The sequence below is a fragment of the Hermetia illucens genome, chromosome 3 (genome assembly GCF_905115235.1).
Source record: "Hermetia illucens chromosome 3, iHerIll2.2.curated.20191125, whole genome shotgun sequence".
Taxonomy (NCBI): domain Eukaryota; kingdom Metazoa; phylum Arthropoda; class Insecta; order Diptera; family Stratiomyidae; genus Hermetia; species Hermetia illucens.
This window is the reverse complement of record NC_051851.1, coordinates 25,411,327-25,988,042: the sequence shown is the minus strand read 5'-3', so window position 1 is coordinate 25,988,042 and position 576,716 is coordinate 25,411,327. Positions and strand designations below refer to the sequence as shown.

At 43.0% G+C, this 576,716-nt stretch overlaps 6 protein-coding genes across 8 annotated transcripts in view; 2 read left to right on the top strand and 4 right to left on the bottom strand.

The window, feature by feature from the left end:
• Positions 1-10,921, top strand: part of LOC119652523 (E3 ubiquitin-protein ligase TM129) — an 11,172-nt gene extending 251 nt beyond the window's left edge. Inside the window, exons 1-3 of the mRNA XM_038056720.1 lie at positions 1-201; positions 9,945-10,074; positions 10,139-10,921. The exon at positions 1-201 is cut by the window's left edge and continues 251 nt beyond it. Of these exons, the coding sequence (XP_037912648.1) occupies positions 1-201; positions 9,945-10,074; positions 10,139-10,678 (871 nt within the window). The 3' untranslated portion in view covers positions 10,679-10,921. The remainder of the gene's footprint in view (positions 202-9,944; positions 10,075-10,138) is intronic.
• A 17,530-nt stretch (positions 10,922-28,451) lies between these two features.
• Positions 28,452-53,100, top strand: LOC119652989. Its single transcript, XM_038057413.1, has 2 exons — positions 28,452-29,049; positions 52,712-53,100. The coding sequence occupies exons 1-2, from the start codon at positions 28,855-28,857 to the stop codon at positions 52,808-52,810; spliced, it is 294 nt and encodes a 97-aa protein (XP_037913341.1). The 5' UTR covers positions 28,452-28,854; the 3' UTR covers positions 52,811-53,100.
• Positions 53,101-58,167: 5,067 nt separating this feature from the next.
• On the bottom strand, positions 58,168-59,573 carry LOC119651518. 2 transcript variants are annotated; one of them, XM_038055149.1, is made up of 3 exons: positions 59,440-59,568; positions 59,281-59,384; positions 58,168-59,009 (listed from the first exon to the last, which is right to left on the bottom strand). In XM_038055149.1, exons 2-3 carry the CDS (start codon positions 59,338-59,340, stop codon positions 58,356-58,358), a joined length of 714 nt encoding a protein of 237 aa, XP_037911077.1. In that variant the 5' UTR covers positions 59,341-59,384; positions 59,440-59,568; the 3' UTR covers positions 58,168-58,355. The 2 variants fall into 2 exon arrangements, with proteins under 2 accessions (XP_037911077.1, XP_037911076.1); XM_038055148.1 differs by having other exon boundaries at positions 59,281-59,573.
• Positions 59,574-67,964: 8,391 nt separating this feature from the next.
• LOC119651423 (E3 ubiquitin-protein ligase MARCHF5) lies at positions 67,965-76,508 on the bottom strand. Its single transcript, XM_038055018.1, has 4 exons — positions 75,501-76,508; positions 68,987-69,183; positions 68,577-68,921; positions 67,965-68,419 (listed from the first exon to the last, which is right to left on the bottom strand). The coding sequence occupies exons 1-4, from the start codon at positions 76,074-76,076 to the stop codon at positions 68,377-68,379; spliced, it is 1,161 nt and encodes a 386-aa protein (XP_037910946.1). The 5' UTR covers positions 76,077-76,508; the 3' UTR covers positions 67,965-68,376.
• A 14,084-nt stretch (positions 76,509-90,592) lies between these two features.
• On the bottom strand, positions 90,593-92,163 carry LOC119652352 (Golgi to ER traffic protein 4 homolog). Its single transcript, XM_038056432.1, has 2 exons — positions 91,659-92,163; positions 90,593-91,534 (listed from the first exon to the last, which is right to left on the bottom strand). The coding sequence occupies exons 1-2, from the start codon at positions 92,010-92,012 to the stop codon at positions 90,866-90,868; spliced, it is 1,023 nt and encodes a 340-aa protein (XP_037912360.1). The 5' UTR covers positions 92,013-92,163; the 3' UTR covers positions 90,593-90,865.
• Positions 92,164-97,643: 5,480 nt separating this feature from the next.
• Positions 97,644-563,888, bottom strand: LOC119651765 (cadherin-99C). 2 transcript variants are annotated; one of them, XM_038055505.1, is made up of 16 exons: positions 562,721-563,888; positions 437,572-437,638; positions 402,843-403,509; positions 265,828-265,966; positions 221,909-222,087; positions 221,664-221,786; positions 184,196-184,375; positions 176,801-176,866; positions 120,551-121,675; positions 119,569-120,135; positions 119,396-119,506; positions 112,140-113,246; positions 111,543-112,082; positions 111,353-111,471; positions 104,769-105,440; positions 97,644-99,059 (listed from the first exon to the last, which is right to left on the bottom strand). In XM_038055505.1, exons 3-16 carry the CDS (start codon positions 402,843-402,845, stop codon positions 98,924-98,926), a joined length of 5,067 nt encoding a protein of 1,688 aa, XP_037911433.1. In that variant the 5' UTR covers positions 402,846-403,509; positions 437,572-437,638; positions 562,721-563,888; the 3' UTR covers positions 97,644-98,923. The 2 variants fall into 2 exon arrangements, with proteins under 2 accessions (XP_037911433.1, XP_037911434.1); XM_038055506.1 differs by lacking the exon at positions 437,572-437,638.
• Positions 563,889-576,716: the final 12,828 nt, after the last annotated feature.

Sequence of the window (576,716 nt, the reverse complement as noted above, 5' to 3'; positions counted from 1 at the left end):
CGGTGACCAGATGACGGCGGTAACGTGGCGGATCGCTCAGAAATTCAGTATTCTGGCGGTTCTTATCACGCCCGCGATAATTGTTTATTGGATGCAACATGACTGGAGCAATCACCCGATCTCGAAGATGCTTAATAAGTTTGCGAACTCGGCCAGGGGATATGCCTCTGTCGCGGAGGACATCGGTGTGGAGTTTCGAAGGTGAGTCTTGCAGTCCCGGAATAATTCTTTCAGTTGTTTCGCATACGCGCTTTCGAGATGCTTCATTGTTCCGGAAATAGATAAGATTTCTATTTTGGTCTATAATGGTCGTGTCAATGTTAGCCGCCAAGGCCGTGGCTTTATGAACAAATGGAGCATGGACATTTCTAGTTGTGCATTACCTAATATACAAATGCATAATTTTGTTCAAATTAAATTAATTAATTATTATTTGTGTTGAAAAAAACTTTCTCATTCAAACATCTGTTGTGGAAATGATACGCTAATCTTATCAATTGTGGAATCTTTTTACAATGACCAGCAAGTTCCATTTTTTATTGTATTGAAATGTGTGAATGTTTCCTTTTAATTTGATCAGGTGATCGGTAATAAAGTCGCTTAAGTAATTCCCGAATAAGAACGAAAATGGTGCCCCCACGACTGGAAGAAAGATAATTTAAATTTCAACTGTTATACCGGGTTTTAGCTCCGATCCCTTACGAATTGCAACAAGGGAATATAAGAAACGCACAATATATTGCAGTTTTTATAAAGAAACTCGAAAACTATTTAACAATTTCTCACACGATGATCACTGAAAGAAAAGCTAAATTTTCGGACGAACATAGTTGAACACTCAATGGGTAGTAAGGCTACGATTAGGTCGAATTATCATTGGTTCGCCCTTGGGGTCAATTACATATTACATACCTCTAGTTGAGTCGGCTCAGTTGCCACGCACGGAGGATGTGGCAAAGGGGCAGTAACAGAGTTCAAACTGTTTCAGCATCGCCGATGTACGTCCTAGCTGAACGATTTTTATTATCGGTTGGCAGGCAACAACCCCTGCTTTCGGGCAATCGTCGCACCCTAACGATCTAGTTAACTCTTCTTACTGCTTTTTCTTTTTCTTCAGCCTTTCTCCCGTTCACAGGCGGGGTCGGCCCGTCGTGATCGGTTTCGCCATTTGGCTCTATCGAATGCCTTATCTGGGTGCAATCTCGAGGCTTTCAAATCCCCATCCAGCGTATCAAGCCTGCCTTTTGGTCCTTTACCATCGACTTCGATGTTCAGACGAATCTTCGCAAGTGAATTCTCGTTAGCACAAACTGCGTGACCATACCATCAAAGACGCCTCTCTCGCAACTTTTCCACGATCGGTGCAACTCCGTAACGATCGCGGATATCCTCATTTCGGATGTCATCTAAATCTGTCCCGAAAACTCACTCTATCATCCGAAGGACCAACTCCATCGTTGACGAAAAACATTTCCCTAACGGTTAAATCAAGATCCTAAAGCCCTATCCCTGGACTATCAACTAAATACCTCCCCGTCATCAGAGAATTAGCCTGATATCATTTGTCCAGCCTCATGTAGCCTGCAAGTCAGTCTTTCATCAAAGGGAGGGGAGAAAGTCGAATTGTTTTTTTTTAAAAGCCCGCTGCCAATCGGTCCCTCTATTTGCGAGTTCAATTTTGCTCGCAACAACATCCTGAACATAATACGCAAAGCGCAGACGCCACCCCCAAAGCTCCCCGTCTCTATACTTGGACCATAGGGTAGAAGGGACTAGACGGTAACACCCCAACGTTTGCCATCAGTCGATTGAAGGTCAAAAGTCCGGTCGCGGCCTTGTTCGCTGCTGTTTTCATTTACTCGAAAAGGCTAATTTACGTGTCGAGTGTCAATGCAAGGTACTTAGATGTTGGTTTTAATCCTATAAACGTTCTCTTAAATAATCTCCTCAACATTAGCAAAAATTGAATGGAATGAATATTCTGGTGTACCTAGCATATCAGTCCATTTTACGGAATTGAAAACACTATTCGTCGACATCAATGGCTTTGCCCTTCAGCCCGAAGAACAGCATGCACCACGTCCGCTTTGAATCACCCAGCTTTAAAACTGAACCGTCTTGGGGATAAGTCTCCTTGACACTTTCCAGCGAAAAGGGAAAACGCTCCCTCCAGTTAAGTGTTGAATGTGTCGAGCAGTAGCTCCGGACGATGGTGAAACACCACCTTGTGTACCTTTACTGGGATACCGTCAGGTCCTGTCGCCTTTTCATTTTCTGTAAAGGGAATTGCCTCTCCCAGGTCTTTTATGGGGAAATTGGGCAAACCTTGACACCTTCTATGCCGTTGTCATCAACTGGAACAGAATCCATAGAAAATAATGTCTGGACACTGCCGTCTATCGGTTCGGCATTAGGCGAAGAGGGTTTTGACAGAGGATCGATCTTTTTGGAGATCAGTTTATAACAGCCTCTAGGGAATCGGAATTTCGAATTTGGTTATCACGCTGCTGATCTGTGCACTGTCAATGTGGTACGCACCACCTTTCTTTTTTTAAACGTTGCGCCAAACGGCGGAGCTTATAACATTCTTTTCGCAGGTTGTCAATCTCCACCGCCCATCAATACATTGAAGGCTTGCCACAGTCGAGTGCCCTCCGAAGTATCTGTATGGTTCTGCCTCTTTCAAGAGCACGAGAGATGTGAACGATGCTCACCATCGTGATATTCCAAGTGCATGGAGAGCACCAGGTTGGTGCACTCCGAGAAATATTGTCAGACTCTAGAGTCTGGATGAGGCATACTTCTTTCAAATACCCTATCATTGAAGTTACTCCCTCCATGCCAAAGATAAGGTTCCCTGGAGCATTAAGCCTACGCCGAAAATCATCTTGTTTGACATTAAAACATTATTCCGAAACACCAAATCCAGGCAAAGCCATCCTCACGGTCTTGGGCCCGAACCTGAAGTTGGGCGCCGTTCTAAACCCAACAACAGCGGTCCCACCATCTGGCTGGGTTTTTGAGCCACTTTTATCTTTGCAGTTCAATTAGGCGAGGTCATACTCCCGAGAACATATCGTGGCTTTCATAAATAATTAAAAACCCATGGTTGCAATTCATACGTGTTTGTCAAGTTTTCTTTATAGAAATGAAAAACTAGCAATTGTTTGTGAAAATACAATCTTTCAGTAACTAAATTCATCATCATCAACGGCGCAACAACCGGTATCCGGTCTAGGCTTGGCGTAATAAGGAACTCCAGAGAACCCGGTTTTGCGCCGAGGTCCACCAATTCGATATCCCTAAAAGCTGTCTGGCGTCCTAACCTACGCCCTCGCTCCATCTCTGGCAGGATCTGCCTCGTCTTCTTTTTCTACCATAGATAATGCCCTTATAGACTTTCCGGGCTGGATTATCCTCATACATACGGATTAAGTGACTCGCCTACCGCAACCTATTGAGCCGGATTTTATAAACAACCTGACGGTCATGGTATCACTCATAGATTTCGTCGTTATGTAGGCTATGGAATTGTCCATCTTCATGTAGGGGGCCAAAAATTCTTCGGAGGATTCTTCTCTCGAACGCGGCCAAGAGTTCGCAATTTTTCTCGCTATGAACCCTAGTCTCCGAGGAATACATGAGGACTGGCAAGATCACTGTCTTGTACAGTAAGAGCTTTGACCCTATGGTGAGACGTTTCGAGCGGAACAGTTTTTGGAAGCTGAAATAGGCGCCAACAACCGTGCGCGGATTTCATCATCGTAGCTGTTATAGGTTGTGATTTTTGGCCTTAGATAGGAGAAATTATCAACGGTCTCCTGTAGTCTCCTATTTTTATTCTTCCCGTTTGACCAGTGCGGTTTGATGTTGTTGGTTGGTTGGTTTTTGGTGTTGACGTTACCACCATATACTTTGTCTTGCGTTGTTGCCCGAGATCTCGCGCCGCCTGCTCGATCTGGATTAAGGCAGTTTGTATGTCTCGGGTCGTTCTTCCTATGATATCGATATCGTCAGCAAAGGCCAGCAGTTGGATGGACGTAAAGAGGATCGTACCTCTTGCATTTACCTCAGCATCGCGGATCACTTTCTCCAGGGTCAGGTTAAAGAGGACGGGTGCTAAGGCATCCCCTTGTCGTAGACCGTTATTGATGTCGAATGGTCTTGAGAGTGATCCTGCTGCTTTTATCTGGCCTCGCACATTGGTCAGGGTCAGCCTAGTCAATCTTACCAATTTCGTCGGGATACCGAATTCTCTCATGGCCGTGTTCAAAAAGTGCACCAAAATAATGTTTGAGCATTCAAAAAATTCCTCGAGGGTAAAGTGAGAAACTTCTTCCACTATACACCGAAATGCATGGAATCGGTAAATAAGGTCATCCCTGCTCGAAAATCATAACGGCGATTAAGGCCACCAACGTTAGAGAGTACGCTAGTAAAGTTACCTTTGAGGAAACCGCGAACTTAACCTCTAGTTTATCATACAACGAAGCCCGCGTCAAAACTCGCAAAATTTGAACTTGTTGGATACAAAGGAGTCAAGTAGTGTAAAAACCGCCAGCGAATTGTCTGCAATGCAATCAATGGTAACATGAATTAAAAGCGTGTAAAGTATGTCATTTTGCCCCAGGCAAATACCTTAAAACTCAGGACGAAATGGTTGTTCCTTTTGAGCGCAGGAAATCTTCGGCCTTCGTGGATTTCAAAATAAGTTCCAAGGGCAACGATAGTCTGCTCAACGAATGCTCTCAGGCAATGCATCAAGAACCTTTCTCTGCAGCAGGTTATGATTAAATGATCATCTCCAAATGTACTTGACGTTTTCAATAATAAAGCGCACGAACTATTTAAGAGGATCGTCCGGTTACGAATCCGAATTTGGAGCGTATTTTTAAGGATGGATTGCAAAAAAGTAAACAAGATACTCAGATGCGTTTTTTTATGTTCGTACATCTTTCTTCTTGAAATTTATGAATTGAAAAAAAATTTGTTTTGTGATCTTGAAGTGGCCTTAACTCCGCCAAGGTAAAAAAATCACACCCGAATTTTCGGTAAGTTTCCTTAGATTGGGATGGATGAAACTAAAAAAACGATATTTCTGTAATTGTTATATTTTTCGCTATGCCCGGTCACGAGCTTTTTGAAAAAAGTTGAAAATTCTCAAAATTGTGGATGTTAGAAGAAAAAAGTCGTTTTTTACCACTTTTTTCGAGCTCAAAAGGGCTGTAAAAACGGAAATATTTTTTCAAAAAAAAACATCATGTCCGTGTACAACGACACCTCTACTGAAGAATTGGAAATTTACAGACACCCAATATTCTAAAAGCTCTAGTCAGGCCCTTGCGAAAACCAAAAACACGACTTTCGGGAAAACGCGATTAAACATAAACAATGAAATTAAACACGAAACTTGCAATTTAATCGACTATGCCAGGTCCACAGACATCTCCTTCCTCTTCTTCAAGAAGTTCTGTGTTGGCTACTTTCTCCTATCTCTGCTGGATTCTCCCGTTTTTCACTGCATCACTGACCCTCCGCTCTGAGCGCTGTACACGCTCTTCGTCTGCTTGAGCAGCATATTTTTGCCAAGTGGTTCCCAAGATGTTCATAGTCTTCAGCGAGTAGAGTATCCCTCGTTGAAAATGAATGAAGGCATTTAGGTGCCAACATCCAGATACAGCTGTTTAGAGACTGTTTGGGTGTGTGCACCCAACCACCGCTCTACTAATTCATCCCTCGATAAGTCCTCATAAAGAGGCAATATCGACAATAGAGGTATTGAAGGGTAGCCTACCCTGTGTGAAAGTCACCAAGGTCCTAATAGCTTCTGTCCGACGCCATTTACACCAATTGTTCTCGCCGGCGGGGCACTTGTTGAGATTTTTCACCGGTAGAACTGCAGTGTTCTAGAGATGCCCAAATTGCTGTTTGCATCTTTTCAATGGAATCTGAATTCCTGCGTATTGTCAAGTCGTAAAACTTTGTCAATTTCCCAATCAATTTGTCGGCAAGTTTATCCTTCCCTTTACCCCCTATACCTTTATTTGTTAATAAAGGCCCACTATAAAAAAAATGTTTTAAAAAACCGAAAAAAAATGTTAGAAGTGCTTGATTCACTTTAAATGAAAGTTTCCAAAGTCTTGACCACTACTGTATATTGACAAAGACAACATAAGTATGTGTTAAGTATATCGTGGACTAAGCCTCCTTAGTTTAGGCCTAAATTGGCCAAACCAGGTATTTTGGACTGCGAGGGGCCCTGAGTCCGCATTCACTTGATGACGGACCGTTACTCCATAATTGTTCTGGATCCCCATCAAGTGAATGCGGAGTAGCTCCTCACTTTATCGATGTCTTATCTTCTTCCCCCCTCTCGTCATGCCTGATCTAGATGCAATCGCGAAGTTTTCAAGTTTCCATCGAGCGTATTAAGTCACCATTGTTTCGGCCCGCTTTTTAGTCGCTTACCATCGACTTCGATGTTCAGACCAATTTTGGCGAGTGAATTCTCGTCCTCTTTAACCTGGCCCTCGAGAAAGTGATCCGTGATGCTGAGGTGAATGCAAGAGGTACGATCCTCTTCAAGTCCACACAACTACTGGCCTATGCTGACGATATCGACATCATGGGAAGAACCACCCGAGACGTACAAACTGCCTTCATCCAGATCGAGCAGGCGGCGCGAGATCTTGGGCTGCACATCAATGAAGGCAAGACAAAATATATGGTGGCAACGTCAGCACCGAAGACGAATCAACCAACAACATCAAACCGCACTGGTCAAACACAAACACGAACAAGAATAAGGATAGGAGAATACAACTTTGAGACCGTTGACAATTTCTCCTACCTAGTGTCGAAAGTCACAACCGATAACAACTACGATGATGAAATCCGCGCACGGTTGTTGTCAGCCAACAGAGCCTATTTCAGCTTACAAAAACTGTTCCGCCATAGGATCAAAGCTCTTACTGTACAAGACTATGATCTTGCCAGTCCTTATGTATTCCTCGGAAACTTGGGTTCTTAGCAAGAAAAATTGCGAACTCTTGGCCGCGTTCGAGAGAAGAATCCTCCAAAGAATTTTTGGCCCCCTACATGAGGATGACGATTCCGTAGCCTACACAATGACGAAATCTATGAGCGATACCATGACCGTCCGGTTGTGGATAAAATCCGGCTCAATAGGTTACGGTGGGCGGGTCACTTAATCCGTATGGATGAGGATGATCCCGCCCGGAAAATCTATAAGGGCAATATCTATGGTAGGAAAAGAAAACGAGGCAGACCCTGCCTAAGATGGAGCGATGGCGTGGGCCAGGACGCCAGACAGCTTTTAGGGATATCGAATTGGTGGACCTCGGCGCAAAACCGGGATGTCTGGAGTTCCTTATTAAGGCAGGCCTAGACCGGATACCGGTTGTTGCGCCGTTGATGATGATGATGATGATGAATTCTCGTTAGCGCGAATTACGTGAGCATATCATATCTCTCGTCGATATCACTTTACTACATTTACAACACCACTTGGAAAGTAGAATTTATTGTCTTTTCCTTGGATAATATATTGTAAAAGGAAATCATTTTTATGTTTAGAGAGGAATACTACATTTTTATCTACCTGTTGATAGGGGCTTTTCAATTAGCTGAATGGTTTCTCTCATCTGTGTTTGTTGGAAATATCCCTCCTCTCCCTTAAACCTAGTGGCAATATTTCTCTTCTATAATTTTTTAAAGTGATCGACATATTTTCTGTTATGAGTCCATCTGTTTGTCCCTGGAGGCATTAAACCGGATCGAGCTCCCCGCTTCGGAAAAGAGTTAAAGATCTAAGATAGTTCTTAGTTGTGTTAAACTTCTATTGTGGGTTTTTGCCCAAGGCCGGTCACCAGAACGAAGAATAGAGACTCCCATCTGATTGCATCTCTAGAAACTGTCCACGCGTTTTAGATCACCAAGCAACAACTGGTTTAAGTTACACTACAGGCATTCACTCAGCAAGATACACCCCTAACTGTATTCGTCGATGCCTCAGATATCACCATAGGTGCTGCTCTTAAAAAAAAGGCGAACCAAATCTGACAGTCGATGAAATTCTTCTCGAAGCAGCTGAACTCCGCTTAAAAGAACTACAGCACGTACGATCTTGAGTTATTAGCACAGTACCCTTGAAGGCAGGCCGTTCACAGTGTTCACCTTTGTTTTGAAATAGAAGTCCAACAGAACGTAGTTGCTCACGCTTGGTCACGTGTTGTAGAGATCAAGATCCATCGTCGATTTTCCGGCAATCGTGGCGGCACAGAGGGACGATGTAGTTTCTAAGAGACCTAGAACTGACTCGAAATACACATCTAAGGGTTTTAAATAATTAAGGCTTGCTTTTTTCTATTTGCTAGTGATATTTATTATGGTTGCAACAAGGACTTGTTAGCACTGATGAAAGGAACAAGTGGTTCCCGAAATATCGGTATTTGCAACCATAATGAATATCACTAGCGAATAGAAAAAAAAAACAAGTCATAATTATTTCAAATAATTTAATCGCTAGAAACACCGCGAAATTATATTTTTGGAGTTTCCTAACTTCGCAGTATATACGTCCGGAAACAGGTAGACGTATCCCATTGGTCTACCAAGCGTTTCAGGTATTACCTCACATTCATCGATAGGTTCACGCAGTGGCCTGAAGCTATATTTCCGCACAATTTTACAATGAAGTTCTCTGTTGTGAGCAGAGCAATTAAATTACCGACCAAGGAATGCAGTTCGCGTTCTCCCTTTTCTCAGAGTTAGGTGAACTCCTTGGCTTCAAACGCTAGCGGCTAACTGCGAACCACCCGCAGTTCAATGAGATGATTGAAAGTTGCCATAGGACACTGAAGGCCGTTATAATGGCCCAAGATTACCCTTCACAAGTCGTGCCACTCATTCTACTTGGCCTTCGGGCCGCCAATTGCGGGGAATTAGCTGCAAATCCCGCGAAGCTGGTTTACAGGGAGAACCTGAGACTTCCCAGCGACCCTGTACTCGACATTAAGTCGGAACTTGACACCACCATTTCGTTGCGTCTGCTCAAGGACACAGAGTGTAAAAGCTGAAACCACCACACCACGCACCAACTACGCGAAAAATATTGCCGACGGCTCAGAGATCTTGACTCCTCCACGCCTATCCTAATTCGGAGGGACGCCTCACGAAGGACGTTGCAGCCACTTTACGAGGACCCCTTCAAAGTCCTCGAGTAAAACCCACACCATTTTAGCATCAACATCGGAGGCACGATCAAGAAGGTCTCCTCGACCCGGCTAAAGCCTTTCTTTCAGGAAATAAGCGCAGCTAAGAAGAGATGCGCGCAACGCGTTTATTTTGACTTGTGAGAGCTGAACTGACGGAACTATTCCTCTGGTAACTAGCTGAAATCTCCTTTGGTCAGTTGGGAAACCAGCGTTGTGGCGAAGCAAGTAATTTGCGTGTCAACCACTCGCGATTGAGTTGGTCATTATTTCGAAAAATAATTCTTGACGGTGAAACTTGTTTTTTTATACAATAAATCAATCAATCAAATCAACGAAACGTAAATATATTTATTTGTTGGGACATTATGTAGAAACAAAATATATTTGTACATATAATTCTATTTGTACTACTCAATTATCGCTTTAGCATCAACGCTCGTAAGCACGTAATCGTAAACGTAAAACGCTTTCCATGTAATCTGGTAGTGGGTTAAAGGCTAAAATAATAGAAACATGAGACTACGTTGATTCTAGCCTTATTATTACATCACTTGTTGAATATTATATTATTGATTCAATAAGACGCAAATAACTCTTATACAAGTATAATTTTCACCTGGACGAAATCCATTTGGAAAGATAAGGATCTTATTATTAGGACCTTATTATAGGCCGTTTTCTTCATTTAAAAATTATTATCTGTTGCAGGCAAGATGTCCTGAATATGAAAATCAATTCTATCACTTCGTTGATTGCAACCGAAAACTGGATTATTAAGACCACGCCTTACATTGTCTACTTTGCACATCAAAGTGACACCACCCTAAATGTAAATAAGGTGGGGACCGTAAATATGAATATGAATGAGCTGAGGCTTAATATTTCCTTTTTTTCTTTTCCAGAGTGAAACATTCACTATCGCCGAGGACACGAATGATTCAATTCAAATAATCAACATATCTGTGAAATCAACCCGACCTGGAATTGGCGAATTTCAAATTCGCATAAACGCCTTAGATTTCCGTAACCTCCAAGATCGAATCAGTCGTCCCATAACAATCGCCTCAAACATCCAATTCCACCAAAGCATTATCGATCGTTTTATTGAAGTTTTCAAAGCGCAAGTGGCCTTAAATCCAGTATTCCGGACGAATCAGGTTGCTGACAGTTGTTTTGCATGCATGCTTGCGGAGCCGAATATAAAATTACACAAGCAGTGCCTCGATGTAAACGAAAATGGTGATGCGATTCCGGAGGATCAGAGGTGTCGCAATTGCTACTGTCGACCAATGTGGTGTGTTGATTGCTTGGCGAGATGGTTTGCATCCCGGCAGAATGAGTTTGAAAAGGAAGTGTGGCTGGAGAAGAAGTGTTCGTGCCCGCTGTGTAGGGCACCGTTTTGTATGTTAGACGTGTGCTATATTGAAAAAATTGAATCTTAATACATTTGTAGAGAGGATTCCGCTTTTAACGATACTCTATTTCTAATTTAAGCTAATGAATCTTATGAGAGAAGTAGTTCAGCTTCAACTTTAGGCATGGCACTACACTCCTGTATTTTAGGGATAGTTTAACTATATACATATATTAGGCCCTTCACTAGTACTGAGTTGAATATAATCAATACCTCAATTATGGAAAGACGTCTTCGAGTTGCTTCTAATAAATCGATCTAATGAAAAATATTTCTTTAGTTTCAATCAATATTGGCCGTACAACCTTTATTACGAAACTTTTGTTCATATTATGGAGGGGGGATACTTGTAAGCCGTTTAGGAAACGCCAATTTTTTTCATCTAAATATGTTGGTAAACTTGGAGAAGTGAGAGAGTGCCACCCTTCTCAGCACAGGATGAACTCGTTGAGAGGATTTTGCTGCCGCGAATAATGCGTGGTCTTTAGTATGCGGACTTTGAATACCTCGAGCACCTTCAGTTTCTTATAAGACCCTTACCCTGGTGGCAGGGCTAACTACGGTGGACATTTTTGCTAGACTACTCGTGAGAGCAGGACATGGATACCAATTTAACAAAAAATATAAAACTGAAAGTAGACGATTGTCAAAAAATGTAATAACAATCGATCAACACAAAGGGAGCGGAGTTTGTATGGGCTGACATGCCAAACAACCTCTGGAAACAAGTTAGCAGCAACGGCCCGCGGAGGAACTCCGAAGCCTTTCAGCGACGTGGCCAGGAGTCGCTTAGGTGTGGTGCTGGCTGATGGTAATTCCGCTAGCGGCAAACTGGCGCCGGAATTGTGGCCCAGTGTTGAGGTTAGACTGTCGGAGATACCACCTCAAAGATGGTAAAGAACAAAGGGGATTCATCTTAGGTAGTCCATGGGTTCCAAGTTATAGCGAGGCCCTTGATAATACCCTACTAACCTACAATGGGATTCTTAAGGTGAAGAATTTAAAAGCGTCTGGCCAGAAATCCTTCTCAGATCACAATTGAAGACTTTTCAGTTTAGATCTCGCTGCAGAGCCCTCTAATCCTTTCAAAGACCCCAGAAGGTATCGACTGGAATAAGTTTGGTCAACTTATCAAGAACAAACTCTCCGATGAACAAGTTGGTAAGACTGGCACACTAGACGAACTGGAGTCATATGTCGGGGTTCTGAAAAAAGGGATTCGGAACCGCCTTCAAAGTCTCGTGTCCTGATGGATACAGCAAGAAGATATTCATACCGTAGTGGAATAAAAATCTGTTCAGCCTCACGAAGGTTTTCAACATCTGCTGTAGACACAAATATTGGTAACCATACAAGGACTGCCTAAAGAAGTACAAGTCGACCATCAGGACTGGCAAGAGGCGATCCTGGTTTTACTATTGTCAGAACATTGAAAGAACCAGCGTATCTCCGAGACTCAGAAAGACTTTACCCAAGCAACGTAGGAGCGCATCCTTTCCTAGAAAGTCGAAAGGCTCTTGGACGAAATCTTCTGGTGAAACCTTAGAACTGCTGGTCCAGGCGCAATTTCCCGCCAGCGAAGAGAACTATAAGTAAGAGCCTTGCTTTGAGAGTATGAGGATAAAATCGGCTAGGCTGTGAACAGCTTCTCCACATATAAATCACCAAGCACAGACATTATGTTGTCTGAGCTTGGTGATCAGTCATGCTACAGTAGCAACAGGAGGTTGTGCTATGGTTTGCTGAAATTTACCTGAGCTATATTTCTTTAGTATACATACCACACTCTTGGAGACGCGCGCGCATGGTTTTCACACCAGAAACCATGAGTCCGTGAAGGACTTTCCACCAATCGGCCACATCTCTTTCGTGTTGGCAACGCTAGAGTGCAGCCAGGAATCCACCTCAGGGCGATTATGAAGGCAATGCCTTTCTCTGTCTCAGAATGCCTACAACTAAGGCAAATCCACAGAAATCCCTCTCCATGAGGTAATTAGTATAAGCATTAAACACTAGTTGTCTTCCTGAATATAGGGGGAACATTGAGCAACCTTAGTACGAAGGTGCGAAGATGGTGGCGTATGCCGGTGGCTTGTTGATATTAGCGTCAGGGATGTTTTCCACCATTATGAGTGAAATTATCGAAGAAGTATTAGGAAAAGTCTGCTTGTAATAGTATTCAAAGTTAATAGTATTCAAAGAACCACGCGTGCAGGTGATACCGGGGTTCTGCAGTCCTACTTGGCAAATGCTCTCAATGTACTCTTATACCTATTCCCTCTAGATCGCTACTACACTGTAGCGTGCAGTGTTGCCAGATTACGAGAGTCCGGATATTCCGAATCCCTACGGCCATAGTAACGTCTTAGATGAAGCACCTCGCGAACTCTGGACGTTCCTTACGGACACTTCACGAAAAACTTTGCTGTAGACTTTCTAACCAGGGTAGAGAGGAAGACCGGCGGCGTGTTGCAAAACTATAGTAGAGTATTCTTCAATAACGAATCTGAGATGGCCTGTGGAGTTAGTATGGATACCCGGATTTCTCGGATACACACACTGCATCTGGAAGTACTGGCTATACTGGAAACCTGTCCATGGCTGGGGCATGATCTAAGTCGCAAGCGTAGTATAACCATTCCGACCGACAGCTTAACGGCGATAACGTCCTTGCCGTTAGTGGCGACATTCTTTTAAGCTGGGCTTTTCGGTGCAACGACTAATACTTATCTATACCTACTTACCTACCCACCACCATTAGTAAGTCACGTACAGGTAAACACAAGCGTGCGAGAATTAGAGGAGGAAAGGACTTTGGTAACCAACAGGGCCTGGAAAATAAAAACACACGGGGGGGGGGGGGGGGGGCAAAAGCTAATTCAGAAGGAAAGTGTTGCCCTACAAGTACGTATCAGCAAGGGAGCTGAGACAAAAAGAAAAGAACGCAAAGATGGGCCGAAGTGCATAGAAAATAAGAGAAAAATAAAAACTGGTCCCTTCTTGAAGACCCACGAAGAAATGTCAGCAAGGTTGAAGATATCCGCAGCAAAGTAGAAAATTGACTGAGGGATAATACTACAGTGCTCCAGATAAAATCATATTTAAGGAGGAAGGGATGATTTGAAGTGGCGCTTAACGTGCCTCTTGGATAAATAAGGATATGTGTAGCTACTATTGTTCGATGTCAAAGGATCCTGTGTGGTAGCTATGAGCCGCGTTCGAGCGGAGAATTTACCGAAGAATTGTTGGCCTTCTACAGGAGGATGAACGATTCACATATAGTCATATAACGAAAAAATTCGTGAGCAACATGGCAACTGGTTGGTTGCGGTTAAAATCCGGGTTAATAGGTTGCGCTGGATAGTTCATCTAATCTGCAGGGACAACATCTATTATAGGAAAATGAGGCATGGCAGACCCTGTCTTAAATGTAACGATGGTACGGGTTAGGACGCCAAGTCACTACTGGGTATATCGAATTGATGAATCTCAGCGCAAGACCGGGATGCTTCCAATTCATTACTAAGGCAAGCCTAGACGGGACACCAGATTTTGCGGAACATCCCCCTAATATTGCTCTGAGAAGCCTCACATTAATTTAATCTACATAATTTTTTCGGTTTCCTTTAGGGCAGTAGCAATTGAATATGGGCAATATGGGATTAATTTGAAATTATAGTGAATTCGTTTAAAAAAGTCTGTTCAAGGTTTTGTGTAAAACAAAATTAAAATCGGTTTACTTTCTGTCTCTCACAAGTATAGTATGGGATCCGTGAACACTCACGCAAACAATGAGTTACATCCTTCTACGTGGAATTTAAGGGAGGATCCCCGCACATGCAAAAGGGAGGTGCAAAAGTTTTTCACCAAATATAGTCATATAGTAATAGTAATGAATCAACCAATAACATCAAACTGCACTGGTCAAACACAAACACGAAGAAGAATAAGGATAGGAGAATACAACTTTGAGACCGTTGACAATTTCTCCTATCTAGGGTCGAAAGTCACAACCGATGACAACTACGATGATGAAATCCGCGCTCGGTTGTTGCCAGCCAACAGAGCCTATTCCAGCTTATAAAGACTGTTCCGCTCGAAACGTTTCACCATAGGGTCAAAGGTCTTACTGTACAAGACTATGATCTTGCTAGTCCTCATGTATTCCTCGGAAACTTGGGTTCTTAGCAAGAAAAATTGCGAACTCTTGGCCGCGTTCGAGAGAAGAATCCTCCGAAGAATTTTTGGCCCCCTACATGAGGATGGACGATTCCGTAGCCTACACAATGACGAAATCTATGAGCGATACCATGACCGTCCGGTTGTGGATAAAATCCGGCTCAATAGGTTACGGTGGGCGGGTCACTTAATCCGTATGGATGAAGATGATCCCACCCGGAAAGTCTATAAGGGCAATATCTATGGTAGGAAAAGAAGACGAGGCAGACCCTGTCTAAGATGGAGCGATGGCGTGGGCCAGGACGCCAGACAGCTTTTAGGGATATCGAATTGGTGGACCTCGGCGCAAAACCGGGATATCTGGAGTTCCTTATTAAGGCAGGCCTAGACCGGATACCGGTTGTTGCGCCGTTGATGATGATGATGATGATGAGTAATACTTTTCAAAACTGGCCTCACTTTTGACATTTAATTCACATGGGAGAGGGCGAGGGCTGGAAAATGGCCATTTCTTTTACGGAGCCATTCTCAAAACCTACCCAACCGAAGAATCTGAAAATAATCAGGAAGCTTGCACTTTATGGTGCCTAGGCTCCAAAATACCCTTCATACTGATATCTGTTCAAATAAAATTAATAATAACATGTTACTATAATTTTTAGCAATTGACTACAGAACCCCCCTTAAGACTACCCTAGAATCATGAAATTTTGCGGTAGTATAGGCTGTGATACAGAGCATGATCCTACCAAGTTTGGTGGAGATTACACTATTACTAGCAAGGTTATAATAGGTTAAAATTTTCGCTTCACTGCAAATTCTATGACTTTGAAGTTCAGTAGTCTCCAAAAGTGGTTTCCCGACTTGTTTTACTTTACTGAATTTCCTTCTTCTCTCCATAGGACTGTAGGTAGAAAATGCATGCCCAAGGTGAAAGTTATTGAGGCTCGCTTTATCTATTTTTCTGATTGAAATTTCTATTCCGGCCTCCAAGAAAACTCTAGGTCATTGGGAATTGCCCCCCTTTCCTACCCCCCAACCTGTCAAGTATATCTCTCACGCTTTCTAACTAGCAAAATTTTTTTAAAATGGATACCTCATATAGTATACCGGATTGGAAACCTCCAAGATCTTTACGATAAACTAGATATTCTGGATGGCGATCCTTGAGAAATTTGAATCGACTTCACACAGGATATCGAAAACTTCTGTTGCGTTAATGACAAGAACGGTAATGAAAAAAGGACAAATTTAATTTTTTTTTTTAAATGCCGAATAGTGACTTTTTATTCGGCATATACCGGTATATCGAGGACCTGTTGCCCTTTTCCTCAGTGAATTTTTGTCTGACAAATAGTGACTTTTTTATTCCTTATATACCTCATATCCTCATATTTGTCAGACAAAAACTCACTCACTCACTGGTCCTGGAAAACCGGTATATGTGGAATAAAAAACTCACTATTCGGCATTTAAAAAAAAAATGTCTTTGTTTTTCATTATAAAATAAGCCGACAAAACGACACATACGACCGAAGAAATGACAATAACGGTATGTTGCTTACCGGCCGACGAACCGCGACTGTTAGATGGCGTGTATATTTCAAGCAGATTTCAACGGAAGAATTTGTTAATCCCCTATTTCCACAATCGTTGCTGACATTTAGAGCCATTCCCCTGGCGGCCCCTGAGGAAGTAATAAGACGAATGAAATCGAGGAAAACAATGGAACTTGACGACATCGCAACAGAGCACTGAAAAGCTGGGCCCCAACCCTTTGGCTCAGTGAGTTTTTCAATGGGGTTGTTGAGAAAGGCAGATCACCATCTGTTTGGCAAAAGAGAGACCACAATTCCAATATGGTAGAAGACAGGTACCCCAGCAGAATGTTCAAATTACCGTCCGATCCGGTTACTATCCTATATCATGAAAATTTTTGAACGCAGCCTTGACAACCATATTTGCGACATCGTTCAAATAACAATAAATCAAGCAGGGTATGTATGGAGAAATACAGTAAGAAGCATCGCCCCCTTTGCATTGTATTTCTAGATCTGGAGAAAGCGTTTGACTGTGTGACGCACGAACTCATGTTCAACAACAACACCTAGTGCCAGAAGAACTCATGCGTTGGAATAAATTGTTCTACCACAATCCGAAAAGTTAAATTCGAAGTGTAGCGGGCATATCAAAACCGCTTCGTGTCTCTGTCGGTGATCATCGAGAAAGCGCCCCCCACTCCTCATTGCTCTTGTTATGGTCACTGTCACACGAGACACCTAACGTCCAGTGCCCCATCTAGTACACTGTTTTATGTAGATTATATTTTCCTAGCGTCTCATAGCAAAGCTGATCTCGAGCAACTTGCGACACGGTCTGAAATTGAATCTGAATAAAACTGAATTTTTGACGACTGATCTCCATGAAACAGACACAATCATTGTCAATGGCAGTGACCTGCCCAGAACTGGGCGATTTAAATATTTCGAGTCAATGCTATCAACGAATGAACGATATGAAATTTATTTACTCGTTAGCGCAGCCTGGATGCAGTTGGATTCCACAACTGGTGTTCTTTTTGATCGACGTATCAACGAACGTTTCAAATTAAAATTTTTTCGTAGGATCGTCCGCCCTGTCGCCATCTATAGTTCTGAGTATTGGCCGACTATGGAACTCAATGACCGGCGCGTCTTGCAGTAATGGAGACGAAGAATTGGCGTTGGACTAGTGGGGTTACACGCCTTGATCACGTCCGAAATGAGGATATCCGCGGGGTTACACTGATGGTGGAAAAATTGCGAGAGAAGCGTCTTGGATGGTATGGTCACGTAATTCGCGTTAAAACGAGAATTCACTTGCCAAGATTGGTCTGAACATCGAAGTCGATGGTAAACGACCAAGAGTCCCGCCGAAACGACGTTGGCTTGATACGTTGAATTTGAAAGCTTTGCAACTGCATCCAGATCAGGTCTTTGATAGAACAAAATGCCGCTTGAGAACGGAGCAAAGGCTAAAGGAAAAGAAAAAGGACTGGTGAAAAGTTTTGCTCAAATCCTTCCTTGCGCACAGCCTTGAACCCAAGATGATGTCAAATATCATGCTTCAAATGCAATACCTTTCTCCTATTTTTAGGTCAATGAGATGTAGAAGTTAATTATCGGTTTATTGCAAGTGCTATAAACCTCAAATACAATATATTGAGACCACTATCAAAATAATCGGACTGTATATGTATTATTTTTCTCAAACCAGGTGCCAATTCTGATATTAACCCAATCAATAATAATAATCAAGGGCAGATCTGATATTAATGTAATTAAAAGTAAGTAACATTTATTGATTGCTTTCAAACGTGGCCCCAATCCGATATTTACCGCTTTTTGCGAGCGGAAAGTTAAGCTTATCCTTGAATTCATTGTAACTGGAAATTTAAAAACAGGCGCCAATGTTATCACTAGCTATTCATATACAGTAAATATATTTATATATTTGATATAAATAAAAGCGGGTTTACTTTTGTAAAAAAAACGCACTTAGACTGAAAACAGCAGTTTGGAAGTCTCAACTTTTTTTTAAAAAAGTGCAAGCCATAACCACCGGTCCCGGCTTAATCGTTTTGAAATTGATAAGAGCTTAACAATAGAAGATATCGCTTTGTTATCTCCTGCATTTGAGCAAAAAACTGATGTGTTTGTTTCACCACTGTTTATTGATAATAAAGTGTTTACTATGAAGAAAGTTAATAGAAATATACAATGATGAATCAACCGAAGCAATAAATGGAGGAGTATTGAGAAGAATTTGAATATGTTCTCTCTTGCTTTATTATGGTTCCTATTGGGAACAGTATTTGAATGACTTTCTTATCCTTTTCACTATTTTTATAAACAGGAGTACGTGCACATAACACCGACTATAAACATTTGATGAGGTGTCATGACTCTTTTCATAGGTAAGTTTGAAGAATCTCGTGAAATCTAGCTTAGCATCAGCTTCATCAGCATGAGGTTTAACAGTCGCCTTGGGGGTGTAGTGTTAGCAATGGACCCTTTCTACTGAGGCTTAAAGGCAAAAACATTACTCTCTCCATGACTGAATGGCGCTCATCGACATCATAACCGTCTTTCGTTACTTCCTCAACCAGCGACCCCTTCCATGGAGCTTTGCCTGGAATTTAGTAATATGTATTTCAAAGTAAATTATCTACAGCTAATGCAGTGTCGAGAAATCGGCGTGGCTGATGGAACTGGAGAAACTATTGGACCGCATCTCCTTCTATAGGCGAAGATAGAGAGCAACGGAAGACGATTGGAAAACAGAAATAGCCGCAATCCCCGCTGAGAATGCTACTTGCGCCAAACGGACCGCAGATAACCCACTGCAAAGCGAACTGGGGAAAAGAGGAAAGAGGACGGTGTGCCTGAAAAAGACTTTATCAAAGTAGTTTCCAGGGCCCAAAAAAAGAAGACGAAGAAGGAAGAAAGGAAACAACTAACTACGCCGCCAGAGACCCGTTCAAAGACAAGAAGGCTGCAAACCGAAAGCCAGGAGCAGAAAAGATGAGGAAACGAAGAAGGACTAGACCATCGGCTCTGCTCACTAAGCTGACGGAAGTCAAGACATTTGCAGAAGTCCTTAATGAAATTCGCTACAGGATGAAACTCGAAAACAACGGAGCAAGATATCTTCCATACGAAAAACGAGGAGTGGCCTCGTCGAACTGGGTCCGAAGACGACTAGCAGTACGTTCTGCGAAACGATCAGGGGGTTATTGGAGGAGAAGGCTCTTGTTTTTAGCCTAGAGCCCATGTACTCTCTAGAAATCTGGGATCTTAACTGCCTCACAGAAAAGGTGGAAGTGGAGGAGGAGAACAAGCGTGATTGTCCAGAGGTAACCAATGCCCGGATAGCTATCTCCTCTGTAAATACTCGCCGTGGTGGAAGTCTTCGAGCAATATGCGAAGGAACTCCCCAACAGCGGGAGAATTAAACTTGGATGGGTAGTATGCAGGGTAGCGGGTTCCTGCCTAAGGCCGAGGGAATGGGTTTGTCTGAATCCGATGTTTAGGGATAATATTTTTTAGCGTTTACCTGATGCCGAATGAGACGATGTCGTACTTTCGGCGCCGGCTTGATGCTCTGGAGGACGCTGTTTCGAGCAGAGAGAGACGAATCCTTGTAGGCGGTGATTTTAATGCCAGGATCCTCGGAGGGGGCATGCCTCAGTCAGACTCCAGAGGGAAACGGATTCTGGAAATGGCGGTGAGAACCGGGCTCGTAGTTTAAAACACCGGATCCAAGCCAACGTTTCGGCGCCCAGATTGTGAAGCAAGTATTCTTGACATCATTTTTGCGTCGGAATCTCTGGCATAATCGGTGGACGGGTGGCGAGTACTAGAATACTTCTCGGCAAATGATGACCAGTACACCGCGTTCGAAGTGGTTGGCGCGGGATGTTCGTCAAAGCTCCTGGAGCAAGTAGAGCCGCGGTGGAGGATGCTCAAGGGGTTTGGTAGCATCGCAGCTGACACTGTCGTAAATTCAGTAATGAACGTGATAAAGACAGCATGTGAAGCTTCCATGCCCAGCCGCGACAAGCCCTCTATATACTGATGGACGGCATAAATTGCCGACCTACAGAGGGAGTGCCAAAAGCTCCGTCGTTTGGTACAACGTTTGCACGCCAGCGAGGAGGCATACGCCATATAGGCGTAGTATAGATTAGCAAAAAGGAGGCTCCGCAGCGCTATAAATAAAAGCAAAGCTCGCAGCTGGCAGAACCTTGTCAACGAGATGAATGACGACCCGTGGGGACTTGGCTTGCACCTGGAAAATCGGGGCTCTGCGGAGGCCCTGCGTACTAAGTACCGACCAGATGGACCGCATTGTACGGACATTGTTTCCCAGACATCCTGTACGGGCTGATGTCAATAGCACGGAAAGCGTCGTACATTGCCCCCTTTTCACAATGAGAAAGTTCGAAGAAGCGATTCTCACTATGAAAAACAAGAAGGGAAGTTTACAAACTGGTGTTTGCCCAACGGCCAGATTTGCTGCTTGAGGCACTCAACGCTTGCTTGAAAGAGGCCATTTTTCCTTGTTGCTGGAAAGTGGCCAGACTCGTGCTGATCAGCAAAGGTAAAGGAGACCCGGAACTCCCGTCTGCATACCGACCGCTCTGTATGCTTAACATGGCCGGGAAAGTGCTCGAGAATCTCATCAGGAGTAGACTCGCTGAAGCGATCCGCGCTGCCGAGGACTTATTCGCAAGGCAGTTCGGGTTCAGAACAGAGAGATACACAGTGGATGCTATTATGGAGGTCTTGGATGCGGTTCATCGAGCCCTGGCATACATCCGCCGATCCCGACGGATAGTGCGCTCCTTATAACGCTTTATGTCGGAAATGCCTTCAATTCCGTAAGATGGTCAGATATGCTAGGCACATTAGAAAACTCATTCCACATGCCAAGCTATCTTTTGCGAATTTTGAGGGATTATCTGAAAGACCACTCACTGCTCTATGAGACGTTAGAGAGCCAGAGGAGGGTGGAAATCACATCGGGAGTAGTACAGGGATCCACCCTAAGGCCGGACCTCTGGAACGCTTCCTACGATAGTCTGCTGAGACTCGATATGCCCGAAGAGTCGCGCCTGGTCGGTTATGGAGACGACGTTGCAGAACTTGTTGTCGGAAGCACTGCTGGACAGGTGCAAAGCATATTGATGCAATGGGTAAGCGGATGGATGACTGCTCATGGTTTCAGCCTTGCGCTGGAAAAAAACGAAGTAGTCACTTTTTACCAGAAGGAAAATCTCGATCCTACGTCCCATATCGATCGGCGAGTTGACTATAGAGTGAAAACCAGCGGTTAAATACCTTGGTTTAATGCACGACTCGAAGATGAGCTTCTTCGAGTAAATCAAAGCAGGAACGGACAAGACTGCAGCTGTAGTCGCATCCTTGATTCGGTTAATGGCGAATGGTGGGGGACGCTATATCTACTAGGAGACGTTTTCTTAAGGGAGCAACGCAGTTGGTTCTGCTCTACGGTGCGGAGGTATGGGCCGATGTCCTTGACAAGGAGGTGCATCATAAGCGCCTTACACAAGCACGGAGACGGGGGGCTTTGCGAGTGGTGTCTGCTTAACATACTGCCTCCAAACTGGTTGTGATGGTGATCGCGGAAGTGATCCCCGTTGCCCCCCTTGCCAAGGAGCGTAAAGCTATCTACCGCCGTAAGGGTGAGAACTAAAGAGAGGTGGTTACCCGTGAAGGACGTCAACGCACCCTTACCGAGTGGCAACTCTCTTGGCAAAATGAGCCAAGAAGCAGATGGACTGCGCGGCTCATCGACAATAAGCGAGCATTAAGGTTTTCAGTCTTACCTGTATAGGATTGGGAAGGCGCGATCTCCTGATTGTGTGTTCTGCAATGCAGTGGCGAACGACGCTGAACAGACCTTTTCTATTGCGAGAGGTGGGACGGCTTTTGTCAGCAGCTTTATGCAGATACAGGGAAGGTCTCTCTAGACAACATTGTCAGAGAGATGCTGAAGAGCGCTGGTAGTTGGAATCGTATTGCGCATTATGTTCGGGCTCTTCTTATTGCGAAGAAGGTTGAACTCGACCGGCGGACGAACCGGATGGTAAGGGGTTTCCTGAACTAACAGCTCCCTTCCTTCCCTCCCCTCCGGTTAGTGAAAGGGATTCCCTGACTTGAAGGCTCCCAAAGCTGGAAGAGCTGGAGGGCTAGCTCGAAGTAATGTGTCAAATGGTTCCTGGTTAGTTCTCTGATGACAGGGAGGCGTTTAGTTGGTAGTTTGACAGCATACTGTTGCGAGAGTCCAACACCGTGTGCATAAACGCATTCATCTACCCTACTCCAAAAAAAAATTTATCATAGACGGCTTTAAAGTCGATGAAAAAATGATGCAACAGATGCCCATATTTCAAAAGTTTTCCCATCGGTTACCACAGAGAGAAAATTTGACCTGTTGCTGATTTGTCTGGAGTGAAGCCTCTTTGGTATGGGCCAATGATGTTCTGGGGGTATGGGGCTATCCAACCTAGCAAGATAGCGGAGAATATCTTATAGATGGTAGTCAGCAACGTGATACCTTTATAATTGCTGCACCGCATGATATCTCCTTTTTTATGTATGGACCAGATAATGTCTCCTTACCGTCATCAGGCATTGATTCGCTGTCCCACACCTTGAACATAAGTTGATGAAGCGCTTGGCTTCTGTTGCGTCTATTGATGGGCTCTATGTGAACTGCAAGAAGGTGGAAAGCGAATGGTCTTTGGCCAGAGGAGATTAGAGAAAGATGATTCTTTGGAGTAAATATCTAGAGGTAAAGATGAAAGCAGCTCCCCAGTGAACCTTTGTCTTAACCTGTAGATTTAGGCCTCAAGTACTAATTGGTTATACGTTGCTAGCTTCGACCGATAAGCGTATCAAACATCAGATTTTTAGTGCCGATATGTTCCAATTGCAGCTGGTAGCATTATACCTACTAACGGAAACCCTACGATACATAAACGAATCTGGGATACGTCGTCAGACGGGGAAGTTGAATAGAATAGACCACTACGGTTTGCGTGTTCAGAGGCCCCGCCTCTCCTAGAATCCCTACACACACGTCCACATATACACACACAACTTGTGCAGGAAGCTCGGGTTCAGCGTCAACCTATCCACGACTTCCATAGTACCATTCACTACTTATACAAACACAAGACAATCTTTGAAATTTAACTTCCTGACTATTGGTTTGATCTATAACTTCCAGGGTGTAGCCCAATTTCTGGATTAGGGTTGGGCACTTGAACGCCATTCGACTGAAGACTGGGTTTAAAAAGGGTCAGATGTTCAGGAATTATACTCAACTAATACTTTACTGCAGGTTTTAGGTCTAGTGAAATTATCAAACCCCCAACTCTATGCCATGCAGTCTAATGGCCGCCAAGTGATCAACTTTATTCAAGAAATGGGGCTACACCCTGAAAATGGTGGATCAAAGCAAACTTACAAAATTGTCTCAAGTGTGCATAACTAGGGCAATAAGGACAAGCTCACCGGCATCCGGTCCTTTTGAAGTTAACTCCTCTTCATCATCGCATATAGACCTGGGCAAGGAAGATCATCTTCAAAACTACCAGGGGTGTCCATGAGGCGAAGAGCTGCCTTAATCGAAAGGGTGACGTTTCTTCTAGGTGGTATCCCGAGGTATAGCATGACAATGCAGTTTCATTTCGAAAAGATCTTTGATACAATGACAGGGCAGATTGTGAAAGCATTATAGTGAACTGCCGCTTAAGCCAGTAGCTGATTACCTTGTCTACTGTTTATTACGAGGTCAAAGAAAAACGTACTTTGAACCAATGGGTAAACATGCCAGTAAATTTCAGGTGGAAATATACGCCATAGATAGGCGTACCTACTTAACTTCCTAAGAAACTATAGAGGGTAGAACAATGCAATGCTACTTGGGAGCTAGGTGGCAAGTAAGCCAGTTAGGGCTAACAAGGTGGATTCTAGACTCGTATGGGAATTTTTAATAAAGTGAATACGGTTGCCTCGCACAATAAGGTGTGGATACTCTGGGTTCCGGGAGACATTGGGTCAGGCAAGGATGCAGCTGATGAGGTGAGTAGAACTGGAGTAGAAAAGTCACTAAATGGAGTAGAAGTCTCCTGTGGAATCGGAAAGGGTTTTATGGTCATGAAAACAAGGAAAGAAGAGGAGCGGGGACGGGGCCAAAATTCTCAGAGCGGGCCTAGAATAGAACAAGTCGGAATACCGGAAGCTCGGGCTTCGGATATAAAGGTTTTGTATTCATCTTTTGTAAGAAACCTCAACGCGCATCTATCTGTAATCCAACATATTCCTTCATATTTTTCCAAACTACAGGACATACGTACATATTACAGCCATAGATATTATACTCACCCTAAACAAATATTTCCGAATACTGTACATATATATTCACGAATATAAATTGATCGTGCTCATATTTCCCATTTACTTCATACCCAAACGCATACAAATGTACATATATAGTACGCATATTAAATACGGCTGGTTTAATGTACAAATATATCTATCTGAATTAGACACTACCGGCAAACTTCATTAGCACGCGTATACTATATACCTATATGCACAAATGACTGTACAAATGACTAAAAAACTAAAACAAAATAATTCTTTGCGTCCTCCTTCATAAGAATTCATTTCGTTGTGGTATTGACGAATTGATATGTGATGATGACGTCATACACGTTGTAGAATACACGAAATTCACAAAAGATGGCAAAGTTTCACCCCCTATAACTTTGTTAATAATAGTTGGATTTTATTCAAACTTGACCAAATTGTGCATTATGCTCTTCGGTACACCCGTGCCAAATTTTGTACTTCTGGGATGAACATAAGGGGGGTTGCCGGGTAAATTTCCAAAAATGTGGAAATATTCTATTACTAACTTTAGTTGTGCATATATCGAAACCGGATGTATTTTCAGATTTCGTTTGGATACACCACTGTGATTTTTTTCAGATTTTTCGGTTGGGTAGGTTCTGAGAACGAGACCTGTTACATTTTTTGTGGGTCATATTTTGAGCCCTCACTCGCCTATGTTTCAACCAATATCAAATATAGCGCCAGTTTCGAAAAGTACTAATTGAGCCCTTTCATTTGATACCCCACATGGCCACATTTTATGAGCGCAGAAGAAACCGACCTGAGTTCGAGGAGCTATATGTGCAATATAAAAATGCGAGGAAAAATTGCAAGTAGCTATCGCAAAGAGCAAATCCGAACATTTCAAGCGGATGTGTACTGAAGCTGACTCTGACCCATGGGGTGGTGCATATAGGTCGGTGATGTCATCACTAAAAGACGAGCGCTGCCCACCGATTACCTGTCCAGAGTTGTTGCAGAATATAGTGAACACTCTATTCCCAGTGGATGTGAAATGTACAAGTCTTCCTGCAGTACATTTAAATCCCGACGAAATTCCGGTAGTGGTAAATGAGGAGGTTCTAGACGCAGCGAAAAGATTGACTGAAAAAAAGACTGCAGGACCGGTCAGCGCCAGGTATGTTTGCCCAAGTTTTCACGGCATGCCTTAGGGAATTCCCCGAGCAATGGAAGCTACGAAAGCTGATACTCATTCCGAAGGTAGGTAAACCATTGGGTGACCCCTCTTCATATAGACCGATATGTCTGGTCAATACCATTGGCAAACTATTTGCGCGAGTAATATACAACAGACTACTTGCTGTTGCGGAAAAAGAAGGAGGCCTTTTCGACAAATAATTCGGATTTCGTAAGGCGAAATCAACGGTCGACGCAATCAGCATGGTGACTGGTTTGACTCAGGCTGCAATAAAAGAAGGAAAATGCTGCACAGTAATAACCCTCGTCGTCAAAAATGCGTTCAATAGTGCAAAATGGAAAAAAATCATCGAAGCAGTCGACAAGCTACAGGCCCCGAAGTACATTGTACGCATTGTGAGTGAGTTTCTCCTTGGGAGAAGACTTTACTGCGACTCTGACGACGGGCTAAAAATATTCCCGATAACTAACGGGGTGCCACAGGGTTCTGTCCTGGGTCCCTTGCTGTGACTAGTTATGCATGATGAAGTGTTGAAGCTACGCTTACCGACAATATGACGACTATTGGTTTCACCGATGATATCGGAATAACAGTGGTTGTAAAGCACCAAGACGAGATCAAGATCTATGCAAATGAAGCGATATGGGAGATCAATTCCTGGTTGAGAAATTCTGGCCTTTCACTTGCTGAACATAAAACAGAAATAGTTAGCAAGAGAAGAAAAAACACAATTGTGAAAATCAAAGTTGGCGAAAAACAATTTAGTCCCAATCATCGCTCAAATACTTGGGAGTAATTATTGACAGAAGACTCAACTTCAAAAGACACATTGAGTACGCCGCAACTAAAACGTCTTCCATCGCTGCAACGATCTCCAGGATACTCCCGAACATTAGTGGGCTAAGACAAAGTCTACGTCTTCTGATTTCTAGGTAGCTCCGTGCTACTCTACGCAGCTCCAGTTTGGGCAACTGTTCTGAATAACAAAGTGAACTGCTGAAAATTGGGAATGGCGTAAGTTCACTCCGGGTATGCAGTGCGTATCAGACAACATCAGGAGCATATGTACTAGCAGGGATGCTCCCCATACACATCTTGACGAATGAAGGTCGGCGACTCTACGATAAAACGTATGCAGCTGGAGAGTCTAGCGCATTTCAATGGCAGCTGGCACGGTGGGAATCTATCGAAGGGTGGCAAAAGCGATGGAACGAGTCACAAACTGGTCGTTGGACATACCGCATCATTCCGGATATTCGGATATGGTTTGAACGAAGCCATGGGGAGTTAAGCTATGAGTTAATACAATTCTTAAGTGGATATGGAGGTTATCGTGCCTACTTCCATCGATTTGGTCACGACGAGTCACCATGCTGCCCAAGATGTGGTAATGTGGCTGAGAATGCGGAGCATGTCATATTTGATTGCCCCAGGTTCACGGGGCACCGAACAAGAATGGAAGCGGTCGCAGACAGGCGTTTAACACCCGAAAACATTGTGGAGTTCATGCTGGAGTCAACGGATGCCTGGAATCGGGTTGTAAAGGAACTGCAACCTATTCACCAACAGCTTAGGCAGGAAGAACCACGACGAAAACAAAAGAGGGAGAGAACCATAATAAGCAGCAGTTAAAAGCTGATCCAGCCCTGCGACGCAATACTTTATAGGAGTTCCGTGGGGAGAGTGGAATGAGAAGGCGGTGGTTTTAGTGAGTAGAAATCTCACATAATTGCGTGGCAAGAACCAGCAGTAGGTTTTGAACCTTTCCACCTCCCAACGCAGAAAAAAAAAACAAAAAGAAAACCGATTTTAATAAGATTTTGTGTTTACACAAAACCTTAAAAAGGGGCTTTCTAGCCTCAGACCAGTCAGGGTCTAAATCAAGAGTATTTCGGTCGATATAAATCAGTCAAGCTACTCCGCAGGGCAGAGAGGGATTTCTTGTCTACTGACGAAAATCATTGGCCTAAGAAAATGAACTTTGAACCAATGGGTAATCATGCTAGTATATTTTAGGCGGAATCATAAGTCATAGATAGGTATGCCTACTGAACCTTCAAAGTAACTAGAGGGGGTTCTTAGCCATGCAAGTGAAGAAAGAAAAGGAACGGGGAGGGGACCAGAATTTTCTGAGGGGGGAATAGAAAAACTGACTAAATTAGCTCAATTATTTAATTTCGGGGGAAATTAAGTGGCGTGTAAAGCCCCTTTTCCGTGCTGTGGGTCAGAATTCTTTCATGTTCACCACCTGACTGAAGTTGAACTGGTGATTTCATATGAATTTCGCTGGATGTATATCATCTGTACAGATAGTGTACTGATTATTTCGCTAATTTACCAGGTGCCGACTGATAAGAAGATATCTAGCTCGGACTTTCACGAAAAAGCCCCCACAGACGAGACTACAAATTTCGCCGACCGCATATACACACGTTCCCCCGATTTGGACGATTCCAAGAGGAAGACCTTATCACGGTAGAAAAAAAAACAACAAATGTTCGATTTAACCGATTCGATATTGATAAATACAAGTAAAATAAATATTGCTTTTGAGTAGTGTCTTTGTGTATTTAACTTTTTATTTTTCTTGGTATATTTCGTCTTTGCCGTCGTTAGAAACGGTGCGAAAACGCCAACTCCGATACGACTAACGAACACCAAGTTGTCTCCGTTTCGTTGTATTAATTTTTTAAGTTGCGTTTTGCGGATACAATCAATTTAATAATTGCAACTGAGTAAGACGTTTCATTCGGGAAAGTGTTTTTCAAAGAATTACAAGTGCAATCGGACGAAGCCATTAGTAGTGATTAACATCGGTTGTTCCGTTCGAACAGGTGGTTCGAATTATAGAACGCAACGTATATTCCCTGGAAGCTTGTGTACATAGTCCTGGATCCAATGAGCAAAATGCCCAAGGAGATGAAATTTTTGGATAGTATCATTCACAAAGAGGATATACCAACGGAAAAACTCAACGAGACAAAACGACGATTTTCCATTTCACGGTCAGGACGATTCAAATCCAAGAACAGGCAACGGGAGGCATTGGACATGAATCTTTTCAATAGTCAGAATAATGTGGATAAAAACCAGGTAAGCCGGACTTTAGATTGAAGGCAGAAAACTAGTCGAAAATCAAAATTATCTTATCTACGATGTATATTTAGATTGGATCACACAGGGAGAGTCAATTCTAGAGTGTGTATCCAGGCACCTAATTGTCGGTACTTTCTCCAGCCAAGTTGGCACTAATCTTTATGACCTCATATTCGTTGATAGTGCATTTGCATGACGGGACTGAGACAATTAATCTGAACAATGTAAGCAAAATTTTAAAAAGTTTACTCAGATGTGAAATTATCTCGAAGATTCAAATCTTGCTTTAAAATTTCCTCGAATTTCTGCTATCTGTGAAACACGATTGATCATGCCGGCTTAATTAAATGGGTGATTTGGGGCTTTTTTTTGATTCTACAAGGTTGGTCTGGACCTATTTCATTTTGTGTGATTCAAAGGTTAATCATGATGTCGATTAGAAAGCTTTAATTTGTTTGTTAGGTAAAACTGCGTTACTTATTATTTGAAGCTGGTTTTGACGATGAAACATAACAACATGGGCTTTGCCCTTCCTAGATTGCTTCCAATACTCTAAGACCCTTAACTTGAAAAGTAGTTCCAACAAACCTATAATTGAAAGATTTGCGAAACATGAAGGAACCCTTGGTCCTTACCTGGGATTGTCCACAGATAGATATATTTTGTCCGACAAGATATTTATATAACATACACTCGATTTTGAGTATTAGAAAGGTTTCTCACATGACCTTATAGAGTACATACATATATAGAAATGATGTGTTGTAAAATATATTCTCACAAATGCGCATTTCATCTTAATTGATTTGTTGCGTGCCAAGATTGATCAATTTTTTATCACCGAATATAAAAATGATATACCTTTGTATGTAGGTACATACACCTTCCTTATCAATGTATAATGGCTGCAATGATTAGAATTAGATCAACAATGCATCACCCCATTATTAATCAATCTCATTATATCTTGTCGTTAGATAGGTGACCTAAAATTAATATGAATAGAATGACAAATCCAGGTCTAAGCTTCCTTAATTGCGTAGAAAATATAGTATGAATTCAAGTACGTTTAAAGGTGTTCTACCGGAACGGATGCTACCACTTTTCGATAAGAGTAAATTAAGCCTAACAAATCATGTTCTTATGTTGACTTTGCGGAAGCCAAGTCATCACTGTTTTATTCTATATCAACAAAACTCTTTAGCAAAAAAAAACAATTTCTGTGGAGCATGTCGTGAAAGTACAACTGACGGTTCATTCTAGAATCTATGAACTGGAAGCAAGATCCCCTGATTTCCAGAAGATTCCAGGTCTGTAAGAATCCCTGCCATTGCTAACTTGGCCCTTGAAGACGAATTCCTACAGAATATGGAATCGTAAAAGGGTTTTCAGTAGTATCAAATGATTGCCGAAGGTTAAAAACTAGCTTTAATACCTTTAATTTTAGGCTCCACTGCCAAACCGTCCTCTCACTTCCCCTTTGGAAACCTTGGACGAAAGAAAAAAGGCAATTGTAAGAAGGTGAAAAGTTTTCCATGCTGAGAAGCTGATCTGCCCTTCGAAATGAGGTTCATGCAACAAGCAGATATTCTGCTCATGGAAGACGTTATGGAACGACGAATGGAACCCAGGCCTCTGAACGGAGAGAGCAGAAGATCGTCTAAAATGATGCTTAGTGATAACAATATCTCACCCAATACTGACTAGCTTTAAAGACTATGGTATTCATCATCATCATCAACGGCGCAACAACCGGTATCCGGTTTAGGCCTGCCTTAATAAGGAACTCCAGACATCCCGGTTTTGCGTCGAGGTCCACCAATTCAATATCCTTAAAAGCTGTCTGGCGTCCTGACCTACGCCATCGCTCCATCTTAGGCAGGGTCTGCCTCGTCTTCTGTTTCTACCATAGATATTGCCCTTATAGACTTTCCGGGCGGGATCATCCTCATCCATACGGATTAAGTGACCCGCCCACCGTAACCTAATGAGGCGGATTTTATCCACAACCGGACAGTCATGGTATCGCTCATAGATTTCGTCATTGTGTAGGCTACGGAATCGTCCATCCTTAAGTAGGGGGCCAAAAATTCTTCGGAGGATTCTTCTCTCGAACGCGACCAAGGCGGGATGGCGAGAGAGATCTGTATCGACTTGCTAATAGCCAAAAGGAACGCACACAGGATATCGAACACTTCTGTTGCGTTAATGACAAGAACGGTACTTTGCTGACCAACCATCGAGCCGCGACGGATAGATGGCGAAAATACTTCGAGCAGATTCCAACTGAAGAATTTGCTCATCCTCCACTTCTACAACCAATGCTGACGTTTGGAGAAGTTCCACCTGTCAGCGCAACTTCCACGTACTCGAGGAGGGTGATCAGACCCGAGTCTGCAAGGGACTCATCTGAAGTGGCTCTTGCCACGAAGCCACACCGGAGGTTATCTGGTACCATGGGAACCGGGATGCCCTTCTGAGGGCATATGGTCCAAGACAATTCTTGGAGGATATGTTCTCGGCCCGGTTATTTGCGGTTGGCTCCCTTGTGGTAGTTTTATGGTGTGGTTATGCCTACGTCCAGGCCAGAGCTCCTTGGGGCTCAAGCGTGGAGTTGCGTTGTACAACTCGGGTTTAGTTGCGGCAAAGGTGTTAGACAGGCCTTGCATCCACTGGTATGAATGCTGAGCCTACATTCATTATAAACCAGTACCGCTGTGCCAGTCATGGCAGGGCTCTGATTGTGGCCTCTAAATCAATCCGTATCCGAAGAGGACCGTGGAATTATGCTTACACGGCAAGTATCACGTTAAACCCCCAGGACTTTCATATCAGCGCAAATGAAGTCGAGAAGGCAATAAAACGAATGAAATCGGAGAAAACCACAGGAGCTGCGACCCAACACTTTAATCGGGTTATTCAGGAAGGAAGAACACCATCTGACTGGCAAGAAAGTACCACGGTTCCAATATGGAAAAACAAAGGTAGTTCAGCAGAATGTTCAAACTACCGTCCGATTCGGTTACTATCCCATACCATGAAGATTATTGAACGCTCTCTTGACAACCGCATTCGCGAAACCGTTGAAATAATCGTGAATCAAGCCGGATTTGTCCGGAACTGTGGAACTACTGACGCAATACACGCTGCGCGGTTACTCATGGAGAAACACGGCGAGAAACACCGCCCGCTTTACATTGCATTTCTGCATCTAAAGAAAGCGTGCCTCTGTTGGTGTTCATCAAGGAAGCGCCCTCTCACCACTCCTCTTTGTTCTTGTTATGGACACCATCACACGGGACATCCAACGTCTATCGCCCTATACACTACTTTATGCAGATGATGTTTTCCTAGCATCACATAGCAAAATTGATCTCGAGCAACTTGACCAAAAATGGAATTATCACCTCATGCAACACGGTCTCAGATTAAATCTGAATAAAACTGAATTTTTGACAACCGATTCCCATGAAACAGGCACAATCACTGTCAGCGGCAGTGATCTGCCCAGAACTGAGCGATTTAAATACCTCGGATCAACGCTATTAGCCAATGGAGAACTGCGCTATGAAATTATTTCACGTATTAACGTAACCTGGATGAATTGGTGTTCCACAACCGGTGTTCTTTGTGATCGACGTATCAACAAACATCTCAAATCAATGTCGTCGGTCCTGTCGTCTTCTATGGTTCTGAGTGTTGGCCGACTATGAAAGACAAACGGCGCCTTGCGGTAATGGAGACGACGATGTTACTTTGGACTGGCGGCGTAATACGTTTTGATCACATCCGAAATGAGGATATCCTCGATCGTTATGAGGTTACATCGATCATGGAAAAGTTGCGAGAGGGGGTATGGTCACACAATTCGTGCTAACGAGAATTCGCTTGTCAAGATTAGTCTGAACATCGAAATCGATGGTAAACGACCAAAAAGCCGTTCGAAACAACGTTGGTTTGATACGCTGGATGGGGATTTAAAAGCCTCGAGATTGCATCCAGATCAGGCATTTGATAGGGTCAAATGGCGAAACCGATCACGACGAGCCGACCTCGCTTGTGAACGGGACAAATGCTGAAGAAAAAGAAGAACGCGCCTTCAATGTTCAGAAATGCATGCAAATTTGTTTCGTTACGTAATACATCCATCAACAGATACAGAACAGTTATTGATTGCTTCTTAATATGCATATTGCAATGTATATAAGGTATTACGTGTTTGTTTTCCAACGTTACATTAACCCTTACCACTTTCAAAAAGGTCTAGGAAATATCATACGCTTCGAGAGATTTCAGGAGCTTCCTAAAGTTCCTACTGCTCACGTTACTTTAGCTTCCGAGTATACCTCACTCACTCACCCAATACTCTCTAATTCCTAACTAGCTCACCCATAAGACCCTCCCTAGGACTACGTCTAAAATCCCATGCCAGGCCCCAACTATAAACTTTGATGTGCTTCCTACATGATGTACTCCAAGTCGGTTGCTAAAGACAAATTCAAGGTGCCTTTGTTACTTCAAACCTCAAGGGTATCGCAGCATTCTTATTACAATACTTCACCAAGTTTTCGACTTCTTTCGGTGGGGTCATCAGTTTCTCCAAAATGATTTCCTGTGTAAAACACTTCAAATACACGTTCTGTAGTTGAAATCGATGAAGAGCAATTGAAGTGGAGATATGAACTTCGAATACTGCTCCAAAATGATCTGTAATGTGTTAAGGGACAAATATATTTTTGATGGAAGCGCAATGTTCATAAATATTCTCAACCGGTTTATATAAAGTTTGTGACGCTTGCACAGCATGCTGACTTCCGAGATCGGTGTCAACACCTAAATCCACTGCTGATAGCAGCAATATGATCGATTTGATTAGATGTTTATACCCAGTCAGCCGAAACTCCAATGATAATACGGCAGACCCTCTGCTCGAATAGTATATGATGAGACGATGAAAGTTGTAGAAGACTAGAAATCGTTAACCTTTGTTGTCGTGGTCACAAAGCCCACCCCTTTCCATCCCATGTTCGAGCAGAGTTACACAAAAATAGTCGACGGCTTCGCCCATGGCAGAGACAGCTCATCAAACGCCGCCTCACCTCTACCTAGGAAGCGGGACATAGTTATGAATTATATTCAAGACAAAATCAGGCCTAAGGCGGCCGAGGTAGATCTAAATTTATGTTTAAGGGCGTGAAGGAGTCCTAAGTCCATCCACTTGATGGCGGACCGGGCCAATTGCAGAGAAACTTTCCCCTTTTATTTCTGGCTCGCGGACCCTTCTGCTCTGGGCTTGAATCCAACTTTATAGAAAAATAGATGACGGTTTCATCCAGGGCAAAGGCAAATCATCAGACGTGGCTTCACCTCTGCCTTGTCACGAAGTGGCGATCACTACAAGGTTTAAGCCTATAATAATACCAAGATAGGTAACCTTGTTCACTGTGATGATGGGAGAAGTATTCATTTTTAAGGGCAGGCTCCTGATACCGGAAGCCATTTTCTGAGTTATCCTTATTGTTCTTAATACAATTGTTCGGTCTTTTTACGGTTTAAGGGACAATTTCTGCTTGATAGAGTGTCGGTAGAGCTGGTCTAAATATGAATTGAGACGAGCTCCATCGCATTCTTTATCTAAGTCTTTGGTATATTCCAGGATCTTGATTGGATTAGGCGGATATCCGCTGTGAAAAGAATAACAGAGAGGGCTGAACCTTTTGGATTAGTGTAAAGTGAGAACAACTGCTTCTGACTCTTCACTTTGGATTTCCGCCCTCCTAGATAGCTAAGAAATAGCTGGCAGATAGAAGTAAAGGATGTTGTATAGCTTATTGACCAAAGCTTATTGCCAAATGGAGTCAAAGAGACATGCTATTGTAGGGGTGATTAATTCTGATCAAGTGTCAGTTTTCAGAATTAGTAGGGCACGCTTAACTGAGTAACCTACTACTACTGGCAGTCTTCAGCACAAACATCGGGACCTATGTAGATAGACAAATTATAATTGGGATAGAATCATCTGATAATCTGAAGGGAGCCTGTTTTCTATTTGCCTGCTCTATTATTCCCTTTTTTCATTGGAATTTCCGTTTCAGGCTCTCGAAAAAACTATTAGCTCCAGGGAATTCACCGAAAAAACATACCAATGGGCATATACATATAAATAATTTTAATAATAGACCTAATAACACTGCAGATAAGCTCTAATCAAAATACAATTGAAATTCGTCCTAATTAATTTTCATTGACGCCAGAAACGCTCTCGGTAGAAAGTATTATTTATTTTATTTATGAGCGTATATTGTGTTGTTAAGGATTAGATTTTAACAAACCAAATGATTTTCGAGACACTGCAGCTGCCTCAAATTAAATTAAGATATGAACAATAATACACATGTTCACGTTAAGCGTCTGCTTCCAAGAAATATAAAGCTCTGAGATAAGACGTTGTTTGGGTTGACTTAATGGACAGGAACTTCAGAGCTATATTTTCCCTCATAAATTTTTAATTACAATTATCAGAAAAGTGCATTCCTTGGAAGAGAGTAAATTGTAAACAGGTAAAAATTTACTGCACTTCTTCTTATCGCTAGGGGGCTCAGACAGACAGTGTAGACCAAGAATATGCAAATTTCGAACGGAATTTGAAATTCAAGCAGAATTCCGTTCACAACTTTTTGTTGAAACCTATGATTAAGGATATTTTTTTGAATGTAAGCACTATTTTCGATAGTGACTTCTGAGATTTTTCAGAATGCTTCCTTCTTTCCAGTAGGAGGTCAGACTCTAGCAGGAGGCAGGAAAGTACTCCACTCGTTCATGCAGGAAGGCTTGGTGAAAGAGTGATTCTAAAATTACCAGGAAGGAGCCCTTTTTTCTTGGATACCAAATCTCATAGAGGGTTATGATATCCTGATCCCAAGTTCTAAGGTGCAATCTCAATGCGACAGAAACCTTCTGAAAATGCTATTGCGGTGAACTGAGACCTGACTACGGCTTACTGCCTGCCCCGCGTCGCCTACCATTCCCCTTCTTACCCCTATCCTTGTCAAATACCTCATTGGCAAACTTGATGCCAATGTTGGACCTGGCTACGATGGTCTTCCAAACCTCTTTTTGCTCAAAACTGGTTGATAATATTCCATCTCGCTTCCCCTATCTGTTATTTTCAACAAAAGCCTCGAAGAGAATCGTTTTCCCGGCTTGTGGAAAGAGGCTCTCATTATCCCCATTCACAAAAGTGGCGATCGTTCGCTTACCGAGAATTACCATCCCATTTCCCTCCTTTCCTCCTGTTCCAAAATCCTGAAAAGATACGTCAGCGACTGGTTGTCCGCCCACTTTGGCCAACACATAGTGAAAGAACAACACGGCTTCGTTAAAAGTAAGTCTACTGCCTCCAACGTGCTTGACTTTACCAACTTTGTCCCCAAATGTCTAAATTCACGGCAAGAAGTGCATACCATTTACACTGGCTTCGCGAAAGCCTTCAACACTGTAAATCACAAGATACTTCTATCCAAACTCTCGGCCCTAAACGTTCCCATACCACTTATTTTATGGCTTGTCTCTTACCTTTCCAACCGATCCTGCCGCGTCTCTTTTGATGGCTGCACTTCCCGCTCCTTCTCCCGCTCTTCTGGCGTCCCACAGGGATCTATCTGGGTCCTTTGTTATTTTTATTTTTTATTAACGACCTTCTTCCCCTCCTTACTTGTCCCTGTTTGCTCTATGCAGACGACCTTAAGCTGTTTTGTGCTATATCGTCGCCTATGGACTGTGTTTCCCTTCAATCTAACGTGGACACTCTGGTTCGTTGGTGCACGACTAATGGTTTAGCGCTAAACGTCAAAAAGTGTCACTCTATGTGCTACTCTCTAAAATCCTCACCCACTTCTTTCTCCTATTCTCTTAACGGACATTCCTTATCCTGCTTAAATTCCACTCAAGACCTCGGAGTCACTTTCGACAATAAGCTCCGTTTTGACACCCACTGCCTCGATGTTATCAATCGAGCAGCAAAATTGTCAGGCTTTATACTTCGCTCCTCCTCTGATTTTGACTCCATCCAACCCTCTTTAGCTCTCTTCAATTTCCTCGTGAGGAATACCCTTGAGTATTGCTCCGTGATTTGGTCACCCTCCCGTAACTGTGATTGTCTTGCCCTTGAAAATGTGCAACGTAAATTCACCCATTCCCTCTTCTTTAAGAAAAGCTTCCCTCATGTGGATTACCCCTCCCGCCTCCGCTTTCTGAACCTTCTTTTCCTACAACAGCGTAGATCCTATCTGGATTTATGCACATTCTTTAAACTTTTGCTCGGGTCTGATGGACTGCTCCGGCGCTAACGAGATCACCTGCCGTCCTGCGTCTTATAACACACGTAGCGCAGACATTTTCAATGTGCTCTTCGCAGAGCTCGAAGTCTCCTTTCATTCCCCGATTCCTAGGCTTTGCCGAAATTATAATGCAGAACAGCTTGGTCCTTTTTACTTCCCTACTTTAAGTAGTTTTAAACGTAGGATAAGTTTTTTGCTTTCTCCTCCTCCTAAGGAGAATAATTAATTGGAATTTATTCTGTTTGTTGTCCGTTAAATTAAATAAATAAATTGGGGATAGCTTTATCAAATGCTTTAATCCTGCCATTTATACACAAAGAATGGAAAATATGTTTCTTGTTGACTCTTTAGTAATGCATAGGAAAGTGCTACCCAAAATCCATCCCTATAAAATTGATAGTAAAACCATATCAAACCAGCTGGTATACACGTGCTACCAGAAGCTATTCAATTTCGGTCGACTGAACAAAACGTTGCTTATGTGGATGCAAGTGCATTCGATTTTCCCTGAGGAGCTAGACAAATTGGTGCGCCAAGAGGCTGACTGCACAATCCATTTATGGTATCAAAGGCTCAATTGTTAATTCTATTCTGAAGGACAAAGTCAAGTCAGAAAAAATTATGTAGTCGATTAAAAAATTCGAACTCATGTCGCTAGGGAAACAATGTGTGTAAGAGAATCTGAGGTTGAGAAGAGGGGCATGAACAATCTAGTAACACTTATTATGGGACACTTCTTCATAAACTATTATCAACGTTTGCAGCCAATGGCGGAAAGAGGACGAGACAACCTTGCATTTCATATGGTGCTGTCCACCATCACAGAAAGGTGTCTTCAAAAAGGAATCTACATACCCTGTATAACGCTTTTACAGGGGACTTTCTCCTAAATGGAGGCCAGAACCATCAAAAAAAAAACAGAAGAAGTGCTTGAAGGTGACCGTGCTGGTTGGCTTGCACCTAAGCACCTAAGTGTCCCGCTGACCCACGATTGCACGTTTCTGTGTTAGGCAGAATCGGTACTAGACTGTGACATCCGCATAAGACTAGGCCGGCTGGTGAGAATGGCGGTGTAGTGGAGACGACGAAGAAAACGAAGCGCATGGCACCCAGGTTTGTGCGTTGTCACCTCTCTTGCTTCAAAGGTTCGTTTTTTCATCTTGTGATGTTGTTGCATCTACTTCCTTGAAATAGTAAGCAATGGTATTAAGTCTCTATTTATCAATGTCAAAGAATCGGATTCTTCAACATGATGATTTAGGCTTTTGCGCATTTTGGGGCTGGAGGAATTTTGGTGCACCTATGCTCAGCTTCGCCGAAAACCCTGTAGTTCAACAACATTGGGATCTAGTTCATCCTCTTCAGGGAATCTAACGTCTTAAGATCCTCCGAACATATTGTCACAAAATTCCAAAAAGGGAAGATGAAGCAGATGACAAATGTCGTTTTGAATTGCTTGGCATTGAAGAAGTCATTTTATTTTGTGTACGGTCTCCAGTAGAAAGTTCAGAATGACCCATTGAGTTGTTAATAATAATTCCCTCCACAATGCTCCTGTGAACTGTACCTCTGCAGATGGATGTTCTAGACGTTTTACAATTTTCTCATCGTCTGGTGAAACTCCGTCTTCCGATGGCGCTTGTTTTATACTACGAGTAAACCCCCACAGTCCTATATCCCTGGATCTTGAAAACACGTCCGCAGAGCTGCCTTCAGCACTAGTTCAAACTGCCTGGAGACCGGTCTGTGTATATGAACAGCATGTGTGCATACGAACACGTGAGTTCCACATTCCATGCATAAATAGTTATTTCTAAAGCAGGAAAACACATCAATAGCGACCTTTGTTTTATTAGAATGGACATACGTTGTCATTCGCGTTCCTGGCTTCGCATCCAGGGTAGTGTTGGAGTCGAAATGTAAAATGGAAAGGTAAAGTTAAGTGGAAATATAGCGGGGCGGCAGCTTCAAACTCTCAAGCCTTTCACTAGCGCAATTGTATTATCAATTGGAATCGCCTATTCAACGGCCTCGTGCATCCTGCGTTCACAGGCTTTTGCGAATTTTAGAATATCTTTCAAAGGCTGATAGTGCTCGAATTCTACATTGAAGAAAACTTTTATGAGATGTCTTCGAGTAAAGTCTAAAGATGCCGGGCTGTCTCCTTCTCTTCTTCACATTGATTACATATAGTCGAAACCACAACCCCGATTTTATCAAAGTAGTAGGTTAAGCTCTATCAGGATTTTCATGTTTCCTTTTTAAAGGACAGTAAAAATGCCACTCTGAAGACCCCGTTCCTTTCAAAAAGATTATCGCCTGTCGCCTGGGAGTTCAGTTTTTACGTTTTGCTGTGAGAACCCTTGCAATTCCACCCTTCAGAGTAAAACTGACAGTGGATGGCCTGATGCTAAATGTTAGCTTTGGTAAGCGAGTTTGTCAGCCACTTCATTGCCAGCGATATCCGAGTGTCCTGTCACCTATATCAGCGGTGTTTTGTTCAGTCAGTTGAATTTCAGCAGTAACTGGCAGCTCCACACCAAATGGCATGATATGTTGTTGCTATACAGGGTGTCCCATTTATGATGGTACAAATTTTAATGTTTGAGGAAAATTGGTACAGGAAATGGGCACTCTATCTTTTACCGTTACAGAGTTATAGTGTTTTTCGTGAATACTGTCAAAAAGCAACCCCATTTACGAAAAACCCTATAACTTTGCAATGGTAAAAGACAGGTGCCCATTCTCTGAACCGGTTTTCCTCAAACAAGTAGTGCTATCCACACATTAAAATGTGTACCAACATAAACGGACACCCTGTATAGTGCTGGGCATGCTGCCCGACTGTCGGAACGAATTCAAGTGATCTGATCCCCACCCCCTATTTTTATCGTAGTTATTCTTCCGCTGCCCATAGTGTGGCAAATATCTTCGCCTGGAATATGGCTCCCTTTTTCCGAGAAGTCCAGTCAGTTCTATTATCGAATTTTCGAAAAACATTCTGAGCCCAACCCGCCTTCCACGAGTGGCTCGTGGGTGAAAGTTATTAATTCTCTGATCCTCAAACAGTCTGGGATTTCTCGGTCATTTTTCTTTTTTGACAATCAGAGCAGAGTGTGCCGCCTCAAAATTTGGAAACCATATGACCCGCAGGCATCAGACTCGCCCGATGTTTACTCAAGGATTTCCTGATGGACGCATGGCCGTACGAATAGTTGCCTTTACAGGCGCCAATGGTATCAAGTCTATATGAGTCGTTTCTGTTTCACGACCTGTGCTGTGCCAGTAGCATCAAGGCAACCTTTGGATCTGTGCAGGCTCCTACTGCGATCATCAGATGACGCTAGGTTAAATTGAAATCAGATTTATTATGTGTGTGTACACCCAGGGAATTCATTGTAGTCGAAAGTCCTTAGATTTTACTTAACACAGTCCTGCCGCAGCCGAGCAATCTGCAGAATTTCTGATATAGTTGCTGGATTTGATGCTCTACGTCTTCTGATCGCTCACTGTCAGTTCGCTACGGAGGCATCGACTGTGTCGTATCTGCAAAGATACCTTCAGGCAATCGTACTGTATCCGCCGACTGTATTTGTCGATGATTATCAAGACTAGATCTTCCGCAAAAGTTTGCATCAAAGACCTTTGCGTCCACTAGGTGGGTGGATGAATATAATCCTGTATATGTCTGTAGCCCTGAGCTGTGATTTTGGCTGCAGGCTGGGAAGTTCACTTGGTTTGTCATTTCCTCACTTCTTTCTATGCAGTTCCCTCTCTGGAAAAGTTAGTTACCCAGTTGTTGACTACATTTTTCGACTAGAATCTACTTCAATTACGGGGTCTTGTACTGTAAGCAGTCCATACTTAAACCAGCCTTTTGTTCCTCTCTGCTTTACCAAATCTAAGTTTCACCAAGGAATGTAACCTTCTTTGGCAAATTGAATGGACAGCTCTTTTCGAAAGTTTCTCTGATACTTTGAATGGTTTTCTAAATTTCGACAATGAATTTGATACGCCTCATAGGGATGATAATTTGGATGTCCAGCGAGTAAGCGAATTTATACCCTGTTTAATTTGCCCTCTGCAGATTTCTAAAGAGAGCGGTTGGAAGGGGTTCAATACACACTGTCAAACCAATGTATCTGTAGTCTCAGAGCGTGATATCGTTCAATAATCGCCAATCTTAACCAAAAGCTTCAGGGGATGTGTGATGTTGATCCACCTCTTAAGTCACCACCTATATTGTCTGATTCAGTTGTTTTGCAATATTGTATAACGTTTTCAAGTGCACAGAGCATACACTCAGTCTCCTTTATTATCATTTTTCCCACTCTATTTTCAACGAGAGTGTTTCATTATCGCCACACTTAGTTTTGCGCATGTGATAATCCTACAACAGCGGGACAAGCACAAGTGCGAAGGCAAACATCCATAGCAAACAATCAGGACTTGAGCCCGGGGCACGAGAATCGAGGGGATGACGTTTGATCAACTCGGCCATTGCACCATGACTCGTTAAATATGTGGAAGACTTTGATCTGAACTATTGCGCAATTAAATGAGACTCATAATATAGAAATAAAAGTGTATGACTGCAAACGGGTGATCAGTTTCTTGAAGAGTGTACAAAGTATCAACTCGATTTTATTGCTACTTGAAATCTTTTGTCGGCAGTTAATTAGATGAATTTGCACTTCAAAACTTCATTTATCTTGCTCGGACGTTCACATATAATATCTTATCAGCTGAAAAAAAAACTTGAGACGAACAAAAAGAAAGAAACGCATTGTTTATCAGCTGTTGCGAAGTCTCTCAAGAATTATCCATCTGATGGTAACAAACAAATGCTTAATCCTTCATGATTTCATCAGCTAAATAACTCAGTATCTGAGAATCTTTGAAGTACCATAATCCTCTGTTTACCTTTCTTTTCTTTTTCTTTTGGGCAATCATTCCTTGAGTAAATCCCCGCTTGGTACGCCTAAGCAATTCTCTATTTCCTCAGATTACCTAATTGTACAAATCTGCAATTCTCCTTTATAGCAGTATTCACACAAACACATATTCATGAATTATGTTATATTTAGTAATCACTATCAAAATTTTGATAGGAAAACTGAACAGATAAAACAATTAAGGAAAACAGTGTATATAAAACAACAATCATTAATTGTTATCTAATCGAAAATCACGAAACAAGCAAGTGAAGTTTACTTCGTTGCGGAAATAGCTGAATTGAAAATATCGAAAAAATTATATTGATTTTATGGAAAATTAGTTGAGTATTTGGAAGATTTGAACGACATAATCGTTTTTAAACTATCTATCTATCTCCATATTTGACTTTTGATGGAACCATGTCACCCCAAATCGATGTAGACTATCTGTGGTCACGTTATTTGGTCATGAGATTTGTTTCGGAGTACTCACGAGGGTGAATGGGGTGTCACGAATTAAAGGCCAAAGAAATTTTTTGGGCAGATTGTGCGTAACTGATTTAGACCTGACTTCCAATGGAAACCAGAAACTTGGATTGTCCTAAGCCTGCATCTAACTACTACTCCTTCTTCTTCTTCAGCCTTTGTCCCGTCCACAAGTGGGGTCGGCTCGTCGTGATCGGTTTCGCCATTTGGCTCTATCGAATGCCTGATCTGTGTGCAATCTCGAGGCTTTCAAATCCCCATCTAGCGCATCAAGCCACCGTTGTTTAGGTCTGCCTTTTGGTCGTTTACCATCGACTTCGATGTTCAGACCAATCCTGGCAAGTGAATTCTCGTTTTGCACGAATTGCGTGACCATGCATCTAACTACTACTGAATGGAAAAAAGTATCTACCACCCTTCGGTGTACAGATTTCCATTAAAAATTTCTCTTCCTTACTTCCCCGTGGAATCACGAGGTCGGCTTCACTTTGAGGGACGAAAACCGTAGCTTTTCGAGCCTTCCTGATGCATTCTGTCTTACCAAGTTCCACGTAAAGTCTACCGGAGGCATAGTTCAGTCCGCACTGAACCATTCCTCTTCTTCCGTCAGTATACCTCTGACAATGTTTTGCAGGCTTAAGTTGACCTTGATAGAATCTTCCAAGTGCTTCCTCTCTGAGCAGAATTGCTGACAGTAGAATAAGACATGCTTGATACTTCAGGTGTGCAATCGGTACAGATACTCCTGTCACCACCAAGTTACCACCAGGAATCATGGGTGTAATTTCACGGTGTTGACGCTGAATTCACTCCTCAATACAGGGAATCAATATGTGAGTCCAATGAATGGCTGCGAATATTTTTCAGTGACTCCCGCCTTGCCGTTCTTCAGTATTCTGCATCCTTTCCAAGTAAATTCATTTTTCTTTTCCCATACAGGCGCACCCCGCTTGTATTATAGAAGATCAGTTGGAATCTTTCTCATAATAACACACACTGCCTCGCCTGAAATTGCCCTGAAAGCGCTGCACACCCTTACCGCGACTAAGCGGTACCTTATGTTTACCCTTTTCTGATTGCTCTCACTTACTAATGCCTCCACCCAGACCAATGCTGCATGTAATAGTGTAAAGTGAATCACTCTGGGCACAAATAATCTGCGGCTGCTCCAATGTTAGGCATGTTGGTATTTGACGCTTCCTCATCGACATAGTCCAGACTTTGCTTGAAATTGATCTTCGCGTCAATCATCACCTTCAGCTACTCTATAACCGATGTTAAGGCGATGGTGTGGCCATCAACCTAGAAGCTAATCGAATTAATTTTCCTACGGTTCCTAAGTCAGGTAAAGCTCGACCATCTCTTTTTATAGCGCTGAGGGTTGCATTTGCGTACACATCTCCAGGTTGTTTTACGACGATAACCACAGCCAAATTACCGATTATCATAGCATTTCCGGCACAAGAAGACCAAACACCGAATTGCACAAAATCCGTCACTCGTATCATACCAAAGTGTCCCCGGGGATAACTTTCGGTCAGCTAAGTCAAAAAATTAGGAACTCTCAAGTTAGTCAATGAGCTTTTTATCCATTCTAAGCTGCCTAAATTCAACACATTTTTGACATCTAACGTTACCATTTTATTATATTTATTGAAGGACATCGCATCGCGAAGGAGCTTCAAAAGCCACGTTTATAAAGTGTATCATTGGATGAGCTTGACAAAAGCCAAACTGTCGCTTCGATAGGCCATTCCTATATTCTATAAAAGAGAAAGTTTATTATAAATGGCCCTTTCCAGCATTTTTCCTATCATTTCTATAAGCCAAACTGGGCGGTATGACGATGGGTCTTCCGGTAGAAGTAGCTGTTTCTGTCCTCTCCCCAGAGTGGGAAAACCCTTTTCTACCATGCATACCTCAACCACGCTAACGAACTAGACAGGTCTGGCCTTAACAGCGGGCTATATTGCGTACAGTATTCAAACAGGAAGCTTTGATATCCCAAATTCTTCAGCACTTTCCCGTAAGCACCATTGGTGATCTGAACACCAAGGTTGGCTCTGACAATACCTTGCTCGGACATGTGAAGGGGAAACACAGTCTTAACAACCGTAACGGCAATTGTGGGATTTCTGCAACTTCCACCGCCTTGTCACATTATTCGAGCACAGAGTTTGCCATAAGCTCAGTTGAGTTCCAACTGACCGACACCATACGAATAATCAGATTGACCATTTTGCGATCACTAGTAGATTTAGGAATTGTCTCCTGGATGTGGGTAACAAGAGGGGCACTGACACTGGCTTCGAAAGGGATCTCCATCTGATGGTTGCTTAATTTTGCTTGCGTGTTGCATTCGCCACTTCTCACAGAGTAAGAGAACTGCGACCCCCCCCCCCCCAAGTTCAACATCAACCGTTTGTATGATCCAGCTGTCGCTCGACAGTAGGAGAGCCCTTTTTGCTGATCGGACGGCAGATATACTGAGAAGCCCGGCTGAGAATAACGATTAGCATTGGGTTGCCATCAAAAAAGCTCTTTTCATTGGGTACTTCTGAAGAGGCTTCATGAAATCTGGCTGACTGCGGAATCATGGAAGCGGATCGATGAACGGAAGGGGTCGAAAGCTCCATTGACTGCCGAAAGTGCTGGTGGGCGTGACGCCCTCGAACTCCGATACCGAGAAAAATCCCGGGGAGTTCAGCGTAGTGTGGGTCATGACAAGAGAAAATTTGCTATTGCGTTGGTCAGAGAAGCGGAAGATGCCGAAGAACGCAATGATTTCAGAAGTGTATACCGCATCACGAACGAGCTTTTATATAGTAGTAAATTGTTTGATAGTCCTGTGAAGAACATTAACATTCGACATCTCATCCATGACAACAAGCAGTTGATGAGGTCGAAGAACACTTCACCACGTTGCTTAAATTTATCAAACCTCGTGAGGCTCATCCACTTGTGGATGGAATGGCTAGCCACCCTAAAATGTGGATACAAACTGTTCCTCAAAGTACAAGAGGAATCGTTTCGGCCATCAATGCACTCAAACGAAGTAAAGGTTGGTTTCCGCTCCAAATCCCCCTGCATTGACCACATCAACACCCTATGGATCAAGTTGGAACAATGTGCGCAGATTAGATTTTCGCTTCACCTCCCATCATCGACTTTGAGAAAGCTTTGATGTGGACAGGGAGTGTATCTGGAGTGCGCAGGAGGGACTTTGTAGAGAATCTAATAGCTATTATCAGAGCGACACATAATTTTGCAAAATATCACTTGCTGCGCCAAAGTAAAAACTCAGAGGATATTGAGGCGGAGTCCGCCACGGTTGCATCTTGCCACCGATCCTATTTCTTTTTGTTATCGGTGATATTCTTCATGCTGCCTTATCCGGACGACGTGGGGGAGTTCCTCAAATACCTCGACTACGCTGACGCTATCTATTTGCTTTACCACCGGGTCATTGACCTTAGTCAAATGACTATATATTTGGAATGAGAGGCAGGCAGAGTTAGACTGAAGATAAACACCACCAGAACCAAGGTTCTCAGTCTGACGATAATCCTGCCTATCTGCATTAATAGCATCGAAGTCGCCGATCAATTTGTATATCTAGGAAACGTTGTTCCTGCCGACAGTAGCACCGAACTGGATGTTGCCTGACGCATTAACAGCGCCAGATCCGCTTTCACTGTCTTTTCTAAAATCTGGAAAATGAGTTATCTCAACACCAAGATCAAGTTGAAACTGTTCCGCGCTGTGTTGCTATATGGGAGTAGCATTTAGAAGGTGACGCCCACTGTTACTCAAAAACTCTATGCGCAATGTGATCGAAAGGTGGAAGTGGCATTAACGCATTGTTGACTATACCATGCAGTGGAATCCATTCTGTCAAGATGGCTGATGGCTGGGACACCCAAAAAGTACTAGGTGCAGGACAGTGGAGAAGAAGTTCAGGCCAGTTGTGGTGTGGGCTACCTCAGCTTCTTTTATCTGTCTGTCTGCCTGCCACACACATTTTTTCAAAGACGGTAATATCTACTGACATAAAAGTTAGTGGAAGTGTTGGAACAGTGAAACTACATGCGCACAGTGAATTAAAGCTACATACAAAAGAGGGATGAAACATTTCTTTGGGGGTGGGATAGCAAATGGGTAAATTTCGATTCGTATTTCTCGAAGTTGGGTTTAGTTTTGACATCAACTGCAAAGTTGGGTAGTTTAACGAGGAGAAGGGGGGGGTCGAGCGACATCAAGTTCGGTGCCACTGACGGTAGAAAATTTGGTAGAATAACTATTATTATTAACAAAGTTATAGTAGGGCAAAACTGTCCGTTTTACATAAATTTACGTACATTTGGAACGATTGAGAACCCAAATATTCTTAAATATGTTACTTGCGGTTTCTTCCAGGGCGGAGGCAACTCATTAGACGCTGCCTCACCTCTGCCCTGGGAGAAGCGTGACCGAAGTGGTTACAAGCTGGTATGGTCATAAAAGTATGCTGCTGTTATTAGTATACCCTTGGGTATGATCGCCCGTTCTTCTCAGTAAAATTAGCAGGGTATTCACTACAAGGTTCCACAGTAGAGGTGATAGGACCTTCTCCAATGGGTATTTCCTACATATGGTTGTATACTAAGTTCCACCACACAGATGTATTTGAGCTAACCTACCTTCCTGATGATTGGTACCATTGGTACGACGAAGGTATTGTGGAAAGAAGCTCCACCGTAACTGTTTCACACGTCTTCTTGTTGTGTATTGTGGTCTAAACTTTCGCTAGATTATTATTTCACCAGCTACGCTTTCTGTGCTGGCGTTTTTTGGCAACTTTTCTTCGCGGACCGCGATATACATTCTGTGACTATATACAATATTTTACCGACTTCCATGCAACGAAGGTAATATTAACTACTTATTTCTATTTCGCAGAGAAGAAGGTTGGTTTAGCGGCTCTAATAAGTTCTATCCAATTATGCCTTCAAGCTTTCATCGTGGATTCTTAGCGCAAGGATCACATCGTCGTTATTGAGTTTGGAATCCAGTGCATTTACTTGCTCACTTTTGCGATCCACATTTTAAGCTTTCAACTTAGTGAGCAGTTTCTTTGGACCATCACTGTCCAAAATATCTACATTCGGTATTCACCACCTTGTTGATTTTAATCACCTCCTTAGTGTTCCTAGCCAAAATGATGTACATCATAGGATAATGGGCGGCATCGTGACCTGTAGCCAACTTTTAGCAGATGTCCATCATGACTTATCGTTTAAATTTAGGTTTCCATAGGTGTCATTAATCTAATGGGTTTTACCTTCGAGGTATTCTCATCTCTCGGTCATGTGGAAGGAGTTTTAGAACCAGCCTTCGGTGTCTCACATTCCGACCATCCCCTTTTCGTTGCCAGCTCTTATCTTAGGCAAGGGACGGGGTTGCCTATGAGGTCGAATAGGTGTCCCTCCGTTCCTCGGTCATTCTATAGTCCTCTTTCACCTTTGGGCTAAAGACAGTTTTTTCCTGGATATACCTAGTTAGATTTCCTGTCCCGGATGAATTTGTTTGCGAAGTTTGTATTTCTGTTGCTTTGTCTAGTTAGCGGAGATTGGGATCTCGTTTGATCCTGAGCTGAACATGGGTTTCCGTTTCTCTCAGCGCTCAGAAATTGATTGGGCCCTATTATTTATTTATTTCTCTTTATTAAATTAACTATATGTAAGTGGTACCAAGAGTCCAATTTTGACGGAATTGGACTGCAGTTGTTTAATTTACTGGGTTTTTGAGGATCTGGGGAAGGAAATCTTGCGAAAACCTATTCCCGGTCTGTTTGGCTTTTTATGTTTCTAACTACCACGTGGAATTTATTTTGAACCGTTTAAACCTACATACAGTATGGACATCACGTGATTCGGTGAAAACACGGAAACTATGGAGTTCCGAGAATTAGAGTGAATGATAGGACTGACACAATTTTCCCACCTCCAATATTAACCTTATCCAGTTTTCAAACTAACATCATCATTTAAATAAATGCGTTTGAGTCATGGTTTATTTGGCCATCATTCATTTTGAATATAAAAGCGCAATTATTTCCTTCAGGTGTCATAATACAATGAATCATGGAATAGATAAAGAATAATGTCTTGGAAAATAGTCCGCGCCGAAATCCATTCATGTGTTCTATTCACTTGTTTTAAACTGGCATATATCCGCAAGTTATCTATTTGGATCAGCTTCACCACTATGTTATCACGGACTAGTTGCAGTGGAAACCTTGAAACTTTTGGTGACACTTGAAGCGAATATAATGCCTGATAACAGAGCAATATCAAGTAGGAAGTAAAGTTTGATTGCCTGCAGTTTATGTTATCTTTATGAACCCTTGATGAAGTGAAATTAAGATTGATTGGTCTCTAGTGTCAATAAAAAGTGTGCAGTAAAATTATACAGAGTTTGTATGTCCTTTCGTTATGAAGGCCACCCTGCCCCGTTGAATGAGTGATTATATAATATATTGTAGGTGGATATAATACAAGTTGAGAAGGGGGCTGACAAATAGTGTAAAATTGGCCCCGGGCCAAAGTATAAAAAAGTTGCTCACAATATGCCCTGTTTGCCAAAAAGAGGAGTTTAGTAATTTTGACTTATCTTTCGTGAATGTGGTACTATTTCCTCTTCAATCAGCTTCAGGTCACAAAGATCACAGGTCGGCAAACAACTCAAATGGCCTGGTTCGTATGCTTCTACTCATGGTGCTGTTTAAACTTAGTCAGTACAGATATCTTTCTATATGACCATTTCCTCATGCCACTCCGGTGTTAATAACCACTTGCTCGATTCACAAAATTTGGCAATACCGTTAACGTGAAAACTAATCCGCGATCTGAGATTATTCTCTGTGGGTTACCGAAAATTTCTAGTTGACATCTAAGTTGCTCCTCCTTCTTTCTTGTGGTAGATCTGGAGAAGCAAAGGGCATCGGTCCTAAGTGGTCGATGTTCTCCATGTTAAGCGGCACGTCTCCCATATCAATTGACTTAAAAAATCAAGCATTCTGCCTGGCATGACAAGCAAATTCCTTTTCAGTACGTCCTCGATTCAGACTACAGACTACTTCTATATCGCGCTGTGCTCTTCGGATTTCCTTGATGAGTCTATTTTAGTCTTCTTGGATGCATAACATTTGGATTGGACAGCAGTTCAGTGTATCTGCGGAATGCAAAGAGGTCCTTAGCCAGCGCTCCATGGTATTTCGGTAGTCCTCAGACAGCAAGACCCAATAAACAACGCGAAGACTGATGTCCTTTTTAATGAATCCCTTTTAAGACTTTTACCACTCACAATTTTTTGTTGTTCTGTCTAAAACCTTCTTGGACTAATACAATTTGCACTTCTCTGTTTTCAGTCTTTTAGTCATTGCCTCTATGTCTGTTCGCCCATTCTTCAGTTTGGTTTCTTTTATATGCCTTAAAGATATATCACCCCTATATCAAGAATATTGCACATACAAGAAAACCACATACAGACAATTCAAGTCGAGTTTCTAGGAGGCATGAAATGTAACCTCGTATGATACGAAATAGCTACTTGGCAATTTGGTTGCGCATGGGCAAAAATAATATGTAGGGTGGGATGTGCGCATGTGGTTCATGTACTGATTTATCGGAATGTCGTTGGCACCTAGATGGCACGTACATGAGCAATGCTTTTCTTCCACCAACAAATTCAATCAATGCGCCGGAGACGGAACTCCTGCACGTAGTTTTCTTATTCTAAAGCCGTCTTCTATCTAGAATCACCTGACTGCATTGGAGTTTCTTCTGACACAATGTAAACTAGCGTAGCATTACGAGCCTTGATTCGTACCTCCGCGGGATCTGATAATTTTCCTCCTGAATGTCAAAAGCGCAGATGGAACCGTCTATCCTAATGTTTGGAGTAAATCTACTTAAAGTTCTGAGATAGGGTGATCCAGCACCTCCGAACGCTACTTCGTCCTAACTATGTTTTTGCGGTGTTTCTAGCGATTAAATTAATTGAAAGGTTCACAAGGGGCATGTAGCAGTGAAGAAGGGAACAAGTGGTTCCCGAAATATCGGTATATGCGTTTTAAAATAAAAAATACTAACGAAAAGTCCATCTAATCTTTTCAGCTACTTCATTGTTTAGCCGCAGTTCGCACAAATTTACGTAGAGAATTGCTCTGGCTACGTCCAGGTTGCTATTCCTGTCCAACACCGCTGTTACGCTTTGCCCCAATATGCTCACTATTTTGTATAATTTCTTGTCCGACAATCTGACTAGACAGGTTTCTTGCTCTTGCTGGCTTTGACGGTCTTCCGCGCACAATCTCCTTTCTCGCCGGCGTTTCTGCAATTAGAATTGTTCTGAACGGCAGTGGCTCGTAAAAACCGCTATAATCCTGTACGCATTTGCACGCGTTTGCCCCAAAAGCTTTCGCGATTGTTTTCTTTGTTTGTAGGGGGAGCAGATCCTGTCGTGGTGTCAAGTAGTGTCAGTAGATTCCACCCTTCACAGTCGCCACCGTAACGCAGACTACGCCCACCAAAGGACTATCAAGAACCCCCTGGGCAGTCTGTGGGACTGTTTATTCCCATTAGTGATCCTATGGCTAACGATACAGAGGAAAGTGATTTGAGCGAGCCCAGGCTGTTCAGCACGCCTCTGCCCTGTTCTATCAGACTGGAGGATGCCGCTGAATACAACGCTTTGATAGAGGCTTGGGGCTCGGTTGACAACCCAGCCGTCGATAAGACCCCCCCCCCCCTCTAACTTACGATGTCTGGCAGCACTACACGATAGGATAGGATCTTTTCTAGATATTTTACATTGGTGGTAAGTGTCCATCTTTGCCCATTTGGCCACGCAAACTGAAATTCGGTTACTCTTAACTTGCTCCGATTTGGTTAGATTTTTAACCATTCCGTGTCTTGCAGTTCACAGGCACACCGTCCCATAAGGGAAGGAAACACCATTGACACAAATATCGTCGAAACACGCTACCACTTTCACTCTGCTCCTGTCCGACATCTGCGAAATTTTATTCATTACTATCAAAAAGAATAACAGAGAGATAGCGCCACCCTGGAATGTCTCCCTTCTTAAAGCTCTGATTAAGTGAGTTTCTCCCAGCTCAGATTGGATATCATGGTTCTTAGCATGGATACTATCCATTACGTAAGACACCTCTCCAATTCTATTCTGGCTAGAGACTCATTGATGGCCTTGGTTCTCACGTTGTTTAATGCTACCTTTAAATCCAGGATGGAAGCTAAGCTATACTGTTTGTAGTGTAACACCCATTCAATCGTGCTTATTACCCCATGGTTTGCCTTTGAGATACATATTTAGGTGCGCTGAGATTTGGAGAAGGGCGACCTGTCTATGATCGTCTTTAAGTAAATGTCAAGGATCGGTCTAGGATCAACACGAAATAGGTGAGGCTGATTGGCCGGAAGTTCCTCACGGACTCATGGCCACACCCTTCCGCTTACAGTATGGAGATCATGCGCGCATACCTTCACAAACAATATATATTGTAAATTTGCAAAATAAAGCTCGATAGGAGTTTATTAATCATCTAGGATTTATAAAAACCGTTCTCTGTTAAGTAAATACATAACTCCGGTTGGTTGATCTAAAAATGTTATTAAAATTGTGAGTCAATTGCCAGCAGGAACTGGGGAATCACGTTTTTCCATATACATATGATAGCATATTAGGTTATTACCTTCTTGTCAGGGTGAGATATAGTTTGACGCGATAAACATATCTTTCAATAACTAACAAATAACTAATTCCAAGCCGCTAGCTTTTCAGCATTTCATAGAAAGTCGGCGCTTTTTTAACATCTGTTCATTTTTCTATTTACAGAACCACCACAATACCGCAAACCAATCAATTACGTACAGTAAACACAATAAGGATCATGCGCAACACCATTCCCAAGAAGTGGCTGCGAGCGGCTACTGAATTATCTGACTGTGGAAAGCGTCTGTGATATTGATTGTGTTTTAGATAATATTGTATTATAATTTATGTAAGATAGGCGAGCGTCATCCAGAAAAGATGGTTGTTAATATTCAATTACATAAACTAGAAGTATTTATATGATATATGCAAATTTGAGCGATAACACACATATGTACGTACACTAACGGATTGATAAGTTAAGTTGATATTTAGATTACACTAGGCGATATTTACGCAATGATAATATATTTATAACAGTGAATTGGGAAAATAAATGTACATATTCATAATCCGCATGTTTTATTTAATTTTAAGGGTGTGTAACGGGTGATTAGTTCCGCTGATTTCACTACTTTTATCCCTCAATTGCAACTAAATCTCATGTAGCTTTCCTTTCCCTAAAATTAATACTTAAACTAATCGCTCGTTTCGTCAGCGTGATAAATTTTACGATAAAGCTACACTTTTGCATAGATGTGGCTTCTTTTCTGGAAAGAAACTTCGTCCTTAATTCCGTTTACAAAGAAATGTGCAGTAAGCATCAACCAACTTTCTCCGTGTTTTGAAAAATACTGAGCATCTAGCCATCAAACGAAAATGTGCCATAAAACGAAAATGTGATAAAAATTTTCAAAGTACAAAATATATACGAGTATCTTCGAAAAAATCAAACGGCAAAACCTCCCATCGTATAAGAGTGAGAACTCCTCTTTGGAAAGGAAAATCATCACTTGTGAGGTACATTATTATGATATTATTCTGTTAAGGGAAAGTCGTACCGTGTCCTTGAAGAACTATTGTGCCCCTTTTACTGGTTATAGTGTACCTATTGATCATAATATCTCAAGCAAGCCTATAACCGTTAGTGTATAGAGGTTTCGTCATCCTCCTCACAAAACCTGCAGGCAGTATCCGTAGACGTAGTTGTGAGGTACAACTTGAAGATGAAATACAAACCGGAAGCTGGGCGCTCCAGGTATGAAAGGTTTTGTTTGCCTCTTCTGTGAGTATATTTGAGTGCCGAACTATCCCATTTGTACGTAGCCCGTTATGTACATATATGCGTTTAGCATGTCTGACTACTGACTTTAGTGTGATATCGATATTTAGTTGGAGTAAATTTACAAGTTAAAGTCAACTTTGAGCTACTGTAACTTTGTTACTAATAGTATGATTTTGATTAAACTTGGGGATAATATGCTTCATATTATATTTTATAACTCTGGGATAAACTTAAGGGGGGTTTGGGGGGGTTTTACTCGTTTTCCCCAAAAATATGGTAATATACTATTATTAACTTAATTTGAACAGATATCAATATGGAGAGTATTTTGAGGCCTGGTCACTATATAGAGGCAGCTTCATGAATTTTGTCAGATTTTTCTTTTGGGTAGTTTCTGAGAATGGGTCCGTTAAAGAAATCATAACTTTCCACCCCTCCCACTCCCAGTCTTTTTAACAAATCTTAAAACTAAGACCGGCTTCGAAAAGTACTAATGGAGACCTTTCATTGATGACTATATTCGGTGAAAAAAAATTTACACCCCCCTTTTACATGTAAGGTGACCCCCCTAAATCTCCACGTAGAAGGATATCACTCACTGCATGTCTGGACGTCCACAGTTCCCACCTTCTCACCAAATTTCGTGTCAATCGGTATAGTCGTTTCTGAGAAAAGTGCCTATGACATACAGACGGAAAGACAGACAGACAAACAGACATTCCCAGCCCGGCTTAAAAAATTACTAATTGAGACCTTTCATTTGATACCCCACATAACTATATTCAGTCAAAAAAAATTGTACACCCCCTTTTTGCATGTATAGGGACCGACAACATGGGCATATTTGAGCGATAGGTGAATTGTTCAACAACGAAAATATCGGCTGCCACCACCAACCATAGAAGAAACAGTCCGTGGAATTCATCGGCTTAAAAACTATAAGTCGCCAGAAGCCGATGGAGTTACAGCCGAATTGGTTAACTATGAAGGCGACCAATTATTCCAAGCAGTTCATCAACTGATGCTCAAGGCATGGGACAGTGAATCAATGCCTGGCAAAGAAGCATTATCTGTCTCATACATAAAAAGGGGGATATCACACAGTGCAGCAATTATAGAGGTATCACGTTGCTGAGTACCACCTATAAGATATTCTCCGCTATCTTGCTAGGCCGGATAGCCCCATACGCCCCGAACATCATTGGCCCACTACCCAAGAGGCTTCTCTCCTGGCAAATCAGCAACAGATCAGATTTTCCCTCTGCGGCAAGCGATGGAAAAACTGTTGGAATATGGACATCAGTTGCATCATCTTTCTTTAGAGCCACCTATGACAGCATAACCAAGATAAAACTTTACACAGCCATGAGAGAATTCGATATCCCGAAGAATTTAATAAGACTGACTAGGCTGACCCTGATCAATGTGCGAGGCCAGATCCAACATCTACAACGGTTTGAGAGAAGGGGATGCCCTATCATACGTCCTCTTCACTCTGGCCCTGGAGAAAGTGATTCGCGATGTCGATGTAAATGCGAGAAGCACCATCCCCTTCAAGTCCACCCAACTACTGGCCTATGCTGACGATATTGACATTATGGGAAGAACAACCCGAGATGTACAGTCTACCTTCATCCAGATCGAGCTGGCAACTGGTGGCAACATCAGCACCAAAAATCAACCAACCAACAACACCAAACCGCACTGGTCAAACGAACACAATAAAGATAGGAGACTACAACTTTAAGACCGTTGAAAATTTCTTCTATCTAGGGTCGACAATCGCAACCGATAATAACTATGACGATGAAATCCGCGCACGGTTGTTGGCAGCAGAGCCTATTTCAGCTTACAAAAACTGTTTCGCTCGAAACGTCTCACCATAGGGTCAAAGCTCTTACTGTACAAGACTATGTATGATCTTGCCTGTCCTTATGTATTTCTCGGGAATCTGGGTTTTTAGAAAGAGAAATTGCGAAGACAACTTTCGAAGTGATAGCTGACCATGCTTCGCTCAAATAGCTGATGAACCAGTCAGATCTTCAGGGTATACTAACCAAATGGGCATCGAAGCTCCAAGGATTCTCTTTCATCATCAAACAGAGAAAGGGCTCACAACATCTGGTACCGGATTTTCCATCTCGCATGTATTCACCAGCATAGGTGGCTTTGGAGAGAGATGAGAATAACGTAGACGTGGATTGATTTACCATATTTTCGGTCTGTGGACTATTTGCTACAGATCAAGCGTATTAGGGAGAATTTCAACAAACTCCCTGATCTCCCGGTATGCGACATGCGATGGATTGGTGTACAAGCGAACCAATCATGACACAGGAGATGAGCTGCAAGAAAAACAACCTTGGCAGCTTTGGATTCCGGAGGAGCTGACCACTGAAGTGGTCACCCCACGATCATCCTTTAATTTTCAGCCGGTCCTTATCTTTGTGAATGAATCTGTTCTTAAAGGGTCAAATTGACATAATTCTTTTTTGTGTCTTTTGATTTGTTTTTAAAGAGGTAGATCATGGAAATTTTTATCTGTTTTACTTCTTTTCGTCATATTTGTAGTGCAGTTTTCACCCAAATGATATCTGTAATCAAGGCGATTATATACATTAACATTGCTGTTTCTACCATGTTTGCACATGTACGATGTGTGCCTATAAGTTTGGTCAAAACATCAACGCCGCCTTTTGTTTTATTGTAAAACTTGATAATATCAGGTTTTCGTTCAGGGTCTGATGTATGAATGTCAACGGTGGTATGAGAGGTAGAAAGTAAAGTAACGAAACGCCTTTTCTTTGGCACAGAGGACAATATACATGCTCGAAATACGAACTCTGTATGGTGAATTTTTTTTTTTCATGTTAACTAAAATTGGTGGAATCTCCTTTCTATTCTTTCGAATTGTGTCAACCTATGTCATAAAAAACGTAAAAAAAAACAAATTACAGATAACTATCTAAGCTGAAATCAAGTATCGATTAGATGACATTTGTTTAATACATGAAAAATATTGAATAGCAATTGGGATATCTTCAATTCGGCTTAGATAGTTTTTTTGTAATTTGTTTAACAAGTTCTTGAAACGAGGACAATTCAACGTAATTATGTTGATGGGTACTGTGCGCGGTGAAATCGGGCAACGCAGACAAACCACTAGCAACATGAATACGATAATTGCATGAACGTGAATATTATTTGCAAAGCCGCGAATTTGGGCGGAAAATGGAGTTGCATGCATTTTTTATGTTAATTCAATCATGCAATTGATGCCGCCAAGAGTACACTTACCTCCGGCTTAAATTCTATTTTTTATGAAAGGAAGATTCGAAAATAATGCTAGTCACATTCTTAATTGGCACTTGCAATTCAATTGGTGCCTTCGACAGGTTTCTAAATGAATTCATGCTAATTAATCCCATTCAAATATAACGGCCGAAAACGATAAGCGGCGCCATACTAACTAACAAGGACTTGTTAGCACTGATCAAGGGAGCGGTTTTTGCAAAATAAAAATCAACACTATCGAACAGGAAAAACAAGTTTTATTATCTCAAATGATAATATCTGATGACAATTTAAATTTGTGGTTTTCAGCGATCTTCTGAACCAGTGGAGCATTCAGACATTTACAGTGCTTTATAGTCCGCGCAGGCAAATGCCTTGGAGAGAGTAAAGCGCTCACTGTTGGCTGCTATACGCGCCTATATCGGTCCTGATCAAAGAGACCACCTGTGCTTTTCGTTCAGCGAAACCCGTCTCGATAAGGACCTACGCCCTTTTATGACGACTGAACGTCTTGCATTGTGCGACCCTGGAAGTCTGTTCTTAGGATAAACTTGCTATTTTGAGTCCAGAGATTCAAGGGCGCATCCTCCAAACAAGAGAGATACAGGAGAGGGGTTACAACTTGCGACCCTGAGCTCGTGAATTTCAGTTCGGCGATATCGTGTATAACGGACTCTTCAACTTAAGCAGTGCAGCAAAGCGATACAATGTCAAACTGGATCGGACGCTCGTGAAAGCGAAGGTTATCGGTAGAATCGGAACAGTTCAATACGAGTTGGTAGGCATGGACGGTCGTAACCCGGGTGTCGCTCACGGGAAGGATCTTAGGGTTTAGACACTGTCTGAATCTTTTACAGCATTAATTAGATTTTGTCATTGCAAGTGGCTGACGACTAGAATGCTCCAGAAACATACAATGCAGTGGAAGCTTCTCGCGAAGCCCTAGGCGGAGCAAAAACACTTTCGAGAAAATTGGCAACCATGATTCGTACGATGGGAGAGTAAATGGCAGCCGTATATATACATATATGGTAAAGAATAACAACCATTTGTTCTACGTACATTCATTTTATTGAAAAAAATTAACATATAATAATATACTTAGAACTAGACACCACGTCGGTCTGTACAATTAATAAAGGATCTTCTTTCTGTCCTGAAGGATTTACACATCTTAAAAAAGGAATTAATTCTCAGATCTAACTATTAGTACTTAAATTTAAAAAATAATGTCAAAAAAGCTCTATTTCAAGCGGCCACATATTCTTGAGTTGATGTTACTTGACTGCTCTGTAGCCTCTTATCAAGTCCCCCCGTAAATCCACTATAGGTCTGTTGTGATGGCATATTATTCGTGGGTTGAGTATCAGTGATCGCATCCGAACCTACTACTATCCCAGCATGTGCGAATTCCTGGAAATCTTCAATATCTTCACTACTCAATACTGTCTTCGCTCGAGCCGCCGGAGTCTTAAGGAATTCCTCAGTGCCGGGAGTATATTGGATCTGTAGAGAGTAGTTCGTATGTTTGCTTAATTGTGAAGAACTTGCTAATCGCTCTGATTCATCTATTATTTCTTCTTCCTCTGCTTCCCTTAAGTTTTCAATGTAGAGGATTGATCCTAACTTTCGGTTGGATCGAATACCATTCAATCGACCTTTGTAGTCCTCTTGCCACTTCAAGAATTTGCTGTAATAATGATTGAATTTGTTGTTGAGTATTTTCAGAGTGTACTCTTGCCTTCTTTCCAGTGGTTTATTTGTTCGATTCAACATTTCAACGACCTTCTTTTCTAGACTGTAATATACGTTGCGATGGTTTAACCGTACGCGACATGGTACTTTACAGAGGGCTTGAAGTTCTGATGGTGAGAATTTATAGGCGAGTAATTCTTCGCGAAGCTGAAAAAATGGAGTATTCGAACAATGATTAGATAGCTTTTGCTTATTTCATTAAATTCGATGGTACTCTCTTAGTAATATTGTTTCCTCTAGAAAACAAAAACCGAACATTTCCCAATCGAAGGATATTTAAATTCAAATTGAAAGTTTGAGAAGCTCTGTTCCCGACAAGCAGCATTCCCGCCCCAAGGAGACAGAGGTGGTGTATACTAATGTGTTTGCGCTGAGGAAGCGGGCACCATAGTTCTCGAATTTCACCAATAATACTTACTTCGTTGCCTAGAATTTCTTTACTGAATACATCATCAGTTGGTTCGAACGAGCTGTCCATTTTCTGGGCAGAGAAACTCCAGCATCAACTCCAGGCTTGCGGATCCGGGTGAACAAAAGATAATTTGTCGAATCGAGTCCCGCTTACATCAATCCTCACATGGACCATTACGCATAGAATGTCGACGTCCTTCTTGTAAGTACGCGAAGCCGTTAAAAGAATCTAAAACGCTACTTCATCCCCATAACCAGCGAGAAATTGCAAGCGCTAATCTGACGTTTTGCTTTTAACAACAATGAAGTTAGTTTCAGTCAATCGAGCAGAACTCCCCATAGCGCAGCCAGCGTCACCTGAGCTATATTGAACAAACAACAAAGGAGTTTTGGGTTTTCTGTTATTTTTCCTCATGAGAACTATATTTATGATTTGTGGAAAACAAGGCAATATTTGTCTTGTCATCATTCATCTCTAATTTTTAAGGTTTCGTGTAAAACACAAAAAGGTGGGGGGTCGAAAGTGATCATTTCTTTAACGGACCCATTCTCAGAAACTACCCAATCCAAAAATCTGAAAAAGAAGGTGCCGCTACATGGTGCCCAGGTTTCGAAATATACTCCATATCGATATCTGTTCAAATAAAGTTAATAATTGTATACAAGTGTGTTGTATATTAGTAGTTCCAAAAGAATGGCAAGGCTCAGGTCTCGTGTGAAAAGCCATTTGATGGGCCGTTCCGCTTGAAGCCCATTGTCTATATGTTTGTTATTTTCCTGAATTCTGGAAGACTGGCAGGGTTGTTGTTCTCCTGAAATCACCAGAGGTAAGGAGTAATGCTCGGTCGTACAGGACCATATCTCTTTTCCTGGCATTTGACAAGATATCAGGGAAGAGGATTGTGATCCAGCGACTAGGGGTTGAAAACATTTCATCTGGCATCGAAAACTTCGTACGGTTTTTGAGGTGGTAGATCCACAAGCCAACCATCTTGTCCGTCGTGCAAACAAATACATCATTGCAATCATGGTAGATTTCAAAGGGGTAAGGTATCAGTGGCCGCCACGTGCGACCCAATTAGCGCTGTGATGCGCAGTTTTATTGTGACAAACTCCTAAGACCGTGACTGATGTTGTGAAAGCAGCTCTCTCACCCTGCAGCTAAAAATCTCTCTGACGTCCCCAAAGAATGGTTTACCCAGTGTCCGTAGTCTGACTTTAGCTAGAGCTGGGCAATCGCAGAGAAAGTGCATGGGGTCCCACCCCCCCTTTCTCCGCAACCTCGGCAATGCGAATTGTAGGGTATAACGAGCCTGCTGGCATGGTCTCCTATGGACCAGTGCCCTGTGCAGACCACCGTAATCTTGAATGCATTTGCAAGCGTCTGACACAGGAGCTCTTGTGGTCGGGCTATGTTATAAGCTGCTCAAATCTTCGTTGACTTGGCACAGCTGGTAAGCCTTCGCCATCTAAAGCCCGCGGCTGCTAAGTATTGCGGGTAGACTCCACCCTTGACAGCCGCCAGGGAGACACCGACTGTACCCGCCCCCAAAGGACTGCCAAGAGCAGAGCCCCGCCTGGCCAATCCGTCACTCCACTCAGCCCCCTCTATGTTCCTATGCCCGGGAACCTAGAGGAGGGTGACTTTGAGCGTGCCACCCGGACAGTTCAGCGCGTCTCTGCACTGCTCCAAGGGCCTGGAGGATGTCGTCGTTGAGTACAAGGCCTTGATGGCCGATTGACTGTCGGTCCAAATGACTATATTGCAGTTGGGGTTCGGATCACGCTCCAGCTATCAACAGATTTCCAGTATTGCCAGTACTTCCGCTTGGAATACACTAGCGATACCTGGGAGTCCATATGACTCGGATACACTGTGTGTATTCAAGAAAACACCCGTGCCGACTACACAGACCATCTTTGATCTTTTGGTAAAGAATACTGTGTCATTACCTTGCCGCCGGTTTTCCACTTTGCCCTGGTTGGAAACTCTACAGCAAAGTTTCTCGTGAAGTTCAGCTTGCTTACGACATAATTCGTGGGTAATGCCAAGATTTCCCGAGGTACTTTATCTAGGATGTCACTGTGGCCGTAGGACTTCGCTGCCCAGCATCCGCACTCATGTAGTCTGACGGCACTGCACGCTGCAACATATTTAATGTGGAGGTCTAGGGAGAGGAGGTGCAGGAGTACATTGAGAGCATCTACTGGGCAGGACTGCAGAGTCCCAGTAGCACCTGCAGACGCGGTTCTTTGAATCCTATTTAGCTTCGTTCTAATGTATTTTTTGCTCAAAGCCTGCGACCATACAATAGAGCCGTTCGTTAGGATTGAATGCACCACAACGGTGCACATTCAGAAAATCCCTGACCATCCTCGGTCAGAGACCCCATTTCTTTGCAAAGGTTCTCTTGCAGGCATAGAAGGCTGCACAAGCCTTTTTAACCCTCAGTTCTATGTTCAATCTGCAATTTAGTTTTGGATCCAGGATTACAACCAGATACTTCACATCGGAGGAAAAAATTTTTGTTCTTTCAGCCGTGATAGGTGGAATTCAGGTATCCTTGCCTTGGTGGTGAATAGCACCAGTTGCGTTTTGGTTGGATTTATGCGCATCTTGCACCTTTCGCAACGCTTCTTCCATGATGTCGCTCATAATGGACAGAAACATACCACACACTAATACCACCAAGTCGTCGGCATACGCCATTACTTCCAATCCGCTGTTGTTCAATATTCGTAAAATTTCGTCCATCACTATTAACCAGAGCACTGGAGACATGACGCCACCGTGGAGCGTGCCTCTGTTTACAGCATTGGTCAGGTGGTTGTCTCCCAGATCCGACTGGATTATTCTAGTACTTAGCATGGATATAATCCAATGCGTAAGATACCCTCCAATGCAATACTGGTCATGGCTTTCTTGATGGCGTTGAAAGCTCCCTTTAAATCCAAGAAGGCAGCTGGGGTATACTGCTTGTACTGCAGTGACCACTCAACCGTACCAAGTACCTCGTGGAGGGCGGTTTCTGTGGATTTTCCTTTGAGGTAGGCATGCATCGTCCTTAAGTGCATGTTCGGGACGCGCTCGAGGGTCATCAGCACGAAGGAGGTGAGGATGATTGGTCGAAAGTCCTTCGCGTACTCATGGCCGCGCCTGCCTACTTTCGGTATGAAAACCACTCGTCCGCGTCTCCAAGACTGTGGTACGTAACCTAAAAGAGATACAGCTCCGGTAAATCTCAACGAGTCATGACACAAGCCTTTCCTGCTGCTTCTGTAGCATGACTGGCAATGTATCATCTGGGCTCGAAGGTTTATATGCGGAGAAGCTGTTTATAGCACAGCCGATCTTATCCTCGGTAATTACTGATTTGATAGTCTCGCACGGCTGGGGCGGCCGCAAACCCTCCAAGCAAGGCTCTGACTCAGTCTGGCACTGGGACTTTGCTTGAAGATTGGGAACTGAACATGCCTTCCAAATACTTCAAAAACATCAAATTCACCGAAAAAAGTAACGAGCGAAAAGCAAAGCCAGTTGAAAGCAAGGCGTGTAAAAGTAGCAAAATATTCACAATATTTTTCTTTCTTTAGTTAAAATCCGTTAATCACGACTGCGTGCACACTGTACGACGGTTGGAGCAGAAGAGACCGGTTGGTTTTCCATGCGGTTCCTCTGTCTCCAACCAAGGGAACTGTTTCACCGCTGGCGAGTGGCGAGTTCTAAAAAACCATGGAGAGCGCCGGCGGCGTCACCTATCCGCTCGCATTGATAAATTTCGAATGTTGTCGAAATAAATCTCGGATGTTGTTAACCCTGCTGCACCACAAGCCTTTCGACTTTTTAAGGAAGGATGGGCTCTTATGTTTCTTGAACAGAATCTTACTGAGTCTCGCAGATTTGCTGGTGGTTTCGATGTTCTGACAAAAGTGCAAACAAGATCGCCTCTTGGCAGTCTTGATTGCCGAATTGTACTTCTTCAGGCAGTCCTTGTATGGTTGCCAATATTCATACCTGTATCCCTTATCAGCTTTCTGAGACTGGAGAGATCTTCATTCCACCACAGTGGCAGTGTCTTTTTACTGTACTTAGTAGGACACGAGACTTTAACGGCGGTTTCGAATGCCTTTTCCAGAGCCCCGACCTTTGACTTCAGTTCGTCTGTCGTGAAAATGTTGCGAATTTGCACACCGGAGAGTTTGTTCTTAATTATTTGACCAACCTTTCTCCAGTCGATCCTTATGGGGTCTCTGAAGGGTTTGAAACCCTCTGCGGCGAGACCTAGACTAAAAAGTATCCAATTGTGATATAAGGAGGATCTCTGGTCAGACACTCTCCAGTTTACCACCCTAAGAACCCCATTGTCGGTTGTTAGGGTGATATCTAGTAACTCCTTCCAACCGTCACAGTTCTCTGAGCTGGGGAAATGGAAGTTTGGTGTACTGCACTGTTAGTTGTTCTTCTGGCGAAGCTGATCGGTCGTGAGCCATGTAAGCCGAGGAAAGATGTACGTTCTCTGATCCTAGGTCGCTGCAGAAAAGCGAAGATACATGCTCTAGGTCTGTCCTGATCAGCGTCTTCTATGCTGTGGAATAAATTGAATTATTTGCTTTGGAGCCCTCTGATGGCTCGGTCGCCTCCAACCCAATGTTCCTGTATTAGTGCGATGTCGATGTCTTCCTCAAGGAAGAAGTCGCTGATCTTAGCAACACACGAACCGAAAGTCTCTGGAGAATTGGTTCTCGCAAATTATAACGTGGAACCCACAGACCTTCGGCGTCTAGGAGATGCTCAATGACCATCTGCGATAGCCTGGTCTCAACAGTAGTCCAGGCCTCCGGCGCTAGTTTGCTACTAGTGGAATTACCATCCGCCAGCGCCACACGTAAGTGGCTCCTAGCCATGTCACTGAAGGGTTTCTCAGTTCGTGGCTCATCGGCTGGTTGTTGTTGCGTACTTTTCTTCAGATGTTGCTTAGAATCTGAGCTCTTACCCACTCTGCTCCGCTTGTGATCTTGCTCGACCTCATCTTGAGATCGGTTGCGTTTCAGAGCGATGGGCTTCGCCTTCTGGTCGTCTGCCAGATGTTCGCTGTTGTATTCCTCAACAATCGCCTGGTATTTAGCCTGGTCTTTTTTATCCCGCTCGTCGACAGTACCGACCTCTTTATTATTAGCAATCTTGCTGAGAATATGCATAGCCTTCTTGTACTGGCTCTTAAGCAGGACACCGCTTCTAAATCGCTTTCCAGTGATCAACGTTCTTATCGATCTTTAATTTTGAGGGATCCTCCGAAGTCGAGGGTTTCAAGTTAGGAGTACTATGCCTGGTACTCGCTACACCCTGCTTGACGGCAGTGGATTCCAGGTTGGAAACCATTAGTCCATCTACCGCCTCGATACGGGAGGTCCCTGCGGTTGGTTTCAGCATCGCGGTGCAACGACTGTACTGCTCTTGACGGCTATTGTCTCCTGGCTGGATGCCAGCAGCTCGTCCTTCGATGATGCGCCTGGCAACACCCCCTCGTCTTCTATCGTCAGTTTATTTATTCTTAATATTGAGTCCATGTCTTGGTTCCACGAGTAGTCCGGGAAGAATGTCCACCCTGTCTAGTCCGGCCACCAGGGTAAAGGTCTTATTTGAAACTGAAGGTGCCCCATTTGCCACGCAGCCTTCGGCGTATGTTCCACCTTAGCACCTTCTCCAGTGCAGGGAAGTCGATCCACGGGCTGTTGCTTCGGCTCACCCCCCGCCAGATCTACTTGCCCCTAACACATTACCAGCAGACAAGCAGATCTTCGTCAGTTGCATGAACCTACTCTCAGCCCGATCCTATACACTCTTGGCCTGTCCGAAGACAGGCATTGTGAAACAGGTAAAGTATCATGTCAGATGTCAATCGTCGTAACCAAAGCAAATTTTCCGGTCCGAACGACGTTCTAATTATGATGCTGAAGAGCAAGAATTGAAGCTAAAACTTTATAAGTGTTTTTTAAGAAACCGAAGGTTTATGGACTACGTATAGCGGATTAATGGTCAAACAGTATTGAAGTTCTGTCTCTTTACTTAGTTTTAAGCTTGGATTACGCTACTTATTTGTCCCTCCCCTTGAGGATAATGCGTAATTAGAAATTCAAATTTTTTGAAGACCGACAGACAGACACGATCATTCACAATACCAGCGAACCGCCTAAAACTTCAGCGCTGCAAGTACCTTGGGTTGTTGTTCTCAGCCAATGATAAACTGCGCCATTAAATTAGAACAACCTGGATTTCTGAATCTCACAACTGGCATATATTATGATGGATGCATAACCGAGCATCTTGAATTCAAAAACAACTGAAGTACTGTGTAATCTGCCACCTTCTTTGACTTCAAGTACAACGAAAATTTTGCACTATTGGCTTCTGTAGCCCCGAATAAGTATATCCACTCCGGTAAGACATGTTGCTCATCTTCGACAAATAATGATATAATGCGGTCGGATATATACCGATATTTCGGGAGCCATTTGTTTAGTGCTACACGTCTGCACTGATGAAGGGAACAAGTGGTTTTCGAAATATTGTCATATATGCAAATATAATAAATAGTACAAGCGAAAAAGCAAAAATCGTCTAATAATTTTAAATCATTTAAAAAAACTTTAGTTTATTCTTTTATTTTGTTTATGACCATTTTGTTCTCACGCTCGCAATTCCCGTAATCCCACTCAATCTCTCCCTTCTTCTATTAGTTTCGCTGACTCCACTGCCAACTCCCCACAACAATCCTGCAACCTACTCTGCACCTATTTCTTTTCAGTGTTTTCTCCCTCGAGCCCTCCACCCTCTACACCTCTCATAAATGCAGACTGTTCCAAATCTCTGGCCATTCCTCTCCTTACGCCTTCATTGGTAATCTTGACCCCAATGTCGGACCTGGCCCCGATACGCTTCCTAACCTCTTCCTCATTAACTGTAGAAAACACATTTCCCTCCCCCTGAGTATAATCGACAACAAAAGTCTAGATGAATGCTACTTTCCCCGTCTTTGGAAAGAGGCCCTTATCATCCCTATCCTCAAGAGTGGAGACAATTCCCTTGCTGTGAACTACCGCCCCATTTTTTTTCTCTCCTCTTGCTCCAAAATTCTGGAAAGATACGTCAATGACTGGTTGGACGCGCATTTCGGACACCTCATTGTCAAAGAGCAGCATGATTTCGTGAAACAGATCTACGGCTTCAAACCTTCTGGTCTTTACCAACTTTGCTGCTAAATGCTTGAATTCGCGTCAGGAGGTACATGTTATTTATACCGATTTCTCCAAAGCCTTTGATACTGTTGACCATAACATCCTCCTCTCTAAACTTTCATCACTAGACTTCCCTCCCTCAGTCGCCTCCTGGATTTCCTCCTATCTCTCATACCGTTTCTGCAAAGTTTCTTTTCATTGTTACTCTCTCGTTCCTTCTCTCCTTCCTCTGGTGTTCCCCAAGGCTCTACACTTGACCCCCTATTTTTCCTGTTTTTTATCAATGAACTCCCCTCCCGGTGTTTGTTTTACGCAGACGACCTTAAATTATTTGCCTCTATTTCGTCTCCGCTGGACTGTGCTCTCTTGCAGTCCAACCTTGATACTGTGGTCCGTTGGTGTTCTGTTAACAAGCTAACACTGCATCTGAGCAAATGTCACTGAATGTGCTATTCGCTTAAACCCTCCCTAACATCCTTTTCCTATTCTCTCAGTTTACAACCCCTTTCACTACTGATCTCCTTCAAAGACCTGGGTGTAATATTCGACGATAAACTTCGTTTCAATTCCCACTTCGTTGACATCATCAATAGAGCTTCCAAAATGTCTGATTTTATCCTACGTTCCTCCTTCGACTTTACCTCAATCCAGCTCTCCTTAACACTCTTCAATTCCCTTGTCAGAAACATCCTTGAATATTGCTGTGTAATCTGGTCCCCCTTCCGCATTCGGGACTGCCGCGCTCTTGAAGTTGTACAATGCAAATTCACCCGGATCCTCTTTTACAAAAAGAACCTTCCACGGGTTGATTATCCGTCACGACTCCGCACTCCTAATCTCCCCTCCCCACAGCAACCCCGTATCTTCCTTGATATGTGTACTCTTTCAAACTCTGCAATTGTCTGATGGACTGCCCCACCAACTCGGATATTACTTTCCGTATCGTCTCATAACACACGTAGTGCGGGCATTTTTTATGTACCCTTCGCGTGGCTCGAGATTTACTTCCACTCTCCGATCCCGAAGTTATGTCGGGCCTACAACGCCCTCCAGCTTGGGTCCTTCGACTCTATTTCCTTTTCTAGTTTCAAGCGCAAAATAAGCCATTCACTTGCTCCTCCCTCTGAGGACAATATGTAATAAGGAATTTGTTTTCTGTGTATTGTCCTCATTAAATAAATAAATAAATCATAGGCTGGAATGTAGGGACCAATTGCATAAAGGAGAGTTTTCCACCTATTTCTACTTTCGGTCACGCTGCTCGCAGGGAAGAGGTGAGGCAGCGCCTGATGAGTTGCCTCTGCCATGGAGGAAACCAATAGACTTTTTTCTTTTTGTATGCTTGGGTGCTATGCCTCAAACGTTCCGGTTCCACATCGAGTGGATGTGGACTTAGGATCCCTAATATCTCAAATTGCATCAATCCAAACTCATCATCAGAACAAAACACAATAATCCACTTTTCAAAAATATATTCAAATACATCTTTTGTCTCCTGATCGTAACGTATCGACTGTAAAAGTTGTTAGCTATATTTCTAATATCAATATATACAATATATTCACAAAGCATGCATTGAAGAAGTCGGAAACATTCGTAAATTTACAAGAATAGTCATATCTAGTCCAAGTCGTGATTTCATCACGTTCCATCACTTCATGTGTATACAAAGACGCAATTTCTATCTAGAGGATATATTTCTTTTTACAAAAATTTATATTTATTGACTACATCAATTTCAAAGGTAGCGTAAAAAATTCATTTGACTATTTGAAATAATCAAACAAACAGAAAAAAAAACTCGACTTTTGTCTCTCAACACATTCCCTCCTCTTCCGAACGAGAGCATTTCACTTGATTTATTTTCCTAATGCAAAATCTGTCCTTCCACCTCCAGAATTATGCCTCTTCTTGGTATTTTTAATTTTTTTTTAAAACAACATAAAACGTAACAATAATATGTAAATCGTCATTAGTTTATGACTCCCATCAAACATTTCTCTTTATATCAACAATTAAAAAATGGATAATAGCAAATTGGATTAGGAAAAAGTTGGCAAAACTTACACCAAATTATCGTGGTCGCGATCTGCCCCGCCGCCCGAATGTCGTACATGCCGAATGTAGTGTTGTACGTTTGATGGCGTGTAATCGACAACTTTTCGTTCCCGCTTGCGACTGTATTGTTGCTGTTTCAGGTAGATTTTCAGAATTCCCTTCACCGTGATGAATGTGAGACCACCGAGCAGTGTCCGGTGGAGGGTGTTTTCTACTGACTCGAATAGCAATCGTCCGACTAGAGAGGAAATCGTTGGCAGCAAAAGAGCACCGCACAGGATTCGTGTGACGGAAAGTGCATCCGACATTGATGGCGCTGTTTGATTTTGGTTTTGATCGTCTTCTTCCTCATCGCTGTTGAATGGATATGGTTTCAAAATGAGTGATGTAGATTTGGAAGAGGTTAATGTATAACTTACGGATATGGAACTATCAGACTCATTAATGGGAATTTTCGGGCAACACTTCGCTTGTTACGGATGATTCGCAGCACAGCTTCCTCCCATCGGATCATGCGGCCCAGAACTAGACCAACCGGAATTGCAGGAAGTCCGATTAAAAGAACCAACGGATCACCATTTTCCATTAATGCTAGTCCCTTTTTGTGACCGACGATCTGGAAATAGAAAGGAATTAAAAGAGGTAAATTTATTCTAAATGAGCAGTGATTAAACGATTCGGACTAATTTGAAAATAGAAGAACGAATCATGCATAAAATTCATAAGAAAGAATCGAAAAACACATTCTACAGCAGATGTTACGGGAAGATGATGTTTTGTCCATTAGGTGGCGGTTAGGGTGATCATTCCAATAACGCTTTACGAAATATTGCTTAGTGATAATATCAGATAGCAGCCAGCTGAAACAGGGCGAACTGTGACATTCTGAAAGGTCTGATTTTCCAATGGGTGTCAAAATGGAAACTGCATAACTTACTACATTTCTGCAGATACATTTGTAAGTTACCGGTAATGCTCTCTATTCATTCTCCCCAGGAATTTTCAGCTTACGCTTTAGATCAACAGCCGCTAACATTTTTCGGGGAGAAGGGCGGAATTCCTTCCTTTCCTTTATGAACACTTGCGCTGCCTTGAATTTCAATACCATCAAAAACTCCTTGGGTTGCATTCTCGATCACTTCCTTTTCGACCTCCCCGAGGGCCATTTTTCTTTATTTTCTTGCACATCCCCGTATGTCGCTCATTATCCCCTACTTGAATTTGAAAGGGAGCTCCTCCGTTCAAACTCCAAAACTGTGCGTAAATCTACTAAATTCAACTTCCGCAAAGTCAACTTTGCCGGTCTCAACTCAGCTTTAGTGTCTTTCAACTGAGATTAGATATTATGCAACCCAACGACCAAACTCTTAGCACCTTTTACAATATCCTTTCCGTTCTCATCTCCTGTTATGTCCGTTTTTCCTTTGCTTGTCTGCATTTGCACCCAACTTGGTTCACAACGAAGATCGTTAATAACGAGAGACGTTCGGTGATGCGTCTATCGCGAACGAGAATTGTGGAACGTTATTTCATCTAAGTTGCGTTGATAGATGAGCCAATTTCATAGCAAATCTCAAAATTGGCAGATAGCATTAATCTGAGATATTTGAATCGGTCAGTTCTCGGTGGATCACTAAAACTGATAGTGATAATGTCGGTTTCATTGAAATCAGGACTCCAAAATTCTGTTTTATTTAGAATCAGTCAGAGATTGCGCTGCATGAGGCGATTATTTCACTTTTGGACAAGTTGCTCAAAATCAGTTTTGTTGGGAGACACAAGTAAAATATCATCTGCACAGAGTAATGGGTACGATGCTGGACGTCGGGTGTCACGAGTGACAGTCTTCGTGAAAAAAACTTAACACTACTTTATGGAGATGCTGTTTTCCTAGCATCCCATAGAAAAGCTGATCTCGAGCAATTTGTTCAAAAATGAATCTCTAATTGAATTTGAATAAAACAGACGACCGATTCTAATGAAACAGGCACTATCACTCTTCTTTTCCTTCAGCCTTTGTCCCGTTCACAAGCAGGGCCGGCTCGTCGTGATTAATTTCGCCATTTGGGTCTATCGAATGTCTGGTCTGGGTGCAATCTCGAGGCTTTTAAATCCCGATCCCGCGTATCAAGTCACCGTTGTTTCGGCCGGCTTTTTGGTCGTTTACCATCGACTTCGATGTTCAAACCAATCTTGGCAAGTGAATTCTCGTTAGCACGAATTGCGTAACCATACCATCGAAAACGCCTCTCTCGCAATTTTCTCATTTCGGATGTGATCAAAACGTGTTACGCCACTAGTCCAACGCAACATCTTCGTCTCCATTATCGCAAGACGCCGTTCATTGTCTTCTAGAGTCGGCCAACACTCAGAACCATAGAGGGCGAGCGGACGGACGACATTGCGGTAAATTTTAGATTTGAGACGTTCGTTGATACGTCGATCACAAAGGACACCAGTTGTGCAACGCCACTTCATCCAGGTTGCGTTTATGTGTGAAGCAATTTCAAAACGCAATTCTCCATTGACTGATAGCATTGACCCGAGGTATTTAAATCGCTCAGTCCTGGGCAGGTCACTGACACGCTGACAGTGATTGTGCCTGTTTCATGGGGATCGGTCGTCAAAAATTCAGTTTTCTTTAAATTCAATCTGAGACCGTGTTGCATGAGGCGATCATTCCATTTTTGGACAAGTTGCTGGAAATCATTTTTGCTATGTGATGCTAGGAAAATTTCATCTGCATAAAGCAATGTGTAGGGTGCTGACGTTGGATATCCCGTGAGACGGTGTCCATAACAAGAACAGAAACACGAAGCGGTTTTGATACACCCGCCATACTTTGAACTTTACTTTTCGAATCGTGGTAGAGGAATTGAACACAGCGCATGAGTTCTTCTGGCTGTGTTGTCGTAAAGCATACCAGATGAATTCGTGTGGTTCACGGTCAAACGCGTTCTCTAGATCGAGAAATGCAATGTAAAGAGAGCAATGGCGTTTCTCCATGAGTAACCGCGCTGTGTATTGCGTCAGTAGTTCCGCAGTTTTTGACAAATCCGGTTAGATTCACGGTTATTTCAACGATTTCGCGAATACGGTTATCAAGAATGCGATCAAAAATTTTCATAGTATGAAAAAGTAACCGGATCGGTCAGTAATTTGAACATTCTGTTTGACTACCTATCTTTTTCCATATTGGAACATTGGTACTTTCTTGCCAGTCAGATGGTGCTCTTCCTTCCTGAATAACCCGGTTAAAGAATTCACTGAGCCACAGTGTTGGGTCCCAGCTCTTCGCTTTCCAGAGCTCAGATGCGATGTCGTCAGGTCCTGTTGCTTTCCCCGACTTCATTTGTCTTATTGCCTCCTCGACTTCAATTGCGCTGACTGGTGGAACTGGTCCAAATGTCGGCAATGATTGTGGAAGTGGAGGATGAGCAAATTCTTCAGTTGAAATCTGCTCTAAGTATTCTCGCCATCTATCCGTTGCGGCTCGACAGTTGGTAAATAAAGTACCGTTCATTCCGCCTTAAGCAAGTCGATACAGATCTCTCTCGCCATCCCGAGTGTCCATTTTATCGTAAAGATTTTTGTAATGGTCCGCTCAGATGACAGCGACTGCTTTCTTTGCTTCAGGGTTGGCATTCTTATAAATTTAAAAATTTTATTTTAAATTGGCCAGCGTTTTATCGTCGAGAAACTTGTAATAGAGGCGTTTCTTTTCACGGACCTTCATTTCAACATCGTCATTCTAAAGCCAAGTATCTCGGTTGATGTACCCCTTACCCGGCTTGGTGACCCCGAGGGTTGCAGAGGCCGCTTTGTGGATCGTGTCTTTCATTTGGTTCCATGATTCTTCCACATTCGTAATGGTCGGCAATCGTATGAGTGAGATCGTTTCTTCTTTCTTCTCACCAAATCGCCACCATTTAATGCGTCGCGGGCCAGTGCGTTCCTCACGCTGTTTTATCGGTGGCTTAATTCGCAGGGCGGCAATCAACGGCCGATATTAAGGTGCGATGGTCTCATAGGGAACGACTTTGCAATCAGTGACAGTGGTAAAATGTTGGCGTCTTATGAGAATATAGTCGATTTGCGTTTTACTGTTCCCACTATAAAATGTAGGAAGATGAGACAATCTTTTGATGAACCATATATTCATAAGTACAAGGTCATGGGTGTCCGCAAAATCGATTATACGCTCGCCACCCTCATTTCGCGCTCCGAACCCCTTTCCCCCGTGGCACCTGTTACCGTCTGCCTTTTCACCCACATGACCATTAAGGTCGCCGGGAATGATGATATAGTCGTCAGCAGACACGTGACAAGTCTTTTCAATGAGAAGTTGCCAGAAGGCATCTTTCCCGGCGTCAGATCGACCTGTCTGTGGTGCGTACGCGGTGAAGAAGTGAATAGTGCGATCAGCTGATATAATGGTGAGCTTCGTCAGCCGATCATCAAATCATTCGACTTCTTTAATGGCATCACGGAAACCCTCAGAGATGGCAATGCCAACACCATATTGAGTGTGTGGGTTACCAAAATAGAGAAGTTTGTAGCCATTTTTACCGCGTTCGCGTTCAATGTCGCAGCTTTTGGCGCCAGACCATCGGGTTTCTTGCAGAGCGCACACATCAATGCGCCTTTTCCGAAGGGCTCTTGCGAGTTCCTCGGTCTTTCCAGTTAGCGTACCAACATTTAGCGGGCAGACACGTATTTGTTTTGTTCGTTGTGTTCGTCCTGGCGCCGTCCATGCGTCAAGAACCCCTGCCCATTTCTCGACAGGCCCGGGGCCCGTCCTGCCGCGTCGAATGAGGTGGACGCCCTAGCATTTCTCTGAGGCTTCTGACTCAATCCGATCATCATGTTTGTAACGACATTGTATGTATTTTCATGGTCGGCCTGTCGCGGGACCTGTCACCAAGAGAGATCAGGTAGGATTTAGCATAGTAGAATAACTCCAACTATACTCTATTTATCTCTTTCCCTGATCTCAGCATTTTATTTTTGTTTTACTGAGGATAGTACAGAGTACGTTGCCTCAAACCCTCCTCCTGGGCTTGGGATCAGCATATTATGTTAACAGCACTATCAATGTTAATGATCTATCCAGAACTGAGCTATTTAAATATCTCCAATCAATGCTATCAGTCAATGGCGCAACTCGGATAAAGTGGCGCTCCAAAATAAAAGACAATGAACGACGCCTCGCGGCAATGAAAACGAAGATGTTGGGTTGAATTTGTGACGTAACATGCCTTGATCGCATTTGAAATGCGGATACCCTCGATCGATATGGGGTCGCACCGATATTGTGGAAAAATAGTATGGTCACGTAATTGGCCCTAGCGCGAATAAACTTCCCAGAATTATTCGTTTTGAGAATGATGGGGTCCTAAGTTCGCATCAACTTAATGCTGGACCGGACCAAATGGGGAGCAACTTACTCCCTCTTTCCTGGTCCACAGACCCCTCGCTTAGGGCTTGCACCCAAACTTTTCCAAAAAGTCAAGCGATGACAACTTTACGGTTTCTTACCAGGACAGAGCCCTCAACATCTGCGAGCCGCTACGGTCATGCTGCTCCCAGGGCAGAGGTGAGGCAGCGTCTGACGATTTGCCTCTGCCCTGGTAAGAAACCGTAAAGCCGCCATCGCTTGACTTTTTTTCCCCAGAATTGGTCCGAACATCCAAGTCGATGGAAAACGACCAAAGCTTGATATGCTGGATAGTGATTTGAAAGCCACGCGACTGCATCCAGCGCAGCTCTTTGACCGAGAAAAAATATGCAACCGATCAGGACGAGTCGACTCCAATTTCCGAATGGGGCAAAGGCTGATGAAGATTATCTTAGGAAAAAACAACGAAAGCATTTTTATTCTTTGAAAGCTATGCGTGGAAAAAAAGTCTGGTTTCCTTTTTCCAACTCGCAGAGAACATCAGAAACTAGGATAATTGGATTTGTGGAGGTCGACATGCCTTTTCTAAACCGATGTTGTTGTTGCTCGTTGAGAAGCGAGTTGATGACAGGAGTGAGTTTATTACAGACGAGTTTCTCAAAGAGTTTAGGGATTGCTGACAAAATAGCGATTTGTCGATAATTACCCACAGACCTTCTATCGCCACTCTTGTAGATAGACGGGGGATTCCCACGCGGATGGGAAGATGCCCGTTGAGAGCGATTTGTTAAGGTTTATGTACAGAGGATTCGTCAATAGATCAATGCACTGCATAAAAAAGTAGGGAGGGATTAAGTTGGGGCCGGGACCTTTGTTTATGTTGAGTTCCTGAAGAGCTTTGCGGCTCTCTTCCCGGCTAAAAAGTCTTACATCGATGTTGATGACGGAATATGTGGACAAAAAGTGTTTTGCTTATATAAAAAGGATAACTTTCGGCAATGAATATGAACCATGCTATCAACCAATATTAAAACCAAGCTTCAACTCAGAAATCATGGTCATCATCAATTGAATATGCGCCACAATAAGACGGACTTTAATCCACATAAATTCGTTTTGTATTACTTCTAATCAATCATAACAAAATTTGAGTATGTTATGCAATCAGAGCGAGCAATCAAAGGAGCAAATCAGTATGAGTTGATGGATGCGTCGAGACAATGCCACGAGCAAATGAAATTGTGATGAAATTCCCACGTGTTGTTACCAAACAGTCCGCACATTAGTCTAATGCAAATAAATGCTAAATAAAAGGCTACTATGGCTGCCTACAGATTCTAATAATGACTAAATAAAGCATTCAATTCAGTCAAAACTGACGAGATAAGCTTATCGCATTATTCGCCTCCACAAAACTCCATTCAATTCCCAGCCGAGCATTCTATAAACATCTGATAAGTGGACGGGAGGAAAGTCAGGTCTCACAATAACAATTGTTCATTATCATGCATTCGATTAGAAATAATCGCAATTACCTGCAGCACAGTGACCGCTCCGTAGGTGACTGCGGTCCAGTAAATCGACCCCACAATTGCCCCGGCCGCGATGAACGGACTCAATCGCTTGACGATGTTATCAAAACCTTCTAGGATAACGGCGAAGTTTCCCATGGGCGGGTACACGATGATGTATTCCGTTTGGCATTGTTGGCAGCTCACACTCCGCAACGCGTTTCCCTTCTGCTTTTCGTCGATCCACCGGTGCAGGCAGCTCTGATGAACCCACTTTGTTGTGCCTCGACATTGGCAGGGTTGCACCCAGGCCGCCAGTTTGTTGTCCTCCTCGGTGGCGAAACAGATCCAGCAACAGCGTTCCTCGGATGGCTGCGACCGAGCTGGAATGAAAGCCGGTACCCGATCTGTACTCGTCACCTCGACGGTTCCTTCTGTAGAGGCTGACGGAACCACCGTGGAGGCTGGTGTGCTGTCCTTTATGCCATTGCTATCTGTGCTTGGATTCGAGACTTCTGTGACCGTCGTGCTGAACGAAACGGTTGTGCCGCTGGTAGTTTCGTGGCTGGCGTTTTCAAGGTTATCGCCAACGGTCGACATTGTTCTCTGTGGATCCCTGAATTCCGAATACGATCACTATTTAACTCTAACTTATCTCTTCCTGCTTTGGTCGTGGTACGTAAAATCTATCCCGGGTTTTCGTCTCCAATTCTCAGAATAATTTTTGAATGTTTTGGATTGCAAAAAAATGAAACGTCAAAAAATTATTGACATAATTTGCTTCTTGTTTTCTCAGCTTGCAGCTCCAAAAATTTCACGGTACTTTTTCTCTATCTACAGTTTCTGTGCGAATTTTCAGTTGATTATGTTATGCGGCAACGAAAAGGAAAAATGCACACTAGTGGAAGTAATCACGCACAAATTTTCACGGCCTAAAACTCTGCAGCGACGGATGCAAAGTAAAATACGTAAACCAGACTAAATTGAAAATAAATTAGCTGGACGGAGAGAAATGTCAATTGAATGCGGATTGTTCTTGCAGTTTGAGATGCACTGAGGTTGTAGGGAGCAAGGCAGCTTTGATGAAAAGTTCTTGTAGGGGAGTGCGGTAGGCAAGAAATATTCAGTTGTAGTTTTAGGGGTTTACCCGTCCAAAAGGGGAAACTTGGCTGTGGAAATAAATTATGCAAGACGATTTGGTAAGGTAAGTAGTGTAATTTCTATTTTTGGCAGCCACGCTATTGCTAATAACATACAGTGTGTTCAATAAGAGCACGTAATATAGAAATTAAGCTAACAAAAGGAAATCTATTTTGAATTATAGATTTTATTTAAGTAATATACGAAGGCTCGAAGTTATTTAATATGGGACACCTTTCACATCGTCTGGGTTTTGAAAATACCGATCAAATGTGAGAGTCCTTTTTCCTCTTTCTTGTACTACCCAGAAGAACACAATCAGTTTCGATGTTTAGGACCACCTTGCAGAATGCTTTTCCCCAGACCCTTTGCATAAGTCATAGTCGACGAAGCAGATGCCAACCATCTGCAATCCATTAGATAAATAAATCCCCGACCTTCCTGGAATGACATCCCATTAGATAAATAAATCCCCGACCTTCCTGGAATAATATCCCATTAGATAAATAATTCCCCGACCTTCCAGGAACATTATCACCATGGGTAATAAAAGTCTGAACCCATATAGTAATTAAGATTACAGGCCATAGGGAAACATGTTTTGTATAGTTTCCCTGTGTTAAAGATAAGAACCATGGGTCACAAGGAAATATGTATTGCATATTTCCCTGTCGACTCATTAGTAAATAAGACGTAGTATTTAAGGAGGTGTAGAAAACGGAGATCAGCAGTTCCTCGAGTACTACCAGAGCGTAAGCACTCTGGCCCTCGTGAATGAATAAAAAAGTATAAAACAAATATCGTTTCATTTGTTAACCCATTTGTCAACTGTTATTTGTTAACTGGCGCCCAACAAAGGATTTGAACCTATCCTATTCCTTGATAAATTTTTTTCACGGCAAAGTTATAGCCGGTATAAGAGAGAGTGTATATTACATGTAATAATCGCGTCGAGTTACACGGTGTTATAGCAGTGATAAGTGGCATTCTGGAGAGCAATTAGAGACAGTTAAGTGTTAGTTATAGTTACCTGTGAAAATACGTCGATGTTAATCCTGTAAGTAATTTTTTTTTTTTTGTAAAACCTTGTAGCTAATATTATCTATAATACTTTGCTCTTATTTCTCTATTCTCTTTTGAAATTTTGTAAACTTCGAAAAAATGTCACTGAGCGCAGATGCCATTACTGACCTTATAACCCGAATCACTACGGAGATTGTATCTAAAATGCAATCCGAAGTGCAAGGGCAAATCAATGCATTAGCCATTGAAAGTCAAAAGATTTCAGCGGAAGCAGATGCCGCCTTAGAAACGCGACTTCAGTATGCACTCCAATCGCAAAAAAATGAATTATCTTGCCAATTTCATTCTGCTATTCCTTCTAAAGAAGTAAAAAAGTACGAAGATGTACAAATTAATGACGCTATTCCATGTGAAATTTCGCTGGACGTTGTAAAAACCGTGCCAGAATTTTCAGGACTAACTGAGAAATACCCCTCTTGGCGACAATCGGCCAAAGCGGCTATTAAGCCTTATGAGAGATACGTTGGATCAAATCGATATTATCAAGCGATTGCAATTCTTCGTAATAAAATTACAGGAGCAGCCGACATTGTCTTGTCTTCCTTTGGCACTCCTTTGAATTTTGAAGCTATTCTAGTTAGACTTGACCATACGTATTGTGATAAAAGACCATTGCATCTCTTAGAGCAGGAACTTTCAACTCTTCGGCAGGGTAAATTATCTATAGTAAAGTATTACGATACCGTGGAAAAACAGCTCACTCTAATAACAAACAAAGCGTTAATGCAATATTCCGAGAACCAGGAAGCATTGCAATTGCTGAATGAAAAATACAGGAGCGACGCACTGCGTGTATTTGTATCTGGATTGAATCGCCCATTAAGCGATATACTGTTTTCCAGCAGACCCGTAGATCTTCCTAGTGCTTTAGCGTTGGCTCAAGAATTGGAAATGAACCAAGAAAGGTCAGCTTTTGCTAGTGCATTTGCTGAACGAAAAACTTTCAATCCAATGCCTCGCAAACATTTTCCACAGTACAAGGTAGAGTCCCAAACAAAGAAACAGATTTTACCTACTCCCGAGCCTATGGATATAGATCCATCATTTTCGAGATTCAATAATGTATCAAATTCTAAAAGAACTCAGAACAGGTATTCGACGACTCACCGACCAAATTTTAATACAAGTGGACCAAATAGAGTGTTCCACCAAAACCAAGTGACAAATTTTTCCCGACAAGGCAAACCTAAGAATAAAGAATCCGGTAAAGACCATAAAAGATCACAACGTGTCAATTATATTAGTGCACAGAAATACGGATCAAAGTCAGCTCAGAATTATCCTAATGTTTCAGATGATGAACAACATTCAAATGTTACTGACCAACTTCATTTATTGAACACTAGCTCTCGACTACCTTTTATTGTGAAAACAGCAGCTAATGGAAAAAAGTTGAAGGTACTTATTGATACTGGAGCTGCAAAGAATTACATCAAAGAACTTTCATTTTTGAAATCTATTAGACCGGTACAGAATCCATTTTATGTTTCATCAATTAATGGGTCAACCAAAATTTCAAAAAAATGCACCATTCACATTCTAGGACAGGAATCCGAATTTTTCATTCTACCGAACCTGGTTGACTTTAACGGAATATTGGGTTATGACTTCCTTAAGGAAATCAGCGCCACTGTTGATACAGGTTCAAGCTGCATCAGACACCAAAATGGCGTGGAACCTCTTTCCTTTATGGAGTGTGCTCAGGTAAATACCTTGAAGATGGATTATAGTAAAATTCCTGAAGAGGTTCGTTCGGAATTCAGATCAATCTTGAGATGTAATTCTAACGTTTTTGCTGATCCAAACGAAGCTCTACCATACAATACGGCAGTAGTGGCTACCATTAGAACTACGATTAGTGAACCCATTTATTCTCGAACATACCCATATCAAATGTCCGCAAAACAATTTGTTGAGAACGAAATTGACTCCATGTTACAAGCTGGTATCATACGCAAAAGCCGATCACCCTATAACAGCCCTGTATGGGTAGTGAATAAAAAAGGTCTCGACGAATCAGGAAATCAGAAACAACGGTTAGTTATCGACTTTCGTAAGCTGAACGATAAAACTATTTCCGATCGATACCCAATACCAGATATTTCAGTAATTCTAGCTAACCTTGGAAAGGCTAAATATTTCACTACTGTAGATTTGAAATCTGGATTTCATCAAATACTCTTAGCAGAGAAAGATCGTGAGAAAACAGCTTTTTCAGTCAACAATGGGAAGTATGAATTTTGCCGACTTCCATTTGGATTGAAAAATGCTCCTGCAATATTCCAAAGAGCAATTGATGATATATTACGTGGTGAAATAGGTGTACGTTGTCACGTTTATATCGATGATGTTATAATCTTCTCAGAAAATGCGGAAAAACACATTGAAGATATTGACATTATTTTAAAAAAACTGCTTAACGCTAATATGAAAATCGCAGTGGAAAAATCAACATTCTTTAAAAGCAGTATAGATTTTCTTGGTTTCACAGTATGTCAGGACGGACTGAAAACATCTGTTGATAAAGTTCAAGCAATTCTTCAGTATGAGGAGCCAACCACTTTGCGTTCCCTGAGATCGTTTTTAGGCCTGTCCGGCTACTATAGACGATTTATAAAAAACTACGCTTCAATTGCCAAACCGTTAACGGAAATATTACGAGGCGATAATGGAAATATTGGCACCAACCAATCCAAAAATAGAAAAATAGCGTTGTCCTCAACGGCTAGAGAAGCTTTCAATAAATTAAAAAAAATCCTGGTATCTGAAGATGTAACCCTCCTTTTCCCGGATTTTAGAAAGCCATTCGAACTGACTACTGACGCATCTTCAGTAGCTATAGGCGCAGTTCTTTCACAGAACGGAAAACCAATTACTTTCATATCTCGCACCCTTAGTACTACTGAAGAAAATTATGCAACTAATGAACGGGAAATGTTGGCTATAGTATGGGCACTTCAAACGTTGCGGAACTACTTATATGGCGTTAGTGATCTCACAATTTTTACCGATCACCAACCGCTTACATTCTCCATTTCCGACCGTAATCCAAACACAAAACTTAAACGTTGGAGAAGTTTCATTGAGGAATTTTCACCAAAAATTTTTTACAAACCTGGCAATAGTAATGTCGTAGCAGACGCTCTATCTCGTCAGTACATTCAACATCTCAGCAACGGTAATTCCACTGGGAGAACTTGCACAAACAGTGAAGTATCTTTTACTCAGTACATACGGACCGTGTATAAACCGATAAATAGTTTCAGAAACCAAATATTTTTATCACTGGCAGAATCAACCGAAATAAAAACGACAGCACCGTTCGCCGGCTATCTCCGACACGATATTCAATTTAAGGATTTTCATTCATTATATATGGTTCTTAAAAATGTAATTAATTATAATATTGTAAACGGAATTTATTGTCCGCTTGATGTGCTCGGAAAAATCCAAAACGAATTAGTGGAACTATTTCCATCAGTCCGATTTAGGCACACTACTAAATTCGTTATTGATCTTCTCAATAGTAACGATCAAGTGGAAACCATAGCTATAGAGCATGAAAGAGCACACCGTTCAGCAAACGAGAACTACCAGCAAATTTTAGATAGCTATTTCTTTCCCAAGCTTAGGCAGAAAATTAAGGCTTTCGTGGGAAAATGTGCTATTTGTGCGCAAGGAAAGTATGCAAGACATCCGAAGAAAGAGATGTTGACTCCTACTCCAATCCCCAACTACCCTGGTGAGATCTTGCACGTGGATATTTTTAACACAAATGGTCTTTACTTTATCACATGTATCGACAAGTTCTCTAAGTTTGCCATTGTAGAACGTATATCCTCTCGATGCATAGTCGATATAAAGAATGTTCTACTCAAGATTATTGGATTTTTTAGGAAACCAAGAATACTGGTTACTGACAATGAACCTTCATTCTGTTCTCAAACTATCGAATCTCTGATTAAAAACAAGTTCAACTTATCTCACTATACCGTACCTGCAATGCATAGCGTAAGTAATGGTCAAATAGAGAGATTCCATTCAACACTTGCTGAAATTTCGAGAACTTTGAATATGGAGAACCACACCGATGACACTGAGGAAATAATATTAACAGCCGCCATAAAATATAATGGTTCAATTCACTCCGTAATTAAAAGAAGACCTGTCGACGTCTTATTTTCCCTACCTGAAAAGGAAATTAAGGAAGTAAGATATCTCCTCCAGAAAGCTCAAGAGAAACAATGTCAAATCCAGAATAAGAAACGGGTATCCCGTGAATTCCACGCCGGTCAAGAAATATTTGTTAGACTAGACAAACGGCGAGGAACAAAACTGACTAGGAGATACGTAAAGAAGATTGTTCAAGAAGATTTAGGGACAACTGTATTAGTTGATGGCAAAAAGATTCACAAAGATAATATTCGATAAAAATCTTTTCGGATTACTAGTCTTCACCACAACCAACGCACGACTATTGGACTTCTCAACGGCTATGTATATACCTTTCCGGAAGGGTAACGTCGCGATTTACCAAGAATTTATTTATTTAATACACACCGGGAACCTAACCGAATTCGAAGTAATCGCAGAAAATATTCAGAACTTTGAAAAGCTATTTAAAGTTAAAGAAGAAAAAGCATCTCTTGAAGCTGATTTTAACGAAATTACGAAATTACTAAACTCCTTGCGATTCCACAAACAAAAAAGATCAATTGATTTCATAGGCTCTGCATTGAAATTTATTACTGGCACTCCTGATCATAGTGACTGGACAATACTTCAAGAAAAACAATCTAGATTGCTTATAGCGGAAATTCAACAAATCGAGACCAATACAGAACTCACTGCAAAAATTAACGAATTAACCACTCAAATTAATACGATTCAACGTAATTCCATTAGGGTGGAAAATTCTGCAAGATCCAGCCTATTTCAACTAATCTCAATAAGAAATGAAAGAGCAATAGGTCTATTAGATAATGTCGTCTACTCGGTTACTTTTGCACGCTTAAACATTGTAAATCCTATTATTTTAGCAAATTATGAAATAAGAGATTTGATTAATTCAAAGTTTACTATTAGTCTAAATGATTTAATAACAGCCTCACAAGTTAAAGTCTATTCCGACGAAAGCATATTAAAATATTTAATTAAAATTCAAAAAAATTGAGGAAATCTGTCCATTAGTAAAAGTATCTCCCGTAGTTCATAATAATACTATTCTAAATCTGCTTCATCAGCATATCTCTACGTGTGAGTCAGGAAACCAAGCATTAAGAAATTGCAAAGAAGCCTTAAGTTTATCTATCTGGCAGAAGGATCCCTTCGACCACTGTTTAGTGCAGATTTTCAGTAACGACACAGCCACGTGCAACACCACGACAGCCCACCACATTTCACCAATTGTACAAATCGACGAGAATACAATACTCATCAACGACAACAATGGAAGGATCATCGAGAACGGTAGCGAGATGGTTACTAACGGAACTTTCCTCCTTATTCACTCGAATGACGTACACATAAATGGCACGCTATATCCAGTAACATCCAGGAAGCCGACAATGGAACCACAGACACCGAGCGTTTTCAACCTAAAGAATTTACAAAAGATCGATCAAATGACAGACCAGTTTGAAGCAAAAAAAAAAAAACAAGTAACTGGCTTGCAGCTGCTATTTTCGGATTTACAATGTTGACAATGACGGGATCAGTGTGCTACTGCAGATACAAGCGCCGCGAGAATCATGAGGTCATCATACCCCCAGTCCAATTCAACAACGACGAGAGAATGCAGCTCATCCTGAAAACCATCAATAGCAACTTGCAACAGATTCGGGACGAATCTGCTTAAGAGGGGGAGTAGTCATAGTCGACGAAGCAGATGCCAACCATCTGCAATCCATTAGATAAATAAATCCCCGACCTTCCTGGAATAACATCCCATTAGATAAATAAATCCCCGACCTTCCTGGAATAATATCCCATTAGATAAATAATTCCCCGACCTTCCAGGAACATTATCACCATGGGTAATAAAAGTCTGAACCCATATAGTAATTAAGATTACAGGCCATAGGGAAACATGTTTTGTATAGTTTCCCTGTGTTAAAGATAAGAACCATGGGTCACAAGGAAATATGTATTGTATATTTCCCTGTCGACTCATTAGTAAATAAGACGTAGTATTTAAGGAGGTGTAGAAAACGGAGATCAGCAGTTCCTCGAGTACTACCAGAGCGTAAGCACTCTGGCCCTCGTGAATGAATAAAAAAGTATAAAACAAATATCGTTTCATTTGTTAACCCAGTTGTTAATTGTTATTTGTTAACTCATACAATGACTTCAGCTCTACTTTCTGGTCAAATTCTATCAAAAATCGAAATATCTAGTGGAAGCATGAAATATATCGATTCTTCTTGGCAGAAGCATCCGTTCCGAAAACAAGTCGAACCGAAGCCCAGGGGTAAAAATGTTCATTTGAAGAAATAAGCCCATTTCCTCCTCGATTTCTCCTAGAAAGCAGCCTGATGCCATGACTGCCTCACAAGTTCTCCCGTCAGTTTCCAATGGAGCCACGAGATCTCCGGTTAGGAATTCTGAAAGACATAAATACTTCAATCTTCAATTAAGAACGATGATGCAAACTATTGGTTTTTCACAAGAGAAATTACAAATTACCTGCATCTACCGCGGGCACACCTAGGGTTCTCAAGCCAGCACTATTCCAACGTTATCCTTGGAAATCGTCCTTGCAGTTACTGTAGATGCAGCTTTGGCATCGTGGAGGTTTACCTTGGCTTTCTTAGTACTAACCATTAATGCTTGGACATTTTTCCAATGTCGTAGTATCATTCTTCTCCGATATGGCATTTCCGTGCGAACTGCTACCCGCCTTGACCCCCGAAAAATCCTTGTCTGGGTCTTCCAGCTTCTCCTCACCAGTGGGCAGCAGGTTCACTTCCCAGGTTCTGCCCTCAGGGCTTCTATAGCCTCCGCGATTCCTTGATTCTTTCGGGGATATATATACAGTCGAACCTGGTTAGTTCGAAATCGCAACCGTCATGTGGCAAAGTCACGTGGGACGCAGGTGACGCCTCTTAAACATACGGTAGGTGAGAACGCGGGCAAACGAAGTAGGGATGGAATAAGTGAATCTCTTGGTGTCCATCAAGCGGCCAAGAAGGAAAAAGCCGCATCGTCGAATAAAGCTGTGCCGGCGAAAGTTCCGGGTAGTTCTTCGATTACGGCTCCAACTTTGGCAAAAGAGGAACAGCCTACAGCTCGGAAAGGGCAAAGGTAGGTGGCAAAAAGCGGCAGACGAGCGGAATTGACAGAGGTGGGTGGTGTACGCGAAAGGGGGATCTGATGCTGGAACTAACAAATTTAGCGACAGGACGAATTTAGCGAGAAGGTGCAGGAAGTGTGGAAAACAGGCCACCTTATCAAAGACTGCACGTCAAATCCATGATGCATGTTGTACAAAAGGAAAAGGAGAGTGGACGACTGGCACGTTGTTGGTGGTGGCAAGAGCCCGGCATATAGGAGGGAGCTGAATCGTAGGGCTAAGTGAGCTTTCCTTTCTCGATATCAGGAACGGAGGGGGCGACATCGAGTGAGCAACAGAAGCGGAGAAACCAGGAGAGCTGGATGGCTTTAGAAGAAAATTATGACCCGAAGGGAACGGCGCTAGAAGTTTCACCACAGTAGGAAACTAAACTACTGGTGGAACCAAGAAATCTCGCTGTTGAGGACATTGTTTCTGCGAACTAGGAGGCTTTGCCAGAACATCGACAGTCGGAGAAGGAATACCTCGATCTTCGAAGTAGCCTTAAGAAGGCTATACAGGAAAGTAAGTGGAATTGCTACATGCAATGTGTAGCATTGCCTTGAGGCAAATACAAACTCGTGGGGCGCTGCTTACGAGATTGTACTGAACAAGACTCGTGGACAAAAATCATCCCAAGTGACGAGTCCGCGACTCTTGTTCAAAATAATCGCAATCCTTTTTTCACAACAGCGTGAAAGTGGACCTCATCCAATGGTTCAACAGGACGTTTTCTTAATCCCCGGGGTGTCCGAGGAGGAGCTACGAGAGATCTGTGGACGAATTGGGAATAATAACGCTCCGGGATTGGACGGGATTCAGAACGAAGCCCTGAAGTTGGCTATTAAAACCAGGCCCGCATGGTTCGTAAGTACAGGAGTGTTTCCAGCTCAGTGGAAAAGGTAGAGGTTTGTGCTGCTATCGAAGCCCCAAGAACAACCTAGAGCATTCTCTTCATATTGCCCTATTTGTCTTTTAGACACTATGGAGAAGGTGTTGGAGAGGATGATACATAACAGGCTGCTTCCGTTCGTCTAGCTAGTTGGTATTCTATTGGAGTGGCAGTATGGGTTTCGTAGAGCGCGGTCCACGGTCGATGCCATTGCAACGGTCGTAGACCTGACCCTGGAGGTATCGGCCGCTGCTAAGTGCTGCGCGATAGCGGCGCTGGATGTCAGGAATGCTTTTAACTCGGCCAACTGAGGTTGTATTAAGGGCACTCTGGCTAAACTGGGTGTTCTTGACTACTAGGCTCGGATAATCGAGAGTTAGCTCTTATAGAGATTTCTTTGGTACGAGACGGACGACGGGCCGAGGGAATATGTTAGGATAGCAAACGTTCCTTAAGATTCCGTACTGGGACCCCAGCTGTGGAACATAATCTAGGACGGAGTGTTCGGCCTTCGTATGCAAAAGGAGGTAAAATTGATTGGTTTTGCTGACGACCTGGCAGTAGTAGTAGTTGCGAAACACCACCATGACGTGGAACTGTATGCATGTGAAACCATTCACGCTACCAAAGTATGCCTCCAAATGGTGAAATTGGTTCTGGCGGAAGATAAGACGGAGGCGGTCCTTATTACCAATCGCATGAAAAGCAACACTGTCAAAATCCGGGTATGTAGTCACGAGATCGTTTCAAAATCGATCATTAGATACGCGGGGGTAATGATCGATGCCAAGTTGGGCTTCAAGGCAGCAAGGCTTGCTCATTTCTAGCAAGGATGATGCCAAATATTGTAGGAGCAAAATGTAGTTGCCGGTTGCTTATCGCAGGGGTGGTGAAATCCATGCTGCTATACGCGGCTCCTGTCTGGGGGTGCGCACTGGACAACACAGTGAGCCAGGGAAGGGTAAATTTGGCATATCGGACAACCGCGCTGCGGTTGTGCAGTGCATATAGGGCAGTGTCCGGTGAGGCTGGGTGTCATCGTGGGGATGATTCCCTTGGACCTTCTAGCGGATGAGCCACACTGTCTCTACCGGAGGAGGGTGAATCCGGCCGAAGTGGCTGCGGGCTTCCGAAAGGTCACTAGGAAGAAACTGTACAGGAGATGGCAGCAACGGTGGATCCATACACTGATCCTGTGTATTGAGATGGGTCGAGCGCAAACATGAAGAATAAAATTCCCACCTAAAGCAGTTCCTTACGGGACACGGTGGATATAGGAAGTACTTGCATCGCTTCGGATTGTATAAGTCCCCAGACTGTCCTGAATGTGCACCCGAAGAGCCAGAGCATGTTGTGTTGGGGTGGTCAAAGGGTAGTATAGGTCTCGGGGCGAAACGTGGATTGGTACCCACGATGGAGCATAAAACCTGGGAAAAGCCTGCTGAACCAACACCAACAGCTCTACTATCAAACCCTATCTCCACCTCCACGTGGTGACCGCTGGGAGCTCTTTCTTGACGAAAAGCTGCAGACGGAGAAGGATAAAGGCGAGTCTCCCGCGCCTAAAAACGGGACAAATTGTACCAACTGGTCCTCCAGCTTGGGGGTTGGGTAGGGCTGACAACCCTACACGGAAAACAACTTGTTACGAAGCCACAACAGGAGCCTCGGAGAGGACGGATTTTAAAACGACAGACCCGGCAACGACAAAGGAACAACGATTTGCGCATTTTCTCATGGAACGTGCGCTCCCTGTACAGAGATGAAGCTGATAAGCAGCTAGCCGATACCCTATCCCAATATAGGGCTGATATAACAGCGTTGCAAGAGATGCGATGGACAGTGACCGGTTTCCTGGAGAAGAGCCACTACACCATATATTATAGCGGTCATCCAGTAAACCATGTGCTCGGAGTAGGTTTCTTAGTCAGCCAAAAAATGAAACCTGCTGTTATCGGCTTTGAAAACATAAGCGAACGGCTATGCACTCTGCGCTTGCGAGGCAAGTTTAGAAATATAAGCCTCATAAACGTTCACGCTCCTACAGAGGAGACTGTAGAGTCGGAGAAGGATACCTTCTATGAGACAGTTGAGCGGATCCTCGAAGCCTGTCCCAAGTATGATATCAAAATCATACTTGCAGGTTTCAAGAGTCAAGTAGGGATGGAGCCCGTATTCAGGCGATACGTCGGCTTCCATAGCTTACATAGGGATACCGATGGTAACGGACTGCGGATTATTCAGTTAACAGTATCGCACGGAATGGTGGTTGGAAGTACCTGGTTTGCGCGGAAAGCTGTCCAGACCTGCTGATTGAACGCCGCCACCTCTCAGCGTTGATGAATGTCAGAACATATAGGGGGGACAATATAGACTCGGATCACAATCTCGTTGGCATAGTGCTCTGAGCTTGAATTACGACACCAAATACAATCCCCTCTGACAATCAGGTGAGAGTGAATACTGAAGCCATTCACAACACAGCCCTCCGCAACACCTATAAAAGGGGAAATGGATGCCGGAATAACTGCAGGCTTCACTCCAGGCCAACCAGCAAGAAATCAGATTTTCTCTCTGCGGCAAATGATGGGAAAACTGTTGGAATATGGACAACAGTTGTACCATCTATTCATCGACTTTAAAGCCGCCTATGATAGCATAGCCAGGGTAAAACTGTACACGGCCATGAGAGAATTCGGTATCCCGACGAAATTGATAAGACCGATTAGGCTGACCCTGACCAATGTGCGAGGCTAGATAAAAGCAGCAGGATCACTTTCAAGACCATTCGACATCAACAACGGTCTACGACAGGGGGATGCTCTATCATGCGTCCTCTTTAACCTAGCCCTGGAGAAAGTGATCCGTGATGCTGAGGTAAATGCAAGAGGTACGATCCTCTTTAAGTCCACCCAACTACTGTCCTATGCTGACGATATCGACATCATGGGAAGAACGACCCGAGACGTACAAACTACCTTCATCCAGATCGAGCAGACGGCAATCGGCGCGAGATCTTGGGCTGCACATCAATGAAGGCAAGACAAAATATATGGTGGCAACGTCAGCACCAAAAACCAACCAACCAACAACATCAAACCGCACTGGTCAAACGGGAAGAATAAAGATAGGAGACTACAATTTTGAAACAGTTGATAATATCTAGGGCCAAAAAACACAACCGATAACAGCTACGATGATGAAATCCGCGCACGGTTGTTGTCAGCCAACAGAGCCTATTTCAGCTTACAAAAACTGTTCCGCTGGTCTAATGGCTCAGGATTTGGAAGGAGAGGCAAGTAGAGCTGGACTGAAGATAAACACCAACAAAATCAAGGTTTTCAGTCTGACGGGTCATCGTACTTTCCTTAGCTGCATTGACGGGCAGAAAATCGAGCGCTTCGATCAATTTGTATATCGGCCAATTGTGTTATTCACCGATGATGGCACCGAACTGGATATTAATAATAATCGTTGGCACCACAATCCATATTGAATCAGGAGCTTGAAGTGTCTTAGACCACTTCATTCAACACCGTAATGGTACACTACAGGATTACAGTACCCTGCAGGACGCAGTGTGGTCAACATTGCGCTCGCCCGAGATTACTATCCTGTTTTGACTCATTCACAACTGATTCGACACGAGTGAGGTTTGCCCCGCGACCTTCCGCTACGACAGCCCAGTGCTCTAATCACTTGAGCCATCCGGACACTGAAAGTTGCCCGACACATTCACAGCGCTAGACCCATTTTCGCTGTCTTGTTTAAAACCTGGAAAAGTAATTATCTCAATGTAAAGATAAAGTTGAGACTGTTCCGTTCTAGTGTTCTTTTTGTGTTGCTATTTGGGAGTAGCACATCAAAAGTAACCCCCACTCGATGGCTGTAAGCATTCGTCAACATCAGTCTGCGTCGTATCATCGGATTACGCTGGCTTGAGACTTATAAACGAAGAGCTTGGCCGACACATTTTTTTTCTCGTTATCAGTAGCGTTCTCCATGCGCAATTTGGCTGGAGAAAAGAGAGTAAGGCAAGTCACACGAATACAATAAGAAATACTCAATGGTTAATTAAATATTTTCAGCAAAGTCGAAACCCTTAGAAAGTCTTTCTATGCATACTCCAGATATTCGTTTTCAGCTCTTTGTTGCGGAGAAGACTAAACGTGGCACCCATTGCGCAAATCAAGCTATGGGCCTCTAGTAGAATAATCTTGGTAGTTAAAAGATTGCGCCAAAATCCTATGAATTTTTGAGAACTCGAGTTCTTCGAAAATTAATCATATGGTTCAAAGGGCAACTTGATTATTTCTCATGTTTACTCGGTATTGATTCACTGTGTTCTGCTTGGGAACATGATTCATTTCCGGGAAACGAGTGATGAATGCATCATTCAGTCAATGACTGTACCTGGTGAGTCCCTGTCCTAAATTTGATACGGTAATAGACGCCGATGATAAATTTATTGACTTGGTCCGTCCAGACTTTGCAAGGACAGTCTTCATTGGCGAGCGAATCCATTTTTGTTGGGCGAATTTCAGTCCAGATATTTCAATAAATGGCTAGTCTGGAAACCACTGAAATCACCTTCTGGACCAAGCTGAAATGAATCGGGTCCCGGTGCAATATTTGTCGTCAGCGAGGGTCCCAAAAGTAAACAAAACTAAATTTTCTTCTCAACTAACATTCTCTTATTTTACGCATACAAAAAAAGCAGCAAAAACAATTCCAAATTTTGAATATTTCTCTGGTTCTCCTGTGTAGCCGCTTCTTTTCCACATTTTCACAGCTACCGGATATTCACGCTCCGTGCGTGTCTCTTCAACGATTTTTTTCGCTATCGTCCTCCTTTCGCTTAATCAAAAAGAAAAATCATCAAAAAACTAATTTAAAAACCAAAATCGTGTATTGCAATCCGCGGTGGCTGCGGCAGAACCTCAATTAGTCTAACTCCGAAGACGCGTCGTTTCTCCTGGACCTCGTGTTCGGACCGCCACCACTCCCAGACTGCTGCTGGTGCTGTTGTTGTGGCATTGCATCCTCCTCCTCGTTCATGCTCTGGAACATTCTAGTGAATAAGTTGCCGAACAGCCCGCCCATGCCAGGCTGCTGCGGCGGCTGAGCACCGAAGAATATTATCCCGATTTTCTGCAGGTATTTCTCGTAGGAGGGGTCGCGGTCCAGCGAAGCTTTGTAGAGATCACAGAGTGCTTTGAACATGGCTAGTTTGCCGTTCGTTTCGATTGCCTTCAGCAGGAAGAATATGAAATTCAAAAGTGGCATCACAAACGGCGGCTCCGTACGGGCGATCTTGGGGTGGTACTTGGTGTAGGTCTCGAATGTTTCGCTAGCTATTTTGGTCTCCTTCAGGCAGAGCTGCTGCAGGATGATTTGAGCGATGAAGAGATCTGTCTCGGACGGATATCCTTTGTTGCGGCTCAGGTGCACCAGCATTTCGCCGCAACTGACCCCATCGCGGGAGAGCAAGTAGTGATGCCGCGCCAGCTCGATATTTCCCTCGGACCACATGATCCGCGCAATGAGTTTATGCATTAGCGGGTGGCCGAGTTGGTTTTTGGAGATGTCCGCACTCCATTTCACGGCGCGGGTCTGAAACAGAGAAAATTCCGTGAAACAACTTGGTCAGGTTTCATAGGAAAAAATCACGACCGGCAGTCGTTCTTGTCATTGACGACAAAGGGTAAGCAACCACCGCCCTGAAACCTCCACTCACAATCAATGTTTCTCGTTCCACCGCGGCGGGGCTGGTTTTCGCCAGGAGCTCCCCCATTCGTTGTATCCAGAGTTCGTGGTTCTTCTCCTGCGACTTCTCCAGCGTGTCCACGACCAAAATCGCCAAGTCAATTCCGCTGCTTTGTTGATTGCGATTCAAAAAGGTGATCGCGCCGTTGTAGAGCAGGTCTAAGCATTCTGTGAACTTTTTCTGGCCGACATATCGGAAGTAGAGGGTGCGATACATCTGATGGGCCTCGTAGTAGTTTCCGCTCGCGACGGAGGCCTCTAACTTCGCGAGGACACGTGTAATACCACCGCGCCCGCTATTGCCGCGCTCTGTCGTCGCAGACATTCTGACGCCACACCGAATCGTTAATGTTATTTTCGCGTCGAACAAATGTTGTTTATTCTAAGGTTTTTGGTTTTTCGTTTTACAAAATAAACATGCTCGGCAAGGCTTCCTCTTGACAGCAGGAAAATTCCAGAAATGTCAAAGATGAAATTGGAAATCAATTGACAACTGGAAATTGATTGTCATGATGACATATTTGGTGGTGGTGGGAAGATTCTAATAAGATTAGTATGGTGAATAGGGTAAGATTTGAGACTAGGGAAATCCCCTTACCATTTTCAAGGACGTTTTTTTTTTAAAAATAAATTGGTCAATTCATTTGAAAAGCGAGCAAATCTTCATTTAAAATTCAATTATGATTGTAATTTTAATGCTCCAGCTCCTCAGGTGGGAAGTTAGATATCGTTGTGGAAACTTTCCCCTAAACGGGGCGTTAAAATATTTCGTACGTGATAATGGGGGGAGGGGGGATTACTGTTTCCGTGGAATTGCGATTTGATGACGGATTCCGGCACAACGGCCGAAGATAGGACTAAAACAAAAAGTAAAAATTTTCCATATCTCACTCCGTTTTCGAAATATTGAAGGTTGAAGTTATCGAATTGGTCCCTAGCTCAAACATGCACTTCTTCACTGTTTCGATAGCCACGGGTTTTGATGATTTTCGTAAAATAAAACAAAACGAAACGACAATAAAATGTCCGAACAAACAAACTGATTCCACTTTTCTTTTAAAAATTGGGGAGTTCTAAGTCGGCATCCACCTGATACCGGAGTGGACCCAAATGGAGAGCAACTCGCTTCCACTCTTTATGATCTACGGACTCCTCTTTTTGAGTTTAAAACCCAAGGTTGAAAAAGTAAAAAAGGGGCGAAGACGGCTACGGGTTCGTACCAGAGCAGAGGCAACTCATCAGCCGCTGCCTTACATTTGCCCTGGGAGCAGCGTGACCGAAGCGGTTCGCAGATGTTATACGCTCCGTTTTATAATTCGCAAAACACGACAAGGTTTATTCCTCCTCAGCACCTTGATGTCGAGGAAGGGGATGCCGATATCAAATGCTAAAGAGGAATAACTGCCTTGAATTCGATATATATAGGAGCCATCGAGTACACAACGTACCGTTGTCAGGACGTCTAACCACTCGTATCAGCATAAACTGGCCGCCTGCCGATTCATGGTGCACAGACTTTTGGCTATACCACTCACTAAAGAAAGGTTCGAAAAAGAAAACGCTTATATTGTGGATATAGTTACTAAAAATAATTTTCGGCCAATTCTAATCCAGAGCTTAATTAGGAAGATGGAAGGTACGAAAGAACGTAATCGTCTGACAACCTTGTTCCAACCATAGAGGATGAAGATGGACACACAACAAGCTAGCATAACTTACTCTACTGAAATATCCCCAACCGAAGCAACAGCTCGGTCATCGTCCTTCGTGCACAAGGAAAGGCGCTAACAGGACCCCAAGTAAAGGTGGAACAGCATAAGCAGTGGCCAATGTGGAGCTTGGTCTTCAATGCATATGCGGACTCTGAATACTTTGGGCACCTTCAGTTTCAAGTACGAATACCATAAGGTGATTGTTCTAGTCAGGGTGGACATTTTTTCCGGATTACCCGTGGGATTCAGCTTGAAAATCTCTGTCAGCGAACTGGGTGTAGCGACCACCAGCCATAGTAGGATAATCCAGTCTAGGAGGTCGCCACTTAACCAGAGCTGTAATCAGAGGTACCCCCAGCGTGGCGCTATCTCTCCGGTGCTCTGGTGGATAGTGATGGACAAAATTTTGCTCATATTAGACAGGGGCGGGGTGAAAGTGGTGGCGTATGTCGATGACTTGGTGATATTGCTGTCGGAGGTGTTTCTCTCCGTTATGAAAGGAGTGACTGTGGGCTGCGAGATTCGGACTCTCGATAAACCTAATCAAAATGAAGCTGATGCTATTCAATACCTAGACCAGGGTGCCCGAATTCCTTCTTCCGCGACTAAATGAACAAAGCTTGGTCCTTTCCTCCAATGTAAAGTATTTAGGTGTGATCCTGGATACTAGGTTAAATTGGAGATTGAACATAAAACATACAGGGTTAAGAAGGCTTGCTTAGCCTTTTATGCTTGCAAAGAGGACTTTTGTAAGGAAGTGAAGTCTCTGGTCGAGGATGGATCTCTGGATGTACGCAGCCGTGTTTGTTCCCATCCTATCGTATGGTTCTTCTGTGTGGTAACAGGCACTGAGCAAAACGTATAATAGAGCGAAGTATAACAAGATGCGTGTGATGGTGCTACCGGTAGTAGTAGTCTGTAGTCCTGCCCGGCAGATGCCCTCAATGTATTCTTACACCTCATAGCCTCATTAAATATGCTGTAGCGTGCAGTGCTGTCAGACTACGTGAGTTCGGGTGTTGGGTGCCAAGACTCTGCAGTCGTAGTGACATCCTAGATGTAGTACCTCGGGAACCCTGGGCATTCCCTATGGTCTACGCCATACGCAAGCCGAAATACCTCACGAAGTTAGTTTAACTAGGGCAGAGTAAAACGCCAGCGACGTTTTGCAAGGCTATAACGCAATATTCTTCACCGGCGAATTAAAGATGGTTTGTGGAATCGGTGCGGGAGTTTTCTTGGACACACACAGCGTAGCTGAGGGTGTTCCAAGTGGAAGTACTGGGAACACTAGAAGTCATTCGGCGAAAGCGAACGCGATGTTGATTTGGGGCGTAAACAGGCTTCAGCCTGGATAAGGAAACAGACTTTTTATGTCCCCCGATCTCGAGCTGGAAAAAATGCTCTTCCCGCTCGAGAATACGGTACGGGCCTTCGTATGGAGGCTGCAGCGGCTTCCGAACAGCATCCGTCCTGACCAGGACGTGCGTGCACGTGTCCAGCTCCTTAGGAGCGCAGATAGGTGCGGACGAGTGTCGGGTGGGAGGTGTGGCTTTAATGCGACGAAGGTTGTCATTCAGCAGGCGCAGCAATTTCGAATCGGTGAGATCCGATCTCTTCTGCCCGTATACCAGCTCCGCGGGGCTGGCAGCAAATTCCTCTCGGCGGGTTGTTCGTAGGCCGAGTAGGACGAGAGGCAAGACCTGAGTCCAGGACGAATCATCGCGAGCCATAATGGCGGCTTTCAGCGTCTGGTGCTAATGCTCTAGCATCCCATTGGATTGCGGGTGATAAGCGGTAGTTCGCTGGCGTTTGAATCCCAGGAGTTTGCCTAACTCCGAGAAAAGGGTGGGCTCAAATTTCATTACCTGGTCAGTGATGAACACTGCAATGACGCCGAAGCGAAGTATTTACTCTCGACAGAGGGCTTGGTACAAGATTGCGTCGTAGTGCCCATCAGAGGTATTGCCTCAGTCCACCGCGTAAACCTGTCGATGATTGTAAGGCAATACTTGTAACCGTGTGAGTCTCTCAACGGGCCTACGATGTCGAGGTGTATGGAGTGGAACCGCTTGGTAGTGCGGGGAAATGAGCCCACTTCTTTCCTTACATGCCTGGAGACTTAACACTTCTGGCATGCGATGCACTTTCTGGCCCAGGAGTTGATGTCCTTATTCATGAAGGGCCAGAAGTATTTCTCAGTGACTAACCGATTTGACGTCCTGATTCCTGGATGCGCTACGTCGTGAGCCGCGTGGAACACTTCCTTGCGAAAGATGGCCGGAATGAATGGCCGAGGTCCCTTTTCCGAGTCTTCGCAGCAAAGAGAGAGGTTCCAGCCGAAGATGGGCAACTCCCGAAATTTATATTTGGGGTTGGATTTGAGGTTCTGAAGTACTGCGTCATCTACCTGCGCCTTGGAGATAGCCGAGAAGTCGAGTGAGGCGGGGATTTTAACCTCGGAGACTATGTTGTCCTTGCCGGACACGTGCTGTATGTCGGACGTGAACTGGCTTATAAAGCTCAGGTGTCGAAGCTGACGAGGGATGCTTTGTCGGGCTTTTGTTTCAAAGCATATGTGAGAGGCTTATGGTCCGTGAACACTGTGAACGGCCTGTCTTCTAGGGAGAAGGGAGAAGCGGAAGTACTTAATGCTCAAGTACGCGGCGAGCAGTTCTCGATCGTAAGTGCTGTAGTTCCGTTGAGTGGGGTTCAACTGTCTGGGCGGTTCTGGGCAGGAAACGACGATAGAAGTTTAGCATGCCCAAGGACCTCCGTAAATCCTTCAGAGTTTTCGGACGCGGAAAGCTTGTAATTGCTTGCACCTTATCTGGGCCGGCCCAGAGAAACTTGCACTTGTCAACGTTTAAGATGGATGAGCGGAATAGAATATCGGTCTGGAACAGTCTGCGCGTTTAGCTTTCCGTAATCCCCACAGGGGCGCCGTTCGCTGTTTGGCTTAGGGACCATATAGAGTGTTGAAGACCAACAGCTGTCCGACGGTCTGCAGATACCCTGTTGCATAAGTTGTTCAAACTTTTTCCGTGCAATAGCCAGCTTCTGGGGTGGTAGGGGACGCACATTCGAGAAGATAGGGGAACCAGTAGTGTTAATTTTGTGCTTCACTGATTTTGAGAGACTATATTCGGCAGTAATCTGGCTGAATTTTTGGAGGAGTGCCCGAACACGAGAGTCGGTAATGTCCTCCAAAAGTACGGAAAGATTGTTGTTAGGAAGAGATGAGATTTGGCCTGACGAATTAAGGTTGGTTGTGGAGTTTGTGGAGTTTATAAGGGACCTGTTCTGCAAGTCCACCAGCAACCCATAGTGACACAAGAAGTCTGCGCCTAAAATGGGGAAGCTGACATCTGCCAGGATGAATCGCCACGGGAACGCCCTACGCAAGCCAAGACTCACAACCACTTGCCTGTACCCGTAGGTGTTAATGGGCGAGGAATTTGCCGTCGCAGGTTTCAAAGGTTGAGAGAATAGCCGATGATGCCAGGGCACGGGAAGAACCGAAACTTTCGCACCAGTATCTACAAGATAACTGCGCCTGCTGAGAGGGTCATAAAGTTTTAGGCGACGTGGCGCTGCGTTCTGGATGGCCGTCGCTAGGACCCCCCGCGGACCTAGTTTTTTGAGGTAGACGCGAATTTACACGGGATCGTACATCTGGTGGCTTTTTCGCCGAATCTGCGATGGTACCAACAAATGCTTCGAGCCGTTGGTTGTCCTGACGACCTGCTACCCGACAGCCTTTTTCAAGAAGTAAACCGCGAACGAGCTTGCGACATTCCGCCTGAACGCTGAGCGTTTACTGTCGTCCTCATTTCAGCTATACTGGCCACTAGCGGGGCTATCTCGCGCTTCAGCTCGCCAACTTCGTCAGAAGGCTGCTGAACGGTCGCTATTGTTGGACCTCAGGGAGATCCTTAGTTGCAGAACGGCAAAGCTGCTTTCCGTCATGAATGCTACGGGCTGGTTCAGAAAAGTTGCGCCGGCTGCACAAATCGGAATAGCCTTAGGAATCTTCACATAGCAGTACCTTTCTAAGACTTTCACTCCCACCTGTAAAAAAAATTGCAAAAAGGAATAATTTAGATTCGGCGAAGTCGTAGGTGAGTAAGAGAGGGAAGAGTTAGAAATGGCAGCAACTTCGTGACGGTAGCATGGTTTGGAAAGGGGAGACTGTTGGTAGGTTTCAATTCTGGCACTCAATATTGGAATAAAATGCTTTTATGTAAAAATTTGTCTTCTTTATTCATAAGAACGGATCAAGAGAAATTATTATAATACTTTTTTCAGCTTAAAGTAATAACAACAATTCAATTTTCTTAACTGATTTTGTAGTACAAATTGCGTTACAGAAACAAGTTTTCTCTGTGAAATAAAGAAGATACGGTTTCATTTGGAAATTATCTTAAAAAGGCAAATCTATTTGTATCACGGGAAATTCAGATCGGCACAACAATTCAGGCCTAAATCAGATTTTCGTCTTAGATACAGAATCTGCAATGATGGAATACAAGTTATACATTGTTCGTTAAATAGAAGCTCCTTTAGAAGTTCGTATCAGTGGAAGGATAAAAAATTAATATCATTATTTAATCTATTATTTACAATTCTATACACTGAAATATCTAAAGTTTCTTTTGCACATGTTCTCATATTTTCTGCTTTGAAATCTACATTCGTATTATTGTTTTACAATAATTTTTAACTACAAATAGATCCGCTTGCAGCTAAAACCATATATTATTCGCAATCGTACATTTTTATCTTATTCTAGGCTTAACTAATGACTAAGAATTTGATTCGTTTATTATATTTTCATTTTATTTACAAATTTATTGATTAATGTCCCTAAAAATAAACAAATTGTGTTTATGTTTAGCCTATATATATATTCGGCACAAACTTTTAAGTTTCATACATTCTTTTCGGTATTTATATCTTTTCTCGTTAAACTACAAATTTGAGCTAAATAAATTTCTTTAGTTTTAGTTTTCTTTTCTAAATAAATTACTTTCAGACTAGATTTGCAATACAATTGGGCTTGGAGTAGGCTTGAGTGTAGGATTTAATGACAAGGAGGTGGAAAGGGGGGAGGGAAGACGAGGGCGTAGGTAAAGATCTGGAGAAGATAGATAAAATTGAAATAAAAAAGTTTTTTTTCGAAAAAGTTAAGGCTTTCAGGTTGCCTTTTCCTCCAACTACCACCAAATGTATTGCAATATTCCCGAAAAGATAAAAACCGCATAATTTAAAGTATACACATGATTTGTTCTTATTAAAAAAATAAATTTAGGTAATATCTAAAACTCTAGTTTATCTATTTTCGCAAATGTTTCTGGCAGACGATAAAAATATTTGTCTTCAACTAAATACATACAACATGATTTTCGGCTCTGAACATCTTCAAAGCCTAATGCGATAATGGCAGTTTAAAATTAATATCTAAACATTATATAAGTTGGCATTTAAATAAAATTGTTTCAACACTTAAAACTATAATTATATTTTATAATTCGGTTGTAGTCTCAACTTCCGATCTATCCAAATCGTTCAAATACGAAAATCCTAGCTGTGCGTAGTCCCTCTTGCCAAAGGTAACGTTCTCGTTTGTAGCGCTTGCGTGATTTGGATCAAGACTAGACCTGGAATTATTTAATATTTTCGAATATTAAATTTATTAGATTAGTCATTTTTAGAGTGAATTTTGTATTCAGTCTTCTAACGGAAAGAAAAAAGGAGGGTCTTCTTTTTTGACTACAATTTCCACCGTATTTCGGGAGTCAGTTGTTCCCTTCTTCTAGAAGGAATTAAACACTGAAGGAAGGAAAAAATAATTACCGAAATACGGTTTTTGTTTAAATAAAGAGGGTTGGATCAAATTTAATTTTTTAGCACTATCAGGTATACTATATTGGCATGATTTGCAGGATTATCGTCACAAAGTTGCACTTCTGGTACGGTCATTTTGAATAAGATGACGCAGACTGGCATTTAGGAGCCTTTGTCACTCCGAAACTTAAGAGTAGTACAAGTTAACCGATTAAAGCCTGAGATGTTCTTCTCTTTGTGGAAATATTACTTTGATACCTGAAAAATATAATCCTCCTCCTCCAGTCGAGTGCTGCACGAATCCTGGTGTTTCTATTCTGCTAAAAAATCTAGCTTTGTGAGATGTGCAGGACCGTAGAAAGGAAATTTCGACTCCGAAGAAAAAATTATGTGGGTGTATCTATTATTCCTTTATTTGTCTATTCTATGTTCTCGCGAAAACGTCGGGACCGTGCGGGACTACAAAATTTTCCTTCTTCTCTCATTAGGCTTTGGGCGTGCAAATTGTGATACTAAGCCTCTGGCCCACTTGCATTCTTGAGATAAGAAATTTGAACTGGCTTTAAGGGAAAACAAGTCGAGAAACCGGAAGGTGGACGCTTCAGGTATGAAAGGTTTTGTGTATTTCCTTTATAAAGACAATTGGGTGTGAATTTGTCCCGTTAGTACGTAACACGTAATATACGCATATATTATGTGAGAATATCCACTTTCGGGTGATATTGACATTCAAAATCTTGAATTTCCAAAGAAGTGAAAAATTTGACTTATTATAACTCTGTTAGAAATAGTACGATTTCCACCAAACTTGGTAGAATCAAGCTCTATATTAGCCTAAATTGCGAGCCTGCTCTTCATTCTTTGGTCACGAAGATAGAGGATGCAACTTTGAATGGTGAGTACGCGATGGGGGTGTTCGTGGACATTGAAGGGGCTTTTGACTGTGCGCCTTTTCAAAAACTTTGTGATGCCGCCAGAGCGCATGGTGTTGATGATGCTTTAATTAAGTGGATCCATGCTATGCTAACGCAAACATTGCTGTGCGCTGAGGTAGGGGTCGATCGCTACCTGACTATGGAGGCAACGAAGGGCTGCCCGCAAGGAGGTGTGCTTTCGCCGCTTCTGTGGAGTATGCTGATCGACTCACTGCTATGCGAACTGCAAAATTTGCCAATACACGCTCAAGCTTATGCTGATGATGTGGCTGTACTTGCTGTTGATCGGGATCTTGGAACGGTGTGTAGGAATATACAGCGTGCCGTTGATTTGATAGACAGCTGGTGCCTTAGACATGGTTTGTCAGTTAATCCAAATAAAACCACAATGGTTTTATTCACAAAAAGGAGAAAACTGGATGGACTTTGCCTCCCTGAGATGAGGGGTACTACCCTTCAACTCTCCGAAGAAGTGAAATATCTGGGGGTCACTCTAGATAAAAAACTTCTTTGGAACAAACCTGTAGAGGTAAAGATGAAACGAGCTCTCACAGCTTATGGGCTGTGCAGAAGCGTAGAGAGGACTGGGAAGACCCAGAGGAATGCGTGGCGGGATATACGGAAGTCTTCTACATCGATGGCTCAAAAACAGAAGAGGGTTCTGGAGCCGGAGTCTACCTTTCGAATAAAAACGAGAAGTGGGCTTTTCCTTTGGGACAATATGTAACGGTTTTTCAAGCCGAAGTTTATGCGATCCTAAGGGTGGCAAACTGGGTGATTGACGAGCGGTTGAAGGGCAGGCGCATCGCAATCTGCAGTGACAGTCAAGCTGCACTGAGGGCATTGAGCAGTCCTTTGATCACCTCGAGAATCGTTCAGGAATGCAGAAACCGTTTGAACTCTATGTCTAGATTCAATGAGAGATGAGAAATGAAATCTCGGACGCTTTAGCGAAAGAGGGGTCAATCTCCCTTATGCCGGGACCGGAGCCAGCAATTGGGATATCAGTGGCATTGGCTAAATCTCTTTTCAAAAACTGGGAACAAGTTTTCCATAATGACAGGTGGCAGAGCCTAAATGCTGCTCGACACACCAAACTTTTCCTGCCAGAACCCAACATACGTACCGCAAAGTTTATCCTGTCGAAAAGCAGGAGGACTTGCAGGTGTATTGTGGGCATTCTGACAGGCCATAATTCACTAGCTGGGCATATGTTCAGAATAGGAATTACCGAAGATGATACGTGTCCCTCCTGTAATGAGGAAGCGGAATCCACGGAGCATTTCCTATTTGAATGCCCCGCCTATGGACGCATCAGGCATCAGATCTTTGGTGCCGATGTTCTCCAATTGCGACGGGTAGCATCACATCCACTAACGGAAATCCTGCGATACGTGAACGAATCCGGAATATTCCGTTAGACGGGGGACGCGAGTACAATGGGCCAACACGGCCTGAATGCTCAGAAGCTGTAGCTTCTCCCCACCATACACACACACAGCCTAAATTGTTACAATTTTTGTGGTGCCACTATATAGTGGCAGACTCTTGATTTTTCCCAAATTTTTCGGTTGCGCAGTTTTTGAGAATAATAATAATATTATAATAATCGTTGGTGCAACAATCCATATTGGATCAGGGCCTTGAGGTGTGTTAGAGGACTTCATTCGAGACCATAACGGTACACTACAGGTTACCCTACTTTATTCAAGACCGTAACGGTACACTACAGTACACTGTAGGAGGCAATGTGGTCAGCATTGCGCTCGCCCGAGATTATTACCCTGATTTGACTCAGGTACTCATTCACAGCTGAGTCAACTGGTATCCGACATCAAATCACGATACAAATCTCACTGTCACCAGTGAGATTTGAACGGCGACCTTCCGTGCGACAACCTTGTGCTCTAACCACTCAGCTATCACGGACAGTTTTTGAGAATGATCTCATTAAATAAATGACTATTTTGAACCCCCCGCACTCCCCGCCTTTCCAACAAATGTCAAAACTAAGACCAGCTTCGGAAAGTACTAACCGAGACCTTTCATTTGATACCCCACATGACTATATTTGGTGAAAAACAATGTACACCCCCCTTTTCCATGTGTGGGGACCTCCCTTAGGTTCGATGTTAAAGGATGTATTATAACTCACTGTATGCGTGAGCGTTCACAGTTTCTACTTTTCCACCGGATTTGGTGTCAAGTCTCCGAGAAAAATGCGTGTGAAGGACAGACAGACAGACAAAGAGCCTAAGAGAAGAAAGGCGGACAGCACATTCTGAAAACCAGCACCAGCAGCTTAGAAGGAGGAAAGCGTACAGTGAATGTAGGAAACTCGACCAGCGTTGCGAAGCCCAAGACGAACGAAAACGATGTATGGACTAAAGTTACCAACAAGAAAGCGAAACGAAAAGCAAAAATACGAACTCGTCCAGATGCGATTGTTATCTCCAGTAAGGGCAATCGGTCCTACGCGGAGATACTTAAAAAGGTCAAAGCTGATTCCGGCCTAAAAGAACAGAATCCGAAGAACCCAGAGAGGGGATCTCATGTTTGAGCTGAAAAGTTCCAGCGTAAGCAAAGCCGATGACTTCGTACTTAAGTCAAAAACTCACTTGGGGAGAATTCCTCCCAAAAACGTGAGATCTACATACAATGTAAGGATTTCGATGAAGTGACATCGAAAGGAGAAATTTGTACTGCTCTGAAGGAGCAATTCAAGTTGGAAGAACTTACAGAAAAGTCTGTTGTGGGCCTACGAGAAGCCTATGGTGGCAGTCAAACGGCCACAATACGAGTACCAGTGGAGGCAGCGCAGATATTGTTAGTTGCCGAAAGGGTTCGGATTGAATGGGTTGTCTGCCGTTTACTGCCGAACTTCACTAAAGAGGTGCTTTAAATGCCTCATGTTTGGGCACTTTGCGAAGGCATGTACCAGCAGCATTGATCGATCCGATCGATGCAGAAGGTGTAGGGAGAAAGGCCATATTGCCAGAGAGTGCAATAGGGACCCCAAATGCCTATTGTGGGAAGTAAAAGAGGGGTGGGATAACCGGCATATTGCGGAACTGTTAAATGTCCGGAATTTAGGAAGGCGCTCACTGCAATGAGAAAATGAGGTTTATTCAAATAAACCTGAATCATTGCAGGGTCGCTCAGGATTTACTTGAGCAGACCACGTTCGAAATTGCCATCATAAGTGAACCGTATAGAAACCGTCACGGTGGCATATGGGTCTCAGATTCGACTGGTGGAGCGGCGATATGGGCTTGCGGTCGACAGGCCATACAATGTACTGTAAGTCAGGCAGCCGGTGTGTGGGCGAAAATAAGTGGTGTATATGAATACAGGTGCTACGCAACACCAAGTTTGACACTGTCTGAATTCGAGGAAATGCTTGATGATCTTGTTTTTGACGCAAGTGGACGAAGTCCAAAGGAGATTGTTGTAGTAGAAGACCAAACTACTGGTGGAATGATGAACTGACCGGCTTTCGATCAGCTTGCCACCGAGCCAGAAGAGCGACTCAAAAAGAGTGCGCCTATAAGGCAGCTCATAAAACCCTCAAGCTCGCCATCCAGCGAAGCAAGAGGAAATGCTTTAAGGGGCTCTGCTCAGAAGCGGTTGATACTTCCGCCTAAGCCTGGTAAACCTCCAACCGAACCATCCTCATGTTGACCCATATGTCTTTTGGACACGGTGGGGAAAATGTTAGGGCGGGTGTGAGATACCTGCCTTTGTTCTTGGGATCGCAGTAGAGTAATCTAAGTTGTTCTCGTAATGCATACCAGCTGAATTGATGTGGCACATGATAAAACGTCTTCTTCAGATGCGGGAAAGCAATGTAGAGAGGACGAAGTTTTTTACGGTATTTCTTCATGGGTAATCGCAAAGTTAATATTGCGCAGTTTTCGGCAAATCCCCAAATTAGCGCACTCTTATCCCCTTATCCATCCAGTTGTTTGAAAACACAATCCTCCAGCTAAAACCATACCGACACATGTCAGCTTCAGCCTCACAGGCGAACCAATCCCAAACATTGAAAACTGATATTCAATACAAAGGGAATCATTCAATGATCCTCTTTCAACCAGGTGCGAACATCTCCTCCTCGCAGTTGAAAAAGGATGCTTCAGAGCTGCTGGAAACATCGAGTCCTCATCAACTCTATCAAAATTCCAACCAAATTGGAACATAGACCTACTGCAGCTCCTCTCAGATTCAAATTGTAGCAGAGGGTAGTACAGTTGTAGAGGGGGAGGAAAACTGTTGGGTAATTTCACTTATTGAAACCTAACCTGCTCTTGTTATCTCTTTATAAAAAGGTAAACAATTGGCATCATTGATACCCTTGAGGAATCACTTCAGTGGATTAACAACTCTTTTGCCTAAAACTGCTCGTAGTTTTGAAGTATATCGTTTTGCTGGAAAATCCCGCAAATCATGTCCTTGCCACCAATAATATAGATACCTTTGATTAAATGTTCAAGAAGACTTTTCCGTTTTTGACAACCTTTAAATTTAACCTTTAAATACTGGCTAATATATAAATTACTAAATGTTTCAACTGTCAGAGACCCTTACCTTTGAAACAGTGGATTCGCCGTAGATACATCATTAAATCGATTATTTCGTCCTAAAGTATTCGTCATCAGTTCATTATGCGATCCGATATTCTGGTGAAAACCATTTCCACGTCGTCCCAGCGTGCTGTACGCATTATTTGGCATCATTTGATTATTATTACGTCCTAAAGTATCAAGTTTGTAACCACCATTTTGGTAATGGTTGGAATTTTGCTTGAGCCGACCTAGGGTCAAGGTTCCTGGCAAAGTGCCTGTTCCACTGGCCAGTGGATTCGCATTGTTGTTTCGATTTATTTCTAGGGTTCGATTGAAAGTATTCTGTCGATTGCTGTTATTAACGTTATTGTTTATGTTACTGTTATTGTTATTTCGTCTCAATGTGGCGGTCGTAGCGGTGGTTGCCTCTGAGTGGGACGGGCTAGATTGACCGTTCTCTTTGTGCGTTATATAGCTGACATTGTCTAGGCTGAAGGCGTGGTTCTTTGCACTAAAGTCGAGCTGTAGTTCGTCATCCCCGTCGTGGGGGACAGCCATGGCTAGGACTTGAGTTTCATACTCTTTGAGGTTGGCTGCTGTATCGCCATTTTGAGATCCTACGATAACTGGATCGTAGCGTGTTGGACTTGCAGGTGCTGAGTATTGACGCATTCGTTGTTTGAAGTTTTTATACCTGGAAATAGAAAAATTTTAAAAATGAGTTCCACTGCTTATAATCGTTAACATGGTTAGAACGCATAATTAATAGGGTTTACGGTTTCGAAGAGGACAATGGTAACTTTTGCATATATGGATTTCTAGCTTCCTCTGGCAGTTACTCAAATATAAGCTCTTCGAGACAAAATTAGTTAAAAAATGAATAAAATTTATTGATCTGTGGTGGACGAAAGGAAATGGATGGTCTGTCGTGGGCATAAGACTTCAGCCGTTGGGTTAATGAGTCCGTACTTGCCTAAACCGGAACAATATATCAGACACACCTTCGGAAAAAGCTGTGAAAATAACGCCGAATACCTTACCAATCCCTAGATGATATACATTCAGTAGCCGGCAGGTCCAACTGTTGGCAGAATAGTAACTGTTCGCGCGGAGGCGACCAGGATAGGAGTATTTATACAAGGGACCTTGCCGAGAATTCAGTTATACGGCGAAATAATTGAGATTTTTTCATATAACTCTGTACAGCGGTGGATATAACTCTGTACAGGGGTGGAAACAAAAAAATTTAGAGGTAATAAATTTCCAGGACCAAGATGTAGATAGGTCTCCGCTGCGAGGAACGCAATTAACGCTATGGTGCATTATCTTGGTGCCACCAACTCGTAAGACCGTGGGTGCTGTGGAAAGAACAAAAACAGTAGAATCTAGCCGGCCAAAGATTTTTAGAACCAGCTTGTAGCGTTCACGAAGGATGGCACCAACGCTATAACCAGAGGTCTTTTTGAGATCGTCCAAACATTGTTTACTCAGTGCCCGCAGTCTGACTCTCCATAGAGTTGGGCAATTGCACTGCGAATTTTAAGGTATCCCGATTTTGGTGGCATGCTTTCTTATAGGCTACTACCTTGCACGCGTTTGGTCGGAAAACTAATTTAGCGCAGGTGATGAGCGTTCGTGATCTGGAGTCAGCAGCTCTCAAGTAGTGCGAGTACATTCCAAACTTACCAGTTACCAGCGGAACACTGACTGCACTGACACTGATGGAGCGCCAAGAGCGGATTCTGTCCAGCGCACCGGTCTGCTCATTGGCCTCTATGTCCCTATAATCAGGAACCCGAAGGGGGTCACTTTGAGCCTGTTGTCGTGTACCGTGTCTTAATTTCACAACAGATCGCCGGTCGTGCACTCTGCCCTGATTGGTTCAACAGCAGAATTTCTCTTAAAGCCAGCCCATTGGGAATGCCCTGAGTTACCGTGATACTTTGTTTCGAATACTACTATGGCCGTAGAGCTTCGCTATCACCAAATGTATTCGATGGTTCCCGAGATCTTTTGGATACTATGAGCGATATGTTGGAGCGTATCCAGAGATACCCAGTTCCTTGGAGGACGACTAATTTTGTTGTTCAAAATTTATGGATGCAATGGAAAATAGTGCGTAGGCATAATATGGCTAATCTATGTATGCCGAAGGAAAAGGAGACGACCAAGAAGGGACCGTTGGGAGTAATTGCAAATTCTTCAATTCCGGAAAGCTGGAAGTTGCTTGAATTAATTTGTAGCAAAGTTAGTCTTAGACCCCGTCAGAAAAAGAGAGAAGTCTACGGAGAAAATGTCCACAATTGCAGAGCGAAAAAATTTTCTTGGCGGTAGTTAAGGTAGTGGCAAATTCATCACCGAAAGTGGCCGCTTTCGGGAGCGTCTAGGGAGCATTAGCACCCTGATAAACGAAATCGTCAGGAATTTTTTTTTGTTAGTTATTTACTCAAGAAAGAGTGGTCTGTGCACTAGAAGGAAGGAGTAACCTGTTCTTCCAAATTAGTGCGGTCTAAAAATTTAAGTAACCTCATTTTCTTGGACAGCTTAACGATTGGAGATGGTCATGGCCACAAAGTTCCCGACGATGGCTGCGTGCAGCCTTGGCAATGTCGATGCGAAAGGACATTTTGAATTTAGTTTTTTTGTTCATTAAATGTCGATACTTTTGTGAGAGGTTGAGTGGAAGAATTGTAATTAAAAGCATATAGGTCACATACTGGACACATTGTACTACTCCTTGATATGTATGGCTGCATGCGTCACTCGTAAGCATTTCTAGAGGTAGGGGTGGAGTCATCTATATTTTTTTCTTGAGTCTGAGAAGGCAAGGGCATATGCATATGGAGTACAGACTCATCAAAACACCTATATTAGCGTTCCTAATGGCCGCAGCTAGTCCAGTTTTCCCAACATTCACCATTACTACACGTTGAAGACAATAATCGTATACCACATGCAGAGTTGCGACCGTTGAGACCGTTCAAATTTCCTCCTATCTAGGGTCCGAAATCACAACCGATAAAAGCTATGACGATTAAATCTGCGCACGGTCGTTGGCTACCAACAGGATCTATTTTAGCTTACGAAAACTTTTTCGCTCGAAACGTTTCACCATAAGACTATGATCTGGCCAGTCCTTATGTATTCATTGGAGACCTGCGTTCTTAGCAAAAGAAATGCCAACTCTTGGCCGCGTTCGAGAGAAGAATCCTTCCAAGAATTTTTGGCCCCCTACATGAGGATGGACGATTCCGTAGCCTACATAACGACGAAAACTATGAGCGATACCACGACCGTCTGGTTGTGGATAAAATCAGGCTCAATAGGTTACGGTGGGCGGGTCACCTAATCCATATGGATGAGAATGATCCCACCCGGAGAGTCTATAAGGGAATATCCATGCTAAAAAAAGAAGACTAGACAGACCTTGCCTGAGATGGAGCGTTGGCGTAGGTCAGGACGCCACATAGCTTTTAGGGATATCGGATTGGTGCTCGTCGGCGCCAAACCGAGGTGTCTGCAGTTCCTTACTAAAGCAGGCCTAGACCGGATACTGGTAGTTGCATCGTTGTTTTATTCACAATTATAACGGTCAGATCTTTCGTACATGCTTGTCCCAGCCTCCCTTCCACAAGCCATATCGTGGTATATATTAACAGGAGCCATAACAAGGGAGAGGATACTCATTTCTGTGGACAGCTCCTAAGATGCTTTGTGTCAATCAATTTCCTTCCAGCAACAATGTGGAACTTACTCCACTCTTACATGCAACTATCCAATATGCCAAAGGCAGAGGAAACTCATCAGACGCTGCCTCACCTCTATCCTGAGAGCAGCGTAACCTAAGCGGTTCGCAGGCAATATATGCTGCTTTCTTTATAATTGGCAAAACGTAATATGAGTGCGAATTATATCGAGTGTAAATCCGTCTGCACTTCAGATCAAAGCTTGGGCGGAGTTAAAATTGTGTTAGGGATTGAAGACTCCTAAGTCTGCATCCATTTTATGCCCGAACGGATTAAATGGAGAGCATGGAGAGTTGATATCATATACCGGTTCTAATTTCCTGTTGATTCAGTCTTCAGAGCTCGGTTCAGATGTGCCCGTATAATTCTGCTCTGCGTTACCAAATCTGAGTAGGATCATGGTGTTTTCTATTTTTTCGGCGCACTGGAGCCCTTCGCAAAAAATTCTTTCAAGCTATTAGGGAACATCAAGGTTATTCCTGCAATGTAAATAATGGATTTGATGTGCATTGCAGTAGTTTTGACTCAGCGTTCAGCGTAAAGTTGTACATCGTCTGGTTTTCAGTGGATTTTAGGATGGAGCAACCTAAGGTGCCATCCAGATATCGATGACTTCTCATAAGGAACATAAGCAGGGGACCATTGGATTTCCTTATTTTGGAATTGACTCTAAATGGTTATTTTAACCTTTGTGATGTCGTCTTCAAGTGAGTTGTTATGAAGGTAGCCTGGATGCATTCTGGAATTGCCCTGCAAATAAAGGATCTGTACCTCCGGTAGCATACCGGCTTTTTGGGCATTTAGATCCCATAATTTTTGCAGTAACGCCCTATGGTTCTTGAATGAGGATGAGAGCGCCGTGGTATGCTTAGTTACTTTACGCGTATTGGCAGTGGACACATATAATATGATGACCTCAAATTCGTAGAGAAGTTATCAGCTTCTTTGTTGCATAGTTTCTTTCACGTCAGCTTTGGGAAAGCTGACAATTTGGCAAGTGCTCCCGATCATCATCATCAAAGACAATGATAAGCTACAACCTGGAAGTTCCATTATATTAAGACTAAAGTCACTCGACGTATTCCTTGCTTGGGGACCAGTAATGGTAAAGGTTTGTGGGCTTACGATTTGCACATTTTCAAAGTAGTTATGGGAGGCAGACTGATCTTTCGGCTGCGATCTTTTCCTTTCGACGACAGTTTATGATTCGATTCTGGAATGTGCGAACGTTTCTCGCCATCGAGGCTTCAAAAGACTCATTTGCTTGAACATCATCGAGAATTTCAGTGATACTTACTACACATTATTGGGCTAACCGAGGTAGGATGGTGGGACTTGTTGAAGCACTCCTCTCCCTTTTTTGGAACTGGAACTACTTTTGTTGGCAAACCTGCCAGAAATAAGACTGAATCCTTGATTCTCATCAAGAATGAGGAACATTTAAATATTGCATGAAGGAGACTTCCGATGCCGAGCAGAAGGAAGCTTTCTATGAGCAAGACAATGCAGTCCAGAAGGGCCTTCCTAAAGATAATAATGTGATCAGGATGGGTCAAACGGATGCTAAGGTGGGCTCCGATAACACCTTGCTTGGACATGCGATGGGGTCTTGGGGACCGTAACGACAGACATTGCTTAAGTATAGAGTCTGCCATAAGATCAGTTCGTTCATTGCCAGCAGCAGTAAATTTAGCAGTTGTCATCTTGAACTGTGAAAAAATGAAGGTATCAGTATCGGCCCCCAGCGAAATCATCAGTTGATGATCTTGCTTTCGTTTATATATTGCGACCGTATTTTCTAGGAGAGGTAGAGAACTTCGATCCCCTCAGCTCAACATGGTCAGCTGCCGGGATTCAGCCGTTGTTCGACAGTAGGAAACTTATCTTGTTGACTGGACGGCGGGTATTTTGAACAGTTTAATAATAATAATAATCGTTGGCGCAACAATCCATGTTGGATCAGGGCCTTGAAGTGTGTTAGAGCACTTCATTCAAGACCGCAACGGTACACTATAGAACACTGTAGGAGGCAGTGTGATCAGCATTGCGCTCGCCCGAAATTATTACCCTGATTTGACTCAGGTACTCATTCACAGCTGAGTCGACTGGTATCCGACGTCAAATCACGATACAAATTCCACTGCCACCAGTGACATTTGAACGGTGACCTTCTGAACAACAGCCTTGCGCTCTAACCACTCAGCTATCCGGACACTTTTGAACAGTTTGCCAGAGAATATTTGCGAGTGAATAGAACTGGAGGCTTCTATTGCCGTGGGAATGAACCTGATGGGCTTGACCTCTGGTAGCTTTGGGAAGTGCGGCGCTGGTTGGTGAGGCAGAAGCTGTCACAGATTATAATGATTTCAGTACTGTATACCGCACTTACAGGTAGCCTGTTTTTGCCGTACCATCGGTGCACTCTACTTGACAAAATCCTCGGTCAGGTAGCGGTAGTCGCGTTGATTAAAAGGCGGAAGTGACAGTGGAGTGGTCACACTTTGCTCGCTACGCAATGCAATGGAATCCACTATCCTCGATGGACCGACGAGTGGTCACCCTAGAAGCACATAGCGCAGAGCATTAGAGGGGAAGTATGCATTTGCTTATCGGGAAGACTTGGAGCGAGCAGAAGTGTTGTGGGGGCCGTATGCTCTATGGAGGGGATATTGGTAATCATATAAGGTGCGTCAATGTATCTTTACGTAAGTATTAGGTTGTTTACCCGGGCTATCTTCTTTACAGTTCTCACTGTCTGCGTAAAAACTACTTTTGGGACCAGGAAAAAATGGTTGAAAAAAAAGGAATTATTATAGAATTTCATAATAATACAAGTAGAAATAAGGCTTCGTATACTTACTTTGACCAGGAAACGCAAATATAGATGATTCCAATCGTGCCCAATATAAGTATAATAACAGAAATAACTATCAAAGCATATGGAAAGACTTCATCGTTAATGGCGACTGCAGCTTTCACCTAAAATTTAATTTAAAACAAATTTAATCATTAGAACCACATTTTAAGCTTATTTTTCATCTAAAACATACCTTCTGTATTTGATGCTTAGGTTCCAAAGGTTCAAAGATTCCACGTGCTGTAGCGTGAGCAATTCCTGACGCAGCAAAATTAATATCCGTCTGCACTTCGGGTTCCAAAATGGTTGAAATAACTGGCGTTGAATTTCGTAGTAAGATAGTTTCTGTTTCCTTGTCGATTAGATAAAACCAAACATCTGTTCCTTGTGGATTCTCCTCCATGGTACCATTCTCATTCAGATACTTCTGGTTACTAAATCGCTCTATGATTGCAATAGGTCCATTTGATTTCTCATTAAGGAGGTCCTGAAGTTCAAGATAGTGAGTCCGAACTTCATTTGGTGTTGAGTCCGAGAAAAGGAGAGTTAGTCTATTCGCGTCTGTTATTTGATTGATAACAACACGAGCTCGAGTCTTGTGGGAGCCATCTTCCTCGCCGTTGTTATCTCGAGCTTCAACGATGAATATTAGGGGGAAGTCTCGGACGGCACTGAGAGCTCGTTGTACCTTGATTATTCCAGTATCTTCGGTTATAGCGAAATATGATGTCGGCTGAAATTCAAGGGGGTGTAAAAAGGTTTTTCGGAATTTTAAAACAGTTTAACTTACCATGCTTTCATCGCCAATAGTGTTGTCCTCTTCATCATAAATCTTGTATTTGATCATTCCAAACTTTCCAGAATCTCTATCAACAGCTTTAACCTGCAGGATTGGCATATCAACCTCAGCGTTTGGACTCACAACACCATAGAAGGTATCATTTCGTCCACGATGTCCTTTGCCGAATACAAACATGGGCTCATTGTCGTTTTCGTCCTGAACAATAATCTTAACCGTTGCCACGCTCTTTTGTGGGTTTACAAAGTACTTGTGTGAGACGAGTTTAATAACTAATTCGTGTTCGGTTTTATTTTCGAAGTCCAGATGTTTATCTAAACTGATTCCACATGCATGGTCCTCTAAGGATACTCGGAATATTTCTAGATCGTTTCCTTTGATTATTTCACATTTAAAGCCAGCGTTTGTTTTGGTTGCTTTCTTAGAGTTAATGATTTGTACTAGTTTTATTGTAGCATTCAGTCCTGCTGTCTCAGGAACTCCAATAGAATAGTTATCGTCACTGAAGGCTAATCCTAAGGTCTCAGGATTAGTGATAACCCCTCCATCGTGCTTGGCCTCGATGATTGCCTCATTAGGGTCCTTGAGCACATGCCGGATATACACAGGGAGGGTCGCTACTGAACTTAACTGCGGTTCACCCATGTCATATGCTCGTACATCCACTTGATATTCTGTATCATCTTCTTTCCTCACTTCATCTCTAATCCTAATGGTTCCCGTATCAGGATCGATTTGGAAGTATTTTAGAGCTTTTCCGCGACCAACAATTTCATATCGGACTACGTTGTTTGGTGAGGTTCCATCGGCATCGATAGCTGGCATGGCACCAATCATTGTTCCTATGGGTTGGTCATCGTTCACAGTCACAGGTTCTGGAACGGATACAAATACTGGCGGGATATCGTTGCGATCGTCAACTTCTACTTTGACGCGGATGAAATCGCCTGTGCTGTCACCTTGGTTCTCGCGGGTACCTATTATCAGCAAATGGCTTTTGTCTTTTTCATAGTCTAAAGCACGAACTGTTTTTAATTGTCCTGTATTGGGGTCGACTTTGAAAAGTTCAGTTGGACCGTCCTTGATATAGTATGTGATCTGAAATCGAAAGGGAAATAACGTTAATCTAAGGGTAATCTTGCGATGTTTTAGCGATTAAATTATTTGTAATAAAAAGACAGTTTTTGCTTTCCCGCTAGTGTTTTTTATTTTATTCGCATATACCAATATATCGGGAACCACTTGTTCCCTTCATCAGCGGCACAAATACTGATATTTCGGGAACCATGTAGCATTGATGAAAGGAACAAGTAAGATTGTTTTGTTTGAGAATTGGGGGAGTCCTAAGTCGGCATACAGTTAATGGACCGGGCCAATTGGAAAGAAACTTTCTTTTATAGAATCTTTTTCCCATTAAGCTAGTGACTTTCCTGTAATTTGGAGATTAAGTGCTCATTAATAGTATTCCCTGCTTATCGTAAAAGGACTAGAAATTAGTGGGTTGGTAACCTGAACATTTTTAACTCTCAACTGCAACGGTAACATTATCCATGGTTTTGATAGGGGCGGACCTACCGGCCACAGTTGGCTATTCTATCGGGACACAAATTACGGTCTGGGTGGGAGCTAAAGTGGCTCGTTGGTGTGGTTTACGCACTATACCCCATAAAGGGATGAATAGCACATATAAATTTCCTATCTGAACTTCTGGGTTTTCAGATGGAAGTGTTCATTTTAAAAAGAATTTATTATGGAGGTATGCAGCAACTTGTGGAACTTAACCACGCCTACCCTCTTTCCACTCCTATCTTTATAGGATCATTGTTGATTCGGGAGTGGGTTGTTAATTTATGTTATCAGGTTCATATTACCAATGCGTTGCGTGAAGAATGGTTGTTTGGTGTTCATCGAAAATCTTCCTTCAGCATTTACCGGAAGGAAATCTTTAGATATTATGATGTGGAGAACCGGGTTCACCTTCAGAGAATCTCCGACTCTGTACTAGGTTGACAACTCTTCATGCACCACGTGTTATCCAAAAATCCTTTGAATTGCAGGGCTCTGTCGTCAACAGTATATTCGCAAATATTTGCTAGGTCCTCACAACATTGCAAAATAGGATATTTTGGATCGGAAATTGAGTTTTATTCTTCTTTTAGTGTCGAAACGAATGATTCTTATTTTTAACAACAAGTGGAGCATCTATAAATTGTCCATGAAAACCTTGTATGCAGACATATTTCGTGGTAACCTGTGAGCTCCCAAGCATGATTGGATGGGTATGAGAGCGCTGATCTCTAAAGGTCGCCTTTCAAGACTAGCTCAAATCTCAATGGGAGATTAATAGGAATTGAACTTGAAAAGGTCATTTTGGCTTCCAGCGATACATTAGAGGAAGTTGAGGGCTTTTGTTGAGAGTATTTGCTTTGGGGAAACTTTAAGTTTTCAATAACAATACATCGATGACAAACCAGGATTTGAACGTTAACCAGCGAAATCAAGAGACTGACGCTCCGCTAATTTGGTTATTACACCGTTGAACATCAAGCTGCTTCTAGTAGAATCGAGCATAGTGTAGAGTTTTCCAATAAGGGTGGCTCCAGGTTGAGATAGGATAAAACAAGTTTCATGTAAGCCGCGGCTTCGCACGATAGCATGGATCTGAGAAGTGCGATTTTCAATGACTATGTCGCATAGGCCCCGGCATAGCCGGGTAATCTGAGAAATGGCCTGGAGTATATTCACTTTGAAGGCATCGATCTATTGGTGAAAACCTGTGAATTGCGGGGTCGAATTGCATAATTTTGATGGCCTCGAGAGATAGTAATGCCTTCGAATTGTTCATGTGGAATGCTGATCGTGACGTTCATTATATGGCATGTCGCGCGTTCCCGATGGAACCACATGGCACCAATTGGTTGTCATCTGATCTGCATTGCTGGCTTCACTGGACCGTCTTCGAAGTATGGACTAATGATGCGCTGTAAAAATTGTCACCTGGTGAACTTTTTATATACGCTTATTTACATAGCGATGCATCCACCTCGTCCCTACAGATGATTTTTTGGCCAAAGGTGGGCTTTTCTTCCAAATGCTCAGAATCTTAGTCAGAGAACAAATGACGTTACCTGTGGTCATCAACTTTGAGCCCCAGAGTCAGTTGGATTTTATGCGGGTGCAGCTCCAAGTTGCGACACAAAATTGGTGAAGTTGAAGTTCGTAACAAGACAACATCTTTTGCATAGCGATCAAAAGGGATTCTTTTAGCGGATCTGCCATTTTTTTGACATACCGGTGTAGCTAGTTGTCTACTGAACCAATCGTTTCGAATTCAGTAACTGGATGGTAAAGGCAACCAGAAACACAGTAGTCGGCTGATGCTCTTGAAAAGGCTATATATTAGGTGTGCTAATCGAGCAGTAAGATTAGTAACATATAGTAGGGATCCATCTAGCACCACTTGGAGTTAGACGAATACTAGGTACCCGTAAATATGTAGTGCGTCGCTAGTACTAGCTTGGAGTCGCTATAATCATTTCATTTTTTGTGATAATTTTTTTTCGTGAAAAAGTATTTTCTGCTCTAAGGACTTGTGTACAAAACAATGGAACTATTTGCGAAATTTCAGGTCCCATATTTTCCGGTCATTTAAAGCATTTTCAGATGAGGCTGGTGCCTGGCAAGCAAGCAAGTGTTAGCAAGCTTTCCTCTTTGAGTCGTTTGCAAAGGGTATGCTCCAAAGTTGAAAGACTTCTCCAAGAGGTTCTTGGAAAGCTTTGAAATAGGATCATGAGATCAAACATAAAGGACAATTGATTGTTGCTTTGGTACAAAGCAATTTCAGTAAATAAAGTTTTGGCAAGTAAACCTTCTTTGTGTCTCTTCGGTTCCTCCGTTTGCCCGTCATAAGTCCTTGTGAGTTTTCTTCCGGAAACTGAATACCATACTACTATTACCTACTATTGTTATCTGGCTTTTCAAGGAAGTAAATTCAAGGGAGACAATATTGAATTGTAATTCAACTCGGATGAAGCATTTGGGGAAAATCTCACACGGAACGGGAAAGGGGTGATTTTCCGGGTGTGGCACTTTTCCCCGGGATGCGGAATAGGAATTTGAATACCTCCACTTCACTTGCGCACGCAAACGTCGTGTGGGAATCGCTTCCACTAACAATCTCCCCCGATCTCTACAGCCGCAGCCTCGCGGGATCACCATTTTGGTACTACTTCGTGGTGAGGGTTCGCCTTTATTGTGGAGGAGCCAGTAAGCCAGTTTTTCTTCGACCTCAGCATTTCTGCAACTAAATTCTCCGGGCTCACGCTTCACCCAACTTTTGGTTGAGATTCCTCCTCCCGTTTGCGAACTCTGGGCAGTGAAACATCATATATTCTGGATCCTCAATTATGCCATCGCATCCAGGATAATTCGATGAATTATCCAACACGAAGCGGTGCAGATATTGTCCGTAGTAACCGTGAGGAACTGGGTAGAATGTAGGGAATGGGCATGTGCGTCCACCGACCCTTCAAAGGCTTGTTGCATCTACATTGCCAGAGATCATTCGACTATGAGCGTGTCATATTCCTGCGTTTTGTGTGCTCTTCTATACGTCTTGCACGGAACATACTAATTTCTTTCGCTAGAATGTCGACAGGGATCATGTCCGCCTCGACTCATGTCGTTCTAAAAGCACTCCAAACTTTCAAAGCCATCATCTGGTAAACAAAATTCAGCTACTACCACCCCTGATAGCTTCAAAGCAAAAAGCAAGTAAAAGCAATATGTTTGCGAGTGCCGGGGTGGCAGTGGCTGCTTTTTGGTATGCATACGCTAGGTGATCTCACAAGCTCAGTTTGGCGTTAATTATCACTTCAAGGTCGCCTTTGACACGACTGTGTATCCATGGATTTCCACATCCACAGTGTTCTAGGGGTTGTTATTAAGACTGCTTCCGTTTTATCCTCCGCCAATGTCAGCTCAGTTCTTTCCAGCCAAGACTTTACCGCTTTCACTGTTTCCGTCGCCTAGACCTTCACATCCTCTGGTTATTTTACTGCAACAACCTGAGCTAGGTTATCCGCAAAGCCGACAATCGTAGTCTCTTCTAGAAGGGGAAGATAAAGCACCTCATTACACATGACCCAGTACCGAGGCTCCGTACGAGAGAGTTGTAATTTTCGACCAGATTCGCTAAATACCCGGGAACACCTATTTTAGCCAACGTTTCTTTAATACTGATCCAATTACCCGGGAACACCTATTTTAGCCAACGTTCCTTTAATACTGATCCAATTGACTAAGTTGCAGTTTTGACATCCAATGCCACCACGGTATAGCAACCGCCAGAAACCAAAGCATCTTTTGCCAGATTCACGACCATCTACTGTAAAGTTGCTTTCCACGATGGGTGGGAGTCTTTTGTAGATGACTCTGTACATCGTCTTCCCCATTGTATTCAACAGGCAGATCGAGCGATATGATATTGGGTCTTCAGGTGGCTTATTGGGTTTGGGAAGCAACATCGACTTTTGCCTTTTTCATTGAATGTACCTTCTTTCCGGCATCCTCCGAAGGTATTGGCGGAAAAGTTGGACCTTGTCTTCACTGCCAGCTTCAAAGACCTTCAAAGGCCTCAGGTTTGAATAGCATCCCTACTATTCAAACCTGGGGCCTTGTTGTCGCTGATCCTATCACATATTTCCGCAGTTTTTCCATATTAATTGGTGGTATTATGCCCTTCTTCAGCTGGACAACAGTTTTCTTTCCGCAATTTTCGCGGTGTGCAAACAGAGTGATAATAATTTCTTTCAGGAGGCAGGTCATCTGGGACAATCTTCGCCGTCCTTTTATTACCATCTAGCAGGCTCCACCACAAGGGTTTGTATTGGTATGGTCGTACAGCTGTTTGAAGTAGTTGTTTTTATTCCTCTAAATGGCTCCTTAAACGGTTACGCAGTTGCTTGTATATCTCCTTTGGATCGTCCTCGCTACCGGGCTTTTCTTTGAGCCTTTGGAAAAGCTTGCTTGCCCGGAAATATGCCGTTCGTGAACTTGTGATTTCGGTGTTCCACTAGAAGTTGGGTTGCCTACTGGGGAGCAATGGCCTTCCAGGCGTAGTAGCCTTGCATGTTTCCGTAACTCATCGCGTGTTATAATTGATTTTTTCTTTGGTCGTACAATCTAGGAATATTTCGAATCTGAACTCCGCGGAAAACGTATCCTTTTCAAAAGCTTTTGCACTCCAGCCGGGCAAACCGTTTCTCATTCTGCGGGAACTCTTTTTCGAGCTCGATTCGGCCTGGTGGTTAGTATGAGTATAGTTCTCACTGACTTGCCAAGCAATTCTACTGGATGAAAGTCTATGAGGTCCCACCATTTGCAAGTAGTATGTTCAGCTCCTCAAATCCCTCGAGTGGATTCGTCCTCTCACATTCGCTGTCGGGCTGCCCTATTCAAGAGCCCACGCAATAAAATCATCTGCTATGGTGGGCGGTCATCTACTCATATTTGGCAAAAGTAACGCTGCCAGCATTCCTTCGGCTGCTCCATTATTTCCTGGAAGGCTTGACTTCCGCAAGTCTATAGCGTCGCCTGACTCGTTTGGTCTTTGACCCAAATGCTGCTACTGTGATTTCGATATGGTTCACTAACTATGGTCACATTGATGTTTTTCTCGAGGATCATTGCCGAGAGTAGGTCTTATGCCACCTAGTAGTGGTTAAGTTTGATTTGTATTAGCCTCATCTGTGATTTGTGTTGAGGGCTCTCGTGTATTCCGAGCACCTGCTTCTTTCTGCAATATGCCGATGCTGCACACCCTTATTCCCTCTGCACAGTAAGCAATTTGGGTCAGCTCCATAGTCCTGCATTGCTTTGACCTGTCATTTGGACTGTTGAATGACTTCGCAATGTCACAAAAGCCAAGGCATTTAAAGCATAGCTTCTGTGCCACTTGCTCTTTAAGCTGGCACTTAACCTATCGTATTTTTACTACTGCTGGTACCAGTTTTAATGCTGCTTCCACTGATAGGCTGATTATACTGGTTTATGTTCCCCGTAGGCTTCCTGTAGCGTTTTCACCGCTCATTCTTTTAGTCTGATAAGATCGAATTCCTTCTCTAAGGCCTCGTGAACCTCCTCCTTCATGAGTATCTCATCTATATTTTTGCAGTTTATTCACTCTCTACGCTCTTCTCTGTATGCAGATATTTCTCTCCCATAAAAACTACTAGCTTGCTACTTACCTCCTTTACCGTATCAGGATCTTCTGCCTTGACCGTTGCTATTATCATATCTGGTACATTCTCGGGCACGTGTAATTCCAACCAACTTTCAGCAAATTTCGGAACCTCATCCTGAAAGAGAACAAGATTTTTAATTACACCAATTATGGATAGCTTTATCTGATGACATTTACCGGCACATCTGTAACTTGTACAGTAACACTTGCTGTCCCCAAGCGAGCATCAGGAGCTCCATCCTTCGCGGTAACAACGAAAACATATTCCTTCTTCGTCTCATAGTCCAAAGCCACATTAGTTCTAATTTCTCCGCTCTCAGGGTTGATCGTGAATGGAATATTATTGGGCACTGAGTACGTGATTTGGGCGTTAATTCCTTCATCCGCATCGGTAGCGTGTACGACACCAACAAAAGCATCTTCCTTGCCCTCGTCTACTTTGAACATGTACGGAAGGGTGGACTCATCGAATTCAGGATTCTTATCATTGATGTCGGTTACTTTTATGTTAACCGTGGAACTACTTGATAGTCGACCATTGTCCTCAGCTTTGATTAGGAGTTGGTATCGTGTTAAACTTTCACGATCCAGTTTTCGGATGACTGTTATTACGCCGGTTTCAGCCCCAATAGCAAATTGGCGGAGATCGTTTCCGGACATTATTTTATATGTGACCGGGTCATTTTCAGGATCTTCAGCTTTCACTACGGTTACAGTGGAATTGATTTCGGCTCCTTCGCTAACCTGTAATGATTGGAATCTCGTTTTAGATTTTAGTGAACAAAAATTAAGGCGTGGAGAGAATTTGAATTCGGATTTAGGATTAATTCTGTCCCATGTAGGCATTGATGCATATCTTTTATTATTAGCTTTCCGAAACTTATAAATATGCCCCAATTTCGTTGAAACTAAATTCTTTAAATGCAAATATGAAAAGTATCTATTACGTGAGTTCAAAAATTTTCGAATTTGCTCTTTATAGGTTATTCGTGAGGTCTCTATATTTACTAATATCAGATTAATAAAATGTCCATTTCTCATAATTATTGCAACCGCCATTCAAATCATAACAATTCAAATTGAACTGGCTCAGCTCGAATTTGTATCTATTATGCGTTCTGTGCCAACACAATCCATTGCGGCTACCGCCATTACCCACCTGCACTTCATACACTGGTTTCAGAAACCTTGGCGGCTTCGTATTGGGACCTGGATTAACAGTAACCTCAACAATAGCCTGCGAATACAATCCACCCGCGTCGGTAGCCTGCACCGTGATACTATATTGTTCGCCGGCTATTAGACGTCCAAGTGCTTCAATCTCGCCGGTCGTTTTGTCAATACTAAATTTCGTTCCGCCATTGTTCGACACGTGATAAATGGAATAGGTGACCACCGCATTCTCGCCTTCGTCATTGTCTGTGGCTGTTACTTTGGTCAGTAGGCGACGTTCATTACCGGCCGTAATTGCGACGGGCGGTATAACGGGTAACTTGGGTGCATTGTCGTTAACATCTTTTAAGATTACTGTGAGACTTAGGGGAGCACTGGCTGCATTGCTGTTAGCTTCACGGGCTACTACTTGGAATGTGAATTTACCAGGGCTGGGAGGGTCACGATCCAGGCTTCCTTCGTTTACCACTAAAATGTTGTCTTTGGAGACACTGAAGTATGGTGTTGTTAGCTCATAGATGTATTCTGGTTTGGATTCATTGTCTGCTAAGTCTGCATCGGTGGTACGGAATGAAATTGGCTTTCCATTCTCATCCAAGACTTTGGTTCCGATCGCTGAGTTCTCGTTCACATACCCAACCAAGCTACTTGCTTCTGTAACTGGAGGATTCGCGTCGACTGGCTTAACGAAAATTGTTAATTTAGCGGTAGTGAAGCGTTTGGCTTCTGAAACTTCTTCCGCTTTGACAATGATGTCGTAGCGTTTTGCTGTAGAAGTATCTATTGCTTTGGTCTGCTTTAGTATTCCAGTTTGCTCATCAATCTCAAAGTAATCTCCATAGTTTCCAGGAGTGCCACTCAAGAATGAGTACTTAATTAGGGAACTGATTGTGTCCAAGTCGACAGCTTGGATGCGCTCTGGAGATACAGTGAGCACTCCTTGGAGGGAACCTGCAGGTACTGATGCAGTATATTCTGGGTTGATACAGGCTCCGTCGAGAAGGACGCATCCACGGTAGATAAATGAAGGATCCAGATCATCTGAATCAGCGATGTTGACGGTGAGGGTTGCTGTTGAAGTTAGACGTTCTGATACATTTCGAGCACGATCCTGTAAGAAAAAAAGTAGTTAATTATTTACTGGTTGTCGCTGAATAAATTATATTTTTGATTAATGCGAATTTGGAATTGTAACGAGGGAGACAGTGTAGGGTTTATTTTTTTGAGAATGATGGGGTTCTAAGTCCGCATCAACTTAATGCCGGACCGGACCAAATGGGAGCAACTTACTCCCTCAGAGGCAGAGGTGAGGCAGCATCTGACGATTTGCCTCTGCCCTGGTAAGAAATCGTAAAGCCGTCATTACTTGACATTAGTGTACGTTTTATATTGGAATGCGTATTGCCGGCAAGAGTCACTTGCCAGATTAGCGCACATTACACACCATAGTGACCAGCAGTCTATACGCATATCAAAGGTAAATTATGGGATCAAAACGAGCTTGGAGAATGCTCAGTTGGCTGCCAGTTGGACTGGGATCTCTTTGAGAAGGTCACATTTCTTGAGGCAGTCACTCAAATTACCAGGTGAATCACGGAAGGATGCAATACCTTTTTGCCTAGAAGATGAGTAGGCCACCTAACAATAGAGGAGTCCTTAAAAAGGTCGAACAGGAGAGTAAAATAAATCGTTTCCCACATCTGTGTGACGGCCAGCTTACTTAGTAATTATGGAAAGGTTACCAGAGCAAGGTCACTGCAGGTACCCTGCCCACCTTCTCAAAAATATGGCAGCCAATCGTACTGTTAAATTAGTACCATCACCAGAACCCTATAAGCTATCAGGAAACAAATCAACATCATGTCGTCCTAGCTATCCAAAGGGATAGATTATAAAAATAGGTTTCTTGGTTGATTTACAAAAGCTCCTCAAAATATCAGTTTTACGTGCCAATTTCACTGCATTCCTAATCAGGTCTGCAACAATTTCTGCCAATTGATGTATCGTGATAGCACTGCACTGTCCAATTTGTTCTACCTTAAAGAATTAAAGAATTAAAGATGCGTTCGCAAAAATAGAAGCCCCTGAGAACTTGGTGAGACTGATTGGTAGTTACTTTTGTAACGAGGATATGCAGAGTAAATCATCATAGTGGAATACCACAAGGTTTGGATTAGTTAGTTCAAAATTTGTACAACGGAGGCACCAATAATAAATGAAAGTCAGTTGGTTGAAATATAGCTAGAGCTTGCATATGTCTGAGATGATCTAATATACACTGTTGAATGAAGTGCCTGCATAAGTAGAGACGTTGAAAACCTTGCAGAGTTGACAGACGATAACCTTGGTTTATTCCTGGATTTTTTACAACGTGTTTAGGATAACACCACACGACGGAGAATTGACCCATTAAGCACTAGCCGTGTAGATATGCTTAGTCCCCAAGGGGACGGTGGGAGGCAGGGAATCAAGGGAAACTAATCATTACCTTAAAAAGTTTCTTAAAGATCACGGAGGCTGTTATAGATAAAACCTGTTCTATTTTTGATTAGATTATTTTCTGAATCGTGCCAGATGCGGTAGCATGTCGGAAAGTCCAGAACACGTTCTAATCCATTACTTTATATTTCAGGCATTGCAAAGTGTGCCCTGAGAACATAATTGGGGGAGACGCTTGTATTTATCTATGTAATTGTCAACATTTTTGTCGTGCTATTGAAAGGGCAAGAGTGAGGAAAGCTCAAAGGGTGTGAGTCATAAGAGCTTACGGTAATTCCAGACCACGAAATAATTTCTAAATAGAACGACACGTTCGCAGAGATGAGGGTGGTTTTCAGCCTAGTGAGAATGCCAAATACGCTCGCTCTAGCTTCGGTGGTTCCCATATCCTTCCGAGTTCAAGTTCTTTCAAATGTTTTTTTTGCATCTTTGTGAACAATGTTTTCCTCACGTACTCGAGGAGGGCGATCAAATCGCAAGTGCCCACACAGACTGGCGTTCCACTTGGTATGCGACTGCCAAGCTTTCTCAAATTTCAGATGAAGATACCTTGGAAAGGGTTTCCTTAACGAAGAATTTACTGTACAAATTTTGGACATCAATTACACTACGAAATGGAAATTCTTGAGGAACAACGGTGCTTAGCAGAGCTCATCGAGAATTCAGAGGATAATTAAAAGGGATAGTAGTTCCAGGATAACCATAGACTATTTCTAGAAAAGACACTTAAGTACATTTGACGCCAACCACGAGGTGCTGTTAGCTAGTCTCGCGAAAGACCATCCATATCATACACAGGGTTTGTATGGCGCTATAAGGCGTCTCTACGTGGGGGTGGCTCTAAGGGAGATATACACGGAGGAGAACGAACGGCTTGGTAATCTTTTTGATTTTATCGGAGGCTACGCATTACCTACGGCGAAATAACAGCGACAAAGGCTTGGCTATGGCCTACAACTACTACGCCAGTATACTAGTCTGTACCAAGTCCTACTCCTACGGCGGGTAACATCCCTCTTAAATCTGGGACATCAATATACAACGGTGGCAATCTTCCAAAGCTGCCGACAGTGAAACATCACACTTCAGCAGCGATTACACGCAATGGAAGTTTTTCATTGACTTTTTCAAGATTATTATCTATAGTAATCCCACGATAGTGCCAATCAGAAGGTGTCCAGGTGTTAGAGCCTTGAGGTCGGCTGGGTCGCTAGAAATCGGCGTTAATGGTCGCGAAATCAGGCCTCGATTTGGCAAAGGATGATAGACAATTTCTTGAAGGTTGTAACTATCTTTGTCTCGTCAAAAACTCGCTTCAGGTGTCCCTTTTTAGATTTGACTCCGGACTTCTGTAAGCCACCAAAGAGAGGAGAAACCGCAGGTGTTAACTTTCACGAGATACCGTCCTTGGCCGATATTTTGCTGATTCCAAATATCACACAACCGTTTCAGCTTGTGATATGATGAAAAAGGGTTCTGATATCTTCAATAGTTGTAGAAGAATATCAGATTTTGGGGAAAAGGTAGGAGTTGAGATGAAATTATTGAAATACACGGTTACTGATTGGCTGCTAGAGAACTACGTTATGAAATTGCTTCACGCATTAACGCAACCTGGATGAAGTGGCGGTCCACAACTAGTATTCTTTGTGATCAACGTATCAATGAACGCCTTAAATCTAAAATGTATGGAAATGTCGTCCGCCCTGTCACTCTCTACGGGTGCAAATATGGGGATATGTGACAGAATTTAAATCGAACTGTGAAGCACTAGTAACTAATGCAGAAAGGCGGGGCTGCGCATAAGTCCAGTCAAGGCCAATATAGTACCATTTATCAGCATTAGATTACATGGCATGGAGATGAAACGAGTAAAAGAGGTCAAATATTTGGGAATCACACTAGAGAAAAAACTACTCTGGAAAACACATGTTGAAAACATATGTCGGAAAGCCACAAGGACTCTGATGACTTGCAGGTCCATAGCAGGGAAAATGGGGATGCACCCTGAAAATGCTGCGTTGGATATACACTGCAATAGTAATGCCAATGATTACTTATGGGGTGGTAATTTAGGCAGAAAGAACTGAACTCAACGCAGCAGCCAGACTGGCTTGCGTGTGTATCAGTTAGGCAATGAGAACGTGCCCAATTGCATTCTTAGAGGTCCTTCTGGGATTGAATCCCTACTATCTGCACGTACAATGCAAGCAACGAGGGCGATCTTTAGAATGTCAGGGAGTACCAGTGAGGCGCAGAGCTGCTTAAATCGAACGAGGGAGGCAGCATCTCGAATTACTGATACCAAGGGATAATGTGACAACTAGGTTCCACTTTGATAAGAAGTTTGGAGCAACAGAGCAAACTGAGAGAGCGTGACATTCACATACGGCTTAAACGAGTAACTGATTCCTTGGTACACACTAGTTGATCCCTTACGATAGAGGGAGTAGACGCCGGGGTCAGTATTCCGAGGAAAATGCACTTTGGACCAATAGGTAAGCATACCAGCATATTTCAGGCGGAAATATACATCATAGACAAATGTGCTTCTTTCAACCTCGAAAGAAACTATAGGGGGCAGAACATTGCTATTCTAATTGACAACCAAGCGGCTATTAAGGCACCCTACTAGGTAAATTTTAAACTGGTATGGAAACTGGGTGAACAAGCTCGGCTGGTTCAATAAGGCCTGGATACTCTAGGTTGCAGGGTATATTGGGTTAGAACGTAATGATGCAGCGGATGAGTTGGCTAGGAAATAAAGAGCGACACCACTAGGGCAATTCTATGGAGTCGGAAATAGGTTCATGGCTACGATATTAAAAAATGAAGAGGAAAGGTGAGGGAATTTTACTGGGCGAACTTACTAGGGATGGAACAGCGCAAAGTGTTCATGGGGGCATACGATCCGAAGTGCACGAAACATTGTTTAAACCTCAATAGGAAGAGCTCCGGATTATAGGGAATACTCACTGGTCACTGCAGGCTAAACCTGAACTTGGGGAAGTTAGGGATGTCTAGAAACATTGTCTGTAGATTCAGTGAGGAGAGTGATGAAACATCTACATATGTTTTGGGACAACTTGGGAACTTATGCAAAGTAGGTTCAGGCACCTGGGAGAATATTTAATACTAGATGCCAGGTTGAAACACTTAGAAGTAGGGAGTTTTGGGTGGTCAGCAGAACAGCCAAGTTCTTTATAGTTAAAGTTGTCGGATGTACCATCGTTCGCCTCAAACCTGCTTATGCTTTGGCTGGCCATATCGAAGAGAACCCTATCTCGGACCAACAACAGAAAGGCTTCATGACAATGCCCGTTCAACAATCTGAAGCGAAAAACTCATCGAAATCTGCTAGACGAATTGGATTTCCTGGTTTTTATCAGGCAGATCTTCGATAGTTTAACCATAACAACACAGATTCATAGCAAGTGTCACGATACGGCCAGGTAAATCATCGTATTTTCTTGTCATCTAATCACCTCCAGACACTTACTTGGAGTAAGAAAGTAGGAAACTGCAGGAACTAATTTAATTGTCATTCTTTTCTGTCAAAGTGGTCTACCCCCCAAAAATTATTTAATTGCCAGGTTGAGTAGAGCATCATTCGGTAGAAGGGGAGTCTATTCACAGTTCTCACATTGTGAACACCACAATGAGAAGCAGGTCCGATGTTAGAAGTACAAACATTAATCTCAACTGGTAAATTCCAAACTGTAATTCAATATTCATCATATCTTATTCCTTTATCGATAGCAAAAAGTTAGAGCCGAACAATCGTTTCACTTCTGAAGTATTTTCTCGCCCACTAATGTCCACACCTTTTAATCTCATTTGACGACAAACAGAGAAACCTAATTGTTGGCTTAATTGTAAATACCATTAATCTGAATGAGGTTTGCTTCATCTAAACCCAGGCCCGACGGAGGGCCCTGGAATTTTGTCGGTGGTCTGAAATAAAAATTTCAACCAAAAAACAGATGATGGCACAGAATTTCCACCCTGGGCTCAGTTTTTCTGTCTAATTTCCATTCTGGTCCCGGATTTTCTCTTTAGTGTAGACTACATCCTAAGACTTAGGAATCGTCTTATATGGTTATTCAGAGAATAGTTACACTTCCCTCTTCCTTTCCTAAATAGGTTTGAAACTAGAGCAAGTTACTCGCTTAAATCTTTTGTTTTCGGGGTTATTGAAGTCAATTCTGTCATTGCTTAGAAATGGAACAACGTTGTCTAGCGTTATCGATTCTGATATCGCTTTTTTAATATGAGTGTTATTGCAATTAATCGACCAGATATAGAATGACTAGTTAGAATTAATATTAGCGGCGTAGAACCTGATGCTCATAAATGTGTCATTATAAGAATGTGAACTATCAAATCAATGGAAACGACAAAGAAATTCGTTTGAATCAAAAATTAATAATTCATCAATGTCAAGTGTGCAAGATAATAAGTATGTGCATCTTAACGAACAATGGAGTGATCAATAGTTATCTAAAATTTATACTTTTCATGATGACATTGACAGCAAAATTTTGTTAGCAAGACTGATTAAATGCAATCCTATTTGCAAAGAAAGGATGAATCTATTCCTCAAAACAACGAAAGTGTAATCTGGAATCCGTGGTAATTAATACCCTTAAAGATAGCACAACTGCTGTTTTGTTGGTGCGAAAGGGAAATGAAATCGTAATATCAGCTGGGATATTAAGTAGGTCAGTAACAAAACGCGACTCGGTCTTTTGGACGAAGCAGGTGGGACTCCATCCCTCCCTTCCACATCAAAACTCATACTGAATATTTTCATAGTACTCAGTGCGTTAACTGGAAAAGGACTAGAAGAATTTCGCCAATCAAAGCCGAGTTAAGGCTAAAAAGGTTCGTGAGGCTATAAGCCAAATCTGGAGCAGTCAGAGCTTATATTGTGACTGAGTAGGTATCATGGCAAGACGAGCTGACTCGACTGAATGGGGCAAAACCTGAAGAAAAAGAAGATAAAGTCTGGTCGCAATTTTCAGATTATTTAGTAACTTTTCAGGTGCTATTGAAAATTGAAGCCAATGTTATGCTTACATCATACGAAGAAGTTGTTAAGTAAGGTTTGAGTACTTTCAGAAAGGAGTTGATGCTTTTCATCGGCTTTTAAAATTAATCAAAACTACTTTTCTGTCCTTCAATTTGACTTCCGGCAACATTTGAGGGTTCACAAATAAGCGACCATGAGAGAGTTGAAATGCAAGTTTTCATTCTTTTCCATTCCCATGGAAACATTGCATAAACAAACAAATTAAGAGTGTCGAATTCGAATTCCAAATTGCTCTTCATCTCCATGATGCACGCCTGTCTCCATTCCATCGTTCGATTCAATATTAACAGGTTCCGACATCAACCTATCATGAACGTTTTCAACTCACCTGCGCAAGATAAATCTCCGTAACTTTGTTCAATTTTTCACGATTTGATGAATGCACCATCAGCCGAGGAGTGAAAAATGGATGAATGACTGACTGAATAAATGGTTACAAGTGATCGGCATATATACTTATGTTCACTCGTAAGCTTGCACACATGTTTGCATGCTTACTCCATATCACCAATGGTGGCACCTTACCATCTTACGGGCTCACCACTTGGCTCAATTGAGATGAAATTTAATTATGAATGAAGCGCGTTTTTAATTTCAATGGGCTCTTGAATGTAGCAAATGGAATTGTGTTGAATTTTCAATTTTCCATGTAATTGATTACATTTCATGGTAAATCGTTTTGTTTGCAATGTGAAGTGATATTTGGATGGTGGAGTAGGTGCATGTAGGAGGATGCTATTGTCAAGCTCTGTGGTGGCTTCTGTTACTGTTGCATAAATGAAACCCTTCCCGGTGGAGTGAAGACGGTATTCATGCTCGAGAGGAGGTCACAAGTGCTGTTTGCAGGTGCTTGTGTTATTTGAAATAATTAGTTGAGTGGCGGTGAACGACTGGCGGTGGTTTCGATAGTGTATTATAGATACGATTATCGTTATTGACTCTTTAGCGGTAATTTTGCATAAAAGATTGTTTATGAGATAGAAATAGTTCAAGGAGAAGTCTTTCTTTCAGTGGAAAGTAGAAATGCTTCTGAAGAACCAATTGACTATACAATAGTCTTCATTTTTCGATTTTATGTTATGTGTTCGCTTTCACTTTCTAACAAAGATATTGTATTGGTAAACTTAATTTTCAGTTTCATTTGCTTGTTTAAATAAAGTAGTCTTGTTGGAATGTGTTAGAAAGATGCAGGAAAATGTATCTTTATGTTTTTTATAATGAGTGTGGTGGGGAGCAGAGGTGATTTGATTATTTAAGGAATACCCTCTGCTTAACACCTAGCAGTGATGGTATCTTTTGAAGAACTCTGCTTTTAGACCAGATGATATTTACTTGCATTGGCGTCCGTAAATAATCCGTAGATACAAGAATTTCCATGGAGAATAATCGTAATAACACCAAAGAAAACCACAAAATATCTGGGAAGGAGGAAGAGCTGACTGCGTTTGGGTGCAGCATAAAGTTGCGTGGCTCACCGTAGCGACTCGCGAAAGAGGCAGCGAGAGTTGAAATACCCGATATGATACCAAGTCGCCCGAATAAAAAGGATGCCTTACCAAGTGGGGCGATTGACGGTGCGGGGACGGTAATTCCAATACCCTGTAAGGTCTCTATTGAGGGAAAGAGCCCTGTCAGAATCGCTAGTCCTGAGCAGGTGAATTTGGACATGAACAAAGTGGTAATGCAGTAGACCGTCCTAGCTAGAGCCGAAGAAGACACGCCATCGACACAGGTGAAGCGAATGCGGTCGGCAACGTTCGTCGAAAAGAAAGTCAGCAAAGGCGTCAAAAATGGGCTAGTGGAACTGGAGGAACTATTGGACCACATCTTCTTTTAAAGGCGAACGTGGAGAGCAGCGAAAGATGCGTGGAAAGCAGAAACAGCCGAAATTCCCGCTGAGAACACTGCAAGCGCCAAACAGATCGCAGATACCTCACTCCAAAGCGAACTGGGGGCAAAGCGGAAAGAGGAAGACGTGCCTGAAGGAGACTATCCAAGTAGTTTCCAGTCAGTAACAGGGAAGACTAGGAAACAAAGAAGGAGTGGACCGTCGACTCCGCTCATTAAGCAGACAGAAGGTAAGACATTTGCGGAAGTCGTTAGTGAAATCCCGCTATAGGATGAAACACGAAGACAACGAAGCAGAGGTGTCTTCCATACGGAAAGCGAAGGGTGGCGGTATCCTCGTCCATCTAGGCCCGAAAATGACTAGCAAGAATACGTTCTGCTACGCGGTCAAGGGGTTATTGGGAAAGAAGGTTCCCGTTTCTGGTCTAGAGCCTGTGTGCTCTCTAGAAATCCGAAATATTGACTGCCCCACAGAAAAGGTCAAAGTGAAGGAGGCTATAAAGCTGGATGGCTGGATAGGTATCATCTCTGTAAATGCTCGAGCCGAAAATTCGCTATGGTGGAAATCCCTGAGCAATTTGCGAGGAAACTCCTTAGCAGCGGGAAAAACAAAATTGGGGGTAGTAAATGGGTAGTATGTAAAGTATGAATGCGGATAATCCCCATCGAGCGCTACAGGTGTCTGGATTATTGCCAGGGACCCGACAGAAGGACAGCATACCGCAGATGCGCCACCAAGCCAAAATCTGCAATGAAAACGAAAGCTGAGCTCTCTGCAGGAATCGTGTCGCATCATATGAGAGCGTTGCACATACTATGGGTTCAGGATGGTGTCCAATCATTAGCCAGACTCCAGAGTGAAACTGATCCTGGAAATAGCGGGGAAAACCGGGCTCATAGTTTTAAACACCGGATCCAAGCCAATGTTTCGACGCCCAGGCTGTGAAGGAAGTATCCTTGACATCACTTTTGCGTCGGAATCTCTACGACAATCGGCGGACGGGTGGCTTGCCCTAGAAGACTTCTCGGCAAATGATCACCGGTGCGTTCCTGCCGAAGTGCACTAACCCGGCCCTCCTCCTGCGTGTGGAATGCTAAGGAGCGTAAAGCTATTTACAGGTGCAAGTTCGAAAATTTAAGAGAGCTGGTTGGCCGTGAGGAACTTCAACGCATCCTTACCGAGTGTCCACTCTCTTGGCAAAATGAGCCAAGCCATGGAGGCTTTCAGTTTTACCTGCAAAATATTGAGAAGGAGCGATTCCCTTATTGTATGTTCTGCAATGACAGACGACACTGAACGCACCTTTTTCTTTTGTGAAGGGTGGGATGATTTTCATCAGCAACTTTATGCATACACAGTGGAGCTCTCTCCAGACAACATTGTCCGGGTGGTTCTGAGGAGCCCTGGCAGATGGAGTAGTATTGTGCATTATGTTCGGGCTCTTCTTATTGCGAAGAAAATGGAACTCGACTGTCCGAGGAACCGGATGGCAAGGGGTTCCCTGAACTAATAACTCCCTTCCTTCCCTCCCCACTCATTGGTGAAAGGAATTCCCTGACTTGAAGGCTCCCAACACCGGGAGGGCGGAAGTGCTAGGCAGGCTAATTCTCTGATCACATGGAGGCGTTTAGTTGGTAGTTCGACGGCGTACTGTTGCGGAAGTCCAACAATATGAGTGTAAACGCATTCACCTACCCTCCTAAAAAAATATTCTAGTTTTAAAGGTTTGGTTCTGGTTGATCGGTCAATCAAAGGCCATTGCTAAAAATAGAGTGGCTAAAATCCAAAATTAACCTTGACAAACGCTCAAAAAAAAAGGACTGAAATTGGTAAAAAATAGTTTATGCCTTGATTCAAAAATTAAAAAGGTAAGAAATTAAAAAACTGTGCGACTCCGTACATTGTGTCGACTTCCTACTGCCTGAATATCGCGATCAAGGAAGGAAGAATTTAGATCGGATTATATTTTTACCTTTAAACATACCTCTTGTATCTCAGCCGTTATCGGGGTGCTATCTACGCGGTTGCCATTTTACATTGATAACTCAAGGCCTAACAAAAATAGAGAAAATATTGCCAGTAGAATTTTGAATGGGTGACGGGTCAATGTGTGAATAGCAGCAAAAGTTCCCAGCGATTAGAAGAATGGAACTCAAAGTTCTGGAGAAAGTAGTCTCCAAGAAGAGTATGGACAAGAGAGAGATATGAACAGAGGTGATAATCATTTTCAAACTAGGAGAGGGAAGACATCCTGATATTCTCCGAAAGATTAGGGCACCGCCGTAGCAGATGTCAGGGAGTAAATGGCCTTCTAAAATGCAAAGTGCATTAGTGAACCTCCGCTCAGGAAGTGAAAAGCAAGATGGTGAAGTATTCCTTGGTCGTGCAAAGTGCCCAGGGAAAGTGAAGTCTTTGGAAGAGTGTCGACTCCAACTCGAATGGTTGGCAGGCAGTGGGCCGAGGCAATTTGTAAAGAAATTGTTTTGACTAGGTATATCGCAAGCAAGTTGGAAAAATTCAGCATGGTCGCAAGCATATGACAACGGAAATCTTTAATCAATACGCATTACAAACGAAAATGTCGCAAAAGACAGTCTGGAACTCTTTCTTTCCGTTCTTTGCAGCTCTCGTTCCTCGTATGTGTCGTTTTTCCTAGGGGTTCTCTCGCTTCGTCATAAAATGTCCACCAACAAAACCACGGCAGAGCCCTCAGTATCGGCCGTGGTACGGGTGCCACCGTTTTGCAGAAGGAATCCGGCAGCATGGTTTCGCCAGCTTGAATACAATTTACTCTAGACACGACACGCCGTTTAACGACGTGTTCATTGGACTGGATGAGGAGACAACTGAGATGTGCTCCGGTGTGCTTGAAAACTACTCCTAAAGAAAAGGACTGAAGTAATTGCTCATTAAACACCGATGAGTGTGTGAAGTGGCTAAACTAAGTTACTCACTGGTAGGGGTGAAGCCAGATGACGATGCCCCAAGGTAGCTGCTACGCGAAATAAACATCCCCTCGTCATCTTCGGCACTTAAGCTTGATCAGCCAGTTCGCTTCCGACATTCATTTAAGGTATTGCCTCACAATCATCGACAGGTTTCCGCGGTGGCCTGAGGCGATACGTTTGAAAGATATTACTGCACAGTTTGAGTTCTTATTTTTATCAGGGGTTGGGATACTCATCGGCTACAAACGCCACCCGATAACCGCGTTCGACCCGCAGTCCAATAGGATGTTCGAAAGGTGACACAGGACGCTGGAGGCCGCTATAAAAGCCCAAGATAACTCGTCATATTCGCAGGTCCTGCACTCGTTCTACTTGGCCTTCGGACAGCCAATCGAGAAGAATTTGCTGCAAATACCGCGGAGCTGGTATACGGGGAGGACTTGAGATTCCCCAACGACCCTGTCCTCGACATCAGGTAGGGACTCAACACTACCGGTTTGTTGCGTCTGCTCAGGGACACAATCCCGAAGTTGAAACGGCCACTACCCGCAAACTACGCGAAAACCGTGGCTGACGTGCCCAAGGACGAACACCTCTCGGAAGCTGCTGCATACGAGGGTCATTTCGAAGTCCTCGGGCGAGGCCTACTCCATTATAGCCTCAACGTCGGGGGATGGTCACGAGGGTCTCATTGGCTCCACTAGAGCCTTTCTTCCAGGAAGAAAGCGCAACCAGGAGGAGAGACGTGCAATGCTTCCATTTTGGCTTGCGGCAGCCGAGTTGAAGGTGTCGTACGTCTTCCGGTGGCATGTCGACGTACACTTCAGTAGAGTTGCACTTAGAAACAGGTGGGATGGGTATTCTTGCAATTTTCTTTGAGTTGTGTGTGGGATAGCCCAGTTCTGGTGCTCATTTGACCGTCCACCAAATTCAATGAAATCATTACAATATGTCGCTAGACCAAATTATACTTCTGACTACGCTCCAAGGAGATATTGCGACGTTACGTGGGCATGGTCACAGAGTCATTGTAAAAAGAAAGCCTCAGGAAACTTAACCAACTGCATTCTACCTGGCTTCATTAATAACGATCAAATGTGGATACTTCTCCACAGAATCAAAACAAAAACAAATCCCATTTTGTTCAAAAAAACCTAAAAGTATTCAAATCAAGTGCTTCATTCAATCTCTCCATATTTGAACGAACTATTTTTAACAACTCCCACATTCGCCGTGTGACAATAATACCGCCAGAGTTGTGCCAATTATTCAAGCATATTTCAAAATGAAGAACGAGTTTTCGGCGGCCTCTTGATTCACGCTTAAATGTATGGACGCAATGCAGCTGTTGTTTCGAGTCCTTCATTGGAAGTGTTAAGACACGTCATCCAGATGAATTTCCAAGAACTAAAAGTGAATATTGATTTTATGTAAAACAGAATGTCTTGAGGTTTTAATTCGTCGTTTAAATTGCCATTACAATGGCTTAAAATTTGAATAGTCAATCATAAAAAGATATGAAGAATTGAATCTTTTTTAGAGAACTTGTTTTAATCCTGGAGCACGTGGTTCTGTGTGTTTTAAGTTTACAGGGTATGTTGAAAGAATGGTTCTGGTAATTATTTTCTTAAGACAAGTACCTAGACTTAATTTATAACACTTTCGTAACTCTATTCGAATATCAAACAAAAGGGACAAGAGGTTTTTATCTAAAAATGGACGCGAGTCTCAGAAAAAGTCCCGAAGTTCTTTAGACCTTTTCAACACATTTTCAAGAACATTGGACATTTACGAGCTCTTTTCGACATAGACTTCTAAAAAGCCTATCTAATTGCGTGTCTAAATATTTGTTATAAATTAAAGACATTTGAAATGACAAGGCAAGGTGTGCTTATGATTTAAGATCTCGCGATTGAAATCACCTCGCCAAATCTCAACTCGTATTTGATTACCACTCTAGGAAAGCTTGTTAAATCCAATGTCATATAGGACCACATATGCATGTGTCTATATCACATGCTCATACGTGTAAATCCGCGCTTATGTACATGTATTAGATTTAAAGATATCAGATCCAATCTCATTACATTCAACGTATTGTACCACAGTTCAAAGTTTGAATAACCTTCAAAACTTGCTATAAGTACAAGACATTGTTCAACGGTTCATTATGCGCAATTTGAATTGAAACAGCACAAGTTTTGAACAACTTAAGCTTTAAATCTTACCGAGTACATTCGGAATCGGATATAGAAAAAAAAGATACGAAACTATCAAAGACGTGTAGAGAGGTGCTACCTTTTTTTGCCTACAAGGGAAACGCGTAATCGGATTTTCTGAGTTGAAATTTGCACTATTATTGTCAACTGGTCTTGAAATGCGCTAATTATATCTTTTTTCATAATGTGAGGAATTAGAGCAGGGTACAGTTATCAAGATATCTATTTTCAACCGTTATAGGTATTAGAGCTGTGTTTGGAATTGTCTTGAATTAGGGCACTGTCCGTTTAAAGTGTTAACATGGTGCAAATATTTTCGAGCATGCAAACTTATCTTTTATGGTTTATCGCTGTATCTAAATCAGATGTTGTTCAAGCTAAGTTCTCAATAATATCTACGTCAATTTTAAGATTTTTTTCTCTAAAATGAACTAGATATTTTTTTATCTTGAAGATACCGAGAATTCATGAATAACCCCTAGTGCATGATTTCCTCTAAATATCTTTGGAAATATTAAGCAAAAACAAATATATAAAGTTGCCACTTATCCAACGGTGGAGTATAGCGCTTCAACCACATCTACGCGCCATCGCTCGTGGTGACCTGAAATGCGTTTCAGCTCGCTTCAGAACTTCCCGAGACACCCGTACTCCGTCTCTACTGTTCCACTCTTCGGCCATCTTGGGAGATTAGATTCCACTGCATGTCCTAACCGGCAATGCAATTGTCACCCCTCCTTAATGTGTGACCTATCCACTGTCCCTTTCGCCTTCCGATCCCACGTACACGATGTGATGTGACAGGCCTCTGCGGCGACCAAATTTTTCGTTTCTAACAGTATCAGATCAGCATACTCCGATGATACGACGCAAACAGGTGTTCACAAAGGCTTGGAACTACTTCCATACAACAGCACAGGCAGGACAATAACAAGAACAGTCTCAACTTGATCTTGGTGTTGAAATTTCTGCATTTTCATATTTTAGACAAAGCAGTGAAAGCGGATTTAGCGTTGTTGATACCCTTCCTGCAGAGAGCACGCTGGACACACTCTCTATTCATGTTGTCGAAAACTTTCTCGAAATCGATGGAGAGCAGGTAAAGCAAAGACCTAAGTTCCGCTCACTATTCCAAAATGATCCGTAAGGTTTGATGTGGTCAATGCAGGAGGATCCGGTGCGGAAACCAACCTGCTCCTTGTCGATCAAGCTTTCGATAATTCGTTGATGTGTTCTAGGATTGTTTTAGCTATTATCTTTGAGACGGATTAAATGAGGCAGATACCCCTCCAATTGTCACTCTGAAAACGGGTGCTTTTGTTTGGAATTTTACCGATCGTCCCTTTCTTCGATTTTCTAGGAATGGTTTCGGATTCCCAGGATTTCCATATGAGTGGAAGTGGCAGTAATTGCAGGTGCAACGATAAATAATGTTACGGTGAGACCGTCAAGCCTAGCAGTTTTACTCAGTTTGGGGTGTTTGGGGAAACAGTCCGCATCCGTATGTTACGGTGACTAGTCATATCATTCACAACAACTGGAACTTCCCCGATGTGATACGGTTAAAAACTAAGGTAAAATGCTCTTTCTACCTTTTCAATTGTTCGTCATCGAGGATGAGGATTCAGCCGTTGACATCCTTTCACAGGACCATCGAAAAATTTGCGACTATATACAAGTTCTTTCGTAAATCGGTATATGGTTCTGAAATCACTGTGTTCTGCGCCATTTTCCGCTTCCCTGACCAGCACAATAGCAAATTTTCTCTTTTCACCGAGTACATTAAGCTGAACTTTTCGGAATTTTGCTTGGTGTCGGAGTTCGAACATGTCACGTCCGCTGTGGCTTGCAACGATCAATGGAGTCTTGGATCCCTTCCAGTCATCGATCCGCTTCTACGATTCTGCCGTCACCCAGATCTCGTGACGGGATGTAGCCAACGACCTATGTATCACCCGAGAAAGGAGGATTTCTGATACCTGTCCAATGCTCATCAATATTCTCAGACTGGTTACTCAATATCTACCGTTCGAACAGTAAGATAGCTCTCCCACTGTTGATCGACAGCTGCATCATACCCGCCGATGTTGAATTTGGGGAGTACGTAGCTTTTCAACCCTTCGAAAAGTGTCAGACGTAATATACCATCCAATGTAAACGACCATCAGATGATGATCTCTTTCGCGGAAGATGCCAGTGCCTCTCTTGTGGCGCACATCAAGAGGACAACTTATTAACGAACAATAAACAGAGTAAAAGCCCAGTTACTTATTGCCCTCAGGAAGAGAAGAAGGCGAAAACTTTAAACTATGCTTAAAACTACTTAAAGATGAGTAGTTTAAGGGACCAAACTGTTGTCCGTTATAAGTTGGACAAAGTTTTGGAATGGGGAATGGAAATAGATATCGAGCTCCGCGAAGGGCTCATTGAAAATGCCTGGGTTGTGTGTTTTATGTTAGTGGGAGGGGAATTTTAGAAAACGAACGCAGGAGTCGTAGTCCATACGAGTAAAGTTTTTTTTTAAAGAAGAGGAAACGGGTTTACCTATGTTGCACTTTTCGAAGGGCAAGATAATCATAGTTGAAGAAAATTAAGGAGAGTTGGATGGAATCAAAATTAGAGAAGGAGCGATTTGAGTGAATAGAACATGGAATAACATTTTCTGGTGTGTAATGCAAAACTATTAGCAGAGCATCAGCGAAATAAAATGTCTAGGTTTGATTGAAGGGAGACACAGTCCACTGACTATATAGGGGAATTTAACTTAAGGTCGTCGGCTGAGAGCAAATAGGGACGAGTAAAGGGGGAGAAGGTGGTTGATAAAAAATAAAAAGTAAATAGAATTGAGCCCTTTGAGACTTCAAAGGAAGGGGAAAATGAATGGGATGTGTAGCCATAAAAAAAAACGTGGCAGGAACCTTTGGAAAAGTAAGAGACATCCCATGAAAGAAGTAATATGGGAACGTTGAGAGAGGTAATTTTGGACAGAACTATCGTGTGATTTACAGAGTTGAAAGCTTTAGCGAATTCAGTCAAAATATTTTTCTCATGAATTTAGACATTTGGCTACCAAGTTGGTGAAGTCGAGCAAGTGAACTTGTGCTTAGCCGTGTTGCTCTTTCACTATGACGTGGCCAAAGTGCGCGGACAACCAGTCGCTGACATACGTTTTCTTTTGGAATAGGAAGGAGAGGAATTGGGAGTGGGGGAATTCTCCCCTAGAGAATTAGTTTTGATGATAGCCTCTTTTCACAGGCTAAGAAAATGATTTTCTTTAGGAATTTTGTTGAATGTAATGGGGAGGGAAGTGAAATTGATGGACCAGTTTCAAGCCGAAAGAGGTGAGGAAAATCTTCGTGATCAAGGTCAATATTTGCGTCAAGCCTGCCAACGATATACTCGATAAGAACAGAGGAAAGGAGGGGAATGGCAGGAGAAGATTCAGAGGAAAAGTAGCGGTAGAGCAGATCATAAGATAAGTGAGGGAGTTTTCAGCGGAGCCAGAAAATTTAATGAGAAAGATGAAAAACTGGGTTGGTTTGAGGTTTGCGCGTCCCAGTGAGTCTTCTACACTGGCTGGATAACATTTTTGGACTTAAGTATTAGGGATTTGACCGAGAAGTGACAGGTTTTAAATGAAAAATGAGGTCAGCATGGGTTCCTGAAAACAGGAATTTCCTCCTACTGCTGATTACAAAGGGTCAATCTGATTGTTCGTACGGTGTCGGTACAATGTCACCTCAATATTAAAAGTCTCCGTTGGTATGTAGCATTATACCATTGTGATGCTCCTTAACTTGAAGTGAAATTTTGCAGTCAGATGTTTGTCAGAAACTGGTTTTCAGCTCAAGAGAGCACCCTTTGCAGTAGCCGCCAGAAACAAGCCGACACCAGATCCGCGTCTATTATTATTCTTTTTTTAGAGTACAGAGGTTCATTACTGCGAAAGAAAGAGACTTCCACCATCTTACTTCACTTAGACTCAGCTTATATCGCTGGAATTTTCGTTTGAGTTAGGGAAAGCGAGTATTCTGAGGACCCTTGTTACCTTTGTCGAGCAGCATGCACATGTTCTAGAAACGTATCATAGTCCGTTTTCGTTAGCCACCGGTTGTAGTCGTGAGGTCAGTTCCTTTTCGAGGCGTTTTTAATGCTTTGATCTAAAAAAAGTTTCAGAATGTGCGGGTCAATTGGGGCAAGTTGGGATTGCACATAGCAAATAGGAACTCATCACTATGACTGTAATTCGTATGCCGTATATTTGGTGTCATTTACTCTAGGTGCTGCTTAAAACTGAGTTTCACATCTATCATCATGATGATATGACTCCTGCTTCTGATCCGAGAGTAATTTCTCTTACGTCCTTTCTATCTGCGCAAGTGCGAGTCCAGGGACTTCTATATAAGGCTCCAGGCATATTACCTTGCAATACTTGCTGGCGATACTTTTTTATGGCATCAATGGTTGATCTGACTTTACAAAACAGATGCTGACAATTTAAAAACCATCCTAGCTCTAAACAAGCGAGAGCATTTATTATATGTTACCTGCTCTAACAATTTTCCAAATTGTCTAGAAGACACATGATTCTACAGGAGATTGGCTTACTTTAAAGTTCATTTGCCGCGGGCGATATTTCCTACTTCCGAAGCTTTTATGCTCCGGGAAATATTCATTCCAACAGGCACGTTTCAAACAACACAGCCAGGGTATTCGATCTGGATTGCAATCCGAGTTTAAAGGCCTTATTCGGTATTCAATCCAGGCCCGGTGCTGTGGTTTCGCCTATTGAGTTGTAGATCTCCAACAGTTCGTCAGTGGTTACTGGCAGAATTGCAGGCACATTCAGAGATCTCTGAAAAATGTCAAAATGTTTCTGAGGGAATAGTCCAGCAAGAGGGTAGGGCATGTGATCTGTGGAAATCACCAAAGTCTGAATCGTCTCATCACAATTCTGTAGGCACTCCTCCTCCGATTTCCATCCACGTCCATAAATATCTCATTAAAACATTTCCTATTGCTCCGCTGGGCGTGGGCGTCTTTGTATGCTTTTTTACACCAGCGTTATGTTCTTTTTGTTGTTGGCTATGGCGTTTTCCAGCCGCGTGGATATCTTCATAGTGCGAAGTTTATTGTCTGGTGATCGCTGTGGCTGTAATCTTCGCTAACGTGACAGGACCTATCACGCACCATGCCGCGCTGACTAAGACTCTTTCCGAAAGACGTTTGTATCACCTTTATTGGTGAGTACTACATATAACTGAGCAAGAGCCTCTAATAGAATCCAGCGCATTGCATTGTTCTATCTGCTTTCCCATTCGAGGGCCCATGGATTAAAATCATTGGCGATCAGCTTTGGAATTCCTCTGCTTGCATTGCGAGAAAGATTGTCTAATATGTCTTCTTATCATACAATATAAGAGGGGGTGGCGCGTACTAGCTGTACACATCCACATCGTTTACTTTTGCCCACGTAAAGCCACCAATTGCCACTTCATTCTCAACAAAAAATTCAATTCGGTCTAGTTTAGGTCTGAACACACGGCGGATTTCACTTCAATATAATTCGCACTATAAATTGCACTGTTTGCCATTATATAAATGGAGCGATTACAACCTGCCGCCGCTTTCGGTCACGTTGCTCCCAGGGCAGAGGTGAGGTAGCGTCTGATGAGTTGCCTGTGGCCTGGATGAAACCGTCAGTCAACTTTTTTAGAAAACTTGTGTGGTTAGCCCAAAGAAGAGGGATCCACAAGAGAGGAAATAAGCAATGTGCCGGTTATTCCCTCTCTTTTTGCTTTGATAGATAAGCATTTGGGTTCACTATTGCATTCCTTGACAATATGCCTTTTCTCCGAACACTTTTTGCATCGATTGGACCCATCAATACCGCTGGTCATGCTTTCGCAAAATGTTGAGGCACTTGAAGCACGCTTTTAATGAATTCTGCCCTCAAACACAATCTGGACAGTAAGAGGGAGTAGGGAGACGTATTTCTTGTTTCGATTTCTCCTAGGTACTTCGTGGACGTCACATCATAGTGGATTAGTTCTTCAAGGATTTCCACAGTTGGTGGGTAGTAAAGATCATCGAGCCTGGGAGGGCGTGGAGCTCAAAATGATCATATATACCAACTCCGCTAGACTTTGCACTCTTGAAATCCAGCTTAGGTTCTCTAATCCATGAATGACCGTGAATTTAAGCAACTACCAACCGATGTACTATTTGTTAAATTCTCTACAATATCATCTTTCTACCCTCTTGGTGGACCCTGAGTTCAGAACAGAATAGAAAGCTAAATCTTTTCTTTCAAAATCAAAATCATAAAAGTCGTCATTCTCTTTTCTCCCGTTACCGAAGACTAACTCTCCTAGGGGGTCAGCGAAGCAAGACCGCGCGGCCGTCAGTCTGCTACCTTGAGGTAGGCAAGCCATTTAGGTGGGTAAATTTCGCTTCTTGGCGACTTATACTACTCTGGTGTGGAGCTCAGACGAATCTCCGCTAATCACCCCCAGTTGATACTGGGTTTCAGCGACAAAACTCGACTGTGGAACTGCCAACTTTAGGGGCACAGATCGAATCTCATGCGCCGTGTACCCACTTTCTCCGAGACCTCAGTCCCGGGGGCAAAAAGCTTTAGTCTGGATACAGAGACGCTCTTGAGCATGCCACCGACGTTAAGCTTAAAGAAGCGCTCCCCTCTGTTCAAAACTTCATATGAACACTCATATGGTGGGCTTCGAGGACTTCCGGGAACCAAGAGTTGTGTGCAGGCGTCCAGGCCCTTGGGGATGTTAACCCTTGTTGAAGAATGACGATGACGGTGTCCCGGAGCAAACGCAAAAACCTACTAGTGAAAAGGGCTGACGTGGTATCGAACACAGGGTCACTGGAGAGTCTCAAATAGTCCTCATATACTAGCTCGGCAAAGCTGGGGGCGAAATCTTTACGATGGGCGGTACGTAGGCCAAGTAAAACGCAAGGCAGAACTTGCGACCACAAAGGGTCATCGGGTGCCATTATAGCGGCCTTCAGTGTCCAATGCCAGCGTTGCAGCATCCCATAGGATTGTGGGTAGTTCGCAGTCATCCGGTGACGTTTGAAGCCTAGGAGTTTGCCTAACTTCGAGAACAAGGTAGACTCCATCTGCATTCCCTGGTCAGTAATGAATTTGGCCAGAATTCCAAAGCGTGGGATCCATTCCCGACAAAAGGGCCTGGGCACACGATTGTGCGGAATTATGAGCCAGAGATATTGCTTCAGGCCACCGCGTGAACGTATTGATGATTATGAGGCAATGCTTGAAGTCATGCAAATCTTGCAAGGGGTCAATGATGTCGAGAGAGGGAGAGAATGAACTCATTTCTTTCTGTCTGGAGTTTACATTTTTATTCATTGAGGCTCAGAAGTATTTGTTGGTGACAAGGCGATTCGATGTTCGAATGCCTAGGTGCGCAAGCTCATGTACTGCATGGAATACTTCCTTGCGAAAGGCGACTCGAATATATGGCCTAAGTCCTTTTTTAGAGGTATTTCGGAAGCCGAGCTGAAAAGGGGAAACTCCCGAAATATGGATTTGGAGTTGTTCCTGAGGGTCTGAAGCACTGCGTCATCCAATAAGCCCCAACCCCCAAGGCGTAGTATAACAAAACATATATTTATTTTATAATTCAGAACCTGCCTTTCTAAACCCAAATATTACACAATCCACTGAAAATTGTAGGATCATTTCAATTCCACTTAAAATCAATCAACACTTAATAGCATTTAATGACATAATGACTGGCTCAAATCAACACGTAAAATTGCAAGAACGAGGGACAATAAAAACGACATCATCACGATCAAAATCTAACACAATTTTTGCTTCTAATGATAAACGCAATTTCTTGGTCACACCTTTCCGTTTCAATCACTTTGCAAATTAAGACAAAGAAGCCAAGAGAAAAAAACATGGAAAAGAGTTTGCATAAATTGTCGTAATCTTTTCAAATTGCATCAAGTGAGTTTTGCTTACAACATTCTTCGGTTAGGTTGATGCTGTAAATTTTAAGTGAGGAGTAATTTCAACAGTTTTCTGACCGGTAATATAGGCGGACATAATGGTTTGCTTGACATTTGCGTTAGTCATGAGTGGTCAGTGTTTGATTTCAGAGAATTTCTTTGTCTTTTCAGTCGATAATTGAAATAATTGGTTGATATAATGGAATGTTGCGGAGCTGTAATTTATGGGGTGTTAGCGTTAATTCTTTTCAGTCATTCCGCATTTGTTCGACTGTGTATCTATTGCAATGACATTGAGAAGATATTATCAGAATTTATGGCATATACTGGTGTTTTCTCGCTTTTGTGGTTGCGGCAGCACCAACTGAAAATCAAAAGACTTAAGCGAGTAACTTGCCACATTCTCACAAACTTCACAAAATCAAAAGATTTAAGCGAGTAACTTGCCACGTTCTCATGGTACATTGTCTGCATCACACCATTTTTATAATAAAGTAATATAAATTCACAATGAAGTAAAGACGAAAATTATATGCAAAGTGGAGAATCCTCAAAGATCAAACGGTTAAGCCAGAAATGGTTGCAACAAGAGAAGGTCATGCTGGGATGTTGTTATCTAAATATAATTTTTAAACGTATTCCAGTCGAAGACAGTTGGTTCTTGGTATCTGAAAATGAGAAAGAGGCACGTACTGGATTTCCCTAGCTTCCTAAACTTCTTTTCTATAAAAGACATCACTGCCACCTTCGGAGATGAGTGGTTTTTTCATTGGACCCCGGAGCGTTTGATTGGGAGCTTTAGACGATTTGTACGTTTCATAGTTTGTCATATAGTCCTTGACCGATAATGACACTTGAGATGAGTAGAACCATAGTAGACACCCAAGGTTGTTTCCTTCCGTCTGTTGCATCAGTATGCCTTGTTAACGAGATGTCTAGAGAAGTTGTGACGGTGCAAGATCAGAGCCCAAACATCGTCAGCCAAACTGACGCTTTTTCTGAAACATGCCTATCATCGGTAGTTAGAGAAGCGTAATTAGACTTAAATGTCTAGTACCACCAACAAATTTCAAAGAGCCGCTGCAGTTATATAACGGCCTTCGGACTTGGAAAATCTAAGATGTTACGTGCCTCTCTGAATTGTTACAAATCGCCTTGTTACCGATTATATGTCCCCAATATCGAACTTCTTTCATTGCTTCCTGATGCTCAATGTCGGAGTCATTTCGCTTAACAGTAGCAAATGTTGCTCGAAGGTCGCTGTTATGGGTGGCAAGCCATCGAGGTATGCGGACATTTGATAGGTAATTGAGTTGAATTGCAGAGCTCAAACGGAATTATGACGACCTGATAGGTTGTCTTGGAAGTATCAAGGCAGCCTTATCCTTAGATGCCTCATCCAGTAGCATTCGGCGCATCTTTCTGGTCTGGGCTTGTGATGAATCTAGCTTTGAAGAGATTACTCAAAATCTACTTGACGAGAAGTAAAGGGTAAGTGTCCTTTGCGGTATTATCCGTACGCACTGAACCCTCCGCCTTGAGGAGCAAGAAACGGTCAGTGACAACATCAAGCCTTGCTCGCTTGTGTGTAGTCAACTGACATTTCCTATTGAACATACGGAGGATGCAAAGTGATCCTGTACTAGTTCAAATTTATGCACAAAAATTTTAATTTTGAGTCGACAACGGAATAAAGAGGATTCCGTTCGATTACGAAATGTAGTGCCAGCCGATATTCTGCCTACTACTGACTGGCTAGTTTGTTTAGCGATTCTCAGTAGTCTCCCCCACTCTCCCACCTACGAATGCCGTTCATAATTTTTTTAGGTTAAAAAATTTACAGTGGCTCCTGTGTCGATTAATCCTGAAGCTCTCTCACTCAAAACGGAAATCATGACTGTGGGCTGGTGAGAATAACAGGTTAGTAGAAAAGTTGGTTGCACATGATGTGAACATACGGGAATTAAAGAGCGCTTAGACTTGTGCGTCGTTACGTCTGCTATTCCTGGAATTCATCCTCTGGTTACTTGAAATTGTTGTAGTCTTACGTACAATAGCCTCAAGACTCAGAGCGTCGGTTTTTTGAATTACTGGGTAGTATCGTTTGATCTGTAATCCATCTAGTCCGAGGCTCCTATTGTGGCTTCGTAACAAGTTGCTTTCCGTGTAGGGTTGTCAGCCCTACCCAACCCCCAACCTGGAGGACCAATTATCCTGTTTTTAGGCGCGGGAGACTCGCCTTCATCCTTTTCCTTCTGCAGATTTTTTGTTAAGAAAGAGCTCACAGCGGTCACTACGTGGAGGTGGAGATAGGGTTTGGTAGTAGAGCTGTTGGTGTTGGTTGAGCAGGAATTTCCTTTTTTTTTATGCTCCATCGTGGGTACCAATCCACATTTCGCTTTGGGACCTATACTACCCTTTGACGTCCTCTTTAACCTGGCCCTCGAGAAAATGATCCATGATGCTGAGGTAAATGCAAGAGGTATGATACTCTTTAAGTCCACCCAACTACTGGCCTAACCTTGCTATATCGACATCATGGGAAGAACCACCCGAGACGCACAAACTGCCTTTATCCAGATCGAGCAGGCGGCGCGAGATCTTGGGCTGCACATCAGTGAAGGCAAGACAAAATATATGGTGGCAACGTCAGCACCGAACGCCAACCATCCAACAACATCAAACCGCACTGGTCAAACGGGAAGAATAAAGATAGGAGATTTGAACTTTGACACCGTTGATAATTTCTCCTATCTAGGGTCGAAAATCATAACCGATAACAGCTACGATGATTAAGTCCGCACACGGTTGTTGTCAGCCAACAGAGCCTATTTAAACTTACAAAAACTGTTCCGCTCGAAACATCTCACCATTGGGTCAAAGCTCTTACTGTACAAGACTATGATCTTGCCAGTCCTCATGTATTCCTCGGAAACTTGGGTTCTTAGCAAGAAAAATTGTGAACTCTTGGCCGCGTTCGAGAGAAGAATCCTCCAAAAAATTGTTGGCCCCCTACATGAGGATGGACGTTTCCGTAGCCTGCACAATGACGAAATCTATGAGCGATATCATGACCGTCAGGTTGTAGATAAAATTCGGCTGAATAGGTTACGGTGGGTGGGTCACCTAATCCGTATGGATGAGGATGATCCAGCCCGGAAAGTCTATAAGGGCAATATCTATGGTAGGAAAAGAAGACGAGGCAGACTCTGCCTGAGATGGAGCGATGGCGTAGGCCAGGACGCCAGACAGCTGTTAGGGATATCGAATTGGTGGTCTTTGGCCAAAATCGGGATGTCTGGAGTTCCTTATTAAGGCAGGCCTAGACCGGATACCGGTTGTTGCGCCGTTGATGATTAGTACATTTCCTTCGAAGTGACAAGTAGCTTTTCTTAATGTTCTGACGCCCGGCAAACACCTACCGGGTGGAACATTGGGCAAATCGACATCGCAAAATATGTCGAAGCTCTCTCAAGATATGTAAATCAGCGACACGACCCAGGCGTAAAGAGAAGGATTGCGACTGAATCGGTAGATCATTCAATGATGAGGCTTATTACCGCAGCTTGTAATGCGTTGACTCCCAAAAGGAAGCTGTGTCCCGGGAAATTACCTGGAAAAGAAGAAAAGAGGAACTCCGCCACGAAATCAACAGACAGAGGATGCATTACTGGCAGAAGCTAATCAACTACGTTAACTGAGAGCCATGGGTCAGGTATAAGTTAGTTACCAAAAACCTCGGTGTCCATTGGTCGTCCTGTTCCATGAAGCAACGAAAATGGCTGACCGACGCAATACGGATTTAAAGCGGGGTGACCCACAACTGATGCCATTGAGAAGATGATCCAAGTGTTGGCGAGTAGTGCGCCTTGTGACCCTAAAAGTAATAAACGACTTCAATTCTGTGGGATGGTGCTACATGCTTGAGGTACTGGAAAATCATTTCCATTCTCCAGGCAACCAATTGCGGATATTGAGGGATTATTGTCTTGCGCAGAGGATTCTCACAGTCCTCCCTATTCAGGAAGAAGAATGTTTGCGATTTATCCAATGTCGGGGGTTCCTTATCCAGCAGACTTACAGATAAGTGCGGTTCAGTCAGTCCTTCTTTATGGTTCCGAAGCATGGGCTGAGTCCTTCAATAAGGTGATGTGCATTAGGCGTCTAGCGCAAGTACAAAGACGACGGGCTCTGCGAGTTGTGTCCGCCTATCGTACCGTCTCGGAGCCAGTGGATGTTTACATACTTCAAGAAAGGCGAGGGAAATAAGGAAGCTGTCGCTTGTAAAGAGGGGCAACAATTTCGGGAAAGAGAATCAAGGGGTAGATGGACCGTAGATCTCATAAAAGATTATTACGAAAACCAGCTGCTCAGCGGGGTATTTTCAATTTTCCCTGCACACAATCGGGAAATCACGGTCGTCCGACTGCATTTATTGCAAGGCAGTGATGGATGATGCCTGCCACACATTTTTCTTCTGCAAAAGATGGGAGCGCCATCGCCTTCACCGTTTGATGGAGTGGGGACATGTGAAGCCGAGTGGTAAGTTACCATCAAGGCATTCTTAAGGCGGAAAAGATGGAGATGGATAGGGGGGATGTCAGGGTAACTGAGGCTGCTTGAATCGAAGGGGTTTTCCCCTTTACTGAATAAGTCGGACCTGAGGTAATGTGTCAAGCGGTTCCGTGTTAGAGTCCTAGACGCTGTAGCGGACTGTTTTAGCCGATAGTCTGTCTGAGACAAAAGTCCGGCACTTTGTGCTTAAATGCATTTCACCAACCTATCCAAAAAAATCTCTTCGATATCCCCTCTCATCGCAACTTCATGTTGCATCGAAACCTGTCTCTTCTTTTGCAAGTCCTGTATTTTGCCTTAGCATTTTTCCTTTGAAGACGTTTACGAATTTTCCAAAAGTTATGTGATTGTCCAGGTTTCTGTTACAAAAAAGCCCAGGTCAGAAGAGAGTTTTGTAGATGCGAAATTTATATTTCGTCAGGTAACTTTTTTATATTGAGGGATGCAACGGGGTTTTATTACAATGAGTGGTCAGAAAAATCCAGCACTATTTTTGGTGTTTTTCTGAATGGTAAATTTACAAAGTTTATCTAGATAAAAGCTACAATTAGATCAAGAGTTGTTCACAACCAAAACAACAAATTTCACTAACAATAGTCTTGCGTGAAATAACTTTCTGATTCTCAGTAAAGATTATTCACTAATTTCATAAGTAGCACTTTTCCGGTAAAGAAAAACTCCAGAATTTAGATTATCTTAGCAATGTATTCTCACTATATAAATGCAGCCTAGTCTTCCTTTCATTTTAGACCTAATCTCATAATTTAGAAGCAAAAACAATTTGCATAAACATTCCTACCTCGAGCAAGACAATAGTGATATAATATTTTTAGAAACCATTTCACTTTTGCCACTTTAATTGCTATTTTACCGAAAAAAATTAGGTCGCATGGAAGTAATTTATCTTTTTAATTATGACTTATAATGTCTTAAGTATGGCTGTAATGTGTTTTTGAAAAATTTAAGTAATATAAACTATGTCATAATAATTAACAGTTGTTAGCTTGGTTAAATGGTTGGAAAGATTGATTGGGACAAGTCTTGGTGTGAATGTTTTATAGGAAGGAATTACTTTTATTCGTACATGACCAGGTTATCACATCATTTTTGATCAAATTTAAAAGTAATTTAAAAAGTGTTTCTAATCAGAAATTTTTTGAGTCCTAATTTACGGACCACTTTTTTAGCAAAGCAATAAAAATGACCCTTCTAGCAACCCAAAAAGCTGCTATCTTCTTGCACCAATGTTAACAATCTTAAAAACCGTGATTCTTCCTATTCTCCGTAGTGCTATTTTACCGGCTCCTTTGATGTAAAGCAACAAAAAATCTTTTCTAATTTAAAATCTATTTTTAGATACATTCAAAAGGTATTTAGCGTCACAACTTTTCTTTTCTCAAAATTGAATAGTCCGAAGTATAACTGTAGATATGATAGAGGTGGCGACGAGGCTAGATTTTATTAAGCATTTTTTCTCAGTGCCTTTTTTTAATCCTCCACATTCACCCAACACAGATACTCGCAGTGTCTTAGCACCCATTTTAAGATTCCTTGACACGGTGTGGTGCTCATAAAGTGTCTGGTCCTATTTCTCGGTTGTTGTGCTATAAATCTTATCCGCGTTATCACTCCCTCTGTCCACCTTATAAAAAAATCTTGCAAAAATAGCTTCAAAGTCTGTTTTAACACCTATCTTAAATCACCAGGACATTTATATCAATGGAAAATCAACAACATTAACTAAAATTTTTTATTTCGTTGCCACTACCAGATTCAGATCCATTTCATTACATAATCCTTACCAGATATTGTTGTGGAAGAGGAAACCTGTATACATGGGAAACGATAAAAAGACAACATGCGTGAGTTTAATGCAAGGTCAACAACAGGGAAACAAAGAATGATGAACCTTTCAGATGTGCGAACTTCAATCTTCGTACACATGCTCTTCTAAAAGTATCTATAGCGTATGAAAACGAAAAGCGATCATGGCCAAGTTACCATTGAATGAACTTGTCTTCCATTTTAGTGAACAATTTTTTTTTTGTTCTTCTGATTCCACTTTTACTTCGCAGCTTTTATAGCCTTCAAGTTAATAAAATGTAATTTTGTTTTATTGGCAGACCAGATAATGAACCAGAAGTAGTAGTGAGTCTAGGTTTCTATGGTATATTTTTGACGTATGAGACTTACTTAGACGGAATTGTTTTAAAATTTAATGATTTCTTAATGTTTTTAGCAGCAATACAGGTTTTCTGGAATTCGAAATCGCATATTGCGTGATGGAAAATTTTTCTTAAGATTGTTCTCATAACCTGTGGTTAAACTTCAGATGGCAAACCTTTTTGAACTAAGGAACATGCATAGAATATGCAGCTATTTTTCAAGTTCCTGGACTATGACTATGACTCCGCGCTGGCTCTAAAGTTTGCATAAATGTTTCTTATGTAAAGTGATTCAACCAGTGGAACCGTTCAACCATTGCCTCCTCATTTAGCTTCCTACTTCATCATCCACAGTCCACACTGCTGATTTTGACTGTTTATTCCAGAAATTATTTATCTTCTAATTATTTTCATTCAGTAGCTCAATCCTTTAAACCTTAATTCCAAGGGATGAATCGCATCAATAAATGGAAAACCCTTGCAACGATACGTTGAAAGGTTGACACATTATTCTCCACCAACGGATCAGAGATGGTGTTTGGAGTTGGTACGGGAGTTTTCTCGGATACGCCCAGTCTAGCCGAGTTATATGGTCTTCTGCGGCTCATCTCCAAGCGGAGGTTATGGGGATATTGAAAACCTGTAGATGGGAGGGCATGATCCGAGATCAGACCGATAGCCAAGCGACCATTAAGGCTTTACACTCTGTGGCAACATTCTCGAGTCAGTGCAGGCAAGCTTTGAATAGTCTAGGCGACACGCTCAAAGTCATCCTCCTCTGAGTTCTTGGTCATAAGAACAGAGAGGGGAAAGTGAGGGTCGACGAGTTGGCTAGGCAAGGTTCTGCTCTTAACAGGTCCTTGGTGGGCACAGTTGGCTTTCCATGAAGGCTGGAATCTATTCGCATTCAACATTCCCTGACTTAACGTGTCTTTGCCTCACCACCTCCTCCAAATCAAGAAGGGTTTAGCCAGATGCATGCAAATGCACACAAGATTATGGCGAACTGCATGGGACACTGACCTCTAGGGCACATGCCACGAGAATTCTTTAGACCTCAAAAAGCGTTAGAGCAGAGTGGGGAGCTGCTATCTTTCGTAAGTATTACCCGTTGCTGACCACATTGCCTCCTACAGTCTACTGTAGTGTACCGTTACGGTCTTGAATGAAGTGCTCTAACACACTTCAAGGCCTAGATCCAATATGGATTGTTGCGCCAACGATTATTATTATTATTACCCGTTGGCTCTTAAGATCTAATCCGGCTCCCATTGCCTTTCTCACAACCGTCATGGTCTTGAAGTTTGTGGCATCAAAACGGTGCACTGCAGTGCCAATTGGGTTTTTCGAGGCGGCTCTTGATACCTACTTACCTACTGGCCCCTACCTTTCTGCAGAAAACCTGTTAACAGTGTAGTAAAAAAATCTTAAGTTTTCAAAAAATTAACGAGGATTTTAGCTACCATTAGCTATCATTATCATCAATGGGGCAACGGCCGAGGTCCGAACTGGCCGGAGCCTATTTGTATCAGACACGGGGTCGTGGTCTTATATAGAGGGTAGAGCAACAGTTTCTATGTCAAAAAATTACCCAAATGAATGCGCTGGGAAAGAATCTTGTAACTCTCTTTAATTTTTCTTGTACCTATTAATCTTTACTTGACTCTTAAGTTTAGAGGTAATTTGAATTTTAGTGGCAATATTACAAGAAAGACCATTACACAAGGGTCCCCAAGAGCAAGTAGGAAATCTAATTTGCATGGATACGTAACCTCTAAGAAAATATGCTATTTGAGTACTTTCCTATAAGCTACAGACGTTGCCTCAGAGAAGATATGGTTGCCATTCACCCCTTAATGGGGTATAGCGTGTGAATCACACTTACGCGCCACCTTTGACTGTTCTCCGAACTGTGCTTCGGCTCCCCTAGGACTTATCTGGACGTTTGTACTACCCCTCTACTGTTCTGTGCTACCTGCACCATGTGGTCTCAGGGTCAACCTTTAGTCAGCTATCTTTGGATAGTGTCTGGTGTCGCCAGCCCTTCTTAAATATTTGACCTATCCATTGCCTCTTCCGTCTTTTGACGCTTTCTAGATATACAAATTGATTGACGCTTTCGATGCGAAAGTGCGATGACTTGTCACACTAAAACTTTGCCTTTGTTGGTGTTTATCTTCAGCACAACTGTACTTGCCTTTCTTACAAATCCGGAGCCATTTAGCTAAGGTCTATTATCCGGTGAGAGATCAAACAAATATCATTAGCGCAATCGAGGTGTTTGAAGAAAGACGGCATAGTCCATTGGAGTTTTCCACGAGCAACATGCGTTCTTCGTAACCAAAAATCACATTCCTCTGGGTTTCATATATCGCTCCGATTAGTTCCTGCCCCCTGAATACTCTTCTTGTGTAGAGTACGCCAGATGCACTCCTTGCTCAAGATGCCAGATGCACTCCTTATTTTTCGCAATCGATGAAGACCAGTTAAAGCGAAAATCTATACTTCGCCCACTGTTCCAAAACGATTCGCAGGGTATTGATGTGGTCAATAGAGGAGGATCCAGAAGGGAAATCAGCTTGCTCGCTGACGATCAAGCTTTCGAGGTTTCCCTTGATGCATTCTAGGATTACTTTAGCGTTTATTTCTGCGGCGGCAAGGAGTACGAGTGCTTCTGCGATTTCTTTTGAAATCAGTGTGTTCTGCGGAATCCTCTGCTTTCCGGGTCAGCGTCATAACAAACTGGCATCTAAATTCGAGCGTGTTGCCATCGCCACAACAGTCAGTAGAGTCTATAATCCCTTCCGTTCATCGATCCGTTTTCACGATTCTTCAGCGAGCCAGATCGTGTGGACTTGGCCGACCATCTGCGCTTCATCCAGGGAAAGACCATCTTTGATGGCGGCCCAATGCTCTTCGATATTTTCAAGTGGGCTACTCACTGCATTTGCCGTCCAATCATCAAGATAGCTTTCCCAGTGTTGAGGGACAGCTGGATCATACAAGCAGTCGACTTTGAACTTGGAGTCGCTGCTCTCCAACGCTGGGAGAAGTGACGAACACAGATGGTGATCCCATTTGAGGCCGATGCCAGCGCCTCTCTTTGTTACGCACATCAAGAATGGAACTCCAAATTATATTGCCGATTGCAAAGTGGTCAATTTTATTGAACGTATGGTGTCGGTAAGTTGGTAAGCTCCAAATAATCATGAAGTGATGGAATCTGCAGAAATCCACGAACATCTCACCATTATAGTTACTATCGCGGAGACCCCGCTTTCCCAACACATGTCTGAGCAAGGTGTTGTCAGGGTCCACCTTGACATTCAGATCACCTATCATGGTTACAATGTCACCTTAAGGAAGCCTCTCCTCTCTACTGTATCGGAAGTCTCTGTTGGTGCATAGCACTGGACTTGAATCTTGCAGTCAAGGTGTCTTCAGAAACTGGTTCCTTGATCAAAAGAGCCAAGTGGTGACAAAACACCGGATTCGCGTCTGTTACCACTTGACTTTCCAGAGTAGTGCCGCAAGAGAGAGGGGAGTATTCTCTGGAGTCTCATTATCTTACTTCGCATGTGGACAGAATATCCCGCTTATATCGTTGGGGAAAGTGAGCATTCTGGAGACTTTCGACACCGTAGTAAAGTCTTTGCAGAAAAAGGATTGTAAGCTGTTTTCACTAGTCAAAGGTCGGAGCCGTGAGGTTAGTGGGAATTTAGGGCGTTGTCGACGTTTCGGAAGCAGTAAAATTTCGAATTTTTCAGGTTGTTTGCCTACAAATTTCAATCCTTTTTAGTCACCTTGACAAGCATCGAATCTTTTGAATGCATTTTTAAGTTGAAACTCACACTCCATGAGAGAATAGAAGCTGGGCTCAAAATGAACATTTCTTCATTGACATATCGGCAGTTGACATTAATACCGCACATTCAAAAGTGAAGCATCGTAATTTTTGCCATTATTCTGTAAAAGAACATGAAGTCAAGAAATCTTGGGGATGTCGAGGTGAAATTTATAGGCACAGAAGCTGCAACAGTGAATATCCGAATTCAAAGATGGGTAAAAATTCGAAGGATGCATCGATTGGGTTACAGTAACGGCTACATTTCCAAAACACGGGGGTCAATAACAACACCATGAAAAGAACGATTTTTTGTAAGAAGGAAATGAGCATCATAAGGAGAGAAGTGGTTGACCCTCGTCCGCGAAAATAAATATTCGAACATTGGCCGAAAATATTCCAGGAGTAGGCATGGGAATAGGGACGGAACAGTTTAACGCATTCGCAGAGCTTGGTGGCCAACTGTATAACGGTTCATTCGATCAAACAAACATGGGCGACGGGCGTATAGGAATCATATGAATTATTTTTCGTAAAAAATACCCGTGATTGCCTGAACGTCTACCAGAAGGTCCAAAACTTTGACTTTGCCGATAGTAACACTTGGTGTCTGGCGTAGCTTGCAATCATCTTGCTTACTCATAAGTTGCGAAGACAACTACATGCGATGCCTAACCCATTTTTTTTCATCAAATATAGTCATGTGGGGTATCGAATGAACTTCAGGGAGATTGAAGGAAACAACAAAAGGGCCTCAGTTACAATCCCAACTGGAACCACCTTTCTACCTCCGTGTATTTCCGTAGAAAATAGATCAGAGACTACAAACAATTCGAGGGAACAGACTTATACGGAATATTTGGAGTAGATAAGTTGACTATGGCAAAAAAAACATTAGCTCTACATTTCACCTTAATCAGCATTGGTAACAAGTAATGCTTAGCCGAAGAATCTGCAAAAATCATAATAGTGCATCTATATGAAATCTGGGTCTCAAAATACGACCCCTTCCGGTATCAGGTTTTATCTGAATATACCTGAAAAGCCTCCTTAAGTTCATTGTAGAAGTCCAAAATTTGGTATGCGTATGGTTTAGTAATAATACAAGGCATAATACTGGGAAGTTTGGAGCAAAAGCTAATGTTATTAACAAAGTTATTGAAGGTCAAAATCTTCTATTTTGTGTGAATTTACAAAAATTTGCCCAATTGCCAAAATTTGAATATAGCACAGTCGTTTGGCCCTTGTTTGCTGCTAGACTTGCGGAAAAGAGTATCTATATAAAAGGGCTATTATGGTATTTATTGTGCAATTAACTAAACTTGCCATTATTCCCTTACTATTATTGGAGTACGTACATGTTAGAAATGTATCTTTTTGAATCCTTAGAAATTTTTAAGTAGGGTTTGCTTTATCTTGATTCACTCATGATGAATCATAGTGACATATGATGTAATATTTGTACTTGACTAAAGAAAAAGTCAAGAACGGTTACTTAAATTAAGCGCTTTTAGTTATTAAGTGGCTTCCTACGAAAATAACCAACAAACTTCCTAACTTAAATGCTAATCAAGCCCTTCAAAATGCCTCAATTAGTTGCTGGATTGAATATTACATAAATCTTGTAACAATTGGAATTCTTCTTGTAAATTTGGAAAGAAATGTTGCTTCAAAAGTATCTAAAGCATTTAAAAAATCAACATTTTCAAGGAAACAGCTCATAAGAATAATTAGTCATAATTTATGGTACGTGACCTAAATAAGATTGAATACAAAATCAAGTTTAAGATGTAAATGGCTTTACAATGTAGTTCAAAACGATATTTAGATATGCAAGAAGAAGGCGTTTTGTATAATTTTAGATTAGTTCGTTTGTTAAATATCGACAGCACCAACAATTAGTCTTATTTTGGAGTAAATAATGAAGGTTTCATTTATTTTTTTCAAATCAGTTGAACATTCCATAGTAACTTGCAGCCAGCAATGGGACCAAAGGTTCATTAATCACGTAATCTGGTATTTAATTAATTTCTCACGGAGGCAAGATTTCTGTAATAGTAACATTTCATTCTCATTCCTTCTGAGAAGTGTAGTTCCAACAAAAACTGATTCTATCCAAATGGATCTGTAGAAATCTTATCTTGAAATATATCAAACAGAAAAACTTTTGACTAATAAATGATCACGTAATTCTCAGTAGATGATTTATATCATTTTACCAAATTTGGATAATTCTCTGTATTTGGTTTGTGCATTCACTTCTATTTTATCGGAATTGGATTTTATGTAGATTTTAATTAGGTCCCTGGAGATGTGCACTTAGTGTTTAATGATTGTCTGACAGGGATAGAGAGTGATAATGGATTTATATATTTAATTGCGGCATTTCAAAGGAATTTAATATTTCTTTGAATCCTAGTTTCAAGTCATTAAGTATCATTTGTTGAGATTTTTCTCCTATAAAATGGATAATTTCCTTGAATTTCAAAACTATTTGCGAGAATTGAGATAAACTGAAACTATTTTGCCTTTTTTGAAAGGAATAAAAAAATAGAGCAGAAACTGAGAGGATTTCGCAAACAAAGTGCTTGCTCGGAGTTGATTGCATAACTTGTTATACCAAATAACTAAGTGTAACCAGATGAAAAATAGTAGTTTATTTTGCTGACAGAAGCCCACAAGTAACTAAACAAACTCTGAGCATATCACATAATAGTCTTCTTGAGCAGCAGGAAAGTATTCTAGAAGGATCTCTTTTTTTCAATCATGGTGATTTTAGAATTTTGCTCAATGGGCCCACAATTGGTCATCGCTTTGTCTTTGATGGTTTAGATACTAATAGCGGTGATGTAAAAAGATCTTTGCAAATTGAACGACAACTTTGAAAATAAGAATGGAAGATCCGCCTACCAGATTATTAAACATGTGATGTCAGATTTCGAATTACATTTTGTAAGGGCTCGGAAAGATACCTCTTAGGAGATATGGAGACAAGATGGAATAGATGGGCTGAATACGTCGAAGAACACCTCAACATTGCAACACCTACACTTCAACTCTGGGTAGCTGGAATCGACCAAGTGTCTGTTAACCTATTCAGACTACGTTGGAAGAAGTTGAGGATGTGTTACAAGTTTCTAGAAGCTACAAAGCACCGGGAGAGGGTGGAATTTCAACGGAGTTACTCCAAGAAAGATTAATGGCACTAGCAACAATACCTCATAAGTTTCTCAACGACAAAGTATGGCGGTACGGTTCATGCTTGCAAATAAAGTCTATTTGCTAACTCATACTGCGCTTCCTGAGAAATAACATATATACATATTTTTTTGAGAATTGTGGGGTCCCAAGTCCGCATCAACTTAATGCCGGACCGGACCAAGTGGGAACTTACTCCTTCTTTTTTGGTCCACGGACCCCTCGTTTAGGGACTAGCACCCAAATTTTACGAAAAATTAGGCAATGGCGGCTTTACGGTGTCTTACCAAAGCAGAGGAAAATCGTCAGACGCTGCCTCACCTCTGCCCTGGGAGCACTTCACATCTGCGAGCCGCTTCGTTCACGCTGCTCCCAGGGCAGAAATGAGGCAGCCCCTGACAATTTGCCTCTGCCCTGGTAAGAAACCGTAAAGCCGCCATCGCCTAATTTTTTTGTAACATATATACATGTGTACGCCTTACGAGAGGGGGACGAGGCTGATTCCCAGCGGGCCTGGATATCTCTCGGGAGCTCAGGACGAATATTTCAGTAAAGGTTGAAAAGATAGTTTAGTAATATAGAGGGAACTCTATTGGTCCGGCCAGTTTTCTCTTTTTATAGTCCCGCTCGGATATGGCTACTTTGATAAGGTATTGATTGGTCTATTCGATATAAAAGTTGTGAAGGTAAATCTCAACGAGTGCAACACTTGATCACAAATCTATCTATGTTGTGAGAAGGAAAATAAAGCTTACCAAATTATTACTGGCATCAAATACTCAGAGGTGCGTTAGGTGTTAACCAGGATGCAAAATACAATTAATTCGACATCAATCTTTGAAGAGTCGTTTAGAATTTGCAATTAAAGACCACTTCACAAGCAAACCCTACTGGAATCTTTGCAATAATGTATGGATAACAGGTTAGGCAAATGAAGCCACGACATGAGCCTTCGACGGTCAAACTAGAGGAGATGTTTGGTATTGGGCACTAAGACCTAGTGCCAGCCAACGAAAATTATATGAATAAGTACGAAAAGGTGGGTTTGGTTCACTCATGGGATTCACTTTTATAGTATTTGCGCTATGTATAGGGGAATAACATGTCTTGAAGCGTTAATGAATAATATCCCAATAGGAAAACAGCCTGTAGGAAAACCACAATGCCTCCAGTGAAAGTGATGGACGAAAATACTTCTGTAGAGGTGGAAGATCTCTGATTGGTGGAGTTGTGGAATAGTGAACCGACTAACCTTCGCTTGGGTCAACGGCACACAAAACAATTTCCCAGACAGCTAGCATGAATATTTCCAAGCTAGTTGTTTAGTGAAGTGAGGGAGGTTCGGAGACGAAACATTTTACCATCATTCAGAGGTTACTTTCTCAGCATGAGGGACTTCGGAGATGATAGGAGCAATTTCAGTAATCAGAGAAAAGTTATCGGAAATTTCCAGTAGAATATGGGAAAACAAAACTTTCAGCCTGGAAGTCAAGCTAAGTAAGGCCTTCGAGAAAATGAGCGTGGCAGAAGTTTGTATCGGTACATGAAGCTGGTGCCCTATACCTCTGTTAAGCATTACGCTGAAATTGATGGAACGGGTAATAATGGAACAGCGAGGAGCGTGCTTTTGCCGTTGAGGCTTAATTTTCGAGTGTATATTCTGTGATCGCTTCTTAGCGGGCCTTTCAGTTTAATTCACGGACTGGAAATCAATTATTACATGGGTACTAGGCCCATTGGATCCCCTGGTAACATTGAGGCAATAAGAGTTTCAACGTTGCGATCACTACGCTAGTCTGCGTGCAAAGATGCGTTCTGTGCGGTATGCAATTGCCTTAGCTGGCATTTTTGCTTCCTGGTTCTTTGAGGAAAATGATGTCGCAGTGACAATCAACTCGAACCGGTATGACCCGGATAACATCTATAACCTCATGTCTTCGCTGCTAAAAAACAATAACGTACATAAAAAAACGAAATTGTCAATTTACAAGATTTTATTCGGCCTGTTTTGTGTTATGGTAGCGATACGTGGACTATTAGATAAATCGTGGCCAAGTTAGTAAAAATTTTCAGATGGATGAGCCGGACATGCCGAGCACATGGACGAACAGACGATTCCTAAATGATTTTTGATGGGAAGAATTCAGATAGGAAGTTAACTATTTGACAAGTGGGAATATTCAACTGATATCACGGATAGGTAGGTTTTCTGAATTCTTAGCTCCCCAGAAAACTTTGAATCTCTGGAAGATATACCCATCCGCCCTTTTCTTATCTGAGCAACCTAAAAGTATACCAAATATATCATGTGTTCGGTATTCTCTTGGCTACTTTGGAATGAGTATCATTTACACAGGTCAGCTTTAGGTAGCTCCTCCTTGGTAATGCAAGTTACGCTCAATGTTAGGTTTGCCTTCAGGGTTTGAAATTTTGTCTCCCCATATCATACTGCGGTTACTACTATCATATTATCTTCACAAATGTCTCTCATGATCTTTTTCGGTTTTGGAGATCAGCCCGCATGAAGGGGATACTCCCAAAAAATCCAAAACTGAACCGAAGGGGGGGGGGGGAACCTGGGCAGGCCAGGAGTGAAGGCAGGACTCAGGAAGCCCACCATTAGCTAGGTCAAGGGCATTCGACTGGCCATACTGCCAAAAATGTTTTCCGAGCAAATACTCACTCGTGAGGAGCAGGAAACTACTGAGGACCTTGTCATCAGGCAGATTATCAAGGGGTGGACTTCGAAACTTGTGTTCACCGGGATACGCTTTCGACCAGGCCTTATGCTGGTGTACTGCGCGACGGAGGACACTGCAGAATGGATTAGAACCATAGTTTCTAGATTGCCAGGCTGGGGAGGGGTGGAACTCACGATCGGTGTAGATGACCGATCCCTGGAGGCAATCAAACGTCGAAGTTGCCATATCAACCGGTTTGACAACATACCCGTGCATGTGCACAGGGAAAAGCCGAAAAAAGATACCTCGGAAGAGATACCGGGTGAAAAACATAACGAGGTTCCCGCAGAAGTCTCGAGAGCCATTGAGACGCAAAGGACTGAATCAGCCAGGGAAGTAGACCTGCTGCCTAGTGAAGAGCAGAAGCTGGGCGACCTAGACCTAGGACTCCTAAGGCTCAGGGTGGACGGTGATGCGCAGGAAAGCGCCATGTCGGAGGAGGAGGGCGATACTCCGACAGTGGAAAGGAGCTCCAAACAATAACGGAGCCAATGGCCAGCACTAAGATAGCCCAGATAAAACTCCACCATGCGAAAGCTGCATCTACAGTAATTGCAAGGGCAAGTTTCATGGTGAACATTATAATGGTGCTGGCTCAGGAGCCCTGGGTGTAGCGGGGGCAGATTCGCGGTCTGCAAGGAGGAAGCATGCAGGTAATTTGGGACTCCTCTTGTGAAAAACCAAGAGCTTGCATAATTCTTAAACGTAATTTAAAATATATATGTCTTTCAGAGTTTCTAACCGGGGACTTTCTGGCTATCCAAGTCTCATTGGAAACTGGGAGGAGCATTCGAGGGGCAGCCGTGGCATTGGGATACTTCCCAGGAGACAAAAACCGGACTACACCGGAATAAGTCACCAAACTGACGAAGTATTGCGAGAAGAGGGCGTTACCACTTCTCCTCGGCTGCGATGCTAACGCCCAGCATGAAGTCTGGGGAAGCAGCGACACCAATGGAAGAGGTGAGTACCTTCTTGAATTTATTCTTAGAAATAAGTTAGAAATATGTAACTTAGGGAACACTCCAACATTTGTGACCAGCATTAGACAGGAGGTTCTAGACGTAACTCTAAGAAATGAACGGAATGGTCAGGAATGGGAGGGTGTCGGATGAATCCTCTATGTCTGATCAGAGGATAATCAGATTCGACATTGAGGATAACTCCGAAATAAAAAGAATAATAAGGAATCCTAAGAGAACGGATTGGGAATCCTATGCAACGCACTTGAGCAACAACATTGCCCACCTTCAAGCAAGCAGTGACATCAGGAGCGAACTGGAACTTGAAACAGTGGTGGAAAACTTCAACGCAGTCGTCATTGACGCATATGAGGCCAGCTGTCCGGCTAAGACAGTTAACTCATCGAGGGATGTACCATGGTGGAACAGGAACCTGGCCAGAATGAGAACAGAGGCACGAAAACTCTTCAACCGAGCAAAACAAACCGGGGACTGGGAGAGGTACAAAAATGCACTGACTCCGTATAGCAACGCGATCAGGGAAGCGAAACGGAATAGCTTCAGGGAATTATGTGAAGGGATCGAACAGATCACAGAAGCAACCAGGCTTTACAAGGCTGTAGTTAAAGACGGGGCAATATCCTCTGTCTGTTTGAAGAAGGAAGATGCGAAATTTACCGAGAATGAGGAGAACAGGGTACACCTGTTTTTTAGAACTTAGTTCTCGGGATCCTACCCTATGGCGGCGGGCGACAACATCCTGCCTGACACGTCAACAACGAATAAAAGGGGAAGAAAGGAGAACTGGAAACTAGCAAAAGAGGTATGCTCTGAAGCTAGGCTAAGGTAGACAGTGGGAACTTTTAAACCACTGAAATTACCCGGAGTAGATGACATTCTCCCAGCACTAATCCAGAAAGGACTAGGAATCATCTCAAAGTCTCTTCCGAGGGTGGTAAGGGGGAACATAGCACTGGGATATATACCAAGGGCATGGAGACGGGTAAAAGTCGTATTTATTCCGAAAGCAGGTAAAAAGGATCCTTTTCTTGACGGGTCCACCAGAGATGGATCAGTCCAGGGTGTTTATTGGGGGATATGAACCTCCCAACCTCCGAATCATAGTAGGAATTCTCATAGGTCACTGTCGGCTAAACTATCACCTAGGGAAGCTGGGGACATTTACGGACATTGTCTGCAGGTTTTGTACGGAGTGTAATGAAATCTCTATACACGTCCTGGGATAGTGTTCGGCACTTGCGCAGAGTAGGCGGGGGCATCTGGGAAGGGGCACAATAATTCTTTAAGGACGCGGTGCGACTTTCTTTTAACAGAATAACAATAATCACTTATAATGAAGATCCTTAACGTTCTGGTTGCCGCCGTGGTTATTTTAATGGTTATGCCGACGAAATGACAGAAGTGTGGTGATTCTCTCTACAGAACGCCTCGCAGATGTTGATTTGTGCTTATTTGAAACAACCATAAAGGAGTACCTGCAAAATTGTAAGCAACAGAAATGAGAACAATTATTTTGGCCCTTGAATCCATGGCCTGATTTCCTATATCAAGGTGTACGAAACAGCGCATATCTTAGCATAGTTTTAAACTGGTTGTCACCTAACTGTCGTAGCTGTAACCCTCTTTCGAAGAAAAGTGTTTGGTATCGCCGAAAGATTCAGTTGTCAAAATGTTTTCGTACCAGGAAAACCACCTAATAGAGGACATTCGATTTGTGCTGAAGAAGGCTAGATTTTGAGTGTAATACTTTGCTATAGGGAGTGAGTGAGGCGGGGTTTGGGATGCTTTTTCTAGGTCTAAATTATATACACTGGGAAGATATGTGTTAACAGGAGAAAAAAAAGATGGGTAAACGTTTTGTTTTATACAATAAAGATGGGTTAACTTAAAGTTCATCACAATTACACAAACAGGGGAACAAATTGGACTTGTCCTGAGAGAAGAGGGCAACTGGTTCTCGAAATACCGGTATATGAGGAATAAAAGACTCACTATTCGGCATTCAAAAGAAGGTTGCAATGATTAGCGTGAGGGCGGTGTTTTTGCAATGTCTGCAAATTCTTCTCTGATGTCATCTCAGTCTCTCTGCATAAACGAAACTTCACGTCATAATATTTTCGCATTTTGGCAGAAAATTACGCTATCGATTACAGTTTTGGCTACATAATTATAACTTTATCAATCTTTAATGGAGAGATATAAAAAGAAAGGCAAAATCCATCTATAAAATATTAGACAAATATTTTGTCTGTTTCTGTTAATTTCGAATAAAAAAATATTCAAGTTCTACTGAAGAAAATGAATTGGTTCTCAGAATTGCTTTTGAGTGTTTGGCAGTTAAAAACGGAATGAGTATGCAAATAGAGAAATCAAATATTGGCTGAATTACTAGAAATTGAATCCCATCTAAGTAGTAGTTTTCATCTTTTCCCACTGTTTTTAATGCGAACTTCTTATAAAAAACCAACTAAATGTTCCCTAAATTAAAATTTTATTTGACTTGAGCTTGAGTTTCGTTGATTCATGGATTAATATGTAAATATTTATATTTTATGGTATATATTGATTTATAAGTCATTAAGGTGCCTGCGGCTATAATTATATCAAATTACAATTCAAGATTATTTGAGTATCATAAATTTTGAAGATGGCTATTAATAAGACAGCCTAAATAAAAAAGTTTGAAATTCAAGAATATTAGTTCGATATTCTCATCTTCAATCTTTATTTAAACAAAAAAAAATCTATTTGCAGCTTCACATAACACCTTAATTTATTGATTTTTTCGCGAAAGGATATATCAATTATACATCTCTATATTTACATAAAACACTTCTCAGAACGATTCGAGTAAAATAAGATTTCAATCTGGAAATCACCAATTTCACAGGCACTCCTTCGTCTGCCCATTCATCTAATTTATTGCCGATTAATTACGGTGGTCCTACAAGAAAATTGTCTGCACACGATTGTTATATTTCAAAAAGGAAATGTTTTTATATTTTACAAACTAATGACCACGAAGCATCATTTCACTGCATCATTTGCATAAAATTCAAATTGTGTATGGCGTGACATTCATTTTATGGATTTCGAGCAATTTATCACGCAATTCTGTAATCAAGATATCACCTTCAGTGTCTTTGCGTCACATTAGATTTGAGATGGTATTTCTTATGGATCTAGAATAACATCTGTAATCATGCAGACGTGTGTGCATGAACACAGAAAAATGGAAGCAGTAAGTTAATAGCAGGAAAATATGCATAATTAAAAAAATTTCATGGTTAATCTGAAAGAGAAATTAAAAATTATTTTTAGACTCCTCAAGAAAGATCAGCAGCGATGGATGTGTCGAGATAAATGGAAAGGTAAAAGGCTGATTGATATTTTGAGATTATGCCTGGATGATTTCCAAGTGAATTTGATGTGATAGATACATGTTACGGTGAGTGTAAATTTTCAACATGTTTAAATGGATTTTTACAGCGTGATGAGGGCATAGTATCTTATTTAATTTGGAAAGCTGTAACTTTCCAAATGCAACTATGACAGATTGTCTAGAACCAGTCCGTTATATGATAGTTGATAAAAAAGTCAACAGTTTTAGATGCTTTTCTAGAAACTGATGAAGATTTTAACTTTATGGGAGTCGAGATATGTAATATTTTTATCAAGATTAGAAGGGCTAGGCTAGACTAGGTGTCAGACTACTTTTTTGTGTTATATTTAAATTATCGATTTAGCACACTACATACTAATCGAATCAGTACATCATCTAGTCATGGTAGCGATGAAGAACTCCTCAACGCAGGCTGAGCGGGAAACGACAAAATTTAGGGGGCTAGCTCCCACTCACCAGAAAAAGTGATCTGACCTCTAAATGATAGATGTGATCGCACGTGGGAACTGTTAGGCAAGTTAAAATTAAGTGCATTAGAGTTGAAAAGAGTAGGAATCAGGTTGCGATGTACTCTGGAAGAGGTGCGATCCTAGCGTAGTTTAGAAGAGAGGACACGTAGAATGTGGTAAACGCGATGTAAAATTATGCCTAGCAGGTTTTGAACCATGGCCAATGCTAGATGTATTGGAAAATTGAAAATTGGAAGTAATTGAGTTCCGTGTTCGAAAATAACAAGTCGAGAAATCGAATGAAGACTTTGGTGTATGCCTTTGTACGTACCCTAATCTTTAATTTTGAATCATACCTATGTATTATCCTATTGTATGGTATGCACAGTAGATGGAAAACTAAAAACGAAAACAGGTAAAAATAAAACTATCACCCGGTCCCCCATCTGAGTACTAGTCATTGCCAATAGCGCTTAACTTTCGATGATCAATATTTCGTCCATTGAACCAATTTTCAATTAACCACAGCGTTCTAGCAATTGGAAATCACTGATATGATATATACAATGTCTTGCAATACGACAAATTATCTGTTTATAGCGTTGTAAATAATAATAGAATTTCCAATAATTCTTGCGGTATGAATCCTATTTGTAATTAAATTAAACGAAAAATTCGGTTCGATCAATCCAAGTACACATCACGTCCAACATGACTTCACTTTTGCAATCTGACGACTGCCCCTTCACCCGTAAAGTCAGTTTTCAATTATTGAGATTGTTCAAGGTAATATGAGATCTTCGAAATATTGGCAAACTATTCGCTTTAATCACATTCTACATATAACACCTTAGGGTGGACAGGCAAATAGTCAGGTTTTAATAATACCTCTAAAGAAACCTGAATAAAGGATTCGAACCTTAATCCGTCGCGCTTTTTTGGCTCCTTAAATTGTCGCTGGTATTCAAAGTTACCCTTTCACAGTAGCTTCCTTTTATAATTGTATGTCTTTTCAGTTCACCAATCTGTCATTCTGAGCCAGTGGAAAGCAAATCCGGGCCTGAGGTAAAAATTATGCGGGTTTGGTTTAAAAAAAGAAGAAGTTGTAGGGTATGTATCAGTGGTCCCTCCGATGAGCCTAATTAGAGCTGTGGTGCGCCATTTTGGTGCCACAAACTCCTACGACCCTGACTGCTGTGGTAAGAGTATGGGGAGCAAAGTCCAACTGCCCAGGATCTAGAGCTCGACAATTGCAAAAGAAGATGCTGACAGTGTCTCCCTTCTTTCCGCAGTTTCGGCAATGCGAATTGTAGGATATACCAAGCCTTATGGCATTGCCCCTACAGGTCAGTGCCCTGTGCAGGCCACCGTAATCTTGTATGTATTTGCATGCGTCTGGCACAGGAGCTCTAGCTATCCAGTCTTGTTATAGACGAGCTAAATCCTCCTTGACTTGGTGCAGGTTTTCATTTCAGCTGAAGTCCGCCGCTGTTAAATAGCGCGAGTACATTTTGTAAATTTGGGACCTAAGATTGATGTGGTTCCAGGCTGAGACGAGAGAGGAGGGATGGATGCAAGGAAGTTAGCATCCGAGAGAGTCAGGGGGTGATTGGGGATATTAACTGTAAAGCATACGTTTCGTGATACTTTTCATAGTTGCCTGAATCAACAAATTCAATTACACCCAACAGTCTTTCGATAATTGTGTTCTTATGAAGAGTAGCTGAGTGTGGGGATTCATTGCAGCGCTTTGGAAATCGATGCTTGGAGGAGAGGCAGTTTAATATGTGACATTGGGACAGGTGTAACTTTGGTTTGTGCCTTTTAGAGTGGGTCCTATTTAAGTTAAATTTGGTGGTCTGTCAAAGAATTGCGATTTTCCTTCCCCTGTAGCCCGCGCGGGAGTGTTGTTTTCGAAGTTCGAGAAGATGAAACAGGAAAAGCTCTACTGATCGTTGCTCGGGACAATCTTCTTTTGTTTACCTTAGGATTAAGACAGGTGTTTACTGAAAAACGATAACGATTAATCTAGTGGCATTTGGACTTAGAGTAGAGTAGTAGAGACCTTCGTATCTATTGAGTAAAGTGCAAGGGTTGGGGATGTTTCTCTGTTCGCTTTTCATTCGCTTCGCCATGTAGGAGCTCGGTCCAAGTGCATAAAATAAGGATCGTTTCGAATTAATTAGCCTGGAAATGATAAGATAGGGTGGGAGCGTCAAGAAGGTCGTGCTTCAAAGTCGTGCCGTCGAGCCCTTGTTGGTTGCTGATTAGGAAAAGCCGGCTAACAGCGATTACACTTTCTAGATGAATTTTGATTACGTTATTTTCCGGGATTGCAGAAATTGCATCAGTTTATTTTGAGTTGCCGTAATATATCAAGTTTATGATTATGACTTTAGTATTTCGAGTTAGCTGAGTAGAGGTGTTTCCACTGCGCTTTTCTCCCTGGGGTATTTTTGAACTGAGTTGGCACATGTTATGAACGTTGTTGACGGTGGATACTCATGAATCCAAATTCCTGTTGAAACCCCTCAAGTGCGTGGACATGTCCCTGTATTTATATGTGCCTTGGAGCAGTATCAGCCTATGGAATTAATTGGCGGTAGTGAACCCAGCTTATCCTTCCGTGACGGTACTGGGAGCGCTGTGGCTTCCAAAGCGGCCAGAGTTTCGAAAGAGTTTTCCGTTTTCTCCGTTTCCGTTTTCTACAGAAGCAGAAAGTCTAGATTTATCTGAAGAAAGAACAGAAATTCTAAGAAGGAAATGGAAAATTAATTTATACTAATTTGAATTTGAATCTCATCATCATCAACGGCGCAACAACCGGTATCCGGTCTAGGCCTGCCTTAATAAGGAACTATAGACATCCCGGTTTTGCGCCGAGGTCCACCAATTCGATATCCCTAAAAGCTGTCTGGCGTCCTGACCTACGCCATCGTTCCATCTTAGGCAGGGTCTGCCTCGTCTTCTTTTTCTACCATAGATATTGCCCTTATAGACTTCCCGGGTGGGATCATCCTCATCCATACGGATTAAGTGACCCGCCCACCGTAACCTATTGAGCCGGATTTTACCCACAACCGGACGGTCATGGTATCGTTCATAGATTTCGTCATTGTGTAGGCTACGGAATCGTCCATCCTTATGAATTTGAATCTAATGAGCTGAAAGTGAGTTGTTGTACCTTCATTCTTGTTTTTCAATTACGTAGTTTTGTTAGATGAAACAGGGAAGAAATATCTTGTTCTATCCTTAAAACTAGGAAGTAAGAGTCAAGGAAACTGTAGTTTTGAGTGTTGTAAGACCGACATAATCTCGGGATTGGGGAACGAAAGTAGTTACCGAGCTCCGCGAAGGTTAATATCCGAAGTGGCAGAGCTATCCATCAGGCAATTACAGAGCTTGAATAGCGAGGTGAATCCCTTTATAGTGTTTCAACAACAAAACATAATTGCCTAATGGAGAGGATGCGTGTTAATGCGGTCTGGATTGGGATGAAGTCGGTAGAGGAACTCAGCATGAAACTAGGTGTTCTGGATACAGGATTGCCGGTGTTAATCAGGGTGTATTCTTTGTCGTTGAAGGCTAAAAAAGAGTTCAGTCTAGCATGAGAGCTAGAAAGGGATAGTGGGGAAGGGTTCAGACAACGCTTTTCAAATTTGATTGCAAAAAAAGATGGTCTAGCGGAGACAAAGCAGAGAGAAGCAAACAGTTAAAAGACACCTGCGTAGAGTAAGCAAAGACAGGCGAGTAAAAATGGAAAGCCATTAATAAAAAATAGTATATAATTATGGGTGATCTAGCGTACAGCCTCGAGAAGTCCCAGAGGATGAAAAAAGGACTGGCATGAGCTACCCTTAAAAGATATTCTGTAGAATAAATAGGTTAAATAGGTAAGAAACGAGCTATATAGTGAACAGTATGAGTAGAGAAGTATGTCGAGTATGTTGTGGATGACAAAAATAAATGCTTGAAAGAAAGCGGTATAAATTACATGCACCCCTTGTCATTAATTGTAACCTTTAGTGAAAAGTTGGTAAAGTTGGAGGGAGTAGATCGAGGTTCCCAGAGCTATGTCGCATTTTTGCTAGGAGGTTGTCCGCCAGTTATTGATGTATTTCATGAGGATTTTTAAAAGGAAAGAGGGGAGTGAGATAAGGCGGTGATTAATAACTAGAGAATAGGAATAAAGTTTGTATTCGGTTTCATTCGGTGCGGTTAGTTTTCGGCCCACATTAATCACTGACAATCCCGCTTATTTTAGTGAACTTACAATACATTCGTTGGAAGGTCAAACCCAAAACTAAACCGTGCGTGTGTAAAAGACTTGAACGCTTTTTGTTCTGTGGACAAGAATTCGAACCGTATTGAGATATGATAAAACCTGTTCGGGCTGCAGGAGTATTCGGTATCATACCCTTTCTATTAAGTACCAAATGGAAACCGAAACAACGTTTCACACTTGTCGTCTGCGACCGAAACAGAGCCGTAAACGAACCTCACTGGATAAAACTATAAACGAGCCTTAAAAGGACGAGCCTTAGAAGGACCTTGAATATTTAAGGAGCAGTAAACTTCGAGATCGCTGTTAAAAATCCTTGGAAACGGTTAGGGAACCTATCGGAATCAGTTTTAATGTTGGTAATAAGTTTATCATTGAGGAACCGAACCAAAGAGGAAGTAAGAAGAGGAGCGCCGAGCGAATAGTCTGACCTAGGACAGTTAGGCACAAGGGGAAGAGGTAAATATGAAGGGAAATATGAACAAAGTAAGTCACAGGGTTGTTATGGGGAAATTGGAAAAGTTTGGATAGGGTTGTGGAAACTCCGCCCACCTTAAAGTTCATCAAGTCTCGCTTTGGAGGCTTTTTTATCATTGCTTCTAGGAAGATGGCAAAGGATGGTGCAAAGGGTATTGTGATCGTTTGATCACGCGATGAACTAGCTTATAAGCAACCCGAGCCCCTGAGCTGTTAATTTAGAGCGATCTGTACTTTAGTTGGACCGACGGAGCAACACTTGGAATTTGAGCGTGAATTGTAAAGAAAACAGGAAAATCACTTCGAGAAGAATTAGTGCAATGTGTATATTAGCAATAAGCTCACTAACTACGGTTCATCTTATTTTCCACATTGAGTGTGGGTACGGCGGAATGGATGGGTAGTAAAGATAGAAATTGATATTTTGGAAATCCATCCTGTCAGAACACAAAGGTATATGTTCTGAATTGTTGCAAAAATTGACAGATTGATATAATGTGTCCTGGGAGCTGGGGCTTAAGAATACACTGAAAGTCTTTCTTGCCTCCTTGCAGGGAGAGGGTGTTGACGACCGTAACGACAATGGTGGAATGTTTCTGGATTTCTGTAGCTTCCACCTCCTCCTCATTGGTGGCACATTGTTCGAGCACAGAGCCTGCCATAAAGTCAGATGCGCTGAGTAACCTGTCTGAGAATATCGATGAGCATTGCGTCTCTATAAAAACGCCCTTTTCTCGAGTGCTACTACTTCCCAAAGGGTCGTCATAAGATCTGATCGACTGCGGAATCGTGGAAGCGGATCGATGGACAGAAGGGATTGAAGACTCTAATGGCGGCTTCGAATGACGGCGGTCATGACGCGCTCGAACTGCGTTATCGGGCGAAATTCTACAATGTTCAGCGTAGTACACGTGATAAAAGAGAATTTGCTATTGCGCTGATCAGGAAAGTGGAAGATTCCGCACAACGCAATGATTTCAAAAGTGCATACCATATCACGAAAGAACTTGCATGTGGTCGCAAATCTTTTGATGATTCAGTGAAGGATAATAACGATCGACTTTTCATCCACGATGACGAGGTGGAAAGGACATTTGACCAAGGTTCATAACCGTATCACATCCGATGAAGTTCCGCTTCTTGTGAATGAAATGGCTAGTCACCATAACATGTGGATGAAGGTTGTTCCTCCAAGAAGAAGAGAAATCATTTCGGCCATCAATGTAGAGGTCTTTCCCAGAGAGTGGAAGAAGAGTATGATTGTTAAGGTCTCAGAGAGGCGAATCCATCGTAAGTGTGATAGGGGTAGCTGGGTGCTATCTGCTGTCGTTGGATCCCACTTTGGATCCTCCAACATTGACGACATTCACGCCCTATGGATCATTAGTGCTTTTGACAGCGTTAACCGGGAGTGACAGTATCGGAATGAAGACAGACACCAACAAAACCGATGTTCTCAGCTTGACTTCCTCTTATTTGCGCTGATGGACAGAACATGGAAGGGCTCGATCAATTTGTATATCTAGTGACGTTAGTGGCGTTTCTTTAGATGGGGCCAGCGAACTCGATGTCACTCGACTCATTAACAACGCTAGATCTGCATTTGTTACTTTATTCAAAATTTGGAAATGCAGTTACCTCAACATTAATGTCAAGTGAAGACTGTTCTGTACTAATCTTCCTTCTCTGCTGCTAGCACATTGAAAGCCCTGTATCTTCGTCAACAATTCTTTGTATCATGTCATCGGGGCACTTTGGTCTGATATGATTTTGAACGAACAACTTCATCGACGTATGGACCAGTGAACAATAGATGTTTTAATCACTAGTCGGAGTTGGCAGTGGATATGTCGCACATCAAGCAAGGCGGTAAATCCACTGCTGGGTACGTGATGCAGTGGAACCACTTATTCGAAGAAAGCCTACGAGCGGGTCCCCTCAGAACACATGGCGCAGAACAGTGGAGGAGGAATGCAAGCTCTTCGGAAAGTCCAGGAAGGGCTCAAGTGCATGTCAGTAAAGCAGTTACCATAGCGCCTAGGTGTAGTTGACGCGCCCCATTCAGGTGTGACTGTCAACGATACATATATAATTCTTATTTATATTGAAAGTAGAGCAATGTCCGATCGACTTTCTGCAATTAGACGTGAAGGAGTTAGAATTCGAAGCAATAACAAATATTTCCGATCAAAAACTGAAAAACAATTGAAGTTACTGGGACCACTCCCAACCGCTCCGAGTCGCTTTCGAACTTTATCAAACCATAAATGCTATCAAAGTTCATTGTTTGAAACTATCAACTATTTGAAATCTAACTACTGTTGCAATTCAGTCCTAACAACCGAACAATCCCAAAGATATCATTCTGTGTCTCTTCCACAACAATGGAGCAAGTGAAAGAAATTATGAATTGTGAGAAATTACCAGCCGCAGTTGCAGTAACAATAGTCAACCGCGAAGCCTACGAGAAGTCATGCAAATAACTTTTAATAAAATTAACGGTCATATCACTGTAATGCACTACGCTCGCGAGTGATACCCAGCAAATATGCCATTAGCGGTTATAATATGGATGCAGTGTGGATCTAATGGTTCTTTGTAACCTTTTTTCCTTCAACTTTTCCATGGTACAGGTTTTTTGCACTTAGGAAATAATGTTAAATTCATTTTGCAAGACGGACTAATATACGGAGTTGTTTGGCTGGCACTCGAAGAAGATCCCATCAACGAGATTACATGGAAATTCCTTCGGCCCTCTATTGGCGAAGACGACAGCTAATTATTCATATTTTTATGTAACGAGTTTGCACAGTCTGCACTGCAAGTACGACTGGGTCGTTGTTGAAAAACTTAAGATGCAATTAGGGTTTTTTGTTTGAAGAGGGAAGGAGGAATGCAGTTTTTAGATGCAGGCAAGGAAGATGGTGAAATTTTTATTTTTTATGTTTTCCGCTTTTCCAAGTACAGTGAACTTCCAGCAAATGGATATTTGTACGTAACAGGTTCGAAGGAAAGTCGTTCTTCAATCCAACCTGTAGATTAGCATGTGAAAGTAGACATTAAACTGAAGCTAGTCCACAAAGCATAATCTCTCAAAAAGATAGTCCCCAATGAACACATAACTTTCTTTGCATAAATATCTCTGATGCCGATTTTATTTATGGAACTTGTTTTAAGTTGCAGAAATTCATTTGGTTTATGTCACTCAGTGTTTTTTCTGACACTTCTTTGGCTTACACAGGTGCTTGCCTAGATGTCTAGGTTTTAAAAGCGACCGTTACCCTTCGCTTTCGCCTGGCTCTTGATGGTAACTTTGCTGATAATGTCATTTGCCATTCTCTGACCAGCATTTAATGTTGATACATTGGCGCAATCATTAGCATCTTCTTTGTGATTTAGGTCAGTGTTATAAATGGCTCGGTGAAGAAGTCAACATGTTGCTGGAAGGAAAATTGATGAGCTTCTTCGGATCAGAAGCTGTAGGTTTTAGTGTTACTCATTATTCAAATGTGCGAATAACATTTTGCGTGTGAAACATATGGACTGGTGGTGCAAAAGGGAAAGGTGAATGGATGTATTCTGCTTTGAAATATTTTACGAGATAATGTTAAATAGGTGCAGGATTGGGTTTAGGGACCAGCAAACGATTTATAAGTCGGAGTTGATTAGGTAAACATGTACCGCTCTTAGAAAATGGAGGTCAGATGAGAACATCGCTCAACCACGTCTAACAATACACAGCAGAGACTGGACTTCAATTGAAAGAGGTCGCAACTTGATTTGAAAGTTGAGGATTTGAATTGGTCAAAGGGTAGTATAGGTACCAGGACCAAACGTGGATTGGTACCTACGATTCAGCATAAATCCTGGGAAATGCCTGTCGAACCAACAGCTCTACTACCAAACCCTATCTCCACCTCCACATGGAGACCGCTGGGAGCTCTTTCTTAACGAAAACCTGCAGAGGGAGAAGGATGAAGACGAGTCTCCCACGCCTAAAAACGAGACAAATTGTACCAACTGGTCCTTCAGGTTGGGGTTGGATAAGACTGACAACCCTACATGGAGGACAATTTGTTACGAAGTCACAACAGGAGCCTCGGAATGGATGGATGTTACAATGACGAACCCGGAAAGGACAACGGAATAACGACTTGCGCATTTTCTCATGGAACGTGCGCTTCTGTGCAAACCGAATGCTGCTGAGCAGCTAGCCGATACCCTGTCCCAATATAGGGCTGATGTAACAGCATTACAGGAAATGTGTTAGGCAGGGACCGGCTTGCTGGAGAAGAGTCGCTACACTATATATTATAGTGGCCATCCAGTAAACCATGTGCTCGGAGTTGGTTTCTTAGTAAGCCAAAAAATGAAACTTGCTGTTATCGGCTTTGAAAACATAACTGAAGGGGTATGCACTCTGTGCTTGCGAGGAAAATTTAGAAGTATAAGCTTCATTAATGTTTACGCCCCTACAGATGAGACTGCAGAGTCGGAGAAGGATATCTTCTACGAGGCAATAGAACGAACCCTCGAAGCTTGTTCCAGATATGATATCAAAATCATACTTGGCGATTTTAAGAACCAAGCAGGGACGAAGCCAATATTTAGCCGATACGTTGGCCCCCGAGGAAAGCGGTCCACAAACAAACATGGGCCTCTCCAGACGGGACTACTTTCAATCAAATTGACCACGTGTTGATCGAACGCCACCACCTCTCAGCCTTGATGAATGTCAGAACATATAAGCGGGCCAATTTTGACTCGGATCACTATCTTGTCGAACTCGAATAACGACACCACCCTCTGACAACCAGGTAAGAGTTAACACTGAAGCCATCCACGGCACAGCCCACCGCAACTCCTATGAGGGCAAAATGGATGCCGCAATAACTGCAGTCAACAGAGGTCCTGGAGATAAAGCATCAACAAATGATTTTCACAATCACCTGAAGAACGTTATCATAAATTCATAAATACGGCCACTAACATACTTGCCCCAGCTGCAAAAAGAGTCGGAACGGCTAGTTTGATGATGAATGTAAGCTAGCAATGCAATGGAAAAATGCCGCATACGGAGTAATGCTGCATTCTCAAAGAACGCGGGCACGCGCGGAGACTCTTCACGAACTCCGTCGAGCGAAGAAGGGACTTCACTGACGGAAAAAGGAAGCCTGGGACAACCAACAAGTCTGTGAACTCGAAAAGTACAGAGAGCAGCCGTACTAGGTGCGAAGTTTTACCAATAAGTCAACAGGATGAAGCCCCAACACCTCGATGCTCACCCTGCCGAGACAAAGAGGGAAATCTGATTTCCGTCAGAATGGGCATATTAGAGCGATGGGTTGAGTACTTTGATGAGCTACTGAACAACCAGAATATGGGCGGGTTGGGGGTCCCGCCAACTGAACATGATGAACAAATACTGCCACCAGCAAGTGTAGAAGAAACACTCCATGCAATTCATGGGCTTAAAAGTCATAAGTCGCCAGAAGTCGATGGAATTACAGCCGAATTGGTTACATATGGAAGTGACCAATTACACCAAGTAGTTCATCAACGTGTGCAAAAGGTGTGCTGCAGCGAATCAACGCCTAACTGGCAAATAGGCATTATCTGTCTCATACATTAAAAGGGAGATATCACGCAGTGCAGCAATTATAGAGGTATCACGTTGCTGAGTACCATCTATAAGATATTCTCCTCTATCTTGCTAGGCCGGATAGCCCCATATGCCCAGAATATCGTTGACTCATTCAAAAGAGGCTTCACTCCAGACAAATCAGCAAGAGATTCAATTTTCCCTGTGTTGCAAGTGATCAACTGTTGGAATATGGCATCAATTGCACCATCTTTTAATTGACTTTAAAGTCGCCTATGATAGCATATCCAGGGTAAAATTCTACACAGTCATGAGAGAATTCGGTGTCCCGACGAAATTGATAAGACTAATTAAGCTGGTCCTGACCAATCGGCGAGGCCAGATGAACGCAGGAGGATCACTTTCAGACCATTCGACATCAACAACGGTCTACGACAAGGGGATACCCTATCATGCGTCCTCCTCAACCTGGCCCTGGAGAAAGTGATCCGTGATGCTGAGGTAAATGCAAGAGGTACGATCTTCTTTAAATCCACCTAACTACTGGCCTATGCTGACGATATCGACATCATGGAAAGAATCATCCACAGCTACGACGATGAAATCCGCCCACGGTTGTTGTTAGCCAACAGAGCCTATTTCAGCTTGCAAAAACTGTTCCGCTCGATAGGTCCCACCATAGGGTCACTGTACAAGACAATGATCTGGCCAATCCTCTCGTATTCCTCGGAGACTTGGGTTCTTAGCAAGAAAAATTGCGGACTCTTGGCCGCATTGGAGACAAGAATCCTTCGAAGAATTTTTGGCTCCCTACATGAAGATGGACGATTCCGTAGCCTACATGACGACGAAATCTATGAGCGATATCATGACCGACTGGTTGTGAATAAAATCCTCCGGCTCAATAGGTTACGGTGGGCGGGTCACATAATTCGTAAGGATGCGGATGATCCAGTTGGGAAAGTCTATAAGGGCAATATCTATGGTAGAAAAAGAAGACGAGGCAGACCCTACCTGAGATGGAGCGATGGCGTAGGTCAGGACGCCAGCAGTCTTTAGGGATATCGAATTGGTGGACCTCGGCGCAAAACCGGGATGTCTGAAGTTCCTTATAAAGGCAGGCCTAGATCGGATACCGGTTGTTATACCGTTGATGGTGAAGTTGATTTGAGTGCTTAATTCAATGAATTTCGAAGTTCCTTTTCGTGGAGCAAAAAGTATCAGGACAAACAGATATCAAGTTGAATAGACACTCATTTGCAGCTAAAGGATCTTGCAGTGCAAATGGAATAAATGGTAGCTGGAATACTGTATGTGAACCAAAAAAGAAAACTTCTTTTTAGATATGCCAAATGGTGCAGAATGAGAGAGATCGAAAATTATAATATTAAATTATTTCAAATATCGTTCGCAATCCAGAAATAAAGTGAGCGGTTGCCACTCTGCGGCAGTGCAGCGAAGGCATGAACCTGGGGCACCATTGTGAATTCGCCTCAGCCGCTGTATTAATGGCCGCAGTAAATCGATAGGTGGCTTGGTAGCGGTTGGAAGAAATGTCAGTTATGACATTTGTTAAAAGATAAAAAGAAGTGAAGTTGACGTCCGCGGACCCGAGGAAACAAAGAGGCCAAAGCATGTGGTTTGTAAAAAATAAGGAAGTGAAGCAAATAAAGTAAAATTTGAGTAAACATCGGAGTCTAGACAATCATTATCAGAGAGAGACCCCAATTCACACCAAACACAATTTGATGGAAACTACGTTGGCTGCATCACAGTAATTTTGTTCTTTGTGGGAAACTGTTATCGATTTCTTTATCGTCGACTTTTTCGTAGGAAGTACTATTCATAGGTTCTCGTGAACCAAATAAGAGGAAAAAGGAATGATTCAAATAAAATTTTCACTTACCGAAGCAATAACAGTCAGGTAGTATCGTTGAATTCGCTCGTAATCCAAGGTTTTCGCAACGGTGACCTAAAAAAAATTGATTAAATTGGTTCAGAAAGAAAGAAAACACTTTTATTTATTCACTCATTATGACTAATATTGAAACTATAACTAATTAGAAAGCGGTAGGATGAGGGATGCAGGAGCGGTTTGGGGATTAGGAGCTGGGGATTGATACTAGCGATGGGTCGGTTTTGTAAATTAGGGCCAGGTGTAAATACTGGTGTGAAAGACTACTCTACTTTGGGGATCGAAGAGGCGGTTTTGGGATTGTAGGGATAAGACAAGTTGAGGGAAAAAATGAGTACGAAGAAGATTGTCTTCAGCGTTATCAATCTACATGACCTGGGCGATAAGGGTATTGGAGTGTGTCTGACATTTTGGTTAGGAAATTAATGGCCTGACGGACGAAGACAGCGTCGATACGGGGAGTTTGATATGAATCGTATAAGACTTGGTTGGAGATATATTTGGAATGGTCTTTGTTCTTTTAAATCTTGGAGCACTGGTGGAGGATCTTCCATTCACTCAGGCGGAGCTTCTCTATTTGGGACGGTGAACTATAGAATCAGAAGATGAAGCCAAAAGTGAGGAGAGATCTGATAAGCTGTTAATAACAATATAGCTTAATTTTTTGGGGCGTTGGGTCGCTGTGGTTTAGGATGGGGTACAGGGATTTGTAGGCACCATTTGCACAGTTCAGTGTCTTCGAAATATGGGATATGTAAGAAAGACGGGAGTTCATGGTCACCCCTATGTAAGTGACTTCGTTCACAGTGGGAATGGGCGTCTCACGGATTTTGAGGGAATGGACGGCAATTTCTTTCCTTATTTTTGGCGTGATCCTCATGTTGCCGTGAAACACAATTGTTTCACACTTTTGAGGATTAAGGAATAATTTCCAATGGATAAAGTATCTACAAAGCTCATCCAAATAGGAATTCAGACGAGCTTCGCCAAGAAAAATATGTTTAGTGGAGGAGTAAGATCATCCGCGAATTCTAAAATTTTGATGGTTTAGTTAGGGAACAGGGGAGTTAGTGAACAGGGGAGTTAGTGAACAGGGGAAACAAGGTGGTTGAAAGGACTGAACCTTGAAGAATGTTTGCTGGACATATGTATGGGGATGAAAGGTGTTGTTATATGTTGACTTGGGATTTTTGCCCATCTACAAAGTTAAGGATTAGCTTACAGAGGTGCGGATCAAATTTGATAACTTCAGAGAGCTTAAAAGCGAGACCGTATTGCCACATGAAGTCGAAAGCTTTTCTCAGGTTTCGGAGGCAGGCTAGGGTTGGAGTGGTTAGACCGGTTTGCGAACTGGAAATCGGAAAGTGTGCAATTGGAGTCACAGCGCTCGTCGATAATGGGCTTAATGGTCCGCTCGAAGATCTTGGCGGAGAAGGAAAGGATGGAGGTAGGTCTGTAGCTATAGGGGTTAAGAGGGTTTTCATTTTTTTGTGATTGAGGGGATGGGTGAATAGGTTTTGTGTAGTTCGGATGCGATCGAAAGATGGGATCGATTGATGTCGAGAAATTGATTCACTGACCTCGGTTTCGAAAACCTGATCGCGGGTGTGGTTGCAGGAAGTGGTTTGCTAGGATATTAGCCTTTTCAGGTTGGGAGATGGTTTGGTGGTGTCTCTTTCAGGAAGTTTAATATCGAGGATTACAGCATTGTGGTCGCTAATGCTGGGGACGGTTTCCAGGAGAGGATATAAATTAGCAGTAATGTTACTTCTCATGCTGAAATGATCCAGATATGAGTGATAGAAACCCTTATAGAAGGTGAGAAGGGCTGGGCTAAAGTGGGAAAGGTTTATGGTTCGATGGGTGTTTGTTAGGAAACGGTGGAGTTTTCCCCCATTTTGGTTCGACCGTGCATCAAATCAAGACTGGTGTCTGGCGTTGAAGTCTTCACCTACTTTGATACCATGGTATCGATGGACTGGTTCGGTCAGTAGACGACAGCAATGAAGATCGAAAAAAATTGTGATTTAAAACTGTTGGCGGTTGGGCAGTATTGGTAAGACAGGAATTTCTTGCCGATATGGATGGCTGCACCACTGCCGATGGAGCGAAGATTGGATTATGGCCGGTCAGTATGGAAAAGGTTGAAGTTGGGAATGCTAGGTTCGTACTTATAGTGCAATCCGGTTTCGCATAGGAGCACTATGTGGGGTTTGTGTTTCTGAAGGAATAGCTGGAACCAATGATGGAGTTGATGCTCAACTCGATGATCCTAACGTTCATTGATGGATTTCATAATACGAACCATCGCGTTGAACATCTGCAGGAGTTCTTGCGATTTCTTGGCGAACTTTGTTCGACTGGGCGGGTGATATAGTGCCAATTCGTACGACGTCTGCGAAGAATACGGACGGACGTGTGAAAGTCAGGTTGGTAATAGGATGGCTCGATGCTCGAGTGGTTTGAATGTGTGGGAGACGGGAAGGTGGTGCTCGCTTTTGAGCATTTCTCTTCGCCACGACCCTCAAGAAGATTGGACAATTTTGATAGTTTGCAGGCTGATCGTTGCCCCCGGAATTAACGTATTTTGGCGCCTGTTCCGGTGTTGTGGAGTATTCGTCGGACCATGAACCTGGCCCACTTGGCGCACGGGTAGACTAAGGAGCACTTAATTGCCACATGACCCACCCCCCATCTTCGGGGGTTTTTGTAATGATTTGGTTAGACTTACCTGACTTTTTAATTAATTAATTATCGAGAAGGGCGCGAGAATTGTTCTGTTTGATTTGTTTAAAATCATTCAGCGGTTCCATTACAACAAGTGGTGGATTTTTTTACCCACTTAAGAGCTGGACAAGGAAATAGTCAGTCTCACTATGTTTCCGATTCAGCCACCTTCACAGTTGCTAATGAGCTGCACAGTGTATCTGCCTCTAGTCTCATTTTGCCAAGAGGGAGCCACTTACCTAGTGTACGTTGCCGTTTCCTTCCCTTCCCTTGCGCTTGTATATGTATTTACCTGGTCCACAATAGTCAAGAACGGGTATACCCTCAGTTCTCTGAGGTTAAATCTACGTTTAGATGATCCCGGAATTCGTGGACGGATCAGCGCACGCTCGGGGCAACACAGTCTATTAATACCGGTTCAATGCACACTACCCGGCAAGGGTCCCGAAGGGGCTGGCTCTTGATACACGCGACAACTACCTCTTTGAAAGAGCTTGAATCACATCACCTCATCGACGTAGAAGCTTCCGGGGACTCTCAGTGTGTCCCGGCGTGTATCGGTCACTCACAGTTCTCTCTTCATTGAGAAATTCTCTCGAGGCTACTACCTAGGAATCAGGTATTAAGCCAGCTAGGGGGTGCTCGGGCCCCTCGCGGATGCTCCGCATCGTAAGCAACCCAATTAAGGATCGTTGACGACCCCTGAGGCAAATAGCGGAGATATGTATTCAGTGCGAATGACAAGTTCGGGTAATGCAGAAAATGCAGCGCAGTGTATGGATGTTGCGGAGGTTTTTTAATGTAGTCGCAGGTGGCCAAGTGTTTGGATCGCGCTGAATAGCCGGCGTAAATTGACTATGTTTGGGGTGTGAACTGCAGTAGCCTAGAGCCAAAATGTCTTCGGATTGCACCTTCAATTGTTCGGTGCATGTGGTGGACCATATCATTCTCCACGAGTTGTAAGACGTTGTGTGGGTATCAGGAGCCCATACTAGTTGTGTAACCTCAGTGATGGGGCTCCACTAAAACTGTTTCCCTACCTCGGTGGTGATCTCGAACGGAAGGCCGAAAATTTGGGTTTAGTGGTCGAAAAGTGCTCTTGGTGACCACAGCAGGAAACTTGGTGTCCCGCAATGGTACTGCCTTGGGCCTACTGTTTTCTTATCCATCGTACAGTGGCATCTTGATCAGGCTGATGTGGATGTGATCAAAGCGGTCACCTGGTGCCTTGAGACTACCAAATTCAACGCAGTTGTTGTGATGGACTTTGGATAGCTGAAATGACACACATTGGTTCGCTCAGCGGAAAACATCCTTGCATAGATCCGGTCACAAGAACTTTAGCAGTGCGATAATTGGTATACGGTACCGAAGGCTTAACGATGGATGACTATTGATAGATATGTGTTAAGTGTGTCGTTATAGTGCGCTAAAGTTTAAGTCGCGGTCTTGCTAACAAGCGAGATAGTTGATTTTCCTCAGCTTGGGCCTCGCTGGTAACTTTAGTGATGGCACGGTGACTGTTTCTACGCCAGAGAGAACTTGGTGACAGTGCTTTCAACACCTGACGTATATTTCATGCAGGTCCCGGGCAAGCTAAGGAAGTCGAGTTTCCTGTTTTGATGCGACGAGATTGTGTCTGAACGTTATATTAAAGCATTTACGATTGGCCATTGGTCGTTGTGAATTACGAAGTGTCGACCTTATAGAATGTGTTGAACAAATTTTACAGCTGCAAAAACTGCTAAGAACCACGATTTCATGCGGAGAATCGCCGTCCGGACACCGACGCCTTCCTATAGAAAAAACTGGCTGAATCCACATTCCATGGGATCGCTGTTGGTCTAATGCGGCCAAAGGTGATGTTGGAAGCCTTTGCGCGAAAGATCAACGTTGAACGGAATGCGGAAACGGCGACTGTAAGGATGCTCTGCTTGCAACATTCAAATGCAACCCCGGCGTCGGGTGGTCAATTTGAAGAACAATCCTTAAGAAGCTCATAATGCAGCGCATCCAACTCGGCGGCTCTGGAATGCAGCGCCGCTAACAGTTGAGTATTTTAAGGAAACGTTTAAGCTGTGAAGTGCTCATCGGCCTGTGGCCTGTGTTGTGGTTCTTCGGGAACAAGAGAATATTAGATGCTGACGAACGGCAGATTCCTGGATAGATGGATGAGAGTGCGTTGCATCATTCGGGTTGCATCGAGCGGGATCCCCAAAGGCTCGAATAGCTCCAAACTGACTGACTGGTCTCTTGCGTATGTCTTTTGAGGTGTTTGCCAAAATGCTCGCTGCAGGTTGGCGATGGAGAACAATGAGCCGTTGGCGCCTTGGACTAGATTTTACATTATTGGCAGCGGATAATGGTCGGGGCGAAGACATTCGAAGATAGTCCCTAATGGCGCAATTGGGTACTATTTGTTGAGGGCTGGCGCGAAGCTCATTTCCGAATTTCTTTTTGCCGTGGTAATACCTTGACCAGCGAGACAGCGGAATTATAAAAAGACTGGTTGTTTGGTTGTGATGATTTCATGGTTCACTCGCAGGTCGGCAATACCAGGTGAAAAGCTGGTCTTTAAGAATCTGGCGAGCAGGTGTCTGTAGGTTACAGCGATAGGGCCTTTTGGTATTGCTGGCGTTGGGCGAGCGCTGATTGATTGAATGCTTGGAAAAGGGTCGAATATGCAGCTCGTGGATGAGTTGGTGTTGTTGTTCCAGGAATGATTAGTGCGGATGTCAATGATTAGGCCATTATGATTGAGTGAGTCTGTTTCCAAAATAGCCATCCGGACGCCAGCGATGGCGAAGGCCATTGAGAAAATCGCGTAGCCCGAGGTCAGCTATAGGTTGCCAAAGGTGGCGACAGCCGTGCTGTTAACTGTTTGCAGGATGAGACTTTGCTTCCCAAGAGGCTTGACTACGAGCCGAAAGAAGAGGCTTGACTACGAGCTGTCTGCAACGTATGGTCTCGGAACCGTGCTTGGCGTGATAGTAAAGTGCCTTGCGTAGACCTGGCTTTGGCGCAACAGCGTGGAGCGGCCTTGCTGGAAATCGATGGTGTCCCTTGGTTGTTGAAGTGCCTCTCTGTGCAGTGTTGCCAGTTACACAATGGCTAGACGAGAGGCTAGCGGCTATCTGTTGGTGTATTTTAGCAATTTGAAAGACGGCGGAACTGCTGCTCGTGAATGGTACGTGCTTTACTTTACGTTCATGGGGTCACTAGTTTAGAATCAAAAGGTAAAATGCAGTTTGATGTGACTGAAACTTTATTTCGAATGACTCAGTACACAATCTAAATTGTAACGTGGGATGAGGTTACCGAACAGGGATACATGAGGGCGAAAGGAGCGGCGCGGAATCGTCTTACCCGAACCTAGCCGCTACAGTGATATATGGTAGTCTGCTCCCGAGCGAGGATGCGCTTTCGCCGTGAGAGCTTCGTCGACGGCCGAAGTGAGGTAGCGCCACAAACTTTCAGAATGTCTGGTTTCACTTTGTGTCCCTTTGTTGACTTCAGCCTTGTTTACTGTTCATCAGCTTGCTCGTTAGGTACATCCTTGAATTTTTGTTCCACGATTGGGTCTCCTTTCTGCAATAGTGATGGCGTTGCCTTTGAAGCAGCACAACTTAAATTCGTCATTGGCTCATCTTTAAGAAGAACTTCTCGCGCTTTCAAAAGTGTCGCTTTTCTTGGTAAAATAGACAACAGAATCAAGTCCATCCGGCTGCTTAAACATGGTAATTTTTGGAGCTACAGTGAAAGATGAAGCTGTATTGTCCCTACTGTTATATTACAATAGATATCTTCGGATGTTTGAGGCTGTGCTCTCGAATTAGAGGTTTTGCAAAGGGTGGCCTATATATGCAAGGTAACCTAAATACAACGCAGTGGAAATCTCGTTTTTCACCAGTAAACCAAATTTGGTCTCATGTCTTCACTCTGAGTACTTTATGGGATGTACTATGCAGGCTTCTTCTGCGGTGCCAACAGGAAAATTGTAAGAAAGTGCAGCATGAAACATTCGGAGTCAATTCATCAAATCTTTGCCCTGTTTCACTGGCAGGTAGTCATTAGGTAAAGAACCGATTGGCATAAACACATATTCACCTAAAATCTAATTTAGGAATCACAGTTCCAGTGCTAGTTTTTTGAGTGACTTTTTTTTTGATTCTCTAGAGCGGGAGGAGGTTTCCTCCGACTAAACCATAAAATTCCTGCACGCAATCCAAAATGTTCTAAAAGGGTACCCACAATAGCCAATATCTCTCACCTCCTGTGATCATAAATCTTATCTGTCAATGTGTTTGTTTTTAATTAATCTGAACATATAAGAAAACCATCAACACACAACATGTTATACCAATTCAAACGTTTTTTTCCCTCAATTCCATCCACGTCCGAAAAGAAATTCACCAGGTAATCAGGCTTAATCGGCGCTGATTCAATGCTATAAATCAATTCGCAGCAATTTATTGTACGTTTTAATCGAAAGTGAGAAAATATATACATACGAGTGACACGTACAAACATCTATACATATATTATCTACGTACACGAACCATGTATTCTGCACGAGTGTACGAGTTTGCTTATGTAATTGGCAATAAAATTAAATGGAAATCGCCGTATGAGCATTTAACAAAGTGTCTCGTTACAAACCTGTCCTTGATGCGGAAACGCTATTTCGAATGTCCCGTAGCCATCAGCCGCGGTTAATGTATCGTCATCGGTCATATTAGCTGATCCTTCCACAAGAAAATACTCAACTAAACCGTTAACGCCGGCATCTTTATCCACGGCATGGATATTGCGAAAGATCGTTGTACCGACCGGTGTTGACTGAAAACAGGAAAAAAAATTAAATGAAATTATGAATTAGAAAATGTCATGGGATTTTGATAAGTTTGAAATGAAAGGGAGGGGAGGGGGGGTGATTATTGATTGATTATTAATACCAAATATGAAGTTTGTGTTAGGATTAATTCAAGTTTGATTTGACATATATTTCATTAAATCGAATATAATTGATCAGGTTTCTGGCTTAAGTCTTTCGTTTTCTGAGTAATGAATGCTGTCATTTATTGAGTATTAGATTTTTTTTGCCGTTACGTACTATGGAAAGTTGTATGTCTTGGAGGTCCCTAAACAAGGAAATGAAAATATTTCAATTTACGTCTAAACGAACAATGCCTACCACTTGAGAAATTCAATCTATGAATCGAATCACACATGATTAAAATTAACTGGAACGGAAACGAAATATTTCGAGTTTGTTTGGTTAGCTTTATCGCATACACCGCGAACATTGTATGGTTTATCAAATTATCGGAAAGTAAACACATATTTTCTTGAACTAATACCATAGATAATAACCCATGCAATATCTTTTCATTGCAGATCGAATCACACAATGCCGCATAAAATTATATAAATGAACACACAATTCTGCTATCTTTGAATAACACACTAAATCGCATATTGGCTTTCTGTACGGAGCAGTACATTGCACACAGGTGCAAGATATCAAAGCAGTGCAAGATATCAAAGCAGAGCTTAAAGATAATCTGACAAGCCATTGTTGCTATTAATAACATTGGCATACTCGATTCCGATTAGAGCAGGAATAACTTGATAAATGAGAACACGTAAAGAATTTCAAGCTCGCTGCATTGCAATCTAATCCACCCATTTAATTGAATGCACTAAATTAGTACAAAAATCTTAAACGCTATACATCGCCCAGATACACATCGACATAGTCAGATCGAATAACTCAAAACAAGGCCATTATAAGACTTAAGCAGTTACAGTTACTTAAAGGCAACACTTAAAAGTGTCTATATAAGGTATTTAGAAGTACAATTCAATATAGTCCAGCTTGTGGAGCAGACAGCACCGTATAAAAGACCTGAAGTACTGGTGAGCCTTGGAATATCTAATAGGAAGCAGACCGTTACTAAGTAAACTGCACTATCCAGTGTACCGGGCTAAATACGAGAACTTTAATGCTCATTCACTTGCTGTTGCAGCTTGCACTCATTTCAGAGTATTACATGCTTTAAGAGGTTTTTAGTCGAGGCATTGTGTGTTTCCTTAGATGGAAGAAGTTCGACTATGACTCGAAAAGGAATGACGGCACTTAACAAATTTCCACTGAGTTCGTTTTGTTGGTGGAGATAATTCACTAGTACTTTAGCAGAAACTCCTGAAATTTTCCAAGCGATGCTTTATTTTGTCTTGTCTGACGATTTACGTTGTTCGGGGTTGGAAAATAAAAAGTTGACAGGCATTCGGTACTGCACTAGGTGTTTGATTGCTTTCACCTACGATTTTGCAATTATGGACTGCACCGTTACTGTAATTTTCAACATTATTTCTTCTGGAATTTCTATCTAATTTACTGGTAGGATTGCGTTAAGGAGCGAAACTATTTCTTTTTGATTAGAACAATTTTGTGCAATTTAAGCTATGTTTTATGTTCCACCTTTAGCATGAGCATTAAAATCCCTTGGGGATCTGTTCGAAGTTGCGGAGATTATCTGTGTCAAGTCAACGAGAAAGATAATCTCCAAATGTATTAATAAAGAAAGAGAGAAGTCGCCAAAAATTGCAAATGTCATTGAATGAACTTCAATGCACATAAAATACACATTGGTCTTTATCTAATCTGCACTTCTCCACCTCCTGTCCCTGGACCTGCATATTAAATATACTGTAGCGTGCCGTCCTTTCAGACTATGAGAGCTCGGATGTCGGACAGCAAAGCCCTACGACCACAGTAACATCTTAGATGAAGTACTTCAGGGACTCAAGGTATTCCCAACGGACTACGCCACACGTAAGCTGAGCTTCACGAGGAACTTTGTTTGGACTTTCCAACCAAGCCAGAGTGGAAAATCGGTGACGTGTTGGAAGGCTATTATACACTATTCCTTACCATCGGATCAAAAAAGGGTCTGTGGAGTTGGTGCGGGAGTTATCTTTCTCTTTCACTTCAGCCTTTGTCCCGTCCACAAACGGGGTCGGCTCGTCGTGATCGGTTTCGCCATTGAATGCCTGATCTGGGTGTAATCTCGAGGCTTTCAAATCCCCATCCCATTCCCCGTTGTTTAGGTCTGCCTTTTGGTCGTTTACCATCGACTTTGATGTTCAAACCAATCTTGGCAAGTGAATTCTCGTTGACACGAATTGCGTGACCATAACATCGAAGAGGCCTCTCTCGCAACTCTTCTACGATTGGTGCAACCCCATAACGATTGCGGATATCCTCATTTCGGATGTGATCTAAACGTGTCACGCCACTAGTCAGTTCATTGTCTTTTATAGTCGGCCAACACTCGGAACCATAGAGAGCGACAGGACGGACGACATTGTGGTAAATTTTAGATTGGAGACGTTCGTTGATACTTCGATCACAAAGAACACCAGCGGAAGTACTAGCGATACTGGAAGCCTGTTGAAGGCTGGGGTATGATCCGAGCTCTAAGCGTAACATATCCAATTTGGCCGATAGTCATGCAACCATTGAGACCTTGTACTCAGCGGCGACATTCTTCGGGCTAGTGGAATAATGCAGAAACCCGTTGAGCAGTTTGAGCGACATGTTTAAGGTCGCTCTCTTCTGGGTTCCCGGTCATAGGAATATAGAGGGAAATGAGTGGGCTGACGGACTGGCCAGGCGGGTCTCTGCTCTTGACAGCCCATCGGTGAACACAGTCGGTGTCCCGCTGGCGACAGTTAGAGGTGGAATATATTGACACCACTTAGCAGCCGCGGATCTCAGCTGACGAAGGCTTACCACTTGCGTCAAGTCAAGGAGCGTTTTGCCCGTCTTGAGCGAAATCCGGTCGCGAGAGTTCTTGTGCCAAACGCGTACAATTACAGAAGTTCGCACTAGACACTGACCTATAGGGAGCCATGCCGTGTAACTCGGCATACTATACAGTTTGCACTGCCACTCCTTTCAATCGAAGATTAACATGATAGAATTTATCAGCTAAGCCAGCTGTTGGCTCACACCTGCCAGTTGGCACTCCCGGATAACCATCAGTCAGCCCGATGGTGAACTAGCATGACTACGATGAGGACGACAACCCGGCGTGGCATGAACTTGTAATTTGGCAAACGATTGGGAACAGTTTGCACCTAAGCTGGCTGTGGCTGTGGCATGCTGTTAGCTTACTGCATCAGAGTGAAATCTGGTGGAATCGGCGTTGAGTTTAATATTACAGCTGCCTTCGTCCCGATAATAATCTTGACCCCGCTAAAAGTACGTTCAAAGCTGTAGAGGCTTAGCTTAGATGGACTCCTGAGTGGCCTCAAATTCCGGCTGTGAACACAAATTACCATAGGGAGTTGTGTCAACCCATGTGTTACCTCCCTGGTCGCATAGACAATCATGATGATCATTTGAGATGACTGCAATTTCTAGCAGAGATATAATTCAATGACAACCGGTATTAACCGACATTTTTAGAACGAACGACAATACACAACATGCATTGCATTTGGCAGCTAAAATGCGAGATTCTATTATAAATCCCTCTGTAAGAAGCTAGGAAGATCTCCTACTGGAAGGTTAAAAAGGCCCACTGCCCCAGCGGAGAAGGCGACTAATAGTAAGAAAGGAGTGGTATCCTGCAGGGTAATTATTCTGACGGCTAAAAAGTAGAGACCCCATCGAGTTTCAGGTCGGAAAAAGAAGTCACATGAAAAGATGGTAAGCTCCAAGTTTGATGTTCCCTTACCATAGAAAAAGTTCGACGAATTCGCCAATCAGATTGAAACGCTAGCTAGCTTACCGGAGAGCATGGACCTTATCCAAAATGCAGAGGGTAGAGGAACAAAGGTGAAGAAGTACTTAGTGGTGAAGGAAAACGGAGGGGCTATTATGGTCCAGCATAATGTCTCTATGAATATCAAAGATATCATAATGGAGTAACTTTCGGACCTTATTACACACCAGCAAAACTATTGGAAGACTGTCGAAGAGGAGCTGAAAAAATTGTAAATCGGCTGACAGAAGGGGAACAGACTATTGATAATAGGAGACAACGGAAGAACAGCGTAGATCTACCACAAAGAACACAGCGAGGAGAATTCCGCAAGGTGGTAACCAAACGTACCAATAATAATAGTAATCGTTGCCACGACAATCCAATTGGATCTGGTGTTTGAAGTTTTTTAGAGCACTTCATTCAAGACCGCAACAGTAAATTACAGGTGTCCGGTACACTGTTGGATGCAATGTGATCAGCATTGCGCTCATCCTTTGTTGTCCTCTCCTGTCCTTTGGCTCATTTACTGATTCGGCCACCAATTAGATTCGAAACGCGACCTTGCGCTATACCAGCCTAGCGCTCTAACCACTGAGCCATCCAGACACGGACCAACCAACGTCGGAGAAAGGGAAAATTCAACAATATCACTGCACCAAAGTCAGGATTAACTACAAAAATAACATCACCGCTAAAGAAAAAGGGAAGGGGCACGGTTAGAAGCCTCTTCATCAAGCCGAACGAAAGAAGATCGTTTGCGGAAATCGAGAAATCTGTAGCTCTGTCAAGCCAGAAGATACTTGTTGAAGTTGGGTCTAGGGCTGACAGAAGAAGAAGATTATGCAAGCATTCTAGGCCCGGAACAAGCCTGGAATCCATTCAAACCCTCGAAATAAGGAATCTGGATGGTCTCACAAATACGGAAGGTAGGGGTTATATCTGTCAACTCCAGAGGATACAAATTGATCACTGTCACTGTCAATGAGAAGACACCGGTATTACTTCTTAATGGGAAAATAAAGATAGGGTGAGTCATTTGCAGAATAATGTGAAGAGTCGTTCCGACCCGCTGCTTTAGGTGCTTGGCCTTCGAGCATATAGCATGGGTTTGCAAAGGGCAGGATAGAATCAATTTATGTTCCGAGTGTGATGAATTCGGGCACAAAGCGAAGACTTGCGAGTCGGAAAAAATGCTGTGTGCTTTAGAAGAATATGCGGTCTATAGAAGGAAGATTTGGTTCATTTCGCGGTTCCAAGCGGTGCCAGGTCTTCTTCTGATGAGAAGTGAAGAATCATGATCCATGTCCTACAAGCGAACAAACATAGGAGTGCAATTGCGAACATGCAAGAAAAGCTGACTTGTTGCTCCTCAGCGAGCAATACCGAGTTAGAAGCTTATAATTGTGGTACGCCATGTGTAGGGCATATATCTGGCACTGTGAGGTGAGAGATACGGTCAATTTGCGAGTCTGGGCCTTTGGTCGCGGAGATGCCTTTGTTTGGGTTTGCTGCGCGGAAGGTTTTTCAGCATTTACCATACACCGAATGTGTCAACGTCCGCTTTTCGGAATAAAGTCGGTACCTTGGAATCCGAGCTACTAAACACAGAAGAAAGATTTCTAATTGGAGGAGACTTTAACGTCAGAACAGTCAAATGGGGCATGCCTCGACCAGACTTTCGGGGCACACAAATTTTGGAGATGGCTGCCAGGGTAGGAGTTAATATCAGTGACATTTTGCCATTTAAGCGCATTGGCTGCGTGGGCACTATCCCAGGCGTGACCTTGGCTATGGAGTCCTTAGTGCAACGGTGGAGAGTACTGGAAGATTTCAAGGTCATTGATCACCAGCACCGAAGTGACAAACGACTCCATCGTTCAATAGGCAGACGTCTGGCAAATTTATACCGAGTGAAACAGCTGGAAAAGCGACGTTGGCAAATTTGCCGAAACCCTTCCATCAGGCGTAAATAAGCCATAACATTCGGGCACGAACAGAAGAACTGCGACTGAACAATTAGTGAATTTGGCAATGAACCTTATCACTGCAGTTTGAAATATATCGGCCTTCAAAAGGAGACTCCATCAGGGGAAGTTAACTGTGTACTGGGGAAGCTGAAAACACAAGTCGACGGAGAAACTGCTTCAGGATTCGGCGGATTGCTCAGTGTAGAATACAATAGAGCGAAAAAAGAACTCCGCCATGAAATTGACAAGCAAAAAACACGCTGTTAGGAGGAGCTAATCAGCGACGTTAACAGGGGAGTTGGTTACTAAAAAACTCGGTGTCTATCGACCATGGAAGCAGTAAAGATGGAAAGAATCGTGCAAGGATTTTTCCATTTCGTCTGAAATATCTGGGCTGTTAATGAGAGAGGGAATGTTGAGGAATGCCCGCTTTTCACTGTAAGGCAACTGAAGAGTAGAATGAAAGGGCACCTGGACCGGTTGGTGTTCTCAGCAAAGCGTGGAAACTTGTATTCAAGTATAAGTTGGGTTTTCCTACTCAGCGAATTCAAGGCACGTTTGACAGCGGATGTTTTCCCCCTCGCTCGCAGGCTCATGGCAATAAACAAGCTCTAAGACGACCATGAAGCGTGGTCAGGATACGGTCTTTTTAGTACGCTGGATACAGCGGGGAGACTATTTGAGGTGTTTATCAAGTCAACAGTGACTGACACAATATGTGTTCCGGAAAACTAGTTGCGGTTTTAGAACGGGCGCGATTGAGGAAGTGAAAAAATGATGAGGCTGGCACAGGCACACAGTCGCTACTGTCGTGTGATGTTAGTTGTAAGAAACATCTCCAGCTTTGCTAGGTGATGTGACATGCTTGAAAATTGTCTCCATATTCTAGGCTACCATCTACGAATATTTAAGGGACTATTTAAAATGCAGCGCCCTGCTCTACAATACTCGGGTAAGACAGCGCAGAAGGAAGGTCACATCGGAGTGTCTCGGAGATTTACCTTTAACCCGGGCTCTTGGAACGTTTCATATGATAGTCTTAGTTGATTTTAGATGCCTCATGAATCGCATCTGGTCAGATACACAGGTGATGTAGGTACTAGTTGCTGCACGCACGGTGAAGCAAGTTCAGCGCACAGTGGCAATTATGTTGCAATATGTCATCTGATGAATGACTGAGCATGGATTCTCCCTAGCTCTGAAAACAAAAGTGGTTGTCCTAACCAACAAGTCGATTGCCTTATTCCTCCCTGTTCAGATTGGTGAAACCATGGTCTTGTCAAAGCCAGCGGTAAAATACCTCAGTGTCATACTAGACACGAAGATTAGTTTTCTCGAGTAAATTTGCAACACCGAGGATAGGGTTGTAACTAGAATCTTTGCGATTTTTCGACTGATGTCCAATTTCGGTGGTTTCATATCCAGTTCTTGTCGTTTGCTAATAAGTGCGGTTTAGTTCATTCGTCTATATGGTTCAGCAGTATGAGCTGGCTCTCTCAGTAAACGCCTAGCCGAAGTACTATAGCGAGGGGTCGGACTTACAGCGCATGGCAGCAATGGTGGAAAAGAGAATCCAGGGGCAGATGAAGCGCGAATTTCATCAAAGGTGCGGCGAGGTTGACTATTACCTTACAGAGCTTCTCGGCGGACATCACTTTTTCTTTTGCAAAAAGTCATTCAACGGAAGGGTGACAGCTGTTTGCGGACACCAACGTTGTGGCCATGCTTGAGAGCGAGGCCACGTGGAACCGATTAGTATGTTGAGGTTTACTGAACCAAGAGGTTGCGCTGTCACACTGGACAAGCCTGCAATGTGTGAAGCGGTTCCACGTTAGTGCCCTAGATGCTTCAGGTGTTTGGCATTTTGTGCGTAAATGCATTTAACCTCACTAGCGTATTACACTCCGAAAAGTCAGATGGAAGTAAGCATGCTTAACTTATCGAATTAATGTTATCGGCAGCCACTAGGCCGGTCTTCATAGCCTGGGAGCTGTTTTTGGACGGGATACTGACTTCGAGGTTCCTGTGGTGGGCTCTGGAAAACAATTCAAGGAGGATTTTGATTTGATGCTTCCCTTTAAGGCTCCCATTACCATAGACCAAAAAACGCTTGTGGTGAGGAAGACAGGGCGGCTTACAATGATAACCTTAATAACTACAAAAGGTCGCCATAAAACCTGACAGAGTTGAAAGATTTGGGGGTGGACTGGTGAGTATGAAGAGAGAAGGATGAGAATGGGAACTAAATTTTCCCAATGGCGAGAACATAGTTTGGATTACATAATTTGCTGCTAAAGCCATGGAAGTGAAGCCAGGAAGTGTCTCCAGCACAACCTCTTGACTTAAAGATCAGTCACAATAAAATCTAAAGAAAGATTCCCACATCTCTCCGACTACAATCAAATACCAAGCACTGTATATTGATTAATGTCTATCCACATTAACGGTACTTAATTCAATCTACAAACAAGGAAGAAGTCAGACGAATCCGCTCGTAATCCAGTACTACTTGTTCAATCGATGTCAATTCCCCTGACAAACGTAACACATCAAGCCAATCTTATAATGGATACAAACCAATTAAACAAAGCTCAAATGCTAGAAAGTGAATCAACCACGGCGTGGTATGCACCTTCAGCATCGCGACATCTTTTAATCCCATCTTAAATGCTAGATATTCTGCTTGATTACCCACCAAGTCCACCGGGCATGATGGTGATATTGCCTGAATGCTTTTATCGCTAACAATTCATCACAATAAAAATAAAATTTTTTGATTTTATAACGTTCGAACCGCGACTGTGATAAGATCCACTTTCTATTTGTGGGGAAGACACCTTAGATGACACCATCTTTAAAAATATTTACCGAAGATTAGTGGAAGATTGAGATTGAAAGAATAGAGAGATTCGGTAGGGAAAAAATGTTATCTGATGTTAAGAGATCCGAAGATGCATTTACCTCATTAATTTTGATTAGCGTTTGATATTTGAAATATTCGAAAGGGTATCGAATGATAACTTTTTTTTCAGCGGTTTGCGCAAGAATGCATCGTGGAGATTTTTATCGATGAAGATTGATATCACGGATGTGACTAAAACGGCTTTTTCTCGTTCATTTTCATAAATGGCTTTTTTAGGGATAGTGCTGTTTCTATATATTACGTACATTGAGTGTTAGCGGTTTTATCTACTGACACTTATAAATGGACATTTATGTGATATGAGAAAGAATTTGTAATTTAAATGACCCGATATGACTGATTGATAGATTGGTAGATGCCTAATGGTATGTACCCCTGAACTGTGTTTCGATTCTCTTAAGAATGTTCCGAGAAGCTTGGACTCCTCCTTTACTGTTCTTCACCATGGAGCGATGAACTCGTTGGTCATTCTTGGGATAGTGGATTCCGTGGCATGGTATAGTTGACAGTGTCATCCTTCCTAGATATCTGATCCATCCAGTGCCACTTCCGCCATCTGATCAACATGTCCTCGGATATCTGGCCCGTGTGTCTAACAATAGTGTAGGTAGGGTGGAAATTCAGTGGTAGCACTAATTTCAGATCTTTTGTAACTAAATTCAGACTTTTCCAAATCAATTTCAGAATTTTCTATTTCAAATTCAAACTTCCAAGTCAGAATTTTTTCAATATTTCACTATTAAGTTTTAAGCTAACTTTTTACCACTAGATAAGGATGGAGCTGGGATGTTTTAAAAAAAATCTGGGCTGCCATCAATTTCCTATCTTTATTTCTTTTAATGAATCGGTCTGAGAATATAATGGTCCAATGGCGTCCTCTAGGGCGGGTAGGTGTCTGAAAGTAACTGGCAACGCCACGATTTTAACTTAAGTCCTCTCGATTGGTAGCGGAATTCATTTCAGTCACAAGTTCACGATTTTATATCTAGAGGTCATGAAAAAAAACAACTCCCCCCATTCAATCCTTATGCAGTGGTAGAAAGCTGATACAAAACTCGATAGTAAAATATTGAAAAAATCTTAACCGAAAAGTTTGGAAGACGCGTGGTGGATACTACCCGTGGAGTTCCATGATCTGTTTGACAGGTATTGAGCGAGAGGTCCGGCCACGTCGAATAAATGAACACAACGAGGGGACCTGAAAGGGTGTTAAAGGTCCTATCAACTGCCTACCTGGTAAATGCTGGAGGAAAACGATTGACAAAGACAGGCGATCAGAAGAAAGGATTGAAAATGATATATCAAGGAACCCCAAGTTCGTGTTGCACCGTCCCGTCATTGAAGTGTATAAGTAATGCCCCGTAGCGCTTGGGAGAACTGTTGGCGAATAATTTGCACTAAGTCAGCGCATCCATGATAATTTGGTCCAAATGGACCTATTTAGAGGTTAGATATCATTCTGATAGTAAGCAAAGGGACAGGGAAGAACTTAGTGGGAATCTTATATCTTATCTTTTCTTAACGGATATAAAATATTCGATGTCATAATAGTTCCATCAAAACCTATTTTTTGAAGCGTGCCATTGTAATAAATTTTTTCGGAAGAGCTGTTGGAGATGTTCATCCCCATTCTTGTATAAAAGTAGGTTAATAAAGGAAATCCAGTAAGTCTCAGTGAACTAATCATGGAGGCGGAGACGGAAACTCAATCCCATGGGTTTTTGAGAAAGGAACAGCGGGCTACGAGTATTCGGAATGTCGTAGAAAACTTAGCAGTGGTAGTATTTAGTCTTACAGGGAGGAACTGATCAATTCAGCGAGGATGCATAAGTTCAATGGCCAGATGGTCACCGCATAAATATACTGTCAATAGCTCTGCCATCCAATTTGCATTCCATAGTGAAAGTTCCATGAGATGCACCTGAAAATATATGACTTCGACACTTACATACCATGTAGCCATATAGAGCCATATAGAACATAATAACCAAGCGGAGTCTAGTGCAACTCTGAGATTTTATTAAGAAAAGGACAAAAATCCGCCAGACTGGTGTATGCGTGAAGGAAGAAGCGTGGAGACTTTGGGGAAGAAAGGAAGCAATGTAACGCAAGTGCCCCTCGATAATGTGAAATTTCTTCTTTTCTTCAATGGCTCGTCAGACCAAATTAGTTTTCGTTCAGTCTGGTCCTTTTGATGTTACGTTGATATAGTCTTCCCAACTTCTGATTGGTGCTTTTCTAGACGATTTGCTTGTAGTATACTCGTAAGGTGCGGCATAAGATTCTTTGTTCGTCCATAGTATATCCGTTCTCAATCCGCTGCAATTTTCAGATTTTAAAAGAAGGCTATGCAGGGTGAAAACACGAGCCCTCCCTAACTGGTGCTATGCCAGGCGTATTGCGTAGGTAGAGCATGATAGTTTACACTAAAGTTGTTTGGGTGGCTGTGACAGAAGTACCTTAGAAGATGAGTGTGTAACATTAAACTGTATAACCTGATTTTAAAGCTAAGAGCTGGACCTGGTTGTTGCCAATGATGGATCTTAATTTTTTTGTTCGATATCAGACAAGAAATATGGGTTTTTCAGGTTTTCTCTGTTCAATTGTTTGCTATTTTGTGCTGTACGATGTAAGCGAGAGCAACTTATCATGACAACCTATTTTTTGCCGCTATAGATTTTGTTTCATTCAAGATCTGCTTAGAATGGGGTATTGGTGATATTAAGTTGCTTTAGAATTTCCTCGGAGGTTCTTTTATGGATGGAGTTGGAAATCTTTAAAAAATTCTACTGCAACTTGCTGTATGAGTTTGTGTGATTTTCCACTCTTTCCATATTTCCTTCAACGTAAAGTATTACTTAGGGGGAGGGGCTCTGATCGAAGTTTAATTTGCGCGTCCGATGCACTTTTCGGGCACGTTTTAGGTTCAGGAGTTAGTTTTGGATCGCAGCCACTGTGGGTTTATTGGCATCTAGTTCGCCTCTGTCCTCAGATTCTCTGCAAGGAGGTTATTGAGTCCGATGTCTATGTTGAAGAAGTCCTCGAACTGTGTTAGATGATAATTTAACGCTCCGTGTCTTTGCTTGTCCAATTTCTAAATACGTGGAGTCGGTTTTTGGGTCCAGCGCCCAGGTGACTTTTCTGACACATTGCACTTCATTCGCTGGATTTGGAATTCGCGATTTGGAACGAACTCAGCAGGCTGATTCTCAATCTACTTGGCCATCGCACTGTCAATTGAGTGTGGATGTGCACTACAGTTAAGTGTGTCAGATCACTCTGCATCTGACTGCCGTGGACAACAGATGCTTTTTTTCAGGCTCAAAGAAAATGGACTGCCACCAGTCTGCACCCGTGTCTACCGAGAGTAAATCCCCACTGCCCCTATCAACTGCCAGCTTTTAGGAGCAGAGATTTGTAGTGGCACCAAACTATCGACAGACGTTGTGACTCGTCATCAAAGTCTTAGGCACTCTGTGCCGACCAATTTTCAAAATTAAGTTTCCTTTCCTTTCATAAATTAAGAAAACACTAAAAATAGATTTTAGCAATTCCAGGTAATGAGTGTGAAACAATGCGGCCCTAAGCGCTGTAAAACTACCAAGGAGTATTAACCACATTTCTGAAGATGACGTGGAGCCGGAGTTACCCATGCCATCCAATGATAATAACTTCGATAAACAGCAACAAATGCTTATGGAGGCCAGTGAGCTCGACGAAACGCAAGCTAAGTATGATGATGCCCTGCATAAAAATGAGAATCAGCGCACTCAAATCGAACTCCGCAAACTTAGGGACACAGTGAAATCCCAGCAATCTATTCTGGCGACAGTTTTTCCCGCTATGAGCGTGAAAAAGCATGCGGCTGCCCTTGCCAAACCAGCAGAAATATTAGCTGCCTATTCTCCAGTGCACGAGCCACGTCAAGCAACGACTTCGTCAGCCCGTCCGACGGGGGAGGAACCTGCAAGTGGGCCAAAGTAGGAACCGGAAGCAGAAACGATGTGCCTTGAAGTCGTTGACAAGGAGCAACAAGAAGACGCTTTCAACTTTGTCTGTCGGAGGAAAAGGCCCAAAAACCAACAGGTGAGTGCTAAAAGTGTAAGTGCTCCCCAAGTGCCAAGTGTCAGTGCCTCCTCTGTTAGTGCCTTAAAGCTTAAAAGTGAAAAAAATTCTTCCAATTACGGCATATAACATTTATATCCCGCGGCTACTGAAATCACTAAAGGGCAAACACCTAAGGGCGACCCTAAAAAACATGAGGGGTGGTAGAACCATTAATTTTGCGGAGTCGATAGGAGATCATGCCAACATTTTTTTGCTTATTAAAGAGCAAGGGCTTAGTGCCACCACAAGGACTCCTCCATCCCTTAGAACTCAGTTCATAATTATCCGCGGGTGAAACCATGTAAAACATCACCGGGTATGTCCGACCATTTTGCAGTTGAACTTCGTCTTCGTCTTCTCAACTGCAAAAGTGAGTCCTAACGACTATTAGATCCTTCACTTACACAGACTGGGCCAAATTCAAGTCAGACTTAGTGCTTAATCTGAACTTGAAAAAACCTCGTTATGGCCAGAAACTTATCAGATAAAGAAAGCAGCAAAAATCGTTGCAATCTGAAAGAAGTGAACCTCCTCCGAACCAAACAATTTCAGACCCATTTCCTGTTTTCCGACCCTAGAAAACTTTTTGAGAGAGCCTGGACTTATCCAGCATTGTAATCTCGTAAAAAAACATCCCCAATCACCAGTTCGGGTTCCGTAATAAACACGGAACCTAAAATGCATTGAGCTATCTTCACGACACTGTCGTTTCTAGAATTAATGTCAACAACAGCCTGTGCATTGGATCTAGAAAAGGCCTTTCACTCCCTATGGGCAAACGGACTCATATACAAACTAATCGAAAAGAACATCCCAATTTCGAAAAGATCACAAGAGATCAGAATTGCCATCAGCTTTTTCGAAGACAGGCTGTTCTATCTCAACGTGGGAAACGAATTTTCCGACCTCTTCTCAGCAACATCAGGAGTACCGCAAGGATCCATTTCAGGGCCTACCTTGTATAACGTTTTCACGGCTGACGTTCTCATTCCCGAGACCGGTACAGACCAATCCAATATGTCGAAGACACCCTTGTATTTGTGTCAAGCCTTCGCCCCAACAAGGCCGCCAAAGCAATAGAAAAATACTTGCTACTTCTCTAGAAATACTTCCGAATAAATGGGAAAAAACCCAATTGTATACTTTCTGGAGACAATCTAGATAGTCAGGTTCTTGAAGTATCTATAAAAATGCTAAACGCTTGAAAATTTAAATCAGAAATACAGTAGTGAGCAATTCACAGACCATTAAATACTTGCGAGTTAAGTTTTCTCAAATTTAATCCTCACCTGCACGGCGCAGTTAGTAAGATTTACTATCTTCTTCACATGAAAATAGGTCTTAGTGCTAAAGACAAACTGATTCTCTACAAGACTCTGATAAGACCTACCATCTGTTACGGACCACCTACGTGGAGGACCTGTTGCAACCCTGTCATGAAGAAATGCGAGGCGTTTGAATACCGAATACTAAGATATTGCAGCGGTCTATCTTATAATTGAAAGACTAGAAAGGTCTGGAAAAATGCCGAAGTATAAAATTCGAGCGATCAAGAGTGGAATCACTTCGAGAATATGTTCTCAACTTGATGGAAAGGTTTTTCGAGAAAAAGGCCACCCAAATCCATTAATTCGGCAACTCTACCAACAGGTTTGCACTACCCCATTGGCCATATTTCTCAAAGTGGGAGGGAATAAAGTTCAGAACTCGATCATATCTTTTATACACCTTCTTAAAAGGGACCTATTTGAAGTTGGACCCAGGTCTTTCGACGGCTCTTGTAATACTATTTGCTAAATATGTTCAAAAATATAGATTAAGGACTGTTCCACAAAGAAAAAATGACTGACGGTTTCCTCTAGGTCAGAAGTAACTCGTCAGATGCTGCCTCACCTCTGCCCTGAGAGTGACCTGACCGGCGACAGGTGGTAACTGCTCCATTTATATGTAATCGCAAACACAACATGAGTGCGAATCATATTCAATTGAAAACCATGGTGTGGTAAGTCCTAAACTAGACCGAAGCGAATTGGACGAAATAGTATTCTTTTAATAACTTGAGTGTTAAACCCAGAACGAGGGATCGGAGGACCACAAGAGTGGAAGTAACTTGCTTCTCAATTAGCACAGTTCGTCGTTAAGTCGATGCTGACGCAGAACTTCCTCAATCCTCTAACAAGAAACATTCAATGAAGATATGTCAATGGCTGACTTTCTGATTTGGACCTTGTGAACCTACTTTTGTGGCCTTCATGAATGCATGCTAGCAACAATCAAACCGAATGCTAGGCATGGGTCAAAACTCTGGAAAGGCAAGGAAGGGCTCCCAATTTGTTAAGAAATTAGGCTCTAGGGACCTTTGAATCCCTTCGCCTATAAGAAAGCATTTCAATATTTCAGAACCAGTGGCCACTGAACCATTCAAATCCGCCTTAAGGTTGCGATTTACATAAGTCAAAATTCTATAATTGTTCAGTTTATCTCCAACGAAAATACAATGGATTCTATTCGTCGGGCATTGTTATGAAAACAAACCCTAAAAACCATCAACAAACATGATATTCAGTTCATATTATCCAGTTTCGCGCACCTTTACTTTGAATGACAGATAAATTAACTCTCGAACAAATTCAGTGTCAAAACGCATTCAATTGTTACAACACAGAACAATGGACACTTATCCTTTTGGTCTTTTCCAATGCCTCCTTTCAATATCAATACAAAACGATGGGTGGCTGCAGGGAAACTTGCCAAGAAATTGACACAATCGTGAATAAAATCCGGCAAGAAGTTTGGATGGGGTCTCTCCACTCCATTTCGTATTCACAATTGCCCTATGTATCTGCACTTTTAGATAAAAAATATAGATACATAAGCGGGTATGTGTGGATGTAGGGGAGCAATGACAGATATTTTTGCATTCATTTTCATGCCATAAGCATGCAGTTAGGGTATGAATTATTTATATGCCGTCGGCTACATACAAATATTTGTTGACCTATGTTCAATTAAAATTCAAATCATCCATACAAAAGTAACTGATTCGCTCGGAAGATATTATGCACTAATACCCATGAACAGATGCCGCAAACGAATTTGGGCATAGTGACTTTGAATAGAAAAGCATCGGACCTGGACTAGACCTTTGTGTTGGTCCACGGTAGTCAGCCGTATCTGAAGACTTTCATCTTTTGAAAGTTTTCTATGGTACAGTTGGTGGCGAAAGAAGATCTGTTCTTTTGGATGGGGTTTTGAAGGTGGACTATTTTCTGGGCATTCTAGGGTTTAGATCACCAATGTGGATATGTGGCTCTGTATGGACCAAAAAGTTCTGTTTTGTTGAGATAGTTTGAACGAACTGTATCTCTTAAATAACCATTTAGATTGACCCCAAGTAACATGATCATACCCAAGATACAAATCTTCTGAAAATTTATCTTAACAGATTTTTAATACGTCAAGAAAGAAGAAAAAAAGATACGAAATTTGAGGAGGAAGTAAGACCTAAGCGTCTCACGAGCTATCACTTAATTTTTACGAACATAGTGTCACGTAGTTCTTCCTTAACGATTGTCTCTCCTCTGAATAGTGAGAAATCCAACTAATGGAAATGCTCTTACTATTTTCTTACGCAAAACGTAAAGATTCAGGAAGGAAAAGATTTCAACACGAAATCGCGCGACCAACTTCAAAAGGGATCTTTTCTTGCAGATTTCATAGTGGAATTTTCAAATGTGGCATTGTTTCTAGGCAATGAGAATCACGAACAGCGAATGCCAGGTACGCCATTTTATCCACTTTATGATATCCGCAATTTATATAGAATATTTCTAAGCGGAGACGATTCACGTTCAAGACAGTTCCAAGATATAGACGCGGAGATAGCTATGGACAGACATACATATGAGAATATAGTCTACCCCATCGGATTTTATTCGATCCCCATATCTATACCTACTCAATGAATATTAATGTAAATGCACTTATTGGGAGGAAAAAGAATACGTTTCTGCTACTACCAGATTTCACTTTTAGCTTCTGCTTTTTTTCTGTCCTTGCATGGCAAATTCAGTGGTCGGAACGTTACGAAGAGTGACTTCTGTGCATGTGGCATGCAGCATGCAGATCCATGATAATAACTGATTTTTGTCTCACGTATGGGTAGAATGTTACGGGCATAGAATAAATATGTAGGTTGCACAAAAACAACGCCGGAGCAGCCATTGCAGATGCAATATCTCATTTAAAAGCACCACTCGATAAATGCACCGGTGGAGTTGGAGCAACAATAGGAGCAATGAGCAGCGGGAATTTTGTATAAAAGTGCAATATTGCAATTTATTGTGGGGCGACACGGGTCAGAACAGGTAGCCGAAACAATTGTATGTTTTGTGACTTCCTACTATTTTGTTTAAACTTGTACAGGTTTAATTTTATTGTGCCCGCACGTAGATAAGTGCAGAGGTAATAATAGCGTTAAACTTCCGTGGATGAGGGAGATGAAGACTGTAAGTCTCTGGGAGGAGTAAATTTCGACTCCAAGTTTACGTGAAAGCACTATAACCAGGAGCAATACCAGAAATCCTGCAGATTGCTCTGGTGCTGTAGGAATGCGATAGGTAAGACCTGGGGACTTTTACCAAAACGCCGACTGCGGCACTTGAAGTTATTTGATATTTCATTAAGGAAGATTGCGTGTGATCACGCCGGCGGTTGGAGCAGAAGAGAGATGCGGACTCCCTCACCGGTGACTCTCCACTCTCGTGGCGAGTTCTAGAAAAGCCGCGGAGAGCGGCGGCGGCGTCATCTACCCGCTCGTATCAACAATTTCGAATGTTGTTAATCTTGTTGCGCCACAGATCTACAATGATGGGGCTGGAACAAACTTTTGGAATCCTGACATCCCCTGTCAAGTCTACTTTGAAGGGAGAAATTACAAGGATTCACGCAGCCGAGTGGAGAAATTTGAACTCTTGCCGGCAGGCGAAAATCTCTCTGAAAAAACCTGGGGTTATCCCAGCGGCATTTGTGTTGACCCTTAAGAAGTGTGACATGAGTTCCACCGCACAAATGCCAGAGGAAGAGCGGGAGCATGTAGGATTTGCACCCACTAAAAACCATCGATCCCCCATCTCCCGGGATAATGCGGTCGTCGCTTGCGGTTTCATTTGTAGGTGGCCGCAGCATAACCAATCTGTGTACGTTGCAGTCGTTTTATGCATTCATTGTTGTAGTCTATTTTTTTTTCTATTTATTTTCTAATAGAATCATAACGCAGGGATTTTGTGTCAATTTTTATAACATTCATGGGATAAGGGAGAACTTTTTCTCGGTATATGCGCACTTAACTACCCGTAAACCGGCTATTTTTGTAGGTGAAACTAATATCAGCTCAGATGCTGACATTAACCAGTACCACGTTCCTGGTTACCACTTAGTGCCTCTTTCCGATCTCCAAAGAGAGATTGGCATTTACGTTCGTAATGATGCGCTCTTCTCCATTGTCCCTAATCTAAATTCCGCTAATACGGAGTTCACCTACGCCTGGATTACAATTAGAATCATCATCATATTTCTCTGTTTCCTATATCGCAGCCATAATTCATCTGATGCGGATACTGTACGTTTCTTTGACGCGCTCTCTCCTAATATTGATAATTTGGCCCAACAATTGCCCTTGTCTGACATTGTCATTGCTGGCGATTTCAACGTACGAAACAAAGCAGCAATCAAACCAGTGGAAAACAGCTGGCTCTCCTCGTCCCAAAAAAAGTTCGCCAAGTGAAGTCAAGATAATGTTCATTTGTTTCTTCGATTGCAGAGGGTATGTACACGCAGAGTTCGTTCCCCCGGGTCAAACTGTCAAGCAGAAGTTCTACTTGGAGGTTTTGAAAAGATTGAGGGAGAGTATCCGGAACAAAAGGGTAGATCTGTGGCACACAGGCGACTGGTTCTTCCATCATGACAACGCGTCGGCCAACACCGCACTTTCCGTCAAGCAATTTTTGGCCAAAAACGTCATGACATCGATTTTCCACCACCATACTCACTGGATCTAGCTCCTAGTGACTTCTTTTGGTCCCGATACTCAAAAGGAATATGAAAGGAAAGCGTTTTGCAACTGTGGAGGAGGTCAAACAAAAATCGCTGGAAGGCTTAAAGGAAGAATCATTTGGAGAAGTGCGTTGTAGTCAAAGGCGAATACTTTGCAGGTGATCAAAATTTGATGTAAAAATATTGAGAAATCAAGAAGTTATGACGAAATTTCCGTTTTTTTTGGGTCCCCCCTCGTATATAATGTAGAGTGCCTCCAGATTTTCAGCTACCACATGCCTGGTGGCAAGACATGTCGAACTTCTGTGTGAATCTCACAACTTACGGCAACTAGTCGATTGTTCAACAAGAATCCCTGATAAACCAGGTGAAAATACCCATCTTCTGCATGTCGTAACACACTGAGAAGTACACATTCTCTGTAGTAGCCTTAGAGAATTCGGACCACTGCATTATTTCCACAAATTTTAGTACCACCTCTCTACACAAAAAGTGCCCTAATTCCATTGAAAAACTTTAAACGCCCGTATTTCCGTTAAAATTGAGAATTTCGAGAAAAGGAGCTTAATTCGTCATCACTTGCATAGAGGACAATTGGACCTCTGAAATGATGTATAGTTTGCGGGGTCTAGGTGGCGGAAAATGGCTGTAAATTGGGGAAATCTTTCGAAAAACTTTACACGCCCTGGCACTTTTGCAAAAGGGAAGTTTTTGAATTACTAGTCAAGCTCGATGTGTCCAAATCTGCCGGTCCTGATGATATCTCGCCCATAGTCCTAGAAAGCTGCGCCTCTTCTCTGGCTAGACCTCTACGCAAACTTCTTCATTTGCCTTACTCTCAGGGTATCTTTCCATCGGCTTGGAAAATTGCTCATGTCCAGATGTCCAGATATAAAAAAATGGAGAGACTTGTGATCCTTTTAACTACCGACCAATGGCATTAACTACAATTCTGTCAAAAGTTTTTGAAAAACTGATCAACCCTGAATTAATGACCAATCTTGATTCAAATCACCCTATCAACGAAAAGCAATACAGATTCCGTTCTATGTGTTCGACCGGTGACTAGATGACACTTGTTGTTGTTGCTCTTGATATTTCGAAGGCTTTTGACAGAGTATGGCACCTGCTCTCCTAACCATACTCCGCGCATTTGGTTTTGATGATAAGGTTGTCAAATGGATTGAAAACTTCCGGCGTGCATCAACGTACTGTTTTGTCATCCACCCTCATTCTCAACTTCCTTAATGACCTCTTAAATAACACTTTCAATCAATCAATTAGGCAAGGAATGCATCGCCACTTCCTTCGCGCTCAACCCCCTCCCCATTCCAATCCCTAATTTCCTTCTTTCTCGCCAAGGCTGTGCTAGAGCTTTGTAGTATCAATGGGCATCCCTTGAGCTTTGGCGTAATCATTAAAAAAACCAATATTTAGGTATTACTTCGCGGGGTGGGTTTGCTTTTAGGCATTCGTGCTACTACTCTACAGTGAATCATTCAGCCCAATGCGGTGCAGATATTGCCTGTAGCAAACACCATGCCTCAAGGGAAACTAGATAATGTGGTAATATGGGGTGACCGATATTTCCGCTCAAATCATATCCTAACATGGGATGGGATGAGTCTGTGCTTCCGCTAACCCTTTGTAGACTCGTCTCATCTACATTGCCAGAGATCACCGGACTCTGACCACCCCGCATTCCTGCTTCTATGTGTCGCTCTATAAATCTCGCATGGTACAGTGCACTCAATTATTTCGGCAGCCACTACCAGCGCTGCCTCATCTAATGTGGTTCTAAAATCATCCCAAAATCTTCAAAGCCGTCAGCCGGTACACAGAGTTAATCTACTTCCATCTCTAAGAGTTTGTAAACACCTCTGCCCAAATGACGAGTAAAGCAGGATGGATCGTACCACCCCTGCTAGAAGCAACCTCCAACAGTGCTTCGATTCACCAATATTCAATATCAATGTAATGACAAAAATCGAATGAGATGATCAGAATGTCAAGAGTGGCCAAAGACGACCTAGAGAAAAGCGTTATCCCAAAAACTCTAAAAAAAGTTGGCGAAATTGACTGCGAAGGTCTACCCGCAAATCTTGAAGCTTCTTCGAAGTGTTTCGTCGATACGTGTTTGGACGTCTCTGTGCTAGCCAGGCTCGAGAATGTGAGGGGGGTTTTTGACCACTTTGATCCCTCACGTGTCATTCTACTAAAATTCTCGATTCATTGCCGGCGGTTGGACAGGTTGATTGCGCGCGTGGAGCCGTAAATCTACGGACCTGAGTGCCGCGATCGACAGGAAGGATTCACGACGGATCACATCCTCGACCGTTATTTCTTCTGCCTCAGGTGTTTAGTAAGGCGCAGCCTCTGAGGTTCCCACCCTTTCTTGACATCCTCCAAAATAATGGCCTGAGGATGACAGGCAATGGCGCGCGAATTTTTATAGAATGACACGTGAGGGGTGATGTGTTCGAAGAATCCTACCCCCGCCACTGACATTCGCGAACCTGGTGTCGACAGAACACTTTGATGAAGCAATCAAAAGGACTGCATAATTCGAGCTTTCAATACAGATTGGAACTGTTTGAATTCGCAATTCACTCCCTTCGCTTTCCCAATGTAACTTTCGCGTTGGAATCACAGGTGTTGCTGGTGTACAGGCAACGAATCCTGGAAGGCTACATGACAAACGACCATTAATAACATACATTGTGCTTGAAGTGTCTGGCGCAGACTGTGTGCAAACGTCGCAATACCGGGAGATTTGTCGAAGCCCTTGGAGCACGTGGAGATTATATTGTGAGTGACACAGATTGGAACCGTTTTTACGATAGTTTGGTAAGACTCGCCATGCAGAAGAATCGTATTTGGTAGGTTATGCAGAGGACCTTGCGGCACTTTATGCCGGACACACTGTTGAACAGGCGCTAGGTAAGCGGATGGATTACTGCTCATGGTTTCAGCCTTACGCAAGAAAAACTGACGTAGTCATCTTGAACAGAAAGAGAATTCCGAATTTGCGTCCCATGTCGGTCGCCGAGTTGACTATAGAGTCAGAATAACTTGGCTTAATGGTAAATTCGAAGATAAATTGTTTCGTTTTAGGATTGAAAGAGTCCTAAGTCCGCGTCCAGTTGATGTTGGGCCGGACCAATTGGGAAGAAACTTTCTTCCACATTTGTGGCCCACGGACCCTTCTTTTTGAGAAAAAAAATCTAAATTTTCAAAAGATTGATTGACGCTTTCGCCCAGGGCAGAAAGTTGCTTCTCAATTGGTCCTGTCCAACATCGACTAGATGCGGACTTTGGGCTCTTTTAAAACCCAAACAAAATAAATTCGTTTCGGCGTAATTATTAAAGCGGATTTCGTCTGATGAGTTGCCTCTGCCATGGACGAAAGCGACAGTAACTTTTTCGAAGATGAAGTTGTTCGAGTAAATCAAAGCAGTCCGGTAATGGGAATGTTAGGGGCCTTATATCTCCAGGAGATGTGTTCTTATGGGGATAACATAGTCCGTTCTACTCCATGGAGCGAAGGTATAGGCTGATGCTGTTGGCAAGCATTTGTACCGTAAGCGGCTTGCCTAAGTGCAGAGACTTGCTCCACTTGCTTTGCAAGTGGAATCTGCTTACAGTTATTGCTAAGGAATGTAACTTTGATTCGTCGCTGAACCGAAAGTATAGTGAGATTGACTATTTCCTTACCTAACTTCTAAGATAGTATGGAGGTTTTCAGTCTTACCTTCACAAGATTGAGAAGGCACGAACTCCTGTTTATCTGTTCTGTAATAGAGTGGCAGACGACGTCGAACAAACCTTTCTCTCTTGTGAAAGGTGGGGTGGGTTTCGTCAGCAGCTTTTTGAAGACACAGGCGAGCTCTCTCCTGACAATGTTGTTAAAGAGATGCTGTGGAATGTTGGCGGATGGAGCCATGTTTCGCATTACTCTTGAGTTCTTCTTCTTGCGAAGAAGATTGAACTCGACCGATGGAGGGACCAAATGGCATGACGTTCTTTGAACTAATAGCTCTCTCCTTCCTCTCCCTTCATCTTAGTGGACCAAATTTCCTGACTTGAAGGCTCCTTAAGCCGGAAGAGCGGGAGACGATGGTATTGTGTCAACAGCACTTTCGAACATTCAAGCCACATCGGCCCGTTTTAAGGACCATACAATGAAGCTCCGGGATTTTATCACTTAGAATATATTTTTTCTTCTTAAGTGTGTGTTAGATGAATTTTTCCACCGATCCTTGTGGAGATTGTGTATCTTACAATTTGATCTAGTCTTAGTCAAGTGACTCTAATCTTATGTAAGCATCCTTTTTTGCTTTATCTTTATAAACTGGATTTTTACAAAGTAGATATGTCACTTAAAAGAGCTTGAGAATGTCATAATTGTGCGAGATATTATGAGATAGTATTTTTTGATCTACAAAGATGCCGCATTCTTAAAATAAGTCTAATTGCTAAGATACTTGTGAAAAATTCCAATTACGAAGATTTTCTTGAGTAATTATTATCGCCCTACTCATCTTTCTTCAGAAGCTTTAATGAATCCAAATCTGTTCTTAATTTGCTTTTTACTTATCTCAGTTCTTCTCTTCCGGTGGTAAATCCATTCAGGGGCTCGACTCATAGAAGAAACCATGTTCAACCCAGAGATGCTCATTAAAATACACCTGTTTCAATCGTGTATGAGTACGGCAAGATTGCATTTGTTCCTCCTCAAAACCCACCCGTTTGTCGTCCATCTATTCATCTCCGTAAAAAAAAACTAGTTTTCCATAAAATTTACTCACATAAATGTTGAACTCTTTCCGTGAACAACATCACAAAACTCGACCATTATTCAAACAAACATGGCAAACATGGAACTATGATGTGAAACAGCAGGCATTTAAATTATGGCTCTACAAGGTGGTATCTTCTCACAGGTTAGCTTTTAATGTGATCGCTGCGATACCGAGCGACGGAAGAAGCAGCGGGAAAAAGGAAAATGCACGTATCTGAATCTAACCAAGAGGCCCGAATTAAAAGCACGTCATGGATACAACTTGCCGCATACTGTGGGATTGTACGCGAAGTAAGTGCAACCCACACTGTCTGCATTCGTGCTGTGCTACCATAATTTGTGCTCCCGCAAAGAGTGGCCCTAATTTCGGATTAAATTATGGGAAATCGGTGCTAGAGTCGGAAGGAATTAGCATAGTAGGAAGTGGGCTCGAAGAAACTCAAACACTTTAGCTGAAGGTAAAATTAGCCCAGAGGTTCTTTAGAGCGCCGTTTCAAGGGTTCTTAACTAACACTTTTACTTGAAAAACAGATTAAACGGGGCGAACCCCATTCTCAAACTCCTCTTCACAAAAAATCAACTTCACCTGAATTTCCGTAAGTGGAAGTCGGATTCCTTCTTGGGGCTTGAAGAACCGCAATAGTGCGAGTATGCTACGAGCCACTAACATGCCGCCGTTCCACTCAGATTAGATTAACTGAAATCATTAAAATGAGGCGAACGGCAAGCATCTTGCAATTTGCATTTTTCAATGCTTACCACGGATGCAGTCCATCCTGTTACACTTATGGTACAGATTCGGTGTAAACTTTGGTATTTTCACTTTCGCTGTATCTTGGGTTAATGGAAGATGGAGTCTGTGCAATCGAAATTCAATAGATACGAGAGGTCGGAAGCCTTTGATCATGCACGAGTCCCCATGCGAGACTGCAATATTTCAAAAGCGGCTCTATTTCAATGAATATTGTTTCAGGAGGACAAGGATTGGTGCAATAAGATAGAGAGATGGTTCTGCTATTTGAAAATGATATGCAACTCATCAGAATGGATGAAGTCGCAATCGGGACTATTTATAGTTACATTCGAGCCCTGCCAAGAGCTCAGTGAAGTATATAAAGTGAAATATATACTTCACCAAAGGATTTCGCTTGAGAAAGTCAAGCCAATTCAAGAAGTGCAGTGCTACAACTGCCAGAATTTCGGGCACATTGCCCTCAATTGTTCCATTGTGCACGAGTGCGTGAAGTGCACAAAACACCACCTCTCTTTATTTCCTGGCACATCCCCGTATGTAAAAACCGGCGCTCACTATCCCGCGGTTGAATTTGAAGCGGAGCTCCCTCGTTCAAAACCCAAAACCAAGCGTAAACCCACTAAGTTCAACTTCCGCAAAGCCAATTTTGACGGTCTGAACTCAGCTTAACTCAGCTCTTAACACCTTCTACAATATCCTCTCTCATCTCCTCTCCTGTTATGTCCCTACTTCCCCTCCCTGCCTACGTTCGTACCCAACCTGGTTCACAACGGAACTTCATATTAACATTCGCTTGAAACATACACTGCGGAAGAAGTTTCGGGCTTCAAAAAATGACGCCGACCATGCTCACTTCAAGGCTATACGCTCTACTGTGAGGTCAATGGTCAGAAAAGCGCGTAAAAGGTACCTATTGAGCGTCGAAGCCGCCCTTGCCCGCAGTAACTTAAAATCCTTTTGGTCTCACGCTCGCAACTCTCGTAATCCAACTCAATCTCTCCCTTCTTCTATCAGCTTCGCTGACTCCACTGCCAACTCCCCACAACAATCCTGCGACCTTCTCTGCACTTACTTCTCTTCAGTGTTTTCTCTCTCGAGCCCTTCACCCTCTACACCTTTCATAACCACAGACTCCTTGGAATCACTAGCCATTCCTTTCCTTACGCCTTCCTTGGTTGAGTTCCTCATTGGTAACCTTGACCCCATTGTCGGACCTGGCTCCGATGGGCTTCCTAACCTCTTCCTCATTAACTGTGGAAAACGCATTTCCCTCCCCCTGAGTATAATCGACAACAAAAGTCTAGATAAATGCTACTTGTCCCGTCTTTGGAAAGAGGCCCTTATCATTCCTATCCTCAAGAGCGGAGACCCTTCCCTTGCTGTGAACTATCGCCCCATTTCTCTTCTCTTCTCTTGCTCCAAAATCCTAGAAAGATACGTCAACGACTGGTTGACCGCGCATTTCGGTCACCTCATTGTCAAAGAGCAACATGGTTTCGTGAAACATAGATCAACGGCTTCAAATCTTCTGGTCTTTCCCAACTTTGTTGCTAAACGCTTGAATTCACGACAGGAGGTACATGCTGTTTATACTGCTTTCTCCAAAGCCTTTGACACCGTTGACCATAACATTCTTCTCTCTAAACTTTCATCGGTAGACTTCCCTCCCTCAGTCATCTCCTGACTTTCCTCCTATCTCTCATACCGTTCCTGCAAAGTTTCTTTTCATGGTCACTTATCTGGTTCCTTCTCTCCATCCTCTGGTGTTCCCCAAGGCTCTACACTTGGCTCCCTACTCTTCCTGTTTTTTATCAATGACCTCGTCTCCATCCTCACCTGTCCGTATTTGCTTTACGCAGACGACTTTAAATTGTTTGCCTCTGTTTCGTCTCCATTGGACTGTGCTCTCTTGAAAAAATCAAAAATGACTGACGGTTTCGTCCAGGGCAGAGGCAACTCATCAGACGCTGTCTCACTTTTGCCCTGGGAGCAGCGTGACCGAAAGTGCCAACAGGTGGAAAGACGCTCCCTTTTATCATCGCAAAAACACGACAAGGTTGCGAGTTATATTGAACTTAAAACGCCAGTCGTTGTAGTCTAAGCTAGACTAAGGCTAAAGCTAGGTTGTTGTTGTCCCCGGATGGGGACTTAGGATCCCGCAGATCCTACAACGACTGGCGTTTTAAGTCCAATATAACTCGCAACCTTGTCGTGTTTTTGCGATGATAAAAGGGAGCGTCTTTCCACCTGTTGGCACTTTCGGTCACGCTGCTCCCAGGGCAGAAGTGAGGCAGCGTCTGATGAGTTGCCTCTATCCTGGACGAAACCGTCAGTCATTTTTGATTTTTTCAATTTTTAATGCTTGGGGTGCTACGCTCCAAACTAGGAATCCATGGACTAAAAAACGTGGGAGTAAGCTGCTCCTCATTTAGTCTGGTCCACCATCATGTGGATGGGGACTTAGGATCCCGCAGATCCTAAACAACAACCTAGCTGTGCGCTCTTACAATCCAATCTTGATAATTTAGCCCGTTGGTGTTCGGTCAACAAGCTAACACTGAATGTCAACAAATGCCACTGGATGCGCTATTCCCTTAAACCCTCCCCATCATCCTTTTCCTATTCTCTCAGTGGTCAACCCTTTTCACTACTGACCTCCGTCAAAGACCTGGGTGTAATATTCGAAGATAAACTTCGTTTCAATTCCCACTTCGGTTACATCATCAATAGAGCTTCCAAAATGTCTGGTTTTTTCCTACGTTCCTCGTCCGACTTTACCTCAATCCAGCCCTCCTTAACACTCTTCAATTCCCTTGTCAAAAACATCCTTGAATATTGCTGTGTAGTCTGGTTCCCCAGCCACATCCGTGACGGCCGCGCTCTTGAAGCTGTACAACGCAAATTCACCAGGACCCTCTTTTATAAAAAGAACCTTCCACGGATCGATTATCCGTCACGATTCCGCACCCTCAATCTCCCCTCTTTACAGCAACGCCGTATCTTCCTTGATATGTGTACTCTTTTCAAACCCTGCAATGGTCCGACTGCTCCGCCAACTCGGATATTACTTTCTGTATCGCCTCGTCTCATAACACACGTAATGCGGACATTTTTGATCTACCCTTCGCGGAGCTCGAGATTTACTTTCACTCTCCGATCCCGAGGTTTTGCCGGTCCTACAATGCCCTGCAGCTTGGTTCCTTTGACTCAATGTACCTCTCTAGCTTTAAGCGCAAAATATGGCATTTACTTGCTCCTCCCACTGAGGACAATATGTAATAAGAAATTTGCTTTCTGTGTATTGTCCTCATTAAATAATTAAATAATTAAATAAATAAATAAACACATGTTCGTGGAATGTCCTACACCCTCGGCGGAGACGCATTCATTACTTAACTTTCATTACTTAACTACTTAACTTTCCCGAGTCTCCATAAAATTTTTGCGGGCAGGATTTAATAACTCCATAAATAATGGCTAGTTTCCCACCACCTGGAAAGTAGCTAAAATAATTGCGATCTGCAAAAAGACAGCTCTAGTGAGCCTGACAAGTTTAGACAGGTATCATTATTGTCCAATCTAGGCAAACTCTTTGAGAGAGCATGGACAATCGGGCTAGTCCAATATTGCAATCTCAAAGAGATTATACCCGACCACCAGTTCGGATTTCGCAGCAAACACGGAATACAACATGCACTTAGATACCTTCACGACACTGTCGTAGCAAGACTTAACGTCAATAATAAGCCGACCGTAGCATGTACATTAGACTAAGAAAAGGCCTTCGACTTCGTATGGGTAAACGGACTAATCGACAAGCTCCTTAGATCTTGAGTTCCCAATTCCGATAATTAGAATTGCACTAAGCTTCTTCAAAGATAGGTATTTCTATGTCAGCGCGGGGAATGAACTCTCCGATCTCTTGTCGGTAACATCGGGTGTACCGCAAGGATCCATTTCTGGACCCACATTTTACAATATCTTCACGGCTGACATCCCAACTCCTGAGACCGGCACCGACCTTATTCAATATGCCGATGATACTCTCATCTTCTCTTTAAGCTTCCACACCAACAGGGCAGCCAAAGCGGTCGAGAGATATGTGAAAGACTCCTGCAAATATTATCTGCAATGGGGCATTCAAATTAATGGGGCCAAAACGAAATTCTGCACCTTTCGGAGGAAATCTAGATACCTAGGTTCTAGAGGAATCCACAGGAAAGCTAAACGCTTAAAAATGAAGATCGGAAACACTATAGTGAGCAATTCCTAGACCATAAAGTAGTTAGGAGTTAAACTTCATGAACTTCTTAAGTTCAAGCCACACCTTGAGCTCGCTATGGGTAAGGCACGCGGTGAACTCAGTAGGATCTACTTTCTTCTTCGAAAGAAGGTGGGACTCAGCGCCAAGGCCAAACTGACTCTGAACAAGACCCTGATCAGGCCCATTATCTGCTATGGAGCGCCCACGTGGATCACTTGCTCCATCCGAACTATGTCCAAATGTGAGGCATTCGAATGCTGGATTTTAAGGCACTGCACTGGTCTGTCCTATAATTGGAAGACCAAGAAGGTTGGAAGAAACGCCGAAGTTTATCGGCGCGCCAAAGTACAACCTCTTCGAGAATTCGTTCTCAATTTGATGGAACGGTTTTTCGAAAGAACGGAGAATCACCCAAATCCACTAATCCGCCAACTCTACCAACAGGGTAACACCTTCCCATTGCCCAACTTCCTAAGGCCTTGCTAAATAGTGAGTGAATCCCTTAAACCCACCATCCTTCCCCTCTTTGATTTCCCCTGCCTGGTGGGGGTACACCGAGGCTAAGCACAAAAGATGTGATGTGCCATTGTAAATAGTAGTAAGTAATACCTTCTGGTGGTCAAAGGGTAGTATTGGTCGCAGTGCGAAACGTGGATTGGTACCCACGATGGAGCATAAAACCTGGGAAATGCCCACTGAACCAACACCAACAGCTCTACTACCAAACCCTATCTCCACCTCAACATGGTGACCGCTGGGAGATCTTTCTTAATGAAAAGCTGCAGACGGAGAAGGATGAAGGCGAGTCTCCCGCTCCTGAAAAAGGGACAATTTGTACCAACTGGTCCACCAGGTTCGGGTTGGGTAGGGCTGACAACCCTATATGGAAAACAACTTGTTACGAAGCCACAACAGGAGCCTCGGACTGGACTGACAACACAACGACGAACCCGGCAACGGCAAAGGAATAACGATTTGCACATTTTCTCATGGGACGTGCGCTCCCTGTACAGAGATGAAGCTGCTGAGCAGCTAGCCGATACCCTGTCCCAATGATGTTGATGTAACAGCGTTACAGGAGATGCGTTGAACAGGGACCGACTTCCTGGAGAAGAGCCGCTACACCATATATTATAGTGGCCATCCAGTAAACCATGTGCTCGGAGTAGGTTTCTTAGTCAGCCAAAAAATGAAACCTGCTGTTATCGGCTTTGAAAACATAAGCGAACGGCTGTGCACTCTGCGCTTGCGAGGCAAGTTTACAAAAATGCGCCTCATTAACGTTTACACCCCTATAGAGGGGACTGCAGAGTCAAAGAAGGATACCTTCTACGAGGCAGTAGAATGAATCTCCGAGCCTGATATCCAAATCATACTTGGGGATTTTAACAACCAAGTAGGGACGGAGCCCGTATTCAGGCGATACGCTGGCTTCCATAGCTTACATAGGGGTACCAATGATAACGGACTGCGTATTATTCAGTTAGCAGTATCGCACGAAATGGTTGTTGGAAGTACCTGGTTTGCGCGGAAAGCGGTCCACAAACATACGGTGGGCCTCTCCAGACGGGACCACTTTCAACCAAATTGACCACGTGTTGATCGATTGCCGCCACCTCTCAGCCTTGATGAACGTCAGAACATATAGGGGGGCCAATATAGACTCGGATCATTATCTCGTTGGTATGGTGCTACGGACTCGAATAACAACACGACCCAGAATCCCCCCTTTTAATCAGGTGAGAGTTAACACTGAAGCCATCCACGACACAGCCCCCCGCGACATCTATAAGAGGGAAATGGATGCCGCAATAACCGCAGTCAACAGAGGACCTGGAGATGAAGCATCAACAAATAATCTTCACAACCACCTGAAGAACGTTATCATCGATACGGGCACAAGCATATTTAGCCCCAGCCGCAAAAGGAGTCGAAACGGCGGGGTTGACGATGAATGTAAGCTAGCAACGGAGCGCAAGAATGCCGCATACCCAGTAATATTGCATTCTCAAAGGACGCCGGCACGCGCGGAGACTTATGACGTACTCCGGCGAGCGGAGAAGGGTCTTCGCAGAACAAAAAAGGAGGCTTGGGAGAACCAACAGGTCTGTGAACTAGAAAAGTACACCAGGCGCGGAAGTTTTACCAACAAGTCAGCAGGATGAAGATGCTCATCCTGCCGAGACAAAGAGGGAAATCTGATTTCCGACAGAATTGGCACATTGGAGCGATGGGTTGAGTTTTTTGATGAACAATTGAACAACCAGAACATCGGCGAGTTGGAGGTCCCGTCAACTGAAGACGACGGGCAAATACTGCCACACCATATAAGATATTCTCCGCTATCTTGCTAGGCCGGATAGCAACGTACGCCCGGAACATCATTGGCCCATTCCAAAGAGGCTTCACTGCACGCAAATCAGCAACAGATCAGATTCTCTCTCTGCGAGAAGCGATGGAAAAACTGCTGGAATATGAACATCAGTTGCACCATCTCTTCATCGACTTTAAAGCCGCCTATGATAGCATAACCAGGGTAAAACTGTACACGGCCATGAGAGAATTCGGTATACTGACGAAATTGATAAGACTGACTAGGCTGACCCTGACCAATGTGCAAGGCCAAATAAAAGCAGCAGGATCACTCTCCAGACCATTCGACATCAACAACGATCTACGACAAGGGGATGATCATGCGTCCTCTTTAACCTGGCCCTTGAGAAAGTGATCCGTGATGTTGAAGTAAATGCAAGGGGTTCGATACTGTTGAGGTCCACCCAACTACTGACGATATCGACATCATGGGAAGGACGACTGGATACGTACAAACTGCCTTAATCCAGATCGAGCAGACGGCAATCGGCGCGAGATCTTGGGCTGCATATCAATGAAGGCAAGACGAAATATACGCAACGTCAGCACCGAAAACCAACCAACCAACAACATCAAACCGCACTGGCCAAACGGGAAGAATAAAGATAGGAGAATACAACCTTGAGACCGTTGATAATTTCTCCTATCTAGGGTCGAAAATCACAACCGATTTGGGAGCCAACAGAGCCTATTTCAGCTCCAAATTCCAAAAACTGTTCCACTCGAAACGTCTCACCATGGGGTCAAAGCTCTTACTGTACAAGACAATGATCTTGACAGTCCTCATGTATTCCTCGGAGACTTGGGATCTTAGCAAGAAAAATTGCGAACTCTTGGCCGAGAGAAGAATCCTCTGAAGAATTTTTGGCCCCCTACATGAGGATGGGCAATTCCGTAGCCTACATAACGACGAAATCTATGAGCGATACCATGGCCGTCTGGTTACGGTGGGCGGGTCACTTAATCCGTATGGATGAGGATGATCCAGCCCGGAAAGTCTATAAGGGCAATATCTATGGTAGAAATAGAAGACGAGGCAGACCCTGCCTGGGATGGAGCGATGGCGTAGGTCAGGACGCCAGACACCTTTTAGGGATATCGAATTGGTGGACCTCGGTGCAAAACCGGGATGTCTGGAGTTCCTTATTAAGGCAGGCCTAGACCGGATACCGGTTGTTGCGCCGTTGATGATAAAAACCAGGTGATCCAGTTGCAGATATTTCTGGTACTGACAATACGATGAAATTGCCAAAATCTTATTCAAAATACACCAAGCAATAGCAAATCTATTCACATATGCAAAATCTTAATCCAGGTCAATCTTGAGATTGAGATTAGAGATAATCCCGCAGTTAACGATTATCACCGCAAATCTCTATTTCTTGCACAATAACCACTAAAAGTAATTGCAATGCGACTCCATCTTTGAATTTCCAAGTTTCCGTTTCTTTCAAATTTTACTTTAGAAAAATATTGTAGACCCTAAAAAGGAAGTCATTAGTGAATGTTGCAGAGGCTTTGAACCATTTGTTGATAGCAATCATCAAACCCAAGAAAAATATACGAAAATTGTAGGTCATCCAAATACAGAAGCCCCAGACAGTGGGAAGGTGTCCAAATTGTTTGAAGTGATTTTGCAGAATTTGTAGAAAGACCCGGCTCAGATACGAATTCAAGAAATAGATTCAATGATATGAGGCTTTAATTGAGTTTTGAGGTTTAATTGATGGTTTAATGGATAGTGTCTGCTGTCGCGGAAATGGTACGGCTGATGAGAGTAAAAGTTAAAGTAACCATCAATGTTGGATTTGACTTCTTTGTTGTTTTAGGTAAATTTTTGAGTTGAAAGGGAGAATGACTAATGAGTCTGCAATTTTGTTGAAGAGGATGGTTGTTGCCACTTTCTAATTCTCACTAAATTTTATAATCAAAGACTGAACCGTTTGACGAGAGGCGGGATCTCTGAACTATTAAAAGAAATCTAGGAGATGGGTGAGTTTCACTCCATGGTGAATTGCATTCTCGTGCGGAGTTCGATGAATCTTCGCTAATCAGCTTGCGCCTTCACACTACCCCACCCCCAGTTGATATCGTGTTTCAGTGACAAACTCAAATCCTGGCCCGTCATCTTTAGGGGATCAAAACTCATGCGCCGTGTACCCTTTCTCCCAGAAACCTCAGCCCCGGAGACAAAAGGCTTTAACCGGAGACGTTCTTGGGCCTGCCACCGATGTTAAGCCTAAATAAGTGCTCTCCTCTGTTCAGCACTTTATATGGACCGTCATATGGTGGCTGCAAGGACTTCTGGGAAGCATCCAACAAGACTAGTGTCCACATATGTAGGTAATTAAAGGTGTTAGCCCTAGTCGAAGAATAACGGCATGGCGGGGGCGATTTCATTCTTGTCCTGGAGCAAACCCAAAAACCCAGTGGTGGAAAGGGTCGACCTGGTGTCGAACGCAGGATCGCTGGGAATCTGAAATTCTCCTCACGGAGTTGGTAACTCGGCGGAACTGACGGCAAACTCTTCGCGATGAGCTGTAAAACGAAAGACAGGACTTGCGACCACGAAGAGTCATCATGTGCCATTACAGCGGCATTCAGTGTCCTATGCCAACTTTCCAGCGTCCCTTTGGATTGCGGGTGGTACGCAGTCATCCGGTGGCGTTTGAAGCCCAGGAGTTTGCCCAACTCCGAGGATAGGGTAGAGTCGAGCTGCATTTTCTGGTCATCCATTCATGATGTATGCGGAAATGTCGGTCAGAGGTATTGCTTTAGGCTACCGCGTGAACCTATCAATGATTGTGCCGCAATACTTGAAGCCATGCGAATTTCGCAAAGGGCAAATAATGTCGATGTGGATTATGTGAGAACGCTTTGTAGATCGAGAAAGTGAGCCTACCTTTTTCCGTACGTGCTTGGTGAATTTACACTTATGGCGCACGATGCGCTGTCTGCTCAGGAGTTAACATCCTTATTCATTGATGGCCAGAAATATTTATTAGTGACAAGCCGTTTTGTTGTCCGAATGCTTGGGTAAATCGTGTACTGCATAGAATACTTTCTCGCGAAAAGCGGCCAAAATATATGGCCTAGGCCCCCTTTTAGAGGTCTCGCAGACTATTTCGGAGGTTGTGCCGAAAAGGGAAAACTCTCGAAATTTGTATTTGGAGTTATCGCTGAGGCTTTGAAGCACTACATCATCCTTCTGTGCCTCCGCAATTGCTGAAAAATCGACCGTGCCAGGGATTTTAGCCTCTGAAACGCGTGAAACGATCTGCAACTACATTATCCATGCCGGACACATGCTGGATATTCGAAGTAAACTGACATATGAAGCTTAGATGCCGGAGTTGGCGAGGGGACGTTAAGTGCAAAACCGGTCTCAAGGAGACGTTGAAAAATGCATTCGATGTAAAATGCAAGTACACCAAACAAAAGTTAAGGTTTTGCAAGACAGAGTGGATGAACGTCTGAAAAGTTTGTGCCGCATTGCACATACCAAAAGATATTCGTGTGAACTCAAAAAGTCCAAAGAGTGTGGATATTGCCGCTTTCGAAATATCTTCTGGAGCTACAGGGATTTGATGGTGATGGTCCAAGGTCATAAAAACACGGCAGTTAGGAGATTGTGCCCAAAGCTATGGATGGGTGGTATAGGATAGCGATCTAGAATAATCTGAGCATTCAGACGTCTTTAATCGCCACATGGTCGCCATTCACCGTTGAACTACGGGATCATGTGCAGTGGAGAAGACCAGTAACTATTTGATGGTCTGCAAAAACCCTGCTTTAAAAGTGTGTCAAATTTTTTCTTAGCAACAGCGAGCTTCTGGGGTGGCAATGGACGCACCTTCGAGAAGATATGAGAGCCAGTAGTGCAGATGTGGTGCCGTACATCATACTTAGCTGGCTGCGAGAAGCTACTGCCGGGTTGGTTATATTGCTGTATTTTTGAAGAAACGCACGAATGACCGGGTCGGCTACCTCTTCAAAACTGATCGAAAGACTGATAGTAGAGCAGGTGGCAAGTTTTCCTGAAGACCTGAGTGAGGTTACGGGGTTTATAACAGATCCCTTCTGCAGATCCACTAGCAACCCGTAGTGGTCTAGACAGTCTGCGCTTAATATGGGACTACTGATATCCACTGCAACGAAACGCCATGAGAATGTCTGTCGAAGTCCCAGACTTACATCCACTTGCCTGTATATGGTTGAAGAATTTGCCGCCGTTAATTGGAGTTAATGCGGAACGAGTTTGTTATTCCGCGATACCGTGAGAGCTGAGACGTCTGCGCCTGTGTCGATCAGGTAATAGCGCTTACTCAAAGGATCGAATATTGTTAGGTGGGGTGGAGCTGCGTTCTGGGTAGCCGCCACAGGAGCTGTCAACGGTTTTAGTTTTTTTGAAGTCGTGAACGTCCGCAGGGAGACATATTTCTTTGCTTTGTCGGCGAAGATACGGTGGATACTTTCTAGGTGGGCAATATTCCGGATGCCTAAGCCAGTGAAGGGATAGCGAAGACATTCAATGCGCTTGTTCATCGTCGAGAGATGTCATTTCAGCACCAGCTTTACACGTACTTGTAGAAGTTATAATGGACGTTATGAATTTGAAGAGGGTTGATAAGTAAGTAATCGGTCTTATGTCTGCGGGGTCCTGGACTGCCTCTTTCTTAAGGATTTATGGCTCGTCGAACTTTCTCTTCGGTAGCGTCCGCAAAATTGGTGTCCAGCATAATAGCATGGCGGGTACGGTAATCCAATCTGCATGCTGGGCGGGTAACCCCCAAAGTTCACATCAATATTCTCTCGCTTCCGTTACTAAAATCTGCACTGTCTGGAGACTCTGTTGGGATGCTTTGAGTGATCCGAAAAAAGCTTTGCTAGTTCTTCACTTACGTTGCATTCTGGACACTTTTGCCACACCGTCGCGACCGACTGTACACGACAGATAGTTTCTACTTTTGTGTGTCCAGAATTTCTCACTGACGATGGCGTAGTTCCGTCTACTGGCATTACCAGAGTTGAGATGAGACAGCCTAGCAATGTTCTGCCTTAGTGAGTCCCGCCGACGTTCCAGGCAAATTTTCCATAGTGGATCTCTTCGGTTATTCAAACTTCTTTTGGCCGTGCAGAATTCTCGGGGAATGGGAGAATGTTTGGTCTATGCAATGGATCTATCTTGGAGGATGGTATACACACTCTCAGGAATTCGTCCCAAACCTCAGCGGAGACTTCAACTGAACGGTGAAGACAGTTGCCTGCAGTGCAGCGTGGTGATATTGATATCGAAGACATCCGGAAGTATGTCGCTGGCAGTAATGAACCGGTACTAGTCTGCAACTCTTCTGTACAGCCACATGCGCATATACCTTATTTCGTAGTACGAGCGGATGATAAAGAAGTTTATCTCTTCATTCCACTTCGTCGGCTGCCTACGCAAACCTGCTGGAGGGGTCGCCATAGATTGTGGCGAAACAGCTGCAACAGACGGAACTATGCTCCTGGTCTTCGCAACACCTAGACGTCGGACTGCCTCACGATTGGTGGAACTCAAATTTCTCCTTCTCCTCATTTTTGAATTTGCATTTTTTAACTACATAACTACCAAGTTGTTGGACTGAAAGGAGTGCTCGTTGTTGAACTATAAGTCGGAAAATTCACCTGGGAGGCGTAATGGCTGTCTATATACCATTTCTGCTGCATTTGCGCCGAGGTCTTCCTTCCAAGCTGTGGGAATGCCTAATAGAACGACAGGCGATGCTTCCGTCCAGCGGCAATTGTGTCATGTACATCGACCAAGAGGCATCGAGCATCATATCGATCCACAGGTTTCAGACCCCCAAAAAGATAATATCCTTTTACTCAAATGTAATCAGATATTAGCTGGTAGGTTCTACTTTTGGCGGCTTGTACTTAAGTAGAATAACTTAGGCGTTGGATGGAGTATGGCAAAAATTTAGAGTTTCCTCCTTAACAGAGATTAGAAGCCTAAAGTGACCAATTCACCTCTTACACTATGTTAATAACTAGATTGGGTTTGTTATTTATTTAAAACATCTTTTCTTTCAACATTCACCTAGAAATACCATAAAAGTACATACCTCTGGCACCGTAACTTCATACGGCGTGTTCTCAAATTCCGGGGCATTATCATTTACATCCGAAACACGAACAATAATCGGAATATTGCGTTTCTTTCGAGTTGTTCGAATTGTACAGGAAATCTGTAAAACGGAGGAAAGGCCACGTTGAAATTCATATTCATGAAACCTTTTGCGTGTTCTTAATCCATCAAAAGTGACGGTTACAAATGTTCAAATGCTAAGAAGCCAAAAGTGAGACATACCTGAAACACGATATGGCTAAGATTCTCCTCGTCGCGATCGAGCGGCCGAAGTAATTGCAGTTGCTTCCCATTCAGGATGAATATTGGATTACCTTTGGGGAATATCAGCTCGAGAGCTATATCCGTGTAAGGGTCACCGAATATCGGTAGATCGGGTGGTGTTGTGTGTTGGCCGACGTCTGAAATAAATGCAGGAAAAATTTGGTTATTGGCATAATTAGTTATGGTAATAGTTGAATGATTCATTTTATAAACATTAAATGGAGATACATCCATAACGAAAAAGAATTCACAGAATTAGTAATTTCTGAGAAACTGGTCTAAGTATGGGGGCTTAGAAAAATTAATTATGTTAATTATGCTGTAATGGTTTTTAAATTTACTATACAATATCGTACACAGAGTACAGAGCCTAAAAAAGCATAAATTAGAGACGAAGAAGAATCATAAACTTAAGGTCTTGGCGCAGCTACAACCACCATATCTTCCTGTATGTGGGTCCTTTGCACACTTCAGTTCCTCACGTGTCATTTTGAAATTTTTTAGTTTCTTGGGACAGCCCTGCTCTATAAGTCGATTCGGGTCATTCAAGATCGGCTTTAGATTATTACTTAATCATTACAAGTGTTAATGCTCCATTATCAAAGGATCGTCCTAGTTGACCGTGGGCGGCCTATTCCAAAAGCCTACTGTTTACTGTCTGTCAGTTTTTTTCCGGAGGTGGAAATCTTGCAAAGACACTGGTACACATGGTTCAACGTGTGAGATTTTTTTCCACTAAAACCACCCCCTAACTTCAGCTCTCTTCCCCGCGGAACCACCACAAATTATTTCGTCGCGGGATGGACATAGCTCTATCCTCTCCATTCGCCATCGATTGCATTCACAATCGCACCTTTCTCGCCTCCTCTGTCTCTCTTAATCTGCACTGAGTCTGCCCTACCATGGTGTTTACTGCATTCCAGCTCTCTTGGCATGTAATCATTTTTCTAATTATATTTTATTTAGTGTTCCTCACAATGTCTCCTCTAGACTCTTCCTTTCCTCAGCGAATCTAGGACAATGGAAGAAAACATGTTCCGAGTCCTCCGGAATTCCGTCATAGCTGAGACAGTTGGGTATACCAGTTGAAACATATAGAGGTGTTTACGGTAACCGACATGTCCCGTGACAAACTGCGTGAGATCATAGTTTATCTCACCATGCGTTCTCTGAATCCACACTTTGATGCTGGTAATCAATCTGTGGTTCCATAGACCCTTTTTCGCCTGTTCCCACCGTTGCTGTCACTTGCTTAAGGATTCCCCCTTTTCGACATTTTCCATTAGCCGATCAGAGGAAGAATCGGGTCCATCATAGATGCGTGCCATCTCATCGGTCAAAATGTCGCATCGCGGGCCTCCAACATTTGGCATCATCTTTGCCAGGGCCACGCTAACATTGAACGCCTTGGTGCAAACATTTTGCAAATGCTGCTTGAAATTCAGCCTCGCATCAATCATCACTCCAATGGATTTAATTGCTGGGCTTGAAATGATGATATGCTTCCCCATTCTGTTGCGGGCAGTGGTTTCCTTATGTCGTTTCGTGATAAGCACCGCCTCTGTTTTATCCTCCGCGATTGCAAGACCTTCATCTTTTAGCTACTTTTGTACAGCAGTTATTGCTTTGGATGAATACAATTCCACAACCAACAGATCTTTTGCAACAACAATCATCGCTATGTCATCGGTATAAGCCACTGTTGTTACCTCGCTAACAACTGGGACATTGAGGACATTATTATACATGATGTTCCACAATAGCGGTCCCAGCACACAGCCCTATGAAACACCCGCGAAGGCAATGTATTATCTTGTTGTACCAGAGCCTTCTATCGGTTAAGTAGGTGTCAACTAGCGCAGTTTAATAACTTGGTATACCAATCGCCGCCCATGACCTCCTTACAAAGTTCCAACTGGCAGAGTTGAACGCATTTTACACATCAAGGGTGATCACAGCATAATACTTCCTAGTGCATCACACTTTCAGCTAAACCAGTGACCAGGTCGTAACCTCCTTCTAAAGCCGCCAGGAATATCTCTTCCTCGAAAGATCCAGTGAACCACCCAGCTATCCTGGTTTTTCCGCTTTTGATGTTCACTCGACTGTCGCATCCCCCTTCTTGATGTTGACGGTCATTGTGGGTATAGTGCTCATTCACCCATCAGACTAACCCTCTCGCGAACAAGGTACTGAGGTAGGTTAAATCGACGATTGGCGTGGACGATATCTACCTCCGCGAAGGTCTCAAGCAAGATTTAGCCCCTGGTGTTCGTCACTCGACTTCCCCAGTTTAACGCCCACGCGTTGAAATCGCCGGGAATGATTTTGGTGCTGTGGTCTCTAGCGTCCGATACCAAGCCGTCTAACATCTCCTTATATTACGCTAATGTTGCACTAGGAGGAGCATAGCAGCTGTAGATATGGATGCCATTAACTTTCGCGCTTACAAAGCCGGCTCGATTACCATTGTTTCATGAATGGCTTAACGTCCACATGCCCACATCGTCGCGTTTTCCGATGAGTCTTTCACCCACGTAGCACTAACATAATTTCGGTGCGGTTCACATATTACCGCCACGTCCATATTCGACTCTCGAATGGTTTGCGAGAGCAAGTCTTGAGCTATCTCGCAATGGTTGAGGTTACTTTGTATCAACCTCATTAACCTTATGATCTAGCTCCCTCTTATATGCCGGGCACCTGCCACTACCTGCAACGTGCCGGTCATCAACTCCCGTTTTCCCCTTGCACAACATGCATCGTGGATGTCCAGTGCAGTCTTTGATAAGGTGGCCGTCTTTACCATACTTTCTGCACCATCTCGATCTATCGTACTCGCTAGTACATGCTTCTTCAGAGATATTTGCTCCCAAAGTCGACAAACTACCCAACCTATTCTAACCTTGCCCACGGCAATCAGTTTAATCCCTGATTCCACTGGCGAGCTAATAATAGTGATCTGTGTACCCCCATATGCCTTCTTCATCCTTTTGATGTCACTGTCTTCTAGGTCGCTAAGGTTGAATTGTTCCCTTAGCACGGTGCTCAGAGGTGGCGGTGCGGAAGACGGGGCGGCAACCCTGTCGGCCAAACCAAAACCAAGTGGTCGAGGAGAACCTCCATAGTGGTGGCACCGGGGGACACTGTACTCACTTTGGCTTGCCGGCCGTGATGCAGTAGGCGAATGCTCCAAAGGCCTAATCAGGGCGATCAGACCCGAGTCTGCACGGGGACTCATCTGAAATGGAAAATTGGTCACGAAATCTTACCAGGGGTATACTGGTACCATGGGAACCAGGATAGCATCTGGACTCTCATACTTCGGGTGAACTCCCCTTGTATGTGAGTACTGCTCAGTTGTTTGCCGTAGGCCCCCTAGTGGGAGTTTCATGGGGTTTGTGGTTATCCTCAAGCGAGAAGAGATCTTTGGACCTCGGCGTGGTGTTGCGTTTCAACACGGGTCCCGTAGTCCTTAGTTTGGTAGAGATTTAGGTAAGTCTTGCATCCACCAGTAAGAATGCTAAGCCATGCACTTGGTATAGAATGGTACTGTTGTTGCTTGTCTAAGCGGGGCTTTGATTGTGGTCACAAAATCAATCCGCGTCCGAAAAAGACCGTGGGATTAAGTCTTGCAGACAGCTGCTCACGTAAAACCCTTAAGGACTTAACTGTTCCCCTAGCGCAGCACAGATATCCTCTGGTGATGTGACCTCTTCTAGATCTTCGCACTCGATCACTATTTGTTGCTTCCCAGTTTTCACGTCTACTTGCTCACTTAGCACTTGCTCCACCTGGCCGCGAAAGCTATCCACTATCTTCTCGCTAGATTTATTCAGTTCCAGCAACACATCCCCCGTTTGCGTACGCCTCATACGGCTCACACTGTCACCCAGGTCTGTCAGTTCCGGATCGGCTTTGACTTGTCGGATGTCGGCGTAAGACTTATCTCCTTTCTTGGAAATAATGATTACTTCCGGACAAGTCTTCTTTTTTTCCTTGTGCCGCCCACTTTAGTTCATTCTTCGAGTTTATGAGCTGAAGACTGTTCCCCTTTTGTCACAGTTGGACCCATAACCGAAGAACTATCCGGAACTTCCATCCGTGCAGCTTTCTTTGGCGAGGAGGCTTTTTCTTCTTGGCCGCTTGTTGTTATTCCATCCCTACTTCGTTTACCCAGAGTTCCCGTCTGCATACCGACCGCTGTGTATGCTTGACACGGCTCGAGAAGCTTATCAGGGGTAGACTCGCTGAAGCAATTCGTGCTGCCGGGGACTTATCCGCAAGGCAGTTCGGGTTTAGAACAGGGAAATCTACAGTGGATGCTGTTATGGAGGTCGTAGATGCGTTTAATCGAGCCGGGGCACACAGCCGCCGATCTCGACGGATAATGCTCCTCATAACACTAGATGTCAGAAATGGCTTCAATTCCGTAAGATGGACAGATATGCTAGGCACACTAGAGAACTCCTTTCACGTGCCAAGCTAACTCTTGTGGATATTGAGGGATTATCTGAAAGACCGCTCCCTACTCTATGAGACGCTAGAGGGCCAGAGGAGGATGGAAATCACGTTGGGAGTAGCACAGGGATCCATCCTAGGGCCGGACCTCTGGAACGCTTCTTATGATAGTCTGCTGAGACTCGATATGACCGAAGAGTCCCGCCTGGTCGGTTATGCAGACGACGTTGCGTCACTTGTTGCCGGACGCACTGTTGAACAGGCGCAAAGTAGACTTGGCATATTGAAGCGACGGGTAAGCGGATGGATGACTGCTCACGGTTTCAACCTTGGGCTGGAAAAAACCGAAGTAGTCATCCTGACCAGAAAAAGAGTCCCGACCCTGCGTCCCATATCGATCGGTGAGTTGACTATAGAGTCAAAACCAGCGAATAAATACCTTGGTTTAATGCTCGACTCGAAGATGAGCTTCTTCAAGCAAATCAAAACAGCAGCGGACAGGGCTGCAGTTGGAGTCGCGGCCTTGAGTCGGGTAATGGCGAATGTCTGGGGCCCTATATAAACTAGGAGACGCAGACCGTTCTTCTCTATGGTGCGGAGGTATGGGCTGATGCCCTTGACAAGGGCCTCGCTCAAGTGCAGAAGCGGGGAGCTTTGCGAGTGGCGTCTGCTTATCGCACCGTCTCCGAACCGGCTTTGATGGTGACTGCGGGAGTGATCCCCGTTGCCCTCCTTGCCAAGGAGCGCAAAGCTATCTATCGCCGTAAGGGCGAAAACTTAAGAGAAGTGGTTGCCTGTGAAGAACGTCAACGCACTCTTAGCGAGTGGCAACTTCCTAGGCGTCTTTCTCTTCCATCGCCCTAATATAGGACAGCTTAATACCTTGTGTCAGAGTCTTGATATTTTAGTGGATATTTCGCCTGCCTTTAACGAACTCACTGAGTTCATTTATGAGTTCCCCCAATGAAACTTCAAGTTCCTTCCCGAGTGCCTCGATGAATCTCGACTGGCTAGGGGAAAAGTTGCCTTCAATGGTGACCTTCCAAGTTTTGAGCTTTTTTGAAAAGGGTCCGGTGTATATCTTATTGGTGTATTTCTCATAACCAATTTTTATCCACGGGTGGGCGTTTACTTCTCACCTATCTGGCTCTGCGCGTTGGCATGCCCATGCATTCACATCTCCTGATGCTTGTATGTGCATGTCCATAACGCATCCACCGAGCGTGCCTTATCATCACGAAGGGACACGCCTGATGGGAGATTTGGCAACCCCACACAAGATTATAGTCACATCAAAAGATGTATGTAGACTGTATCCCCTTGTGTTCTCCTGAGGGAACGAACTCTGACCTATTTTGGCATATGTAATTTCGCTGAGTCACATGCTTTCGCGATACACTTCGTGATATGGAGGGTTCAAGGAGCCCTCTGTCTGTCTGCCTGTCTGTCCACACACATTTTTCTCGGAGACGGTTATAGCGATTGACACCAAATTTGGTGGAATGGTGGGAACTGTGAACGCTCACGCATACAGTGAGTTACATCCTTTTATGTTGAATTTAAGGGGGGAGTTCCCATACATGCAAAAGGGAGGTGTACATTTTTTTTCATCAAATATGGTGATGTGGGGTATTAAAAGAAAGGTCTCGGTTAGTGCTTCCCGAAGCCGGTCTTAATTTTGAAATTTATTGGAAACGTGGGGAAAGTGTGGGGTCGAAAGTGATTATTTCTTTAGCGGGCCCATTCTCAGAAACTACTCAGCCGATAAATATAAAAAAATCAAGAGGCTGCCACTATGTGGTGCCTAGGATCCGAAATATCCTCCATACCAACAACCTTTCAAATAAAGAGTGCACATAGAGCATGATCCTACTAAGTTTGGTAGAAATCGCATTATTACTAACAAAGTTATAGTAGGTCAAATTTGTCGTTATTTGCAAATTCAAGACTATGAATGTCAATATCACTTGAAAGTGGGTATTCTCACATAATATATGCATATATTACGTGCTACATAGTAATGGGGTAAATGCACACTCAAATGTCTTCATATAAGAAATACACAAAACCGGTTTCCCGACTTGTTTATTAGTAAAAAAGATGTTCTGTGAAAACATCAATTAAATCAACGCCTTTAGTGCCACTTATTCTTTATTATTTGGAAGCTACACTCCATTCAATCGAAATTTCGAATGAAAAAACGAAAGATTTAAGCGAGTAACTCGAAACTTAATACATTATAAGTAAGAAACTTGTTTTCTAATTTTGAACTCCGAACTTGGAGTTGGTTTGAAATTTACTTTAGATAATTAAAATTACAAATCTGTACATGAGAAAATTGCCTTTTATGTAAATCAAACTAGCGCCGTCAGATGAATTCAAGCAGATTTGTTTATCTCATGTTTATACAAATAAAGAATTCATTTACTTTTCACCTACCCGCATGAGAGGTTCCCTATATGAAATTTGCTTGTTTACCATAACAATTACCACTCTCATTCGGGAGCTTCAAACGCTACTAATTATCTGATTCAACATTCCATTATTTATATAAACATCTGCCATTATTACTTAACAAAATATTATTATATTTCAGTCCACCGCCATAAAAGTCCTCCCCCCTACGTTCTACGCAAGAGGCAAAATTTACAACCCCATTAAATCAAATTATCGCGACACCTACGCATTATTATGCAAATTTCACACCGAACTTTTCTATTCACCAAAAGCAGTGATCGTCCGCGGTGATTCCGTTAGAACAGACGCGTCTATTTGCAAAACAGTTACCAATAAAATATCGTCAGATAGAATAGACTCGTTAGATATCCAAATGGAGACACTCTTGAAGATGTCGCCTCAACTTCCAGCTCGATCTGGAATTCTTGTGATTGAGCAAGCACAGCACGGAACAGAATATTAGCCAACTAACTGTTTAAGGTAACTGTTTCACGGTAAAATTGAACACTGGATAAAAAAATTTACTATTGGTGGAGGAAAAAAAGGAAGATGAACATACCAAATGGAGAACAATGCGGAATTTAAAATAAGCGATAAAATACGAAAGAACATGATAGTGTCCTCGGTGGATAGTTCCCACAAGAGGCTTGACTTTAACAACTTTGCAATTTATTTATTTATAATTTATTGGCGACAGCATGTAGCGCTTTTTGCGTTATTTTTAAACAAATTCGAATACTTCGGAAACTATCAATGAAACTGTAGCAGTTTTTTTATGTGCCCGTGATTAAGTATTCAAACAATGTAGAGTCGATTGAGTAAAGTGCGGTGACTTTTTCAAAATGGAAGTATTGCGCAAGCACTCAACACAGGAGAGTCGCATACCAGATAAGATTGAATCTATTCAGATCGAACACCTGACGAATAAATTATCTGCGATGCACATCACAGCTGAAGCTTTGCTGACGCGCAAAATGTTGCGCGACAAATGCCAGGAAATCTTATATCATAAGCTAGCTCTCTTTATGGAGGTAAATATTGGCTTTACCGATTGTAGAGGAGTGAATAAGCGAAAATGTAGATAGATGACGTGTTTCCTGCGCGGATTGCATTGAGAAAATGGAAATCACTGCAATAGATGGAGTTTAATGTGCAAATGGAAGATTGAGACTAAGTTCAAACAATTTGAACAGAAGATCCGGTTGCTCATTACCACCAGACATTCTAAGTTTCAATTTGGAGAATGGATTCTGAGAAATTACACAAGCTCTTCAATTCATCTCGTAAACAGCTCGTTTCTTTCCCACCCTGCAGCTAGAAATCTCTCTGAGGTCCCCAAAGAGTGGTTTACCCAGTGTCCGCAGCCTGACTCTAGCCAGAGCTGGGCAATCGCAGAGAAAGTGCATGAGGGATTCCCTTCCTCCTCCGCAGCTTCGGCAATTCGAGTTGTAGCGACATGGTCCCCTATGGCACAGCTTGTAAGCCTTCGCCATCTCAGGCCTGCGGCTGCTAGGTAGTGCGAGTAGACTCGGCCCCCAACAGCCGCCAGCGGAACACCGAATGTATTCGCCGAGGGACTGTCAAGAGCAAAGCCTTGCCCGGCCAATCCGTCAGCCCGCTCATTCCCCTCTATGTTCCTATGCCCGGGAATCCAGAGGAGAGTGACTTTGAGCGTCCCGCCCAGACGGTTAGGCGCATCTCTGCACTGCCCCACCAGCCGGGAAAATGTCGTCGTACAAGGCCTTGATGGCCGCTTGGCTGTCGGTCAGAATGGGTATGTTACGCTTGAGGCTCGAATCACGCTCCAGCCATCGACAGACTTCCAATATCGCCAGTACTTCCGCCTGGAATACACTGGCGAAACCTGGGAGACCATACGACTTGGATACACCGTGTGTATGCGAGAAAACCCCCGCGCCGACTCAATAGGCCATCTTTGATCTGTCCGTAAAGAATATTGTGTCATAGTCTTGCAACACGCCGCCGGTCTTCCACTTTGCCCTGGTTGTAAGGTCCACAGCAAAGTTTCTCGTGAAGTTCAGCTTGCGTGTGACATAGTTCGTGGGGAATGCCCAGGTTTCCCGAGGTATTTCATCTAGGATGTTGCTGTGGCCGTAGGACTTCTCTGTCCAGCATCCGGACTCACGTAGTTTGACCGCACTGCAAGCTGCAACATATTTAATGTGGAGGTCTAAGAGGAGGAGATGCAGGAGTACATTGGGAGCATCTGCCGGGCAGGACTGCAGAGCCCCAGCAGCACCTGCACACGCGGTTCTTTGAATCCTATTAAGCTTCGTTCTATTGTATTTCTTCTTGAAAGCCTGCCACCATACAATAGAGCCGTACGTCAGGATCGGACGCACTACAGCGGTGTACATCCAGAGAACCATCCTCGGCCGGAGAGCCCATTTCTTTGCAAAGGTTCTCTTGCAGGAATAGAAGGCTATACAGGCCTTCTTAACCCTCAGTTCTATGTTTAACCTCCAATTTAACTTAGGATCCAGGATTACACCCAGATACTTTACACTAGAGAAAAGAACCAATCTTTGTTCATCCAGCCGTGGTAGATGGGATTCAGGTGGTGAATAGCATCAGTTGCGTTTTGGTTGGGTTTATGCTGAGTCCGCATCTTGCGGCCCACAGGCACACCTTTCGCAACGCTCCTTCCATGATGTCGCTCATAATGGACAGAAACATCCCTGATACTAATATCACCAAGTCTTCGGCATACACCACCACCTTCACCCCGCTGCTGTCCAATGTACGTAAAATTTTGTCCATCACTATTAACCAGAGCACCGGTGAGAGGGCGCCACCCTTGAGCGTGCCTCTGTTCACAGCTCTGGTCAAGTGGTTGCCTCTCAGATCCGACTGGACTATCCTGGGACTCAGCATGGATATAATCCAATGCGTGAGATACTTCTCCAATCCAATACCGGTCAAGGCTTCCTTGATGGCATTGGTACTGACGTTGTTAAAAGCTCCCTCTATATGCAAGAAGGCAACAAGAGTATACTGCTTGTACTGCAGCGACCGCTCAACCGTGCCAATTACTTCGTGGAGGACGGTTTCTGTGGATTTTCATTTGAGGTAGGCATGCTGGGACTTAGAGAAAGGCGTTCTCTCCATAATCGTCCTTAAGTGAATGTCCAGGACGCGTTCTAGGGTCTTCAGCACGAAAGAGGTCAGGCTGATTGGTTGAAAGTCCTTCGCGGACTCTTGACCGCGCCTGCCCGCTTTCGGTATGAAATCCATTGTTGGGCGCCTCCAGGACTGCGGTACGTATCGTAAAGAGATGCAGCTCCGGTAAATCTCAACAAGCCACGGCACAACCCTTTCCTGCTGCTTCTGCAGCATGACTGGCATTATGTCATCTGGGCCTGGAGACTTGTATGCGGAGAAGCTGTTTATAGCCCAGCCAATCCTATCCTCGGTAATTACCGATTTGATAGTCTCGCATAGCGGGGGTTACCACAAACCCTCCAAGCAAGGTTGTGATTTACAGCCCTCCTCGCTGGAGGGAAAGTTCGTATGAACCAGCAGCTCCAAGGTTTCGCTAGAACATTCCGTCCGGGAGCCTTCCGACGTTTTAAGAAAGGATGGGTTCTTATGTTCCTTGGACAGAATCTTGCTGAGTCTCGCGGATTCACTAGTGCTTTCGATGTTCGACAATAGTCCAGCCAAGACCGCCCCTTGGCGGTCCTGATGTCCAACTTGTACTTCTTCAGGCAGTCCCTGTATGGCTGCGAGTATTTTTGCCTGTAGCAGATGTTGAAGATTTCTCTGGTCAGCTTCCTGAGACTAGAGAGATCTTCATTCCACCACGGCGGCAGGGTCTTTTTGCTGTACTTAGTAGGGCACGAGACTTTAAAGGCGGTATCAAATGCCTTCTCCAGAGGCCCGACCTTTGCCTCTAGTTCGTCTGTCGTGCCAATTCTACTAATTTGCGCACTGGAGAGTTTGCTCTTAATTACCTGACCAAACTTTCTCCAGTCGATCCTCCTGGGGTCTCTAAAGGGCTTGGAGACCTCTGCGGCGAGATCTAGACTGAAGAGTATCCAACTGCGGTCAAAGAAGGACCTCTGATCAGACACTCTCCAGTGCTCCACCCTAGGAACCCCATTGTCGGTTACTAGGGTGGTATCAAGGACCTCCTCCCAACCATCGCAGTTCTCCGAGCAAGTGGTAAGAAGCCACAGACTTCGAATTCACCGGCGACCATGTTGCGGCCGAGGCGCGGATTTTGAAGGCTTTACCACATTCATCCCCTCCTAAAAATAAATTTGTAGAAGGCATGCTTTCCGACTCAGTGAAAACCTTGCGTTTAGTGCCTACAGCGAAGTTATGATAGTTAGAAACGAAAGTATGGTAACTCTCAATTTGAGAGAAACTGGAAATCCTGTCCGAGGTACTACAGCCCAAATCTATCGGCGAACGGAAAAGGAAGGCTCGACAGAAGGGAACTTCGGCCACTAAGGAGGGGATACTACAGGTTGAATCTCGCCTGTTAGAACCTTCTCCTTCAGCATTACCAGAAAAAGCGAAAGAAAGGGAAGCTGGTGACGTGGACGCTACTGGTTTAACGCCAGTACGTGGAAATGGATCCAAGCAGCCCGGACACTGTAAACCTGAAAAGGCCCCAAGGAGGTGGCTGTACCACTGGGTGTGGTAACGTCCAGAGAGGTCGTACGTAAGGAAGCGGAATTTCTGCCCGAAGTGGGGGATAAACTGGAAATCCCGATGAGATCCACACTGGACGCACCAGACTCTTCTGTCAGCGATAATGCGCCTAAAAAGCGTAGGATCAACACATCGGCTGTGGCCAACGCACCAGGGCTTACATCCACGCGTCTCGCGGGGATTAGGACCGGTGTGCCGGGAGCTGATCAAATCAGCGACAGAGATCTCAATGAAGCTGGTCCCTCCCATGGAAATACGGACACGAAGCCGGGAAGGAAGAGGACGTATGCGTATGCTGCAGGCTCCGTTCTGACTGCTGCCGTGGGAGTTTTCTCGAAGGATTGCGAAATGTGAGAGTGACAATTTACCATCCTCCGGGAATGCCTGTGGAAAAAAATGCTTGAGCCTGGAACGAAGCCAAGATTTAACAATCAAGGTTTTTGCGATGGACTTCTCCATTTGGAGTGCACTGACGAGGCTGCCTTAAAGTGGCTCTAGCAGGCAATCCCGGCGATCGGCTCAAGTTCACTATCGTGAACACTGAGCTACGCAGGACAGAACATGTCTGATGTTGGTTACCCGGCTTTCGAAGGAAGGCAGAGAACATCATCCCCATGCTGGGTGAACAGAACCCGGGCGTGGACGTTGGACGTTGGAGAGTAAAGTTCATGAATGCCAGGAAGGACAAATCTACAAACATGGAGGGTTTAAACTTGGTATTCGAACTGGACCAAAAGAGTCTGAATGTGCCCAGGGGAAGTCACCATATGGTGCTCCACTTTTTCCTAGATAGGCTAAAATTCAGTCATATCAGGAAATTGTAGAGCATCATGCCCATTTTGAGAGCGAAGGGTAATGATGTTCTTCGACTCAGACTATATAGAGCAAATTTCACCATCTTCGGTGCGCTCTCCCACAAAGGAGCTGTGCGCGGAGGATAGTGCATACAGGGGCGGACCGCTGGTAAAGGGACTACAGAGTGAATCCTACTAGTAACTTCTCCTACATCTTCCAAGGAACTGGCGGAAGAAAAGGAGGCCAGAGATGTGAACGGAACTGACTTGATACTAGTTCGAGTGATCGAATCTATGCAAACCTGACAGCGCGGACCAATCAAGGCGCTAAGTAGAAAACAGACGAATGCTTTGCGGGATCAGATGAGATTTTTCATGGATGAGGACATGGGAACTGCGGTACCTCCAACTGCGGCTTTTCTCAGAGAAATCAAACACGAGGGGATCGAGTCTCTGGCGGTACGGTGTGGGGGAAACCCCGTCATACGCGGACTGCGGCATACGCTTCTAACTGTTTACCATAACACAATAAACTAAGTTTATGTCGAAAAGCATAAAGATTGGTCAAATCAGCCTGGAGCATGTCAAAGCCACCTCCTATTTGTTGGCAGCGAGACTGAGAAAGCTACAGGATTTCCCCTACATCTTTCTGGTGCAAGAGCCGTGGGTTCGATTTAACCGAATCTGTGGCATTAGATCAGTAAAGGGGGCTAGGATCTTTTACGATGAAGGATCCATAAGACCAAGAGCTTGCGTCCTGATGTCAAGACGGTTAGAAGCAACCATGCTGAGACAGTTTTGTTCCCAGGACTTAGCTACGGTCATCATACGATACCAGATAAATGGCGGGAGGAAAGACATCATAGTTGCCTCCGCTTATTTACCTTATGATTCTTTGTATCCTCCACCGATGCAAGAGCTTATGGGTCTGGTGGCGTATGCGGAATCAACCGGTTTCGAACTCTTAATAGGTTACGATGTGAAGGCTCAACATATTTGTTGGGGCAGTAGCAAATGCAATCCAAGCAATCCAAGCGGAGAGAAGCTATTTGACTTCATCCCTTTAGCTGGTCTTATGACTGCAAACGAAGGGTGCGCCCCTACGTTCATGGGACCGAGAAGAGGTGAAGTAATTGACTTAACAATCTGCACCTCAAAAGTGTTAGAGTTGATTACACACTGGCGAGTCTTAGATGAGGTCTCACTGTCAGATCACCGATACTTAGAATTCAATCTGACTATTGCGGGCGAACAGTCTGCAGTACAAAGACAGAACCCTAGGAAAGCGGATTGGACAAAGTTCAGTGAACTTCTGGGCAATAAAGTACAGTTCCTTAGGCGACAAAGGACTCCTTTGGCGCTGGAAGATGAATTGAAAATTTTGAACTGCACACTATGCAGAGGTTTGTCCTATTTCCCGAGGTCGAGGTGGTAAAACGGTTCCTTGGTGGAACCGGGAACTGCAAAAAGTCAGAAAATTAACTAGGCGACTTTTGAACCGCGCTTGCAAAACTACTAAGAACGAAGACTGGTTAAATTTCATGAACTGACAGCGTGAATATAAGAGGCTCGTTAGGCGTTCGAAAAGAGACTCCTTGAGAGCGTACTGTGTGGAACTGGAAAGCAAAAGGGAGACTTCAAGGCTGTGCAGAGTCCTTAAAAGGGATGGGTCATTGAACTTCCTTAGAAAACCCGACGGCACTTTCACGAGCTCCAGATTAGAATCAGTATAGACCCTTCTGGAAGTACACCACCCGGGAGGAAGGGTGAGAGAAGTAGAGTTGATGGCTCTTCAAACCCCTTCAACACGCAAGTGCTGCAAGGGTAACTGGAACACTGCAAAGGCGGCTGTTACCTATGAAAAGGTTAGAGCTGCCATAGTGTACTTTGAACATTTTAAAGAACCTGGCATGGATGGCATCTATCCGGCAATGCTAAAGGAGGGCATGGAGCACTTAGAGCAACCTCTAAGAAATATTTTCCGAGGATATCTTGCTCTAGGCTACGTGTCTTCCTCTTGGCAAAAGGTTAAAGTAATCTTCATACCGAAACCTGGGAAAGATGACTATTCTAATCCAAGGAACTTCAGACAAACCAGCTTGACTTCATTCTTGCTGAAAGGTTTGGAGAGGCTGGAGGAGCCTCACATTCAGTGGAAACGCACTTAGGTCGTACCTACTTAATGAAAACTAACATGCTTACCAGCGTGGAAAGTCCTGTGAGTTTGCTCTTCATTCTTTGGTTACAAAGATAGAGGATGCAACTTTGTATGGTGAGTACGCGATGGGGGTGTTCGTGGACATTGAAGGGGCTTTTGACTGTGCGCCTTTTCAAAAATTTTGTGATGTCGTTTGAGCGCATGGCGTTGATGATACCTTAATTAAAAGGATCCATGCTATGCTAACGCAGAGATTACTGTGCGCTGAGGTGGGTGTCGGTCGCTATCTGACTGCAAAAGCAACGAAAGGCTGCCCCAAGTAGGTCTGCTTTCACCACTTCTGCACTATTCGAATTGCAAAATTTGCCAATACACGCTCAAGCTTATGCTGATGACGTGGCTGTACTTGCTGCTGATCGGGAGCTTGGAACGGTGTGTAGCAACATACAACGTGCTGTTGATTTGATAGACAGTTGGTGCCTCAGATATGGTCTTTCAGTTAATCCGAATAAAACCACAATGATATTATTCACAAAAAGAAGAAAACTGGATAGACTTTGCCTCCTTGAGATAAGGGGTACTACCCTTCAACTCTCCGAAGAAGAGAAATAACAGGGAGTCACTCTAGATAAAAACTTCTTTGGAACAAACATGTAGAGATAAAGATGAAACGAACTCTCACAGCTTATGGGCTGTGCAGACTGATCTTGGGGACTCAGGCCTCATGTGGTAATGTGGATTAGGCCGATGTTCGTTTATGCATCCATAGTGTGGTGGTTAAGGTGAGACAAAAGGGTTTTCACCGTAAACTAGCCGCACTTGAAAGAACTGTGTCTGGCTATCACTTCATGCTATCCTGAGGGCGGCAAACTGGGTGATTGACGAGCGGTTGAAGGGCAGGTGCATCGCAATCTGCAGTAACAGCCAAGCTGCAATGAGGGCGTTGAGTAATCCTTTGATCAGGAATGCAGAAACCGTTTGAATTCTATCTCCAGATTTGATACGGTGGAACTACTCTGGGTATCTGACAATTCAGGCGTAGAGGGAAATGAAATCTCGGATGCTTTAGTGAAAGAGGGGTCAATCTCCCCTATGCCGGCACCGGAACCAGCAATTGGAGTATCAGTAGCATCGGCTTAGTCTGGCTTTAAAAACTGGGAACCAGCTTCCCACAATGACAGGTGGTGGAGCTTAAATGCTGCTCGACACAACAAAACTTTCCTGCGTACCATAAAGTTTATCCTGTCGCAAAGCAGGAGGGCTTGCAGGTGTATTGTGGGCATTCTGACAGGCCATAATTCACTAGCTGGCCATATGTTCAGAATAGGAACTACTCAAGATGATATGTGTCCCTCCTGTATGAATGCCCCACCTATGGACGCTTCAAGCATCACATCTTTGGTGCCGATATTCTCCAATTGCGGCGGGTAGCATCACATCCACTAACGGAAATCCTGCGATACGTTAACCAATTAGGAATATTCTGTTAGACGGGAATGGTGAGTACAATGGGCCAACACGGCCTGAGTGCTCAGAAACTGTAGCTTCTCCCCCACCCACACATACGTTCGTTTGCAAAATCCTACGTTCCAGCACTTTTCATTGAAAAACCCACCAAGCAAGATGCTCATTTCCCTCCAATCACCCACCCGGACAACAAGCAAAATAATGAGCACATACATAATATCTATTATCTTTACAGCAGATACTCGTATTCTCTAATTTTTAGTGTTTCTCCATAGCGCATTCATCTTTGCACTTTAATTCACAACACACAACTTAACTGATGGTGCCATCATCAAGTTCTCATCGGTTTTCCGCCACCATTGAATGCTATTGACCTAGCTGAATGTTAAACGAGAAAATTCTCTTTGAAAATGTTATGGTCGCACACGAATCCTCCACTTTTTCATCTTCGGCACGAATGAACTCGTGGAAAAGGTTTTGTATCATCACCAAACGGCACAATATACACACGAAACATACACTGAAAGGGAATTAGATGAAAAGCGTGATGTACAATTTTAATTGCCCTCGATTAGAAAATCATTATCACGAAATAAAATTTAATGTCAAGATGCCAGTGGAGGGAGTGAAGGTGGGAAGTAAGTTTCTGGTGCTAATAAGAAATTTGAGAGGAATTGCATGCGCTAATGATATGAGAAATTGGCCAAGAATGAAACTGAGAGTGGAATCAGATGTGAGAGGTGATTTTAGTAATTATGGGAAAATTGTGCAATCGCCTACATTTTCACCCTCAGGCAGAGAATTGGCCTGGATGCAATGATTTTGCGGCAATAAAATTAGCGTTAAGGACCTAATCTTGACGTACTACCGATATAAACTGTCGCATATACGCGAATTCGCAGTCACACCTCAAATTCAAAAGACTTAAGACAGTAACTCGAACTTAAAGTGAAAGATTTAAGACAGTAACTTGCTTTTATAATTGTGCTATTGATGACATTTATTGGATTAATTAATTTAATTTTACGTTTTCTATACTTGATTATTGGCAAATGTTAGTTTTGCCGAGTTTAGTATTTTTGAAATAAAAAAACTTGGAATCTGCTGCTGTTGAGCTGGATGAAGCAAGTTTCAACCATGTTCTCTTAACCCGAAATCGTCGAATTCGGGCGTCCTCAAAAGGAAGGGCTGACAAGAATATCGGCTACCGAAAGGCAGGAGGTTAACTGGAGTCCTAGGACAACACTAAGAGGGCATACATATTCTGAACAAAATTGTGAAGAATAAGGAGGCCGGTACTGTCGGCTAGCGATTTGAAAAGGATCTCGCTAAATACCAGCCAATCGCCGAAAAATATAGCTACACAAGCCTGGGAAACGAGCAAAAGGCGAAGTCTACCGCCTAAAAACGTAATCGTTCTTAAGAAAGGGTCAAAGAACAACACAAGTGGAGCAGAGCGCGCACTGGCTTGATCGCCAAGCAACCTCTGAAAACAGGTAAATAGCAACAGCCGGAGAAATGCGAAACCTTTCAGCACCGTGCATACTAGTACCGGAGGTTTGAACCAATGTTGAGGTCAGTCTGTCGGAGATGGTCATCGAGCATCTCCTGGAGGGCAATGGCGAACAAGGCCGAATCATCCCCCACTTCCATTCCTCCCAGGTGTTCCGTAGGTTCCACGTTATACGTTATACATACGATGATATCTCCAGGAGACCGGTCGCTCGCATCTTGCTGCAGAAGATCCGCATGGATAAGGACAAGTTCGTCCAATCCCTCCGCCCCAGAATTCTCATGCAGGACTGAGTGGTTATCAAAGAGAAGAAACTTCAGGCGAGCAGTCAACATTTTCTGCTCTGGAATGGAGAGTGCCTGGGGTAATGGAAAAGGCGGATTACAAACTTCGATTCGTAATCAAGAACGCTAAGATGAAAGTGTCCTGCTCGGCGAAACAGGACGTTGACTAGAACCCAGTCGATGCCGCCAACGAACTGTTGGAGGAGACCAAGATCGACGGTCCGACGGGTACCGACAAACCCCCACATAAGCAGATTAGGCTGAGAGAAGCACAGACAAATCCGCAGCATTGGAAGTCCGCCTGATCTAAACTACTAGTCTTCCCTCTAGAGGAAAACATCGACCACGCATTCATAATGGAGCCTTGGATTGGAGGAGGCCGAACCATTAAAAAGGCTCCAAAGTAAGTTCAATAACTTATTCTACAGCACAAGAGATACTAATCAGGACAGACATAGAGCATATATCCTCTCCAAGATGAGACTCCAAGCGCGGTGCGGAAAACGCATATATTTCCGTCAGTAAAATTGCAACGTTTAACGTCTACTATAGCAGCAAACAAAGCAAATTTGTCGGTGTGTACTAAGGGCAGTACACCAACTTTCTACTTTTCCAGCTGGGAGAACTGTGACGCTTGGCAGGAAATCCTTCATATAACCCTACTGAGTGACAATGGGATTCTTAGGGCAGAGAACTGGAGAGTGTCTGACCAGAGATCCTTTTCAGATCACAGTTTGATACTTTTCAGTCCAGATCTCGCCGCAGAGGTCTCTCACCCTTTCAAAAACCGCAAGAGGATTGACTGGAGCAAGTTTGTTCGATTATCAAGAGCGTTGTGCAAATTGGTAAGATTGGCACGACAGACGAACTGGAGTCAAAGGTCGAGGCACTGGAAAAGGCATTCAAAATCGCTTTTGAAGTCTCGTGCTCTACCTATCTGACTGAAAAGCACATCTTGCAAGCATATGCCGACGGGACACTTTACACTTGCATTACTTGTGGGACGAGCTTTTGTTTCAATATTTCTTTGGGTTTTCGGCAGAACTCTGCTCCTTTGGTTGTCCTTGGCTATTGCGAATGATCGTTGGTCAACTCGCAATTCATAAGTCATTAAACTGCTTTCAACATAAGGCCAAAGAAATTGGACTCCCATGTCCACTTTTCCCGTGAGTTGGGGCTTAAGAATACACTCAAAGTCTTCCCTGCTCGTTGTAAGAGTTGACTAAAAGGGATAGAAATTTGTGGACTAGCAAGCTGCAAAAAAGTTAAAAGCGAAACGTCAACAACGCTTTGGATAGAGACTGACCTCACGCCTACGGCTTTTTGCTATCAAAAGCGTGCTACGATTGGTTTCTAAAATGTGGGCGACCTCAAAATGCTGTTTTTCTCCAATTCGAGCGGGAATTATAACGATATAAACTGGACATTCCGAGCCTTAGCCAAATATGCTGGTCATACTCCGGAAAATCAGGTTTCTGATTGACTTCTGACTGCAAGATTCCGGTCCAGGTTAAGGAGTGACGCTCGTTTGAGGCGCCTTTTGATACTGCGATCTAGATGGGTGATCTGAAGTTTGGTTCTGACAACACATTGCTTATATATGAAGGAGAACTGCGACCCCCAAAGTCAAAATCGCCCCCTTGTATTATCCAGCTGTCACTCGACGGTGGGAGAACTATCTTACTGATCAGAAGGCTGAAATCGGCCTGAGAATATTGATGAGTATTGGGTCATAAAGAATGCATTTTTCGCGGGTGCTACACAGGTCGTTCCGAAAGGGCTTCATAAGATCTGGCTGATTGCGGAATTGTAGAAGCAAATCGATTAACGGAAGGGATTGAAGGCTCTATTGACCGCTATGAGTGATGGTGAGTACGATACTGATCGAAATCTCGGGAAGTTCAACATGATTGTGTACCGCCATAACAACTGGGAATTTACTATTGCTCTGGTTAGGAAAACGGAAGATACCGAAGAAAGCGATGATCTTTGAAGTGTATACTGCATCACGAAAGAATTTGTATGTAATCGTAAATCTGTGTGGCCTTGTGAAACACGTTAACGATTGACTTCTCATCCACGATGATAAGTAGCTAAAAGGAGGACAGAACACTTCACCAAGGTTCTTAACCGTATTACATCCGATGAAGTTCCTCATTTTGTGGATGAAATGGCTTGTCGCCGCAACATTCGGAAATGGTCTATTCCGCCAAACGAAAGAGAATTCGTTTCGGCCATCAATGCACTCAAACAAATTAAAGCCGCTGGGCTTGACGGTCTTCCCGCAGAGTTATTTACCGCTGTACTGCAGTTATTACAGATACCACTTATACGGAAATCTTGGAAATCCGAGACCTTTCCTAGAGAGTGGAAGAAGGGAATGATGTTTAAGATGTCAAAGAATGGTACCCGTTTTGAGTGTTCCCAAAGATAATGATAAAAAGAATCCTGGAACACATCAAAGAAAACCTTCATACTAAATATCAACTCCTTTGGATCACTTTGGAAAAATGTGAGGAGCTTAGATTCTTGCTTCACCTGCATTTATTTCGTGAAGGCTTTAGACAATGTCAACCGGGTTTGTATCTGCAGTGCAGGGGTGCATCTTGTGACCGATATTATTTCTTATTGTTATCGGTGACGTTCTTCATGCTACCTTGTTCGGAGAACGTGAAGGAGTTCAATCTCGACTACGATGATGACATCTGTTTGCTCCCTTACTGAGACATGGACTGTTCCTATCTGCAAAATGGATAGAGCATCTAAGGCGTCGATTAATTTGTATGTCTAGGATGATTTCTACGAAGATCGCACCGAACTAGATGCTGCCGGACCCATTAACAGCACTAGATCCGCTTTCGGTGTTTTGTCTAAAATTTGGAAACACAGTTATCTCAACGCCAAGATCAAGTTGAGATTATTTTGCGCTATTGTTCTTGCTGTGTTGACTGGGTCGGCAGCTAGGAAGTCACAGTGGACAGTTAAATCCAAACTCCTAAAATGGCCAAGCGAGTGACCCCAAGAACACTGGGTGTAGAATAGTAGAAGAGGAGTGCAGGCATCTCACAAAGTCGTGAGGGGAGCTGAATCACATTTAAGGTAACCTCGAGCCACGGTGTGTAGGGGGTAGGTGTGGTTGACCCCCACCAGTTAGTTCAATAGTTTTTCCAATGATGAATTGGTTAGTCATCTTAACATGCAGATACGGAAAACTCCTCCAAACAAAAGGAAATCATTTTGGCCGGCAATGCGCTCAAGCATGGCACGGCGGTTTGGACTGACGATCGCCCGGAAAAATTATCCACCGCAGCTCCTACTGTTTCTGAAGAGCTCTGCTCCGCATCTTAGTCCATTGACAACATCAAACTCTTCTTTATTTTGGAACAGTTTAGATCTCTACTCCACTCCCTTAGATCGATTTTGTATGATGCTTTTGCCACTGCCAACAACGGGTATATCTGGAGTGCTCTGCGTAGGAAGGCCATTCCGGAGAAACTAATAGCGTTGTCAGAGTGATATATGTTGCCGCAAAACGTCATCTATGTTGCTTTCTCCGGTCTAAGCCTTCGTTAACACCCGTCTCTACCGGGTTAACGGAATATTGACGATCACGGTTAATCAAAATGATGTAGGGTATCTCATTAGGGACTGGACCGAACAGCCACGGTGCTTGAACAAAGGAAAGGAAGGTGTCGATTACTGGTATGGTGCAGGCAGCGGCAAATGAACGGTATATGGAAGGGTACTAAATGATACAGGTAAATGAATTTTTTACAAATTAGCATTAGTCATTGTAAAGTAAACCAGAGTCTGCTTGTGTAACTATTCGAGAGTTGAATGTTGTCCCAGCAGTAATCTGGGCTCTATATATATATGTAACTTTATATAACTTTAACATCTTCAAGTAATAGTTGATTATGTACATATATAAATAGGAGTGTTGATCAATACGAGCCTCTATTTAGCAAGGAAGATGCTAGCATCGGTAGGACCGAAATGCAATCACCTCTGTTCATGGCGTTTTTGCAAAAGAGCTCATTTGAAGTGGCCTCTGCTGAGCTCGACTTATTTCCTTGGTAAAATAAAAGCCATGGCAGCCAACTATGAAGAAATTGAAAACCCAAATTATGAAAGAAATCAATAGCATTTTGATCATGATGATCCACCCCTGAGCTCCCTGAGTCTAGACTCAGATTCACATATTCAAGTAGGAACTAACCCAATTGGGACCTAGTCCTTAACGGACGGGCCGAAGCAGTCCTCTTCTGTCAGTATTTCTGACCTCGGGCTCCAATCTGCGCCACCTGCTAAGGCTAAATCTTACTTACTGGTAAGCATCTGCTTCCAGGCAGCAAACAGCCTCCGGGCAAACAACCTTCGGGTAAAACAATGATTCCGGGCAAAAGTCTTCGAATCGCCCTGGGGCAAACCGCCTTCGGGGAAACCCCCTCTGGGTAAAACACAACTGCGGGCTGTGCCAATGTTGAAGGGAAAGAATCGTCTTGGGTATCTATGCCATCAGCAAACCGTAGCGGCAGCGGTCTTCTGACGATCCCAACTCTTCCGCTCAAATGCTGCAAAGAAGGCTCGGCCTGCAAGGACTAAGCCTTCATTTGCAGCCAAGCCTATCGAAGCCGATGAATGGGCCTTGTATGACGGCACCAATCCTTCCGGTTACCACACAGACTAGTGTGAGTAGCTTAGGAGGAAGCTTCTCCTAGCTGTACGGACTGCTTCCTTGCAAGGCATTACACTACGTTTTGAAACGTGCTCTCTCTGACTTCCAGAATAGGAGCGTAATGGTGCTGAGGTCTCGGAGTCCAGAATAACCTAAACATCTCAACTTGTATACTATTAGGCAGCAAAGAAGGAGGAAGAGCGGATAGAACTATCGGCGTTCCTGAACTAGATGTTAAGAAGGTTCGGGAACGAGCTGGCTATCGGCCCTACTACGGGCTAGGAATCGTCACATTACATGTCTCGGCTCCTAAAACCATTGAAGGGACGTGTAACCAGCGGTATCTTCATCTGAATCGTAGATGAGATGCCACATCCTTCAGATAAATTTGCAGCATTGTAACGCGGCGACTGCACTCATGAGTCGTCGGGTCAATAGCTGCAAGACATGTATATATCTCACACAAGAACCATGGGTTGTTGGTGGGGAAATTAGGAGCTTAAACTTCCGACATGCGGATTTGTTATGTGCCAATGGAAGTGATAGACCCCGTTTCTGCATGGTAGTATTAAAAGACCTCCACGCTATCTTGGTTAACGACCCATGTGATGGCGACACCACAACGATCAAATTGATCATAAAAAGGCAACAGGGAGATAAGGAGATTCTATGGTGCTCTGCTTATTTCCTTTATGATGTAGATGAAGTTCCCAATGGACCATTTATCAGAGCTTACTAATATGCTATTGGCATTGGTAAAGGCATGGGAATAATAGCAGGATGTGATGTTAATGACCAACATATATGTGGAGGATGTTCCAACTCAATCTCTCTATCACTCTCGGATCATAGGCGCATTGATTTTGTAATGGGCATGGATCTACCTCCACTCACTCCACTTCGGAATCCATGTAAGACAGATGGGGCGACGTGTAAAACATAACTGAGCGCTCAAGTTACGACTAATTGAGAAAACAACCCAGATGATCACAACTAGCGTGAGAGAAGCTTTCGAAGAGAGTCGTCCACTCATGATGCCAAAACGAAACAGAGGAAAACGACAAGGGTGCTCCCCAACCGAGCTCTAAAGTCTGATTCAGCTCCTTGCTGGATTCGGTACAAAGAGGCTCAGAAAGCTCTAAAGAAGAGCGGTCAAACGATCATCATGCAGTCACTCTTGTGGAGAAACCATCTCTCTTGAGACAACCTCAAAGGATCCTTGTCAAAGGCCGTAGCCAGCAGTTGGGTTATCAGAGCGGGAGATACACAGAAAGCAATGAGAAAACGGCAAACAATTGGCTTGAAGTGCACTTCCCAGGCAGCGTCCAGCCATCAACTGGAAGGAATCTGGCGTACACAGTAATTTCACGGGAACGAGTGAAATGGGTATTACCCATTTCATAGATACAAGTCTGCAGGTCCGGATGGCATTATTCCTCTTCTAGTAATAGAGGGGATGAATGCCTACCACATGCTTATGCTCCGACCAGCTGACGTTATGTGAAGGTAATATTTATTCCCAAATCCGGGAAAGCCACCTACATAGACGCAGAAAGCTTCTGACGGATTAATCTAACTTCCTTTCTGCTAAAAGGATTGGGATACATATATCCCTAGTTAGTTATTTCATTGCAGGCAGCATGCCTACCAGAAAGCAAATCCACGGAGATAGTACTCCATGAGCTAACGGCAAAAGTTGAGATGGCAATGTGCGATAAAGAATACGTCTTAGGGGCATTCATGGATGTCGAAGGCAGCTTCAATTATGCGTCATTCGCTGCGATTTGTAACGCGGCATGACAGCATGGAATTGATCCGGTGTGGTAGAGTGGAGAAAGATCCACATGTTAGTCGGACAGAAGTCTATTGTGGCAGGGTGTTTAAGAGGTTGCTCACAGGGAGGGGCTCTTTCCCTTCTGTTACGGCACAGTGTGTGACCGCCTAAATGCAACATTGCATGTAATCCACGTTTGGTGGGTTCATAGTAGATTCACTAGGAACGTAAGGTGGGGCAGCTACACGCTACTCACTTTAGCAGGGGTGGAAGTCCAGCTGGTCATGCGTCCATCTGCAAATTTCTTGGAAAACATCAGGTGGCTCTGATGCCCGCCGATCATATGGTCTTCAGATTCGTCTTCGAAAAGACATACTCCGTCGTAATCTCCAAAAGAGAAAAATGGTCGACAAATGATCACGAGTCTTTTGGGGTTACAGATTTAATAATCTTCATCGACGTATCAGTCATGGAAAACGGTTCGGGAAATCAGATTATGGAACTGGTTCGACCTTTCGGAAAAATGATGACGATATTCCAGGCGGAGATATAAACCATTTTATTGGCAGCAGAAGAAAGTTTGCGGCCAAAATGAAGGGGTCGCACCATTCGAATCTCTTCCGACAGTCGAGCTATGTCGTGTGGAGTTGTCATCCGGTTCTGCTAAAACTTTGTCGACTGAACAAAATATTCCTGATGTGGGTGCCAGGGCACTCAAACGTCGCTGGTAATGAGGAAGCTGACAGACTGGTTCACTAAGATCCTGAATCAACAATGGTGGGACCAGAATGAATTTTTGGCATTGAGCCATCTGCTGTCAAATTTTCTCTGAAGGGGAAAATGGCGAGGATTTACGCAGCCGAATCGAGAAATTTGCGAAAATCCTTCTGAAGGAACTCGGGGCGGCTAGAGCGGTATTTTTGTTGCCCTTTAAGAAGTGAGACATAAAAGCCCTAGTAGGGCTTCTAATGGGACACTGCCCCCTACCACATGGAAAAAAATCGGAGTAATGGTCTCGGCCATATGCAGCCAATGCGAGGGGGAGGAAGAGCCAGCCGTGCATTTCGTATGCAGCTCAGACTTTAGATGAAGACACCTTGGTATGGCTTTCTTCAACGCATTCTCTGCCTCTAGATAATGTTTTCTGATTCACGAAAGTCTGCGGACGCCGTCGGCGAGAGGCCGATGAATAGGGGATCTCCGGGGATAGTACAATGGGCTTAGCAAAGTGTGAGTGCTTCTTGCCGCGGCTTCCCCCACTAAACTAAACTAACTAGCTACCTGTAGTTGTGTTTGGAGACTAATCCAAAAGTTTACAACAAGCTCCCTAAAAGATGTAACTTTACTTTTGGTTACTCCTCATGTTCTCTAAACTAACCGATTCCTTGACTATTGTGCTCCCCAAGTGTTTTCTCATATCTCCAATGAAAAAGTCCAGTTAACTATGTTAGCAAGATCAGTTCCCAGCCTTTTCCACTACTTCAAGTTTATTTATCCTTTCTACTATTTCATTAACCCCAAGACCCGATCGAATCTTTACCAGTTCAAACATCGATTCTCACACGTCCAAACTCCACCATATCCGAAATCTGGGCGAAAATTAATGCTGCATCGACCCACGGAATTGACCCACTTTTACAATGGGATTATTATCGATATTTAAAAACATGTTCATACTTTTATTGCAAACACTACGTTTGCCCACAACATTTCGATAAATTTCCGATTGCTACCGCCATGAATTCGGATAGGAACGCCATTGCCAAACGCGGACCGGCTAAGTATCTAACTAAGCGCCGCACCAATACCTTTTGAACTTTCGGACTGAAAAAGAAAGGAAGGTAATTGTTAGGTGATATCCAACAACAAAAGGTGTACTGTTCAATTTAATGATCAGATTACACGAGTTAAACCAGTTTCTTTCTCGTCTTTTATTTTAGTACGTTGGGTCTAACGTGAAATTGCGGTTTGATTCACTCGTTTGCCATCCGCTGGAAACCATCTAAATGGATTTTGTTGTATCTTGGATATGATTGTAAGTAGATTTTCCAGGAAATAGGAGAGGTTGACCGACGAGTGGCGATAAAGGATAGCAGTCAGGGTTGAAGTCTTAAAAAGCAATCTTGGCTATCTTCAACTGCAGAAGATAAAAACTGATTCATTTGCGGTTTCAGGATTTTATAATTTGACTGCAGGAAACAGACAGTCCACGTCAATTAGAGCAATTTAGAGTTCAGTAATAAAACTCGAATGACTTAAGGAGCTTACGGTTCTTATGTAAGGGTTAAGTGCCCATTTTTCTACCTTCGAGGTGGACCTCCTTTTTGCGGAGCGAATTTTATAGTTCAGGTTTTATTACACATAATAGGCTTTGCCTTATTGCTTAGCTTCAAACTCAAGCAAAAAATGCACTTGAAATTAACTTAGTTAATTGGGATAATTGGCTGGAGCGTTCAGGACCACTCCAGGTTTATGACCGGCTGCTCCTTTGAACCCACACTTTCAGATATACATAAAAACGTATCTACTCGTGTTTTGGCGCTCATCACCTATCTAAAATTCTCAAAGATAGTTGCATGCAGCTATCGTGATATCGTGCTGCATACAACTATCGTGCTAAGATATAAACCGCGTCATAAAGTAGTTTAAAATGCGGTGTTACGCACGTCAATAGGATTATTTTATCGATTCATTCCCTGCAAGGTTCAAGAAAGATATGTACCGGCTAATTGTAAGGCAACGCAATACCATTGGTAGCTTCGACGTAACATCGACGATGTAGAGGCTTCAGTTTCAACTAATCTTCAATTACAGAAAAATAAATCTATCAAAATGAGAAGAAAGGAAAATCAACAACAACTACCTTCGTAGAAGTTAAATTGTGAAGATATCGGACGGTATCTATGGAGAAAGATACAAGTGGCTGGAAACCTTTAGCTTTTGCCGGTCCAGGTAGAATTCCTGCCTGTTTTCAGGTCTTCAAGCGTGGTTAGCAGGCTCAAATCCAACGTACCCTTCCGGATAGCAGTAGGGAGCCACTATCTTCTGTATTAGAAAGATATTTATGGTCAAGATGGTTGTTACTTTCAGTAACAATGATCTCGTTTGTGGTCTTATGAATTTCTTCGTTGACTGCGCAACATGCTTACGTACAGATCGGGCCTTATTAAAGACGCTTGTATTGAAAAATTATTGCCTCGAATAGGCGTTAAATAGAATTAGAAAGAGGCGCATACGATCAAAAATTTTGCGGCTTAGGCTAGGAAGTTATCAAATGAGGGAAGTAGTTCATCATCTTTTATTATTTCACGGTTAAGATTTAAATGTGTAATTTAGAAGGGAATTCAGTGTAATCTAGAAATTAATCTTTTCTTGCATCGAATTTTCACTTTTATTGTTCGCTGCTTTCTTTTAGAATTTCAAAATCTCTCCGCAATTGTTCAGATACGAATATTGGTAAACGTGATGGGGTCTACCGCAAATATTACGTGTCGAACAGATTTCCGATTGCATTATAGCATCTTCGTTCATTTTTGCTTATCTTTAGGTCGCTAAGACATCGAGATCGTAAAGAAAATTTGGAGTAACCAAACAACATTTAGGCATCTCCGGATTCAACCAGGTGCAGTTGCAATTGGATGCGGTTTACCTCATTTGATTTCATGAATAGTTGTAGTGATTCCCTTTGTACGTTGCCGAATGAAACCAATTGGACTGGATATTAATCTGTGTGCCAACTACTTGTAAACTTGGTCGGCTCTTACACATATCAGAACATTAATTTGATTTTTGTGGTATGAGGCCACTCCTTGATCAATCTGGGATGGGAGTTTCAGAATTACTCGCTGAAGGCTCTCGAGTACAACCACTGTAAAATGCTGTAACTTTGTGTAGCCCTGTTCGTTTTTCTTTCAAGGAGCCCCATCTAAATGTCGTAAATCTCCCACCCACATTTTTGTTCGAAGGACCTTAACCGAAGTGCACTTCAGTTAGCCTCATCTGACTAATATAGGAGCCTTGGATCGAAGGTACTATTAACTCCTAAAGTACTATTACAGTTTATTCCTTGGCATAAGAGGCACTGACCAACATAGGTCTATAGCATATATCCATGCCTGCATGTCCTTTTATGTTCGGGCTTGAGTTCCAGCTACCTAACCATGGTTAAACTGGATCAGACGGAACGGTTGTCTTACCTGGCTCACTGCCAATCAGCCCCATCGGAAGAATCGCATCTGACGTCTACCGTTACATCGAGGAAGCCCAGGTAGGCTACAACATCAATGCAAGGCACACGCTTCGATGCAGAAATCAACGGAAGAGGTAAGTTTTTCTTCGACGTTATTATTAACACAAACCTATCAGTGTGTAATAGAAGTAGTGCACCAATGTTTTACTTCCTCAGCTGGGAAAATTGTCACGGTTGATCTTACTAGCAGACAATTGGCCTTTAAGGGTGGAAAATTGGAAAGTGTTTGATCAGAGATTCTTTTCGAATTAAAGCCGGATACTTTTCACTCTGAATTTCGCTGTCAGAATGCCAGGAAGACCGATTGGCGAAGGATCCGGTTACTGAAACCAAATTTACCGGCACTTTCAGTGGTAACGTCTGCATCCTTCTGCCAAGGATGACCTTTCCAAGCCCAGCGATTCAACACAATCACTGAATTCCGCAGTGCAGTGCCAAAATGCAACGATCTATCATACTAAGTCGTCGTTATTTACGTGTTCTCGGCGGCTTAGGAATTAGTTCGACGAAACTTTGACTTCTGAAAAGTCGCTTCCTACTGTGCCTAACAGTGTAGCCTCAACATTTACTCAGGAGGCTATATACCAGGCCTTCCAATATGAGTTGGTTTTCGTCTGCAACGCCTTCTTACATCAGGGTTGCTTCTACTGGCTCTACACCCCTGATCCAGCGGCGACGAGTTACGGTACACTGAGTCTCCGATCCTGTCTCACTCCATCGCGCCCACAGCGGGACAATATCCGCAGCCTCAGCGAGTCACGAACACAGTCGCTCCATTTTTCGACGTCGTTCCTGTCGCCAACGGAGCTCCACTTCCCGCCGCAGCCATATATCTTGCCACTTCATCCACCTATACCAGTGGCCCGAAGCTAAAGGGGGGGTCCCCACCTAAACAGCTCTTTATTTCCAGGCTAGCGTTCGCAACTTCTACGGACGATGTTCTGGAGTATATAAAGAGCAACGACAACACTCACCGGGTGATTGCATCTTTCAAGGTGACTTATGAACACGAAGTTGATGCTCTCGGCAACCCTTCTTTCTGGGCTGAAGGTGTATTCATCAAGCCATATAAGCGCCCCAATTCGCGGGTAAATTTCAGAGCAACCCGCCTGCCTCGCCAAGCTATATAACTGGACCCATGTTTACTGTCCGTCTGTTTTATTAGAACGTTAGGGGTATAAGAACCAAGCTGGGGGCCTTCAATTTATTCACGCTGGCTCAGCAACACCATGCCATCTGTATCTCCGAAACCTGGCTGGATGATGCCATATCGAACAAAGAGCTCCCCGAAGAGTACTAGACTTTCCGCTGTGACAGGGACCGGGATGCATCTCGTAAGTCCACCGGCGGTGGGTTCCTAATTGCATTAAAAGATACGTCGAACTCGTCTTCTCCTCCTCTGGCTTTCCTTTTGACTGTGTTGGTTTTCGTATCTCCCCGCCCAACTTCCTCCCATTCATTTTATCTTGTACATATGTCCCCTGTGCTTGCCCTTCTCACCTGTATGAAGAATTTTTACGGTCTGAACTCGGTTTTAGCGTCTTTCAACTGGGTACATATATTAAGCAACTCATCGGGTGATCAAGCTTTAAACACCTTTTACAATATCCCTCCAATTCAGCCCTCCTTAACACTCTTCTATTCCCTAGCCAGAAACATCCTTAAATATTGCTGTGTAGTCTGGTCACTCTTCCGCATTCGTGATTGCCGCACTTTTGAAGTTGTACAACGCAAATTCGCCGAACCCTCTTTTACAAAAAGAACCTTCCACGGGTTGATTATCCGTCGCGACTTCGCACCCTCAATCTCCCCTCCTTGCAGCAATGCCCTCTCCTCCTTGATTTGTGAACTATTTTCAAACTCTGCAATTGTCTGATGGACTGCTCCGCCAACTCGGATATTACTTTCTGCATCGCCTCGTCTCATAACACACGTAATGCAGACATTTTGTTCGCAGAGCACGAGATTTACTTCCACTCTCCGATCTCGAGGCTTTGTCGGTCCTACAATGCCTTACAGCTTGGGTCGTTTGACTCTATTTCCTTGCCTAGTTTTAAGCGTAAAATAAGCCATTCACTTGCTCCTCCCTCTGAGGACAATAGGAATTTGTTTCCTGTGTATTGTTCTCATTAAATAAATAAATAAACGACAGATGAACAAGAACTAGAGGATACTGGAGAAGGCATTTGAAATCGCCTTTGGAATTTTTTGCCAGGCAAAATACAGTAAAAATGAAGATCTTCCCAATCTCAAGAAACTGACCAGGAGGGTTTTCAACATCTACAGGCATAAATATTGGCAGGAATAGGAGGTTATGCAGCCCTAGCTCTTTGAAAATATTGAATCGGTGATTACCGGGAATAAATTTAGATGGCATATAACCAGTTTCTTTGAATAGATTTCATGCGGATTGCCTTCGTCCAACTATACTCATGTATCCAGGATTTTAACTAGAATAGTATTGGCAGAGTATCTTACACAATGGATAGTCCAATCTGATTTGGGAAGTAGCCACTTGACCAAAATTGTGAGTAGAGCGTCGCCTTAAGATGCCGCCATCTCCCCAATACTCTAGGCGATACTGATGGACAAAATTCTGCGGATACTGGAAAAAGCGGGGTGAAGGTGGTGGTATATCAACGATTTGGTGATGTTGGTGCTAGATTATAGAGTATCATTGAGAAATATGCGCATATTACCTACAAGATGGGGACTTGTATAAATCAAATCAAAGCGGAACTGACGCTATTTACCTAGAAAAAGGGACTTCCATTTCCCACGGCTAAATAAGTAAAGCCACTTTCCTCAAATGTAAACTATTTAGGTGAGATTCCGGATCTATAAAATTGAGAGTTAAGAAGTCCTTTATAACCTCGTCTCATAACACACGTAAAGTGGACATTTTTTATGTATCCTTGGCAGAGCTGGAGATTTGCTTCCGCTCTTCGACCCCAAGGTTATGCTGGTCCAACAACGCCATAACGGTTGCTGGAAGTATCTGCTTTACGCGGAAAGCTTTAGAAAACACCATGAACTGATCCTGCTTCAGAAAATACCATGAACTGATCCTGGGCAAATGTTTTTCGAATCAAAGATGATGTGGTATTCGGGCTCGCATGGAATGCAGGTTAGTTTCCCCTGTTATAATTTTTTGTCAAATGTCGGAAAAATCTCTTCATTGTCATGAAAACGTGAGGCAAAACGTGCCTGCAATATGTTACTAAAGATAGGGATCTATAGGGATCATTAATCCGTTTGCAAACCAGAAAGTTAACTGGCACAAATACCCTTAAATGGTTAGATCATTAAAGCCTTTATGTATAGGGGATCCCTGCGAAGTCGCATCCTATCACCACTGCTTTTGGGGTTTCAGCTGGTTCCACTGATCAGGGGTCTGGATTGTGTTCAAGGATAATTACCGCAAACGCTCTCAAAGCTGTCGCTAATAAAATGGAATATGGTCATCATTTTCCATGAAATCGGTCCATTCATATAACTGGGTTTTCAAAAAACAACCCTGAGATCGATCCGTCTTCCATGACTAGTCCGCCGGTAAAGATTATCCAATCTTTAATCCTAAAAATTTTGCGAACTGGGTGTGGTGTCCTTCAAGCAGATGGTTTGTTATTTCCTCATCAATTTTAGTCTTCTTTCCTCTCTTGGTACGTTCTTTGACAAATCGGTTTCTATCTCTTCGCAGAAGTCTTTCCGTGATGATGCGTTAGTCTGTCAACCTTATGTTCTTCTCCAGAGTTTTCAAAGTCCCTTTGTACCAATTCCAGCCCATAACTGAATCATACTCCAGAGCTCAGTTGAGAGGTGCATTGGGCGTTTCCTATGCTTTGTCAAATTTGACTTCCATCACAGTGTTTTAACCTTCTTTGGAGTACTGAGTATACCGATCTCCTCGAAAGCCCCTCATATTGGTTGGGTAGGCCGATCTCCTCGAAAGCGCCTCTCATATTGTATGTAACCGATAACAGCTACGATGATGAAATCCGCGCACGGTTGTTGTCAGCCAACAGAGCCTATTTCAGCTTACAAAGACTGTTCCGGTCGAAACGTCTCACCATAGGGTCAAAGCTCTTTCTGTACAAGACAATGATCTTGCCAGTCCTCATGTATTCCTCGGAAACTTGGGTTCTTAGCAAGAAAAATTCCGAACTCTTGGCCGCGTTCGAGAGGAGGATCCTCCGAAGAATTTTTGGCCCCCAACATGAGGATGGACGATTCCGTAGCCTACACAATGACGAAATCTATGAGCGATATCATGACCGTCCTGTTGTGGATAAAATCCGGCTCAATAGGTTACGGTGGGCGGGTCACTTAATCCGTATGGATGAGGATGATCCCACCCGGAAAGTCTATAAGGGCAATATCCATGGTAGAAAAAGAAGACGATGCAGACCCTGCCTAAGATGGAGCGATGGCGTAGGTCAGGATGCCAGACAGTTTCTAGGGATATCGAATTGGCGCAAAACCGGGATGTCTGGAGTTCCTTATTAAGGCAGGCCTAGAACGGATACCGGTTGTTGCGCCGTTGATGATGATGACTTGCAGTAATGCACTCTTCAGAGAACATGACTTGGGCGTTCAGCACTAGTTTGAACAGAAAGCCTGTAGGTCTTTTGAAACTACCTGGCAGACGCGGGGTCTAGAGGTGTAGTTGATATACGATAGCTCAACATGTCGGAAGTATAAGTATCTCTGCCTCTATGGTCCGATGACTAATTGCTGCAGTGGTTACTTTACAATGTCGCGTTTTATCTATATTTTAGATGATGATGCTGTGGTCTGCTAATAGCCTTCATTGGTCTTATGAACTGACACCTGTAACGTGTTAGTTCCAAGTTGGCAGTGTGCAGGTAGCCCGTTCCCGATCCTTTTTAACATCCAGTTTGGGAACGTCGATATTAAAGATAGTCCCTGGCATTTAATTTTTTTCCAAGCTCTGTTCCTCACTGTATTGAGGCGGTGGTGTTGATATTTGATAAGGTGGAAGTGAAATGCCGCCTATGCAGGTAATGAGAATGGGTCTCTTTATGCCATTTTAATTGTTGTAGGCAATGGAACCATGTATTTACGGATACAGCTAAGTTTAAAGAGAATATGTTAGTTGATTTTTAAGATGGAGGCAGTGCCACTTCAGGTACTTCAATGTGGTACTAACAAAAGTGGGAAAGGCTACTTCATAGCGCGACTATCTCAGTTTTGTGACTAGCTCAGCACAAAATACTGCCTGTCGGAAATTTCAAACATTTTATAAATCCAGATTTTCGCATTTTCGTTTCATTAGCTTTCAAAAGTTTAAAATATTTCCGAAGATATGTCTTTCAAAAGACTTCCATCAACGTAAGATTAAAATAGTTTCAAAGGAATTTCATTAGACCCAAATTACACCAAAGTCGACCTGTTAATTCTTGCCAAATCCATCTTTGCAAAAATATAATTAATCCTTCCGCTGGCGAGTAATTTTAGTGAAAATCCGTCAATAATCCGCCATTCAACCTGCAAGAAACTTTTGTGGCCGCCCAACCTTCACAAAGCCTCAATAGTTGCCTATCATAGTCATCACCCCAACAATGGGAAACTTTTCTTCAATATCCAATAATTTTACAACGGCTTTATATCAAGAATGATACCAAGATGCCAAGAACCTCTCAAGCCAAAAGAAAACGCTTTCTATAAAGTGATTTTCGCTTAGATGTAATTTGTGCGAGGTCCATTGTTATCCGCACTCGGAACGATCTAATCCTGGCCTATTCATCTGCATATTAAAAATTCTATCGAACTCTGTCGATAATTGCACACAATGGGGCCAGCTACAGGTACACCTAGGGTAAGCTGGATGCATTGTTCGCGTGAAGCCAGAGCACTTTTCAGGAAAGCTGTCCGGAATTGTATTCTTGGTGATTGGCGCGGTACCGCCGACCACAAAGGCATCGCAAACATTGACAACAATTGTGAAGTCAAACTTATTATTTTGCATTATGCAGCAACTTTTGTAATGACTACGTCAATTGTTACAGTTTTTAACTGAATGAGAAGTAGTTTTTTTCATGCGAAGATAAAAGGTAAAGATAGTATGATATAATGGGAATTCAAAAGGATGTTATTTGATTTAAATTTAAATAATTGATAGTTTTGCCTTTAAGATGCTATTGAGAAGGGACTGATTTTCATAAAAATATCTGCACAATGTGGCATGAATATGACAGGAATTCCATGGCTTCATTTTATCTAATATTATCACCAAAATGATAAAGCAAGGTTCGGTAGTTTAAACAGGCATTAGGACTTGTCGTGTTCTACAACATTTTTGACCAATCATGATAGGGGCGTATGATTTGTTGTGAAAATAAACCACCAAAAAAATCCTCCTTTAGTGAAACACTTGGAAGACTACCAATCAGGCACCTACTGAACAAAACTCCAAGCGACATATAAACAATTTTTGCAGGGAACTCAGGAGACATTTCTTTAATATAAGCTAGTAGAAAACCCAGTAAAGAGTGTAAGATTTAAACAAAATAGCTTTTTTGATCCCAGCAACCTCTTAATAAAGCAGAATACCCTACTCATCGAACAGAACGGGTGAAAATACCTGTAAAAAATCGGGCACGTATCGACCATAATTTCTGTAATTTCCGGAGAAATAGAAAAGCGCGACAGTCGAAACCCCAAAGGTTCTATAAAGTCACGAAGAAAAAGGACAAGATTCAGCGACTCAGTTGTGGTGGACTAACACAGAGAGGTGACTTATCAGGGAAGTTGCAAGTAGCATTGCGTCTTAAAAGGAAACTATTGTGTCCCTTTTACTTGTTATAGTATATGTCAAGCAAGCCTATATTCTCTACTCAATATATTCTCTACTTCCAAGTATTTCAACCTGCCATCTGGTATTAAATGATCTCCCAGTTGCCTCGACCTGGTTTGCACAAGTACCGCACACTGTTCCAGAACGTGGAGGTTTCGTCACACTCCGCGCAGAAACTGTAGGCAATGCCCATGGAGTGAGTATTCCCACTACAACTCGGAAACTCTCCTTGGTGAGAAAGAGTTCTTACTGCGTTTAGGTTTGAATCCCCGCATGAGCAACCTGGACTTCCTCGATCCGTTTCTGACTCCACAGAAGAGTTCTTGTCTGCTCCCTTCCTCGCCAGTTCGTCCGCTATTTCATTGTCTTCTAACCCAGCATGGCCTGGAACCCAGAATCTCCAGACCCAATTTCGGGAGTCGGGTGTGTTCAGTCTCTCAAGGCATTCTTATAACAATTTGGTTTTCACCTGGTTAGACCTAAGTGCCTTGATCGCCGCGTGGCTGTCAGTCAGGGTAGCACTATTTTGCCACCTTTATAGTCCCTTTGGAGGTTGAAGAAGGCACACCTGTATGGAGCACAAACCTTATCCCTCTTCGATCGGCAGGGAAATAAGGGCTTAACTTTATTATTACAGGATCTATCCTACAGGTTTAGGAAGGATAGTCAACAATCACTTTACAACAGCTTCCACCTGGGATCAACACAGATTGCAAAGGTGTAGGAACTGTGGGCAAAAGGGATATTCGTCAAAGACTGCATCACGGACTCACAGAGCATCTTGTACGAAGGAAAGAAGAGGGGATTATTGACATGCTTTAGAGTAACGAGAAATATTTTGTACCTAGGAGGGCTCTGAACAGTGAAGCTAATGCGGTCAACAGCAAACCTAAGTTCCCATCCATTTTAATAAAATATTACGGAAAGATTTTGGACAATTTGTTGTTAAAAATTATACTCCTGAAATAATTGCCGTTGACTTCTAGTTTTAAGCCTTTCCGATACTAGACATGGTACTGGCCAACATTGAAAATAAATGAAGCGACAATAGAAGACATTTGCTTAACAGGAGATTCTTACGGACTGGATTACTGGGAGGGAGGGCAAGAAACCCTAGTAAGCTGCATCTAAAGGGGAGTGGATACCAGTAGGACACAAGTTACAAGGTTATTATGAACAAGGTACGAAAGTAAAAAATAACCTTAAGTATACTCTCCACCTTTTTTGTTAAAAAGAATAACAGAATTGTCCTTAGCATTTAATTTAATGAGATAACTGAGATGACATATTTATCGGTGATGGCGGTTACTCTGGAGAAACTGCATGTGATCTACTGAACTACCAAACTGGCTTACTGCCCTCGGTTTACTGTTCCGGGTTCATTTTATTTAATAGAACTTTTTAATCGCGCATGAGAAACATGGTTGCTATGCACTCCTTGGTGGTTCATTGCGCGTCAACCACACCTACGAGCCATCGCTCGTGGTTATTTGAAATGCGCTTCAGCTCCCTCCACGACTTCCCGAGACGATCGCACTTATGCTCTACCGTTTTGCGTCAAGTGCCCTTGGGACGACCCACTCGTCGGCACCCATCCACTGCCATTTCCATCTTCTGATCATAGTGCGTAAGAGTGGCACGCCTGTGCGCCGACCAAATTCTTTGTTTGAGATATTGTCAGGACAGCGCACTCCAGGTATTGACGAAAGCTTGGATAACAGTGGAGTTCACTTTCCATGTGATACCCCCATATAGCATCACAGAAAGAACACTAGTGCAGAACAGTCATAACTTGAACTTGGTGTTGAGATAACAGATTTTAGAAAAGGCAGCGAAAACCGATCTAGCGATGTTAATGCGTCCTGTAACATTCAGTTCAGTACCACCGTCGGCAGAAACTACGCTTCCCAGATATACAAATTGATCAACAACGATGCTCTGTCAGACTGGCGAGCTTGGTTTTTTGTTGTTTATCTTCAGTCCAACACTTCTTGCCTCTCTTTCCAAATCCAGGGCCATTTTCCCGAGGGAGAAAGGTTGATCTTATTACCGGAACATTAAAATCTTCTCGGGAGGACCCTCTTAATATCGCTTTATCTCCCGTCATATATACTACGAAGGTCTGGTCTTCCATGGCGGAAGCATATATTTTTGTTTGCCTCCTCTATGACGTCTCTTTCTATTTAGGTCAGTTAGTTGAGAATTACTTCTTTGGAAGAGATCTGTGGTATGAGGTGGTAATGCACTGAGGGTATGATTGCCACCGCAGGAGCTTTTCCACTTTTTAAGTTGGGATCTCTTCTATTGGAAGACGAAAGTGGTTTTCATCGTTCATCACAGGAAAAAGGTTGTTGTGAATATCTGAATTGCTGATTACGAGCATGTTTCAAAATCGATAATTATGTATTAGGGGGGTAAGAAGGAAAGAGTGGTGTGGTAATCTTTATCCAAGAGATATCTAACATCGGAAGCTAGTGGTGCAGTCAGCAGAGTGGTGGGATCCATTCCACTGCTGTACACATACGCAGCTCCTGTTGGGCAGGAATAAAAATTCATTCAATATAAGCTTTCTCACTAGGAAGGAATTATTAAGTAGATGTCAAATATGGTGAAAGAATTCCCTGAAAAGTCGAGGAGTAAAGTGAGTATTTGCATCGTTTTCGGCTGAATGAGTCCGAGGTTCTGACATGGGCCACATAACGCTTCAGTGTCCGAGTTTCATGAAGAAGCGGCTAACCTGGATGAACTGGTTCAAACTAGAGCTTCGCGAAGTGACACTTAACTGTGCTCTCGTGGCTAAAATATTAGGAAAATAGAGGACCAGACTTCAGTCAATTTAAATAATACAGACTGCTGAAATCATGATGAGCAGGGTGCCATTCTGCTTCATAACATTCGCAGGTACTTCAGAAAATCCTTCAGAAATAATAAAACTTGTAATTATTCCGGCAAAGCTCATGTATATGTAAATGTTTTAACTAGCAACACATCAACACATTTTCATTGTAACAGCCGAAAAAAAGGACTCAGCCTCACTATCTCTCCATCGAATTTAAGACCCCCTACGGCAGCATAGCTTGGGTAGAGCTGTACTCGAGTATGATGAATTTGGTATGTTGACAAAATTAATAAGATTTGCTAGGCTAAACCTGATTAATGTGAGAGGCTAGGTAAAAGCAACAGATTCATTTTCGAAATATCCCGACCAGCTGTTTAGGACATGGATATTCTGAGTTATATCCTTTTTAACCTGACAATAGAAAAAGTCATTCGCGATGTGAAGGTGTGTGCTAGATGCAGATAGCACGGGATCTTTGGCTGCAAAAATGCAAGTTCCTGGCTGCCTCCGAAAAGTAAACCTTTAGCCCCCTACAGGGGGATGGACGATGGACGCCAGCAAAACAAAGAAATGTATGAGCGATATCTTGACCATTTGATTCAGGATAAAGCCGACTCAATGGGCTGTGGTAGGCCAGTTATCTGATTTGATTAAGATGGTCTTGCCCAGAAAATCTCCAGAGTCTATCTTTTCAGTAAAAAGAAAATACGTGGTAGTTGCTGGGAATATCGAATTGATGGACTTCAGCGCAAAACCAGCATGTTTTGAGTTTCTTACTAAAGTACGTCTAGACGATGATACATTGAACTGTCAATGTGCCTTAAAATTAGCCACAAACTTCGGTCCAGACATACGCAGTCGAGTGATTTGAAATTGCATCACCGACTACGAAGCACCTTGGAGGGTGAACCGGTTTTTTGCAAGAAATAAATATCCCCGAAAACAGGGGCTTAGGAAACTTTTCTAGTTCGTACAGGTTAATTCTTGCAGGCTTTCGTATTTCCCGGTCTTGAAGTCTCGCGTTATGTAGAAAACTCCATGCGGATTATATATGTCACGTTGGGATCACTGCGTCGTCGTAAGGTCGACTAAGGCGAGAGGGGTCCAATTCCAAAAAGTATATTAACATACTATAATTGATTTTATTTGGGCAGATATCATTATAGAGGGGATCTTGCGGGTTAGATATCATATGGAGGACAGCTTCATTACTTTTTTTCTTCTGATTTTAAATAAAATAGGGGATCACTTTTTCCCTTTTAAAAGTGATAACAAAAACCTGCTTCAGAAATGGAGACCTTTCATTTGGCAGGAGAGACGAACAGATGGTGGATGTAATATCACAAAAGCGATATCACCTCAAATTGTAAAATCACATTACCATCACCGAGCGCGATCCTAACCTTACTATATATTACAATATCACCGCATTACCTAATATCACCACATTACTTAACATCACCGCGTTGCCTAACATTACCACATTGCCTAATATCACCGCATCATCAAAGTGATAGTGATATTATTCATGTGATAGGTAATATTTTGCCATGTGATATCACAAACCGTAGACAAAATACAAAAGGTGATATATCATATAAGCTACTAATGTGGTATTTTGCGCATCTCTATTTGGTACTCCACAAGGCGAGGAACTGCATGCATGGGAGTTTACAGTTCCAACCTTTCCACTAAATATTGTGCCAATAGGTGTAACCGTAAAAAAGAAATAAATCGGTTAGTCTGTTAAAGCCTAACAATCATTGCAAAAGTATATTGTCAACTGGTTAAATTTTATACCTCAACCAACTCAATATAACCTGTGTAGGATTCAATGGCTTCTTTAATAATTCCTTTAATTAATTAATAGCTCGTGTAAATCAGTGGAACCCATCATTTCTTGTTGTTTCTTCATAATTTTGAACCATCCCCGAAGATCCTAAGCTTTTTTTGTGTGCAGAATTGCAACTACATAAGTACAAAATAACCCAAGGAGAATCCAATACTGGCTCGTCGCACATGAAGATAGAAACAAAGGATTGTAACTCTTCAAGTGGTAAGAAGTCACAGATTTCGAATTCACCCACGACTTTGAGAAATCAGGTTGTGGCCAAGGTACGAATTTTGGAGGCCTCACCTAATTCATGTTCCCCCACGGGGAAATCTGTGGAAGACTGGCTCTCCACTTCAGTGCCACTCGGTATCTATATCGCGGAGAGGAAGGCTTGGCAGAAGGAAGCTTAAGCCGCAAAGGAGAAGGGACTACAGGCTTGCCTGTCAGAAATAAAGAAAGGGAAGTTGGTAATGTGGACGCAACTGGTCTAACGCCGGTATCTGAAAACAGATCCGTGCAGCCCGGAGACCGCAAACCTGGGATGGTTCCTAGTGGACGACAATGGAAGGCACTGGGAAAGAATGCGAAGTTTCTTGGGGATGAGGACATCGACGTTGCTCCACCACCAAGTGAGACGATATCCAGAGAAATCGGAGTCAAGAAAGCGGAACTTTCGGCGGAAGATGAGGACAAGACGGTAACCCCGATGAGGTCCACACTGAACGCAGCAGACTTTTTTAGTTAGCGGCAGTTTTACATTAGACTGCACTACAAACATAAGAGTGAGTTAAATCAACTGCAGCATGCCAATACCTCTTCCTATCTGCTGACGGCAAGGCTAGCAAATTTGCAGGACTGTCCTTATATATTTCTGGTTCAAGAGTCATGGGTTCGTTTTAACAGAATCTGTGGTATTGGATCAGTCAAGGGAAATAGGATCTTTTTCGATGAAAGATCCTCGAGACCGAAGGTCTGCGTTTAGATGTCAAAGCTGTTAGCGCGCCTACGTTCGTGGGACCAAAAAGAAGTGAAGTAATTGACCTAACAATCTGCGCTTAAAAGTCGTTAAAGTTGAGTAGAAACTGGTGAGTGCTAGATGTCTCACACTCAGTTCACCATTACTTAGAAATTAGTTTAACTATTCTAGGTGAAAAGGGAAGAATAAAGATAGGAGACTACAACTTTGAGACCGTCGATAATTTCCCCTATCTAGGGTCAAAAATCACAACCGATAACAACTACTGCGAGGAAATCCGCACACTGTTGTTGGCAGCCAATAGAGCCTATTTCAGCTTACTGGCCCATACTAAAGAGGCTTCACTCCAGGCAAATCAGCAACAGAGCAGATTTTCTCTCTGCGGCAAGCGATGGTAAAACTGTTAGAATACAGACAACAGGTTCACAATCCATTCATCGACTTCAAAGCCACCTATGATAGCATAGCCAGGGTAAAACTGTAGGCGGCCATGAGGGAATTCGGTATCTCAAAGAATTTGATAAGACCGACTAGGCTGGCCTGACCAATGTGCGAGGCCAGATAAAAGCAGCAGGATCACTCTCAAGACCAGTTGACATCAACAACGGTCTATGACAAGAGGATGCCCTATAATGCGTCCTCTTCATTCAGATCGAGCAGGCGGCGCGAGATCTTGGGCTGCACATCAATGAAGGTAAAACAAAATATATGGTCGCAACGTCAGCACCGAAAACCATCCAACCAACAACATCAAATCGCATTGGTCAAACGGGAAGAATAAAGATAGGAGACTAGAGAGAGAGAATTTCTCCTATCTAGGTTCGAAAATCTCAACCGATAACAGCTACGATGATGAAATCTGCGCACGGTTGTTGTCAGCCAACAGAGCCTATTTTAGCTTACAAAAACTGTTCCGTTCGAAACGTCTCACCATAGGATCAAAGCTCTTACTGTACAAGATCTTGCCTGTCCTCATGTATTCCTCGGAGACTTGGGTTCTTAGCAAAAGAAAAAAAAATTGCGAACCCTTGGCCGCCTTTGAGAAAAGAATCCTCCGAAGAATTTTTGGTGCCCTACATGAGGATGGACGATTCCGTAGCCTACATAACGACGAAATCGATGAGCGATACCATAACCGCCAAGTTGTGGGTAAAACCCGGCTCAACAGGTTACGGTGGGCGGGTCCCTTAATCCGTATGGATGAGGATGATCCAGCCTGGAAAGTTTGTAAGGGTAATATCTATGGTAGAAAAAGAAGGCGTGGCAGACCCCGCCAGAAATGGAATAATGGCGTAGGCCAGAACGTCAAACAGCTTTGAGGGATATCAAAATGGTGGACCTCGGCGCAAATCCGGTATTTCTGGAGTTCCTTATTAAGGCAGGCCTAGACCGGATATCGGTTGTTGCGCCGTTGATGATAGATCAGCAAAAAGTGGACTCCGCAGCACGCTAAATAAAAGTAAAGCTCGCGGCTGGTAGAACCTGGTCAACAAGGTGAATGAGGACCCGTTTGGATTTGGTTATAAGCTTGTCACCCGGAAAATCGGGGCTCTGCGGAGGCCCTGCATACTAAGTACCGACAAGATGGACCGCATTGTACGGGAATTATTCCCTAGATATCCTGTACGGGGTGATGTCAATAGCGCGGAAAGCGTCGAGGACTGCTCCAACCAAGCAATTCTGAGTCGTTGTAGCGTCCATTGTGGAGACGATCTGCAAATCAAGAGCACAGAAACTTGAGGATACCAAAGCATCCGAGTGGAAATTTATTGACTGGATTTGGATTCCAAAACAGAGTAAAAAAACAAAGGCAGACTATTATTGCCGAGAGGCGCTCTGTTCAAGATATTATGTGTCTATGTACAGGAGGCCTAATATCTGCGGAAATTTTCAAAAAACAAAATAAGAAAGATGAGTTTTCAGGGTTGATGACTGAAACCTAAAGCTCCTTAAATGTATCATGATCTTATGAACAATGTTTGAACAAAAACGGAGCCTTCCCAAATTCTTCTTCTTTGAAAATGAAACTTCAAAATATCGTTATCCTGTGATCAATTATTAAGACCCAAGAGAAGTTTGTGATATAGATTAAAGGACAAGGTTTCATTCATTACTTTTATAAATGAGAGAGGCTACTTGAATACATTTTTATATAACGTACCTACAAGCTCTCGTCTAACTGCAGTAAATTACCCACACAACGTGGCACTTTCTCTATTACTTAAGTCGGAAACCCTCCTACGGCGAACGGAAATTATCTTGCAATGATCAACAACCAGTTCCAATTAAGATCGATCCCATATTAATGTCGAATATGCTATTTTCTGTCTCATAAATAGCCTAATGACTCATATCGCAGAGTGCAACATGTGCCATATTTTACGTACTTCGGACATCTACTTTCACGAGATATGTAGATGATGTGTGAACAAGACTACCCAGAAAATTGCTGCATTAACACAATCTGACCGTGTTCGTCCATTATGGATCCAGCGAAGACATCAATATTTTACGTTTTAACGTTCGATTGTCACGTATCATATCTTGTATGAATTGAAATGAATTACAGGGTGGTGCGGGTTAAAAGATCATTGAAATGGTTCCCCTCACATATCTGCAATTGCTCCGTGGAAAATTGAAACTTATTTTAAAGAAAATGTTCCAGATACTCCATCCTTCTGGGGTCTAGCTTCTAAGAAATTTATTAAAACCTCTTACGCTGCTGTTGATTGTATTTAAAATTGATTGTTTCCATCATTATCTCTGAAAATGCCATTTATTGCAGCCAAGTACATTTTCACTGCTGCACAAAGAAAACCCGTTTGTCACCTTCTTTACAAAATTTAAGATATTATGCATACATAAATAACGACCATGGCGGACAACTTTTACTTACAATTTCCTCGACTTTCCTCGATATCCAATATGATGTTGGTCTGACCGGTTTCCACCTCGCACATTTGCGAGCGACCGAACATTCCCTTAGCATTATGGCAAACTATTAGCAGAACGGCTAATGCAAATCGTACCAATTCCTGCAGAATAGAGAATAAAAGATACATCATCAGATACAAGTTGCTAAAAATAAATATTATATCTTATATTTTATGGACCTTATATGCATTTATGAATTTTATTTATTTGTTTCCAAAAAGACAAAAAGGAATGGCGACCAATAATGATATATAACCATTTCAGGGTCAAATGCTGCTAATATAAATCCGTTGAAATCCTGCACTTTGTAGTTCTTATCTTCACATTAATGAGTTAGAAATAAAGATTACGACAATCAACAAACTTGAATTTCAGGAAACCAAAGAAAAAACTCAAATTTGTATGAATTCATTTGTATTCAGATGCATCCCACATATGTCTGCATCCATTCTGGTTTTCTGAAAATACTCATAGATTTGTATTACAGTTATAAAAGCTTTTATTGTATCTATTTGCCATAATTTAGTATTTTACATCAAATTAGGGTTAGTGTTTTACAGTGGTAATAAAATTCCTCTTAATTAACTTTGAAAACATCAAATTCACTCAATATTTTCGCCGAAATAAAAATTCTCATTTGGTGTCCCGACTTTTGACTGTGGTTATGTTCAAGATACATTGTGTAAAGTTTATAACTGTCAATATCTAAAAATTGTATTCTATCACTCAATCCTTCCTCAGATATTTTACGGATACAATTTAGCAAATTAGGGAGAGAGGCATGGGCAGCGATGCGTAGGGGAATTAACAGAAGATTTGTCGGCCATTCATTGATTGAATTTTCAAAGCATCTTGAACCAGTTGCCCTGGGTTCGAATCCCAGTGGCATTATGAATGTTGAAATTGAAATAAAATCTCACGGAAAACGAAAAAGGAAGAAAAAATAATAAATAAAAAACGTACAATAAACAATTCCTTCGAAGACAGTCCCAAGTTCGCTTTGGGGGCGGGGGGTTACTATACCCTGGATGACGTATTCACTATTAATCTATCGTATCTTTACCTAATCGGTTACGACCTTTTGTACTCTTACACGAATTGATTTTTGGAATGAACGTAGACTCTTCGACGTAGGTATCGAGAGCCTCCAGAATCCTCGTTTACTCGAAAACGAGCTAGAGTTCCAAGGTTATAAGCTCGACATTCTGGTGGGACTCTGGAACACTGTGCTGTTGTACTCCAAAATAGTTGGCGGTACTTAGCGTGAGTCCAGTGTCGATAATATTTATGGCTACCACAGGACGAGCTCTCATTACCAAGGATCCGGTTGTGGATATGATACTGATTGCGAGATTTCGATCTAGAATAAGGAACGTCTCAATAGTAGGGTATTAGTCACCAACCGAGATTTTTCATACAGAGGAGAAGGCGGTTTTCTATGAGCCATTGAGTGCAGTTAAGAAGAGGCTTCATAAAGGCGTAACATTGTGGTTGTTAACAAGGTAGGCTTTGGTACCGCTTTTCTCATACAAGTGAGGGGGGAACACAGTCTTTGCTACTGTAATTTGGCATTCTCGTTATTGGTGGTACATTGTTGAAGCATAGAGTTTGCCATACGGCCCGTTGGGTTTCTACTGACCAAGGTCGTAAGGACAATCAGATTTGCCACGTTGCGATTTGAGGTAGATTTACGAGGTGTTTTCTTAATGTGTGTAACAAAAAAGGCATTGACCTCCACAGGAATAATTATCTAATGGTTTAATTATCTACTGGTCCGCTGTTTCACTCAGGATTGTAGTGCTTTGAACCCTCTAGTTCATTATCAACTGCTTACATGATCCAGTTGTTGTGTGGCATTGGGAGAACTAATAAGCCTTCAGAAGATTATGCTTATTGCGGAATCGTACAAGCGGATCGATGAACGTAAGGGATGGAAGGCTCTATTGGTTGCTGCGGGTGGTGGTGAGTGTGATGCAGTTACGGTTTGGCACAATGAGGAATCTCGTAAAGGTTAGCGTCCGTCGGCATACGGGCCAGATACACGCGCACATGTTGTTGAAAATGCGGAAATAGCAGTGAATAGGTCACAAATTGAAAAAGTGCCGCTACTCAGTTGCTAGTTGTGGTATGCAGTGAAAATTCTTATTCCAAGATAGCCTGTGAATAGGTCTCCATAGAAACACGTGGCAGCTGAGATCATTCTAGTCTAAGAGTATTACGGTCGTACGGTTTTCGACCGATTCTTCATGTTTGTTGGGAATTCTATATTACAGAATTCGGAATCAATTTCTTTTAATTAATTGTGAAGTTTCATTATTTCTTTTGAGGTTACTTGCAGATGATTGGGAATAGTTTGACAGGCATCTCTCATAGCGCTTTTTAGTAATTTAAGTTTTATTTGCCACGAGCTTGCGGGATCGAAAATCAAAAATGATAATTTTTTTAACAACTTTTAAAAATGACAAAAGAAGTGAATAGTAGCAATGTAATTACAGCCCGTAGAAGAAGAATTTACCCAGCCTCCTCCCCCTTTATTTTGGAAACACTACCACAGAAAAATAATTCGCATTTAGATTTTATTCTTTCTTTATCCGATATAACCCTGAGTAGTCTCAATATTATCAAGAAATACAAAAAACAAAGAAGTAAGAAGAACCTTAATTTAGAATGGAAAATTAAAGTATATTAAAAAGAAATTACAAAGTTGGGGTAAGTTCAATTTTTCTCGTTTCAGGACAGATAACCAATGAGAGACTAACCAATCCCAAATGACAAGACGACTTGGACCCATAATCCTGGGATGGAATCTAACACATTTTTAAGGACAATGCTTAATACAAGGTCTGATCAAATAGTTCCAGGACGAAAAAAAAAAACAGTGAGCGTCACTTTAATGGTTGATCTTACTTGGTGACCCTTTTTTGGTGAACCTTTTACCTTCCACTGTTACAACTGCACCTCGGTTTCCAGATCGTAGCCATAAATCCAAGACTCGTCATATGTAATGATGGTTTTCAAGAAGTTTCCATTAGCATTGGCCCTTTCCAAGAGCTTCTTACAAACCTCTAGTCGATTCGCTTTTTGATCCTCTGTTATGAATTGTGGAATGAACTTGACTGCAATCCTGCTCATCTCCAATTTTTGGGTCAAAATCTCCTAACATGACCAAAATGAGATGTCGCACTCCTCTGCCATCTTTCAAATCGTCAAACGACTATTGAAACGCACAAGGACATTCACATTGGCCACATGAAAGTCGTCGATTGAGGTTGAAGGCCTTCCTGAGCGAGGGTCATCTTCCGTTGATGTTCTGCCTCCTTTGAACCATTTCAACCATTCGCGATACCATTAATGACTCCCCACTTCATCACCAAATGCTTGCTGCAATATTTTAGAAGTTTCTGTGAGCGATTTGTCCAATTTAACGCAAAATTTCACGCAAACACGTTGCCCCTCCTTCACCGAACACTAAGAACAGACTTCACTAAAACAGCTGAGCAATTGGTTTGGAGAAGGTTAGAATAAGAAAAAAGTACAGATTACTCAGGAAGGTTCCCGGCACAAAGTGAGTGCTGAACCAGCTGCCGATGTTAATATGAAACGCGCAATGTGAAAAGTCCTGAAACTTTTTGATCAAACCTCGTACATACTCTAAGAAAGCTCATTAGCAGCTGCTGTGGAGATCACTTGCAGCTTTGAAGATTCGTGTGATTCAGGGAAATGAATCTGAATCTGGGAATATTGAACACTTAGGGGCAGGCATTTATCATTTAATAGGTTTTCAAAGCGCATTAATTTATATCAGAATAGTACAGGTCAGTAGGGTGGAAAATCCTTCACATAAAATATAAACAGTTTCAAATATAAATTGAGTAATAAGGTGCAAGTAGTATTAGTTCGTCCATCAGGAGCTACCAAAGTAGTGATGATAAGAGTCCTCCTAAGCAAGCCTTCTTTATATAACGCTGTACAGAGTCTCGCACAACAGATGTACTGGAGCCAGTCTTCCATTCAAGAGCGATTGCAAAAGTTTACATTTAGTGCCGTTGGTATCGTGCTCCCTGGAACCTGAGATTGATCCAAAGTGCCATCCAAGGCGCTTGCTGTATCAACTTAAGCGAGGAATCATCGACGTGCCACAAGCAACTCGAAGAACTGGAGAGGCCCAGGTCTGGATCGGGCGCAGAACTTCTGGTACAAAAAGTTCACCAGTATACATGGTCGGTTAGCATACAGCATAAATTAGGTCATGAGTCGATCGGAGGAGTTTCCGCCCTCCCTCATTGCTAGGATTACCTGCCTTATCCCTAAAAAGGACGCGGTGCAGGACCCCGTGGACACAAGATCGATCACTTGCTTACCAACCCACACAAATTCATCATCATCATCATCAACCGGTATCTGGTCTAGGCCTGCCTTAATAAGGAACTCCAGACATCCCGGTTTTGCGCAGAGGTCCACCAATTCGATATCCCTAAAAGCTGTCTGGCGTCCTGACCTACGCCATCGCTCCATCTTAGACAGGGTCTGCCTCGCCTTCTTTTTTTGTTTTTTTTCATAGCGTTCATTATTAGCGGATGGGTCAATGCGCACCTCGAGGCCAACAATATTGTTGTGTCTGTTGAGGGGCAGAAGGGCTACCGAGTCGGTTGGAAGAGGCAACTCATTATCGACTCGGTAGTTGTAGGGCAAACAACTAGAGGGCAAAGAAACCACTTTAGTTGCTATATCGACTATGCTAAGACTTTCGACAGCGTTCCGCATACCTGGCTAATCGATGTCCTACATCTGTATCACATTGATCCGGAACTAAACAATTTTTTGGCAACGGTGAGGGTGCCAATACCTCTGAGCCTATCCATATACGGAGGGACATCTTCCAGGGGGATTTTTTGAGTCCCCTTTGGTTTTGCATGGCAATGAACCCCCTTTCATGGCCACTGAATGATGCTATAGGGCATGGTTTTGCAATGAAGTATGGCTTGAGTGCTAAGTGCGAGCTAACACACTTGATGTACTTAGGTGACATCAAGCTGTATGCTGGTACTGACGACTACCTTAGAAGTCTGTTGCGAAGATTAGACATGTTTACCCGCGATGTTTGGATGGAATTTGGATCAGGTAAGTGTCGAATTCAAAGCATTCGCAAAGATCATCGTGAATCTCATGCCAGACATAGCTTTGGTGCCGACCACATCGAAGCTGTGACCGAAACAGACTATTAAAAGTACCTACGAATTTTGCAAGGAATCAATGTTCGAGTTGGTAATTTGAAGACTGGTCTGCTGCCCGAATTCCTACGACGTGTGAGGTTAGTCTCGAAATTGCATCTCTCGGAGAAAAATAAAGTAGGCACACTGAACTTATTCGCTAGCCCTTCACTGGCATATGCATTCGGAATATTGACGTGGATGAAGACCGATTTGGAAAACGTCCAACGGCGGATATCGGCTACTATGTTCAAATTCCGAATGCATCACCCAACTTTTGCTGTTGAACAAATGCCTGCCTCATGGTATCGGAGGCAGGTGTGTGATTGACATTGCGGCCCAACATCAGCCTTTTAGATTCGATAGGATAAATGATATTCCCTGAAACCTCAATGCTCATTTGGCTATTTGAATGTATATTTGATTTAAACAAATATCCTGGATATTTGGAAACTGAAAACAAGTTAGCCGAATGTACTAATTACCCGAAAACTTTCTTAATGATGCCACTTTCAAACCTTTCCGTTGAGACTTGGTTGGAGGAGCACCTTATGCTATGCCCGCGCTTGTACGGTGAGGAATGCCTAGGGCGTGAGTTTGGTTTTCTATCAGTTGTGGCGTAGCTTCTGTCACAGATTACACTCGCTTTCCCCAATTTGGCAGCTAGTTGATCCTATTGACTCAAATATTACCCCAACGGATTTGACCGAATACTTGGATGACCTGCTTATTCGTCGTTATGAAGTTCCCCATTGTTGTCATTATCCTTCAGTTGAAGTTGAGGTTAATTTCAGAGCTCCAACGATGCGATTGACTAGGGCCGTAGAAAGCAAATCCGGGGCCGGAGTAAAAATTAGTCACAGGGTGAAAATAATGCGGCCCCTTATCATGGGTTTTTTATTGAAATTTGTACTCCGGGCCCCAAAGAAAACAGTGAGCGAGAGGTGAATTACCCCTTCCACTCCCTTCTAAACAGACCTGAAATTGATGAATGAATGCTTTAGGAAGCCCCAGGATTAAGAAGAGGCCATGATATTCTTTTGGATGTCCGGTCATTTCGGTATATTACTAGGAAATTGATAAAACCTGGTTGTCCACTAGCTAGGGGAGCCTTAACACAAACACTATTTATTTAGATGGTCTGGTCCCGATTTTTTGATCGTTGATATCAGAAGAACTAAGAAATGTCCGGAATGCCCAGGGTAGCAGCACAAATTTTTAAAATTTGTGTCTTTTGGTACTTACACCATACTGGAAAGAATCTGGGTTGAGCTACAACATTGAATATGGAGTCTGATTCTATAATATATATTGATGATATACTGCTTTAATCTTAGTTCAAAATTTTTACGCAAAATAAATATCTTTTCTATTTCTTTCTGTGACAAAATCAGAAAGTTCAATCGAATTGAATACACATACTATACTACTATGAAGGTATTAAATGAGAATAGAAGTTTACTCCATACTACGAGTATTATAGAAGGTAAAATATTTTACAAACAATTAAGCATTGGCGACAACTCCAGCAATTAAATCACGTTTTTAAATTTCAGCCAAAAATCTTTAAATTTTGCATTAAAATTGAAGATTGTCTCATAAATTTCCATTTTTTTTTGTCATAATTAGCAAACCAATGAGTAAATAATTAGCATATCTTACGTAGGCGACGACTGCCGGTGTCGTCAAAAGAACTAGAGAAGTGCCCACATGTGTTCATACACATATACATAAAGATTCTATTAATTTCAAATTAATTTGCATTAAAAAACTGCATATGATTGGATTAACCTTTGAAATTCACAGATTTCAGTATTTATAAGATTCTTTTGCTGTATCTTTTCCCAACTTTTTTTTTCTTATATTTGTTTTCCATATTTATAAATCCGATGATGCATTTGGTCGTGATTTCAGCTTTGAATTTGGAATGAACTTGAACTTTAGATACGAATAATGATGAAATAATAATTCAACGAGTTTACTGCGATACTTGGCAGTTTTTTTTTTGTAATTCGCCGTACTATGCTTTATGTTTTGTAGTTGAACATGTTAACATAGTTGAACACTTTCGACATGCCATTGAATGTTAAGAATGAGGCCAATAATTGTTGATCAGGTTTATGGTTTTATCTGAAAGTTAATCAATAGTTCAGAGGAGTGGCTTTTCTATGGGACACAAAAGGTGGACCCTGTCACACGTGAAACGTATGAAATGTAGTGCAAAAAATGCAATGTATTGCGAATATCACTTGAGTAATTTATGGTATATTTACCTTGGATTGTAATTAAATTGTTACGAAAATGAAAATAGGATGTTGGATTGTTGCTCAAAATGCCCTAAATAGATTCAACTGGTTCGAATGTGACCAAATATTGGAATTAGATACGGATTTTATTTAAAAATGAATATTTTTGCTAAGCTGGGTTTCATTTTGTATTATTTGAAGATTCCCAATTATATTTTAAACTCCTCTCTCTTAAGAATTCCTAGTCACTCTTCACATGGCTCTATAGTATAACTATACTAACTGTATTTAAACATTCTTATTTTTATTATATTTATTTATTAACAACTTAAATTTAATTCCAATGAAATGAAAATGAAAGTGTACCGACTCGGCCAGCTTTTAGGAATTGACTGCAGACTTCAATTATTATTTTTTTTACAATTTCTTCTAAACAGATGCCAAGACTTACCCCGCCAAAGAGAACACCGGTGGTGGCATCTGTCAGTCGAACTAACAACATACGAAATAAATTTCGAATGTTGCCAACCCTGCTGCGCCACATCACTCCGTCCCCAGATGAAACCTAGGGGTTTCAGCGACTGAATCCGGAACTGCGTTTGCCATCATTCGGCGAGGCGAACGCGATGTTGATTTGGTGCGCAAGAGGGCTTCAGCCTGGGCAATTAGGGAGCCTTCCGGTGTTCCCCGATCTCGAGCTGGAAGAAGTGTTCTCCCAGCTCGGTACGGGCCTTCGTATGGAGGCTGCAGCGGCTTCCGGACAGCATCCGTCCTGACCAGGACGTGCGTGCATGAGTCCATTTCCCTGGGAGCGCAAGCATTTGGGGATGCGTGTCGGGTATGGGGTGTGGTTTTAAGGCGGTGGAGGTTGTCACTCAGCAGACGCAGCAATCCAGAGTCTGTGAGACTCGATCTCTTGTCGAAAACCGCGTCACTTGGGAGCCTTGGATTTTCCCCGTATACCAGCTCCGTGGGGCTGGGAGCAAATTCCTCTCGGCGGGTTATTCGGCAGCCAAGTAGGACGAAAGGCAAGACTTGAGTGCAGCACGGATCGTCGTGGGCTATAATGGCGGGTTTCAGCGTCCGGTGCCAACGCTCTAGCATCCTATTGGATTGCGGGTGGTAGGCAGTAGCAGTAGTCCGCTGGCATTTGAATTCCAGGAGTTTGTCTAACTCCGGAAAAAGGGTGGACTAAAATTGCATTCCGTGATCAGTGATAATTACTGCAGGGATACCAAAGCGAGGAATCCACTCTCGACAGAGGGCTTCGGCATAAGATTGCGCAGTAATGTCCTTCAGAGGTATTGCCTCAGGCCACCGCGCAAACCTGTCGATAATTGCAAGGCAATTCTTGAAACCGTGCGAGTCACGCAAATGGCCTACGATGTTGAGGTGTATTATGTGGAATCGCTTGGTATGGTACGGTAATGAGCCCACTTTTTTTTACATGGCTGGTGACCTTACACTTCTGGCATGCGATGTACTCTCTGGCCCAGGACTTGACGTCTTTATTCATGGAAGAACAGAAGTATTTTTCGGTGACTAACCGATTTGTCGTCCTGATGCCTGAATGCGCTAAGTCATGAACTGCGTGGAACACTTCCTTGCAAAAGGTGACCGGAATGTATGACCGGGGTCCCTTTTCCGAGTACTAGCAGCAGATAGAGAGGTTCGCGCCGAAGATGGGCAACTCCCGAAATTTGTGTTTGGGGTTGGATTTGAGGCTCCGAAGCACTCTGGCAGTCGAATTAAAAACAATGCCAACCTTGCTGCGCCACACCTCGCCTCCTACCTCTCTAACCGTTCCTGCAGGTTTTTATGGTTGCATTATTTGTTTCTGTTCTCGTTGTTCTGGTGAATCGCAAGGCTTCATTCTGGGTCCACAACTATTTTTATTCTTTGTCGACAACCTTCTCTATCGGGATGTCTACAACCTCGCTTCCAGAATGTCAGGGTTCAAAATAGGTACATCCTGTGACTTTGGCCTTATCCACTTTTCCACAAGCCCCGTCCCTAGCATTCTTGGGTATTGCTTTTTTGCCCGGTTCTCTTCCTGCAAGTGTTATTATCTTGCTCTAGAAAAAGTAAAACCAATGCGATATCACCCGATTCCTTTTCTTTAACAAAAACTTCCCTCCTGTCGACTTACGTCCGTCTACCGACATCACTTACCACACGACCTAGTTCGATAGACTCTTGCTTAAGCGTATGTTAAACTCTCTCCTTTCTCCTTCTTCTGCGATAAAACCTTACTGGATTATCTCCTTTTATTGTCCTTAAATAAATGAATAAATTAGATGTCGGTTAGGCAGAATTTGTCTGCAGGAGGACGTCCTTGTATGCTGACAGAGCAAAACACTAATTAAACCTCCGAAATAAATCCCATTATTTTGAGCATCAACCATCAATACAGTCCACTTTCAATACCTTCAATCTTGTGATCTGGTTATAATAATAATAATAATCTTTGGCGCAACAATCCATATTGGATCAAGGCCTTGAAGTGTGTTAGAGCACTTCATTCAAGACCGTAACGGTACACCACAGAACACTGTGGGAGGCAATGTGGTCAGCATTGCGCTCGCCCGAGATTATTACCCTGATTTGACTCAGGTACTCATTCACAGTTGAGTCGACTGGTGTCTGACATCCAATCACGATAACAAATTCCTCTGCCCCCAGCGAGGTTTTTAACCGCGACCTTCCGCTACGACAGCCCAGCGCTCTAACCACTTGAGCCATCCGGACACTCTGGTTATCCTGTCTTCAAATGGGACTCTTTCTAGGTTTTCCTAACTGATGTTTTGCGTTTTCCCATCTTACTCGACTTGAAAATGGTTTTTATTTATTATTATTTATGCGACCTTCTATTATATCAGGGAATGCCTTGTAAGCTTGATGTTTCCGTTTTCGCAGCCAAGTATGAGAGTGCTTCCTTTAAGCTGCTGTTTGGATGCATCGAAGTTGGTCTAAGGCCTAGGTCACCTGTATAGGTTTACCAAACCTCCCATCGTGCGCAGAAGGAATCGCTTGGCCGATGTATTATGGTCATACACATGCACGCATTCGGAGATTTGAACCCATGGGCAGGCTTCTCCGCAGGCTGGGCAATTAGGTTGACAATAGACCTAATATGAAGGAGGAGGAAGGAGGTTTTTTTACAGTGCGGAGTTTTTAAAGCCCGATATCTAGCGACTGCAGTACCTTGGCTACTCTGGCATCGTTTGGTTCAGGAGGTTACGGCAGAGTGAAAATGAGATTCACACCAGATTATTTTCATAAGAGCTCGTAGCTTGAGCGGTCACATACCACCGAGGATCACGCTGTTAGTTGGCAGTCGAACCTCATTACAGGATTCCAAAAAAGAATCCGGTAAGTCCTCAGATCAACATGAACGCTGCTGATGCAAAAAATGAATGTTGAAGGCAGTAAAATAGAACAGCGTTTCTTTCACTCGATGAACGCTAGGAGCAATGGAACCCCACTAAAAATTGTGGTTTTGATAAGGTACATTAAGTTGTCTTATATTAGGGCATTTAAAGAGAGAAATGTTCAAACATCAAGTGGCAAAGCCGCGTGGGAAACGTGGGGTAACGGAATAGGGACGGCAAGTAAGCTGTTTGAATTTCAGCAAGATGGCAAGAAAAAAACCCACCCCGAAGAAAACTGAGCTGGCGAAAAACCGGGGAATGTGGAAGAATTCAAAATTCATAAACTTGGGCAATGGATGAAGGTGAGCACTTGACGCGACAAAGGAGCAAAAAGAAGATCCACCCAGAAATAATAATTACTAAGAAAAGGGGTGTGATATACGCTAATATCCTCGCTGGGGTAAAAGCGGACCCAGAATTGACTGATTTGAACGATAGAAAGATAGAACCATGGAGAAGAATGACATCTCATCAAGCATTGTTTGTTGCTAACGCTTTTAAATTGAAAACCACAGGGAGAGGTAAAGCAATCTGAAACTGACAGAGATGCTATTTGGGAGATGAGTGATCCTAAGTCCACAAGTTTCAAGACAAGTTTCTCTCACTGTTTTGGTCCTTGTTTTGGGCCTATCAGTCAAGTACTCAAAACAGACCATGAACGATTTCGTCAAAGACAGAAGTAACTCATCAGACGCTGTCTCACCTCTGCCCTGGGATGGAAATCCCTTGCTTTTATATAATCGCGAATACGACCTGGATACGAATTAAATTCAATTTAAAACCGCCAATCTTGCCAGTCCTTGGAAACTTCTGGGTTCTTAGCAAGAAAAATTGCGAACTCGAGAGAAGAATCCTCCGAAAAATTGTTGGCCCCCTACATGAGGAGGGACGATTCCGTAGCCTACACAATGACGAAATCTAGGAGCGATACCGGCTCAATAGGTTACGGTGGGCGGGTCACTTAATCCATATGGATGAGGATGATCCCACCCGGAAAGTCTATAAGGGCAATATCTATGGTAGAAAAAGAAGACGAGGCAGACCCTGCCTGAGATGGAGCGATGGCGTATATCAGGACGCCAGACAGCTTTGGGGATATCGAATTGGTGGACCTCGGCGCAAAACCGGGATGTCTGGAGTTCCTTATTAAGGCAGGCCTAGACCGGATACCAGTTGTTGCCTCTGCCCTGGACCAAACTGTTAGCCGTGTGACGGAGATCGTTTATAGATTTTCACTAGAAGATGTTCTAGGCAGTTCGTCATGATTTTCAAATCGAATATTCATTGAAAATACTCCACGTCGAATTATATATTGGAAAGATACCCATAATCATGAGATATAAGCTGACAATCTTAGTTTGCCCATCAGGACCATACCAACTCGCTGCATCAATTGAAAACGAATCTCCCAGCACTTCTTTCACTTTTCTGCAGTTTCGTGTTTGATCAGAGAAATTTAATTGAAACCTGACTGGAATCAGCACCGCAAAGTGTTCTAACAAGAAATTTATAAACTTCTCAAACGAGTCAACGAGGCTACTGCCTTCTGCCTTCCAGATTAATCGTAAAGTCATAAAATCAATTTAACGTCCAAGAATGAACCTTCATCCGAAACGTGCTCATCCATCCGCTTAAATAGGTTTGCATACCTTTCATATTATCTCTCAAGATTTACACCCCATTCGATTACACAATGAGTCTCTGCGACTATCTTTAGATCGCGTACGAGTACATTTCGTAGTGTTTTAACTCTTAGCATCTTAGCTCCGTGCAAGAAAGATACTTGCAAGTAAAGCATCTTGTATTGTGATACGAAGAGGATGCTGCTTTTGGGCTGGAGATGGTGCTTCAATTCTTCAGACCCGCCGCGTGGTACTACGCAGGGTTCAATGACTGTACTGTACTCAGTATGTACTATGGGTAGTACCATACCAGCTCAGATACCGCAAGATAAAGAAGATGCCTCTTTTATTTTACTGCTTTCGTTTAGCAATGCACTAATGTGTAAGTGTGTAACGCTGTGTGTGCGATGCCATCAAGTTGAGGCAAAAATACTGCCTGCAAAAAGCCTTCATAAAGATGATGGCAGCGTATAACATAAATCTTTAAAAATATGTTTTGTAACGTACACTGGGAAGATGCTGAGGATGAGGAAGACACTGACGACCACGAAGAGGTTGATGATGATGATGAAGTCCGAGATGACTACGGCACAACAGCTAGTCACGGGAAAATTACTGTGAAAAACAGGAAGCCAGTGCGGTTGGGTTTAAGGGGACTGTGATCGCAGAGTTTATGATCGACTCAAGGAGCTTGAGATGTTACACTAATTAACTGCCTGGATAAAAGCGAAGGATCAGCTTCCTTCAAACAGAAACACCGATTCTGACTAGGCACAACTGGGTCGAAATGTGTGGGACTGGCTTCTATTCATACTTCAGTGGATTACCTTCTGACACCCCCTTAAACAAGTCACTCTTAAAGTGTAATGTTCGGAGAACAGTAAGATTCTCATACGAATTGCACAGGTGTGACTCTCGACTAAATTAATGGAATTGAGGGGGCATTCTTTGCGGATGCAGCAAGTGCCCATTTTACCTTCTATTCTTCAAACATGTACACCTATCTAGGTATGGCTATATGTGCCTAGCATAGAAGAGTTTATACTAATTAAAGGTATTTCGTCAGGATAATTAGCGTTTTGATGCCTTCTATCACCATCCCAAGGAAAGCAATCAAAGGGGATCGAAACAAACATCTGACCCAAGCTTGAACTATGAATTCCATGCTAATGGCTCCACCAGGTATAAATTCCTATTTCCGTTTATAGCACAAAATATGTACATATGTGTTCCACTGATTAATTTACAGATTGTTGTGCAATTTCTGGGTTCGGTGGTGATTTCTGCGTCAAGTTGGCGCGATACTAGCCTGAGTTATATTCGCGCTCTAAATGCATATTAATTAGATGGGTCCCATGGTTCGATGTGGGATTAAATGCAACCCAATAGTCACCTGGCTAGGCCATGTTCACCTGTTTATTTGATTTTCATCACCATAACTTTTCCGTAGAGGCGTGTGTTCTGGTGGTTTGAAAGTGCGACTAAATGGATTTACATGTCTCCGGGTTGTTGTACACATTCATATTGTGAATATTTATTGTAAGACTTGTTGGTTCAAAGGCGTTAATATTCAATAAGCGTTTTCATTGCGTGAATATTTAAGAGTCTTGTTTAGCGTTTATTTATATTGCATATCGCGCAGAGGCACTAAACAAGCGGGTTTTGCTTTTCTTGCGCTTGATCACCGATTTTCTTCACAACATTGCCTATGGGGATGTAAAGTGTTTTCCACTAATCTGCTACCATAAATTCTTCCTGCTTCTTTTTATTCCGTTTGTAACTTAGACTTTTTTATGGATAGTGCTTAAAACATAAGTTGCGGCTATACCAGGTAGCAGCAGTGTGTGGGATACCCTCTAAAACTACTTCCGGTTTCCTGGCAGACCTCTGTCGGATCACCATGATATATTACTTGGCGAGGAGGACTTTGATTTTCACCAGCAAACGAAATCACGCATCCGTCAGGCTCTCTAGACTTCTCTTATATGGCCTAGCTTCAATTTGCTTCCGGTCTTACCGTCTCCCAACAAGATAATGGGATAGAACAACTACGTTCAGAGCATCACTCAACCTCCTTCCTTCATCACCAATCTTGACGAATGGTGTATCGGTGCATTCGGGGCAGTCAGACTACAATCATCTGCTGCAGTTGGAGCACATCAGCTGATGTCTGATGCGTCCGTAAGCGGGGCGTTTTCATAAAAAATATTCCATGGATTCTGCTTCCTCAATACAAAATCGATGCGTATCATCTTGGATAATTCCTATTCTGAACATATGCCCAGCGAGTGAATTCTGACATGAAAATCCTGGGGGGGTTTAACGTGAGTACCTGCCGTGTAAGCATAATCCCACGGTCCTTTTCGGACACGGATTGATTTTGGGGCCACAATCAGAGCTCCGTCATGCAAGCGCAGCGGTCCTGGTTTATACTGAGTGCAGGCTCAGCATTCATACCAGTGGATGCGAGGCCTGTCTAACACCTCTGCCACAACTAAGGGGTACGGCACCCGAATTGTACAGCGCCACTCCACGCTTGAGCTCCGAGGGGGCCAACCGCAAATAACCGGGCCAAGAACACATCCTCCAGGAATTCTCCTGGAGCATATGCTCTCAGAGGGCCATCCCGGTTCCCACGGTACCAGATAACCTCCGGTGAGGCTTCATGGCAGAGCCACTTCAGATGAGGCCCTTGCAGACTCGGGTCTGATCGCCCTCCTCGAGTACGTGGGGACGGAACTCCCCAACGGGTTAACTGGGTTTGGTTCTGACAGGAAGAGTTTGGTCTGTATAGCAGCATTAAGGCTTCGACACCTGTCATTATGGGAAGCTTGTTCCCAGCTTTGAAAGCAACATCAGCCAATGCTACAGACATCCCAATTGCTGGTTCCGGTCTGGGCATGGGGAAAGTTGAAGCCTCTTTTGTTAACGCAACCGAGATTTCATTTCCCTCTACACCACAATGACCAGGTTCCTAGAGTAAATCCACCGTATTGAGTCTGGAAACAGAATTCAATTGGTTTCTACATTTCTGAACGATTTTTGAAGTGATCAAAGTACTACTCAACGCACCCAATGCAGCTTGGCTATCGCTACAGATTGCGATGCGCCTGCCTTTCAACCGCTCGTCAATCATCCAGGTTGCAGCCTTTAGGATCGCATACATTTTAGCTTGAAAGACTATTGTGTATTGTCCCAAAGGAAAAGCCCACTTCTCGTTTTTATTCGAGAGGTAGACTCCTGCTCCAGAACCATGTTCTGTCTTTGAGCCATCAGTGTAGAAGACGTCAGTATATCCTGCCACGCATTCCTCTGGTTCGTCCCAGTTTTCTCTCCGTGTGAAGATAACATCATATCTTCTACCAAACAGATGTATGTGGATCTGAGAATCGGAAAGCATCGTGAAAACTAGATGCTTTGTGCCCTCCGCGTCCATTGTTTTCCCATAGATCTAATCGAATTAGTCTTTGATTCGCTCTGATTGCAGTGCTCAGAATAAACAAATCTAAGGGCAGCAAATTAAGTAATGCTTTCAGAGCTGCGCCGGATATGGTGCTCATGGCACCGATGATACCCAGACACACAGTTCTTTGCAGTGTGGCTAGTTTACAGCCAAAACTCTTCTGTTTCACTTTAACCCACGGCACTACGGATGCATAAGCGAACATCGGCCTAATGATCTGAGACCTAAGTCCCCATGTCGAGGCAAAGGTCCGCCTACACAGCCCATAAGCTGTGAGAGCTTGTTTCATTTTTACCTCTACATGTTTGTTCCAAAAAAGCTTCTTGTCTAGAATAACTCCTAGATATTTCACTTCTTCGGAGAGTTGAAGGGTTGTGCCCCTCATCTGCGAAGGCACAGACCATCAAGTTTCCTCCCTCCATTGTGGTTTCATTTGGATTTACTGAAAGTCCATGCCTGAGACACCAACTTTCAATCAAATCAACCACCTTGTTGTTTTATATTCCTATACATCGTTCCAAGATCCCGATCAACAGCAACCACGGCCACGTCACCCGTCATAAGCTTAAGCGTGTGTTGGCAAATTTTGCAGTTCGCATAGTAGTGAGTCGATCAGCATACTCTACAGAAGTGGCGAAAACACACCTACTTGGGGGCAGCCTTTCGTTGCTTGTGCAGTCATATAGCGATCGACACCCACCTCAGCGCACAGTAATCTCTGCGTTAGCCTAGCATGGATCCACTTAATCAGAGCATCATTAACACCATGCGCTCAAGCGCGCATCACAAAGTTTTTGAAAAGGCGCACAGTCAAAAGCCCCTTCAATGTCCACGAACACCCCCATCGCATACTCACCATTCAAAGTTGCATCCTCTATCTTTGTGACCAAAGAATGAAGAGTTGACTCATAGAGCTCCATGCTGGTAAGCATGTTGGTTTTCATTAAGTGGGTGCGACTAAGTGCGTTTCCACGAATGTGACGCTTCACCAGTCTCTGCAAACCTTTCAGCAAGAATTAAGTCAAGCTGGTGTGTCTGAAGTTCTTTGGATTAGAATAGTCATCTTTGCCAAGTTTCGGTATGAAGACTACCTTAACTTTCTCCCAAGAGGAAGGCACGTAGCCCAGAACAAGACATCTTCGAAAAATATTTCTTAGAGGTCGCTCTAAATGCTCCATATCCTCCTTTAGCATTGCCATATGGCAGTATGGCAGCTCTCACCTTTTTATGAGTAACAACCACTTTCGAAGTCTTCCAGTTCCCCTTGCAGCACTTGTGTGTTGAAGGGGTTGCAAGAACTGTCAACTCTCCCTCTGCCACTTTTCTCACCCGTTCTCCCGGGTGATGTAATTCCAGGAGGGTCTGCACTGAATTCGGTCTGGAGTTCGTAAAAGTGCCGTCGGGTTTTCCAACAGAGTCCAACTTGGCCGACTTTTCCTTTTGAGGACTCTGCACAGACTTGAAGTCTCTCTTCCGCCTTGAAGTTCCTCACAGTACGCTCTAAAGGAGTCTCGTATCGAAAACCTAACGAGCCTCTTATATTCACGCTGTGAGTTCCTGAAATTTAACCAGTCTTCGTTCTTATTACTTTTGCAAGCACGGTTCAGAAGTCGCCTGGTTGATTTCCGAAATTTGCAGTTCCCGGTTCCACCAAGGAACCGTTTTACAGCTTTGGCCTAGGGAAATAGGATAAGCCTCTTCATAGCAGTCTAGCAACTGGCGAGTGTAATCAACTCTAATACTTTTGAGGTACAGATTGTTAGGTCAATTACTTCGCTTCTTCTCGGTTCCACGAACGTAGGGACGCACCCTTCTTTTGCGCTAGAGTCAAATGGAGTATTGTTATAGCTCAGACGACTACCATTTTGTTCAGGGCAGAGGCAACTTAAAGCATTGAGGTGTTGACTCTGCCCTGGACGAAGCCGTTTGTGTTTTTCTGAGATCTGGGTGTTGATCCGAAAAGCGGGAGAAGGATTCATTGCAATTGCTCTGACCCGTCACCAAATGGGTAAAGAATCTAGAGCACCCGCAATTCTAAACCAGACGGGTCATTATAACCATTAACTGCAGGTACGTAGATAGTGGTCCGTCGATCCGGATTGGTAAGCGTGTTTTACTTGCGGCGGCCCTTCTTATCAATCTTTATGATTGCCACGCGCAGCCTTGCATGGAAGGTCAGTTGCCGCGTCCAATTGAATAAAAAATTGCTTGCATAGTGTTGGAGCATTTTTGCACGCCACTTATGGATTTGCAAAGTATAGTCGACGCCCAACAGAAAAGGATATATAATATATAAAGGATAAGGATAGAGGAGACCAGGTAATCCGTCTGCAAATTTAAGCATGAGAAGCGTAGCTTTGAGCGATTTGAGAGCGCTTGGCAAGGCATTCAGCAGACTTATGCTGGATTTCAAGAAGAACACAGAGGATTACTCGCGCAGAACCCACCTGATAATCTTGAATATTTCCAGGAAATAATTCAAGAGCGAAGAAGTTTTTCCACAGGGTACATGTGCAGTTAATAGCCAACGAAATTTCATAAGCTTTCGAGAACCATCTCAGGGGTTTAAAAAAAGCGCTCAGAAGAGAATATCCTGGTCCCTCCTTCGTGGCAGAAAAGCAGCAAGGACCCAGCCGCAACATTAAAACCGGTAGTGGAGGTACCTTGAAGGAGGGGACGGGTAAAGCAAATCATAATACCGCAAGAGTAGATAGTCCGGCGCCTGGGGATGAGTCGGTGGTAAGGAGGCCGAAAGAAGCTCCCTACAGACATCTGGGATCAGTTGGAGGGAATGGGGAGAGGAGGAGAGATATAATCGATCACCGCCCAGTCCACCAGTCTAAGAAATCCTATTGTTTCAAGTAGACATTAGTCAATACGAAAAACTTGTTCAATTCAGTTTACGATGGTTCTGATATAGAGTATGCGGAACATTTAATGATGTCCCAAAATAAATTAAGGAGCAACGCACAGAGAGTAATAAACCACTTAGGGTTCATGGTATCTAGGCATGGGATCTCTTGGATTGACGATATTAAAATCGGCAATCCCTAGTGAAGAAGAAGATTCAAACAATTATCGATTTAGTCCAGAATTCGGTGAGGGACCCGAAGACACTTGCGATGGCACTGGACACAATGATTTTTATAGTCCAGAATCCCCTCAAGGTAAGATACAGCGCGATTGAGGGCGTCCCAATCAACCCATTCATCCTGACATGTAGGGAGTTCGGCACATCACTCCGGAATCCCAAAAAGCTCGTCACATTGGATGATATTGGCGAGTTTCTTGAAAACAGATTCGTGATAATGTCTCCCAAGTGAAGTAACACTAAAATGCTTCATATATATGGGTAGTCATTCTGCAGTCAGTTATCCTAAATTGGCAGAGAGCAATGAGAAAGAAAAGTGGCTCCGTCACCATTCCCTATGTATTTTCTGTGCCTCATATAAATATAAGAGAAGGGAATCTTGCAAAAAGCGCAAATACCTTAAATGTGATATTTGCAAAGAACAGCCTATCCCTATACTTCAAACAGTGAAGGCTCATGTGGGAAATTAAGCGTCCACAGGAAGTGTAACCTAATACGCTGAGAATTCAACAGATCTATCCTGTTCTAGTTCCGTCCTTCCAACGGCCATTGTCAAGATTGCAGCGAAAGATGGCAACGGAATTCTGGTTCGTGGTCTAATTGACCAGGGAAGTCAAAGCCATTGAATCACCGGAGATTCAGTTCGGAAGCTACCTCTGAAAAAGAAGAACAACCAAGTGGACGGAGTTTCAGTCTGAAAAGTCTCGGCGGCAGTTTTCTTCACCCTGCAGCTGGAGTATGGGACTGCGGTAAACACAAAAGCCCTGGTGGTGAAAGGGTTACCAAAAATTGTCTTCCGCAAGTGCCGCATTGAATAAAGGTTCAGTTACAATGGAAGAAACAGGCTGAAGCTGTGACGAAATATGACCTACATGTGCCTGTTCTATTAGGATCAAACGTTTTGTCTGAACTGATTGTGAGGCTACGAGGCTAGGATGGGTAGTTTCGGTGCCGGCAAAATGTTCCGCTTCACAATAAACTTCCATCCACATGTCGATGTAGGAGTTGGAGCAACTATTGAGATCGTTTTGGGATATGCCTCTGGATAAAAGGGAATCAGACCTAACCTAACGACAGGGTTTGTGAGGAGTTGTTCAAGAGTAAACATTATCATACAGAGGAGGAGGAGGGTCGATACGTAGTTCCTACTCCCTGGCGGTAGGAAATTCGTAACATAAAATAGTATGGCAATTTCTAGCACAGGTAAAAAGTTGGTCAAGGAACATCGAACTGAAGGGATTCATACGTGAATATTTGGCTTTGACTTACATGGGGGACGTACTAAATGAGTCTCAGGGGAATACAAATGAAGGGGTGTATTATCTTCTGTATCTAAGTATATTACGGAAAAATGCCACATATTGTTAAGCTGCTAAATGCGCGTCGACCCCCATCCGCGAATGGAACCAGTTTGAATGATGCAATCCATCCCTGATCTGAATTTCTGTTTTCAAGTGACATTACAAACATGTTTAGGCAAATTGTGAGAAGCTTGTCACTTACGGGCGCCCCATGGCATACCATTCGAACTCTGCGCCAAAACAACGGAGGATAACACACGCGATGAGGAAATCCACCGGATTTTAAAGTATGCTTTATATATGGATGATCTGTTATGTGGGGCATTCAGTGTGCAAATTGCCTTGGAGCCTTGGAGAAGACAAAATTTCCACTCACAAAATGGGCATACAAAGTGCCCGAGGTTCTGCGATATATTGAAGAAATTAGGCGAACTTAGTCACTTGTAGAACTGGAGAAATCAGAAGAAAGCAGGTAACGAAGAATTGGAGTAACACATTATTTTATAGCCATTTCCTAATTGGGTTGCTTTTGAAATGAGCCATTTTATTACAGTCATTGTAACATGCACCAAATTCTCCTAAACAGTAGTAGCTTAGAAAAGATTTACGCTAATGTTCCACCTAGTACGGATGGTCCTCTGAGGAGGCTGTGAGAACGGCGGAGCAGCAGCCCTGTCGGCCAAACAACAACCAAGCAGCCGAAGAGAACTTTCATAGTGGTGGCGCCGGCGTAATAAGGACAATCAGACCCGATTTTCCACGGGAACTTATCTGAAGCAGCAGTAGGTCTCGAAACAAGTGGTATACTGGTACCATGGGAACTGGAAGAGCCCCTGAATCCACATGTTTCAAGAGAATTCCTGTTTCATGTGCTCCAGCTTAGTTGTTGCGATTGGCCTCCTAGTGGGAGCTTCGTGGGGGATGTGGTTACCGTTAAGCGAACAGAGACCTTCGCGCCACAAATATGGTGCTGCGTTTCAACACAGGTGGCGTATTCCATAGTTCAGTATAAATTTAGGTAGGTCTTGCTTCCACCGGTATGAATACTGGGTCATGCACTCAGTATAGACTGGTACCGTTGTACTTGTCTCAGCGGGGCTCTGATTGTGATCGCAAAATCAATCTGTGTCTTAAGAAGACTGTGGGATTAAGTCTACAAGGCAGGTACTCACAGAGATGTAACCTTGTAGTGGGTAGCTAGTGCGCCCTGGTGCTGTCACGTTTGCATACCTCTTTGGCTTGTTCAACGTTTCTTAGCCATCGCAGATAACCAGCAAATAGAGGGGTAGAAAAATATGGACAAGAACCTTTAGATAAACTGACAGATAGGCAAGTAAGTGGGAATAGAAAGGCAATTCTTGGGACTTGCGACGGATGATTTGACATCAAGGTCGGGTGTATCCTCAAATTCCATGTTATATTGTGACGGTATAATCTTGGAGTCGTCAATAGGCGCTAATTTTTGACGTCCAAAAAAAATTCATATGATTGGAAGAAGGTTATTCGAAAACTGTCGTATAACTCCCAGATTGCGTGAATTACTCTTCCCAAGCTACACTTTTATTCCTTATGGTGACACTCCTCAATTTGGTCCGCCTTCCCTCCATGCGAACCGGATGTCCTTTAAGCTCTAAGGAAACACTTTCTCAGCTAATTATCGTTTTAAGGATAATAAAATTTCGGGTTTGTTCGGTAAATAAACTACAGCTAATTTATCTTAATTGATTTATCTAAAAAATACCAGCTATTATCCCAAGGAGGGCATTTAATGGCTTCTTTCCTTAGTTAAGAATTATAACGAAGTTAGACATTTATTTCAGGTTGATGGTGGAAGATGTGAAATATATATGTATATTATTTCATGCTCGACTTTTAGTACCATAGCAAACCAATTAAACGTTCATAAAAACATGATAAACTAATATCCTGAGGAAATTTTGCATGCAATTGCCTTCATGTTAAGCCACAGATCATTATTACTGCTCTTTTACGATTATACTCACTAATCACTTAATAGCTTCGAAGAACCCATTCATCTGAACTTCTTGTGTAACTCTTGCTCCTACAGGTTCTCGACCATCTCACCTTCTTCACTGACTTCCTGCAGAGTGATTGGGCTATCGACTTCAATTGCTCGATTAAGATTGCGAACCTTATAATTGCTCCCTAATTGAAACGTGGAATTGCAATGCAACCACAGAATCGGTGGGTAATGAGCATCTAGTCAAGGAACTCCAGTATCCAGTCCCTCCTCATTAGATTCAAATTCAGAAAATTATTTATCCGCAATGATATATCATGACTGTAGTCAAAAAGAAATAAATCCGAATTTATAATTCTAGCTAAAAAGATATCCCCGGGAGAGGGCTTTAATCACATCGAGGTTGCTTCATGGCGGAGGAATGTGACTTGGAATCATAGTAAAGTGCTTCACGGGCCTAGTAATGTAGGAATAGGATAAGAATGGTCATAAAAGCTTGGCGAATGGGTGATTCACTGTTTTGGATTAAAGAACCCAACCGGGCGTCATACTTACAGAAAATTATACCAAATATTAAAGGAGTCGTTTCCACAACTATATAAGGCAATGCTCCACCGCAGCCAATTAATCTTTAACAAGAAAAAGGTTTCTAATTAGCCGTAAATGTGAACGAGTGTCCATACCTTGATAGTGAATTTAGATGACGGCTCTAGTTTGGTCTTTTATTATTGTTTCCATCACGGTTTCGGGATCTAATATCTTCAATGCTTTTTAATGTTTAGATTTCAATGGAAGCCCAAGTTCATATAAAGACAAAAATAACATCCAATTTACGAGAAATATAGTATCAGGCATGGGTTGATGGGTAGGCAGGTAGTTATGGGGCAGCCATTTATGTTTTGGGTAATGTGATACATTTATTAAATATTTGGGTTCTGTAATAGGATATAAATGTGACATGCGACATGGAGGAGTCACTGGAAAAAAGATGAATCATGATCAACTTAGATAATGAGGAGCTTATTAGGTATCTAAGTGAGCAATTTTATTTATTACCAAACGAGATACTTGTTAGAGTTATGAGGCCACCTGCAGATTCGCTATCAAAGTTGATTAGATTGCAAATTTGTGTGCATAAATTCCCTTTCGAGTATTTTCTTTGTTTATGTAAATAAGGATAGGATATGCACGGAGCTATGTTAAGCTGAAACACAAAACGATGTGGTTTGGTTGCTTATGCATTGTCCCATGTGTCATAGATACTTCAATTTGTTTTTTTTTTAATTTCTTATGCCTCAATACCCAGCTTAGACAGGAGGAATATCTGCTTGTTCTTCTGAATTTGATATGCATAGATTTCCGAAGGAGCTTATAATTTGAAGCCACAGGAATTTGTGTCGGTCTGACCAAAATATAGCAACCCCATGTGATGACTATACAAATATTGAAAATTTGATAGGATCGGATAGGATCAGAGAGTGGAATTTTGATTGGTGCGGTTGGATTTCTCACTTGAAAATAGCCTAATTTTCATACGAATCAGTTTGGAATTATGAGGAATGTCGACATGTTACCATAAAAGGAAACATTCCATTGCTATTTCGGAGTTTTTTTTAGGGATTTACTGTATGACATTCTTGTGGTCAATGCTGTGATTATAGAAACTTAATAGAGAACAGTAAAAGTTTATTTTTCATTTTTCATTCTCCTCCATTCTCTCTCTGGTGGAACTCTGATGACTACTTCTCTCCCTCCTTCGGTAATGTGCTTTTGTATGCTGGAAAGCCGAGTAGTAGCAGACGCGAATCTTGACCTGGGAGCTAGTTTCTGACAGACTTTTGATTGCAAGATTCCTTTCCAGGTTCAGGAGTATGCTATGTACCAACGGCGATTTCCGATATAGCGCAGTTCAAGAGAGGCAACCGAAAGTTGAACACCAAGATAGGAACTGACAATACCCTTGCTCGGAAAGGTGTAAAGCAACGTCTTGGCAAACATCAATTTCAATTTTGTCGTTCCTTCCACGCTTTTGAATAGAATCTAAATAAAATAAATTATAATTGTTTTATCCTGAAGCGGGATGTAATGAAGGAACTAAAAGAAAAACAGAACAAAGGAAATGGGGTCGTAATAGTGAGAGGACCGACTACGACGCGGCAATGTTCGAAAAACTTCGCACTGGAGGATTCTTTGAATACTTTGAATTGAGGAAAGACCTTTTGCCGGATTCCATTCAACGAGTGGAGAAAGTGTTAAAGGAATGTCGCCATTTTTTTGAGGATCCAGCCAAACTTCGGATGCCCACCCCTTGCGGGGGGACTGTCTGAGCTCTTAAAAAATATAGAATTAATTCGTATTATTGAGATTTAATTAATTCTAAATTAATTCTATATCCATACTGCCAAGAACAAAGGGTCTACCAAAGATCCTGAAACCTGGCAACGAATTCTGGGAAACTATAACAGCCACACACTCAACAACACAAAATATCGCCACGTGGCTGTTGAATAGGTTCAAGGAACTAGGGGGAATATACGCTGGAAAAGCCATAAGGAATAGAGAGGACCTCATCCGGAAATTAAAAGATGTGGAATTTAAGACACCGGATGAATGACTAGTGTCATTCAAGATGGAGGGCTTATTTTCAAGCATTCCAGCGAAAGAAGCGCTTCTGTATTTCGAGAAGTGGCTATTGTGTAAGAATTCCACATCCTTGGTGTGGAAAAGAGAAACAGGGATGCTCATGAAACTTGCGGGGGTATGTATGTCGGAGAGATACCTGACATTCAGAGGGAAGTTCTACAAAGGAACCAAAGGGGTGGTAATGGGGAACCCCCTTTTACCCTTTTTGAGTGACATATTCAAGGACGAAATTGACAATGATGTACATTGCAAATATCTGTTCCCAAAGATCTGGTCGAGGTATATAGGTGACATTGTCACCATTGTCCATATAGTCAAAGCGAAAGAGATGCTGGAGACCTCGAATAAGGTACATCGTGACCTTAGATTCAAAATGGAGGTAGAAGACATTGGAAAAATCCTGTTTCTAAATTTAAGGATCATTAGAGAGGAAAAGTGGATCCTTTTTGACATCTATCGGAAGTCTACACACGCGCAGCGAACGATACTAGATAATTCGAACCACTTCTATTCACATCAAATGGTCCCTTTCCATGCCATGATCCACCGATCGTTCACCTTGCTCCTCAGAGCCAAAAGATTTAGGGAAGAATAGGAGTATTGGAGTGAAGAACGGCTTCCAACAATCGATTATTGAGAGACTCATGTGTAAAAAGGCGAAACCGTAAGAAATAAGGACAATAACATCGCTCATTAATAACTTGGAAAGTAACGGAAGAATATGAGTCACATATTCTGCAGCTTCGTCAAAATTAATAAAAACGATGAAAACATTGACATGGTACCATCGAGTAGGATTTACCAGCTCAAAAGCAGGCTGGGATCATCCAAGACCTGCAAATTAAACATGGATCCAGTGAGATGTATAAAGTGACATGTCCAGATTAGGAGAAGTGCTACATAGAACAAACTAAAAGACTGGTTTCGTTACGATGGAGAGAGTATGAGAGAGAAGCACAAATGGCCAGCAGAAAGAATAGCACACAACGCTGAAGTCAATCATAGCAGGGCACATTATTGAAGAGAACATAGTAGAAGTCATCAAGGAATACGGAAACTGGAGGAAGTTGGACGCGAAAGAGAGCTTGGCGATCCTAAGGAAACCAGAAGGGAACAGATTAAATTACGGCACGGGCAATGTGCAATCGAAGTTCTGACAGAGGTGGAAAAAATCAATTATAATTTATTTTATTTAGAACGTCTCGGCGATCGTAACGCTAATAATGGAAGGTTTCCGGATTTCTGTATCTTCCACCGCCTCGCCATTGGCGGCACATTTTTCGAGCTCACAGCTTGCATAAGATCAGTTGGGTTTCAATTGATTGTGATTAGCAACAGACTTCTCATCCACGATGACGAGCAACTGAAGAGGTGGGGAGAACACTTCACCACCAAACCCGGTGAGGTTCCTCCGTAACATGTGCATACGGATTGTTCCTCCATGCGGATGAGAAATCATTTCGGCCATCAATGCATCCCAACGCAGTAAAATCACCAGATCACGCCAACACCTTACGGATCAGAAGTTTATTTTTTCACTGCGCCTGCTCTCGATAGTGTGAACAGGGAGTGTGTTTGGCGTGCTCTATGTAGGCGGGGACAGTCCGGAGAAATTAATAGCTGTTATCATATTTCACGTGTTGGATCGAGGTAAAATCTCGAAAGATTTTGAGGTCCAAAGACGAGTGCACGAGGGTTGCATCCTGTCATCGCTATCGTTTTTTCTTTTTATCGTTGACATTCTTCATGCTGCCTCACTCAGAAGTCGTGGAGGGTTTGAATGAACAATGACATTTTCCTAAAACACCTTCGACTACGCTGATAACAACTGTCTGCTCTCTCGCCGGGTCATGTCAAACGGCTCTGCATTTAGGAAGGAAGGAAGTTGACTTGGACCGAAAATAAATACCAACAAAACCAAGGCTCTTAGTCTGATGGGCCATCGCACTCTCTCTATCTGCATTAATGTGGAGTAGTTTGAAGCGTGTTTGTCAAAGGGTATATTTCCTAGAGCATGTAAGCGGCAAAAGCTTGTATTGCTGCTTAAGGCTGGTGAGACTCCTGGTGACTCTGGCAGTTATTGGCATTCCTGCCTACCTCGCTGCAATTGTCGATAGCTATTTAGCAGAAAGGAGATTTTGAAATGATATCAAAAATAAACCCGTTGCTTCTGCGGGTGTCGAACAGGGATTTATGCTCGGTCCATTACTGTGGAACATTATGTACAATGACGTGCTTAATCCTCTGATTCCGGAGGAGGCTACGGCGTAGATTTTACCGATAAGGTAGCTTTGGTCTTATTTGGAAAGCATCTGGAGCATGCTGAGTTATATCCATGCGAAGCAATCAGTGGCGAAATTGCGCCCCAATTAGAATCGACAATCACATCATCACTTCCAAGCCAGTCAAAATATATTTGAGAGTAATGATAGATACGAAGTCAACTTTTAAAAACTGGCGCAATATACTTGCGACAGGGGATCCACGGCAGGTATGGCCCTAACATGGATAATGCCAAACGCGGAGAGCCGCCCTATACTTGTGGGCTACTTATTGCTAGGATGGAAAACTCGATCTTGTTTTATGTCACCCTTGGGGGCAGACATTTCACGAGGCCTGAGGTAACCCAAAATTCAAGGAAACGAGGGACAATGTCCGTGAAGTCAGAAATGTCCGTGAAACGTAAAGTCAGAAATGTGGGCGAGGGACCCTTTTGGCATTTCAGTTCATATTAACAACAAAGGCGATCAAAGAGTAGTATAGGTCCCAGGGCGAAACGTGAACCCACGATAAAGCATAAAACCTGGGAAACGCCTGCTGAAACAACACCAACAGCACTACTACCAAACCCTATCTCAACCTCCACGTGGTAATCGCTGGAAGTTCTTTCGTTATGAAAAACTGCAGATGGAGAAGGATGAAAGCGAGTCTTCAGCGCCTAACAATGGGACAAAATGTACCAACTGGTCCTCCAGGTTGGGGGTTGGGAAGGGCTGACACCCTTAAACGGAAAACCGATGTTCGAAGCCACGAACCCGGTAACGACAACGAATTAACGATTTGGGCATTTTCTCATGGAACGTGCGCCCCCTGTACAGACCGAATGCTGGTGGTCATAAGCCAGCCGATACCCTGTTCCAATATAAGGCTGATGTAACAGCGTTGCAAGAGATGCGATAGACAGGGACCGGTTTTCTAGAGAAGAGCCACTATACCATATATTATAGCGGCCATCCAATAAACCATGTGCTCAGAGTAGGTTTCTTAGTCAGCCAAAAAATGAAACCTGCTGTTATTGGCTTTCAAAATATAAGCAAAAGGCTATGCACTCTGTGTTTGCGAGGCAAGTTTAGAAATATAAGCCTCATAAACGTTCACCCCCATCAGAGGAGACTGCAGAGTCCGAGAAGGATAACTTCTACGAGGTAGTCAAGCGAACTCTCGAAGCCTGTCCCAAGCATAATATCAAAATCATACTTAGAGATTTTAACAGTCAAGTAGGGACGGAGCCCGTATTTAGGCGATACGTCGGCTCGTATAGCTTAGATAGGGATACCAATGATAAAGGACTGCGGATTATTCAATTAGCAGTATCGCTCGAAATGGTTGTTGGAAGTGCCCAGTTTGCGCGGAAAGCGGTCCACAAGCATACTTGGCTCCAGCCGCAAAAAAAGTAGGAACGGTTGGTTTGACGATGAATGTAAGCTAGCAACGGAACCGAAGAATACTGCATACCGGGTATTATCAAAGAATGCGGGCACGTGCAGGGACCTACCCAGAACTTCGTCGAGCGGAAAACTGACTTCACAGACGAAAAAAAGGACTTGCGAGAACCAACAGGTCTGTAAATTCGAAGAGTACAGGGAGCAGCTACACCAACCGCGGAAGTTTTACCAACAAATCAGCAGGATGAAGCCTTCTACATCTCGATGCTCATATTGGAGCGATGAGTTAAGTATTTTAATGAACTGCTCAATAATCAAAATATCGGCGAGTTGGAAGTCCGCCAACTGAAGACGACGAATAAATGCTTCACCACCAAGCATAGAAGAAAAAATCCGTGCAGTTCACCAGCTTAAGAACCACAAGGCGACAAGCCGATGAAATTACAGCCGAATTGGTTAAATATGGAGGTGACCAATTACACCAAGTGGTTCATCAACTTGTGCTCCAAGCGTGGGACAGCGAAGCAATGCCTGACAACTGGCAAAGATGCATCATTTGTCCCATTCATAAAAAGGGGGACATCACGCAGTGCAGCAGTTATAGATTTATCAAGTTGCTGAGTACCATCTATATAACATTTTCCGCTATCTTGCTAGGCGGGATAGACCCATACGCTCAGAACGTAATTGGCCCATACCAAAGAGGCTTCACTGCAAGCAAATCAGCAACAGATCAGATTTTCTCTCTGCGAGAGCATAGCTAGAGTAAAACTTTACTTGGCCATGAGAGAATTCGGTATCCCGACGAAATTAATAAGACTGACTAGGCTGACCCTGACCAATGTGCGAGGCCAGATAAAAGCAGCCAGATCACTCTCAAGACCATTCGACATCAATAACGGTCTACGACAAGGGGATGCCCTATCATGCGTCCTCTTTAGCCTGGTCCTCGAGAAAGTGATCCGTGATGCGGAGATAAATGCAAGAGGTACGATCCTCTTCAAGTCCACCCAACTACTGGTCTATGCTGACGATATCGACATCATGGGAAGAACCACCCGAGACGTACAAAATGCCTTCATCCAGATCGAGCAGGCGGCGCGAGACCTTGGGCTGCACATCAATGAAGGCAAGACAAAAGATATGGTGGCAACGTCAGCACCGCAGACGAACCAACCAACAACATCAAACCGCGCTGGTCAAACAGGAAGAATAAGGATAGGAGAATACAACTTTGAGACCGTTGATAATTTCTCCTATCTAGGGTCGAAAATCACAACCGATAACAGCTATGATGATGAAATCCGCGCACGGTTGTTGTCAGCCAATAGAGCCTATTTCAGCTTACAAAAACTGTTCCGCTCGAAACGTCTCACCAAAGCTCTTACTGTACAAGACAATGATCTTGCCTGTCTTTATATATTCCTCAGAGTCTCGAGTTCTTAGCAAGAAAAATTGAGAACTCTTGACCGCGTTCGAGAGAAGTTTCCTCCGAAGAATGCATATTACTAAATGCATTCCCTCATCAGATTGTCGCTGAACGAGATGAATCGAAGGTTGCATATGTCGTTAAGCCGCGGGCACTACAATGTTCAAATTGGAATTGGATTTTACTGATGAAGGATAAGAGGAGACAGTTCCCTTTCCAACAGGTCAGAAATTAGAACTCACTGCTAGGGACATGACTCCAGACCCGTAGACGGTTGGTAACGTGTCAATTTGAAAGAGGAAGAGAGTTGGTTAAACGAAGAAATAATCAAAATATTCAAACATAATTGAGTGTGGCAAATCCTGAAGGAGGATTTGATTTTGATGGGGGAAAAGTACTTCCAATTCAGTAAGGTGTCTCATGAACATCAATTTACTTGGAATCAATCATTACTCCACATTTCAATTCCCATCAAATAAATTCTACATAAAATTCTTTATTTCCTCATTATGTACAAAATGTATCTGACCGCGTTTAGACGCATAATCGCATTCTGTTTTTGCTTGATTGACTTTAGTGCTACAGATACAAATGTAAACGTTCACAAGAGCATAACAAAGTAGACATGCAGCCAAGTAAACTCTAATTGGTCACTAATACAAAAACCTTTCCGAAACCATCCATTATATATCAATTTCAACGAAAACCGTAGAACTATCTGAATTGGCATCGCCATTATTTCAAAGTGAATGAATAACTGTTAGCAAGCGCTACAAGCAATTGCTTCCAATAAATCTAAAGAAAACGTTGATTAATCTTAGCGAAGTAATCATGTGCATGGATCACGATTCCACTTCCTTTTGCATTACCAGCTCCAGGTCGCTCCACTGTCTATCTGAAAAGAAGGTCAAGTGGCACATTCGTTGCTCACAATACAATTTCGAATTAGATATTTGAGTATCTTTGACAGGGCGCTCTGGTGTTTACCGGACCACTTCAGCCACTATCGCACGTCATACATGGCATTCCGAGCAGTGACACTTTTCCCTGGTGATCGCACCTCTGATAAGATTGCGTGATGGCGCGCTGACAGTAGCCAGTTCAGAGATAATCGCCATACTAGTATCTAATATTTATTCTAGATGATATCTTAGGCCGCGACATATCATGTCCCTGTCACGATGTCTTCCCATTGACACCTTAATTCTGTCCGCAGAGTTGATTTATACATTCTTCAAATGTCGATCGTCAATCGGCCGGTACCCTCTGTAATCCAGGAACCGCTTGCAGATGACGGACGAACAGAATACCACCAACATCTATGGGCAGTGTATTGAACCCTGACTGATGGTTGGCTAACAGGTTTGTTGCCGCAGTGAAACCGTCCACGGATCAAATGTGCTACATTTTCTCCTGAGCCCCTGCCATGTCTGGGTAGCTATAATTCATCATAGCGTGTGCCATGCACTTATTACAGATTACATTGCGTGTTTGAAGGAAAGTGTCGAAGAGCTGAGACGATAAAGGCAGAAGATAGCGATGAAAGGGTGTGGGCAATAGCACGAAAATTATACATGTTTCAGGGAAAATTAGTATTGGAACGTAAAATGGTCATGCTTTACTTGGAGTTAGCAAGCAGAAGACATCATCTACGTAACAGCTAAATCACTGAAGAAATGGTTTCACATTCTTCTGGTGAAGTGCTAATAGGCCCGCGTTAGTCTGTTACAGCCAATTATGGTCTCAATGGAGTCAGAGGAGCTCTTCATATCATAATTCGGTCAGTTCAATCAGAATTCGTGGGAAAATAGCTATTTAAATCGTTGCTGGTTGCACTATATACATATATGATTGCTCTCGAATTAGAGTACCTCTCTAAGGAGGCTTAAAAATCATCTTCAACTAAACGGAAATCGACTCCATAAGGACTTACACTAGGCAGAAAAAGTGTGCGTACACTCAGTAGTATGATACTTTTCCTTAGTAAAACAAAAAAATTAAGCTAATTTTTGTGACGAATTTATTATCCAAACATTACAAATAGTTCCGTAGTTTTAGTGTATTTAATTCACTAAGTTATAAGTCTTACAAAAAACAGGTTATAAAGCCAAAAATTAAAAGAATCGCAATAATTCAGTAGAAAAAGTCTGCGTACAGTAAACAAATATTTAAAAAAAATTATATTTGAGTAAATATGAAAAGCAAATCAGTAGCTTGTAGGATACCCTTTTCTTTTTATGACCTCTTTTAATCTTTTCGGCATAGAAGATACAAGTTTAGATGTTATTTTATTCCATTCTTCTTGTAATACATTTTTCAGCATATCCTTTGAAGTTATATCGTATTGGCAAATTCTGCGTTCTAATAAATCCCACAGATGTTCTATGGGATTTAAATCTGGCGATTGTGGGGGTGTATGTAACTGTTTGGGAACGTTATATAATAGCCACAGCTTATTAACCTCAGCCGTATGCTTAGGGTCGTTGTCATGCATAAAATAAAATTCGTCACCCAGGCGTAAATTTTCAGCACTTTGTTTTAAATTACGTTTTAAAATATTTAGGTAGTCATATTTGTCCATGGTAGACTCTATAAATTGCAGATTTCCTACGCCACCACTTGCCATACACCCCCAAATCATTATTCCGCCACCACCATGCTTTACCGTTGGCATCAAATTTTCTTTATTCAATGCTGTACATGCTTTTCTCCATACTATTTTTCTTCCTTTTATTCCAAAAATGCAGTATTTACTTTCATCTGAGAAAAGCACATTTTCCCAGAATTCATTTGATTGGTTTACGTACTTATTCGCAAATTTTATTCGTTTTCGCCTATTAGTTAATGAAATAAATGGTTTCTTACGTGCAACTCGCCCATGGTAACCAGCTCTCTTGAGTATTTTCCGTGCAGTATCAGCACAAATTTTTTTGTTGAACTTAAGTTCAATATCTTTCGCGATTTGTGGTGCAGTTATTCGTGGATTCTTTTTCACCGAACCTATAATACTTCGCCTTTCCCTAATCGACAACTTCGATGGGCGACCAGATCGTGGCCTCGATGTTATTATTCCTGTCGATTTAAAGTTGTTAACTACCCTTTGAACAGGCGAATGTCGCCTTCCTACTATCCTGGCTGTTTGGCGGAAACTTTTTCCTTCTTCCCATAATTTTATTATAACTTTTCTTTCACTTACACAAATCTCTTTTCGCTTCAATTCCATAATAAAAATTATACGCACAAAATAACGAAAAAACGTCCTTATTTTTCACACTTCAAACACAGCCAAAAACCAATATCACAATCAATTTACTCCAAATGGCAAGGACTTATATTTCGGGGAATCACCTACATAATTATGTGGCTGTACGCAGACTTTTTCTACTGAACATTTGTGACTTTTCTTATTTCCCTTTTTTTATTTCAGTTTCCTTGAATTCTAATTTCGTAAAAGTGGCCTTATCAAAGCAACAAGACCACAAGCAATATGCAAACAATAAAATGTTTTTAAAAAACTAATTTATTCATGTGTTTTACTAACGAATAACCAGGAACTGCTTAGTGTACGCACATTTTTTCTAGCGAGTGTATGTGGGAAAACTTAATGCCAATCAGTCTCCGTGGTACTCTCTGACTTATTAACCATTCTTTCACCCAGAAAGAGTCCATTGAACTAATTGCGCCTGCGAGCGGTGGTAACTGCATGCATTACCTCATACCTTCCTCGGCCAAGCCTCAATCTAGCAATTTAACCGTACAAGTTCTTTATTGGCGTAAATTTCGTAGGCAAATATGCCATATTTTCCCCGAAAAAAGCTGTTTAAGTTGGTATCTCATTAGCATGTAACGGAGATTCCGTGAAGAATATTTGGGTCATGATGTCAATTTTGCAAATTGCTCGGCTATTTTTGAGTCATGTGTGTTTAGTCTGTATTTGCGGATTGCATATGTCATGTAAATTATACAAAATATCGTGGACTAAATTGTTTTGCCGCAAGCATTTGTGATGATGTTTGGTTTACGTGGGTTTGGCTTCAGTTAGCTTTTTGGCGCAGAATTTGTTTTTAAAGAGAAAATTGTATAAACAAGATAATTCTTATCGATGTTGCCTTTTCCATTTAGAATAGGAACCTCTATTTTGCTATTCAAAGATGGCAACTAAATATTTAAGTAAAACGATAAAGATTAATTAACGTGCTGCAACCCAAAACCCAACCCAGGTTTCAAAGAGGTCAAAATACGATAAATATTTTGAAAAATGATCTGAAACTCATGGATAGGAGGTGGAGTCCAAAACGTTTAAGTGTCGTAAAAGAGCGTGATTCGACGAGGTTCTGAGATTATGAAAGCTGAATCATGTTTTTACAAAACTGTCACCATAATATGTTCTATTAATTCTCCACCATATGTACTGCATTCCAATGTTACTTAAGTCCAGATATGTTAGCGTTACAATTTTTCTTTTATGTTTCTTGGGTCGACGGACGTGACTCGACTCTTCTTTTTAATTTCAGTTGCGAACTGTCATTACTGACATTTTATTCGCCCCAGTCTCATGTCAGCCCGTCAGCTGTTTCAGCGGCTACTGAATGGAGCGGTGGAGGCGAATTCATGTTGGGGCTTGGGTTCGCTCCTCCGATGTGCCGCCATACTGATTACAAAAAATTACCGGGTCTGAAAAGGATTGCATGTTTGCCGCTACTAATAAATATATTAGGTTGTTGCAAATGAAATGTCGGATTTTTCAATGAAGTGAAGTTAGTTATGATTTTAATGTTTAAAACTGCCGCAAGGTGACTCTGGTGGTATGGGATAATTGAGTATAAATAGTCGTTCGTTCGGTCAAGGAGTCATTTCAGTTTCAATCGTCATTGAAGTTCCAAGTAAAACTCAAAGAAAAAAGCATGGAAGGGAGTCAAAAACGTCTACTTTTTCTATATGAATTTAAACTTGGTCACAACGCAGCGGAGGCAACCAGAAATATTTGCAGAGCATTTGGAGCTGACGCAGCAAACGAACGAACGACACAGCGGTGGTTCCAAAAATTCCGATCAGGCGACATGACCCTCCAAAGTGAACCTCGTGGACACCCAGGACCATCGATCGACAACGACGAGTTGCGTTTGATAGTGGAATCTGATCCCCGATCATCGATTCGTGACATTGCAGAGAAAATAGGCGTACACTATTCGACAGTATCTCGGCACTTACAACAGCTTGGAAAGGTGAAGAAGCTTGATAAGTAGGTTCCGCATGAACTCAACGAGCAAAACATGGCGCTGCGAATGGAAATATCCAGTTCTCTACTCAACCGCAACAGGAACAATCCCTTTTTGCGCAGAATAGTGACATGCGATGAAAAGTGGATATTGTACGACAACCGTCGCAGATCAGCGCAATGGCTAGATGCCGATCAGCCTCCACAACACATGCCAAAACCGAGCCTTCACCCGAAGAAGGTAATGGTAACTGTTTGGTGGTCTGCATCTGGAATTATTCATTATTCGTTTTTGGAGCGTGGTGAAACAATTAATGCAGAGAAATATTGTGCCCAACCAGATGAAATGCACGAGAAATTACGTGTTCAGCGGCCTAGATTGGTCAACAGAGATGGAGTGATACTGCTCCATGATAACGCCCGACCTCATGTTTCCAGAATGACGGTCCAAAAATTAAATGAATTACGATATGAGACTCTTCCTCATCCACCATATTCACCCGACCTCTCGCCAACCGACTACCACTTTTTTAAGCATTTGGATCACTTTTTGGCGGGGAAACAATTCAGCAATGAAGTAGCTGTCAAAAGTGCCTTTGAAGAATTTCTTAGCTCTAGAAACCCAGACTTTTACGAAACTGGAATAAATGCCCTTGTATCTTGAAGCTGCTGGTTCTTATTTTGACTAATAAAATTAATTTTCATAAAAGTTATAGTTTTTTGAAATTTTACTCAAATATCCGACATTTCATTTGCAACAACCTAATAATTATTCCAGTTTTTGGGCACTATAATTTCAAAATTCTATGTTTAATTTTCGTTTTTCTTCATTCGATTGTTGAGACCCGTGTTGGGGAAGAATTTCCGTGAAAATGCCCGATGGAGATGCAATTCGCAACATTTGAGAGCTAAATCATCATAAGGGGCGCTTTCGATACTGGGTCAGACCACGGGGAAGTGCGACGATTCGGGGTACCCCTAGGCTGACTACACTGCATGTTAGTTTTTTCATACTCAGCCCCCGATCATACGATTTAATGGCGTGACGCTTGAATCTGTTTTCGTCCTTTATTTGGAGACTAAAGCTATTCACTAAGGAGGTACCGCACGAAGAACAACATTTGTCTATCTTCAAGAACCCAATAGTGATGAAAAGATCCCCAGTTATTCTTCCACTTTTGTCTACAGCGTTTCCGTTGATGCCCCTAAACTATAACAATCCTGTCTGAATAGGTGGAAATGTGTGCTAAAGTTCTTGCGGCAAGGTTGGGGTATATTTTTCGTCAACATTTCCTGTTCACCTGACTAGATTGATTTTTACAGAAAATTTTTCGGTTAGAGAGCCTTACTGCGGGGGTCCGTCATCATCATCAAACAGTAAATCATAGACATAGAGTGGATGATGATCGGTATATGATGGTTGATTCGAGTCAGCCCTTCTAGAATCACTTTCATTTGATTCTGGTGAATGTCACCTCGTTGTACTCCAAATGTTGAGGTAGCGAGTTTTAAATGTATAAGTAAACTTTTCTTTAAGAAAAAGATTGAATTTTATTATACAAATGCGAATTAGTATATTCAGTGTGCTATCTCCTACTACGAATTCTCAAGGCATTTTTGGTTTACGTTGTTTGCTGACTTCCATGAATCTAGGAGCATGCCCTAAAGGCGAAGGATATGCAGATGCGTTGTTAAAGAAGACATTTTTAAAGCACTTTTGTATTTTGGATCAACAACTCGGGGAGCTTTATCTAAAGTACGGCATCAAATTTATGGTCAAAGTAGTTTTTTTTTTATTGGGTAGGTGAATGCATTTACGCACAGAGTGTTGAATTTCCGGTTCGGTACGTCGTCGAACTACTAATTAAACACCTGCCCGTCGTCAGAAAGCTAGCCTGGAACCGTTTGCCACATTATTTTGGGCTAGCCCCCGAACTTTTCCGCCTTGAACTGTTAGTTCAAGGAACCCCCTGTCATCCGGTTTCTCCGGCGGTCGAGCTCTATCTTCATAGCAACGAGAAGGACCCGAACGTAATGGACAACACGGCTTCACCTGTCAGCACTCCTTAGCATCTCTTCAACGGTGTTGTCTGGAGAGAGATCTCCTTGTTTAAATAGAGCTGCTGAAAAAGCTCATCCCATCTTCCACGAGAAAAAAAAAGTGTGATGGGCGCCGTCCACAACTCCATTGCAAAACACTCAATCCGAAGATCGTGCCTTTCCAATCTTGTGCAGGTAAAACTATAACCCTCCATGCCCACTTAAGAAACTAAGTAAGGAAATAGACAGTCTCACCATGCTTCCGATTCAGGTACGGATCTAAGTTGCCGATGAGTCGCGCAGTCCATCTGCCGTTACCGTTCTTCACGAGCAACCATCTCCCTTGGCTCTTCTCCCTTGCGCTTGTATATGGCTTGAAGCTTCTTAGCAAAAAGGGCAACGGAGAACACTTCCGCGATCACCATCACGGCCAGTTCAAAGACAGTGCGGTACGCAGACGCCAGCCGCAAACTCCCCGTCTCTGTACTTCCGCAAGACGCTTAGGATATACCTCCTTGTCAAGAGCGTCGGCCCATACCTCTGCGCTGTACATAGAGTAGGAGAGACTGCGTTGAACTCATCGCCTGCTAGGCGTAGTACCCCAATATTTACCATTAGCCTACTTAACGCCGAAACTCCAGCTGCAGCCTTGTTCGCCGCTACTTTAATTTACTCAAAAAAAACTCATCTTTGAGTCAAGAGTCAGCCCAAGGTAGTTGACCGGTGGTTTTGACTCGATTAACGACTCGTCGAACGATATGGGGTGCAGAGTCGGAATCCTCTTTTTAGTCAGGATGACTACTTCGGTTTTTTCCAGTGCAAGGTTGAAACCATGAGCAATCATTTGGTCGCTTACCCGTCGCATTAATATGCTGAGTTTGGATGGATGGATCCCTGCGCTAGCCCCGACGTGACTTCCATCCTCCTTTGACGTTCTAGAGTTTCATAGAGCAGGGAGCGGTTCCTCAGATAGTTCCTCAATATCCGCAAGAGATAGTTAGCCACATGGAAAGTATTGTCTAGTGTGCCCAGAATGTCTTTCCATCGTACGGAATTAAAGGCGTTTCTGACGTTAAGTGTTACGAAGAGCACCACCCCCCGAGTTCGCCGGCTATGTGCCTCCGCTCGTCGAACGACATCCACGACTTGCATGACAGTATTAACTGTGGATCACCCTGCTCTAAAACCGAATTGTCGTGGAGATAAATCCCCAAGAGCGCGTATCGCTTCAGCGAGTCTACTTCTGATGAACTTTTCGAGCACTTTTCCAGCAGTGTCAAGTATACATAGTGGGCGGTATCAAAACGGTAACTCGGGGTCGCCTTTTCCTTTGCTGATTAGCACCACCTTTCAACGAGCATAGAAAATGCCTTCTTTCAGGCAAATGTTTGAATGCGCCAAGCAGTAGGTCTGACAGGTGTTAGAATACCAGTTTGTATACCTTTACTGGAATACCATCCAGTTCTGGCGCCTTCTTGCTTTTCATAGAGAGGACTGCCTGTTCCAACTCTTTTATAGAGAAAAGTGGACAGTCCTCCCTCTCCGCGCCGACGTCATCATCCCATACGGGGTGCGGAGGAAATAGTGCCCGAACAATGCGGTCCATCTGCTTGGCCTTAAGTGACCCGCAGAGCCCCATTTTTCGTGTTACCACAAAGCATTGATGACCTGAATATCCAATCTATGACCGAGACAGTCTGGAATACCTCGGAATTCTGGAAGGAACTCATGCTGTACTGGAATCGCATATCTCGGCGAAGAATAAAATAAGCGCACTGAACATATTCGCTATCCCTTCATTGCCTTATGCATTTGGAATATGGTATGTGGACGAAAACCGACCTGGAAAAGGTCCAGCGGCGAATACGGACTAATATGTCCAAATTCCAAACTCTGCCGTGAAGCGGATGAACCTACCTCGGGACATCTGATGTAAGGGCGTGGTTTACGTGGCGGTATAACATCATCGCCAAGTCGATGCACTGTGCGCTTATTTTTACAGCAAAGAGCAAGCGAGTGTCTTGCATGCGGCAGTCTGTAAGGCAGACTGTGGACTGACTTCACTTAATTTGAAAGATCGATCTTTCAATCCTCCGAGTGGGGTGAAGCTGGACCAACAGCGGATCGATGGATGGCAGTCGAGGGCAATGCATGTTAAACAAGTGAATTGTCAGGCATTTGTCGATTTACTCTTTGCTGAGATGGAAGTATTCATGTTTGCCATTCAGGATGGCATGGTCGCCAACTGAACTTAGAAAAAGCTTATATTGAAAGAGCGGGTGGAATACAACCAGTGCAGAATGTGTTGTTCGGCGTTAGAGACGTTAGACCATCTTATTTGTAGCTGCACCGGTATCAAAACTTTGTTTTACCAATATTAGCTGCAAAAAAACCTGATAACTTTGCATGCAGCATGTTGCATAAACAACCGCGGTGAACAATCAATGGAATCCAGGAGAGAAATGCGGCGCTGACTAACTATCAGCGAGAGAAGACAAACACTACTCACGGAGCAGATTCATTAAATGTCAATTTTCCTTTTTGATGCTGCTTACTTTCTACTTGTTTATTTGGATAATTTCACCAATGCTTGAATACTTTCACTTTGATTTTTTTCGGCTACACACTTTGAAATGTAACTTTGACCATTTACATTCTACGGTTATCAATCCTTGTTATGGCCATTAACGTGCAAATATATTTTTGGAAAAGTCTTTGGGCTGATGTAACTTGTTTCCAACCATTTTCAACCTCAATTCTCGCCTTCAAAAATCTTTTCACCGTCGGTCATCAAAGGCCATTTCACTTCCAAATTCGGATACCATACTATGACCATTCAACTCGGCTTATCGCACTCTTCGTTCATCCCTGGTCCAGCTGATTAGCTGTCCATCCATCAATCGGTCCCGGTCCCACTAATCCTCCATGCAAAATTCATTTTCAGGCACCCCAACCAGAAGCAAACGTTAGGACTGCATCTAATAATATGTGACCTGGGCAAGTGAATTTTGAATGGCTGATGTAAGTGAATGTCTGGCTGGGAAAAAGGAAATTTGGAGAGAAGGTGAGGGCGTTAAAATGGAAGAAAAGTGGAGGATATTATGTATTATTACAGGCATTCCCTTTTAAGATTGTCGCTGGAAAAAGCGAATGAAGTACTGCACATGTGGTAAAGCCAAGGTTATTATAAACAATTAAGCAAGAATGTGCAATGAAAAAATTAGCTGTATCATCGCGTTTTTATCCCATTTCACCTAATGAAGCTGTCATTTACCGAGAAATGTTAATCGCTCCTCATTGCAGTCATCAGTTCGGGTCTTGATTTAAATACAGATCGCAATGTCTACTCTGCTACTTTGGCCACACAGGGAGCTCCACGCTTACCGTAGTGAAAGAAGAAGAGTATGTTTTGAACCCCTTTTTGCTAAGCTAAGGAAACTAGATAATCTAAGCTCCCCCAATCATACCAGTAAAGTAAAGACTGCCAATTGGTTATCGGACAGCATACTTTGGTCTGGCCAAGTCGTCAACCATAATCTGGATGGAAGTTATTTTTTTTTTGAAAATAAATAAATAAAATTAACTTTACCGTTCTTTCTATTTCAGGAAAGGCATTCCGCATCTATCATTTTTTGACCGCCTCTGGTGTCTTTCAGAGTGCAATTTTTGCTGGACCGGATATTCTTTTAACTACATTCGCAGCACTTTCTAAACACTTCGTTTTGAGTAAAATGCTGTGGCCGGAAATTTTTTCATTAATGTCTCATGCAAGTGACGAATCCCATGAATCCTTGAGCTTCAACAAACAAGAAAACTAGGACAATAGTGACAAATTATCTAAAGAAATTTACAAACAACATGATTCAGTACTTATCAACTTCTTAGTCATCATTTGATGATGCACTTCTAAAATAATACGTTTCAAATAGTATCTTATTGTGGCATTAACTCGTTTAAAGATGAGAAACAAACATTGAATGACTTTGGTTTTCTCCTGAAATTAAATACCAAAAGTCATGGAATGACTTGTATCTCTCAGTTCCCAATTTTTCTAATGTGATTAGTTACTTTTAACTATTTTATATGATTTGCTGAATAAGATACCACTCGTAACATACTTAAGTGTTATGAGGTAATGTCACCAATGATTCATCAATGATACGACCTGAAGGTTAAAATATTAAGCCAATGAAGGAACTATAGAATTTAAAATTTGCATAATTAAAATATATTACTTTTTCGGGGTATAAGAGTTGAAAAAAAATTCAGATATTTGAATATTTTGAAATATAAAAATGTTTAACTGTCGACGGAGGTGTCTTTAATTTCGGAACGGCCTCCCGCAGTAGATGCAACAATCCGGTCTCTTCAAGGTCACCAGGTTGCCAAAGGTTCTCTCCGTATATCGCCTAAGCATGCTGGACGGGCTACCAGGACAGCTCATCTCGCGCCAGAATGGTTGCCTTCAGCGTCCGATGCCAACGTTCCGGCATACCATTGGACTGCAAATGGTATGTAGTTGCCTGTTGACGTTTGAATCCCAAGAGTTTTCCGAGCTCCGAGAAGAGAGTAGATTCAAGTTGCATTTCCTGAGCTGTAATGGTGACAGTGAGAACACCAAAGCGCACAATCCATTCTTGATAGAGGGCCTCAGTGCATAACTGTGCTGTTATGTCCTTCAGAGGTATCGCCTCAGACCATCGCGTAAACCGATCAATGTACGTGAGGCAATACTTGTAGCTGTGTGAGTTTCGCAAAGGACCTATAACGTCGAAGTGTATAGTGTGGAATCACCCAGTCGACCTAGGGAATACACCTACTTCCTTCTTAGCATGTCTAGTGCCTTTACACTTTTGGCATGCCTCTGGCCAAAAGTTCATGTCCTTATTCATGGACGGCCAGAAATACTTGTTAGAGACTAACCGATTCGTCGTCAGAATACCAGGATGCGCAAGATTGTGCACCGGGCAAAACACTTCTTTTTGAAAAACGGCCTAGATACATTTTCAGAGATTTCGCAGCAAATAGAGGAATGTAAGCCATAGATAGGGAACTTCTTGAACTTGTGCTTCGAGTCAGATTGCAGGCTCTGAAGAACTGCGTCATTCTTCTGGGTCAAAGCGAATGCCGAAAATTTGACTGTAGGTGAGAGATCTCCGAGATCCAGGACAAAACGTCAACCACTATTTTGTCTTTACCGGACACATGTTGAATGTCCGATGTAAGCTGGCTGATGTAAGCAAAGTGCCGAAGTTAGCGAGGGGACGTTTTGTCAGAGGCTTATAGTCCGTGAACAAGATGCACGGTCTGCCTTTAAAAGAATACCAGAAGTGCTTAATAATAAGATATGTGGGTAGTAATTCACGATCAATGGTTCTGTAATTCAGTTGAGTGGGATTCAACTGTTTTGAGAAAAGCAGGAGCAATTGTTGTCACTTAGGCATCGACGAACACGGCTAGAGGCGCATTTTATGGAGAGAATGCCAAAAGAGTAGCATCTACAAGCTGTTCCTTGGTTTCTGGAGACCGCACAATCACTCGTGAATCTCTGGTGTTAGGATAGGAAGGCATTAAGTAATGTCTGGTGCGACTTTGGGTAGGAAACGACGGTAAAAGTTTACCATGAATCTTTTAAGGTCTTTGATCGTCTTTGGCAACGGAAAGCTCGCGATCGCTTGCACCTTGCCTGGGAATCTTTGGAAGGTTTGCGCTGCATTACACAGACGAAAAGTCATCCGAGTGAACTCGAAGAGTTCAGAAGGTGTGCAAATTGCTGCCGTTGGAATATCTTCGGAAGCAAAAGGGATTTGATCGTAGGCCGTGGCGAGATCCAAGGTTGAGAAAGTACTATAGTTTGCCAAATAATGCGCAAAATCTTGGATGAGTGGAATGGGGTACCGTTCGGCAATCATCTGAGCATTCAGACGTCTATAATTTCCACAACATTGTCATTCGCTATTGGGCTTGGGAAGCAAAAAGAGTGGAGTTGACCAATTGCTGTTGAAAATTCTGCATATACCCTCTTTAAGTAACTGTTCAAACTCTTTCCGCGAAACAGCAAGTTTCTGGGGTGGAAGAGGACGTATCTTAGAGAAGATTGAGAAATTAGTAGTATTGCTATGGTGCTGGTGATCATGCTTAACTGGTATTCGGTAGTAATGTTGCGATATTTTTGGAAAAATGCGTGGATCGTAATTTCATTAAAAATGGTAGAAAAAGTGTTGTTGTTAGAGTAGGTTGAAATTTTCTCTGACGACTGAAGAGAGTTTGTGGGATCTATCAGGTTCCTATGCTGCATCTCTACCAGTAGTCCAAAGTGACATAGGAAGTCTGCGCCTAATATGGGGACAATAATGTCAGCCGAAATGAAGCACCACGGAAAGATCCTACGCAAACCAAGACGCACGTCTAGTTGCTTGTAGCCATAAGTTGCGATGGGCGTCGAGAAAATAATTTGTTGGGTTTGGAGACGGGGAGGATCGAGAGCCTGTGTCTACTAGATAATTGCATCTACTAACGGGGTCGTGCATTGTAAGGTGATATGTTACTGCACTTCGGATAGACGTCGCTGTGCCCCTTAGCATTCTCAGTTTTTTGAAGTCGCAATAAAAGTGCATGGGGTGGTACGTTTCGTGATCTGCAAACTCACGGTGGTGCTAGCACCCTAGGATGCGGACCGCGAGATGCGGCTACCCGAACGCTCATTTCTCGAGACGCTTTCAAACGAGTTTGCGACCGCCCTCTTGAACGCAAAATATCCACCGCCGTCGTCAGTGTGGCTACATTGCATGTAAGCGCGACCAAGTGCTGTGACCCTCTCCCCTCCCGTTGGTGAAAGGAATTCCCTGATTTGAACGTTCCGCAAGGCGGGAGAGTTCGGGGGCTGGCCCGAAGTAATGTGACAAACGGTTCCAGGCTAGCTCTCTGACGATCGGGAGTCCAACACTGTGTGCGTAAATGCATTCACCTACCCTACCCAAAAAAAAAAAAGTGCTTCCGTAGTTCCGTCACGTCGGTGGACTCGCGAGACATTACCGCGACCATGGGGCATGCTTGCACGTTGTGCATCTTTGCCGCAATTGAGAAAAGCCGTCGGTAAAGTTAGGATGGCCTGTGTGCCCTCTAGCAGTCGCTGAAGTCCCAAGAGCTTTAGGAGCTCCATACCGACCTTGTCCCTACTCAGCTGTTTCATTTCACGGAGTGGCTGGCTGGGTGTGCGGTCATCAAGCGTTAAATCACTAAGTGGTTCAGGTTGGTTGTCTCACTTTGATAGGCTGATCCTTCAATCGAGCATAGGAGTACCCGCTCAGCAAGTCTCCGACGAGTGCAACGGATTCCTCATTCAGGACGAGTATCGCGTGATTAAATTGAGTGACGTCCGCCAACGCGAATTGCGTCTCCAATCGGAGGAACTACGTCTCCGGGTTCAGGGGTTAAAACGGAGACACTCAAACCGAAACGGAACGAGCCTACAAGAAAACCAAGACCACTTTTTGACCGTGAAAGAAAGAAATAGTCTCAACTCTTTCGGACTAGCGGGTTTTACTCTTGTTGATTACTGTTACTTGCCACAATTCGTGTTAGTTGGGTTACAAAATCGAGTATTTTGTTAATGCTACTATTACTGGCTTTTTAAACTATTAGATGACCTCTTTTTCTTAACAATCAGGTCCAGCAACGCATTGATTTACACGTTGCAGTTAGGGCTAGAGGGTGCATGTTCAGACGAGGAAGGGTGGCTAGTCGCGGTCGCCAAGCTGTTTCCAGAAGTCCGCAGTTGTCACTTGCTCGCCAAGTTATAGGCGATGCAGGTAATGTACTTTCAGCATGCTTTCTTCCCCTCAGTGGGCTAACCACCGACCCGGGTCCTGTTCCGTCTACTGCCGCTGGCACGGGTCACGATTCGGGTCAAGTTGCCGTTGTCTTCGTGTTGTTGTCTCGCCGTCGATGCCTAACTTTCAGAGCGTAGCAGAAACTTACTGTTTCTCGGGGTGAACATTTGTTCTCTCCTTTTTTTACTGCAATTAATTGAGCCAGAGAACAGCGCCTCTTGTCTCACCGAAAAAAAAATCGTCCTTCCTTCACTAGACCGCCTTTGCCTCAGTGGTAATGCCGGAACGACGATCGTACTTCTAATTTAATTGGGAGAATTTGCAGGAAATGTGAGCGGTGTGACAATCACTGGAGTGCGCCATTCGAGATTTGACGAGGCTGGTTGAGCACGATGACTGAGACGGTGAAGCGTTGGCTGCTGGTTTATCTATCAACCGCATCGGGGACCGTGAGGTCACAGAAAGTATCTTTATGGCAGAACCTGAAGCTCCCAGAGTGAAATACGTGCTGTTTCTTATGAAAAGACACACGAAAATCCTAGTAGAGCCTAGTTAGAAGGTCTACTAAGATTTTCGTTGGGATGGGAAAACCTCATCCTCCGAGCACTGTGGTTCATTATATTCAATTAATATGTAGTTGACTGGTGTTCTAGGAGAAGATGCCTCTGTCTTTAGGGGCGCTCTTGTGATAAGGGAAGATATGAGATTGCCAGAAAAGATGAATTAGGGAATGATAGATTGTATCTATTGTTGTTTGAGTACATGCAATTGTGAATTCATTCATTGGTAGCTACCAACATCAACGAAAAATAGCATTGCGAAAAGTCAGGAAGCACAAGGTTCGAGGATGTTGACCCATTTCCATAAATACGTTCTCAAGTTTCTTTCCAAACAAACCCACCGCAGTATCCACTTACTTCAAGAAATTCCACTTAAAATACAATCAACCAAAAACAGTTTCCCCTGATTGTTTATTTATAGAGTATTTAACGTTAAACACAACAAAATCTCTTGCCTTCACTTCACTTTCATTATACCTCGCCATCATTGCGAAACTGAATTAAAAAACATGAGCTCCACCTCCCATATATAGACTCAACGAAAATGCTCTTTCGCAAGAAGAATCACTTTACCTTCGGTCCGCCATCTCTTGTGTTGGCTCAATAGAGTTTTAATTAAGCGAACCAAACATATCCTTAAGTCCAATTAAAGAATTAAATCTCTGATATGTATGTAAATGAATCAACATTCCTCCCAGCCATTAATCGACCTAACTTTATGTATAGTAATTAATTGCTTGTCGCACTATTTGATGTAGTTTGTGGAGTGGATTCAGCCCTCCTCCTCCACCTCTTTGTGTACGAGTGGATGCAATCTTATCGGGAACTCCTGGCCTTTTAGTTTGCTGTTTATCTGAATAGAATGGATGATAGTAAAAGTCAGGATTAATTTTTAGCAATGGCGAAGTGTGTGGGGTTTTCACAAAATAAAACGAAGATAGTTAAAATTAGTATCTAGATCTTTTTTACTCAATTAGTGGTTGAGTCGAATGGGATAAGATTACATAGTTGCAACGGCTTGAAAATGGACGGACACCACTAAAAATACTACAACAAAAGTATCAAAAGAACTTGCAGCTGATTCCTTAGGAAAGTTCTCGGTTGGATGGCATCAGCTGCTTTGAGAACTACGTTAATAGGACAAGTCTGATTTCATGCTGTTGGACAGAACTGGTGGAGTACTGGAGTCCGCTGCTCTGGTATGGTATGAAAAACTTTTTAAACCTTTCCAGTTTTGAAAATAAAATGAAAAATGCATTCTTGACTATTGACATTCAATGGAAATACCAAGGATATTGCGAATTATCTGCATCTTTAAACAGAGAGAGATCATTTATATTTCTATGAGCAAAGGTGATAGTTTAGCTTATTAATGTGGCCCCGAATGAAGAACGAAGGCTCACTTCTAGCCGGAGTGCTAATGAGAACATCTCCCACCATGAACTTGGTTGGGTTGACTATTCCAAGGTATTTTGGTCGATACTGTTCATTACCATCTTTGGAAACAGTTCTTTCGCCATTACATCGTCGTAGTGTCCCGAGTCCCGCGAAATTCATTGGTACTTGACTCCAGAATTGATCTTACAATGTTGGAACCGAGACAGATCTTTGAAAGCGTTGTTTGCGGCTAGTCCTTTGTATCGTGTAAGCCCTGGTTGGTACTCCGAATGGTGCGAACGTTATGCATGCTTTCCATAGACTGTAAGTACTAGGCCTGTAACTGGCAGTTCACCTTCCCTATTTTTGCTCTTTCATGGATGCTGCCGCTAGGGCCCACCGGTACGTATGCACCAAATATTTGTCCTTTGAATTAGCTGATATGTTGCAAAATAATGTTTTCGGATCAGGCATTCCTTGGATTTATAAATAAGATTTTGACCAATCGGAAGTGGACTACCTTTTCTTTTGAGTACCCCTTCTTTGGACGACAATACAGTTGAGAGTAATTGAGAAGAAAAGCATCTAAACAGCACTAGATGATAGATATCATAACACATAGCATATAAGTCCGAATATTGAGTATACTAGGCCTAATATAAGGCACATTACCCTAGCAAACACCTGTGTGGATTTGCCAAAACTCCCATCAGGCGCGTGCTTTCGTGCGGATAAGGGAACGCTCGGTGGCGTAGGCCGGGTAGCTGGGAAGTAAACGCCCACTCGTGAATAAAAATTGACTATGGGAAGGACACCCAGAAATCAAACCAAACATGGAGGAACAGAAGGAGAATAAAGTTATGGTGCAGGGCTTCGGAAACCCAGTACCGACGGTTTTTGGAGTGGGCAAGCGGGTTCCCGGCAGTCGATATCCAGCGACCGCAGTGCCTCAGTAGTGGGAAACTTGGCTACTTTGGCATCTAATGCTATAAGAGATCATTGTGGAGTGGAAATGAAATCTACACCGGATTCTTTCCGAAAAAGCTCAAAACTTGGGAGGTCACCACTGAAGGCAACTTTACCCCATCATTTCATTTGAGGAGGAGTGTTATTTCCTCAGTGGAAGAGGTAGGGGTTGGCTCTGCCACCGAAGCCCCAAAAACCACCTGGCGCATTCTCTTTTTAACGCCCTATCTGTCTGTTAGACAGTATGGGGAAGGTGGTGGAGAAGGTGACATCGAACAGGCTGCTTCCGTTGGTCGAGCTAGCGGGTGGCCTTTCGGGGCGGCAGTATGGGTTTCGTAGAGCGCTGTCCACGGTTGATGCCATTACAACGGTCGTGGATTTGGCCCGGGAGGCATCGGCCGCTGGTAAGTGCTGTGCGGTGATAACGCTGGATGTCAGGAATGCCGTTAACTCACCGGCTGTTTATTGCAGGGGTGGTGAAATCCATCTGCTAGGGAATGGTAAGTTCGGCTTAGCGGCAATCGCACTGAGGGTGTGCAGTGCATGTAGGACGGTATCAGGTGAAGCAGTAAGTGTCATCGTGGGGATTGGCGGATTCTCTTCGATTTTCTGCGAATGAGACACACTGTTTCCACCGGAGAAGGAGAGTGAATCCGGCCGAAGTGACTGCGGCCTTCCTAAAAGCCATTAGGAAGGAGCTGTATAAGAGATGCCAGTAACGGTGGGATAATTCCGAAAAGGGCTATTGAACCCATACACTAATCTCGTGTATTGAGCGATGGAGAGCATGGAGAATTAAATTACCACCTAACGCAGTTCCTTACGGGACACGGTGGATACAGGAAGTATTTGCATTGCTTCGGATTGGATGAGTCTCCAGACTGTCTCGAATACTGCGCTACAGTGTGGAGGGAGGCTTGGAAGGATAGATATATGCCTGAAATTATCCAGGAAGAGAGAATTTCCATTTTTTTGGAATGAGTATTTGTGATTTGGTCACACTTTTAGCTGGAATGGAAATGAGTGTTCAATAAGCATCGATTGAGTAGTGATGACAGAAAGAAACTAAAGGCTACTGAGAAATTTCAAGGATTACGGTAGGGATTTTGTCAAGTGCGATCGACATTTTGTTCATGTTGTGTTCGATTGATTTGTGGGGTGGAACAAATGAGCCCGTTTGGGAGGAGGAGGCGCCACAATAGTCTAGTCCCCTTGATTATTTAAGCGTAGGGTAGTCAGAACTGAAAAGAATTAATTGATGCATTGATTTCTGATTCGATGCTTCGATCAAACATGCGGAGAGTAAAGTAACGGGTTTTACCGTAATGGTTGGCAAGTATATTTACTTTTCATGAGGCTATTCGTTCCGTGGCAGGATTTTATTATGACTGGCAGTTTTCCCAAATTACGAGAATATTAAATGTAGGGGATAACTTGCAGGATACGATCTAGGAGCCAGATGAGATTATGAAAGTTGAGGGAGTATGTTGTTACGACTCCGTCTCATATCTTCTGAATTGCTTCAGAAATAAATATGATGAACGGGGCTTTCAGTAGGCTGGAATAAAATACAAAAATAGCAGCAAGCTTATCGCAAGCGCGGATGTTACGGTCAAGGAGAGGAGAATCCTCAATGGATTCCACCACCAACGTCCAGCACGTCGAGTAACTTGGTTCCGAGTGTTGGCCGACCATAAAAGACAATGAATGGCGTCTTGCGGTAATGGAGACGAAGATGCTACGTTGGACTAGTGGCGTCACACGTTTAGATCACATCCAAAATGAGGATATCCGCGATCGTTATGGGGTTGTACCGATCGTGGAAAAGTTGCGAGAGAGGCGTCTTCGATGGTATGGTCACGCAATTCGTGCAAACGAGAATTCACTTGCAAAGATTGGTCTGAACATCGAAGTCGATGGTAAACGACCAAAAGGCAGACCTAAGCAACGGTGGCTTGATACGCTGGATGGGGATTTGAAAGCCTCGAGATTGCACCCAGATCAGGCATTCGATAGAGCCAAATGGGGAAGCCGATCACGACGAGCCGACCTCGCTTGTGAACGGGACAAAGGCTGAAGAAAAAGAAGAAGAATCCCTATGAAACAGACACAATCACTGTCAGCTGCAGTGACCTGCCCAGAACTGAGCGATTCAAATCTTAGGTCAATGAAATTGCTTCACGTATTAACGCCATCTGAATGAAGTGGCGTTCCACAACTGGTGTTCTTTGTGATCGATGTCTCAAATTTAAAACTTGAGGTAAATTGTCGTCCGTCCTATTGCTTTCTTTGGTTCCGAGTGTTGGCCGACTATTAAAGACAATGAACGACGTCCTACGGTCATGGAGGCGAAGATGTTGGGTTGGACTAGTGGGGCTTGGATGCGGATTTAAAAGCCTCACGATTACATCAGGATCTGGATCAGGCATTTGGTAGAACCAAATGGCGAAACTGATCATGACGAGCCAACTTCATTTGTGAACGGGACAAAAGTTGAAGAAAAAGAAGAGAATAGAAGATAGAAGAAGAGAACTAGGGTCCTCGCCCTTTTCTCTGGTATATACCGATGTATTTTTGTTACAAGAAAGACTAAATTATGAGAAGCACTAAATCATGAGGGGTGGTAACATAATTAACCCATGTGCAAGAAGCGTTCGAGGGGAAAATTGCGACGGAGCCCTATCCTTATCCCGAAGATATTATAATTTACATATACATATATTTTGTGTTGAGGATGCAGGGAGTCCTGAGTCCACATCCACTTGATGACGGACCGGGCCCCTTGGGAAGCAACTTACTTCCCCTCTTGTGGTCCACGGATCCCTCTTTTTGAGTTAGACACCTAAGTCGCCACTTTCTGTCCCGCAGCTCCCTGGGTAGAGGTGCGGCAGCGCCTGATAAGTAGCCTTTGCACTGGACGTAACCGTCAGTCAACATTTTTTATATGTATCGCTCATCATCTTATTCTGAATAATCTATGTTTCCAAATGGACAATTTCTTCTGAGTACGGTAAAATGCTATTGGAATTAAAGCAAAAATAGGTTGTTAAACAAACGAAACGAATAACGAAATAAATATAAATGAAAGTCACATGCAACAATACAAAGTATCGCCTTCAAAAGTTTGAAACGATTTATAATTTTTCACCATTTCCATCATCATATGGATGTTGTCTTCAATGGAGAAGGCCATGACTGAATTTCTTGCCACACAAATAATTATTTATTATTATTTCCTAGAAAGATACTTAAATTGTCATGCAATTTTATGACATTGCAAATAAAGCCTCCAATCAATGCTCAGAGAGAAGTTTTCGCATAAGTACACAGGAAGGCGCATAGCTTTCAAGAAGTGTGCCATGCCTCTAAACGGTGACCTGTGTGCATTGAAGTTAATTTGCATGTTGAGTATAGATGAACAGTAATTTTGAACAATTATATAATCGTTAACGACTTCACAGACATTTTAGAAAATGAAGATTCCAAACTTTTATACTTTTAATATAAGCAAATTTATAAATCAGTTAAGATAGAAAACGCAATTTCTTTGCGTGCTTGTTTTTGAATGTTGAGCTGACCGTTGTTATTATGTAGTTATTTCTCCCCCTTGTAGTGGTCACAGTCGAAGTATTCAGATTCATACCGTACCGTAGATTCATCCGGACCCTATTTCTGAGCGGATAATGAAGCACTCAGTTCGCAGCATTCTAGAGAACATCCACTTCCACAGGGACGGCATATCGAAAATAGTTCCCAGTATCAATGAGTTACGTTATATATAGTTGCACTAATTATAAGATATTCACAATTTAGGCATTGTACAGGCGCATCCCTTCACCCTAAACTGCCTTTTCTGTAATAGAAATGATGATTTCTTGAGTGAAGCGATCATTAACGTTCCCGACCATTTTACTGATAATGCGGTCCAAGTGGTTTTTGCCAGCATTCCGTTTATTGGCAGCCTGGTCTGATTATGCTTCAGGTTAAAGTTGCATAATTCAGAACGAGTTTCTCGCGGTGGCCGCTGGAAACCTTTTTCGGACGGGCCAACAGTGTGTAGACCAGGCTGGGGGTAGGCACGTATAACTGACGAGGGTTGTTCTCCCTGCACAATAAAAGGTGCTAATAGTACCCCAAACTAAGGTGAAATAGCATGCACCGAGGGCTGCACGGCCAATGGGAAGCTTGGTCTTTAGTATGCGAACTCAGAATACCTTGGACACCCCTTACCCCAGTGGCTGGGCTAGCCAGGGTGGAAATTCTGCCCGGACTACTCGTGGGAACAAGACATGCACTCAATCAACAAATAATAAAATAAAAAACCGACGGGAGAAGAAGAAGTGGTGATGCCAGGCGCATTATCGAAGGACGAACTGCTGGCATCCAGCCAGGAGACAATAGCCGTCGAGAGCAGTACAATCGATGCCACCTGTAGTGCTACTGTGCTGAAATCAACCGCAGGGATCTCCCGGGGTGAGGCGGCAGACAGGTCAGGTTTCCAGCTCGGAATCCATTGCGGTCAAGCTGGGTGCAGCGAGTATCAGCCATAGTACTCCTAATCTGAATCCGTCGACGTCGAGCAATCCCTCAAAAGCAAATACCGATAAGAACGTCAGTTATCGAAAACTTTGTAGGAAGCGACGGTTTACTGCAGTCCTGCTCAAGAGCCAGTACCATACATATTCTAACAAAGATTGCCAAGAATACGAAGGCCGGTACTGTCGACGAGCGGGATGAAAACGACCCCATTAAATACCAGCAGAAGGCTAAGCTCGTCGCTCTCAAATGCAATCGATTTCAAGACGAGGTCAAACAAAACCACAAGCGGAGCAGAATGAGCAAGAGCTCGGATGCTAAGCAACCTCTAGAGAAAAATAATCCACGAACTGCGAACCCCTTCAACGATGTGGCCAGGAGCAACTTATGTGTGGTGTCGGCGGATGGCAATTCTGTTAGGGGCAAACTAGCGCCGTAGGTGAGGACAACGTTGAAGCCAGGCTGGCGGAGATGGTCATTGAATATTGGATGTCAAAGGCGAATACACGGGATTCTGCTTTGATTCCTCTCAGGTAGACCGTGGGTTAAACGTTGTAGCTTGCTAGGATTAATTCTCTAGGGACTTTCTCGTTTCGTCCGAGACTAAAATCACCGACGCCTGGCAGGGGACAAAGCTGAAAGTTATATTCTATTACGAGATTCCGAGGAGACCGACATCGCACTTGTATAATACATGGATCGGAGGCGACCGAATCGTCAAAGGGCTCTAAAGCAAATCATATAGCATACATTACGCACAGCACAGAAGACGCTGATCAGAACAGACCACCATTTTTCCAGCTAGGAAAATTGTGACGGTTGGGAGGAGCTTCTTGATATCACCCTACTAACTGACAATGGGATTCTTACGGTGGAGAACTGGAGAGTGTCTGATCAGAGATTCTTTTCAGGCCATAGTTGAATACTTTTTAGTCTAGATTTTGCCGCAGACATCTTCAAACTCTTCAGAGATCCTAGGAGGATCCATTGGAGGAAGTCAAATCAAGTTATCAAGAACAAACTATTCGGTGCGCAAGCTGACAAGATTGGCACAACAGACGAAGTGGAGTTAAAGGTCGGGTTCTGGAAAAGGCATTCAAAACCTTTAAAGTCTCGTACCCTGCTAAATACAGCAATAAGACGCTGCCACCATGATGGAATTAAGATTTGACCGACCTAGGAAGCTGACCAGGGGGATTTTCAACATTTACTACAGGCGTAAATATTGGAAGCCAGTCAAGGACTCCCTGAAGAAGTACAAGTCGGCCATCAAGACCGCCAAGAGGCGTGAGGCGTGAACGTACCAGCGAATCCGCAAGGCTCCGTAAGATTCAGTCCAAGGAAGATAGGAGCTCGTCCTTTCTCGGAAGGCTTATGGCGGAAGTCGGAGTGTGAGTCAAAGACTTGATTGGAGGGTTTGTAGACACCTAAGTCGTGTGAGACTATCAAACTACTGAGGATAAGATCAGCTGGTGTATAAATCGCCTCATATAAATCTTCGGGTCCAGATGTCATAATGCCGGTCATGGAACCGAAGCAGCAGGAAAGGCTTGTGTTTCGACCAATCAGCCTCACCTCTTTGGCTGAATGAACAAAAATTGCTTGTCTCTTCAAATGTAAACTAACTGGATGTAATCCTGGATCCAAAGCTAAATTGACCTGATGCACTGAACTGCCGCCGATACAGCTGGCGACAAGGTCGGGGCCCGCACTTCCTCTTTCTTCTTTTCCTGGCCACAGAAGCGATCACTTTTGTCAAATTTAATTGAAATAATTTAGTCCGTTTAATGGTCATCCATAATTCAGGACTACTATCTTTATGGATGTACTAATTTAAATATAGATTTAAATATTCTATCGTACGGTGGCGGGCTTTGAGCAGAAGGCACAATAGAATAAGGCTTAATAGGATGTAAAGAACCACGTGTGGGGTCTGCGTTGTAGTGCAGTGCTGTCAGACGACATGAACCAGGATATTGGGCAGCGAAGCTCTATGACCATAGTAATAACCCACATGAAGTCCACAGGGAATATGCCACACGCAAGCTGAACTTCATGAGAAACTTTGCCGCGGACTTTCCAGCTTTCTAGTATTCTTCACCGACGGATCAAAGATGGTCGGTGGAGTCGGTGCGACAATTTTCTCAAATACACACAGTGTATCCGAGTCATATGGTCTCCCAGGTTTCGTCAGTGTATTCTAACTGGAAGTACTGGTGATATTGGAAGCTTGTCGACGGCTGCCCTAAGCATAACATTCTGCCATTCTGACCGACAGCCAAGCGGCCATTAAGGCCTTGTATTTAGCGGTAACGTTCTTTTGGCAAGTGACGCAGTGCTGAAACACACTGAACGGGGTTCTGCTCATCGCAGTCGGTCGGCGGGTACAACCGGTGTGCCGCTGGCGACTGTCAAGGGCGGAATCAACTCGCACTACCTAGCAGCCACGGACCTCAGATGGCAAATATTCACAACCTGTGCCAAATCAAGGAGGATTTGACCCGCTTATAACAAAACCCGAGAGTTCCTATGCCTGACGATGCATACCAGATTGCGGCGGTCTACACGGGGCACTGGCCCATAGGGGACCATTCCGCCTGGGTCAGCATATCCTACAATTCACGATGCCGTCACAGAAGAGGAGGAAACCTTCAGGCACTTTTTTGCGATTGTCCAAATCTAGGTAGAGTCAAGCTGCGGACACTAGGTAAACCATTCTTTGAGGACCTTAGCTAGCTGGAGGGTGGGAGAGTTGCTTTTCTTCGTGAATGCTAAGGGCTGGCTGTGAAAATTTGAGCCGACTGGACTCTGCTTCCTTGCTGTCATAAGAGCAGTCACGGTCTTAGGAGTTTGCGACATCAAAACGACAAATCACAGTGCTAATTGGGCTCCTCGGAGCGTCCATTGGTACCTACTCTACCTAAGTCCGGCTTCTTTTCGGAAATTTCGGGCCAGGGAAGAAAACTGTTCGAGCTCACTTATTTTGCCTTTGTTCCATTAAAATTCTGGTGGGAAGCCACCTAAATATAATAATTCCGATCCTGGGAGGAATCACTCCCTTTATTTCCTTTCGTAGGTTGCCAGGGTGAGGCTCAAAGTTATTACTGTTCTTCGTGGAGGCGATGCTGAATCTGAAATCCGTGTGCTGTAGATCTTACTTTGCACCTGGTGTTGGCAATTAATCTGATTTATCTAAAGAACTATCAAACATTATTTTTGAGTGAGAGCAAATTTAATCGGAAATTGGGCCATGTTTCTTGTAAAAGTTATCATGCGGAAAGAAGGCGGTCTTCAGTAGCCACAATGTCGAATTAGGTATTCATGATATTATTTTCTTGAAATTTTATCGCGTACAAAGGAAATGACACACTTCCTCAGAATTAATCACACTTTCCTTCCACCATTTTCGTTACAAAACCTAATGGCTCAATTGCATTGTATTTCCCTTTAAATTTGTTTCTCCCATCAAACCATTTCTGAAATCGCCCAAATCAAACTTCCGCGAACTTTTTAATGACCCCAACTTTCATTTTCTCAAGTACAAAAATAACGACAGATTTTTAGAAAAAATTTCACTTTTACAATATTCGCTACACGAATTAATTGTATTAACACCAAAATGCTTTTTATCTAGTAAACTTGACCAGAAATAATTGCATGGAAATTATGCTGCCGGAATACTATCTTTTCGGTGAATCTTTTCTTGCAAATCATTACCGTAAATGTAAACTACACGTATTTCGGCGAAAATTCCAATTTGTTGATTGATTAGATGTTGTTTTTATTGCTATTCGCAAAAAGCAGAGAGAACAGGAGAAAAATAAAAAATGAAAAACGTGAATCGGAAACAAAGGAAAAGAAAATCTGAAAAAAAATCAGATATTTCAAAAGATACTATGCATGAGTATACTCGTATTATAGCGTTTAGTACAATACATGTGTGATATCTGCTTTGAGAATTGCGAATTGATTTTTAATTTACGATTTATTATGTGTACATAAAGTATCTGTGGCGTTCGAAATTGCACAAAGAGGTAGGAGCTATAAGATACTTTTTAAGGTTTTGTGTAAAACAAAACCTTATTAAAATCGGTTCTGTCTGCCTTTTTTGGTTGTTTTTTTTGAGGAGGTGGAAATCTCCAAAAGGCAAGAGTCCTGGACACGCCCGCGTGTAGGATTCTTACCCACTAAAACCAGACCCGACTCCCCCCCAAGCCCCGCGGAACCACCGTATGGTATTACATCACGAGGCGGAGTCTGCTCATTTTAGCTTGGTCCCCTTTCGTCTCTACGCGGCGTACGTAACCGCGCTTTTCTATTCTCCCCTGCCTATCGCAATTTGCTCTGGATAGATACGACCATAGAGTTGATCGCATCCCAGTCTTCCTGACATGCTAACATTCTTCGCACCAGATTCTCTTGTACGAGCACCTCTCCTAGAGTCTCCTCTAAGTTCCCAAGGTTTATGGAGACCTTGGGCAGTGGAAGAATACATGCTCTGGGTCCTCTGGGACTCCATCGCAGTTTGGACAATCGGGTGAGGTATCTAGTTTAAACCTCAAGAGGTACTGGCGATATCCTCCATGCCCCGTGAGAAACTGAGTAAGATTATAATTAATCTCACCGTGCTGTCTCTCCAACCACTTCTTGATAGCAGGGATGAGCCTGTGTGTCCACCGATCCTTTCCCGAGCGTTCCCAACGCTCCTGCCATCTATTTAGAGATCTCTAACTTTCCGCATTTTTCGTCTGCGAGAAGAAGGAGAGATAGACTTCGCATTATATATATTCGTCATCTCATCTGCCAAGATGTCAATGGGCATCATTCCAGAGATGACGAATGCTGTATCATCTGAGACAGTCCTGAATGCCGAGCACACCCTTAGCGCTGTTCTTCTGTAGACTGAACTCAGTTTGTTAGTGTTAAATGCAACCTGCAATGCCTTTCCCCAAACTGGAGCTGCATAGAGCAGGATCGAATACACTACCCTAGCTATAAGTAACCTGGAAGCATGCGTGGCCCTTCCACGTTCGGCATCATCCTTGCCAGGGCCACACTTGCAGTAGGTGCTTTATCATAAATATACTGCACGTGTTACTTATTGCTAAGCTTCCCGTCTATCATCACTCCCAAGTATTTGATGGCAGGCTTAGAAGTGATGATATGACTCCCAACTTGAATACGGGCAAAATTTCTTTTACGGCACTTGGTGATGAGGACCGCTTCCATTTTTTTATCCGCAAGTGTCATATCAGAACTCTCTAGCCAACCCTTAACAGCACTGATCGCTTCGCATGAGTATAACTCAGCATTTTCGAGGTGCTTTGTGACCACAACCAGCGCTATATATTCTGCGTAGCCCACCACCGTGGCTTTCTCCGGAAGAGGAAGATTAAGTACATCGTTGTACATGATGCTACACAGCAATGGGCCCAATACGGAGCCCTATGGGACACCCGCGGAGACAACGCACTCCTGGGGTCCCTCATCGGTGTCATACCAAAGCCTCCGTTTTTGTAAATAGCTATTGACAATAGCAGCAAGATAAGTGGGAATACCAAGCTCCGCCAGAGATTCCCGTATTAGGTTCCAATTGGCCGAATTGAGTGCATTGCTCACATTCAGCGTCACTACTATGCAATATTTGCTAGTACTGCCCTTTCCGTGGATTGCATCTTCGGCCAAGCCTGTAACCATTTTGATGGCATCAATGGTTGATCTGGCTTTTACGGAACCCATACTACCGATCTGAGAGACCACGCTGGCTCTCAACAGCCAGGAGTAATCTATTATAGAGTACTCGCTCTAGCATTTTGTCCACAGTGTCCAAAAGACAAATAGGTCTGTAGGAGGTTGGCTCACCTAGAAGTTTGCCCGCTTTAGGCAGTAGCACCAACTTCTGTCATTTCCATGATGCAGGAAATATCCCCTCGGACATGCACGCTTCGAACAGCTCAGCGAACATGTCCGGTCTGGATTTCACGGCAAGCTTAAGGTCCCTATTCGGAACGCCATCCAGACCCGGAGCTTTGTTTGCTCCTATCCTAGCGCCGATCTTCAGCAGCTCGTCACTGGTGACTTTCGGTATTGCTGTGTCGTTCAGAGGTCGCTGTCTATCTTATGAAGCTGTCCATGCCATCCTCTGCTGTGGGAATAACTCTTGGATAATTTTTCACAAGAGTGAAGGGCACGTGGTCTGCGGAGATGATTGGTCTCTGAATCGTCCCATCACGATTCTATAGGCGCTCCCCCAGGTTAACGTCCGCTTTCAATCAGAGCTCTTGCTCCGTTGGATGGCGAACTTGAGGGTTTTGCGGGCTTCGTTATAGGCGCGCTCTTTTTGCCCTTGTTCGATTCAATCTCCGCTTTCTGAGCCGCTCTTCTGGCTCGGTGACAGGCTGAACGAAGACTGGCCAGTTCAGTTTTTCACTAGTACTTTGGTCTTCTACTGGGAAATAAGCACCTCCCGCATGAACAGCTCTTTCCGTAGAGGCGCCTGCTTTATTAGGTTGGTCTAACCACACCTCTATGAAAGTCTGCTCATCCAGAGCTTTAGCAGACCAGCCTGACATTTTTCTCGGTTTCGGGCATGATGGTCTTCTGGCCGGTGACTCCACCCATAGCCCAAAGAAGATTGGCTGTTTGTTTGTCTGTCCGTCTGTCTAAACGCTCACTGAATTACATCGAATATAGTCATGTGGGGTATCAAATTAAAGATCTCGATGAGTACTTTTCAAAGCCGGTCTTAGTTTTGACATTTGTTAGAAAGGTGGGGAGTGCAGGCGGTTGAAACTGATCATTTCTGTAAGAGGGTCATTCTCAGAAACTACCAAACCGAAAAATCTGAAAAAAAGTCAGGAGGATGCCAGTATATGGTGCCTAGGCTCCAAAATACCCTTTCATGCCGATATCTCTTCAAATAAAGTTAATGATAGTACATTACTATAATTTTTAGAAATTGACTGCAAAACCCCCCTTACGTTCATCCTAGCACCTGATCCTAGCAGTGATGTAGGCTATGATATAAAGCATGATCTTACCAAGTTTGGTGGAAATCGCACTATTACTAACAAAGTTATTATACGTCAAAGTTGATGCTTCTTTGCAAATTTAAGACTATGAATGTCAATATCACCCGAAAGTGTATACTCTCACATAATATATGCATATATTACGTGCTAAATGTTAAGAAATACACAAAACCTTTCGTAGCTGAAGCGTCCGGTTTTCCGATTTGTTTCAGCTACTGGGGTAAATCTTAGAAACGATTACTTTTTTGAAATGGTTGCTAGATACATTGGAAGGAAACATGGATTCGTAGATTGATTTTAATTACGTAAATTTCGTGTTGTTTGCGATCGAACAGGTGAATTTTATTGTGTACGTAATCATGTAAAAATATGTTTAATGAGATGGGAATATCTGAACTGATCTGTTTCGGAAAATCTAAACTATAAGATAACAATCTACCGGAAATTTGTTTTTTTTTTTAAATGAATGTGAAGCTCATTTTTGCAGTTCGTGATTCAGATTCGATTTGGTGCTACATAAGTAAGTATTCATGTCAGGCGGAAGCGACTGCCTTTCCATTTATCTTTCAGTAAAGATGCATCTTTGTTGTGATACATAATTATCTTATTTCTATATGATCTCTTCCATTTAAGTGCATTGAGTCGATTGTTTCCACTGCTTATTTAAAGAAAAGATTTTTCCATTTGTTGAGTATGTCGGGGAGCTGATGGGTTTTATAAAAGCGCTTCGTTTCAGTGGCTCAAACAATTGGTCAGGGGAAACCCAATGGATTCACTGTTTACGATCAATTTTTTTCGTGAAAGATATTACAAACTTAAGTAACTGTTCAAAAAACAAACACGGAAGAAACCTCCATCCATATTTCTTTTTGCTTTTTATCTTAGACCTAATCCGAAAACACTTTAATTGAATTATTCAAATTTTAACCGTTGTTTTAATAAATCTCCTACCCACCCACATCATCTACAGTTACCTTCGTACGTATCTAGTCCCGAACGCATTTATTTTCGCCACACCCATTCCATAACAGAATATCGCGATATCCATCGATCGAAAAAGAGGCGGATATATATTTTATCTGGTAAATTAAAAATCATAATTATGTCATGCAAGTCACCGTCATTCTTCTCGGTACAGAAAACTGCTAACCATACCAACGATCCAACACTGAAGAAGCGACCATCTGCAAGGCAAGCCGAACCACGACGTTAAGCCACCATGAAAAGACCCTTTAACCCGAGCATGAATGTGAAATTTTCCATTTTCGCTGGCTTGTCTTGAACGAAACACAATAATCTGATGGGTGTCTAGTAATAATTTTTAATAACGGTCTCCGTGGCGAAAAATATGGAAATTATAGAAGCAGAAAGATGCGAAGAATGGCGAAGAGTATCTGATGGAGGAGAATATTGAACGGGGACTGAGCAGAGCAGATTGGATGGATCTTCATTTTGATACATTTCAGGTACTATGGCCACTTAGGCTTGGGGCTATTTGAAAAAGTGGTTATTGCTTGGAATTTTCATGGTCAGTGAAATGGAGGTTTAGTGTATTTTAGGCTTCAGTTCGGTAGTGTGGTGTTCGACACGTTATAGTTGTCTTATACCTGGAAGGGTTTACAGTTGGTGGCTAAAATAGTCTTATCAAATGCTTGAAGCGATGCTCAGACAACTCCTCTACTTAAGATAGAATATAGTGTATGCCAAGGACCTAGTCCTTCAGGGGTCGTCTACGGTCTTCAACGGGACGCTGACTATACAGGGAGTAATGTCCCGAGTAAGTAGTCCTGACCCTTTGATGGTATTATAACTGCTGAAGGCGAACCGCGAGTAATCGGTACACAACCGGACACACTGATAGTCCTCGGAGCCGTCGACTATTCTCTGCTAACTTCGATGGGACGATGTGGGCTTAGCTCTACAGGGATGATAATTGTGGTATATATTAGAACACGCCCCTTTGGGACTCTAGTCGGTTAGTGTGCATTGAACCGGAATTAGTACACTTCGCTGCTCTGGAGTGTAAAAATAATAAAATTGATAAAGTAATAGGGAAGGAAGGGAAAATGCCCTCCCACCCCAGCGCTCATCGAAGTAGATAGCAAACAAAGAGAAAGTCTCCCAAAGAAATACGGCTGCCGGTGCGGGAAAGGTAATTTTAGTACCCTGCAGTGAACCTTTTCCTAGAAAAAGCCCAGGGAAAACCGTCATCAACGGCGCAACAACTGGTATCCGGTCTAGGCCTGCCATGATAAGGAACTTCAGATATCCCGCCAATGTCCACCAACTCGATATCCCTAAAAACTGTCTGGCGTTCTGCCTACGCCATCACTCCGTCTTAGGCAGGGTCTGCCTCGTCTTCTTTTTCTACCATAGATATTGCCCTTATAGACTTTCCGGGTGGGATCATCCTCATCCATACGGATTAAGTCGCCCACCGCAAACTGTTGAGCCGGATTTTATTCACAACCTGACTGTCACGGTATCGCTAATAGATTTCGTCGTTATGTAGGCTACGGAATCGTTCATCCTCATGTAGGGGGCCAAAAATTCTTCGGAGGATTCTTCTCTCGAACGCGGTCAAGAGTTCACAATTTTTCTTGCTAAGAACCCAAGTCTCCGAGGAATACATGAGGACTGGCAAGATCATAGTCTTGCACAGTAAGAGCTTTGAGACGTTTCGAGCGGAACAGTCTTTGTAAGCTGAAATAGGCTCTGTTGGCTGACAACAACCGTGCGCTGATTTCATCATCGTAGCTGTTATCGGTTGTGATTTTCGACCCTAGATAGGAGAAGTTATCAACGGTCTTAAAGTTGTAGTCTCCTATCTTTATTCTGTCGTTATTTGTCCTGAGATAATGGGTTCCACTGTCATAACCTATAATAGAACTGCGACCTATGTGCGACCTATTTACTTGCCACTTCCGCCGTTTCCTCAACACCTCAACGGGTATCTGTCCCATACTCCGAGGTTGTTTTTTATGCGAGATTGTTTTAGGCCAGAGTAACTGGGTGATATGATCCAGACTTGAGATTACAATTCCTGATGAAGGCCTATTGAGCGTTGTTAATACTTGATATTGATATTATTTGCCTTCAATTCGGCACTAATTGCCTCATTTTTCAATCTAGAGCTATTTTGCCACAAATATGAGTTGGGATGCGAAGAAGCTGATGTCTTCAGCGTAGTCGAAGTATTGGAGGAAAGATTACAAGGTTTATTTAAAACCGGCCTCTGGGCAAGCTAGCACAAAGGAAGTCCCCGATAACAAAGATTTCGGCATTAAAATGTGATCCTGGATGCTCAGCTTTGGACTTAAAATTCATATACCATTTCGATAATAACTTCTAGGTCCTCAGTAATGCTCCTCCAGCGTAGAGCATGTAGAGTGTTCTCTCTGTTGATGCTGTCGAAAGCCTTCCCGAAGTCGATGACGAGTAGCTAAAAGTAGGATCTAAAACCTATACGCTGCTCCACAATGATCCAAAAGGTATTAATGTAGCCGGCACAGAGAAATGGCAAGCAAAAAACGACCGGCTCTTTGAAGACCAAACTTTCTGGGTGTTCTATGGTACATCCCCCATCATTTTGGCTAGTATCTATGGAAAAGCAGGAAGTGCAATAATCCCCCCTATCCCCTTCACAAAAAAATTGCGTTCATGCGGAAGTCTTTTTTGGACCATCTACTTTCTTTGACGGTTTCATGTTAAACAAAGACCTTATTAAAATCAGTTCAATATCTGACCGTCTGTCAGTCTGTCCGACTATCTGTCAATCGCATCATTATTAAATTTGGTGGTGATATCATTAGAACATCTTCTGCTTATCTGACGAATGCTATGACTAGATTCCTTTGGTGAAGGTGTGCGCTCATCTGCACCTCCTGTACCTTACCATGATAGTGGAGCTCCAGAGCATTCCAGCCATCAACAGATTTTTTGGCTCCTCATGTTTGTCTATCTGACTTTACGTTCTCACAGCTGACAAACTCATGTGACGTCCTGTTGAAACATTGAAGGCAACTCGCTCACGTCAGACATAAAGAGGACGTGAGTTGCTCAGAATTCATATTTTCAATTTGCAAGGCCGACGCTCTGTTTGCACTACTTTTATTACCTAAATGCAGAAGCTAAGCCCTAAATTCATTGCAGACCTTGATATGGCCAATCTGGTTAGACGTTGCTCATCGGTCTGAACTGAACTAACCTGTACTCAAAAATATACCGCTGGAAATCCCTGTTTTTGTCAATATCAGAAAGCTCCTTTAGTGCGTAATATTCCACAATTCTAACGCTCTTTATCGTGAACCTCGCTACGTGAATCTTGCAGTCAAAATTATGCCAGAGTGCGCCTTGCGAAAGCTGTTAGGAATTGTCTCATATTGGATTTATGTTTTCGCGATTTCCTAGGCTTCAAAGTACAGCGACACAAGAGGAAGGGAAGGGAATATCTACTCCGTGAATATCTGTCGATGTTGCCAGGACGTTTACCCAAGTTGAATATAGCGAGTATTTTCGTCCCTCCTCATACCGTTGTCAAGGTTCAGTCTTCGGAAGCTAATCAAAAATCATTTTTGATTACTGAAGATCGTAACGTGGAGTCAGCACATATTTGAACTGTTTTTGATTTGGTAACAATACAATTTCGGGGTTTATAGGTTACTAGCCGTTAGTCGCCTTTAGGGTCGCAAAGGAGGGGATACTTTAAGCGACCACTACCTACTTTAGTGGTGAGTGAGTTTACTAAGGAGAACCCTCAAGGAACCTGAGATGACACATCAAGTTAAGTGGAAATTAAAACCCCAAGCCAGGGTGTGACTACCGTGGCAAGGACTGAATGGTCACAGGAGTTAAGATGAACGGTGAATTCTAGGCAACAGCCGAGCTTCTGTTTCAATTAGCCTTATCTCGGCAGAAAGGAGCTCTATCTAGATCGGCAGAGCAGGCAGCCTACTATGAAAAAAATTAAAATCGATGCATAACCTTAATCTAGACTCAGATTCTCCACTTATTCAAGTGAAAGCCAATCCAATTGGGACCAAGTCCTTAACGAGCGAGCCGAAGCAGTCCCCTCCTGTCTGCACTGTCTTGACCCTGGGCTCTAGTCGACGTCACCAGCTGAGGCTAACGTCGTACCTACGGGTCCTCAGTCATCAGTCTTCGGACAGCAAATAGACTCCGGGCAAAACACAACCCGAGATAGTAGAATGGGCCGAACGAAGGATCTGAGTGATTTAAGCTGCGGCTCCACAGCTAAACAAAACTAGCTTTAGCAACGGACATTGCAATTACTTGGGGATACTATTGAAACAGATAACCATGAATAATTATTCGAAACCCTATACAGGTTTAAAGGAAGGAGAGAAAACCAGTGAAGATAATGGAGGAGACGTTTCGCGCGGAACAGTTTTTGTATGCTGAAATAGGCGGATTTCATCGTAGTGGCTGTTACCGGTTATGAACTTCAACCCTGAATAGGAGAAATTTTCAACGGTCTCAAAGATGTAGTCTCCTATCTTTACTGTTCTCGTTTGGCCAGTGTGATTTTATGTTGTTGGCTGGTTGGTTTTTGGGTGGTGACGTTGTTGTATTGCCTTAATTTATGTGCGGCTTAAGATCTCGCGCCGCCTACTCGATCTGGATCAGGGCAGTTTGTACGTCCTGGGTCGTTCTTCCCATGATGTCGATATCATCAGCATAGGTCAGTATTTCGGTTTACTTAAAGGTTAAAGAGGACGCGTCCCTTGTCTTGAACCGTTCTTGATATCAAATGATCTCGATAGTGATGCTGCTGCTATTACCTGCCCTCGTACATTGGTCAGGGTCAGCCTATTCTGTCTCAATTCTCTCATGGCCGTGTACAGTTTTACGCTATCATATGCGGCTTAAAGTCGATGAAAAGATGGTGCAATTGATGTCCATATTCCAACAGTTTTTCCATCGGTTGCCGCAGAGAGACAATCTGATCTGCTGCTGATTTGCCTAGAGTGAACCTACTTTAGTATGGGCCAAGACAAGATTATCTTAGAAGCACAAAATTTTACAATAATATAAACCATGGAAAGTTTAGTGGAAACTGTATCTATATTAATAAAGTTAAAACATTATATGCAGAAATTCAGAATCACTTCAAAGCAAATACCCTGAGCAACCTAATGTGTATACACTATGTCCGGGGGTTGATCTGATAACACAGAATTGGGGTTGTTCTCTAGAAGTAAACTCTATTCCTTCTAAGCCCTGACATGAGAGTTTCATGCCGGCGGGGGCTAATATCTCAAAGTCTGGAATGAACCTTACAGGTTTGCACATCAAAGAGGACAGTGATGTTATGTACACTTCCCATCCATTGGAATGCATATCAAGGGTACGCTTCGAAAGGTTGACACTTTCACCTTAGACAGAAGCACCACCTCTTTTCTGTTTTCTGCTTTTGAATAGCTAGTAACGTTAGGCATGATGAAAACCCTAACATTGCGCGTATGTTTTAGAAATCGGGAAATACTTTATGGCAGTCACGCTAAGGAATGAAAGTTGAGGGAACTATACTGGGGAAGCTTACCAGGCATAGAACAGTTCAGGGCGTTCATGGGAGATATGTTTTATAGCGATAGGTCTAGAAAATTGACTTTTGAATTTTGTTAGATATAATCTCAAAAGGAATTCCAGCGAAGCAGTTCTTTCCTCTTTAAGCCTTTAAGCGTCTGCTTTTAACACCTATAACTTAACTACCAAAGATTTATAACCACTCGGCGAGTCTTTTGATGATAAAGCATATGATGCTATTACTTTCCGGGTACCTTCTGGAGTACTCTCTACTTGCCTGAAACCCACAATGATGGGGCAGTTTCTACAGTATATTTTTAACTGGTGTATTTCACTTCCTGGGAATGAAAGGCACTCATCGTCTCGGGTTGGCTGCATTCATCAATTCGCCTCCCCCTTCTCCTCCGTCAAATCTAGGCGCAATTTGGAGTGCGAACGCTCTATTAGTGCATCCTCAAGATGCTTTTCTGGCCTACTGATTGCAAACAATCCCTTTTTTTTCTTTTTAAATAATCAGGTTGGAGACTGTTATTGTCGGGACTAGATATTGTGTCGTTTAAAGAACATTTTTGTATCAACCCTTTTGCTCTTTCATAAAATGGGAAGGCTGTCACCTTTTAACTTTTATAGTTAACTAAGATTTCATGAGCCACCTGTAAAACTCCTAAAGGACGAAAGTCATCTTTTGATAATTAGAGCCTCTCCATGCCGCACTGGTAGCTCTTGCTACCGAAATCCTTTCTAGGAACTCGAGAAAATTCCGAGTCTAAGCGGAAACAAGTTTTTCCATTCTATAGCCTGGCCTACTTTTGAAAATGTTTTTAATAAAGTCACAATTCCGGCCATTACCTGCTTGTTTAGGAGTACCAGTTGAGATAGGTGTGTCAGTGGTACTTGTTTAGGGATTTGTGGGTTCAACAAGTAAATTCGCAAAAGCTCGAGTTTCGATGTTTTACTTTACCCACTGGTTGCCGAACTATTTTATCAAACGGGTCTTATTAATACTCAGTTTTCGGTCCATGTTATATGTTATAAAGTTAGCACCGACATAGCAAAGTTTTTTCCATTATCCCTAGCGCTGGATGCCAGTTCTTCCACCAGAACGAAAAGCAATGTACCATCTGCCTTCTTCAAGTTTAAGGCCGTCAAGTCTATCGACGACAAACTTTCTTCATCTTAAGATGTTTCAAACCGCATTTTAAGAATCTACTCAGCTCAACTCTCGGTAGTCGCCCGATAAAAGAGGGATAAGCGTCTAGCTTTTGAGAGTCCTTTAACGCTTCAGCTTCTATGGAAACTTGGCTTGACGCAGACACCATCATTACTTTACAATCCATCCTTTCTGCTATATGACTACCCCTCGTTGTTGGCTTCGAAGCAGCACTTACGAAATAAGAAACTGTAAGCAATCAGCTACCTTAAAAGAAAGATGGTCCATTGTCAGCCGTTTTTCTTCTTTGTAATATGACAACAACTGTTGGTTTCACAAATGGTTAGAGGCATTTGATAACGTTGATGATTATATTGCACTTAAACTTAGCACATTAGCTCAAATGGGCAAAAATTAAATTCAAAATTTTCTTTAAGATGGGGCAAAGTTTGGAAACAGACCCAACGGCAATCCCAGCAAATTTGTACAATCATTTCAGATTTTTACACAAAAAGCACACTATTTAGCTTCGCTGCTCACCAAAGCATTACACAATCCATTGCCAATAATTAATAATAATATAAATTCACAATTTTCAAAATAAAAATGAAGATGGGTTCATCGTTCTTCAAATTGCAATTGAAAGATTAAACAAAAATTATGAAAGCAAATAAATTGAAAACTGAGGAGGTTACTGGCTTAAGTCTTTCGTTTTCTGTTGATTAACTTTATCTTTTATTTGGTCGATTTTGTGTGTATCAACTTTTTGAAGTATTTTCTGTTTACCTAGAAGTAATTATCAATTGTGGACTGAGTTTTTCGATGCTGAGGGAGTCATATAAGAGGTGTAATTGAGGTTCATAATGGAGGAAGCGTGACTAAACCAAGATTTTCACTTAAATTAGAGGCTAATTACTGGGAATCAAAAATATTTTTTATATTTATGACTCTCAAATATGAAAGAGGAATCTGTTTTTATGCAGAATTTTAATTGTGGTATATAGTGTATTCCGAAATTGAGGTATTGCCTTAACAGCAAATTGACCGCAGCAGTTCTCCTGATAATTTCACGCTGCGAAAGTAAACATTTTGATTTGCACATTAAAATTGAAGTGGACTAGCCTCCCTTGCTCTGCAAACAATCTTGTGGGCATAGTCGCAATTCTCTTACCAATCACCCGAGCTTATTACCATAAACATTAATGAAACAGCATAAAGAGCTTGGGATATTGGCGGAAGTCAGCGTTGTTCGCGATGTTATTGTAAACCTGATCTAGAATGGGGCGTGTAAGTATCGATCATAGCCATAGTTGCCTTAAATTAGCTCTAGGTTAGACATTTGATATGAATATTTGCGCCCACCATATTCCACGAAATGATTGTTGCCCGGGCAACGTGAACACCTTCAACTCCAACGCTCCAGAATGGAGACCTTTGAGAAATGATCACTCTTGATACGAGCGTGTCTGCGCCGTGCCGAAGCGTGGTGTGGTGATACCATGGCCTGGTGCGTTGGCCTAATTGAGATGCTATAAATTGAGTTATTGCAATCGCAGCTAGCGACGTCGTCCAGGGAATTTTATGAGTTATGCACGATTGCGCCCAGCCACGGCGGAAATTATAATGCAACTCAGTGTTTGGGAATACGTGCCGAGTTGCTGGGAAGGTGAGACACTTAATGGATTTCCAGGTGAATTTTAAAATGACATTTTTTGATTGAATGTTGGAACATAAAGAGCAATCATGGAGTTGCTTTAATGTTGATTTTATAACCGACGTTATAATTGAGATTTATGCTTGGTACTGGAGTCATAAATTGGGAAATCCCTATAAGTCTGTTAGGATCAATAAAATTTATCAAATTCATTCAATGTTAATGTGTTTTTATCGAAGGCTATGGAATTTGGTTGTTTTATGTTTGAAGAAGGAATGTAAGTGGGCCTTAATACTTTAAATGCTCAGATCGTAAAATTGCAATCTTCAGCAAATAAATCACACTCTTGCCTCCTTTTAGTCACCAATTAAATTTGATTGCTTTACACCAAGGCAATTAGGTAATTTAAGAAAATATGACTTAGATACCTATTCAGGAATGCGTTTCGAGGAGAAGACCTACGGCGTTTAAATACTTACTGAGGATTTTTTATATACAACATGTGTTTGGTATTTCCAACTTAAAGACTCACCTGAAAAAAAAAATAAAGATAAAATTAATTAGGAAAAATAAATGAAATTATCAAAGGTAAATTGTTTAAAATTACAGGAATGTTTCCATCATTAAACTTTGAGCCCAGGTGATGACAAGATGTCCTGAATTACTAATACTTGTGGGACTCTTCCGCTGATATTTCCTTGAAAGAAATGAAGTCTGGATGGTAGTGCTGGATTTCATCCCAAAGGAAGGTGAAGGCCATTTATATTTTAGTAATATACGATATTTGGATATCAATCTCATATTGAACATACTCTGAAATGAAGATACCACACGGATTGGCTCAGTCCCTTTATATACAGCCTTCGCACGGACAGACCCTAAAACAACAAAACAGGCTAAGGCCAGCGAGCTTAGCGACCCCCAAGTAGACTCCTAGGTTGATGATTCTCCCCAAATTTGTACCATCAACTTAAACTAAATAAATGCGGTCAGTGCTAACAGTATAGCTTAGGTGGGGCCGAAGTCAAGATTGCATTCCGAATAACTTATGTCTTCATCGACTTTAAACCCGCCTATGATAGAATTCGGTATCCCGACGAAACTGATAAGACTGACTAGGCTGACCCTGGCCAATGTGCGAGGCCAGATAAAAGCAGCAAGATCACTCTCAAGACCATTCGACATCAACAACGGTCTACGACAAGGGGATGCCTTATAATGCGTCCTCTTTAACCTGGCCCTGGAGAAAGTGATCCGTGATGCTGTGGTAAATGCAAGAGGTACGATCCTCTGTAAGTCCACCCAACTCTGGGTCAACTGGCCTATGTTGACGATATCGACATCATGGGAAGAACCACCCGAGACGTACAAACTGCCTTCATCCAGATCGAGCAGGCGGCAATTGGCAACGTCAGCACCGAGAACCAACCAACCAACAACATCAAACCGCACTTGTCAAACGGGAAGAATAAGGATAGGAGACTACAACTTTGAGATCGTTGATAATTTCTCCTATCTAGGGTCGAAAATCACCGAAAACAGCTACGATGATGAAATCCGCGCACGGTTGTTGTCAGCCAACAGAGCCTATTTCAACTTACAAAGACTGTTCCGCTCGAAACGTCTCACCATAGGGTCAAAGCTCTTACTTTACAAGGCAATGATCTTGGCAGTCCTCATGTACTCCACGGAGACTTGGGTTCTTAGCAAGCAGAATTGCAAACTATTGGCCACTTTCGAGAGAAGAATCCTCCGGAGAATTTTTGGCCCCCTAGATGGAAGGGTTACTTAATCAGGATGAGGATAATCCATCCTGGAAAGTTTATATGTACAATATGTATGGTAGAAAAAGAAGACAAGGCAGACCCTGCATAAGATGGAGCGATAGCGTAGGTCAGGACGCGAGACAGCTTTTAATGATATCGAATTGGTGGACCTCGGCGCAAAATCGGGATGTCTGGAATACCGGTTGTTGCGCCGCTGATGATGTAATTGCAGCGCTAGTCAGGTGCTTAGAGGTGGCCGTGAGAAAGACGGGGTGGCAACCCTGTCGGCCAAACCAAAACCAAGTGGCCAAGGCACCGGGAGACGCTGTACTCACTTTGGTTTGCCGGCCGTGATGCAGTAGGCGAATGTTCCAATGGCGTAATTAGGGCGATCAGACCCGAGCCTGCACGGGGACTCATCTGAAGTGGCAAATTGGTCACGAAACCTTACCAGGGGTATACCGGTACCATGGGAACCGGGATAGCCCCTGAACTCTCATACTTCGGGTGAACTCCCGTTGTATGTGAGTACAGCTCGGTTATTTGCGGTAGGCCCCCTAGTGGGAGTGTCACGGGGGTTGTGGTTATGCTCAAGCGAGAAGAGACCTTCGGGCCTCGGCGTGGTGTTGCGTTTCAATACGGGTGCCGAACTCCTTAGTTCGGTAGAGATTTAGGTAATTCTTGCATCCATCAGTATGAATGCTAAGCCATGCACTTGGTATAGACTGGTACCGTTGTTGCTTATCTCAGCGGGGCTCTGATTGTGGTTACAAAATCAATCCGTGTCTGAAGAGGACCGTAGGATTAAGTCTCCACGACAGATACATACGTTAAACACCAAAGGGCTTAACTGCAGCGCTAGTCAGATGAAGAAGTAGGCTGAGTTTTTGGAATTCGTATCATCTATCAATCCGAATCAATGCGATGCTCAAACAACGAACGAGTTCAATTTTGAAGTGAACAGAGCTGGAGGGAAAGGCTCTTTGCTTGATGTCATTCTTGCATCATCAGACCCAATTTGTTTCTAGAGCTTGAAAACAGAAGTTCCTCCTTTTCTTATCGAATTTTAGTTCATGAAGAGGTTCTCCTGGGTGAAAAATGGGACGACGAGTGTGAAAGATAATTTAGTATAATCTGCTTACTATTATCTGTCAAATTATTCGATTTCACGATTTTATGTAGTGCCCGCCTACAGGATATCCACCTACGTTGCGCCTAATGCGACTACCCTTGTGGCCTGGCTACCATTAACCTGAGGATTCGGTTTCCAATATACTCTCCTCTGTAGGTTGCCCTGCTCCTATCAGCTGCACTGCTAATTGGGCGTAAATATGGTGATGGCTCGTATGAAGTCTTCTAGCGGCTCTGGTGATCCTTTGTTGTCCTCAACATGGGTTGGCAGTCAATTGGTCTTGTGACTTAATATACATGATCACTGGTCTCTGTGGTAGACTATTCGCCGGCTATTTACTCAGATGGCAAACACTCAGCTTCAGACCATGATTGATCTGAGATAAGAAAATAGGCTCAAAGATTTTTGGCGGGTAACATTTTAGATTTGGGTTGAAGTGGACTTACCCTTGCTTAGGTCCTTATCAAAACCAGTTTACTATATGTCACACGCACTTTCCTCAGAAACGGCTGTGCCGATTGGCATTAAATTTGGTGGGAAAGTTGAAAATGTGAACGCTCACGCATACGTGGAATTTTGGGAGGGGGGGAGGGGGTTCTGCATACATATGCAAAAGCAGGGGGGGGGGTACAATTTTTTTCACCGAATGTGGTTACGCGGGGTATCAAATGAATGGTCTCTAAAGCTGGCGTCGGTTTTGACATTTAATGAAGAAGGCGGAGTGGGAGCCAGAAAGTGGTCATTTCCTCCACCGTCCCATTCTCAGAATCTACACAACCGACAAATTTGAAAAAAAAATCTTAAAGATGCCACTGAATGGTGCTAACTGTAAAACCCCTATATAAAGCATGATCATACCAAGTTTGGTGGAAACCGGATTATTACTTACTAAGATGCTAAAAGGCAGTGAAAATTTTAAGACTTTGAATGTCAATATCACGCTCAAGCGATATAATATATGCAGATCCCAATGTCCTAGGTACAAATGGGACAAATATCCATTCAAATATCATTATATAAGAAATAGAGAAAATCTTTCATAGCTGAAGCATCCAGCTACTGGTTTTCCAACTTGCTTGAGGAATACAATTAGCAATGGATGTTAGTGTCCCGATGGGTCAGTGGTTAGAGCGCTGGGCTATGGTTGCGAAAAATCGCGGTCCAAATGTTACTGGCGGTAGAGAGATTTGAATTGTGACTGCATGTCGGATGTCAGTCAACCCAGCTGTGAATAAGGACCTGAGTGCAATGCTGATCATATTGCCTTCTACAGTCTACTGTAGTGTACCGTCACGGTCTTGAATGAAGTGCTCTAACCCACTTCAAGGCCCTGTTGAATTGTAGACTGATCATAGAACTTATGGTTAAGAAAGCTTGTATAGTCTCCCACACCTGCATGGGGGCCTTTGTAAGGAAACGGGGTCTTTGGACGAGGATAGTTTTTCTCGATGTACACCGACGTGATACACCACATATTAATGTACGGTTATTTTGTGTGGTGACAGGCATTTAGTAAGAACTACAATAGATCTAGGCATTATGGAATCCAAAGAACCGTGTGTGCAGGTGCTACTGGGGTTCTTCAATCCTGCTCGGCACTACTGCTGCATCTCCTCCTCCTTAATTTCCACATTAAATAAACTGCAGCGTGCAGTTCTGTCAGACAACGTGAGTGCGAGTCCGAAGAGTAACCTAGCCATTCTGACCGATAGCCAAGCAGCTATTAAAGCTTTCGACTTAGTGATGACATCCTCCAGACTAGTGGGGCAGTGCAGGAACACACTGAACAGTCTGGGTGGTACGCTCAAAGTCAGCCTTCTCTAGGTACTTGGTCATACGAACATAGAGGGGAATGAGCGGGCTAACGGGCTGGCCATGTGGAGCTCTGCTCTAGGCAGTTCGTTGGTGGATGCAGTGTACTTCCTGTTGGCGGCTGTCAGGGGTGGAATCTATTGGAACTGAAATAATTGTTACAATTCAACGGTAAAAATACTAGGATCAAGATCTGTTGAATGACACTCTTGGCTATTAGGGGTAGAAAAAAATTAACTGAGAAGTCTAGTCTGTGAAAGTGGAAGGTCACAGTTTAAAGCCTACTGGTAACGAAGGGATTTATATTGTGACTGGATGTCGGTTACCAGGCAACTCAGCCCACGAGCGAGCTGGCTGCTGACCATGTCACCACTTGCAGTGTACTTTTTCTTGGAGTAGCATGGGTGGTTTACGCAAAGAGTGATGGACTCCCACAACAGTACGATCTCGAACTACCAACCTCTGTTTCATCAGAGAACTAGCCTGGAACCCTTTGACACATTATTTCGGACTAGCGCTCCCGCTCGCTCGGCTTTGGGAGCCTTGAAGTCAGGGAATCCATTTCACCAGGGGAGGGGAGGAGAGGATGGGAGTTCTTAACTCAGAGAACCCTCAGTTGCCAGCGCTCCTCAACATTTCTCTAACAATGTTGTTTGGAGAGAGCTGGAGAGAAAGCTGCGTCTGCATAGAGCTGCTAACGAAAGCCGCCCCACCTTTCACAAGAGAAGAAGGTGTGTGCAGGAGATCGCGCCTTCTCAATCCTGTGCAAGTAAGACTGACAATCTCCATGCCCGCTTAAAAGTTTGGTAAGGAAGTAATCAATCTCAGCGTGCGTTCGGTTCAGTTACGGATCTAAATTGTCGATGAGCCGCACAATCCATCTGCCTTAATTCATTTTGCCTGGAGAGCTGTGTTGGCATTCTTCTCGAGCAACCACCTCTCTTAAGTTTTCGCCCTTAAGGCGTTTTTCACAAATATTGATTTGGAGAACTCCTTCATTCAATGAGTAGTATCCGTGCTCTGAATCGAATCAAGGCTCCTCCTCTCTTGTAGTTATTATTCATGGATGAAATCTCAAAAAAACTTAACTGAAGTGGGGTGAGACCAGAATCGGGACAGTTGGGCCTGATGTGTATAGCAATATCATCGAGCGGCAGTTCAGGAAATGGGTGCTACTCCACCCGACGATATCATAATCTTGTCTTGAAAAAAGTTTCATGAGGAAAATTGCAACTAGGAGGATTTAGAAGAATGATAAGTTAAAAGAAGGGTTTGACATTGCTACCTTCACTGGTAGATCCAAATAGAACGCAGGACGAGGATTTACTTGGACTCATATGGCTTTTGCAAGTCTCTAATCAGGCCATCATCTTCCACGCGGAGCTACTGGCAATCAGGAAAGCCTGTTAGTTGCAAAAATAGCATTTGCATCTTCAACAAAATAAAGCCAAGTTGCCACAAAAGCGTTAAATTGCTTCCTCGGTCGAGTCAACATCGCGGTGTCGGACTGAATTGAACAGTTTAAGCGATTTTTTTAAACGTCATCAATTTTTGAGTTCCCAATTGTAGGGACATAATTGTAAATGACAGGACTGACGAGCCACCCAAAGGTGGTCTTGGGGGTCATAATACGACTGTCGCACAAACTCCGCTGAATACCAAAATAAGTGAAGGATCCTCCCATTTGCTTATGCCGATAGTAAATGCTGCACAGTTGTACCACAGCGAAAAAGATGCCACTTATTAAAAACAAAATATCTATTACCAGTACCTCGAAGAATATACACCGAGTTTCGGTCGCATGTAGGGTGGCAATAGCTCATATGTATAGGCCATGATGCCAAATGGGTTTGCCCAAAACACGCCCCGTTATGGTTTTGTAGTTCTATACTTCACTTGAAAATATCCAATTTTAACAAGAGTTAGGCAATGATCCCTAGAAGGAGCATTTTTGAACGATCTTTGGGATATCTTTAGCAACGATTTCAGAACTCTTAGCATATCTGAAGATTAGCAATTGGATATGAAGGTCAGAATTCTGGAAATGGGAGGTTTCAAGTCACAGAATCATTCACATAACTTTTCTTTTTTTAAATGGCGAATCAACCTTAATTAAGCTTGCTTACGATTTTTGTTGAAAAGTAACTCAAACTAACGAAGCTATCGCAACAACTCGCTAAGGAATGGAGACAAAATCACTGCCAAATTCAGCACTGTTAGGACGAGGTATATAGCATGGTATTAGAGGAGTTACTTTGGAACTTCAGCTTTCATCTTTTCTCCGCAGACTAAAAGGCGGCACCGCACCGGAAGATACGAATTTCGTCCTTTTCTATTCTGGATGGTTCTAGACCATTGTCCAGATAGCTGAGTGGTTAGAGCACAAGGCTGTCATACGGAAGGTCGCGGTTCAAATCTCACTGGTGACAGTGGGATTTTTATTGTGGCTTGACGTCGGATACCAATCGACTCAACTGTGCGTGAGTACCTGAGTCAAATCAGGGTAACAGTCTCAGGCGAGCGCAATGTTGACCACATTGCCTCCTATATGATACTATAATCCTGTAGTGTATCGCTACGGTCTCGAATGAGTGCTCTAACGCACAGCAGAGGCGGAGCAGTCCATTAGGCCGGTGGAGAGTTTAAAGAGGGTGCAAAGATCGAGGAAGATTCCACGTTGTTGCAGGTAAAGGGAGACGAAGGGTGCGGAGGCCTGCGGGGAAGTCAACACGAGGGAGGTTGATCTTAAAGAAGAGCAAGTGGGTGAATTTGCGCTATATCTTCTTTAGGGTAAGACAATCACAAGTACAGCAGGGGGACCAAACTACGGAACAATACTCGAGGATATTTCTCACGAAAGAGTTAAAAAGCATTATGGAGGGTTGGACTGAGGCGAAATCATTACAGGAACGCAGTATGAAACCTGACATTTTGGAAGCACGGGTGGTGATATCAAATAGGACTGTCATAACGGAGTTTATCATCGAAGGTTACGCCCAAGTCGAGGATAGAATTCAGATAGGACAGAGAGCAACTAACAAGGGAGTAGGAGTAACTAACAGGGGAGGTGAGAGAGATTTTAAGCGAGTAACACATTGAATGGCATTTGAGAGAGAGCCAACTTATTAACTGTCAACCAATAGACCAAAGTATTCAGATTTACCTGCAGAGACCCGTAATCAATTGGAGACGAAACAGAGGAAAACAGTTCGAAGTCATCGGCGTATAGCAAGTCAGGGCAGAGGGGAGGTCATTAATAAAGAATAAAAACAAAACAGGTCCTGGAATGGATCCTTGTGGCACACCAGAAAAGGGGGAAAATATAAGATACTCCGGATCGCAGTTATGCTGAGAAACTTGCACTTCGACCCATTGTTGATAGCTTCAATTGTTTTCCCAACTAAATCTGTACAGTTCCCTGTAATTTCCATTCACTTATTGGCTAATAAATATATTAAAATTCTGGCATTTTCTCTTAAGCTGTAACACCATATTAAATCGCCATCCATAGAAGGTATTACAACCTTCATGCTGCCATAAGTATTGCAGAATGAATGCATGAATTGCGCTCTGATTGACGATGAAGAAGGTATGACTAGAGCTGCAATCAACTAAGGATTTCCTATACGACACTATCAACATATCTTACGGGTATACCACGTTGTGTGTATGTAGATACAAAGCTGAATGGTACTAAACGGTTACTCGATGACATCGCGATTATCGCGAATGATTGCCGTTCGGTCAACTGCTGCTTGGATTTATCTTTTAAGATCGGTAATTCGTGCATAATTCATGATGGATGCTGTCACTTTTCGAAACACTTGTTCATCTCACGAGCCTGTCCAAACCGACGATCGGGGACTTTTTTTTAATATTCCAAACACGAATTGGCATAGGTAGCTGTTGTAGAGTTGCAGGTAAGGCATAGCTTGTGGCGGAATATTGGTTATAGGGGAGGTGTTGGTCTATAGGACACTAGTTGCATTCCTACTTCAATGGATGGATTGGACCAGTGCGTCCTCCGTTCAGTCTGTGTTCAAGAGAATCTGAAAGTCCACCTGAGGTTCTTTACAAAATGTATCTGTTCTTGGCTGAAAGTTCTATCATTCTCGAGTATTTTTTATAATAGCAGCAGCAAGTATCACTTCAATCTCCCCTACTAGATAATATGTATTGAAGGTCTCGTCATGTTGCACGGCTGAACACCTTATGGCTAAGAATAATAAATGCAAGCCTAGTGCATATACATTATTCGATAATGTGTGCGTGCTAGCGCTGAATTGAACTACGGAACCTTTCACTTATCCACAAGAATTACTAAAGGTGGCACAAAAATGTGTACCTGGTGATTGCATTATAACAGCCATTGAAGTTTCGTTTAGTTTTAAAACAGAAAAGACTTGGCGGAAAGATGGAATGCGATCGTATCTAAAAGATTGAAGTAAAGACTAACAGCAGGTAGTTTACGTGCATATGGAAGTGCATGCATATATGCATCTGCTGGAGTTGCATTTGATTGCAACTATTTAGATATACAAAAGTTCAGAGGAAACGAATTAAAATGAAAAGTAGCTGCTTTGCAGATGGTGCTCAACTGATGGTTTGCGGGATGATATCAGCGGTTCTGATTAGTTTATGAGGCATACACAAGGCTTTGTGGTAAAATTTACTGTATTGCTGTATTGCTCCATGGTATACCCATTAATCTAGTAGCCTCGAGCTGTTTCGGTCGCTATTTTTCTTTTGATTTGGAAACTGAACCACTGAGTAGACCAAGAGATATGAGACCAGCGATTGCTACAAATCAGATACTTGAAATAGGTTGCGCAGAACTATCTGAGTCCCTGTCTGTCGTTTGTCTAATCACTTTAACGTAGTTTCAAGTGTTACTTCCAGATATTCCAAAAAGGTTTAGTATCACATCACTTCCATTACTAAAAATCATAAAGCTTGTAACCAACTTTCAACCCAAAACTAATTTTCTGTACAAAGCTTGGTACCTTCTGGTTACATAGGTCCGTAACGAACTAATTCGTTCCGTATGCAAAAATAATGAACGCCATATAGTATTACGAAAAATTGTATCTACAAATTGAAAACTAAAAGCCCAGATCAAATTTGTGTCTATTTCGTTTAAATTTAACGACAAGCCGCAATCTGATTTCGATATGTCAGGGAATATTTCACTTTTCGTAGTGAACCAATTGTGGGAACGGTATGCATTTATGGTGGTTACTGTGGTTATTGCCAATTTCGACTGGTAGGCATACCGATTTCGAAATGTTTGTTGTTCAGATTCCAGAAATTTTCGTAAAGGCTGGAAGGTGAGGATATTCAAGCGCGCTTTGTGCTCAGATAATTCGAGGTTTGCTTGGTGGGTCGTTATTTCTGCAGTATATATGCAGCAATGGTGCCAGGTATTTCTTTTTTAATCAACGGGAGTATTAAGAATCTATCCTGTGATAATATTTACAAATGAAATTAACCCTGTCCCAGTTGTTCTTGTTGGCAGGACTTCCCATATTCAAGTTCTGCTCAACGCGCGTATATCTTTTTGGTTCCGGTCTGAGGGATGCTAATTTCACAAGCAATTGATATCAGATAGGACCAATTGAAGAGTAGTTCGCTCCTACTGGTCCACGTACTCCTCTTTAAGAAAGACGAAAACAACTTGCGGTTGCGTCCAGGGCAGAGGTAGCTCATTAGAGGCTACTTTATCCCTGCCGTGGGCGCAATTGGTCCGGTTAGACATTAAGTTTACGTCTTTCTTGATATATCATTTCGTTTGCCAAATTTATAGGTAAATAAGTTGTACCCCCCGCTGTATTGACTGGTCTACCCAACGACCGTGTTGGGGGCATTCAGTAGATAATATCTCTTTGGAAAGTGGGAGAGAAAATGAAAGTTTACTGGTGATACTGTATTGCCGCTGACTTTATGGTTAAAACAATGAAGATATGGTCCCAAGCGCTTCTCTGCTCCTGCTGCCGGTTTTAATCAGATCTACTTCAGTAAAATGGGCTCTTTAAAGAACGACTCACATTCTTCTTTAAAATTAAGGCGGCGCAGTAAACATCAAAATTGTGATCGTTCTGGATCAACAGGGCCAATCAAGATGGCTGTTAGGTGGGTCTTACATTACAACGCTAATCCATCAGGTCGGAGTGGTCCATTGTAACGTCTGCCTCATTGCAAGCAAAACTTGCAGGCGGACCCAAAGAAGTGGTTGCAGCAGCCTTACTCTTCTCTGAACAATAGTGGTAAGGCGTGCAATAAACTTTGAAAGATTTGCTTCGCCCAGGTTCCAAATGAGGAGTGAATTCGCGTTAAGGTATTAAGGTTCTGGGACCTATTAGAAACAAACAAAATTTATAATCCTGGAGATTCAAAGAGAGCAAGCCTTTCGGAAACTGACGTAGAGAAAGTTTGCGGGTAAATGCCATCAACCCTTTAGGAATTTAGACTGGATGGGGCTTCAATGTCAGCCCCCATTGCGAGTAGAGGAATGTTCTTCTTCTTTGTACGTTTTTCTTCGGGGTGAATTTGACGTAAAATCGTACAATTAAATTGGCTGCCTAGCAGAAGTTCCGAGTTGTTTACAACGTCTCGCTGCCAACGTCCAACGTGCGGTGGAGCAAGCACGCAATTCAACCTCTTCTGCTTCATATCATCTTCCGATTTATTGAATTGCCAGTGGCTCTATCCACAAACATCGGGAAGGTGTTATAGTTTAGGTGGTGCCTGAATATCGTGACTAGCAGCGTTTGGAGGTAACACCCGCAGGACATTCTTGAGGTTTACCAGCTGGTGATCGTTCTCTATAGAATGACCTCAAGTTTATACAATGTGGTACGCGCTTTGCAGCAGTGCGCTCTGGGCAACATGTAGCGCGTAGCAGATTCTAACCGAGCCGGAGGAGCACTAGAAGCGTGTTCGTCATTCTACATCGACGATCCCTTACTGAATCTAAATGACGAACAGCAGGCGATAGAATTGGGTCATGACATCGATTGTATCCTCTTAGTAGGGCATTTTTGATTGCGTAAGTGGAAATCGAACGAGCTTTTCGCTGTGGAGGCAGTTATGTTGACCAAACTAGCGGTCGACCAGCCTTTCACATCGACGATGGGATTCAGCTACTGACAAGCTCCTCTTTCGAGTGGATTTCCCGTTTTTGACATCACCTTCAACTAAGTACCAAGTGCTGAGCAAGGTGGCCAGGCTTCCTGATCTTGTTGGCTTTGTGGCCCTCGTAATTATGCGGGGAAAGATCATCATTCAATCCACTTGGGATACTGGTTTGGATTGGGTACACGATTCCTAAATACCACGGTACCCGATTACGTATTCGATAATGATCAGGCATGGCTCATACATACGGTTTCTCAGATGCCAGCATTCAGGCGTGTAGGGCGGTCGTCTATGCTCATATCCAGGACCAGGCAAAACGCGTTCATGTCACCTTCATTGCGGTGCGTACAGCGCTAGCATCTCTTAAAGTAGCGCACCGAATCATTTCACCGAATGACGATGCTATGATTCCTAGGTTGAAGCTCGCATCAGCTGATTTGCTGGCAATCATAGTAGAAAACGTGCTATCAGTGTTATTATTAGTGAGTATCCCGTGCACATATTGAACCGACTCTGAAGTTGTACTTTGTAGGATTCGGAAAACCCTGACGCAACTGAAACCGTATCTAGCAAATCGAGTAAGGAAAATCTCAGCCCTCACTTCTAAAATGGATTGGCGTTACTCGAGATCGGCCAAAAATCCTGTTGATTATGCGAGCTGAGATCTCTCAATTACAGAGCCTCTCGACCATCCCCTTTGGTGGAAAGGTCCGATATACCTTCGCGTGGCAACACTTGTGCTGAATGCTCCTACGGTACCGCCATCCTTAGCGGACTTGCAGCAGGTTCAACTTGAAGAAAAGCCTCCAGTCATCATGACATCGGCAGCTATCATACCGACTATTTCTACTTATTGCGCTCTTGACAAGAGGATCATCTTGCTACTGTAGCGATTGAGTAAGCTTCGGCGTTTATTGGGCACCGTGGCTTGGATACAGCATCGGACCCCTTTGCGGTGAGATCTTCATGGCAGTTCCATCGTTAGCGTTCAGGAATTGAACTAGGCATTTAATCTGGTCTTACGGATCGAGCAAGGTGTAACCTTCACGCCGGAGCTGCAGACGCTCTGTGGTTACAAGTTCGAGTCCTCTCCTTCTTTCAATCGATATCTGGATTATCTAGGAGGACGGGGAGGAAGACTCCAACATTCAGAGCTACTACACAGGCGGCGCTTTCCCACCATTTTACACTAGTACGGCGCACTGGCTAAACTTGTAGCGCATCTGGCGAACATCACTACCTGCCATGACGAAATTCATCTCATGTTAAAAGAGCTGCGCTGCTACCCGAGCAGTCCACATCGAGGTGGTCGAGAATCTCACCTCTCAATCATTTGTCGATGCGTTCACTCGATTCACGGGTCGTCGGGGTCAATGTACCAACCCATACAGCGACAATAGTATGGCTTTTGTCGGCGCGAATATGGTCCTTTAGCAGAATTTGTCTATAATTGCATCGGAACAGAACCAATAGGCGTTGGTGGATCTTGGCATAACCTAGCATTTCGTATTCCCACATGCCCCTTACCAGGGAGGGTTATTGAAGGCAGTGGTCAGGTCAGACAAGCGTCATTTGATCCGTTTGGCGGATAGCCAGTTCCTTTGGCTGGGACAACTTTGACCACTGGTTATGCACATCAAGGCTTGCTTAAGGCATATCACACCTTTACGATATGACCCAGACGACAAATTTACACTATCTCCAGTCGAGTGCTAACTTAGAAGACCGCTTCATGCCAGAACCGACCGAGCCCCATCTTCCAGGTCTCATTAATCAAGAATTCTGGCGGGACTGGCGCGACGAGTATTTGGCGATACTAGAGCTCCGCAGCAAATGGCGAAGATGACTCCCTTGACCTGCAGGTGGTAGACGTCGTCTTAATCAAGGGGAACTGCCCACTCATTCGTGGATGGGCCGAGTTGTCCAGCTACATCCGGGCAGGGATGATTACATTTGTAATGTCACCCTGCAGACCACGGCGCTGTTACCCGGGCAGTACATTCCTTTGTAGACTGTTGGAAAGCAGCAATCGTTTTGACCGGACAGGATGTTGGCGATAACGGCCACATTGATCTTTGACGACCAAGCAGACGCTAACCTTAGGTTACGTTTTGGTTTGACGTTTTTCCGTCACACTCGCTTTTTTCCTTTGGCCTCTTTAATTCAATTCGAACGCTGGGAAAGCATTATCTGTCTAGAACAATTTAGGACGTTGGACTGTGGATGTACCTCGTAACAGTGACGGGGACAAAAACAAAGAGAAGTGGCGAAAGGTCATTTCTTAGGTAAATATCGAAAAAAAAATGCTGGGTAGTCTTACTTTTTAACTCAGCGGACGAGTTCCCCTGGCATTATATGTTACGGTAGTGCAAACAAGATAGGATTCTCAACGCCCATCATGTCTCCCATTCTACTTAAAACATTTTCAAATTTATAATTTCTTTAATCTGAAATGATAAATTTTATTGGATTTTCTCTGATAACCATTTTTCAAACAAGTTCTCTGTATTGACTTGTTCAGAAGATAATTCCTTGCATCACCCATTTTCAATCATTTGGGCTTGGGAAAAATTGCAGCCTTAATTCCAAGACTGATAAGTTAAATGTAAGACTATTAAATATTGACTGAATTGAATAAATTAGAAATAGATTAACTGGTTTTATCAAATAGTTGCAATTTATTACCCTCTTAGAGTAAACATGAAAATTGCGTGGGTAATAAATAATTGTAGATTTAATTAAGAAATATAGCGGGCTGATGCCGTTAAGTTTGCTAACCATTCTGAGATAATGGAAGACTTTGTAGGAAATGAATGTAAATATGTTGATTGCAAACTGGTCAAGATTGATCAAGATTTCAATTTAAATTTTTTGACAGTTTAGATTTCAATGTAGATGAAAGTCGTACATACAGATGATGGGAAAAAGATATGAAAAATTGGATGCAGTTTTCCTTTATCTGATTTCCTGTAATAGAGTGACGTTGTCTATCATTCATACAAACGAGGCAATATTTACATGAAGGGAATTTGTCACATTTTAGACAAAGCGAATTTATCTCACGGTGGACTTTACAATATTCATCCGATTCCATCCCCAAAAAGGGTTCGTGGAGGATATGCAAAGATGTCGAACTTTTCTTGGGTCCTTGCTGCAGACTGCAGGCTGCAGACTCCAGCTATACAGCAATTGAAAACACTTGCATGCTACCAGTTAGGGGTTTCATTTTTGAAATTTTTTGAAGATATAATATTAAAAATCGACTTAGGGTAGTTTTCAGGGGCCTAAACTTCCAACATGCTGACCTGTTGTATGGCAATGGAAGTGATCGACCCCGCTCCTGCAAATAGTCTCAAAAGACTTCCAGGCTAATTTGGTTAACGACCTATGTGATGGCACATCGACTAAGCTTACCATAAAAAGTCAAGAGGGAAATAAAGAGATACTATGGTGCTTTGCATATTTCCCTTATGACGCAGAAGACGTTCCCAGTGGAACATTCATCAGAGCTATCCAATATGCCAAAAGTAGAGGTATGGAGATAATAGCAGGATGTGATGTCAACGCTCACCGCACTGGGGAAGTTCCAACGTCAATGCAAGAGGATCGAGACTACTGGAGTATCTAGTAGGAACTGATTTGCAGATTCTTAATTTGGGTAATGAACCCACTTTCTTCAACGTGGTCAGGCGAGGTCATCGGCATTACGATGGCATCTCCTGACATCGCGGCTCTGATCAGAGAATGGAGAGTATCAAACGATATCACACTCTCGGATCACAGACGCATTGATTTCGTAATGGGCATGGATCCACCTCCACCCATTCCATTTCGGAATCGGCGGAAGATAGATTGGGTTATGTATCAAGTAAAATTGAGCGCCCGAGTCACGATCCCCGGGAAGCGCCCCGGAAACCCAGATGATGACAACTAGCATGAGAGAAGCTTTCGAAAAAAGCTGTCCACTCAAGATGCCAAAGAAGGGTAAAACATCATGCTAGAGTGGAGAAAAACCCACATATCGGTCAGCCAGAAGTCTATTGAAGCAGGATGTCTCATGGGCTGTCCACAGGGAGAGGTTCTCTCTCCACCTTAGCAGGAGCGGAAATCCAGCTGGCACAAACAGTCACGTACTTAGGGGTACATTTCGACTCCAAGTTAACGTGAAAGCATCATATCCAGGAACAATATAAGAAATCCTGCAGATTGCTCTGGTGCTGCAGGAATGCGATAGGTAATATCTGGGGGCTTTCACCAAAACGGATATACTGGATGTATACATCTATCATAAAACCCATTTTGATGTAAGCATACATCGTCTGGTGGTCAAGACTGAACTTTGCTAACGACAAGAAGCTGCTAACGCAAATTCAGAGACTCGGTTGCCTAAATATTACTGGAGCAATGAGTACTACGCCGACTGCGGCACTTAAAGCTATCCTAATTTTACCCCCCCCCCCCCCATTCACTTGGAGGTGAAACGGAAAGCGGCCAACGACGCATATAGGGTCGATATCAATGGGGCTTGGAAAGGCGGTCAATCACACGGTTATGCGTCTATCTGGAAATTCCTTGGAAAACATCCATGGTTTCTAGATTCGTCTTTGCAAAGACATACACTGTCGTAATCACCGAAAGAGAAGAATCGTCGACAAATGGCTATGAGTCTTTTCAGATTACAGACTTAATAATCTTCAGCGACGGGCCAGTCATGGAGGGTGGATCGGGCGCAGGAGTGTTTTCGGAGAATCCGATTATAGAATTGGCCCGACCCCTGGCAAAAATGACAACCATATTCCAGGCGGAGATATATGCCATTTCATTGGCAGCAGAAGAATGTGTACGGCAATAATGGAGGGGTCGCACCATTCGAATCTGTTCGGACAATCGGACGGCATTATCAGCACTAAATAGCAACGACATATCAAGCCAGTTGGAGTGGAGTTGTCATCAGGTGCTGCTGAAACTTGGCCGACTGAACAAAACATTCCTGATGTGGGTGCCGGGAACTCAAACATCGCTGGTAATGAGGAGGCTAACAGGCTGACTCGCCGAGGGTCTGGATCCACAATGTTGGGGCCAGAACCAGCTCTTGGAATCCGATCATCTACTGTCAAGTCTACTCTGAAGGGTGAAATTGCAAGGATTCATGCAGCCGAGTGGACAAAATTTGGACTCTTGCCGGCAGGCGAAAATCCTTGTGAAAGAGCCTAAGGCCACTACAGCGGCGTTTTTGTTGTCCCTTAAGAAGCGGGACATGAAAGCCCTAGTAGGGCTTTTAACGGGACACTGCTCCTTAAACTACCAAATGAAAAAAATTAGGGTAGTGGTTTCGGCTATGTGCAGTCAATGTGAGGAGGAAGAGGAGACGGACCTCCATTTTTTATGCAGCTGCGCGGCATCCCCAGATCTCAGACGAAGACACCTTAGCAAGGTTTTCTTCAATGAAAAATCTGCATACTCTCTGCCTCTGGAGGATATTCTCAGATTCGCTAAAGCCTGCGAACACCGTAGGAGGGAAGCCATTGAATAGGCGATTTACGGAGATAGTACAATGGGCCTAACAATGGCCTGGGTGCTCGGAGCTGCGGCTCCCCCCAGTAAATTAAATTAACTAACTAGGGTAGTATTCGCGTTTACTGTGGGGCTCACATCAGGACTAAGTCATTCAATCTACCTAACTGCATTTCGACAGCAAATGTTAGGTTTTTTGCTTTAGTTCGTTGCAATTAAGCCACTTGATTGTGGGAACAGATTCGAGCGATGCATTCCGATAAGGTCAGTCTGCTGTTGTCAATTGAATAGAATACATATGTATGCCTCCGTTTGAAATATGGTTGCTATTTCTGTGAACATTTAGATGAAAGATTAGTTGGAGAATAGACTGTGCAGAAGACTTGGGACCGATGCTCTAACACAACTCGTAAAATAAATGGACAGAGTGGTTAAGGAATAAAAACCACTTTTGGGAACCAACAGACTGAAAGTCTCAAACATAGTCATCATCATCATCAGCATCAACGGCGCAACAACTGGTATCCGGTCTAGGCCTGCCTTAATAAGGAACTTCAGACATCCCGGTTTTGCGCCGAGGTCAAAGATAGTAGTTCCTAGGATTACAGAAGAGAGTCTCCCAGATAGAGATAGACCAGGCAAGGTCTCCTACTCGTCAGATTGCCATGGTTAGTGAAGGAATTCCAGAAAATGGGAAAATGAGAACTGCTTGTGACTAGATCAGTGAAGAATTCAATTGAGTTGAGAGAAAGCCTTCCAATTAATTGGGGAGAATCCTGGAAGTATCCGAGTTAAAGAAGCCACCGCTCTAGTAGAGCACTGGCTTCATAAACGACAAGAAGGCCTGCAATTGAAAGGTAAGTTAAATCAATATATGAAGCTAGTCAAAAGCTACTTACTTTTAGGGGTGAGTATTATGCACAGTTAAAAGCAGCCTCGATATCCGAGTCTAGGCGTTAATAAGCAAAATCTTCAAGGCCAATTTGAAAACGAAGTTAGCTTAAGCCGAACTGATGCCAAGGTTTTAGAAGAGATAGGTACACAATATCTACACTAATATCAAGAAAAACGGTATTGAAAAAGCTCTCAAATTCCTGAACAAACTGAATCCTACTATCGAGGTTACTCTGGAGATAGAAAAGAAATGTCTATTACCTTTCTTGTACCTGCTACTGAGGAAAAAAGCAAAAGAAATTAGACCTGGGATGCTAACCCTTCTCATTTCCTCGAAGGAAGTGACGAAAGAAACACACTCATTTTTGAGGTCTTCAGACTGGATGATATACCGACTGGTTCATTAGCAGCTTGATCAGCGAATGAAAGAGGATACTTCAACGGCAAGCGCTCACAAAGCTGACTCTGGCTCAACAGCCCGGGTGGAGAATACCTTTGGGACTTTGGGCAATCTCTTCGTTCATTTACCTGAAAAATTTAGTATTCTTTTTTATTCGCCGGGATGAAGTAACTGGTTAGAGAAATCCGCAATGGAGGATAGGATAGTTAGCTAAAGGCTGTGCCGTTCCGTCCTCAATGATTCATTCTCACTTTGTTTTCGGATTTTTTTTGCTTACTTGATTTTGGCTACCTAATACTCTGTAACGGGGATTAAATCGATTCATGTTTCTCCGTTGGTAACCACTGTGAGCGGAAGTTTTCCTGGGCACAGGATGCAACAACGTTTTGAGGTTGGAATGGGAATTTGGCCATGCTTGAGCTATGTGGGAATGTGTCAGAGAGTTGAACATTTAGAGACAGCGAACTCCTCGAGTTTCTGTAGGAATGGTCGTTTCTTTTGCGCTAATTTTGATTATTGATAATTTGCTTTTGATTTTGCCTATTCTTTTGGTGCTTTTCCTTTTTTCCTTTCTGGTTATTTTTCTTCCGTTAGATAATTGCAATTTTTCCTTGATTTTTTACTATATTTACTATTTTCTATTTTGCTTGACTTTATCACTCTCTAAGGCTTTTATCGCGGTATCTTCATTTCCGGATAGCTGAGTGGTTAGAGCGCATGACTATCGTACGGAAGGTGGCGGTTCAAATCTCGCTGGTGGCAGTGCGATTTGTATCGTGATTTGACGTCGAATACCAGTCGACTCAGCTGTGAATGAGTAAGTGTGGCTCACTTCACTGTCAGGGTAAAAATCTCGGACGAGGGCATGCTGACCACATTGCCTCCGACAGTGTACTGTATTACCGTCTTCAATGAAGTGCTCTAACACACTTCAAGGCCCTGATCCAATATGGATGGTTGTGCTAAAGATTATTATTGACTTGTCACAATCTTGACAGATGCCGAACTTTACCTAATACTAGCACTAAGTGCCAAGCATTTAGGCTCGGACGATCCTACCTACTTAAAAACTAAAGCGGCGCTGGTGGTGGTGGCCGGTGGTAGCTCAATGGGGGAATCCGTCGAGAATTCCCCGCAACATCGACCACGCATTCAGAATGGTGTACTTCTGCTTGGTTTCAACCAGACTGTGCGAAAGTCCCAGGACATCAAGAGAAGCCGTGAGGAATTTAGGTATAATACCTGTAGCTGACAATATTATGGGAGCTACAACCACCCGCTCGAGACGCCAAATTTCATCGATTTCCCGAGCCAGTGGCTCATAGTTCACCTTCTTCTCCACATATTTCCGTTCGATGCTGCTGTCATGGGGGATAGCAAGCGAAAGCTGTCATGGGGGATAGCGATTTCGAAAACGAAAATGGGATCCTACTCGTGATTTTGGGTTTATTAACCTAAAGATTGCAAAGATATGAATTCAATTCGTGATTTCACGAACTGACAACTAAAGTGGTATTAAAGCACTCTTAGGTCGACACTTGCAGGAATGAATACTCAGATGGTGGGAGACTTGGGTATTGACCTTTCGCTATTTTTCCACTGGGAATAAAACTCTACTCTCTTTATTGGTAGAAGCGAATTCCAGTAGATTTCTCCGCCCCTCGATTTCCTATGGTTCATTACAAAGTAACCAAGGGATTCAAGTATTGTTAGAGGTTTATTTGTCCGGAAAACATATCTCCCATACTTAATCCATTGAAATCAACCTTTTTCACTAGATTAATTCACAAAATTACTATCCAATGCACAAATCCATATCAAACGAAATGTCGTGGACTCGATTTCATAAACAAATCATTTCAATTCTTCAAGAGCCTAAGAAATATAGACTTTCCCTCTAATCAACGTAACTGTACCAACTTATTCCAAAAAGGGAAACATGAAAAATCTAACATTCCGCAAGTAACTCGAAAATCAGCCTTCTTAATCTTCCAGTATGCAGCCTGCAGATCCGTGCGCAACAGTTAGTCGGTACTGGGGCCGATCTAATGTAGTGCACGCAAAAAATAGACCCCCAAGTACCACTTCCATACATATGCATGCACGCAGATGCTATGATGCCTGTAGTCCACAGAAATGAGAAATATTGCATTTTACAATTGGTCGCCATTGAATGCAACTTAGAAAATGGTTGCACGTTGATGCATTTGCATTCAGCCGCCTAGCCTACATCTCTCGCCGAATGACATCTCATGGAAAATAAATCAAAAGCCATGTTAGGCCTTGCCACAAGAATAACTTTGAATCAGTCCACGGAAAATGTAGGGTAGATCACGTAATTTGAATCGTAGTTAGATTGCGTTGCATTAAGTGCAATAGGAGTAAGAGGAGTAGTTTCAGATGCAGATACTATGACCGGGTCGGAGTCTTAGCGCGGAGACGGAAAATATGCATTCGGTTCAAGCAACGATAACACGGGCTATGAGTGTTCTTTGATTGCCTTAACATTTCAATAGAATGAGCTTACAAAAGAATTGCAAATATTTATAAGTTAGTACCGTTGCTTGGCTTAGATGGATGGATAGTGGATTGTAGTCAGTAATGTCACAAGTCAGTGTGGGAAAGGAGAAAGGGTGGACAGTTTCGGTTTCAATGTGTTCTGGAGAGAAGGTGTAGAAAATTGAAAGAGGTCCAGTGTCGTCTAGAAATTCCTAAAGAAAAGAGTAGCTGGTATCCCATAGCTGAATGTTAAAGATGAACCCAAAACAGAGATTTCAGAATATTACATTTCTTGCTGTAGTATAGATGGAAAGAGGAAAACCAACCAAAAACAATAGTTTAAAAAGGATTGTATGGGATGCTATGGGTAACTATTTTTACTACCATCAAATGAAGTAGGCCTAAGATTCATGTCGATTCACACCCACTAAGACCACCCCATAAATCCGCCCATCTTTTCACGGGGCCACCGCGAGGAAGGGTTATCATCTGCACCAACTTCGCATGGACACTGTACCCTGCAACCGATTAGGTAAGGGCGTAATTCATGTTTACGCCCAACCCATCTTTCGATACATAGAATCAGTGTATGGGTCCAGCAGCCTTCCCGTTCTGTTCCGGTCACCGTTGCTGGGATCTTCTGTACAAATTTTTCTTAGCGGCTTTGCAGAGGTCTGGAGCCGGCTCGGTCTGATCCACTCCCTTTTCCTGGTAGGGCAGCGCGTCTTACTTATCAACAGTTCCAAGGGAATCACCCCCTCGCTGTACAACTGCCTCTCTCCACACTGTCTTATAAGCTCTGCACACCCTCAGCGCAATTGGCAAGTATACGAACTTAGCCTGTTAAAGTTCGCAGTGTTGTTCAATGCTCCTGCCTGAAGCCGTATATATTATGATGGACTTTACCACTCAAGCGGTAAATACTCTGTGACTATATTTTGGGGTCTCGATATTAATCATCATATTCTTGCTAGGGATAAACTAGCCGTTACTACCTCTCGCTTAGGCAGCCCAATTGCCCTGTGAAGTTCAAGTTGGCCTTGATAATTACGCCCAGGTATTTCAATGGATTCCTCGGGATACCGACGACTAAGCATTCCATTATATGTGGTGCTCCGCAGAACGAGTACCAATATGAATATTTGGGGAATTACTTTCTGTCACAACTCTCTAGTAACTGAGGTAAGTAATCAGGGGAAGACAGTTTAGTTAAGGTGCCCTTAATGGAGCTCCATCCCTTTTGGATATCTAGCGTCATCGCCGCGCAACACTTAGCAAGCTTTATGTAAATTGCTACCACACGGAACGTAGAACGAGCTGGCCTAAGTCTATATCGTCGCATTAGCTTCATGAAAGGGACCAGTACGATATATTTCGTCCTTCTACAAAACTTTTCTTTAGAGCCTAAAAGATAGATAGGGTGATATGATGTGATTATAGTACTCACTTTGGCCTGTTCCACTAGGTGGGAAACGTTCCCTTGACTACCAATCCCAGAACCTTGATACCTCAACGCATCGGTGGATCTCTTGCGGTTTTTCCCAGTGGTCGAAAAGACGTCCTTTTGAACCATTCGCCGAGGTACAATTTCCTCTGACACCGAGTAGGAATTTTTGTGAATAAAAGCCGTAGGCAAGTCACTTGAGGCGATTTCCGTCTACGCACATAACTTGTTCATTACAACTTCTATGCAGCGTCCAAAAGGTCCGCATTTGCTCTACAGGTGAAGCTGCCAGTAGCATTTCTTTTAAAGCTATTTAGCCCCTGAGCCTCCTGGTTTCCCTTGCCCTTTTACAAAAACCTCTCGTTGGCAGATATGGTGACTTCAATGCCGAGGATTTTTGCTTCCACCTGTGGTGTAAACGCCATCGTGGCATGATCCTCAAGAACATGCGGACAAGGCGCACTCTCGTTTTCTACCACATTTCGTCTCACGACTTTCTTGTATAACCACCAGAGATGTCTCCTAAAAAAACCGCGGAGGTTTTCTACTTCAGATGGTGGGTTTGTATCCAAGGCTGGTCACTATAGTGTTGAACTCTGCGAATATTTATTCTGATATTCGTCAATCGGCTTCAATACTCCAAGGCTGAAGTTCAAACAGCTGGCAACTATCCTATGGCTGTGGTCTCGAACGATGCACTGTCTTGCATCTGGTCATATTATGTTGCTGTGGCTCTAGGAGCTCTCAAATCAAATGATAGCCGTTCTCCCGTTTTCCTTGGAAGCCAGACTGTTTACAATGTTCACGAACCTAAATTTCGCGTTAAGGCAGAAGCGCCCCCCTCAGAAAAAAACCGAAGACGCCGTTTTGACCAAAAAGAGGCTTATTACAGTTTTTCCTTATACAAGTGGGTGAGTTCACAGTTGATTCCTAGTAGGCGGCCGGCTTCCAATAACAGGTTCGGTGTACCGGAGGCAAAGTTTCAGTTGGAACGTTTAATATTAGCCTGGTGATAGCCAATGTCGAAGGTTCCGTTTGCAGTAAGCGTAGTTTGCTAATTAACATGATTCAGTCCGTCCTTTTTTACTGTTTTGAAATGTTGGGTAGCGAAGGGGTCACTTGCAAAAAGAGCTTGAATATTCTCAGCACAAGGCAGTGACCCTAGCAAAGCTAATCGAAAGGTAAGTACACTGGACAGCTTATTGGCAAATCGTAGTTGGTCGGTTGTGTTTATTGTATGACCCTTACAACAGTTTCCTCTTTTAAAGAGGAAAAGTAAGGAGTAATAGAATTTTCTAATGAAATTTAAAATCAAAGCGAGTCTTTTCGAAGCTCGTATGTGCGTGAATTTGAGGTAGGCGAGAAGCATAGCCTCTGAGCACTCAGACGGCACCTTGTATTTGACTCCCCCGTCCAATGAAATATCCTAGACATATTTATATATTGCAGGATTTTCATTAGTGGATGTGATGCTACCGTTGTAACTGGAGCTCATCAGCTCTAAAGATCTGATATCTGTTGCGCCCGTAGTAGATGTTTCAGGGATTCCGCTTCCTCATTAACATATGTCCACCTAATGAATTTTGGTCAGCCAGTATGCAGTGTGTTTTTAGGTTCTGGCAGGAAAAGTTGGGTGTGTGCAGCAGCATTTAGACACCGCAACCTGTCATTATAGGAAGTTTGTTCCCAGTTTCTGAGGACAACTTTAGCCAATATTACTAATATTCCGATTGGTGGTTCCAATCCTGGTATGGGAGAAATCGGAACTTCTTTTGCTAAAGCATCCGCGATTTCATTTCATTTCTACCTTCGCAGTGACCAGGTATCAAGAATAGAAATAAGTTGAAGTTGAAGAATAGAAATGGAGTTGAATCGGTTTCTACACTCCTGATGTGATCAGAGGATAAAACCCTAAATGCAGTTTGGCTACCGCTGCAGATTACAATGCGCGTGCCCTTCAACCGTTCGTCAATCTCCCAGATTACTGCCGTTTGGATCGCATATGCTCCAGCCTTAAAAACCATTGTATATCACCCCAAAGGAAAAGGCTACTCCTCGTTTTTACTCGAGAGGTAAACTCCCTGTTCTGGTTTTGAGCCATCGGTGTAGACGACTTCAGTATATCCGTCACGCATTCCTCTACGACTTCGCAGTTTTATCTATATTTTAGGATAACTTCATATATTTTACCAAACAGATGTATGAAGACCCTGGGATCAGAAGGAATTGTAAGAACTGGATTCAGCTCTGCCAATAACCCTTCCAATGCTCTGTGCCACGTAAGTCCGCTCTTTATCTATAAATCTAAGCGGATTAGCCTATGAACTGCTCTCATTGCAGCGCTTTGAATGAATATCTCCCATCTAGAGCTCCGGTAGGTAGGATTTTCTCTGTTGTTCCTTCGGCAGTGTAAGCTCTCATATGAGGAGGAGGCAGCTCCATTGTGGGAAAGCGTACCAAAGATTTGGTTTATTTTATGTGAGCCAAAGGTCATCATTTGTCATATGTCATATATTTGAATTTCATTCAGTCTATTCAAAAGTGAAGCCCCATATAGTGACTGTCCCTGAGCACCTTCCGATTCTTTTGGTGCAGTTCAACAATCAAGCTGAAACCTGTTAGTAGATTGGTCTTTCATCATGAACTTTACTCTCCAGTGTTCGAAGCGAATGCCCGGATTTCGTTCATCCCAGCATGTGCATAATATCCCTGTTTTTCTTCGTGGACCAGGTATTCAATATCCGAGAGGTTCTGTCCTACGTAGCTCAGAATTCCCAATAGTAAACTTGGGCGACCACTAGAATTCAAACTGGAATTATCTGCTGAAGCTACCTTAAAGTAGCTCAATCAGTTTACTCCAATGGAGGAGCCCATCGCGAAAATTTTGCTTGCTAAATCTTGACTCCACTCCAGGCTACAGTATTTTTTACCACAGGCGCTCCCAGAGGTTAGTAAATTGTTCGTCTAACATCTTGCTCTCTTTGGAAGAAACTCCCATGGCAGCGCTCAGAAATGAAGCTGAAGCTTGGGCATACGTTCTTTGCTTTCTTTCGTATCCGTATTCCCATGGGTCCTAATCTCCGCGGAAACGGATGAATCTAGGGCCTAGTGCGGAGAACAACAAAGAGGTGTTGGTTTACGCTTCTTGCGTGCATGACAGGAAAGTCTTCCTCTTGCAGTGTGGGTCTCACTGAGGTTACCAGTTTGTCCGCTCTTTTCGCTTCCTTGCGTCCGATTTCCTTGAACATTATCCCACCTGGTGGTGCAGCTACGTATATGTTCTCATTCCCAAAGTGCTTTACTTTCTTCCGCAGTGCTTTCCCTTATCGCCGACTTGGAGTCTTTTCACCGCTTGGCTTCATTTTCATATATCGACGTTTAACCAGTGGCATCCACGTCACCTGCTTCCTTTTCTGCCACTCTTACTAGTAAGGCTGAACGAGAAGGTTCTGCCCGGCAGGATTCAGCCTGCCGTCCCCCTTGTGTAGTGGTTGAAGTTTCCTTCCGCCTAGCGTTCCTCTTCTGTTTACAGGTAGACTTGGATAGTAGTACCGCGGGCGGGTCAGCTGTTGTCTGATTTCCAGCTTCCCCCAAGGTGAAAGTTGCCGTACTTTCCTTTCCGGCTGGTTTCACCGTAATCATTAAATGCAAGCTTTCCACAGAGTAGGGAAGCATGCCAGCTACAGATTTCTCCGTAGGACCTGATTGATCATCATCGTGGGTGGATTCGAAGTTTATGACTTCTTACCATTTTGAGCATTAAAATCCTTAGCTTCCATATTCATGTTTTTGGTACCCTTAGCGTTGAAGTGAACTATTACGGTTCCCTCCCCACGACAAGGTGGTGTCCCAGGGAGAAACTGCTATTAAGCATTTAAAGTTGAAGATCATAACCATGCTATTTTCCCACAGACATATCTGACTTCCACTTGAGGTTTTCGGAACCATTCAACACAGCAGGTCAGATCTTAATTAAAAACGCAAGAGCAATCGAATATTTGCACGGAAACATGTATCTCTCCATAGCCCCAAACCTTTACTGTAACTTTAACTGGGTCAAAATTACAACGAATTCGCCTGAATCCAATCGAAATCGGATGTTTTTGCAAACAATAGAGACATCCATGGGCAATCAACATCACACTGTCTCTGCGAAAGGAAATTCCACTAATGATCGTCAGTTTCCATGGTAATCATGACCACCCACTACATAACAACTCAGAGGTCTGGACCACTCGTCAGCCCCCAGCACTCCATGGCCTGCTATTGTCTTTACCATTCAGCCCAAAGCACACACTCTTACAGGAAGAAAAGTTTATTTTCACATTTTGATTTTCCGCATTCGCATAAATATTGTCCGTAAAATGTCAACGGCAAATGCAAATTCTAGAGTCTCGTTGTTGACTCTACTGGCATCCACCGAGCAAGAGTTTAGCTCTTAATTGATTGAGTAGATCTGTATCTGCAAAAATGTTTGTTTTCGATACTTGTTTAAATAGGGGCATTAGCGGTTATGTTGACGTTGCGAGCCAGCAAGAAGTCGAGGAAAAATGAGAACCTGAGGCGGCATGCAGGCGGGTAACAGCTCAATGTTCCGAGTTTTTACCTGGATATGGTATTTGTTTCAGAAGAATCGGTAAATGTTTGGCATGTGAAGAGATGGACATGGACATGACCATGTCAACCATCCTTTTTTGTGCAGACTCAAATCAGTAACCTCTTCTGGGCAAGACTCCTTAATTTGTAAGATCGGTGAGTTTGTGGAAGATTCAACTGATGTCTGGATACCAGCAACATGCAAGGGATTTAAAATTCCTCTGGATTAAGAAAAAGATACAAAGTTGCAAATATCTGAGTGTGCGTAAATCGGCTTAAGTTACTAATTATATAATCGATTAGAGGTTGATGACTTTATTTACACAACGAAGATTTTTTCGATTCGTCGCTGACCACTTACAACACAGATTTCCGTTCGCACGATGAAAAGATACACTTAAGAAGTATCTTTAGTTGCGTATACATCTAGGTATAATTCGCAAGTATCTTATTAAAACATTCTCAGCGCTTACTGGTGCTGGTAAGTTTTAACAATCAATAAGGCGCTTACTAGGAGATTGCAGACTTGTGTTAAAGAAGTTCATCAGTTGTCCAATAAACGCTCATCCCCAAATAGCGGATTTCTTACGTTTGTAACTTAAATCCTTCGCTTTGTTGTTGTCATTACTAACCGACTATTCGTTAGGAGATTTTGAAATGTAACTTAAATCGAATATGATCTTGACAGATTTTCTTGTTGAGGCTCTGAACCGATTTATTCGTTTGGAAACATAAAAATTGCCAGTGCAATGGTGGTTTCCCAAGATATACCCTCGTAACTTCATGGAATTATCGCAAACACTGCTAAATCCGTATTTTAAGTGGAATCAGGTTTGCAGAGAATTAAATTCAACTGCATGAACATTAGTGGTAAGCAGTAGCCAATATATTTTAAAATGCGCGATTTAATGTTAGCCAACTCAATGTGGGTCGCCTAGGAGCACTTAATTCCCCATTTTAATATCATTCAATTTGCATTCCTATCTAAACAGGAGGTGGTCATTCTCTACATGAGTCAGCCCGCTGGCTACCCGAAGTCAACATTTCATTAACCTCATATCCATTCGGTGGTGCTGGGTTTTTTTTGTACCAATTAAAACAAATGCAAATGCGCACTCTTTCAACTTGGCAATATGTAGTTGCAGCACTTACGGATAAATTGCGGAGAATGCTGAACAAAGAATTATGTTAACACCGGAGTGGTTCATTCAAGGAAATTTTTCTGCACCGGTGGGAGTTATTAAAATGTCAAACCAAAAAACAAGATTGTTCTAGGAAATTACCATAAAAAGAGTAATTTCATGGGAAGCAATTATACACATTTGCAATTGCTAACTATCAATAACTTCGGGAAAACCGTGGAAATTGTAATTGATTTTAAATGTTTTACATAATGGTATTTTGCAACCGTAAAATTACGAAGTTATGTGCTGTTATAATTATTCCTTATGCTTGCGATTGTATGTCCAATGAAGCGTCCAGACCTCTGCCAATTGCTTCATATTATATTATTGCAGGAGGTAGGGTCGAGGATTAATAGTATCTCTAGAGGAGCAAAGAGAGATATGTAACGATCATCCATAATCCAACCTCAAACTTGCCCGGATAGGGACTGACCTCTGAAAACGGACTTGGTTTGGTTTCTGGAATATGTGCATGCTCCACAACGATAGCGGGAATTCCAACAATATAAGATGGACATTGTGGGCCTAAGCGAAATAAGATGGTGGCACCCTGGAGATTACTTCTATACTCTGGAAAGTCATGTGGTAACAGCGCAATGCGTGGTCTCCTCACTTGAAAGCTAGTTTATGACAGACTTCTAACAGAAAGGTTCAGGCCAAGGTTAGGAACCATCACAATTGTACTGTGCTATGCACCAACGGATACTTCCGATATAGTGTAGAAGGATGTTTTCTATGAAAAGTTCAGGGCAGGCTTCCTAAATGTGATATTGTGATCGTGATGGGTGATCAGAATGCCAAGGTGGGAACTGACAACACTTTGCTCAACAGGTGATGGAGAAGCATCGTCTTGCAACCGTAACGGTAATAGTGGGAGGTTCGTGAATTTCTGCAGCTTTCACCACCTCGTCAATGGTGGCACACTATTCGAGCACAGAGTCAGTTGGGTTTCAACTGATCGACACCGTACGGGCAATCAGATCGACCACTCCGCGATCAGCAATAGATTTAGTAATTGTCTCCTGGACGTGCGTAATCGGCCTCGAAAGAGATGGTTGCTTACGTTCGCACGCGTGTTGCCACAGCCAGGTCTTCCAGTGTTGGAGAGTTGCGAACTCCTAAGTTCAAAATCTACCGCTTATATGATCAAATTATCGGTCGACATTGAGAGTGTTATCTTGCTGATCGGACGGCAGATATACTGAGTAACCCGCCTGAGAAAATCGATGAGCATTGTACGGCCATCAAAAATGCTCTTTTCTGGGCTGCTGGCTTACTGCGGAATCGTGGAAGCAGATCGATGAACGGATGAACTATTGATGCCTGCGAGCGATGGCGAGTGTCACGTCCTCGAACTGCTATACCGAGCAAAATCCCGAGAAGTTCAGTGTAGTGTATACCGTGACAAGAGAGAATTTACTATTGCGGTGGTCAGGGGGTAGAAGATCCTGTGGAACACAATGATGAATGAAGGGTATACCGCATGACGAAAGGACTTGCATGTGGTCGCAAATAATTCGATACTCCTTGAAAGACCATAATGGTCGGCTTCTCATCGACGATGACATACAACTGAGGAGGTAAAAAGAACACTTCACCATTATTCTTAACCGTATAACATCGATGAAATCACTGTCACATCAAGTATTATTTAGTAAGCTTCAAATATTGTATAACAGCTACACAACTCCCACCAGTTGTCAAAAAATTGCTGCAAGGCACTTATCAAGCTCGGCTGAGGCACTTCAATTGTCATGAATAGAAAATGCGAAGGTAACTTGACAATATTCAAGTAAACGATGAAGAGCCAATAGGGAAATAACTATTGAGCGCATTGACGGTGGCGATTTCAATTTTGTGGAACGCCAAGAAAGTAGGTTCGAAGTATTAAGTAAAGTAAAGATCGTCATGGCGGTCAAAGGGTAGTATAGGTTCCAGGGCGCAACGTGGATTGGTACCCACAATGGAGTAAAAAATCTGGGAAACGCCTGCTGAAGCAACACCTACAACTCTACTATCAAACTATACCTCCACCTCTACGTGGTGATCGCTGGGAGTTCTTCCTTAATGAAAACTGCAGACGGGGAAGGATGAAGGCGAGTCTCCCGTACCTAAAAATGGACAAATTATATCAACTGGTCCTACAGGTTGAGGGTTGGGTAGGACTGATAACCCTACACTCAAAACCGAAGTTACGAAGCCACGGAAGGAGCCTCGGGCAGAATGGATTTTAAAATGACGAACCCAGTAACGAAAACGGAAAAACAATTTGGGCATTTCCTCATGGAACGTGCGCTCCCTGTACACGCCGAATGCTGCTCAACTAGCCGATACCCTCCCCTATATAGGGCTGATGTAACAGCGTTGGACAGAAACCGGCTTCCTGAAGAAAAGCCACTACACCATCTTCGGAACTCTTGGCCGCGTTCAAGAGAAGAATCCTTTGAAGAATTGTTGGCCCCTACATGAGGATGGACGATTCGATAGCCTACACCACGACGAAATCTATGAGCGATACCGTGACCGCCAGGTTGCGGATAAAATCCGGCTCAATAGGGTACGGTGGGCGGGTCACTTAATCTGTATGGATGAGGATGATCCAGCCCGAAAAGCTTGTAAGGGTAATACCTATGGTAGAAAAAGAAAACGAGGTAGACCTTGCCTGAGATGGAACGATGGCGTAGACCAGGACGGCAAAAGCTTTTAGAGGTATCTAATTGGTGGACCTCGGCGCAAAACCGGGATGTCTGGAGTTCCTTATTAAGGCAGGCCTAGATCAGATACCGGCTGTTGCGCCGTTGATGATGATGATGATCCAGTAAACCATGTGCTCGGAGTAAGTTTCCTAGTCAACCAAAAAATGAAGCCTGCTAGTATCGGCTCAGAAAACATAAGTGAAAGGCTAAGCACTCTGTGTTTGCAAGACAAATTTAGAAATATAAGCTTTATTATCGTTCACCCCCCTGCAGAGTCGGAGAAGGATACCTTCTACGAGACAGTTGAGCGGACTGCCGAAACCTGTTCCAAGTAGGATATCAAAATCATACTTGGGCAGTCAGGTGAGAATGAATTCTTAAGCCATCCAAAACACACAACACACAACGCAACACTGATAAGGAGGAAATGGATGCCGCAATAGCCGCAGCTAACAGATGCCCTGGAGATGAAGCATTAACAGATGAGCTTCCCTACCACCTGAAGAGCATTACTTTTGATACGGCTACAAACATACTTAGCCCCAGCAACCAAAGAGTCGGAACGGCTGGTTTGATGATGAATGTAAGCTAGATACGGAACGGAAGAATCCCGCATACCGAGTAATGTTGCATTCCCAAAGAACGCGGGCACGCGCAGAGACTTATCACGAACAGAGCGGCGAGCGGAGAAGCGACTTCACACACGGAAAAAGGAAGCCTGAAAGAACCAACGCACCAGCGCGGAAGTTTCACCAACAAGTCCACAGGATGGAGCCTTGCACCACGATGCTCGTCCTGTCGAGACAAAGAGGGAACTCTGACCTCTGACAGAATGGGCATATTGGAGCGTTGAGTTGATTATTGTTTGGAATATGAGAGATCCTAAGTTCACACCTACTTGATGTTGGACCGGACCAAATGGAGAGCAAATTATTCAGACGTTTTTTAGTCCATAGACCCCTTATTTGGAGCATAACACCCAAGCATTCTAAATGAGGGAATACTGATTTCATCCAAATGAGTTGAGTATTTTGATGAACTGCTCAACAACCAAAATATCGGTGAGTTGGAGGTCCCGTCAACTGAAGAAGACGGACAAATGCTACCACCACCAAGCATTGGCCATAAGTCACCAGAAATTGTTGAAATTACAGCCGAATTGGTGAAATATGGAGGCGACCAATTACACCAGGCGGTTCATTAACTAATGCTTACGTTGTGGGACAGCGAATCAATCCCTGGCGACTGGCAACGGAGTAGTAATTATGTAGCGTAGAAATTATGAAGGTATCACGTTGCTGAGTACCATCTATAAGCTATTCTCCGCTATCTTGCTAGACTGGATAGCCCGATACGGCCAGGACATCAGGGGGATTGCTTATCATGCGTCCTCTTTAACCTGACTCTGGAGAAAATGATTCGCGATGGAGATGCTAATGTAAGAGACACCATTCTCTTCAAGTCCACCTACTTACTGGCCCATGCTGACGATGCTGACATTGTAAGAAAAACAACCCGAGATATAAAGTCTACCTTTGATCGAGCAGGCGGCGCGAGATCTTGGGATGGACATTAATGAAGGCAAGACGGAGTACATCGTGGTAACGTCAGCGCCAACAAAAAAGAAAGTACCAAAAACATCGAATCACGCTGGTCAAACGATAACAATAAAGACTACAACTTTGACACCCTTGAAAATTTCTCTCTGGTCGAGGAGATCCGCATGTATGCACAAGAGGTGGAGTTTCATCGCATGTTGTACGGTTTGGAACTGTGCTGTTAGATATTCGTTCCCTCTTCTAAGTTGCTTATCTTCGGAGATGAGGAGCTGACCTTTACCGTCCCTGACTGAATCATTCAAAATGGTACATCCTTCCTGATATATCCTTGACCAACGCAATAACAAATTCACTTACGAGAAAAACTGTCCAAGATGTTTGCTACGCGATTGACAATATAGTTTCCTCACTGCTGGACGACAGCCCGGTGACGAAAGCAGACTATGTAGAGATTTTGTGGGCGATGCTTTTCATCACCGACAAGATGCGGACATAATATATAAGCGAACACAACAATTGATAACCCTGATGTGGTTCATATGATTAGATGTTCATTGCCGTTCAGTTGAAACCCAACTGACCATATGTACACATAGTCAAAGAGTGTGTTATAAGTGATGGGGCAATAGAAGTTGGAGAAAGCCACCGAGTTCTCATCTCATCCTCAAAATCATGTTTCGCTTGCGAGTTCCAGGGAGTTATTATAAGAGTATGCTATAAAGACATTCCTCATTCTGTACCGAAATCTCGAGGCCAGTATCCTGCCCGAAACTGACTCCCAAGAAATGAGGCCGCCTCTTGCATTAATCCTGGGCCGGATTCATTTACTTACGTCAGGGTTTCCGAAGTACCATGACACCGTGCTGCACAAGAGAGAGGAGAGGAGAAGTGCTCTCCAAAGTCATCCATGTGGGAAAAGTATACGCTTTTTAAGGATTTTTTTTTTGTTCAAAAAAGGGGAACTGAAGTTCCAGCGCTCAGGTCTTTTGTATAGTCGAGGTTTTAAACCTTGGCATGAGGTAGAGACCATGAAACTGACGCCCCAGCCATCTCGGCTATCGCACCGGCCTTTTTAAGGATAATAAAGGTTATCATGAAAAATGGAAATGGAAGAACTAGTCAGTCCGGCCATGTGGAAGAGGTAGTGTGGGGTGACCACGGGCGGTGGTGCAGGGTTTTCCGTTTAAACGTTGTGAACTAGATTCTCACGACTTATTTCAGGGCATTGTAACGTAGAAAAATCATTCTTTCATGTCTCTGTTCGTATCTGTTGATAGCATGGTGATGGTTTTGGTCCGTTTAAGGAAGTTATGGAAAAGTAAACTCAGCTGCTTTCATCGGCCATTCGACTTTCTAAGCCTGGGACTATCCAACTTCAGTCAAGCTGCAAATATGGAAAAACTAGTTTTTTAGAACGGATAGTATGGCCAGAATTTTCGGTAATAAACGAGCTCATTCTACATGGAAGTGTTGCTATTCTATTCAACTCAGTTTAATAACCTAAATGTTTTGGCGTTTATTCTAGACATAGTGGCATAAATGATTATTTAATAGATTTTTAAAATAATATTCTTATGAGATGCCTCTCTTCCGACATAACGTTCCACACATTTAACGAAAGGAATAATTATGTAAATTCCCCACATAATCCAATCGCAGTAATCATGTCTGATAGACTATTGTGTCTACGTTTTGGGCCAAACGCTATAATCAAATTATCATCAATATTTATTATACACATCCACGATGTCCTACTGTTCACGTCCATTTTGATGGCTCATAACTTACTAAAGAAGAAACTGTATCTGACTGGCTTCAAAGCATCTTCGAAATCTAATTAATTCAATAATGACTGTGATTATACTTATCAATATGTAATTTCCCGAGTATCTTCTATTTTCGCTTTGTATTTACATAATACAAGCGCTGGGATCTTTTTGTTTACGTATAGGCAAAGACTCAACACCAATCTTGTCCGATTGAAACCCAAATTTTCTCAGTTCAGATTGCCCAACCGCCGGGCAACGCAGTTCATATGCAAGAATTATATATCCAAGATCTTTGTTCAGGAGGAAATTCAATTTAATTTGATTTAATGATAGCAATCAATAGCGACCACCATTCGCATACATTGTAAAGCTTTATAATAAGTAAATCGCCACTTGGAATCAGGTTGTAATTAAGTTAATTGATGGAATAGTGGTTGTCTGGTGCGACCCAATGCGCTACCAAAATTGGGCCTGAAAGAGAGTGGATCAATCATTGGCTTGCAAGATTGGGAGCTTGGATCGATCGCGTTGCAACTGAAGTAGATCGAGCTTACCACGAGGGACCCCCAAGGTATTTTGGGTTCCAAGAAATTTCCGAATAGTTTGAAATTGCATGGATAATATGCTATAACGTAACGGTGCAACGTGGCGGTCTGGAAATTAGCTACTGAGGACAGGTGCGATAGTGAAAGGGATGGAAGTTGGATGCTATAGGGGAATTGGGTGCTAGTTTGAAATACTCAGTCGCTGATTTGTTTTTCTAGCATTGCTGGTGACTGAGGCTAAACTTTGGATTTGAAAGGGCCGCCAATTGCATGACCATGCGTCTTTTTCAAAATCCCCCTGTATAGTGACCCTGATGCCTGAAGGCTATATGATACCCAATAACGTCTTCGAAAAGGCATATTCCTCCGAAATCATCGAGAGAATGAAGTGGGTACCTGGCGGTCTCAGGTCCTTTGGATCTGCAGACATAGTAGTTGTTGTTGATGAATCAGTCATAGATGGGGATTGAACTCAAAAGGGAATATACATAAGGATTTTTTTTTTCTTGTTGAGGATGCTGGGAGTCCTGAGTCTGCACCCACTTAGTGACGGACCGAACCACTTGAGAAGCAACTTACTTCCTCTTTTGTAGTTCACGGACTCCTCTTTTTTGAGTTAAACCTAAGTTTTCAAAAAAGCAAAAAAGTTGACTGACGGTTTCGTCCAGGGCAGAGGCAACTCATCAGACGCTGCCTCACCTCTGCCCTGCGAGCACCGTGACCGACCGGATTTCACTTAAATGTAATTCGTACCCATTACGTGTTTGCGAATATATTTAAGTGGAGCAATTACCATCGGTCGTTACTTTCGGTCACGTTGCTCCCAGGGCAGAGGTGAGGCAGCGTCTGATGAGTTGCCTCTGCCCTGGGTAGATACTACTGAAGCTTTTGAGCATCAGATCGTATCATCCTTTATGGAACTAGGTCATTTTATGGATGATAGTAGGCTACTGAAGCAAGCTACTGACAAAGAGATTATACTTTATCGTCGGGAATAAGACCTTCTCCCTTATTATAGTAAATTTTGAGGTCTTCATGGATGTTTGCATTTCTCAAGTACCAGGGAACACCAATGATCATTCGTAGTATTCTAGATTTGGCTGTCTGCAGCAACTCGATATTAGCTGTGCCTGCTGCACCCCAGAACTGAATCCTCAGCCCAGATGTTCGTGCTCGGATCCTTGTTTGGTTTGTTTCCTGTTTACTCGTTTGTAGAGTATAGGGCATTAGTCTATTTGTTGTTATTATGATTATTTTTTCTGTTTTATTCTTAATGAGATCGTGCTTCAGTTTGATTATAACCACACTTAACGCAATGCAAGCGATAAGCTTCCACCACGGGAAACAAAACAGATCGATGACAACCGGAATTCGAACTCAGAGGCCAAATTGGGAGGCCAATGCTCTACCTCGTCTACGACTGCACCGTCAGTGTTGTGCTTTTGTGTCGATATGTTTCCTCAGCCATTTATCCTGGTGAGGGAGAGATACTTCATCTCGTTCTGCTGCGGGATCACTACATCACTAACTGGAACCTTAGTGTGCTTTTTTCGCTCTAAACAAGCCAGTTTTCATTTCGTCTGTAGTGGATTTGTGGATTATTTAATGCTACCTGCCAACCCCGCTTGTGAACGGGACAAAAGCTGAAGAAAAAGAAGAACCTGCTGAACACAAGGAGTACTCAAAATGATAGTGCCATTTGCAAACATTGAGACTGTCAGGTTAGGGTAGATTGATAGGCCTAAAGCGTAGATGAGGTAGAGTGTCGCTTCTAGGAATCCGACCGTAGAGAACTCTAGCTTAGGAGTTGATATCACAAGACGTGAATTTTTGTAGTTTATTTTAAAAATTGCACCTTCGTTCCACACTGTTTTGAATGCTTGCGCTACGTCCAAGAGCACCGCTAAATAATATCCTGTCCCCATCAGTGCATTCTTCATTTCAGAAACGATTCTGTGAATTTGCTTGATTGCACTGTGTTCCTCTCAAAAGCCAAACTGGGTCTCACGAATTCCGCCAAATATGGTGTGATTTTTTAAGTAAATGACTTTTTTTTAAGAAGATGAGAAAGAGGCTTAGAGGTCTATGCGACATTATTTGGGCTTGATGCCTGCTACATTTAGGAATCATTGAAATACCTGATATCCTCCAAGCCTTGGAGTAGTAACGGGGACTTTCAACAGCTTTGAATATATTGGTCACGAGGTTCGTGGTGATCTCCATTACCATTTTTCTAGTGGTAAGGTCACGCCCTGGAGCTTATTAGGTCCATTTGTTGTGACTAATTTGTGGCGATTCCGGCTGAGAAGCTATCAACAAATATCCTTTCAATAGCTTTTTGCGGGAAACAGTCAGTTGATATAGGAGGCGATAAGCTTCAGAAGTGAGTTTGTAATTTTTGTTATTGTCAGTCCTTGAAGGTTTCATGGCACGGTGACATTATTCTGGATAGTCGTTTTTAAGGTCTGATCTGTAAATCTGTCGGCGTTTTGTTCGAGCCAGCTGTAGCATTCTGTTCCGTTTACTATTCTTTTCAAGATTGGCATCACATGGAGATGGAGTAAAAATCTGAGCAGTCGGAGTCATTACATCGTTGAATTCCAACAGGGTTTTGTCTACTTCACGTTTGGTTTCCAACAGAGTACACATTCGTAAAAAAAAAGTTGATGTACTTTAAGAAGTTGAACTAATTGGTTAGTTTATTTGTTTCCCCAACTTTATTCCTTATCATAGGTGTGCTCGTAAGTTCCATAATGATGAGCAAGCTCGCTCATTCGCTCATTATCACTTCAGGGTTCACGTTTTTGGGAACACCTAAATCAATGAGGTCCGCGATTTTTCGTCATCTGCTGACTATTAAGTAGGCTGTCAAGAGGGGACGGGGTCTAGTCTTGTGTTTTAACTAGTTCTTTTTTGAAAATCTCGCGCATCGTCTGGGCATTGTAGATTGAAATAAGGTCAGTGGATAATGTGGCCATCAAAGGGACACCACTGGAGTAAGCTTTGAGGGAAGCCAAGGATTTCAGTCAGTAATAGCGTTGCAGGATTCTGAGCGCGTCGGGGCTAGAAAATGCATTTTGAAATAAATAATTTGGTATATTTAGCTTAGTAGATCCGACTAGAATCCTAAATGTATACCAGATAAACTATGAAGATGAAAGGAAAGAAAAGGTATAAGCTATTTTATAGAAATTACATTCATATGACAGTTGTTGTTGCGTTAACTATTATAGTTTCAGAATGTGAGGGCGGTCGTTGCGGGCTTCTATGATCGTACTTTATCTACCAAAGTATCACGTGTTTTAATCCTGTTCTTCTTTTCTTTTTGAAGTTTGTGACCCATTTGATAGCAGAATTTAGATAGTTCTTAGCTCTTCTAGATCGAAATTCCTATTTTTCCTTGCTATAAACTTCTCTTCTCTAGGCTATCAAGACATCATTGTTTTGAACAGTCTTTTTATCCCACTTCGGTTTCCCACAAACTTTGCTGTTCAGACTAATTTTAGCTAATGAGTTCTCACCTACACGAAGACGCTTGTCACGAAGTTGGTGAAATCCAAAATCGATCGAGGTGTCCTAGATGTGATCATCATGGTGTGTTACTCCACTGATCCAATTTCACAGGCTTACAACCACATTGTGCTGTATACGGCAATGAATACGTTTCATGGAACTTGGTGTCACTCGACGTATTCATAACCTTTCACCTTTGCTAATTTGTCCAAAATCTTAAAAACCAATTATCAAGTTGAAACTGTTTCGCGTCAATGTTCTTTGTCTGTTGCTATGTCTTCATTCCGCTTCGAGTAATGGAAGTCCGCTGATCTACTGATCTGAGAAAATAACAAATGAGTTGCAACCTCGTCGGCGTATGGACCAGATGCTCGTGGATGTATTGATCAGAAGGCGGAAGTGGCAGTGGATAGGTCACTTAATGATGAAAAGATTATGCCATGCAAAGGAATTTACTATCCTGGAATGACTAACGAGTGAATCGCCTCAGAACTATGTAGCGTAAAAGAGTGGAGAAAGATACAAGCTTCTTGCAAAATCGAGGGGGGAGTTGAAGTAGATTACCAAGAACCTACAGCGATGGCGAATATTGCGGGCTGGCACGTTATGGCCCACGTAGGTGTTTATGACGACTATAGAAAACGGAGATATTGGTATCTTTTTTGACTCGTTTAATGTCATGGACTCTTACTGAATGCAGTTGGCTTTATTTTTATTTGGGCGATTTCTTAATGGATACCGTCAGCTCCTCTCGGATTCCAGATGCAGTTCCCTTGTTATGATTTGCATTATCTCCTCTACTGGAATTTGGCTAAACAGGCGAAAAATTGCAAACCTTTCTCAAAACGGTTTCTTGACTAAATGTAACAGAAATCGCTAATACGGTAATGACAAAATTGGTCGAAATTTCCATTGCTGTATTCACCTGAATTGCTTACTCGGAAAATTCCCATAGTCTTTTTCCCAACACCAATCACTTCTCCTCTACAATTCTTCAACCTGTGCACCACCATTGTTGGAAACAAAGAAGTGAATTGAACCCTTGCATAATACTTCTCCGCAATTATTTGGCTTTACTATCCGTTAATCATCTATTGGTGTTTATTTACATCACATTCTAATGTTTCCTTAGATGCTGTAACGACTCGAAACGTATCGCATTGAATCTGTAATCGTTTCACCTTTCAATACGTTTTTCAGCGACAAATTACACAACGTCGTAAACGGTCTTTAAATGCTTCAATTTCATCTAAATGAAAATTTTCCTCACATCACGTATCTGAAGTATCTGTTCGACTTGTGGTGATAGGCGATACGCCTAGTTAGCCCCGTTTCAATGCAAACAGATATCAAGTGTCTTCCAAATCGACTGCAATTATCCAGACATTATCAATTTGATGTGCTTTCAAAATTTACAAATTGAACCGGTGATAGTGCAACCATAAAAAGCCCCTAACAGACATTTATGACTGGTCCTCTGCAGACTATTCGATCAATTAGCGAAATCGCCGAGCAACTCAGCATTTATCAATTAGCCCAATCCGATTATTGTGCGATAATTTATGAAACTATCATATAAAATCAAATTTCCATATAAAACCGCAAGTTTCTGGGTATCTGGACACTTTTCGCATTGCTGGGACTAAAAGTGCTATTTTATAGATACCAGTCCACCTTGTAATCGCCAATTGATTGAACAGTGGAAACTATTAGCTTGCGAAATAATAAACACTTGTTAATCTTGTATTTAGCGTAATAAATTCTCTTCGTATCTGCAAAGTAGCAGCTAGACTTCCAGTTAGTTGCAATTTTTCTACTTTTTTTTGGTAATTTATCTTGAAGGCGGATGAGGTAATTAACCCGGAAAAAAATGCTTTATTGATTGGAATTCAACTCGGCTGAACTGGAATTTCAATTATTGTCAATGCTGCTAAGCATGTCCTTGGACTAAACAAGGCACAAGTGATGAAGAACTTTCAATTTTCACTTAGCAGACAAAGGCAAGGTTTCATGTTAGATACAAATTGGTTTTCGTCAGAAACTATCAAAGTCAAATTAACGCTTGATTGACTCTTAAAGTTCAGATCAGACCAATTTAATGAAACTACACTATTTAGCTGAATAATTAAGAGTGCTAGTTTGGCAAGAATGAATGGAGTTTGCGAAGAAGGATGTATTAGCCATGCAGTCGATGTTAAGATTGGCCGAAAATCCCATCGCAGCTTGCGACTCCGATGGGACAATCAAAGCTGAGCTCCTGCCAGTTGGTAAAATCCAACAAATAAAAACCTCAAAAAATAGAAGACCATTCCCATAAGAAGACTCCACGGGTTGTCGGGGAAAACGCTGTAGGAGACGCTCAAGAGAGTCAGGGCCGTCTAGAGAAAATCCTGGGCCGGGTTAAAACTCATCTCTTCGTTTTGAATGACTACTCCAGGTTCGAGGGGAATAGTTTCCTTTCTCCTCCTTTCCCAAGAGTTAAGAAATCGGCAAGCACACCGCGCACCTTCAAAATTCGGCATTATTTGCACCTAAGTCATATTGTCGCTGGATGTTTTGTAACCGCTATAAAACTGCTTAGAATTTGACATGGTACCATCCCTCCCCCCCTAAAAACTCATACCATCCAATAACAATGAAAGCATAACTTCGAGCTTCCTGCTGATGAGTATTGTCGTCGTTTGCTGCTTTCATAAATTTCCTATTCAATGGATTCCCGCCTACCGTGTTCGCAGGCTTTAGCGAATCTGAGAACATTGATATTCTCCAGAGGCAGAGAGTGTGCAGATTCTGCATTGAAGAAAACCTTGCCAAGGTGCCTTCGTCTGAGATCTGAGGATGCCGGGCAGCTGCATAAAAAGTGCAGGGTCGTCTCCTCCTCCTCCTTACATTGATTGCACTTAGCCGAAACCACTACCCCAATCTTTTCCATATGGTAGTTTAAGGAGCAGTGTCCCGTTAAAAGCCCTACTAGGGCTTTCATGTCCCACTTCTTAATGGACAACAAAAATGCCGCTCTAGTGGCCCTAGGCTCTTTCCCAAGGATTTTTGCCTGCCGGCAAGAGTTCAAATTTCTCCACTCCGCTGCGTGAATACTTGCAATTTCACCTTTCAGAGTAGAGTTGACAGTAGATGGTCGGATTACAAGAGCTGGTTCTGGCCCCACCATTGTGGATCCAGACCCTCGGCGAGCCAGTCTGTCAGCCTCCTCATTACCGGCGATGATAGACATCAGGAATGTTTCGTTCAGTCGGCCAAGTTTCAGCAGTACCTGATGACAACTCCACACCAACTGGCTTGATATGTCGTTGCCATTTAGTGCTGATAATGCCGCCCGACTGTTGGAACAGATTCGAAAGTGCGACCTCTCCACTTTTGTCGCAGACATTCTTCTGCTGCCAATGAAATGGCATATATTTCCGCCTGGAATATGGTTGTCATTTTTCCGAGGGGTCGGGCCAGTTCTATAATCGGATTCTCCGAGAACACCTCTGCGCCCAATCCATCCTCTATGACTGACCCGTCGGTGAAGATTATTAAGTCTGTAATCTGAAAAGATTCACGGCCATTTGTCGACCATTCTTCTCTTTCGGTGATTACGATGGTGTATGTCTTTTCAAAGACGAAACTGGAAACCATATCCCTCGACGATTACCTACCTTGCCGTGGTGAGGAAGCTCAGTAAGGAAGATGTGGCTGTAAACGGTGAACTCTGGGTACCAGGCGACCCCCAGTTTCAACTAGTCTTGTCTCGGCAAAATGGGGCTCTGCCGAGATGGATTTACTTTCCCCGATAAAATTGAAGCCATGGCAGCCAATTATGAAAAAACAAAAAAACATAAACCTGTTAAGCAAACACAATTAAATCTCGATCGTGACGATCCAACCCCGAGTGAAGGGGCAACCCTAAGTTCATCGATGGAGAACCTGAGTCTAGATTCAGATTCTTCACTTACTCAGGTGGGAACCAATCCAATTGGGACCCAGTCCTTAACGGACGGGCCCAAGCAGGCCCCTTCTGTAAGCACTTCTGACCCCAGGGTCTAATCGGCGCCACCTGCTGAGGCTAAAGTCTGGCCTATGGGTAAGCACCTGTCCACGAACAGCAAACATCCTTCGAGCAAACCGCCTTCGGGCAAACTGCCTTCGGGTAAACCGCCTCCGAGCAAACCGCCTCCGGGCAAACTGTCTTCGGGCAAACCGCCTTCGGACAAACCGCCTCCGGGCAAACCGCCTTCGGGCAAACCGCCTCCGGACAACAAACGGAGGCACCTGCGGCTAAAGGGAAACCGAAACGGCAGCGATCCTAGGACAATCCTAACTCTTCGATACAAAAGGCAGCAAAGAGGGCTCGGCCGGCAACGGCTAGGCCTTCATTTGCGGCCAAGGCTGTCGAAGCCGATGGATGGGTTCTGTATGACGACTCTAATCCATTCGGCTACGATACTGAGCAGTGCGAACAGCTTAGGAGGAAACTCCTCTTAGCTGTACGGACTGCGTCCGCGCAAGGCATTAAGCTTTGCTTTGAGTCGGTAAGCGTATACCGTAAAATGTTACGGCTGAACTTTGCCGACGAAGACACGAACGAGTGGCTCAGGCAGTGCTGCTCCTCCCTTAACGATGTGTGGGAGGGTGCGCGACTAACCTTGAAAAGGGATTCTGAGTTTCCATCGATAAAAAAGTGCTTCCTCTGGCTTCCAGAAGAAGAGCGAAATGGTGCTGGGGTTCTGGAACAACTTGGCTTGCAGAACAACCTCAACTCTTCCACCTGGTTGCTGCTAGGCAGCAAAATAGGAGAGAGAGCCGATAGGCTGGGAACTTTTCTCACTATCTGCGTTCTCGAACCCGATCTTAAGAGGGTTCTGGAAAAATCGGGCTGCCGGCTCTACTATGGGCTAGGGACCGTCACGTTGCAAGTGTCGGCTCCTAAAACCTTTGAAGGGGACGTGCAGCTCTCGGCATCTTCATATGCAACGTAGGTTTAGGAAACGAAACTGAAGTATTCATAAATAACCAGAGTCGTAGTGAAAAATATGATCCCAAGGAGGATGCGATCAAATCTACATTATCAAAGAGAAATCCAACTTTGTCAAAGTCTCTTCTCCAGGTTTCTGAAGAAACACCAGGTCCGAAGAAATTCACCCTTCCTCCAGGCATTGGGAGATCCAATGCACAACAGTATCTTGTAAAGACCAACTAAAAAGAAAGTCAACCAAAAAACTAATCATTTTAAAGTGGAATCGAACTTGGTTTTTGCATAAGAGCAAGGACAGTAACCAGCTTATCGACCGGCTATTAGCAATGATCAAGAAGCGAAGAATTTCATCCCACACTTCCGCAAGCTCTGTCAACATTTAAGTCAATTCATTCATCAGCATCTGAGACATTGAAGGGTCGATCAAGCAAAGAAACGGAAAAAGGCAGCAGGATTTTATGACATTGTAACTAGTCTCAACAAAGAGTTGGAATTTATCAATCTGGCTCAGTGGGCTACTCGATTGTGTTATTGAGAAGGGCAGAATATCAGTAGATTAATAAGGTTGTACAAAGCCAGCCCGGCGAAAAATAACGTCTGATTTGACTACTATCCTATACGTGAAAATTCTGGATCACATCCTTGATGAGTAAATTAATGCTTTATCAATAACTGCGGTACTAGTAATGAAATAGAAATATCTCCTTTTCGACATTCTCTTCCTTGATCTGGAGAGGATGTGTGGCTGAGTAGTACAAAAATTCATCTGGTATGCCCTACTGCGGTGAAAGGACTTAGTTTGAATTGTGAATATATCAAAATCGTACCACATCTCTGCTGATATTGACAAAGGAAGCACTTTCTCTCCACTCCTCGCGGTTACGGTCATGAACATTGCCGCAAGGACATTCAACATTGTTGTACGCAGATGACGTTCCCTTGCCTCGCACAGTAAGGCGAGCTCGAGCAACTCATTGCCTAATGAGTGAAAACTTACTCACCGACACCACAGACTATCGTTTATCCATCGGTGAAGACTACTGTATCATAACCTTGCAACACGTCGTCAGTTTTTTACTATGCAGGGGTAGGAAAGTTCACGGTAAATTTCCCCGTGAAAGTTTAATTGCGTGAGGCATAGCCCCAGAGATCTCGAGGTAATTCGTTTAGGGTCTTACCATGGCCGTAGGGCTTCGCTGTCCAACATCTGTAATCACATAGTCTGACATCACTACACGCTACAGTGTATTTAATGTGGACGTCTAGAAGGAGGAGGTGTACACTGAAAGCATTTGCGAGGCAGAACTGCAAGAGCTTCGATAGCAACTATACACGAAGTTCTTTGAATCCCATCAAGCGTCGTTCTATTCTACTTTTTGCTCAAAGCCTGCCACTATACAATAGAGCCGTACGTTTGGATGGAACACACCACAATTGCATACATCCAGAGAACCATCCTCGGGCAGAGACCCCATTTCTTTGCAAAGGCTCTTTTATAGGCATAGAAGGCTATACAAACCTTCTTAGCCCTCAGTTCCATGTTAAATCCCCAATTTAGCTTCGGATTCTGAATTACACCCGGATACTTTACTTTGGAGCAAAGGACCAATTTTTGATCATTGGGGTGTACCTCTGCTTGAAACTCTAGTCAAGTGAGTACCTCCCAAATCAAACTGGATTATTCTACTTTTTAGCATTGATATTATCCAATGTGTAATATACCCCTCCAACCCAATACTGGTTAAGGTTTGCTTGATGATACTAGTTGGTATTAACGTTGTTGAATGCTCCCTCTATATCCAGGAACGCAGCCACCCCATGAAAAGCAGTTTTGGAGGATTTACTATTGAAGTTGGCATGCTGGGACTAAGAGAAGCGCGTTTTTTTCGACAGTCGTTCTTAAGTAGATGACGCGAGTCTCTAAAAGTGTGATACGTTTCCCAAAGAGATGCAGCTCCTCCGGTAAATCTCGATAAGCCACTGGACAACCCTTTTTTGCTGCTCCTGTAGCACGAATAGCATTATGTGAACTGGACCGCGAGAATTATATGCGAAGAAACTGTTACTGTATCCTCGATAACTTCCGTTTTAATAGTCTCTTACGACTAGGACTGCATATCCTCCTTCTAGATGGCCAGGAAGTCCATCTGAACTAGGAGCTCCAGGGTGTCACCTCACATTCCGCCCAGTAGTTTTCCAACTTTTTAAGAAAAGATGGGCTTCTATGTTCCTGGGACACAATCTCACTGACTCCCACAAATTGGGTGGTGCTTTCAATGTTCAAACGATAGTCCAACGAGGAACTCCTCTTGGCAGTCTTGACGGCCCACTTGTACTTCTTCAGGCAGTCGTTGTATGGCTGCCAATATTTGTGCCTGTAGCTGATGTTGAAGGCCTCCCTTCTCATTTTCTTGGGACTGGAGAGATCTTCATTCCACCACGGTAGTAGTGCCTTCTTACTGTACTTAGCAAGGTATAAGACTTTCAAGGCGATTCGGAACGCCTTTTCAAGAGTTCGACCTATGACTCTAATTCGTCTTTTGTGCCAATCTTACCAATTTGCTCCTGATAATCAAACAAACTTGCTCAAGTTGGTCGTCCTGGGGTTTCTGAAAGGGTGGGATACCCAACAAGATCTAGAATGAAAAGAATGTCTGGTCAGACACTCTCCAGTTTGCTGTTTACTAGGGTGGTGTCAAGGACCTCCTCCCAACCGGGGCAGTGCTTCGCCCTTGTTAAACGCCGATTGGTTTGTGTTAATAATAAAATCAAAGAATGGGTCTCCTCTTTTGTTGATTTCCGAGCTGCTCCGAAGCGTATTTATTGAATTGGCATCGAAGCCAATCAACAGGTTAACCTTCATTGTTGGGATGGTGGACGGCAAATGTTGCAGTTTTTCTGGCGGAATCGAGTCATGTAGCTGAGTCATGTAAGCTGAGGAAATACACATGTTTTCCACTCCCTACAGCTTCAGTTTGACCACAACTGGTTCGGTAAAACTCAGGTCCGGAAACAGAAAACTTTGGAGGCTTATCCTGGAGAGGATATATGCTCTAGGTCTATCCCGATTAGTAATTGTTGTGCTGAGAAACAGGTTATAATATTTACTTTGCACCCTTTTGATAATTTGGCCTCCTCCGATCTAAGGCTCTAGTATTAATGTGACATCGATGTTTTCATCAACAAGCAGATTAGCTGAAGCGGAATTCCTGTGCTTCAGATTTATCTGTTCTCCTCTCAGCCTAGTCTGCTTACGTAGGGGTTTGTCAGTCCCCGTCGGACCGTCGATTTTCGTCGCCTCCAACAATTCATTGGCAGCATCAACTGGATTTTAGTCATCGTCCTGTTTCGCGGAGCGGGACGCTTTTATCTTTGCGTTCTTGACTACGAACCGAAGTCTGTAACCCGCCTTTTCCAGTGGCTCCATGCACTCTCTTCTAGAGCAGAAACTATTGCCTGCTCGCCTGAAGTTTCTTCTCTTTCATAACCACTCAGTTGTCCATGAGAATTCTGGGGCGGAGGGATTGGATGAACTTGTCCTTATCCATGCGGATCTTCGGCAAGAAGATCCGATATTAACGAAGATATAAGCGTTTAAAGTTTTTCCCAAGATTCGTCGAAATTTCAGAAAACTTCCGGCACCCAGACCCCCTAACCTATATACCATTTTGAAGCTCAGAATCTCTCCCAACAGTAGTGATCACAAATTAAGCTCCTTTCAATCTTCTTCAGAACGATTGTGTTTGAAGGCGGTAGACTTCGCATTCTGCTCGTCTCCTAGGCATGTGTCGCTATATTTTTCGGTGATTGTCTGGTATTTAGCGAGGTCCCTTTCATATCCTCGTCGACAGTACCGGACTCCTTATTCTTCGCAGTTTTGTTCAGAATATGTATGGCTTCCAAATATTATCTTTTTAATAGGACTCCAGTGGATCTTCGCTTCTTTGCGGGCTTACGGTCACCGATATTCTTGTCAGCCCTTCCTTTTGAGGAAACGCCCGACGTCGACGGTTTCGGGTTAGGAGAACATGGTTGAGACTCGCTTCATCCAGCTCGATGGCAGCAGATTCCAAGCTGAAAGTTAATAGTCTGTCTGCCGGCATGCTCCCGGAGGTCCCTGTGCATGGTTTCAGTGCAGCGGTGCTACGGATGGCGTATTACCCTTGACGGTTACTGTCTTCTGGCTGGATGTCAGCAGTTCGTCCTCAGATGATGCGCCTGGCAGCACCACCTCTTATTCTACCATTGTTTTTATGTATTTGTTTGTTGAGACTATGACTTGGTTTCACGAGTAGTCTAGGAAAAATGTTCGCCCTGGCTAACTCGGTTAGCAAGGTAAGGGTCTTGTTTAAAACTAAATGTGCCCAAGAAGTTCAGAGTTCGGATACTCAGAAGAAGCTCCTAATTGACCACGAAGCCCTCGGCGTATGTTTTTACACCTTGGCTTGGGGTCCTGTTAGTACCTTTTCCAGTGCAAGGAGGATGATCCTCGGGTTGTTGGTTCGGCCCATCTCGTTGCCAGATCTGCTTGCCCCTAACACATGACCAATTGGCGAATAGATTCTCGTTTGTTGGAAGAGCCTACTACGAATGATGCAACCTAAGCCAGCCCAGCTCAACGGAAAAGTTGGGGCAACCTTTCTTTAATAATACCAAGAATGCTTCGGTCCTTTGATCGATTATGGAAAGACATGTTTGATGACTTAATATTTTTTATGATTTGAGGTTGCAACATTCCAACTCAAAGGTAATTAAATTTCACAGCAAAAAGTAAAGGTGAAAACCCATCTTTGGTCATACTAAGGTAAAATTCCCAGAAACCTATCTCTGCGATGTTAGAAATATTTTTATTGCATGACCAATTTCAACAAGAAAGTAGCGATAAATTGAAAGCCAGATAATTTCTTTTCATACAGGGACCAGGGAGAGGGACAAGAAATGTCTTCCTTCCGCGACGATCTTCTGCATCTAATAAGGCACATGTTCGTCTCCGTGTCTAATTATACCATAAACGGACACCAGGCATGAGGTTCTTTTCTTGCTCGTTTGGACTCCTCATCACATCCTTGCTTCACCTAACACTTACTTGTAGGTAATGAAAACATTTTTTTCTCGATTTTTTGCTGCAACACATTCAATCTGGTTAACATGACTACATGAAACATTCCCCAAAGAAATCATAATCCACAACAAGATCCAAGAACTCGTCGGAATGTGATGTAATGGACAATGCAGTTCTAGCAGGTGATTCAGGTAATGCTGCCAACAAGCAGGCATCTATGCAGGATTCTCATGAAGTCAAGGGAGAAAAAACGATGGCAACATTAAAAATTGAATTACAATCGCCCACCGTATGTGTGTATGGTTTATTTATTGTCTTTTATTGTAATTAATTACATCTTCAGATGATCCGAAAGGTTTTGCACGCTGACAAGATGTTTCGTTGTGAATTTAAAGTACCCGACCACGGACTCTATGCCCCAGGGATTGATGTTCTACAAAATGTGAATATTGCCGGTAGATACAAGCAGGCTTTCTTGCAGTTACATTTTAAATGTAGGCATCATTATTTAGTATTACTACGGAGTCCATTACCAGCAACGTACATGTATGATTGCGATCAAATGAACTCTCCGAAGTTTAAGAACTTCTTCGTAGGTGAATGGGGAGTAGAGAAGGAGCTCGTTTCGGTGGAGTTGCAGCTAAGTATGGAGTTGGGACGAGAAACTTGATACGAGCAAGGAGATGATATCTTATTTTCCAAGCGTATTATCTTGGGATGAGCAATTCAGAGAATCTTTAAAAGGAAAATGAAACTATCTAACAAATGCTTTGTGAGGCAAAGTTTGAATTAGAAGCTCTGGACCAGTCTGGGGTGATCCCCTTCTCTGAAAACAATCGGAGTGAAGAAAAGGTTCAAGCCACTCTCCATTTCAAACCCTTCCAATTGTTCTTCATTTCACCTATCTAAATTCTACATAAACCATAAAAGAGCGTGTGATTTATCAATTTTTTGCACGCACATAGTCAGCACAATATGATGGCGCCTTTAGATTGAAAGTCCGACAGTTTGAAGGTATAATATCACTTTTATTGCGATATAATGGTCTCGACGCTCCCCATATGATGATGACTACGATGATATGTATTTGTTATGTCTGCGACGGGGGAAGGTACGAGTAGTCCTGGTCTTACCTTTGTACTTTCCTCATGGAAATATGCCTAGCATATCAGTAAGTATCAGAGAAGAATGCAAGAGCAATGGTAATCCTTTGTGGCCGTCGGTTTAGCCACAATAAAATTTACTGAGGTTCAAAGATTTTTAAAATCCCATCGAGATACAGTGTTCAATCTATCTATCCATCCAAACATCATCCATCACGTATTCAATTGAATAGACAACGCGATTAATGGTTGTTCAATAGAGTCGTTTGTTATTTCAGTTTCACTGTAGGCTGGAAGTGGAAGAAGGGTTGAGAGTTGAATATCTCCTAATAAAATAATAGTTTAACAATAATAAATTCTTTTGCGATGAATGCAACGAATGCCGATGTTGATTTGCCAGTGATGTGTTCTGTCTATTTTTCATTTAAAGCCCTGGATCTCACTCAAATGGAATATATTAAAGGATTGGATTCAATTTCGGATAATGGATTTACTTTCGTGACTCTTCCGTAAGAGAGGCGCTTGAACAATGACTTAAATAGATATTTCGAAACTATCATTAATAGAATCTGCCATCTGAGCGCATTCAATGATTCATGATGCTCTGTGTAAATGCCAGAGGATGATGCATGCCATAGATGCTGAATGGTATGGAAGTAGTATGAGTTCAATTAAAGATGTCCATAAGAGGAAGAGATGACTTATTCACCTGAAATTTATCTATTCTACCTTGAAGTTTCACAAAACGATAAAAGCATGTCGTCATTTCTTTAAAAAGTGGAGTCAATAATAGCTAGGTTGCTTCAATAAACAGATTTATAAGCTGAACTGAATTTGAAGAAATCACCACCATCCCATCAAGGAAGTTACAATATCAACGCCAGAGGATCGAGACTACTGGAGTATCTGGTAGCAACCGAACTTCAGATCTTCAATTTGGGTAATGAACCTATTTTCATCAACGTGGTCAGGCGCGAGGTCATCGATATCACGGTGGCATTCTAGATTTTGCCACTTTTGTCAGAGAGGGGAGAGTATCAAACGATATCACTCTCTCAGATCACAGGCGCATTATTTTCGTAATGGGCATGGGCATGGGGATGCAACGCCAACCATTCCATTTCGGAATCCACGAACGACAGATTGGGTGATGTATCAAATAGAAATGGGCGCCCCAGTTGCGATTCCTGCAAGGCCATTCCTGGAACTGAGAAAACAATCAAGATGATCACAACTAGAGAATTCGGAAAGAACTGTCCACTCAAGAAGTCAAAGAAGAAGTCTGGTGGAACTAGGATTCGGTGTAACAGAGAAGAACGGCAAGGGTGTTCCTCAACCGAGCTCTAAAGCCTGATTCAATCGTTGTCCGGAATCTGTACAAAGAGGTTCAGAAACCTCGACAGAAGAGGATAAGATTGGCTAAAATCATCACGTATCATGCTTTTGCGAAAAGACCAACTCACTCGAGGCAACCTCAAAGCTGAACCGGATCCTTGTCAAAGAGCGAAGCCAGCAGCTGAGTTATCTACGTAAGCGGAATGTACACAGAAAGTGATGAAGAAACGACGAATCATTTGCTTGAAGTGCATATCCCAGGCAGCATCCAAAATCTCATCTCAGGGCCTGCATGTGCTGAATTGAACTGTAGCAGGCACAGTAGTATCACTGGAACGAGTGTAATGGGCGTTTAACTTTTTCCAGAGATACAAGTCTGCGGGTTCGGATGATATTATTCCTTTTATATTGTATTATAGTAATAGAGGATGCCCTCAGCCTACATATTTGGAATATATACCGTGTTTGCCTGCACATGCTTATATTATATTTTAACTAAATTGCGTATTATGAAGGTGATACATATTCGCTCTTAAACCAGGGATACCCACCTACATAGACGCAAAAAAATTCCGGCCGATCAATATAACATACATAACACTCATCCCTAAGTGGCCAATTCACACACAACAACATACCTCCCAGAAAGGCAAATTCACGGAGACAGAACTCCATGAGCTCACGTGGTAAAATTGAGAAGACTATCGAAGGCGCCGACGGGTCAGTCATAGAGGACGGATCGGGCCCAAGGGTGTCCTTAGGAAATCCAATTATGAAACTGGCATGAAGGAAAAATGCCCACCATATTCAATGAGGAGATATATGCCATTTCATTCCCAGCAGAACAATGTTTCCAAAAAAATGGCAAGGTGACACCATTCCAATCAGTTCTGAGAGTCAAGTAGCGTTATTAGCACTAAATGGCAACAGCATATCAAGTCAGTTGTTGTGGAGTTGCCACTAGTTGCTGTTCAAGCTTGGCTCACTAAACGAAACATTCCTGATATGGGTGCCAGGGAAAACATCGCTGGCTATAAAGAAGCTGACAGGCAGGCTCGCAGAGGTTCTCAATGGTGGGGCCCGAACGAGCTTTTGGCATCCGGCCATCCACTGTCAAGTGTACCCTGAAGGGTGAAATTGCAAGGATTCATGCAGTCGAATGGAGTCATTTGAACTTCCGCCGGTATATGCAACCAATGCGAGGAAGAGAAAAAGGGGCCTTCTAACACCTCAGTTGACGCTACCTTAGTAAGGTTTTCAGCGAAGAGTCTGCGCACTATATCTGGAAAATGTTCTCAGGTTGGCGAACGCCGCGAGCTTTTGAATAGACGATTTTCAGGAATAGTACAATAGTGCTTGGAGCTGCGGTTCCTTCCACCAAATTAAACTAACCAAACAGCTAAGCACATCTGAGATCAGATGAGTAGATTCCACTTCCTTCTAATGGGAGTCATTACTACCACAAGGCAGCAAATATTTCACTGGGGTAGTGAAGCTCCTATGAATCGCAAGTTAGGAATTTCTCCTTTGTCATGAGAGGCGACTTAAAGGGGCAGAACTTGCTGATTTTAGAATCCTAAACTTGCACTTCCCAGCCTTTCGATACCTACTATTTCAACAGTTTCATTCCTTCTGCGCGCTTCTACCAAGAGTACAATGTGAAGCCTGGTATTTAATATTAAATCGGAACCTCAGTGTCAGAAGCAAGTTTTGGTTCAATGCACTCACTCCAATCTAGACAGCTTCGTCATCAGTAGTAACAATAATGTTGGCTCTCATATTAATATCTATCTTTCTCCTTAAATAACGCCCAATATCAGTGACCATGATGCTGCAGTCCTTGACATAAAATTTTCTGAAAGGGGTACTCATCTCATCCCACATTTAGTTATGTTGTTGTTCTGAATTGTAACTGAAAGCTCATTAAGTGGATCCTTAAATCTAAGTCTGATCTACTCCCGCTTCGATACTACTGGACAATTAAGCACATATGCAGAAGTGATTCTAGGCCGCCCCTCAAACTGTTGTAACATCAAATTTCTCTGAAGGATGGTATCAAAAATAAAGTGATCCTCGAGAGCGGAGGAAATTTAGAAATGGATGCTCTTTGCATTGTTCTTATTTTTTTGATGAAAGCTGCAGCCTAGACAGATCAATCCGCCAATGAATTTTAATTCATCTCCACGAACGCTTTTCCAACATCGAATTCAATCCTGGTACGTCCAGGGAAATCAGAAAAATGTGTCCTCGGCTGGGCAAAACATCTGTTTGTCCGAAAAGGTGAAAATCATAGCAAACCACTTCCCTCAAATCTACCGTTGTACCCTGTATATTCATGAACCCGCAGGAGAACTTCCCACGTCCCGCGTCTTACTATATGAAACATCATTGCGGTGGTAAGCAGAACAATAAGAAATCGGTAGATCCTTACAAAATCGCACGCTTGTCTAACTGCCATCCCCAGTGAGAGAGCGCTTCTTCATGAACCACCTCATTGGGGCTAGGAGAGGCCCCCTAAAGATGGCATACTGGTCATAATGGGAAATTAGAATGCTGAAGTGGATTTTGCCAACACTTTAGTTAAGCAAGTGGCTTGCAAGCGTAATCCTGGTGGTCGAAGCAACAAGGGTGAAAAATGTTTGGAAGGAGCATACATAGCCTTCGTGGTTTTTGGTTGGAACCCAAGGAAATCCATCGATGACACTTTATTATTCGAGCATAGAATAGACTACATCGCAGTCAGACATTTAGAGGTCCACTGAAAATACACAATAAGGGGGATGTTGCTATTGATTTCGAAAAATACCATCAATTGGCAATAGTAACTTTTGTGTTATAGGCAATACGAGCTGCTCTTATGATGCGGTAGACATCCAATCCAAGAAACAAGCACCTCGAACGCTGATCAGTATCGAGCTGTCATAAAAAGTGTTCTGATTTTTGGTATAGATCAACAACCGCTTACTTTGTTCAAAAGGATTTTCAAATGGCGGACGCATCAGGACTGCTGTTACTACCCCTCAGTCGACTTTTTGGCCAACTCTCAATACTTCGTGCTTCTTTCTACGTTGCGGACGCATATCGTTCAAAACACCTTTATTCGCTCGCAAAGATACTCTGATGCAGGTTTAGTTCCAGAAGTAGTTACTGAGCAAAATTTTCCAGCCATGTTCCTACCAGAACTAGATAAAGTTGGCCTTACATATTCTGTGGTCCTTTTAAAGCTTAAGTCATTTTCTAATTCTATTTCGAAAGTCTCGCCAAAGTCTCTTCAATGTTCCGCGTTGCACTCACGGTGAGGTACAGAACGGAGTAATTTCTCAGTTCTCCATGATCTCGATCTCGGTGTTATAATTCTCTATTTTGGAGTCAAGTTCTTGGCTAACATTAAACCAAAAACTGTTACATATTTCTGGAGTGGGATCTTTGCGGACCGCAATTCTGTAGAATTTCACCTTTGATACTTGAATTTGGAAGTCTATTGCTCTAGTATGTGGCTCTCGCTACTGTTTCTAGTCTGGGATGATGAGGTAATTCCACTTCGAAAAATGAGCATATTCATCCGGCGATCAAACCATACCTTGCCTTATGGGACCACCATCATCATCACAATCATCTGTAGCTTCACTCCCCTGGTCTCCGCCGCTTTGTCTATTTCCAAATTGGGGCTGCTAGTACTGTTCTTGCTGGAGCCACATCTGCTATGGATGCTTTGTCGCAACCATAGTGCGTAATCCGGTGATTCGAAGCAGACGGGTATTGACGAAAGCGTGGAGCTTTTGAGTAACAGTAGAATTCACTTTCAATCTGATACTCCCATATAATAACACAGAAAGAACATTAGCACAGAACAATCTCAACTTGATCTTGGTGAGATAACTGCAATTCCGTTCCAGGTTTTAAGCAAGGCAGATACCTTACCAGTTGTCGCACTCAAAATGAATGGATCATCCCTATCTTCCACTCTCTGTTAAAAGTCTCGGATTCCCCGTATTTCCGCACGAGGAGCATATTTCCGTGAACTGCAAGTGCAACAATTAGTAACTCTGCGAGGAATCCGTCAACGCTTAATTCTGTTTCACTGCACTGATGGCCGAGATCTCTTCTATTTGGAGGAGAAGCCCGTGTACGGTACAGTGATGAGCGATTCCATCCACAAGAGACGGAACTTTAGCGGATGTGCAACTGGTATTTTGGAATGATTGATCCTTTTTAGTCGTTCCGAAACTTATGCTGAATTGATCTGACTTGGTTGCATCTCAACCCTCGCGACAGCGCAGACTTTATGCTCTACGGAGAAAGTTTACCCGTTCTGCATCCTTTGGTAATCCATCGGATGTTGGACAATAGAGTGAAATGTCCAAGTAAAACCTGCAGAGGTACTGATGATATTCGTCAAGCATAGTGAAAACTGGGTGAAATTATAATTGACAAATGTGCAATTTCAACTTGTAGAGGTACTGGCGCTGTCTTCCATGTTGGGATCTAAACTTTTTTTCGCTGAATAGAGCAAGAAACTAGTGCTTTACAAAACAAATCTTAGTTTTCCCACTTGTAAAATAGTTAAAAATAGTACATTTCTGTATTTTAAAAATTTTTAAGAACACCTACTTACATTTTTCCATTGGATTACATAATATTACGTGAACGTAGAAAAGGAAGGTTATCGAACTCTTCTTCGTTTTCTTCAGCCTTTGTCCCGTCCACAAGCGGGGTCCACTCGTCGTGCTCGGTTCCGCCATTTGGTTCTATCAGTTGTCTGATCTAGATGCAATCTCGAGGCTTTTAAATCCTCATCTAGTATATCAAGCCACCACTGTCTTGGTTGCCTTTTGGTTGTTTACCATCGATTTGGATGTTCAGACCAATCTTGGCAGGTGAATTCTCGTTAACGCGAATTATGTAACCATACCATCGAAGACGCCTCTCTCGCAATTTTCTCATGATTGGTGCAACTCCATATCGATCGCCCATATCCTCATTTCGGATGTGATCAAAACGTGTCACACTACTTGTCCAACGCAACATCTTCGTCTCCATTACCGCAAGACGCCGTTCATTGTTTTCTGTAGTCGGTCACAACTCAGTACCATAGAAGGCTACAAGGAGGACAACATTGCGGTAAATTTTAGATTTGAGACGTTCGTTGATAGTTCGACCACAAACAACAGGACATCAGACTGCTATTAACAAAGATATAACTCGTGAAACTTGACATTTTGTAGTGATAATACGCGTTAAGACATCATAGAACAGTGGTATTAAAATGAAAATTGCAATACTAAGGGCCCAAATATGATGTTTGTGACATGAGGAGTGTATTCTAGCTGGCTGCAAATTTTTGGACAATCGTTCTAAAACCCTACTTCAGTGACTTATCAAACAATCTCAAAATTATGAGCTAAATTTTCTTGCATCAATAACCAAGTACTGAAAGGGTTTGCCGTACTCAAGTAGTGTGTGTGTGTGGGGGGGGGGGGGGAACTACGAAACTACAACTAACGGAATATTCCGTATTGGTTAACGTATCGCAGTATTTCCGTTAGTGGAAGTGATGCTACCCGTCGCAACTGGAGAATATCGGCGCCAAAGATCAGATGCCTGATGCATCCATGGGCGGGGCATTCACATAGGAAGTGCTCCATGGATTCCGCTTCCTCATTCCAGGAGGGACACGTATCATCTTGAAGAATTCCCATTGTGAATATATGCCCAGCTAGTGAATTAAAGCCTGTCCTGCTTTTCGACAGGATAAACTTTGTGGTACGCAAATTGAGTTCTGGCAGGAAAAGTTTGGTGTGTCGAGCAGCATTTAGGCTCTGCCACCTGTCATTGTGGGAAGGTTGTTTTTAAAAGCAGACTTAGCCAATGCCACTGATACTCCAATTGCTGGTTCCGGTCCCGGCGTAGGGGAGATTGATCCCTCTTTTTCCAGAGCATTCGAGATTTCATTTCCTTCTATGCCACAGTGACCAGGTAGTTCCATCGCATTGAATCTAGAAATAGAGTTCAAACGGCTCCTGCATTCCTGAACGATTTTCGAGACGATCAAAGGACTGCTCAACGCCCTCAATGCAGCCTGGCTATCACTGCAGATTGCGACGCGCCTGTCCTTCAACCGTTTCACAATCACCCAGTTTGCCGCCCTTAGGATCGCATAAGCTTCGACTTGAAAAACTGTTGCATATTTTCCCAAAGGAAAAGCCCACTTCTCGTATTTATTCGAGAGGTAGACTCCGGCTCCCCAACTCTGTTCTGTTTTTGAGCCATCGGTGTGGAAGACTTCCGTATATTCCGCCACGCATTCCTCTAGGTCTTCCTAGTTCTCTCTATGCTTCAGGGTAACTTCATAACTTCTAACAAAAAGATGTATGGGGACACGAGAATCGGAAGGCATTGTAAGAACCGGATTCAGCACTCCCAGTAACTCTTCCAATGCTCTGTGCCCTCCACTCAAGTAGTAGTCATGAAGGTTAAGTGCTCTGGGAATGATTCGATTTTAGATGGGGCACAAATGAAAAGTTCATTTCCATTCTTTTATCTTTTAAGTTTTGTGGAAATCCTATCAGGAGGCTATAGTATGTTAAAGCTGTAATTGTCGGTACCCCAATACATCATAGATTATCAGCACAATGTTAAAGTGAACAGTCTGACGGATTAGATTTATAGTACAGAATGATTCAGTAGGTATGCACAAATGAAGCCAGCGTGCCGGGAAGTAGCCTTTCCTATGAGATACCTATAACCTCAACGGCTGAACTTTCTGTTTCCGATTTGTTTTGTCATGCGTAAAGAATATCGTCCTTATTCTCTAACGGGAACTTTTCTTTTATTGTCTCGCCTGTGATGACTGTGCCGGGGCTTTCCATACCCAAGATTGTGAGCTTATACTTATCTGGAAGGATGGCTAACATTGAGGTGTCAATCAATTTTTGAGCACATCTTTTGTAGATTTTCTGGTGTCATTCACCGTGCCTGGAAGGCTTTTCAGTTTTCGTGCTGTGGGACGTCTTGATGTCTGTCCTACTCAATAGTTACTTGAATCATGGTCTCTTCTCTTGTTTCTAGTTTCAAGAATTTGTTTTATCTGGTCATCATTCATACGCCTCTCTTATGAGATGCGTAGGTATTGGGGATCAAAGTTCCTCGAAAAAAAGGGAGAAAATTCCGATAGCATTCCCGAAAAACAATAACAGCCACGTGTAACACTCAAAGAAGGAGGAAACATTCTTCGTCACTTCACAATTGTCTCACCGCAGCTCATTGCCAACATAAATCTAATTAGTATGCAGCATATTTTTGAACTTGAAGCCGCAGCCTCCATAAACACCCATTTAACACGCTCCAATACCTTCCACGTGAACTCTTTTCCTGACTTCTCCAACCACTTAATCTCTGCAGACCTTGAAACTTATTGTCTAGTCAAAAAGCCGCTTAACAATACGCATGTCTGCAGCCGAACGCGGCCGTAAAGAAAGATAATACCTCAATCCACATTCATCATAATTAATTTTTTTTTCAGTAAAAATTTCTTGAAATTTATTGTTTTACTCCATTTTCTGCTTGGCTTAAAGAACGGCAGCTTGGAAATGGGAATCCAGAAAGCTGCGGTCTAAATCGAATTGTGCCTCAACATTCTTCGTTTTGCAGAAATCAGGTCCAGCGCAGAACAAGAAGGAAATCTGAGGAAGGCGGCCAAGGAAATCTAATTCGCAATTTCCAAAAGTGTTAAGTCGATCTGGGACAAGATGTTTTTCCTTTCGTCGGTTACAAATCTCAGCAATTTGTCATCCCGCGTCCGCTTTTGTTTGGCGTGGTTTCGCCGAATGAAATCGCCATTTTTTTAAATTCCGGCTTAATCATAATCGTGGACCTAATTTGGTAATCTCAGGTACGTTTTTGGCAAGTCATTAAATTTAAAATTCGGTTTGTCTGGTTGTTTGGTTTTTTCCTGCTTGCAACAATTAGTAAGTTTCATTTGGGTAATTAGCTTTTAGTGTGGCTAATGAAGTACGACTGGTTCCTGATGGCCAGTGTTTCGTGCGACGCTTTCGGTGGCGTGATATCTACTCTAAAATCAATTAAATAACACACTTTTTGCGACACCTGAGCTTTGCACTTTGTGGCGAATTCCACTTTCTTTACCTTGAAAGTGAGTGAGTACTCGCAACACGCAGCAGGTAGACGAGACCTTTTCCACCGAATCAGGTTAATTTAATTCCAACTGCCACCCACCCACTGGATTGCCACTGAAAAAGGCATTAGCACAGGTTGGAGACCATTTCCAGAAGTTCACTTGCCGGAATTCGTCAGGCAGCACATTTTTTGCTCAGTACCCTATAACGGGCATGAAAGAAGAAACCTCAGGTATGACCAACAGTAGAGCAAGGGTTAACTCGAATTCTTGTAATTATACCTGAACATCATCAAAATCGCTGACTATATCCGCGGTATTGGTTTCAATTACTGAGCAATTTAGAGTGGCTGCACAAAGGCGAACACAGTGCATGCTTGCTTTCTTCGCGATCGAGAACTTCTTGCAAGGTGGCATGCATGAGCACCGCAAGCCCAGCGATTTTCTCATTTCAAAACTGCATGGGTCCTCATATTTGTGTGCATTTATCTGACCACCAGCATGGTCGCCTCATGTGCAGTGCTTTAATGTGGGTCAGTTGCACTTTCGAAAGTTCAAGTGTCGATGTCTTTTGTAATGCTCGCGGTAGTGCCCAGGAAAATGCATAAAAAGCGGTGGCGCGAATTAACCACTACCACGACTGAGCCGCTAATGGTCTTTCTGTATCTTACTTACACCGTCCTGTATCTTTATCTGATTTCATTTAATGCTGATGCTAAAAGTAATTGCATTGCAGTTGGTGGCGGTGGCGGGCTTGGTGTCTTTTTTCGTTTTGCAAATGATCTTTGGAAAGGTGAAAGCCGATACTAATGAGTGTTTTGAGGTTTTTTCCCTGTTGAGTGTTATAGCATGGCCTGTCATGTTGGTGATGAGGAAACAAAACGATACCGAACATGAATGGGTGGAAGGAAAGACGGATGGCTGGATGGGAACTGAAAGTTAGAGGTAGCGATGAAGGGTCCCCATTGCTTTAGTTCCTGAAGTTGGTATTATGGTCGCGGGACAGATTGACCTAGAGAAATTATTAATGAAGTTTTAACATTCATAGTTTTAATGGTGTTTCTATGACACACGGTGGCAGTTGGAATTTTTATTACATTCACGGCTATTAGGAATTTTATTATGATGTACATTTTCCGGTCATGTGAATAGTTTCATTACCTACTCTCAATTACCTTTTTGTTACAGGGAATTGAAAGTTCGAATTACAATTGAAGTTTGAGCTTGAACGATCCCCTGGCAAACATACATATCTCCACTGTTGAGCAAGATGAGCATCCACCCTCCACACCTCATAAGACCAAACTGAATCATGAAAGGAGTTCTACATCTGCCTTGGAAAAAAGCGTTAAAACTATTGTAATGGCTATTCGAAGTTCAGGATGGCCAGGTGACCACCGGATTTAGCCTTGATCAAACACGAGGGCTGAGTTCATTCGTTAAAGAGGTTCTGGACGAAGAATAAAGTTCGTCCACTCTAAAGAACCCGGGATCTGCCTCTTTGTCGTCAATGTTGTCTTCATTGACATTCTCAGCCGGATTAGAATCTTGCTCTTATGGGACACTATCTTCCGACAGATTAGCCCATATGTTGAGCTCATAGTATTTAAAATATAACGGATCAGAAGGATCGCTGCACATGTACTTGCGAGCCCGGGTGCTACCCAGATGGGTTAACAAATTTGCAAAGCCAGTAGGGCCGTTTGACTCCTCTAAAACTCGCGGAGACATCGGTTCCAAAACGCTAACTATTGGAGTTAGCCATCAATAGGACAACCCGGACGAATTTGATATCCCACATGATTATAATTGGCGAAACAAACATTACACCCCCTCTTTGCTTGCACGAGGATCCCCCCCATCCTTAAATTTAACGTAGAATGATGTAACCCACTGTATGCGTGAGCGTTCACAATTCTACAATTTTCTCCAAATTTCGTATCAATCACTATAACCGTTTCCGAGAAAAATGCGTGTGCCAGGCAGACAGATACCCGGATGGTCGCCCTCCGTGTACCGTGTATCGTCTTTCTAAGGCTTACAATGGTTGCCTCCTGCAAGTTGTGTAGCATGAACTGCTTCGTTAAGGGAGTGCAGATTTCCGCCTTAGAAGTGACCTCATCTCGGTCCTTGCACTATATAGCGATCTCATGCTCCTGAGCACGCACGCCATCACTTTCTCAAAGTAAATTCTTAATTTTCTGCGGAAGCCTTCGGCTTTGCTCTCTTTGACCCTTTTCAGCTCCAGCAGGAGATCTCTCTTTTGGTTCCCCAGGACCCTGCTTATATTTCCCCCCAAGTCTTTGAGATCAGGGTCCTTTTACTTTTCTTAGTATGTCTGCATAGGACATACTACCCGTTCTTGAAATGATGATCGCCTCGGGACCGATCCTCATTCTCTCCTTCCACTTTTTTGGTCCAACTTTAGTCCAACCGTCGTGTACTTTTTGAGTCATCAGCTTTTTTGGTGGCTCTAGTGTTTTAGGCACTATTTTCCTTCCTAACAAGGTTTTACGTCCCTTCATCAAAGTGGTTGATACGCTTTTTTGTGTTTTGTGTTGATTTCCTGGGTGTTCGTCGTTCTTTTCTCGAACCCTCTTTTTCTTCTGCTCATCCACGAGTAGAGAGCGTCACTTGCATTAATTGCCCGACCGTCGAAGGAGTAATTTTAGGGCTTTCCTTCGAATCTTTCGCATCTTTTCGCGGTTTGTTGTATAGAACCCTTAAGACTCTCACCATATGCTTGATTGCTTGGTGCACGCTGGGTTTATTTTTGATGAATTCCAACAACTCAAAAATTTTCACTAAGAACAAAATGAAGGATGACTCTTCTAAGTCAGATTTCAGTTGTAAAGCCCCCTTCTTCTTTCTGCATACTTTCTGGCATTAAGGGGGTTCCTTTGGCCCAGGTCTTTTTCCGCCTTGAATATTGGAGGAGATCTCAGAATCGTCGTCTACTAAATGGATCCGTCCCTCGATCCTAAGGAGCCTCCCCTAACACCTTACGTTCAGATGCGTTTGGTGTCACTACGGCTTTTGATGACCACCGTTTTCCCTTGGACACATCCTTCTGCGCTGTTGTTATGAATACTCCTGGGAGTAATGTGCTCGGTTCAAACACGTCCTTGTCAAAGCTGCTTATAGCATTAGTTGCGACGGTGGCCAAGCTGTGGGCTAACGAGGCACTGTAGTCGAAGGATATCGACAACCGGGAGCCTGCTTGTCCACTCCCAAAAGTCGCCGGAACTGAGGTTCCGAGTACCTGCATCGTAAGACACTTCCCTCCATATTGGTTTATTATTCTGAGTGACCTTTCCACAGCTATTTTTATCCACGGGTGGGCGCTTTTCTCCCACGTACCCTACTTGCATATAAACACCCCCAAGCATGCGTACCTTCGAATGCGTATAATTGCATATCCATACGCATACGCCGCGCATTCCCTTATCCGCACGAAGCGACGCACCTGACGTTAGGTCTGGCAACTTCTCACAGGGCTGCTGAATATCGGTAAGGTCCATATTGTATGAGTAGTCTGTTGCCTTAGAGAGCAGATCTCGTTGAAGAGATGCCTCAAGTGCCTCCTGTACGAAAATCCTGGCGAGAATATACACAAGTACGTTGCTTCTAGACATTGCGGGGAAACAAGTCACATTGCTCTGGAATGTAACAATGATCCCAAATGCACATTGTGTGATGAAAAGGAGGCCTGGATAGCGGGCTTATTGGCGGAAGCAGCAAATATCCCGAGTTCAAACAGGCGTGAGGTTGATTAAAATCAACTTCAATTACTGTAGGATCGCTCAAGACCTACTTTCACAGACGACCCACGCATCATAGGTCCAAGTGGCTATAATAAGCGAACCTTACCGAAACAGTAACAAAAATGTATGGGTCGCTGGTGCTACAGGTGGAGCAACCTTCCTATACAGGAATTTATGAGGCCACAAGTGGGTTCGTATGGCGAAAAATAGACGGCATATTCGTCTACAGCTGCTATGCTTCTCTAAACCTGACGTTGGCTGAGGACATTTTTGTTAGATTGGTCTGGGATGCAAAAGGATGGAAACCAAAAGTCATCGCCGATGACTTCAATGTATGGGCCACAGAAAGGATAAGTTCACTGACGAATGTAAGAAGACGTTATCTCTTTCACGCAGTTAGATATCATATTGGCTAACGACGACCAGGTTAATAATTACTGGAAAGATGGTCCGGTTCGGTTGTGGATCTAACTCTTTTATTCCTTAACTAGTTCCTGGAGCGTCGGTGAACACTACGCCCACAATGATCACCAGGCAATAGCCTTTGACTTGAATAGAAAGTCAGGCGGTTGAAAACCTACTCGCCCAAGAATGAGGAGAACGTTAGGTTGCTCTGCAAAAGTAATTAACGACCAAACATTCATAAAAGTGTGGTTTGACCAGGACACTATACCAAGTACAACTTCCGAAGGAGCTCTCCATACCGTCGATGCCGAGACGTTATATTTTCTTCCAGTAGAAAGCCCAAATGCTTGTGGAATAGTGAATTGTCTAATATTTGATCGACGTGCCATCGTCGTAATCACGAGGTGAAGCAGTCGGCTTACAAGGAAGCTCGAACAAACCCTAAGCTAGCTATATAGCGAGACAAGAGAAACTGAATATGCGAATATCTGGACAGGTTATGTTCGGATAAAATTACCTGATTGTGCTGAAAAAAAGAACGTGGAAACGGCGACGGAGGCGCTGTCACGCAATAGAAGATTAGAGTATTATTTACGAGTTAAGGAAACCTTAAGTCCTCTATCAAATAAACGCGGACCATATCAGTTAGGAAGAGACTTTCTCCTCCTGTTTTTGATTCACTGAGCCTCTGTTTTGGGCTATGCACAATATCTTGGAAATAGACAACTTGTTGTTTCGACCACGGTAGAGGGAACTCATCAGACGCTACCTAACCTCTCTCGTGGATGCAGCCTGATCAAAGTGTTGCTCCCTTAGATACACTCATTAGAATGCTTAGAAAAATTAGCCTAAGTTCCCCAAATCAGATCTAAATTTAGTTTAGGAATTGAGAGACCCGAGTCCGTGATCCACTTGATGGGGAAATAAATACAAAATAATAGAGTGTGGATCGGTTAGATTTGTATACTGGTGCTGGAAAACTCACCGGAAGAGGAGGACGGTAACAATTAGTGACCAGTGTCTGTGGTTGGGAGTTTTCAAAACCTTGTACTTTTGGTTGGTTGGTCGAGTGATGGACCTTAGCCAAATGGCACAGCAAGGAGACAAGTAGAGTGGGACATTGGTTTTAATTTAGACAAAGCTGTGAATTGGTGTTGAAGTTGAATATAAGTAAAGCATCCATAGGAAATAAACGAAGCTAAGAACATCAAACACAAAGAAAATCCAAAAACAAAGAGTTGATCATAGCTGGCCGGAGTGACATTTGGATCCTACCGAGAATGAGACTTGGATCATTCCCTTTGGTTCAGAGATAAAGCATTATTCAGTGATTTGAAAGGGGGGAATCGAGTACAATGGCCCCCCAGATGAGGTCAACCTGGAAGCCCCTTTCGCCAGGACAAAGCACCTAGATATAATGATGAAAAAATATTATTCACTAATAGAGGCTTGACTGGTCTAGCGACAACCTTATTACCGAGTTGGTCTCCAATGACTTTGATCAGTTTTGGGCGATGCATTCGGAATTTGGACATGGAAGTTTCAAGCTTGCTGATATGTTTGAGGAAAGATGTTATAGTCCATTGAATTCTTCCACGTCTTCCAAAAAAGGCAGCATGAAGAACGCCACCGATAACAAAAAGAAATAATATCAGTAACAGGATGTAACCTTAGTTGACTCCGCTCTGGATTTCATAGTAGTCCAAGATTTTACACCGGTGCAGTATCTGAAATTTTACCTACCAGATTCCTAGGATTTCCATACGACTAGGAACAAACAACTCTGCGGTAAGACCGCCAAGCCCAGCGGCTTTACTCCTTTTGGGTGCATTTCTTTTCTGCTTGGAGCAATAGTCCATATCTGCATGTTCAATGACTAACCTCTTGAGTTCCTGCTCATCATGGATGAGAAGTCGACCGTTAACGTCTGTCACAGGACCATCGACAAATTTGCGATCCCATGGAAGCTCTTTCGTAAAGCAGTATATGCTTCTGAAATCATTGCGTTCTGCGGCATTCTCTGCTTCCCTGACCAGCAAAACAGCAAATTCTTTCTTGCCACGGCGTACACTACCTTGAATTTCTTGGGATTTTGTTCAATATAGGAGTCCGGATAGCTCAGTGGTTAGAGCACTAGGCTGTCAACCAACCAGAAAGGAGGTCGCGGTTCAAATCTCACTGGTGGCAGTGGAATTTGTCGTCGGATACCAGTCGACTCAGCTGTGAATGAGTACCTGAGTCAAATCAGGGTAATAATCTCGGGCGAGCGCAATGCTGACCACATTGCCTTCTAGTGTACCGTTACGGTCTTGAATGAAGTGCTCGAACACACTTCAAGACCCTGATCCAATATGGATTGTTGCGCCAACGATTATTATTATTATAGGAGTTTGAGCGTGTCATCCCCTCGCAATGTCAGAAGAGTTAATCGATCGATTATGACGACCCTTCAGTACTTGGCCGACGACCTGTGTGGCACGCGAGAAAGAGCATTTTTGATGGCGATCCAATGCTCACTGATATTCTCGGCAGGTTACTCAGTATATCTGCCATTCGATCAGCAAAATGGTTCTCCCACTGTCTGTCGGCTAGTTCATATAAGCGGACGATGTTGAACTTGGAGGGTTGCATCTTTCCAATCCTGCGAGAATATAAGCGATCATATGATGGTGGTCTTTTTTGAGGTCGATGTCTGCGCCTCTCTTGTTACGCACATACAAGAGACAACTCTTAAATCTACTACTGGTCGAGCGGTGTCGCTCAGGTGAAACACAACTGACCTTATGGCAGGTTGTATGTTCGAACAATGTGCCACCAATGACGAGGCAGTGGAACTTGTAGAAATCCACAAACGTCTCACTATTACCGTTTCGATCGCCAAGAGTGTGTTTCTCTATCACATGTCCGAGCAAGGTGTTGCCAGATTCCACCTTGGCATTCATATCACTCATCACGTTTACAATGTCACATTTAGGAAGCCTCTCCTGTGCAGCATCGTTCTCCACTGAATCAGAAGTTTACGCTGCTTAACCTGGACCAGAATCTTGCAGTTAGAAGTCTGCCAGAAACCGGCTCCCAGGTTGAAGCAACCTCACACCGCGTCTGATACCGCTTGACTTTTCAGAGTACAAAAGCACATTGCCGCAAGAGGGAGATGAGTACTCTGCAGAGTCTCACCATCTTACTTTGCTTAGGCCGTTTCTTATCAGAGGTGAGGCAGCGTTTGACGATTTGCCTTTGCCCTGGTAAGAAACCGTAAAGCCGTCATGGCGTGACATTTTTTAAAGTTTGGGTGCTTAGCCCTAAACCAGGGGTACATGGACCAAACAAGAGGGAGTAAATTGCCCCCCTTTTCGTCCGGTCCAGCATTAAGTTGATGCGGACTTAGGACCCCACAATTCTCAAAAAAAATCAGGAAAGACTTTGAGTCAATTCTAAAGCCTCAATCAACAGGGTGGCCTGTGATCGAACAAAGTGGTGCAATCGATTAAAACGAAGAAGATTAATAATAGAGTTCAAAAGGTTCTATTTATTATGAGTAGTACAATTCTGTTGATACTGAGAGGACTTGTATCTCAAATATTAACGAAAGCTAAAAGGGGTCTTTTTCTTAGGAACATGTACGGTTGGAAGGCGTCTATCAGTTTCCAATAATTTAAACATATATTACGAAATACTATCTTCCAGTTACGTATATACACGCATACTGAAACTGCAACCATAATTATCTCCTCCCTTATGGCCACCGTTGCAACTGACCAAGCCCAACAAATTGATCCCCAACTAAGCCCAACGGCATCTACTTACGCATTACATAAAACAAATTACACAGTCCATTATTAAATTATAAGCCATAATTCCAATACTAAACTTATCATCAATACGAAATAATGACTCCATAAAATTACAGATTGGCTTTGTTTAACGAAACAGAAAAGCAACTACTCGTCCGGCTAAAGATGGCGAAAAAATCCGCTCCAACAATATCAATATCATTTACCTTTTGCTACAGAAACATCTTAACTTGGGAAAACAAAGTGAAATATTACGAAAATTACGTAAAGGAAGCATATCGTGGGCTGCGTGCTCTGAAAAATTTTGCTTGTATGGTAAAATGATTACAACGGCGAATACATCATCATCGATGGAGCTGAAATTATAGGAAATTATAAGAATAAATGATGAGGAGCAGTTTATGGGGTATGGACAAGAGATATTCATATATGGGGCTTTTTTCTTGGAGATTCTTGTTGGAGGGAAGTGTAACAGTGGTTCTCAGTTGCATTTATTCAACATCCATTGATAAGGGATGATTTCGGACCTAATAAGATCACCGAAAAATCATAGTCAGAGTCTAGAGTCTAGAGCGAATGGATCTTTACAACTGATTCCTATCCTTTAAACGCAATTAATTATCAATAACATAATAGTGGACCTCTATATGCAAGTTTACGAGAAGGAAGTACACAAGTCTGTGACCTGGTGATCTTTAAGATGCATAGATACATAGCTATTAATAGAGTGTTCGGAAACTTTCAATGGACAGCCCCCAAGCCCATTTACTGTAGTCTAAAAATTCATTTCGTTCATATTCCCCACATAACAAATTACTTCCATAAACGAAGTTCACTCAAGCATTTCACCAAGTATGTTCTGCAAACCGTTGCAAAAGATTAATTTAAAGTCCATTCAACATTTCCTATAAATAAAGTGATCATAGCGCTACAGCGATCTATAATTTAACACTTACCATTTTTTATAAAAATAATTTGCTATTTTCATCTGCTTCGCATGCACTGCACACGGGTTATACCCGGGGTGGAGAATCTTATCCGTTCTCCGCGGCTCCTACTGGCAGCCTGAACCTACTCCTGCTTCTGGACGATCCTTGCTTGTCTTCGGTATATCCGCCAACTACACGGCACTTAGATACTCCTCCTTCTATCTTGCAAGTTGATTATATTGTGATCTTATCTAGGCTTTCCGATAGCAGTAATTTTCAACGATAATTTTCGATTTCGCCATGATCTGATCCATTTTATGATCTCGATGAAGTGAACAATTACTTGTGGCGTTCAACTGCATGCAAACAGTTGGCCAGCCCAGGTTGGATGATGATGGCGGCAGACAAAGAACTAACTCAACCCGATCGCGTTTATCCTTAACTGAACGTTAACAAACTGAATATTGGGATCATTCACTATAACTGACATGAAAATTGCAAGACGGATGTACGATGTATCTAGGAGATATTTTCTTTACTTTTTATCTTATAATTTACGCAAAAATTAACACTGAAATTTCCGATAGCACTGGCACCGCTTGAAAACCGCGAAACGTTGAAAAATTACACTTGGGACCGCTGGTGATGGCAATAACTCGTTTTCGAGAAATCACTTTGATGAATTAGTTATTGTCTGTAATGCAAAATAAAGGGTAATAATTATTTAAATTGGCTGTGGTTAAACCTCAAATGAGGTCCTTGGAATATACATAAGTCATGTACTTCTTAATGGTCAATAAATGCACAAGGAATATGAGCCATAAAAATGAGTGAGAAACAGTGATTCGCTCTGTAGCTTCCAGGAAGTGGTTTCTGTTAACTTTTTACTATCAACATTGAATTTGCTTTGAGGGAGGAAATCTAATAACCGGATTTCTGTATTAAGTATATGAAGACATTCTAGGACAATATCTGATGGAGTTCCGGACAAGAGGTGAGGCAGAAAGAGCCTGACAGCGATGGATACTTGCTGGAATGATCAGAGTTATAAATTTAATTTGAAAATGTACGGATTTAAGTTCCCAATAGCAAATGAACTTAATCCATCTTTTCTCTCAGGAAAATAAGATTACAGCACGCGTGGCTTACTTTAAGATTGGGGTCAAACAGAGGACTACAGGATGGTCTGACGGAAAACTAACTCTCTAGGACCCAATATATTACTCTCTAAGGGTGGAAGCATTGCTCTCCGGGAGTGAAGTCTCTCGTTTACCAAGACCGTTAGTGGGTAGTAATATCCGCAGTCAGTAAGAGGTGACTCTACTATTAACAAAAGGTTGCAAATCTAAAGCGGGAAGAAGGTATGTTATGTTATGTAAAACATAACCCAGCTTCACATTGGTCCGCTGCGAAGATGTCAACCGAAAAGATCCTTGATCAGAAGACAGGAATAAGCCAGAATACGTCTGAAGTTATCATATTAGACGTCGAAAGGAAAAGAGGACTTAGTAGTACAGGGGACAAATAGTATCTGTGCTATCTGAAGGAAAGACTGAAACAGAAAGAGGACCGCTGGAAGGCCCAGAAGAGACTAGTTTTAACGCCGAAACCAGAGAACAGAGAAGCCGCTGAAATCAGCTCAGAGAAAGTTGTCAGGAAACCCAAATCCAAGCCAAAGAAGGAAAAGACCTCGTATAGGCAAGGGGTAAAGGAGACCCGGCGTTACCTATGTTAGTGCGGTCATGGGTATCCAACTGAACACTCTCCCTACAACATTGGTGAAGAGTAGGAAATCACCGAAAGTCTGTTAATCACAAGTGTAAGAGATGGAGTGCCATGGTTGTGTTTAACACCATAAGATTTTGACCAGGTTGGATACTGGTAGACTGGGTGCAATGCAGGATATTGCGGAATAGCTTAGAACCATAGTTTCTAAACTGGCAAGTTAAAAGGAAGAAGAGCTGTCGACAAGCACTGGGGGTGATATACCAAGAATACATATAGTGAGAGTCTCCCTTCCCTTAATTGCAACAATGGAGACAGAAGGGCTTATGAACCTACTAATCGCCTAAAAGAAGGTTTCCGTAAACAGTTGAGGAGAGCATTTCGAAGCAAAACCGAGGCAAAATCAAATTCCTCACGATTAAGCTGAGCGATCTCTGAGGCTATCAAAAGTAACGTGTCGGATCAAATACTGATTCGGTAATATTACAGTCCATGTACAAAAAGGAAAACTGAAGAAAGATACAATCCATCGTAAAACACATCAGATTTGGACCTACCAAAATCTCTGCAGGAATTGTGGAGATTTTGGAAGCCAAAACGTCTGGAGCGAGTAAAATGGACTTGCTATCCATTGAATTAAAGAGGCTCAAGGCGAATAACTAGCTACACGCAAGTACCTTGTCAGAGGAGCAAAATGATATGCTAGTCACTAATGGAGCCAAGGACCTACAATAAGATAGCCCAGCAAATTCCCTACGATGCAAAAGCAGTATCTGCAATGATTGTGAGGGTAATTCCTAAGGCTGAGATTGGAGCAGTTATAGCTCAAGAGCTTCGGATGTACCGGGGACAGATTTGTGACTAGCAAGGAGAAAGCATGAAAGTAACTTCGGACACTTTTTGTGAAAAACCAAGAGCTTGCGTCATTTTTAAATCTAATAAAGTAAAGTATGTGTTCATAGAATATGCTACCACCATACACCTTGGGACCTCTTTCTCAAAGTGCAGGAGTACATTTAATGTTTTCGCTTGATTCTCTAGCTTATATACTGAACGAGTAGCCCCAGTCTCTTTTTACTTCGTATTGCCACTGGTCCCAGACCAAATCAAAACAAGTTGCGAAACTGGAAGCTGGACGCTTCAGATATGAAAGGTTTTGTGTACTTTTTTTATAAAGACATTTGAGTGTGAATTTGTCCCATTAGCACGTAACACGTAATATACACATATATTATGTGAGAATATCCACTTTCGGGTAATATCGACATTCAAAATCTTGAATTTAGAAAGAAGTGACAAGTTTGACTTATTATAACTTTGTTAGTAATAGTGTGATTTTTACCAAACTTTTTAGGATCAAGCTCTATATTGTAGCCTACATTTCGTGATGCTAGAATGAACTCAAGGGGCCTCCTGATATTTTTAGATTTTTCGGTTGGGTAGTTTCTGAGAATAGCCCGTTAAAGAAATGATCACTTTCGACCTCCCCGGACTTTCCACCTTTTCAACAAATGTGAAAACTAAGACCGACTTCGGCAAGTACTAACCGAGACCTTTCATTAGATACCCCACATGACTATATTTGGTGTCAAAAAATTTACACTCCTCTTTTGCATATGTAGGGACACCCCACCCCCCTTTAAGTACGATTTAGAATGATATTCTCAACTATATGCGTGAGCGTTCACAGTTCCCACCTTTTCACCAAATTTGGTGTCAATCGCTATAACCGTTTCCGATGCGTGTAGCAGACAGATAGAAAGACGCATAGACAGAGTTTCAAAAAACACCGAAAGATACCTTACAAAGTGATCATTCGTTAGCCCATAGTGGAGTGACTACACCTGGTCGGGACATGCCGCAGGACTTAGTGTTTGATCCATTTAGGAGAAGCTCGACGACTACGATCACCTACCAAATCAACGTTGATGAAGGAAGGAAATTAGGGAAGCTCCCGGAAGGTTAATAAATACCACCACCAAGTGCCCAGTAGGAAAACCAAGCAGAGAAATAGTGTCAGAATACGGACGAATCATCGTTTGCCCTACTCGGAGGAAAAATAATAGAGTTGTCCGAATTCATAAAGAACAAACACAATGCGCACCAGGCTATCAAAAACATGGTCCGAGCCATTCGTGTACTGTACAATAGTGCCAAGGACGAAAAAAATGTCTCGAAGAAATCGAGCGTCACCCATGCAACACAAGTGACGTCCCTTCAAAATTCAAAGGGTCGGTAGGCTTGAAAAGAGGAGTAGAGAGGGCGCGAATTATTCTTTCGGATCCTCGCAGGACGCGAAAAGGTAAAAAGGCCTCTCATCGGGAAAAAAGAAGGCGAACAAAGTGACCAAAATCATTCCAATCGATCCAAGGGAGGAACAGGCACAAGTGCGGACCATGGAACAGAAGATTATTATACAATGTAAGGACATTGATGAAATCGCGGAGGATATCCACGACGCCTTAGAAAAGCAGTTCGGGCCACTTGGTTTACAAGATTCCGCAGTCAGAGGACTGGGGAAGGTATACGGAGGGACGCAAACGGCGACTATAAGCTTACCAGCTGAAGCAGCGTTCAAACTGCTGGCGGCTGGTAAAGTAAAAATAGCTTGGACCGTTTGCCGACTCAGGGGGCAGGTGTCCCCCAAGCGCTACTTTAGATACCTAGAATTTGGCCATATAGCAGCGAAATGCACCGGTGGCTATGATAGGACAAACAGATGCAGAAAATTAGGGGAGAATGTCATATGTTGAGGAAATGCAAAGGCTGAGCCTAAATGTATACTTTGCAAGCGGAAAAAGGGCGTCGCAGCAGGAGTGTTTAGGAGAGTCTTGGATGCAGTAAAGAAATTGTGTTGATTCAAATCAACCTCGAGTCAGTGCAAGACCTTCTCTCGCAGATCATCTATGAGAAAGAAATCGAAGCCGCCGTAATCAGCGAGCCTTATCGCAATAATAAGAGCGGTGCCCGGACTATAGATGTAAGTGGCAATGCGGCAATATTGGCATGCGGAGGTCAAGCAATTCAAGAAGTGATTAAGTTTCCAGAAGTTCGATTTGTCAGGGCAAAAATAGCTGCCATCAACATATATAGTTGCTATGCTTCACGAAGCCCGACGATAGCAGAAGGAATGCTGTCTCGGATGCAAGAAGTCGAAACACCGAGATCATAGCGGGCGATTTCAACTCGTGGATCGTAGAAAGGGGCAGCTGGACTACGTACACAGGCGCCGTATCCTGAGCGAGGCTTTCGCGGAGCTAGATTTGGTGCTTGCAAATACGGGAAATGTTTCCACTTTTCTTGGGACAAGGTCAGGCTCAATAGTCAATCTGACCTATGTGAGTACTATGTTGGCGACGAGAATGGCATGGTATGTCAGTGAGAATTATACTCATAGTGATCACCAGGCAATTTTTCTCTAGATCGAACATCGGAAATGGAAACGGATGTCCCTAGTTATTCGTCTAAGCTCCTCGAAAGTTACTTTTCGGAGAGGATACTTTGATACGATGCGGATGAGGGATCCAAGCAGTGCACCGTCACCGCAAGAGTACCACAGGGCTCAATGTTGGGTCCACTCCTGTGGAATGTAATGTAGAATGGGGACCCTGTCCTTTCCGTGCCAAAGGAGGCCAGGATAGTTAGGAGCATATTTGGTTTTCTCACTCGTCATTGTAGCCTAAGCCATCACCTGGCGAAGATAGATATACTATATCTGAGGACATTATGTGCATGTGGAGAGAGCAAAGCAACCTCCGCGCATATTCTGGGACAATCTTCGACTGCAGCATAAAGTAGAAAATTATACCTGGGACAATCTCTATTACCAGACACAGAAGTGTAAAACAGTTTAAAATAAGGGTCGATTTTGGTACCAATGCATATACATACTACTACAGGTACGCTATATTCAAGAAAGGGGCTAAATAATTCTCTAAGACCCGGTGTAATTTCCCTCGACACCGTTACTATTATTACCTTAAGATTGAATTGATCCTTGATTTTCATCAAATTTATCATCGATTCAACCGAAAAATATTTTCAATTGAATTGCCCATAAATAAAAAGAATGCAGTTGGTGGTAATGCAATCCAAATACCTTAGTGAATAGTTTCAAGGCCAATATGATCACATATGCACATATATTTCTGCACATATATCTATACCACTCGCATTTATAAGGAAAAGATTAACTGAATTTTCGGGCTAATATGATTATTTGATTAATTGCCTATTAAACGTTCGATTATGCAATCATCTTAACGGATTAACGTAATTTCAGATTACCTCAGAAAAACCTAACCACATTTAATCTGATTGCCAAAAGCAAAATGTAATTAAAATGGTTGATTTGGCACATGCGATGGTTAGAGAATTTATTTCGTCTTTTTAGATATCTTCATCTATCATGGGTTCATATGTGTGAGGTCGGAATGGAATATCACCCTTTAAAATTGCACTTAAATGGTCTAAAAAGCCAAACATGGAGCAGCAAAAAGTGCATTTGCAGATAATTATTGTTTACGAAATGGCAAATTGGTAATAAAATTAATTCATTGTTTTTTGCGCTCAAAAAATCCAATCAAAATCACCTATCAATCTTTTTTTAATAATTTTTTTAAACAAGGTGACCACCTTCATAAGATGCATGGAATTTTTACCAGGACAGCAGCTACTCCCTTCTTCTCCGTGGAACCGCAGTATGGCATTACATCAGGGGATGGCGGTACACACTTTAGTTGGCCTTATTTCTTCTATTTGAGGCTTTCATAACTGTCATCTTATTCGCTTATTCTGCCTGAATATTTTCTGCACAAGATTTTTTTGGTCCACCCGTCCTGGGATACTTCTTCGGGTCACTATCGTATGTAGCTTAAACAATCAGGTATACCTGTGATATAACCACACTGTGATGATACCTTCTTCCTCCCTTTTCCGACATTTTTCAACTGCGATGCCGAGGAGTTGGGCCTTCCATCATATGCGTCTGTTTTTTTCATTTGCTATAGATGGCATATCCGAGACGGACCATCACTCCGAGATATTTGACGGCCGTGAATTTGAGGATTCCCAATTTCCAATTCTGACGCAAGCACGATTTCTCTTAAGGTACGTTGTAAAAGCTATTCTATGACTGATTGCTTCCTGTGGATATAGCTCAATATGCTGGAGATGCTGCATAATCACTAATAGTGCTTTAAATCACAGTCTCCTTGCGTGAGCCCGGTACAAATTCCTGTTGGATACCTACGAAGACAGGGCACTTCATGCCTACACGATCTGTCCAATCAGTGTTGTTTTCTTACAAATATATTTCTTTATGCAGGGGTACAAATTGTGACTATGGATCTCCTAATTGAGCTCCAATTCGTTGAATTAAATACCTTCCTCATATCGAAGGTCACTATCGCCCAATACACGCGGACGCTATCCTAACCATAGCTTGCATTTTCAATCAAACCAGTAACTATTTTGATGATGTCAATAGTTGACCTTCCTCTTTTCCTTTAGACTTTGTTCTGTTCAGTAGAGGGGTTGGCTTGGCTTGATTTGATTTGTCATTTTTTCGGGCAAAGATTTGGTCAGGGTATCTCAAGCCGTCGCTATTTTGGTTAGTATTTGACTCGTTTCCCGCGACTTCAATGTTTACGTTTTAGTTTACCCAGTGGATTCTCATCAGCGTTACATAACAATATCATCGCAGGTGTTTCTTTTAGAATTTGCAATGTGATCCACGAGATTATAGCGTGTAACACCCTCGACTCAATACAACATCTTCATCGATATTATCACGAGACCCCGCGAGGGCAACAGGGTGAGCCATCTCGGGTTTACAAAAAAAAAACCTGGTCTAAATAACCTTCTAGGGCCTAAATAACCACTTCCTGCAACGAAAATCAAGCTGTCAACCGTGTCCTCAACATAAGAACTGGTGGAAGGTAGCCCATTTGTATTTATCCGAAAACCGATGGCTGACTGGTTTATGCAATCTTGTCAAGTTTGACGACCTCACGGACGTAGTGTACTAATATTCTTATGGGGTTTGTTTTTAATCACAATTTCCAGCCCCAAATTGGTGAGTTATCAACATGAAGAAATACTGCCCTTGCAACTTTTGAGATAATTTCAAATTGACTTAATTTTTTCATTGCAATTAATGCGATACTAAGTTCCAGGCATTTGAAGATTTGGGTCAACTACCTAGAACTTCCTTTTTGGCACTGAACCCTTAGAGCATTTCGCCCCTGGCAATATGCTCCTCTGCACTGATCGGACCTATAAAAGTCGGCTATATATGCCCTCGCGAAGTGAGGCATGAGGCATTTAGACCACATCTAAATTAAGGTCTGGTTTATTTGAAGGGAGACAACCCAATCAATTGGTACTTCTCTCGGTAGATGGCATATTTATAGGTAGTTTTGTTCACCAGTGATCTTCTCTTCTCTCTCCTTCAGTACGCTTGTCATGGATGTTTCTAGTGAGTAGTTAGTTGAACATATTTTTGGCAGAATTACGTATGGGATTAAATGGCACGATGAACGCGGCATTGTGATTAGAGGACGTCGATGGTCAGGAACCTGCTACGTCACCCCCAGAAGCAACCGGCTCTGGGTTTTTCAGTACTTGCACTGCAAGTTTTCTCATTTCTCGTCTTCTATTTTGATACTGGGTGTTAAATGTTCCTCCAATAGCCAATTTTGTGAATTCCTCATTAATAGGCATGCCCTGATAGAAGACTTGGTCGCTTCTCACAGGAGTTTGCTGTCTATCTGTCATTAACATTGCGGAAATTAACTTCCCCATTCACTGTCTTGTGACCGTGCAATCTGACAGCCGTAGCTGCATTACGATACACAAGTGATTATGTTGCAGCAGCAACATATCAACACACAGTCGAGATGCAATCTCATCATTGATTTGAGATAGAATTCCCGGAATTGTTGGAGATGCATAGGGCCTGGGAGTATCCGGTCTATGCAAAGCACCCATTTTCGCGAATTATATACACGCTCTTTGGAATTCATCCCGAACCTCAGCGTAACCCTCAGCTGAACGGTAGAGAAGAGTTCTTCGGTGAGTACTGACACTGTTGCCTACAATGCGACACAGTGTTATTGATGTTGCCGCCTCTGCCCCCATCGACTTTTAGTCACCAGTTTCCTCGATGACCTTAGGTGAAACACACTCCCTGATGATGGCCGGGATTGTGTCGCTGTGAGTCATAAAGCAGTACTAGTCTGTGACTCGTTGTACAGTCAGGTGCGCGAATTGCGGAAAATGCTTGATAAATCTCTGGTATAACAAGGGGCGACAGCTCAAAATGGTGATCCGGGGGTCGAAATAGTGCCAAAAACTCTCCCTCCAATTGATTTAGTCCGCTATCAATTGGATACGGACTACTGTTTTTATTAAACAATTATTAAGCCCGACTAATCACAGTCTTTGTCTGTAGTAATCCGGGGACGGTTAGAATGCGGTCAGTTGCGAAATAACGGTAAATCGGTAAATCCGCATCGACAGTGTCAGCTTTAAGCAGCGTCACTATTATGACACCCTACGAAAACCTCAGCAGTTGCCTAGCTAGAAACTCTACCTACTGATGAATTGCCTGTACTTGATTTCATTGAAACTACTAACAATGCAACTCCACCGCGGGCAACGGGAAAAGTCTTACATTTTTAACAATTTTCATCTAGCCAGTAATCAAGTTGTCAACCTCTTTCACTGCTATTTCTGTCTTCTGACTAAAACGCTCATCGATATCTGGTTCATACACAAACGCAGTAGTTAGCTGTGCTTTCTTTGTTTTCAAAATCTAGAGCTGTTTGCTCAAGGTCCAAGGGTCATTGTAGGAGTAAGCAAAAGAGCTTAGTTGAAGTTTGTGAGGGCAGAACCTATGGTACGTTGCCATGTCCTGCACATGAAACAACGTCGCTGGAAGCTTCATGTCGATAATAATAATAATAATAATCGTTGGCGCAACAATCCATATTGGATCTAGGCCTTGAAGTGTGTTAGAGCACTTCATTCAAGACCGTAACGGTACACCACAGTACACTGTGGGAGGCAATGTGGTCAGCATTGCGCTCGCCCGAGATTATTACCCTGATTTCACTCAGGTACTCATTCACAGCTGAGTCGACTGGTGTCCGACATCCAATCACGATAACAAATTCCTCTGCCCCCAGCGAGATTTGAACCGCGACCTTCCGCTACGACAGCTTTGTGCTCTAACCACTCAGCTATCCGGACACATGTCGATAACATTGAGTTAAATCCCCTTTTCCCCTCTTAACATTACCTACAGTGAGAGCTTAGTAGGCGTGACCTCCTAGAAAACTAGGGATGAGAAGGGGGCCACCTGAAGCTAAGCAATAATCAAATCTTAAGTCAATGTGTTTTACTGTTCCGATTAAACGGTCAGCCGTAGAATTTATCTAAGAATCTCTCAGTCTTATCAACGAAGGCTTTATCGAGATGAACCTTCTAAGCCCATGGCAACAAGTTGTTTATATAATAAGCAACTAAAACAAAAGACATCAAAACACAATTTCATGAGGGAAGAGCAACCGAGTTATGGTAAATCCGACTCTCTCTACTGACACCGTCACTGTCACTAGCCATGGTAGGTAGGTATATAGGTATCAGCTGTCGCACCGAGGAGCCCAATTAGCACTGTGGTGCGCACTTTTGATACCGCAAACTCTTAAGACCATGATTGCTGTGGCAAGAGCGAAGGGACAGAGTCTAACCGGATCAGATCTTCGGAGCCAATTCGTAACACTCATGAAGGAAAGCAGCTCCTCTATTCTGCAGCTAGAAACCTCTCTGAGGTCCTCAAAGAATTGTTATTTTAGTTTCCGAAGCTTGGCTCTATCTAGCTCCAATGCTATCATACGATGTCGATATTTGCTTCAAATCAAAGGAGAAGGATTATTATCAGAGGACAGGGATCGGAACCCCAGTACTGGCGGCTTTTGGGTGTTGGCAAGTAGGCTCCTGGTCGTCGATATCTTTCGGCTGCAGTGTTTCGGTGGTGGGCAGCTTGGCCACTGTCGCATATAATGCTGCAAGCAGCTGAGACAGAGACTCCTTCGAAAATACCAGAAGATGATGCACTTTTTTGAAATATATTCACTGATTCTTATTCACTTTCGTCAAACCAATTTCATAGTGTGAACGTGAGGCCTTCCGGACATTTTCTAAAAGATGACAACATTTTATCTCGACTTGGACGAAACGAACTGCATGCCCAAATCAAATAATTAATTATTATTTGAGTAGATAATATTCCTAATTTCATCTATTATAATTTTCCTTTACTTTCTGCATATCTAATTACCCGTATTGCCGGACAATCTATTTGATTACCTTAGTGTATCTGACTATCTTAAGTGGATAGATCTTCCTCCCTGATAAACTGCAGTTTAATAACATCTCTCCATGAAAATTTTATACAAAATTACCTGCATTATCTTGTCATGTCTGCATTTTGCATTTTACCAAGTAAAATTTGCTTTCTCCTGGTCTTGTCTATCAGTCGATCAATGACTGTTAACTTTCACCCAGTTGGTTACGATAAATTTCGCTTGCAAACTATAAATTAAATTCATTTTGATTTGACGATTCTGCACATATGCTAATTAAAGTTATATGAAAAATGTTATTTTGGCAACTGGCGAGAATGATATACGAACATTTTAAAAGTATTTTATCAGATTTACATAAGTCCTCTATGAGTATCTTGCACTTTCTGATAGTAGATACTGGACGGAATTAAAACAAACTATCGTTCTGTTGTAGAGCAACGATGAAAAAAGTGACGGCAATAAAATTAAAAGTAGATTGTAAATTTTTTTTTGTCCAATTCATTAATTCGTTTTCATATGTAATATATTTAAATGTGCTCATAATGTAGTGTTTCTTATGCCTTTTGGAAAAGAGTACAATAAAATGCTGATGTTGAATATATTTTAGTTTAGTTTAGTTTACTGGGAGGAACTGCAGCTCCGAGCACTCAGGCCATTGTTAGGCTCATTGTACCGTAAATCGTCTATTTAATGGCTTCCCGCCTACGGTGTTCGCAGCCTTTAGCGTATCTGAGAACATTCTCCAGAGGCAGAGAGTGTGCAGATTCTGCATTGAAGAAAACCTTGCCAAGGTTTTCGTCTGAGATCTGAGGATGCCGGGCAGCTGCATAAAAAGTGCAGGGCTGTCTCCTCCTCCTCCTTACATTGGCTGCACTTAGCGGAAACCACCACCCCAATTTTTTCCATATGGTAGTTTAAGGAGCAGTGTCCCGTTAAAAGCCCTACTAGGGTTTTCATGTCCCATTTCTTAAGGGACAACAAAAATGCCGCTCTAGTGGCCCTAGGCTCTTTCACAAGGATTTTCGTGAATCCTTGCAATTTCACCCTTTAGAGTAGACTAGATGGTCGGATTCCAAGAGCTGGTTCTGGCCCCACCATTGCGGATCCAGACCCTCGGCGAGCCAGTCTGTCAGCCTCCTAATTACCAGCGATGTTAGAGTGCCCCGGCACCCGCATCAGGAATGTTTCGTTCAATCGGCCAAGTTTCAGCAGCAGCTGATGACAACTCCACATCAACTGGCTTGATATGTCGTTGCCATTTAGTGCCGATAATGCCGCCCGACTGTCGGAACAAATTCAAATGGTGCGACCCCTCTACTTTTGTCGCAGACATTCTTCTCCTGCCAATGAAATGGCATATATCTCCACCTGGAATATGGTCGTCATTTTTCCGAGGGATCGGGCCAGTTCTATAATCGGTTTCCCCGAGAACACTCCTGTGTCCGATCCGCCCTCCATGACTGACCCATCGGTGAAGATTATTGAGTCTGTAATCTGAAAAGACTCACGGCCATTTGTCGACCATTCTTCTCTTTCGGTGATTACGGGCGGGTTTTATTATGGATGTATACATCTAGTATATCCGTTTTGGTGAAAGTCCCCAATAGATTTAATAAGCAGTTGGATATAAATCTGGAACATTGGAAGAGTTCCGCTATATCTTCCAATATTCAGTGTCATAAAATTTCATTTTTCTTTATATTATATAATATTTTTACATTTTTTTATCTCTGCAACAATCTAGCCACGGTTATTTTGGATCCCTTCGAGCCTAATTTATTTTCGAAAAGCCGATATTCTCTTCGTTGCAAAGAACCAAATTAACTTTTTCCCAAAAATTTTCGAAATATTGTTTTTGTTCGGAAAATTGATAATATTTTATACTAACAAGAAACTCAATTGCTAAAAGAGAACTCCACCCATCAATGCTAGATAACACCATCTTCAATCTTCATCTGACATCTCGTTCGGTTCATGCTTGGTCCTTGAAGTCACTCTATACTAACAATATAAGTATGGGCTGACAATTTTAGTAATGTGGCACCATTCCAACTTTTCCTGTGTAGGATCAAATACCCCCGTCCAAATTGCGCCACTTTTTTCCTATTCCCATATTTATTATCGTCAGCTGAAAGGATTGTTGGCATATCATCCCAGTCGAAGACATCCGTTTTAGAATCTGAGGCTTATTGCCGGTTGTCCGTCATTTCGCGCGGAATTTGTCTTCAGGTGTTCATTTTGAATTATAACCATCCATTATTATGTAGCCCCTCAACTATCCATCTAAGTGTTCATAATGCCAGCAATAGCACAATAAAAATAGTATAATAAAATAAATGAAATATAAATAAATAACTGTTTTGTGAAAAGTAAATTTCTGGATTTAATTTCAAATGGGATTCAGAGAGTAATCAGGACTTCGAAATAAAGAAAATCAGGAAGTTGCAACTCCGTAGAAGGAAAGCAGGCAAGGGGCAGCTAGATCTATATTTCAGGGAGTGCCGTAACATAGACATGCATTGTCCGATAACAATAAACTGCAATTGATAGACCAATAGCTTACTCCAAACTACAATTTTTATTTTACAGTACGGATATACATTTCGGGAGCAACTTTCCCCCATCATCAGTACAAAGCTACTAAAAACAATTGGGATTATACTTATCCATCTGGTGGTGCCTGGTTGCCTCTTTCTGCTACGAAAATAGTGTTGTATAGGCCATGCGGAACAACCCGCTTCCCGAATCTGTCAAAAGGGTCGATCCAGCGTTGAAGGAAGCTAGTGTTGTATTCCTGAATATTGCGCGACTCTAAATGCCTAATCCTGCGCTTCCAAGAATCAGATGTCAACCAAAAATCCACAAGGAAGGGAATGAGATGCGAGAAATCATTGCGGAGCCGAACTCACCGACGTACAGCATCGCCAAGTGGTTTATTAATGAGTGCCAGACCCTTGGGATGACGAATAGTAAGTATCCACTTGTTAACTCCCATCAATAAAGAAGCTGCAACACATTGAGAGGATGGGTGAGGACGAGGTGATGGTGTCGTTCGATGTAAAGGCATTATTTCCCAACACGCCAGTCAGTTTCTGAACTCGAGAGATGGCTGAGCCAGTTTGGATCATGAACGAAAACTATTTTACGTTTCGGGATAAATTCTATAAAACTACTTCGGGAGCAGCGATAGGGAACCCCCTCTAGCCGTTATTCACTGAAAGGTTCATGTCATCAATCGAAGAAGAAATTGAATCCAGAGGAATAATGCCTAAAGTATGGTTTAGGTATGTAGACGACGTATTTGCGGTTATTAGAAGAGACGATATCTCTCCTCTATAAACAAGATTCATCATAAAATCAAGTTAACGCTAAAGGTAGAAACGGATGCTGCTCTACCCTTCCTAGATCTGAATATCGTCAACTCTAGCGGGTATCTTAATTTCGAGATATACCGTAAACCTATAGCAACGCAGAGAACGAAACCAGTAACTTCATACCATACATTTTCACAAAAACTGGCCGCCTATAATTGCATGATTCACTGACTGATCGCATACCCTCTTTCGGAATACGGTTTCAATAAGAAAAGACAGCACATTAGTGACACCGCTATTAAGAATGGGTATAATCCTCAGACTATTGAAAAATTGATCGGAAGGAAAATCATGTAACACAATAGGCATACCTGTACAACACAACAGGATGGACGACTCCGTAGCCTATATAACGAACCAATTTGTGAAATATATCACGATCATTTGTTCAAGGAAAAAAATTCGGGTTAGTTCGGTGGACCCAATCTGTGTGGATGAAAATGAACTAGCCCGAGAAATCCATAAAAGGGATGTCTTTGGTGGGCAAAGAGAGATAACGTAGGCCAGAATGCCAGACAGCTGTTAGGGATATCCAATTAGTGGACTACGCCTTAAGACATGGATGTTAAGAGTTCCTTCCGAAAGTAGAAAATACCGAACGCCGGTTGTTTCACCATTGATGATGATGATAGTAGGAAAATATTACCAAAATCTATCATCATTAGTGCTCACTTTTTGAATAAATTTCGCCGCAACCGCACCGAAATATGTTCTAGATCTCTTCAAGTCCTTCTGAGAAGCCCACATTCCTAATCTACTTTTGTGCACCATATTTTCAAGAGAAACTTCCTGGTCTTCCAACTTGGGATAGTAGATTCCATTTTCTGGAATAGGCTTTCTCAATAATATGAAGTATCCACGCTCCTTGCGTATTCACGTTCACGCCCCTACAGACCAGACTGTAAAGTCGTAGAAGAATAGGATTCTAGGAAGCAATAGAACGAACCCTCGACGCCTGCCTCCGGGTAGAATATCAAAATCATACTTGGAGATTTTAACAGCCAAGTAGGTAATACGCTGACTCCCATAGCTTTCATAAGGATACTAGTGATTTATTTGCACGAATAGTTTATAGGAAGTACCTAGTTTACGAGGAAAGCGGTCCACAAACAAACGGGGGCCTCTCCAACTAAACTGACTACATGTTAATCGCAGGTCGCCACCTCTCAGCTTTGATGAATATCAGAACATATAGGGGGATCAATATAGACTTGAATCGCTATCTCGTTGACATGGTGCCCCTAGCTCGAATAACATTACCGCCTAGAATCCCCTGTGATAATCAGGTGAGAATGATGGTTTCAGACATCCACAACAAAGTTCTCCGTCCACCTGAAGAAGGTTATCATTGATAAAGTCACAAACATCCTTGGTTCCAGCCGCAAACCAAACCGAAAGAGTGAGTTCGACGATGAATGCAGACTAGCAACGAAACGGAAGAATGCTGCACACGGGCAATGCTGCACTGGCACTGCATTGGTCAAGACAAAAAGGGAGATCTCATTTCCAACCGCATGGGTATATTGGAGCGATGGGTTGGAGATTTTGATGGACTGCTCAGCAACCAGAATTTCGTTGAGTTGGAGGTCCTGCCAACTGAAGATGATGGACAAATACTACCACCGCCAACCATGGAAGAAGCAGTTCGTAGAATTCATCGCCTTAAGAATCGTAAATCGCCAGGAGTCGAAGGAATTACAACTGAAGTAGTTGCATATAGAGCGACCAACTACACCAAGCGGTTCATCAACTTATGCTAAAGAATTGGGAAAGCAAATCAATGCCTGAATACTGGCAATGAGGGCGTTATCTGTCCCATACATAAGGTGCTCTGAAGAGGCGGCGACAGACGGGGCAGCAACCCTTTTGGATAGACCAAAACCGAGTGGCCAAGGAGAAGCTTCATGTGGTGGCGAGAAGAAATGCTGTTCCCTGGCCGTGATGCGGTAGGCTGAATAAGGCTATCAGACCCGAGTCTGCACGGGGACTCATTTGAAGTGATTTTTGGTCACAAAACCTTACCAGGGGTATACTTGTACCATGGGAACCAGGAATTCAAATGTCTTAGGAAAATTCTTGAGTTATGTGCGCTCAGCTCGGTTATAACGGTTGACCCCCTAGTGGGAGTTTGATGGGGGCTGTGGTAGCGTTCAAGTCGATAGACCTCAAACGTGGTTTTGCGTTTTAACACAGGCCCCGGACTCTAAAGTTCGGTAGAGAATCAGGTAGATCTTGCATCCACCAGTATGAATGCTGAGCCATGCAGTCTCTATAGACTGGTACCATTGTGTTGGCCTCAGTGGGGATTTGTTCGTGGTCACAAAATTAGTCCGTGTCTCAAGAAAACCCTGGGATTAGGTGAACTCGATTGGTACTCACGTTAAACCACTAAGGACCTAACTGGTCCTTACATAAAAAGGAGAAACAATTACGTTGCGGTGCACTATCTCTAAAATATTCTCCGCTATTTTGCTAAGCTTCGCATGTAGTTAGCAGCTAACAGAGCCCATTTCAGATTACAAAAACTGTTTCGCTTGAAATATCTCACTATAGAGCCCATATTGTACAAGGCAACGACTTAACCAGTCATCATGAATTCCTCGGAGACCCTGCACTTGAGTTCCTTACTAAGGCAGGCCGACCAGATGCCGGTTGTTGCATCAATAATGATGACAACGATGCTTTTCAAGACGATCCCTTCACTTTTCACAGTCAAGACGGGTGCCCTTCCTCGGAATCTTAGTGATCATCTCCTTCTTCAAATCACTGGGACACATTTCAAATTCCCAGCTTTTAGAAAAGTAACAACTCCGCGGAAACTGCAGGAACTGTACAAAAGAGTTCCGCAGGGAGATAATGATGACCAGCGAATTTGCTCCCTTTGATTACTTTTGTTAGTAGTGATAATTTCCCTTCTGTTTGGACAAACAGTAGTTATCTGCATATTACGGTGGCTTATGCACTTATAAGCTGTTTCATGATGCGGTATATGGAGGCGAAATCGTAGCAATTTGTGGCAGCTTCTTCCTTAGCAAGCGGGGTGATGAAATTCTATGGAATACTTTGAACTTCTTGTACTTTTCCCCTGTTACGAAGTTCCAGCGCGTCACACTTGGTATCGGTGGCAGTCACCAATATATTTTCTTGTGTGCTTCTGCAGTAAGTCATTTCTTTTAACGTCCAGTTTGGACGTCCACTCCACCCGCACCGGAAACAAAGGCAGTTTTGCTAGTGCCCCAGAGTTCATCAATATTCTCTGGAGGCTTGCTTGAAGTTTGTGTCGCTTGCATAGCAAGAAACATTTCCCGGTTCAACAGCCGGATTGCGGATGCGGCCCATGTTAAATTTAGGGGACCGACGATCAGCTCCCCTGTGAGCAGATACAGTAGCGCTGCGTAAACAAAGGTAAGCGACCATGAGATGATTTCGAGGCCAACGTAGCACACCTTTTGTTCCATATATTTTAAGGACAGTTCCTAAATCTACTGCTGGCCGCGATATGGCTGATTTGATTAGATATTCGTTGGGGGCCAGTCGAAACCCAACTGATCTTGTGGCAGTCCCTGATCCGGAACAGTGTGCCACCGATGGCGCTGTGGTGAAAGTCGCAGATGTCTAGAAACCTTTCACAGTTATTGTTTAAGGTAGCGAGGAATCCTAAGTCCACATCCATTTGATGTTGGACTAGACCAAATGGAGAGCAACTTACCCTCACGTTTTTTTGGTCCACGGATCCCTCGTTTGGGGCATGGCGCCAAAGCATTTAAAAATAGGGGCTAACGGTTTCGTCCAGGACGCTCCTTGCGAATATATAAAGGAGCGTTTTCCACCTGTTGCCGCTTACAGTCACGCTACTCCCAGGGCAGAGGTGAGTCAGCGTCTGATGAGTTACCTTCGCCCTGGATGAAACCGTTAGTCCCTACTTTCACAGTTGCTGTTACAATCATCGAGATCACGCCTCCCCTATCGTATGTCAGAACAAGGTGTTGTCAGAACCCATTTTAGCCCTGAGACCAGCTTTTACTACTCGCGCTAGGCTACGAGTATCACAAGAGGCAGATTTTCACCATCTCAATTCGCTTAGTTTCAAAATACAAAATCAAGTTCTACGCACCCATTTTCAAGTTCAAAATTCGAATCAGGGTCATGAAATCAAGAAGCTAGTTCCCAACGTTCTCAGCTTCCACCCCATCGAAAGAACTTGATTCCCAGAGAAATAAATTTGCAACTGAAAGAGCCTCTGAAGCAAAAGTGAATCGAAGAAGCATTGGTTTCAAAATGTGTACTCGAATATTACAATATTCAAAAGATACTTACTCAACCATATTTTCGAAATGGCACTTCATTACAATCATAATGACCACAAAGGCAGAATGTCGGCACCCAATATGACTTGCTAACAGCAAGCATGCCATCCATTAATTCTTCAAGCAACATTATTGCACCGCCATGTTCTCAAGTCCCGGCCCAAAAAAAATAACAACATTTTTACCCAGTTTAAATCGCTGAAAACACTTTACTTAATGTCAATCAACATCTTACAAGCGATCTCTTGAGCGACAGCACATTCATCGACCCACACAGAATCTTCGGAACCAGCAATTATCAAAGAAAAACATGCAAACATAATATAACTGCGTATGGATGTGGCATATTTAGATATCAGTTGCTGGTATACCAGTAACATCCTGGTCGAATTATAACCACTGTGGCATGTGGGTATGGAGTGTGCACGAGATAAACTGGAAGGGGCTGAAAAAGCAGCTCCGTACGTAATACCACTTGGGCACACAAATCAGATTGGAAGAAAATCGTGTCAAATGAGCGTAATAAAAATCCACCTCCGTAATCCTACAACATCTTCCACTGGCGCTTATGTAAGGTCTGTAGCCATCATTTGGGTGGTCGGAATATTTTTGAGCCACAGATAGAGTTGTTCGGTGAGCCTTGATCCAAAAATATGGGTTTTCCGATCTAAGGACTCGAAATTATTAAATTATGAAAATGAGTTTGCGCCAGTGGATCGATCTCAAGAACCGTTTTTGACTCCGAATGGGAGTAACTTATCTCCACCTATTTAGAACATTTCATTGACCAAAGATTTACTAGACGATGTGAACTTTATAGCGGTTAAGACTCCACCATTTTTTGGATTCATCGCTCCTCCATTCAGTCTTTAATTAGAAACTGTAGATGGAATTATCTTCTGAAGAAAGATTGACATCGAAACTTCTTCTTGTCCTAACAACAATCAACCACTCAGACGCTGCCTACGCCTACAAATTACTTTAAAAATTGATTCTTTTCTTCCGACCTAACCATTTCTCTTGGTCTTGGTCGTCTTTCACTTTCCTGTAATTCTTCTCTGCATCTAACACGAATTAGTAAATAAAATTAATTTACGATCGACCTAAATTCGAAGTTGGATGCGTTACAATGGATGCCTACCAGCTGTTGAGAAGGTTTCCATTTTTACATTTGATTTGATACCTGATAGTATTCAATTGAATGATGGGAATCTGATGGGACTGAAAAGTTTCAGAACGGGTTTTTTGCCCTTTGGATGTAAGTAGCTAATGGGCGCCGCGGTGTTTCAACCTATTTGGAGGAAGATCGTTTTGAAATTAAGTTACGTATACTCAGCAGCAAATCATTTAATAATGCATTTATTCATATTAAAGGGTTTTGTGGAGTCTGGGAAATACATCCGAGCATGATTTCAAAAGAAAATGTTTCTCATAGCCTCAGATGAAAAAGGTGGCCTGGTCTGATTATGCTTCAGGTTAAAGTTGCATAATTCGGCAAGTCCTCACACGACCTCCTCATAGTGGCCGCTGAAAACCGTCTTCAGGCGGGACAAGAGTGTGTAGGGCCGGGCTGGGAGTAGGCTCATCCAACTGACGAGGATCTGCTTGTCTGCTGGTCATGTGTTAGGGGCAAGTAGATCTGGCGGGGGAATGGACTGAAGCAACAGCCCGGGGATCGTCCTCCCTGCACCGGAGAAGATGCTAATAGGACCCCAAGGCAAGGCGGAACAGCATACGCCGAGGGCTTCGTGGCCAATGGGGAGCTTGGTCTTTAATATGCGAACTCTGAATACCTTGGGCACCTTCAGTTTCAAATAAGACCCTTACCCTGGTGGCCGGGCCGGCTAGGGTGGACATTCTTCCCGGACTACTCGTGGGACCAAGACATGGACTCAATTATCAAAAAAAAAAAAAAAACAAAAAACGACGATAGAAGAAGAGGGGGTGATGCCAGGCGCATCATCGGAGGACGAACTGTTGGCCTCCAGCCAGGAGACAGTAGCCGTCGAGAGCAATACACTCGGTGCCAGCCGTAGCACCATTGTGCTGAAACCAACCGCAGGGACCTCCAGGAGCGAGGCGGCAGACGGACTAATGACATCCAGCCTGGAATCTACTACCGTCAAGCTGCGTGTAGTGAGTACCAGACATAGTACTTCTAACTCGAAACCCTCAGCGTCGGGGGATCCCTCGAAAGCGAAAACCGACAAGAATTTCGGTCGCCGGAAACCGGCTAAGAAGCGAAGGTCCACTGGTGTCCTGCTCAAGAGCCAGTGCATTTTCTCCGCAAGATTGCTAAGAATAAGGAGGCCCATATTGTCGACGAGTGGGATGAAAGAGACCTCGTTAAACATCAGGAGATTGTTGATGAATACAATAGCAAACGCCTCTCTGACGAGCAGAAGGCAAAGCCCATCGCTCGAAAACGCAATCGATCTCAAGACGAGGTCGAGTAAGATAAGAAGCGGAGCAGAGTGGGCAAGAGCGCAGACGCTAAGCAACATCCGAAGGAAATTGGGCAGCAACCGTCAGCCGACGGGCCACGAACTGCGAAGCCTTTCAGCTACGTGGCCAGGAGCCACTTACGTGTGGCGCTGGCGGATGGCAATTCTGTTGAGGCCAGGCTGTCGGGCATGGTCTCTGAGCATCTTCTGGACACCGGAGACAAACACCCGGGACTCATCCCCCATTTTGATTCATCTCAGGTTGTGCGTGGGTTCCACGTAATAGCTTGCATGGACCAGTTCTCTAAGAACTTTTTCGGAGGGCGTTAAGCTCAAGATCATCCCTTACAACGAGATTTCCAGGAGATCGGTCGCTCGCATCTGGTTGCCGAAGATCCGCATGGATAAGGACAAGCTCGTCCAATTCCTGCGCTTTCACAACCCCAGGATTCCCACGGACGACTGGACCCAATCGCCGCCGCCAACGAGCTGTGGGAAGAGATGACGATCGACGGTCCGACGGGGACTGACGAACCCCCAACGCAAGCAGATCAATCTGAGGGTAACGCAGATAAATCTGCAACACTCGAAATGCGTCTCGGCTAATCTGCTTGTCTTCCTCTTAGAGGAGGCTTACATGGCTCATGACCGATCAGCTTCACCAGAAGAACTAGAATATCTGACGAACACCATAGCAACAAAGAAAGCCAACCTGCTGATAGGCTGCGACGCTAATGCAAGGCATACGCTTTGGGGCAGCTCCGAAATCAACAAAAGAGGTGAGTCATTCTTTGATTTTATTATTACTTAAAATCTATCGGTGTGTAACAGGGGCAGTACACCAACCTTCCATATCCCCTGCTCGGAGAACTGTGATGGTTGGGAGGAGGTCTGGAGAGTATATGACCAGAGATCCTTCTCTGATCACCGTTGGATACTCTTCAGTCTAGATCTCGTCGCAGAGGTCTCCAAGCCCTTTAGAGACCCCAGGAGGATCGACTGGAGAAAGTTTGGTCTGGTAATTAAGAACAAACCCTCCGGTGCGCAAATTGGTAAGATTGGCACGACAGACGAACTGGAGTCAAAGGTTGGGGCTCTGGAGAAATCTCGTGCCTTACTAAGTACAGCAAAAAAATCCTGCCCCCGTGGTGGAATGAAGATTTCTCTTGTCACAGGAAGCTGACCAGAGAAATCTTCAACATCTGCTACAGGCAAAAATACTGGCAGCTATACAAGGACTGCCTGAAGAAGTGCAAGTCGACCATCAGGATCGCCAAGAGGCGGTCTTGGCTGGACTATTGTCAGAACATCGAAAGCACAAGTAAATCCTCGAGGTTCAGTAAGATTCTGTCCAAGGAACATAAGAGCCCACCCTTTCTTAAAAAGTCGGAAGGCTCCTGGATGGAATCTTCTAGCGAAACTCTGCAGCTGCTGGTTCAAACGCACTTTCCCTCCAGCGAGGAGTACGGTGAGCAGAACCTTGCTTGGAGGGTTTGCGGAAACCCCAGCTGTGCGAGACTATCAAATCGGTAATTACCGAAGATAGGATCGGCTGGGTTATAAACAGCTTCTCCGCATACAAATCTGCAGGCCCAGATGGCATAATGCCAGTCATGCTACAAAAGCAGCAGGAAAGGTTTGTGCCGTGTACCCTAGAATGCGTCCTGGACATTCACTTAAGCACGATTATGGAGAGAACGCCTTTTTCGAAGTCCCAGCATGCCTACCTCAAAGGAAAATCTATATAAACCGCCTTTCACGAGGTAATTGGCACGGTTGAGCGTTCGTTGCAGTACAAGCAGTACACCCTTGCTGCCTTCTTGGATATAAACGGAGCTTTTAACAACGTCAGTACCAACGCCATCAAGGAAGCCTTGACCGGTATTGGATTGGAGGGGTATCTCATGCATTGGATTATATCCATGCTGAGTACCAGGATAACCCAGTCGGATCTGGGAGGCAACGACTTAACCTGAGCTGCGAACAGAGGCACGCCCCAGGGTGGCGCCATCTCACCGGTGCTCTGGGTAATAGTAATGGACAAAATTTGACGTACATTGGACAGCAACGGAGTGAAGGTGGTGGCGTATGCCGACGACTTGGTGATATTAGTATCAAGGAAGTTTCTGTCCATTATGAGCGACATCATGGAAGGAGCGTTGCGAAAGGTGTGCCTGTGGGCCCCAAGATGCTAACTCAGCATAAACCCAACCAAAACGCAACTGATGCTATTCATCACCAAGACAAGGATACGGCTCTATTGTATGGTGGCAGGCTTTGAGGAAAAAATACAATAGAACGAAGCTTAATAGGATTCAAAGAACCGCGTGTGCAGGTGCTACTGGGGCTCTGCAGCCCTGCCCAGCAGATGGTCCCAATGTACTGCTGCATCTCCTCCCCTAGACCTCCACATTAAATATGTTGCAGCGTACAGTGCCGTCAGACTACGTGATTCCGTATACTGGGCAGCGAAGTCCTACGGCAACAGCAACATCCTAGATAAAATACCTCAGGAAATGTGGGCATCCCCCATGGATTATGTCACACGAAAGCTGAACTTCATGAGAAACTTTGCTGTGGACCTTCCAACCAGGGCAAAGTGGAATACCGGCGGCGTGTTGCAAGACTATGATACAGTATTCTTTGCGGACGGATCAAATATGGCCTATGGAGTCGGCGCGAAGGTTTTCTCGAATATACACAGTGTATCCAAGTCGTATGGTCTCCGAGGTTTCGCCAGTGTATTCCAGGCGGAAGTACTAACGATATTGGAAGTCTGTCGATGGCTTGAGCGTGATTCGACATCTTTCCGGTTGGTGGGGCAGTGCAAAGACGCGCTTAATCGTCTGGGCGGAACGCTCAAGGTCATTCTCCTCTGGGTTCCTGGGCATAGGAACATAAACGGGAATGAGCGGGCTGTCGGATTGGCCAGGCAAGGCTCTGCTCTTGGCAGTCTCTCGGCGAATACAGTCGGTGTTCCGCTGGCGGTGGTCGGGGGCCGAATCTACTCGCACTACCTAGCAGCCGCGGGCCTGAGATGGCGAAGGCTTACAAACTGTGCCAAGTCAAGGTGAATTTGGCCCGCTTATAACATAGCCCGATCACGAGAGCTCCTGTGCCAGAGGCGTGCAAATGCATTCAAGATTACAGCGGTCTTCACGGGGTACTGGCCCATAGGAGACCATGCCGCTAAGCTCGGCATACCCTACAACTCGCATTGCCGAAGCTGCGAAGAAGGAAGGGAAACCCTCATGCACTTTCTCTGCGGACACTGGGTAAACCATTCTTTGGGGACCTCAGAGAGATTTCTAGCTGCAGGGTCGGAGAGCTGCCTTCCTTTGTGAATGCTACGGGCTGGCTCTGAAGATCGGAGCCAGCTGCACTCTGCCTCCCTGCTCCAATAACAAGAGTCACCGTCTTAGGAGTTTGTGGCATCACGGCTCACCAAAGCGCTAATTGGACTTCTCGGAGCGGCCACTGATACCTACCTACCTACCTACCCAGATGAAAAAAGTATCTGTTTCGCTAGCCTAGGGTCAAGCGGTCCCTTTGGACCATTTGCAAAAAAAATAAGGCCTTCTGTACAGTTACAAGAAATACTGCTAGAACTTTTACTCTAGAAGGGGCTCAAATTTAATAAAAAAAATCCCCCTTTTCTCTGACAAATTACCAACTAATGAAGATACATAACACCAATTAACGAAGACATATTGCTTGCTAAACAGATCCATCTAAACAAAAAAAATCCCTCCCACCTAAATTGCTATCATTTAAAATTAAATTTCGAAAAATCAGTTTCCCACATAAATAAACTTTTAAGAGAATTAAATATTAATACAAGACAATTTAGCTGTTATCAGTAGGAGCATTTGAGTGGCCATTAATTTTCCCAGAGCCACCATTTTATTTTTAGTTTTCACTTAAGTTGATGAAGTAACACGCACCTTGCTGCCGTGATAAATATCGTCTATTCAAATTTTTCAGACGAGATTAGGAACCAGTTTGGTTTCAGTGATTCCGTTTTGTGTGTTATTAATTTTTATTGCATATTGGAACGACATGGTTGCTTTATCGATGTAATTTTCTGAAAGATATTCCATCTGGTGATAAATAATAAAGGATGAATGGTAGGTGCCGCAAAAGAGATTGAAAGTGCCAAGTCTTATCGTGCTTTGTTTCATTTACAGCTCCTATGAATTACTAGGAATGGCACTTTATCTGCGACCTTCATATATCCAAGATTGTTTTTATTTAGGGGCTGAAACTGCAGACACCTATTACTCGAAAAATCAAATATCTCTTTACCTGCGCTACACTAAGTTTGAGGCTACTGCGTTGCAGAGTTATGAAACCATTGAAATCCTTTACTGTAGTAAATGAGCCTGACATCGACAATTACGGCAGGAAGACTGTCATTCCGTACTAAGTCGGTAGGGCTCCCCTCGGACACCACCTTGTCGTGGTGGGGGAACTTCTGGCAGTTTACTACTACACTAAGGGTGTCCAAAAACACATAAAGACGGAAACATAGGATTGTAACTCACCAGCTGGGAAGAACTCACAGACCTCGAATCCACCCGCGACTTTGAGAAATCAGGTCGTGGCCGAGGCACGGATTTTGGAGGCCTTATCTAATTCATATCCCCCACAGAGAAATCTGTGGAAGACAGGCTCTTTACTTCAGTGGAAACCTACACCCGGTGTCTACGGCGCGTCTACGGATAGTACAGCAATTCCCTTAATGATAGGAACTGGAAGTCTGACTACGGCCAGCCTGTCGATGACACTGTTGCCTAACTCTTTCAAAATATGAAGAGGAAGGCCGGGCAGAAGGAAACTTCAGCCATAAAGGAGAAGAGACCCCCTGTTCCCAGAAAAATGGAAGAAAGGGAAGCTGGTAATGTGGACGTAAACATGTGAAAACAGATCCTTGCAGCCCGGACTCCGTGAAACTGGGAGGGCTTCTAGCCGACGAAAAAAAAACTGCGGAAGTAGGCGAAGTTTCTTTGGAATGAGGACATGGGCTTGGATACACCAACAAGTGTGGCGATATCCAGAGAAATCGGACGCGAGAAAGCGGAACTTTCGGCGGAAGATGAGGACAAGTAGGTAACCCCGGTGAAATCCATGCTGAACGCAGCAGACTTTTCAGTTAGCAGCGGTTTTCATATTAGACTGCACTTATACAAACATAAGAGTTAGTCAAATCAATCTGCTGCATGCCAAAGCTTCTTCCAGGACTGTCCTTATATATTTCTGGTTCAAGAGTCATGGGTTCGTTTTAACAAAATCTGTGATATTGGATCAGTCAAGGAGGCTAGGATCTTTTTCGATGAAAGATCCTCGAAACCAAGGGCCTGCGTTCTGAAGTCAAAATTGTTAGAAGCAACCATTCTGAGACAATTCTGTTCCCAGAACCCTGTTGCGATCAACTTACAATAACACGTTAATGTTAAGAGGAGAAAAGTCATAGTTGCCTCTGCTTACTTAACCTATGATTCTTTGTACCTTCCGTCGACGCAAGAATAAGAGATCTGGTAGTGTATGCAGGATCAAGTAGCCTTGAAGTGTTAATAGGTGGTGATGCGAACGCTCAGCATATTTGTTGGGGCAGTAGCAAATGCAATCCTAGAGGAGAGAAACTGTTTAATTTTATCACTTGACCTGTCTGATGACCGCGAACGTAGTGTGCGTCCCTACGTTCGTGGGGCCAAGAGGAAGTGAAGTAATTGACCTAACAATCTGCACTTCAAAGTTGTTAGACTTGATTAGAAACTGGCGAGTGCTAGATGAAGTCTCACTCTCAGATCAGAGCGAATAGCCTGTAATACAATGGTGGAATCCTGGGAAAACAGATTTGACAAAGTTCAATGAACTTCTTGACGGCAAAGTTGAGCTCCTTAGGCGACCAAGGACTCCTTTGGCGATAGAGGATCAATCGAAAACTCTGAATCGCACACTTTTAGAGTGCTCTGAAGAGGTTTGTCCTATTTCCCGAGGTCAACGTGGTAAAACGATTCCATGGTGAAACCGAGAACAGGAGAGACTCAGAAAATCAACCAGACGACTTCTTAATCGTGCTTGCAAAACCGATAAAGATGAAGACTGGCTAAACTTCCTGAACTCACAGCGTGAATATAAGAGGTTCGTAAAACTTTCGAAACTAGACTCTTTTAGAGCATACTGTGAGAAACTGGAAGGTCAAAGAAGGACTTCCAGGCTATGCAAAGTCCTTAATAAGGATGAGTCGGCCAAGTTGGACTCTCTTAGAAACCCGGGATGGTAATTGCATGAGCCCCAGAGTTGCGTATATAAAGACACTCTTGGAAGTACACTACGCGGGAGAACAGGTCTCACAAGTGGGAAGAAGTGAGCTTGCGGTTTCTGCAAACCCTTCAACAAGGTGTTGGGAATTGGGATACTGCGAGAGAGGTTGCTACCAACGAAAAGAAGAGAGTTGCTATACTGTCATTTGAACACTTTAAGCACCTGGCATGGATGGCATCAACCCAGCGATGCTAAAGGAGGCTATAGAGCAGAGGATGTCTTGCTCTGCGCTACGTCCCTCCCTCTTGGCGGAAAATGACTATTCAAATCCAAAGAACTTCAGGCAAATCAGCTTAACCTCATTTTCGCTGAACTTTCTAGAGAGAGACTGGTTGAGTATCACATTCGCGAGAAGACGCTAACGTCGCACCCACTAAATGAAAACCAAAATGCTTACCAACGTGGAAAGTCCTACGAATCTGCGCTTCATTCTTTGGTTTCAAAGATAGAGGATGGAACTTTGAAGGGTAGTATACGATGGGAGTGTTCCTGGCGTGCGCCCTTCCAAAAGTTCTGTGATGCCGCCCGAGAGCATGGTGTTGACGAAACTCGAACAAAGAGGATCTATGCTATGCTCACGCAGAGATTGTTGTGTGCTGAAGTGGCTGTTGATCCCTACCTAACAACGGAAACGACGAAAGGCTGCCATCAAGGAGGTGTGCTATCGCCACTTCTGTGAAGTATGCAGATCAACTCACTATTATGTGGATTGCAAAATCTGCCAATACACGTTCAAGGTTATGCGGATGACGTGGCTGTACTGGTTGTTGGTCGAGTTGTCGGAACGGTGTGTAGAAATACACAACGCACCGTTGATTTGATTGACAGTTGGTGCCTCAACCATGGACTTTCAGTAAATCCAGATAAATCCACAATGGTATTATTTACAAAAAGGAGGAAACTGAATGGTCTTTCCCTTCCAGAGATGAGGGGTACAACCCTTTAACTCTCCGAAGAAGTGAAATATCTGGGAGTTATTCTAGACAAGAAGCTTCTATGGAACAAACATGTAGAGATGAAGATGAAACGAGCTCTCACAGTCTATGGGCTGTGTAGACAGACCTTTGCCTCGGCATGGGGATTTAGGTTTGAGATAGTGATGTGGCTAAATGTTGCTATCATTAGGCCGATGTTCGCTTATGCATCCATAGTGTTGTGGGTTAAGGTGAAACAAAAGAGTTTTTGCTGTAAATTGGCGACACAGTTCGACAAACTTTAAAACAGGGTATTTGCAGACCATCAAATAGCGGCTGGTCTTCTCCGATACACATGGTCCCAAAGTCCAATGGTGAATGGAGACCATGTGTCGATTAGAGACGTTTGAATGCTCAGACTATTCCAGACCACTATCCTATACCACCCATCCACCGCTTTGTGCACAACCACGCTAACTGCCGTGTTTTCAGAACCTTGAAGTTAGCCGAGGCGTTCCATCAAGTACCTGCAGCTTTCGAAGATATTCTGAAAACGATACGCATACCCTTCGGACGCGTCGAGTTCACCCGGATGCCTTTTGGTTTCTGAGGTTCATCCACTCTGTTCTGCAAAACCTTAACTTTTGTCTGGTGTACTTGGATGATGTTTTGGTCACTAACTCCTCTGAGTCTGTGCGTTTGGAACATCTCGAATGCATTTTTCAACGTCTCCTTGAGGCCGGTCTTGTGCTTAACGTTGAAAAATGCAAATTCCTTCAATGGCAGGTGATCACGATGAGACCGGATCCAGACAAAGGTCAGGCCATCATAGACTTACCACAACTTAAAACGGTCGAGGATCTGCGAAGGTTTTTGGATATGTGGTCCACAGAGGCCGTCCAAGCTTTTGAGCTAACCAATCGACAGCTGGCGAACGCTACACTCCCTTAAACTAATGCACTACTAGCCATATTCATCGATGCCTCATAAATCACATTAGATGCTACCTTTCACCGAAAGCGAACCAAATCTGGCAGCCGTTGAGCTTCTTTTCCATGAAATTGAATACAGCGTAACAGAACTGCAGCACTTTTTAAGCAGAAGCCCGACAAATCATCCCCTCGCCAACTCCGGCGCCTGAGCTTCACAAGCCAGTTTACTTCGGACATCGAGCACGTCTCCGGTAAGGATGATGTTGTTGCAAACGCTCTGTCACTCATTTTAGAGGTTAGAATCACTGCTTTTCGCATGGCTTCAAGTATTGCCTCACAATCATTCATAGGTTCACGGGATGGTCTGACGCAATACCTCTGGCCGACATTTCCGAACAATCGTGCGACGAGGCCCTTTGTCAGGAATGAATCTCATGCTTTGAAGTTCCGGTCCAAGTCATTACTGACTAGGGAATGCAGTTCGAGTCTACCATGTTGTCGGAGTTGGGCAAACTCCTGGGCGTCAAATGCCACCGGACGACTACGTTCCACCCGTGATAATAATAATAGGACGCTGGAACGCTGGCAGAGTTAACTTCCCCAAGGACCTGGATGTTTGCACACACATCTCAGTTTGCGTGGATACTTCCTGGAAGTCCTTTGGTTCGGCGAACTCGTCTATGAAGTTACAGTTTAGTGCAGTTCGCCAATTTGCGAGGCGAAGTATAAATTGAGGTTGAAAATAGTCAATTCAAAATTGTCGTTTGAAAGCGTCCAGCACTCAAAGTTCGCTTCATAACTTAGGGAGGCTTAAATTATACGAAAAACTTTGCTTGTGGTTTGGCCGCCTCGTTACGCTACGAGGTTCGCGTATTAACCTTCGCCACCAGGAATATTTGGGCTGGCATTTTCTGGCATCAAAAATGTTGCTTCAAAGACCGGCCAGACATTTTTCGGCAACAAAGGAATCATGTTTTCCATTGAGTGACAGGAGGGGTCCTTTCCGGAACAACGAGTATATTATAATGACAGTTACTTGTCCTTTAAAAGGATTTCCGCTCTGTTATTTAACGCTCATATTATTACTTTTTGAGCCCTTTCAAGCTCCTTGTTCGTCATATTTTGCAAAGGCAATGCCTCTATTCAATTATCTATAATTTACCTCAAATGATTCGTCCATTGTTTAGTCGCTACTGAATATTTCAACTTTTTTTTTCGGAATATTCTCATAAACAAATAAATCATTTTGAAAGTGCTTAGTCAGAAAAATGAAGTGGTTTATTATAACAAATGCTTTCAAGACGAATCTCTGGTAAACGGCGCCAGGGAAATATGTTGGCAGCCACATGGTAACGGCGGTATCTTTATTGAACCAACATCGACTCTTGCACCGACGAAAACTAAATTAAAGTTCGATACATCAATCAATGATCAATCAAAGTATTTACAGATTAATATTCCTGATTTTCACTTCTGAACCTAATCGACTACAAGTTTGGGTTCGAGCAGTTTTTATAAGAATGACATGAACTCAGAGCCAATTTCAAGTGAGTTCCACCACAAATTACCCCAATTTTTGTATCAATCTAGGAGTCACTTGCTTCAGACCTATCTGGATATCTGGAATTATTCCCGTTATTCATGAATGCTCTACATCCAATATATTAACCTCCACCGCTAATTACAGGTTAGAGAAAAAGGATCGATCCAATCTGATTGGGGGTACTTTTTATGCATTCACGATTGATTTGAAAGATTACTTCCAGCGAGGTCAAGATTCGTACTAATTTCGTCTGTTCATTCATCTTCAACGATGCAGATATCTCCTAGAATCAGCATCATTCCTCATCTACCAATTAACTGTATCTTTCCATCAATTCTAATAATGAATCACTTTTTCTTTTCCATTCTCTACAAATTTTCAGGTGAGCAGTTCTTTGCTCAACTAAAAATTTGTTTTTCGCATGGATTGGACGACGTCAATCGCATAAATGTTTTTACTGTAAATTTTTTCTTCATTGGCCAGTTCGCCTCAGATGTTAATTGAACACTTTTTACTCAGATACGTCTTAGCCATAAGAGAGATATCTTTAAATCATTACGCTACATTCCTATGTCAAATTTCGGTTGACCTTTCATTGGAGCGTACAATTTGAAATGCAGCGCCAAGAAGGAAACCCAAATGACTGTAACTGAGAGGGGGTCGCCCGTACTGCCCGTATCTGTATTTATTTTTTCCTGAACTATCTGAAATATCGATTAGTAGTACCGTAACAAATCACATGTATCAATGAATCCACGATAAAAGTATCCACCATATGTTGGGTCAGATATGGACCAACATTTCTGGGTACTTGAGTCCGCTCGGGCCAGTACCAGAGGAAAAAACTTGTTCCAGTGGAAAGCTCGTTTATGGTAAGTGATTGGCATCCCATTTGGAATTGGTAGTTGAAATTTGGTTTCATTTTACCTTCTGTGTTTCGTAAGACTCCATTTCTGCAAGATCAATTGTTTTTTCAAACACTTCTGTGGCGGCGCTCGGTAATATATGGTCTAGACGCGGACCAGGGTGTATTGGGAATGATTTAGTGAAAATGCCAGTACTTGATTCAAAAACCTTGAAATAATAAATAGAAAGAAGCATGAAGCACTTTCTGAGTCAAACTTGTGGTACCATTGCTTCCCGACCTTATGCAATGAGAATCGCATCGTAATCGAGGTTGCATGATTGATGTTGGGTTGCATAATTGATTCCTCGCTTCAGACGAATCAATATTTTCCAGAGAAAACAATCTAAAGCACTAGATCTTTTTTGTAAGCCTACCTAATCTGGTTATCTTCACTTTATAGTAGATAACCTTGAAAGCATTTCTCCCAATTTCTCGGAGAACCTCCAGCACTCCCGGGGACCAACAAAAAGGAATGCTAAACCAACTTGACGCAGAGGTTGCTCGCCAGATGAGCACTTCAGCAATTTCCGCTTAGTCATTTCAAGCCATCGAAGAAGATATTTTTCCACTAATTGGTTACTTTCTTATGTATCGGTTTCCTTCTGTTCAAAAAATAGATGGTTAGTCAAACTCTGCATTGGAGCATGTCACTTACGAAAGATACTTTTGCGGCACAATAGTCACGAACTTGAAAGACTACACCGAATGGTCGATGTAACCGGTTTCGCTTATTGTCCATTATTTCACTATCAAATATGCTGTTTTTGAATGCGAGTTTCAGATGAACAGGAAATTCACGAAGATGCGTATCTTTTTCTGATTTTCGTGCTGATTGACCTCTTTGAAGACACATTCAGGAGCTTTGCGGACTACATCATCCCTAGTATCTTTTCACTGTTTTCGTATCTAAGCGGATGCTATTGTTACGATCAATGGATTTATTGTATCTGAAATAATACTTGCACCTTTTTGAGTTAAATCTTTTTCTGCTGTTTAACTTCATTAGGACCAAACCAATCCATTTAAAGTAGTCAAAATTACTGGAAAGTACGCAACAGTCAAACCATAACTTACAAAGGTCATCCAACTGCTGCTGTTCCTGTTGTAGTTTCATTTGCATCAAACATAAAAGAGAGAGTTGATTAGAACATGCCAAAGATCATAGGCCAAATTCAAGTTAAAACGTATGTTCAACAATACCATCGACAAGAAGACATGATTCACCGCAGAGCTTTCACGTACATCAATAGTAGCCATATTATGCATAATTTGATTTGTTGAAGATCCCCATGGCCACCTGCGGCGATTCTGTAAATGTTATAGGTACTTTGGTCCAGATAGACAGCTGCGATCTATCAGAAAGCAATTAATAATGGAAAACTAGATGAATGGATGGAATACTCTCTGTTATCTGACATCGACTTTTCGATAGCTTTTGTGAAGAGAATCGATGCTGATTGAATGGTGTCGCCTAGAGCTGAATTCTTCTTTTCGCAGTCGATGATAGACTAGGTGACGTCTTTTACTGAGGAATGTTAGGCAAGTCACGGATGTATCACCGCCATTCAGTCATTTGGAGAATAATTAGCTCCTAGACATTTTATGATGGTCATTCGTTTCAAAAACTCTCAACACTTGACCTTACAAGTCAATGGCACGAGTCCAGAACTAGCGTTGGCTTTCAGGGAACATTCCCTTGTCAATAGCTCTCCCGGTATGGACTCCTACAGTGGTAGTTCTGCCAATGCAAACTGGAGATGGCAAATGATCACTGGATGGGTTTTGGGCCAGCATCTTTGATAGGATGTCAAAGACTAACTGGACGAAACAATGTTTTGGGGTCGACAGGACGGCCTGATGGTTGGACTAAAGGAATTACTGACTTCTTTGTTTAGTTTAGTTTAAATTACTGGGGGAAGCCGCAGCTCCGAGCACTCAGGTCTTTGTTAGGCCAATTGTACCATCCCCGTAAATCGTCCATTCAGTGGCTTCGCGTCTACGGTGTTCATAGGCTTTAGCGAAACTGAGAACATTCTCCAGAGGCAGAGAGTGTGCAGATTCTTCATTGAAGAAAACCTTACCAAGGTGTCTTCGTGTGAGTTCTGAAGGGGCCGTTCAGCTGCAGATGAAGTTCAGGGCCGTCTTTTCCAGACTTCTTTGTTTAGTGCGGCTTGCATGATGGTATAGACGTTCCACATAGCACCATGGTAAAGATAATTTTAAATCTACAGATTAGCTTTCCATATCTGATGACATACAATGTTGATATGCAAAGTGGTGTTATTAACTAGAATGGTAACCTGTTCATTGCTTTCCATGTTTTGGAAAATTCGTAGCATGTCAATTAGGAGCGCGTGCTTTAATCGATGAACCACGGGTCGAGGTTATACTCTTCTGTGGAAAGTCACCACACTATCATGGGTTGCCCAAGTAGCCCTGATATGCGCTCTTCATTGGGTTTGCCCGTTTATGTGAGACTAGTGAAGGCAATGTGTTTTCAGAGCATTTGAACCGCACTTCTGCACGCAAGTCCGCCATTTGGTGCAAAACCCCCAGGAATCTCTTGGTGGACGCAGTTTTTGGTGTCGAATTTTTTAGTTGACCCCAGCATTTTAATGAAACAAGCAAATTGTTTTTTAATTAAGGATAATCCTAGCAGATTGTAATCACCGATGACAGGAACAACTGTCTCCAGGAAATTGTATTGTGCTGACGTTTCGTCAGTTTGGCTGGTTATTAATTTTTTGTGGTCTGGCTGCAATTCGTCTATGTAAATAGTTAATCGTAATTCTCTTTATATGATCACTGGGTTCAGAAAATTATTTCTTCTTAAAATGATAAAGCTAATAAGTCTACATTAGATATAAAAACCATTTAAACCCTTAGGTCAGACTCTATTTCTATAAACTTACCGTTTAAAGCCTAGTAGGTGCTCTGAGACGAAGCTATTTATCTTGCCGGTATGGTACATGCGTGAATCTGAAATAAAGGAGAAAGCTCTCAATAATCTGGAAATTTTGCAAAAAAATATTTTACATATTAAAATTCAAAGCAAAAAGAAGCTGATCTAACAAAAAAGGTGGCAATTAAGAAAGTTGAGATATCCCACAACGGTCTTCCTTAGTAAATAGAAACCTATTCCAAAGGCATACTCAACACTCTTGTAACGCTACTTAATACATTCTTTCCACTCTGGGGCTTTTCCCTCCTTAGATTAAGCGCAACTCCGGGTTTGAGGAATTTTTCCCTATACGAGGACGAACAACAAGTACTTATACAAAAACTTATTCCAAGAGGATTATTCCAGTTTCTTTTGCCCCTAGAGACTATCTTCAATTCGGATACCAATGAAATCCTAAATTACATTAGATATGATCTGCCCGAATCAGAATAAGTATTGTGTGCATATAAGTGTCACATGTCAAAGTTGCGGTATTTAAAAAGCGACAGAAATGAGAGCTGGTGTGGAATTTTGGCAAAAGTGAGCTGGTGTGGAAGTAGCAAAAGAAAGGAGGAACCCAAAAAGGTTATTTGTCAATCAATAGGGCGGCATTACGCCTTTCATTTTTCCTTAGTCTTTGCCCTGTGTGGAAACGAGATCTGCTTGTCTGAATCGAGTTTGTCATATCTCTCAGTTATAAGTTTGATCATGATGTAGCCAAGAAGCTTTGAAATTGCCTTTAGTATATTAAGTACTGCTTCGATCGATCTTTCAGTTATTTGCCATCGAGCTATTCGACCGTGCCATTGTAGAAGCGTACTGTACGGATACGCCGCGTTCGCATGCAGCTCCTCCTACGGGAGTATGGGTTCTCCGGTAGTTCTAAGAAAAAATAAAAAAATACAAAACATTACGTATCCTCTACCCGTTATTTGTCGACCAAGTGTGGCTCAAGAGCTTAACTGTATCGGAAACCAAGATGTGCTAACTATAGAGCCATATTTGGGCGAAAAAATAGCTGCATCACCCGAAGAGTCTATTTTCTCTGTAGCTCAATGGACGGGAGACAAATCAGGACTAGTCGTCATACACCTATATGACGTTCTCTTCTCCTTCTTCAGCACCTCGGCAGACCAAATTTTCCTTTGGCGTGATACTCTATCGGGGGCCTTGTGCAAACGGGCCCCTTTTTGTGCAAACTGGCGCCCTTTTGTGCAAACTGGGTTACGTATCCAAAGAAGTCGCTGGGCATATCGACTACAAATTAATGCCATATCCGTGGGTCCAGGCATGGATCCTTGCAAAACGAGCCAACTACAACGACACAAGCCGATGACGTTGGCAAGGAACATTGTGAAACAATCATGACGGATTGTAAAACAATCATGAGGCCAAGGCTGAGAAGTCACCAGAGCCAAAAACAACACCAAGGTGGATTGAAAAACTTCTTTGAAAACACTGAATGGCTTAAGAATCGAAGGTAAAACCTATAGGCACAACGATGTCCAGAGAAACCTCGATAGAGAATAGATTACTTCGAGGCAAAACTAATTGCTGAGTAGGCCAGAGAAACCAAAGAACTATTTTCACCAAGGTATGGATGTGTATACTCGTAACTGGGCCTCGATTTTCAATTAACTACCTGAAAAAAGGTGTTCTGATCACAACTTGACCGAATCAGCATGGTAAAGATTTGTTGCAGGAGATGATACTCCCTTTATCGCTTATTTCGTGGGGTAATTCTATTCCACGGGGCCAGGGCATTACTTCGCATACTAAACACAGACATTTTCGAACGACGAGAGCCTAGAAAAGCTATAAGCCAAGCTGAAAATGTAAATCATCGTGCACAAAAACGAGGGTCAGTGGGTGATTGGTTCCAAAGGGAGAGGCAGTAAAAGTTTCACTCTAATAATGGGTGGCGGTCTTAACGCGCGAATCTGCCTATTATGAGCATTTATACTGAAATTGTAACATGCAAACTTTGCAATGAGGAGAATACAGTGGCTGGGCTGAAGCTGCAAGGAACCTTGAAAACTTTACCAAATTGTGCTTGATAAAAAGGCCACAGATGCAAAGAGGAGTGAGCAGGAGCATTGCCATGGAAGTGGCTCTCCTTTGGATATGCGTGACTATTTTTCTTAATTTTTTGAGACCGAATCAGCAACACTAGTGCCGTTATTCTTCCGAGTTGATTCACCTTGAGCAGGTTGTGAAGTTAAACGTCCATCTAACGTTCGCCAACCGCCGCTTCACATTAAAATTATTTGGATAATTTTATGAACATTATGAAAGTCTAATTTGGGCCTACTTATTTATGATTGATTTTCTTTTGAGAGCTTTTCGAACTAAACTCTCTTTTGATATCATCTAAGGTGGCACTTTTGTGAGATAATGCCCCACATTGGGCGCCATTTATAATTATCTTAGATGTGGGTAGTCTGAAGTTGTCAATCGTCGACAATCTTTCAAATATTGCTTAGAAAATAAGCATGGCCTATAAACACAGCATAAATTCAAATTATAAGAGAAAATTGTTTAGTTAGGGGTTGACCAGGGAAGAGGGAAAGAGGGGATTTTGAATTCGATATCTACAGGAAGCCGACCCAGACACAACAATCCATCACATCACATCAAACCATGATTTCCACAATTAGATCGCGGCATACAACTTCATGATTCACAGGATGGTCACAACACTGCTCAACGAGAAGAGGAGAAATAAAAACAATGAGCTACATCCTGCAAACTGCCAAGAAAAACGGATACAATAGGAACCTCATCGAAAACCGGATTCAAAAGAAACTACGCCAGGCCTCAAGGCAGCAACTTTTAACACTCCTCGAGGAGGCGAACACAGAATCTAGGTAATGAATAAAATTAACCTACGCGGGTCGGACGCAGAACATCAAAAGACGGCTACATAAATGTGGACCAGCAGATGATACCTGCTTACTTAGGTTACAATCAGTCAAGGACAAACAAATAGTGTACGGAAAAAAGCGACATTTATACGGTTTCCTGCCTAGGATAAAAACGGCTAGTCCACACCAAGGTAACGCCAATATTTTGAAAGAAGTGAACGACGTTAGAAAACTACACTCCTGCTCCTAAGCCACCACATTTCAAGAATTCTTGTTGGGGAAATCGGTCGCGGAAACTATTGTAATGCTTAAGACTGCTTATGAGAATGCTGCCTTATTTAAAACCAGAGTTTACAATCGGTTTTCACGTTTTAAAAATGGAAAAATGTCTATTGAAGACCAACTTCGTTCAGGACGCCCCTCAACGTCAAGAACTGATGAAAATGTCGACAAAATCAATGCCCTCGCTCGTGAAGACCGTCGCCGAACCATTGATCACCTTTGTGAGATGTTGGGAATGTCATGGAGTTCAATTCAGAGAATTTTATCCGAAGATTTGCACATGAGAAAAGTTGCAGCCAGATTCGTCCCGCGCCCTCTCACAGACGAGCGAAGGGAGCGTCGACTTCATGCATGTTTTGAGCTTCAAAATCAGCTCGAAGAGGACCCTGAATTTTTTTCCAAGGTGATTACTGGTGATGAATCGTGGTGCTATGGATACGACCCCGAAACAAAGCAGCAATCAGGCCAGCGGAAGACAGCTGGCTCTCTTCGTCCCAAAAAAGCTCGCCAAGTGAAGTCAAACGTAAAGACAATGCTAATTTGTTTCTTGCGATTGCGATTGCAGAGGTGTTGTGCACGTGGAGTTTATTCCCCCGGGTCAAACTGTCAACCAGAAGAAGGTTTTGAAAAGATTGAGGGAGAGTATCCGGAAAAAAAGGGCAGATCTTTGGCGCACAGGCGACTGGTTCTTCCAGCATGACAACGCGCCGGCCTACACCGCCCTTTCCGTGAAGCAATTTTTGACCAAAAACGCGATGAAACCGTTTGTCCACTCCCCATACTCACCGGATCTAGCCCCCTGTGTCCCCAGACTCAAAAGGGATATGAAAGGAAAGCATTTTGCCACTGTGGAGGAGGTGAAACAAAAATCGCTGGAAGGCTTAAAGGACATCCCGATGAGTGAATTTAAAAAATGTTTTGAACAATGGAAGAAACGTTTGGAGAAGTGCGTTGTAGTCAAAGGCGAATACTTTGAAGGTGATCAAAATTTGGTGTAAAAATATTGAGAAATATAGTAGTTATGACGAAATTCCCGTTTTTTTGGGTCCCCCTCGTATTGGCGAAAAAAAAATGAGCGATACAGTACCTTGAGAAAAAAGCTAAATATAGAAGGCCCAGCTGGTTATTTACTGCCTAATAGATGAGCTCTTTATGATTCTAAAAAACGACATTATGCCCGAGAAACACTGCACTATGAAATATCTACAACGCAAATGCCTTCTACAAAGAAGTTACCTCCGGAAAATCATTTTCAAAGTTTAATTTTGCATTTGAAAGCATAACTTTCTCTTGACTTTTCTGGCACACTTTAGAATACAGGGTCTGGCACACGGTCAGTTGGATTTCGACTGCGAAAAACTCATCAGATCGATCATATTGCGATCAGCAGTAGATTTGGGAGTTTTGTTCTGAATGTACGTATCAAAAAGGCTGCAAATAACAACCTCAAAGGGGATTGCCATTTAATGGTGTCTAATCTTCACTTGCGTGTCACTATGCATCAACAGAAGTAGGACAATTTTATTACTACCAAGGAACATAAGCTTCAAAACACCGTCCCAATAATTTTGGTAAGGAGTGGACAGCCGTCAAAAGTGGCTTTGTTACCAGTGCGGATAAAATTAATGGCAACGTTCCAAAGAGTTGGATCAGTCTTGAAACATGGAGGAGGGTTAATGAACGTAAAGAGCTGAAAGTATTGAAATGGCGTGTTAATTATATGAGCTGTAGGTTTATTATAATGAAAAAGGATGAAAAGTGCGTTGGTTAGGGAAGGTGTCGCGAAGGGTAACATTTTTGCAACCATATACCATATCATCATATCATATTTAGGTGGTCATAACCCCTCCGATGGCTCTGTGAGGAACTTTGAACGGTAGGAATCTTAGGACTTTCCCAATCAATGGAAGAAGGGGATGAGCGTTAAGGTTCCAAATAATGGCATCCGTCTCGAGTGCGACAACTAGAGGGGTATTCCTGGGAAAAGACGAGCTAAATAAGCCTGAAACACATCAAGGAACACTTAGAACGCTTTATCAACTGGGGGTTGGATGGTTTCCGTTTCTGTATCGACCGCTTACCGTGAAGCACCTCCAATATGTTGATATCTGTTTTGTTCTCTTACCGAATCAAGGACCTTGGTGAGGCGGTTCTGGGTTTCAGTCTGTCAGTCAGAACTATTTTGTCCAAAATCTGTTCCACACAAAACGCTCTTTCTGTGGTATTATATGGGAGCAGTACATGGAAAGTGATTTGATGACATATTGAGAAGGGCGACAACTTCATTGCGGCTGCATTGGAGGACGAATGTAAGTTTCTAGAAAAATCATGGAAGGAAGCATGTGACTGAGAACCGACAGCAATGGCGAGTGAGTGCAGTTAATGGACTATGCCCTAAATAAGGGTTTAGGTTCTCCTCTAAACTGCTGATTCATAAGCAGCAGCGTATCCATTTCAAAATGATATTCAATTGAAAAAGTGAAAATTTCGTCAGAGTTTCAACAATGGTCTACCAATTGGTTTCTTAGTCTTATACAACACATTCGTCTCCTTAACTCCCTAAGCTCCGTGCATCAACCGGATCGCCGTGACCACTGTACATATGTACATGCAATTTGCTAATATGAACCCTCAAATGATTCTTTGATGATGTTACAACATCACGTTTTAATCTCGATCTCCAAATATGAATTACATCAATTTGATTGCGGCAAGAAACCCAATTACCCTCACATTCCTCGCATACAAAGGAGCTTTTTAGCTCCTCCAACCATTTAGACGCCTCATAAATCATGCAAGAGCCTCCGGTTGCTAGTTACCGGGTGCTTTGCTACGTCGAAGAATAAACTATTCATCGTGAACAATACACACAAATCCAATTCGCGTCCAAATAATCAATTCAACATGCCGAATTTCGCTTGAGCCGACACTCGCAAATGGAAAATAATTAATTACGCTATAATAATTTATTTGTAATTGTTGAAACGAAAATACCCACGACTGGGAGGAATGAAACATGCAAGTACATAGCGAAGAGTATTTAATTACGGAGGACGTAGTTGCCTCTGTTTATCTCCTTAAAGCGTTCTAATCGTTCTAACACGAGACGATGAAAAAAAAATTTGCCAAATCACGGCCGGATTATCTCACAGTTTCAAGAAGATACATATGTGATTTCGGCAAAAAAGATAGTTCTTTGGTGTGAAATGATTTTTTACACTAGCAGATGTGAGGAGCTCTTATGACTCTTCTAATCCGTCTGAGTGTGTTTCCTCTTGGGTCAGAATTAAATCCACAAATCGTTAGGTTCATATCAACCCGAGAGTAAATGACTATTTCACACCTCGCAAAAGATTGCTGAAATACTTAAGATGAAATGGTGTCCGGTTTGAAGGTGGTCGCTACTATTTCTAGTGAATCAGACTTCGATGAAAATCTAAAGGAAATTTTTGGGTATCCCAAAAGATTGATGGTGCTATGTAAAGCTGGAAGTCAAAATTGATAGTTCTTCTGACATATTCTTGGGAAAATTGAGTTCATAGCATCTTAATGAAGTTTTCAAACATTGATGAGGCTATTGACTTGGCTGGGTCAGTAATCTGTTGTGAAAACATTTGAATTGGAAAAGTGTCGACTATTGTGAAACGGTTTATCTAAATTGTTGACCGATTTCAGTCTAACGTCTCCAAAAGCAGTATTTCACAACCATTTCAAATTGCAGGCGGTTCTCCATTATGTGGCTAATTAAATACCCCCCCTGTAGTCAGGTTTTTCAGAGAGTCTCCGCTTCCCTACTTTAATTACTTACGAATTACTGATACGTAGGGAGAACTTGACAATGAAGTTCTGCTTCAATAAGAAGTTGACATACGGCTTAAACTAGCAACTGATTACTTGGTACACTGATGGATCCCTTAAGGCCGAGGGAGCAGCGCCGGGGTTATTGGTCGAAGGAAAACGCATTTTTCATTACTGGGTAAGCATACCAGAATATTTCAGGCGGAAATAAGTGCCATAGACAGCCTCCTTCAACCCCAAAAAATACGTATATGGGGGGCAGCATATTGGCATTCTAATCGACAACTAAGCGGCTATTAAGACCCTTAGGCCCTACCAGGTAAATACCAAAACAGACTCAACATGCGCGGCTCGCTCAATATACTCCGGGTTTCAGGCCACATTGGGTTAGAAGACAATGAAGCAGCGGACAAGCTGGCCAGGAAAGGAGCAGCGATGCCCCTGTACGGACTGGAGCCATTGTGTGACATTTGAAATGGGTTAATGGTTGAGGGAACTTTACTGGGTGAACTTATCAGGAATGGAACAGTCCAGGGTGCTCATGGGGAGATGCGAACCCAAGCTCTCGATAAATTGTTTAAACCTTACCATGAAGAGCCTCGGCATCATAGTGGGAACACTCACTGGTCGCTGAGGCAAAACTATCACCTGTGGAAGCTAGGGTTTTCTTCGGATATTGCCTGCAGATTTTGTGAGGAGAGTTATGAAGCCACACATATTCTGGGGCAGTAACGGGCACTTGTGCAAAGTAAATTCAGGCACCTGGGAGAATACCAGATCCCAGATTAAAATACTTGTAAGAAGGGAATATAATAAAGGTTTAGACGATATACTATAGTTTATAGTTATAGTTATCCCTGAATGATACGGCTGGAGAGAAAGCCACCCAGATCACTCGATCGGTGACGGAAGCATGCGATGCTACTATGCCCAGAAGGCGATTGCTCCCCAGTAGGCAACCCAACTACTGGTGGAACAACGAAATCACAAGTTTGCGAGCCGCATGTTTTCGGGCAAGGAGGCTTTGCCAGAGGCTCAGGGGAAAACCCGGTGGCGACGGTCGAGAGGAGGCACACAAGCAATTGCGTGGTCGCCTAAAGGAAGCCATTCGGAGGAGCAAAAAGAACTGCTTCAAACAGCTGTGCGACCATGCTGACATAAACCCTTGGGGCGAGGCTTACAGAGTGGTGATGAAAAGGCTGCGGAAATCACCCCAGGTGACCTGTCCGCGCCTCCTGAAACAGATTGTTACCACTCTGTTCCCTCACCATGAAAATAGGGGAAGGCAAATTTTGGTCCAGCTAAATGACGACATAATACCGCCTGTAACTGTGGTAGGTTCGGTGACAACAAGGCCCCAGGTTTGGATGGCATCCCCAACCGAGCTTTGAAACTGGCAGTGAAGACTAGGCCGGAACTTTTCGCCAACACCTTCGAGGCGTGCCTAAAAGAAGGAATATTCCCTGCCCAGTGGAAAAAGCAAAAGTTGGTGTTGCTTCCGAAACCTGGCATGCCACCTGGAAACCCAGTGTCTTATCGTTCTATCTGCCTGTTGGATACAATGGGGAAGATGATGGAGAGAGTCATCTACAACAGACTTCGGCCCATCGTCGAACCCACCAATGGTTTGTCGGAACGCCAGTTTGGTTTCCGACGCGCCCACTCTACGGTGGACGCAATTGGCATGGTGGTAAACCTGGCAAAAGGTGCACTGATTTCTGGCGGCTGTTGTGCCGTGGTGGCGTTGAATGTCAAAAACGCATTCACCTCGGTCAAGTGGAATAGAATTAAAGGGGCGTTGGCTGACATAGGTGTCCCCGGATACTTAGCGAATTTGGTGGAAAACTACCTCTCAGAGAGGACTCTCTGGTATGGGACGGATGAGGGCCCCAAAGAGTACATTGTCACAGCCGGGGTACCACAGGGATCGGTTCTTAGTCCCCTGTTGTGGAATATCATGTATAATGGGGTGCTTGCTCTTCCCGTCCCCGAGGGGACTACGATTGTCGGCTTTGCCGACGACCTAGCTGTGGTTGTTGCAGCAAAACACCCAGAAGATGTGGAGGTTTACGCAACAGAAACAATGAGAGCGGTAAAGTCGTGGCTAGAAAAGGCCGGGCTGACCTTGGCGGACGCGAAAACGGATGCGGTTTTAATAACGAAACGCATACGCGACATACGGTCGTATCAAAGCCGGCTATCAAATACCTGGGGGTAATAATTGACACCAAATTGAGTTTTAGGGAACACCTAGAGTATGCATGCCAAAAGGCAGCCAGTGCCACCACGGTACTTGCAAAAATGCTGCCAAATATTGGTGGGCCGAAACATTGTCGGAGGTTGGTGCTAGCCGGAGTGGTGCGCTCCATCCTGCTCTACCCGTCGCCTGTGTGGGCAGAGGCGCTTATAAACTCTCAGAGACGGAAGCAGGTGAACACGGTTTACCGGCGGATGGCTTTGAGGGTTTGCAGTGCTTTTAGAACCACATCAAATGAGACAGTATTGGTGGTGGCAGGGATGATCCCGGTTGACATTCTGGCCAAAGAAATGAGTGTCCTGTACAGTGCAAGACATATGGAGGGGCATGCACAGCCTTGAAATGCGGCAAGGTCAGAGTCGCTTGATCTCTGGCAACGCAGATGGGACGAGTCTGCGAAAGGTCGGTGGACGCACAGGCTCATTCCCAACATTAGGGTGTGGCTTGAGCGAAAACATGGGGAGACCAACTACTACATTACCCAGTTCCTCACGGGGCACGGTGGTTGCTACAGGCAGTGTCTGCACCGCTTTGGGTTGGATGATTCTCCGAACTGTCCCAGATGCGATGGCATACCGGAGGATCCAGAGCATGTGATGTTTCACTGCCCACGATTTGCGATGGAGAGAAGGAGCTTAAACCAGGTGCTGGGCAGGAGCGGGACCCCGGAGAGCTTGGTTACTGAGATTACGAGGAGAGATTACGAGGAGAAGTGGCTTGCGGTTGGCTCCGCAATCATCCAAATGCAGGAGGAGTTGCTGAAGGAACAAAGAAGGAGGAAAGCTGCAAATAGGAGAAGGATGAGTGCCTAAGAGCAAACCTACCCCGCGAAGTAATACCTAGTTTATAGTATACTGTAACCAGTAAAGGTGCATAATAGTGCAGTGCGACATCTCTTCGAGATTCGGCGTTGCTGCAGGTAAGGGAGGTTGAGAGTATCAAGCAGGAAGGATAATCTACATGGGGAAAGTCCTTTTTAAAAAGAAGGGATCGAGAGAATCGTTGTAAAGCTTCCAGAGCAAGGCAGTGAAAGTTGGGGAAGATAGATAAAATTACAAAGCAATATTCAAGAAGGCTTCTAATAAGGAAATTGGAAACTGTCAGGGAGAGATACGTTGAGGCAAAATCGGGGGTTGAATGTAGGATGCAACTGTACAGTTTAGAAAACCCGAGGAACTGGGAAATGAAATGAAGATTTTCATCGAAGCTTAAGCATAAGTCTTGAAAGGACCTTAGAAGTGATAGGGGTTATCTGCTGAGAGAATATGTAATGCATGTTGAAGAGGACTTAAGCGAGTAAAACTTTGAGTGGTATTTGCTAGCGTGTCAGCCTTTTTCACCAAGCACCAACGCACCAGTGAGAGGTTGGGTTGCAACAGAGCGCAGTCCAGCGGAGATGAAACAAATAATCTAAAATTGTCTAAATAAAGTGACCATGTGCGGATGTGGGAAGCATGAAGGTCATTAATAAAAAATAGGAGGGTTAGGGGCCTATACTTAAAAGCAAAAAAAATCGCACAAGCCTGTGTTCAAAGGGGTTTTTCCTATTTTTTTAAGGCTTTGAGTGAAATAAAACTTTATTAGAATCGATTCTCTGTCTGTCCGTCTATCTGTCTGTCGATTTACTCGGAAACGGTCGCGAAATTTGGCGAGAGTATGCGCTCTATAAATCGCCTTACATATAGCACGTGGCGCTACTTTGTTTTAAGTTTAAGGGAGCTCTCCACGCATGCCATTTTTTCATAGAATATCGTCATGTGAGGTATCAAATGAATGGGCTCGATTAGTACTTTTTTAAGCCGATCTTATTTCTGATATTGCAAGAAATGTAGGGATGAAAAGTGTAACAGGTCTCGTTCTTAGAACCTTGTTAATCATCCCAATGAATGCTGCAATGTGTGCCTGCAAGCCCTCTTCGAAATGGTGTTGCATAGTAAGTCCGCGTGATTTGCGGCCGCTATTTGTCCCTGTAATAAAGCCAAGATCCATTGTTCCTTCTAATATAAGTTTCCCCAGAAGATATAGGATCTGCTGCCAAAAAATTCCTGCTCTGAGATGCAGAATGAGGTAAATCACTCTGAAAAACTTCGATATACTCTGTCGAGTCATTTTCCTCCAGTGACATTCTGCATTAGAGTGAGAATAAAATCAAGGTCCATCGGTCAATTCGCGTGTTCTCGAGAGAACTTAAGGCAAGTTCGACTCGTCATCTTGTGTAGCCTCCAGTTTGTTGATATCTCAGTAACATACGCTCAATGGAATATCGGAATAAATTCAGGAGGTGAGCCATAAAATAATATAGGAGGGGATGTTGACCAGAGAACGGTTGGAGAGGAGTATTTTGTAGTTGATGCAATCAAAGTCTTTAAAGTAATCTGTGCAGACGACATGTACCTTTTGCCATGAATTAAGACATTTAGGAACGAAGTTGAAAAAGTCGAGAAAGTTGGAAATCTAAGTGATTTTGGAACAAAAAGAGGCGAGTTAGGTAAAACGGTAGTTCACAGCTAGAATATGGTGTCCACTTTTGTGAAAAGTGACAATAAGCGTCTTTTTCCAGAGATGACCAAAGTACCATTTTTCTATACTTTTGCTGACATTATACACAGAGGGAGGGAGATATATCGGTTACAATTAAAGAGGAAGATACTAAGAAGCCCATGGAGATCATATAGGTGTCAAGTTTATCAATCAGGGTGTGTGAGGGGGGTTGTGTTGGGGGAAGCTTTTGCAGCTTCTGAACACTCAGACTGTTGTGGCCCATTGTACTCGACTCTTCCGGCTAACGGAATATCCCCGATTCGTTTATATATCGCAGAATTTCTGTTAGTGGGTGTGATGTTACCCGTTGCAACTGGTGCACATCAGCACCAAAAATCTCATATCTCATATCAATCAAGGACTCAACCAACAAGTAAGGCGAGGCACGGCGAGCGACTTAGAACAATCTGCACCTAAAGGAGAACAGAGTAGGTCGAAGGGGAGGGTTGGCAGTAGAACCAGCAATGGATGGAACCGAGAAAAGATTGAGTGGGGATACAGGAATTGCGTGTAGGACCGATCAATCCGGTTGCTGCTCCCTTCCATGAAAATTTTGGAACGTATTCTTGACAACCGTATTCGAGACATTGTTCAAATACAGGTGCACCAAGTCAGGTTTATCTACATTGCGCTTTTGGATCTGGAAAACGCCTTCAATTGTGTGTCACAAGAACTTAAGTGGTAAACTTTGCGATAACATCTACCGCTAGAAAACTCGAATATTAATGTTTGAATTGTGGCTGGTATATCAAAACCGCTTGTGCCTCCATTGGTGCTCATCAAACGCGTGAACATTGCCACATGGGACACCAACGGGCAGCGCGCGACACGCTGACCTGTAGAGATGATGTTTTCCCAACGTCGCTTAATGCAGCTGATTTTAAGCAACTTGTTCAAAAATGGAATGGCACTATCACCATTAGTGGTAGTGATCTGCGCAGAACTGGGCCATTTAAATATATTGCATAAGTGCTATAAACCAATGGTGAATTGTGTTTCATGTATCAACGCAGTTTTGACTAAGTGACATTCCATAACTGCGTTCTTTATGATCGATGTATCGACGAAGGTCTCCAATCCAAAATTTACCGCAATATCGTCCCCTCTGTCACTTTATATGGTTCTGAGTGCTGGTTCACTATCAAAGACAATGAATGGTGCCTCGCTGTAATGAAGCGACTGATCAAAAGGAGCCACCCGAAAGAGGCAATTGCTGAAGAAGAAGGCTTCATCGACTAGGGTATAGACTTGAAATGAACAAAGTCGATGACATATAATATTTAGCAGCTAGAATCTTCCTCCGCCGAATATATTTTTCGGATTTCTGTGATAAACCAAGTTGGCTAAGAGCGCAGCGATGTGGGGGAAGAAAAGATGTAATACATGAAATGATCGGAAAGGAATGAAATTACTGGCTTGGTCACACGTTAGCTTCACGGAAATTGAACTCCTGTTTTTTACACAGAATTGCAACTGGGCCGACAGAGCTCTGCTTCAAATTCATAAATTGAATAATTAGCGTCGATTTTGACATACAGATGTTGAATGAAATATGGAGGGGTAACGCTGAAGTAGTTTCGAAAAGTAGAAATCAAAAGTGTGGTCCAAGGAGTTGTTTCTGGCGTTCAATTATAAAGCAGAACAAGTATCTCTGAAAGAAGAGAGTTAGACGGCAGAATGGGAAGGATTGTTGGAAACGTGCTAGAATATCATAATTAGTCAAGTTGGGCATGAAGAAGTTGAACTTTCTGCACAGGAAAAAAGGAAAGAATTGAATTTGATAGTAATTAATTCAGATAAATTGTCAAACAATTTTTTCGATAGGCGAGAAATGGAAGTACATTGAAGATATAATGAACAAAACACAGCTGGGTGGGGAGACACAATCATAAAGAGATCCCAGGGAGAGGATGTGGGTTTGACGCAGAATGGACTTTTAATAGCAATTAAGACTCCATCATCACTGCACTCACGTAATGCATCCGGCTTCGTATTACAGCGAAAAATTGAGTACTCTTCAGTGAGCCCGGGCCCAGGTTTCCAAAATACAGATGATATAATGTTGTTGAGCAAGCACGGCTTTGTTCTTAAACCACTAACAATCTGGTAAAATAAGCGAACAGTCTAGACAGAGTCAGTTACATAGCCGAGGGGTCAAAAAATTTATCTGCGAATTAGTGTGCTTATATGCCTTTATGAACCAGCCTCACGGTCAGAAAAAAGGATTACTGGTAAAGTCAGTTTCGAAATGGTAAGATACTTTGAACGAAGATATCACGCGGTCGCGGTTTCTGTCTTTTGTAAGTCTAACATATAATATTGCTAAAAATCAGCTAACTTTGCTAGCCTGCAGAAAACTGTTTTGGTGGTGCGACTGATATGAGAAGGTGAAGTATTTGGATTGAATCCACCAGAGGGAACCGGTACCTCATCGACGGCAGAATTGATGTCAGGAGGTCGGGCTGCTATGCTGTTGTTTGGGATCTGTTGAGGGGACCTCAAGTTTGGTCCTATTTTTGGGACGCGACCAAGACTAGATTAGAGACTTTTTGAGAATAGTCCCAGTCTTTAAAGATGGCCCTGCTATAGGCTGGCCAGCAGGCGGTAATGCGTACTATAGCAGACTGAACTGTCACAAGTGTGGTTGCAAGAGCCACGTCATGTGACTGATCTTGGATACCTTCCGCTATCACAGGAGTAATTCCTGGTTTTGCTTGAAGATATAGTCTTCCTTCCGTCATCTACTTAATGGCGGGCCCCACCCATTTTGAGAAGCAACTCCCTCCTTAGTTGTAGTGCACGGACCACTATTTTTCTTGGGCGAACACCCAACATAATGGAAAAAAAATTATTTGTTGATGGTTTCGATCACTGTATCTCATTAGACACTGCCTTACCTTAGCCTTACAAAGCAACATGACTGAAAGCGACTACGATTATTGACGGCTTTGTATATATCATTTCAAAAACCTGGCAAGGGTATGATTTATATTGACCGAGAACGCCGATTTGTAACCTTGGCTAGTCCAGACCTAGACAACTACTATTTTGTTTCAGAGTAGTGTGGTCTGCAGGGCAGGGGTGGGGCAGTGGCTACCCTGGGATCTAAATCGTCAGCCAACCGAATTTTTTTTCAATTCCTTGTTCTTTAAATGTTGGCACCAGAAGCGATTTGCACGGAGTCTTGTTCATGTGTTTTAACCTCCTTTTGAATATTCTCATGTAAACTTTGTTCGAAACACCTAAGCAAGAATCGAAGGTGAGTTGTGTAACGGCAACGCCATTTTCAGTTACCTTAGGATCCGCAAAAGTTAATTCCCCCGGAATCGTCAGTGAATGTAAATCAGATATTCAATTAAAAAGCCAAAATTATTAACACGTACTTCATCTCTCACCTCAGCACAATCATTTCCAAAGAGTTCTCACCTGCAGAATGCTAATGTGTAAACATAATCACAGAGTACTCGTACCTGTGTACATGCCTAAACAGTTTTTTTTGTCCATCCCCCTTACCGTTAGACATAGGCAGATGAATTGAATTCAAACTAAGTATTGAAGTCAACAGTACGCATCTATTCCGTTCGCTAGCTGGAATCACTATCGTAAAAAGCCCGTAAACATTTCGATGTGTTGGTCATGTAAATAAGACATTAGAGCGACAAAGCAGATACAGGTGATGAATAACCGACGGTCACACCATCATCGTCGCCGTGGTCATCAGCTCCATTGACTGCTAAACACCAACATCACCTCTTCGAGTGGGTACAGATTAAAAATCAATAAATTTCTGTTTAGATAAAATATGCCGGAGAAAAGTGCGACACAGCCATGGGCACATGGTACGACACATACAGACAGAACATGGGCGCGATTTTGAAATAAAATTAATTTAAAATTTAGATTTTTTCCAATGGACATAAATCGTTTTGTGAAAGATGTTTATACGCGATGAAATCAGTGGCTATTGGCGGGGGGTCGATAACCTTCTTTGGATATTTCTACATAATTTCACCTGACAGAAGTTGATGTTTTGTCTTTTCGGAAAATGATTTGTGACTGAAAAAGGAATTCACTTATTATGGTTTGGCGCTGAAGTATTTTTATAGCTAAAAACTTGACGGTATAACGGATCAAAAGATACATATATAAGACTGAAAGTGTATGAAGCCGATTTGTATATTTTGTATATAATCTGGTCGTTAGCTTTAGCCCGTTAGCCCGCCTATTTTTCCCGAAATACCCTACAATAAAGTGTCTAGGACCAGGTCAAAAATTATGCGCCCCCGTGAAATTGAATAGTCAATTAACTTTTAGGAAATTCTTTACAGTCTGGATCCCCGAGAAAAGTCCGATCCCCGAGGAAATCATCCTCTTTCTCTTGCTCCCTCGTCAGGCCTGTTTCTGCAAAGAAGTACCTTGAGCATGAAAATTTTGATAGGGAACCTCTAGTCCACTTGTAAACTTAAGATAAATAAGTGAATCCAGAAACTCGGCGCTTCAGATATGAAATGGTTTGTGTATTTTTTATGTAAGAATATTTGAATGTACGTTTACCCCATTTACATTTAGTTCGTCATACTTATGTATTTACAAGGTACATCTCCTCGCGAAAAGGCAGCATCATCATTATCATCAACGGCGCAACAACCGGTATCCGGTCTAGACCTCCCTTAATAAGGAACTCCAGACATCCCGGTTTTGCGCCGAGGTCCACCAATTCGATGTCCCTAAAAGCTGTCTGGCGTCCTGACCTACGCCATCGCTCCATTTTAGGCAGGGTCTGCCTCGTTTTCTTTTTCTACCATAGATATTGCCCTTATAGACTTTCCGGGTGGGATCATCTTCATCCATACGGATTAAGTGACCCGCCCGCCGTAACCTATTGAGCCGGATTTTATTCACAACCGGTCAGTCATGATATCGCTCATAGATTTCGTAATTGTGTAGGTTACGGAATCGTCCATCCTCATGTAGGGGGCCAAAAATTTTTCAGAGGATTCTTCTCTCGAACGCAAGCCAAGAGTACGCAAGGCAGCAAAGGCTAGTTTATCTCTAGCAAGGGTGATGCCAAATATTGGAGGGCCGAAATCTAGTCGCCGGCTGCTTATCGCAGGGGTGGTGAAATTCCCCCTGCTGTACGATGCTCCTGTCTGGGCGTCAACCAAAGACGGTTAAGTTCGGCATACCGGCCAAACGCGCTGAGGGTGTGCAGTGCATATAGAACGATATCAGGTGAGGCAGTGTGTGTCATCGCGGGAATGATTTCTATGGACCTTCTGGCGAATGAGGCACACTGTCTCTATCGGAGAAAGAAGGTGAATCCGGCCGAAGTGACTGCGGGCTTCCTAAAATCTACTAGGAAGGAGCTGTACAGGAGATGGCAGCAACGGTGCGATAATTCCGTAAAGGGCCGCTGAACCCCTGCACTGATCCCATATATATTGAGAGATGGGTCGAGCGCAAGCATGATGAATTAAATTTCCACCTAACGCAGTTCTTTACGGGACACGGTGGATACAGGAAGTAGTTGAATCGCTTCGGATTAGAAGAGTCTCCAGATTGTCTTCACTGTGGTCCTGCGAGGATACGGGCGGAGAAGTGGGGGTGGCTTTAGTGGGTGAGAACCCCACACACTGCTGCAGCCTGGTGCACTAGCGTCCTTTTAATATTTCCATCTCCATCCATAAAAAAGGTACTACCGCTATAATGGCGCGATCTCCAAGAAATTTACTGATGTTTTTGGAAGAACCTTCCCCTTCCCACCTGCCAAGTTTCAGTTCATCCCGATCATTTTAGTATTAGTAAGTGCTTGTTTCTGTAACGTATGCTTTTCAATTGTGTCATTAAAAAAATGGAGAAAAATTTAGAGTAACATTCCGTAAATGAATTTTGCTGTAAAGCCGAGTTTAAATATACCAAAACTTACGAACTGATACGAAAAGTATATGGTGAATCAGCTGTTTCGTGCAGGTTGACAGAGGAGAAAACGAGGATACCAAAAACCATCATTCAACGCATATTGCGCGAAGATTTGAAGAAGAGAAAAGTGTGTGCACGTTTTGTGTCGCATGCGTTAACTGCTGAAGAAAAGGAAGAGCCTCGCTTACACCGAAGATCTGCTCGAAATGATGGCAAATTATCAAATTTTTTTGGATTCAATAATATCGGGTGATGAAAGCTGGTGCTTCGCCTATGATCCGCACCAACACGCCACTTTCAAAAAAAAATCCGGTCTCAAAACTCGAAAGTGAAGACAACGCTCATTCTTTTTTTTTCAATAGCAAAGGGATCATTCGCCACGATCAGATTGTCAATACAAATTTTACAAACAAGTTTTGGTTGGTTTGTGCAAACGTGTCGCTTCCTCCTCCAGGATAATGCCCGGCCGCATAAGGCCACTGTTGTTCAACAGTTTCTGGCTAAAAAGGTGTAACTCAGTTGAACCATTCCCCCCCTACTCTCCAGATTTGAGTCCCTCAGACTAGTTTGCTTTTTCAAGGTTGAAATTGGAGATGATGGGAACCCATTATGTAACTATTGAGGATAACCAAAAATCTGTAACGGCCAAGTTGGAAACATTTCCAGTGTTATACTGACATTCAAAATCTTAAATTTGCTCAAAAGAGACAATTTTGACCCTTGTATGAAGGGTATTTTGAGTTCTAGGCACCACGTGGTTGCAGCTTCGTAATTTTTTTCAGAATTTTCCATTGAGTTCGTGAAGGAAATTATCACTTTTCAGTCCTTTTCTTCTCCCTCAATGAAATGCCAAAAACGACGGTTGTGTATGGCTATATTCGGGAAATGAATTTTAAACCCTCTTTTGAATGTGTAGAGACTTGCACTCCCCTGAGCTCAACGTAGAATGATATTTTTCACTGCATGCGAGAGGATTCACAATTTCCATATTTCCACAAAATTTCCTAGCAATAGGAGGAACAACTTCTCAAAAAACCTGTGTGGCAGACAGACGAACGGATGGACAATTGACCTTAAACTGATTTTAGTAATGCTTGGTTTCATACAAGATCGTAAAAAACACAACTGTCTTTCAACTAAAAAATGCGTTGCAGGCAATAAGACTAGACTATCCAGGTGGGTTCAACGTTGGAAAGGATATTACACACATATTGACTTTAGAAAAGAGCACTTAGCCGCGCTCTGGAAAAAAATCGAGTATCTGAACAAAAGTAGGAGCTACAAATCGAATTGGTTGTTAGTTTCAGCTCAAGAGAAAAGGAAGGGAGGAAAGGAGCGAATCCTTTAGGCCCGGAGTTTCCACGAAAGACTAAAATAGATAGACTTCAACAAAATTAGACAAGCAGCCCGGATTTCCTCTTTACAACCAAGTCTGTGCTTAACAAAAAGGCTTTATTTACTTTGTAGCATAATATCAAACTTGATCCACAAAAGTGCGGCTCCCTCTTAGACAACATAATAAAGTATGAGTCTTCAAACGGGGCTTGCTTTGACCCGAAAATTGTAGGAGTTAAGCACATCTAATGATCTGGTTGGAGGAAACTGTTTTTGACCACATCTTTTCGTGAGAACTCCTAACTGCTATCACATAGGAACGAGAAATTCTACCAAAACCTTAACAAGACCTAAAACGAGTGCTATGATAGTTAAAATAAAAATTTGACTCCGCTTTCTATGGCTTTACTAGTCTCTATTTAATTGTAAATGTCCATATTCCGACGACTATCTATCGCCTCCATTAATGCTTCAATTCGAATGAGAAAATCACCAACGACTACCTTTAGAGGTAAAATTACCCGGTAAGGGAGCCAACCGTCAAGGTGACAAGTTGTAACTCTGACGATGTAGCACGTGACCTTCATCGAACCGTTATACAGTTCTGAAATCATTGCGTTCTGTTCCATCTTCCGCTTCCTTGATCAGCGTAACGGCAAAGTGTCTCTTGTCACGGCGCATTTCGCTCGGTATCAGAGTTGTATACCGCCCCGCTCGCCATCACTTGCAGCGGTCAGCAGAGCTTTCAATCTCTGCTTTTCATCGATTCTTTTCCACGTTTCCGTGGTCATCCAGATCTTATGACGCTCCTACGGGACGTAGTCGACGACCTGAGGCCACACAATGCTCATCGGTGTTCTCAGGTATCGAATGTAAGTGACCTCCAGATGGTAATCCCTGTCGAGGTCGATGTCAGCGCCTATTTTGTCCCGCACATTCAAGGGACAACTCCTAAATCTACCGCTGATCGCGAAGTAGCCAATTTGATTGCATGTGCAGAATCGGTCAGTTTAAACGGAAACGGCATTGTGACAAGCTTTGCTCTCGAACAATGCGACACCAATGACGAGGCGGTGGAAGCTGCAAAAATCCACGAACCTTTCATTATTATCATTACGGTTGCCAGAAACGTGTTTTCCCATCACATCTTCGAATGAGGTGTTGTCAGAGCCCACCTTGGCACTCAAATCACCATCGCGGTCAAAATGTTAACTTCAAGAAGCCTCCGCTGAACTGCGTCATAGAAAGGATTCTTTTCCACTGTATCGAAAATCTCCCTTGGGGCAGTGTACAGTTGAAATGCTCCTTAACATTGACCAAAATCTTGTAGTTACAAATATGTCAGAAACCAGCTCTCACGTCAAGAGAACACCCCTTCCGATAGCCGACAGAAGCAACGCGGCACCAGATTCGCGCCTGCTACCATTTGGCTTTCCAGAATATAAAAGCACATTGCCATAAGTCTGGCAAGAGGGAGAGAGTCCCACTATCTTACTCCACTTAGGTCCAGAACAACCAGTTTATATCATACTGCATGAGGCCAGTCCCTATCCCAGGCATTATTGACGTTTCGGTACCAGTAAAATTTCGAAATTTCGACACATATTTCTATACCTTTTACTTGCCATTTACGACAAGCAGGGAAGGTTTTGAAATTTTGTTGCTTGCACCTTTACGAAGGTTATTTACGTTCTGACTATCTTGTAATAGGCAAACTGGGCTTCTTTTCCTCAGCAGCTACCTTGGACCCTTTTTATGTTAAGAAACACTTTCTCCTTTCAATGCGCTTCTTTTCTCTAGCAAGTATAACATTTTGAAATGTAGGAGTAAATTACGAATGATATTATTTTTCCATTTTGCGGGCAAGATTTGGGGGGAGCTGAATTGCATTTCAGCGAACCGTGTTGTGGTTGATGAGCAAAAACCACCAAAGGGTAAATAGCAACCATCGATGTTGCCTCGCGTGTGTTTTCCATTAGGTTCTCCCGATATTCCCTTTTTCCACATCTCAGGATCTGGTACTGTCCATGAATGATATATAGGAAATTGAAGTGTCCAAAAGGAATCCTTATATTTCCGAGCTTGGGTAGCATAGAGGTGTGGAAGTATAAGTAGACAAGGCACCTCAGAGAGGCTTCAATATTTGCAGAAGGACTTTCACGGTCAATATTGCCATCTTTTCAGATTTTTGGGTTAACCCTATTGTCTTAGTATTTCCGCCAACTTGGTTGGTCTTTGGCTATTGTTCAACCACTTAAGTCGTTACACTTAAAAAACGTCCTCTAACCGAGACCGAAGAAAAAATAAATTATGGACCTTAGATTTAAAAACACAAAAAGTGCAAAGGAACCTTAGATTCAAACAAAGAACGAAATGACTTTAAGCCCACATTACATACATTGGAAAGAAAACGTCAAAATGAGTTCCTCCTCATTTATAGGATCAAAATATAAACGGAACTCCAAGAATCATCTCTTCCTTGTTTAGAATCTAATCAGTCACAGAGGATGGAAGCATCGAACCACAATAAGTGCCTCAGTTGTTTAGCAAGTATACAACTTGCAACAAATTTTTGTTTGGGTAGGAAAAAGGAAATAGTGAAGCTTGCTCCCTGTTTGGATTCCAAGAGATAACGAAAAGTTACGTATTAAAAGCAGCTAACTCCTTCTATTATCAAACTCTAAATGTCCTATACCAGTCAGCTCCCTTTTCCCACAAAGAAAGAAGGATCCTAATTCGCGCGATAGCTGTACTCAGTAGAATTGCCATTTGCATACAAGCAAAGATAGGTGGCTTTTGCTTTTTCGCTAGAATCTTTTACTTTATTCGCATATATCGATGTTTTGGGAAGCACTTGTTCCCTTCATCAGTCCTACATGTCCTCCGCTACCGACGAACGACGAAAAACAGGAACCAGGCTGGAGTGGGATATGTATAGAATCACATCATCTTTATTTGGTAATCTGAAAACGAAGTTAGGGCCAGAATTGCTATTTCCAAGAGTTTGATGGTAGTGAGCAAGCTTGTCAGGATGGATCGGATTTACCTCGGGGCCAGAAGCTGGAAGACTTTAACGAAATTTTTGGGGTGTCCGCAAGATTTCCAAATTAAGCCTATTCTTCTTTCCTACGATCATACATTACCTCATTTTGGACGTCATTTTCAAAAGACACAAGAACAAGCTTTGGCTTCCCTTCTACACTCGGTGAAAATGAACCCCTGATTTACTTGGCAATTTGAACAAGATAAATCTAAACAATCAAATTGAAATTAATTCACAATTATTCTTCAAATGTTGAAGTGTCTGTCATACCCTTTCTAATGGAACTTTCCTCAATGACTGTATGTACTCAAATTTATCAGCCGATGAGAAAATTACTCGAACAAGTTCACCAAGTCATCAAGTCTGACCGTCTTACTCCCTTGTCCAGCAAATCTAAAATTATCTTAATGCAATTGCAAAATGCAAATGAGATTTTTTCAATGAACATTGACTCCTTGCTTCCCTTGAAAGTCAGTCAGACTCCCGGCTCTCAAGGTACAGCGGAACCCATTTATATAATGTTAGTTCGTATGCAACCACTTCAGGAAAGACAATTTCCTTAAATCAGTAGACAGTCAAGAATTTATTTCTTCCACGTTAAGAAATTTATCTTTGAACTGAGTCTCAATATGCATGGAGGAAATGAGACAAGGTAACAGCATCATGGGCTGGAACTGCGGTGGAAGTGACGAGAGGAAGGAGAGCTAAAGGGAAGACTGCAAACAACGGAAAAGGTTAAAAGGTTATTTGGAAACCAAAAATGGTGTGACTACTACAAAAGTGCGATAACAACCGTAACCGGGCACCTGCGTATGCTGCAAATTTACAGGATAAGGGGTTTGCTGACATTAACTACTATATGCAAAGTGGTTTTTTGGTCATATGTAAAAAGATGATGGTGGGTTCTGGTTTGAACCTGGAAGGAGTGAGTGGTTAGAAGAAGGTATCGACTACTGATGAAGACAGGCTAAGGGAGGGGACAGTTGAAGCCGGTAGGCCCTAATTTCACTCCACTTCAGTATCGTCTAGTACCACATGTCCAACCTCTATTTAGGATACTTCGGACTGAGAGGACCACTAAGAACTTCATCTATCGCCATCTTTTCTCTCGAAATATGAGCAAAAGATACAAAAAGCACCAAACGATTCTGTACATTGTAGCCTATGTTTCCTTATACTAGACCCACTCTACCCACCCCTACTATCACCATCATTGCGTGAAATGCATTCACAGCATAGATACCCCAGGTACCATCTGTCAGGGAGGCCAGGAAGAAGATAAAATTCTTCTTACCTTGAGCAGAAAATTATTATTACACGAATGGATGTTTTATTCTTATCTAACCAAACACTTATAAGACGTGCAGTCTTCAGACGTTGATATTATGCTCTTGTAATGTTTCCAAGAAAATTAAAGCGAATCCAAAAGATCAAGTGCAGAGCACGCAGAATACAAGTACGAGTGTGAATGCCGGTACGCAGATACATCGGGAAATCTTCTCAGATAAGTTTCACACACAATTCTTTTCGGATAAATTATATTTTCGCTTTCGAAATGTTTTGTAGTTTGTGGTTTTTCGTGTACATGTTACAATAAGATGGAAATTTACGTGACTGAGCGATGAGTTGAAGAACAGTAATGGATATGCATGTAATTATGCTGGAAATAGATGTTCGTACTAGACTTTCTTAACAAAAAGACAACTGTTCAGTGAGAAATGCTATGGCGTGGTATTCACTAGATGTTGCATGATGAAACATTGGACAGTTTGAAGAAAGTCGGAACGAGCAAAGTAAGTTCCTCTTTACATGCACTTTGTAGTAAACTTCTCCATCCTGCTAGATACATAGATATATAGCTAATAGTATTCGTAGATACCTTTCGTTCAGCGGTTGGGTAACGCCACGTTGGTACACGGAACAAAATGTTTTAGTGAATTGCCATAAACTTTGGTTGAAACTGATAAAAGAATCTGCCGACTTTGCAGTCTGGTTTCGCCTTAACTTTATTCTGGTTCTCCAAAGGAACCGAAAGAGCATTCTAATAACGACCGTTAGCTGGTGCAAGTCGATAAATCTAATGCGGTCTTTTTAGTATTCTGCATTTGAACTCTGCTTGCACTAGTGAGCTAAAAGTACACTTAGCGATTATAATTGAAATTTCCCAAGGAGTCCTTCCTTTTTTTCAATACGAGGCATCAATAAAGACCAAATTTGTCGCTTGAGATGTAATTTATGATACCTACAATCGAATGTCAGTAGCCCTAAGAACATTTGTAGTCTTTTATTACTAAAGCAGTTCAGATAATAGGCAGGTAGTTTGGAAGATTGTAGATAGCCGCAGCTCTAAATACTGAGGCCGTTAATCAGACCTATTGCACTACCCTCTAGAATCCTCCCTCGACGATTACCTACCTTGCCGTGGTGACGGAGCTCAGTAAGGAAAATCCTCCAGGAAACGGGAGGTGACATCTGAAGCCAAGCGGTAATCAAAACCCCAAGCCAAGGTCTGACTACCCTGTCGAGGGCTGAATGGTCACAGGGGTTAAGATGTGGTCGTAAACTGTGAACTCTGGGTACCAGGCTACCTCCGATTTCAACTAGTATTTTCTCGGCAAAAAGGGCCTCTGCCGAGATCGATCTATTTTCCCCGATAAAACTGAGGCTATGCCAGCCAATTATGAAAAAACAAAAAAAAACAAAAACAAAGCTGTTAAACAAACACAATTAAACCTCGATCGTGACGATCCAACCCTGAGTGAAGGGGCAATGCTAAGCTCGTCGATGGAGAACCTGAGTCTGGACTCAGATTCTCCACTTACTCAGGTGGGAACCAATCTAATTGGGACCCAGTCCTTGACGAACGAGCCGAAGTAGGCCCCTTCTGTCAGCACTTCCGGCCCCAGGCTCCAATCGGCGCCACCTGCTGAGGCTTCCTGTCCACGATCAATAAACAGTCTTTGGGCAAACCGCCTTCGGGCAAACCACCTCCTGGCAAACCGCCTTCAGGCAAACCACCTCCGAGCAAAGCACAACACAAAGCTGTGCCAAGATTGAGTGGAAAGGATCGTTCGGGGCACCTGCGCCTAAGGGGAAGCCGAAGCGGCAGCGGTCTTCGGACGATCATAACCCTTCGACGCGAAAGGCAGCAAAGAGGGCTCGGTCGGCAACGGCTAGGCCTTCATTTGCAGCCAAGGCTATCAAAGCCGATGGATGGGGCCTGTACGACGATCCTAATCCACTCAGTTATGATAATGAGCTGTGCAAACAGCTTAGGAGGAAACTTTTCCTAGCTGTAAAATCTGCATCCTCGCAAGGCATTAAGCTTGGCTTTGAGTCGGTAGGTGTATACCGTAAAATGTTAAGGCTAAACTTTTCCGATGAAGATACGAACGAGTGGCTCAAGCAATACTGCTCCACCCTCAACGATGTGTGGGAGGGTGCGGGACTAAACTTGAAAAAGGTCTCTGAGTTACCATCGTTAAAAAAGTGCTTCCTCTGGCTTCCAAAAGAAGAGTGGAATGGTACTGGGGTTGAGGGACAAGTTGGTGTGCAGAATAACCTCAACACTCCCACCTGGATGCTGCTAGGCAGCAAAAGAAGTAAGAGAGCCGATAAGCCGGGAACTTTTCTCATTATCGGCGTTCCGGAATCCGATGTTGAGAAGGTTCGTGAAAAATCGGGCTCATAAAACCATTGAAGGAGACGCGCAGCCCTCGACATCTTCATCTGAAACATAGACGAGATGCCACATTTCCCAAATAAATTTGCAGCATTGTAAAGCGGCGACTGCACTTATCAGTCGTTGGATCAATAGCTGCAAGACATTTATAGACCTCATACAAGAACCGTTGGTTGCTGGTGGGGTAGTCAGCAGTCTAAACGTCCAACATGCTGACCTGTTGTATGCCAATGAAAGTGATCGACCCGGGTTCTGCATAGTAATGGAAGCTAAGGCTAATTTGGTAAAAGACTTATGTGACGCGACACCACATCAGCTAAACTAACCATAAAAAGTCAACAGGAGCTGGGGAAGCCAACATCAATGTAAGAGGATCGAGACTACTGGAGTATCTAGTGAGAACAGATTTGCAGATCCTTAATTTGGGTAATGAGCTCACTTTCTTCAACGTGGTCAGGCGAGAGGTCATCGACTTCATGGTGGCATCTCCTGACATCACGGCTCTGGTCAGAGAGTGGAGAGTATCAAACGATATCACACTCTCGGATTACAGGTGTATTGATTTCGTAATGGGTATGGCTTCACCTCCACCCACTCCATTTCGAAATCCGCGGAAAACAGATTGGGTGAAGTATAAAATAGAATTGAGCGCCCGAGTCATGATCCCTGAGTGACCCATCAAATCCATTGCTGGAATTAAGAAGGCAACCCAGATTATTACATCTAGCATGAGAGAAGCTTTTGAAGGAAGCTGTCCACTCAAGATGCCAAAGAAGGGTAAAACACTATGGTGGAACTTCGATTTGGCAAAAGAGAGGAGAACGACAAGGATGCTTCTCAATCGTGCTCTGAAGTGTGATTCAGACGCTATCTGGAATCGCTATAAGGAGGCACAGAAGACTCTAAAGAAGAGTATAAGATCGGCTAAGCGATCATCATGGAGACGCTTTTGTGAAGAGACTAGCTAGCTTGAGGAAATTTCAAGGCTGAAGCGGATTCACTTTAACACTTTTTTGCATAATCCAGGCTCTGGGTTATGGCCCCTGTGTGGCCATCGGTCCCTAGCTATAACTTAACTGTCTGAAAAGCGCACTTGTTTGGTTTGACGTGTCCCCATCGTTTGGTTTGACGTCTCCTCATCGTTTATTGCATAATTCCCACTTTGGGAATGTAAACCCACCTTCTGAATACGTTATCTAAAAAAGATCCGCTTTAATTTCGACGTCGAGTGAGCTGGCGAACTTTATACTCTATTCCGCAACCTTCGGGATCTCTTCGTATTGATTCCCATTTACAACTAAATATAATTTGAGCATATTTTGTGGGCGTAATATCCTTCGATACCTGCCACTCACCGAAAAAAGCCACTATGCCAAGAGATGTGATCATGATATCGGTGAACTGAAAATCGGGAATCCGATCCCGATTAGGTATTCTAAGAAGGTATATCCCCCGTATCGATCTTAAAGCTTTCCCAATAATATTGCCTTAACGTCGCACGCTTCTATAACCTCCATGCTTTCTCCTGTTGGCATATTGGATAGTTCTTAGGAAGGCTCCACTCAGAACATTGTCTTCGTCGTACGAAAAATTAATAGAGTACCAAAGAATCTCCTTATTATCATGTTAGTTCTTTATGATTAACTTGGAAGTTGTAATTTTACCATATAGAACGTTAACCAAGATATCCAGTAAGTTACTAACGATCCTTTCTTTATTCTCCAACTAGGAAGCATAGTAGCATGCAAACGCCATCGACAGGTACTTCTGAAGGGTTTTAAGAAAACCTTCAGGGTCATTTTCAGCAAATTTCAAAAGTTGGGGAACCAATATGCAAAACTAGATTAATTTGGTTCTGACCTTCAGGTTCACTGCCAAAGGCACACAATGTGAATAAACCTGTTCTGATTCCAAAATTCACCTTTATATTGCGAAATGCAAATGCCACGTGTCTTTCCAACTATGTTCAACTTTACTTGTACTTGCATTCATCTTTCCCGAGTGCCACCTCTGATAATTACTTGGAGCGGTGGTGATTTTCCCAAGCTACCAAAACATCTCTCTCCCTTCAAGACAACGCAGCAGACCGTTTCGCGACCAATGTCCTCCCTAAGCCAAAACGATTTTCCTACCATCTCCCGCTTATCAGCTGTCCGTGCGATTAGCCGGTCCCAGTCTCGTTCATCCTAACTCCACTAACAGGGCCTTGAACTTAGAAATTCATATTGCTTCAGCGACAACAACAACACCCCCATACATAGCACAATATTGTAATTTTTTGTTGAAGTTGATAGTTAAAATTGGAGTGTAAGGATGGGAATGGGTAATTGAAAGTAGTAAATTGGGAAGGCTAAGGAGTGCTAGGATGAGAGAAAACGAAAGAATATTGCGTATTATTACATGCATTCCTCAGTCAGATTGGGCAAGGCAAAGAAAATGTAGTCAATGTCTCAAGGCCGCGGCTACTACACCCTAATTAAATTAGACGGGCCGAAGTACTTAGTGCGGCTTCTTGTGCTCCAATCCGGATGACGGACCAAAAATATATAAAACAACACGCGGCGTTTCACAAGGGTCCGGCCTAGGACCACTCTCGTGGATAGCATAATGGAGGGGTGACTTAGATCTACCTGCCACGGTGGCCGCCATTGACTTCGTGAATAATATGGGGCTAACAGTTGTTCCACGTCTCCGTGAGAGAGTACTGGTGGGAAAGCGCGGGGCTATCGCAGAACATACCACAGCTTTTGAGCGAACACGAAGGCTATTGAGAATACCTCTAAAGGTTTTGGCATGACGATTCGTCATATTGTCTAAAGTGTCGGAACATTGCAGAGGACGCAGACCACGCTTTATTTCAATGTCCCAGGCTGGCGTCTCAGAGGATCCCACTAGAAGTTACGAAGTGGAAGCATCGAAATTGATATGAATTGGGGTCGAAAAGGTGATCACTGCTATCCAATAGAAGCTTAAGCAGCAAGAAGTCAACCGGAACAAGGAGAGAGACACGAATGCAGAATACTTTCTGATCGAGTCCCACGGTGTAATAACATATGGAAGTACCGCGGCGAGAGTGGAGGTAGAAAGAGGAGGTAAGAGATGGCTCTAGTTGGTAGGAGCAAACGTTAGCTTTTGAAGCTTCCAGCGGGAAAAAAGACGGACAGACAGACAGTCAACCAATTTTAATAAGGTTTTGTTTTCTTATTTCTGGGTTTTATTTGATTATAATCTGAAAAGCAAGCCTCTTAATGATTCTTGACTTGGTAAAGTTTCATTGTATTTGTACTGATTGTACTGAATCGCGGGTGTGCATTTCTATGAATCTAATTTGCCAATTTCTCTTAAAGTTTAAATGGCCGTTACGTCGAAATTATATAATAATAATTTTATTGTGAATTCGTTGAGCACACGTTTCCTGATAGTCCACACCGTGGGAATATCAATCATTAATAATTTAGCGGTCTTTGGTCACAATTTGTTACTCACCAAAGATACACAACTGATAGTTTGCATTTGAAAAGGTCGATTTTGAATAATTCGACTGATACAGAAATTTGGAGACATATTAGGACACGCGTCAGCATTTTAATGGTACAATCTAATTTTAGAGCAACAATCCGGTGTCTGTATATTTGCAGTTCATCTAATTAAAATTGAAATTTATCTTTGTCAGCACCTCAAGAGCGTATTTGGCCAAAGCATCTGGTGATTCCAAATTAATTCCATTCAACACCTCTTTCGTCAATAAAAATTGATTAGCGTGCAAGGCATATTATAAAACCAGTAATCAATCATCAAACACTTCACATATCTTACTCGTATCATGAATTTATCGACAAATCAATGGCCATGGAAATTTGCATATGGATCAACCTTATTAATTGGCAAATAAAACTTTCACCACAACAGCGGATACCTTAATTTTCGACAATAATGGTGGATAAAGCTAAAAATAAAAAAAAGCACCACAAATAAATAAGTTCACCGTTATTATCAATTCGTCTAAGATCTTTGTTAGTTGTTTAGAAAGTACTTCGGAAAGTGCAGAAGAAAAAATTGGTATTATGCAAGGGACTAAGTGGCTTTCGGGTTGTGTTAATAACAAGACCAATCTCAAGAATGGGGAAAACGTCTTGAAGATTTTTGAGTGAATATGACCATATCCAAAGATACTTTTTTCGAATGTGACGGTATTTTGCATAACATGTTGAAAAGTTCATGATATTATCGATAATGAAAAAATTATATGATGGAAATGGAACCTACGGCGGATACTTGATTGAGTGTCGTAACTTTCCAATTAACATTCAATTTGTTCGATTTGTAAAGTGAAAGATTCCATTCTCAGATTTCATGCTGAGGTAATACCATTTGCTCTTTTGTTTTCGCTTTATTTAGGAAAATAGTTATTACATAGATGGACATGAGTGATACTAACAAGGAATAATTTTATGAAACATGAAGCACTACAGCGTCCATCCGAATATATGATAGATACTCTAGCATGTAAGGTCAGTTTTAAGTTTTAGGTAGGTCAGTTTCTTAATTTTAATAATTGGCTTTTAAGCATAAGAAAGTAACTTTTCTCAGAAGTATTCGGAAGAAAGCTGGTTAAAGTTCCCACCTACAATAAATTGCTGCAATAAGAGCTCTTCAAAGAACTCTAATATAGAATTTCAGCTAGAAAAGTTTGGTCCATAGAACTAAATCTATATATATCTATATGTATATTGTATCTTTTCACTGTCCTCATCAAGCAGGAAGTAAGATTTTAATTACTCATGTCATCATACCTTTTATAGTAAAGTGATAATTCACGTGTGTAGTCTTGCTTGAGAACTAAGGTTCGATTTGATCTGTCGAACCACTGAAGAAGAAAAAGTCTTGTATAGTAACGCAACTGAGGACATTTAATAATTTCCTTTCGCTAACCACTTTAGGTGGATGTATCTAGATATTTCAACAAAAAAAAAATAACAAGTAAAACTACAAAAACTTGCTTCAGAGCTAAAAATATTCTACGTTTTATGGCAGGGTCGGGACAGCAAATTATCTATCTATCGTTAAGCATTTAAGAGCTCCTAAAGAAACATAGATCAAGTAAGCTATTTGGAGTGATTTATGCCCCCATGAAATTATTATTGGCATTTATGTCGCAAAATGCTGAGACAATAAGTGAATTTAATAATTTATTGAGTATTTACTTCATAATAGATGCATTTCGGAGAAATAGGGAGTTTCTGCTAGTACTGACTTCATCACACTGATTCAAAGTGAAAGTTCTGTGGTGGGTTGACACTTGCGGCAATGAAAATTGCGACTTTGGCGGCAGCACCTAAATTATGAAGTGACAGTCAACTTAGTAGAAAGTTGCGGATATTGCAATGAACCTAATTCTGGTCATAGGAAATCTTAACATCTCCATACTGCTGGGTTTAGCTGATCAGTAGCTTTGTTATTCATAAATAAGGACATCAGCGGTCGAAGGGTAGTATAAGTCCCAGCGTGAAAGCGTGGAGTTGTACCGAGCTCGAAACCTGGGAAACGCCTACTGAATCAAGACCAATCGCTCTGTTACCAAATTCTATCTCAACCCGAACAAAATGACCGTTACAAGTTCTTTCTTGAACTGCAGATGGAGAGGTCTGAAGATGAGTCTTTCGCGCCTAAAAACCGGACAAACTACGCCAACTGGTTTTTCAGATCGGGGTGACGTAGGGCTTACAACCGTATCGGGAAGAATGATCTGCAACGAAGTCATGGAAGAAGCCTCGAACTGAACTGATAATATACGGGCTTGGTAAAGAAAACATCGTGTACAAACCGAAAACTGCTGGCCGATACCCTGTCTCAGTATGAGAAAGATTCCACGGCGCTATAAGAGATGTGCTGGAAAGGACCAACTTCACGAAAAGGGGTGACTATAATAATAATCGCTGGCGCAACAATTCATATTGGATCAGGTTCTTGAAGTGTGTTAGAGCACTTCATTCAAAGTCGTAAGGGTACACTGCAATACACTGTAGGAGGCAATATGCTCAGCATTGCGCTCGCCCGAGATTATTACCCTGATTTGACTCAGGTACTCAATAGCGGCTGGTATCCGACATCCAGTCACGATAACATATGTCTCTGCTATCAGTGAAATTTGAATCGCGACCTTCCGCCACGACAGCCCAGCGCTCTAACCACGGGAGTCATCCGGACAATAGGTGATCATACTATATACTATAGCATGTGTGCCCGCCTTCCGAAGCAAAGAGATACGCTCAATCGTCGATCTGAGTTACTTCAGTATCTCGTTGGCGAGAGGGATGGTTTGGCGGGTGAGTGTAGAGTACACCCACAATGACTATCTTCTCGACATCAGGAGCGGGGAGGCCACAGTCGAAAAAGCAACAAAAGCGGAAAAACCAGGATAGGTGGGTGGTCCACTGGTGTTTTCGAGGAAGAGACATTCCTGGCGGCTTTAGAAGGAGGTTATGACTCGAAGAGAACGGCGCTGGAAAAAGTGAGCCAGTTATGTAAACGAATAATTGAGGCATGCGACTCTACAATGCCACGACGCAAGTTCCATCATAGTAGGAAACCAAACTACTTGTGGAACCAAGAAATCGCGCTATTGAAAGCATCGTGTCTGCGAGCGAGAAGGCTTTGCTAAAAGACTAGAGGGAAGCCAGAACATCGGCAGTCCGAGAAGGAATATCGCGAATTTCGAGTAAGTAGCCTTAAGAAGACTATATGGGAAAATAGGCAAAATTGCTATAAGAAGTAGCAAATCCTTCAAGTGCCTTGAAGCAAATACGAACCCATAGGGCGCTGCTTACAACCTTATAATGAACATGATTTTTGGACAAAAATTACTCCAAATGACGTGCCCGCCACTCTTGTCCAAAATAATCGCAATTCTTTTCCCGTAACAAGAAGAAAGTGGACCTCATCCAATGGTTCAACAGGACGTCTTCTCAATCCCCGGGCTGAGGGAGGAGGAACTACGGGAGATCTTTGAACGAATTAGGGATAATAAGGGTCCGAGATTGGACGAGATTGCAAACAAAGCCCCGAAGTTGGCTTCTAAAATCTGACCCGCATGGTGCATAAGTACATTTGAATCGTGCATGGTTGAAGGAGTGTTTCCCGTTCAGTGGAAGAGGCAGAAGTTGGTTCTGCTACCGAAGCCCTAAACACCACCTTTTCATACCGCCCTATCTGTCTTTTAGGCACTATGGGAAAGATTTTGGAAAGGGTGATATACAACAGACTTCTTCCGTTCTTCGAGCTGCAGTGTGGGTTTCGCAGAACGCAGTCCTCGGTCGATGCCATTGCAACGGTCGTGAACTTGGCCCGGGAGGCATCGGCCGCTGGTAAGTGCTGCATGGTGGTAATGCTGGATGTTAGGAATGCCTTTAACTCGGCCAACTGAGGCTGGATTAAGGCTATCCTCACTAATCTGGGTATCCTCGGTTACTTAGCTCAGATTATCAGAAGCTGCCTTTCTGAGAAACTTCTTTGGTACGAGACGGACGACGGCCGAAGGAATATGTTGTGACAGCAGGGGTTCCCCAAGGCTCCGTACTGGGACCTTTGTTGTGGAACATAATGCATGACGGATTGGTTTTGCAGATCGGTGGTAATGGTTGCGAAAAACCACCAGGACGTGGAACTGTATGCAAGTGAAACCATTCATGCTATCAAAGCATGGCTTCAAATAGTGAAATTGGGCCTGACGGAAGATAAGACGGAAGCGGGTCCATATAATCATTCACAGGAAAAACAACACTACGAAAATCCGAGTTGATAATCATGAGGTCGTTTCAAAATCATGCCAGGTTGAGCTTCAAGGTGCACCTGGACTATGCACGCGAAAACGCAGCAAAGGCTAGCTCATCTCCAACAAGGATAATATCAAATATTGGAGAGCAAAATTCTAGTCGCCGGTTGCTTATTGCAGGGGTGCTCAAATCTATCCTGCAATACGCGGCTCCTATCTGGGCGTGCGAACAGGATAACACAATGAACCAGAGAAGGGTGAGTTCGGCATATCGGCCAATCGCACTGGAAGTGTGTAGTGTAGTGTAGTGTGTCATCGCGGGGATGATCCCCGTGAGTCTTTTAGCGAATGAGGCACACTTTTTCTATCGGAGAAGGAGCGTGAATCCGGCTGAAGTGACTCTGGGCTTCCTAGAAGCCATTAGGAAAGAGATTTACAGGAGATGGCAGCAGCGGTGGGATAATTCTGAAAAAGGCTGCTGGACTCATACACTGATCCGGTGTATTGAGAGATGGATCGAGCGGAAGCATGGACAATTAAATTGCCTCCTAACGCAGTTCCTTACGGAACACGGTGGATACAGGAAGGACTTGCATCGCTTCGGATTGGATGAGTTTCCAGACTATCCCTGGCGCAGCAGCATCTTCTTAAGATTTTCACCTCCACCCATTAAAAAGAAAACTATACACTATAGCGGCTATTCAATAAACCATAAGCGGGGAGTAGGTGATCTAATTAGCCAGAAAATTAAATCTGCTTTTATGAGCTTTGGAAATGTAGACGGAGGCCATGCACTCCGCTCTAGCGAGGTAAATTTTGAAACATAAGCCTTTTTGACATTCACACCTCTGCAGAGGAGAATACAGAGGCGGAGATGGATACCTTATACAAGACTGTGAAATGAACAATCAAAGCTTGCCTCTGGTTGATGTTAATATTATATTTGAAGGAGGCCGTAATAACTGTAACTATCAGGTTTCCTCGAGATGAAACATTGGCAAATGAACTTCACAAACTTTAAGAGGACGGGTAAGCAAGAAAATGTGAACATGGTTGTTGGTAGCCAACAGAGTCTCTTTCAGCTTACAGAAACAGTTTTGTTGGAAACGCTTGACCATAGGATGACACTCATACAATGATCCTGTACAATGATCCTGCTCAAACAATGATCCTGTACAATGATCCTGCTAGTCTTCATGAATTCTTCGGAAAGGGGGAAAAATCTTCTGTGGAGAATGCTTGCATGCCAGTATACTTGAGTCTATTCAACGCTCTTAATGGAATCGCGGTAATAAATAATAATACCTGATGGTGGTTCCACGGGACAGCGCTGGATTAACTGACAGTTAACAGTTGATTGTCAGTGGTTTTCAACTAAGACGAATTAGAAGACACCCTGGAACCTCTAAACTCGATGCATAAGAGGATAAAGTTCACCATGGAGATAGAGAAGAACAAATAACCACTCTATCCAAGGCTGACTAAAATAGCACGTCTACAAAATAGGGCCAAATGACTTTAGGACTAGCAAAACGTTCTGCCTCCTACGCACGAAACAATGTTATGACTGGGAGCTCGATTCCATCTTCGGGAATGAAAAATTACTCGAATTCAGATCTTTGCCATTAAATCAATATTAAACACTTAACTATTCTATATGACTAGAAAGAAACACTGCAAGGTGCAAAGGAGAGTTGTTATTACTTACTCAAACTAGACCGGCCATACTTGGGTGGGGGTAACAACCAAGCAAAAAACAGGAAAGAAAGTGTGATTCACCAGATATTCTGTTCTGTTTGCGGCAAATCTTACATAACTGAAACAAAAAGGTTCATGAATATAAGAGAGAAGGGGGCAGCTGCCAAGGGAGGAAAGGGCAAAAAAGTGGCAAAATCGGCAGTGTCAAAGCGCATTCTGGACTACGGTTATTACATTTCCTGAACCGACCTAACTGTGCAGAGAGACTAGAAAGCTATACATGAATGAAACTTGGGAAATCTTAAATTTAACTGCATGAGCGGAGATGATCCGGGATGTATGTTGCTTTCCAAAGCAGGCCTGGACTGGACACCCATGATGAAATAAATTTCTGCCATATATTGTATAAGGCAATTTTTTTTCGCAATTTTATAGTTCGATTTACATAATCGAACCTTTCGGTCGATGAACCAATAATACAGGCAACTTTGTGGAAGAAGAACTGACGAGTTGGGACATTTTCAAGGAATCGATTCACTTCAATTCCCCAGCCAATGAAAATAATAATGGATCGAACCTATTCCTAAACGTGGAAAGCTGGTATTCTGTGTTTTCTGGAATTTTCACATCATATCTGCGTACCCTTCGGTTGATTTATGGTCCTGAATTTTGAATACTTGGAAAAAGCAGCGGCACCGAGAATAAAATCAAGCATTTGAATGAGGGCTCTAAGAAGAAGATTTAAGATATTTTCAATTTTTCAGCTTTTTAGTTCCTTTTAGTCTGTTCTTCGTTACACCGACATTCTGGAAAGATTTTCTGTTCCGCTAGGGACAACTTATTCAATCGCCACTTTTTACGACTTTAATGGCACTTTCCATGGCACTGCGATACTATAACAGCTTCTGGTTGTAAAGATGTAAGCCAGATGAAATGTTTCTTTATTCAAATTCAGATAATCAACTGGAAGATTTCGAATGTAGAGTACAGTCGTTTCAGAAGTCAATAAAGCCGGAAATCACTGCAAAATACGATGATTACCTCACCTATCCAAGCCATTCTTGCGAATGTTCCTTTCCTATCTCCCAAGTTACTGTTCTCATTCCAACAGAACTTTTTATTTGAATCTTGGATGAAAATTTTCCTAAGCAACTGAAGATTTTAACTGAATAATTTATATGAGCTCTCCCCGCTGTGCACAATCAAGAAGCCCCTTTTACTAGTTTTTCAGTGATACTTAAAAACTGCTGGTGGTAATCCAATAAAGTACCGAAAACACTGTTGGATGCCGTTTAAAATTTGTCCAATCACTACTTGTGAATTTTCCGCAATATCATGTTCCTTTGCCCGGATGAATTGTTTCTCAACTATTTATTGTGGACTTGAATCTAGATTTTGAGATTTTTTTTTGAATTTGGATTAAATTAGATTAATGATGGCTGCGGAGGTAGTTTTTGGTGCTTTCCTTGAATAGTTGTGCAATTAAAGTTTGATTAGAATGTGATGTTATTTAAAGAAAGCGGAGGCACTTTCTAAACGTTAAGGGGCGCTCAACGAAGTTTGGTTGGTTGATTGACAAAATGTTTCCATATCTCCAAGAAAGGGAAGGAAACAGCTTGAAGGAACACTTTAAGTATTAAGTATCGATTTATTTTTACTGTATGCCGAGAGTGAAAGCTGCCAATCAGGACTCCAAATATAGGCTGATCTTCCGTTTCAAAACAGGGGAATTAGAAAATAATTGCAAGGGACAGTTTATAAGAAGCGTCTACGCAGTTGGTCAAATATAATGTAAATACTGATTAAAAAGGAAATTTGGTTCAGTTTTAAATTTAATCCTTCCTCATTGAACTGATACGTAATATATCCTGGTGTATTAGGGAGGACTACATGTTCACCATCAGAAAACATCTTTAAACTATAGACGCCAGTCACAGGGTAGAGGACCCTAATCCAAATCGAGAAGGACATCAGATTGGTCTGCGAAAGCAATGGATAGAAAAGCCTTCACCGAACCAGTTGATTATTCAAGCATCTCCACTTAGAAGACTCTCCATATGACGTAAAGCACTGCAGGAACATGTAATGCACCCATATAAAGGAGAAGCACCTTTTTCAGTTGAAGACCGAACTACAGGTAGGACAGTAAGCTAGCTTTCCTTCGATTGGCACTGGGCTAGACAAGGAGTCCCTCGGGCAACAAGTAAGACAAATCAGGAGTCACAACCACCGAAATTTCAGTTAGTTATCCAGTAAAACAGTAACAGTGAATGCTTTAAGAAATTCTGCCCAGAATTGGACGTAAATTCGCAAATGAGTGCCTATGGAACTGTAACTTGATATATTGCATGATGGTGGCCTTGACGAAAGTCCCTAACAACGACTGGTATTCCCAGTTATTTTGCTGCTTATATTGACAGCTATTTACAAGACTTAGATCTGATCCGAACCTCAATGGTACCTTGGCATTTCGGATGTCCCGCAGGGTTCAGTACAGGGCCCATTATTGTAGAAGGCCTAGGTATAATGATTTACTTAATATTAAAATTCCTGAGGAGGTCATGGAAACCTTGGTGGTAAAACAGTGCTCGATTGACATCATAGCAGATGAAATAATGATCATAAACATATGTATAACGTAAGAACTATAATCTTAGACGAGCGTCGCAAAAGCTCATAGAATGGTCAATGGACACATAGATTAATGGCTACCTTCAAGGTTTGGTTGCGATGAACCCACAGGGAAATCAATTAACATATAATTTCACCCAGCTTCGGAAAAGCTACCTCAATCACTTTTTATATTTTAAATTGGATACATCAGCTGATTATCAAAGTTACGATCGATGTTGTCCTGCCTGACATATAGCATGTACTCTTCCGTTGTTTGAGATTTGTGGACGAAAGAAGAAAGTTTAGGTGCCGGGAAACCTAGCGTGAAGAATGTTAGCTCAGCAAATAAATGGAAAACCACCCGACTAGAGAGAGTTAGCTCGGCCCTGTGATGAAATACTTTATGGCCATTTCACAGAGTAAGAGGTAACATACACTACAGTGCAGCCTAATGTCTTTTGAAAGTGCTCACTTCTTTAAAACAAAACGGATTGGGAAAGGGCTGATGGTTACAAAGGGGGGTGACAAACCCGCTAGAATACTTAGACTCTTACAAGACTCTTATTACAAGAGGATACTGAAAAAGTGATTGGCCGCCGAAATTTATACCCACGAATTGTAAAACATAAGCTAAACCTAAATCTAAACCTAACTAGTGTCAATAAAAACATAAAGGACGAAACCGTCATTCAACCTTTTTAAAAACTTGGGGGTTTAGCCCAAAAGGAGGAGTTCGTGGACCACGAGAGCGGAAGGAAGTTGCTGCCCAAGTGGTCCGTTTCGTCATCAAGCGGATACGGACTCATGACTCCCAACATCCTCAACAGAAAATTAAGGTATACGCTGAATTAATTGGTCCCAGACGGTTCAAATAAGAAATTGAAAACGAATACTTATTACCGGATGCGTTTTTTAAGCCCCAGACTGATGTAAATCCAACAAAAATAAAATGCAATGAAGTTACTTGGAGTATTGAAAACAATATGGAGAATAACTTGTAGCCAAACCTGTATTTTTATTGCTGGTAATATCAGCATGTATGCTTAGCACTAGTTCCTTCGAAGAGACTCCATTTGAATAAGAAGTATTCTCATACCTGAAAAGAGAAAAAATAGCAAATTTAGCACCGAAATAGAAAAAATTGTCGGAGAAATAAATAATATTTTCCAGAGTTGTTGAAAATTTTCTGATTTTACACAAGGTCAAGCTATTACGCAGTTTTATCACTACGACCAGAAAAAGCACCAGGTCAAGTCGAGTTTGGTGGAAGCCGCAATTTCAAAAACTCACAGTTCAAATATGAGAAAAACTGTATTATCCCTTCCAACGCTAAGTCACATGGAAGTGTTAGGTTAGAAGAGGGGACGATACTCTAAAATTGGACTAGAGCTCCAAACATGAATGGAGCCATTGGTCAGCATCTATGATAGAAAAAGCGACTTCGCAGACCCTGTCTCAGATGAAGCGATAGCATAGATCTGGGGTCCAGACAGCTTTTCGGCACATCAAATTGATAGACCCCAGGCCAAAATCGGGATGTCTGGAGTTTCTTACTAAGGCAGGCCAAGACTGGAAACCGGTTTTTGCGCTCTTGGTGATGATGAATGGCCTGCGTTAAGATAGCCTAGGTAAAAACGTTCACTATGCAAAAGTTGCATCTAAAATAATTGCGCGGACGATTTCCAAAGAAAACTATGGTACAGTGCTGGCTGGGTATACCAGAGGCAGATTTTTCGCCTGCAATGCAGGTATGCAGGTAATTTAGCATTCTTCTTGCCTCATTTTTGAATCCAATTTAAAATATATATGCGCTTCAATGTTCTTGATTAAAGCTCTCGTGGCTGTCAAAGTTTCATTAGAAGCCGGTGGGAAAGGTCGAGAGGCAATCACGGCATCGGGCTACTTCCCAAGATACTATGCGCGGATATCACTGGAACAAGTCACTAGACTGGCAAATACTGCGAAAGGGTGGCAAGGGGTTCCAGACGTTATCTCTTATGAATGGGGAAGTTATGGATTGGAGAATTTCAGAGGTACCCTTTACGTCGGATTGCATAATAATAAGGATGAACATTTGGAGCAACTCTAAAGTGACATTGAGAAAAACTCTAAAGTCTATTTTTTATACTTCAGAGTCGCTCTCAGTGTCGAATCTTATTATTCTGTGGTACAACATAAAGAGTCACTCTGAAACTCCTCAGTTCATAACTAGCCCATTCGTAAGAGATAATATATAGAATCCCTTGCCTAAAAAATCCCAGAAAAAAGAGATTCGGATTCCAATATAAGGTACCAGAGCCGTGATATGACTTATCTATAGGTGGGTGGTAATATCAGGAACATACCAAAGACTGGCTCATCTCATCAAAGAATGTACCTTAGTGAAACGGGGACCTAATAAAAATGACAATTTCGAAGACTCTTAAACCAGGGAACTGGCCGCCAGCAATACAGTCACAGAAGCAAAGCTAAATAGCTTCAGGAAATGTGAACAAATTGAACAAAATGCAAAAACATCCAGGCTATACAAGACTATAACCACGAATAGGGCAATGTCGCTATCTGCATGAAAAAGAAAAATTGGACATTTACCGTGAATGGGGAGAACAGGGTACATCAGCTTCTCAAAATATATTTCCGGGGTCCAGAGGGCGAAGACCATTAGCATTCTGTTTGACACCTCAATAACACACAGAAGGAAGAACTAGCAAAAGCTGGAGTAAGGAGGGAAGTGGGAACCATTAAACTCCTGAACTCACCCCACGACGACGGGAACACATTTTCTCAGTTCTACTTCCAACTTGCCTAAAAATAGAGAGAGCAGCATAGCTTTGGAATATAAACAAAGTGCGCAGAGGCGGGCAAAAGTGGTCTTCATTCTAAAAGCGGGTAAAAACAGGTTTTTTCACCTTAAATCTTTCAAACTAATTTGTCTGATATCATCTATACGGAAAACTGTAGAAAAGGTTCTGGACAAATTCATTGGAACTAACGCTCTAACATGTAGTCCTTTACATCAATGTCAGCATGCTTACCGGGCAGTCCGATCAAGTTAAACTGCCCTGTATCAGCCCAGGCATGTATGTATTAGGCGATGTTATAGAAACCAAGAATAGCCCCCTGTGGATTTCCGAACACCGAACGAGCTTTTGGCAGTACATCGCATGCAGAGACACGGAATATACTAGTCCGCAAGAGGATGGGGAATACCCTGGCCTTTTTGATGGGTAGAATGTTAGAAGGTTATCCACAGAGTAAAGAGCTATCACTGCTAATCTGGAGTATAGTTGTTGAACTTCTAAGAAAGCTAATAAATACTAGAATAGAGGTCCATGGTTATCCCGACTATATTATGCTAATCTGTAGCAGCAAATCTGAGGACACCAATTCGGATTGAGAATTATTAGTACTTGGTGAAGGGGGTCAGGCTGAGCATAATAGCAGGGAACGTAGCAGTAACCTATGGCTTAAATCAGCAAGGGATTACCTGTTATACTGACGGGTTCCTCACAGCGGAGGAAACGGAAGTAGCAGATCATTGCCCCAAGTGAAGAACCAATTTGTAAGCACACTAATATGTTTTAGACAGAAATGTACACAGTAGAGAGGTGTGCCGTCTTTAATCTCTATATGGTTGACATTATCGCCTTCATGGGATATAGTGCATTAACCACACCTACGTGTCATCGTTCGCGGTTACTTAAAATGCCCTTCAGCTCTCCCCATGACTTTCAGAGACGCCTGCGCAGCTTCTCTACTGCTCTGCCCCAAATGCCCTTCGGCGCCCCACTCGTCGACCATCTTGATAGAGTAGATTCCACTGCATGGTGTAGACAGCAAGGCAATTGTCACCGCTCCTTAATGTGTGACATCTCCATTATCACTTCCGTCTTCCGATCACATCGGGTACGGGTGCTTAGACTGTGCGCCGAAAAAGTTCTTCGTTTGAGATAGCATCTGGCCAACATACTTCAATGATACGACGCAGATAGGTGTTGGCAAAGGCTTGGAGGCTTCGCGTGACAGTAAGGGTCACTTTCCATATATTATTTCCATATAGAAATAACACTAGTGCAGAACAGCCTCATCTTGATCTTAGTATTGCAGATAACTGCATTTTCAAATTTTAGATAAGGCTACGAAAATATACCTGAGCTGTTAATGCGTTGGGCTACAACCTGCCACCGTCGACAGAAAAGGTTTTGAAGATATATAAACTTGTCAACGCCTTCGATGCTTTGCTCATTAATGCAATAATTGGTCAGAACGAGAGCCCCGGTTTTGTTAGCGTATATCTTCAGCCCAACACCAATTACCTCTCTTTCGCAATCCAGAGCCAAGGTCCAGAATACGGTAAGAGAACACACAGATATCATCAGCGTAGTCGAGGTTTTGGAAGAAAGATGTCATCGTCCATTGAACTCTTCTGTGTTTTCCTCAATACGAAAACGGCAGTATGAGAACGTCGTAATATCTTTGAAAAGATGCAACCCTGGTGGACCCCGTTAGTCCGGCACATGACGCTTTGCGTTTAGTTTTCCTGGAATGCCCCTTCTACCTAGAGCACTCCAGATGCATTCCCTGTTCACACTATCGAAAACTTTTCCGAATCGAGAATCCGGAACAGAAACGAACCAGCTATTATCGTTGCGACAATAAGAAGTATGCAGATACCCCTCTAATTGTCAGACTCAGAATGGATACCCTTCTTTGGAATCTTAACTATCACCCCCTTCTTGCACTCTCTGAGAAAGGTAAGATTTCCGTATCATTGGCAGTAGCTGCAGATGCAGCGATAAATAACTCTGTGGGGAAATCGTCAAGTTAAGCAGTGTTACCCCAATTGAGTGCGGTGATGACCGAAAAGATTTCTGCTTCTGGGAACAGCCCGTATCATATGTTACGATGACCAGCTACTTTATCCACAAGAGGAGTAGCCTCACTATATGGTAAGGTTAAGAACTGAAGTATTCTTTTGCTCCTTTAACTGTTCTTCATCGTGGATGAGGAGTTGACCATTAACGTTCTTCATAGAAGCACCAAAAGATTTGCGACCACATGAAAGCTTTTTCGTGATGCGGTATACACTTTTGAGATCATTACGTACTGCCGTATCTTATACTTCCTTGACCAGCGCAATAACAAATTCCTCTTTATCATGGTAAACACAACTCTGAACTTCCTAGGATTTGGCTCTGTATCGGAGTTCGAGCACGTCAAGCCCGCTATCACCCGCAGCGGTTAGCTTCAATCCCTTCCGTTCATCGATCCTATTTCACGATTCCGCAGTCAGCCAGATCTTATGACGCCTCTCTGGGAGCGTGGCCGACCTGTGTAGTACCCGAGGAAAGAGCATATTTGATGGTAGTCCAATGCTTATCGATATCCTCAGGCGGGTTACTCAGTATATCTGGCGTTGCAGCTCGTCAAACCTGCGAAAAGTGGCAGCCACAACACGCAAACCAAAGTAAACGACCATCCGAGTGCTATCCCTTTCGAGGCCGATGTCAGCGCCTCTCTTATTACGCACATCCAGGAGATAACTCCCAAATCAACTGATGATCGTGAAGTAGTCGACCTGATCGCCTATATAGTGTCATCTAGTTGAAACCCAACTGACCTTATGGGAGGCTCTGTGCTCAAACAATGTGCCACCAATGATGACGCAGTGGAAGTTGCAGAAATCTGCGAACCATCCACCATTATCGTTTCGGTGGCCGAGAGCGTGTTTCCCCATCACATTTTCGAACAAGGTGTTGTTAGAATCTTCCCTGGCATTCAGATCCCCCATCACTATCAGAATGTCGCCTTTAGGAAGTCTGCCTTGAAGTACGTTTAATTGCTCGTACAGAGCATCCTTCTCTATTATATCGGAAGTCTCCCGTGGTGCATATCATTGCATAATTGTGATCATCCTTAATCAGCACCGGAATCTTGCAGTTAGAAGTCTGTCAGAAACCGGCTCCCAATTCAATTCTTCAATTCTTGCTGTAGCTGCCAAAAACAAACCAAAACCGAATTCTCGTCTGCTGCTACTTGACTTTCCAGAAACAGGTACATTTCCGTTAGCATGTATTAGCGGGAGAGGAGTACTCTCCAGAGTCCGACCATCTTATATCGGTCAACTCCGGAATATCTAGCTTATATCGTTAGAATTCCCGCTCAATTTGAAGAAAGCTAGCATTCTGAGGATCCTCACTACCTTTGTCGAGGTACGTAGGCACATTCTTAAACCCCAATTCACAGGGCAGAACAGAACAATGTTCCAGCAAAAGTTACTATACATAATCCTAGGGTATAGTCCTATTCGAGTTCGAGGATGTCGCATGAAGCCTCTAAGTCCGATTACGAGTGGTGACATTAGGAACGAACTGAAACTGGAAACAATGGTGGAAGACGCGAAGAAAGTTGTCACGCATATGAGGCCAGCTGTTCAGCTAAGACGGTCCTGCTATATGGGGATATTCCTTGGTGGACAGCGAGCTTAAGCAGAATGAGAGCAGCTATCTATTTAGCACACCAATAAAGGTGAGAGGGGGCGGAAGAGAAAATTGGAAACAAGCGTAGGGGGTATGCTCGAAGCTAGAATAAGATGGGTTATGGGAAATGTTAAAACACTGAAATCGCCCGGAGTGGATGGCTTTTTCCCAACAAACATGTTAGGGGAGTCTAGAAATCATTTCATAATTCTAAAGGTGTTAAGGGACAGCATAGCGTTGGGATTTATGCCAAGGGCATGGATCCTTTTTGCCACAAAACAAAAGATTTAAGTCAGCAACTCGAAAACAAAATATATTTGATAATTAGCAACACTTTGACTCTAAGTGCAGGGTCAGCAGTAAATTCCATAAGCGAACTTTCAAATACATGAAAAATTTTATATTCCATTGTAAACCACGTAAAGTTTATGTTAAACGGCAATGGAGCGTGCTTCCCAAAACAACTCAATTGTTGCACATTTAACCCCACAATAACAGTGAAAAGTACTCCAAGCATTAATAATGTCTTGTCGTTATGACATTCCATTCATTGTTTTCAAACGTGACTCGGAACATAAATCAAACCGATATCTCACTTGGTAATGGTACTTCAATTCTGATTGTAGCCAGCCGTTTGCATTCAAAATCCCCTAACTAACACCAACAGTCCGATTGTTGAAAAACCTACAACATGACAACAGATACTTGTACCTGCTACGGTTCTCTTAGAACATTGTTCTCGTAATAAGTAAAAATCGATGTTGCAGAACTGTCGTCTCGTTCGTGCCCTATCACAAAATACACAACAATTGCGCAAGGGGCTGTGGCTAAAATGGCTAAAATAACCAGACCAGATTTTACATGACATATTGTCTGCTTGGGCTGGAAACATGTACATATTCTCTAAAGAAATCAGTGCTAACGTCAAATACTCAACTTAGTCATCCGCCCATCCGTTTTCAACATTGGTCATAAATTAAATCCGTCCTGTTAAAGAAACACTTTAGAAAAAGATTAAGATGCATAACACCTCTTGTACTTGTACACTCCGGTCCCAAGTTTCAGATTAAGATTAACATTCAATCTAGTTTCTACTCCATTTTACTCAGTCGGATTTTGTATGGGAGACAACAAGATAAATGCATGAATTGTTACAGTTCAGTATGAAAAGATGGCATGCGGGCTGGGTTACGATAGTTGAATCGAGACAATATGGTAGGTGGCTGCTTTCCTCTGAACTCGGAGAAATTTTGAATTGATAAGCAACATGTTACCGCGTATCTGCTCTTCACTTTAAAAGACACGGCCTAACATATGTAAGCATCGCTCTATTATCAGCTACATACGAGTGTAATGACCCATGACTGATCCCCAACCAGGCTCTACCTTCTTTCAACAAAATTTAAGTGAAAAAGATACATTTATCTTACCGCTACTCTCCGCAGAAGCCTCCAAAGAAAGAAACCACTTTGGTATAATTTTTACGCAAAATATCACCGGCGTCTAATCCCAATACGATCAAATGGGAAGTATTTTTTCACCATCAACCGGTGGTTGGATAATAAATACGGCGTATGATAATGAAAGGAGAACGGATCGTTGTAGATTGAGAAAAATCAACAGAACTAGTTTTCTTATCCTATCCACCTTGTAAAGTACCTTTGCTCGTATATCAGAACAGATACCTGCGAAGTACAATTTAGAACTTGTCTAGAATTTCCATTTATTACTTCGCCTCCGTTTATCCTCGATAGTCTCGCTCCCATTCTTTGAATTATTGTCAAGAGTGTTCTCGGGACTTTTCTATGCATAATAGCCATGAAAAGTGCCACGGAGACATGAACCAAGTCATGTTCAATTCTGCAGAGGAGTTTCGAACAGGTGTTTTCATTTGTTTGCATAAAGATAACCAGCATTTATTTTACTCGGTTCCAGCCAGATAGGCCAACGTATGCAAGGAAACATTAGGCATACGCCTGATACACAAAATGCTTTATTAATTCCACGCCTTCGATTAGATGACACTCAGCCAAATGCGTTCAGCACGAACTGAATGGAATTATTAATACCATAATTTATTGGCCATTCTCATATGCATAACGATCGAAATGGAGTGTCGGATAAAAGCAGGATGCCGCGAGGGGTTTTATCAAATTATATGTAATGGGTACGCATAGGTGGGCCATGATGGAACTATCGGGCGTAAATCTTTTTCACGGTTCTTTTATTAACATGGAAATGAAAATGGGAACTTTATTCATTCACTTCAATGAACAAATAGATAGGCTTTTTGGTAATGGGGTTCGTAATGACTTTGGTGGTTGGATTGTTTTCAGATATCATGTCATTGATAACGATCAGTCCTGTCCTATATGTTTTCTATACTGTGCTAAGACTCCTCGCGGCTAACAGAATCTTGTTAACGAGGTGAATGAGGACCCGTGGGGACTTGGCTATAAGCTTGTCACCCGGAAAATCGGGGACTCTGCGGAAGCCCTGCATACTGAGCACCGACCAGATAAACCGCATTGTGCGGGCATTGTTCCCCAGACACCCTGTACGGGTTGATGTAAATAGCGCGGAAAGCGTTGTGGATTGCCCCCTTTTCACAATGAGAGAGCTCGAAGAAGCGGTTCTCACTCTGAAAAACAGAAAGGCGCCAGGTCCTGATGGCATCTCGGCGGAAGTTTACAAATTGGTGTTCCGCCAACGGTCAGAATTGCTGTTTGAAGTGTTCAACGCCTGCTTGAAGGAGGGCATTTTTCCTTGTCGCTGGAAAGAGACCCGGAGCTCCCATCTGCATACCGACCGCTGTGTATGCTTGACACGCCCGGAAAAATGCTCGAGAAGCTCATCCGGGGTAGACTCGCTGAAGCGATGCGTGCTGCCGGGGACTTATCCGCAAGGCAGTTCGAGTTTTGAACAGGGAAATCTACAGCGGATGCTGTTATGGAGGTCGTAAATGCGTTTAATCGAGCCGGGGCACACAGCCGCCAATCTCGACGGATAGTACTCCTCATAACGCTTGATGTCAGAAATGCCTTCAATTCCCTAAGATGGACAGATACGCTTGGCACACTAGAGAACTCTTTTCACGTGCCAAGCTATCTCTTGCGGATATTGAGGGATTATCTGAAAGACCGCTCCCTGCTCTATAAGACGCTAGAGGACTAGAGGCGCTAGAGGAATCCCCGTTGCCCTCCTTGCCAAGGAGCGCAAAGCTATCTACCACCATATGGGCGTCGACGCAGCCTTACCGAGTGGTAACTTCCTTGGCAAAATGAGCTAAGGGGCAGGTGAACTGCGCCGCTCATCGAGAAATTACACCCGTGGTTAAACAGAAAGCATGGTGAGATTGATTACTTCCTTACCCAACTTCTAAGTGGGCATGGAGGTTTTCAGTCTTACCTGCACAGGATTGGGAAGGCGCGATCTTCTGATTGTGTGTTCTGCAATGGAATGGCGGACGACGCTAAACACGCCTTTTTCTCTTGCGAGAGGTGGGACGGCCTTCGACAGCAGCTTTATGCAGACACAGGGTAGCTCTCTCCAGACAACATTGTCAGAGAGATGCTGAAGAGCACTGGCAACTGGAATCGTATTGCGCATTATGTTCGGGCTTTTCTTATAGCGAAGAAGATTAAACTCGACCGGCGGAGGAATCGGACGGTAAAGGGTTCCCTCAACTAACAACAACTCCCTTGCTCCCCTCCCCTTCCTTCTCTGACTTGAAGCCGGGAGAGCAGGAGGGCTATCCCGAAGTAATGTGTCAAACGGTTCCAGACTAGTTCTCTGATGACAGGGAAGTGTTTAGTTGGTAGTCCGCCAGCGTACTGTTGCGGGAGTCCACCACTCTGTGCGTAAACGCATTCACCTACTCTACTCCCAAAAATTTGGTTAGCTATGTACATGGGTAAACTTCTGCTCCTCATTCTAATGCTACCTACCAGCCATCGCGTTGGAACGAATCGATTAGCTGCCATAAAGGAACTTAACTTACTTTGAAAAAGAAAAAGGGTTGAGTCACTATAGACTAAAAAGTAAAAAAATTATTAGACGCCCCAAGGAGTAGGTTAGTTGGGTGTGTGGCAATAGTGGGGGATGAAACTAGCAAATGGGTTCGTATATAATCCGAGTGAGAGCGCGGTCAACTGTCCTTGTGACTGCTAAAGAGGAAAGGTTAGCAATTTTTCTACAGAATATCGTCAGCTTCTTTTTCAGCCTTTGTTCCTTTCGGCCCTTAGTCGGCTTGTTGTGATCGGTTGCATCATTCTGTTCTGTCATTTTCCTGATTTGGACGCGGTTCCGAGGCTTTCAAATCATCATCTAGCATATCAAGCCACCAAATATTTTAACTGACTTTCTGGTGGCTTACCATTGGTTTAAATGTTTAGACCAATCTTGGCGCGAATTACGTGACCATACAATCAAAGACCCCATATTGCTCGCGAATATCCTCATTTCGGATGTGATCAAGACGTGTTACGCAAGTTGACCAACGCATCTTCTCCACTACCGCGAGACGCCGTTCATTGCCTTTTTTAGTCGACCAACTCAGATGCATGGGGACGAGAGGAGGGGCCTCATTGTGGTAAATAGACGTTCGTTGATATGTCGATTACAAAAAACGCCAGTTGTGGAGCACCACTTTATCCAGGTTGCGCTCAGGCATGAAGCAGTTTCATAACGCAGTGTACCATTGGCTGAGATCATTGACCCGAGATATCAAAATTTCTCAGTACTAGATAGATAACTGCCACCGACAGTGATAGTGCCTGTTTCATGGGGATCAGTCATCAATAATCCAGTTGTATTCCGGTTCAATATCAGACCGTGTTGCATGAGGCGACGATTCCAGTTTTGGAAAAGTTGCTCGACATTGTTTTTGCTATTAGACGCTTGGAAAAAATCATCTGCATCAAGCAATGTATGCTACGCTGAACAATGGATTTCCCGTGTGGCAGCATCCGTAACAATAATAAAGACGAGTGGTTACATTGCGTTTCCTTGATGAACACCGCCGAAGGCACGGAATAGTTTTGATACACCCGTCATACTTTGAACTTTACTTCTCGGATTGTGATAGAGCAATTTAACCCATCGTACGAGTTCTTCTGGTACCGGCGGATGGTCTACGGAGTCGGAAATTTTATCTCTCATATAGTCGATACTGAAAGCCTGTCGATGGCTGGGGCATGCTCCGAACCCCAGGCGTAACATAGCTATTCTGACCGACAGCCAAGAGGCTATTAATTCCTTATACTCAACGGCGACATCTTCCATGCTGGCGGGGAAGTGAAGAAACGCGCTGAACAGTTCTGGCGGCACGCTTAAGGTCACTCTCTTCTGGATTCCCGATCACTGGAGGGAATCAGCGGGCTGGCAGACTGGCGGGCGGGCTCGGCTCTTGGGATATATTCGGCGGGTACAGTCGGTGGCCTGCTGACAACTGTTAGGGGTGGAATTTAGTCGTATTACTTAGCTGCCGCGGAGCTCAAATAGCGAAGGCTCACCACCTGCGCCAAGTCAAGTGGAATTTGGTCCGCTTATAATAAACTTCAATCATGAAAGGCCTAGCGCACTGCCCGGGCGGGGCTCTGCTCTTGACATACCTTCGGTGGATACAGCCTGTGTCCCGCTGACAACTGTCAGGGGTGGAATTTAGTAGCATTACTTAGCTGCCGCGGAGCTCAAATAGCGAAGGCTCACCACCTGCGCCGAGTCAAGAGGAATTTGGTCCGCTTATAATAAACCTCAATGCAGACAAGATTACGGTAGACTGCTCGGAGCACTGGCCTACAGGGGACGATACCACCTCACTAACTGCAAGGTGGGACTCCCGCCTTCTTTCCTGAATACTACGGACTGGTTCTGAAGATCTGAACCGGCTGGACTCTGCCTCCTTGCTCTTATAACAGCAGTCACGGTCTCAATAGTTTGCGCCATTAAACTGCGCACAATAGCGCTTAGAGGAAGGATTCACTGATTCACAGAATTTGTTTCTAGTTCTTTGCTTCCAGAGCTCAGATGCGATGTTGTTTTATTGCTCTCTTGACTTCAGTGGCGCTGACAGTTAAGTCCTTGAGGGTTTAACGTGAGCACCTGTCTGGACGACTTAATCCCACGGTCTTCTTAAGACACAGATTGATTTTGTGACCATAATCAGAGCCCCGCTGAGACAAATGGATGCAAAACCTACCTACATTTCTACCGAACTAAGGAGTACGGCATCCATGTTGAAACGCAACACCTTGAGCAAAACCACAACCACCATGAAACTCCCACTGGGGGGCTAACCGCAAACAAGCGAGCTGTACCCACATCCAACGGGAGTTCACTCGAAGTATGAGAGTCGAGGGGCTATCAATGATATCAGTATACCCCTGGTAAGGTTTCGTCACCAAATTGCCACTTCAGATGAGTCCCCGTGCAGACTCGGGTCTGATCGCCCTGATTAGGCCTTTGGAGCATTCGCCTACTGCATCACGGCCAGCAAACCAAAGTGAGTACAGCGTCTCCCACTATGGAGGTTCTCCTCGGCCACTTTTGGTTTGGCCGACAAGGTTGCCGCCTGGTCTTCCTCACCGCCACTTCCCATGAATTGCGTTTAATTGTTCGTAGAAACATCCTTCTCCACTATCTCCGTTGGTGCGAAGCATTGCACAATTGTGATGCTTCTTAACCTGGACCGGAATCTTGCAGTTCGAAGTCTGTCAGAAACCGGCTCCCAGGCCAAGAGAGCGCATCTTATGGTAGCTGTCAAAAGCAACCCAACACCGGATTCGCGTCTACTACCACTTGGCTTTCCAGAGGAGAAAAGCACATTGCCATTAGTGTGGGAAGAAGGAGAAGAGTACTCTCTTACTTCGCTTAGACCAAGAATGTAGGGGTTATATCGCTGGAATTCCAGCTCAAGTTGGAGAAAGCGAGCATTCTGAAGACCCTCGCTACCGATAGCCAAAAATCTTGGGCATAAGGTCAGCCCCTATTAAAGGCGCTGTTAACGTTTCAGTAGCAGTAAAGTTTCAAAATTTGCAGGTTACAAGCTCATAGGTTTCTATCCCATTTAGTCACCTCTTACGACAAGCAGGGAATATTTTGAGAGTATTCTTCAGCCCCAACTCACAGGGTACATGGGAAATGAAATCTCGGAGATAGCAATAGTAATATCGTGTTGAATGCATGAGCTACAAAATCAAAGATGTTGAAGGTGCATTTTGTGAGCAATTTCCGGGTCATTCTAATGAGCCCTATCATCATCCTCTTCAAGAATAGTACACCTCAAAAGTAGTAAAATAAGATTTAAGTCAACATATCTCCAATGATCTTAAGTTCAACTAAAGTCTTGTATGTATTTCAAACCTAAAACCATATAATTATTTTCTCTTCAAAGCACATGTTCATTCCTCAACAGGACTCATCAACTCCATGAGTTTTCGCGGCATCCTACCTATCCGTCAAAACCCAACGATCAACTTTCTAATCATACATTGTCTGGTCATTTATTAATTATCCTCGAAGCACTGATAATTAATTTAGACTCACTGTTTTTATACCGGTCATAAATTCTTCTTTTCCATCTCAACTCGATGCAGATAAATCTATATGGATCTAATGATGGCACATGTTGTGTCTTACTATGGAAGATACACGAGTAAATACTTGAAGATATTCAAGTAACCAAGTAACTGTAACTCATGATGGTAAGCAAGACCTCATTCTCGCTCTCATACATAGCTACATATGTATACCCGTAAGTACGGGAATCCTCCGTAGCCTTACGTACTTCACTAAGAACATCACGAATGCCGTATATCATTTGAAGAAAATGTGTAATTTTCATTCTTTTATAAATATTACACGATCATTCGAAATGAATGGCTGGAAACGTTCTTCCATTGCAACAGGCTACAATCACAGGAAAGATTTATCAATTATTGAACTTGTAACTTGCAGACGTTTTCCGTAAGACTTGGGAGTCTTTTTTCGGTTTTATTTCTTGGCTTTGTATTGGCGTTTTTATTGCACAGATATCGGTTCTTCGTCGTGAAAGATAATGATTTCCTAGATGGTGTTCTTATCGTACGTTCCAACCTTACTGTCTTTTTTATCCTTTTGTAATTAAATGGATTACCGTTAAAATTATTACTTTGGAACAATTGAATTCATTTCTTGCGAGAAGATGTGGTGCAACGAGCTCGGCTTTTAATTGGTATAATGAAGCTGCAGGAAGTGAAATAATTTTGCTTTTGATTCGTGCTCTTAAGTGAATGTTATTATGTGGTGAGTGAATGTTAATAGAATGCTTGGTATGTTACAAAGGCAATAAATATCAGCTTTAGATTATATGGTTTTGGTACATGTTTTGATTTACTACATTTCAAAACAAAAGATTTAAGCGAGCAACTTGAAATCGATTGACATTTTAATGTATTAAGTTGTTGCATATGAAATGGCCGATTTGGCAATCTTGCTGTATCAAACCACCACCAGTTGGCGCAGTTGGTGTCGGATAATGAAGTATAAATACTCCTACATTTAGTCAAGGAGTCATTCCAGTTTTGACCATCGTTGTGATAACAGTGAATAAACAGGAAAAAAGGATGGAGAAGCGCCAAGAACGTACACTTTTTCTGTATGATTTCAAACTCGGTCATAAAGCAGCGGAGGCGACGAGGAATATTAACAGCATGTTTGGAGCTTATACGGTACGCAGACACGAACGAACCACACGGCGGTGGTTGGAAAAATTCCGATTAGGCGACGTAAACCTTCAAAGTGAGCCACGTAGACATCCAGGACCATCGATTGATAACGACGAGCTGCGTTTGCTAGTCGAATCCGACACAAGTCAGTCTGTGAGAGACATTGCAGAGAAACTGGGACATTATACGACAATCGACGCCGAACAGCACAATGGTTAGATGCTGATGAGCCACCGAAGCATATGCCGAAACCGAGCCTCCATCCTAAAAAGGTAATGGTGACTGTTTGGTAGTCTACAGTTGGAGTTATCCACTATTCTTTTTTTGCACCTGGAAAAAACGATAAATGCATAGAAATACTGTCAAACTCGAGGAAATACACCAAAAATTGAGTATTCAGAACAACGGTTCAAAAGTTGAATGAATTGCAGTATGATACTCTGCCTCATCCACCATTTTTTGGCGGAATAACAATTGAGGCATGAAGAGGTCATCAAAATTGCCTTTGACGAGTTTATCAAGCGCCGAAAAATGGACTTCTACGAAACTGGCATACATGCTCTTGTAACTCGCTGGGAGAAGTGTTTTGAATCGACTGGCACATATTTTGAATAATTAAATAAATTTTTGTAACCTTTACAGTCGTTTTAAATTTTAGTACCAAATCGGCTATTTCATGGACAACAACCTAATACGTATGCAGATTGTCCGAAGAGTTTTAAACTTAGAATAGAGAGTTTTTATCTTAGAGAAAGGCGCTTTTATTTTTCAAAAGAGTGACCTTGGTACGCAATGAGAAACACTATAGGTAGTATTGGGAAACAAGTCGGGTACGAAAGGTTTTGTGTATTTCTTACTACGTAGAACGTAATATATGCATATATTATGTGAGAGTATCCACTTTCAGGTGATATTGACATTCATAGTCTTGAATTTGCAAAGAAGCAACAACTTTGACGTATTATAACTTTCTTAGTAATAGTGCGACTTCCACCAAACTTGGTAAGATCGTGCTCTATATTATAGCCTGCATCCTTGCACTTTCGTGGTTCTAGAATGAACTTAAGGGCGGTTTTGCAGAGAATTACTAAAAATTATAGTAATATACTATTATTAACTTTATTTAAACAGATATCGGTATGGAAGATATTTCGGAACCCAGGCACCATATTGTGACAGACTCCTGATTTTCTTTAGGTTTTCCAGTTGGGTAGTTTCTGAGAATGGCCCCCTCAAAGATATGATCACTTTCAACCCCCCGCACTCCACACCTTTCCAACAAAATGTCAAGACCGGCTTCGAAAAGTACTAACCGAGACCTTTAATTTGATACCCCACATGACTATATTTGATGAAAAAAAATTTTACCTCCCCTTTTGCATGTATGGGGACCCCCGATAAATTCAACCTAAAAGGATGTAATTCACTGTATGCGTTCACTTCCATGAAGATCAAAGTTGGGACGCAAACAATTCATTCCAAGCCTGCACTTAAGTACTTCCAAAACTAAGCGAGTAAAATTTCTTCAGAATCTTGCGTGATTGCGTGCGTGATTGATTGTTTGACATTTTCTTTCAATAACGTCTACACCTCGGCACTAATAAATAGGAAAACAAAAATATTCGGTGAGAAGGATTCGTGGAAGGTACAGTCGAATAAAGGCAAACATCAACATCCTTTTCAATTATACTTTGGGATATAATAGTAAGCTCTCTCTCTCTCCACAAGGAAGAATTTTCAAAAGAACCTGGGTACCTCTAGATGGCAGATCACACAGCCAGATCCACCAGGCACTTATCCAGAAAAGATGGTCTCCAGCATCATCTACCATTATCTAGTGAAAGACACCTATAGGTACTTCATAGGATAACAAGGCCAGCCCCATTAAGAAACCCGACATCCCGAATGCAGTTACATGTGGCGCAAGAGTATGTTTCTCTTCTCGCACAACCCCTTCCACAAAATATCAACGGGTGAGTTGGCAATCCCTCAAACAAAAGGCTATGATACTACAGTCAACTCACCGAGCCAATGTAGCGATAAAACGCTTGGAAACAAAGGGCCGGGAATCGATGATATATCCGGGGGGCTATCAAAAGGCACAAATAATTGCTTGAAATCGATCATTTACATAGTTATCCAGCAAATCTGAAGCAAGGAGGAAATCCAAGCATAATTGCATAAAAGCATCATTTGTCTAACTTACAGAAAAGCTTTGTTTGGCCTGGAAAATTTCACAAGATTTCTGGAAAACAGCCTAAAGAAAATCATCATCGAGTACTACTAGGACGACTTCAAAGTTGAACACTCAACAACAGATCACCTCTTCAGCGTGAAACAGGTGCTATTCATCGCAACTTACTATAAGAAGTTATGTTCCAGTTTGGCACTCCCGCAAAACTAGTTTCTCTCAGAAATCCAACCATGAATGGCTAAACTTCGTAGGTGCTAATTCAAAACAGTCTGACCGAACCGTTTTTAACAGCAAATTATCTGAACATGCGATCAGAAATATCCCTGTTAATACGAAATTACAAATGATAACGGGCTTCGGATTATTCAATTAGCAGTGCCACACGAAATGGTTGTTGGATATACCTGGTTCGTGCGGAAAGCAGTCCACAAACATACATGAGCCTCTCCAGACCGGACCAATTTCAACCAAATTAACCACTTGTTCATTGAACGCCGCCACCTCTCAACCTTGATGAATGTCAGCACATATAGGATCACTATCTCGTGGGCATGGTGCACCAAGCTCGAATAACAAAACCACCTATAATCCCCTCTGACAATCAGGTGAGAGTTAACACTTAAGAAATCAAAAACACAGGACTCCGCGACACCTGTAAAAGGGAAATGGATGCCGCAATAACCGCAGACAATAGAGGTCCTGCAAATGAAGCATCAACAAATGATCTTCACAATCACCTGGAGAACGTTATCATTGATACAGCCACAAACATACTCGGCCCCAGTCGGAAAAGGAGTCGGAACAGAACGGAATAATGCTGCATTCTCAAAGAACCAGGGCACGCGCAGAGACTTATCACGAACTCCGTCGAGCGGAGAAGCGACTTCACAGACGGAAAAAGGAAGCCTGCGAGAACCAACCAGTCTGTGAACTAGAAAAGTACAGGGAGCAACCGCACCAGGGGCGGAAGTTTTACCAACAAGTCAGCAGGATGAAGCCTTATACACCTCGATGCTCATCCTGCCGAGACAAAGAGGGAAATTTGATTTCCGACAGAATGGGCATATTGGAGCGATGGGTTGAGTACTTTGATGAACTACTGAACAACCAGAACATCGGCGAGTTGGAGGTCCCGCCAACTGAAGACGACAGACAAATACTGTCACCACCAAGTTCAGGAGAAACAGTCCGTGCAATTCATCGGCTAAAAAATCATAAGTTGCCAGGAGCCGATGGAATTACAGCCGAATTAGTTAGGCGACCAACTACACCAAGTGGTTCATCAACTTGGTCCCAAAGTACGGGACAGCGAATCAATGCCTGACGATTCGCATCACACAGTTCAGTAATTATAGACGTATCACGTTGCTGAGTATCATCTATAAGATATTCTCCACTATCTTGCTAGGCCGGATAGCCCCATACGCCCAGAACATTATTGGCCCATACCAAAGAGGCTTCACTCCAGGCAAATCAGCAACAGATCAGATTTTCTCCTTGTGGCAAGCGATGGAGAAACTGTTGGAATATGGACACCAGTTGCACCACCTATTCATCGACTTTGAAGCTACCTATGATAGCATAGCCAGGGTAAAACTGTACACGGCCTTAATAGAATTCGGTATCCCGACGAAATTGATAAGATTGACCAGCCTGACCCTGACCAATGTGCGAGGCCAGATAAAAGCAGCAGGATCACTTTCAAAACCATTCGACATCAACAACGGTCTAAGACAACGGGATGCCCTATCATGCGTCCTTTTTAACCTGACCCTCGAGAAAGTAATCCGTGATGCTGAGGTAAATGCAAGAGGTACGATCCTCTTTAAGTCCACCCAACTACTGGTTTATGCTGACGATATCGACATCACGGAAAGAACGACCCGAGACGTACAAACTGCCTTCATCCAGATCGAGCAGGCGGCGATTGATGCGAGTTCTCATGTTGCACATCAATGAAGGCAAGACAAAATATATGGTGGCAACGTCAGCACCAAAAACCAACCAACCAATAACATCAAACCGCACTGATCAAATGGGAAGAATAAAGATAAGAGAATACAACTTTGAGACCGTTGATAATTTCTCCTATCTAGGGTCGAAAGTCACAACCGATAACAGCTACGATGATGAAATCCGCGCACGGTTGTTGTCAGCCAACAGAGTATATTTCAGCTTCCAAAGACTGTTCCGCTCGAAACGTCTCACCATAGGATCAAAGCTCGTACTGTACAAGACAATGATCTTGCCAGTCCTCATGTATTTCTCGGAGACTTGGGTTCTTAGCAAGAAGAATTGCGAACTCTTGGCCGCGTTCGAGAGAAGAATCCTCCGAAGAATTGATACTATGACCGTCCGGTTGTGGATAAAATCTGACTCAAGAGGTTACGGTGGGCGGGTCACATAATCCGTATGGATGAGGATGATCCAGGTGGGAAAGTCTATACGGCCAATATCTATGTTAGAAAAAGAAGACGAGGAAGACCCTGCCTAAGATGGAGCGATGGCGTAGGTCAGGACGCCAAACAGCTTTTAGGGTTGATGATGATAATGATGATGATACCAAATTTTTATCGCACCCCCTCCTCGGTGCCAAACCTTCGTAAAACTTGAAGATGTAACGGAGAAGGTAGGATTACAGGTCAATGAACAAAAATTCAGAAGAGAACGCAGCTTGGAAATAAATCATATTATTCGGCCCTGAATGGCGTCTTTCGGTAATGGAGACGAAGATATTGCTTTGGACTAGTGGCGTGACGCATTTTGATCGCATCCGAAATGAGGATATCCACAATCAATATGGGGGTGCACTGATCGTGGAAAACTACGAGAAAGGCACATAATTGAAGCTAATGAGAATGAATGAAAATTGAAGTCAATCGGGAACAACCAAAAGGCCGACTGAAACAAAGGTGGCTCGATGCGCTGGATGGTGATTCGAAAGCCTCGCGAATGCATCAAGATTAGCCATTTGACAGAGCAAAATGACGAGCCAACGCCGCTTCTTAAGAGAGGAGAGAGGAAGGAGGAAATCATAAAGTCGAAATACACACGCAGGAAAACGAACCTAAGCGTTTATCAGCAATTAGACTAGCGTTATGTTCCAACCCTTGGACTTGGACTCTGACTTTTGACAGCTGCTAGAGGTGTTTGAGAGAAAGACTCTTGGAGTAATTCGAAGAGAGGACGAATAGGGAACCAGGTACAAACGATATTCGTACGGTATACATGGCGCTTCCGAAGTTTCTAAGGTGATAAAGTGCGCAATCACTACTGGGATGACCAAAAAGGTATTGAAAGGGATAATCCGAACTGGTATGAAGCCACCGAGAAAACGACGGGAAGGCTCAGTAGACGCCAAGTTATAAGGAGCTGGTGGATATGACCATTAAATCCAGAGGGCTGAAGGCAATGCATTCAGAAAACCAGAGCTGAAAACGGGTCTTAGCACTACCAAAGATAAAGTGTCACTTCCTTAAAAGTTTTAAAGAACTGGACTACAATCCATTGAAAGCAATCTCATCACTTTTTTTTTATGAAATGATAATTTGATGGTAATTTTGGATTAAAATTTGATATGATTTTCAAGGTCCGTCTTTAAAAACAAGCTGTTAACATCCAAATCGGAAGCTTTTTCTAATGTTTCAACCCAACCACTTTTTTAAGAAGTCCCACTTCGAAATTAACATTTTAAATTCCACAAATTAGCAGAATGAAAAATCACCAACGGCCTATTAGTGACATAGTGGTATTTCAGGCAATTTGCCCGAATGAACTGCGAACAATGCACGGAATCTGATTAGCATTTCGAAATCGCTCAGTAAATATCATAGTCCAAGATCGTCCAGTTTTTTCCACACTCAAATCGCAGATGCAGCAAGTGATGCTTCTATCATGCGCCGTATCAGAATACAAAAGAAACGAGTTCCATCAAAGAATCCTGGGATATGCCTCGCAGCGGATCTCAATGTCAGTGTTAATAGACTCGCTTGACCATCTATTGTGGCGCAGAATTGATCATCGATTTCATTAGCTGCGAATCTCACTGCGAAAAAAATGTTAAGCCGATCGATTCGCTTATTCTGCGTATTGACTCCCGGCTGCCTTCTGCACTTTTTCCCTTAGATGCAATTCCGCCGAAGGCGTGCATCCAGGGCACAGGTAGGCAGGCTCAGGTATCGTGGTCATGAGTGCATGCGAAGAATGTAGTTCCTAATTAAAGGTGTTATCTTCAAATTGCACCTGCTCCAATCTATTCTTATTGCGCGCATTCAGCAAATTGCATTGCCGAGCGCTTGGGTCATTGGTCCTAACGAAGTCTAGGTTGCCTGCAAGGTATGCAGTTAGCAAAAATTTCGCTTTGTTTCTCTTCACCGGAATACTTCCACGAAATCTTTAGTTCGCGGCGAAGGTAAACAATTTCGTAGGAAGTTCCATTGCAGGGAAACGAATATTGAAATCAGATAGCGCTTGGTGGACTGGCTGGCGAGGGGATTTCTATGTATGGTTGTACGATTGTGTGAACGTACACTGGGATTTCGAGCTCATGTTCTGAGGCTGGGCCGCTGTCAGAAAGCATGTTGGAAAACGAAACTCATGATTATTCTCAAATATTTAATTAAAAGCAACTTGTCGGCATCTATCATCACCGTGGAACGCACACGACTACCAAAGGCTTAAGGTGAAGGGTTACCGACTGGCTGGAAAGGGGTAAACGGAGTGGAATTGTAATGGTTAGAAGCTGAGTTCCATCCATCAGAAGGAGTGATTTGGACGCGGTCTACTCGTATCTCGTTTCGTGGATTTAGCGGTCGTTCTCCCGTGCCAAATAGTTAATTCTCCAATTTATCATCCAAATGATTTTGGGAGCGGCTTAATTTCACTATTAATTCCTTAAGCCATCAACACCAGGTCTAAGCCTCAAGAATGGTAGTAGGAGGTGATGGTTCTTTATTGATCATTACGAAAAATTTGGTCGGGACGGCCTATCGTTTTGGATGATCTTTAGAGCCATAGGCGAGCGTCTAATGATTACAATATTTAATAAAGGAACATGATCCATGCAATACACAATATCAAATTCGTTCTTCATTTCAAATGAATTCGGTTCAATGGCATGATGACGAGCATGACATGATGTATGGCAATGTGTTGCTGGGTTTTGTGTTGACTCAAGGTGTTTTGGTTAGGTCCTCCATTGTATTGGGTGTTCACGGGAAATTGCCAAGATAAAAAGAACGAATTTTGGTAATAACTATTTGCTTCATAAAAGAAATCGTGACTACAAACGATCATTGATAATGGACAATTCATAGAAATTCGATGAATCATAAATTAAGGATATATAGGCACAGACAGGGAGATCATGCTGTGGTCAGTTATTTACATTCGTTGGGCCTAGTTTCATTCGTTTGCTTCTGGGAAGCAGATAATTCGATGTATGCCATGCTCATGTGGGGATAGGAATAAAGAGTTGGGGTGGGTGGGGTGGGGATAGGAATAAAGGGTTTTTGCGGTATTCCTGCTAAAGGTCCTAATGTCAAAGACCGTAAAAGGACCTAATATTAGAAAGGCAATGTATCTATCATAGCACTGCCATCTTAAAGTTTTCATGCCAATGAATACGAGGCCAATCTCACACTTCACGCCTTTGAATGCTGTGGCTAGTTGGAAGAAAACGCAACTCCGTACTCAGCTGAAAGAGTTCTCCTCCGCGTTTCGAGGTATCATTCGCAGCTGGTCCGAAACTCTCACAGGGGGCTAACTGCAAACTGCTAGTCATAAGAGACTTTCGCGAAAATTCGCATACAGTGGACTATCTCGTTTCACATGCTACCATATCAAACCTATGGTTAGGTACCAACTGACTTTCGTACGACTAGACATTGACAACCAGCGTTCAGTAATGATGGAATCTTATTTTAATGGATTCACTTTCTAAAATGAATTTTCGTATAGTTCTTAGAAAGGATTCTGTGATAGGCCCTTGTTAACAAAAAGAAGGTTGCTCTGAGGACGACCGAAGCATAAGCGTGAGTACTATCTGGAGCTGCCCTTACATCGCATCACCTGGACATTCAGAAGAGGAACAGAGGCGTTGGGAGAGAAGTGAAGAATTTTGTTTTCGTATATTTCGTATGTGAGCAAAGATTTTAAAAAGAGGAAATTACCTAATTTTTTCACATTTTCCGGGTATGCAGTTTCTGAAAAAGGGTCCAGTCTCACTATAAACTTTTACATTTTAGCTCCACACTCCTCTCGTGACAGATGTGCAATATGGATACCTTCAGGGAAAAAATGTAGCACCCTCTCTTCCCCGGTGTCGCACCTTGGCCCGTGTAAACCCATGACATTTACCGTATGCGTGGAATCTCATAATCTGTATTTGCCCACCAAATTTCATCTCAGTATCTGTACCTTTTTACGAGAAAAACAGTGTGACAATCAGACAGATGGACAGATAGAAAGGTAGAGAGAGCAAGCTGGATAAGCAAATGTTCAAAGAAGGACGGTGCCGATTGTAATCCCAGCAAAAAATGTATTGCATGGCACTCAGGTGGCAACTCCTAGTGCAGCTAAAAATTGATGAATATTGCAAAATCTGTCTTAAGGGCAGCCAAGCCAGCAAGAACTGATCTGATTTGGACAAATCGCACGGCATGGGAAAGCGAAGAAATAATTGTTAGCACCATTTTGGGAAGTAAGTTTATGGACTTCATCAATCAGAGGTTTCCTAGAGGTTCCAAGTGAATGACACCTCCCTACGTTTAGATAGACCCCGATTAAATTCTCCAAAAACATCAGAAGAATTCCTTGAAGCCCCAAAGAAGATTGCCGAAAATTGGGCTTCAGGCTTAGACAGCATCCCGAATAAAGCTCTGTTAATGATCGTCAAGAGAGTTCCAAATTGGTTCGCTTAAACATTTAAGGTATGTATCAAAGAAGAATCCCATTGACATCAGAGGGATCTGTTATCATTAGTGGATGTCGAATACCAGCCCACTCAGCGGGCGAGCGCAATGCTGACTACATTGCCTCGTACAGTATAATGAAGTGTATCGTTGCGCTCTAACGCACTTCAAGGTCCTGATCCAACGACGATTATATTCAAAGAAGGGATGCCTCACCTAATGGAAACAACAGGAGTTAGTGCAAATACGGAAGCCAAATAAACCTTCGTCATTATTCGAACGGGTCATCTACAAAAGGGTTATGTCAATCGCAGAGACTGAGGTGATCTCACGGATAGGCAGTTTAATTTTAGAGCAAGCAAAGTAAAGCTTTTGCTAATTTATGGACATCAGACATCTGGAGGGCGCAAACATTAAATTCCTCTTGAAGAGGTTATCGGACTATGATTGGGATGATGAACCTAAAACGTACCGGGAAACCTTAGGGTGCGGTTCCTCACTCCTGTCCTATGGATAATAATGTCCGATAACGTTACAACTCCCCAAAAGAAGTGACCGTTCTTAGCTTTGCAGATGAATTCAGAGTGACTATCGACACAAGACATTAAGAAGGTCGAAATCGAAATAGACCTGCTCGTAAAGCATTAAGTCAAGGTTTTTCTAATCATTAAACGAAAAACGGAAATATTAACTAAGATAAGGATTGATGAACAAACTATATTTTCAATCAGCGATCAAATGTAAAAAGAAAATCAAAAATATACAGAGTCATGTGAAATGATTGCCCAATCTGCCCGAAATTGGCCGCGCACAGAGTGGAAGATCCTAGGGGTTTAACGTTGAGTACCTGCCACGGTCTGCGGTCCTCTTCGGGCACGGGTTGCTTTGGAGACCGCAGTTGAAACCCCACCATGACTGATGCAGTGGTATTGATTCACACTGACTGCAGGCTCACTATTCATTTCAGTAGACGCAAAGCCTATCTAACACTTCCGCCCCAACTAAAGGGTACGGCATCCCAGCTGTAGAGCCACTTTACTCTTGCGACCACATAGGGCTCTGTTTGCGATATAAGAACAACCGCAACTGCCATGGAACTCCCACAAAGGGGCCAATGAGGACACATACCCCAGAAATTTGTAGTTTTCGCGGCTTATCGATAGGAGCGGTATTCCATTCGCCTTTTCGGGGGTCACTTTGACCAAATAATGCATTCTATAACGTATAATAGTCTCCTTATCCTTTTTTCTACCCATTTGGTTTTCCCAATTATCCCTTTTGTTTCACAATTCCCATCCCGTCCTTCATTCAAATACAATACTTAATACTTCAACTATTTAAATTGTCAAATTTTTTCAAAACAATCCAACAACTGGCCCCTTTCCCTTAAATTTCATAGTTCAGTTTTTATTCTTTCATAAACTTGCTTACTAGATGCAGGCAGGCGATTGTTCCGGACTGAGGGGAATGGCCTGCCGCACATTTCAACACAACAGTGTTGTCCCTTAGCGAGGTGTGGACCGGCTGATCGTGGGACAGCTGAATAACTGCACCGGAGAGTTATATCGGATCAAGAAAGTCCAGAAAAAAATGCTGAAAGGATAGTACAGTGCAACCCCCGAAAGATACACGTGAATTTTGTGCAGTGACAGATGATGGACCGAACTGCTCAAAGGACACAACCCCGAGCTTAGCTAGCACACGCTACGGCGAGGCTTGGTGTTAGGAGTAATTTCAAATGAGTTCTCCCAGACTCAGTTCTGATGGCCCCCTAAGGCCAGACTGGGGCCTACAGGGAGGAGGTAAAAGTTGCCGCCGGGCTGATTTTAGAACTCATCATGGAGTACATCAAAAATAATTTGTATGGCGGCAATATGCTTAAGAAGGATAAGCTTCAGTGAAACGTGAGAAATGACACGAGCCTTAGTTCGTAGTTGACCCCGCTCTACAACGGAGTACCTAAATGGCAATACCGCGGAGTACTAAAGGAGAAAAAGGTAGTTTTAGCGAGTAAAAGTTTAAGATTCTCAGAACACTCTTCTCTTAAAACTCTTTATCTCCTAAAACTTGGACTGTATCATCTATGAAAATCACACTTCATTTGACCCCAAATTAGTGTTGATTATTTAATGCAAGAACCACTGCTACAGAAATATACCAATTACCTTATTTCTGGCCGACAATGATGTTTGTACATACCTGAAATATAGAAAAAAATATTATAAGATTTATAGATTTATGAAAATCAGATTCTATTATTCTTTAAACTAAAACGAAAGTAAAGGTTAGCTGGCCGCGGGGGATCTAGGTATCTAGTGAAGGTGTTCACAGTTTCTCGGTTTGAAATTGACGGAGTAGTGAATCTGCTTCCACTTGATGACGGCCTCGATCGATGGAGAAGATACTTTCCAAACTCCTAAGTTTTTTAAAAAAGGGACGATTTGCCGTTTCATCCAGGCCAGAGGGAACTCATCCAATGTAACTCTGAAAATGACTACATGTGGTTTGAATATAATTGCAAAAATGTCGTGTGTGCGAATTAAATCCAAGCGTAAATGGCCTTATATTCAGACCTCAACTAGGACTAAGTGAAATTTTTTGTTAAAGGAGTCCAGAACCATGTACTAAAATAACAGATTACTATCAGCAACCACTTTGTATGCTTGATATTGCGAGCAAATTGCACGAAAAACCCTTCAGAAATAGACTCGCTGAGACAATATGCGTTGCTGGAGACTTATCCTCAAGGCCGTTTAGCCAGTTTAAGCTTAAGAATAGCGAGATACACACGCTGTCATACAAGCCGTTAATGTCGTTCATCAAGCGGAGCCACCGAGCTCGACAGGCGGTGCTCCTCGTAACGCTTGATGTCTTTATCTGAGGAACCGCTCCCTGCTCTATGAAACGCTAGATAGTCAGAGAAGAATGGAGGTCATATCGTAGGTAGCGCAGGGATCTATCCTAGAGCGGACCTCTGGAACACTTAGATTCGACATGTCAGAAGAGCCGCGCGATAACGTTGGGGCGCTTGCTGCCGAACGCACTTTTGAACAAGCGCATTTCCTGATCCAACTCCTAATTGGGCATGGGAGTTTTCCGTCTTACCTGCACAATGGGGTTTGGAACGGCGCCCATCACACCTTTTTTCTTGTGGAATTGTCAACAACTTTATGAAAACATCCCTCTCATCTCTTTATCCAGACAACATTTTCAATGAGATGCGGAGGAGCGCTGTAAGGTGAAGCCGTGTTGTGAAATACATTCGGGTCCTTCTCATTGCCAAGAAGATAGAGCTCGTTCGGTGGAGGGGCCAGGTTAAAGGGTGTTCCTTGAACTAAAAGTTCCCGTGTTCCTCTTCCTGATTTGGAGGCTCCCCAAGACGGAAAGCTCGGTCGCTAGCCCAAAGCGATGTGACAAAAGGGTCCAGGCTAGTTCTGTTAAGTTGGGGTGGTGTTTAGTTGGTAATCCGACGGCGTGTCGGAATCCAAGACTCTGTGCGTAAATGCATCCACATACTCTTTCACAAAAAAATAATAATACTCGTTCGATTCGACACTTAGGAAGAAAGGTTCTTTCCACATAGGAAGAAGAAGAAGTTCCCGCAGTTAGCATTTAAAAGATTATGCAGGGCGAATTCGTCGTGTAATTCTCAAAGCTTAATTTCGAATCAAAGAAGATGTTACCTTTTTCAACCAAAAGAGAAAATCTCATCCTGGAAAGGAGGGCAACTGCTTCCCGAAATACGGTATATGCGAAAATGAAATAGAACGCTTAGTTAAAAAACAGGATGAAACCAAAAAGGGAAAGGGAAACATCAGGTGGCTCTGATGTGCGCTCGCCAAAAATATGATTTCCAGATTCGTCGTAATCACTCAAAGAATAGAATGACCGATAAATGGCTACGAGTCTTTTCGGATAACAGACTTAATAATCTTCACCGACAAATCAGTCATGGAAGAAGGATCAGGCGCAGGGGTGTTGTCGGAAAATCCGATTATGGATTTGACCCGACCTCTCGGAAAAATTTCTACCATTTTCCAAGATGAGATATACGCTAATTCATTGGCACGAGAAGAATATTTGGGACAAAAATGGAGGGTTCGCACCATTCGAATCTGTTCGGTCACTCGGGCGACATTTTCAGGTCTAAACAGCAACGATATATCAAGCCAGTTGGTATGAAGTTGTCATCAGGTTCTACTGAAACTTGGCAGACTGAACGGAACGTTCCTGATGTGCGTGCCAGAGCACTCAGACATCCCTGGTAATGAGGAATCTTACAGACTGGCTCACCAAGGTTCTGGATCCGAAACCAGCTTTTGGCAACTGTCCACTCTCAAGGGGGTAATTTTGAGGATTCACGTAGCTGAATGGAAAAATTTGAACTTCTGCTGGCAGTCGAAAATTTTTTGAAGGAACCAGGAGCTGCGCCAGCGGCATTTCTGTTGTCTCTTAAGAAGTGGGCTTTTTGCGGGACACTGCTCCTTGATCTACCACATGGAACAAATTGGACTGGAGGTATCGGGTATATGCAGCCAATATGAGGAAGAGAAAGAGATAGTACTGAACTTCATGTGCAGCTGCCCGGCCTTCTCGGACTTCAGACTAAGATACCTTTCTTCAACGAAGAGTCTGCGTATTCTCTGACTCTGGAGAATGTTTTCAAATTAGTGAAAGCTTGCGAACGCCATAGGCGAGAAGTTGTTGAATAGACGATCCGCGGAGATAGTACAATGGACCTAACAAAGGTCTGAATGCTTGGAGCTGCATCTTTCTCCACTAAACTAAACTAAGTAACTAAACAAGTCGGGAAACCGGAAGCTGGGCGCTTCAGGTATGAAAGGTTTTGTTTGTTTCTTCTGTGAGTATATTTGAGTGTAGAACTATTGCATTTGTACGTAGCCTGTTATGCATATGCAGTTAGCATGTCTGACTACCCACTTTAGTGTGATATTGATATTAAGTTCCAGTAAATTCACACGATAAAGTCAACTTTGAGGTACTGTAACTATGCTTCATATTATATTTTATACTACTATCAGCTTTTATAACTCTAGAATAAACTTAAGGGAGGTTTTACTCAATTTTCCCAAAAATATGGGAATATACAATTATTAACTTAATTTGAATAGATATCGATATGGAGATTATTTTGAGGCCTGGGCACCATATAGAGGCAGCATCATGAATTTTTTCAGATTTTTCGGTTGAGTAGTTTCTGAGAATGGGTCCGTTCAAGAAATCATCACTTTCCAACCCTCCCAATCCCCGCCATTCAATCAAATCTCAAAACTAAAACCGACTTCGAAAAGTACTAATCGAGACCTTTCATTTGATAGTCCACATGACTATATTTGGTGAAAAAAATATTTCCACCCCTCTTGCACATGTATACGGACCCCCACTTAATCTCAACGTAGAAGGATATCACTCACTGCATGTCTGAGCGTTTACAGTTCCCACCTTCTCACCAAATTTCGTGTCAATCGGTATAGCCGTTTCTGAGAAAAGTAGGTGTGGCAGACAAACAGACTGACACACTGACAGACACTCTGATATTATGGTTTGTGGCGAAGTGCCTGGTGCGTATGGTTGCCGACTTCCTAATCGATAGGATTCTGTGTTGCGGTCTGTCCTAGGGCCACTTCCATGGATTCTTATGTATAATGGAGTACTGACCCTAGACCTTCCTACTGGTGTGGCCTCCATTGGTTTCGCGAACGATATTGGTGTGACGCTTGTTGCACGCCTTCTCAAAGAAGTCGAGCTTTATGCAAATGAAGCAGTCTATGAGATTAAATCCTGGTTAGGGAATGCTGGTCTACAGCTCGCAGAGTTAGAGACGGAAGTAGTACTTATTACCAAGCGGAGAAAGTGCACTTTCATGAAGATCAAAGTTGGAACGCAAACAATTTATTCCAAGCCTGCATTTAAGTACTTAGGTGTAATGATTAACCAGAGGTCAAACTTCAGATTGCATGTGGATGGTGCAGCAACCAAGGCATATAACATCGGAGCGCTGATTGCGAGAATGCTACCAAATACAGGTGGCCCAAGGCCGAGCCGTCGACTCCTTATTTCGAAGGTGATAAGTTCGATCCTACTGTATGCAGCCCCAGTATGGGCAGATGCGCTGAAAAATATAGCAAATAGGAGAAAGATTGGAGCTGCGTATCGCATAAGTGTACTCCGAACATGTTGCGCTCACAGAACAATATCCAGTGAAGCAGCTTGCGTGATAGCAAGAATGGTCCCGATTGAGATCCTGGCGGAAGTCCGTCCGCCCGTCGGCGACAGTTCGCACGAACTGAAACTGTCGCGGAATGGCAAGAGAAGTGGGGCGAGTCAGAAAAAGGCCGCTGGACTCACAAAATCATATGGGATATCCGGAAATGGATCGAGCGACCCCACGACGAAGTAGGTTTCGATCTAACTCAATTCTCGAGCGGACACGGAGGTTGTCAAGCGTATCTGCATCGATTTAGGCGTGATAATTCGCCTTATTGCCCAAAGTGCCCAAATATTGCAGAGGACGTAGAACACGTCTTTTTTCATTGCCCCAGATCCAAAGCCCAAAGGGATATATTAGAAGCTACAACCGGGGAGCACTTTACATCCGAAAATATAATGGAACTTGTGGTGAAAGCAAAAGGGATGTGGACCGAAGTCGAAAAAGTGATTGCAGCCATCGGAAAGAAGCTTAGGCAGGAAGAAGTCATCCAAAAGAATGAACACGAGAGGAACACGAATATTAACATGAGCGCAGAATAAATTCTCATCCAGCCCCGCGACGTAATACCAAATGGGAGTCCCGCGGGGAGAGTGGAAGGAGAAGGAGGTGGTTTTAGTTGGCAAGAGTCCCACATAACCGTGTCGCAGGAACCTGCGGTAGTTTTTGAAGGTTTCCACATTCCATCCGCAAAAAAAAAAACAGGCAGACATTGAACCGATTTTAATAAGATTTGGTTTTGCAAACAAAACCTTAAAAACGGTATATCTTTTTTGATTCATATTTAATTATTTGGAAGATAGTAACTAACCCAGTATTTTAATTCCGGGTATTCAGAAATTTCAATCTTTTATTGAAAAATTTACCACACAGAACAATTTCATGCACTCGAAAAGTGAAGCGCGTTAAAAATAGCTGCTCATTGTAGATAGCTTAACGCCTCTTTTCACCAAGATTAGATCTTTTACTGGAAGAGATACCCCCCATAAACCTTAATCAGTCCGAACACAACTTTCATTCATTTGAATGGAACAACACAGAAACTGCTTTTGATTTGCGTGACATGCCCAAGGAAACTCTCAACAACGTTTCTTGTCTGATTATAATTCTTGAATAATTTCGCGTGTGAAATAGTTCCCTAACCCACTAATTAAACGCATGCGAAATTCTACATCATAGCGAAATTAAATTATCATATTTTATAATGTCCAATATTTGTTTTGCGTGTTCCGCGAAGTAGGTTGTGTCCAGCACACGAAAGTATCTCCGTATCTTTACCAACTTTCCTATGAAGCAATTATAAATTTCTCGAAGAAGTCTCAGCGGATTCTTGTTAGTTCCTACCTTAAAGTCGGTCACTCGTTTCTATGCAAATGAACGAACGTTCAACTATTAATAGCGGGGTAAAAGATACGCGGATGATGGTGATGCTGATACCTGATAAAAGAAAGTTTTGTATCCGAGCCGTGATCTTCGCCAAGAACCTAAAGTAACAGTATCTATCTATGATGCATATGCTATTGGGTTAGAGAGCCGTCAACCTTGTAACCTGGAGTGTTTGTCGATATTCCGTGGGGTCTGAGCCGGAAAATGAGGTAAAGCGCTAATTCTATATGTTAGATACCTTCGCGAGTTTAATAATCATATATTTATTGGAAACTGGAAAAGATGTTGGCAGATTTAGGTTCGACTGTTCGGACATCTAGAAAAGATATAAATGCTGTGTGTAGGTTTTATGAGCTCCAACTGGACGTATTCCACCAAACATCGATAAGAGGATATTGGGAAGTTTACGTAAAGGCTCTGCAGAGCTCAAATGCTGATTGACGAGATTAAAGTAGGCGAAAGCCATTTGATGTGGATCGGAGCGCCGATACTACAGTCCGGGGATTGCGTTTAGCACGTTTTCAAATAAGAATGCATCTAATCTGCTTTATTGATCCAAAGCTGGTGAAATACAACTCAAGTTATCAAAATCCTCGTCTTCTGCGAGTAGTGCCTGGGGCTCAACGGATTGTGTAATGCCAGTTAATTAAAAAGCCAGAAAATTATGATATCAGACTCTTCTGCATGCCAAGTGAGAGTGATTCAACCTCTAAAAATGTACATTCTTGAAAGTACTTGAAAGTCAAGCAATGGCCAGCCATAAGTGCCAGAGCTGAACATTTCAAGATGCCTCGTCGGATAAAAACCATTTGTTATACCTTAGTAGCGAGGAGTGGTCAAACACAACTTAACCTTTCCCAACTATGCCTCTAACGAGACGAGTCAAGGCGTCTTGTCTTGCTCATCCTATCCACAATTTTAAGAAATGCCACATTTACATTTGACTATGTGAAGTGGCCATAAAAAGAGCTTTAGAGGAGGATGCGCGCACAAATAAATAAAATCCACAATAATAGATAAGACGAGAAAATATGCGATTTAGTGCATGAACAGTTCATCCCTCTTCACTTTGTACATATACAGATACAGATACTTAGCCCGATGGGACTGTTATGCTCAAGCCCAACAAAAAAAGTAAAAGATACGTCGGGATTTTCGCGAGTTGGTACTTTATATGAGACAAGGCATCCTGGACCTTAAGCTGAGAAGATTCAATTTATTTGGAATAAAGACTGGATGTTAAACAAATTATTGCCAATTTGTTAGACATCTTGTTCTTAACAAGATCATAATATACGGGATGACTTTGTCTTTGTGATTTATCTTGTTGTTATGAATTCCTGGAACCTCGGAAAAGATATGTGTTTTTGAGAAGTTTTATACATTTGTCGGTGTCGTGCTGTTTGGTCGCAACTTTTGTATCGTTACGCTAAGATAATATTCATGGTATGGATGTCAAATTTCATATTTAATTGCTAAATGGGATTTCGTAACTTTTTCTGTAGAAAATCTTGGGTCTTTTTGGTAGAATTGCATCAGTGGTTACAGTTAAAGGTAATGATAGTGTGAGAACAGGAAATTTACCTGGTTGCGGCCCTATCTTCGAGACTTAAAAGAATTAATAGTGGATGCTTAGTTTTGGACGCTTCTTGGTACGAACATTTTATTATACTTATATACGAACAGTTAGCACAAGATGCTCACACAAAAATGCTATAAAAGCTGCTACCTAGCAACCAAGATAAACTAAACCGAAAATTTCCCATGCAAATTTGATACTAAGGATAACAAATTATATCCATTCAAATGAATGTCAAAGAATAAACGACCGCTCGGTACGAACCACTCCCAAACCCCTCTCCCCTTCACAATCGGGTGTCTCTGTGACCGATATTAGGGTCATCTGATGGAAACAATCAACAGATGAGAACAGAATAAAAACTTAAAAAAAATAAAAGTAATCCACAAGAAAATACTTCAACCGAATCCTTTCTCCAGAATTGTCATCGCCTAACCAAATTTAAGTAACGCCATGGGCTTGTTATACGAAAAGCAACGAGAAAAGGTGGCAAACTCCGATCTGCGTGACAGTCCTTTGTTGAGAAAATAGGTTGACCAATTCTGCAATCAGGCAGAAATCAAATCATCTCACCGGAGAGGATGGACCTCATTCGAAAGACAAAAGTAGAGAAAGAAAGGCTGCTCAGGAAGTGCAGGTGGTCATACGGAAAATGAAGGCTACTACTATCGTCCAGCGAAACATCTCCATGGATGTCAAAAATACCATAATGGAGATGGAAGAACTTCTGGACTTTATTGCACACCAGCGAAACTCCAGGATGACAGCTGAAGAGGAGCTGACGAAAAAGCACATAGCTAGTGCAGCCTCTAGTTACGCAAAACGCATTGCCCTCAGACCGCCAGAGGGGAAACGAAAAATCGACAAAAGGAGGTGAGGGGAAAACAGCGTGGATCTACCGACAAGGACGGAGCAGAAAGAATTTTGCGAGGTGGAAACCAAGCAAACCAAGCAGCGTCGAAAACAGCAGTGGCTTCATTGTAGCAAAGTCGGAGTCGACTACGACAACAGTGTCAAAGAAAAAGAGAGGGGGCAAAGCACGGTCAGAGGCGATTCTCATGAAGTTGAACGAAGGAGCATCTTTCGCGATTCTCATGAAGTTGAACGAAGGAGCATCTTTCGCGGAAGTTTTTCGAGAATTCCGTAAGAACGTCAAACCAGAAAACGCTGGGTTAGATGTTAAACCTATCCAGCGGACTCGAACTGGCGATATACTTGTAGAGCTTGGGTCAAAGACTGAAGAGAATAATACGTTCTGCGAGACGGTCTAGAATGTTACGGGCACGAAGGCAGTGGCTTCCAGCCTAAAAACCATGTGCACTCTTGAAATAAGAGATGTGGATTGTCTGTCTCAGTAATACGGAAGGGGCTGGGAGGGGGGGGGGGGAATACGTCTGTCAACTCTAGACTGGCTATTGTTACTGTCACTGAGAAGACAGCCAGCTAGCTTTTCCATTAATAATAATAATAATCGTTGGCGCAACAATCCATATTGGATCAGGGCCTTGAAGTGTGTTAGAGCACTTCATTCAAGACAATGACGGTACACTACAGTACATTGTAGAAGGCATTGCGTTTACCCGAGATTATTACCCTCATTTGACTCAGGTACTCATTCACAGCTGAGTCGACTGGTATCCGACGACAAATCACGATACAAATCCCATTACCACCAGTGAGATTTGAACCGCGAACTTCCGTACGACAGCTTTGTGCTCTAGTCACTAAGCTATCCGGACACTTCTCCATGGCTGGAAAATAAAGATGGGGTGGATTATTTGCAGAATAAGGCAAAGGGCAGTTCCGATTTGCTGCTTTAAGTGCTGGGCATACGGACATATAACGGACTTGCAAGGGGCAGGACAGAAGCACTTTGTGTTACAAATGTGGGTAACCGAAGACTTGCGATTGGGCAAAGTACTGTGTCCTTTGCAAGGACCGCAGTATGTAAAAATAAGAAGTCGCTCCCAGTTCGTTGTCAGGTCTTCAAGTTACAGAGAGAAAGCGAAAAGTCAAGCAACGTGATTCACATCCTGCAAGCGAAAATGCATAAGAGTGATACTGCTCACGACCTAGTGGGGCAGATGGGGCAAGAAAAAGAAGAGTTGACTTGTTGCTTCTCAGCGAACAGTACTGAGGAAGGAGCTCACCCTCGTGGTATGCCAATATATCTGATACTGGTGCCACATGGGTGAGAGATACGTTTTTCAGGGTTTACCTCACACCGAACGAATCAATACAAGCTTTTCAGGATTGGCTCACCGCCTTCGAACATGAAATTAGAAACACAGACGGAAGAATACCAGTCGGAGAAGATTTCAACCAAAGAGCCCTTGAATGGGACATGCCTCAACCAGATTCTCGAGTCACACAGATTTTGGAGATGGTCACCAAAACAGGACTCATTGTCGAAATGTCGAAATACTACCGGTATCTCCGACATTCCGACGACCAGGTTGCGAGGGCACAATTGTGCACATAACTTTTGCTATGGAGTTCGTAGTGTCGGCGGTCCGACGATGGAAGGTACTGAAAGATTTCACGGCCAACGGTCATCAGTACATTTCCTTCGAAATGATAAACGGCTCTTCTCAATATTCTGCCGTCCGGAAAACACCGACCGAGTAGAACATGAAAAATCGATGTGGCAAAATTTGTCACAGCTCTCTCAAGAGAGGTAAATCAGTCACAAGACCTAGGTGTAGACAGAGGAACTGCAACTGAATCGCTAGTTCATTCAACAATGAGCCTTCTTACCGTAGCTTGTAAGCATCGGGAAATCATCCGTGTACTGGTGGACGGCTGAAATTACAAGCCCACGAAGGAATTGTGGATTGCTCAGCGCGCAAGAGGCTAAGACAAGATGATGCTTAGAACCGCAGAGTATAAGAGCGGGAAAAAGTAATTCCACCACGAAATCAGCAGGCAGATGGCAAGCTGCTGGCAGGAGCTAATCAACGACATAAACTGAGAGCCATGGGGCGTCGGGCTGATTTCCAAAAAAACTCACTCCCCATCGGCCACACTGTTCTATGGAAGCAGCGAAGTTGGAAGAAATCATGCAGGCCTTTTTTCCTGTCCACCCCATCTGAACTGACTCTGTCGATGAAGGAGTGAGTACTGAACAACGCCCACTCTTTACTGCAAAGGAACTAGAGAAGACCGTCCTGTCCATTAGGGATAAAAAAGTACCAGGACCGGACGCGGTTCCCAGCGAAGTGTTGAAATTCGTATGTAAATACAAGCCGGACTTGCTACTCGGCATACTTCAACGCATATTTCACAGCGGGTGCTTTTTCCTCGTGCTGGAGGGTTGCGAGACTTGTGCTGATAAGCAAGGGCAAAGGTGACCCAGAGGCGCCGTTAGCGTATCGTCCGCTCAGTATGCTGATCACACCGTGGAAACTCATTGGGAATGGTGATTCTACGAGTAATCAGATGGATGGCTGAGCATGGATTCTACTTCGCTATTGAAAAAACTGAAGACGTTGTGCTGACTAAGGAGAGAGTTCCCACAGTCCTCTCTATTCGGGTTGGTGAAACAATGATTTTGCCAAAGCCGGCGGTGAAACACCTCTTCGTGCTGCCGAGCGGAGGCTTATATACCCCAGAAAAGGCGAGGGGAAATAGGGAAGCTGAGGCTTTGAAGAGAGATTCCGTACTCTCTGGAAAAGAGAATCGAGGGGTAAATGGGGCGCACACCTCATAAAAGACGTGCGACTGTGGTTTAATCGAAAGCACAAGCACACAAACTATTACCTAAAGCAGCTGTTCACCGGACAAGGGGTACTTTGAATTTTATCTGCACACAATCGGGAAATCACAGTAGCCCGACTGTATTTATTGCAAGGACGTGATGGATGGTGCTTGCTACACCTTTTTTTCTTCAAAAGGTAGGAGCGCTATCACCTTTCGATCAAACGCACCTTTGAAATGTGCAAAAATTTTAATACGCATTAAAACGTCTTGGGTGGATCTGCTAGTTCGGAAACCTGCCCGTTTCCCTCCGTGTTGTAAATGTCTTCGCCGTTAGTCGCTGGACCATAATCCTCTCCAGGACCTTTCCAAAAGCCAGAAGAAGAGATATGGCCCTGTACGACCGGGGATTATTCCTATCCTTCCCTCCCCTTGAGATTTAAGGAGCACAACAGTCCTGGTAGTTTTCCAGAAGCAAGGGAATATCCCTTCCGTGAACAAAAATTGTATAGACGCTGGATATGAAAAGGAATGGTCCGTCCGATGTATTTGCACATCTCACCAACCATCTCATTCCAGCCAGGCGACTTCCAAGACCTGAGACTCGGCGTTCTCCCCCCAGTGTCGCGATAGGAGGAAATTCTTCCCCCTTCCCTGCCTCACCTCTGCCCTGGGAAAGTGGCAACAGGTGGAAAAACGCACCTTTATATCATCACAAAAACACGACAAGGTCGCGAATTATATTGAACTAGACCGTCAGTTATTTAAGTCTAAGCTTGCTAGTGGTTTAGGTCCGGTCCACCATCATGTAGATGTGGACTTAGGATCCCGCATATCCTAAACAACTACCCAGCTTTAGTCTAGCTTAGACTAAAACAACTGACGGTCTAGTTCAATACAATTCGCGACCTTGTCTTTTTTTTGCGATGATATAAAGGAGCGTTTTTCCACCTGTTGCCACTTTCGTTCACACAGAGGCAGAGGTGAGGCAGCATCTGAAGAGTTGCCTCTGCCCTGGACGAAACCGTTAGTTATTTTTTGGTTATTTGATCTCTGAAATTCACCTCCGAAAATCCTTAATGCGGAGATCTTATGTTATTTCACACTCCCGTACTAAGAACCCAATGAGAATACAATCACCTGAAACTTGGTCCTTTGACCTCATTTTTCGATACGTTGATAGTATTTTTTCTGTAAGTACTTCTTTTTTATGTATGTTTGTACAATATTTTATTAGAAATTCTTTATTTAGTGTACATTTGAATTAAGTAGATAAAAATAAATTCAATCGATAAAATACGTCTGCAAAAAAATCGATTTTCATTTGACCGCCGAAGTTAAGCGTTTTCAAAAGTGGTTGGTGCATAGATGGGAGACCGTTTGGGCACAACACTTGTTGAATGAATCATTTTATTTTGATTCCAAAATATGTTGATAAATATACGCAGATATTAAAGGGAACTCATTTGCAGACAAACCCTTATAAGTCTATGAAACCCTAGGTGTAAATGAACAGCAAGAATTTCACTTTATTTTTAAGTATCTTCAGCAGTATTTTTCCTATTTAGATGATCCTTTCCGTCTGGAAAGTAAAAGTAACTTGTTGCTAGCACTCAGGAAAATAGACACTACTATGTCGTTGACCTCCAGATCAATGTTACTTTACTTTCTAACAATTGAATTAAATCTTCCCAAATTAAAAAAAATCTTACTTTAGAACCTTCATATTTCTTAACTTAAAGCAATGAAACAGTAAATTTGATTTACCACTGCTAGCGAAAGAACACACATTCCATTTCAGAATACCTGAATTTGACTCTTCCGCATCAGTGACCCCGCCGAGGGGCTCGACCAAATACAAGGTACCATAAACCGCTAAACTAAAACACACCTTGAACCTGTATCTTTTACACCCATGATATTAGTCACATCCTGGCCGGATATAACCATCAATGACGCCGTTTTCAAAACCAAGAGACTGACCCGCATCTGAGAGAATAACTTACTGAAAAGTTCCAGTCTATTAAAATCCATTTGTTTTGCAGTCACCCATGATGAATCTTAATCAAAAGATACATTTTTATGTGGACATTTTTCATGTGAAAAGTGAAAAGATATTTGCATAAAGTGTAATCTGTTGGTGATAGAAATATTTTCTTAGAAATAGTGATTTCATGGCAGACAGGATGGCTCATTAGCCTAAAAATAAAGATCAAACAAACAGACTTTCCCCGCCAAGTACGCAATTACATTGTGGAATCTGCATACCAAGAGAAAAATCTTCTTTTTGTGTTACATATTATGAAATAGATTGCATCTTTCTGGCCGCCAGTGCTTTGTGCAGCTTATTATAATCTGAGCAAAGTCGTTCCCATAGTTTGTCGCTCGATTACCAAATCTAAACCATCACAAGTGCTGAAATTTTGAATGGAGATGTACAAGGCTCGAATCTAATGATCTGAGGCATTTCATTCATTTATTTTGTCATTCATTAAACTAATGAAGGTCAGTTTGTAATTATGCCTGTCTAAGTACTTAATACTCCACTAAAGTTGGATAATGAGATTTTGAATGAGAACAAGTTTTTTTCCTGGTTGAGTACTTGCAGATGAGCTTGCGGCTGCTTTGAATAGAGGAGACAATATTTAACAAGGTCAGTGATTAGTTCATAAGTGAACTGCTCAAGATGAGTTGAAATTTCCTTGTTTGCAAATCGTGGGCTTGAAGATGTTGAGGAGTATCTGAAATTTAAGTTGGAGGAAATCTCAAGCTGTTAGCGTAGATGTAAATAAATGCTAGAAGGAAACTTAGGTTAAGGTAAGGAGCTTTGGAAGCACTACTAGTATTCACGGATGAAGTTTTTATCTTGTTGTTAGCAAGCAAAAGATTGTTGTTAGCAAGCAAGATGCACTTCAGAAAAACCAGGCTTATTTGTTGAACAGCGAATGGCCTTACTTTTCGAAAACGAGAGCTTTTAGTAAGACATTAAACACCCATGGAAATATTTGAACATCCGCCTCTCTAGTATAGATTGTCGACGATAAGTCCTGGTATTTCCCAAAAGCTCCACATCCACACACCAATCGAATGAAAGGCCGAAATACATCTTCATATTATTTTGTTTTCCGGATTGAGGGTGGTTTTAGTCTGCACCATGAGGGCTATATACAGGAGAAACAAACTAAGTTTCTAGAGGGCTGGGTACAAGGTAGTTAACTGGCACGTGTGTCGATGACGCTTAGATGGATTTCTTGTCTATGTTTCCCCATCCCATGGGCCATATACACGACACTTACAACACCAAAAAGATACGCGGAACACTTCAAGCGCAAGTGATTGAAGAACGTCGAACATGCACAATGCTCTTCTTCCATCACTCCAATTCAAGCAACGCCCTGGGACCCAAATCTCCAGCATGTAGCCTCTTTGGTCTGCACCCACTTCATAATGGCCCGGACAGGGAGTATGAAGGAAAGATCGTGCCCACCTAGACGAAAAAATGGTATCTGAGTTAATAGGAGTGCCTGTCCAGGGTGGGAGTAAGAGCAATTATTTAGTGGGAACAGCTAACTTTCAGTCACTATAATCGATAATGATTGATGATTATGACGTTGGATTTTCAGCTACTATATTAAGACAATTATAATTTTCTTTAGTATGCACACACTCCTCGACAAGAGTTTCGCATGTCCTGAAAGACCCAATTTCTTAAGTGAAAATACCACCAGTATCACTCATTCAGAGATGGAGAGCCTCAACTCCCTGCCGTCTTTTAATAAGAGAAAAACCTACCTTTATTACTGAATGACGGACACCTTAAATAGCTCACCTGAAAATATTTTTTGCACATTAGACCGTAGTCAACATTACTTTTTGAAATCTTTGCGGCTTTGAAGCAACATTTCATTTGCTTTGTCAGCCCGAGGTAACGAGAAAAATCTTAATTTTAATCGAGATTCAGCACCCCTTAGCTTCACCATTACACACAATGTCCAATTTCCCATCCCGACATCCACTCGTTTTGAAATATATTCTAGCCGTTATCCATCGGGACTCTTCCCTCTCAATTGTGGCATTCGGGCGCGGAGTTTTACGACTCCACGCTTGCGGGGATGGGGCCAGTTCTTTTCTTTTTGTTTTATTTCCAGTTTTGACTAGCGTGTTTTCTTCCAATAGATATGCGCAATATCTGACGGTTATTTTAGGTTCCTGGGAGGACCTACGCGTCAGTATAACGACATGTGAAATTTTTTCAAAATGACACAAAAGATCCCTATGAGCATTCTCGAGCCTGGATAGCACAGAGTCCTGTAAACGCGTGCCAACGGAACATCCTCTAAGGTTTTATGGTATTTACGAGCAGACCCTCACGGTCATTTTTGAAACTTTTTAAGCTTCGGATAGCTATACCCTTTTGGGCCTCTCCAGCCATTCAGGATGGGTTTTTAATCATCGCCAAACCCTTAGCCATTGATATTGGTCAAGCGGTCAACCCAGTCTCAGAAGGGGATGGTACGATCACATAATAAACGCTAAGGAGCATTCACTTGCTGAGATTGGTCTGAACATTGAAGTTGCTGGAGAACAACCAAAAGGTCAACCGAAACAACGCTGGAGACACTATATGACGAATTGGAAACCTCATTAGTCCATTTAGACTAGGCATACGACCGAGCAAAATGGCGTAACCAATCAAGGCGAAACGACTCCGCTTCTGGACGGAGGCTGAGGAAGAAGATAATTATATTCAATATTGTATATAGAATGAAACAATATGGGAAATAACACTTTATATTAGTAAACATGGTTATCCTAATTTAAAAAATACTTAATTTAACAGGGACCTTGCCAGCTAACTTAATCCAAGGTTAAAACTATGGAACCAATACTCTTTTCGCGGAACCTTGCCTCCAGTCAGGGTTGTGTTCTGTGTGGGGCAGACTGTGAGGATTGCTTTCAAGTTCTCTTTGTCTGTTCAGCGTACCGTGACATCCGGTTTTATCTATTGCTTTGCTGGCAATGATGCGCTTCAATGTACTAATACATTCGCGGTTGCTTCCTTCCTACGAAGGAGGGAGTTTATCTTCATTGCTTCATCTACAGTATAATGGGCGAATCACCACAGTGGCCCTAGTGGACAGATGCTAGCCTCGTGTGTTTTGGGATAGTGGCGTCCTGCGATGCACAGAGCGCAATTGACTGGTGGAAAGTTTTAGTTCCCCACACCAAACTACCTAATTCCAGTCAACCTTTTGGGGAGTGTCTTCCTCACGTACTTAAAGAGAAGGATCAGCCTGGAATCTGCAAGGGACTTATCTGAAGCGGTAGCGGAATACCACTCCACCTATAAGCGCTTGTCAGTATCTCGTTTGTAATATTGTCTGGAGGTATCTCCCCTGTGTTTAGATAGAGCTGTTGGCGAATCCCATCCCACCTTCCACAAGAAAAAATGTGTGATGAGCGTCGTCTACAACCCCATTGCAAAAAACAAAATCGGGACCACTTGCCTTTCCAATCTTGTTCAGGTAAAACTGAAAACTTCCATGCCCGGTTAGAAACTGGGTAAGGAAATAGCTTCCGATTCAGCCAGGCACCTATGTTGCCAAGAGCCGCGCAGTCCATCTGTCTTTTGTCTCATTTTCTCGAGGAGTTACCACTCACCTAGTATACGTTGCCATTCTTCACGAACAACCATCGCCCTTGGCTCTTCTCCTGTAGGCTTGTATACGACTTTGCGCTTCTCAACAATAAGGGCAACTGGGATCACTCCCGCCATTACGGCCGGTTCAGAGATAGTCCGGTACGCAGACGCCATTCGCAAAACTTCCCATTTCTGTACTTACACAGGACACTTACGAAATACCTCGTTGCCAAGGGCGTCAGCCCATGCCTCTATGCAATAGAGCAGAAGAGACAGTGTTTAACACACAAAGAGATGTCGCCTGCTACACGTAGGACCCCCAATATTTGCCGTTAACCGACTTAAAACTCTAGCTGTAGCACTGCTTGCTGCTGCTGCTTTGATCTGATCGAAAAAGCTCATCTTTGATTAAAGCGTCGGTCCAAGGTACATTGGTTTTGACTCGATTATTGTCTTGCCGATTGATATGAAACGCAGGGATGAGATTCTCTTTTTAATCAGGATGATTACTTGGTTTTTGTCGCTGTGCAATCGCTCGGCACGTCGAAAATATTATCTAATGTACCTAAAATATCTTCCCGTAAGAATTAAAGGTATTTTTAACGTCAAGCGTTACGAGGAGCACCACTTATCTATAAAAATAAAACTAGGTAGCTTTCTCCTACTACAATATATTTTAATAGTTAGTAAATACGTATTTCGAGAGCTACTTACTCTCTTCCTCAGTACTTACGCTACCTAGTTTTATTTTTATTTTGAAGAACTACAAGCATCGGAACGATAACTATTTTACCACTTATCTAGTTCGGCGGCTGTCTGTATCTCCGCTCGATGAACAGCATCCACCACTTGAATAACAGCATCTACTGTGGGTCTCCCTGCACCAAAGTCGAACTGTCTTGAGGATAGGTGCTCTGAGGTGGCGGGGAGGAAGACGGGGCGGCAATCCTGTCGGCTGAACCAAAACCAACCTCCACGTGGTGGCACCGGGAAACGCTGTATCGCACTGGCTTGCCGGCCGTGATGCAGTAGGCGAATGCTCCGAGGCCTAGCAAGGGCGATCAGACCCGAGTCTGCACGGGGACTCATCTGAAGTGGCTTCGGGCACGAAATCTTACCAGGGGTATACAGGTACCATGGGAACCGAGGTAGCCCCTGGACTCCTATACTTCAGGAAAATTCCTGTCGTATCTGAGTACAGCTCGGTTAGTTGCGGTTGGCCCCCTACTGGGAGTTTCATGGGGGCTGTGGTGATGCTCAAGCGAGAAGAGACCTTCGGGCCTCGACGTGGTGTTGCGTACCAACACGGGAACCGTACTCCATAGTTCGGTAGAGATTTAGGTGATGCTCGCCTCCACCAGTATGAATGCCAAGCCATGCACTTGACATAGACTGGTACCGTTCTGCTTGTCTAACGGGGCTCTGATTGCGGTCACAAAATCAATCCGCGTCTTAAGAAGACCGTAGGATTAATCCTACGTTAAACCATGCTATCCCCTCAGGGCGGAGGGTTCGGCCGCAAGGCTTAGGCACCTCTAAGGCAACGTTGAGTAGAACATTAGGTCCTGTCTTGAGGATAAATCTCTGGCAACTTTTAATCCCTTCCGCGAGTTTACTTCTGATAAGCTTGTCGAGCACTTTCGCGGCAGTGTCAAGCATAGAAAGTGGTCAGTATGAAGACGACAACTCAGAGTCGCCTTCCTTTTGCTGATCAGCGCAAGCTTCGCCGGCTTTCAACGAGAAGGGAAAATGCAATTGGTCTAACTGATGTTGATGCAGCAGTTTGGTACCTCCGCCGGGATATTATCGTTTCTAGCGTCTTGATTTTTCATAGACAGAACCGCTTCTTCCAACTCTTTTATAAAGAAAAGTGGGCAGTCCTCGGCTCTTTTCGAGCTACTGTCGTCACATTTCGTACAGGATGCGTTCGAAATGGTGTCCGTACAATGCTGTTCATCTACTTGGCCTCAAGTAAGTAGAGTTATCGCAGAGCCTCGATTTTTCGGGTTTCCAGTCAGTCAGTCAGTCATAATCGAGATCCCAAGGGTCTGCATTCATTTCGTCGCTTTGCTTCCGTTTATTGCTTTGGGGAGTTTTGGCCGTCGTTTAAACGTTGTTTCAAGCGATGGAGTTTGCGACACTCCTTCCGGGACTCTGCAATTTCCGCAGTCCACCAATACATAGAAGGCTTGCCACGTCTCGATACCCTCCTGGTAATGGAAACTTTGTTCCGGTGTTGTCCTTCGCAACGTTCCACGTACAGGAAGAGCGTCGGGGTGGCGGACACCTAGAGTTTGTGTCAACCACTACGAACGTCATGGTCTCTTGCCGAAAAGTCTTGCAGAACTCGCCACTAGTCCACCAGCGACATCAGTGATTCCGATGCGAAGGTTACATTGGGAAAGCTTCCTTCGCAGCCTGGGCACTGGAACGTTGGGGTGGATACGGTGCTCAAGTCCTGTTTTCGCCACCATTTCGAGAATTCGTTTCCCTCTGGAGTCTGGGTGGGGCATACTCCATTCAAGTGTTCCTCTGTGCCCCAGATAATGTCCTCCAGAGCATCAAACATGCGTCGAAAATCCGGCATCATTTCGTTCGGTGTTAGATAGACACTAAAAAACCTTACCCCGAAACATCAAATCCAGACAAAGCCGTCCTCTCGGCGTTTGGCAAAAATCTTAAGAACCAAGATAGCAGCCGTAACTGATATGTCAGTGTGCCATGAAGTTGGGTCCTTATTTCGATAGTGTTCACTGATGAGTACTAAACCAACTTTGGTCTCGACAGCGAACTGCACTAGCGACTCGTGAGGGGTTACACTGCAGGATGCGGATCAAGTTGACTGCGTCCTAACGCTTTCCATTTGTGAGTCCGCAATACGCAACGCTCTAATCAGACGCGCCGCAATCTCTGCATAGAACGCAAATTTCCTTTTCATTATAGGTATTTGTTTTAAGGCTTATCAGACCGCATCTTCGACATGTTGCTTTTCAATCTGCTTTTTCGTATCTTCTGTTACTTTCCATGTTCACCTGTAGTACGAAACGCGATCCTGAAGCTCCTCCAGCTCCATCAGTCCTTTTTTTCGTGATTGCTATAATGACAGTTTTTTAAAATAGTCCTTCTAACGAAATCATGAAACTCGACTGAATTGGGAAAAAAATCCTTAATCCGAGGAGAAACATAAAGTTCAAAATCCCACGTTAATCAGTTATTTAGCACTTCAAATGCAATTATAACACTCCTATACCATGTGAAATACGCTAACAACTGAGTGTTTAATTTGGAATTAATCATGAATGAAATTATCGCATTATGAAAATCACACCGAAAATGGCATGCCTTGTCTTCATATCTCCAGATCTCTTCAACCATAAAGTTCCCAAATTTACCAAAAAATCTTACTTAATTACAGTCTCCTCCAGCACATATTACATCTGAGCATTTTCCATTTTACTCGTAATCACGCGGCGTAAAATTATCATAGCAGATCAACCTAGCATGAAAAAGATCTTTTAAACGCCAAACAAGAAAAAAATCTCAGCCAACATGAAAACCACTAACGCGAGAAAAACACGTTAAAATTTTCCTTATTCAATAATTAAACGCTTACATGCACTTTTGGAGTGTACACGCATTTTCTTACTTTCCGATGAAATTGAGAAAAAATTTTCTTATTTGCTCACCCATTGAAAACTAATCAATTTAATTGATCGTTTCATTATGGTTGAATAATTGCATAACAACCACGGTATCTGAGTATCTGAGTATCTGACCGAGCTAATCGCAACCAGACGGATGTTCGTATCTTTTCCATGAAGTCGATATTGAAAACTCATGAAATCCAGAATTTCTGCTTGAGTACGACTCGTTAAAATGCATGGCACCGAATACGTCTGGGTACGCGATTATAAGCAGAAATTAATTTTTCCTGGAAAAATTATGGTTAATCCACTTCAAAACTGGACGAAATGAGCTAAGTATCTGTGTCTAATTCGAGATACGGCTGCCGGTTGCAACCTGAAGAAAGTCTGCCCGGATTGCGGCTCAAGACTCAGGATAAGGTGCTGAAACGATGTTCCGCGTAAGTTGATGCCAACGAACCATGCGATATTTTGTATGTTTATTTCGATTCGCATGCTCCAAGTGATTTCATTAGTCATGTTGAACATGTTAATAAATTTTAAAATTGCCATCGAGATACATGTTGAAATGCGGACCTTTTTTCGTCCGCCACTAGAATTTGCCGGGATAATTGCTCATTTACGAAAGATATAGGAAGCGAGTGGATGTTACTTAGTCGAGATAATTACTATATTACGAGTTTGTTAGATGGTATCGAACCTGAAAATGCGTCGTATCGTCGGGGTCTGGTTTGCCGAGGTAGTTTGTTCTGCTACGGACCGTTCGCATTCTTGCTTTGGAATTTATGGAAAGTGCCTAGCACTCTGCGTTACAGCTCAGGAGATTGTTATCATGGTAAATATCCTCCCTTGTATGGAATTTTAAGGGGTCAAGCAGTGGACTGCCGGATAGACTGACGCGGAACATAGCTCCCTGAGGCCAATCTATCTCTCTCTGAGGATGAGCTGTCTCTCCTCGGGGGTGGTGCGTAGCTTTTCAGGGGCCAAGCTTCTCGTCTACTAAGACCGTTAGTGAGTGGTGATAGCCACACCCTGTACGAGGTGACCCTACTATTAATAAAACGCTATGGATCTAGACTGGGGACTCACCCCGAAAAACACCTCCCCCAATCCAGAGTGTCATACGAACCGTGCCCATTGAACAGTTTGCAGTCGGGGGTAACTGACTGTATTCAAACAGAGCCTCACTGATACCTGGTCGCCTCAGCGAGTAAGTTAGACCTTAGCGTGCTACGAAGGGCTAAGGCCCGTCGGACCTCCTAACCCCATACTCGTGGGAATCAAATGAGTACAAACAAAAAAGAAAAGAAAACGAAAACCAACAAAGCGGGGCCCTGTACCGCACAAAACTGATTAATCAAGCGGAGGCACATCTCCGAATTACTGAGAGCCAGGCGATTACACCCAAAAAGGGAGTAGTTGGGACGTCAAGCAGTGGTTCCAAGGTTAACATTCGTATACTGCGTGGACAACAACCAACGAACACCACTGCCCAAAAAGCAGGGACCAGCAAAAGCACGTCTGAGAAAAATATAACCGACGTCAGGAAGGAGGCAGGTCTCAATGGCGCCGGTGTTAAATGGTACCTGCACTATCTGAAGGAAGGCCTTAAACCAGAAGAGGCCCCTGCAGGAAAGGAATGCTCCCCATCTAAACTTGAACCCAAAGGGGGAGAAAACCTGGGCAGGACAGGAGTGAAGACAAGACTCAGAAAGCACGCCATTAGCTATGCTAGTGCGGTCAAGGGATTCGACTGGCCATACTGCCAAAAATATTTCCCGAACAAATACTCACTCGTGAGGAGCAGGAAACAATTGAGGACCTTGTCGTCAGGCAGATGTGCAAGGGATGGACTTCGAAACTTGTGTTCACCGAGATATGCTTTCGATTAGGCCTTATACTGGTAGACTGCGAGACGGAGGACACTACAGAATGGATTAGAACCATAGTTCCTAGATTGCCAGGCTGGGAAGGGATGGAACTGTCAACATGTGTTGGGGATGATATACCGCGACAATAGAAACGGAAGACCTTATGGGCCTTCTAATCGCCCAGAATGAAGATCCCCATACCCGACTATGGAGGGTCTTCAGAAGCAAGGTGGAGGGCAAGAGTAAACTCCTCACACGATTGGAGTAGATGACCGACCCCTGGAAGCAATCAAACGTCAGAGTTGCCATATCAACTATCGATCTGGCAACATACCCGTGCATGTGCACAGGGAAAAGCCGAGGAAAGATACCTCGGAGGAGACACCGGGTCAAAAACATACCGAGGTCCCCGAAGAAGTCTCGAAACCCATAGAGGCGGAAAGGACTGGATTAACCAGGGAAGTAGACTTGCTGCCCAGTGAAGAGCAGAAGCTAGACGACCTAGACCTAGGACTCCTAGGGCTCAGGGTGGAAAGCAATACGCAGGAAAGCGCCATGTCGGAGGAGGAGGGCAACACTCCGACAGTGGAGAAGAACTCCAAACAATAACGGAGCCAATAACCAGCACTAAGATAGCCCAGATAAACCTCCACCATGCGAAAGCTGCATCTGCGGTAATTGCAAGGGCAAGTTCCAAGGAGAACATTGGAATGGTGCTGGCTCAGGAGCCCTGGGTGTACCGGGGACAGATTCGCGATCTGCAAGGAGGAAGCATGCAGGTAATTTCGGGCTCCTCTTATGAAAAACGAAGAGCTTGCATAATTCTTAAACGTAATTTAAAATACATATGTCTTTCAGAATTCTAACCGGAGACCTTGTGGCTATCCAAGTCTCATTTGAAGCCGGGAGGAGCACTCTAGAAGCAGTCTTGGCTTGGGGATACTTCCCAGGAGACGAAATCCGGGGTCGACCGGAACAAATCGCAAAGCTGACGAAGTATTGTGAGAAGAGGGCGTTATCTTTTCTCCCCGACTGCGGTGCCAACGCCCACCACGACGTCTAGGGAAGCAGCAGCACCAATCGAAGAGGTGAGTACCTTCTTGAATTTATTCTTAGCAATAAATTAGAAACACTCCAACATTTGTGACCGGCATTAGACAAGAGATACTAAGCATAACTCTAGGAAATACTCTAATGAACGAAATGGTCAGAACGTGGAGGGTGTCGGATGAACCCTCTATGTCTGATCATAGGATAATCAGATTCGACATTGAAGTAACTCCGAAATAGAAAGAATAATAAGGAATCCCAGGAGAACCCCACCTTCAAGGGGACGGTGACATCAGAGGCGAACTGGAACTATAAACGGTAGGGGAAAACCTCAACACAGTCATCATTGACGGATATAAGACCAGTTCTCCGGTTAAGACAGTTAAGTCATCAAGGGATGTACCATGGTGGAACAGGAACCTGGCCAGAATGAGAAAAGAGGCACAGAAACTCTTCAACCGGGCAAAACATACCGGGGACTGGCAGAGGTACAAAAATGCACTGACTGCGTATAAGAACGCGATCAGAGAAGCGAAACGAATCACCTTCAGGGAATTCTGCGAAGGGATCGAACAGATCACAGAAGCAACCAGGCTGTACAGGGCTGTAGCCAAAGACAGAGGAATATCCTCCGTCTGTTTGAAGAAGGAAGATGGGACGTTTACCGGGAATGAGGAAGACAGGGCACACTTGCTTCTCAGAACTCATTTCCTGGGGTCGTACACGGTGGCAGGCGACAACATTCTACCTGACACCCCGACAACTAATAACAGGAGAAGAAAGAAGAACTGGAAACTAGCAGAAGAGGTATGCTCAGAAACTAGACTAAAGTCGGCAGTGGGAACTTTTAAACCACTGAAATTTCCCGGAGTAGATGGCATTTTTCCAGCACTTATCCAGAGAGGCCTAGGAATTATCTTAGAGTCTCTTCTGAAGGTGGTAAGTGGGAGCATAGCACTGGGATACATAACAAGGGCATGGAGACGGGAAAAAGTGGTCTTTATTCTGCTCTGAAGACAGAGTTACTACGGGATGCCATAGAAACAAAAGAAATTTCATTGTGTGCCTTTTTGGATATCGAAAGAGCGTTGGACAACACATCGCACACAGAGATACAAGATGCTCTGAGCCGAAAGGGAGTGGGAAACACCCTGGCATTCTGGATGGGCAAAATGCTTGAAAGCAGGTAAATAGAAGTACCGACAGATACAAATTCTATTGTCATGAATACCACTCAAGGCTGTCCACAGCGTGGGGTACTATCACTGCTGATGTGGAGTATGGTAGGTACCCAATATGATAGAATCCAAACTGGAGTAAGGGTTACTAGTGTCTGGTGCAGGAAGATGCGACTGCGGATCAACCCAGCCGAAACCAGCACCACTAGGAGGCGTAAGCTTGATCACCTGAGAGCCATAAGATTACATGATATGGAGGTGAAACGAGAAACAGAGGTCAAATATTTGGGAATTACGCTAGACCAAAAATTACTCTGGAAGACACATGTCGGAAACACTTGTCGGAAAGCCACGAGGGCTCTGATGACTTGCAGATCCATAACAGGAAAAAAAATGGGGTTGCAGCCCGAAGATACTACTTTGGATATATACTGCAATAGTAAGGCCAATGATTACCTATGGAGCGGTAATCTGGGCAGAAAGAACCGAACTCAGCACACAAGCCAGGGAATTACATAAGCTCCAAAGGCTGGCTAACGTGTGTATCAGTGGACATGCCCATCAGCATCCCTGGAGGTCCCTCTGGGATTAACCTCTCTCCATCTGCACATACAGATGCAGGCAAAGAGGGCAATATTCAGGATGGCCGGTAGTATCAGTAAGGCGGGGAGCTGCCTAAATCGAAGGAAGATTGATATTCTTTCTAGGCGGTATCCCGAATTACTGATACCAAGGGATAACATGACAACGAGGTTCCATTTCGATAAGAAATTTGAAACACGTTGAAGTCACAAGGCAAACTGGTAGAGGGTGGCTGCGACATACAGCTTAAACCAGCAACTGATTACTTGGTACACTGACGGATCCCTCACAGCAGAGGGAGCGGGTGCCGGTGCCATTGGTCCAAGAAGAATGTACTTGGAGTCAATGGTGTACATTAGCATATTCCAGGCGGAAATATACGCCATAGACAAATGTGCCTCCTTTAATCTGCAAAGGAACTATAGGCGGCAGAACGTAGCTATTCTCACCGATAGCCAAGCAGCGATCAAGGCACTTAGGTCCAACCAGGTGAACTCTAAACTGATGTGGGAATGCCTTGAGAGACCCAATACACTCAGCTCGTACAACAAGATCTGGATACTTTGGGTTCCAGGCCATGCTGGGTTGGAAGGAAACAAGGCAGCGGACGAACTAGCCAAGAAGGGAGCAGGGACGCCTTTACACGGGCCAGAACCCTTCTGTGGAATCGGAAACGGTTTCATGGCTATGACTCTAAGAAATGAAGGGGAACGGTTGAGGGAACTATACTAGGCGGGCCTACCAGGGATGGAGTAGTCCAGGGTGCTTATTGGGGGATACGAACCCATGAGCACAAAGGATTACTTAAACCTCACCAAAAAGAACCTCTGAATCATAGTAGGAATTCTCACTGATCATTGTTGGATGAACTATCATTTGGGGAAGCTAGGGATATCTACGGACACTGTCTACAGGTTTTGTGACGAATATGACGAAACCTCTATACACGTCCTGGGACAGTGTCCGGCACTTGTGCAAAGTAGGTCGAGGCATCTGGGAGAACACTTAATACCAGATGCAAAGCTGAGAGATCTGAAAGTAGGGAACATACTAAAGTACCTGACGGTTATAGGCCTGCTTGAGATACTATGATCAATAGGTACACTATATCCAGTAAAAGGTGAACAATAGTTCTTTAAGGACGCGGTGCGACTTTCCTTTAACAGAATAATAATGGAATTTTAAGAAAATACTTATTAAAAGCAAGCTTTAATCCAACATGACACTATAAAACTAGATCAAGTGCTGACCTCGCACGCAACACTATTAATGAAGATCAAATTATTGTGATCAATCAATCATGGCCCTCTTCACACACAAGAATCGTGTTCACCTTTTGCACGGTTTAATCCACTTTTGAAAGTCACGATGAATGATGAATCAGAAAAAGAATGAAGAAAACTCATGTAAAATTTTCCCCAGAAGAATTTTCATAACCAACAATTTGTTTCCCATTATAGACTCTTCTTCCACAACAAGCTCAACATCTCAAACATCCAAAGCAATCACTCCAAGCGACTGGAGCCCGCTCCAAGATGGGGTCGAAACGACAAAAATAAGGTAGCAATGAAATAATTAGGTCTTATAACTCGGCTGAAACCGAAGCTGGTATTCACGCCGGGCCTGAGGAATAATGGAACCAGGAAAAAAGAACTAAATTGAGTGTCCAAAACCTGATCGAATCCACCTTGGAATCAATTCTTACGAATCCGGAGACCATGGAGCTATGTGGGCAGTGACACAACCTGTGCACGAGGTACCAACATTTCTTAGATAAATCCGCGCAGACAATAGCACAAATGCCGCCTTTACGTTATTGCTATTATTATTAATCCGCTACGCTTGTCCATTTTTGTTTACCCATTTTTTTCCGGTGTTGATCGACCTCAAAATCGTGGTCAGGTATAGATACACAATATTTAAGGCACAAGTTTAGCACCTTTGCTTTCTGGTTTTTTTGACTGTGTGCACGCGGATTGAAAATGAAAAGGACTTGATTGCCGCGATTTCAAAAGATTTAGGCGAGTAGCACAGTCATGTTTGGCTTGACCAGACTGCATTGTTGCTGGCTAGTGCAAAATTCCGAGTTGTTAATTTTTGGGCTCTTGTAATAAGCAACGCGTGAACATGAAGGGCAATTGGAAGCGAAAGTTATGTTTAGAAAACAATGAAGATATTGTTGAGACAAGAGCGAGTGGATTTTGTAAACTTTCAACTATTTAGAGCAGCGTCGCGGCCACTACATCATTTGAATTGGTTACCAATCTGTCGGTTGTAATTAGCAGGAGTGGCTGAGAAAAGGCAATTAGGTATATCGGTTTTCACCATTCTCAAACATAATACAAGAAAATATTTGTGTTTGTTCCAGACTAAGTTCTGCGTACAGTCATATTATCCCCTCTTTGATAGCATTTTATAGACTATTCGGCAAAACAAACCCCATTGTTATATCTCCACCTCCAATATCTCCACTCTGTAGAGTTTCCGCTTCCTTGTTAGTGTACAATACAGACCAAGATTTATAAGGTTTCGTATAAAACTGGCTATTGACACAAAATTTGGTGAAGCCAACTCATCAGCCGAGCCTCTCGTCTACGAAAATCGTTAGTGGAGTGGAGTATGATAAAGCGCTACAGATCTAGACTGCAGAGTTGAAAAACACCTCCTCCAATCCAGGGTGTTATGCAAATCGTGCTCATTGAGTAGTTTGCAGTCGAGGGTAATTGATTATATTCGAAAGGAACCTCACTGATACCTGGTCTCCTTAGTGAACAAGTATGACCTTATCGTGTTACTGGGAGTTATGGCACCTGCCGGGCCTCAACTCCCATAGCCGTAGGAATCATAGAAATGAAATCAAAAAATACAACAAACAAGGCAATGGCACATGTCCGAAATACTGAGAGCTAGGTGATTGCACCCAAAAAGGGAAAAATTGGGGAGTCAAGTAGTGGAGGCAAGGTCAACATTGGCCTACTGCGAGGGCCGCAAACAACAAAGGCCACTGCATCGAAAGCAGAAACAAGCAGAAGTACGTCTGAGATCAGTATATCAGACGTCAGGAAGATGACAAGTCTCAGTCGCGCAGGTGCTGAATGGTACTTGCGTTATCCAAGGAAAGGCATAAAACAAGAAGAGGTCCTTAAAAAAGCTCAGAGCAGAACCATGCCGCCATTATCGGAGCCAAAAAATGCTCCTAAAAAACCCAAACCTGAATCCAAGGGAGAGAGATCCTGAAGGCAGAAGTCAGGTCAAGGGCATTCAAATGGCTACATAGCTGAAAACATTTCCAAAACAAATACTCACTCATGAGAAGCAGGAAATTATAGAAGACCTTGTCATCAGCAGTGCAAAGCTCATGTTCACCGGCATACGCTTTCGATCAAGTCATACTAATGGACTGGGCTTGCACAAAGGCTTAGGGCTATAGTCACTAAACTGCCAGGCTGGAAAGGAGCAGTATGTCGACAATTATATGTGCTGGAGATGATACACTAGAGGGACGCATGGTGACACTGTAAAGCCACAGCGCTATAGACGGAGGATCTCCTCCTAATTGTTCAGAATGATGATCCCTATACGCGTTCGTAAACTACTCACGACCGAGATATAGGACCGATCTCTAGAGGCAATTAAATGTCGCACGTGCATACAGAATCAAGCAGGGAAATAGACCTGCTGCCCAGTGAGGAGGAGAAGCTGGACGACCTAGACGTGGACCACATCATGCAGGAAAGCGCCATGCCGGAGGAGAAGCGTGATAGTCCGACAATGGGGAACAGCTCAAAACAATAACGGAGCCAATAATCAACACAAAGAGAGATTTTAAGGGCAATCTCCAAGGATACCATTGGAATAGTAATAGCATAGAACCCTGGGTATACCTGGGACAGATTTCAGACAACGACCACGAGCTTGCACCATTATTAAACATAATTTAAAATATATATGTCTTTCAGAGAAGTTGAGAGATATTCATGAGTTGTCGCCAGACTAGCGAAGTTCTGTGAGAAGAAGGCGCTACCACTTCTTCTCCCGTCATGAAGTCTGGGAAGGCAGCGACACCAATGGAAGAGAGCGAAAAGTACCTCCTTGAATTTATTCTTAGCAATAAGCTAGGAATATATGACATATGGAACAACACTAGACAAGAGGTACTAGACATAACTCTAGGGAGAACTCTGGTCGACGGACTGGCAAACAATTGGGGAGTGTCAGATGAGCCCGGTTACAGAAAAGCCAAAAAAGCGCAGAATAATTGACCATCCGTGAATGGTTAGTTTACAAGAAAACAGAATCTGTTGATTGGCAGAGCCATAGACCTAATGAAGAATTAGATCTCATAGGCCATGGTCTACGAAGATTTCCATTATATCATAGCAAGGATGCTTCAACTCAAGATATAACTGGCAAGCAGTATGTAAATGAAGCTATTCAAAAAAGGAGTTCTGTAAAACCGAATTTGCCATGGAAAAACTAATTAGGAATTCATGTTGCAATATCTCGAAACCTTAAAAGCGTAGCCGGAAATTTAACTGTTAGGTCCATGGAAAGGAACAGTTGGAAAACAAACATCTCCAGCAAGTCGCCGAACAACAGATCTTCGCAAACCTTAAAAACTATCCACTTTCCGAGAGGGAGTTTCTGACGTAGGTGAGTATCACATGAACAGAAAGAATGGTCTGCTGGGTTAATGAGAAGCATACTCACAGCGAAAACCAATCCACCCTCCTCCAGATCAAAAGTGGGTCGTAGATAGTGAGGCTTTTTCGCGCAGAAGAAATAACGAGTTGTTTCCTTAAAAGTATTGAGAGAAGGCAGCACCGATAAAAAGACGTTTCACAGAGGTATGCATCGTTACCATGCGAGACAACGAGTATGCACCACTAGCGGTTAAACAATAGTCATAGAGCGAATTTCGGCCAGAAATATGAATCATGTTGAAATTTTCCGAGCAACTTCAAATGAACCTTACCTACCAAGAAGCGGAGATGCTCTAATCACAGGAGTAGATTTAAATCCTTGGGGGAGAATGTCTATGGTTCTTATGAGGAACGGTAATTCACCACAGAATTTTCCCTGTCATAAAATATCGGCAAGCTCATTCTCCTGCCGATGCTATAGACTTGGTATTAACATAATCTACTTGAATACACTACTAGCATATATAATTTCTTTCAAGCCCTGGTGGATCAACACGACATAATCTTCATTTTGCCATTAAAATCGGAATATTTGTAAACTGCTTTTCTCATTCGAGAATCGTTTCACCGTACTGCCAACGTTAAGTGCCATCTGCTTTTGTTCTGCAGTATGGTCAGCACTGAATCCGCCCAAGATTTTAGCTTGATTGAACTCAGGTACTTAAGCTCATAGCTAAGACGACTAGTAACTGGTAAGCAGTAGGTAGGTTATCGATTATTGGTTTTGTGTTCGCTTTCCACCCTGACTTACATAATAACCATCTAGTCATGCATCTTTTGGTAATACCAGGCGAAGTATGGAATGATATTTTGGAAGATAAAAACTTAGATCAACAGAATTTTCCTCCATTTTAGGTTACACACGGTCGAAACTAAATAAAATTGAAAACTTATCTAATCAAAGAAACAAGGAAGGAAATCTTTAGGAAGGTACAGATTTTTATGAAGTTGTCCAGCAAAAAATTATCACTTTTCCGTTCTGCCAGGATATGCTAGTGTATTCCAAGCAAAGGTATCGACGATATCTAAAGCATGATCCGAGCACGCTCGCTCCAGGCTGGCGGCTGCAGACCTGCACTGAACACATTTAAAGTCACCATCCTCTGGATTTCCGGTCACAGGAACATAGAGAGCAGTGCAGCCCGACGCACTGGCTAATATTCCCTTTATGGGCGCAGTCAATCCCTATTGAAGACTGTGGAAGGCGGAGCCTACAGGAGCAGGATTGCGTGGGTTTGCAAAGAGCTTTGCCCTGTTGGAGCTGCGGAGAGATTTTCAGGCGCTTCTTTTGTGATCGTCCTGTTCTAGCTGGCTATGGACACTAGGAAAACAATTCATGTTCAGTGTCAAAATTGAGTTTTTTAAAGGCTATTCCGTTGGGAAAGACGAGCGCCCCTCCGCCACATCCATCATCTCTCAATCTGGACACTAAACAGTATTCTGATATAAAGTGAATGTCATAGGTTTTTTTGCAGGGACACTATGTCGATGTTGTTTAAATTGTAAAATCTGGTAGCCTCATCCCTACAGTTATCTATGCTTTGCACGTTATGTTGCAAGATCCTTACCATCGGGGTTTTCCATGAATAGCACGTCGCTAGAGTTGTTCAATTTCTGAAATTCCGAGGTGGTCGTGGCTCTGATAAAGTTTGTTAAATACCAGCATCATTTTATGTAATAGTTTTTGATATTCAGATACTATAAAGTGTCTCATGATTTCAATAAAGTTCTTACTACTCACAAGAGACAGTCCACTCTAGGGAATGATAAGATACTTTACTCTTATGTAAAGTGAGTGAATGAAGAAACCAAAGTTCACCTTCTGAGTGCGCTCAAAAGGGCTTGGAAGGCTCTCCAACCGCTACAAGAATGGAGGACAATCAAAATTATTCCAATACCCAAAAATCACATTGACCCGAATAACACCATGAACTACAAACCTATCTCCCTAATAAAAATTTCGCCAAAATTCTCAACCATATGGTCAAGGAAAGACTTCACTTTTTCCTCGAAACAAAAAACGTGCTTGCAAAACATTGCTATGCGTACAGAAAAGGGAAATCTACCACGACGTGCTTAAACGACCTGTTGCTGAAAATATCTGTAGCCAAGAGTAAGGGCAGAGTCGTGAAAGCGGTGTCTTTTGACATCATCAAAGTATTCGAAACTGCCAAAACTATGAGAGAGAAAAAATGCCATTTGACATATACTCTTGGACCCTGCGCTTTCTAGAATACCAGAAGCTAAAGCGGGATGATTGGTAGTGCTCGGTAAACAGTGGGCTACTTCAAGGAGGCGTTTTAAGCCAGATACTTTTTAATCTTTAGACAACCTCGCTTCACACCAAACTCAATGACTCAACTGACATCTATCAATTCGCAAATAACTTTGTCATCCTTGCTAAAGGTAAAGGTGGATAGACAACTACAAAAACAGGTTGGCCTTTTTGTGAACAAATGTAACACAGAACAGACATTAGTCTAGCGCCATTGCTTTTAGGAGAAGTAAACCATGCAAAATTTTAGTATATCAGATGCCTCAAAAACAGATACCGCAGATAGCATTTCTGGAGGACAATTACGAAATCATAAAGGCGAGACAGGCTTTGAGGGTAGTAAAGTTTGCCACATGTTTCTCATGGAAATTAAAACCTGCGAGAGCCGTTAAACTTTTTAGGACCATTGCAAGACTAGTGCTCGATTATGCTACTGCCTCCAAGCTCTTAATGCGAAAATACCTGGACAACAGAATAGCCACGATTGTGGTGTCTCAGTTGGAAAGATGGTTAGGTTCAACCAAGTCTTCACCGCATCATGTAGCCCATGTTCTCGCGGGTGAACCCCCCATAAGCTCAGAAAGACGCAATTGGCTTCTAAAGAACTGATAAGGCTCAAAAGATCTGCCCACTCCACCTATAGTTTGGTCATATACAATCCCATGGCTAAAAATGGTCTATCGGAAACTTATAAGAATTTTCATCAACCTTAACTCCAACCTCCAACTTCAAGATCTATGAGGAGGAAAGAAGAGTGGGAAACCTGTTGGTCTGGAGTGGGTCAGAGCAGGGATGGAATGGGAACAGAAACTGCTGAGTAGTTAAAATCCAATATGAAACAACTGAACAGGGACAAAGATTTTGTCCAATATGGAACTGATGTGGCAACATCAACTGTTGCCTCCAGCTGTATGGTGGTTTCTGACCACCTTCATGTCAATGCTGGCTATAGGTTGCAAGCAATGACGCTCCCCTCTGCCGAACGAAATGGGATAAAGGTAGCCACCTAAATGGCAAAGGAAAGATAAAAATAGAAGATAGCAATAATCACCGACTCCCAATTATGAAATTATGTTGAACAAGATGGCCCACTCAGCAGCAGAGGCAGCCCTAATCAATGGAAGTACCATGGTTTCATCCTTTGCAGTCGAGGGTGTACTATGAGTGGTGCAGAATAAAATGAAGAAGGACTGACGAGATGAATACAGGGCAACTTCGAGATTAAAAGGCAAAGATTTCGGGGCAATCTTTCCGGAATTGCCCATGAAAATATCAGCTTTCATCTCAACAAATAGTGTAGCAATTGTGAAAATTTTCAATAGACTATAGATTGGCAAAATCCACAATGGCTATTGTCTAAAGTGAGGCGTGTAGGAAGCAATAAATCACCTTATTTTCAAGTGTAAGAGGAAATTTAATTTGAAAGAGTCTTTCAACTCTAACTCTAACATAGGCCGAAGACTTGGCCAATTTTCGTCCCTACGCCGGACTAGAGAAATTAACTCTCTCCGTTAGCCGGCCGGGATATCGTGGGTCAACTAAATTCTACAACTACAAATAAAAAAAAATATTTTTTAAGATGGACTAAGCAACTCTAATAACTTCAGGATTTCTCCCAATTGCTATAATAATGTAAGAAGAGGCCAACGTTTCAGTAACTTGAATGTCGGCTTCCCTAACACCATGTAATATTAAAATGAAATTTTCAAAGTAATGAGAAATTTCATTCATTCCAATCATTTACGTAGCCTGAATTTTCATATTTTCAAATGCCATTCAGTTTTGCTCAACCAACTGGTACCCCATTAATCTCAAATTCGAAAACAAGCAAGGGGTGTGCACCTTCTCAATGGAAAACCCAGATCTACATATTTCCAAATGAGCCGATGGCCTATAGGTCGAGATGCCTTATGTTCCAGGGTATCAACCACAGGCCCTGTATACACTTTCGCTCAACTACAAACGTCTCCAGGTCAACGTCGAGACATCCAAATGCAACAAACTACAAGAAAGAGTACAATATCACGAAATCAAGGACATCCATTCATCTTACAAAAGAGATAAACAAGAAAGTGAGTAATCGAATCGGTGCGGGAGATCAATTCACTTTTTATTCAAAAGAAACTACAAAATGCAATAATAATCTGTCATAGCGATGGTACGTGGCTTAAATTTATATCTCGCAGTAGAAATGGAATTCCTAGAACAATCCCCCTCGGGCATGAAAGGAAAATCTTAAATCATCGATTTGTACTGCATCCCCAGCTAACGCAGCACAGATTCGACTGGATTCCACATGTGAAAGATCTTAATTATCCACCAGTCTATCAAACTCGCAGAATGGAGAGTGAAATGATTAAAACCGAGTACGGAACTGCTAAAATGTTGAATAGTCGAGTTAATTTGAAATTAGTTAAAATTTCTCATCCATTTCAAAGTGGCAATCTATTTCTGGACACCTGAACCCTCGGGGCACGGAAAAGGAAAGTGTGTCTAATCGATTGAAATTTTCTTCTTCTAAATTAGCATTTTAATTAAGTTGGAAGATGAGTTGGAGTTTTTTTTCAATTTATTTTTCATATGTGGTGTTAACTTTACCAACAAATGATTGAGATATAATTCATATTTTAATGCTTAAATAAAACTTTTTATTTGGGAAAAATCAGCCCCGGGGAGTATGCTCATTATTTTTATGAATATTTCACTACAATCATTGTAATACTATTCAAGAAAAAGGTGAAAACGGAAACAATAGGTCAATTTTTTACATATGTAGACCCACCCATTTAGTTTTTTTTTTCAGCCCCCATTTCTTAAGCACCAGAGAATCTCCAAAAGATGTAATTACATCTTTTCATGAGTGTAAATATCGCGAAAAATCTATTTTTATTTTTCATTAGCATAAAGCATAAATTGTGCTCATTTTGAATATAAATATTCATTAAAGTGTTTTGGGTAGGACTTGATAAAAAATATCAAACAGAGCCGGTCAAATAATCTGCTTACATGTCGTGACTTGGTGTTATCTATAGGCACTCTAGGTTTCTAAATATCATCCAATATTTCACGTTTTGAATATTGATACATATTAATGATAGATAAATATCCTGGGGGGAATTCTTTGAATAGAGCTTCCACCATTTTTAATCTTTCGAATTTTGAGGTTTATATTTCGAAAATTCTTAGATGAAATTTAAAAATACAAAGTCAGACTTGATCATTTCCAAAATTCCGGAGCTCTAAAATGTCACGAATAATATATCGGTATTTAAGACATTTCGCTGCCTTGGCACAATATAGTGGCGGCCTCTTAATTTTTTTCAGATTTTTCGGTTGGGTAGTTTCTGAGAAATGATCATTTTCAACCCCGCACTCCCCACCTTTCAACGAAACTAAGACCGGCTTCGGAAAGTACTAACCGAAACCTTTCATTTGATATCCCACATGACTATATTTGGTGAAAAGGATTACTCCCTCCTTTTGCATATATGGGGACTCCTTAAATTCGACGTAAAAGAATGTAACTCACTACATGCATGAGCGTTTACACTTCCCACCTTTCCTCCAAATTTGGTGTCAATGGTTATGGCCGTTTCCGAGAAAAATGTGTATGGCAGACAGACAGACAGACGAACATGAGGAGTTGCCAGATCTCCCATCAGGTGTGTCCCTTCGTGCGGATAAGGAAATTCCCGATGGTGTACCAAGATGCCCTGGTACGAATTTTGAGATGTGAATGTGTGGCCATGTTTATGCGCAGGTCAGGGGGGGGGGGACGCACATGGGTGAACAAAAATGGCTATAAGGCCCAGAACAAAAAACCAATAGTCGTTAGTATGTGTAGATTGGTTGGCAATAACATATTAGCGCAAGTTGGTACAGTAACCATCTGTGTCGCCTTGTAAGCGGACTTCCCACCCGCACATGCAAATGAGACACCCATGTTCTTCCCCGCATGGGCTATACGGTGACCTGGATAGGATTGTGACTGGTCGGTTGAGGTGAACGTGTCCTGGGGGTTTCGGAATCCAACACGCCACTCTGTCACAATCCGGAGACAGGTGACTCGCGGTTAAGTGGAGGTAGCACCGCCTAAACTAGGAGATGTGCGGGGAGGAACTATTATTGAAAGCCTACGGAACTTTCGGCGACTGTCTACTGTTTGGCAGATGGGCAGTCCAAAAAGGGGAAAGAACGACTGGATGAATAGGAGCTCCTACGGAACACAGGGGTACCGGGAGGTGAAAAGATGGCGACCGCTACAGCTGTGGTCCGTGGACAAGCAAATACCCGAACAAAAGTATGAATGAAGGAAATAAAGCACCATTAATATTAATGGACAAAGAGGATATTGACGTCATTCTTGTTGATTGTGGGACCATCGAAGTAGATACTGCAACAAGTGATAACCAGGAGGTAATAAACCTGGAACCCTTTGAGCGAAGTGGTGAAAGCTACGCTCTCCAGGGTGGAAAATTGCCTGTACTACGAATTCATCGGGCCGAAGCATAATCTGCATCGCTATATTAACGTGGTTGTTCCAAACCTGCAAAAAGGCCATGGGAGGGTTAGGTTCGACAAATCACTGCACAATGAATATAGGGCAGTTACAAACTCCTGGTATGACCACATTGTGGCAAGTACCTATTGCTACCAAAAGGATAAAATGAGCCACTCAAACAAGTCGAAAGTTGTAGAGAGAGTAAAGAGGAGCAGAAAAAGAATGGAGGATTCTGGAGTAAAGCTTCAATACCAAAAAAAAAGCCGAGGGTCCAAAGAACCAGTAACGGAGGGAGTGCAACGTTTGGACCTCAAATCGGCTTCACAAATGAAATCCCTGAAAATGGAAGCAAATATTTGGACAACTGTGAAGCCAAAAAGCATCTAAAAGGAAGGAAGTCCCGTCCTGAGGTAATTGTTATTGAAAGCAGAGATGACTTCTATTATGCTGAGATTCTGCGGAAAGTCAAAGAAAATCCGACGCTAAGCGGCCTGGGTGACAATGTCACCCGCATCAAAAGAATGCAGAAGGGAGAATCACTCCTGGAGCTTCGGAAGGCGCAGGGCGAAAGGACGCTGAACTACCAGTACTTGGTTGGTAGATCCTTAGGTGAGGAAGTTACAGTGAGGAAATTAACCCACGAGATAATTGTGAAGTGCAGGGACCTTGACGAGATCACAACGAAGGAGGACATTTAAAAAGAACTGGTGATGGTGGTGGCAATTTCAAATTCTAGATATTAATGTCGACGCAATAAAGAATTTGCGGAAAGTACACGGTGGCACTCAAACGACAATCATCAGCTTGTCAGCTGTTTGGGCAAATAAATTGTAAGAAGCTGACAAAGTCAAGACCGGACGGGTTGTCTTCAGGACTCGGTAAAAAATATCTCCTGCTGTCTATTTTAGATGTCTGGAGTACGCTCACATAACTAGATTTTGCACACGCAATCACGACAGAACTGATCGGTGCAGGCGGTCAGGGGAAAAAGGCCACCTGACAAGAAATTGGAAGAAAGACCCTGAATGTGTGTTGTGCAAAGATGGAGGCTTTGGTGATAAGGGCAACGCCACAGGAAACGGATAATGTCCACTATCTAGGAAGGATGCAAAAGCAAGGAGCAAATGAGATTTATTCAGATAAATCTCAACCGTTGATCTTTTGAACCAATTCGTCCTAGAGCTCGATGTGGACGTGGCGATTATTAGCGAGCCATACAGAAAAAAAAAGATAACGCGGTATGGGCCACCGGCAAAAGTGGAATGTGCACAATTTGGGCAACAGGACGATACCCATTCGAAAAAATAATGAGTTCGCAAGAGCTAAAATTAATGGTATTCATGTCTGTAGTTGCTACTCTCGCCTTTGATACCTCTATGCCAAGACGCAGAAATGACGACCTAGACCCAATTGAATATTTGATAACCAACGGAGTGCCTCAAGGATCAGTGCTGGGCCCGCTGCTCTGTAACATGATGTATGACCGTGTGCTGCGCATCAAACGTCCGCAACTGACTATGCAGACGACATCGCAATTTTTGTAGTAGACAAACACCTGGAGGATGTGAGACTTCGGTTAGTTTGATCAAGGATTGGTCGGAATCACATGGATTAGAGTTGGCGGAACACAAAACTGAGGATGTTGTGATCAGCAGCGTAAACTGAAGGAAATTCTGCAGTTTCGTGTGCGACAGCATTTGATAGAATCGAAACCTTTCATCAAATACCTCGGGGTTATGCTGGATCATCCATTGACCTTCAAGGAACATTTGAGCTACGCAACCGTGAAAGCAGCAAAAGTTGTAACTGCATTCACTAGCAAGATGCCCGAAACCACCGAAACGGCTATTACTAGCCAGAGTATGCTCATTCATTTTACTGTATGCAGCACCAGTTTGGACGTATAGGAGAAAATTATTTTCAGTATATCGTCTGAGTGCGTTAAAAGTCGCCAACGCATTCTGAACAACGTCAAACTAAGCAGCTTTGGTAGTCACGGGAATGGTGAAATTTTCAAACGTTTAACAGTAAAGTAGTTGAAAATGAGACAGAGGTCTGCAAGTAGTACCTCTTGCACTCTTCTTTCAAGGATTTATTTAAATATTTCCGGAAAAGAGAGATCTAAAGGTTTCGACTATACGTATATATATGCTCACCACTGTCTCCTAAAAGGGACATAGCACTTCAACGTCACCCACACGCCACCATTGACGATTCGCTGAAATCTGCTTCAGCTCTCTCCGGGTCCTCCCGAAAAGTCTGCACCCCTCCTCTACTAGTCTGCGCTTTTGGGATCTCTTCTATTAAATAGTATAGCCAGCAATGGAAATGTTGACATTTTTGAACATGTGACCTATTCACTGGCTTTTAATCAACACGCCTACCGGTACCTGGCTCGTACGTCGTCATAGTTCTTCGTTCAGGATTCCATCGACTCGAGTACTCCATGGAATCGGATCCTCGGTACTTGATAATGCCGCAATGCCTTCTAGGGAAATCGTCTCAGGCCACCGTGAGAGCCTCGCAATGGGCCAATGATGTCGAAGCAGATGGTGTGGAAGCACTTGGTGAGCCTGGGGAACATATCTACTTTTTTTTTCTGCTTCGAAGTTTTACTCTTCGACATGCGATGGACTGTTTGGTCCAAGAATTGATGTCCTTGTTCGTGGACGGCCAGAAATATTTCGCGGTAATTAGCTGGTTTGTTGTCCGGATGCCTGTGTGCGCCAAATAAATACTTGCTTGCGGAGAACGGCCGAAATGCATGCTCTTTGTTCCTTTTCTGAGGTCTGGTTGTATATTGTAGAGGTCGATCCCAAAATGGGAAACTCCTTGAACTTGTATTTGAAGTTTGTCCTCAGGCTCTGAAGCTCTGCATGGTCTCTTTGCCCCTCGCCGATTACACGCGGGTACTGTAACCTCCCAGATTAATTATAAATCGTTTGCACCTGCATTGTCTTTTCCAGACATGTGTTAGATGTCGGAAGTAAACTGGCTGATTAAGCTCAATTGCTGAAGTTGGCGAGAAGACTCTTTGTCGAGCGTTTGTTTAAGCAAGACCGCAAGGGGCTTGTGGTCCGTGAGCACAGTGCCTCAAGGGAAAAACGGAAGTATTTAATGGAGAGATACGCAGCGAGCAACTCATGATCGTAGATGATGTTTCGATAAGAAGCTCAAGGACTGCCAGCTTTGGTTCACCTTTTTGGTGAAAGTCAGCACCTATGACGATGTCTGAGACACCTGTAGGGTGTTTTTGGTTTCGGTCCAGACAGATAATTGTTAAAGATTAGTTTATTGTGGATACTCCTGAGCAAAAAACGATGGCAGAAATTTAGCATGACCAGGAACCTTTTCAGATCATTAATAGTATTGGGGAGCGGGAAGTTTGCGATTGCTTGCACTTTGTCCGGGTCCGGTTGGTTGCCATCAGGGGTGACATTTTGGCCGAGAATTCTCATTTGCAGTTGGTTGAATTTGCACTTTTGCACAGATCACGCTAATTATCAAGGCTCGGAAAAGTACTAGTCGATGCAGAAGGGCGAGCTCGGTTTTGTCCAGAAATGAACAAAGGTTCTTGAAGCATTGACGGATTGAGACGTAAGCAAATTCGTCCAAGTCATATTAATCCCACGAACTCAATATTGTGTGGAATTTGCCCTCTATGAGAGATCCCATAACGGCTTTAAAGAAATAAAATGGTTTGATGATCCATTGGTGACGCCTTCTTTTACATATGTATTTCAACTGACTACATGATTTATTTCGTACCACGAGCAGGTCGACCTTATGCCGGGAAACTACATAACCACATGATCTTGGCGAGTGGTCTCAATGGTCTCACCGACGAGAAGGCAGAAGGCAACCAGTGACAGGTGGTCAAAGGCTTCAATAGAGGCACATTCGTCATATTGTCCATCTTGTCGATACTCAAATCCTTGTGCTTATCAATACATGGTTTCTTGAACGGTTATCCCAGCTTTCTACATTTTATAGTGGAAACATACGGTGCTATGATTTTCTCGTCGTCACAGACAGCAAAGGCCTGCCACACAAGGTGATTGCACCCGAATATCGACCTCTAATTGGTGTCCTGCAAAGCAAGCCATCGTTGGTCATACGCAAGAAACATAAGAAGATGTCAGAGTTGACATAAGAACCAACCGGTATGACTACGGTCAAATGGCGCCCAATGTGGGACCAACAGCGATTAATCTGGATAAGATAACCTATTTCCACTTCTGGCTCCTCACCTTGTAGAGTAAAAATTTCATTGCGGTCCCTTCCAGGTTTTTAGGATAGAATAACCCTCGTGGTTAAACATAATCAATCCGGCTGGTCATCTACGTCCGTGGCCATTAATTGTCTTCAAGAAAAGAGAGAGAATGATATGAGTCACGTGATCGTCGAAGGAACGTGAAATCAAACCGAAAATATGCCGCGACGGATAGGTGGGGGGAATACTTCGAGCAAATTTGGGCGAAAAAATTTGCTCATTCGACATTTGGAGTGATTTCACTTGAGAACAGAACACCTTGAGAAACATCACTTTCAGCGTAGCATCTAGAGAAGGCGAAGACTGACAGATATACCAAAGTCGTTTCCTGGCTCTATTAGTGTTCTTCAAGAAAGCGCCTTCCGGCACTTCCTATTTGTTTTTGTCATGAGCACTGTCACGAAGAGCATCCAACGTCTAGCGCGCTACACGCTGCTTTATGCAGGTGATTTTTTTCTGCATTCAACTATAAAGTTGATCTCGAGCAACCAATTCAAAAATGGAATGATCGCCCCCACGTAGACTAAAACTGATTAAAACAGAGACTTGGAAGGCCGACTCCAATGAACACTCTGAATGTTACTATTATAAAAGCGATTTCCCGAGAGCAGGATGATTTATTTACATCGGATTGATGCTAAAATTTACCGCAGTTTAGTTCTCCTTACCAGCGCCTATGATTCCGAGTGCTGACCAGCTGCCAAAGACAATAATCCTCGCCTAGCTGTGATCACATCCGTAATGAGAATATCTGGAATCAATATGGGGCTGCACCCATCGCAGAAAAATTGCGAAGGGGACATCTTGGGTGGTATGGTAATGTAATTTGCGTTGATGAGAACTCATTAGCTAAGATTGACCAGATTAACGAAATCAATACGAAACCATTAAAAAGACCGACTAGAACGGCGGTGATTTGGCAGCTTAGAACAGGGGAAACCTATGACTGAGGGAAAAAGCAAACTCAATTTAGATGAGCTGACCCTCCTACTAATCTCAGGCTAATAAGGGAAAACTGGGCTCGGGATAAATCATTTACAGGAATCAAAATTGTACAATCAATCTAATTTTATTATGTGTGGGCCCTGGGAAACCCGCTCCCGGGAGGCTCACGTTCTGATAACCTTACTGAGTCTCTTAAAATACGGTAGCCGGGCTCTCCAAACAATTAGTTCATTAGTTTCTGCATATTATGGAATGTTTTCCTACTTCAACGAAATAAATCTTTTCCTGAGGTTCATGTGTGAAAATCTCATAAAATAATTAACTTTATCGCAAGATCTTCCATTAAACAAACTTTTAGGTTCCAAATAACCAACCGTAAATCAAATTCCCCCTGTCCAAATATCAGATGAGGAGATAGTATTCAGACTAACCAGAAATCCACTGAACAGCTGTTCCAAACCTCACTATTCCATTCTAAACTAAGTTCAGCGCCCGAAAGATACCATGAAGGGCAACCGTAACCTCCATAGTAGAAAAAATACCAACGCAATCTACCTTAAATATGTCCCCGAAGACAAAAGCCAACACATACATAATTCATGCAATACAAAATGTGAGAAAGTCTTTTCAATTCAAATATATGTAAATCGGATGATATCACACAAACTATCCGTAGGAGGAACGGAATTCTGTAGGGAGCTCTGCCCGGAGAGTGTACATAAAAAGATACTTTCGAGGCAGGAGCTGATAATATGAAGAGCATGACAAATAATGGAAGATTCAAAGCGTAACCTCGCTTTGTTTAGAATGTCGAGTTATCATACAGAATCTTACAGTTGAAACGATTATGTTGGCTTGATTGAAGTAGATTAACTCCGGGAGTAACACCGTGGATAATTGATTTGGAAAAGGTGAAAATGTGTAAGTTGGCTTTCCCTTTTTTTCCTAAAAACAACAAAACAGTGAGTGCTCTGTTTTGTAAGAATAGAAGCGTTCATTGTTCAGAACTTTCTTCCAAATAAGCAGATCAGAATGATCCGTGACAAAATAGATATTAGTCTATAAATCTAAAAAGTAGCAAGAAAAATCGTATGAGAGGAAGTTCATTTAGTTCCAATCGCTACATATGTTATTCGTACTCGTCAGATATTGAAGGGCTATCAGAGGCGGGAGTATGAAACGTTAGACGATTCGCTATGGGGTTACCGGAGTAGCCTTAAGTCTATGTAGAAGGTGTGAACCAGAGACCTTCATGGAGTTCTTTCATTACTACCAGCGTGTCGAAAATGAGGCCATAAAATTATCGTTGTACGGCCACCTTGGATATACTTCCTCGGCATCTCTGCTGTAAACCTGGTGAACTATGTCGGCTCAAAGAAATTTGAAGTATCTAATGCATAAAAATGTTCATAGATTTTATTTCAAAGATTTTATTATACTTTAGGTCCTTGAAACGGAAGCAGCTTTTCCTAAAAAGCATCTAATCCAATTATCTTTCTTACCCTGAAAATCCCATATAATAATTAAGAATTTTTGGCGGTTTTGAAGAAAAATAGTTGTCGATCTTTTTAAGGTTCTTGTAAAACAAAACCTTATTGAAATGTGAAACCTCATTGCATGCATTTAACGGCTTCATTTCACGTTAGATTCAAGGGGAAAGGGATGCCCATATATGCTAAAGAAGGTATGTAGACATGTTAGATATAATATGGAAAGGGTAGATTAGTTGGTAGTTTTGATGTTTTAAGGGACGATATCCGCGACCGATATGGGGTTGCACCGATCGTGGAAATATTGCGAGAGAGACATTGTGGCAACACGCTTTCCACAGTGGGCGCCCAAATGTACGAAGCGTATCGGATTCGTGAAGCGCACATTGGCATAAAGGGCAGCATGTCTAGACTAACTGGTTTCGTTAAAGAAATCATCACTTTCGACTCCCGCACTCTGCGCTCTTCTTACAAATGTCAAAACTAAGGCTGGCATCGAAAAGTACCAATCGAGACTTTTGATTTGATACCCAGCATGACTATATTCGGTGAAAAAAATGTACACTCCCTCTTTTGCATGACCCTCCCCCCTTTAAGCTTAACGCAGAAAGATGTAGCTTACCACATTTGTGGATGTTTAAAGTTCCCACCTTCTCACTAAATTTGATGTGAATCGATATAACTGTTTCTGTTTCTGGGAAAAGTGCGACATTGAACCGATTTCACAAACAAAACCTTAAAAAGGGGAGACAGGGAAGGAAAAAGGAGGGGAGTAGAATAGGTGGTATGCGAGATAGGGATAGTAATCAGAAGGTAGGATGGGTGCTGATGATGAGAAGGTTTAAAAAATTGGGAGTTGGGGTAATTAGCGGTGTAGAAAAATACTCTACCTTGGGGATCGAAAAGACGGTTTTAAGATTGTAGGGATAAGGGGATCTAAGGAAACAGATCGGGTCCGAAGATTTCTTCGACGATCTTGATCTGTTGGCCTTGATGAGACAATTAGGATGGGATTGATATTTGACCATTTGATGGTCGATACGTAGTGTTTGTCGGGAGTCATAAAGGATCAGGTTGGGAATGTATTTGGAGTGGTCTTCGTTTTTGAAAACGTTGGTATAGTGGCGAAGGATTCTGCCCCCTTTTATGCGGAGTCTTTCAATTTGGGATGGGGAGTTCATAGCAAAACAGCTTAATTTTCTAGAAGCAGGGATATTGTTGTTCAGGATAGGATACAGGGATCTGAAAGCACCGGCTGCATAGTGAGGTAATATCAGTTACGTGGGATAGACAGGAATTCATTGTCACTCCGAGATATGTGGCTTCTTTCACCGTCGAAATAGAATCGATGGAAGGCTAACAAGTCGCTTCCGGTATAAAGGTTTTGTGTCCATCTCTTACCAGAAATTTCTTCGCCTTTCCATTTGTACATAGCTAAAAATCCAAGATATTCCTTTATTTATCTAACTCCGCGGTTCATATGAGTGCACTTTATATGATTATGATGTCATACGCGACTTCGATTCCGATGAATTTACGTAAAGTACACAATTAGAACTTTCTATACTTTTACTAATAATAGTTGGATTTCGGTGAAACTTTCCGAAATGTTGTATTACATTATTGCTTATAACGGGACCGAATTTTGAACTGCTTGGATGAATTTAATGGGGGTCATACATCATTATCAACTTTATTTAAGCAGATATCGAAATAGGATGTATTTTGAAGCTTAGATTTTGCATAGGTATTGTGATTATTTTGAGATTCTTCGGTTTGGTAGCTTCTGAGAACGAGACTTGCTACACTTTTCGGAACCCTCTCTCCGCTATGTGTTCCCAATATCAGAAATAAGATCAGTTTCGAAATGTACTAACCAAGCCCTTTCACTTGATTTCCCACATGACCATTTGTGAAAAAAATGTTCAGCTCTCCACGTATCTATGGGAAGCCTCTTAAACTCAATGGAAAATGTATGTAAAGGCATTTATTGGCCACACGTCCGAATAAATCGGGTATGACAGACAGACAGACAGGCAGACACAAAACCTTAAAAATTAGCTTACAGATGTGCGATGGAAATCGAGAACTTCAGAAGTCTTAAAATCGAATCCATATTGTCATACGCAGTCGAAAATTTTCCTTAGGTGTAGTAGAGAGGCTCTAGTGGGTGTCCTTCGATTGACTCGTGGAAGGATATCAGCCTTGAAGACAAGATGTACGTGCTCAATCGAATGCTTAGTTCAGTTGACGAATTGGACCTCGGAAAAAGTGTTGCTGTAGTCGCAGTGCTCGTCGAGGAAGGTTTTAATGGTCCAGTCAAAAATTTTGAGCGGAGGACGATAGGATGAGATAGTTTTGAAGCTATGAGGATTAAACCGATTAAGATTATTTTTGGTGATAGGAGTGATGGGAGCATTCTTCCAATCGACGCGGAAGTCGGCATTGAGGAGGTGATCAATGATTGAGGAAAGTGTGGTGGAAATGTTTGAAGCGCATTTTTTCAAAACTATGTATGAGATTTTGTGAAGAACCACTAATTTTTTTGATTTTGGAGGATCCTAGACGATACTTTGGCTAACAAAGTGGATGGGAAGAACATCTTCATGTTTGTTAGGGTGGATAAAAAATTGGGAAAAAAGGTTTTGACTGGATTGAAGACAATATGCAACTGGTATGGATTGAAGTTGGTCCAATGATTCGCTGACAACACTTTCGAAATGTTGTTCGCAAATATGGAGGGTGCAGCGATGCACTTGGAGGAAATGGTTTGCACGGGTGTTCACTTTTTAAGGAGTGGAGATGTTTTGCGGAAGGATACTGGTTTTGCTTAAACGAGGCGAAGGTTTCCTGAGTTTCTTCAAAGTTTGAGAGGTCAGTTCTATGTTGTAAAGGCATTTGTGGAGGTGACTAGCGTAAAGAGTTAATATTTTTTCGCAGATAAGCTTGTCATGGGAAGGGATTTTGTCCCGCGTTTTTGATATCCACAAATATATTATTAGAGAGAGAAATTTGGTCGGGGTAGTTAAGGGAACGAGATAGGATTAGTTCGCCTTGCGAATTGCTGAATTGTTTTAGTGTATTGACGAACTGTTATATCTATGGTATTGTTGAAAACCATTTCGTTGGAAGGGAGAAGAGGAGGTTCAAGTTTGGATTTGAGGATTCGGCTGATGGGTTTCTAGCTCACATTCTGGAACTCAGGGTCTAAGGTTTGAGAAGGACGGAAGACTCTATCGAGGAGTAAGATATCTTCTAGCTTCTGGTTTCCGAATTGCTACATATTTTATTGTTGTAATGTATCGTAAATTTTGGCTCAAAAGACTGAATATATTTTTGCTTAACTAAACCGGCTCACGAATGCATGGATTGCTTTGGATTTAAGGCATACAAAAAAATTCATTGCTTTTTGACATAAGAGAAAAGCGGTTGACCGCAAATATGATGTATGCGGAATTTATGCGTCCCGAAGTAATTCCCGAATAAAGTTTGGATGTTATATGTTCATACGGACCAATTAAGAATAAACTTTTTTCTACTCTTGTGGCCCTTTCGGTTTGGGTTGCTTATCTAAATGAATGAATGAAACCCTCAGTCGTCCTTTAACAAAAGCAACTTAGCCTAAAAGAGGATCCAAAGGCCAAAAGATTGGAAGAAAGTTTCTTCCCAATAGGTCTGGCCTGCCATCAAATTGTTACAGACTTAGCCCTCTCAATCGTCAAACAGAAAAATTCACTTCTGCCTAGTTTAGACCTGAACATAAGTCGGTCTTTACTTCAGTATAATTTGCACTCATGTTGTGTTTGGGATTCATATAAGTAGAAGAATTACCACCTGTAGTCACTTTCGATCAAAAGTGCGGCACGTGTGATGAGTTGCTCCCGCGCTGCAAGAAATCGACTGTAGTACTTTTTGAAACAAATCTACCTTCCTTCCCTACACGTACACCCGTTGGTGAGTGCCGTCCCCGCGTACTTGAAAAGGCCGATCAGATCCTGCAAGGGACTCATCGGAAGTGGCTCTTGTCCCGAAACCTCACCGGGGATTATGTGGTATCTTAGGAATCGGCAATATCCCTCTAAGAAAATGTGTTCCCTGGAGAATTCCTGTGGGATATGTTCCCGACCAGGTATTTGCGGATGTGGGAGTTTCATGGTAGTTGTGATTATCGTGAGCATAGCTACTTGTAGACTAAAACGTGGAGTTGCGCTGTACAATTCAGGTGATTCTCAGAGGTGGCGGGGAAGAAGACGAGGCAGCAACCCTGTCGGCCGATCCAAAATCAAGTGGCCGAGGAAAACCTCCATAGTGGTGGCACCGGGAGACGCTGTATCGCATTGGCTTGCCGACCGTGATGCAGTAGGCGAATGCTCCAAAGGTCTAATTAGGGGATCAGACGCGAGTCAGCACGGGGACTCATCTGAAGTGGCAATAGTCACGAAACCTTACCAGGGGTACACTGGTAGCATGGGAACCGGGATAGCCCCTGGATTCACATACTTCTGGAGAATTCCTGTTGTATGTGTGTTCAGCTCGGTTGTTTGCGGTTCGCCCCCCTAGTGGGAGTTTCACGGTGGTTGTGGTTGTGCTCAAGCGAAAAGAGACCTTCGGGCCTTGGCGTGGTGTTGCGTTTCAACACGGGTGCCGTACTCCTTAGTTCGTTAGAGATTTAGGTAAATCTTGCATCCACCAGTGTGAATGCTAAGCCATGCACTTGGTATAGGCTGGTACCGTTGTTGCTTGTCTCAGCGGGGTTCTGATTGTGGTCACAAAATCAATCCGTGTCTTAAGAAGACCGTGCGATTAAGTCCACTAGGCAGGTACTCATGTAAAACTCCCTAGGACTCACTGTACAATTCGAGTGTACGGCATCCAGGCTCGTGGTAGAGGCTTTTGGTAGGTTTTGCATCCATGAACTTAACTCAGGTAGCGGGAAGATAGCGTTTGCCAAAAGTGCATGAAAATCTTCCTGAAATTAAGTATTCCAAACGATCAGAACGGAACGGTGCCTTACTCAAATTGAAGGGAAGCCTTCGGAACTCAATCCTTATTCCTTCATGGTAACCTCAAATACGAATAGCAGTAATTTTCATGGCTTTGTGATGCGTAAGTTTCAGTAGTTTCAAGTAGTATTTATTGAAATTGAAGTCAACATCTTACAGGAGATTCCAATTCGTTTAGTAGTGATAGCCCACAACCGTCATTCTGTTATCTGCAGAGCAAATAGCAATTGAGGTCAACGTCCCTAAGTGTCCAGAATTTATAGTGATCCTGCAATAGCAAGTACGGGAAACCAGGTTTAAAAGCCTACGTGTAATCATAGCGCCGAAGGAATTGGGTCTAATGCATCAATAAAATTAAATATGGTCGTAGAATTGACAATGTCCTTTTCCCCGTCATTCAAAAAGGGTATCCCTTACGCCTAGTGATTCAAAGGTTGGAAAAAAAGGAAACCAACAGTGGCACCTTACATCCATCTAGAACTAAAGGGATTATCGAAAGGGAATGTAATTAGTTTTCCTCGTTTTAATAAATAATAATGGCGCACTTCATTCAAGACCGCATTGGTACACTACAGTACACTGTAGGAGGCAATGTGGTCAGCATTGACCTTCCCTTGTTTTACTCAGTTTTAAAGGCCCAATCGATGAAACTCCCGATGCACTGGGCAAAAGTTACGGGATATTTGGTTAACTGATGTTTATTAGACAGAAGTGCGAAGGACTTGACCCATATTCCTAAACTGGCTACCACAGAGGCACAAATTGCATAGACGCACAAATCGACAACTACTTCTGTGGACTTCCACATTGAAATAATGTGGGTAGTAGAAGGCTCACACGCATGCTTAAGAAAGCCGCGGAAACAAAGACCCTAATGAAAGCTCAACAACCAAAAAACTAAAGCGTTAGCAGATTGTCCAGACGAACACTCCAAAATTTAATATATATATCTATATATTATATATCTTTCCTGATTACTCCTTTATGGATCGTAGGACGTTCCTTCTTTTTGATTAATATTGTTTTCCTATTTTATTTTCAATGAGACTATGCTTTAGTCTCATTATCATAATCACGATGTACAAAAGGTGACCTTACATTAGGGGCCGACCAAAATCCGCTGACCTAATCCCTACGATGGATGAAAAGTTACCTCCTTCAGGCAAATGGCTGCTAAAAAACTTTCAACCAGCTTTATTAAACGCTTGCTTTCTCGGCAAAGTATCGAATTCAGTTCTGAACTATGATTGAAATCCAACCGAAAGAATGCAAAGAATACCAGTTTACTTGGAGACTAGCGGAAAAGGGACAGTTGAAAGTGTTTCTGCCCTTAAAAGTCATGAATCCTTAACTAGCTTTGGTGATGTTTTCTTCAAAGAAAGATAATATGTGATCCTTTGAACCCTCAGTTCTTATTTACAGCCGAATTGGTTAAATATGGAGACGACCAGTTACACCAAGTGGTTCACCAACTTGTACTCAAGGTATGGGACAGCGAATCAATGCCTGACGATTGGCAAAGAGGCATTATCTTTCTCATACATAAAAAGGGAGATATCACACAGTGCAGCAATTATAGAGGTATCACGTTGCTGAGAACCATCTATAAGATATTCTCCGCTATCTTGCTAGGCTGGATAGCCCCATACGCCCAAAACATCATTGGCCCATACCAAAGAGGCTTCACTCCAGGCAAATCAGCAACAGATAAGATTTTCTCTCTGCGGCAAGCGATAGAAAAACTGTTGGAATATGGAGAACCGCTGCACCATCTATTCATCGACTTTAAAGCCGCATATGATGGCATAGTCAGGGTAAAACTGTACACGGCCATGATAGAATTCGGTATCCCGACGAAATTAATAAGACTGACTAGGCTGACCCTGACCAATGTGCGAGGCCAGATAAAAGCAGCAGGATCACTTTCAAGACCATTCGACATCAACAACGGTCTACGACAAGGGGATGCCCTATCATGCGTCCTCTTCAACCTGGCCCTGGAGAAAGTGATCCGTGATGCCGAGGTAAATACAAGAGGTACGATCCTCTTCAAGTTCACCCAACTACTGGCCTATGCTGACGATATCGACATCATGGGAAGAACGACCCGAGATGTACAAACTGCCTTCATCCAAATCGAGCAGGCGGCGCGAGATCTTGGGCGGCACATAAATGAAGGCAAGACAAATATATGGTGGCAACGTCAGCACCGAAAACCAACCAACCAACAACATTAAACCGCACTGGTCAAACGGGAAGAATAAAGATAGGAGAATACAACTTTGAGACCGCTAATAATTTCTCCTATCTAGGGTCGGAAATCACAACCGATGACAGCTACGATGATGAAATACGCGCACGGTTGTTGTCAGCCAACAGACCCTATTTCAGTGTAAAAAAAACCGTTCCGCTCGAAAAGTCTCACCATAGGGTCAAAGCTCTTACTGTACAAGACTATGATCTTGCCAGTCCTCATGTGTTCCTCGGAGACTTGGGTTCTTAGCAAGAAGAATTGCAAACTCTTTACCGCGTTCGAGAGAAGAATCCTCCGAAGAATTTTTGGCCCCCTACATGAGGATGGACGATTCCGTAGCCTACATAACGACAAAATCTATGAACGATATCATGACCACCAGGTTGTGGATAAAATCCGGCTCAATACTTTACGGTCGGCGGGTCACTTAACCCGTTTAGATGAGGATAATCCAGCCCGGAAAGTGTATAAGGGCAAAATCTATGGTAGAAAAAGAAGACGAAGCAGACCCTGCCTAAGATGGAGCGATGGCGTAGGCCAGGACGACAGACAGCTTTTAGGGATATCGAATTGATAGACCTCGGCGTAAAACCGGATGTCTGGAGTTCCTTATTAAGACAGGCCTAGACCGGATACCGGTTGTTGCGCCGTTGATGATGATGAATGTCAAGGGAACTTTTACTCAGAAGTTTTAGACAAGACTTCAGAGCAAACGCCTTGAGTGGCTACCAAGGATCGTGCTGAAAATGGATTTTCAAACCCAAACTAGAATCATTGTTTATTATTTATATTTGGTTGTTGGAACGGGCAACCCGAAGCGCAATTTGGAATTTGTATAAGGAATTTCTGAGAAAACTACACAAATGAAGGTAGTTCCTTTGACTTTATAACAGAATAATTGTGTTACTTTCAGATGCATTGTTGGAATACTACATTTTTAGTAAATATATGTCTCATTAAGACACCCAGAGGTAAGTTCTATTATTCATAGCGTTATCTATCAAACTATGCGTTTCAGGTACCCGTGCAATAGCTCATTACCACCTGCTCAGCCGCAAAACGCGAAGAAGAAAAATTCTTTAACAGATATTCTTTCTCAAGCTAGTTAAGACGAAAGCAACTGAACTGCAGATAAGATTGGTACGCACAATAGATCGACATGCCCGCAGTGTAGGAACGCAGTACTTAACCTACATAACGCCATTATCTCACACTAAGTTCCAGTAATTGTAGGAACGTAAGTAAAAGATTGAACTCCGGCGATTCTTCCATTGAAAAATATGTTCTCATTAGAAACTATTTATTATCAATAACAACCTGCTAATCAGTATCTACCATTTTAATAACATCATTAAGCGCCTAAAGAATGTAATTTCTCACGTCAGAATAGAACGGTATCGAGCTCGATCCCGCATAGTTCAAAATCGAGAAATACCTAAGCCAAGCTATCCCATTCCATCCTCGCCAACAAAAAAACCATCTGAATACGTAGAATATCTGAAAGAATCAGAACCGGACCTACAAGCAACCCAGAAACCATCCACGCTTTCTAAATATGCTGGAAATTATTACCAATTTATCGAAATTTTATGCCAAATTTCACCACTGCTGGGTGTCTTCTGCCTTCGCAATCTGAACGATTTCACCCATTTTGTCGGACCATGTTTCAACCAAAACAGGTTACTACTGCACAAAATCAATGCTTATCACTCGCTAACTTTTTTTTCTGGTCAAATCTGTGGCTTCGTTTGTATCTTTTCCGATTTCGAGGTAATATTAAATGTGATTTAATATGAATTGAATTATTGGTTTGAATTGGAAAATGAGGATGACTGCTTGGATGCAGTGCTGAGTGGAAATGACCTGTTTCAGATTAGTAGTCATAGTTGGTCTGAATTTTATAGATAAACTGGATTTTTCAATGAATTCGAGTTTGTTTATGATTTTATATTGTTTGTTAGTATCTCTGGCTATGAATAATTAATGGTTAGAATGGAGTTGGTTAGATAAACAGTGTTAGGTAGCGCTGAATTAAATTTTTATAGAAGATAAATCTTGATGTCACCTAGTGTATAAACTGCCATTGGAATCGGATAATTCTGACGTGCATGCAATTCCAATCTTGAGTTATCTGAGATTAAATGGATTATTTATAAAGCAGTTGCATCAGAAAGTCCGAAGATCACCTACAGTGGTCTTTTTTACTTAATTCTATTATTGATGGCGTCAAGCTAGCTGAGCAGGTAGAGGATGAGTCTCTCAATGTCAGGATGGCTTCAACTCTTTGCGCTATTTATAATGGATCTGTAGCGCCAGAAAAATGATCCATGGCATAACACTTTATTACCCGCTTTTAGACATGTCTTCCGTATCATTTCAAAACTATTTTCGACAAATTTATTAACAATTTCAACCAAACCAAACCAGGATACGCAACCGGGGATTGGGATCGCAAGGCTGACTACCAGTAATCTTGGGCATGACACCGTCAATTAAAAAAAAAAATTCTGTTAGACGATTTTTTCATTTAATGCACGAAGTCCTTTTTTTGCTACCCTATTGCATTGGTACAACTGGTACGGGACAATCAGCCAATAGTTGCACGGCACAGGTCCTGTTTGATGAAGTCGATAAGGTAAATCACTTTAGGCTCAAAATCTAAGAGCTGGATCCTAACATTGTGGTTTAGTGAGTTCTTCAATCGGGTTATTGATATAGATAGAAGATCATCTAACTGGCAAGATCCTTTGGCGGTTGAAGAACTGTAATTTGAACATTCTGCTGCACCACTATTCCAATATGGAAAAAGAAAGGCAGTCCAGCAGATTGTTCAAATTACCGTCTGATCTGGTTGCTGTTCCATACCATTAAGGCTCTTGAACGCATTTTTGACAACCTATAATGAACTTAAGGGAAATAGGAGGATCAGACGATCAACCTAAGTGGCCGGCGATAACCTAGAGGATAGAGCTATCCCACAAACCTAAAAAAATTGGCGAAATTGACCGTGAAGGTCCGCTCGCAAAGATTGAAGTTTCATCAAAGTGCTCGTTCGACACGACAGGTGCTGGGGGTTGTCCCATTCTCGGGGGAATCTTAAGCGTGGAAGAACGCTGTTCCTCGTCCAACACCTCCTTAATGAACATACCCAGCCTCGACATCAATCGGGTTTCTAGACATGACATCGACGGCGATTCCCGTGCCACATCATATGGTCCTCTAGCTTGCGTCGCCGCGCTAGAAGTTCCCTGTTGGGTGTTGTCTGTCGCTGGATAGGCGGACTCTTCGAAGGTTGCCGAAGTCCAACGCGCCCCTGCCTCTCGTTCGTCTCCATTCGATATAGGGTCACCTTCGTTCTCGGACATTTTATTATTAATTACTCCGAAAGAGGAAAAAATATCAAATAAAAAAGGAACAAAACCGCAAATTTATCAACCAGAAAATGAAAAGTAAAATAAGATAAATCGCAGAGAAAAAAAAGATGAAACCAAGAATAATCGAATAAAAAAAAATTTCAATTCGCATCAACCGGAATAAGCCGAAAAAAAGAAAGAAAAAAATAATAACCAACCAAAAATCAAGTAAAAATGTACCCTGAGGACTCCTCCCTCTCTAAATGTTCAACTCCTTTAATTAACTCCCCCAAAACTGTAGGATGACCAAAAAGCCATCCCAACCACATAAATTGTTTGATCTGTGTGCAGAAAACTTCCACACACAGTGTTTGTTCATGAAGAAACAACAATCGAGTTGCTCCCCGTCGCAGAGTATTAAATAAAAAAAAAAACAAGCAAAAAAGGGATAGCAAGAATTCAATCTTTCTCGTCTGAAGTCAGAGAACAAAGTGAAGATGAATCATTGAGGACGGAACGGTACAGCATCTAGCTGACTACCTCCGTATTCCATCAAGGATTCATCTCACTCGTCACTTCATCCCTACGAAGAAGAAAGAATATTTAATTTTTTCCAAATGCTGAAACGAAAAGAGCCATGCCGCCAAAGCCGTTTCGCATAAAGGTAGGGAAGGACCCTCTTCAGAAGCTCGGACGGCAATACCTTTCAGCTTATAGCCGCAAAAGCCCGTAGATCCAGAGGCTTCTGGAAGGCGATAACCTACCAGACGTTAAGTCTCAAAGACAAACACAACAAACGACTAGTTCTTATAGTATTCTGCCAAGGATAGGGGAGGAAAGTCTACGTTACAAGGTGAGAAAGGAAATTGAGGCTTAGGAATAGTTGCTTCCGGGGAAAAAGGCGTGAAACCTAAAACAAGAAATCTGAAGGCAAGTGTACGTGGAACCTAGCCGGGAACACGGTTGAGAATCTATTGATTCTCTATCCGACACCATCAAGCGAAGTTGTGAGTCGGAACAGGCTATCTTCTACTTGATTCAGGAGACCTGCAAAAAAAGAATCAAGCCTGAATCCAGGAAATGTTTGGCCCTACGTTGGCCGCCATTTGTAATGAACTTAAGGGAAATGGGAGGATCAGACTATCAACCTAATTGGCCGACAACGACCTAGAGCAGAGCTATCCCACAAACCTAAAAAAATTGGCGAAATTCACTGTGAAGATCCGCCCGCAGAACCTTTTGCAGGGACATCCTCTAAAAAACGAAATGCCCTGAAGATGTCAAAGGAGGGTGGGAACCTCAGGGGCCGTGCCTCATTCACGATCTGAGGCAGAAGAAGCAATAATCGGGATTGTGATCCGTCGTGGATCTTCCCCCTTTGATCGCGGCACTCGGGTCCGGAGACTTACGGCTCCACGGGCGCGGTCGAACCGTTTTTTTTTATTTTTCAATTTTAGCTCGCGTTCTGGTTATGATTCGTTAGGCCGTCGCGAATTCCTTGCATTCTCTATTTTGAAATCAAATGCGGACCCGCGCATCGGAATAGGCACGTTAATTTTGTAGTAATGAAGCGTGAGGGATCAAAGCGCTCAAAGGGCCCTCCCCCCACATTCCCGAGCCTGGCTAGGACAGAGGCATGCAAGAACGTGTCGACCGAGCACTTTGACGGAGCTTCAATCTTTGCGGGCGGACCTTCTCGGTCAATTTCGCCAATTCTTTTAGGTTTGTGGGATAGCTCTGCCCTCTGGGTGGTTGTCGACTACTTAGGTTGATCGTCTGATCCTCCTATTTCCTTTAAGTTCATTACAAACCGTATTCGCAAAGTTTTTCAAGAACTGCAGAACTACTGATGAAATACATGCTGCACGGTTACAAGAGGGGAAGCACCGTGAAAAGCATCACCCTATTGACATTGCATTGCTGGATCTTGAAAAAGTGGTAGACCGCATGCCAGACGAACGCATCAGGTATTTTCTTCAGTAACACCTAGTACCAGATGAACTCGTACGCTAGGTTAACTTGCTCAATCACGATCCGAAAAGTAAAATTCGAAGTGTGCGTGTATATCAACACCGCTTCGTGTCTTCGTCGGTGTACATCAAGGAAGCGCCTTCCCACCACTACTCTTTGTTCTTGTTATGGACACTGTCATGGGGGACATCCAATGTCCGGCACCCTATACACTACTTTATGCAAATAATTTTTTCCTGGCGTCTCATAGCAAGGCTAATCTCGAGAAACTTGTTCAAAAATGGAATGATCGCCTCATGCAACACGGTTTTAGATTGAATCTGAATAAAACAGAATTTTTGACGACCGACCCTAATGAAACAGGCACAGTCATTGTCAGTGGCAGTGACCTGCTCAAAACTGCTAGGAAATAGTTGATTTTGCTCTGAGTTGTTGAATATGCCAACTCACGACATTCGCAGCAAATCGGGTACTGTGTCGCTATATCCTGTTGTCAGGATATTCTGAAATATCCTGGAATAATTTGACGTTCAGAGACAAAATTACACGCCAAACAGATGATTTACTTCATTACTTTTCCAATGGTGTTCTTCAAGAAGGCAGCATTACTGAATATTCCCTTTTTCGTTAAATCGACGAAATTGTCAATAGATGCCTTGAAACAATAGCCCTTACCGCATTGAATTGCTTCGCATGGCGTTCAACGCAGGAGATTGAAATACCATCCGGCTCAATTAACTTGATCGTTTGTAATAGGTGAACGTCCGGAGGCCTCAAAAATGATATTTTGTTTGTTTGAGGATTGAGGCAGTCCTAAGTCCGCATCTAGTTGATGCCGTACCGGACCAATTGGCAAGAAAACTTTCTTTCACATTTGTGGTCCACGGACCCCTCCTTTTTTGAGGGAAATACCCAAATTTTCAAAAAAGTGACTGACGGTTTCGTACAGGGCAGAAGCAACTCATGAAACGCTGATTTACCTTCCCACCTTTGCCTCAGACTAGTTTGGGTCTGGCGGACTTCATTTGGATATAATTCACACTCAAGTCGTGTTTACGATTATACATAAAGGAGTGATTGCCACTTGTAGTCACTTTCGGTGACGGTACTCCCAGGGCAGAGGTCAGGCAGCGTCTTATTCTTATGATGATGACTCAACCCCGGCTAGTATATCCGCAGCAATTACTTGTTCACCGTCTTTTATATGGAAATTGTTAAGTAATAAATTAGGTTTTTATTTTTAGCCCTGGGTTTCTACCAAATTTGGTGTCAATCGGTGTAACGGTTTCCGAGAAAAATGCATTTGACAGACAGACAGACGGACCAAAAGTGGTCGAAGAGGAAGTTCTAGATGCAGCAAGAATATTGGCTGAAATTAATGCTCCAGGGTCGGATGGAATTCCGAATATTGTCGTGAAAGTGGCAGCCATGACAACACCATGTACGCTTGTCCAAACTTTTACGACACGCCTTCGAGAAGGAGAATTCTCCGAGCAATGGAAGCTATAAAAACTGATACTTATTCCGAAGCCAAGTAAACCATTGGGTGACTCCTCCTCAAATCGACCGGCTTAAGCCTAAATTTTGGGAGGCAGTTTTGTTTTAATTATAATTCATACACATGTCATGTTTTTGTATTAATATAAAGGAGCAAATTCCAGCTTGTAATCAATTCGGTCACGCTGCTCCCAGGCAAAGCTGTGGCAGCGTCTGATGAGTTGCTTTTGCCCTGGACGATACTGCAACTTGGATGCTTGTTCAAGGAGGAGGGTTCCGTGGACCATAACCGAGAAAATACAATATGTTGCTGTCCAACTGACCCGGTCCGCCATTAAGTGGATGGCGGACCTAGGAATCCTTCAATTCTTAAACAAAATTCGACCGATAAGTTTGGTCAATACCACTGGAAAACTATTTGAACAAGTAATCTGCAATAGCTGCCCAAGGTCTGGTAACGTGGCCGAGAATGCGGAGCATGTTGTATTTGATTGCCCCAGGTTGGCCGCGTACCAGGCTAGACTGGAGAGATGGTCGTACAAAGGCGCTTGACATCCGAAAGTATTGTGGAGTTCATGCTGAAGTCAACAGAAACTTGGAAGAAGAAGGAGGTGTTTTGAATGAGCAAGAGTCTCACATAACTGCATGGCAGAAGCCAGCAGTAGATTTTGAACCTTTCCATCTTCCAACGATGAAAAAAAACACAGACAGACAGTAAACTAAGCAAAGGTTTTGATTGAGGATAATCTCTATGGGAGAACAAACGCCACACCATCATTTCCACCTTTTAACTAAGCAGAAACAGCTTTGCGTATATTAAAGCTGAACAAATAGAGACAATGTCATTAGAAAGATGATGATCGGAGAAATGCTACGGCGTCCACCTCAGTCGACGCGGCGGAACAGGTCCCGGTCCTGTCGAGAAGTGGGCAAGGGTTTTTGACGCATGGACGGCTTCATGACCTAAGTTAGTCCGTACAAAGCAAATACGTGTCTGCACGCTAAATGTTGGTACCCTAACTGGCAAGACCGAGGAACTCGCAAGAGCCCTTCGGAAAATACGCATTGATATCTGCGCTCTGCAAGAAACCCGATGCTCTGTTGCCGAAAGATGCGAGATTGAACGCAAACGCGGTAAAAATTGCTATAAACATCTCTATTTTGGTAGCCCACACATTCAATATGGTGTTGGCATTGCCAGAGGGTTCTTTCAGAGAGTTTGCATGATGCCATTAAAGAAGTCGAACAATTTGATGATCGGCTGATGAAACTCACTATCATATCAGCTGATCGCACTATTTACTTCTTCACTATATTCTCATAATACGTCAATATTTTACCACTGTCACTGATTGCGAAGCCGTTCCCAAAGAGACCATCGCACCTCAACATCGGCCGTTGATTGCTGTTCTGCAACTAAGCCACCGATAAAACAGCGTGAGGAACGCACTGGCCCTCCGCGCATTAAATGGTGGCGATTTGGTGAGAAGAAAGAAGAAACGATCTCACCCACACGATTACCGACCATTACGAATGTGGAAAAATCGTGGAACCAAATAAACGATAAAATTCGCAAAGCGGCCTCTGCAACTCTCGGGGTCACCAAGCCGAGTAAGCGGTACACCAACCGAGATACTTGGCTTTGGAATGATGATGTTGAAATGAAGGTCCGTGAAAAGAAACGCCTCTACCACAATTTTCCCGACGATAAAACGCTTTCTGATTGGCAAATTTATAAGAATGCCAAACGGGAAGGAAAGAAAGCAGTCGCTGTCACCCGAGCGGACCATTACAAAAATCTTTACGATAAACTGGACGCTCGGGATGGCAAGAGAGATCTGAGTCGCAACGGATAGATGGTGAGAATATTTCGAGCAGATTTCAACTGAAGAATTTGCTCATCCTCCACTTCTACGATCATTGCCGATATTTGGACGAGTTACACCTGTCAGCGCAACTGAAGTCGAGGAGGCAATAAAACGAATGAAATCGGGGAAAGCCGGGACCCAACACTGTGGCTCAGTGAATTCTTTAATCGGGTTATTCAGGAAGGAAGAACACCATCCGACTGGCAAGAAAGTACCACTGTTCCAATATGGAAAAAGAAAGGTTGTCCAGCAGAATGTTCAAATTACCGTCCAATCCAGTTACTTCCCCATACCATGAAGATTTTTGAACGCATTCTTGACAACCGCATTCGCGAAATCGTTGAAATAACCATGAATCAAGCCGCATTTGTCAAAAACTGCGGAACTACTGACGCAATACACGCCGCGCAGTTACTCATGGAGAAACATCGCGAGAAGCATCGCCCTCTTTACATTGCATTTCTGGATCTAGTGAAAGCGTTTGACCGTGTGCCACACGAACCCATCTGGTATGCTTTACGACAACAGTGCCAACAGTGCCAGAAGAACTCGTGCACTGGGTTCAATTGCTCTACCACGATCCGAAAACTAAAGTTCGAAGTATGGGGGTGTATCAAACCGCCTCGTGTCTCTGTTGGTGTTCATCAAGGAAGTGTCCTTTCAGCACTCCTCTTTGTTCTTGTTATAGACACCGTCACACAGGATATTTAACGTCCAGCACCCTATACACTGCTTTACGGAGATGATGGTTTCCTAACATCTAATAGCGAAAATTATCTCGAGCAACTTGTCCAAAAAAAGAATGATCGCCACATGCAACATGGTCTCAGATTGAATCTAAACAAAACTGAATTTTTGACGACCGATCCCCATGAAACAGGCACAATCACTGTCAGCGGCAGTGATCTGCCCAGAACTGAGCGATTTAAATACCTCGGGTCAACGCTATCAGCCAATGGAGAACTGCGTTATGAAATTGCTTTCCGCATTAACGCAACCTGAATGAAGTGGCGTTCCACAACTGGTGTTCTTTGTGATCGAGGTATCACCGAACGTTTCAAATTTAAAATTTACCACAATGTCGTCCGTCCTGTCGCCCTCTATGATTCTGAGTGTTGGCCGACTATAAAAGGCAATGAACGGCGTCTTGCGGTAATGGAGACGAAAATGTTGCGTTGGACTTGTGGCGTGACACTGTTTGATCACTTCCGAAATGAGGAAATCCGCGATCGTTATTTGGTTGTACCAATCGTGGAAAAATTGTCCACGCAATTCGTGCTACCAAGAATTCACTTGCCAAGATTGGTTTGAACATCAAAGTCGATGGCAAACGACCAAAAGGCCGGCCGAAACAACGGTGGCTTGATACGCTGGATGTGGATTCAAAAGCCTTGAGATTGCATCCAGATCAGGCATTTGATACAGCCAAATGGCGAAATCGATCACGACGAGCCGACCCCGCTTGTGAACGGGACAAAGGTTGAAGAAAAAGAAGAGTTTTCCGGAATAACGCTGGTTTCCCAGTTGAGTCTACAAAAAGGAAATTTAGGTGAATACTCTAAAACTCCATTTGGATAGGCTCGCCAGGAGACCATTTCTGATAAGCCTTCAGAAGATTGGCTTTATAGTTCATACCGCGTTTCGCTGGTGATCAGGTAGGTGAACTTAAGGAATCTCTGATGGCGTAGCATACCTTCCAAAGGGAAAGTATAAATCTGCCTGGACTGCAACCGCAGCAACCTCATTACGTATTCGGTTATGAATATCAAAACGAACAAAATTGTGGAATTTTATTGATTTTGGCTTTTACTGCTGAGGCTATTTACCATTAACTATGCCTCCTTGACGCCATTCGGCATTCCTATGCATCTCGTGTCCTCTCCTACTCAATAATCCAATATATCACTTCCAAAGCACAACATTTGTAAATGTCTTCCCCACAGTGCGACTACTACAAGGTTTTACCTCATAAGCAAGAACCACAAGCCTAATATGTATAAATCCTCTATTAACATTATGAATTCCAGTCTCATACTAACCATTAAATGTTTCTTGGTTGCGATATATTCCGAATGGGCAGCACTCGAGATCAGCCCCGTACACAGCACCTGATAATATTCCTGCAAGTTGAAATCCAATGCTCGTAATCCAATTTGCAATTCATGCGTAAAGTAACTGAACAAATGCAAAGAGCAGAATCATATCACGTTCACATTCACCACAAGAACTCCACAGCAACAAAATGCACAACACTCACTTTATTCTTCTGCAAAATTCTATAGAGACCGTCGTCGTCGCCCGATTGCATCGGCTGCAATCAGTCCAAATTTCGCAACTTGTTGTATCGATAACCCAATTTCCAGCCTATAAGGCTACCTCAACGATATTACCAATCACTGCGAAGGAGGTCATTCGTCATACAGGTACAGGCGTTCGTATATGGCCAAGGTGCCCACTGAAGGTGTACTGGACTGCACGAGCGAAGCACTAACACCGCCAGCAACGGCCATAATCACTGCAACTCACTTTGTACAGGTTTTCGGCATTAAACCGAGGATGTCGTAAATTGCTTCATACAATTGCCCGATCGCGATTAAATTCAGAAATAAGGAAGTCAACTTGTTCAACCACCTTTCCCGGTTCGCCAAGTACCAGCCACTCTACACCAGAAAACCAGCTAATCCCCGTTCCCGATAGGATGATCGCAAACTGCACTGCACTCTCGGTACTAGTTGCATTTTTACCGTTATAAGTTAACAGGCAGAGATCACTACATCTGCACAGATCACCTGAAATCTGCTTAATTAATCATATTCGATAAAATCACTCATTCGAAAGGTTATTCGCATTCAGAACGTCGGATCGATAATGAAACTTCGCGGTCATTAACGTAATTTTTTGTATCTTACTCGGTCGAGGGGTTGAGCAAAAAATGCATCAAAGAGCCCGCAGAAGTCTTAATCGATAAAGTATCTCAACCACTTTAGAACTGATTCAGATTCTATTCATGTAATTTTCGTAAGGCATAGGTGCTGTGGTCGAAAAATCCAAACACCTGTTGGCCGACGAGCTCAGCAAATTCGGACCGATACACTAGCACGGACTGAAACTAGACTGACTGATGTACGCTGCCGATGGTGGGACTGAGGCTAAACCCGAGCCATGTTGAGACAACCTGAGCCTAAACCTGAGCTACACCGTGCCACCAAGAAGTCCACCGTAAGTGACTCAGGTGTGTTACCTACCGCGCTCGCAACATATGCAGGAAATCACTACAGCACGCCATACCTGGAAAGAGTCTCAATCAAGATAGCGGAGTCCAAGAGCGCAAGTCCCAGCTCCCTGGGCTAGAAACAACTTTTCCTTGAGCATACAAGTATCTGAGGCGATCGCTACTCACTCAATCTGGCCGCTCGGTGTTCTCCGGCATCTTCGAGCATGTCTTTAGATACGATCGAGTGTGCTGGGAATATCTGTGGGTGAAGGGAAGCTAGTGGTAATTGGTGGAGTTCTTGATGAATTCGGAGTCACTAGAGATATTTATACGGAACAAATAAATAGATTGTTTTGATGTGGTTAAGATATAAAGATCATTCTCTTGTCAATCTTACTTGTTTACGATAGAGTTTATCTATCTTTAGTAATCAATGCATCTTTTAGATATTAATGCACCCTCAGCGAAAGATACATCCAATAATGGCTCCAATACAACTCAACCAAGGAAAGATAAAAATATAACATATCCCCCTTGACCCCCATCTCCTCTACAAAACTTCACACCTGGGTAACAATCACTTCAAAACATTTCTCTCCCATGATTTTCTCAGCACTCAGATACTTTCATAGTTTATTTGACTTTTTTCGGGAAAACTACTTTGTAGGAAACACGGGGGCCTCTAGTGTTTGTTCAGCCATCATCAGCCGCAGCCAACCCGCGGCCTGACGAAGCCACTATACGTGGCTCGTAACGAACGAGCATCACCCAACATTGCCGCGGCTCACGGGGATCGCAGCTTCAATTTCCTTTCTCTTTGCCAGTGTTATCTGTATCTGGCCTAGAATTATTATATGGTCTTGTCCCATGCCTAGATTGGCTGCAGTGAGTGAGCATAGTATTCACGGTATAATGAACTCGTTTGTGTGCACTGTTCGGGGATGCCTGCATGGCGGATGCACTCAAGTGCATTTTTGTAAGCGATCGTGAGAGATTGATCATGTTAGCATTCCATGCGGCTGGAGTACAGGTAAAGATGCAGGAAGTATCTGTGGTGAGCGTATGTTGGAGCAAAGTTTGTTGATGTTTGGTAGGAAAGCTTTCGGTTAAGCTAGAAATTCGTTGAGTTTTTCAAAAATGTGGGAAAGAGGAGGGGCTGGCATTTGAAAGATGCTATCGACGTTCGTTACAAGAATCATCGAAGCAAAGTTCGATGTTAAATTGATTCTTTTTGGAATATCTATTTTAGGCGCTTTTTCGCAACTGCCAGGAAATATTTGCCGGGTGAGTATATCGTTGGATACCACAGGCAAATAAAACGCGGTGAAGATTGAATTTTTCCCAAAGGAGATAGCCGTCGCTAAAAATTGGCGGGGGTCAACTCCCCTTAAAAGTTTTGTTGTCTCAAAATGAATTTTCTTTATATTATGAAGTTCAAATTTTCAACTCCACCCCAGGGTGAGAAGAGGGTAGAGTTAGTATGCATTAGGAGGAGGAAGGTACTTCCTTTCTATATCCTTTGGAAAATTCTCGCATTCCCCCCTTAAAAAGTCAGCCATATTTAGGAAAGAGAAGAAGCTGCACCCTTTTTAGTCCTTTAAAGAATTCCAACGGTTGTTCCCTTTTAAAAAGGTGTGACGCTCCAAGAACGGACTATCTTCATGTCGTTGATAGGCGTTTTGGTAATGCAATTATCGCCGCGACTTTCAAGCGGGTTTAGAGAAGGAGCGTTAACCTAATCAGGAGAGGTGACCGCTAAGGGTTTTTACCGTAACAAGCGGAGGGGACCTTCTTTTTCATCCTGAATACCTTCTTTACCAGTACATACCCCAGTCGTGGGGTAAACAAAGAAAGGTTACCATGATGATATCGAAATGTCCTTCTCCCTTTGAAGTGCCATACATTTCTGGAAGGATCGAGAGGCGAAGATCTCCTTCTTCTCTTTCTATAAAGATCTCCTGCTTCTCCCTCTATACCTCCCTACCCCTTCAGAGGAAGGATTTAAAATTGAACACCTTCGGTTTTACCTAAGATTGTCCTCTCTCTGATGCCCCATAACTTTCCAAGGGGAGGTGATCGCCAAGAGTTTTCACCAAAATTGAAGAGGGGTACTTCCTCCTTCATACACTCATAAATATAATCAAAATTTCAACTTTATACAAAAGACTAACGTCAATGGGGCCCTCAGGGGTCGTAATAATAATAATAACCGTTGGCGCAACAATCCATATCGGATCAGGGCCTTGAAGTGTGTTAGAGCACTTCATTCAAGACCGTAACGATACACTACAGTATATTGAAGGCGACAATGTGGTCAGTATTGCGCTCGCCCGAGATTATTACCCTGATTTGACCCAGGTACTCATTCACAGCTGAGTCGACTGGTATCCGACGTCAAATCACGATACAAATCCCACTGCCACCAGTGAGATTTAAACCGCGACCTTCCGTACGACAGCCTTGTACTCTAACCACTCAACTATCCGGACACAGTGGTCGTGAGCGACCCGTTAAAGATCGCTTGCGGGATGTAACGTCCCCGAGGTGCCTGGGTAAGTAGCTCTGACCCCCTAGCTGGCAGTATATCTGCGTCCTAGATAAAAGCCTCGAGTAAGCTTCTCGGTGAAGTGCGAACCGCGTATGGCCGGTACACGTCGGGATACAGGATAGGAGCCTCCGGAGCCGTCGACATCTCTCTGCCGACGTCGATGGGGTGGTGTGAGCCTAGCCCTGCCAAGGTGGTATTGTGACGTGTATCAGGAGCCATCCCCTTCGGGACCCTGATCGGGTAGTGTGCATTGAACCGGTATTAGTAGACCGCGTTGCCCGAGCGAGCGCTGATTCGTCCGTGAATTCCGAGATCAGCTAATCGTAGGTCAGGCCCCAGGGAACTGGGGTAGGGGCTGTGTCCCCGAAGGTACACCCATTCCTGAATAATAATAGTTTTCTATTGAGAATACACATAAATTAATAAAAAAAAATTGACGAAACAACAGGAAAGGAGGAAGAGTTGAGTGCGTTTGAGCGCAGCACAAAAATGCGTCGCTCACCGCAACGATCAGCAAAAGTGGCAGTGAGGGCTGACATACCCAATGTAACATCGGGGCGCCCAAATTAAGAGGAAGAGCCTTATTAAGTGACGGAGATGCCAACTCCAATACCTTGTAGTGCCCCTGTTCCGAACGAAAGCCCGGTCAGAATTGCTAGTCCTTAGCAGATGGATTCGGGCACAAACCGGCAACGTTCCTACAGAGGAACGTCAGTAAAGGCGTCAAAAACGGGCTGATAGAACTGGGAGAGCTATTGGACCTCAGGCGAACGTGGAGAGTAGCGGAAGACTACTGGAGAGCAGAAACGGCCGCACTCCCCGCTGAGAACGCTGCTTGGATCAAACGGACCATAGATAGCCCACTGCGAAACGAGCTGGTGAAAAAGCGGAAAGAGGACGACGTGCCTGAAGGAGACTTTGTCGAAATAGTTTCCAGAGCCCAAAAAAAGAAGGCGAAGAAGAAAAAAAGGAATCAACTGCCTACACCGCCGGAGACACGTCTGTCCAAAGACAAGGAGGCTGCAAACCAGGAACAGAAAAGACGAGGAAACGAAGAAGGACTAGACCGTCGGTTCTGCTCATTAAGCCGACGGAAAGCAAAACATTTGAGGAAGTCCTTAGTGAAATCAGCTACAGGATGAAACCCGAAGAGAACGGAGCAGAGGTGTCTTCCATATGGGAAACGAGGACTGGCGGAGTCCTCATCATACTGGGCCCAATGACCACTAGCAAGAGTACGTTCTGAAAAGCGGTCAAGGGAATATTGAGGGAGAAGCCTGTTGTTTCCAGCCTAGAATCCATGTGCTCTCTAGAAATCCGGGATCGTGGCTGCCTTACTGGAAAGTTGAGGAGGCGATAAAGCGTGAATGTCCAGAGGTAACCAATGTCCAGATAGGCATTACCTCTGTAAATGCTCGAGGCCAAAAGCTCGCCGTGGTGGAAGTCCCCAAGGAAAAGGCGAGCAAATTCCAACGGGAGAATCAAAATTGTATGGGTAGTATTTAAGGTACAAACGCGGATAGTCGCCACCAAGTTCCACAGGTGTCTGGACACGCAGAATTGGAAAGGGCTAGGATGCGAATGGCATGATCCGCATTTTACAAATTTACATGCACCGAAGTGTAACCGCTCACCAGTTCCTAGCACAGTTTGCTGCGGAAGTAAATAGTGATCTAGTGCTATTTAGGGAGAACCCGCCCTCATGGCATCCCGAAGACCGAAGAAACGGGTTTGTCTCGATCCTGTGTTTAGGGATAACATTTTTTAGCGTTTACCTGACACCAAACGAGACGATGCCGGACTTTCAGCGCCGGCTTGATGCTCTGGAGGACGCGCGCCGTTCGGAGGACGGAGGGACGCCTACCAGGTGATTTTAATGCTAGGGCCCTTGAATGAGGCATGCCTCAGTCAGACTCCAGAGGGAAACGGCTTCTGGAAATGGCGGCGAGAACCTAGTTTTCAATACCGGATCCGCGCCAACGTTTCAGCGCCCAGGCTGTGAGGGAAACATTCCTGGCATTACTTTTGGTCACAATCTCTGGCATCATCGGTGGACGGGTGGTGAGTCCTTGAAGACTTCTCAGCAAGTGATCACCCACCAGTACATCGCGTTCGAAGTGGTTGACGATACTTGCCGGCGAGTACCAACGCGCCGCTCCCCCTGCCTGTGAAATGTCGCGAAGGTGAACATCGGGAAGTTCTTCGAAGCTGTTGGAGCAAGCAGAGCCGCGCTGGAGGGCGTTCCGCGGAGTGGTAGCGCCGTAGCTGACACTGTCGTAAATTCAGTAATGAACCTGATAACGACGGCGTACGAGGCTTCCATACCTCGGAGGGGCCCCAGCCGCGACAAGCCTTCAATGAACTGGTGGACGGCAGAAATTGCGAAGATGGGACGGAGGGAGTGTCATAAGTTCCCCCGTTTAGCACAATGGTTGCACGTCAACGAGGAGGCATACGCCATTAAGGCACAATATAGATCAGCAAAAAAGGAGACTCCGCAGCGCGAAAAATAAAAGCGTAGCTCGCGGCTGGCAGACCATATTCAACGAGGTGAATGAGGACCCGTGGGGACTTGGCTATAAACTTGCGACCCAGAAAATCGGCCCTGCATGCTAAGTACCGATCAGATGAACCACATTGTACGGGCATTGTTCCCCAGACATCCTATACGGGCTGATGTAATTAGCGCGGAAAGCGTCGAGAATTGCCCCCTTTTCGAAGAAGCGGTTCTCACTATGAAAAACAGGCGCCAGATCCTGATGACATCCCGGCGAAATTTTACAAACTGGTGTTCCGCCAACGTCCAGACTTGCTGCTTGATGCTTTCAACGCTTGCTTGAAGAAGGGCATTTTTCTTGTCGCTGGAAAGTGGCCAAACTCGCGCTGATCAGCAAAGGTAAAGGAGACCAATTCCGTAAGATGGACAAATATGCTAGGCACATTAGAAACTCATTCCATGTGCCAAGCTATCTCTTGCGGATATTGAGGGATTATCTGAAAGACCGCTCTCTTGTTTATCAGATTCTAGAGGGCCAAAGGAGGATGGAAATCACGTTAGGAGTAGCACAGGGATCAATTCCAGGGCCGGACCTCTGGAACGCTTCCTACGATAATCTGCTGAGACTCGATATGCCCGAAAAGTCGCGCCTGGTCGGTTATGCAAGCGACGTTGCCGGACACGCTGTTGAACAGGCGGAAAGCAGACTTAGCATATTGATGCGACAGGTAATCGGATGGATGACTGCTCACAGTTTCAGCCTTGCGCTGGCAAAAAATCGAAGTAATCATCTTGACCAGAAGGAGAATCCCAACTCTGCATCCCATATCGATCACCGAGTTGACTATAGAGTCAAAACCAGTGGTTAAACTCCTTAGTTTAATGCTTGACTCGAAGATGAGCTTCTTCGAGCAAATCAAAGCAGCAGTTGAAAAGACTTCAGCTGGAGTCGAGGCGTTGAGTCGGCTAATAGCGAAGGTTGGGGGCCCTATATCAACTAGGAGACGTCTCCTTATAGGAGCAACACAGTCGGTTCTCTCCTATGGTGCGGAGGTATGGGCTGATTCCCTTGTCAAGGAGGTCCATCGTATGCGCCTTGTTCAAGTGCAGAAGCGGGGAACTTTGCGAGTGGCGTTTACTTATCGCACCCTCTCCGAACTGGGCTTGATGGTGATCTCGGGAGTGATTCCCGTTGCCCTCCTTGCCAGCTATCTGCTGCCGTAAGGGCGAGAACTTAAAAGAGGTGGTTGCCCATGAAGAACGTCAACGCACCTTTACCGAGTGGCAACTCTCTTGGCAAAATGAGCCAAGGGGAAGATGGACTGCGCGGCTCATCGACAATTTAGACTCGTAGTTGAACTTAACCGCAGGTGCCCGATCCTTTTCGATCCTTTTCGAAGACTGCTTGCTGTCTTGAACATGTGCTTACCAATGGGCAAGACTTTAGCCTCAGCAGGTGGCGCCGATTGGAGCCTGGGATCAGGAGGCTGACAGAAGGGGCCTGTTTCGGCTTGTCCGTTAAGGACTGGATCCCAATTAAATTGGTTCCCACCTGAGTAAGTGGAGAATCTGAATCTAGACTTACTTTTTCATCAAAGGACTCAACCCATCGTTCTAATATACCCATTCTGCCGGAAATCAGATTTCCCTCTTTGTCTCGGCAGGATAAACATCGAGGTGTATAAGGCTTCATCCTGCTGACTTGTTGGTAAAACTTGCACGCCTGGTGCGGTTGCTTCCTTTACTTTTCTAGTTCACGGCCTAGTTGGTTCTCCCAGACTTCCTTTTTCCGTCTGTGAAGTCTCTTCTCCGCTCGGCGGAGTTCGTGATAAGTATCCACGTATGTCCGCGTTCTTTGAGAATGCAACATTGCTCGGTATGAGGCATTCTTCCGTTCCGTTGCCAGCTTGCATTCATCGTCAAACCAGCCGTTTCCACTTTTCTTGTGACTGGGGCCAAGTATCTTTGTGGTCGTATTTAATGATAACGTTCTTCAGGTGGTTGTGAAGATTATTTGTTGATGCTTCATCTCCAAGTCCTCTGTTGACTGCTGTTATTACGGCATCCATTTCCCTTTTATAGGTATTGCGGAGGGCTGTGTTGTGAATGGCTTCAGTATTCACTTTCACCTGATTGTCAGAGGGGATTGTAGGTGGTGTCGTAATTCGAGCTCGGAGCTCAATGCCAAGGAGATAGTGATCCGAGTCTATATTGTCCCCCCTATTTGTTCTGACATTCATCAAGGCTGAGAGGTAGCGGCGTTCAATCAGCACGTGATCAATTTGGTTGAAAATGGTCCCGTCTGGAGAGGCCCCGTATGTTTGCGGACCGCTTTCCGCGCAAACCAGGTACTTCAAACAACCATTTCTTGCGATGCTGCTAACTGAATAATCCGCAGTCCGTTATCATTAGTATCCCTATGTAAGCTATGGGAGCCGACGTATCGCCTGAATACGCGCTCCATCCCTACCTGACGGTTGAAAGTATGATTTTGATATCATACTTCGGACAGGCTTCGAGGGTCCGCTCAATTGCCTCGTAGAAGGTATCCTTCTCTGACTGTAGGGGCGTGAACGTTTATTAGGCTTATATTTCTAAACTTGCCTCGCAAACGCAGAGTGCATAGCTTTTCGCTTATATTTTCAAAGCCGATAACAATAGGTTTCATTTTTTGGCTAACTAAGAAACCTACTTCGGGCACATGGTTTACTGGATGGCCGCTATAATATATGGTGTAGCGACTCTTCTCCACGAAACCGGTCCCTGTCCAGCGCATCTCTTGCAACTCTGTTACATCAGACTTATATTGGGACAGAGTATCGGCTAGCTGCTGAACAGCATTCGGTCTGAACAGGGAGCACACGTTCCATGAGAAAATGAGCAAATCGTTAATCCGTTGATGTTGTCGGATTCGTTGTTTTGAAATCCATCCTGTCCGAGGCTCCTTCCTTCGTAATACCGGTTTTCCGTGTAGGGTTGTCAGCCCTACCCAACCCCTAACCTGGAGGACCAGTTGGTGCATTTTGTCCAGTTTTTAGGCGCGGGAGACTCGCCTTCATCCTTCTCCGTCTGTAGTTTTTCATCAAGAAAGAACTCCCAGCGATCACTACGTGCAGGTGGAGACAGGGTTTGGTAGTAGAGCTGTTAGTGTTGATTCAGCAGGCGTTTCCGAGGTTTTATGCTCCATCGGGGGTACTAATCCATGTTTCGCCCTGGGACCTATACTACCCTTTGACCGCCTTGCTTTCCCTATCCGTAATTCACAATGCCGGCCAAGAAGAATAACAACCTTTAGACAGCTCCTGCTCATACTCCCAAAATTCAGAAGATTGCCTTCCTTGCCTGTATCTGTACTGAATATGAAGAGAAAACATTATGATACGTTAGTTGAAGGACTAGAACGCCAGCCTCTTAATCTCGTTGATTTGGGTTCGATTCCTTGGCGCCAAGGATGTTTGTGCTCGGTCACAGTTTTTACTCAAATCCTCTCTCGTTTCTATTTGGAAACAAAGTAAATATGCGGATAGGGTCAAAGATTGCATCGTCTGGTTCAGCAATACCTTTAACTCAGTATTCTCTATTCTGTACTGCATATAAATCAAGGATTTTGATGTAATGTAAACTTTTTCGAAGACGATTTCTGGGATTAAAGTTAAATTCATCCAATCTAAAAGGAAAGTTTCTGGCTTGAATCTTTCGTTTCATTGCAAAAGACACTTTGATGTTGGACATCAAAAGAATGGTCTAAAATTTTTAATTTTGTGAATGTCAATGTCTTCCAGTTTGTTCGCCTTTCTAGAGGAGCCTTTACAGACAATTTTTTAAAGTCAAGTTTAGAAAGTTTTTTGAAGTAACTTCTTGTAAAAGTCGATGTAAGGCACAACACCTTTCATTCGTTTTCCAGTTGTTACTCTTGTTCAAAGGGGAGCAAAATCTTTGCTAAACATCAGATTGTATCTTGAAACAATGCTCAAACATTTTTTCCCATTCACTCAGCCCTGAAGGTGCTCCACCATGTCAGGTTCCATCATATCTAGTCAAAGGCCTCTACTGCCGATTATCGCTCCCTACGAGGTGACCAGCACGCCCGACCAACACGACGCAGCAGTGAAAATCGTTTCAGCAAATCAACCTGCCAATGTTAGCCTCAAACTTTCCAATCTCCTCAACATTTCTTCTTCCTGCAGTGGCTGATGATTGCGGCTTGCCCAAAAAGAAGAAACGTCTTAAGCCCCACAGTTTGGCGGATTGTTTGGGACGTTGAGGAGTCTATCACTCGCTAATATGCCCTCACGATGGTTCTTTTGTTTCTTCCTCACCGCGTACAACTCTTTGGGCTTTTTGGCCCCTTCAGTTGTACTTCGACGGGAGATGGGCATTTTTTCGAGTAGCCCGGACAATCATACAAACACGGCGTCCGCTGGTGATCATTTGATTAGGTTTTTTTCGGGGATTACGTCCAGCGTGTTTAGTATTGTATGGGAGCCCATTTAAATTCCACGTAAGTAGACGGATTTCAGGTGATATTACATGAGAGGCCCATGACAAGCAGTAGACGGAGTATATGCGGGATTATTGATGTACACGAAATTAAATTGATGTTTTTGATGTCTTCAATGGAATCTCGAAAGGCGTGGCGCAATTAGATATTAATAATTCTTGTGTGTATTACGAACATATGTTCGGGCACTGAGAAGACATTAATTTCCTTTTTTTTCAGATGATATCATCATTTTTGGGATGTCTTCGGAGCTAAGGACCGTAAGCCTACGAGGAGCTGGCATTGAGGGAAGGTCGATGTGAATAAGATGAACTTGGCGGTGTCTTAAGACTATGCCAATATGTGTTTTCAAACGTATAACACCTATCAGAGGTCATTGTTTGTGAATCAGCTACACACCTCTTAAATCATCGCCACCCACACTTGATCCAATCAAATTATTCAATTGAGATTGTAATTATGCACTGTGAAGGCAAGATTTAAGATGTCTCGAGAAAATAAATGACTTTCATTAAGATCCCAAGTATCTCGAAATTTTGATTTTCTTTTTATTCACTTTTTTCCTTGCGAGTAATAGAAATGGAACTTAATATTTTGAAGTATACCTGTCGATTCTATATCAACTCGAAAACGAAAGTTTCCCAGAAAATTTCTGGTAAAGTTGCCCAAATATTCCAAGAAATTTCATTAGCTCCATTTTGATTGCGATGTTTTAAGACTTGATGTGACTGAATTTTTTTTTTTTTTTTAGAGTAGATTAGGTGAATGCGTTTACGCATAGAGTGTTGGACTCCCGCAACAGTAGGCTGTCGGACTACCAACTTAACATTTCCCTGTTACTAGACAACCAGCCTGGAACCGTTTGACACATTACTTCGGGATAGCCCTCTCGTTTTCACGGCTTCGGGAGCCTTCAAATCAGGGAATCCATTTCACCAACGGGAGGGGAGGGAAGGAAGGGAGTTGTTAGTTCAGGGAACCCCTTACCATCCGGTCTCTCCGCCGGTGGAGTTCAATCTTCTTCTCAATAAAAAGAGCTTGAACATAATGCGCAACACGATTCAGCTTCTATCTGATAATATTGTCTGGCGAGAACTCCCCTGTGTCTGCATAAAGCTGCTGACGAAAGCCGTCGCACCTCTCGCAAAAGAAAAAGGTGTGTTCAGCGTCGTCCGCCACTCCATTGCAGAACGCACAATCAGGAGATCGCGTCTTCCCAATCCTGTGCAGGTAAGACTAAAAACTTCCATTTCTATTTAGAAGTTGGATAAGGAAGTAATCAATCTTACCGTGCGTTCAGATCAGCCACGGGTCTAAATTGTCGATAAGCTGCGCAGTCCATCTGCCCCTTGGTTCATTTTGCCAAGAGAGTTGCCACTCGGTAAGGGTCCTCGCCCTTACAGTGGTAGATAGTTTTGCGCTCCTTGGCAAGGAGTAGATATAGGACCCCAACATTCGCCATTAGCCAACGACTTCAGCTACAGCTCTGTCGGCTGCTGCTTTAATTTGCTCGAAGAAGCTCATCTTCGAGTCGAGCATTAAACCAAGGTGTGACCGGATTACTTAGTTGTAGAACAGTAGGCTATCACAATGGAGCTTCCAGAGTTGACGTAATAATAATATTGTCAAGGGAAGTTGCACTGCGTCCTAGAAGAACTATTGTGCTCCCCTACCCTTTGTAATATACCTGTTAAAAATAGTATGGCACTAAGGCCTATAACCGACTGGAATTTTAATGTGTTCCCTATTTCCAAGTATTTCAACCTGGCATGGTGCCTTAATCTACTTTGCACGAGTGTCGGACACTGTTCCAGATCAGACATATACTTAGGTTTCGCCACTCTCCCTACAGAATCTGCAGATATCCCAAATCCCAGGTGATAATTTAGACTATAATGTGAATATTCCTACTATGTTCGGGGGGTGAGGCTTAAACAATCCTTCAAGCGCTTGGGATCATATTGCCCAATGAGATCTCCCTGGACTGTTTCTTTCTTAGTAGGTTCGCCCAGTACGATTCCATAAAAAGACTCTGGTCCGTGTAGCGGCGTCCCTTGTCCTTTTCTGACCAGCTTGTCCGCTGCTTTAGTGCTTTCTAAATAATATGGCGTAGAGCCTAATGTATCCAGACCTTATCGGGCAAGCCGAGTATATTAATGTATTCCCTTAGCAGTTCACCTGATTGGACCTGAATGCCTTAACAACGCCTGGCTGTCGATCAGAATTGTATTATTCTAAGCGTATAGTTCCTTCAGAAGTTGAAGGAGGCACATCTGTCTCAGTCGCATATTTTCGCCTGGAATATACTAATGTGCTTACCCAGTGGCTCAAAGGGACCACCTGCTCCCTCTGCTGTCAGCGATCTGGCAGTGCACCAGGTAATAAGTTGCTGGTTTAAGCCGTAGGTCACTGCCACGGTGTTTTAAACTTCTTGCCGAAATGAATCTTTGCTACCATACTATTCCTTAGCATTGGCAATTCGGGATATCGCTTAGAAAGAATGTCATCAACAGTTTTTCGATATATATCCCCACATTCTCCCCCTGATTGCTGAGTTTTTGGACTTTTGTTTCCATTCTAGTTGGGCATCTCTTCCAGCCGGGTATATCCCTTGATGATGTGATTGTCTTAGCCAGACAGCTGGCCCCATATCCGTCAATGGCAACTTTGTTGAGGTTCCCAACCATTGTTTTCAGTTCCATTTCGCTCCTGATGTCATCGCCCATCCGTGGATAAACCATGCTGTTGCTTCGGTGCCTTATATAGGAATTTCACTTTGGTCTCCTGAGATTCCTTACTTTTCCCTAGATTTCGTGATAGCTATTGGTATCACAACTAAGGAGAAGTGATAGACTAATTCCAGTAGGATCCTGATGTCGTCTACCAAAAAGGCCCGATGCCGCGATTGCCTTTCGAATTCCCCCCCCCCCCGTTTTCGAAATAAAATTTGTGTAACCATGAAGTCTCCAGCAGGAACTCTGAAAAACATATATATTTTAAGTTTCCTTTAATAATGATGCAAACGCTTGGTTTTATGCAAGAGGAAAGCCAAGTTACTTGCAACCATCGTCCTTGCAGATAACCAATCTTAATGCTCGGAGCTCTTCTCCAATATCACAGTATAATTGTCCACCTCCGGCATGATACTCCCTTGCTTATCGAAGCTCGCATTAAGCTCTACAAAATCCAGTTCTAGATCGTTCAGCTTTTCCTCCTCAATAGACTTTTCACCCCATGTATCCTCCGAAGTATCTTTCCTTATTTTCTTCCAGTAC

Coding starts and splice junctions, on each gene's coding strand:
- LOC119652989 (XM_038057413.1), top strand. CDS start 28,855: ATGAGCAAAATGCCCAAGGAGATGAAATTTTTGGATAGTATCATTCAC. Junction 29,050..52,711: donor ATAATGTGGATAAAAACCAG/GTAAGCCGGACT, acceptor TTCTATTTACAG/AACCACCACAATACCGCAAA.
- LOC119651765 (XM_038055505.1), bottom strand. Junction 176,867..184,195: donor CGTTTCCGCATCAAGGACAG/GTTTGTAACGAG, acceptor AATTTTTTTTAG/GTCACCGTTGCGAAAACCTT. Junction 119,507..119,568: donor TACAAGTTACAGATGTGCCG/GTAAATGTCATC, acceptor GTTCTCTTTCAG/GATGAGGTTCCGAAATTTGC.
- LOC119652352 (XM_038056432.1), bottom strand. CDS start 92,012: ATGTCTGCGACGACAGAGCGCGGCAATAGCGGGCGCGGTGGTATTACA. Junction 91,535..91,658: donor TGGAACGAGAAACATTGATT/GTGAGTGGAGGT, acceptor TCTCTGTTTCAG/ACCCGCGCCGTGAAATGGAG.
- LOC119651518 (XM_038055148.1), bottom strand. CDS start 59,340: ATGGACAGCTCGTTCGAACCAACTGATGATGTATTCAGTAAAGAAATT. Junction 59,010..59,280: donor AAGAAATTCTAGGCAACGAA/GTAAGTATTATT, acceptor CCATTTTTTCAG/CTTCGCGAAGAATTACTCGC.
- LOC119651423 (XM_038055018.1), bottom strand. CDS start 76,076: ATGTCGACCGTTGGCGATAACCTTGAAAACGCCAGCCACGAAACTACC. Junction 69,184..75,500: donor GAGCGGTCACTGTGCTGCAG/GTAATTGCGATT, acceptor TTCTATTTCCAG/ATCGTCGGTCACAAAAAGGG. Junction 68,922..68,986: donor AGTCTGATAGTTCCATATCC/GTAAGTTATACA, acceptor TCCATTCAACAG/CGATGAGGAAGAAGACGATC.